The sequence below is a fragment of the Grampus griseus genome (genome assembly GCF_964374135.1).
Source record: "Grampus griseus genome assembly, chromosome: 3".
Lineage (NCBI taxonomy): Eukaryota > Metazoa > Chordata > Mammalia > Artiodactyla > Delphinidae > Grampus > Grampus griseus.
In genome coordinates, this window is record NC_139019.1 from 58,611,983 (window position 1) to 59,188,698 (window position 576,716).

The following is a 576,716-nucleotide window of genomic DNA, read 5'->3' on the forward strand; positions in this document are numbered from 1 at the left end:
AGTATAAACAAAATGTTGGGTAGAGTTAGGGATTGTATTAGTTTGCCAGGGCTGCCATAACGAAATACTACAAACTGGGTGGCTTAAACAACAGAAAATTATTTCTCAAAGTTCTGGCGGCTAGAAGTCCAAGATCAAAGCGTCAGCAGGGCTGATTTCATTCTGAGTCCTCTCTCCTTTGTTTGCAGATGGCTGCGTTTTTGCTGTGTTCCTTATGGTCTTTTGTCTGTTCACATGCACCCCCGGTATCCCTTTGTATGTCCAAAGTTTTTCATGTAAGGACACCAGTCAGACTGCATTAGGACCTACTTTAATTGCCTTATTTTAATTTAATAGTCTCTTTAAAGGTCCTATCTCTAAATACAGTCACATTCTGAGGTACTGAGGGTTAGGACCTCAACATATGAATTTGGAAAGGGCACAACTTCAGTCTATAAAAGGGACGAAGAAGGAGCTTAAGAGTGAGTAAACGGTTAGAGATGGCTGGAGATGAAGCTGGAAGGTTACATCAGGACCAGAGAGCTAGGGGCCTCAAACGTTGGGCCTAGATTTTACTCTCGCAGTAGCAGCAGGGAAGTAAAACAGACCCTTAGGAAGAATAATTTGCCGGAGCGTGCTGCAGGTTTTTATAAGGCAAAGAACTGGGGTGAGAGAAACGGGATAGGGCTGCACATAGTCTAGTCCTGATAAAGGACTGAGCTCAGGAGGGGAATTAGAAGTGACTGACTGAAAGAGAAATGGAGGACGAAAGGACAAGATGTATGCTTGGACATTCCCAGCAATCAGGCCAGGAGAGGCTTATGCTGTAAATTCAAGTCTTAAAACGAAGTGTTGTGGGGCTTCCCTGGTGGCGCAGTGGTTGAGAGTCCGCCTGCTGATGCAGGGGACACGGGTTTGTGCCCTGGTCCGGAAGGATCCCACGTGCCGCAGAGCGGCTGGGCCCGTGAGCCATGGCCGCTGAGCCTGCGCGTCCGGAGCCTGTGCTCCGCAACGGGAGAGGCCACAGCAGTGAGAGGCCCACCGCAAAAAAAAAAAAAAAAAAAAAAAAAAGGAAGTTTTGTGAGTCCTGGGACATTGGGGTTCCAGCTTTCTAATATTTAGGAGTACCTGTCTGAAAGGGAATAGGATTCCTCGTTGGGTATGGAGTATCCTGGAGATATTCAGGAACTTAGTTTTATAGAAAGGGTACAAATATCAGAGATGATTGCATTATTAGATATTCTTGGAAGTCCCTCGTATGGCTTAGGGTCCAGAAGCTTGTTTCATTTAGAACACAGAATAGGCAAAACATCTAGCTAATACCCCAAATCACCCAACCACCTCACAGGGAAGATCTGAGGTAAGGTAGCTCTCCGGACCCCAACCCTGCTTGAAGTAGACCCTTTTGTTTAGTTTGGGCAATACTCAACATGCCTCCACTAGGTGTTAAGTCAGTTGCCAGTTGGTATACTTAATGTTAAATGGGCTTGGAAAACTAAATTTAAGAATTTGATCACTAAAATGAAAACTCAGAATTGCAAGACTTCTTATATTATAAACTTAGAATGTATGACTTTTCTAAATTATAATCACTAAACAAAATATCTGCTTTTAAGTTATTTTTTAAAACATATTTTTAAATTACAAAAGAAATGTGTGCGTGGCTTTTTTTTTAAGTTGAAAGTAAACTGTAATATATCCTTCCAACTTCCCCAGTCCCTTAGGGACGGGCACTGCAATTTTATTTGTAGCATTCCAGACCTTTTACTTGACATCTCCCACACCACACACATACTTATACATACAAATACACATTTCATAGCTTATAAAGTAGATATACCACACATAATATAAAAATATGTATATTTATATGGCTATATAAATATAGCCATACAAATATATATATTATACATGCACTCAAAGGCATATAATTTTCTTTAAACTTTTTATTTTATATTGGAGTATAGCCGATTGACAATGTTGTGACAGTTTCAGGTACACAGCAAAGGGACTCAGCCGTACATATACATGTATCCATTCTCCCCCAAACTTCCCTACCACAGAGGCAGAAAGGCATATAACTTTTATTTAACACAACCAGGATTTGTACTAAATACTGTCTAACAATTTGCATTTTTCAGTTACTTATATATATATAAGTATATTGTATATTTATATATATTGTATATATTTCCCACGTTAGTACATATATTCCCAAATGGCCCATGTTTTAAATATCTCCTTAAGTAATGAAAGCCAAATAGACCACCTCAGGTATATTATTCAAAAATTAGAAAAACAGGGTAGTCTAAGAAAATGATAATGGAACAATAAAATTCTTGTCAGTTCTCAAACATTACAACATGTAGGGTTCACTTTATCCTGAACATTTTCAATAGACCCTCAAAGGAAGAAAAACAAAATGATCTGTCTTTACACTTTTATGAATAGGCAAACATTTTCAGGTGCTATCTTTTCAGATATTTAAAATTTTTATCTGAATACAAAGAATAAACACAGAGTACCAATTTCAAAGTTGCCAAAGGGTGCATGTAGTTAAAAGTCTTCCTTTCCCCTTAGTTCCCCAGTCCCATAATTCTTCTCTCCACAAGCAACTGTTGACAAGTTTCTTGTGTATTCTAAAGATATTTAAGATTCTGTACATTTAAAATAAGAAAATATCAAAAAGCAACACCATATCGCTCCTCCCCATCCCCCCCCCCCCGAAGTTCTAGCACTTGCTAGGGTAATTTTTATTGCAATTTTGACCTGTCTACTCAAATGAGAGAGAAGTGACAGAATTAGGCCACAGAGTTAAAAAGCATATTTGGGAGCCTGGGGTAATGACAGATAAGAATAAGATGGCTATCAAAGGATTAAGAAAGACCCGTATAAAGAAAGCTTATAAAAACTTATAAAGCTCTTGAATATAGCGCTTTTAAAAAAAACTTCATGACAGTGTAGCAAACGTTAAAGATGAAATATATCCTATTTAAAATAATCAGCCCCCGAATCAACACTTGATTCATTTATTCATTTTTTGTTCTCAGACTTAGCACAGCTACAATTCTATCTACACTAAATTTTGTGAAACTTAAGACAAACCTCTTTCATAATTTTACATTTTCATTTCAACATCAATTCTAAAATAAATGGGGGAAGGTAGTAGGACTTTAAGTTCTTTTTTTTAAGTAGATTTACTTTACCAGGGACTTTTCAGGACCAATAGTCACTCCTATTTGTATTCTTACTTCCCACAAGGAACAACTGTTATTTATGCAAAGGCAGAGGTGTTGATTTAAAGATTTGTTTGAAGTTTATTTTAGTAAAAAGAAAGCCAGAGAGTCAATATTGTTTATGTCAAAATGTCTTTATTTTAATTGCAAAAAACGATTAATCTTACTACAATAGTGGAAGAGTTATATTTTTTCTTAAAACAGTAAACACATCTTAAGTAGTAACTCATAAAGTGTGTATTAAACAGGCCCACCAGCCCACACACAACGAAATATGAACATTGGTTAATAATATGAACAAATACCTAATAAATTATTAAGAAAACAAGGCTTCAGAATGTTAGCTCCTCACATTCCACATAGAACTTCCAATGCTCATCCATTATATGGCATGGGAGAAATTCTTGATCGCTGATTAACAGTATTTCATTTATTTGAAGATAATGTGGGATGCTTTTCATTGACCCTTTGGAAGTTCCTGTTTAAAGAAGAGTCAACAAATTAAAAACTGTCTTTTAAAAAATAAGATTTAAAGATGATACAAACAGATGGAGAGATATACCATGTTCTTGGATTGGAAGAATCAACACTGTGAAAATGACTATACTACCCAAAGCAATCTACAGATTCAATGCAATCCCTATCAAACTACCAATGGCATTTTTCACAGAATTAGAACAAAAAATTTCACAATTTGTATGGAAACACAAAAGACCCCGAATAGCCAAAGCAATCTTGAGAAAGAAAAACGGAGCTGGAGGAATCAGGCTCCTGGACTTCAGACTATACTACACAGTTACAGTAATCAAGACAGTATGGTACTGGCACAAAAACAGAAATATAGAGCAATGGAACAGGATAGAAAACCCAGAGACAAACCCATGCACGTATGGTCACCTTATTTTTGATAAAGGAGGCAAGAATATACAGTGGAGAAAAGACAGCCTCTTCAGTAAGTGGTGCTGGGAAAACTGGAGAGCTACATGTAAAAGAATGAAATTAGAACACTCCCTAACACCATACACAAAAATAAACTCCAAATGGATTAAAGACCTAAATGTAAGGCCAGACACTATCAAACTTAGAGGAAAACATAGGCAGAACACTCTATGACATAAATCACAGCAAGATCCTTTTTGACCCACCTCCTAGAGAAATGGAAATAAAAACAGAAATAAACAAATGGGACCTAATGAAACTTAAAAGCTTTTGCACAGCAAAGGAAACCATAAAAAAGATGAAAAGGCAACCCTCAGAATGGGAGAAAATATTTGCAAACGAAGGAACTGACGAAAGATTAATCTCCAATATTTACAAGCAGCTCATGCAGCTCAATATCAACAAACAAACAACCCAATCCAAAAATGAGCAGAAGACCTAAATAGATATTTCTCCAAAGAAGATATACAGATTGCCAACAAACACATGAAAGGATGCTCAACATCACTAATCATTAGAGAAATGCAAATCAAAATTACAATGAGGTATCACCTCACACTGGTCAGAATGGCCATCATCAAAAAATTTACAAACAATAAATGCTGGAGAGTGTGGAGAAAAGGGAACCCTCTTACACTGTTGGTGGGAATGTAAATTGATACAGTCATTATGGAGAACAGTATGGAGGTTCCTTAAAAAAATAAAGATAGAACTACTATACAACCCAGCAATCCCACTACTGGGCATATACCCTGAGAAAACCATAATTCAAAAAGAGTCATGTACCACAATGTTCATTGCAGCTCCATTTACAATAGCCAGGACATGGAAGCAACCTAAGTGTCCACTGACAGATGAATGGATAAAGGAGATGTGGCACATATATACAATGGAATATTACTCAGCCATAAAAAGAAATGAAATTGAGTTATTTGTAGTGAGGTGGATGGACCTAGAGTCTGTCACACAGAGTGGAGTAAGTCAGAACGAGAAAAACAAATACTGTATGTTAACATATATATATGGAATCTAAAAAAAAAAGGTTATGAAGAACCTAGAGGCAGGACAGGAATAAAGACGCAGATGTAGAGAATGGACTTGAGGACACGGGGAGGGGGAAGGGTGAGCTGGGAAGAAGTGAGAGAGTGGCATGGACATATATACACTACCAAATGTAAAACAGATAGCTAGTGGGAAGCAGCCGCATAGCACAGGGAGATCAGCTCGGTGCTTTGTGACCACCTAGAGGGGTGGGATAGGGAGGGTGGGAGCGAGATGGAAGAGGGAGGAGATATGGGGACATATGTATATGTATGGCTGATTCACTTTGTTATAAAGTAGAAACAAACATCCCATCGTAGAGCAATTACACTCTAATAAAGATGTTAAAAAATAATAAATTTTTAAAAAGGTAAAAAATAAGATTTAAATTTACTTATTACAAACCCTAGACCCTAGTCAAGTCTATGAGCACATATAACAGGTTTTCTGACCAGGTCATTCTTCACTCACTCCATTTTCTATACCCAAGATAAAGCTGTAAATCAGCACTGACCTATCTTGGAAGAAAGAAGCCTGTTTGCAGTCTAAAACACCAAGGCAAAAAATGGATAACTGAAGCTTCTGAAGGTAGTTATACAAAGGCCCTCTGTGCCTCAATTTCCAATAAATTGAGAATAAAACAGTTGTAAAGATTAAATGAGATACTGCATGTGAAATGCCTGTCTACTGCCTAATACAGAGCAACCACTCAATAAATAGTAGCTGCTATTATTATAGCAGGTAGTTATTACTAAAAAGAGTGTTAGGCTGGAAGATGGATGATCAATTTTCTAGGTCACACAAACTTGGTTGTGATCTCAAGCAAGTTACATGGCTTATCTAGATTTCCATCTCCTCTGAGAGGTGAGAGAGTTGATGATCAGCAGGGTCCCTTTTAGCTCTGCCAGTTTAAGAGCCAATGATACTAAAACTGGCTTCTTTAAGCTCCCTGACAGTCTCAGAGATTCCTTTCTTGGAGACTGGCTATATGAGCTATACGTCTTTCAACTAGTTGAATCTTATTCCAAGGTTAGCACCAACATGCTATCTGTGTGACCTCAGCCAGACAGTTTCAGATAGACGTATGTATAGTCCAAGTGCTTTGTTCATAATTCTAAGCAGTACAAATGTTTACATAGTTACACATCTGCATGGATATCTGGCGCTCCTGATGAAGTACCCATTTATCCTTCTAATGGTGATCCCACCCTAATTTGCCTCTGGAGGACCATCCCTTTCCCCACACTTGGTCCATGTGCTTCTGGTGGAATTGTTCTGAACTGTGTGGCTGAACCACACTGACTCCATTTTGTCAGCTCCATCTTAGGTCTGCAGTCCTATCCCTTCCCTTTCTGCATGACTGTACTTTAGCCTACTCACAAGGAATGCGCCCAAGCCAGCTTTTACCTTTGTCTTCATCTGATATGAAAACTGGAAGAATGCCTTTGCTGACGCAGATAGTTAATAGTTCTCTATCAGCTTACCCTTGTCTTCAACTGATATGAAAACTGGAAGAATGCCTTTTGCTGATGCAGGTAGTTAACAGTCATGAGACCCCTCAGGGAAGGGCAGGGAGGAAAAACAGGGGTTCCTGTCAGTGTGGACCAACCACACTTCTCCCAAGTGGTCAGATTCTGTTTTTAGCTTTGGTCCCTTTAAATCCTCCTTACCCTTTTCAGAGGCAGAGTCGGCTATGAATGCTTCTGGGTCATCTCTGCCTGATCCTTCCTACCCATATGTAAGTTACCCACAATAAACTTCACAATTACCCTTTACGGAGTTGCCTGCTTAGTTTTTTGGTCTGAAAGTTCTTGCTCAGTTCAGGGGATATAATTCAATATCTCTTCCTTCCAACATTCATCTCCTGATTTGTTTAGATCTAGGCCAATCAGTGAACAGGCATTGATTCAGGGTAAGAACACGACCCATTCGGAGTGAAGTTACATGCAATGAGATCTTTGTTTCGCCTTCTGGGAAAGAGTCACATCCAAATTCTTTCCCTCTGGACTTGAATCTGGAAGCATGTAGCTCTGGGATGATGAGAGGAGAGGCTGCTACCATGGAGCTGAGAAATGGAAAGCAAGAAAAACTGGGTGCTCAGTCATGCTCTGTGAACACTGGCTTAAGCCTGAAGAAACTACTCCTGGTCTTTCATGTACATGAGTCAATAAAATTCCTTTTTATGGGGGGTGTAAGCCAGTCTGATTTGGGTTTTAAACTGTTACTTACAACCCAAAGAATTTAAACTGTTTTACACATGGTCCATATGTAAACAAAATAATCCCCTCATTAGCAGGTTTGTTTTATAGACTATCTGAAGCAAGGGACCTCACAAAAGTTGGGAGTGGAGAGCATTCATCCTTCAGGAACAGCCCATGGAAATAAGGCTTTAAATATTAATTTAAATTAATTTTGCTAATATTAGCTTAGTTTCATCAGAGCAAGGATGGGCCTGTATGCACAAAAACTCTATTCTCTTTCCAGTGAATGGGCCTTGCCTTAAAAGTCACAGACCCAAACATGGGCACTTGTAAGAGATGGCCAAGAGCACCTGAATAGCTTCATCTTGTTTGTAACCAGAAATTATCACCATAGGGCTCACATAGAGAAGGTCACCAACAAAAGTGCAGAATGATAAGCAGTAGCTCCACAGGAAGCAACCTACCCATCTTCCCAATTGACATGCTGGAAACAGAGTGGCCCAAACTTGGGATGCTGAGATGATATAACAAAAGTGTTTGAAAAACAGCATTTTCAGATGGACATTTGTTAACCTATTAACCCACAGAAGTGGAGTTTGGAGTTTTCAATAAAGTAATGCTAATGTTAAACCTTTTTTTCCTTTTGCCTTACCATTCCCATCATTCACCTTTGTCAAATGATAAAATAACACCTATGTGAAAGTTTTCTGTAAAATTGTAAAGTGTTATTCAATACTGCTTTGCACTCTAAACTAGCTTTGCTTGGAGCTGATCTGGCTCTCTCTCTCCCTTACGTGCTGTAATAAATTAAGATAAAGGGACCATTTTAGGCCCACCTTCTTCTTTTTTTTAAGCAGGGCTGACTTTATCACTAAAGTCAGTAGGGTGTGATGGCCTTGATTTATAACTTTCTCAACAGGTTAGCCATGATATATCCACGAAAGTTATTTGGTTGATATTCTGTCTAGTGGCTATTCACATGGCTTCTCTTTCAAAGGAACAGAGGTCATGGCAGCCAAAATCCCACCCCCAGATCCACTTAATTTCACTGTCAGCATAATACACTCCTGACTTTCCTGTAATCTGCAGGACTTTAGGAAAACTGCAAGTGGCTCTGTGGTAACAGAAGGAGCCACTTCCTGGGTAAGCCCATGGACATGAAATTCTGGGGACATACATATCACACCACAAAACTCAGTATTAAGAACATCCCCCAGTTTCTCACAGAATAGCCTCTTTTCCATAATTATCAGACTGGAAGAAACAAAGACCATTCCTTACAAAACACCTGTTCTCATCTCCTTTACCTCTCATCTTCTGCTGCCTTTTCTTTCTCCTCTACCACCTCTTCCGCAACAGGAATCTCTGAACTCCATCTGCCACTGCATTCCCACCCGTTTCATTCCAGCCCATGCTACCAGGATCCGGCACCTTTGGCTGACCACAACTTCTAGCTTCCAGATTTCTTTGTTGTTATCCACAATTCCCATTATATTGGGATGGGGTGGGCAACAAAACAAAAAACACATTCATACAGAAAACTGAGCTAAACAGGGTAATCCTCATATAAGAAAATGTAAGAATACAGCAAACTGATTTCAAATTTATGATCCCAGTTTGAATTGTGTTAGGTAACTATACAATTGCTACGTTATCTTATTACATAATAGTACAAGCTTCAAAATTATTTGAATCATTCCAGGCAAATAACATTCAGGAAAGTTAAAGACGAAGCACTTCACTAGCTTTTCTTCCTTTTTTGAAGTTGAGTAAACCTTTTCTCCATGTCTACATATGGAAAGCATACCTGAAAGCATCAATGCCAGTATGTAATAGTTTTAAAACTCTTTGCTTTTTCTTTTCATAAAAAATTAAACATACATGCAGTGTACTACAGCTACTTAAAATAAGTAAAAATATATTGTGGTTTGTATTATCAATCTTCTGAGAAATAAGTAATAACCTGTTACTACAGCAGCTGGGAACACAGTTCTAGAATTGAGATTCTCTTCTGTGGGCCCTAGGCTGGGCTCACTCTGCATGTCTCCTGCTTTCAGGGCTTTTAGAACTGCTTTCAGTGTTTTACTTTCGTATATACTCTAAATTTGGTCCGAAGGTATGGTTTTCCTGCAATCCTCTCCCTGCCACAACTCCCCTGCTGCCCAGGTAACCAACGATAACAACCCAGGGTATATCATATCCTTCTATAGCTTGTTTCTGTGCTCTGATAGTCATATCACACATTTGTCCATCACTTTTCAATACTTTAATCCTTGTACAACCATGTGAGACAAGAAAGGGAAAGAATCCAAGGAAACTGAGATTTAGATTTTTTTTGATTTAATAATTCATTTATAGTACTCAATATACTGTTACTTAACAGGAACTTAATAGGTTGCACAAAATACAGGCACTTAAATATAAAAGAACAGTGAACTAAAGTTTCCTCACCAATGCAGTCTATACTCTTACTACAATACTTGCTACTCCCACCAAGCTTTGGGCCAGTTAGCATAGCAACAAATAAAGGGACTGCAGGAAGCACACACTTAAAAGACCTGTTTCCAAATTGGAAGCTCCCAAACACTGGAGTTTTGCTTCCACTCTAGCCCTGACTGTCATGCTGGAGGTAGGTAGCTAAGAGGGAATGAAGCAGCAAGATTCAGATATTGGATGTAAAACGTTTAAATTTAATATACTTTATAGGAAATGATTTTACTTTGGGTCCATTAGTAAATTGTTACTGTTCCATGGAAAGATCTTAGAAAAACTAAGCTGTTGTGATCTGCAGCAATATGAACTGACAGGTTCGGCACTGTAATACCAGGAGCAAACACACACATAGTCTTAAGCAGTCTGACAATATCAACTATTCATTTTTTCCAGTCCTCACTGTGGGGAGGATTAAGTGGACTAGTGCTCGGAAGTTCAGTTCTGCTTAAGGGGCCAGACACCTGTGGCTCTGGAGCCTCAAAGATGCAAAGAGGAATAGGAGGATTTAAAAAAGAAGTTCTGGGCTTCCCTGGTGGTGCAGTGGTTAGGAGTCCGCCTGCCTATGCAGGGGACACAGGTTCGTGCCCCGGTCCGGGAAGATCCCACATGCCGCGGAGCGGCTGGGCCCATGAACCATGACCGCTGAGCCTGCGCATCCGGAGCCTGTGCTCCGCAATGGGAGAGGCCACAACAGTGAGAGGCCCGCGTACCGCAAAAAAAAAAAAAAAAAAAAGAAGTTCTGTCACTGAAAGAATTTTTGTGAATGAGGTAAAGAGAAATTAGAACCCTGAGAGATAGTAACTTAATCCATTATTTGGTCAAATTATTACCATCTTCTTTGCAATGATAACTAAGGACATCTACTTGTAGCTTTGTGACAAAGAATTTTTCCATCACAACTGTGAAAACCACCAATTCACCCCATTAGAAGGTAGGAGCCCTTCTCCCTTTAATTTTCACTTTTACTTGGGGTAGATTCCCCAGGCAAAGTCAGTGCCCTCTGAGATCTAGAAATAAAATTTCTAAACCGTAGCACATTTAGCAGCCCAGTACAACTAGGAAGATGGCCATTTAACCAGACATTTGTCTTTTCTTGTTGTCCCTAAGCCCCAACAGGAAATGCACAGCTAAGGAACTAAGGAACCATTCTGCTTATGGACAAGGTAGGGAGAAATAAATCTCCCTCAAGTAATATCACCAGACTTTAGATATTCTGCACAAGTCTGCTTAAAATGAATTGATAGATTCATTAGTAGGCAAAAGAATGGGCTCATGCAACTATTCATATTATCCAGTGGCCAAAACTGGCAATTCAAAATGACATACTAGTTAGGTTAAAAATAATTTAACTTTTACTGTTCTTTTTCCTCTGTTTTTTGGGGGGGGGGTTTTACAGTAAAAGAGAACCTTTAATGTATGTCATGAAAACGTCTTTTATACCAGATTTCAATGACCACTGAAAAATGTAATAAATAATGTGAGATAAAATAATTTTTAGACAAAGTAGAGAGGGTTTATGAATGAAGGAAATTCTAAAGGATATAACACGGGAAGGAAACTTGTCCTAGATGGAAAGTTTGAGAAGTGAAATAGAACGGAGAGCAAATAAAGTAGTAAATATGTAGATAAATCCAAATGAACACTGACACTTAAAAACAATACACAACACAAATACTACATATGATAATACACAATTATGTAAGGCTGATGAATTTTTTTAAACATCTTTATTGGAGCATAATTGCTTTAAAATGGTGTGTTAGTTTCTGCTGTATAACAAAGTGAATCAGTATACATATATCCCCGTATCTCCTCCCTCTTGCATTTTCCTCCCTCCCACCCTCCCTATCCCACCCCTCTAGGTGGAAACAAAGCACCAGGCTGATCTCCCTGTGCTATGCAGCTGCTTCCCACTAGCTATCTATTTTACATTTGGTAGTGTATATATGTCCATGCCACTCTCTCACTTCGTCCCAGCTTCCCCTTCCCCTTCCCTGTGTCCTCAAGTCCATTCCCTACGTCTGCGTCTTTATTCCTGTCCTGCCCCTAGGTTCTTCGGAACCATTTTTTCTTTTTTAGATTCCATACATATGTGTTAGCATACGGTATTTGTTTTTCTCTTTCTGACTTACTTCCCTCTGTATGACAGTCTCTAGGTCCATCCACCTCACTACAGATAACTCAATTTCGTTTCTTTTCCTTTGTTTTTGAAAAAAATTCCCTTAATATATCAAAAGCAAAAATAATCAGATTCATTATTTTAACTGATGGTTCACTTCTGACACATCCCTAACCCATCTTACTCCTCTGGTTCTCAGTTTCATCATCTGTAAAACAGGTCCGAGACTAGCTGATCTATTAGGTTCACTTCTAACTTGAAAATTATTGAACTCAGACTTCCAGAACTTGTGCTTACAAACTAAGCATTCTAAACTTCATTACGATTATGGAATGAAACATCACTTGCTCTAGTTACAAATGAAAATGAACATACTTATGTATACATTCTCATCCTGAATCAGAAATATAATTCCAATCAAAGGCAAAATGATTAAGAATAATTTTAATGAATTGTAAAAATACATCTGCTCTAGTTATGATGGGGGAAAAATTCTACTATGGCTATTTAAATACAAAGTTCAGGGACTTTCCTGGTGGCGCAGTGGTTAAGAATCCACCTGCCAATGCAGGGGACACGGGTTCAAGCCCTGGTCCGGGAAGATCCCACATGCCACAGAGCAACTAAGCCCATGTGCCACAACTATTGATCCTGTGCTCTAGAGCCCACGAGCCTCAACTACTGAGCCCACACACCGCAACTACTGAAGCCTGCGTGCCTAGAGCCCATGCTCCGCAACAAGAGAAGCCACTGCAATAGAAGCCCGCGCACCGCAATGAAGAGTAGCCCCCGCTCGCTGCAACTAGAGAAAGCCCATGCGCAGCAATGAAGACCCAATGCAGCCAAAGAAAAAAAAATAAAGTTCAGTGTCTTCTGATAAATGAAGGATCCTAAAGGATAAATATGGTGATAGAGTATTATATGATTGGATATCTAAAACTAAATTAATAATTTTGCAGATTTACATTGATAATATCAAAAGCCATCTGTGAAACTGTACTGGCATCAAGAACCAGACTTGATTATTATACTTAGAAGTTTAAAACTATTTAGGCCCTCATTGTTCAGGGGAAAATTGAAATTAATAGGTGGTTCTTTAAGCTGAATTGGATTTGAGATACTTGATTTTATATGTAAAGTGTTCAGGTTTTCTGTGTTTCTGTCGTACAGACGTGAACCTTGAAGTTCTACTAAAAAGAAGCTCCTAAATGTCCTAATGTATGTAAAATAATCTGGCAGGGGGTCTGGCACATGGCAAATGCTCAACAGGTAATTTGTTTTCTTCTCTTTCCTCCCCTACCAGTAGATATAAAGTACCAGGATGAAAAAAAATACGATTAAAATAATGAAAAAGGATCAGGAGTTTAAACAGGAGCTGAAATAAACACCCTGTGCTCTGTTATCAGGCACCCATCTTCCTTGGCTGTTTAAGAAGTTCTTAACCACATAAAACAGAAGCACCTGTGAATGTTTGTGTTCTATTACATATACTTTTACAGAGAAATGAAGCACAATAACAGCACTGAAATGAAGAAAACTCTTTCTTTAAAGTCATTTATTCACAACAGATTATAAGTAGGTCAAAGACCATTTTCATTAAAAACAAAAAAAGTCTATTTTTTTCCTGAAAAAGCATATTCTATTTCAAATGAACAAGTGATGTTAGATCTTCCTGAGAGAAAATTATAAATTATATAATCAGTGTGCATTAAATGATAGCCTGGGAAAAGAAAGGCCTCAGGAGATACTCTTTTTTTGTTTGTTTGCTTTGCTTAGATGAAAACATTCAGCTTCATGTGTTTTGAGTGTCTTGGTACTATGGTGACAGGGGACATAAACATATAAAACTGGCTTTCCAGGTAAATAATGAAATGTGATCTATATTAACAGAATGTTTTTCTAAAGAACTTTGTGAAAAATATGTCAATATTTTTATACATAATGTTCACATTATGTAATAGAAGTTTTGGGAATGTTCATTTTTTCCATTCCAATATATACTGAAATATTGATGAAGATTCCCTCAGTAACACAAAGGAGGAACTACAACCAAGTAGGCAGAGGGGAGAGAGGCTTGGGACAAAGCTGTGAAATTTTAAGGGAAAATGCATCATAGACTCACTCCATTTTAAAGCTTATAAAGGACTTTAGAGATAGATACTTCAGGGATTTCATCAACATTTCATGAACAGAACTTCATTTCTAAAGATTAGCATTGGTATGTTTAGAATCTTTCATTAGAAACAACATATATCCTCAAATGTGTTAATATACCACATTTTAACATCCTGGAATCTATCAATACATTGCCTCAAGTTGCCAAGTTAACTAGTTTTTGTGTAGAACTCAAATAAGTAAAAAGCTCTTCCATTATCTCTGACTTACTGAAGCAAATCATTTTATCACTTATCTTCATGACTCATGATTTTCTTGATACCATGAATCCAAAATGATATGTAGAAGTAAACTGGATGAGGGGAAAGGAGAAATAGTTCTCTTTGAAATTTCTGGTTGAGAAAAATGTGGAGGGCCATCATTCTTTTTTCTTTTTTTTTGAAGTATAGTTGATTTACAATGTTGTGTTAGTTTCTGGTATACAGCACAGTGATTCAGTTATACATATATATATTCTTTTTCATCTTCTTTTCTATTATGGTTTATTAAAGGATACTGAATATAGTTCCCCATGCTATACAGTAGGACCTTGTTGTTTATCTATTTTACATATAGCAGTTTGTATCTGCTAGTCCCAAACTCCTAATTCATCCCTCCCCCACCACCCCCTTTCCCCTTTGGTAACCATAAGTTTGTTCCCTGTCTGTTAGTCTGTTTCTGTTTCACAAATAAGTTCATCTGTGTCATATTTTACATTCTACATATAAGTGATATCAGGTGGCACATGTCTTTCTCTTTCTGACTTACTTCACTTAGTATGATAATCTCTAGGTCGATTCATGTTGCCGCAAATGGCATTATTTCATTCTTTTTTATGGCTGAGTAGTAATTGTGTATATATACTACATCTTCTTTATCCATTCATCTGTTGCCGATGGACATTTAGGTTGCTTCCATGTCTTGGCTATTGTAAATAGTGCTGCTGTGAACATAGGGGTGCATGTATCTTTTCAGATTATAGCTTTGTCCAGATGTATGCCCAGGAGTGGGATTGCTGGATCATATGGCAACTCTATTTTTAGGTTTTTAAGGAATCTCCATACTGTTCTCCATAGTGGCTGCACCAATTTACATTCTCACCAACAGTGTAGGAGGGTTCCCTTTTTCCCACACCTCTCCAGCATTTGTTATTTGTAAACTTTTTAATGATGGTCATTCTGACAGGTGTGAGGTGATACTTCATTGTGGTTTTGATTTGCATTTCTCTAGTAATTAGCGACGTTGAGCATCTTTTCATGTGCCTATTGGCCATCAGTATGTCTTCTTTGGTGAAATGTCTATTTAGGTCTCTGCCCAGTTTTTGATTGGGTTGTTTGTTGTTCTGTTGTTGAGTTGTATGAGCTGTTTGTATATTTTGGAAATTAAGCCTGAAGGGCCATCATTATACCTCACAGTTAGACAGAAAATTCAGATAAGGGAGATTAATTCAGATAAAGGAGATAGTATTAACTAACCAAAATCCCATTTACCATTTGTTGAATTCTTCACCACAAATTCTGTTATAGCCTGTGAGATCTAGGAATGTCCACCTATGAGGACCGTCAACTGTAAGTAAATTCAGTTTTAAAATAAGCAGTCCTTTGGATCATGTTCATGTTTCCATTCACTCATTCATTTATTCAATGAACATTTTACTTGGAAGCTACTATATGCCAGGCATTGGGAATATAATAGGAAGCAAGAGCCCACAAAAATCTCTCTGAACTCAAAGATCTTCTCAGTCTATCGGGGGTTAAGATTAGGTAACTAGCAATTATTTATAATATAGAGTGATATACATAAGATTTAACCATCTATTTACACAGTAGTATGCTAGAAACTATACAGTTAAAAACTTAAATAAAACTGAAAGTTTCTCTCTTTCTCTTTTTTTTCACCTTGTCCAAATTTCATTTTTTCCAACAGTTATTTGCTTGGTTCCTGTACTAGGTCATCTAAACAAGGCACGTCTGAAAGTGAAAGGGAGTGGTACTAATAATTTTGCTGGATTAGGGACTGCCCTGGTCAAATGGGGATACATGGTCATCCTAGTTATGGGAAATGTAAATATCTCTTCCTAGTCCACTATTTCCAAAAAACAGTATTCTGAAGAGTGTGATCATCAAAAAGCGTAAGAGAACAGATATGTTCATGATCTGAAGTAGGCTAATTAAATCCATGTGGACATGTTTTTCCTTTAGACTTTATGGTCTCTATGATGTCAGAGCCACAACTTCCATTACCACATTTTGATATGCAGAAGAGGGGAAAAGATTCTCTCCAGAATGCTTTGCTTGTAATAAGGTTAGAGACTTTACATTTTTCTAACTTACCAGGTCTTTGGATTTCTGTCAGGTACCACAAAACCAGGTACAAAAGAATCCTAAATCAAAGATGCTCAAACAAAACTTCAACAGCAGCCTACGGATGCCTGCAGGGACCTGTCTATAGATTCCTAGGTCCAGATCAAGGTAGCAAGATGCTGGTTGGCATACTGGCGCCTCCACAGTTCTCAAATTAGCACTAACATTTTCTGAAATATCTAAAGGAAAGAAAATTCAGGATTTCTGGACAGAAATTAGTAACAAGAAACTGTTTATACTGCAGGCAACAGAAGCAGCAATTCAGAACCCATTTTTTATTTCATGCTCATTTAGCAGAGGAACTGTGAGCCCTCTGAGGAAGAAGACGCATGGCTGGGGTTGGAAATAACGTGCCTGGAGCTAGAAAATCTGAGGAGCAGATATGCTTTCTGATATGAGGAAGAACCTATATTTCTGCTTTGACTCTTAAGGATAGAAACTAGGAGAAAGGGGTTTGCTTGACTTGCCTTCAAGTGTGTGTGTGCGCACGTGCACGAGGCAGAGAGACGAGAGGGACAAGAGAGACAGAGAGACAGAGGGCTTGAGTGTACAAGCACAAAAGTGGGTGTGCTTTGGAATCAAAGTGAAGGGCTGAATATTAAGAATTTTCAAATTATTACCTGCATAAGAAATCAGATACTACTAGTCATTCAAAGTCAACAGTCAGGCTGGCTGCATAAGAATCACTCCTAAAAACTCAGGTTCCTTGGCCTATCTCTAAGATTAGATTAGGTAAGGAACCAAAGACCATGAATTACTACAACTCCTTCCAGTTTCGTAAGCTCTTTAACTTCCCCACAATTGTTTTATTTTATGTGTTTCCCCAAAATGATGAAAAATACTTTTGAGGCTATCCTTAGAAAACAGGGGAAAATGCATCTTATTCTGAAGCCAGTTTTTGAGACAAAGGTTAGAGTGAATTCAGTATAAACTTAGGAAGGTACTTTGAATTACTGGGATTTGTTGTAAGGAAAGGAGTAACCCTGGGAAACCCCTGGTTAGAGGCTTGTGAGAGTAATCCTGTTTGGTTCTTGACTCTGGTTGTCACAGAATTATCATTTTTTGTTTTGTACCTCCTCTCCTCATATATTGTCCCCAACTGGTCTAAGACAGGGAAACTGGGGGAAAAAGAGGGTGCACTGCAGCAGAGAAGGGTGATATAACATTAGTTATGTCTGCTTTTCATAAATGTGTACCGCCCTTTCCAATAACTTCAAAATCGGCTGCTGACTGGTGAAGACCACATTCTCTTCAGTTTTCTGAAGGTTTATTAGTGTACCCTAACAAGCAAAGACTTAATTCTAGTATCTAGGATCTATTTTTAGAAAATATGGAAAACTAACCAAATCATGCCTGCAGGAAGGAAAAAAATACCATTTTTCCCTTTTACATGACACTTAAAAAAATCTACCTAAAGTAAGCACATCACAGATTCAGAGAAAGGAATTGTGAGAGAAGGTGTCATTCTTCTAGAATTTAAGTTAAACGGTGTTTAAACGGAGTGCTGTAAACAAACAAACAGAAAATAACAAGTTTTGGTGGAGATGTGGGGAAACTGGAACCCTTGTACATTGCTGGTAGGAATGTAAAATGATTCAGTTGCTGTGGAAAACAGTAATGGCTGTTCCTTCAAAAGTTAAACATATAATAACTATATAATATAGCAATTCCACTCCTTGGTATACACCCAAAAGAACTGAAAACAGGTATCCAAACAAATATATGTATACACCTGTTAATAGCAGCACTATGTCCAACAGCCAGAAAGTGGAAACCCAAATGTCCATCAAAGGATGAATAAATAAGTAAACTGTGGTTTATATATATATGTAATGGAAGCCATAAAAAGGAATGAAGTACTATTACAATGTAGATAATCCTTAAAAGCATTATGCTAAGTGAAAGGTGCCATACACAAAAGGTCATATATTGAAGGATTCCATTTATATAATATATTCAGACTAGGCAAATCCATGCAGACAGGAAGCAGACTGGTAGTTCTCAGGGACTGGAGAGAGTGGGGAATGGAAAGTAACTGCTGAATGGGAAGTAACTGCTGAATGGGTATGGGTTTCTTTTTGGGGTGATGAAACTGTTTTGGAACTACACAGAGCTGGTGGTTGTAAAACACTGTCAATGTACTAAATGCCACTGAATTGTTCACTTTAAAATGTTTATTTGAATATCATGTGAATTTAACCTGAATGGAAAAAAAAAAAGACAAGTGCAATGCCTTCTCAGCAGATGTGGGTGTGTTTTCCCCACAACTAAGAAACAGGTGTTCGTCTGCACATACCTGGAAGACAAGGTTGATGTTGCTGAGGTACCAAGTTTGGGTCTGGAGGCAAGGGTAATTCCTCAGAAATATACTTTAAAAGTTCCTTCCCCCGGTATGTTACCTGCATATAATTAAACACAGAACTTCAAAATCATATATTTTATCAGAAGCAAATACAGCTTTCTCCTGCAAATTGTAACTCCAGTAAAGTACTGATTGTTGTACATTATGTACTGGCAAACTAGCCCACAGCCAAATCTGGGCTGCCATCTTTTTTGTAAATAAAGTTTTACTAGAACACAGTGATACCCATTCATTTACTTAACATCTATGGCTGCTTTTATGCTACAGCAGGATGGAGTAGTTTTGACAGAGACCATATGCTCACAAAGCCTGAAATATGTATTATCTGGCCCTTTACAGAAAAAATTGCTGATCCCTGATATGTACCATTAATTCTCTCATATGTTCACTTATTCAACAAATATTAATCCAGCACCTGCTACTTTATAACTTTAAAAAATTAATGTTGCATTAATAAAATTAAGTCATAAAAGTAAAATGGTACTTTTCTAGAAATCAGATACACAGCTGGTTAGATTAACTGCATTTTAGGTCTATACATCAAAATTTTTTTGTTTTTCTTGGTTTGTTTTTGAACTTAGTTATTGTGTATCAGCCCAAAAGGTCAGAGCTTAGAAATATGTACATACAAATGGGCTGGACTGAGGTAGACTGGCAAACACCTGCCAGAAATGTTCTGAGTCCAAGGGTCTTTGCGTCCTCCGGACCTAGTTCTAGAGCAGTCTAATAGTATACTCCCAGAAGCTAGGTTCACTATGGTTAAACCAGCAAGTCTCAACTTGGACATCCCTTCCTCCAGGATGCCTTCCTATAACTGCTAAGCTCAAGTAATGACCCTCCTCTAGGATCCCATAAAGTCTGTGCTCATACTTCTGTCAAGGCACTTATCCCACTTAAAGGAAATTATGTATTAATGTGTCCGTTTCCATTGAACTATAGGCTCCTTGAAGAAGGATCTGTATAATATTAATTTTTATTCTCTAGCTCTTCATATAGTGCCTGACAATACTAAGAAAAAGCTCTTAAGTCCCAGCTCTTAAGCAAAATTCTTAAATTCTCTGAGCCTGAGTTTGTGCATCTGTTAAATGAGTATCTCCAGATTTTTAAGTTGGGAGGAGTAAAGGAGATAATATATATGATAATATATACTTTTGGCATGCTGTCTAGCACACCCTGAGTGCTCAGTAAATGCTTGTTACTGAACAGAGTGAGGAAGGCCTAAGGAATACAGAATGGTTAGGCAGACTTTTAGCTCAATCCTATGACTAAACAAAGCTTGGTAATGTTAATGGAACAGACCTGGCCTACTCAGTATGCTAAACCCTCCTCACTTGCCAGGGAAAAAGAGCGGTGAGGCCACTGAATGCCACCTGTCATTTCTCCAAACAACTGACAGTTAACAACAATGGATTTTGAACATTTATCCAAAAACAGCAGAATATACATTCTTTTCAAGTGCACATGGAACATTTTCCAGGACAGATCACATACTAGGCAACAAAACAAATCTCAATAAATTTAAGAAGACTAAAATCATATCAAGCATCTTTTCCAACCACAACACTATGTGACTAGAAATCAACTACAAGAAAAAAAACTGCAAAATATCCTCACAAACACGTGGAGGCTAAACAATATGCTACTAAACAACCAACAATTCACTGAAGAAAGCAAAGAAGAAAAAAAAATACCTAGAGACAAATGAAAACAAAATCATGATGATCCAAAATCTATGGGATGCAGCAAAAGCAGTTGTAACAGGGAAGTTTATAGTGACACAAGCTTACCTCAGGAAACAAGAAAAAATCTCAAATAAATGACCTAATCTTACATCTAAAGAAACTAGAGAAAGAAGAACAAACAAAACCTAAAGTTTGTAGACGGAAAGAAATCATAAGGATTAGAGCAGAAATAAATGACACAGAGACTAAAAAATAGAAAAAGTCAATGAAACTAAAATCTGGTTCTTTGAAAAGATAAAACTGATAAACCTTTAGTCAGACGTATCAAGAAAAAAAGGGAGAGGGCCCAAGTCAATAAAATCAGAAATGAAAAGGAAAAGTTACAACCAACACCACAGAAATACCAAGGATCTTAAGAGACTACAAACAACTACATGCCAATAAAATGGACAATCTAGAATGGGCAAATTCTTAGAAATGTACAATCTCCCCACACTAAACTAGGAAGAAGTAGAAAATCTGAATAGACCAATTACCAGTAATGAAATTGAATCAGTAATTTAAAAACTCCCAACAAACAAAAGTAAAGGACCAGATGGCTTCACAGGTGAATTCTACCAAACATTTAGAGAACAGTTAACACCTATCCTTCTCAAACTATTCCAAAAAACTGCAGAGGAAGGAACACTTTCGAACTCATTCTAGAAGGCCAGCATCACACTGATACCAAAACCAGACAAGATATCACAAAAAAACCTCACAAAATTACAGCTAATATCACTGATAAACACAGACACAAAAATCCTCACAAAATATTAGCAAACAGAATCCAACAATACATTAAGAGGACCATACACCATGATCAAGTGGGATTTATCCTAGGGATGCAAGGATTTTTTGATGTCTGCAAATCAATCAATGTGATATACTATATTAACAAACTGAAGAATAAAAATCATATGATCATCTCAATAGATGCAGAAAAAGCTTTGACCAAATTCAACATCCATTTATAATAAAAACACTCCAGAAAGTGGGCACAGAGGGAATATACCTCAACATAATAAAGATCACATATGACAAACCCATAGTTAACATCATACTCATGGTGCAAAGCTGAAAGCATTTCCTCTAAGATCAGAAACAAGACAAAGATGCCCATTCTTGCTACTTTTATTCACATAGTATTGCAAGTCCTAGCCACAACAATCAGGCAAGAAAAAGAAATAAAAGGCATCTCAATTGGAAACACATAAGTAAAACTGTCACTGTTTGCAGATGACATGATACTATACATAGAAAATACTAAAAACACCACCAGAAAACTACCAGAGCTCATCAGTGAATTCAGAAAAGCTGCAGGATACAAAATTAATATATAGAAAATTGTTGCCTTTCTATACATTAACAATGAACTATGTATGCATATGGCTGATTCACTTTGTTGTACAACAGAAACTAACACGGCATTGTGAAGCAATTATACTCCAATAAATATGTATTTAATAAAAAAACAAATGAACCATCAGAAAGAGATTAAGGAAACAATCCTGTTTACCATTCCATCAAAAAGAATAAAATACCTAGGAATAAACCTACTTAAGGAGGTAAAAGTCCTGTACTTGGGAAACTGTAAGACATTGATGAAAGAAACTGAAAATGAAACAAACAAATGGAAAGAAAAACATGTTGTTGGACTGGAAGAATTAATATTGTTAAAATGACCATACTACCCAAGGCAATCTACAGATTCAATGCAACCCCTATCAAAATACCAATGGCATTTTGCACAGAACTAGAACAAATAATTTAAAAATTTGTATAAAAACACAAAAGACCTGAATAGCCAAAACAATCTTGAGAAAGAAGATCAGAGCTGGAGGAATTATACTCACTGACTTCAGATTATACTACAAAGCTACAGTAATCAAAACAGTACGGGCACAAAAACACACACACACAGATCAACAGAACAGAATAGAGAGCCCAGAAGTAAACCTATGCACTTATGGTCAATTAATCTATGACAAAGGAGGCAAGAATATACAATGGAGAAAAGACAGTCTCTTCAATAAGTGGTGCTGGGAAAACTGGACAGCTACATGTAAAAAAATGAAATTAGAACATTTCTCATACCATATACCAATCCAAATGGATTGAAGACCTAAATGTAAGACTGGAAATCATAAAATTCCCAGAAGAAAACATAGGCAGAACATGCTTTGATATAAATCAGAGCAATATTGTTTTGGATCTGTCTCCTAAGGCAAAGGAAACAAAATAAAAAATAAACAAATGGGACCTACTTAAACTTAAAAGCTTTTGTACAGCAAAAGAAACCACTGACAAAATGAAAACACAACCTACTGAAGGGGAGGAAATACTTGCAAATGATATAACTATTTGCAAGTATTAAGGGGGTAATATCCAAAATGTATAAACAGCTCATACAACTCAATATCAAAAAACAAACAGCCTGGTCAAAAAATGGGCAGAAGACCTGAATAGAAATTTTTCCAAAGAAGACATACAGATGGCCAACAGTCACATGAAAAGATGTTTGACACTGCTAATCATCAGAAAAATGAAAATCAAAACCACAATGAGGTATCACTTCACACCTGTCAGAATGGCTATCATCAAAAAGAATACAAATAACATATGTTGGCAAGGCTGTGGAGAAAGGGGAACCCTTTCGTATGCTGTTGGTGGGAATGTATATTGGTGCAGGCACAGTGGAAAGCAGTATGGAGATTTCTCAAAAAACTAAAAATAGAACTGTCATATGATTCAGCAATTCCAGTCCTGGGTATATATCTGAAAAAAAAAAACCCCAAAAACACTAATTTGAAAAGGTACATGCACCCAATGTTCATAGAAGCATTATTTACAGTTGCCAAGATATGAAAGCAACCTAAGTGCCCATCAACAGATGAGTGGATAAAGAAGATGTGGTATATATGTACAATGGAATATCACTCAGCCATAAAAAAGAATGTAAACTTGCCATCTGCAACAACATGGATGGACCTGGAGGGTATTATGCTACGTGAAATAAGTCAGACAGAGAAAGACAAATACTCTGTTATCACTTATATGTGGAATCTAAAAAATAAAATGAATGAATATAACAAAACAGAAACAGACACAGATAGAGAAAATAAAGTAGTGGTTACCAGAGTGGAGAGGGAAGAAGGGCAAGATAGGGGTAGGAGATTAAGAGGTACAAACTACTATGTATAAAATAAATAAGCTATGAGGATATATTGTACAGCACAGGGAATATAGCCAATATTTTATAATAAATTTAAGTATAATCTATAAAGATTTTGAATGACTATGTTGTACAGCTGGAATCAACTATACCTCAGAAATAATAAAGTTTACCTGCAAGTATATAAAAAGAAGAAAGAATGGATTTTGTTCACATTATCACCCTGACAATATCCAACACACCTTATACACTCATCAATGTGTAGGCTCAGTACGTTTTCACCTATGTCTCAGATTTAAAGTATATTTTTATCAGTTAGTGCTGGGTAAAATTTTACCTTAGTAGCCTTAGAGGTCATGAGTCCCCATAGGTCCCAGACATCACTAGGGATAATTCACACATTCAAAGAACACAGCTTTAAGAAAATCCACTGAGTTAAAAATCTATTTTCCACAAGGTAGGAGTGATTTAATGAACAAGGATAACAATGAATAGAACTCAAACTGAACAGGCACTAGGTCACTTCAGGAGACTGAAGTGGCAAGAGGAGTGAGTGATGTCCAGTGGAGTACGCATGAGGATTCCCTTGGCAAAGCTGTACAGCAGCTCAGCTGCTTGGGTACGAGGTATGAGTCATCTCTGTGTCTAGTGGCTGTGTCATTCTGTCTGATGTAGGACAAGACCTAGTTTTCTGGCATTTCTTGCCTGACAACCAACCAGTCCTGGCTCTATAGCCCCACCACTGTACTAGGAACTAGTCGGTAGAAATGTTCACATTTACCGAGGTAGCAAAAAGCTCCTATCAAGAAGTGATTGTGAATTCAGGAGTTACCCCAAGACAAGAGGGGTAGAGGTTACTGTGGTAAATTTTAAAAGAGGCTTTAAAAAATTGTAAACAAACTCACTGGGGCAGTGCTTCTCAGCTTGTGGTATTTACTAGAAGTACATGAGTGTCCTACAGTAATTTTTGAAACTATTTCCATTTTTAGGATAATTAAAAAAAAATCTAAGCTTGCTCAGATAATCTGTATGAGTATCTTATATCCAAGAACTGCCCTAATTTTAGTGCCCACATTTGTATTTGGCTTCACTATCACATAGATGTTAAACAATATGACTCCAATTGACATGGCTAATGAGAAAAGACCAGAGGCAATGTGATATGTAAATGAGGCATATAAGTACAGAGTGAGAGCCAAATGATATCACAGCCAGCTATTCAAAAGCAGAAAATGCAGTAGTTCCAACAGAGAAAAAGAGTGGGAGGACTGAGTCATCATCAGTGGGCCACAGGCATGTTAAGCTCAAAACAACCTAAGCTACAGCAATTAGTACCATATTCACACTGTGAGCATAGATTCAGTTTCAGCTAAATAATATCATCTATCATGAATTTAAGAAACTTTGCAATAAAAAGGGATTTCCATGGGTAAAATGTTAATTACTAACATGCAAATATGATTTATGAATCCATGGAAAGGATTAGGCAGGTTGAATTGAAAGCAGATGGCCTGGTGACTCCAGTGGTGGGAAATAAAAAATAATAATAATACAGGAAAAAAGGAACACAGAGAGACTATAATATAAAGCAGAGAAAATTTAAAATGTGCTCATGTAAGTGAAGGAACTGAAACACTGTTCTGGAAGCACCTGCAACAGAGGTCTAGGAGACCAGAATGCAGAGTTTAGGGACTAAGACTGAGATAGGAGCTAGAAAGGAGAGTGGGCAGAGCTGAGTTGGACAAAAAACGAGAGAGGAAACCACCTTCTATTACTGGTGCACTGAGACTTACTGTAATGGCTAGTGGAGGTTAAAGGTATTTGCAATTCTGTGAAACAGTAATGGTGACTGTCTGATGACTCACACTTTCCTGGGTGAATCATTGCAATACTGTTCCCTGAAGGGGTGCCATGGACATCTGGAGGTGGCTGATCACTGGACCTCAAGGGTGTCAGTCATCGATACTCTTCAAATTGGTTATTAAACTGGGCTTATAACTCAGAAGTCAGAACTGAGGGGGAGACCACTAAGTCTGGGAAGTCTGAATAAAAATTCAGAAATATTTTTTGGGGAGGCTAGCAATTCATGGATAAGACTATGTTCAAACACAAAAGTGCACCATAACTTCTGTGTGTCTTAGGCCCCTTTATCATAATTTTCGTCTTTAGGGGAATATTTTGCTTTATTTTATCAGAATACTAGTAACATATTAATTAAATTATCAATTCACCAGTGGTTCCAAATTTTCTATGTGGAGTCACAGGGACCTGCAATCACTGTGGAGGTGAGGTGGCAGGGACAAGAGGGGAAGATCGGGGGCATTCAATTTTCTGAGACTAGGTGAGGAACAAGGAAGGAGAGGCTCAGTTAGCTGTGCAATCCTGCTGTGGGGAATTCTGGCAAATAGGAATTGTGAGAGAAAGCATGTAGTACACTGCAGAAGGGATGCATGAGGACAAAACTAATTTGGAGAACTTTCAGATTTCTTAAAAAAAGGAAATAGTTTTATCATAAAAAAATATGTACCTTTCCATTTGAATATGAAGTTAAAGATAACTTAAGAATGACCCACCTTACTCCAAGCATAATTCCAGGTCACGTAACTATCAGCTCCTAGAAGATCCTTGAGCCAGATGACTGGGTTTTGATAAATCTGACCATTTTCTACCTTAATTTTGCCATTCAATAAAACACTGGCTTTATGGGTAGTCTCCTGAGGTGAAAAATAAAACAAAAATTAGGATTAAAAAGTATCTGAAATATATGAACTTCTGCTTCTGTCCATGATGAAGTAACAGGGACCAGATTTACCCTAACACATGACACAACCAAAAAAAAAGGCAAACTAAATATATGAAACAATGGTTTCCAAGATACCAAACATCAGGGAACAAAGTACAGTGATCCTGAGAAATGAGAAACTAATGAGGTGAGCCCTATAATTGTCCCAACTCACTGCCTTGAGAGTTTCCATGTCATGTTATAGAGAGAGGGCATCCAGGCAAAACCCGTGGATTCTCTGAGTTGAATAGACAGAGCATAGTCTAGGGAGGCATGATGGCTAGAGTCTGCAGGACAGAGTACTGAAGAAGAGAGAAATATATAGAGAGAGAACTCTGCAGATCTTCAGAGAACTCTGCAGAACTCTGCAGATCTTCCGCTGAGCTGTGATTGGCCATGTGTGTGAGGAAATTACCCAAGCCTGGGAAAAGAACTACTTGAAAGAAGTAGAGGTAATGGCATTCTCGGGCATTCTCAAAGGGCAGAAATAGCACCTGTTCCCAATAGTAAGACTAGAAAAACCTCAAAACTGATGGGGCATTGGGAGGTACACAGAAGAGTCTTGCCTCTGTAGTGGGATATAATTAGCCTTAGACTGAACACTGATCCAATCCTGCCTAACAAATTATAAAAGCAAGACCCAAAAGGATAAAACTGTTTCTGTGTAAATTAACTATATTCTAGAACAAATATCCAAAATATTTTTAAGAATAAAAACATATCTGGCATCCAACAAGCTAAATTTCACAATTCTGGGATCCAATAAAAAATTAACAGGCCTAGAAACAGGTAGGAAAATAAACCCATATGGAGGAGAGAAAGCAATCAATTGAAAATGACTGAGAACTCTCAAAGATGTTAGAATTAGCAGATAAGGACATTAAATAGTTATTATATTCCACATGTTCCAAATGTTACATGGAGACATGGAAGATATAAAAGAAGACTCAAATCAAACTTCTAGAGATGAAAATTACAACATATGAAATGAAAAATACACTGGATGATATTAACAGATTAGACACTGCAAACAAAAAGATTAGTGAATTCAAAGACACAGGAATAGGAATGGCATAAAAAACCCACAGAGAAAAGAGAATTTAAAAATAAGATCATCACAGTGAATTGTGGAATGATTTTAAGCAGCCTAATATATATGTAATGGGAATTCAAAAACGAGGGGAGGGAAGAAAAAATATTTGAAGAAATAATAGCTGAAATTTTTCCAAATTTGGAAAAAAAATTTCCAAATTCTTCTGTTTAACCTGTACTGGTGAGACAGAGTCTCTACCTTTGGCAAGGTGCTACTGAGACTTTTGGGGTCCTGCTCACACTTGCCCTGGCTTGTAAGGTGGTAGTTTCACATCAGGAGAGGCAAGTTGAAAAGGCAAGAGGCTAGTGTGCCCCCTTCCACTAAATGCTCAGATCCTAAAGCAGGGGTATAATTCAGAGAGAAGTTGCCATGTTCCTGCCCTAAGCTCCAGAGCCATGGCACAAATATTTTGCCTGGGAACAATAACAAACGTAAGAGAAGATGGGGATCAATACACAGACTTGCTACAATACATTGCCTACTCTAAAATATCTAAAATGCCCAGTTCCAACAAAAAATTATGAGACATGTGAAGAAACAGGAAGTATGACACATACAGCAAAATAAACTAACGAAAAAGCAACATAAACTGCCTGTGAGAATGACCAGGTGTTAGATTTAACAAAGACTTCAAAACAGCCGTTTAGAGCTTCCCTGGTGGCGCAGTGGTTGAGAGTCCGCCTGCCGATGCAGGGGACACGGGTTCATGCCCCGGTCCAGGAAGATGCCACATGCCTTGGAGCGGCTGGGCCCGTGAGCCACGGCCGCTGAGCCTGTGCATCCGGAGCCTGTGCTCCATAACGGGAGAGGCCACAACAGTGAGAGGCCCGCGTACCGCAAAAAAACAAACAACAAAAAAAAAAACAGCCGTTTATATACATGTTCAAAGAACTAAAGGAAACCATAATTAAGGACGGAAAGCAAGGTATGATAACAATATCACATCAAACAGAAAGTATCAATAAAGAAACAATTTATTAAGAAACAAAAAGAAGTTCAGTTGAAAAGTACAATAACTAAAATGAAAAATTTAATAGAGAGGCTCAACAGATTTTCAATGTCAGAAGAAAGAATTCGTGAATTTGAAGAGAGATCAATAGAGATTATGTAAGCTGAAGAAGAAAAAGAAAAAAGAGTGAAGAAAAATGAAAAAGCTTCAGAGAAATGTGGGACACCATTAAGCACACCAACATATGCATAATGGGAGTACCAAAAGGACAGGAAAAAGGAGCAGAAAAAATATTTGAAGAAATAATGGCTAAAAATTTCCCAAATTTATTAAAAAACATTAATCTACATATTCAGGAAGCTCAGTGACGTCCAACAAGGATAAACACAAAGAGAGACATAAATAGATACATAGTAAAAATACTGAAAGTCAAAGACCATAAGAAATTATTGAAAGAAGCAAGTGAAAAATGACTCATCACTTACAAGGTAAACCCCAAAAGATTAACAACTGACTTCTTATCAGAAACAATGAAAGCCAGAAGCAGTGGAATAACACACTCAAAGTACACAAAGAAAAACCTGTAACCAAGAATCCTATTTGCAGCAAATCTTTCAAAAATAAAGGTGATGTAAAGACCTCTCTTGAGAAAATTTGTTGCTAGCAGACCTGCCTTACAAAAAATACTAAAGGAAGTTCTTCAGGTTGAAATCAAGTGACCCCCAAATGGTAATATGAATCCACATGGAAAAACAAAGAGCATCAGTAAAAGTAATCACATATTATAAAAGACAGTATAAATGCACATTTCTTCTTTCTTTGCTTAACTGGTTTTTAAAACAATTGTACAAAACGATAGGGATATAATACATATATATTTGCAAAAGCACAAAGGCGGTGGGTGGAAGAAGTTTTACTGGGCCAAGAAAATGACTCCATATGGTAACTCAAATCCACAGGAACAAATGAAGAGAACCAGCAAGGATAAGTAAGAAGGTTAATATATCAAAAGTTATAAATATAAACTTGCTCTCCTTTCTTCTCAGCTCCTTTAAAAGTCACAAAATTTTATAAAGTAATAATTATAACAATGAATTATTGGCTTTATAACATTTACAGATATATCAATAATATATATAATAATAATATCACAAAAGGGAAAGAGGAAAGTTGAGCAACACTATAAACTAACTAGACTGAACAGGCATCTATAGAAAACTCCTAATGATAGGAGGATATATACATTCTTCTCAAGTACACATGGGACATTCTCTAGCATAGGCTACACACTATCTAAGCCACAAAATAAGTCGCAGAAAATTTAAAAGGACCAAAATAATACAAAGTATGTTCTCTAAGAGCAATGGAATGAAATTAGAAATTAATAACAAAAAAATGAGAAACTCACAATTATGTGGAACTCAAACAACATACTCCTAAATAAACAACGGGTTAAAGAAGTAATCAAAAGGTAAATGAGAAAATACTTTGAGATGAATGAAAATGAAGGCAAAACATACTGAAACTTATGGGATGCAGTAAAAGCAGTGGGTTAGAGGGAAATTTATAGGTGTAAATGCCTATATTGAAAAAGAAGAAAGATCTCACATCAATAACCTAAACTTACAAGAAAGACACTGGAAAGAAAACAGCAAACTAAACTAAAGCAAGCAGAAGGAAGGAAATAGTAACTATTAAAGTGGAAAAAGTAAAATATGCAATAGAAAAATAGAGAAAATCAAAAAAATCAAAATTGGTTCTTTGGAAAGATTAATAAAATTGACAAACCTTTAGCTAGATTAACCAAGAAAAGCAAGAGGGAAGACTCAAATTACTAAGAGCAAAAATGAAAATGTGGACATTACTACTGACCTTATAGAAATAAAAAGGACTATAAGAGACACTATGAATAGCTGTATGCCAATAAATTAAATGAAATGAGCAAATTCCTAGAAAGATACAAACTACCAAAACTGACTCAAGAAGAAATAGACAATCTGAAAAAAAAACTATAAAAAGTAGACACAATTAATAATCAAAAAACTATCAACAACAACAAAAAAGCCCAGGTACAGATGGTTTTACTGCTGATTACTAGAAAACATTTTTAAAAGACTTAATACCAATTCACAAACTCTTCCAAAAAACAGAAGAGAAGGAAACACTTTGGAATTCATTCTGTGAGACCAGTATTACTCGGAGCCCAAAACCAAAGACAACACAAGAAAACTACAGAACAATATGCTTAAATGACTCTATGGACACCCTGTAGGAAGAAAGAGGAAAAAATACAAAAACAGTAGAAAACTTTTTTTTTAGCAATCATTTAGATTTTATACTTTGCGTATGTACATACATCAAAACTTGTCGAATTATATACTTTAAATACATGTAGCGTATTGTATGTCAATTGTATTTCAATAAAGCTGTTAAAAATAGCTGAAATACAAAGAATTATATTAGAATTTTATCATTGCTGATCCAGAGGAGTAACCACAGCTGTCAAAATTTTAGCTAATGTAACCAATAACTGAAATTTGAGTTGCTTTGGCTAATGTGAAGTAGGTATTACTTAGCAATAAATTGGTTGACAGGCAAGCAAACAGGAACATCAAGGGATCTGAGATCAAGCTGCTAATTTAGTGTTTAAACTATAGTTTGGAGCATTAAAATTAAGTTTTTTTTGCTCCTAACTTATAAATAAAGCTTATTAACTAGGAAAAGTCTTATAATCCAGAAGTAGAAAGGGTTGAAAAAAGGGGTCATTTAGATTAAATTCCAATTAGCTTGGATTGGTTTTCTGTTGGACTGGTCCACAAGCAAAGCAGCATTCCAGGACCCTGCAAACTTTGCCACTCTTATATCCTCTTTCAAAAAATGAATAGGGGGAAAAGGGAAAGGAAGCCTCATTTGTAGGCATTTCTAGCAGAATCTTTTTTTTCCTCTTCTGTTATTATGCATATGTGATATTGTTTTAATTGAGTTATATTTACCCAAACTCCAAGTCACTTTCTGTTTCTAAATTGAGCTACTATGGAAGATGTGTTTATACTTAACCCTTATTAGGGGAAGCTTTAGCAGTACACACTGGTAGTTCCCAAAACTTTGGAACCAAACACAGCTCCAATTTATTATTTTTATTTTGTTCTTAAATCCTTCCTGCTGCAGTAAAACTAATTTTGGTCTGAGAGCCTAAAGGTGCTTGTAACTAAAATGTACAGGGCAATTTTAGAAGCATGATTTCACTTGCTAAGATATAATGGTCTCTCCATTCAAGAAGCCCAGCCAATCCCTATTCCCCTAATTAGAGCTAAACACTGACACTATGTGACAGCAACATTTACTCACTTACTTATAAAATTTACGTAATTTTAGAGAAAAAAAAAGGATACCTGTGTTTTGAATTCCAGAATATTATTTCCCGGATTAATTCTTCCTAGCAGTATCAGATCCTTTATCTGCATACATTTCTTTTTAGGAGTTGTGCTGTATTTTGAAGGATTTTTTACAGTATGTTGACGGCCAGACCCAGAGGAGGAGGAGCTCTGACTATCATTTGCATGTGGAACAGCAAGAGCTGATTTTCTAAGATAAGCTTTCACCTGATGCCCCGTATTACTGCCAAAGACATCAATCCCTTGATGTACCAGGGATTCTGATGTCCCCATATGTGGTTGCTGCGAAGCTGTTTTCCTGTTTCCTTTTTTTCGATCACAATTGGAAAGAGCATGATCACAAATAATAGTTGATGGATTGGCATCATTGTGGGCAAATACACTTGCGGTTTCTGAAATCTTTAATGTGCCAGTTACTGCTGAAGGACTAAAGGACTCATGCCCTTTGGCTGTAGTATCTGTAAGATCATTTTCTTTTTGTGAATATTCTGCTTGAGCAATAAAAGAAATAGGTTGCGATTGTAATTTAATCTTCTTAGTGCCATCTGAAAGTCTGGATTTTGATAATCTATCTAAGGTACAGTCACTGACACTTTGTTTAGAATTCAGTTCATTTCCAGAAAATTCTTCCCTTCTCACTGTCTTTGAATTTAGACAAGTGTTGGTATTTTGGTTGTCATGCCAGATTTCCAAAGACAACTGTGTTTCCTGCATGCTTCCACAAACAAGGCTGACAGGAGAAACTGAACATGACTGGGGCTGTACTGAATTTTCCAGACTAGTAAACTCTTGGCTGTCCTTTTCATTAGAGATTTCTGAGCTCAATGGCAGCTTCTTGAAACTAAGACCAGACAAAGATGTAACATTCTTATAGTTCTGAATTTTCTGGCTTATTTTTTTCTGTTTTTTTGCTACAAGTAAAAGGCTCTTCTGCCTTGTGGCCAAGTTAGCTAGTTGGTCTCTCAGGACTCCATGCTTAAATGACTCTATGGACACCCTGTAGGAAGAAACAGAAGGAGGAAAAAATATAAAAACAGTAGAAAACTTTTTTTTAGCAATCATTTAGATTTTATACTTTGTGTCAAATTAATCAGCTCAAAGTACACAAGAGACTATCTTTGCAATGTATATTCTTTGAGAGGAAACTGTTGCTTTACTTGAGGTAAATAAGTTTGCCTTTTTTAGGTGACAGCGTGGTTATCCACATTTATATTCACATCATTACATATCAGTTGTGAGTCAGCCCTAAAAGAGAAACAAAACTTGGGTTGTTTATCTAGATACCTAGTAGTCCTTTAGTTGGAAGGTATAAATTGATGGCCAAGGAGCAACACCATTCTTTAAGTTTGGAATTCGCTTACCTGTTTACAGTGAAATGGTGTATCAAGAAGTAAAATTTGGGAGTAAGTTCCACCCAAATTCCCTTAGTTATGGAGGACTGAGATTGTTTTGTGAATAATTATAAGTAAGCTAGACCTGAGAAATGTCAATTCATCAAGTACTTATTGTATTGGGTTGGCCAAAAAGCTCATTTGGGTTTTTCCACAAGATGTTACGGAAAAACCCGAATGAACTTTTTGGCCAAACCAATAATTGTACTTTGAATCTGTAGTGAGGTACTTTGAAGTGACTACCCAGATAAGCATTATCCTGTGTGCCCTCCTTAAACCAAGTCTCTCAGGGGCTTGAAGACTGAGTGGGAGGAAACTGGCTCATCCACACCTGTCTTTTGGTTATACTCAACTATTCCACACTGATCTTCAGGATATTGGACACTTTGTTTCCAGTAGCTCTCAAACTTTTTGGTTTCAGGACTTTTTTATACTCTTAAAAATTATTGAGGAATGCAAAGAGCTTTTGTTTATTTGAGTTATATCTATCAATATTTACTGTTTTAGAAAATAAGAGAAAATTTTAAAACACAAGACTACACAAGTGCACATTCCATTAGCTATTAGAGTGATGATATCATCACACGCCATGTGGCCTCTAGAAAATTCCATTGTACACTTATGAGAAAATGAGAGCAAAAGAGGGCAAATAACATCTTAATGTTATTATAAAAATGGTTTCGGGGGCTTCCCTGGTGGCGCAGTGGTTGAGAGTCCACCTGCCGATGCAGGGGACAGGGGTTCGTGCCCCAGTCCGGGAAGATCCCACATGCCGCGGAGCGGCTGGGCCCGTGAGCCATGGCCGCTGAGCCTGCGCTCCGCAACAGGAGAGGCCACAACAGTGAGAGGCCCGCGTACCGCAAAAAAAAAAAAAAAAAAAATGGTTTCAACTTCTTAGACCCCTTGAAATGGTCTCAGGGATCCTCAGGGACCATCTTTTTAGAGGAGCCGTTTTAAGAGAAAGCAATAGTATAGATACTTGTCTCTCCTAACACAGTTTAGAGTTGTCGGTACTGAACTCCAAACCAACTGGATGTCAAAGCAAGTAGTAGATGTAAGTGGAAGAAGCATCAAGAAGAAATCAGATTAGCAAATAACTGGTAGTATAAAATGCAAGAAGCTGGATAGATAGAGAAGAAAGAAGAAATTAATATCACATTTAAAACTACGTGAAACAAAGAGTTCAGACAGAAAATACAAATGCTCTTTAAATTACAAGAGTTTAAGGCAAATAGCAGCATTAGTATGAAGACACACATATATAAAGGCATATTATTCAGCCACAAAAAAGAAATAAATCCTGCCATTTGAGACATCGATGGATCTTGAGAGCGCTATGCTAAGTGAAAATAGTCAGAGAAAGACAAATACTGTATGATCTCACTGATATTTGGAAGCTAAAACAAAAACAAAAAAGGCATAGATACAGAGAACAGATTGGTGGTTGGTGGAGGTGGAGGTGGCACGTGGGTGAAATAGGTGAAGGTAATCAAAAGGTATAAATTTCCAGTTATGAAATAAATAAGGCATGGGAGTGTAATATATAGCATGGTGACTATAGTTGATAATACTGTATTACATATTTGAAAGTTGCTAAGAGAGTAGACCTTAAAAGTTCTCATCACAAGAGAAAAGAAAAAAAGAATAGAAAACTAAAAAAAATAATGCTCAAAACAAGAAAAAATCATATAACAAATTTCTCAAAAAAAAGGATAAGAGGTAAATAATCAATATAATCAGGATAAAACTCTTTAAGGACCCTGAGAGTTTAGAAGTACACAAAACCACAAAATATACATGATTAAACTGCTTAGAAGAACAACATTTGTGATAGCATAAAAGAAAAAATTTTAATGTAAAAAATGTGAGTTTACTAAGGAAAGAAATTTACTTACGGAATTCATGACCAGAAAGGCTTTCATAAAATTCATGGCTGTAGACAACTTTTTAAGATAGGAAAATGTCCTTTTCTGAACATTTCAAATAATAAAGTAGAAAAACATCTTTCTAGGAAGTATAATTCCTCATGGAGGTAATAGATTAGATGACCTCATAAAGTCCTTTTCTGGTCCCAAGCAACATTTGTAATCTTAAGAAATTCTAGGCCTACTGTAGATAAAAATAGATAAATTCTGAAAACTCTAAAGCATTCCTATTTTTTTTTTTCACTCACCTGTATTTTTTAGCTAAATCATCCCTTTCTGCCTTCTGTTTGGTAAGCACGTTGTCCATAACCTCCTTTATCTCTAACATCTTATCAGTGTATTGTTCTAGAAACATGGTAATAAAATAAAAAGTCAGTTAATTGAGAGATAAATGTTAAATTTGGTCACATAGGACTTAGCCTTACTGTTAATTAAAAAGCCATTATTTCCCTAGGAATTATGTCACTCTATGGAAGTACCCTGAAGTGTATAATTAAGAACATGGTATCAAGAAGAAGCAGGCCAGACTGAATTCTAATCCTGCTACCCCATTGACTAAGCTTTGTGAACCTGGACAAGTCACTGACCTCTCTGGTCAGCTTCCTTACCTGTGAAATGAGGGTAGTAAAGGAAAATAAATAGGAAGATAAATATTTTGTCTGTTAAAATTATGTACTTTTTAAAATACAAAAGGAATACATTGTCAATGTAAAGAAAATCTGCAAATAATATGAATGTTTATGGAGAAGAGAAGTCAAAGAGTATCCCACTCAACCACTCCTTCTCCTCAATATTTCACTCCATGAAAGAGATTGCTGTTAATACTTTGGTAGGGGTGTGTTTGTGTGTGTAAACTTTAAAATATATTTATATAATATATTGTTCTATACTATATTTGTACTATATATAACTTATACGTACTTAAAAATAAGAGTCACTATCAGTTCTTTTTTTAAATTAATTTATCTTTTATTTTATTTACTTCTGGCTGCTTTGGGTCTTCATTGCTGCACATGGGCTTTCTCTAGTTGTGGTGAGTGGGGGCTACTCTTCCTTGCAGTATGCAGGCTTCTCATTGTGGTGGCTTCTCTTGTTGCAGAGCATGGGCTCTAGGCATGCAGGCTTCAGTAGTTGTGGCACGCAGGCTCAGTAGTTGTGGCTCGTGGGCTCTAGAGCACAGGCTCAGCAGTTGTGGCGCATGGGCTTAGTTGCTCTGTGGCATGTGGGATCTTCATGGACCACGGCTCGAACCTGTGTCCCCTGCATCGGCAGGAGGATTCTTAACCACTGCACCACCAGGGAAGTCCCACACTGTCAGTTTTTGTTCTTTACACTTAACACTTAGATAGGGCTATATGATATCTACAGTCACTTATTGATCTATATAAAATTACTTTTATAATAATTAAATTTTTCCTACTTTCTTCCATTGCTTCCCAAGGCATCATGACCTCCCGCATCACAGATTCACAGGATTTACATGTAAAGTCAGTTATGTCCAAACCCAGATTCCCAAATAGGAAATTTCGCTTAGATGAATACATTTTATTTCTTTTAAGCCTACCTGCTATTCATTTCATTTTTGGCTTTGTTTCTTAAGCTTTTTCCTAATTCTTTTAGACCAATGCATATTTTTCTAGATAATTTAACTAGACAAAATCAGTGGTGAAAAATGACATGAAGTTCACAGTTGGAATTTACTCCAGAACCTCTCTCTGCAAATCAGACAAATAAGTATAGAGTCTGTTCCCAGACTAGTTTCTATCTCCCTATTATTATGGCAAAAGATTAGTTTCACGATGTGATGCATATGCTAACAAAGGGGAGAAACTTGTATGATAATTAAGAATTTAGATATAAATTTTTTAGCAGATTTGACACTTTAATAAAAAACATTTACATTATCTATGTCTCCTGTTACATTTGGGTTTTCTAACTGAATTTTAAACCACTGGTAAAAATAACATTATCATAGTAACCAAAAGATTCTATATATTTCTATAAGAATGGATATAAAGATGTTTTACATGTAACTTGATACTATATACTTATTTATCAAAGAGACAAAATTAATCAATGGTATCTTAGAGAAAACCTAGAAATTGCCCTAATATGTGTAAGATTTTAATATGTGATAATAAGGCACTGTAAACAATGAAGATGAGAGGAATTATTCAACAAATAAGACTAGGCAAATGGGGTAGTAATATGGGGGAAAGCCCTATTCTATCCTTATACCGTATGTGGCAGAGAAATTTCAGTTGAATTATAGAGTTAAGATGCTTAGAAAAAAAACATATAAAATGTTTAAAATGAACATTTTTTTCTGTCTCAATTCAGTTGAGGCACTAAAAATATTTGACATCAATGTATATAAGACATCAACAAGAAAAATTTACAAAGAAATGTACAAAAAAAATTCGTTACTCTTGGATCCCTCAACCAGATCAAAGATACAAAAGATGTCAGAATATGGAGGTGGTGACTTTGTAAAGCTGTTTCTTTAGAGAGCTGTAGCTTCACTGGGTGGGATTCTCTATGCTGAGCAGCAAAAGTGAAAGGCGAGGGCGTTTCTCCCCTTTACTTCAAGCCTAAAGGGGGAGTTTCTCAAAGGACTACTAAGAGTGTAACAACTTTCTATTGAGGTGACAATGGACTCATATCTGACTTCCTCTTTGACCTTGAACATCTAGAGGTTGAGACCCTGAAAAGCAGGGAGCTTCTACAGCAGGGCAAGGAGAAAGTTGCTGCTGTGCTAGGAATTGATTGTCCTTCCTTCTAACAGTGGGTCCAAGGAGCCAGGATCTTGAAGACAGTGTGGAGACTGCCCTGTGGTCCTGCTTATGAGGGTTTGTACCTGAGGGTGACAATCTGTGTAAGGTGGACCCAGGAAAAAAAAGAAGCTGAGAGGAGACTGAGAGGGCCCCGGGAAAGAAAAATGTGCACTGTCACATTATGGGAGCTATGTAGAAGTTTCAGAACAGCCTCAGAAATTTTGTTTTGAAGAAACTTAGTTTTAAACAACTGCAAAAGAGTGATGGCGCCAAACACAGTCAGGACTTGATCACCAGCCAAGAACTCTAGAGTCCTACTGCCTTACCTCTCCTCCCCTAAAGGGGCAATGAGACCAAAAATAGGGATCATGATTAGAATAGTCATGGTGATAACAGAATCATGGTTATAACAGAATAAAATTAAGTTACAAAGCCTGGGGGTGGGGAGGGGAGGAAAGTTTCTAATCTTAGAAGCATTAAAAGAAACAGCAAAGAGGCTGATACATTCTACTATACAGAATTTGAGAATTTCTGTATTTAAGCACACACTAACATGTTATGAATAAAAAGACAGTTAAGGGGTGAAAAAAGTATTTGCAGCAGTTATGGCAGAAAAGGGGTCAATAACTTGATTATATAAAATGGCTCCAATTTATTAACAAACAGGAACAGTCAGTTCATGAAACAGAAAATAAAACTAGTGAAAAAGTACCACTAATAAAATCAATAAGGCAGATGAAAATACAATGCATATTTTTTATTAAATTAGTAAAAATTTTTTTTCTGTAAAATTATTTAAAATGAAAATACTGAGGCTATTAGCAGCGTGAAGGCAAACAAACATGAATGTGTGTTGGCAGAAGTACAAATTATTATGTAATACTTTAGGAAATCAATTTATCAATATGAACCAACAGATTTTATAATGTTTATATATTTTTGACCCAATAATTTCAATTATGTTAATTTTTCCTAAGAAGATAATCCTAAATCCAGAAAAAACTATGTGTTGTAGTGTAATAGCAAAAAATTATAAAAATCTAAATGCTCAACAAAAAGGGGAAAATTAAGTAAACCATGGAACATTTATTGAACATTTACTATGTAACCAATAAGAATGATGACTATGACAAAAAAGAATGTAAAAACAGCACATCTAGCACACCTACCAAAAAAGATATCCTACATCCAAAGACAAAGAAACCACAATGAGACAGTAGGAAGGGCACAATCGTGATAAAATCAAATCCCATACCTGCCAGGTGGGCAACCCACAAACTGTAAAATAATTATACCACAGAAGTTCTCCCAAAGGAGTGAAAGTTCTGAGCCCCGTATCAGGCTCCCCAGCCTGGGGGTTTGGCAATGGGAGGAGGAGGCCCCAGAGAATCTGGCTTTGAAGGCCAGCAGGGTTTGAACGCAGGAATTCCACAGCACTGCGGGAAACAGAAACTCCACTCTTGGAGGGTGCACACAAGGTCTCATGTGCACCAGGACCCAGGGAAAAAAGCAATGACTTCATTTTAGCCTGGGCCAGACCTACCTGCTAGTATTGGAGGGTCTCCTGCAGAGGTGGGGGGTGGCTGTGCCTCACTGCAGGGACAAAGACACTGGTGGCAGTAGTTCTGGGTAGTACTCATTGGCTTGAGCCCTCCTGGAGGGCACCATTTTCTCACCAAGACCTGGCCCCACCCAACAGCCTATGGGCTCCAGTGCTGGGACATCTTGGGCCAAACAACCAACAGGACAGGAAGACAGCTCCACCCATCAGCAGACAGGCTACTTAAAGTTTCCTGAGCACACAGCTGCTGGCTAAACACACCCCTTGACATGGCCCGCCCACCAGAGGGACAACACCCAGCTCCACCCACCAGTGGACAGGAAGCAGTCCCTCCCACCAGGAAGCCTGCACAAGCCTCTTATACAGCCTCATCCACTGGGCGTTGGGGTGGGGGCAGAACAGAAGAAGCAAAAAGAACTATAACCCTTCAGCCAGCAGAATGGAAACAGCAATCTCAGAAAGTTAAGACAAAATGAGACAGCAAAGGAATATGTCCCAGATGAAGGAACAAGATAAAACACCAGAAGAACAACTAAGTGAAGTGGAAATGGGCAATCCATCTGAAAAAGAATTCAGAGTAATGATAGTAAAGACGATCCAAGACTTTGAAAAAATAATGTAGGCAAGGATCGAGAAGATACAAGAAATGTTTAACAAAGACCTAGAAGAATTAAAGAACAAACAAAAAGAGGTGAAAAGTACAATAACTGAAATAAAAAATACACTAGAAGGAATCAATAGCAGAATAACTGAGGCAGAAGAACGGATAAGTGAGCTGGAAGCCAGATGGTGGAAATCACTGCTGCAAAACAGAATAAAGAAAAAAGAATGAAAAGAAATGAAGACAGCCTAAGAGACCTCTGGAACAACACTAAATGCACCAACGTTCGTTCACATTACAGGGGTCTCAGAAGGAGAAGAGAGAGAGGAAGGACCTGAGAAAATATTTAAAGAGATAATAGCTGAAAACTTCCCTAACATGGGAAAGGAAATAGTCACCCAAGTCCAGGAAGCACAGATAATCCCAGGCAGGATAAACCCGAAGAGAAACATGGTGAGACACATAGTAATCAAATTGACAAAAATTAAAAACAAAGACAAAATATTAAAAGCTACAAGGGAAAAACAACAAATAACGTACAAGGGAATTCCCATAAGGTTATCAGCTGCTTTCTCAGCAGAAAACCTGCAGGCCAGAAGGGAGTGGCACAAAATACTTAAAGTGATAAAAGGAGAGAACCTACAACCAAGAATACTCTATCCAGCAAGGCTCTCATTCAGATTTGATGGAGAAATCAAAAGCTTTACAGACAAGCAAAAGCTAAGAGAATTCAGCACCATCATACCAGCTTTGCAACAAATGCTTAAGGAACTTCTCTAGGTGGAAAAGATAAGGACACAACTAGAAATGAGAAAATGATGAATGGAAAAGCTCACCAGTAAAGGCAAACATATAGTAAAGGTAGGAAATCATCCACACACAAATATGATATCAAAACCAGCAATCGTGAGGAGAGTACAAATTCAGGATACTGGAAATGCATTTGAAATTAAAAAAAACAGCATCTAAAACAATCTTGTATATGTATATAGACTGCTATATTAGAACCTCATGGTAACCACAAACCAAAAATCTACAATAGGTACACAAACACAAAAGAAAAAGAAATCCAAACACAACACTAAAGTTAATCATCAAATCACAAGAGAAGAGAACAAAAGAGTAAGGGAGAAAAAAGACCTAGAAAACCAAATCTGAAACAATGAATAAAATGGCAATAGGAACATACATGTTGATAATTATCTTAAATTAAAATGGATTAAATGGCCCAACCAAAAGACATAAACTGGCTGAATGGATACAAAAACAAGACCCAAATATATGCTGTCTACAAGAGACCCACTTCAGGTCTAGGGACATACAGACTGAAAGTGAGAGGATGGAAAAAGGTATTCCATGCAAATGGAAATCAAAAGAAAGCTGGAGTAGCAATACTCATATCAGACAAAATAGACTTTAAAATAAAGACTGTCACAAGAGACAAAAAAGGACACTACATAATGATCAAGGGATCAATCCAAGAAGAAGATATAACAATTGTAAATATATATGTACCCAACATAGGAGCACCTCAATATACAAGGCAAATACTAACAGCCATAAAAGGAGCAACTGACAATTACACAATAATAGTGGGGGACTTTAACACTCCACTTTCATCAATGAACAGATCATCCAGACAGAAAATCAGTAAGAAAACACAGGCCTTAGATGACACATTAGACCAGATGGACTTAGTTGATATTTATGGAGCATTCCATCCAAAAGCAGCAGAATACACATTCTTCTCAAGTGCACATGGAACATTCTCCAGGACTGATCACATGCTGGGCCACAAAGTGAGCCTTGGTAAACTTAAGAAAATGGAAATCCTATCAAGCATCTTTTCTGACCACAACACTATGAGATTAGAAATCAACTACAAGAAAAAAACTGTAAAAAACACAAAACATGTGGAAGCTAAACAATATACTACTAAACAACCAATGGATCACTAAAGAAATCAAAGAGGAAATAAAAAAATACCTAGAGACAAATGAAAACAAAAGCACGATGATCCAAAACCTATGGGACACAGCAAAAGCAGTTCTAAGAGGGAAGGTTATAGCAATACAATCTTACCTCAGGAAACAAGAAAAATCTCAAATAAACAACCTAGGCTTACACCTAAAGCAATTAGGGAAAGAAGAAAAAACAAAACTCAAAGTTAGTAGAAGGAAAGAAATCATAAAGATCTGAGCAGAAATAAATGAAATAGAGATGAAGAAAACAATAGAAAAGATCAATGAAACTAAAAAGTTCTTTAAAAAGATAAACAAAACTGATAAACCTTTAGCTGGACTGATCAAGAAAAAAAGGGAAAGGGCTCAAATCAATAAAATTAGAAATATAAAAGGAGAAGTTACGATGGACACCCCAGAGATACAAAGGATCACAAAAGACTACTACAATAAACTATATGTCAATAAAATGGACAACCTAGAAGAAATGGACAAATTCTTAGAAAGGTACAATCTCCCAAGACTGAACCAGGAAGAAACAGAAAATACGAACAGACCAATCACAAGTACTGAAATTGAAACTGTGATTTAAAAGCTCCCAACAAACAAAAGTCCAGGACCAGATGGCTTCACAGGCAAATTCTATCAAACATTTAGAGACGAGTTAACACCCACCCTCTGAAACTATTCTAAAAAATTGCAGAGGAATGAACACTCCCAAACTCATTCTGTGAGGACACTATCACCCTGATACCAAAACCAGACAAAGACAGCACAAAAAGAAAGAAAATTACTGGCCAATATCACTGATGAACATAAGATGTAAAAATCCTCAACAAAATACTAGCCAATTGAATCCAACAATACATTAAAAGGATCATACACCATGATCAAGTGAGATTTGTCCCAGGGATGCAAGGATTTTTAAAATAACCACAAATCAATCAGTGTGATACAACACCACATCAACAAATTGAAGAATAAAAACCATATGATCATCTCAGCAGATGCAGAAAAAGCTGGACAAAATTCAACACCCATTTATGATAAAAACTCTCCAGAAAGTGGGCAGAGAGGGAACATTCGTCAACATAATAAAGACCATATATGACAAACCTACAGCTAGCATCATACTCAATGGGGAAAAGCTGAAAGCATTTCCTCTAAGATTGGGAACAAGACAAGGATGTCCACTCTCATCACTTTTATTCAACATAGTATTGGAAGTCCTAGCCACAGCAATCAAAGAAGAAAAAGAAATAAAAGGAATCCAAACTGGAAAAGAAGAAGTAAAACTGTCACTGTCTGCAGATGACATGATACTACACAACATTTCTATACACTAACAATGAAAGATCAGAAAGAGAAATTAAAGAAACAATCCCATTTACCATCACATCAAAAAGAATAAAATACCCAGGAATAAACCTACCTAAGGAGGCAAAAGTCCTGTACTCTGAAAACTGTAAGACGCTGATAAAAGAAATCAAAGATGACACAAACAGATGGAAAGATATACCATGTTCTTGGATTGGAAGAATCAGTATTGTCAAAATGACTATACAACCCAAGGCAATCTACAGATTCAATGAAATCCCTATCAAATTACCAATGGCATTTTTCACAGAACTAGAACAATGGAGACATAAAAGACCCCGAATAGCCAAAGTGACCTTGAGAAAGAAAAATGGAGCTGGAGGAATCAGGCTCCCTGACTTCAGACTATACTACAAAGCTATGCTCATCAAAACAGTATGGTACTGGTACAAAAACAGAAATATAGATCAATGGAAAAAGACAGAAAGCCCAGAAATAAACCCACACTCCTACGGTCAATTAATCTAAGACAAAGAAGGCAAGACTACACAGTGGAGAAAAGACAGTCTCTTCAATAAATGGTTCTGGGAAAACTGGACAGCTACATGTAAAAAAATGAAATTAGAACATTCTTTAACACCATAAAGATAAAATAACTCAAAATGGATTAAAGACCTAAATGTAAGACTCGATACTATAAAACTCTTAGAAGAAAACACAGGCAGAACACTCTTTGATATAAATCGCAGCATTATCTTTTTAGATCCATCTCCTAGAGTAATGGAAATAAAAACTTTGACATGTATGTTCCTATTGCCATTTTATTCATTGTTTCAGATTTGGTTTTCTAGGTCTTTTTTCCTCCCTTACTCTTTTGTTCTCTTCTCTTGTGACTTGATGATTAAACAAATGGGGCCTAATTAAATTCAAAAGCTTCTGCACAGCAAAGGAAACCATAAACAAAACAAAAACTCACAGAATGGGAGAAAATATTTGCAAATGATGTGACCGAAAAGGGATTAATCTTCAAAATTTACAAACAGCTCATGAGGCTCTATATCAAAAAATAACCCAATCAAAAAATGGGCAGAATAACTAAATAAAAAGAACATTTCTCCAAAGTATATATACAGATGGCCAAGAGGCACATGAAAAGAGATGGTCAATATTGCTAATTATTAGAGAAATGCAAATCACATCTACAATGAGACATCACCTCACACCAGTCAGAATGGCCATCACCAGAAAGTGTACAAACAATAAATGCTGGAGAGGGTGTGGAGAAAAGAGAATCCTCCTACACTGTTGGTGGGAATGTAAATTGGTGCAGCCACTAAGGAGAACAGTACTGAGGTTCCTTAAAAAACTAAAAATAGAGCTACCATATGATACAGCAATCCCACTCATGGGCATATATCCGGAGAAAACCATGGTTCAAAGGGATACACGCAACCTAATATTCACTGCAGTGCTGTGTACAATAGCCAAGACATGGCAGCAACCTAAATGTCCGACAGATGAATGATAAAGAAGACGTGGTACATATATACAATGGAATATTACTCAGCCATTAAAAAGAATGAAATAATGCCGCCATTTGCAGCAACGTGGATGGAGCTGGAGATTATCATACTAAGTTAGATAGAGAAAGACAAATATCATATGATATCGCTTATATGTGGAATCTAAAAAAAATGATACAAATGAACTTATTTACAATACAGAAAAAGACTCACAGACTTAGAGAACAAACTTATGGTTACCAGTGGGAGAGGGTGGGGGAGAGGGATACACTGGGAGTTTGGGATTGACATATACACACTGCTATATTTAAAACAGATAACCAACAAGGACCTACTGTATAGCACAGGGAACTCTGCTCAATATTCTGTAATAGCCTAAATAGGAAAGGAACTTGAAAAAGAATAGATATGTGTATATGTATAACTGAATCACTATGCTATATATCTGAAACTAACACAACATTGTTAATCAACTATACTCCAATATGAAATAAAAATTAAAAAAATAATAAAGTAGCATATGGGAGAAAAAATTAAATATAGACCATCCATTGTTTAATTAATAATATCTAATACATTATTTCTCACACATCTAATATATTATTTCTGGTAATGCCTTAAATGTTTGAAATTTTGTGAGTTTCAACTGTAAAATTCAGATGTTTTAGTAAATTAATGCCAAAAAAGACGAAGAAAAAAGGTTATAAATCAAGGATCTTCCCAAGCTGTCTGATTTTATCTCAAAGGGTACTTTTATCTTATGAGCACAATATGGGAAATTTCATGCAGGATAAAAGAAGCAAACAAACAAGTCTTCAAATAAATCCTACTCAGGACAAATAATAATTTGGCTTATGGCTTAGTAATTATTATCAAATTGCAACACGACAAACATGGAATGTATAGTCAAGTCACAAATGATTCAGAACTGGCTCCCTCTGACATGAAGTTTTTCTAGTGCATTTGAAGATGTGTAATTATATTTTTAAAAATTCTTCCTAATGAAACACCAGTAGCATAACCATTTTATAAAGAGAAACTTGCCCTAAATACTTCCATGAGAAGATACTTAGTCTACTCAATAACTTAGAATTAATTTGAGAATTTATTATCACTTTTAAAAAATGATTTCATTTTATATTATTTTACTTTGGTTTCAAGGGATATCATACTCCTGCAAACAGTGAAGTCCAAAATTAAGGTACTGACAGTACTGTACTCCCTCTGAAGGCTCTAGGGGAGGAAACTTCCTTGCCTCTTCTAGTCTCTGGTGGCTCCAGGCATTCCTTGGCTTGTGGTTGCATCACTCCAGTCTCTGCCTCCATCTTCACATAGCCTTCTCCTTCTCTCTGTGTCTCTTTCTTGTGTGTCTCTTATATGCACACCTATCACTGGATTTAGAGCCCACTTGGAAAATCCAAGATAAATCTCATTTCAAGATCTCTAATTATATCTGTAAAGACTCTCCCCCCTGCAAAAAAAGTCACATTCACAGATTCTGGGGCTTAGAATGTGGACATATTTTGGAGGGAGGGCACCTTCAACCCCACTGCACTCCTATTTTGAATTCTACTAAAAGTTAATTTGGCCTGTTCTTGAACTTTATAAAAATGGAATCATACTTGTACCCCACCCCCCAAAAAAGAAGATGAGATAGCAATACCTTGGATGAATGAAATAATCAGACTTGAGTATGAGTATATATTTACCTGCATCTTCAGGGGTTCTTATTTCAAACGCTAACAAATTTTCTTGTTTTTCTTCTAAATCTTGTAGAACGGCACTGATGGTCTGATGCTATCAGATAAAATATTAAAAACTTCATTACAAGAAGTAGATGTTTTTCTCTGATATGCAACTGACAAATGCACAGTAAAAGTGCTAAAGAAAGTGACACTAAAAATGCTCATTTCCCTTTATGTTCCAAATGTACTCAGGCTTTGTTTAAACTTAATTGTATATATATTACATATTTGGGGAAAAATTAAACATAAATGTATCTTGATTTATGTAGCAGATCTGCTCCAGGAAAACAGAATGTAAGAGTAGCAAGCATACAAAGAATCACAATTTCTCAATGACTTCTGTTATAGGCATAGGAGAAAAAGAACACTCAGCACATAATATTTAAAGACAATATATATGCAACAAGTTCACTTTAAGGCTTTATGACTATCATTGTACACTACTGAAATTTCACACACAGTCTTACAAATACTAAACACTCTCAAAAACTCACAAAGGGGATTTAAAACCACCTCTTTATATACTTGTCAGTTGCCGAGGACCAGCCCCAGCTGGACAGGTTTCACCCAAAGGGGAGACGGAGTCGGCGTGGACAGAGCACAAGACACCTCAGAGGATGCAAGGATCTGACAAATTTATTTTTCACGATTCCAAAGTATTTATACTATAAAATAATCTCATTTTCAATCTTAACAACCTCATTCCCATGCCAAAAAATCTCTTACACAAGCCCTAAAACAAAAGCTATTTACATCAACAGATTACATCAGCAGGTTAAACCGGTTAAATAGTCTTCTTATCGCTTATAGTCTCTTTCATCCTCCGTGGCCAGGCACACCCCGGTCACAGTCCAGGTCAGGAATGCAGTCTGCGGTTTCTTCATTGTTCTTGTACCTGTATGTTCTATTCAATCAGCCAGTTATTCAAAGCACAAACTCAAACACATTATTCTTTTAGCAACTATAAATATTTACAGGCTGTTTTCTTCTTCCTTTATAATCAAAACTTACCTACTCTATCTAATTTGCTATTTACCCACTGTAGCATAAAACCTCCCCGCCACCATACCCAAGTGTTTCCTAACATATCTCTAACTCCCCAGGAGGGCCAAAACCCATTCAATTTGTCTTCTAAAGTAAGCTTTTGCCACACAAATGCTCCTATTGTATTTCCCTGAACCCAACGCCCTGGCCTGGGAGTGGGAATTTCAGGTGTAGCCATTAAGGGAGCCGGAGTAATCACAATCTTTTTTGGTTTTACCCTAAGTTGGGGTCTTTCCCTAAACCCTCCATCGGAGCTGGAAATATTTCCCAACACTAATAGCAATCCCATAAAAATCACCTTAAGCAAAAGCAGGGGGGGGAGACAAGGGGAACCACACAGAGGAGAGCTTTGCTTCTCCATATTTGTACCTGACAGTACCAGCTTTGCTTGGCACTATGGGTCTCGTCCGTGCTGAGACTCAAAGGTACTTCCTATACGGCTCCCGGCAGTCAGTATTAATATTCCTGACTCAAATGCCTTCTACATATTCTGCCCAGAACTTTCTCTTTCTTATCAGAGATGGAATTGTGGAGTGGACTCTGGAACTGGACTGCTTGGGTTTGAATTCCGGCTTCATCTCTTCCTAGCTGGGTGACTACAGAAAGTTAATTATCCTCTCCTTGTCTGAACTGAGTAACACATATAAACTGTTTAGGACAGTGTCAGCACAAAGTAAAAGTTCTATAAATACTGCTTATTATTATTATATTAAACCAATCTCACACACAAAACCCCTGACTAATCTAATCCATACTGATTTCTTCTTTCTCAGAATTACTTAAGAATTTTAGTGCTACAGAAATTAGCATTAACATGTGTAATGTCTTATATATTATATTTCCTCCATCAAAACAATGAGATCTTGTAGGCTGGAGCATGGCTTTCATATGTGTACAGGTTTCCACACTGCTGGATATACAGTTGTTGCTCAATAAATGACAACTGATGGACTGACTCGTACTATGTATCCTTTAATACATTCTCAAAACACATTCATTTTTAAAAGATGTATGTCCTCAAAGCCTTGTGAAGTACGTTGCTCGAAAGTTTTACTTTGGTGCCCACAAGGGATATGGAAAATGCACATAATAAAACCATCCAGTTATGTGGAAAAGTAAACTAAAGGTCTAAATTTGTGACCAGACTAAGCCTCTACCTACAGGTTGGGATAAAGAAAACATCTTTTGGTGCTGACTTCTCCTTCTGTTTTGTCTCATATTGTAGATGCACTCAGTCTTGTCCACCATGGGCCATAACTTTTCACTCCATACCAGCTCCACATTTTACCATGGAGGGCCCAGTAAAACTTTCCCTCCAAGATCCCCCTTCTTAGTCTTTCATTACTATTTGTTTATCTTATCAAAAACAAAAAACAAGAAAAACCACTCCTAACCTAGGATCTGTCTTTGGAATAAGCAACTTATAGACACTTTACACTCTACTTACTGTAAAGCTTCACTAAGATTTTATTCCAGATTTACAACTTTTACTATGGCAGGATCATCTTTGCCTCTGACATCTCTTTTATAATTTTGAATATTAAAAATAAAACATAGTGGTTAAGAGCACAGGCTCTGGAGTCAGATTGCCTGGAGTTTAATTCTGCCATTGCTACTTAATAGAAATGTAATTCTGGATTGTTACTTACCCTCTCTTACTTTAGCTTATCTGAGGAAGGTAATGATATTAATAGAAACTACCTAGAAGAATTATTATAAGGACTAAATGAGTTAATATAAAGCACTTAGAGGAGAGCTTACCATATAATAAATACTCGGTGAATGCAAACTATTATCATTATTATTTTTTATTACTTCTGTACTCATTCTATATGGAGGTAGAGAAGGAGGCTGCCTACACATGCTGTGATCTGAAGGTGTTAGAAGGTAGCACCAAACTAAAATCATCTCATTTCCTTTGCACCTGGCCATAGAGTCGCCCCCCCCCATCCTCAGTTTGGTTTGGAAATTTCAACATTCAAAAACAATTTTACATTTACAAAAGACAAACCCTTGATGATTTTAATGTCTGCATATTTAAGTTTCTTTTTCTTTTTTTTAAAGTTGGTTTTCATTAAACTCCTGTATCTCCACTATACTCCTCTGTGGCTCAGCATCTAAAATGATATACATTATTCTGAAGCAAATACCCATATAGTTAATAACAATAGGGTGATTTTTCCATAATGTTTTAATCTTTACATGAAAATATACCTTAAAGATACTAATGGTCAATATGGTGAACTGAGCTGATACAGAAGGACTCCAGTCTACTCCAAACAGTTGGAAAAACACATTAGACAAAATACAATAAACTTTAACCACCTGTCCCCAGCTAAGATTGGAAAAAGAAAGAGAAATAAAATGAAGTTAGTAGCAGCCCATGAGGGATCTGGAACAAACATAGATATTAGGGATTAGGGTCCTACAAAGGAACAGAAGATAAGGCCTCAGGGCCACAGGAAGAAGGAGTTAGAATGGAGTCCCCTCATAAAGCTAGTGAACTTAAGTGGGTGTCCTTTAGCTTAAATAAGGATTAGAAAAAATTCTACTTGACACCCACCCAAGGCTTTGGGTAGAAAATCAGTGATCAAAGGCTATTGCCCAGAATATAGTGCAGAGAATTAAAGAGATGGAAAATATGAAAAAGACATATGGAGACTGGTCTAACAGCCATCTAAATATGAGTTCCAAAAAAGGAGATACTGAGAATGGGACAGAGGTAATATTCAAAGATATAAGGGCTGAGAGTTTCCAATATACAAATGAGAAATGTGTCTTCAGATTAAAGGAGCATGCCTAGTCCTTAGAATAATTAATTAAAAACACATCCACATTTAGACATAACCTAGTGAAACTGCAGAATATAAAAGAAAAATCTTAAAAACTGTAAGCTTAAAAGACATTACCTACAAGGGAATGACAATTAGATTGACAATTAACTTTTCATTCATTACAAGAGATACCAGGAACAATGTAAAATATTTTTTAAATGCTGAGGTAAATACAATTTAGTTTGAATACCATTCAAAATATTTAAGGTATAAAACAGTTGATTAATCATAGTTTAGGTTCAATGAATAATATTTTCTCCTCTACACTAACAAAAAATATGTAAGGGAAATCTAATCAACATACATAGTCTTATTCAAAATATTTCATTGAGGATGCTACTTTGCTTAAGGAGTTAGTGTCTAGTAAGCTGTATGTTTTAATTAAACTAAGAATATCCATTTTATATATTTATATATGTATGACTACTATGGGTTTTTTTTTTCAAAAAATATACGTTTACATGAGGGATTTCACATATAGCAAACACTGTCACTATAAACCATGTGGGATCCACGTTGGTTAAACCAGGTTTCTTTTCTCTTCTCTGTCTGGGTTCCAGGGTCTTTTCTACCTAGTATGTATCTTAGATACTTTTTGGAAGTGGGTGGGTGAAGACACGCTATGACAGTGGCACTGTCTGTCAGATAAGAAGTAGCCAAAAAACGCAATCTAGGTGTAAAGGATAGCAGCTAAACTATAATTCTGTGTTCAATGCAGATAATGGAGAGTTAACTATATACCATATTTTCTTGGTTCATTCTGTTCAATTATGCTGTATTATTTTCTTATGACAAAAAACATTTTCAACCTGTATGTCCTTAAAATGGAAAGAGTGCTGCCAACAGCCAATGGCTGGCTGGCCCAAAGAATGGCATTTTCTAGGCTGAAGAACAAAAGGATTTCAACTTCACTCACCATGGCGAGGTTTTCTTTTGTTTTTTCTTGGTGTGAAATAGAACGTGTATCAACAGTTTTGCAGTCATCACAAAAACACTGTTTATGTCTTTTTGCCTGGATAGCAGGAATTTTTACTTTAAAACATAAAATTAGAAAATATAAGAATGTGTAAAAATTTAGCATCATTTTATCAATTGTAATGGTGACAGGAATGGGAAGGATAAAGTAAGTCTATAATTACTATGATATCTTAATGTTGGTCAGCACCTCATTATTTATTATCAATTGACTAACTACAGCTAACATTTGCTGAATACTTATCACATGCTGGACATTGAATTCTTTTCCTGAATCATCTTATTTAATCTTCATATGAGCCCATGAGGTAGGTAATTAATTACATCTATTTTACAGAAGAGGAACGTGAAGCTTAGAGGGATTCAAGAAGTTGCCTAAAGTTACATAGCTAGTACTGAAACCAGATCTGACTTCAAGTCCATGCTCTTAAATACTACGACTATAATTCACTGTCTCCGTAAAATTCTCTCTGAACCTTCTCCCATTTTGGATTCTCTTTCTCCATATATGGGTACCCTATACCCCTCATTCTGCTGGGGAACCTGATGAAGGAAAGGTATATACAAGAAACAACAGAAAAGTGGGAATAGATATAGCACTTTTTAACAAGAGTGCCCAATAACTCCAAATATGGCTTTGAAGAGGGAAAGAGACATACCTGGGGCTTTAAGAAAGTCCCTGACCCTATGGACTTAGCATATGGTAGCAGGCAAAGAAAAGAAGATTTGTGTATCAGTCTCTTGACTTTGACCTACATGTGATCTAGCTCACTAGTAAAATAGGACACAATGATTATCCTTGCCTCTCACCAATCATATCAGTAATAATGATTCCTCCCTTGAAAACAAACAGTTGGTAAGGACTGTGGTAGGCTGGGGGAAAAGTGAGTCACGGGTTTTCTCTTCCCAATATTCTCCCTCATAGAGAGGACAGATAAGTTCCCGGCTTTCTTCTTCTATGAGTCAAGGCTCAAGCGTGAAGGAAAAGGAAGAACAATTCTCTCTCCTCAACATTCCCAAAATTGTGTTTAACTGCCTGTTTTCTGGTTATCTCCTCACAAGACTGGAAGCTCTTCTTGGGCAAGTGCCTGGTTTGTATAGCAGGTGCTCAACAATTGTACGTTTTCTCAATTAGTGTTCACTAAATGCTTCTTTTTTTTTTTTTTTTTAACACATCCATCACCTGACATTGTTACCGTGTGTGTGTTGGTGAGAACATTTAAGATTTACTCTCTTGGCAAATTTTAAGTATACAATTTATTATTATAAACTATAATCATCATCTTATATATTAGCTCCCCAGAACTAATTCATCTTATAAGTGAAAGTTTGTATTCTTTGACCAACATTTTCCCATCTCCCCCCCATCACCCCCTCCCCCAAGCCCTTGGCAACCACCATTCAACTACCTACCTGGTTCTTTAAGCTTGACTTTTTTAGGTTCCACATATAAGTGACGTCTTAAAGAGTTTGCCTTTCTGTGTCTTTCTATGCTTATTTCACTTAGCATAACATCCTCCAGGTTCACCCATGTTGCCACAAATGGCAGGATTAAATGCTTATTTCTTATAGATAACTCATTATATTATTTAAGTGCAAACTACTGCTAAAAATGGTTCACAAAATTTTACCTATATATTCCCTTGAAATATTCTTTCCATTGTAATATATTACACATACACTCACATACATATATAAGCATAATATATTTGCTTAACAAATTCATATTCTAGCATTAGAAAGTTTGTCTTGAAAAGTTGGCATCATTACAAATTTTGAAGTAATGGAATATTAGTTTCAAAGACTTTAGTATGTCATTCTTTTCCAGCCCCACTACAAGTAAACCAATCTGCATAGTTTCAGTGACATCTCTATCTCAGATCCAATGTTACGAGAGATTAATGTTTGTTTAATGAATATGTTTTGTTTCAACATATAATCCCAATACAACAGGATCATATAATCTATAAATTAAACCAAGTTTGGAAATGCTATTTCTAAAAATAAATGATGCTTTTCAAGAGTTTAATAAACATACAAAACATTTATCCCTAGTTATGAAATAATTTACACAAATCTTAAGATTTTCTTTTTCTAAGCAGAGGTACACACCCTTATAAAATAGCAAGCACCACTGACATACATACCAGTGACTACAGCATTACTCTCATCTCTATTGTCAGTCTCAATAGCACCATAAGATTTTAGCAGCTCTTTCATGTTTTTATCATCTGCTTCATCCAAAGCAGTCTTCTGCTTTTGATCCTTTTGATTAGGGTTTGCTCCATGTTGTAGTAGAATCTCAGCTGCCTAAAAGGTATTTTTCCAAAGTTATCTCTACAGATACCTAAGATCAATAATTCCTGCTTTCATTACAAGACACCACTATCAAGTATTAAAAGTTATCAAAAAAAGTTTTCAAACTCTGACCAAGAAAATCTTGATTAAATTTGATATGACAACTGTAAACTGCTCCACTGATTTGGCCTGATCTGTTCTCACAGAAGAACCAAACACCATGACATGAAAGTACCAGATATGCTGCCTTCACGGCTGAAGAGGCAGACTTTGGGAGACTGATGTGCAAAAGGATTTACTCTATCTCTTTAACACAGCCCTTTGTCCTCCCCTAAACTGCTGGAAGATAGGGTGGAGAAGGGAGGAGGGATCATTTCAGGATTATATTAAATTATACACTGTATTATAAATTGCCATCAGACATAGTTGAATAAAGTTTCATTTGAACTATATTTCAGGTATGTTACTTGTTTAGGAGGTTTTATAAGCTAGCCTGGGAACCTAATGTCCATTCTAATATTTTCTATGCAAATGTTTCCTAAATAGATGACATATTCACAGAATGTTAATAAGATTAAAAAGAAACAGAAATAATCTACTCCAACCCCACCTTTTAAAGAAGAGAAAACTGAGGTCAAAGATAAATGTTGTGACATTTTGGGGGCAAAAGTTTCTAATATAAATAATGCTTCCCTGAATAACTCAAATAACTCAAATTTGTGTTTAAAAAATTTGAATAACTCAAAGTTGTGTATTAGAAGTAAGTTTATAAGTCATCAAAGTTAAAGACTGTCACTAATTAGTTGACAGTATAAGCCAACTAGTAAAAAACAATCAGTGATTCCATCTGCACAAGGCAAATGACTCAAACCACTGAAAAATCTTTTGTTTAGGAAAAATGGTCAGTATTTTGTTAAAGTAAAGATATGCATATGTGCTAGTAGCTTTTCTCTTTCAACTTGTGTCCAGGTATGGAAAAGCAGAAAAACTTAGGAGCAAATGGGCCAGTAGAAGTAATAAGGATAGCTCCTTATTTGTTCTATCAGCCTATTTGTTTTAAAGTCAAGCATACAAAATTCACTCCTGCTACTTACTATCTATGTCCTTGGGCAAGTTATTTACCATCAGAACCTCATTTCTCTCACCTATGAGGCTTAAATGTGAACCCGTGTAAAGTATTTGGCACATGGCGGGGCTTAAGGAAAACACTCCCCTATTTAGCCCTGTGTAATCTCCAGCCTGCTGGCTCTTTGCTTAACCTCATGTAGTTTCCTTACCCACATCTGTAGATCAGCCAAGGAATTGAGGGGGTTCCCCTTTAAATCTCTGGAGAATTCTTTCTGTGCAGATATATTGTCTGGTATTTTGCCCCATAAATTTCAGCTGTTGGAGTTTAAAACTCCAAACAACCTTCTCAACTCATTGAGATCATAAGGCTATTTGCTTTCTTCCTCCCTAGGCTTCTGCCTGAAAACTCCTCCTAGTCCATGAGGTGGGGCAATCATACGGTTAGTCTCATGTTTCCATCCTGTCAGGGATCACTGCCCTCTGCTGCATGTTGTCTAATGTCTCAAAACTGTTATTTCATATATTTTGCTCACTTTCCTAGTTTTTAAGGTGGGAGGAAATATCTTACCCCTGCTATCCCATCTTGTACAAAAGTGGGTACCCATTCCCCCCACATTTTATCTTTTAAAAAAATCCCTTATTCTTCTTTTCCTTATCTTTTTATTCTCCACATTTTACAATGTAGAATACATGACCATCTTGGAAGATAACTTAAAAAAGAAATTAAGATTTTTTTTTAATTGAAAGTTGAAAAAGAAAATAAGATGTTGAATAACTTTGCATGTAGTCATGCCAGAGAGAAAATTAGGAATTAAATATACAGGGTGTTATAGAATTGATATTTAGTAGGTCTACAGTACCATATATTTACCTTTCTTGCTCCCCCTTATTAATCTTTCTAGATCATCTATCAATATCCTACCTCAAAATAAAGAAATAGGGACAAAAGGGGAGAAAGTGAGTCAGAAATAAAATGAGTCAATGATAGAAGAACTGTCACATGGAGGGAAAGTTAATGAAGATATGAAGAAAGATGCTGGCAATATATCAGTATCAAAGGAATTAAAATATCATTAAAAATACTACCTCCTTCTTTTTAAATAGAATATTTCTCCTTAAAGTAAAGGCAACAGAGATGTGGAAGGTTATTCCAAAAGCAAACTTGTCTTTATCACCACTTAGGTAAAAGAACGTCAGTAATTCTCTAGATCAAGCAATAGCAAACTATGGCCCATGGGCCAAATCCAGTCTGCTGCCTGACTTTGTAAATTAAGTTGTATTGGCACACAGTCAAACCCACTCATTTACATGTTGTCTAGGGTTGCTTTTGCACTAGAACAGCAGTTGAGTAGTTTCAACAGAGACTGTGTGGCCCGGAAAACCTAAACTGTTGATTAGTCCTCTGTAGGAAGTATTTACCAATCCTTGCTCTAGACCAGAGCTGTTCAACAGAGTTTTCTGTTATGATGGAAATGTCCTAATCTATACTGTCTAATATGGGAGCCACTGCCACATGTAGCTATTGAGTACTTCAAATGTGGCTAATGCAACTGAAGAATTGAAACTTTCAAAAAAAATTTTATTTATTTATTTTGGCTGCTCTGGGTCTTAGTTGCGGCACTAGGATTCTTTGTTGCCGCAGGCTGGACCTTCACTGCAGCGTGTGGGATCTTTTAGTTGTGGCATGAGGACTCTTAGTCGCGGCATGCAAACTCTTAGTTGTGGCATGCATGCGGGATCTAGTTCCCTGACAAGGAATCAAACCCAGGCCCCCTGCATTGGGAGGGCAGAATCTTAACCCACTGGACCGCCAGAGAAGTCCCTGAATTTTCTTTTTAAGATTTTCTTTTGATGTGGACCATTTTAAAAGTCTTTATTGAGTTTGTTACAATATTGCTTCTGTTTTATGTTTTGGATTTTTGGCCACAAGGCATGTGGGATCTTAGCTCCCCGACCAGGGATCAAACCCTGCAACCCCTACATTGGAAGGTGAAGTCTTAACCACTGGACCACCAGGGAAGTCCAAGAATTGAATTTTTTAATTTAATTAATTTTAAGTAATTTAAATTTAAATAGCCACATGTGGTTAGTGGCTACAGTATAGGACAGTACAGCTCTAGATCAAATTCCTTATTTCAGGGGTAAAGATATCTTTATCTTTCTCAAGCAGCAGAACTAGGCCTAGAACTCAAGTTCTCTAAAATCCAGTTCGGTGTTTTGTCAAGCTCCCTTTCTGCTATTTCCTGTGATGAATTTTCAGTTCTTGGCATTTACTTTACAGAAGACCCTCTACATCTGAGTTATCATTTTCTCTAACCCTCGAAGTTACCAAATTTCTATGAGAGAAGCTACAGTCTTCAAAATAGGAAAATTCTCACTTATGAAGGCTACTTACAAAATTTGATCTAATCAAACATCCCTCTCTGTTCAATAACATGGCATTTTTTCCATCCATCAAGTCAACATATTTCTCTTGAGTTTTGGTCAATTTACTACTGGTCCCTGATATTGTAAATAGCCAACAATAAAATGGAAATACACTACAAATTGATTACAAAGCCAAAATGTAAAGATGTAGGATTTCCTGAAGTCATATATTAAAATAATATTGTAGGGCTTCCCTGGTGGCGCAGTGGTTGAGAGTCCACCTGCCGATGCAGGGGACGCAGGTTCGCGCCCCAGTCTGGGAAGATCCCACATGCCGCGGAGCAGCTAGGCCCGTGAGCCATGGCCGCTGAGCCTGCGCATCCGGAGCCTGTGCTCCGCAACAGGAGAGGCCACAACAGTGAGAGGCCCACGTACAGCAAAAAATAATAATAATAATAATAGTAATAATAATATTGTAGAAATGCTTGAAGCATCTGTGAAGCAACTGATAAATGAGAAACTTAGAGGTAAAACTGTTAACCTAAAAAAAAGAAAAATTTTGAATACGAATGGATTAATACAGGACCTAGGGAAAACTTGTGGCACCTCTCAAAATTTTTGAAAAAGAGAGCTTCCCTGAGGTCATGATGCAAAAAACCAACTGTGAGATAAAGGATGTCCTATGTGCTGTCATACTATTTTGCCAGAAAAGCTAGGCCCAGAAAGCATATATTATTCTGTTTTTGCTGTTCCAGAAATCAGTATGTATTTCAATTAGAAACTAAATATAATACTATTTAGAAAGGAGTTAACTTAGCAGGCATAAAACTGCTATCTAGAAAGGCTGCTTGCTAGGTTGGTCTGTAGCTGGCATCTGTGAACTTGGCTGGTAAACAGTGCCCTACATTGATATAAAACTGTCCCTAATTGATGAGTGGCTCTCTGTGCTTAAACTGTCTACACAAGCAATGTCGTTTATTTACGCTTCTGGGAGTCTGGAATCTTGCTATGTGCTAGGCAGAGGGTGCCTACATGACCAGCCCTCAATATAAATCTTGAGCACTGAGTTTCTAATGAGCTTCCCTGGACAGAAACATTGCACTTACGTTGCTACATTTTCACTGCTGAGGGAAAAGCAAACTGTATGTGACCTCTCATAAGGAAGAGTGCATAGTACAGCCTGCACATGGATACCTCCAGACTCCACCTTTTTCTCTGATGATCCCCCTGTGTACCCTTACTATACTGCTGTAATAAATCTTAGCTATGAATACAATCATATGCTGAGCTCTGTAACACCTTCTAACAAATTTCCAAGTATAGGGGTGGTGGTATTGGGAAACCCCTTATTTTGTTTATATTCCATTTTTCAGGATAATGTCTAAAATCCTGATTTTCCTACTATGAAATTTTGGCCCTTATTTAAGTGGTTTCACTTTAAGTAACCTTTTCCCTGTACATATAACCAGTAAGTTCATCACTTCAATGACTCTTCCTGTTTGCTTTCTTCCATTGCATGACCACATAACTTTGAGACTTTGTCAATTCTTTGTTAATTTAAATATCTTAAAGGTCAAAGAGCTTCTTTGATCAAAAGAAGCCTCCCTGGACATTAGCCCACCCATTTGGTATTATTCTTCATCATTAGTTTATCTCTCTTATCTCTGCAAATCATAAATTCAATACTATTCTTTCACATGACTATATTTAGACTGAAAACAGTGGAGATATATTTTCATAAAATTAAATAAAATTACCAGGCTATTAAAAATACTAGAGACAGAAAAGTAGTTTTAGTGAGAGATCCAAGGAATTTTTTGTATGAACCTTGGCTTTATATTATTGTTGTTGCTGGTAGTTTCCTTAACTATTTTTCAAAGCCAATAATTATTCCTGAAGTCTATATTGCCTACTGACAAATCTTCTAAGGTTTGTCGAACAAAAAAGATGAGTTTAAAAATCTGGAGAATTTTAAAGTCTAGATTTGAAATTGAGTGTTACTGAAATAATTACCCTGGTGATTTTCTCTTGTGATATTTTTACCATAGCTATCTGATTAAAAAAAAAAAAAAGGAGAAAAAAATACAAGAACCCCCAAGGAAACAAGCAACTTGAGCTTTTACCCATTTCTTTGAAACTTCAAACCCACTGAGAAATTTCGAGTTTAAAAAACATCTGGCTGTCACATATATCATCACTATATAGACTCTTTTATACACAACAGCAAAGCATTTAATGCAATTAAAATTGGAATGTATTATATTAATAGGCTGTGTTTACTTCTAGCCCTTTCATTTTATTGTCACTTACATGAATTACATGATGAAGAGACAATGGAAAAATGATTCATTAGGAAATACATTGGTTTTCTAATCTATATGTAATATCATATTCATTTGTACTTTTAAGCAGTTTTTAAAAATCATTTGTTTTAAGGAATCACTTCAGTTCGCAATTTAAAATATCTTCACTGTCTTCACTCACTTTTTAAAGAAAAAGAAATAGGAACCTAATCTGATGTGCACTATACCTTTAAATGGTTGTTTGCAACAGCACCATGTAAGGGCAGAATTCCATCTACATTTTCACAATTAACATTAGCACTAGCTTTTAACAACTCTACAATTATATCATTACATCCCGTACTAGCTGCCTCATGAAGTGGTGTCCAACCTAAAAAGGGAAAAAAGAAAAAACAAAACAAGCTGCTTACAAATCAGTATTCAAGTAGTATATTCATTATTAAGTTTATTTGCACTAATGGAATTATTAACTTTATTGATTCAAATGTACGTACTAAGTACTGGACAAGAAATAATATTGAAAACAGGCTACCTAAAGATCCCTGAGCCCAGAGCTGCCCCTGGACACGGGCCTGTCCACCAGAGGGCCCAGGATCCAGACCCACCCACCAGTGCACAAACTCTAGACCCAGGATGCACAGGGCCCTGTAGCCAGAGACCCTGGCACCCAGTTCCACCCACCAGTGGGCAGGCACCAGCCGAGAAATCCTTAGGCCCCAGGTCTGTGCACCAGCAAGGCTGCTTTAGCCTTGGGAACAGCCTCACCCACAGTGGGTGGAAACCAGCCCCAGGACAACTACAGCCCCACAGCCTGCTGTGGCAGGAGTCAGCCTACCCACAGGCAGGCCAGCACCAACCCTAGGACCAGCTGGGTCCAAGCTCTGCCTAGCAGTAGGCCAACACAAACTTTAGGACACACTGAACCCCACAGCCACCTGTATCAGGAACTGGCCCCACTCACCAGCAGTCCAACATGAGCTCTGGGACCCCTGGGTCTTGAAGCCAGATCCCAGGACCTGGCTCTGCTCGCCAGTGGGCTGGCACTGGTCCCAAGAACTAGCTTCACCCACTGGTAAATCTCCTATACCCAGACTCTGCCCATCAGTGAGCCAGCACTAGCCCTGGGGTCCCCTGGGGTTTAGCAGCCAGCCACCTTGTGACCTAGCCCCACCAACCAGGGGCCAGCAGCCTCCACACAAAGCAGGGCCTGGCAACCAACTGTACTGGGGGCCAGCCAAGCCTACGAGACCACACACAGTAGTCAGCCTGCCACAACAGAAGGACCCATGCAGCCCACCTAGGGGGTACCCCTAGAACATACAGCTCTAGTGATCAGAGGGGAGTGAACTCCTGGAAGCTTAAGACATTTCCTATAAAAGGCTACTTCTCCAAGGGTGGGATATGTAACAAGTCTACCAGATACATAGAAATAACTAGTTAAGCAAAATGAGGCAACACAGGAACATGTTCAAAACAAAGGAACAAGATAAAACCTCAGAAGAACTAAGTGGAGATAGGAAATCTACCTGAGAAAGAGTTCAAGGTAATGACTGTAAGGATTACAAAAGAACTTTGGAGAAGACTGGATGAACAGAGAAGTTAGAAGTTTTTAACAAAGAGTTAGAAAACATAAAGAACAACCAAACAGATGAAGAATACAATAACTGAAATGAAAAATACACTAAAAGGAATTAACAGTACACTAAATGATATATATAGGAACGAATCAGCAAGCTGGAAGACAGAGTAGTGGAAATCAAGAAGTGAGGACAGTTTAAGAGCTCTCTGGGACAATATGAAGTGTACAAACATTTTCTTTATAGGAGTCCCAGAAGACGAAGAGAGAGAGAAAGGGATGGAAAGCATACTTTAAAACATAATAATCTGAAAACTCCCCTAATCTGGGAAAGGAAAGAGACATCCAGGTCCAGGAAGCACAGACAGTCCCAAACAGGATCAACATAAAGAGGACCACATTAAGATACACTGTGATTTAAATGGAAAAATTGAAAGATAAAGAGAGAATATTAAGAGCAGGAAGGGAAAAGCAACAAATAACATACAAGGGAACTCCTATAAGGCTTTCAGCTGGCTTTGCAACAGAACTATGCAGGTCAGAAGGTACTGGCAGCATATATTTAAAGTGATGAAAGGGAAAAATGTACAAGAAAAAATACTCTACCCAGCCAGGCTCTTATTCAAATTTGATGTTGATATCAAAAGTTGTACAGACAAGCAAGAGCTAAGAGTTCAGCACCAGCAAACCAGCTTTATGTGAAATGTTAAAGGGACTCCTCTAAGCAAAAAGGAAAAGGCCATAACTGGAAACATGAATATCACAAAAGAAAAAGTTCATCAGTAAAGGCAAATATACAGTAAAGGTAGTAAGTCAACTGGGTACAAAACTATTAGGAAGGTTAAAAGACAAAAGTAGTAAAATCATCTATATCCACAATAAGCAGTTAAGCAATACACAAAACAAATACATGAAAAATACGATGTTGAAAACAGTAATTGTGAGGTGAGGAGAGTAAAAATGCAGGGTTGTTAAAATGCACCTGAAATTAAGAGATCAGCAAGTTAAAATAATCATATATATATATACACACACATATATAAATAAAACTCATGGTAACCACAAATCAAAAATCTATAATAGAGCCACATGCAAAAAAGAGAATGGAAACCAAACATAACATTAAAGATAATCATAAAATCACAAGAGAACAAAAGATGAAAGGAATAAAGAAGAATTACAAAAACAACTCCCAAACCATGAATACAATGGCAATAAGTACATACATATCAACAATTACTTTAAATGTAAATGGACTAAATGCTCCAATCAAAAGACACAGAGTGGCTGAATGGATACAAGAACAAGACCCATATATATGCTACCTACAAGAGACTCACTTGAGATCTAAAGACACACACAGACTGAAAGTGAGGGGATGGAAAAAGGTATTCCATGAAAATGGAAACAAAAAGCAAACTGGGGTAACAATATCTGCATCAGACAAAATAGACTTTAAAACAAAAACTGTTACAAGAGACAAAGAAGGACATTACATAATGATTAAGGAATCAATCCAAGAAGAAGGTATAACGATTTTAAATATATTTGCACCCAATATAGGGCCACCTAAATACATAAAGCAAATATTAACAGACATAAAGGGAGAAATTGACAGTAACACAATAGGGGACTTTAACATCCCACTTTCATCAATGGACAGATCATCCAGACAGAAAATCAATACAGAAAAACTGGTCATAAATGACACATTATACCAGATGAACTTAATTGATATATATAAAACATTCCATCCAAAAGCATCAGAATACACATTCTTTTCAAGTGCATAAGGAACAGTCTCCAGGATAGGTCACATGCTAGGCCACAAAACAAGAACTGGTAAATATAAGAAAACTGAAATCATGTTGAGCATCTTTTCTGACCACAACACTATGAGACCAGAAATCAACTACAAGAACAAAACTGCAAAAAACACAAACACATGGAAGCTAAACAACATACTACTAAACAACCAACGGATCACTGAAGAAATCAAAGGAAAAAACAACAAATACCTAGAGACAAATGAAAATGAGAACACAATGATCCAAAATCTATGGGATGCAGGAACAGCAGTTCTAAGAGAGAAGTTTATAGCGATACAAGATTTCCTTAGGAGTGAAGTAAGTCAGAAACAGGAAAACAAATACCACACGCTAACACATATATATGGAATCTAAAAAAAAAAAAAAAATTGTTCTGAAGAACCTAGGGGCAGGACAGGAATAAAGACGCAGATGTAGAGAATGGACTTGAGGACATGGGGAGGGGGAAGGGTAAGCTGGGATGAAGTGAGAGAGTGGCATGGACATATATACACTACCAAGTGTAAAATAGATAGCTAATGGGAAGCAGCCGCATAGCACAGGGAGATCAGCTCCATGCTTTGTGTCCACCTAGAGGGTTGAGATAGGGAGGGTGGGAGGGAGATGCAAGAAGAAGGAGATATGGGGATATATGTTTATGTATAGCTGATGCACTTTGTTATACAGCAGAAACTAACACACCATTGTAAAGCAATTAAACTCCAATAAAGATGTTAAAAAAAAAAAGATTACTTCAGGAAACAAGAAAAATCTCAAATAAACAATCTAAACTTACACCCAAAGGAACTAGAGAAAAAGAACAAAAAACCTGAAAGTTAGTAGAAGGAAAGAAAGCTTAAAGATCACAGCAGAAATAAATTAAATAGAGGCTAAAAAAAATAGAAAAGATCAATGAAACTAAGAGCTGGTTCTTTGAAAAGATAAACAAAATTGACAACACTTTGGCCAGACTCACCAACAAAAAAAGAGAGAGGGCCCAAATCAATAAAATCAGAAATGAAAAAGAAGTTACAATGGACACCACAGAAATACAAAGGATCATAAAAGATTACTACAAACAACTATATGCCAATAAAAAGGACAACCTACAAGAAATGGACAAATTCCTAGAAATGTACAGTCTCCTAAGACTGAATCAGGAAGAAATAGAAAATAGGAACAGATAAATTACCAGTAATGAAATTGAATCAGTAATGAAAAACCCCAAACGAACCAAAGTCCAGATGGCTTCACAGGTGAATTCTACCAAATATTTAGGGAAGAATTAAGACCTATCCTGCTCAAACTATTCCAAAAATTGCAGAGGAAGAAACACTTCCAAACTCATTCTACAAGACCAGCATCTCCTTGACACCAGAGAAAGATAACACACAAAAGAAGAAAATTATAGGCCATTATCACTGATGAACATAGATGCAAAAATCTTCAACAAAATATTAGCAAACAGAATCCAACAATACATTAAAAACATCATACACCATGATTAAGTGGGATTTATCCCAGGGATGCAAGAATGGCTCAATAGCCACAAATCATTCAATGTGATACATCACATTAACAAATTGAAGAATAAAAATCATATGATCATCTCCACAGATGCAGAAAAAGCTTTGGATAAAATTCAACATCCATTTTGAAAAAAACTCTCCACAAAGCAGGTATAGAGGGAACATACTTCCACATTATAAAGACCATATACGATAAGCCCACAGCTAAAATCATGTTCAATGTGAAGAGCTGGAAGCATTTCCTCTAATATCAGGAATAAGACAAGGATGCCCACTCTTGCCACTTTTATTCAACACATTATTAGAAGGCCTAGCCACACCAATGAGACAAGAAAAAGAAATAAAAGGAATCCAAATTGGAAAGGAAGAAGTAAAACTGTCACTCTTTGCAGATGACATGGTACTATACATAGAAAAATCCTAAAGACACCACCAAAAAACTACTAGAGCACATCAATAAATTCAGTTAAGTTGCAGGATATAAGATTAACATACAGAAATCTGTTGTATTTCTATACACTAACAACAAATTATCAGAAAGCAAAATTAAGGAACCTTCTCATTTTCAACTGCATCAAAAAGACAAATACCTGGGGATAAACCTGCCTAAGGAGGTAAAAGAGCTGTACTCAGAAAATTGTAAGACAGTGATGAAAAAAAAAAAAAAACTGAAGATGACACACCCAGATGGAGAGACAAGATATACCGTGTTCATGGATTAGAAGAATTAATATTGTTAAAATGACCGTACTACCCAAGGCAATCTACAGATTCAATGCAGTTCCTATCATAATACCAATGGCATTTTTCACAGAACTAGAACAAATAATTTTAAAACTTGTACTGTAGCACAAAAGACCTCGAATAGCCAAAACAATCTCAAGAAAGAAGACCAGAGCTGGAGGAATCACACTCCCTGACTTCAGACTATACTACAAAGCTACAGTAATCAAAACAGTCTTATACTGGCACAAACACAGACACACAGATCAATGGAACAGGACAGACAGCCCAGAAATAAATCCACACATTTATGTCAATTAATCTATGACAAAGGAGGCAAGAATAAACAATGGAGAAAAGACAGTTTCTTCAATAAGTGATGCTGGGAAAACTGAAGAGCTACATGTAAAAGAATGAAATTAGAACATTTCTCACATCTATACAAACATAAACTCAAAATGGACTAAAGAACTAAATGTAAGACTGGAAACCATAAAACTCCTAGAAGAAAACATAGACAGCATACTCTGACATAAATCATAGCAACATTGTTTTGTATCTGTCTCCTATGGCAAAGGAATCAAAATAAAAAATAAACAAATGGGACCCAGTTAAACTTAAACGCTTTTGCACAGCAAAGGAAACCACTGACAAAACGAAAAGAAAATCTACTGAATGGGAGGAAATATTTGCAAATGACATGACCAATAAGGGGTTAATATACAAAATATATAAACAGCTCATAGAATTCAAAACCAATAAAAGAAACATGCCAGTCAAAAAATGGGCAGAAGACCTGAATAGACATTTTTCCAAAGACATACAGATGGCCAACAGGCACATGAAAAGATGCTCAACATTGCTAATCATCAAAAAAATGCAAATCAAAGCCACAATGAGATATTATCCTACTCCTGTCAGAATGATTATCATTAAAAAAACACCAATAACAAATATTGGTGAGGATATGTAAAAAAGGGAGCCCTTGTACACTGTTGGGCATGTAAATTGGTGCAGCAACTGTAGAAAACAGTATGGAGGTTTTTCAAAAAACTAAAAACAGAACTATCATATGATCCAACAATTCCACTGCTGGGTATATATCTGAAGAAAACAGACACTAATTCAAAAAGATACATGCACCCCAGTGTTCACAGCAACATTATTTACAATAGCCAAGACATATAAGCAACCTAAGTGTCCATCAACAGATGAAAGGATAAAGATGTGGTGTGTGTGTGTGTGTGTGTGTGTGTGTGTGTGTGTGTGTGTGTGTGTTTGTGTATATATATGCACAATGAATTCTACTTGGGCATAAAAAGAATGAAATTTTGCCTTGTGCAAAAACATGGATGGACCTGAAGGGTATTATGCGTAGTGAAATAAGTCAGATAGAGAAAGATACTCTATGTTATCACTTACCTGTGGAATCTAAAAAATAAAAGAAACAAGCAAATTCAGCAAAACAGAAACAGATTCATGGATATAAACAATAAAGTAGTGGTTATCAGTAGGGAGAGGGAAGGGGGGAGGGGCAAGATAGGCGTAGGGGATTAAAAGGTACAAACTACTATGTATAAAATAAATAAGCTACAAGGATATATTGTACAGCACAGGGAATACAGCCAATATTTTACAATAACTAAGTGGAATATAATCTATCAACTTTGGGTTTTTTTGTTTGTTTTTTAGTTTTATTTGTAATTAAAAATTTTTTTGAGGTACAGTTGTACAATATTACAACTTTGAATCACTATGTTGTACACCTGAAACTAATATAATAAATCAAGTATACCTCAATAAAAAAGTATGCTTCATTTTTTTAAACAACTTAACCACATCAAAAATATTTGTTGATACAAGTGCCAAAAGACTCACAGAGCATAAGATATAATGGGACCAAAGTAAATACTAATCATGTCAAATGGTTTCAAGTTAGATATTAAAATAGAGTAAGATCATCTGACCTTCCTATTTATATCTTGTATTGTCACATTTCTCTTTGAAGTGACATTTGATCAATCAATCTGAGTTTTTTCCCTCTGGAATTCCTTATACAAGTTTCTTTTGTGCTTGAGAAAAATGTTAGAAGATAAATTTAAAAATGGAGGTTTAAGATAAAAACAAGACATGGGAGAAAAAAGGAACAGTATTAATAGACAAGGAAAGAAAAGAAGGGACAGGGAAATGGGAAAATTTGGTATTCTCTACAAAATTAGATAATGATATTAAGGCCTCCAAGGAAAAGTTCTAAATAAAGCTTCTTTCCCTTCCCATTCTGTATACTCCCTCTGAATGCTCCCAAACGTATGTTAAAAACTGTTTCAAAGGAGAAGGTTATTTTAGCAATTGGTGTGAACCAAGATAAATGTTACTATTCAACTAAATAATAATATATTATAAAAAGATTTTCAAAGTGAGCAGCTATATATCAGCCAGGATCAAAATGGGGGAGGGTAGCTGAAATGTGTATATCAGTGAGTTCAAATTATAAAGACAACTACAATTAAAAATCGAAACCTGCGTTATCTTTTAGATTCACATCTGCTCCAGATTCTATCAGAGCTTTCACCAGAGACAAGTTTCCTCTTCTGGCAGCCAAATGAAGCCGGCTTTCTCCTCTGGCATTCCTCTTACTGATCCCAGCTGTTTTCATTTCTGTAAATTTGCCAAGCAAAACTGAGTATTCTTTTCTGCCAAGTGCTGATTATTATGAAGGATCTTAGAAAATACACAGCAACTTCCTCAGAACATCCTAAGTAGGATGCACTACACAGAAACATACCTCAATTAATATCATTGCTGTTACTATTTAAAAATATAACTTGTAAAGAATTGATAGAGCATCTGATCACATTACTTCAAATCCATTCTAGCAGTTGTTCACTCTATCATATGCTTGATTAAAACAAATAATAACTTGCTTCATTTCTACACTCACTTCACTCTCAGTAGTCCTCTATCAATGAATAAAAATTTTCTTACACCAAATTGTGATTTTATAAAAATCCTCTTTCTATAACTATTCTTATATCTCAGTGGGTGTGTTTCTGATCACAAAAGATGCCAAGAACCAAACCATGGCCTACTGGGTATTTCGTTTTCTTTCATAGAAAATGTAGTACAATATCATTATCTGAAGATTTTAAAATCTTTTCCTTGCATCCCAAGTTAGACTTGAGTTGGAACTAAAAACAGTGAATAGTTTTTTTCCCAAACTATGCTAAAATGATGTACTAAAAGATTTTTTGTAACATCATATAAAGAAAATAAAAGACAATATCTCTTCTTCAAGTGGCCTACAGTATAGTGGAATGACAGACATGTAAAAAATTACATTAAAATATGATTCAGTGCTGCTAGAGAAATGTATTAGTTTCCTGTGGTAGCTGTAACAAATGACCACAAACTGGGTGGTTGTGTTGTGCTTAACACAACACAAATATATTATCTCACAGTTCTGGAGACCAGAAGTCCAAAACCAAGGTGTCAGCAGGGCTGCACTCTCTCTGGAAACTCTAAGGAAGAATCCTTCCTTGCTTCCTCCAACTTCTGATGGATACCAGCATTCCTTAGCTTCCTTGGCTTTTGGCCACATTGTTCCTTTGCCTGGGTTTTCACATTATCTTCTCCTTTCCTGTGTGTCTCAAAGGTCTCTCCATTTTTCTTTTATAAGGATACTTGTAAGATTTGGGTCCCATTTGGAAAATCCAGGACATCCTCCTCATCTCAAGATCCTTAACTACATCTGCAAAGATTCTTTTTCTAAACAAGGTAATGTTCACTCTTTAAATGAGATAGTATCACAGATTCCAGGGAACAGGACATGGACATATGTTTTGGGGGGCCACTATTCAACCCGCTACAGGAGGTATGTATAAGAAGAGCTTTAGTTTACATGACAGGCGGACAATGCAGGAAGGTTCAAAGAGTATGCCTATATTCCTACCTCTTACTATATCAACTTTTTCTTACTAAATCAACTTTTCGGTGCTTAACATTTAACCTGAAGTAGTCCAGTCTATTGTTCACACAGAACTAGCTCCAAGAACTATCAAAGAATAGTCAGCTATCCATGCTGCCAAACACATACAGTTCATGCATCTGACACAAAGAAACTAGTGGCTATGCTTCTTTAATTTCCCATGTGTTAAAAGGGCTCAGTGGAAGTATCTAAGGGATCTGACACAATTCAGATGTGCTGCCCCCGCTCAACGTTCTTGCTGTCTCTACTGTTTATCTTATCTCCTCTAACGTAACAAATTAGAAGTCATAGGCAAAAATATGACAATATATTGGAAGACTAAGAGATTCTCAAGTTGTGGATTACAGTAAAACCATCTGACAAATATAGCTGAAATAACCTTATAAATTAGTGAATGACTAAAAAAAACGGTAAATATGAAAATGTGTAATTCTTTGAAGCAGAGTGGATTGCTAGGCTTGATCATGCAAACCTTTTCCTATATAAAAATAGGAATACAAACCTTGGCTGCAGGTAGCTTTCAAGAAATTTTGCCTTCTTCTGAAATTCTGAACTTTTTTGTATTCCTGGATGTTAGTAGGCATGTGAATTTCTGAATCTGTTTTTTCTTTCTTCTCCTCACAATTTCTTATAGTGTTTTCATCTCCATTGACATTATTAGTTAATTCCTCACCTGAAAAACAAACATTTTGCAATATCAGTGTTGTAGTTCTCCTTACCGGTTACATGACTAAAAAAGAGTCTAGTCATGTTAATTGTTCCAAGTTTCTGTTCCTAGCTGGACTGCTTATTTTAAAGGAGTGGAAGCCTTTAAAAATGTTTTCATACAACAAACATAAATTAGTTTTCTGGATGCAATTTCAACTGTGAATCACTGAAATCAATGGAGCTAACAATTTCCTGCTATGAAAATGTTGTTCGCTTTCTTGATACTAAGAAGGTGCTATATTAAAAAAACTCATAGAAACATAAGAACTCATAGAAATACTGTTTATTATCTCCTGTCAATATCAATTTAGCACATTCTTTCAAAGTAAATACCATTACTTAACTAATTAAAAGTATCTCCAAATTATGGTCCACATGTCCTCATTCTTATCAGTTTGGGCATAAGTTGAGTGAAATTCAGTTAGAAATTTCTGTGAAGTAAGTAAATCTATAGGAAACGTGTACAAATTGAGCAATACTACTAATACCTGGTTTGTGAGAAATTTCCTTCTCTTCTCTTTGACTAAGCTGTGAGAGGGTCAATTCTTTACTGATATTGTCAATGGACTGAAAGCCTATACTATGTATAGTTTTGATCTCTTGTCTCCTTTTTTCAACTTTAGTTGTTTCCATTACTTGAGAATGAACAACTCTGGATAAAGGCCTATTTGAAGAACTTGGTTTTTGGCCTTTGTCAGTGTAATTCCTTTTAGTGTCTCCTTCCTTATTCACCTTTTCCACAATATGTGTATCCGTTTCATTCATTAAAGGAGTTGGTATTCTGGGGCTACAATCCTGAGGCCTCTCGAATAGTTCTACATGACTAGTCAACTTTGAAACTTCATGTGTTGAGAGTGTTCTTGTACAAGCAAGGGAAGTATGTTCAGGACTGCCATGTGAGTGATCAAAAGAAGTTCCACATGTACATTGTTCATAATCTGAAACATGTTCAGAAACTATTATATTATCTGAATTAGAAAAATTAACAGCTTCCTGTTGTGGAAATATGGTTAGGCTGCCTGCTTTTATTAACTCATTTTCCTGTGAAAAATGGTCTTGAGAAGGTAAAAATTGTTGAAAATCCATTTCTTCTCTATTTGTTTTATTCTCTTTATAATTATCATGGTTTTTGCAACCTGAAGAACTTATCACCTTTTTAAATGTTACAGTCTCCTCAGGAGCACAGGAATCACCATCATCATCATTATTAAAATTTTCCTTTATAAAGGATGGGGAAGAGTTTTCCCACTTATTAGGGCTCTCATCTTTTTGACCTGAGTTACTGTTTTCATGAGATTTATAAGGGCTAATGTGCTGCTGTTCTTGGTGAGTATGAGGCTGCTGATCTGTAGCAACAAGTGGTAACTCGGTTTTTTTATGTAAAGAAAGTCCTGAGAAAGAAACGGCTTCAGCTTGGTCAGTGGATTCTAATTCCAAAAATTTTATTTCTTGTCTATCTGATAAATCCAGGCTTTGGGTATGTGTCTCTTTGGGAAATGAACAAGTCTCAACATCGTTACTTAAACCATTTTTCAGGCCTGACAGAGATGGGCTAAAAGGTTTACATGACTTTTCTGGAAGGTCATCAAGGGTTTGGAGAGTATGTTGTTGACAAGTAACCAATCTGTTTATTTTTCTGGAAGAAGAGACAGCTATTGTCTTTCTTGGATCGCTTTCTTGGATTGCATCATCGACTTGAGTTCTTTTATGTCGTGTATTTCTTCTTCCTTTATCTTCAGACACATTTGTGCTGGGATCCTCAACACCATGGAGATTGTCCTTTCTGAGTTCTGTCGAGTATATTTGGTTAAGAGTTGATCGTTTATACTTGGATTTACCAAATTTCGTGTTTTGGGAATCTTTTTGGTAATGTTCATATACATCTTCTTTATTTATAAATAAACCCTCTTTGCTTCCTTTATTGACTTTTACATGTTCTGGCTTCTGTCTCTTGGAATTTTCGTCACAAACAAACCCACTGTGATTTTTAGAACTGAATTTTGGTTTCTGTAGAAACAAAATACATAGTTAGATTTAATTTTCAACTATAGTTCTACACTTAATTCATTCTGGATTGGAGATAAAGCAAACTAATATTCCATTCAACGTTATAATTTGATCTCACCACAGGACCTGCTGGGATATATACAACCTGGTTTGTATTTCAGAAAAGTAGACTAACAGAAGAAAGGCAAAAGTAATAGACTCAGTATGTGTACTAATCTTTATTTTCTCCTGTACATTTTAATTTCTTTTTGCCAGTATTTTGGCACTATCTATCTTACTAAACATAATGAAAAATTTTAATCTACCTAATTTTTATAGGCTTTTAAAACAATCAGGTAATTCCTTTACAAGGAATCTTTACAAGAATACTGTAGAAACACTCTCCTCTCCCATTTGTTATATAGATAGACCTAGAATTAAGAGAGTTTCTTCCTCTGGTATCTGTGAGAGACCACAGGTAGGGCAGTGGAAGAAGGGATTTAAAAACAAAAAGACAGATATACAACCAAGTTGGCCTGCATGGAAAGATTACTGTGGGCTGCCAAGATTAAAACAGGGACAGTGCTTCCTCTCACACATCACAACACAAGCACCAGATGAAAAGTAACTGCCCACCACATGAAGTTTGAAGGGATGGATCGACACCTTTGACTCTTAAACTGTGCTCAGGCCAGAGGAAATTTGACATTGTTGATAACCCTCATGGCTCCGTAAAGAGGAGAAAGGAAATGGAAATGGCTACCAATACATTAGTGTGCCCACATATGCTTTATTTACTCAACTGCTTCCCAAACTAACAGGCCAGAACCTTCTGATTCTTATGTAATTATTCCAAAGTGTCTTAAAAGCAAAGGTGAAGTCACTGTTCCTGGTGAATGCTTCAGTAGTCTTTCTTTCCCCTCTGATGATCTATAAAATAACCAGCAGGTGTGCTCTATAAAAATGTTTATTGTTGAACAGAGATATACCTTGTGGTGGTGTTCATCCTCTAAGTCTGAAGGGTCAGTGCTATTTGTCTGCGCTGTAAGCAAAAAGAGAAAAATCAAAGAAAAGAGCCTCCAGTAGTCAGACTCTAGACTTCTAAAACCAAAACTCCTTTGCCATGAGAAAACCAAGTGGAAAAAGTGAAATTATGCAAACACTTTCTATTAAAATTGACACATATAATATTCCATAATTTATAATTTCCATATTTATTGAGAAAGCTGAAAACATTTCTCTAGGAAAAGCAAAACAGACCCAACAAAATTATGTTAAAGATGGGCACTGAACTCAGTATTTTTATATTCCCCACAGTTATACTCAGATATGCAACTGTGTGCAAGGTTTTGTAAGGCAAAAAATTCTTCCATAATTAATTGTATTATCATCATTTTCTAATATGTCTGCTTAATAAAGTTGCAGGATACATAAGTAATATACAGAAATCTGTTGCTTTTCTATATACTAATAGTGAACTATCAGAAAGAGAAAGCAAGAAAAAAATCCCATTTACATTTACAATCTCATCAAAAAGAATAAAATACCTAGGAATAAACTTAACCAAAGAGGTGAAAGACCTATACTCTGAAAACTATAAAACACTGATGAAAGAAACTGAAGATGATACAAAGCCATGGGAAGATATACTGTGTTCTTGGACTGGAAGAGTACTGTTAAAATTTCCATACTACCCAAAGCAATCCCTATCAAAATAGCCACAACATTTTTCACAGAACTAGAACAAATAATCCCAAAATTTATATGGAACCACAAAAGACCCTGAACTGCCAAAGCAATTTAGAGAAAGCTGAACAGAGCTGGAGGTATCGTGCTCTCTATTTCAGACTATACAATACTACAGTAGTCAAAATAGCACAGTAATGGCACAAAAACAGACACATAGATCAATGGAACAGAATAGAGAGTCCAGAAGTAAACCAACACACCTATCTTCAATTAGTCTATGACAAAGGAGGCAAAAACATACAATGGAGAAAAGAAAGTCTCTTCAACAAAGGGTGCCTTCAATAAGTGGTAAAACTGGACAGCCAAATGTAAAAGAATGAAATTAGAACATTTTCTCACACCACATACAAAAATAAACTCAAATGGATTAAAGACATAAATGTAAGACCAGAAACCATAAAACTCCTAAAAGAGAACACAGGCAGAACACTCTGACATAAATCATACTAATATTGTTTGAGATTTGTTTCCTAAGGCAAGGGAAACAAAAAATAAACAAATGGGACCTCATAAAACTGAAAAGCTTTTACACAGAAGAGGAAACCATTGACAAAACAAAAAGATGACGTACTGAATGGGAGAAAATATTTGTATAAGATACGACCAATAAGGGGTTAATATCCAAAATTTATAAACAGCTCATACAACCCAATATATAAAAAAAAATCCAATCAAAAAAATGGACAGAAGACCTGAAAGATATTTTTCCAAACAAGATAACACAGAAAGGGCTTCGCTGGTGGCACAGTGGTTGAGAGTCCGCCTGCCGATGCAGGAGACGCGGGTTCGTGCCCCGGTCCAGGAAGATTACACATGCCGCGAAGCGGCTGTGCCCGTTAGCCATGGCCGCTGAGCCTGTGCGTCCGGAGCCTGTGCTCCACAACGGGAGAGGCCACAACGATGGGAGGCCCGCATACCGCAAAAAAAAAAAAAAAAAAAGTCTACAGATAACAAAGATTGTTAAGGATTTGTAGAAAAAGGAGCCCTTGTATACAGTTGGTGGGAATGCAAACTGTTAAAGCCACTATGGAAAACAGTATGGAGGTTTCTCAAAAAACTAAAAGTAGAACTACCATATGATCCAGCAATTCCACTGCTGGGTATATATCCAAAGAAAATGAAAACACTAATTCAAAAAGATACACACACCCTAATGTTCATAGCAGCACTACTATTTACAATAGCCAAGACATGGAAGCAACCTAACTGTCCATAGCAAGTGAATGGATAAAGAAGATACAGTATTATATATATACAATGGAATATTACTCAACCATAAAAAAGAATGAAATGCTGCCATTTGCAACAGCATGGATACCTAGAGGGTATTATTCTTGGTGAGATAAGTCAGAGAAAGACAAATACGCTGTTATCACATATATAGAATCTAAAAAAATAAAACAAACCAATGTATATAACAAACCAATGTATAAACAGAAACAGACTCACTGATATAGAGAACAAAGTAACGGTTGCCAGTGGGGAGAGGGAAAGGGGAGGGGCAAAATAGCGTTTTGGAATTAAGAGATACAAACTACTAGGTATAAAATAAATAAGCAACAAGGATATATTGTACAGCACAGGGAATATAACCACCATTTTGTAATAACTTTAAATGGAGTATGATCTATAAAAATACTGAATCACTACATTATATACCTGAAACTAGTACAATATTATAAATCAATTATACGTCAATAAAAAAAATAAACAGTTCTTATATAATCTTCTTGAAACTGCAGGTCAAGTTCTTTTGTAGTTCAACTTAGTGCAATGATGAATGACAAGGCAAAAGTACAGCCATAAGAAAATATTCTTAAGGAATGAAAGTAAACAATCCTGGCCATATTCATGGAAAATGATAAAGCCAAATATAAGTTACATCACCCATGTTATTCAGACAACGGATTATGGGGAAAAGACCCAGAACTTTACAAAAGTTTTCTTAACTGTTTCCAATACATATCCTGGGGGAAAGTACATTTAATACTATCTTTCTTTGTTCTTTTAGAGTTCTTCCATTTGGTGCATTTGCAAACAAGTCAGTGTGCTCAACTAAAGGAATGGAGCAAGGACACCAAAGGATGGATTTTCTCAAAATTTATGAGGAAAACCAATTTAATTTCTATAATTCCAAGTTTGATTTCTACAACTCTCTACTGACATGATGAACAGATATAACAGGGAAGTTCAGTTTTACCTGATATAAGATGCTTTTGATGTTTAGGAACATATCTCTCAAGGAGACGCTTCATACATGAGTCTTTGGCTTCATCCAAAGCACACTTTCCACTGTCATTTCTAAATAAAGGATCTGCTCCATTCAAAAGAAGTAACTGTGCCACCTAGAGGAAGATTTTGTGAGGGAGCCCAGACAAAAGGTGTATTATTATAAATGTGTGCCAGCATACAACTCTAAGCAACATTAAATATTTCTTTCAACAATGTTTCCTGTAACATTACTGCCCCAAACCAAAAATTAATGTAACTGCTACTGAATAATAATTTATTAATATAAATATGCCTTCTCTTACAAAAAAAAAAAAAGGAGAGAGGAAGTAAGGAAGAGGGAGGAAAGGAGGAATGGAGGGAGGGGCAGAAATGTTTGTGGTTCAGTTGCTGATGAAATGGAGCTAGCAGATATACCAGGAATTAGGATTACATTCTGTAGTAGTAAATGTAATTTTAACAGGTTCCAGGAAATAGCTATGTCTTCTGTATAGACCTGTGTTGCTGCAGCTCCCCCTCGGTATCAGAGAGAAACAGGTAAATCTTTAATCTGTTACTGCTCCTCGAGTAACCTCCTCTATGAAGCTCTCCCTGACCTCCTCACCCACTGATCCCCTAGAGAAAAATGACCTCTTCCTACTTTTATGTACATATTTTATGTCCAATATGCTGTATATTATACTTACTTCTTATATATTTCTCTCTCCTGTACTCCAAGTTTTTTGAGGGTAGGACTCTGTTTTCTTTTAAAATTAATTTATTATTTTTGAATAGGAAATTAATAAATACGGTTCAAAATACAGAAGGCTCAGAGAAGTAGACAACGAAAAATAAGTTTCCCTCCTCAACCCTTGTCCTCTAGTCATCTAATTATTTTTTCTAAGTCAGCTCTGGTTACAGTTTCTTCTGAACTTTTCCAGAGTTAGTCTAGTCCAACAGGTATATATGTACGAATCATAACTGTGTACATACATTTTTTCTTACACAAGTGGTCATATACTATATACATTCCTGCCCACCCCACCCTGCAACAGACTTTGAAGATTGTTCCAAATCAGTATGGATTGAACTTCATCATTCTTTTTAGCAGCTGAGTAATAGTTTACTTTTGAATGTACTATATGAATGTACTATAATTTACTTAACCAGTACCCTACAGATGCACGTTTAAGTTGCTTCCAAGTTTTTGCAACAGATATATGTCTTAATCATCTTTATATTCCCAGTGTCTATTTCAGTATCTGGCATAGAGTATATATTTAATAAATGTTGTTTAATAAAAGAATGAATGTTGACCAAGGAGGATGTGGGTAACAGGCTTTAAATAACATACTAAATGAAGCCTAGATTTCTCTGTTAATGTCTGGAATGAGAGAAAGGATCTGAATTTCTGAAAATTTTATGCATCTGAAGATTAAAGATATATACATTTTTCCTTTTATAAGAAAGCATTCTAGGAGAGAAAAATGCCCCACCACACACAGGGAGAATATGAGCCAAATCTTTTAAAAATTATTAAGACTCTCAGCAACTTGATTCTGCTTTTCAAATGGCTTTACTGTGGGAGTTTAATGCTAGATAGGGCGATTGAAAGTAACAGTAGATACAATTAAATTTATAATTCATATTCCTGGAGCTTCACATTTTGTTTAGTAATACGAATAGAGAGTGTACCACTTTTTTTCAGGAAAAGTAGTTTCATAAGTGGGTTGCCAAAGGAGCTGTGTTGCTTATCTCTGGGGGTTTTATGTCAAATAATAAGCCATGCAGTATGAAAGTAACTCAGGATCAACAAGCATGAGAAAGAAGATGGGAGGAAGGGAAAAGGCAAGGGCTAGAGCTTCACTTTTCTGGAAATCTGGGTTGGTGATCCCAAGCGAGTGAATACATTACTTTGGCAGTCTCTGTTTTAGACTCTGGATACTCTGCGTCACCAACTATGCACATTTACCAATTCTCTCTATAGCTTGGTATCAGGAATTCTGAAGCCTAACTAATATATCCTCTTTAAAAAACTCTCTTCTTACCAAATGGCCGTAAATCAGTTATTTCCACTACGTTTTTTACCCCTATTTTAAATCTGCATTTAGGTTCTGTATTAGTTATCTGTTGCTACCTAACAAGTTACCCCAAAACTTAGTAGCTTAAAACAATAATAAATATTTATAATCTCATAGTTTCTGTGGGTCAGGAATTTGGGAGTGGTCACAAGTGGATGGTTCTGCCTCAGGGTCTCTCATGAGGTTACAGTCAAAATGTTGGCTGGAGATACAATCACCTAAAAGCTTGCCTGGGGACTTCCCTGGTGGTGCAGTAGTTAAGAATCCACCTGCCAAGGCAGGGGACACGGTTCAAGCCCTGGTCCGGGAATATCCCACATGCCGCGGAGCAACTAAGCCCGTGAGGCACAACTACTGAGCCTGCACTCTAGAGCCCGCGAACCACAACTACTGAGCCCACGTGCCACAACTGCTGAGCCCACATGCCTAGAGCCCATGCTCCGCAACAAGAGAAGCCACTGCAATGAGAAGCCCGTGCACCGCAACGAAGAGTAGCCCCTGCTCGCCGCAAGTAGAGAAAGCCCACATGCAACAATGAAGACCCAACGCGGCCAAATATAAATAAATAAAATAAATTTATTTTTAAAAATTTAAAAATTAAAAAATAAACAAAAGTTTGCCTGGGATTGGAGGATCTGTTTCTAAGATGGCTCACTCACATGGCTGTGGGCAGGAGGCCTTTGTCCACTGCCACGTGAACCTCTCCATGGAGCTGCTTGAGTGGCTGCACGAAATGACATCTGGCTTCTCCCAGTGTTGCTGAACAAGTGAGTGAGAGAACAAGGAAGAAGCCGCAACAGTTTTCAACCTAGTCTTAGAAGTCATGTACTGTGTCACTCCTGCCACACTGTGTTTGTTAGAAGCAACTCACTGAAACTCCAGCCTACCCTCCTGAGGAGAGGAATCAGGATCCACCTTTCGAAGGGAGGACTGTTAAAGAATTTGTGGACATACTTTAAGATTACCACATGTTCTTAACTGGAACAAGCAGAGCAATTTCAGTAAGTGGCTGGCCTCACAATCCCCACTTATTTAGTTCATCAAACAGTAGGCCCCATAAGGAAATACACTGCTACTTAAAGCTTGCCCGTGGCTTTTCACCTTTAATCATATTATTGACTCTAGTGCTTTCCTCCCTCTAGAATCAGCTGACTTCTGTGTGGCTGAACCACACTGACTCCATTTTGTCAGCTCTATCTTAGGTCTGAAGTCCTACCCCTCCCCTTTCTGCATGGTTAAGCTTTAGCCTACTCACAAGGAATGTGCCCAAGCCAGATAAATTCCCTGTGAACTTTTACCCTTGCTGACAGAAAACTGGAAGAGTGTCTTCTGTTGACACAGATGCTTAATGGTCATGAGACCCCCCAGGGGGAGGAAAAATCTCCAGTTCCAGTTAGTGTGGACATGCTTCTCATTTGGTAGTCAGATCCTGTTGTTAGCTTTGGCCACTTTAAATCTCCCTGTGCTCCTTTCAGTGGTGAGAAGCACAGCTGTGAATGCCTCTGGATTGTGTCTGCCCAATCCTGCCAGTATGTAAGCTACCCACAATAAACTTCACAATTGCACTTTATGGAATTGCCTGCTTTGTTTTCCAGTCTCAAAGTTCCTTTTCAGTTTGGAGGATATTATTCCATATCTCTGCCTTCCAACAACTTCCTTGCATAAGAAGCCAACAGAACAGAGAATAAAATTCTTTCAAGTACTGGAAAAGACAGTATTTTTACCGCACATCCCTAATGGAATATAAACAAAACAAAAAGAACTGTAAAAAAAGCACTTCATTAGTAGTTCCATTGTTAATAATAATATTGTTAATATTCATAATAATAATACACTAATAGTAATACTGTTAAGTATGCTGTACGATAAAGAAATTAATGTATTAAGAAACAAATGTTTAGCATAAGAGAAAAAGAGATACAAGTATAAAATCAAAGTTATTATGAATATTAAGTCTGAAATGGAAATATCAGTAAGAACTCATGATTTGTTTTTCTTTCTAAAAGTATACATTTCACTGAAAATGCCTAAAAACAATGACATCCAATAGCAATGAGCACACATAGCACCCAGATTGTGGTCTCTGATAGTTTTTACATTAAAACACCATTTAGAGAAAATATGGGAAGAAACATAAAGTCAGTCAAATCCAGAATTTAGGAAATTCTATAAGACAAATGACCCAGGTTCTAGAAGACACACACAAAAGAAAATATAGGAAGAACTGTTATAGATTAAAACATACTTAAGAGGGACTTCTCTGGTGGTCCAGTGGTAGAGAATCCACCTCCCAATGCAGGGGACGCAGGTTCAATCCCTAGTCAGGGAACTAAGATCCCGCATGCCGCAGGTCAACTAAGCCTGCATGCCACAACTACTAAGCTCCTGCGCCTCAACTAGAGCCCACGTGCTGCAAACTACAGAGCCCACACACTCTGGAGCCTGGGCACTACAATTAGAGAAGAGAAAACTCGCATGCCACAACTAGAGAGAAGCCCGAGCACTATAACAAAGAGCCCGCGCGCCACAACGAAAAATCCCGCATGCCTCAATGAAGATCCAGTGTGCCACAACTAAGACCCGACGCAGCCAAAAATAAAATAAATAAATAAATAAATAATAAACCTTTAAAAAAACCACACACACTTAAGAGACATAACAAACACATGTAAAGTACAGACATTGATAGATCAGGATTCAAACAAAAACTTGTAATAAAAAACATTTTTAGATAATTTGGGGAAATTTAAATATGGACTAGATATTATTAAGTGGTATTTAAAATTTTAATTTTTATAAGGTAAGATGATAAAAAATGTGGGTGTGGAAAAAAATGTCCTTATCTGTTAGAGATGCAGGTACAAGTATTTATGGATAAAATGGTATGATGTCTGGGATTTTAAAAAAATACTCCCAACAACAACAAAACACCATCCATGCTCCAGCCTGTTGATGTGGTATGACTTTTTAAAGTGTAATAGAATATACAATCAAACTTTATAAGAAAGCTCACTCCAGACACAAATGGAATGCATAATCACCATGTGTGGGGGATATCTTTTCAATATCTGTGAATCCCAGCAACACTGTCAATGAACCTCCAATTCAACATCTCAAATATTTATATACCACAAGATACTTCAGGAGTTAGAGGCCTGTGTCTTTGGTCCCTTTTACTTCACTAAGGGTACAAGAGAAGGCTACATATCTGCAAAGGCCAGAAAGAAGACTGCCAGTTATAGCCTGTGAGGCAGAAGTTAATTGGAGCCAAGTTATCAGGAGGGGCAAAGGAAGAACTGAGAAAGAAAAGAAAAAAAGGTATAAATCACCCACGGCTCATATTACCCAAAGAGAGAAAAGATTCTTGACCAGGACAGGTGAGCCCTGGCAAGTCGGAGAGCGGATGGGCCATGGAGAGAGAGAAGAAATGCTTTGGCATGAGGTTTCTCTGCTAGAGGCCAGTTTTAAAGAGCAGATAAAAGACAGAGAGAGGGCTCACACCATCACTTGTTCTAGCATTCTTCTGGCCATTAAATTAGGTCCAAGGCAGAATTTTCTCCCCCAAGCCCTCTACAAAATGTGCAGGAATGACCACTTACCATCAGGTGATACATTATCCAAAAAAAGCAAAACCACCTAAACCCTCCAAACTAGGAAGGGATATGTCCTATTTGTCTACGCCCATGGTTCCTGGCAGCCTTCCCCAGCTTTACCTGTGGTAGGCATTTCTTCTGAGGAACACTGAACAGATTTTCCTGAGCCTTGTTGATTAGCCCCCTTTCCTACCCTAGAGGTTTTAAACCCAGAGGCAACTTCCAATACTTGAAATAAATAATAAGCTATTTTTACAAGTGCCTCAGACCAAGGCAGTTCCTGGACCAGAAAAATGTCTAGGAAGCTCAGAACATATATGATAAAGCAAGTGTGCTGGAATTCATAATCTTAATTAATATTACCATTATTGAAGCTACTATTAACCAACTTGTATAGGATTATAGTATTTTGATACTATAACCACTGGTACCTCTGTGCTGGTGTGTACTGGCTGATCATTAAAACCTGGGAGGTTCTCGTGTCTTAGTCTGACTCTGAAAGTAACACTAGACTACAAAAAGCTGTAAGCCTGCTATCAGGGCTGGACATCACTGTGTAACACTCTAAGAAGGAAATGTTCTCCTAAAGCCTATAAAGAACCATACAAAAAGAGTCTAAAGAAATTTAAAAAATACTGTGTATAACCAAAATACGCATTCTGAAGTTATTAAAAGTAACATGTAAAATGGGATCTACCACATTAGGCACAACTGATCCATCACACAGTAAAATTTTATTATGAATTCTGAGTATTGATTAGCAGAATGAACTGAAACTGGATCCCTATCTGTTTTTCTATTGCTTGGTCCCAGAGGTTTTTAATACTTGCAGAATGTAGTGTTTGCTCTGCAAACAAAAGAATCACAGTACCTTATAATGTCCATTCATCACAGCATCATGTAGGGGAGTGATCTGGTACATTCCTCTGATATTTACATCTGCTCCACCCTTTAATAGTTCACTTGCTGTCTGATAAAATCCTCCTACACTAGCTTCATGAAGTGCTGTCCAACCTGTTACACAAAAAAGAAATGGTGTTTGTTTATACTTGGCATCTTAATAATGTTTGTGCTTGCCCTTAAAATAAGAACTCTAATTCTAAGTTGTTGCTTTAAAAATATTTTGGTTATATGAGACAAGATAATCTCACCATGAAAGCAACCTGTATTATTTGTGGATTCAATAAATCTGATGGACAAATAAAATTCCTACCCCTAATTCTGTTGGTGTTAATATGGAAAAATATGAAAGTAAGTAAAATATTTGAAACTATTTTTGCCCCCCTCAAATAAAAAGGCTGTAAGGGGGGGTAATTATTATTAGCTCATAGAGAATGCTGGTTGTAGGCTACTTTTCTGCAGAGAAGAGGGGGAAAAGCCTTATTTGTAACTCAAGGTATTTCCATTAAAATAACCCACCCAGCCAGCAAGACTACGCAGAAGTCAGTTCAAAAGTATACAGTCGACTCATGAACAACGTGGGTTTGAACTATGCAGGTTTACCTTATACACAGATTTTTTTCCAACAGTAAATACTACAGTACTACACAATCTGAGGTTAGCTGAAGGAGTAACCATGGATACGGAGGGCTAACTGTAACTTATTCTCAGATTTTTGACCACACAGAGGGTTAGCACCCTTAACTCCCACGTTGTTCATGGGTCAACTGTATATTTCTTTTCTCCCTATTTGCAAAAAGTTAGTTACAGTAAATTCAACAAACATACCACAAACTGCTCCAAGAAAACCAGTCATCCAAATAAATATCTTCTTCCTTTGCTAGCCAGATTTAATGGTATAAGTCAAAGATATCTAAACTCCAAAAAATCATACAATTGATATAAGAAAACATAAAAAGTTGCAAGTTAAAGTGTGCTTCATTCTTTCCTTCCATAAACCAGAGTTTCTCAACCTTGGCAATAACATTTTCAGAACCTTCTCCATAATCCAGTTTCTCAACCTTGGCACTAACATTTTGGGCTAAATGTTCTGGGCACTGTAGGATGTTTAGCAGTATCCCTGGTCTTAATCCATCAGATGCCAGTAGTACCCTGCTGCCCATTCCAGTTGTAAAAACTAAAAATGTTTCCAGAAACTACCAAATGTCCCCTTTGAGGGGACACTCCAGTTAAGAACGTCTACAGAAGGAGTTTCTCCAATAGTATTAATTAAAGAGCCTTGAGGAAGAAATGAAGAGCACCAAAACTGGTAAATATATAGTTAATAGAATTATTTCCTATAAATTTCCTTAAAATACACAAGGCTACTTAAAGCAAAAATTATAACTTTATGTTTTGGAGTTTATCCTGTATATACATGTAATATATGCGACAGACATAACATAAAGGATAAGGGAGGGGCTCCCCTGGTGGCACAGTGGTTAAGAATCCGCCTGCCAATGCAGGGGACATGGGTTCAAGCCCTGAGCCAGGAAGATCCCACATGCCACAGAGCAACTAAGCCCATGTGCCACAACTACTGAGCCTGCGCTCTAGAGCCCGCGAGCCACAATTACTGAGCCTGAGTGCGACAACTACTGAAGCCCGTGTGCCTGTACGCTCCACAACAAGAGAAGCCACTGCAATGAGAAGCCTGCACACAGCAACGAAGAGTAGCCCCCACTCACTGCAACTAGAGAAAGACCACGCACAGCAACGAAGACCCAACGTAGCCAAAAATAAATAAATAAATTTATTAAAAAAAAAAAGGAAAAGGGAGATGTATTTGATGTTCTTACATTTTATATGAAGTATTACAATATTAACTCTAAGAAGACTATAAAATATTAAAAATGTATATTGTAATCCCTACAGTAATCACTACAAAATAATGCAAAGACAAAAACAAATAGATGAAGACACAAGAAACACAAGTAAAATGGCAGTAAATCCAAATATTCATATTAAATGAAAATCGACTAATTACCCCAATTAGACAGGCAGAGGTTGTCAGAATGAAATTAGAACATTTTCTTACACCATATACAAAAATAAACTCAAAAAGGATTGAAGATGTAGATGTAAGATGGGAAAACTCCCAGAAGAAAACATAGGCAGAACACACTTTGACATAAATCATAGCAATATTTTTTTGGATCTGTCTCTTAAGATGAAGGAAACAAAAGCAAAAATAAATGAATGGGACCTAGTTAAACTGAAAAGCTTTTGCACAGCAAAGGAAACCATCAACAAAACAAAAAGACAATGTACTGGATGGGAGAAAACATTTGCCAATGATATGACCAATAAGAGGTTAATATCCAAAATACATAAACAGCTCATACAACTCAATATCAAAAAACAAACAGGCCAATCAAAAAATGGGCAGAAGACCTGAACAGACATTTTTCCAAAGAAGACATATAGCTGGCTAACAGGCACATGAAAAGATGCCCAAAATGAAAAATTATCAGAGAAATGAAAATCAAAACCACAATGAGATATCACCTCACAACTGTCAAAATGGCTATCATCAAAAAGTCTGCAAATAACAAAGGCTGGTGAGGAAGCAGAGAAAAGAGAACCCTTGTACACTGTTGGTGGAAATGTAAATTGGTACAGCCACTATGGAAAACTGTATGGAAGTTCCTCAAAAACCAAAAAACAGAACTACCTTATGATCCAGCAATTCTACTGCTAGGTATGTATATGAAGAAAATGAAAACACTAATTTGAAGATACATGCACCCCAACGTTCACAGCAGCATTATTTACAAGTAGTCAAGATTTGGAAGCAACTTAAGTGCCCAACAATGATGAACAGAAAAAGAAGATGTGGTACACACACACACACACACACACACACACACACACACACACAGGAATATTATTCAGCCATAAAAAAGAATGGAATCTGTCATTTGCAACAATGTGGATGGACCTAGAGAGTACTATGCTTAGCGAAATACGACAGAGAAAGACAAATACTATATGTTATGACATGTGTGAAATCTAAAAATTAAAAAGAAATGTATATAACAAAACAGAAACAGACTTACACATATAGAGTAAAAACTAATGGCTACCAGTGGATAGAGGGAAGTGGGGAGGGGCAAGAAAGGGGTAGGGAATTAAGAGACACAATCTACTGAGACACAATCTACTATGTACAAAATACATAAGCAATATGGAAATATTGTACAGGACTGGGAAATATAGCCATTATTTTGTATTAACTTTAAATGGAGTATAACATATAAAAATATTGCATCACTATGTTGTATACCTGAAACTAACATAATACTGTAAATCAACTAAACTTCAATTTTTAAAAATAATAAAGAAATAATTGTTTGAGAAAGCCATGTTGGAGTTGAAAGAATAATTTAAAAAATAAAAAATATGTATACTGGCCTCTGCCCCCTGGTTCCTAACACAGAGCTCCTAAAACCCTTGTAAACAGGGGTGGCAGGATGATCTTTCGTCCTTATAGTCTTTGACCCTAGTTCCTGATACAGAATTTCCAAGACCTTTGTCATTTCCTGAATGATAGGAGAATCTGTCTCAGAGCTCCTAAAATCCCTTGGAATTTCCTGGGAGATATAAGTGTATTTTGTTCCAATGAGGCAAGTTTTGGTGGGCTCATAGATGAGGCTGGTCACCAGAAAGACCAAGTCATAATTAGAAGCTGGAACTTTCAGGTCTGCCTCTGTTCTTCAGAAAGGAGAGAGGGGCTAGAAATGGATTTAATAATCCATCATGCCTATGTGATGAAGTCTCCATAAAAATCCCCAAAGTATGGGGTTTGGAGAGCTTATCCAGGTTGGTGAACACATCTGAATGCTGAGAGGACAGCACACCCCAATTCCATGGAGACAGAATTTCCTGTGTTTCGGACCCTTCCAGACCTCACCTTATGTACCCTTTTCAGCTGGCTTTTCATCTGTATCCTTAATCATATGCTTTATTATATAATAAACTGGTAAATATAAGTTAAGTGTTTCCCTGAGTCCATGAGCTGTTCTAGGAAATGATCAAATCCAAGAAATGGGTCATGGTAACCCCCAGTTTGTAGCCAAGGTGAATGAAACCTGTGGGTAACCTGGTGATCTCCTACTTGTGATTGGCATCTGAAGTGGGGGTCAGCCTCATGGGACTGATGTCTTAATCTGTGGAGTCTACACTAACAACGTCTAGTGTCAGAATTGAATTGAATTGCAGGATACCCAGCCGGTGTGGAAGAATTGTTCAATGTGTGGAAAACCCACATATCTGGGTGTGAATAGAGGAGAAACACATGAGTGTTTCCCTGTACAATAAGTATGTAACAAAAACAAATATGGAGAATCTAGAAATTAGGTATACGGATGTTCACTGTTCAATTCTTTCAACTTTTCTGTATGTTTGAAATTTTTCATAATTTCATAAAAATTTTCAAATAAACGTGAACTTTCGGAAGATAACTATTTAAGATCTATTTTTTAAAAAATAATATAAAAACGCTCTTCCCCCAAAGTACTGTCTCCAATAAAAAGCGTGAACTAATTGCTATTTAGGTTCTGGGACCTGTAAACCAGTGGAAATTTGCTTACTGATAATGTACACTGGTTAACTTGATTATTTGCCACAGTCTAGGTTTGGTGGGATGAAAAATGAAGTATCAGAAATCCAAAAGTTATTAACTTTGGAATGCAGATGATGATTTTCCTTCTAGGAAACTTCCTTTCCTTATTTAGGTTTTGCTTAAACTACAATAAAAATTAGTTTCCTAAAGGGGACAGAAATGGCTGCTACAGGAATGAGAAAATAACCATAACAAAAGATGTTTGTTTTCCCTGAGCTCAGAATGACTAAAAGATAAGGTAAATGTAAAGCAACTGTCTGGCTTCCAAGAAAAAGCCAGTCTCATACACTAAATTTACTTCAGAAAATTCCCAAAGAAAACAAAGTACATGTGAGCAATTCATAGTAAATGATGGGGTTTTGGGGAGGGAGGCTGAAAATGAATGCTACTTTAAGTGTGACCTAAGTAAGCAAGGAGGACCCAGTGATGAACAGTATCAGTTCCAGGGTTGAAAGAAATTCCCAGCAGCAGCAAAGCCAGAGGGACCTTTATTCTGCAGAGAGCTACTCTAGACCACATAAAGGGCTACATATTCCAGAAAGAAATCAAATGTAACAAAGAATTTCCCTTCTCCTAAGGCTTACTCCTTCTGTGTTGTAAAACCACTCCTTGTAAATAAAGATGGAGTACATTTTATAACAGATCTTTTATTATCTCCCAAAACTGCAGGTTGGGAGATCCTTAAACAACATAGATTTTTCTTTTTAAAAATGTAAGTATCTTGGAGGAAATTTCTTCAAAGGTTTATAAGAATGTAAATTTCCTATGAAGACAATATAATTTAACGCATTTGTTTAAAAAGATTCAAGATCATAATAATATTAGTTATATGATCTAATGCAGCAATTGTTAACACCCACAGAGATATAAAGTGCACTCTCTTCATTACAGTCCTCAACAATTTTGCCTCTCATTTTTTATGTCTCTTGCCTTGCTGTTGGCTTAAACTTCTTGCTATTATCAATATCCTGACCTAAGCCAACCTTTCTTTTCAGTTCTAATGTGTCATAGGCTTAGGAATCAGATAGGATTCTGTGTAAAATAATGCTCAAGTCATTGATCTGACAGAGTTTTAGCAAAGAAGCTTTATTAGATCTATTTTAGGTATTCAGAATTTATTTTCAGGCTACTTCATGGTTGTCACCCTTGGTTTTGATAGGTAAAGAATTATTGAAATTGGTTTTTTAAATCAAAGATATCACAAAATGTAAATGAGGACTTAAAAATGCAAATGTTATCTATAAAAAGACCATTGGTCTGTTACTATAACGTTTTGTTAATTCCTCAAAAGGCACTTAAGCCTTTATTGGATTATCTCACAAAATAAATTTATTTAAACCTTCCTAGCAGATACTGTTTATCTTTTTGTTTTCATAGTATCTGGCACAGAGGAGGCATACGGTAAAAGCTCACTACATTGAATTATATGGAGGCCATACACCTCTTGTCAGTAGTTCTTGAACATTAATGAGAATAAATATCATCTAGGGAACTTGATTTCCAGATTTTAACCTACAGATTTTGATTGTGATTTTGAGTGATTTTGTGTGTGTGTGTGCTTTGGGAGGGTGAAGTAAAGGTTGCATTTTGAACAAATATTTTAAGTGACTCTTACGAAAATGGCTTATGGACAACCCTTTGCAAACACTGCCCTCTGCAATTCTGTGGGATGTGGTAGCCAGAAGTAGTAAAGGTCAGATTAAGATGCAAATTGAGAAGGAAAAATAGAAAACAAGAGAGTTCAAAAAGTCTGGAAAATATGGAAGGATAAAGAATTCATGAAGGTCACAGAAGTACCTAGGGAAGTGAGGAGAAGGTCACTGCCTGGCCAAAGACAAGCAGGGAATAGCAACTGGGGATGTTAGTGATGGCACAGAAAAAAAGGTTAATGAAAAGAAACATGTTAAGATTGATGCTTGGGAAATCCATAAAGTCCAGTTATTGGCATGTAGAACTACTCCTAAACTAAAGGAGCACATAGAGACTAAGAGAAAGAACCATGTATTTCTCAAAATCAAAGGAGCAAGTGCTCTGGCTAGCAAGTAAGGATCCAAGGTTGAGAGCTATAAGACCATAATGGATGAACTGGGTGTGAGACTTAGAATAATAGTCTTTAAAACCTTGATTATAGTATAAATCCAGGTGCTGCTAAAGTAAGTACTGGGCGTGCACTTGTAATCACCTGCTTGTCCATGGATCGTGCTGCTGATCTCTGTGTACCATAAGACTTTGTGCATTGTTTCATATACCGAGAAAGTCTAGAAACAATAGTAAAAGTATGGACACAGTGCTGCTCAGTGTTTTAAGTACTTACGTGCCTTTAAGGAATCATTCCTCTCCAGGAGAACGTATCAGGTTCTCCCCACAGGAAGACTGTACAGAGACCTAGCCTTGCAGAAAGACTGTTCTTTCTGAGCTTCCTGCCCCACCCTCTCTACCTCATAGTCTGTTCTCTCCATTTCCCTGGCAATTGTCCTTGCTGTACACCTACCATTTTATCATCAATTTTCCCTGAAGCTCAATGTACCATCAGCTTCTTTCAGCTTTGAGCCTCACTTCTCTTCCATTAAAAGCTGAGTCTCATAGTAAAAATGCCCACACAAAGCCAGCAAGCCAGCCCCAGGAACCCCATCCTTCTGTGTAATGCTACTGCACATGGCCCACCTGGTGCAGTGGGCCTTTGAAGGCATAACCTTTGAAGGCAGGCATAATCTTTGAAGGTGAAATGTAATGTTCTTCTCCTGCCTCTCCCCCCCATCTTACCATTTCCCTGGGAGATGATGGTGAAGCACTGCCTAAGTAGAAAAATTACCTGGAAGCTTTCTGTTTGAGACTTGCCTTAGGCCTACTTTGCCATACTTACATAGTAGTGACTCAGCTGAAACTACAAACCACTCTTAAGATAACTGTAAGTGGTAACCACAGCCTACCAGCATAACTTGGCTGATTAACATCTCCACCTTTCTTCATATAATGATGAACAAGATTAGCGTCATTGTTCAGAGCAGCTTTATACAGTAAGTTCTCTCCAAAGATGTTTCTACGGTTAATGTTACAACGAGATACTTTATTCAACTTCATTTTTTCTGAAATGAGGGCATGAACAAAAGAAAACAAAAAAATTAATAATCCTTATTTGAAAATCAAGAGGAATATAAGTAACAGAATGAATCCAGTCAACATTCTGGAATAGAGCATATTACATTATGGAGGAGTATTTCTTCCATTAACCCAACTATAATGGTATCTACATGCAAAAAGATGAAAAAGACAAATGTCATTAGTTTGAAATATTTGAGTAAATTATAAATCATGTAAGCAGTTTATATTGATTGAAACTCTAGGAAAGGTGCATGTATGAGAAGACTAATGGATTATTTTCTTAAAAGTTCTGGTGAAAGGTATTATTTAAATCCAGAATTAGATGTTATTAAACCTAACAAAATATTAAATACCAAAATGTCTTATAAAACCATGAGGAGAAAATCTCAGAAGTATATAAGGAAGATACAAAAATTAACCCCAGCAAGACCAGAAAAGAGAATGCTAAATTTTCTTTCTTTACTAAAAATAATTGTCATGAACTTAAATAAAGCTTGGTCTTGAGCAGTATAATAGTTTTGATTTCCTAACCTGGGAAATATACAATTAAAATAGTTTTCCAGGTTATATATACCAAGTATCATTTCTCCCCTGTGCCTCCTAAACTCCTCATCTAGATAATCCAAATCCTGTCAGTTTTTACAGATAATACTCATTTGGTTTTCCTGAATTTCTGAACAGCTTTTCTTTCCTTTGGCGCACCGCCCAGCTTGTGGGATTGAACCCGGGCCCTCGGCAGTGAGAGCGCAGAGTCCTAACCACTGGACCGCCAGGGAATTCCCTCAGAGGAACTTTGGTGATAGCTTTTCCAGGTTCATCTAAATAACCTGCCCCATCCTGAAACCTCCGAAAGGTAACTGAGTACTGCAACAGGTTTCTTAATGGACCACAATTTAACTGCTTTGTTTTTATTTGATTCTCTCCATTCAGTTCCACTGTAAAACAAACCAACTGCTGAACACCTGAGCCTGCCTTCCCCCACCCCAGACTACAAAGCATTCTGCTCCCACCAGATAAACTATATGCAAAAATCAATAGTCTTTACTCCCAGATCTGTCTTTTCCAGTTGTACCCGCTATTATAAATAAGCAATTTATTAAAAATAACAAATTAAGAATACAAAAATTTTCAATGAAAACTAAGTTGTGAAAGACATTCACTTCTAGTCATGACTAAATAACTGCTGTGACTTGCCCTCCCATTGTAAACAACTAGAATATTAAACAAAATATATGGGGGAAAAAGACCCTTTATTCAGACATTGGAAAACAGGTAGTTCAGACCTATTTGACTTCCCTGAGTGAAGACAAACAGTGAAGTGAGCCCTAAGGTCACTCACTCCAGCTTCTTGTCTGGAGGCTTTTCAGAGTATAGCACAAGCATAGCAAGGTGATTCTGCTGAGCTAAGGAGACAGAGGTCAGAGTCTGGGGAGGCTGGGGTGAACAGAATTTACAGGGCAGGGCACCAGAGATGAGAGCATAGAGAAAAGGCACCAGAAATCTATACAAAGGGCTCCTTGAGTCATTATCTGAATACTGAACTGCTCATGCGTGGGGTGAATCTTCATGAGGTTGGGCAAGAACAATTACCCAGGAACTATAAATTAACAACCATCAGAGATCACACAGGCTGGGAGACATTCACATTCCTGCCAGGCTGAGGAGAGACCTTGCTGAACTACTGGAACATTCAGAGAGACCTTTAATGGGTCATGTCTTAATAGCAGAGCTAAACTAGACCTAGAGTAAGGCCTACACTAGACCTGCCTAACAAGGTTTTTAAAAAAGTGTTGAAAGGATCAAACTGATCTTCAGGTAACTTGTTGGCCAAAACAAAAATCAACACTCTTAAAATACACAGAATGACACTGAATAACATTCTGCTGCATATGGATATACAATTGTTTTCCACTACAAAGGCCTTGTGCCTTTGTCAAAACTCAGGGTTTATTTCTGAACTCCCGTCTCCTTCCATGGACCTATTTCCCTATCTTGATGCGAATATCATGCTGTTTTGATTAAGCCATATAATAATTCTTGAAATCAGGTAATGTTAGCCCTTTAACTTTGTTCTTTATCAGAGCTGTCTTACTATTCTAGATTCTTTGCATTCCATATGAATTTTAGAACCAGCTTTGGCATTTCTACAAGAAAATCCTACAGGAATTTTGATTGAGATTGTGTAGAATCCATAAATATACCTGAGTAGAAATAACATCTTAATAATATTGTCTTCTGACTCAATCTCTCTCCATTTCTCTCCATCAAATTTCCTGTGTTTTCTCTGTTTAATATTTTGTAGGTTTCAGTGTACCTGTCTTTTACATCTTTTGCTAAATTTTATCTTTATTTCACATTCTTTATAACTGTGGCATAAATTTCACTTCCTAATTGTTTGGTTTTCATATTTCACTTTCTAATTGTTTGTTGCTAGAATACAGAAATATAATTAATATCTGTATATTGATCTTGTATCTTGCAACTTTGCTAAACTCACTTACAGTTGCTTTTATTGTAGATTCCATCAGATTTTCTATACAGACGATTATGTCACTTGTGACTAAAGACTGTTTTACTTCTTCTTTTCCAACATGGATGCCTTTTATTTGTTTTTCTTCCTGACTGTACTGACTAGGACCTCCGGTACAATGATCAACGGAAGTGGTGGGAACAGACATCCCTGTCTTATTTCTGATCTTAGGGGGAAAGCATTCACTCTTTCACCATTAAGTATGACAGCTGTGTATTTTTTTTGTAGATGCCCTTTGTCAGATTAACCAAGTTCCCCTCTATTCTGAGTCTGCTGAGAGTTTTCATCAGTAATGGATGTTAGGTGTTGTCAAAATCTTTCTTTGCATCATCTACTAAAATGATCATATGGTTTTTCTTTTTTAACTTATTAATATAACAAATTACAGTGATTGATTTTCAAATGTAATGTAATGGAAATTTTTTGTTCTAGTTCTGTAAAAAATGCCATTGGTAATTTGATAGGGATTGTACTGAATCTCTAGATTGCTTTGGGTAGTATAGTTATTTTCACAATATTGATTCTTCCAATCCAAGAACATGGTATATCTCTCCATCTGTTGGTATCATCTTTAATTTCTTTCATCAGTGTCTTACAGTTTTCTGCATAGAGGTCTTTTGTCACCCAAGGTAGGTTTATTCCTAGGTATTTTATTTTTTTGTTGCAATGGTAAATGGGAGTGTTTCCTTAATTTCTCTTTCAGATTTTTCATCATTAGTGTATAGGAATGCAAGAGATTTCTGTGTATTAATTTTGTGTCCTGCAACTTTACCAAATTCATTGATTAGCTCTAGTAGTTTTCTGGTGGCATTTTTAGGATTCTCTATGTATCCTGTCATCTGCAAACAGTGACAGTTTTACTTCTTCTTTTCCAGTTTGTATTCCTTTTATTTCTTTTTCTTCTCTGATTGCCGTGGCTAGGACTTCCAAAACTATGTTGAATAATAGTGGCGAGAGTGGACATCCTTGTCTTCTTCCTAATCTCAGAGGAAATGCTTTCAGTTTTTCACCATTGAGAATGATGTTTGCTGTGGGTTTGTCATATATGGCCTTTATTATGTTGAGGTAGGTTCCCTCTGTGCTCACTTTCTGGAGAGTTTTTGTCCTAAATAGGTGTTGAATTTTGTCAAAAGCTTTTTCTGCATCTATTGAGATGATCATATGGTTTTTATTCTTCAATTTGTTAATATGGTGTATCACATTGATTGATTTGCATATATTGAAGAATCCTTGCATCCCTGGGATAAATCCCACTTGATCATGGTGTATGATCCTTTTAATGTGTTGTTGTTAATCCTTTTAATGTGTAGTATTTTGTTGAGGATTTTTGCATCTATATTCATCAGTGATACTGCTCTGTAATTTTCTTTTTTAGTAGTATCTTTGTCTGGTTTTGGTATCAGGGTGATGGTGGCCTCATAGAATGAGTTTGGGAGTGTTCCTTCCTCTGCAATTTTTGGAAAGAGTTTGAGAAGGATGGGTGTTAGCTCTTCCCTAAATGTTTGATAGAATTCACCTGTGAAGCCATCTGGTCCTGGACTTCTGTGTGTTGGAAGATTTTTATTACAGTTTCAACTTCATTACTTGTGATTAGTCTGTTCATATTTTCTATATCTTCCTGGTTCAGTCTTGGAAGGTTATACCTTTCTAAGAATTTGTCCATTTCTTCCAGGTTGCCCATTTTATTGGCATAGAGTTGCTTGTAGTAGTCTCTTAGGATGCTTTGTATTTCTGCAGTGTCTGTTGTAACTTCTTTTTCATTTCTAATTTTACTGATTTGAGTCCTCTCCCTCTTTTTCTTGATGAGTCTGGCTAATGGTTTATCAATTTTGTTTATCTTCTCAAAGAACCAGCTTTTAGTTTTATTGATCTTTGCTATTGTTTTCTTTGTTTCTATTTCATTTATTTCTGCTCTGATCTTTATGATTTCTTTCCTTCTGCTAACTTTGAGTTTTGCTTGCTCTTCTTTCTCTAGGTCCTTTAGGTGTAAGGATAGATTGTTTATTTGAGATTTTTCTTGTTTCTTGAGGTACGCTTGTGTAGCTATAAACTTCCCTCTTAGAACTGCTTTTGCTGCATCCCATAGGTTTTGGATCATCGTGTTTTCATTGTCATTTGTCTCTAGGTATTTTTTAATCTCCTCAGCCATCTCTTGGTTATTTAGTAACGTATTGTTTATCCTCCATGTGTTTGTGGTTTTTACATTTTTTTCCCTGTAATTCATTTCTAATCTCATAGCGTTGTGGTCAGAAAAGATGTTTGATATGATTTCAATTTTCTTAAATTTACTGAGGCTTACTTTGTGACCCAAGATGTGATCTATCCTGGAGAATGTTCTGTGTGCACTTGAGAAGAAAGTGTGATCTGCTGTTTTTGGATGGAATGTCCTATAAATATCACTTAAATTTATCTGGTCTTTTGTGTCAGTTAAAGCTTCTGTTTCCTTATTTATTTTCATTTTGGATGATCTGTCCATTGGTTTAAGTGAGGTGTTAAAGTCCCCCACCATTACTGTGTTACTGTCGATTTCCTCTTTCACAGCTGTTAGCATCTGCCTTATGTATTGAGGTGCTCCTATGTTGGGTGCATATGTATTTATAATTGTTATATCTTCTTCTTGGATTGATCCCTTGATCATTATGTAGTGGCCTTCCTTGTCTCTTGTAACATTCTTTATTTTAAAGTCTATTTTATCTGATATGAGTATTGCTACTCCAGCTTTCTTTTGATTTCCATTTGCATGGAATATCTTTTTCCAACCGCTCACTTTCAGTCTGTATGTGTCCCTAGGTCTGAAGTGGGTCTCTTGTAGACAGCATATAGATGGGTCTTGTTTTTGTATCCATTCAGCAGGCCTGTGTCTTTTGCTTGGAGCATTTAATCCATTCACGTTCAAGTTAATTATCGATATGTATGTTCCTATTACCATTTTCTTAATTGTTTTGGGTTTGTTTTTGTAGGTCCTTTTCTTCTCTTGTGTTTCCCACTTAGAGAAGTTCCTTTAGCATTTGTTGAAGAGCTGGTTTGGTGGTGCTGAATTCTCTTCGCTTTTGCTTGTCGGTAAAGCTTTTGATTTCTCCATCGAACCTGAATGAGATCCTTGCCAGGTAGAGTAATCTTGGTTGTAGGTTCTTCCCTTTCATCACTTTAAATATATCATGCTACTCCCTCCTGGCTTGTAGAGTTTCTGCTGAGAAATCAGCTGTTAACCTTATGGGAGTTCTCTTGTATGTGGTCATTTTTCCCTTGCTGCTTTCAATAATTTTTCTTTGCCTTTAATTTTTGCCAATTTGATTACTCTGTGTCTCGGTGTGTTTCTCCTTGGGGTTTATCCTGTATGGGACTTGCTGCGTTTCCTGGACTTGGGTGGCTATTTCCTTTCCCATGTTAGGGAAGTTTTGAATATAATCTCTTCAAATATTTTCTTGGGGCCTTTCTCTCTCTCTTCTCCTTCTGGGACCCCTATAATGCAAATGTTGTTGCATTTAATGTTGTCCCAGAAGTCTCTTAGGCTGTCTTCATTTTTTTTCATTCCTTTTTCTTTATTCTGTTCTGCAGCAGTGAATTCCACAATTCTGTCTTCCAGGTCACTTATCTGTTCTTCTGTCTCAGTTATTCTGCTATTGATTCCTTCCAGTGTAGTTTTCATTTCAGTTATTGTATTGTTCATCTCTGTTTGTTTGTTCTTTAATTCTTCTAGGTCTTTGTTAAACATTTCTTGCATCTTCTCCATCTTTGCCTCCATTCTTTTTCCGAGGTCCTGGATCATTTTCACTATCATTATTCTGAATTCTTTTTCTGGAAGGTTGCCTATCTCCACTTCATTGAGTTGTTTTTCTGGGGTTTTATCTTGTTCCTTCATCTGGTACATAGCCCTCTGCCTTTTCATCTTGTCTATCTTTCTGTGAATGTGGTTTTCGTTCCACAGCCTGCAGGATTGTAGTTCTTCTTGCTTCTGCTGCCTGCCCTCTGGTGGATGAGGCTATCTAAGAGGCTTGTGCAAGCTTCCTGATGGGAGGGACTGGTGGTGGGTAGAGCCGGGTGTTGCTCTGGTGGGCAGAGCTCAGTAAAACTTTAATCTGCTTGTCTGCTGATGGGTGGGGCTGAGTTCCCTCCCTGTTGGTTGTTTGGCCTGAGGCAACCCAACACTGGAGCCTACCTGGGCTCTTTGGTGGGGCTAATGACAGACTCTGGGAGGGCTCACACCAAGGAGTACTACCCAGAACTTCTGCTGACACTGTCCTTGTCCTCACAGTGAGACACAGCCACCCCCCGCCTCTGCAGGAGACCTCCCAACACCAGCAGGCAGGTCTGGTTCAGTCTCCCCTGCGGTCACTGCTCCTTCCCCTGGGTCTCGATGCGCACACTACTTTGTGTATGTCCTCCAAGAGTGGAGTCTCTGTTTTCCCCAGTCCTGTCGAAGTCCTGCAATCAAATCCCACTAGCCTTCAAAGTCTGATTCTCTAGGAATTCCTCCTCCCGTTGCCGGACCCCTGGGTTGGGAAGCCTGACGTGGGGCTCAGAACCTTCACTCCAGTGGGTGGACTTCTGTGGTATAAGTGTTCTCCAGTCTGTGAGTCACCCACCCAGCAGTCATGGGATTTGATTTTACTCTGATTGCGCCCCTCCTACTGTCTCATTGTGGCTTCTCCTTTGTCTTTGGATGTGGGGTATCTTTTTTGGTGAGTTCCAGTGTCTTCCTGTCAATGACTGTCCAGCAGCTAGTTGTGATTCTGGTGTTCTCACGAGAGGGAGTGAGAGCACGTCCTTCTACTCCGCCATCTTGGTTCCTCTCCCCTCACCTTCATTTTTGAAAGATATTTTGCTAGGTATAGAATTCTAGGTTCTAGTTATAGAATTCTATAGAATTTATTTTAGTACTTTAAAGCTGCTGCTCCACTGTCTTCTTGCTTGCACTGTTTCCAACAAGAAATTTAATATCATCCTTATGACATGAAAAAAAAAAAACATGGCCTTTTTTTCCTTATCAACACATACATATTCTTCTGACTTCCTAAATGACTGAATATTATTTCATTGGTTACATTATAATTTGTTAACTATTCACTTAATTTAGATCGTTTCTAGTCATTTTATTATAATAAACAATGCTGTAATGAACATCTTTATAAAATATATTTACATATTTAAGCAAATACAGCCATAGAATAAATCCCTTTAAACAGAATTGCAGATTCAAAAGAATTGTGATTTAAAATTCTGATGAATGTAAATAAACTGCCCTAAAAAAAGACTGAAAAAACTTTTACCAAAAACATATGAGATTGTTTACTTTTTCCACATTCTTGCCACTGGGAATTCTCAAATGTTTATTGGTATTCTCTTAGGTGAAAATTGTACTTGTTAATTTGCATTTCTTTAAGTATGAGTGAGATGTTAATCTTTTCAGGTATTTACATTTTTTTTTTCTGTGAACTCCTATTTTTCTTTATCCTTACTGTTTTGTAAGAGCTCTCTGCATACTAGTATAATTAACCCCTTGTCATGTGTTATTAATATTTCTTCTGTGTTTGATGATTGTTTTTTTTTTAGGATATCTTTCCATACAATTTTTAAAAAATGTATATAGTCAGTTTTATCATTCTTTTCCCTCCTGGCTTCTGGTCTTGAATTGTTCTTTACAAAGGGTTTTTCCAAGATTATAAAAAGATTCACTTGTCTTTTCTCCTAGAACTTTTCTTTTCCTTTAACTCTGGCCAGACTGGAATTAAATTTGGTATAAGGAATGTTATAGGGATCCAACTGTTTGTGTTTTTCACTATTTATTATTTACTCCTTCTTTCTGCCATCAATTTGAGATGCCATATTTATCACAGACCTACCCCCATATTCCCATTGTATCTGGCTTCTACATCTAAACCCTTTATTCTGTTTCACTGATTTATCTGTCTATTCCTGTGCCAATACCAACTTATTTTAACTTCTATTGTTTTCTAATTGCTTTCACATTATGTAGAGCAGGTTCCTGCCTCTCCACTCTCCCTTTGTTTTATTTTTCAGAATTTTGTTAGTCTTTTATATTTATTTTTCCAGCTGAAATTTTGTATCATTCTCATAGCTAACCTCCAGCCTTATAAAGCAAAACAAAACAGAACAATTAACAAATACACAAAAATCTGTTTTTGATTGAGCTCTCATGCATTTACAGAATAATTTAGGGAGAAGTAAGTTTCTTTCAATGCTGAATCTTTATGGTCAAGAATAAGGCTCTTCTTTCCATTTATTCAAGCCTTTTTTATGTCCCTCAGCATAATTTTTACACTTTCTTCTTACAGGTATGGCAATTTCTTATTAGGTATATAAGCAGGTATTTTCTCTCTTTTGTAACTATTATAAATGGGATCTTCTCTTATATTTTGTAACTGGGTAATACTTATGTATATGAAAGGTATTTATTTTTGTCTTCTTTTGGTTTATTGAATTTTTTAAACTTTTTAGCTGGAAATAATTTCCGTTTTGTAAAAATAAAACAAAGGATTCCCCCATTGTTAACATTTTGCCGCCACTTAAATCATTCTATCTGCCTCTTTATATATACATACACATGCACACAGACACATATACACATAATGAATAACTTGCATACACCATGCCTCTTTATTTAGTAATACTTAAGAGCATATTCTCTAAAAGCAAGGATACTATCTTACATAACCAAATTATTAAATTAAGAAAATTTAACATTGATACAATATTATTCTTTAATCTACAGTCCATATTTCAATTCTGCCAACTGTCCCGCCATCTATTATTTTGTAACCAGTACTCCTGGGTTCTTATTATTTCTGATAGTTTTTTAGTTCATTCTTTGGGGTTTTATATATAGGAACAAAGAAATAACATCTAAATATATAATAATTTCCTCTATTTATTCTTCTGGTTATAATTTCCCAAAGTCTATGCTAGGTTAGTCACACCACAAATAGGTCAGATATCTAAATTTGAAACGGGTTCTGAAACTATTCTCTTAAAAGTAAAAGTACAGGAAATATAGCAGTCTATGAGGCAGAAGTTCAGGATCCTAGTTATACTACTAATGAGCTGTGCAGTGCTGGGGAAAATCCTTAACCTCTCTGAACTTCCTCATCAGTAGAATGAGAAAGTTGAGACATATAATCTCTAAATCCTTTTTTAGTACCAGGATTCTATATTTTTGTAAGTTACTTATTAAAGAAATAAAGAAATAAAATAGGCCTCACCATTTTTCCTTGCAAGTTTTCTGTTTTTCCTGATCTGTTCTCCACTCTCGAGTCTGGATGAATGCACAGTCTTCCCTTTACCTTCAATCCTTAAAGCAGGATTCTGCATTCTTGAAAAATAAATGTGCTTTTAAAATTACTATCATGTTCTCCACAACCGTTCAAAAAGAATCATACCGAATTTTTGACTAATTTTTTTTAAAACTCAAAGATATTTTACTGAGCTGTTGTCAAGCAGGATAGCAGTTTTAAACATGGAGATGGCTCCTGAGTAAACTGCAGATAATTCTGTGACAGACATGCCAGTCATTATGGTTTGTCTTTGTGCCACCTATGGGTTTCTCTCCTTTAGGGATAGTCACCTATAAGTGAGTATTCTGAGGCTCCTGTCCCTCACTCCCCATGCTGGCATGCCACTATCCACTCTATTCACAACTTCTAGGAAAAAAGAGGCAGGCAAAAAAAAGGACTTGCCCTGTGGTATGGCACTGATCAAAAACTGTAAAATACTGGCATAAAAGCATATATGGGTAGGTTTATTTTGGTTCTCTCTATTCTGAGAGCCCCAAAATAAACCTACCCATATATCGTCAATTAATCTATGACAAAGGAGCCAAGAATATACAATGGGGAAAGGACAGTCTCTTCAGTAAATGGTGTTGGGAAAACTGGACAGCCAAATGCAAGAGAATAAAGCTGGATCACAATCTTTTTTTTTTTTTTTTTTTTTTGCGGTACGTGGGCTTCTCACTGTTGTGGCCTGTCCTGTTGCGGAGCACAGGCTCCGGAGGCACAGGCTCAGCGGCCATGGCTCACTGGCCCAGCCGCTCCGTGCGGCATGTGGGATCTTCCCGGACCGGGGCACGAACCGGTGTCCCCTGCATTGGCAGGCGGACTCTCAACCACTGCACCACCAGGGAAGCCCCTGGATCACAATCTTACACCATATACAAAAATCAACTCAAAATGGATTGAAGACTTGAAAGTAAGACTTGAAACCACAGAACTCCTAGGAAAAAACATAAGTAAGCACCTTGACATCAGTCTTGGCAATGATTTTTTGGATTTGACACCAAAAGCAAAAATAAAGAAATGAGACTACATCAACCTAAAAAGTTTCAGTACAGCAAATGAAACTATCAACAAAATGAAAAGACAACCTACCAAATGAGAGAAAATATTTGCACATCATATACTTGAAAAGGGATTAATATCCAAAACATATAAAGAACTCATACAACTCAATAGCAAAGAGAAAAGCAATCCGATTAAAAAACGTGAGAGGAACTAAAAAGACATTTCCAAAGAAGGCACTCAAATGGCCAGCAGGTACATGAAAAGGTGCTTAGCATCACTGATCATCAAGGAAATGTAAATCAAAACCACAATGAGATATCATCCCACACCAGTCAGAATGGCCATCATCAAAAAGTCTACAAATAATAAATGCTGGAGAGGGTGTGGAGAAAAGGGAACCCTCTTGCACTGCTGGTGGGAATGTAAATTGGTGCAACCACGACGGAAAACAGTATGGAGATTCCTCAAAAATTAAAAAGAGAACTACCATATGATCCAGCAATTCCACTCCTGGGTATTTATCCAAAGGAAACAAAATCACTATCTCAAAATAATATCTGCAGTCCCATTTGTACCGTGGCTTTACTTACAATAGTCAAGACATGGAAGCAACCTAAATATCCATCTATGGATGAATAAATAAAGAAAATGTGATACACACACACACACACACACACACACACACACACACACAATGGAATGGTATTCAGCCACAGAAAAGAAAAAATCCTGCCATTTGCTAGAACATGAATGGGCCTTGAGAGCATTATGCTAAGTGAAATAAGTCAGAGAAAGACAAATACTGTATGATCTCACTTACATGTGGAATCTAAAACAAAAAAACAAAAAATCAAAAAAACAAAAACCCTAAACTAATAGATACAGAGAACAGACTAGTTCTGGAGGTAGGAGACGGTGTGGGTGGGTGAAATGGGTGAAGGTGGTCAAAAGGTACAAACTTCCAGTTATAAGATAAGTAAGTCCAGGGGATGTAATGTACAGCATGGTGACTATAGTTAATAATACTGTATTGTACATTTGAGAAGTTGCTAAGAGAGTAGACCTTAAAAGTTCTCATCACAAGAAAAAAAATTTGTAACTATGTGTGGTGAGAGATGTTAAAGAAAGAAAATTAGCATTAAGCTAAAATACAACAATTTCCCATTATTTTGTCTTAAAAAAAGAAAGTAAAAGAGTTTTCTGGGGTTTTTTTAAGTTGCAAAATTAATAAAATAACAAAACTGAAAAATAAAGTTCTTTACTTAGAGGTACACTGACTCTAATGTCCCAAACACAGAATTATGTATTAGGTTGGTAGCATACCTGAAATTCTCAGTTGAAGAGTTATTATTTGTTTGATCCTCACAGTCAAGTATTTTGGGTAAAATCTTTTCTGGCATCTTATATATGTCAGCTGTGGGCTTTGCATCTCTGCCTACTTTCAGTCTGGATGATCTCCTTAACACACATGGAGTGTCCTGGTCAGAGCTATTTTCCACTGGCTTTGAATTTCCCTTATTATTTAGTGGATCACAAGAGGTGACATTTTGATGAACCAAAGTTTGCAATCCAAATGGATTTGGGTCTTCTAGACTCTGTAATAAGATGTAAATACATACACAAATAATTACAACAATGCAAAAAAATAAAATAAAATTAGAAGAAATTAAGTTTTATCTTGTCCTTTGATTACACAAAAATACCTTATAAGATGGAAATACAAAAACCCATAGACATATGTGAACATAATGTAAATTTTATCATAGTTAATGTAACAAATGACAATGCAGATTTTTTTTTTTTTTTTCTTCAGTATGCGGGCCCCCCCACCGCTGCGGCCCCTCCCGTCGCGGAGTGCAGGCTCTGGATGCGAAGGCCCAGCGGCCATGGCCCACGGGGCCAGCCGCTCCGCGGCATGCGGGATCCTCCCAGACGGGGGCACGAACCCGCGTCCCCTGCATCGGCAGGCGGACTCCCAACCACTTCGCCACCAGGGAAGCCCCGACAATGCAGATTTAAAAGCCTAAGACAAGAAAAGCATAAGTAAATATTATTTTTATCAATATTCATCCTTAAAACTCAAGGATAAACCTAAGGTCACTCTGGGTGCTTTAATTTCATAGGAAATGGGTAGCACGAAATGATGAGAGACACATAAAAAGAGTAGTACTGTCACGCCAGGCCAGATCAGTGTTCTATTCAGCCTAGTATTTTGTTATTTGATAGCAACAGTAAGTGATATTTGTGGGATGAGATACTATATAACTTCCATTATATTGATTTTAAAAGGTTAGCAGTATATCATGAACGGCTCTAACTTCCCCTTAAAGTTAAATCCATTATAGATTTAACTTTTGTGGGGATACATATTTTTATACATATCACGTAAACCTTTCTTGAGCTTATTTATATATCCAGCTTGCAAAGCTTCTCAAGATAACAAGTTTCATATTTTATTTAAAATATTTATTTATTTGGCTGCACCGGGTCTTAGTTGCAGCACACGGGGTCTTTGTTGCCACATGTGGGATCTTCGTTGCGGCATATGGGATCTTTAGTTGTGGCATGCAGGATCTAGTTCCCTGACCAGGGATCGAACCCGGGCCGCTTCCATTGTGAGCGCAGAGTCTTAACAACTGGACCACCAGGGAAGTCCCACAAGTTTCATATTTTTATTATAGCTAAGTAAAAGAGTATTTACTTTGATTTGTTCTAAATCAATCTCTTTTCTACTTCTAAGTAGACTTTTTTTGAAGACCTCCTAAGTTCATGCTTACTCTATCAATACCAGTCATAATTTCCTACACTGTACTCATATTACCTCTTTTTAGATTAGAATCCTGGAATGTTTAACTTAATCTTCATGCCCTATCCCCATGATTAGTTTCTCTTTTTCTGGATTTTTTAAACATATCATTATATCTGTTTTGAAATTTTTTGACCAGAATTGCATGCAGTATTATTCCAGGTGTGTATGTTATAACCTGAGCTTAGTATAATGTTATTTAAATCTTCCAAGAAATGTTCACAGGAGCATTTTGGTAATAGCCAGAAGGAGGATAGAAAAGAAAAGAAAAAAAAATCCAAATGACCATCATTAGTGAATTGGTTAAATAAATTATATTATTATACACACACACACACACACACACACACACACACCCATAGAGTGGAATACCATTCAACAAGTAGAAAGATTTAAGTAGTGCTACTTTTGTTGACACAGAAAGATAACCACGATGTATTATTAAATTTTAAAAACAAATTGCAAAGCATTATGTATAATATAATCCCATTTATATAAAATAAACTTACATAGAATTATGCATAGAAAAAAATGGAGACATGCAGCAAACTGTTAACAATGATTATCTCTGGAAAGTGGAATGTGGGAGACTTCCTCTTACTGTAATGTTTGATTTTTTTTTTTTATAATGAGGATGTGTTACTATTATAATCAGGAAAAAATAAAGATTATTTTTAAAAAGAAAAAAATTGTCAACATGAAAAAGGGACTTGGCAAGTGACAGGCCACTCCAGGGTCTCCAAGCATAATAGTCCAGGAATTCTACACCCAAGAACTGTGTCACCTGACAGTATCCTCAGACACAGTATGCCAAGTTGTACTGAAGCCAGGCATAATTTTCTCCCTCTCCTGGCAGTCCAATTGCATATATTTTACTTCCAACTAGAAACTGATGTGGGTATCTTATCTCTACTCTGCACCTAGGCAGACATAGTGATTTTCTGAGCTAATCGGGAAAATTCTGGTAACAATTTTTTTCCTTCTTCTATATAAGCAATGTAATGATGATATATCTTCTCAGGTTTTCAGAGGAGAAACTTATCTATTTTAACTTTTAACCCCTTGAAAACTCTACCCCGGGAACCTCAATAAAGGTAACTATATGCTTCAAAGTCAAAAAGTATCTTCTGAGTGCTGGTATTTGGGTAGAAGGTTTGAATTTAAAATAAAGTATATGGGCAATGAAGACTTGTTAAAGGTCACTATAAAAGGCAAAATCATAGACTCATACTTGCACTTACTTGCTGCACTGAAAGATGCTTGTCCTGTAGCTCACCTAACTTGGAATCTTGTTCAACTGGTTGAGTAGAACAAAGAGTCTCAAAATTCACCTCTGCTATTTGTGTACAATCTTCATCAGTCTGAGACATACTGGGCTCCACTCCTAAACATTCATTTCCAGCACTGAGACTGGTATCTCCCTCTTTTCTGTGACAGATGGGTTCCACCTTGGCTTCTGACAACGTGTTTAAGGCTGCTAACGACTCAGCTGGCAATGCATCATCCTTTGAGTTTTCTAGTAAATCTTTGTGACATGTCAAAGGTATTGATATGGAACTCGAAGAATTGCTCAATGGGTTCATCAACTCTTTACATTGAAAATCACTCATTATTCTAATCGGTCTTTCCTCCTGGGTGATTTCTGGTGATGTCAGTAACTTTTCTAAGATAGACACAAAAGTTTCAAGAGAGCTTTCTTCATCTTTGGTTTCTTCAGAAGTCATGGTCAATGTGACGTCCTTGCTAGGCTCCTTCTCTGGCTCTATTAACAAGTTCTCCTTTACAGCAAATGTACCGAGTTCTTTAATAGTAGTACTTGAGAGAAGGCTTATTTCAGGAGAGTCTCTGTCTCTACTTAGTTCCTGTATATTCCAAATAGAATTTACATCATTATTACATATACAAAAAAGTGTTTAAAATGAAAATGTTATAGTTTTCTAGTTCATCATGTTGCTAAGTTACCACCAAAAGCTTTATCAACTTTCCTCCCTTCCATAAATAAAAATACTCTTTATTGGGGCTTCCCTGGTGGCGCAGTGGTTGAGGGTCCGCCTGCCGATGCAGGGGACGTGGGTTCGTGCCCCGGTCCGGGAGGATCCCGCGTGCCGCGGAGCGGCTGGGCCTGTGGGCCGTGGCCGCTGGGCCTGCGTGTCCGGAGCCTGTGCTCCGCAACGCGAGAGGCCACAGCAGTGAGAGGCCCGCGTACCACAAAAAAAAAAAAAATACTCTTTATTACTTTCCTATACCAAATTACTAATGACTGTGAACACATGGTTAAACATTTAATAGTAGACCAAGGGTAAAATTGGCCGGGCCATAATTACAGATGGCAAATTATCTATTCAGCTAAGTTTAAATTATCTGGGCTAAGGGAAGACCAGAGATAACATGGATAGTTAAATCAACAGATAATCTAAAAACTTCACTGCAGTTAATAGTTGAAAAATTCTCCCTTGCTAAAAATCCCTATTGAATTTTATTAATTAACCAGGAACAAAATTGGTGTAGTTTCACCTTCCTTTTATTCCCCACCTCTGTAAGCATATGTAAATGTGATGTAAAAAGGCCAAAGGACAGGTGGTCAGGGAGGAGAAAAGGAGAAATGAAAACAGTTCTATGTAAATATTACAAGCTCTGGCTATAAATCAATGGTTCTGACTTATGGTTGTTTTAAACAAAAAACACAAAACTGCAAAACACAAAATGACTATTATCTTCAAAGACATCACCTTAATAGGTTATACCTGTTCTCACAATATTTCCAATGATCAAAATATTATTAGACTTCCTCTTTTGAAAGCGCTTTCAAAATTGTTTATAAGCCATTCAAGAAAATCAGTCTCAATAACTTAAAAGCATTAAACTTTCTTTCAACATTGAAAACTGTTAATTTGCTTGACCTTAAATATCAGAATGGGTTTCAGTGACTTCTGCCTGTTTCTAAAAATCAAATCCACCTTCACTGACACATCACTCTTCCAGAATGCACTGTAACTTGTAAGCCCTCTAATACTATGATTTGATTTGAGTAAGGGAAGTGAAAACCATTTTATTCTCCCTCTCTTCCTTTTCTACCTGCCACCATTTATATTCGCTGTACATAGCATCCAGAGCTTAATAAGATATATTTATTAGCAATGCAAACTATAATTTGCTCAGAAAGATAAAAGAAATTTAGAAGGAATTGAAGAACTGGATCCTATCCATTCTTGAAGTCATGTTCAAGATCTCCCTCTTATCTGAAGTCCTTATATCTACTAAATTCAAGGCCTTAGATCTAATAAAGTGTATATATGTGTGTATATATATATATATATATATTGAACTCTGCCCTAAAGGAAATTAATTCCTAAATTAAGATTGAAGGCATTAATACATAAGACATTAAATAAACTATAAATCGTGCTTCGCTGCTGGCGCAGTGGTTGAGAGTCCGCCTGCTGATGCAGCAGACGCAGGTTCGTGCCCCGGTCTGGGAAGATCCCACATGCCGCTGAGCCTGTGTGTCTGGAGCCTGTGCTCCGCAACAGGAGAGGCCACAACAGTGAGAGGCCCGCGTACCGCAAAAAAAATAAATAAATAAAAAAATAAATAAATAAACAAACTATAAATAATGTCAAAAACACTGCATGAACTCAAATGAATGGCATAAACCATAGCCCTAGTGTAACAAGAATAAGTTTTCTGGGGGGAAAGAAATGGAGGCAGTGAAGGGTTTTCAAGATTGCCTGAAAAATGCTCGGTTAAACAAAGTTAAACAGATTTATTTACTACAAGACTTTTCAAAACGTGCACTGTAAATCTTGAGGAGACTTTAGGATACAGTGTTCTCTAAACTTCTTTGTTCAAAAAAATCCTTTATTCTCAAAGATCTATTAATGTCACAGGAGGCAAGTGATAGGGAAATACTGATACAGTGAATAAGCAATGTTAAAGAGGGAGCAATTACTTTGGTCAAGATCACCACAGTCATCTGAGACAGATCCAAAGAGGAGAAGGAACTTAAGCCAGAAATTAATGATTTGTGAAGGTGTAAAAGTAGGAAAAACACGTATTTCTTAAGCACCAACTAGGTACCAAACACCGTGAGCCATCACTGCTCTCAGTCCTCTCTATAATCCTATGAAATGAGTATCACTTTCTGTATATTACACATGTAAATGACACACTTGCCCTTGGAACACAACCTATGTGGTTCCAAATTTTATGCTCTTTCCCTTGCTTTCTGACTCCTGACTTAAACAAAGGCATGGAGGTGGGAATGTGTAAGGTATACCTGAGATGAAGTAAGCTACAGGTGTATGACAGGGTTGGCCTGGGGAGGTCCTTGATTGTTGGAGTCTGTTATGGGCAGAGCCAATCTTATAGTCCTCTGATTTCCCATAGCACCAAGCAGAAAGCAAAGCCAAAACAAGCCCTCAGGTACATGGTTACTGATTAGTAACTGGAAGATGGGAAAGCAGTATCCAGCAGGAAATATTAAAGGAACAAGGGTAATAGACAAAGCAACAGAAGGCATTTTTGCTATTACATCTCAGCAACTACTTTGATATTAAATTATATGCTTCTCCTCTAGATAAAGAATAAAAGACTTATAATGCTAGATAAGAAACACAGATCAAGAAAATTCTATTTCATTAGAGATAAGGAAGAATAAATACTGAAATGGGTCTCCACTACAGATATAAGAAAAGTGTCCTCGCGCTTTCTGTCTGACTGTGGCAGCCCAGACTGAATGCGGGAATGCAGGGAAAAATTTTTTGCAACTCGCAAAAAAACCTGTGAACAGTGAAAGCCTGCTTTATTCAAAAGACAGATATACAAGAGTTTACGAGAAAAGTACTGGAAAATTATTCCCCTTAAAAAAAAACAAAAACACTGAAATGGGTTGTTACACAATTCTATCTATTGAAATGGTTTAGTCATATTCCTGCCTAGGGGAAAACTTAAATGAACTTGATACTTTAAGCAACATAATGTTTTTAAAAAAATCTAAACCCAAGATTTGAATAGCTAATTTCTATTATACAGACCAACCTTTTCTGGGTGTGTTAACACTTTAGGATCTTCAGCCTCAGGTCCTAGAAGATAACATTATATGTTTTCATTCCAGTTTTATTAAAGCATTAAAACATATTGTCTCACTCAGCATTTCTTAATCATATAACTTGAAATGACTCCCTCATTCATGTGATATATCAAATATTTAATAAATATTATACCAATTTATTGATATAAAAGTATGTTGGCAATAAAATTATGAAATTCTTCCATTCCTTAAAAAAATATTTCACATGAAGCCAGGTAATATTATAATTGTTTGGAATTAGTTTAGTTAAAAACCAACCTCTCTACTTTGTCTGAGTTATCCTAAGTATTCGCAACTACATGGAAAAATCATATCTACTTTCTCTGTGTCATTATCATCTCCATTATAGGTAACAGAATTTAAATGAATTCATGCTGTTGAGTTAGGCATAAAAAGGAACATTCATGTAGCGGCCAAAAGGAATCAGGAGATGTCCTAAAGGTACATGTATCAACAAGTCTCTATTTCTTAAAGTTATTAAAAATTTTTAAACATTCTACGATAGTTGCTTTTTTTTCCTGTATTGAGACTACCTTTTGAACACTACTAACATTTTTTGAGTATCATTATGAACTCATGATTTTTTTTTTCACAAACTTATTTCCATGAACCAAAATCATGTTAGTTTTTTTCCCCAGCTAATTTGTCACAGGTTGGCCAGTGGGAGCACAATTGACCTAGCTCTTTACCCTTTTAGCACTGCCCCCTGACATCCTTGAAAGCATTTTTGTTTTCCAACAATGGTAAGATTTTCAGATCCATCCTAATATCTTCAAGCTCCAAGACAGATCAGCTATCCTTTTAGGATCCCTGGTTTGCTTGGCATTTGTACACCCATAGCACCCATACACCTGGCACTTACCAGGCTCAATAAATATTTGTTAAAATAATGAATAAATAATATTACAGACCAAAATCCAGGCACTAGGAGTGCATGCAAGAGTTGGTGATGGCGTTAAGTGGTACTGGTATTGTTGTAGTAGCAACAGATCAGAAGACAGAGATTTTAAAACTTAGCTTTTCAACTTCAAGTATCACGTCCTTGTGCCTTTTCTTATAATACAAAGTTTCGATGACCACTAAGAATATTTACTACACTGTCATACAACATACATAGGTGGCACTTCAGAGTGAAAGACAGCTACCCTCTAATACAGCTGAAATCAAGTAAATGGCCTGCCTAACTGCCAGTCAAGAAAGACATGACATACATATTAAGAATGCTATGAATAGAGAAAACAAACATTGTTTTCAAATTTGAGCCCCCAAATTACAAGTCAAAAAAGTAGATGTGGAGGAGTAGGTACTGACTGCACCTGAGCTCTTTGCATATGGGCAACTTTAAGCAGCACGATTCCACGGTCAACAGCAACACTGATTTCATATGTAAAAATGTATGGAAGCAATGTATAGTAGACCAGCCTAGTTGTAAATAAATCCATATCTAATTAAGCCTTCTATTTTTAGGCAAAGACAAATTCACTTTATATGACTCTACTCATCAAAGTGTACCTTGAATACTCTGGTGGTTCAGTGAAAGTTCAGCCTGGGGAAATGACACAGTGAACACTGGACAACTTTTTCTAATCCTAAAAAAAAAAAAAAATAAATCAATTAATTAATAAATACATATAAAGTTTCAAATGGAAAAAACCCCACTATTTCTCATTCAGATACAATTTAAACTTCTTTTTAATTTAAAGGAATTTCAAATAGGATCAACTTTTTTTACTCCAATTACTAGCAATTTGTTAACATTTAAATTTCAAATGGCTGCAAAAATGGAGAGAGCCAAAAAAATTAAGGAATGAACTTTAGGAGTGTAGACAAGCTAAACTACATTTAGGTCTGAAAGTAACTTTGGAGATGACTGTCTACCAAATAGAAAGGTGGAGTGAGAGAGAAAAATTGGTCCTAATTTATGAAGCTTGACTACTTAAATCCTCAAATACACTGAAAGTTTGTCATTATAGCTTGAGATGTAAGTGAAAGTCACTCATGAGAAAATTCTCAGACATTATTTACCTTTCTTGTATTTCACAGCAAGGGAAAAAAAGGTAGGAACTACTGAAGGGAAGAGATTGTGAGCAAAATAAAGGTCAAGCCTAATCTACAATTTTGATCATCTACCCTGGGATAATTAAAAGTTGACTGTAAGCTGGGACGAAGTAAGAAAGTAGCGTTGGCATATATACACTACCAAATGTAAAATAGATAGCTAGTGGGAAGCAGGTGCATGGCACAGGGAGATCAGCTCGGTGCTTTGCAACCACCTAGAGGGGTGGGATAAGGAGGGTGGGAGGGAGACGCAATAGCGAGGGGATATGGGGATATATGTATATGTATAGCTGATTGACTTTGTTATACAGCAGAAAATAACACAACACTGTAAAGCAATTATACTCCAATAAAGATGTTTAAAAAAAGTTGATTGAAGAAAAGCAATCAGTTAACTATTTTTTTCTCAATCTAATTTACTATACAAATGCAATCAAGATATCTTCCTTTAAAAAAAAAAAAGCCTCTTGTTCCAGTTGTTTTAAGAACAGTTTTTATGAACCAGGCATAGCTACTTGAATCCTAAGCAAGAATAATAAATTGAACATTCTTTCCTGCCTAAAAAAATAGAAGTGATCAGTATAAGCTATCTTGAAAATGAATCTGCTCATATAGAATAATTTCTATGAGGCAAATAGAAAAGAATGCCATTTTTTCCCCTAAAACATGATTCTTTGAGTACAAGCTGATTTAAAATAAAACAAAATCGTAGTTTGAATCAACAGCAGAATTTTTTCCTTAATTATAAAAGAGAATTTAACACAGAAGTTTTGAAAATAGAGCAAACTTTCATCTAAGGTATTAAAAAATAATTATTTATATTAGGCAAGACTGCAAACAACATACATGTCCAATATTAGCGAAATGATTAAATGAATTACAGTATAGTAAGTTATACAATGAAATATTATAAGGCCATTAAAATTCATGTTTTTACAAAATATTAATGATGTGAAATAATAATTATGATAAACACTACTTAAAATTTGAAAACAGGGGTAATTCCCTGGTGGTCCAGTGGTTAGGAGGCTGGGCTTCCACTGCAGGGGGCTTGGTTTCGATCCCTGGTCAGGGAACCAAGATCCCACAAGCTGCGTGGTGTGGCAGAAAAAAAAAAGAAAGAAAGAAAAAAAACAGGAAACAAAAGTATCTGCAGAATAATCCCAATTTTGTAGAAAATATGAACAAAACAAAAATATATAGAAAGCCTAAAATAAAATGTACCAAAATGTTAACAATGGTTCTCTCCAGGCTGTGAGACCATGGATGCTGCATTAGTCTTTCTTAGTCTTTTCTCTTTTTCCATTTCTGTAGATGAACTTATATTGCTGATATATTCAGTAAAAGGATTATTTTAAAATAGTGATTCTCAAACTTTTGGTCTTTGGACTCCTTTACACTCTTAAAACTTAGTGAGGAACTCAAAGAGCTTTTGTTCATGTGGCTTCTATTTATTTATATTTACATATTAGAAATTAAAATGGAGAAAAATGTTAAATAATCATTAATTTTTAAGTAACAGTAATAATCCAATATATTATTATATTGTTATGAAACATTTTTGCATTTTCCAAAATGAAAAAAAATTTAGTGAGAAAGTGGCACTGTTTCACATTTAAAAAAATCTCTTTAATGTATGGCTTAATGCAAGACAGCTGCCACCTGAACTGCTACAACACATTCAATCTTTTGCGATATATATATATATATATATTTTTTTTTTTTTTTTGCGGTATGCTGGCTTCTCACTGTTGTGGCCTCTTCCGTTGCGGACACAGGCTCTGGACGTGCAGGCTCAGCGGCCATGGCTCATGGGCCCAGCTGCTCCACAGCACATGGGATCCTCCCGGACCGGGGCACGAACCCGTGTCCCCTGCATCGGCAGGCGGACTCTCAACCACTGTGCCACCAGGGAAGCCCTGTGATATATTTTTTTATTTGAAGTATATTACAAAAATCTGGCCTTATACAGATATGCAGTTGGAAAAGGAAGGAGTACTTTAGCAGCCTTTTAGGATAATAGTGCATATTCTTTTTAGATAACATACCAAAACTCTAAAAGCAATAATTTCCTTAAAGGTTACTGGAAATGTGAAAATTGAAACAAAATCAATGAACTTTTATATTGGTCTACGCTGCACTTTGAACGGATCTTTTACTTGTCTGTGGGTGATGCTGTGACATTATGCATTGGTCTTTCAGAAAATACTGATTTGCTGAGTTATGCAGCTCTTCCCTATATTGATCTATTTCATCATAAAAATCTCAAAAAGGTCACCTTTGTAAATATTTCCACTGATCTTACCAGAAAGTTCAAGAAAATGTCTGCCATATACTCCACTGTGAATAAACAGTTTGTTATTCTTCCAAGTTAAAAAAAAAGGTGAAACTATTTTTTTTTTACTAATCTTATAACTCAAACAAGTGCACAAGTGCTCTTCTTAAGACAACTATCACACTTTACACAGAAGCGTAAAAAGATATATATTCAAGGGTAGAAATTTAATAAAACTAATAACTTTTCTGCTTCATCAAATGCACTAAGTAAAACTGGCCTTTTTTTTTTTTTAAACCGCTAGTACATGGCTGTGAAAAATACGGTGACTACCAGTCCTATTTGGTGTCACTGCCCTGATGCCTACTAAGGCTCCAGCTTTTTATCCACCATTTGCTTTAGCACTGTAAGTGCAAATGTCAATACCATAAAATAGGCAAATAATGTGTTAGCATTATTATCAAAATAGTTTTGACCTCACAGATCCTCTGGGAAGAGCCTCAGGGACTCCCAGGGGGTCCACAGGCTTTACTTTGAGAACCATTGTTTATAAAAAAATTGAAAGGATAAGGTCTCTTTAAGTATAATAGTTCTATGAAAGTCTAATTTCAATAAGCTCTACAAATTCTTCCCTCATGCTATGCTATAAATTTGTTTTTTAAGTAATATTAGAGAATCAACTGATTCAGTCTTTCTCATGCAATGAAACTTATCTACAATGTTTGTAAAATAACATATATTTATGTTGCTAAAGGGACAATTATTCAAAAATATACAATAACTCTAAAACTCTTAAGAAAAAGAACACTTATTTTATATGTATAAAATGACAAAAAATATCTATAATATAATAATGCCCAAAAACATTATACTTACTGTAACGGAGCTTCATTTTGTTCCATTTCATCTTGAGGTTGCTAGAAAGAAAGAACAGTAGTTTTTTCCAACTGAGGAATACTAAGCTAATACAACAAGCTAAAAATTTAACATTTAAGATATGTTATTCTTTCTTAGAATCTTTTTTTATTGTGGTAAAATATGTAAAACATAAAATTCACCGTTTTGACCATTTAAAGTTCTGTGGCATTATGAACATTCCCATTGATGTACAATCAACACCAACATCCATTTCCAGAACTTTTTCATTTTCCCTAACTGAAAGTCCATACCTATTTAAACACTAACTCCCCATTTACTCCTCTCCCAACCCCTGGCATCCATGATTCTTTCTATCTCTGTTTTGACTACTCTAAGTGCCTCATATAAAAGGAACCATACAATATTTGTCCTTTCGTGACTGGCTTATTTCACTTAGTAATGATGTCTTCAAGGTTCATCCTTGTTGTAGCATGTATCAGCATTTCTTTCCTTTCTCAGGCTAAATAATATTCCATTGTATGTATGTACCACATTTCATTTATCTACGCATCTATTAATGGACACCTGGGTTGCTTCCACCTTTTGGCTATTGTGAGTAATGCGTCTATGAGTGTGGGTATACAAATATATTTTCGAGTCCCTGCTTTCACTTATTTTGGGTATATAACCAGAAGTGGAATTTCTGGATCATATGGTAATTATATGTTTAATTTTTTGAGGAATCACCATACCATTTTCCATAGCAGCTGTACCATTTCATTCTACATTTCCCACCAGCAATGAGCAAGAATTCCAATTTTTCCATATTCTCATCAATACTTGTTATTTTGTTTTGGTAATAGCCATCCTGATGAGTGTGAGATGGTATTTCATCATGGTTCTGATGTGCATTTCCATAATGGTTAAAGATGCTGAGTATCTTTTCATATGCTTATTAGCCATTTGTATGTCTCTTTTTTTTTTTGGCCACGCTGCAGTGGCTTGTGGGATTTTAGTTCCCCAACCAAGGATCGAACCTGGGTCCCAGCAGTGAAAGCGCCAAGTCCTAACCACTGGACCACCAGGGAATTCCCTACATCTTCTTTACTAAATGTCAATTTATGTCCTTCGCCCATTTTTTAATTAGTTGTTTGTTGTTGTTGAGTTATAAGAGTCTCCATATACTCTGTGTATCAATCCTTTATCAGATATATGATTTACAAATAATATTTTCTCCCTTTCTTTGAGTTATCTTTTCACTCTGTTGATAGTGTCCTTTGATGCACATAGGTTTTTAATTTTCACGAAATCTAGCTTATCTATTTTTTATTTTGTTGCTTATGATTTCATAGCCAAGAAATCATTGCCAAATTGAATGTCATGATACTCTCCCCCTACGTTTTCTTCTAAGAGTTTTATAGTTTTGGCTCTTATGTTTAGTATTTTGTTTTAATTTCTTTCTGTAAAAGGATTTGTGGAACTTAGGTAAAGAGAAAGGGAGTGTTCCTTCTTTTTATTCCTAGCATTTCCCTTTTCTTAGTTCATTAATCCATAATAGTCCTGATGAGCCACTCCTGTCAGGTTCTGAGTTCTAATATTTCTCCTGAGGGCCAAAAATCATACAACCTTTGTGTTACAGTGTTAAATGCTTAATGGATTCTGCCTAATTCTCAAGTCATGCCAGAAAATCTGAAGTTGTTGTGTCCCTTTCAAAAAAGATTAAAATGTTCTGATAAAATGTTTCCATTTTAAGATTTCACAGCACACTGGCTTTCATCGCTTTAAAAGGAATTCTTACCTTAAATATCTTATTAGTATCAAAGAAGATCTTTACAAAAAGATCTCTCTTTGGGGTACCCTCTATGTTTGTTTCTATGATCAATAATAAAGCTTTCTGAAAATATGTAAAGCCATTTAGCCTGAACTTCCAAGCAGTTTTGATCACTGAAACAGCCATAATAACAAGAAAACACAAAGTAATTTGAGAACTTAAATCGTCTCCAATTAATAATGTTCATTGTTATTTATTGATAGTGCATCCTTATAGTGCTCAAGGTTATCACATTGGTTCCACGTATACATACTTCCTAAGCAGACTTTGCAAAAAGCTCAGAGGTCCAGAGTGAAGAAGGAATTTCAAGAAGTAAACCTAGGGACTTCCCTGGTGGCGCAGTGGTTAAGAGTCTGCCTGCCAATGCAGGGGACTAGGGTTCGAGCCCTGATCCGGGAAGACCCCACATGCCGCAGAGCAACTAAACCCATGCGCCCCAACTACTGAAGCCCGCGTGCCTAGAGCCCGTGCTCTGCAACAAGAGAGGCCACTGCAGTGAGAAGCCCGCGCACCACAACAAAGAGTAGCCCCCGCTCGCCACAACTAGAGAAAACCTGCGCACAGCAACGAAGAGCCAACACAGCCACAAATAAGACAAATAAATAAGTAAATTTATAAAAAAGAAAGTAAACCTAGATATTCCCAAGGATTAATTAAACAGGGTACACTTATGTACTTACTTGGTATTTCTGAGTCTTCACAAAGCATTTCATTCAAGTATCTGTAACACTCATTTCATTCATCTTACTAAAGGACCAGTGAATTTTCCAACTGAGGGCTAATTTTTCATTTGACCCTACCCACATAAGGAAAATACAAAAGATAAGAGAGCAAGTAAGAAGAAAGTTTGCTCCTGACAGCTGACTTTTTTTTCCTCTTCCATAGGCAGAAATACCCCTCAGGAGGTAATGCCTTGGAATATAATGGGGGTTGGAGCTGTTCATTTGTTGATTAACAAAATGTAAGGATACACTTCAATCAATTCTTTCTTAAGGGGTACAAATTGCTATCTATGCTTTTGATACATGAGACATTTTTCTCCTGCCCCTACGAGGGCAATAAAGTGCAGACATTTAAAAAAAAAAATCTGTTGGGGGTGTGGTGTGAGAGGTGAAAGAAGGTTTAAATTAATTGTATCAATTTAGAGGATCTGGGAAAGGAGCAAATCTGTTTATATATCCTTAACCAAAAAACAATACTCTACTATCTGAGATCATTTTCTCCAACTGAATCATGGATTACTGGGAGAGAAATGGAAGCCTGGCCAACCTGATCAGCCTGACCAACCTTGGCTCTCCATGAGGCATGAGATGTCTCACACAAACTATCCTCACATTCCGCAGAACAGAATACACATTCCTGATATTCAGCGTTTTAGTGATCTTGATGAATTATTGATAATGTTTGCTTAAAATACCTTTCTCTCAGACTGAGGTAGCCAAATTTGGTTATCTATACAAATATTTTTTATAATTTCCAAATATCCACATGATTGTCTTTTAGAGAGTTTGATCTGGACATATGGTACCATCTCTACATTGCTTCAGTGTTAGTAATGCTAAAATGATCATTTTAAACTCCACTGAGTAGTATCTAAATACAACTTAAACACAAAGTTATTCAACCACTGAATGAGAAATATCTTTACTCTGGCTGAGTCAGGTGCCAAAGACCTGTTTTCATCCATTCCTTCCCAAAATATTCCTAAGCAATTGCAACTCTGGGCAGAGACAGCAATTCTAGGACCCTAAGAATTAAAGCAGGTCAGGATGGGTTAGTCAGGAAAAGGATATCAAAGACATTAATGATCAGCATAATAGAGTCAAGGGGTTCCCTAAGTTTTGAAAACTCACCTTGAATTTGAGTGGTCCAGCTATTCATGAATCAGAGAGGTAGCTAGCAAGAGAGAATATTACCTGCCTACTGGGGCTTAAAAAGACCCTGCAGGATTCAAATTACTACATATAGAATGGATAAACAACAAGGTCCTACTATATAGCACAGGGAACTATATTCAATATCCTGTGATAAACCATAATGGAAAAGAATATGAAAAAGAATATGTGTGTGCATATGTGTATATATATATACATATATATATAACTGAATCACTTTGCTGTACAGCAGAAATTAACAACATTGTAAATCAACTGTACTTCAATAAAATAAATTAAAAAAGAAAAAAGACCCTGCAGTATATATATACATAATCTCTCCATGAGCTCTGGTCTTGCCAACCATGATCCTTCTTCCATTACACAGTTGTCGAACAAGCCTGTGCTTGTTTGTTTCCCTTTCAAGGTTCTCTTAAATGTTCATTTTAACTGATTTCACCACCACATATGGATAAGGGTGGAAGATGGAAGCTGCTTAACGGAGAGGAAAAGTGAATTCAACCTGGATTCATACCTCTGAGACAGCATTTCAGTGAGTAGAAGATGGAAGAAGCAGCCTGATGGTAATAATCACAAGATTGAATTAATCATTGTTCCCCATCAAACAAGTATTTTCCAGTATTCAAAAACGATTATAGTAAGATCAATGATGCCTACTATATTAGTCAGGGTTCTCCAGAGAAACAGAACTAACAGGATATGTTTATACATAGAAAGAGATTTATTGTAAGGAGCTGGATCATGTAACTAGGGAAACTGGCAAGTCCAGATCTACACTGTGGGCCAGGCTCAAGACCAAAGAAAGCTGATGGTATAGATGAAGTCCAAAGGCCGTCTGCTGGATAATTCTCTCTTGCTTAGGGAAGCTGGTCTTTTTGTTCTATATAGGCCTTCAACTGGTTGGATGAGGCCCACCCACGTTATGAAGGGCAATCTGATTTACCCAAATCCAGTGATTTAAACGTTAACGTCATTCAAAAACATCCTCAAAGAAATTCCCAGAATAATGTTTGACCAACTATCTGGGCACCTGATGGCCCAGACAAGTTGACATATAAAATTAACTATCATACCTCCTAATTTTGATAGTAATGTCTCCAATTATCTCTCCATACATACTACTAAACTCTCCAAACAAAATTTTTAAAATTTCTATGTAAAGTTTAAAAACTGCTTGCCATAGCACCTATAAAGAACAAGAAAAGGTACGGCAAGACCCAATAAAAATGACGAGTATGAAATATTTTAAAAGACTGCTCCCTATGTTTTTAAAAATTAGCATAGTGGGGCTTCCCTGGTGGCGCAGTGGTTGGGAGTCTGCGTGCCGATGCAGGGGACACGGGTTCGTGCCCCGGTCTGGGAAGATCCCACATGCCGCAGAGCGGCTGGGCCCGTGAGCCATAGCCACTGAGCCTGTGTGTCCGGAGCCTGTGCTCCGCAACGGGAGAGGCCACAGCAGTGAGAGGCCCACAAACTGCAAAAAAAAATTAGCATAGTGCATGTCAAACCAAAGATCCTCTATTTCTTCATAGTTTGCCCTTACTTGAAATGTTCCATCATTTTTAAAAAAATTTTTATTGCAGTACAGTTGCTTTACAATGTTGTGTTAGTTTTTGCTGTGCAGTAAACTGAATCAGTTATACATATACATATATCCACTCTTTTTTAGATTTCCGTCCCATTTAGGTCACCACAGATCATTGAGTAGCGCTCCCTGTGCTAAACAGTAGGTTCTCATTAGTTGTTTATTTTATACATAGTAGTGTATATGTGTCAATCTCAATCTCATCATTTCTAAAATAGTTTGTTTTGAAGTTGAATATCAATATTATATCTGAGTTTTAAGAAAAATTTATTTAGAAATCTGTTTAGTAACTGAATTATTTAGAATTTACTTAAAATTAGGTTGAAGTTGTGAAACAATATATATTTTTTTCTTTAAATAACTCTGGGAAAGCACCTTTTCTGGTCTCTCTATTTATTTGACAAAATCAATTTTACTCATATAGTTAAATTTCTAAAGGTTTATTTTCAAAGAATAAAATTAAAAACTGTGAAAGCAGCATCTGTTAATTTAAAAACTGATATCAATTAAAATTTGCTACAGATGTTTAACACTTTGGTAACATGGTCTAACTCTTACTGTACACAAAAACGGTGTGGGGAGGTGGGCAGTGGAAAGTTAAAGGAGGTATCTATTTTACTACCAATGAATTCCCACGAAGGCAAAGAGAGGGACCAATACCAAGTGCTTCATTTATCCTTCTTATTTTAATTTTACAACAAGCCCATAACCAGCAGATGGCTGAGTTACAATCTCATGAAAAATCTTTGAAAGATACATTCATTAACTCTTCAAGTCCTCTATGACAATTGTTCCAACAGCTGATCATCAGCAATTACTTGGGAGGCTTTTGAAAAATGGACAGTCCTAGGTTCTACTCAAATACAGGTCTGAGAGTCTATATTTTTAAAAAGCTACTAATAAATGGAATATTTATAAATGGAATGGAATATTTATAAATGGAATATTTCCTGCCGTATCGATAAACAAAGGACGTCACAGTCATCAATGATTGCAACCATCCAACGTGAGCCAGTGAGCCCTGAGGAAACTCAGGGCTGAAAAGAATACCTGCCATCTAGCAGCCATCAGACTGCAGCCACTCCCTGCGGTGAGCCCTGAGGAAACTCAGGATGTGAAAATACAGGATACCGGCCCCAGAGAGCTGAGGTTCACATCAAAGGAATGATTTCAACGAGCCCAGACTCTGGCATCTTCCCATACACAGAAAAGATCTAAATTCCTTAACTTGAGATATCTGGTTTTCTTTCATTAACAATAATCTTTTAACGTCCCCCGACTACTTGCTCTTTGTTGCAAAACTCCTAATTTATCCTGGCTCCTCCCCTCGCCTCCTCAAAGCAGTTTCTCAGAGTTATCTGAAACACTGTCTCCCGGGCTGCAGTGCTCATTTTGCCCCAAATAAAACTTACCTCGTAACTCTCACCTTGTGCAATTTTTTAAGTCAACACTATCCAAATAAGTTTGGTAATCAAGCTCTCAAAATCACCGTTCTGAGGTACAATCTAGAGCCTGATACAATTTTCACATGGTAAATGTTTCTCAGATAAATTGAAAACAGTTAATTTTTATTTCCTATTTCACAGTTACTGAAGCTAAAGGGAAAAAAATTATTTTTCTTAAATGAGAAGTTACAAAAATGATATTTCAACAAATTAGTAGAAACTAAATATGGACATCTCAGCTTTAAAAAAATATTTGGTGTTGAATTTTACTCTTTTGACTAGATACAATTCAATTGATACACCTTCCTAGGTACAATATTAAATAAACCTGCATGGTCACTCTTTGGAACTGCTGTCAGTTTCTGCTATTAAAATACATGTATTCTCCGTTCTATTCCTTAAGACTCTGTAGTTATCTCTGGTTAGCTAACTTATTTATGCCAAGGTGCTAAATGAATCATCCCTTACCTTTCCCCATGGTGACTGCATTAAAAAGAAACAAGTGAAAATTTGTGTATCTAAGTGTGTGCCCACACACATGCACTCACACACCCACACCCACACCCACACCCACACACACGACAATAGAAGGGTCTTTCAGTGGCCCATATCTCAAGTTATACTACACAGACTAGTATCTTCTTCACAAATTTAAGGTGACCTCTGACACACAATGGAAATGAAACTGTAATTATTATATCCTATTTTAGCCTATTTTAACCTTCTCAATTCCACATCTCTACCAGAAAGAGAAATAAATAAAGGAAAGAGGGCCTAAAACATTTGGCTTTTACTGAAGTTGCAGTGAAGAAACAGAATGACTGGCGAAGAAAAGGGAAAAAACTGAGTAAGAAAAGAAAGAAGTAAAATAATAGACAAATAGAATTAATCATTAGTAATTTGCCCCTATTTCAAACAGCATTACCAATTTTTAATAAGTATGTATTTAATCAATATACTACATACCTGTAAGACTGCATCCTCACTAATAGGCATCATCTGATTTTTATTCAGTTGCTCTTGTGGATCCTCTCTGAGTTTGAATCCAAGTTGAATCTCTGGAGTGCCTAGAATGAAATATAATCATAAATCATTTGCAATAGTTTTATTGCTCTGCTTTAACAACGACCCAAGGATTTTATAGACACTGCAAAATGTCATTAAAAATCATCTTGTACGGGACTTCCCTGGTGGTGCAGTGGTTAAAAATCCGCCTGCAAATGCAGGGGACACAGGTTTGAGCCCTGGTCTGGGAGGATCCCACATGCCGCAGAGCAACTAAGCCCGTGCACCACAACTACTGAGCCTGTGCTCCAGAGCTCGCATGCCACAACTACTGAAGCCCGCACGCCTAGAGACCGTGCTCTGCAACAAGAGAAGCCATGACAAAGAGAAGCTTGCGCACCACAAGAGTAGCCCTTGCTAGCCGCAACTAGAGAAAGTCTGCGCACAGAAACAGAGACCCAAGGCAGCCAAAAATAAATAATAAATAAATTTAAAAAATCATTTTGTAAATCATAATTTCCTAACTGCCACTTTTATGTGTCAAGGTTTTTAAATTTAAGAAGAAACGTATACACAATGCTGAATGAAATAATACTTGATATTTCTTTGTCCCAGGATGAATGAATGCAAAGGATATATAAAGAAAATTGTACAGACTTAAACCCTGCTAGAAAGAACACTTTCTTTTTTCATTTTAAGTCATTTTTTAAAACTCATAATGCTAATATATTATTCAAGAAGAGTCAGAATTTTCAAGATGGCAAATTTAGCCCATATTTAACTTTTCTTCCCTTCCGAGTTCCCAAAAAGAATCCAAAGAAATTAGTTTAAAAAAAAAATCTGAAGCAGCAATGGGAAAAAGGAAATATAAAATAAAAAATATATATAAAATAAAAAATATAGAAGATGGGAATGGATTAGAGGGAAACCAAACCCTGGTTAGCAGCTTGTCACTCATCATAGGAAAAGGAGGGGCTCCCTCAGAAGTAACCAGTGTATGGAATTCTTCCATCAGAATCCCAGAAAACCACCTAGCTCAGAGTAAATCCCACAGACAAAATATGAAGGAGGGTAAGCTGGAAGCTCACAGTGGCTGAAGTCTCATACTATTTGTACCAAAGAGCTTGCTGTTTGTACCAAAGAAGCTTAGGATGTATGCTGCAAGCCAACTACTCTGTGTAGGAGAATATGTTCCCTCCAAGATATGGAAATGTATTAAAATCTAAGGCTGATAAAATAATGTAGTGATGGCACAGAAGTAGAAATAATAAAATATATCAGTGAAACAAAACAAAAAGTGGGAAACAGACCTATAATATATTTGGGAATTTAATATATAACAATAATGGTATTTTAAACAGTGGCAACAAGATGACATTCAATAAATAATACTGGGGCAATTAGTTAATCATTTGAAAAACATGAAGTTAGAGACCTACCCTACCTACCCTCCATATGCTAAATTATTCTAAAAATATTAAAGACATAAAAGTAAAAACAATAAATATAATAAATGGAAAAAAGATAAAGAAAATATTTTTATGGTCTTGAGATAGGTAAAATATTTCTAAGTTTGAAAAAAGAAACCTTGAAAGAAGAGACTGACAGATTTTATTATATAAAAATTTTTAATCTCTGTACTACAAAACATATCATGAATAACATTAAATAATAACTAGGAAACTGGATAAAACTATTTACAACGTACATACAACAAAGTTTTGCTATCTTTAATATATAAAATGCTCTTATAAATTAACAATAAAATGAGAATACGAGACATTAAGGCAATTCACACACACAAAAAACTATAAATGGTCAATATTAAAACATGCCTAGCCTTGGTATTCTTCAAAAATGCAAATTAAAATAATCAGATATGTTTTATTTACCAGTTTGGCAAAGATTGCATATGTCCTGTGTTGGATCTAGAGGGAAAAAGTCATCTATTTTAGGGGGCAATATATGTCAAGGTCTGACATATGCTCATCCTTTAAAGCAAATCTAACTTTAGCTAGTTACTCTAAGGAAATAATCAGAAAAGTAGGCAAAGATATAATACTGAGAAACATCAAACATAATCAAATCATTAAATGGTACACTCATACAATGGAATAAAAGCAGCAATTTAACAGGCTGAGGTAGATCAATATAACAAAGAAATAATACATGTAGTACAATACTAATTATGAAAAAAGATATATATATTGGTATGCAAAAGTCTGGAAAGAAACACAAATACTAAACACTGCCAATTGTTGGGAGTGGAATTACAAGGAAGAGAAGGGGATGGGATCTTTCACTTTCTGCATTATATAATTTTACATTTAAAAAATATTTTATACTTTTAAAAATTGGCAAAAATAATTAAGGTCTATCCATTTGGGGAAGCGAAGGGAAGGGAAGGGAAAAAACTTGGTTGGAATATTGAAACAGATCTCTAACTTCTTCCTAGTGTCATTTTATATATCATAAGAACACATTCTGGAGACCAATATTACACACTATCCCTTCCAATTACATGTAGGAAAAACTACTCCAAGAAGAAGCTGTAATTTGCCGCTGGGGTATCAGGTGAGAGGAAGTACAGTGAAGACTTTGTGAACTACAGTGGGCTTGAACTACGCAGGTCCACTTAAACAAGGATTTTTTTTTTCATAGACATATATTTGGCCCTCCATATCCATGGATATGGCGTCCACAGATTCCACCAACCGCAGACCATATCGTGTACTATGCTTACAATCTGCAGCTGGTGGAATCTGTGGATGTGCAATCCACAGATAGGGAGGGCCAACTATGGGACTTGAGAATCTGAGGATCTGGGTGTATACAGGGGTTCCTGGAATCAATCCTCCATCGATACCAAGGGACAAGTGTATACACACAAGAAGATTTTCATGATGTTTAGGAGATTTTCCTTCCATTCTACACCTATTTCCAGACATCCTCCAATAAAAAATGGCTCACAGGAAGAAATCATAAAAGGAAATAACCTACAATTTGAACAGCTACTGCAGAATTGATCTTTTTGAACTGTAACAATTAGTGATAGATTTTTCCAGAAGTGCTTAAATTGATCTAGAAGTGGACTTAGGAGGTTTGGAGAATTTGTAAGTGAAAGGCTCTTTTTAAAAATATATATACCAAGGATATTTGTACCTTAATTTTAGTCAGAAAGAATCAGACTGATTATTATAAAGTATTATTTACTTTTGCAAATAGGAAAGTTCAGGGTTAAGCAGGAAATTCTGGGGTGGAGAATTGCTATTCGAGTGCCACTTCCACAACTCAGTAGCCCTCTCTAAGAGTCTTAAACATCTTCCAGAAGTTACAATCCCCATTGCTATCCTTATAAAATAACAGATTTTAAGGTCTATTACAGATGCCTGTAAGAAACTAACTCCGTGTAAAGAGTTAAAGAATAAGACTAAATATAAAAGGAGAAGTTAATGGAATAATAATACTTGGAAAATTAAAGGAACTACTTAGAGAAAAGAATTATTTCTCACCTTTGCATGTTCTACTTATATCAGGATGGAGACTGAACTCAGATCTAAGAGATGTGTCTTCCTTAAAAATCAACCTTTCAAACATAAGAAAAGAAGGTACAGATGTTATGATGTTTCCTAAACAAAGACTAACAAATCAACTGTCATCTTTTAGAAAATTTTTTCCAGCTTTATCGAGATATAATTGACATACAACATTGTGCAAGTTTAAGGTGTATAATATGATGATATATTGCATAAACTGCAAAATGATTTAGTGGATAAACTTTTAACATGGTTCAATGTAAACTACTCATAAAAATTATAATTAATTTGTTAAAATTCTTAGTTATACCACTATTAATATTCTATATCAAAATTTTTTTTCCAGAAATGTAGCCTTTAATTTAAAACTTATCCAAGATGAAAAATAAAGACATATGCATGTGGTCATGTTCATTTTAATAAATATTCTGCTATTTTTATATATTTTGGAGTAAGGGACAAATATCAATATAGTTTTTGAACAGAAGTGAAATGAGATTATTTGAAGGACCAGTGCTGTTGGGTTTTTTCCTTCACCTTTCTCTATACCACAGAGAATTTCAGATTAAAATCCCAGGGTTAAATCTGAGTGTATATTTTCAGAACATACAATTACAGAACTTTAACTTTTGGATTCACTTCTTACTATGCTCTTGGCAGCACCAAGGTAAAGAGAGAAGACAGTCCTTATTCTCAAGAAGCTTCAAATCTGGTGAGGGATACAAATAGCAATGATATAGCACAGTGAGTATGCTACTAGGCAGACCTAAGTATTTATTTCTTCTGCTTAAAAAACCTTTACAGAATGAAAAAACAGGCAAAGGACTTGAATAGACATTTCTCCAAAGAGAATATACAAATAGTCAGTAAGTACATGAAAAGATGCTCAACAACACTAAACATTAGGGAAATGTAAATCAAAACCACAATGAGGTACCACTTCACACCAACCAAAAAACAGAAAATAACAAGTGTGGCAAGGATATAGAGAAACTGAAATTCTTGTACTTTCTACTGGAAATGTAAAATGGTACAGCCACTGTGAAAAAGTTTCGTGGTTCCTCAAAAATTAGACATAGAACTACCATTTCATCCATTAATTCCATTTCTGGGTATGTACACAAAATAACTGAAAGCAGGGACCTAACTTGTACACCCATGTTCATAGAAACATTATTCACAATAGCTAAAAGGTGGAATTGACAAGTATCCATCGACAGATGAGTGGATAAACAAAATGTGTACAGACATACAGTGGAATATTTTTCAGCCTTAAAAAGGAAGGAACTACTGATACATGCTACAACATGGATAGACCTTAGAGACATCATACTAAGTGAAATAAGCCAGACACAAAAGAACAAAAATGGTATAATTCCATTTACATGAGGTATCTAGAGGAGTCAGATTCATAGAAAGTAGAATGGTAGTTGCCAGAGGCTGAAGGCATGAAAGAATGAGGAGCTCTTATTTAAAGGGTACACAGAGTGTCAGCCTGGGAAGATGAAAAAATTCTGGAGATAACTAGTAGTGATGGTTGTACAACAATGTGAATATACTTAATGCTATTGAATTATACACTTAAAAATGGTTAAAATGCTAAATTCTATGTTATATATATCTTACCACAATAAAAAAAAATGTTTTAAAATTTTGCCAGAATCCAAGAATGTAACAATGTACTAAGGCATAAATATATGATTTGGAACTAGGGGTGTTTTGGTTTATTTACTTATTCATTTTGCTTTTTACTTTTTTTATGGAAAATTACAAACATAAACAAGTAATAGAGACAATAGTATACTCATCGTCTAGGTGCAACAATTATCAGTACACAGCCAATCTTGCGTCCTCTATGATCCCTCTGCCATCCTCTCTACCCTCTGCGAGTCTCCCACTGGATTATTTTTAAAGCAAATCCTAGACATCTTATTCCACTTCATCTGGAAATATTTCAGTATTCAACTTTAAAAGATAAGGGCTCTTCAAACGTAACCGTAATAATCACACCTTTAAAAACACAGCCAAAATTTCATACCTAAAAGGAAGTCAATAACTCCTTAATATTATTAAATTTACAGTCTCTAGTAAGCAGCCTCTATAATGGCTCCCGGTATTTATGCCCTTGTATATGGTACTTATCCTTCAGTACGGACTGGATCCAGTGACTCTTCTAATAAACAAAATACAGCAAATAGGTTGAGATGTTCCTTCTGAGATTAGGTTACAAAAAGATAGTGGCTTCCATCTTACTCTCTTAATTCTCTTGCTTCTTCCCTCTCATGGAAGCCAGCTTGCCATGTTGTGAAAGCCATTTGCAGAAGCCTATGTAGCAAGAAACTAAGGGAGGCCCCCAGTCAACAGTCAGAGAGGAATTAGGGACTCAGTTCAATAGCCAGAGACGGAACTGAATCTTACAGCCACCATTTGGGAAGAAGATCTTTCTCATGAAGCCTTGAGATAAATGCAGCTTTCTGAGTCCTTGAAGCTGATGATCCAGTTAAGCCACTCCTAGATTTCTGAACCACAGAAACTACACAGTATGTGTATTGTTTTAAGATGCTAGTAAGTTTTGGAGTAAGCTGTTACACAGCAATGTAAACTAATAAACAGATTGTAGTCAGATTTCCCTGTCTCTTTTTACAGTTGTTTTGCTCATATCAGGCTCCAAACAAGATGCACACATTGCATTTGGTTGTATGTCTCTTAAGTCTCTTTTAAAATCTATAAGTTATCCCCTTCCCTGCCCCTTACAATTTATTTGTTGAAGAAATTGAGTTGTTTTTCCTATAGAGTTTCCCACATTTTGGATTTGAAGACTGCATGTCATTTAACATGTTCCTCTGTCCTGTATATTTCCTGTAAACTGGTTATTATATATAGAGGTTTGATCTGATTCGAGTTCAGTCTGGGGAGGCACTGTGTGTACTTCCTACAGGAGATAACAAAGAATGTGCTGAGAAAGGCAGTCTTGTGCATACAGTCTTTCAACCCCTGCTAGGCCTTGGGTCTGGAACACCTTCTTACTAAAAGATAGACTCCTCCCAGCCTGTACTAGACTTACCACCTTATATGGGAATCCCTTTCCCTGTTTAGACTCAGTGTGTACTCCTTCGTTCTGTTTAAACATGTGTGTCATATGGTACCTGGCCAACCCCACTGCTCTGTCTATCCTCTGTTGGGAGAGAATGAAGTCCTTCGTTCTGTGGCACAAGAGGGGTGTGGGCAGACCAATGGCCCTGCATCAGCTGCAGAGAGTGACTGCTGGCCACGGGGGACTGATGCCCACTACTGAAGCTAATCTTGCTCTGTCTCTTCTCTTCTCTCCATTTAACAGTTTTAAGAATAGTACTTGGCACCATTCTGTTTTAATCAGTGGAAGAGCCCCTATTTGCCATATATCCTGACCAAAAATGTTGCTTTCTTTAGCTAATTTAATGTGATTATTAATTCTTTGTCTCCTTGTATTTTGCTATTTTTCCCTTCTGCAACTGTATCCTTTAAAACAGGTATTTTCCATCTAGACAATTCACATGAAAATAGTGCTAGCCTATCTTAAGGGAAAGAATTAACACTCATCTTGCAGGGTAATTATGTTCAATTAGCCTTTTACTATATGCATTTATAATGTTCAGAGGACATGATTTGACCTGAACATATACCTAAATCCAGGTAATAATGAACTATCTTATAAGGTGGTTCTGTTTAAATGTATTGAACAGGATTAGTTTGCAGTATATCCCTTAATGTTATTGAGCAGTTCACATTTACGGGACGCTGGGACAGAAATTAATGATTGGTAAAAGGTTCCCAGGGCACATATAAGAAAAATGAATCCTGCCTCTTAGTAAACAAATCACAAGCAAACAAAACCTCACTAATCAGCAAGTTAAATTCTTACAGATTAGTAGCAACACTTACCAAGCCAAAAAAGGGACTGGATGCATTTTACAGTTTCAAGAGGGCTAGGACCAAGTCCAGGTCCTCAGAGTACTTTTCTGGCACAGTTAACACCTGGCATCCTCATTCTTTGAAAGCCTTGCTTTATCTAATCCCAGTGGTCATCAAACCTCTTCTCAGATCTTAGCAAAAGCACCTTAATAGCTGCAACATTTAAGGATTATTTATGTATAACATTTTGCCTGTTGGGGGTCTCTGCTCTACTAGGACCTGTGCTCCTCATTCCAGTCAAAGTAGAGAGCTTGTGCATGAAAAACAGAATAAACTGCATGTAAGTAAGCAAAGAAGATGGGTGGGAGGGAAGCAATGGTATTCAGCTCCAGCAATGCTTAGACTTTGTATTTCCATACCAATAAAAAGAAAACTAATTTTTAACCTTGAGCTATGAGATCTGAAAGAATGATGTTTCTATGGCACTGCAGAGAAGCATTTAAAAATGAATTAGGGGGAAAAAAAAGATTGGTCAGTCAAGATAGAGTAAGCCATCTATAGCCTAGTTCTCCACTCATTACAACTAAAAACTCTGGTAGATGGGACTTCCCTGGTGACGCAGGGGTTAAGACTCCATGCTCCCAATGCAGGGGGCCCAGGTTTGATCCCTAGTCAGGGAACTAGATCCCACATGCATGCCACAACTAAGAGTTCGCATGCCACAACTAAGGAGCCAGTGAGCTTCAACTAAGGAGCCCACCTGCCACTAAGGAGCTCACCTGCCACAACTAAGGAGCCCATGTGCCACAAACAAGGAGCCCGTGAGCCGCAACTAGAGGAGCCTGCCTGCTGCAACTAAGACCCAGTGCTACCAAATAAATAAATAAATATTAAAAAAAAAAGAAGACAGTGCCATCTATAAAAAAAATAAAAATAAAAACTCTGGTAGAATTTTTTTTTAACAGCTACCTGAGCAATCTGAAAAGTAAATAATAGCAGGTAAACTGGGGACTGAAATTGAAATCTAAATAACAACTCTGGAGTAGGTGAGTCTCATGGTTTGCTTGGTTTTTTTGTTTTGTTTTTTGCTCTTTTTTTCTTTTTCTTGTCTCCAGCTTTGATCCTAGGCCTAAACCTAGAAGTGTACAGTGGACACAGACAGCAAAAACTCCAGAAGAAACCTCTCCTACCTTTATCCAGAGAACTAGGGAAAGGGATCCCTGAATGCCGGAAGGTGTGGGGGGAATGTGCCTGAGTTTTCTTGTTTTCTCTCTTTAGCTTCAGAGCTATACTGCTACCAATCATGGTAGCTTGGGCACTTAAAACTTAAGAGAAAACCTGTCTCTCTCCTACTAGAGGAACCATACTCCCAAGAGTATGAAAAGAACCTCTTTTATTTTCTTCTCTTTTTCTTTCACTTTGCCCTGAAGGTGGCCCCAACTGCAGGGAACTACTCTACAGCAAGAAGGCTAACACTGAAAGAAATCCATCTTTCTGGTCAAACAAATCAACATGTGGGCATGGGGAGGGAAGGGTGCATGAGAATCCTGGAGAAAAGAGAGCAGGAAGGGGAATCACCTACTTCTGTATATGATCCAACATAAGTGTGAGGCTCAACCCTGAGCTGTCCACATGCAGAGCAGATTCAGAAAAGTGTAACAAAGGCTTAGAGAACTGAACTATGATATTAACTACTGTCCAAATTCCAGATTAATCCCTGAGTGGTACATGAGTCAGACAGACTCAAACAGTAAAGTAAAGGCTTTACTCAAATAGTAAAGGCTTTGAAAATTGGACTGATGTAACCACCACCCACAGAAGGCAAAACAGAACATGCAGTCAGAACCTAATCAGATTGACTGCCTGTTAAAACAAACAAAAATCAACTCCCTCTAGAGGATTTTAACAGGAACAAGTGTCCAAAACATAACATTCAAAATATACAGGATATAATCCAGAATTACTCAATGTGCAAAGAAAAGGAAAATCTGACTAATTCTTGAGAGAAAAAATAACAGATGCCAATGCCCCAACCTCCCAAGCCCAGATGCTGGAATTACAAGACAAAGACCTTAAAGCAGCTATTATAATAATTCTCTATTACATAAAGGTGAACATTTATCAATGGATGAAAACAATGAAGTTCTCAGCAGAGAAATAAAAACTGTAAAAGAGAATCTGATGGAAATTTTAGGAGATTTAATTATAATATCTAAAATTAAAAATTCACTGGATGGTCTCAACAACAGAATGGAGATGAGACAGGAAAAACTAAGTGAATCTTAAGATAAAGCAATAGAAATTATACAGTCTGAAGAACTAAGAGAGAAAAAAATAAAAAAAAATTAATAGAGCCTCAAGGATCTGGAGACTATCAAAAGGTCTACCATTCATGTCATTTAAAACCCCAGAAAGAGGGCTTCCCTGGTGGTGCAGTGGTTGAGAGTCCACCTGCCGATGCAGGGGATGCTGGTTCGTGCCCCGGTCTGGGAAGATCCCACATGCTGCAGAGCAGCTGGGCCCGTGAGCCATGGTCGCTGAGCCTGTGCGTCCGGAGCCTGTGCTCCACAATGGGAGAGGCTACAACAGTGAGAGGCCCGAGTACCACAAAAAAACAAACAACAACAACAATAAAAACCCCAGAAACAGGATAAAAAGATCGGTACATAAAAATATATATGAAGATATCATGACAGAAAACTTCCGAAGTTTGGTGAAAGATATGTTTACAGATTCGAGAAGCAGTGAACCCCAAACAGGAAAAACACAAATAATATCATTACCAGAAACATCATAATCAAACTGCTGAAAATGAAAGACAGTGAGGGAAATGAAAGCAGACAGATTAAAAAAGATGATATATCACACAAATGGAAATAGTGATTTAAATGGGGAGGGAGGGGCTTGACCACAAGGGACAGGGCAGCCCGAAGGAGTTTTTTTTGTTTTTTTGGCATAACAGAACTGTTCCGGATCTTGAGTGTAGTGGTTGTTATAAGACTCCAGGTACCAGTCAAAATGGTCCCTGTACACCAATAAGAGCAAGTATTACTGTTTCTGTATATAAAAGAGCCAAAAATCTGGATATCATCCTTTACTGCTGCCCTGCCCTCATCCTCCATATCTCATCAATCACCATCTGCAGCTAAATTTACTTTCTAAAGGCTTCTCAGATTTGTCCTTTTCCCTCTATTCCCACTGTTTCTGCCTAGTTGAGCTCTCATCATCCCAGTCTGTTACTACTTTGATCCCAAAGCTAACCCCTATAGCCTTGCTTTGCAAAAGGTGATCCTCGATCTAATAGTACCAACTTTAACCTGGACGCTTGCTAGAAATGCAGAATCTCAAACCCCAGCCTAGAACTCCTGAGTTGGAATCCACCTTGTAACAGGATTCTGAAGTGATTTATAAGAAATTCATAACTTTCATTAAAATTTGCAAAGCCCAGGCTTCCCTGGTGGCGCAGTGGTTGAGAGTCCGCCTCCTGATGCAGGGGACACGGGTTCGAGTCCCGGTCCGGGAAGATCCCACATGCCGCGGAGCGGCTGGGCCCGTGAGCCATGGCCTCTGAGCCTGCGCGTCCGGAGCCTGTGCTCCGCAACGGGAGAGGCCACAGCAGTGAGAGGCCCGCGTACCGCAAAAAAAAAAAAAAAAAAAATTTGCAAAGCCCTAGTCTAGGGCATGCCTGAGTGAATGAAAATCTGATTATGCTGCTCCTCCACTTAACATCTTACAAGTTCCCTACCAGGACACACACAGGCTATAAGAGGCCTCACGTGACCTTACTGTACCTTTCTCTCCAGACTCATCTTTCACTACACCCATCTCCCCATTTAACACTTCAGTAACACCCAACTGATTGCACATTCCAACACACATAACACAATGCTATGTCCCACCACTACACCTTTACCCATGCATGCAACTGCATGAAAACCTCCTTGGCCTGAAAACCTCCTCTCCTTCATCTGACAAATTCCGACCCAGCTTCAAGACTCTACCCAGAAGTCAACCCTGGCAAACTCTGATGACCACCTAGGTTGAGGTAAGCATCCCTCTGGGCTCCTAAACCAGCCTGGGCATCCTTCCTACCCTGACTTCCCACATTACATTGAAATCATCTGTTTACGTCTTTCCTGGCCTGTAGGTTTCTCAGAGTCAGTGGCCTCATCTCTTTTATCTTCTCCCTGTGTCCAGCACTGGGAACTAGATATGTTTTGATGAACGGAACTACCATCTTCCCTTGATTCTTATAAAACTATTCGTTTCCAGTTTGGTAGTAACCATTTCCCCCGTCACACATTCTCTTCCTGAGAGAAAGTATACTAACCGTCTCCTGGACCTGAGCTACGAGTCGCTGCAAGCAAAACGCACTTGAGGAGTTTAGACCCAAGACTGTTTTGCCTACGCAAAAAAAGCCCCAGGCTAAGAAAGAAGGCTTTTTAAAAATGTCAGAAAGCCACCTGCTATAGAGCTCATTCGGTCCTAAGTTGGGGAAGGGCTGGGGGGCAGTTGCGGTCTTTATATACGAAATTCGGAGCTCAGGCCTAGCTGCCCCATGAGGCCCTACTCCCGCCCGCACGCAGACGTTCGGCTGGTAACAATTTCTCCTCAACCCTCAGAGGGCCACCCGCCGCCAGAACCCAGGCCCAACGGCGGTCACCTTCTCCAGGGCAACTCCTCTTCTTCCTGGTCGCTCTCCGTCACCGATGCCTCGATCACCGTTTCATCACTGTCCCAGGCTGGGGCCTGGGCACCTTCCTCCATCTCCGCCTCACACTCCAAGTCTTTTTTATCCTCTTTCTCTAACTCCTCCATTCCCCCAAAAAATAAAAAATAAAAATAAAAAAATTTTTAATTTGCTCTGAGGGCCAGGAGAAATTGTAAATTCAGAACAAAACTGGTGGCGGGAGCCCGGTGGGCCACGCGAGCACACACCGCGGGGTCGGAGGGCGTCGTGGGGAAAGCGGGCCAGCGCGGAGGCCTGACCCCACGCCGCCGGCAGGGGAAGCCGCGCGCCGCTCGTCTGACCCTCGCGCCGTACGTCGACCCGTCACCCCCGCTCCCGTGGCCGGAAGTGGCCCGAAGTGGCCGGGCGCGCGCCCGCGGGCCCCGGGTTTCCCGGCGGTCTGGGGCGTGGCCGGCTACCATACCCGCCTTCCGCACTTTTGCTTTGTGGCTGGGCGGTGGCGCGGGGGGGGGGGGTTTAGAGCTGCGGCCGCGGGGATCGGAAAGGAAGCGTTGCACCGGACAGACTGGAGGCCGAGCCCGCCTAACGCTATACCGGCAGCGAGGGAGAGCTGGGTCACGTGCCGTGCAGCTCATTTCGGGCTTGTGAGACGCAGACCCGGAAAGAACTGTCAGCTCTGCTAGACTTTTCTGAAGCCAGAATGTGGTCTTAGCCCCGAAGAGTGTTTTTGAGTCCTTCAAGTGCTGCCTTTCTCCTTAATCCCTTTGACATCCCTTCCCCAAGAGTCCCCCTGAGGTAAGCAAAACAAAAATGTTAATCAGAAGTTTTTAGATGATCCAACTGGTTTGTTTTATATTTCTGTTTTTTCCTCAACTCTTTGGTTATGCTAGAATACAGATTGTGTTGGAAAGGCAGGTTAAATGCCTTGTATTTTCCCTTTATTACTTTTTATAATAATATTGGTGCCTAGCAGCCTCCCACAGTAACCAATTATTATTTTTAAATGAAATGACTACATTCTTATATATTTGATTTCAGTCTCTTTGCAAGTTTTTAATTCAGACTCATTCGAAACAAAGCCAAGTGAGCTCCACCTCCCAAGTGAGAGGAAGATTCCAATAAGACACACCCTTTCTGCATAGCAAGTTTTTAGTACTCACTTCGGAATCTACAGGGTCCAAGCACATATTGGGTCTTTAATGGTTTGTCAAATAAATGAAAGAAACTAGGGTTTTCTGACTCCTCAATTTACTGTCCTTTTCAGTACATGGAGTGGCTTTGCCATACTTATTATTATTTTACTACTTTTCAAAATTTTTATTTTGTATTGGAGTAGAGTTGATTAACAATGTTACTTTCAGGTGTACAGCAAAGTGATTCAGTTATACATATGCATGTATCTGTTCTTTTTCAAATTCTTTTCCCATTTATGTTATTACAGAGTATTGAGCAGAGTTCCCTGTGCACTTTACTATTTAGACCATAGTTAAGCCACTGCTGTTTAAAACACTTGGTTCGTGGTTGTCTTTTAAACTTACTTGATTCTGGGTGTGGAGAAAAGGAAACCCTCCTACAACTGTTGATGGGAATGTAAATTGGTGCAGCCACTATGGGAAACAGTGTGAAGGTTCCTTAAAAAACTAAAACTAGAGCTACCATATGATCCAGCAGTCCCACTCCTGGGCATATATCTGGAAAAGACAAAAACTCTAATTTAAAAAGAGTCATGTACCCCAATGTTCATAGCAGCACTATTTATAATAGCCAAGACATGGAAGCAACTGAAGTGTCCATCCACAGATAAATGGATAAAGATGTGGTGTATATATATACGATGGAATGTTACTCAGTCATAAAGACTGAAGTATTGCCGTTTGCAGCATCATGGATAGACCTAAAAAATATCCCACTAAGTGAAGTAAGTCAGACAGAGAAAGACAAAAATTATATATCACTTATATGTGGAAAAATAATACAAATGAATTTATTTACAAAACAGAAACAGACTCATAGACATAGAAAACAAACTTACGGTTACCAAAGGGGAAGGGGGGGTAAATTAGGATTATAGGATTAACAGATACACACTATGATATATAAAATAGATAAACAACAAGGATTTACTGTATAGCACGAGGAACTATATTCAATATCCTGTAATAACCTACAATGGAAAAGAACCTGAAAAACATATATATATATGTATAACTGAATCACTCTGCTGTACACCTGAAACTAACACAATATTATAAATCAACTATACTTCAATAAAAATAAAATAACCTACAGTTAATATACAAAAAATAAACTTATTTGAATATTCCTCACCTCAACTCTATAAACGAGACAGAACAGTAATAAATATGCAAAGAACTAGACCTCTTTGTGTTTTTTACACCTCTCCACCTATATATCCTCCATGTTTAAAACAGTCCTAAATTCCCAGGTGAAAGGCTGGTGGGGAATTTTGTAACAGGTAGATCAGGCTGACAACATTACATCCACTGATAATCTTAACATATCACTAATAGTGAGATAACCAAATATGCTCCTCCAGGCATGATACAATAGGAATAAATGGTGCTACCTATGAAGTATTCTAAGCCCCCACAAAAGTTAAAAACCTGAATCTAATCAAGACTCTAGATGTAACTATCAGTTATTTATATGAGGGGGGAAGGTGGAAAAGCAGAGAACTGTGTTAACACCAGGAAGATAAAATTAACCAAATCTAGAATGTGGGAAATTCAATAGGACAAATGACCTGGTTTCTTTCAACAATTTAATATCATGGGGTAAAAAAAGAGAGAATGGGAACTCTTTTAGATTTAAAGAGTCCTAAGAATAGGGGAGAAATTCAAGTAGTTAAAAAGGAAAATTGATTGCTTGTTAATATAAATACTAACACATAGTGAATTAGTCAGAAAACCTTGAGAAGAGCATTATATTCTTTTTAAACCAACAAATATCTGTAAAAAATTAAAGAATATGAGGCAGAATACAGTTAAGTTAGATTATATCAAAATTTGAATCTTTGAGGAATAATATTGTATAGTAAATTTATAAAATGAAACCAAGTAATCCTTCAGAACTATAATTAAATTTTCATTGCTTGATTTCCATTTAGGCTTTAAGTCTTTCGAGAAAAAGTTCTATTTGGGAATTCTTTACTTGTTTTAAAGGTGAATTAAAAGTAGAAGGCCAGCTTTGCCACCTCAGATTTTCATTAGGAAGGAAAATTCCAAAATCATACCAATAGCATATATGCTATACCACAAATGCTCGTGAGGCTCAGTGCCCTGAAGGAGGGCTGGGAATTAGGGCCCTTCCCTTACTGGCCTCGCCTTCTAATGGATGAGGCAGACAACAAACAAGTACATAAATAAATGAGATAATTCAGAGAGTGATGTGTGCCTGAGAGAAATAAAGAGGCTGCTGATTAGAGAACATGGTCAGAGATCACCTCTCTGAAGAGGTGACATTTGAAGAATGAACATAAGTGCACAGGCCCTGAGACATCCCAGGAGGCTTGTGTGCCGGAAGCTGGGGAGTCAGAGGAGAGTGGTGTGAGATGAGGACTCAGGCACTAAGCAGGAAGTGGAGTATGTACAAGGTGTACTATAATGAGACTTGTTTGGAAGTGTGGATTTTGAAAAAGAAGTCTCAGGATTTTTGTGGTTACACAATATATTTGGCTTTTATAATTTAAATTTTTTCCTGCCTATATAGCTTCATAGCATTTCCATTCTATCCAGGTTACTTTAGATCCCAGAACTGTAAGAGATGAGACTTTCATGGAAGATTTGCTTGATCATAAGTATAACACAACATGAATATCTAAGAGAGTAAACCCACTTTTCACCTTATTACTTTATTTCCCCCCAAAATAAAGGTATATAAAGTACTTCACTGAGTATTTTATGATGAGTATTTTAAAATGCATTTTCCAAAAATAACATTCATTTTCTCAAAGATTTGGATTAAAAAAAAAAAGATTGCCATCCATCAACCCAAATTATTCGCATGGTCTTTAGCACAAATAAGAACTATTTTGTGAATTTAGAAATGAATGAGAATATGCATGTAATCCGAAAAATCAGTATATGTGAGACCCTTTCTCAAAAACTGCAAAATGTGGGAAAACACAGAGACAGGTTTACACAGGATTAGGTGTTGGTTCAATACCTAAATTTGTTTTGCAGTCATCGTTATAGTTGATTCACTTGTGTAGGAATATGCTGACCCAACTCCTACAGGCTATGTCCTTCCTTAGTGCAGAATTTAATATAGAAGCTCAATTTTACTTTAAAATGGCATATATAAAATAGATATGAAAATAATTCAAAAAGTTAAAAGTACTATGAAATTTAAGGTAATAGCCTAATAAGCAGTTAATATTTCATTTTAAAAAACCCTCTGAAGAATAATTAATAGCATGTGTTATTCTGGTGATTGACAAAAAGATATATTACAATGAAGCCCATAAAATCAGCAAAGGTTGATTGCAAAAACTCGGCATTTCAAAAATGAGAATCAGAGGACTAGGCATGCCTAGTGGTAACTTATAACAACCCTCCCTGACCCATTGCCCCAGGATGCCTACAAGACGTTGCTATTCTGTGTGATCTCTAAAATCATAATTATTCATTGTTTAGCTCTATTAGATCATGAGTAATATATTTCTTTAGAAGTGAAAATGCAAAATGACCTAGTTAGGGGGCAACAGTTATAAACTGATCATCTGTCTCAGAAGGAGAAATACATTACAACATTTTATAATTTATGATGACATGAAAAAAGCAACAGATGTTAAACATGATTATCAGGGTTTTGTAAGGATTCTTAAATTATTTTCCCCCTAAAAACACAGTATAATGTTGGTATAAAAAATTGGCAATCAAAGTGACAGATAAAGTCATGATAGGCTGTCAAAGAATTAGAAACGCAAATGCAACAGCCTGGTGAAAATGACACTGATTTTGTCAACTAGTTTTGACAAGTTCAGAAGATTCCAACAGTAATTTTGAAAAGTTAGAGACACCCTAAATGTCCATCAATAGGTGATTATCAGTGGAATACTATGTTGTCATTAAGAAGAATGAAAAGCAGATATATACATAGACATGTATAGCTTCTCATAGTATACTATTTACAGAATAAAACAAAGAGCTGAACAGTGACAGCTCTGGAATTTCATATAGGAAAGGTGTCAAGGTGATAATCTTTTTGAAATGAGAGCTATGAAACTTCAACAAAGGTTGTGTTTGAATAGCAAACACAGTTGTCAGCTGCTTACACAGCAAATTCACACCTTTATCTTAGAGTGTATGTTTATTTGGGGTTGTTTAGGGGGATTGAGGAAATAAGAGGTTATCAAGCGTACCAAGCCACCCCCTGACTCTGCTACTGAAGAACGGTATAATCTGTTTTTTATTGCTTCTCTTCATTAAGGAATAATTTGCATATAATGACATATGTAGACCTTAATGTTCAGTTCAATGTGTGGTGGATTTTTTTTTTAAAAAGTTTCTGTATTTCTTACACTAGCATACACAACCTACAGGAGGAAAATCGGAGTTGTAAGTGGAAAAACGGTAATCTTAAAAGCTCAAATCTTAAAAGTATAATTTACATAAATGATTAATACATAAAAAATAATAAATTTTAGTTGATTTTTGGACTCACGAAATTGCCAAATTTACATATGGTAATGGGATATTCTTTGTGTGTAACTGAAACAGTCATGTAAACTAGTTTAGACTAATATATTAGCAGGTCTGCCAAAGTAGAAAGACACAAAAATGCCAGCCATGAAAGGTTAATCAGAATTTTGATGTGGTAAAATGATGCAGTTCAATGGTTTTGAATACACACACACACACACACACACACACACACACACACACACACACACACACACACACACACACACACACACACACAACCACTGCTTAAAACAGGATTAAGAATATTTCCATTGCTTCTTCCCTTTCCTCAATTCCTATCCCCAAGCAAACACTTTCTGATTTCTATCATGTAGTTTCTCTAGCACCACAGAGTAGCCTTTCATGTAAATGGAATCATATTGTATGTATCTTTTTAAACTGGATTCTTTTAGTAGGTTTAATGTTTTTAAGATTCACCGATGTGCTTTATATCAATGCATTCCTCTTTATTGCTGAGTACTATTACACTGTATGAACATACCAAATTTGTTTAGTCCACTCACCTGTTGACAAACATTTATTTCCACTTTGGAGGCTATTACAGAGAGGCTGCTAGTAATATTCTCACTGAAGTCTTTTTGTGGATGTATGTTTTCATTTCTCTTAGGTAAATACCTAAGAGTACAATTGCTGGGGTATATGGTGGGTATATGTTTAACTTTATAAGAAACTGCCTTTCTATACTCCTACCAGCCATGTATGAAAGCTCCCTTTGCTCCGTATCTTCACCAACATTTGATAGTCAATCTCCTATTTATTACCCATTCTGGTGGGTGTGAAATAGTATCTCACTGTGGTTTTAATTTGCATTTCCCTAATGGCTAAGGACACTAAGCACCTTCTATGTGCTTTTTGACTATTTGTACCTTTTGTAGTTTCTATGCAAATTTTTTGCCCACTTGTCAATTGGGCTGTTTGTATTTTTATTGTTGGTTTGTAGGAGTCCTTTACACAGTCTGGACATGAGGCCTTTGTCAGATTTATGCATCATGAATACTTTTTACTTGTCTCTGGCTTGCCTATTCAATTTTTTTTCTTTTTTTGAATTTTATTTTTTTTAATACAGCAGGTTCTGATTAATTATCTATTTTATGCATATTAGTGTATACATGTCAATCCCAATCTCCCAGTTCATCCCACCACCACCACCCCCCGCCCCCCACCCCCCGCTTTCCCCCCTTGGGTCCATACGTTTGTTCTCTATATCTGTGTCTCTATTTCTGCCTTGCAAACCGGTTCATCTGTACCATTTTTCTAGAATTCCACATATATGATTTAATATATAATATTTGTTTTTCTCTTTCTGACTTGCTTCACTCTGTATGACAGTCTCTAGGTGATCCACATCTCTACAAATGACCCAATTTCATTCCATTTTATGGATGAGTAATATTCCATTGTATATATGTACCACATCTTCCTTATCATTCATCTGTTGATTGGCATTAAGGTTGCTTCCCTGACCTGGCTATTGTAAATAGTGCTGCAGTGAACATTGGGGTGCATGTGTCTTTTTGAATTATGGTTTTCTCTGGGTATATGCCCAGTAGTGGGATTGCTGGGTCATATAGTAATTCTATTTTTAGTTTTTTAAGGAACCTCCATACTGTTCTCCACAGTGGCTGTATCAATTTACATTCCCACCGACAGTGCGAGAGGGTTCGCTTTTCTCCACACCCTCTCCAGCATTTGTTGTTTATAGATTTTCTGATGATGGCCATTCTGACCGGTGTGAGGTGCTACCTCATTGTAGTTTTGATTTGCATTTCTCTAATAATTAGTGAGCACGTGAGCAGCTTTTCATGTGCCTCTTGGCCATCTGTATGTTTCTTTGGAGAAATGTCTATTTAGGTCTTCTGCCCAATTTTTGATTGGGTTGTTTGTGTTTTAATATTGAGCTGTATGAGCTGTTTATATATTTTGGAGATTAATCCTTTCTCCGTTGATTTGTTGCCAAATATTTTCTCCCATTCTGAGGGTTGTCTTATCATCTTGTTTATAGTCTCCTTTGCTGTGCGAAAGCTTTTAAGTTTCATTAGGTCCCATTTGTTTATTTTTGTTTTTATTTACATTACTCTAGGAGGTGGGTCAAAAAAGATCTTGCTGGATTTATGTCAAAGAGTGTTCTTCCTGTATTTTCCTCTAAGAGTTATATAGTGTCTGGTCTTACATTTTGGTCTTTAATCCATTTTGAGTTTATTTTTGTGTATGGTGTTAGGGAGTGTTCTAATTTCATTCTTTTACATGTAGCTGTCCAGCTTTCCCAGCACCACTTATTGAAGAGACTGTCTTTTCTCCATTGTATATCCTTGTCTCCTTTGTCATAGATTAGTTGACCATAGGTGCATGGGTTTATCTCTGGGCTTTCTATCCTGTTCCATTGCTCTACATTTCTGTTTTTGTGCCAGTACCATATTGTCTTGATTACGGTAGCTTTGTAGTATAGTCTGAAGTCAGGGAGTCTGATTCCTCCAGCTCCGTTTTTTTCCCTCAAGATTGCTTTGGCTATTCAGGGTCTTTTGTGTCTCCATACAAATTTAAAAATTTTTTATTCTAGCTCTGTAAAAAATGCCATTGGTAATTTGATGGGGATTGTATTGAATCTGTAGATTGGGTAGTATAGTCATTTTCACAATACTGATTCTTCCAATCCAAGAACATGGTATATCTCTCCATCTGTTTGTGTCATCTTTGATTTCTTTGATCAGTGACTTATAGCTTTCTGAGTACAGGTCTTTTACCTCCTTAGGTAGGTTTATTCCTAGGTATTTTATTCTTTTTGTTGCAATGGTGAAGGGGTTGTTTCCGTAATTTCTCTTTCTGATCTTTTGTTGTTAGTGTATAGGAATGCAAGAGATTTTTGTGCATTAATGTATCCTGCTACTTTACCAAATTCATTGATTAGCTCTAGTAGTTTTCTGGTGGCATCTTTAGGATTATCTATGTATAGGTATCATGTCATCTGCAAACAGTGACAGTTGTACTTCTTTTCCAATTTGTATTCCTTATTTTTCTTTTTCTTCTATGATTGCCGTGAATAAGACTTCCAAAACTATGTTGAATAAGAGTGGCGAGAGTGGACATCCTTGTCTTGATTCTGATCTTAGAGGAAATGCTTTCAGTTCTTCACCATTGAGAGTGACGTTTGCTGTGGGTTTGTCGTATATGGCCTTTATTATGATGAGGTAGGTTCCCTCTGTGCCCACTTTCTGGAGAGTTTTTGTCCTAAATGGGTTTTGAATTTTGTCAAAACCTTTTTCTGTATATACTGAGATGCTCATATGGTTTTTATTCTTCAATTTGTTAATATGGTGTATCACACTGATTGATTTGTGTATATTGAAGAATCCTTGCATCCCTGGATAAATCCCACTTGATCACGGTGTATGATCCTTTTAATATGTTGTTGGATTCTGTTTGCTTGTATTTTGTTGAGGATTTTTGCATCTATATTCACCAGTGATATTGTTCTGTAATTTTCTTTTTTTGTAGTATCTTTGTCTGGTTTTGGTATCAGGGTGATGGTGGCCTCGTAGAATGAGTTTGGGAATGCTCCTCCCTCTGCTATATTTTGGAAGAGTGTGAGAAGGATAGGTGTTAGTGCTTCTCTAAATGTTGCATAGAATTCATCTGTGAAGCCGTCTGTTCTGGGCTTTTGTTTGTTGGAAGATCTGTAATCACAGTTTCAACTTCATTACTTGTGATTTGTCTCTTCATATTTTCTATTTCTTCCTGTTTCTGTCTTGGAAGGTTATCCCTTTATAAGAATTTGTCCATTTCTTACAGGTTGTCCATTTTATTGGCATAGAGTTACTTGTAGTAGTCTCTTATGATGCTTTGTATTTCTGTGGTGTCTGTTGTAACTTCTCCTTTTTCATTTCTGATTTTATTGATTTGAGTCCTCTCCCTCTTTTTCTTGATGAGTCTGGCTAAAGGTTTATCAATTTTGTTTATTTTCTCAAAGAATCAGCTTTTAGTTTTATTGATCTTTGCTATTGTTTTCTTTGATTCTATTTCATTTATTTCTGATCTGATCTTTATGATTTCTTTTCTTCTACTAACTTTGGGTTTTGTTTGTTCTTCTTTCTCTAAGGCTCCTTTAGGTGTAAGGTTAGATTGTGTATTTGAGATTTTTCTTCTTTCTTGAGGTAGGATTGTGTAGCTATAAACTTCCCTCTTAGAACTGCTTTTGCTGCATCCCATAGGTTTTGGATCGTCGTGTTTTCATTGTCATCTGTCTCTAAGTATTTTTTAATTTCCTCTTTGATTTCTTCAGTGATCTCTTGGTTATTTAGTAACGTATTGTTTACCCTCCATGTGTTTGTGCTTTTTATGTTTTTTTCCCTGTAATTGATTTCTACTCTCATAGTGTTGTGGTCAGAAATGATGCTTGATATGATTTCAGTTTTCTTAAATTTACCAAGGCTTGATTTGTAACCCAGGATGTGACCTTTCCTGGAGAATGTTCCATGTGCACTTGAGAAGAGAGTGTAATCTGCTGTTTTGGGATGGAATTTCCTATAAATATCAATTAAATCTATCTAGTCTATTGTGTCATTTAAAGCTTTTGTTTCCTTATTAATTTTCTGTCTGGATGATCTGTCCGTTGGTGTAAGTGAGGTGTTAAAGTCCCCCACTATTATTGTGTTACTGTCGATTTCCTCTTTTATAGCTGTTAGCATTTGCCTTATGTATGAGATGCTCCTATCTTGGGTGCATATATATTTATAATTGTTATGTCTTCTTCTTGGATTGATCCCTTGTCATTATGTAGTGGCCTTCCTTGTCTCATGTAACATTCTATATTTTAAAGTCTATTTTATCTGATATGAGAATTGCTACTCCAGCTTTCTTTTGATTTCCATTTGCATGGAATATCTTTTTCCAACCCCTCACTTTCAGTCTGTATGTGTCCCTAGGTCTGAAGTGGGTCTCTTGTAGACAGCATGTATATGGGTCTTGTTTTTGTATCCATTCAGTGAGCCTGTGTCTTTTAGTTGGAGCATTTAATCCATTGACATTTAAGGTAATTATCAATAAGTATGTTCCTATTACCATTTTCTTAATTGCTTTGGGTTTTTTTTTTTGTAAGTCCTTTTCTTCTCTTGTGTTTCCCACTTAGAGAAGTTCCTTTAGCATTTGTTGTAGAGCTGGTTTGGTGGCACTGAATTCTCTTAGCTTTTGCTTGTCTGTAAAGCTTTTGATTTCTCCGTTGAATCTGAATGCGATCCTTGCTGGGTAGAGTAATCTTGGTTGTAGGTTCTTCCCTTTCATCACTTTAAATATATCATGCCACTCCCTCCTGGCTTGTAGAGTTTCTGGAAAGCTGTTAACCTTATGGGAGTTCCCTTGTATATTATTTGTTGTTTTTCCCTTGTTGCTTTTAATAATTTTTCTTTGTCTTTAATTTTTGCCAATTTGATTACTATGTATCTTGCGTGTTTCTTCTAGGGTTTATTCTGTATGGGACTCTCTGTGCTTCCTGGATTTGGGTGGCTGTTTCCTTTCCCATGTTAGGGAAGTTTTCTACTATAATCTCTTCAGTTACTTTCTCTAGTCCTTCTCTTCTTCTGGGACCCCTATAAATGTGAATGTTGGTGCATTTAATGTCATTCCAGAGGTCTCTTAGGCTATCTTCATTTCTTTTCATTCTTTATTCTGTTCTGCAGCAGTGAATTGTACCATTCTGTCTTCCAGGTCACTTATCCATTCTTCTGCCTCAGTTATTCTGCTGTTGATTCCTTCTAGTGTATTTTTCATTTCAGTTACTGTATTGTTCATCTCTGTTTGTTTGTCCTTTAATTCTTCTAGGTGTTTGTTCTTTAATTCTTCTAGGTGTTTATGAAACATTTCTTGCATCTTCTCGATCTTTGCCTCCATTGTTTTTCCAAGGTACTGGATCATCTTCACTATCATTATTCTGAATTCTTTTTCTGGAAGGTTGCCTATCTCCACTTCATTGAGTTGTTTTTCTGGGGTTTTATCTTGTTCCTTCATCTGGTACATAGCCCTCTGCCTTTTCATCTTGTCTATCTTTCTGTGAATGTGGTTTTCGTTCCACAGCCTGCAGGATTGTAGTTCTTCTTGCTTCTGCTGCCTGCCCTCTGGTGGATGAGGCTATCTAAGAGGCTTGTGCAAGCTTCCTGATGGGAGGGACTGGTGGTGGGTAGAGTTGACTGTTGCTCTGGTGGGCAGAGCTCAGTAAAACTTTAATCTGCTTGTCTGCTGATGGGTGGGGCTGAGTTCCCTCCCTGTTGGTTGTTTGGCCTGAGGCAACCCAACACTGGAGCCTACCTGGGCTCTTTGGTGGGGCTAATGACAGACTCTGGGAGGGCTCACACCAAGGAGTACTACCCAGAACTTCTGCTGACACTGTCCTTGTCCTCACAGACACAGCCACCCCCCGCCTCTGCAGGAGACCCCCCAACACCAGCAGGCAGGTCTGGTTCAGTCTCCCCTGCGGTCACTGCTCCTTCCCCTGGGTCCCGATGCGCACACTACTTTGTGTATGTCCTCCAAGAGTGGAGTCTCTGTTTTCCCCAGTCCTGTCGAAGTCCTACAATCAAATCCCTCTAGCCTTCAAAGTCTGATTCTCTGGGAATTCCTCCTCCCTTTGCCAGACCCCCAGGTTGGGAAGCCTGACGTGGGGCTGAGAACCTTCACTCTAGTGGGTGGACTTGTATGCTATAATTGTTCTCCAGTTTGTGAGGCACCCACCCAGTGGTTTTTTTGATTTTATTGTGATTGCGCCCATCCTACCGTCTCATTGCAGCTTCTCCTTTGTCTTTAGATGTGGGGTATCTTTTTTGGTGAGTTCCATTGTCTTCCTGTCAATGATTGTTTATCAATTAGTTGTGATTCCAGTGCTCTTGCAAGAGGGAGTGAGCGCACGTCCTTCTACTCCGCCATCTTGAACCAACCCTTCATTTTCTTATTAATGACTTTTCATCAGAAATAGGTTTTGAGTGATGTCCAGTTTATCAATTTCTTCTTGTACGGTAAGTGCTTGCATTAGTTTCCTAGGGCTGCTGTAACAAATTACCACATACTGGATGGCTTAAATAACAGAAATTCATTATCTCACAATTCTGGAGGCCAGGAGTCTAAAATCAAGGTGTTGGCCAGGCCAGGCTCTCTCTAAAGCTTCTAGGTGAGAATCCATTCCATTCCTTCCTCTTAGCTTTTCTGTTGCTGATAGTTCTTGGCATTCCTTGCCTTGACTCCAATCTCTACCCCCTTCATCAAGTGGTCTTCTCCCTGTACATCTCTTTCTCTGTGTCTCCTCCTCTTCTTGTAAGAACACTAGTCATATTAGAGCAGGGCCTACCCTACTCCACTATGACCTCACCTTAACTTAAACAATTACAACTATAACAACCCTATTTCCTAATATGGTCGCATTCTGAGGTTCCTAGAAGAACATGAATTTGGGGGAGGGGGGACACTAAACAACCCAATACAGTGCTTTTTGTGTCTTACGCTAAAAACCTTTGCTTAAGCAAAACTTATTCTACACGTTGCTTTTTCTTTTCTGCTTCCCTTCCTCTCCTTAACTAACCTCAAAGGCTGATCTCTCCAGGACTGGACTATGGGGAAGACAGAGAGTTGGGGGAGGGAGGCAGGGAAGTTCTTGCTAGAGTGGTGTCAAAGGTGAACTTGATCCAGCTTCTACTAGTTTTGTAAGAGCTGATTGTTAAATTTTCAGGAATTTGGAAGTCAGTTATTAAACGTAGTCACTATTAAAAATTAAAGTATATCAGCATAATTGAACAAATTATGTTAAAAATAAAGGCAGTAAATACCCCAAACTCATCACTTCTCAATTATTTTGTTATATTTTACTATGGGGCCAGATTTTGTAGTTTACTGAGTGGAGGAAGAGGACCAGGAAAGAAGAACTAATAATGTGTAGAGTAAGTTTTGGAGTATTTACACCACAGAAATCTGCAAATTTTACAAGTAACCCCCCCTCCCCCGCCGCCGCCTGCCCTGCTGCCACACATCATAGGGCTGGTTGTTATTTTTAATAGCTTCCACAGGATGTGTGTATGTGTGTGTATGTGTGTATATTGTGTGTATATATACACACATCATATATCATATATATACAATATGTTATCAAACAAAAAAGTATGTATGTATGTATACATATACAACATATATAATTAAGCAAAAAGTATATATATACATATATAATTTATACAATATTTTATAGTTTAGAAAGTATAGGAGAGGGCTTCCCTGGTGGCACAGTGGTTGAGAGTCTGCCTGCCGATGCAGGGGACACGGGTTCGTGCCCCAGTCTGGGAAGATCCAACATGCCGCGGAGCGGCTGGGCTGGGCCTGTGAGCCATGGCCGCTGAGCCTGCGCATCTGGAGCCTGTGCTCCGCAACGGGAGAGGCCACAACAGTGAGAGGCCCGCGTACTGGAAAAAAAAAAAAAAGTATAGGAGAAAAGCTGGAAGGAAAGAAATGTGCTAAAATGCAAAAGACAGTCACCCTGAGTGACTATCCTTGAGTTCTGGGTAATTATTTTCTCCTCTGTAATTTCCTATTATTTTCCTAATTGTTTAAATGGCAATGTAATACTTTTAGAATTAGAAAACAGTAATTTTTATAATATTAAATACTTTTTAGGATGTCCAGAATGTTTGTACTGTTTTTGAAACCTGATTTGAAACCTCAGTCAAGTTTCAGATGCCCTAGGAGAGATAATCTCTAAAGATTTAACATTGTATTCAGCTGACAGATGTCAAAATGCTAATGCACAAGTTTCAATTACGCCAACATTGTCTTTTAAATATTCAGTCCTTAGTCAGTTTTACTTTCTTCCTATCTTTTGAAGATATGCTTCCTGTTTCTGTGTTTAAGCTTATATCCTTCCTGTTTCTGATGGCTGCAAGTTTCTAGTTCAGTAATTCAGAAGCTTTGGATGAAACTGAAAACTTTTTTCCACAGCCCTGTAGCAGCATCTAGTGGGTATTTAAAGACAGGACAAGACAGAGCAGCAGTTTTGATGGCAAATGTGACTTAGCAAAAAAAAACAAAAACAAAAAAGCCTTAAATCCTCAAGACAAATAGAATCTCTCCTGTGATTAAATAACTTTACATACATTGGTGTGTATGTAAACACTTAAGATAAACCATAGCTGACATTTCCTCATCTAGCCTGCTGTGAACTTAAACAGCATTTGTTACTACATTATATAATGGGCATTACCATGAAGAACCATATGAGAGGTCCCTAAGCAAGAGTATCAGAGCAGTGTAAAAACCTCCAAAAGCAAAAAGGAGGAACTTGTGTAGAATGGCATCTGAAAGGAACAGAAGTGTCCAGGAGTATAAGCAGAGAGTAAGAGAGAAGAGACAACAGGAGGGAAGGGGTAGAAAGGAAGCCAAGGAAGAAGAGAAAACTAAAGCAAAATCATGGGAAGTGGTAAGTTTACAGAATTCAGATTTTTCCTAAGATAACTGCAGTCCAGTCATTGTTCTCTTAACCAAAAGGTAGGTGTTTCTTAACCCCTCAAGCCTGTTCGAGGTACCCAGTCCCCCAAAGATCTTTGCCATGTTTCCCTTTGACTTGATGCATTACCTTTCCCATCTCACTTTCAGTAGAAGTTCAGGACCTAGGTAGGTGATGGGTGGTAGCTGATGAGTGAGGGAAAAAAGTGACCGTAGAAACTTTCCCTAATCTCTCTCTGCCTTAACTTCTCTAGTTGCAAATTAGAGAATAATATGGTCCCTGTAATTTTCATAGACATTTTTCCATAATCATCAATTATTTATGAAAATGCTATTACTTATAGAAAAAATCCATAAAGCTTAGATACTAGTGGTAGCATTCCTATGCACACTTAAGAAACAAATACCTGCTTATGGCTGTCAACATGTGGGGCTGGGCTGAGCTCCACACGAGTTAGGAAACCTCGTTCTGCAATCTGGGACCATTTTTCTAATCTGGCTTGTTGGAGAGGGAAATAAATAGAGACATTATTGAGGAATTATTGAGGCAGTATGATGGGGGAGGCAAAAAATATGAGATTGGGGAAAGGGAAGACTTGTCCTATCAGATATCAAAATGTATTTTAAAACTATGAATTATAATATTATATATACTGGAGCAGATATATACAAATAGCTCAGTGAAAGAGAATAACTACATAACTAGATCCATGCATGTATGAAATGCTTGGCAATGAAGATCAATAGGGAAAGGGGGACTTTTTTTTTTTTTTTTTTTTTTGCCGTACGTGGGCCTCTCACTGTTGTGGCCTCTCCCATTGCGGAGCACAGGCCCTGGACGCGCAGGCTCAGTGGCCATGGCTCACGGGACTAGCCGCTCCACGGCGTGTGGGATCTTCCTGGACTGGGGCACGAACCCGCGTCCCCTGCATCGGCAGGCGGACTCTCAAACGCTGTGCCACCAGGGAAGCCCAGGGGGACATATTTAAGAAATGGTATTGGAACAATTCTTCATGTACAAAATATTAAATTTAGATCCATACCTCAAACTATACACAAAAATGCATTCCATATGGATCAATGAAGAAGCCAAATTTTTAAACATTTAGAAGAAAATATATCTTTATAATCTCAAGGTAAGGAAGGATTTCATAAACAAAACACAAAAAGCAAAATTCATTTTAAAAAGGTTGATAAAGTATATAGTATAGAAATCAAGAATTATATTCTTGGAAAAGACAAGGAGAGCCCCAAAACAGAAATGCACAAACCAGGAAAAAATTATTTGTAGAACATAACCAGGAAATTATTAACATCCAGAGTATATAAAAAGCTCTTCTAAATCAATAAGAAAAAAATCAAACAATCCATAGAAAAATGTGCAAAGGTCACAAACAGGCATTTCATATAAGAGGAGACTTGGTTGGTGGGTAAACATGAAAAGATGCTCAACTTCTTTTGTAAGCAGGAAAATGCAAATTGAAATTAAAAGTAATACCATTTCATATCTACCTAGGCACACTTCCTTGGAAGATCTTACACATGTGCATTACAAGTATAGAACTTGCCTGGTGGCATAGTGGTTACGAATCCACCTGCCAATGCAGGGGACACAGGTTTGAGCCCTGGTCCAGGAAGATCCCACATGCCGCGGAGCAACTAAGCCCGTGCGCCACAACTCCTGAGCCTGCGCTCTAGAGCCCGCGAGCCACAGCTATTGAGCCTGTGTGCCACAACTACTGAAGCCCGCGTGCCTAAAGCCCACGTGCCACAACAAGAGAAGCCACTACAATGAGAAGCCCTCACGCGCACTGCAATGAAGGTATCTCCCGCTCGCCGCAACTAAAGAAAGCCCGCGCAGCAATGAAAACCTAATGCAGCCAAAAAATAAATAAATTAATTAATTAATTTTAAAAAGGCAAGTATAGAATATTCATCAAAGCCTTATTTATGATTATCAAAATCTGAAAAAAAATATTAACAGAATGGATTAATGAATTGTGATATATAGTCATATAATGTAAATACAGCAGCAAAAATGAATGAATACAGTTATAAGTATCAACACGAATGACTCAAAAACATAAAATTTGGCCATAAAAGGAAGGTATGGCAGAATATACCAATTTATATAATTTTCTAAGGAAGAGAAAAACTATCCAAAATATACTGCTTAAAGATACACAGATTGTGTAACGTTATAAAGAAAGTCAAGGTGAAAGTGGCAGTGACAGTAGCACAGGTTTTTAATCTTTTCAAATTCCCACATAAAAACTAAGTGGCAAAACCAAAAACTCGTGGACATTTACAACATGACTATTTGCCAAGGTCTCTCCATGGACCTGAAAATACAAATGGGTGGAGATAAACATCCAGGGTCCCAAGAGCTGTGTGTACCTGGGGCTATGCAGGAGGAAGCAGAGAGGAACAGGGGCGTGTCTGACAGACCTGAGAACAGGGAAGCCCCGAACAGCCGACAGATGGTCCCTGGAAAGCATGGTGTGCCCACTTCAGAACAGCTGTTGAGATTGACAAGGGTGTTGTCCAGTGCAGTAGGGTGAGTACAGGGGTCCTTGTTAAAGTCTGAAAAGGGTGCAAGCAGCCTGGGCTGCGTGGACTTGTAAAGACAACCAGGCAAAGCTGCCTTTCAAGACAACTGCTGAAAATAGGATAGAAGAGAGTAGAGACACGGTGTGCACCTCATAATACAAGAATAGACTTTTTAGAAAGTGTATTTCCATTTTTTACATGCATGTAGTTTGAAAACCATATTGCAATAGCTATCCCAAGTTTTAACTCCAGTCTTTCCTACTCTGCCTTTTGAATTACGTTCCTAAAGCTCTTATGTGGTCTTTTTGCTTATCTACCTATAGACATTTAGGCCCGTGTTTCTCTAAGTGAGATCCATCAATCCCGTGCACTAAAATCACCTGGGATACTTTTTTTAAAACGCAAATTACCCAGGCCCCTTCCTAGACCTGTGAAATCAACATCCGGAAGTGAGGCTCAGGAATCTGCATATTAAACAACTCTCCCCCACCATATTCTTGGGTGCACTAAAGTTGGAAAAGGTCTCAGTCCTGTGAACTTAGGCATGACCCAAATAGGCCTGCATCTCCACCCACCTGAGAAGCAGGCACCATAAGTTGCAGGAAAAGGATGTTTCTGTGGGATGTGACTGGGCAGATAGGAAGAATGGTAAGGGGGCTATTTTCTGGCCTCCTAAACCTAACGTGGGGTACGTAGATTTAAAATGGATCATGGTCATATATGAAATCTAAAAAAACGGTATTGATGAACCTAGTGGCAGGGCAGGAATAAAGACGCAGATGTAGAGAAAGGACTTGAGGTCAGAGCGGGGGAAAGGGGAAACTGGGATGAAGGCAGAGAGTGGCATGGACATATATACACTAAATGTTAAATAGATAGCTAGTGGGAAGCAGCCACATAGCACAGGGAGATCAGCTTGGTGCTTTGTGACCACCTAGAGGGGTGGGATAGAGAGTATAGGAGGGAGATGCAAGAGGGAGGGGATATGGGGATATATGTATACATATAGCTGATTCACTTTGTTGTACAGCAGAAACTAACACAACATTGTAACGCAATTATACTCCAATAAAGCTACAAAAAATTTTTTTAATAAAATAAAATGGATCGTGGTCAAGCCAAACACATCAGGAGCTTTTTTGTTTTGAGCAATAAATCCAGACGGCAATGGCAATTCAGTTTTTTTCTTAAATTTATTTATTTATTAGTTTTGGCTGGGTTGGGTCTTCGTTTCTGTGCGAGGGCTTTTTCCAGTTGCAGCGAGTGGGGGCCACTCTTCATTACGGTGCGCGGGCCTCTCACTGTTGTGGCCTCTCGTTGTGGAGCACAGGCTCCAGACGCGCAGGCTCAGTAGTTGTGGCTCACGGGCCCAGTTGCTCCGCGGCATGTGGGATCCTCCCAGACCAGGGCTGGAACCCGTGTCCCCTGCATTGGCAGGCAGACTCTCAACCACTGCGCCACCAGGGAAGCCCCGGCAGTTCAGTTTCTATTTGTTCTGGCTTAGATCTATTGTACTTGTAGACACCATAACATATATGTTCAATTTGGCCTCTTTAGGTAGGACTTCTGTGACAACCAAGAGCCCCAAATCTGGAATAAATAGAGGTTAAAGGAACCAATGCAGAAATGCCAAGTAGCTTTTTGATATGTTGGCTAAGAAAAGATGTAGAGAACAGTGAACAATCCCACCCTGGGACAAAAAGAGATAAAAACTTCCCTTCCCCCTCTTCCCATGTGTACACAACACATGACCGAATGTGTTGAGTCTTTGAGCAGAGGGTGAAGGTGGGGAATGGTATTTTCCTTGAGTCCTTTCATTGGGTTCCTGGTGCCTTGTATCAGTGCAGCTTTCATGACCCACCTCACTTATAGCACACATCTTAGTTTTTCAGCAAAGCACTTAAAAATGTACAGTTAGCTCTCACCTGTTGACTAATAAGGCCTCATCACCCAGAGGAAGGGCTCAACAATGTGTATTTTCAGTAAGCGTCCCATAGAGTTTTTTAGGAAACTAGCCTAAACATGGAAAAGCTGCTGAGGAGAATAAGCAATAAATTTTTAAAAATTTCAACATTTACTCAGGTCAAAGTGAAGCCAGGTGTCCAAGCTGCCCTTGCACCATTCATTTGTACAGTTTGTGTGAAGTTTGCAGGTCAAATATGTTTCATGATAAAGGAATTTCTATGATAGAGTAATTTTTATTTGTGCTTTTATCTTGTGCCAGCTGATGATGAAAGCCACTTTTTCCAAGTCACACCAGCTGGGAGCAGGGCTAAAATAATTTCAAATAGGAGTCCTCCACTCAGCTGGCCCTGGCAAATTGGGTGAATGACCTCCTCCATTAACTCAAATCCCTTTCAGATAGTACAGGAGGTCATCCTGGGTGCCTCACTGGTCTGTTTATTTGCCTGTGCCGTTGGTGGAAGGATCCTAGGCCATTCTTTGCCATCGCCTGCCACTGGGTGGTTCCACTCCAGGTTTCTGATGCCTTCTGAGGCTCCTGGTGTTGACTACACAGATCCCCCAACCACAACTGGCATATCTTCTGTCCTCAACACTTCACCCTACTTAAATTGCATACATTCCAGAATGGCACTGAGGTTAAAGTGGCACAGATTTTTTTTTTTCCAGCTTTGCTCATCCTTAAGTCCTTGGAAAAGGTAAGGTCAGTGCATATCCTGGTGACTTCAGAATTGCCCTTTCCGAAGAGGCCTAATCCTTTCAGACCAAGCTTTGGTGCCCTTGCTCCTTAGGTTGAGGATGAGTTTTTTCCTAAGAATTTCTGCAGTTCTCAAGGCCCTCTGCTCCACTGCACTAAGACTTGTTTAAAGTTGCAGGGTAAATATGGTTTATGCTCCCAGACTGGGGCTACCACTGCATGGAATATTCTGAACAGGTTAAAGCAAAGAGTGGAAATATAATTTGTCTGAAAGCTGTCAAATGGCTGGATTGTAGACAGTCCAGAAGAAATCTTTTGGGAATATTCTAAGACAGTTACAGCCATCACCATTTGTTGAGTGATGACATACCAGGTATTATGCATACATTCAAGTTTACAACAACCCTATGAGATAAATCATTGGATACTACAGGTGAGGAAAGGGCCTCAGAGAAGTCAAACAACTTGTCCCAATCATAGAGATAGTAAGTGGGGGAGGAGAGGTCAGGACGAGGGGATTAGGTTTGCTCCCAGGTCCAGGTCCAAGTCTGTGCCCTTACAAGCTCAGCACCACCAGATCAAGACCTTTTGAAGTGAAAGGGCTCTGAGAGACTAGATCAGTTGAGATCAAGATTGTGCTCTATTGTGTTGTTTGAGGAAAGGCAGGTGTATAAACACAAATAAGACAGGTGGATTATTCAAAAAGAAATTGAAGACACAGGGCATTGGGGGAGGGGGAGTTGAGGTGAAAATTCCAACCCTCTAATCATGCCTTGGTCTTTGTGGTGACCAGCCCTCATCCTGACACTATCTAGGGACCCCAGCCACTAGTCGTCTAATTAGCATACAAAAGACACTCTCATCACTCTGCAGATTCTAAAGGTTTTAGTAGCTGTGTGCCAGGAACCAGGGACAAAGACCAAATATTTATTTTGATTATATCATAGTATCCCAAACAAAACAAAAACTAACAAACTTGCCTGCTAAATTTCTGAAACTGGAAATCAAGACATTTCTACTTAAGAACAGGCATAATTACCCTACTTAAAGGGCAGTTGTCTTCTTTGGGTTTCTGGATCTGACAACATAGCACCAATGATCACATACCAACATACTAAGTTGTTTAGATTTTTACATTATTTATACTTACATATACTAAAATATGCTGTCCCTTTGCCCCCAGCATCTCCAGGGATAATCCCTCAGTGGTCAGGCTTTTTCTCCATGACTTGCCCCCTGCCTGTGACCTCAATAAGAGTGGGCAGCCAATTCAACCTGGTCCAATCAACCTCTTCCATCTGAATTTGAATTGTGAGGCATAGAGACTAGGAGTTGGGAGATGCATGCCATCAATAGCAGAGCTTTAAGCAGATCTCTCAACTCATGCTGTTGAGATTCCTACCTGCTGCTTGTTTAAATTTTACTTAGATTGCATAAGATCTGGTGCTGCATTTTCATACCCGCATCATACCAGACATTGTTTTCAGCAAGCAGAAATGAGATATTTCAATGTGGTCGATCCATTGGTTGGTTAAGTAGCCATTCCCAGTCCCCTCTCCCTTGCTGTTTCCCCCAAAAGAGATTACAAAACTTAAATATTTTATTTCCCTGCTTCTCTTGCATTTAAGGGTGGCCATGTGATAGTTCTGGCCAAAGAAACATAAGTAGAAGTTTTCTGAAGAACTTCGGAGAATTTTTTTTCTGATAAAAGAGACAGATGCAGTATGCCCTTTCACCTTATTTCTCCTTTGAACTATAGGGGTAGCAAAACTTTTCCTCAGCCCTCTTAGAGTCTCTGGCTGAGCCTGAGAATTAAGTTGACATAAGACAGGTTAACAAGAGAAAAGTGTACAAATTTCATTTTTTACGTCTACGTGAGAGACTTCACAGAAAAATGAAGACCCAAAAAGCAGTTACACCTAAGTGCTTATATACCAGGTTGAACAAAGAGTACTAATTGTGGAAAAGTAACTAAAATATATGGGGAGGCTAAAGGAAGATAAGCGTTGATTTAACAAATCTGTTTGTACAGGTTTCCCTTAGCCTCGACTCCCGATCTCTGGTGATAAGAATATTCTTTCCTTCCTGGTGTAGAGAGGGCATCTTCCACATGAAAGAAAAAGTGCTTTCAGGAAGAAAAAAGGAGGTCACAGTGCCTTTCCTGAATCTTCTATTTTTCAAGTGCCTCTAGTTCAAAATTATCCTTGTGCCAAAGTGGTGTATTTGGGGATGGCACATTCTACTACTATTCAGAACCCAGATGTAACACCTGGAGCTTCAGCAGCCATCTTGAAACCATGTGTCAAAGGCCAACAGAATTGTAGAGGTGCTATTCCTGACACTATTGTGCTACTGGACCAATGCTAGTAACCACCTACCTCTTGATGTGAGAGAAGGAAAAATGTTTAAACCTCTGTGAGTTAGGTTCTCCATTATCTGCAGCTGAAAAGAATAATTCAAAAGCAACTCATTCGTAAAGACTAATTACCCTATATATATCTGAAGAAAACAGAAACACTAATCTGAAAAGATACATGCACCCCAAAGTTCATAGCAGCATTATTTACAATAGCTAAGAGATGGAAGCAACCTAAGTGTCCATCAACAGATGAATGGATAAAGAAAATGTGATACACACACACACACACACACACACACACAAAATGGAGTACTACTCAGCCATAAAAAGAACTTTGCCACTTGCAACAACATGGATGGACTTGGAGGTATCATGCTTAGTGAAATAGGTCAGAGAAAGACATGCTATATGTTATCACTTACATGTGGAGTCTAAAAAATAAAACTAATGAATATAACAAAAAAGAAACAGACTCACAGATACAGAAAATAAACTAGTTGTTACCAGTGGGGAGAGGAAAGGGGGAGGGACAAATAGGGGTAGGAGATTAAGAGATACAACCTACTATGTAAAAAATAAATAAGCTAGGGCTTCCCTGGTGGCGCAGTGGTTGAGAGTCCGCCTGCTGATGCAGGGGACGTGGGTTCGTGCCCCGGTCCGGGAGGATCCCACATGCTGCAGAGCGGCTGGGCCCGTGAGCCATGGCTGCTGAGCCTGCGTGTCTGGAGCCTGTGCTCTGCGACGGGAGAGGCCACAACAGTGAGAGGCCCGCGTACCGCAAAAAAAAAAAAAAAAAGCTACAAGGATATATTGTACATCACAGGGAATATCCCCAATACTTTATAATAACTATAAATGAAGTATAATCTTTAAAGATTGTGAATTACCGTGTTGAAACTAATAGAACATTGTAAATCAACTACATCTCAATTTTTAAAAAAATGAATTACACTAGTGCAGGGAAAGTACTTCCTGGGTATTGAGACAGCGAGCCAAAATGTAAATTTCATTAGTTCTATGCAGTCTTCAATTGTTTTCTAATCACTCTACATATACTCCTTAATCAGGGGAACCATATCATCCACCTTATTTAAAATATCCACAATCCCTGAGCAGGGCTGGACCATCAGAAAAGTGTTTTTTAAATACAATATTCTTTTCATGAAGCACTAGGGCTCCAGATAAGGTACACCCCAGAATCTGTAAGCGGTTTCAGAAAATAGTACCCTTTGGAACCAAGGATACTATTTGTTTTGTTGGAACCAAACAAAAAAACTAAGATGATTCAATACAGGCAGAAGTGACTCACCCTAAGAGGGAGTTATAGATGTGGCTGCAGAGAATACGGTGTTCTCTGTATAAGAAAACCGGAATACAGCCATTTGGCAAAAGACAAAACTGGATCTACACCTCACACCACGTACAAAAATAGACTCCAAAGGAATCAGAGATCTTAATGTAAAGAACAAAACCCAACAAGTACTAAAAGAAAACACAGATGGATTCCTTTATAATCTGGGTGTAGGGAAAGGCTTTTGAATTATAATTCAAAATCCAGATATAATAAAAGACTACATTTAAAAAAACAAAACCCAAAACTTTTGCATGGCAAAAATCACTATAAGCAAGGTCAGACAAACTGGAAGAAAACATTTGCAAAATATATCACAAATAATGGGCTAATTCTCATAACAAGAAGTACATCTCAAATCTAACAGCAAGTAGAAGGGTAACACTGACACAGATTAGAGCAACTTGGTAGGCAAACAGGGATATATTACCATTCACTAGCTAGTTCTCATGCATATTAGGACTTCATAGTTAAATCTTACAGGCAGGAAGTTTCAAATGCTTACCTATCTCTGATGGACTCTTTCAGTAGTCAGGTGGTGTCAAATCTAGTGTGCAGAAGAATTTCTGTCAAATCTGTAAGAACAAAATATGCACCCTATATTTTAAGAAATACAAGTAGAATTCAAGGATACTTTTGACTCGGACATTTTCCCTCCTCACATGGTTTTAAAAAAATTAAAAAGCTTTGGGATTCTGCTGGAGTTCTGATTTTTACACTGATTTTAGAAAATAACTCCCACAAATAATATGCTTCCTCTGTCCAACAAAGATAAGAGTTTACATATCGGAATCATAGTAACTCCACCTGTATGTAGAAGCTTCATGAATTCCTGCTTAACCAGCCATCAGCCCTCTTGTCCTTTCTTTGAAATACTCAGGGCAAGAAATGTTTGTTGACTTCACTTGACTGGGCAAGTTCCTGCTTAACAGTATTTATAACCAGAGTCATAGTTGCACTATTGTTAGAGCCATCAACAAATATATATTGATCACTTTCCTTGTGTAAACTAGAGTACTTGCAAGCTTAAAAATGTTGACATCCACCAGTTACGGGGACCAGGTCTACTCAGAGGCCAAGGACAACCAAAGTGAGGAAATAAGAGGCCTTCAGAATGTGGTTTGTGAATGGAATACTATTGCCCAGGCATTAGGAAGGAATTATAACAATTTCGGGGGGAACAGGGCCAGCTTCTGAAATGGCTTAGGGCTTGTAGTCAAAAGAGGCCCAGTAGGAATATAAAAGGAATGAAAAGGCTGGCATGGCAACCCATGATGCAGTCCTCACAGCTACGAGGTACCTCTTGCCACATCTCCTGCTCATGTGTCATCAGCAGCAGCTATTCCTGGCAGGCTGAAGACTTCCACCTTCAAGTGTCAACCATCAAGTCTTCCAACTTTTTTGTCTCAAGGCTTTTTCCAAAGCCTCAGTATCTCTGCTCTGCATACATGTAGCTGGAAGTGTGCCCCAGAAGGCATTCTCAACCAAAGAGTGAGGGACAAGTGATCCCACCTCACCACCACTCCCCCACCCTCGCTCTGCCATCCTTCAGAGGGGCATTCTACAGAGGGTCCCCAGCAGAACTGAGCCCCAGTTGCCCACAGTGGTGGCTAGCTGGATACTGGCCTTTTCCTTCTTCCCTGTTATTCTTTGCATTCTTATTCTGACCTCCTGGGGTCATCCCCCAAATGAGTTACTGCACTAGGGCTTTTGACCCAGTCTTTGCCTTTGGGGGAACGCAAACCAAGACAGTCCTACTCTCGGTGAAGGAGGAATAGGATCAACTGAAAAAGCAGGTTGAAGTTTTAGACTCAGTCAGGCCTGCTTGAAAAGAATAGGGTACCAGAGAGAAGTGGGTCTATCATACGGGTGCAGGGGAGAGTGGACAGAAATGCTTCTGTTACATTTAAGGCCTACCCAAATCAGAATGCCTTCCTTCTCTGTACCTGACTATACTTTTATCTTTTTCTTTTTACTAGAATGAGAAGGGCACCTAAAAACAGAGACCAAACAGTTTCACTCTCACTTTATTCCCTATTAAATGCAGTGTCACACAATGGCCAGATATTACAATCTGAGCTTTAAGCTCTTTACCAAAATTGAGATTATTTGGTGTCCAACTAGTCCTAGATTCCAAAATAAAGATAGCTCCTCTTGTGAGGAATAAAGTAGAGGAGACCTAAGACTTTGTCCACAGCCTGTAATCAAGCTCCTGGAGAGTTTCTAGAGCAACTATTTCAATAAAGGACTGGGCAAGGGTCTGTTCTGGCTACTCGCATTACCTTCTTTAGGGCAAAAATTATTAGCCCAACTATAATTATCTTAACTTTCCTTGGTGTACATGGGTCAAATTTCTTCCTAAACGTGTATTTCAAAAGAACAAGCAAGCGGGATTTCTGAACAGAGAGACATTGAGCAGTCTTTGCAGATGTTTTATGTTCTCCCTTGGGGAAGATAAACAGCCCATCTTTCTAGAGGAAGCACAGAGACCTTGGCAATACCGTTCTTTCTTTCTTTTTTTTTTTTAACATCTTTATTGGAGTATAATTGCGTTACAATGGTGTGTTAGTTTCTGCTTTATAACAAAGTGAATCAGCTACACATATATCCCCATATCTCCTCCCTCTTGCATCTCCCTCTCATCCTCCCTATTCCACCCCTCTAGGTGGTCACAAAGCAGGCAATACCTTTCTTGAGAACAGAGGTTAGTTTGCTAATTCTACTCATTCTCCAGGAGAAGGGAAAAATTAGCTTTAGGGATGTTTGGACCCAGCTAGGGAGATTTTATCAAGAACATCTCATAACATACTGTCATTCAAGAAGCACAAATTCTTCAAAGCCTGGAAAGTGCAAAGTCAAACGGAAAAAGTAAGATTTTAGGGATGAGACAAGGTCAGGAGACTTATCAGTGCTCATCGGGGCCCCCAAGACATGGGCTTTGAAAGCATCAATAACTAGTTTCAGTTCAGTCCAGCTGAAACAAATGTGGAAAGAACTGGAAACCTTCTCAGGGAGGCAGGAGTCACAGGCCTAAGCAATTTCAGAGAAGGAGGTAGCCATTGTGGTAAAAAAGCATGGAGATCATGGTAGGTATTAAACGATGCAGAGGAAGAAGCAGGGAAATCAAGACCACACGCTGGTTGAAAGTTGCTGGTAACTATTCATTCAGTGTTACAGGTGTTAAAGCAATGAATAAGACCAGTGAGGCCCTTTATTCTTTTTTTCTTTTTTTTTCTTTTGGCTGTACCACTTGGCTTGCAGGATCTTAGTTCCCTGACCGGGGACTGAACCTGAGCCCTTGGCAGTAAAAGTGCAGTCCTAACCACTGGACCACCAGGGGATTCCCAAGGCCCTTTATTCTGAGAAGAGAGAAAGAGAGCCCTCTTTGCTAGTTTCACAGATTACCTTTTTATGTTCAACCATTTGTAATATTATACATTTTCGGTGGATTTAGCTGAAACTCAAGTCTAGATGTTAATGAGAATTCCATTGACATTTCAAGCTAATGTTTATAAAATAACAGATCTTTGATCTTAGGTTTATATCTTTTGCTATGCCCCTAAAATCTTGATAGTAAAATTGTTTCCTGTTTTTGAGTTAAGTGATCAGCAACTGGTTTGGGTACTTACTGTATGCTCACCCAGTGTGGGGACAATATGGAAGATTGAGAGGTGGGAGCCTTTCTTCAGTTTTGAGCTGGGCACATTGTTGCCGAAAAAGTTACATTCCCCATCTCCCTTGTTGCCTTGTATTTCTGGCCACTGAGATATAAACAATGAAAAGGAGCTGACTCAGTTGGGAGGGGCCCTTTTTCCGCCCTTTTGTTTTTATTCTGCTCCTTCCAAAAGGACTGAAATGCAGATATGAAAATGGAGCTCCAGTTGCCATCTTGGACCATAAGGTGACCCTGAGGATGGAAAACACAGGCTGAGGATGGTGAAGCAGAGAGACAGAAGGGTCCCTGAAAGCATCTTGCACTTCCATGTTAATCCTAGATGAACTATTTCCAGTTTTCTTTACCCAAGAACAAAAAGAAATGCTTATCTTGTTGAAGCCATTTCTAGTTTAGGCTTTCTGTTACTTGTAGCCAAATTCATTGCAATTTGTAGCAGATACAGTTAGGGTGCTATACACGTTTTGGGCCATATTTACATACGAGCGACAGTGCTTTCATATTAAAAGATGGCCTACTATTTGCAGGCCTGGGCAATTGTTCTTTGTCTTTTCTTTCAATGGAGTTGCTCAGGGAAGCTGAAGAGAGCCCCCTTGCGCCACTATCCTTCTTTATTTTCTTTTACACTTGCCTTGTTTTTTCTCCCACCATTATAATTTCCTCCCTCAACTGGGAGCAAATATAAAGCTGAAGGAAGAGGTTGGGATTGGAAGAATGAAGGTGAACAGGAGGAAGATACTGGGGACTTGACAACTGAGCTGGATACAGATTTTATAGTAAATGGCTCACTCCACTCTTATCAACTGAGACCAGGACCAGGTTTGTTATTGAAGGAGAAAAAGTGGTGCTCACACTTGGGTCAAAATGTGTTCTTTTTCTTTCCCCTTTTATTGGTCTTTCATTGACTTTTTTGGGAACCAGTCACCCTAGCCAAGAATCCCTAAGAATCTTGGGAATAGATGTTTACTCCTCATTATTGATATGCTGTTTCTATTGATATGCTGTCTGAACATTCTTTTTTCCTGAGGAGTGTAAATTCCTTTAAAAGAAAAAATATATATATTCCAATATATCTCATACCCACTCCCCAACTGATTCTACAAAGCTGGGGAAGGGCCTAAAGAGAGGAATGGGGAAACTGTAAAGAAAATCACTATTAAACAGTGAAAGCAGGTTTGGTGGACAGAAGAAATCTTTAACTGTGGGCACCCTCTCCTGCAGAGACCTTTGCTCCTAACTTCAAGAGAGGCTCCAGCTATTGATTTCTGTTTAGAAAGTTTTAGAAACAAAGAAGCAGAATTCTAAGTTTTGCTACTGAAGTAAAATAGCAAAAAAAATTTTAAAAGAGGAATAGCCAAGACTTTGGCCCACGTGAGATGCCACCAGTAGAAACTTGAGATCAGCCAACCTGCTCATGACTTCCTCACCTTTTAAATATCTCATATCCTACAGTACTTCAAGATTTCTGCCTAATTAAATGTTCTGCTCCTGTATCTGTCACCTCCATTCTCATGCTCACAATCTTGACTCTAGTGCCTACAATAGCCTTCCTTGAAACCACTTCCTCCCCTTGTTCAAAACACCCTGCACCCCAACTCCATGCCCTACCTCTTTTCTCAGTGGACCCTTGGCATACCTCACTCAGAACCCTTACCACGTTATCTGGAAGGATCCGTTTGTGTATGTTTTCTTATTTAAATCTGCACCTTGAGGGACTTCCCTGGCGGTCCAGGGAAGGCTGGCTAAGCCTCCCCGCTCCCAATGCAGGGGGCCCGGGTTCGATCCCTAGTCAGGGAGCTAGATCCCACACGCCACAACTAAAAGATCCTGCATGCCGCAACTAAGACCTGCGCAGCCAAATAAATAAATAAATTAAAAAAAAAAAAAAAAAAGACTGCGCTTCCACTGCAGGGGGCGTGGGTTCAATCCCTGGTTGGGGAACTAAGATTCCACATGCCGTGCGGCACAGGTAAAATATATATATACATATAAGAATCTGTACCTTGAGTGCCTAGCCCTTTGCCTAGCACAGAGTAGCTCCTCCGTGAATATTTCTTGACCTTGAGCAGGAGCGATAATCAATCACAACATCTGCCAAAAGCTAAGTGACCAGTTATCAGTTGTAATGTACTAGTTAAAAAAGACATCCCTGAAATAAAAAAAAAAACATTTGTGCAAGATAAAGAGAGAAAATTACCCAAAGCTGGAAGATATAAATTTGAACACAGCTGGGAACTGTGAATGGGAAATAAATAAGTAAAACTCTTTGTTGATGTTATGAAAGGTCTTTCACAATGGATCATCAGAGGCTTCAACAATCATGATATGTGCAAGATAGCACAGTGGAGTGGTTTAGAGCATGTGCTCAGGAAATGGACTTCAAAGTTCATATTCCAGCTGTGTAAACCTAGGCAGATTACTTAACTTCTCTGTTTCTGTAGCTCCATCATTTGTAAAATGCAGATTCTACTAATGCTTTCCGAATGTTATGAGAATTAAAGGAGTTAATAAAAATAAAGCACTTAGAAAAGTGGCTAGTGCATAGAAAGAGCTATATAAAATTTTACTACTATTGTTATTACTGTTCCTGTTATAATTCCTCATCCTAAAGCATGGCCTATGACAACAAGAAGAAGGAAAATTGATGGAGGGCTAACATACTTCTATAAGTAAATACTAAGAGCTATGTGGATAAAGATGGCAAGGTGGGCCATTCACTACTTTAAATTTAGATCTCTTAAAATTGTACTTTTATAAACTCTTTGCTGTGAGGGTAAACCCACAAAAAAAGAAAGCACAGATTCCTTTGTCCCCACCCCCCCACTTTCCCCTTCTATGTGTGTCCTTGTCAAATTTTGTGATTTATCATTAAGTACAAATTATTATTTAAGTGCATAAAGATCCTTTTGACATAAATTGGGAATCATATAGAAGTTGTTTTAAGAACATAAAACTAGACAATTAGAGTTTCTTTATTACTTGCTTTTGAACTCATAATCTCACTGGAGTTCTTAATTAAGCCGAGTTTGGGAATACAGTTTCCAGATCTTGGTCTAAAGACTTTTTGTTGAAACACCTTCATAATCCTTATTTGAATTTATATTAGTAAGCATTTATATAATCTGTAACTTATAATTCTGAGATAGCTGGTCCTTTTGACTTCTGGGGACATTAAAAGTACAACAAAGTTTCTAGCTCTGAGTACTTACAGATCTTTTTTTCTTTCTTCTTCTTTCTTTTGATAAGACTCATAATAGGATACTTTAGTTTTTGGTTAGTTCCCCTTAGTCTTCTTCACTGTGAAAACTCTTTCCTTCCATTATGATCAATTCAACAAATATTTAACAGTCATCTAATTTTATGAAGGGGTATAAGGTTTATAAAGGAAGTTTCCATGTCTCTCATGTGGCTGCTATAACTCCAGTGCCAACCAAGGTGCGTTGCACATAATGGGTGCTTGAAAAGTATTTCGTAAAGAGATATGAATAAAGATCCTATACTGAAGCAGTGGAGGATAGTAGAACCAGTATAAGTTTTAGATATGTGTTCAAATCTCAGTTTTCCAAATTATTATCTATGTGATCTAAAGCAAGTTGTTTAACAAACTCATTTTTTCTTGTAAATGGAAATATCTGTTTCATAAGAATTATGAGAATTTATCAAGATAATAGTTTATTAAAACTCCTCCTGAGTGTATAGTGGGTATCAGGGACTGCGTTTCAAAATATAGGTCTTTAAACGTTGAGGGGATTGCAATTCCTGTTCTTAAGAAAGTTCCACATAATAATAACACAGGTCACAGAATATGGACATGTTATGGGTGTTCAGAGTAGGGAGAGATGACTGTATTTGAGGGCATCAGGAAACGAGGTGACATATGAAATAGTCCTTGAAGGAGAGTTAGGATTTCAACAGTTGAAATGTGCAGGCATGTCCAGATTAAACAGAGAACATAAACAGGGAGCAAAAAGGTACTGAGTGTGACTGAAAAAAGGTCAGTTACTCTTTTGGCTGAAATGGAGGGTTGACACAGGAAATAGTGAGAGATAAACAAGAAATGTGAGGTAGGGCCATATTGGGGTTGCCAATTTCTTTAATTCAACAGACAATGAGCAAACTCTTGGTAATTTGGGGGTAGGCCAACGGAATAATAGGATTGGAAGGTGGAAGCACCTAAGCGTGGAGAGACCAGTTAGGAGAGGCTATTGCATTATTTCAGGCAAGAGATAATAAAGGTCTGCAGCAGGGAGGGGTCAGAGGGAAAGCAGACACGACAAAAAAGCAGGCACATTTCAGAGCGAATCGACAGTCTGTGCCTAGTGCCTTGTGCTGTAGGGAGAGAGGGAGAGAAGGGGGGAAGAGAAGGAGGGAGATGGGGGAAGAGGAGGAGGGAGAGAGAAACCCCATGACTGGAGCCATTTACACTATTTACAGGAATGGGTAAATCACAGGAAAGTGTCGGTTTGGGTTTCGGAAATGGGTCAGCTTGAGGTTTGGATTGCTCCTTGCTGCCACCTTCCCTTTTGTACATCCTGGTTTTCAGGGCCACCTCCACCTCTTTCCACCAAGTAATTGTGCATTCTATCCTTGACCTGACCCTGCGTTTATCTTCACGCCCCAATTCTGCTCCCTACTACTCCTGGCCATTGTACTCTCACAGCCACAATGACCCCAGCCCAGGTCCTGGGCTGTAGGACACTCCACCCGGCAGATCCCCTATCGTCTTCGCCTAGGCAGCTTCCATGCGTGCGCCCCCACGGCTCTGTGACCAATAGGCAGGCCCTAGTGCTGGGATTCGACTGGCTATTGGTTGGCTAAGCCATGGTGAGAGATGGTGCGGTGCCCGTTCTCAGCACGGGTGAGAGCTGTGGGCGGTTGTTAAGGCGACCGTTCGTGACGTAGCGCCGTCAGGCCGAGCAACCCCCAGATGATTGGCTAGACGATCGGACGATCCTTCCTTATTGGTCACAGGCTCGTCCGGCTCCGAGCGTGCGTAGAAGCAAAGGTTTCTTCCGCTCCGCGTCTTCGTTGACTGGAGGCGCGCGGAGCGCCAGATCCCGGGGACTGTGGCCTCTGGTGAGATAGGGAGGTGAGGAGGGCGGCGGTGGGCGGGAGCGGGTTAGGGTCGTGCAGGTGGCGGTTCTCGAGTTCCGTCCGGCCCTGGAAAGGGGCAGCCGGCACCTCCTGCCGACCCGGGGGGAGCTGCGCTGGCGGCTTTGCCCGGGGTGGCGCCCGGGTCCCGCGGGGACTGCGAGGAGACGTCCTTGACGTGCGGCCGGCCGAGTGGCGGCCCGCATCTATGCCGGGGAGCCCGCGGGCCAAGCTGGGAGCCCGCGGGCCAAGCTGGGCCAGAGGGGCGGGGTGGCGGGCCGGCCTCTTCTGGGCTCCCGTTTCCATCGGTGGACCGGCGGGGCGGCGCCGCGTTCGCTGGCCCTGTCCGAAGTCGGCGGTGCTGGCCAAGCAGTCACGATCGTCGGGGCGGAAAGGGTGCCAGGCAGGGTGATCTCGGAGTCCCCTTAATTCGAGGAATGCTGGTGGGCTGTGGGGCAGCCAGGCCCGCAGGTTGGGGAGGGAACGCGAGAAGGTCTGTCAGGTGTGGGCGTTCACGCCCAGGCTTGCAGTTATCACTGGGCTCACGCCCTGGCGCTGCTGTTCGTCAGCACCTTAAATGCTGCTGACTAACTCAGAGCCGTGAAAGAACCGTGGATCTGCATAGATGCGTCTGGTTATTTCCAGGAGAAACGGGATTGAGAGGATGCAGAGCCCAAGGTAGAGACTTGCCCGAAGACTTCAACGATTCTTCCTCTCCGTCTCCTTCCTCTCCTTCTTTCTTCTTCTCCTTTTTTTTTGTCAGGGGGCGTAGTCTCCTTGGTGCTGATTGCTGATGTCCTTTAGTCCAAACCTTGTAGGTTTTTCGGAATATTTGGTTTTGGTATTTTGATAAGGAAGAACGTACCTTGGAGACTCACAAATAGAACAGTCAGTTTTTGCAGTAGGAGGAGGTTGATGTACTTCATCTTAAATGGTCGTTTGAAATTTTTCAGGTCTTTGAGGACAAGCCTTCTTAGACTTGGTCCTGAAAAGTCATGGGAAACATCTGTTTCCAGGCCGTACTAAGTAATCGTGTAAAATTTTAGCGTCACGCAATGTAGAGAATGTATTTTTTATGTTTGCTTGTGAATTATTTTTTTTCTCCGTGCAATGAAAGACATTTTTTGATTTAGAGGTAATCTAGAAAGGCCCAGAGTGTGACAGACTGGATTGTGAGGGCCTGCTTGGTGGTAGTGTCTTTCCAACTTGTGATAAACTTGGCAGTAAAGACAATGGGAGTTAGTAATATGAAGGCTTAAAAAATGTGCAAAGATTACATCATTAACATGTGAAAACGGTTGTGTGTGTGGCATAAGCATTTCAAGATGAAGTGTGTGCGCACGCATGTGCATGTGCTCTTTTTATTCTTGTATGATCCAGTTTCTAGCCCATGGATAGATTAACACATCTATATCACTATCTATTTAGGTTGACCATATGAAATTGCTGATATTTGACATTTGACCGTTTTTCCCATACAAAAAAATAGCAGTTTCATATGGTTCACTTAATACTTGCCTTTGTTAAGGAACTTTGGAGCTCTAGCTTCATAAGTGAATAAAAAGATATGTGACTTACACAGAGGCACACCATGTCATAGAATTGGGTGTAGAATCCAGGTTTCCTGATTCCAGTGTGAGAATTTTTTTTTTTCCATAGGATACTGGGTTGAGCAGCAGAATTCTCGATCCTGTTGGAATAAAAATGACTCCGTACAAGACATGGTTTATTTATTTGTTGTTTGTTTATTTATTTTTGGCTGCGTTGGGTCTTTGTTGCTACGCATGGGCTTTCTCTACTTGCGGTTGAGCGAGGGCTGCTCTTCGTTGTGGTACGTGGGCTTCTCATTGCGGTGGTTTCTCTTGTTGCAGAGCATAGGCTCTAGGTGCACGGGCTTCAGTAGTTGTGGCTCACGGGCTGAATTCAGTAGTTCTGGCGCACGGGCTTAGTTGCTCCGTGGCATGTGGGATCCTCCTGGACCAGGGCTCGAACCTGTGTCCCCTGCATTGGCAGGCGGATTCTTAACCACTGCGCCACCAGGGAAGTTCCCTACATGGTTCTTGCCTTCAAAGAGACAAAACGTACACAGCAATTAATATGAGAACAATGTAAGATAGTGTATAATCAAATACTGGAATGTGTAGCACAGGAAGAGTGCTGAGTGGGAGGAAAGAATCAGAGTAGGATGCCAAAGCATCTTTTTCTGCAACTGGCCATAGTAGGTGGTTTTTGTAGCATATTGAATTAGAGTTTGGGGATTCAATTTAATTTAAATTATCCATTCTTTTGAATAATCTGTGAAATGTTTGCAGCATACTTCAGTCTGAATAAGCAAGGCATACATTGCCTAACTTGATTTTTTAAACTAAAATTTATTTTTATTGCAGCATGGCCTAAATACTGTACTTTGAATTGGCATGAGCTGTCTATTGCCTGCTAGTGCCACTTGCAACTGCTGATGAAGTTGGAAGATTGGATTCCATGGCATTTAAATGATTTGCAAAAACACAGGGAAATCGAGAGGGTGCTAGTGGGAAATGTGCAATTATAGTTACTTTTGACACACCTTTGTACATTTGGTTACTCATTTTGTATTTCCAAATAGGTGAGGTTCTCTGTGTTTGGAGATGGTTGATGAGATCATGTCACGGTATCACGTGTAAATCTTTTCCGGAATGTTGCAAAGATGACTTTACACCTAGGAAAGAAATGTTCCAGTATTGACAATGCTACCATGAAGCTTTTGAGGGAAAACATAATGTCCCTAATATATAATTATAGATTAATAATGCTAAACCTATTTGTGATCAAATTGGGGTGCCTTCTTGATAGCAGCTCAGATTTTAATTCAACTGAATTAACTTTTTAATAGTGAAGAATACATTTTCTTGTTAAGGGAATATTCTAAATTGAGAGGGCTTGCGGGGAGAGAGTGTTAGAAACTTTGACCTAGTTTCAAAATGTGTTTTTAGTTAATTCATCTTCTGCAACACTGATGCTAGTTGATCCTTTAGACTAGTTTATAGTTTTGTTTTTTTGTTTTTAAATATAAGGAAGTTATGTGATAGAAGGCTGTCATGAAAATCTAGGCTCTTATGAGGCTTTTAGTTGAAATGAAGTAGAGTTCAAATCTAAGATATGATTAATATTCTCCAATACTTTAAGTCCAAGTCCCTGCTAATTTAATAGAAAGTATGTTTGTTATTGTTCATTTTCCAGGATAGTATAGGAAATGTATAGCCTCTCTTCCCAACCCCATCCTCCCTTAATATGTTCTCTGAATGCAGAGAACTGGGGGGCTTGAAGTGGGGGAGTTATATCCATATCTTTAAAAAAGTCATCTTTAGGTCTGTTTCGAGATGTGTCAATAAAATGCATGCTGCTGTAGCTTAAGAATTTATTTTTAATTAGCAGGTATTTGTTGAGCAACTGCTATGTATGAATGCAATGTGCTGGAGGATGAAATGAGCAATAGGCCTCAGGGAGGAAGGTTGAAAAAGCCTGAATAAACACAGGCAGATGCATGCCACATTTATACATTCCAGTGACCCGCCCGCCTTTTAAAATTGAGACCCACAATAAGAAATACATGTTATGTCGGAAGCCAGTACAAACACTCATATGTATAATTTCATGAAACGTAATGTTTCAAAAAATAATATCTACCCATACCACATGCCTTACCCACAGCTTTTTTCTCTTTTTCCTTTTATTTTAAAATATTTGTTCTGACTCATAAACTTGATTTCATGATCTCATCGATCCAGTGAAGGGTTGTGACCTGTGGTTTGGAAACCAGGTATCTATTTGGTGGCCTGGTGTGGCTGAAATGTAGAGAATAGAGAACATTGAGTGATGCAGTGAGAGGTGACGCTTAGTAATTGCTTTGGTTTGTAAAAGCCATCTCTTATTTTCTTTTCCCTAACACTTTAAATAGATTAATGCTTTATTTTCCTTAATTTGGTTCCTTTTTATTTTCTTTCTTCAATAAATGAATCACTTTCTTAATTATTACCATAAATGTGAGATTCATTTGAATTCTTGATAGTCTGTCAATCAGTGGCCTTAAAATTAAATCTTAATTGATTTTTATGGGTAGTTAATATGCTTTATCATAAGCATTAATTTTAGTGTAAGAAGGCTTGCAAGTTCCTATATTAGAGATTAATAACTATACTAGATTTTTTTTTAAACCAGAATATCAAAATTATTATTACTGTTATTTAGCCGGCAAACATGGAAAAGTTTTGCCATGGTAGTCATTAGGTCAAAATAACCCATATTCTGTTGGGAATTTTTCAATGCTGTAGATGTCTACTTTGGCCAGCCATCCTCTTATTCAAGTACTGTTCCAGCATTTTTATTAAATGCTGTTAAAGTTTGGGAAAAGACCTCTGGTGACAGCAACATTGGGAAGTTTATTAAACATTTTGCTAGTGACATATTATGCCATGTGTTTTATGGAATGGAAAAGTCTAATGGACTCCTGCCCTTGAAGAGCTTTATAAACTAAGATAATGGTTTACAGGAGGACACTGAACAAGTAGATTGTTTGGTATTTATCTTTTGCATAACTAGAATGTATAGAATGAAGAGGGTGCTTATATGCATTTTGTGTCAGGGTAATCAAAATAAATGTGAATGGTTGTTTCTCACTTTTGTTTTGTGCTTTATTGCTCTCCTCCTTGCCTCAGATAATAATCGGGCTGAGGTGTTATTTGGTTTGATCTTAAATGCTCTAATTCATACAACTGGTAAGAAAAAGCTGCTTTTAAGTTGTTTGTTAGTGAATAATAGAGGATTTAAGTGTTGTGAGTAAAGAAGTAATAACAGTCCTCTTATTTTAATTTTGTAATTATTTTCCAGAATTATAAGGAATACTGTCAAATAGTTTTATTCTTAATATACAAGACGCTGCATACAAATCAGGGTTTACAATGCACTTTTCCTTAAAATGTTTTCCTAAGAATACAGTGAGCTGTATACTAAGTGTTCATACTTGATATTCCTTCCAGGATCCAAGGATTCTTCAGCTACGATGTTGTCAAGACTCTTCCGAATGCATGGCCTCTTTGTGGCTTCCCATCCCTGGGAAGTCATAGTGGGGACAGTGACACTGACCATCTGTATGATGTCCATGAACATGTTTACTGGTAACGATAAGATCTGTGGTTGGAATTATGAATGTCCAAAGTTTGAAGAGGTTTGTGAGATTAATCTGATTATTGACTAAATACATTTTGAATTTCTAAAGAGTGTCTCCTTTTAGAGACCACATAATCAAAAAAACTTATGAGTAGAATTTTTATTTCAGTATTCATAACTTCCATTTACTTATATAGTATGGAAATGCACTGGAAATACTTCTCTTTTGCTTTTGGTATACAAATGAGTGTAATTGACTTTACTTGAGAAATATAGCTTTCATAAGTGACTAACAGTGAAAAATGATTGGCTTAAACATTAGATTGTTTAAAAATTAGGAGTAAATTTTTGATTTGCATTGTAATATTTTATTTGACTTGTGCCTAAATTTATACTATCATGATGGTATGTAAACTAATGATGCATGCAAAATAAAAATTCTTATTTTTGATTTGGATTTTTCTTTTCTATCTCTCCCAATAGGATGTCTTGAGCAGTGACATCATAATTCTGACAATAACACGATGCATAGCAATCCTGTATATTTACTTCCAGTTCCAGAATTTACGCCAACTTGGATCAAAATATATTTTGGGTATAATTTTATATATTAACCTTTTTGTGTGCTATCAAATTTTTGATTTACTGTGGAAATTTACCTGTTTGTTTAAATCATGTGTGTGGAAATGTGTGTGCTGCATGTATTCAATACTTTTATTTCTTTTTATTCAAGTTAGACGTTCTGCTATTTGAGACTTTAATAATCTGGAGAAAATAGTATTATTTCTCTCAGAATATCGTATGGGACTGTTTGTTATTGTGTGTGTAAAAAAGGCTGAAGTTTTTTCAGTTTGCTGAATTTTGTCATTTTAGGTATTGCTGGACTCTTCACAATTTTCTCAAGTTTTGTATTCAGTACAGTTGTCATTCATTTCTTAGATAAAGAATTGACAGGCTTGAAGTAAGTATTTAAGCATAAATATACTTTCTTTTAAAATATATTGTTAAGAACTGTTCTTCTCTATGATATAAAGCATTATAGTATGTAAATTATCAAAAGTTTATAGAAAATATGGGAAAATTTTTCATGTAATCATTTAGCTAATTTTAATACCTGTTAATGTTTTAGTATATATCCTGTCCCACTTTTTTATACTTAAAGAAAACTTCTGAGATCATACTGTATATACTGCTTTATAACTTTTATGCTTTATAATAGTTTATCAACATCTTTGCATGTCCTTAATGCTAGACTAAATTATTTGTAATAGCTGTCTAGTATTCCCCTATCCTCTAGGTTGGATTGTTAGGTTATTTAATTTCCCCCATTAATAACAACACTGTGATAAATGTCTTTGTAGCTAAATTTTTGTTTGTATTCATAGTCATTTTCTTAGGATACATTCCTAGTAGTGAAACAGTGGCTGTGTAGGTTTTTAGGGCTTTTAAGTGCTGTTATCGCCAATTTGGTCTCTAGAAAGGTTGTTCAGTTTATTCTTCTATAGATAGTAATTAATGAAAAAAGAATTGCATACAGTATACAGGTTTCCCCTGCTATCTGAAAGTACACCTTTCCTATGAAACCTTTTGTAAGTGACGAAGCAGTTGCCTTGGGACACATCTTTGAAGGGATGCACACAATAAATCAAGGTAAAGCACCGTGTTTACAGACACAGTTCAAAGCTATGGCAGCTCGGTGCTGAGATGCTAAGTGTAGTTCCCAGGCAGTGCCGTTCTCTCTGTCTGCTCCAGGTACCCACTGCCTCTGTAACGGTTCCCTGCAAAACAAACACTGAATGCTATTTTCTCTTTTCACCTTTTTTTGTCAAAGTGAAAACCTTGTTTGGATTTCTTTTGGTTAGCAAAAGTGGTTACTATGTAGGTCTTTCATAAAAGAGAAGTGGCGTAAAGCAAACTTTCGAAAAGTGGGGGACACCTGTATTCCTCTTTTTCCCCCATGGTGATTCACAAGGACACATTTTTTTTTTAACTAAGGATGATATTTTGCTATAGAATTATCAGAAGGTGTTTCTGTATAAATATATTTACATTTTTAACATTAAAAATATTCTTAAATATTTTGAGTGACTAATATATTTAGCTTTGAGGATGTCAAAGGGATATAGGTTATACCTTTTGTTCTGCAAAGAGGTAACACATGCGAGAGCTCATACAAGGCATGGGACGAGGGGTGGGGAGGGAGTTTTGTTTTAGGAAGGGACTTTTCGGTAATATTTTTTCTTTTGTTAAATAATACCTGATCATCTTGTTTTCTTTTTTTCTTCCCCCAGTGAAGCTTTGCCCTTCTTCCTACTGCTGATTGACCTTTCCAGAGCAAGTGCACTAGCAAAGTTTGCCCTCAGTTCCAACTCACAGGTATTATTTATAAGACATGAATGTTAGTAGTATCCTTTTTTTCAGATTGTTTACATTAATAGGAAAGATTAATAGAGTTTCTTCACAGTTCAAGATTCAGGAATTGCCTGCAATTTTGTCAAGTCCTAAGACTGGTCTTCCTAGGAGCCCTAGGAACTGTCCCATTTATCTGACAACTCAGTTGTAATTCCACAGCTTCTAGAATTTGGAATCTTCCCTATTTTCCTTTTTGAAGTTTTCAGAACGTAAGGTATTATGTCTTTTGGATAAATTGGAGTATCTACCTAGTGAAACATACCAGAGAACAGACAGGATCTAATGGAAGAATCTCAGGGTAGATTGATTTCTAAACCCCGTGAATTAACACTAGCATTATTTCCCATCTAAAGTTTTATCTTGGTGTTCATTAGTCACTTTAAAGAACGTAACATTTTTAATAACGCTGAGTAACAGTATAAAATATTGTGTACTTCTGCCCTGATTATGTATTTGATGAATATTTATGATCATTTGAGCATTTTGACAAGGATATTTAGGTTTCATAATACTAATATGATCTCAGAAAATTTGCAACTAAGAACTTCTGTCAGTGGTAGCCAAAGGATAAAATGTAGGATTTATGTGGGATTTAAATGGCAGGATTAATGCACCACTTCAAAGGACTCTTCCTAAGAAATATCTCGTTCAGTGGACGGGGAAAGCAGGGCAGTGTACATATTCTTCTTTCTTTAGTCCTCTGTATTATCCTTTGTATCTGGAATGCCTGTTAGTCTTAGCATATTGTGTATTTTATTCTTAATATAGTAAATTAGGTTTAGTAGAAGCCCTTGGATGCGCTAACATTTTTAAAAGTTACTTTGTACCTTACCCTCATGATATGTTTGGTCTGTGTTTTAGGATGAAGTAAGGGAAAACATTGCTCGTGGGATGGCAATTTTAGGTCCCACATTCACCCTTGATGCTCTTGTAGAATGTCTTGTGATTGGAGTTGGTACCATGTCAGGTTTGTAAACAGTTTTTAATATATTTTAAAATGAGTTTGTAGAAGAGAAAAAGGAATATATTAAATTGTATCAATTACTCTTAAATTCTGACTTTTAAAAGTCTGACATTACTCTTAAAATTTTTTAATTGTATGAATATGTGGGTATATCTGATCTGACCTTATGTCTGTCTGCTTTAGCAAAAACTTAGTAGGTTACCGATTTCTTTTTTTTTTTACATTAATTAATTAATTATTTTAAATATTTGGCGGCATTAGGTCTTTGTTGCTGTGGGCGGGCTTTCTCTAGTTGCATTGAGCGGGGGCTACTCTTTGTTGCAGTGCGCGGGCTTCTAATTGCAGTGGTTTCTCTTGTTGCGGAGCAGGGCTCTAGGCACGCGGGCTTCAGTAGTTGTGGCATGTGGACTCAGTAGTTGTGGCTCATGGGCTCTAGAGCACAGGCTCCGTAGTTGTGGCGCACGGTCTTAGTTGCTCTGCAGCGTGTGGGATCTTCCCGGACCAGGGCTTGAACCCATGTCCCCTGCGTTGGCAGGTGGATTCTCAACCACTGCACCACCAGGGAAGTCCCCTGATTTATTTTCACTCTTACTATCTCATCATCTTTTCCTGTGCTCTACTTTTTTGATGACTTTAAGGTGTTTTTATTTGCTTTTTGTTTGGTTTTTAACCAAGATTGTATTCTAGGCTCATTTAGAAAGCATCTTCCAGCCTCCGCTGTTGTCTGGACTAAATTAATGACTTGGTTCCTTGTATTTTAATTGTCATGTAGGAGACAGTGCAAAAGTCAGGAGGTGGACAGATCTAAGTTGGGTCCACCTAACTGAGTGGTTAGGAAGATTTAATCAGACAGTATGCAGTACATCTTAGCACTTAGCCAGCACTGACCTCAACACATGTTTCTTCATCCTTAATTGGATAGTAGAGAATTAGATATTAAATATCAAACACAGGACTCCATTATATAGGACAAAAATTATGGCCTCATATGGAAATTTGTCAGAATGAATATATCATGCTGTTGTCAAGGTTTCCTAATCAACTAAGACTAGATTTTCTGGCTTTCTCATGAGGGTCACACTTAGTTAACTACTATTCTAGTGTATTTCCTGGTGCCTTAGTGCCCACAATAAGGGGTTTCATTCTTTCAGAAGTGTATTATCTAACTTTTAAGAGAGTAGTTAGTTGCTATTATTAGTTGAGGTCTGTTCACTAGATAGTATGTTAAATATATATAATGTTTCTGCTAACTTTCTGAGGGTAAATTTATTATTTATTCAGTTATTTTACCTGTCATTCAAAGTTTATTTAGCAAAGATTTTTTAAAATTATTTTTTTAAATGTACATTTCTTAAAATTTATTTTTTGGGTATAGTTTTGAGTATTGACAAAGATGTAGTCATGTAACTGCCACCACAGTCAAGAAAAAATGTTTTTGATCAGGTGAAAATAAACCTATGTGATTTTATACAAGCCAAACAGTATGTAAGAAGATGAGAGGATTAGCTAGGAACTGGTAGTGGGCTTTGAAACTGATGTGGAAAGCAGTGGAGACTGATGTGGAAAGTAGGGTGATGAGTTTGGTCATAAGTCAGAGCAGTGGACAAAGAAAGTGATTAGATTTGATATTGGAAAACCCAGCTAGGAGGCATTTACAGCCATACAGAAATGGTAAAATTAGGGATTTGGCTTAGGGTAGAATAAAAGGACAGATTTAACACATACTAACTAGGAAAGTAAACCTTTGGAAAGCCAGTAAAAAAATTTTAAAAAGTCTTTACTTCTTGGAACTTGTAGATTGGTGCTTCCTCCTTGTAGTAAAAAAGTGGCACAAAGAGGCTGCGCCACTGGGACAGAGTAAGGAAGAATGCCTGAAGAACCTATGACGACAGTAGTTACTGTTGTACAAAGGGAAAGAGTAGGTAGCCAGGTGGTAAAAAGCAATGGTCAATATGGGTTTGATAGTCTCAAGTTTGAAAAGATTACATTTGGCTACTTTTTAAATATAGGTTGTTCATAATGCTTTTGTCATTGTAATTTTGTATTCTCTTGAATTTCTGCATTTGAGGGTAATAGCTATAGAATTTTTAGAAAATACAATGTATGCTTTTTTTCTATTATTTAGTCAAATGATCTATTACGATTCAGAAAATAAAATACAACATTGAGGGGTTTTTTGTATTACTCTAGTTAGCAGTCTTTATGGGAGAAGGGAATCAATTTTTATATGTATTTCAAAACATTTTTATATTTAATGTGAATAACATCAGAAATACGTTTTATATTTTATATTCAAGTTTATTTGTAAAGAGAGGGAGTAGGATTTGGTAATCTAATCTTTCCCCAGCTCTGTTCCCTTCTATTTGAGAAGATTACCAAGTGATACTGCAAGCATTTTGTAATGGAACATTTGTTAACTTTGGATCTTGGGTTGCCTTTTTGCATTATATCATTTTTCAAACAGATCAATGAAATGAACCAAAATTGTAAGAACATCAGTAGACACCACAGAGGTTATATTGAAAACAGAGCTGAGTAGTACACATAAAATACTTATTATGATACTATATCAGGAATGGTATAACTGGCAGTGTGTTTTTTACAAAAAGTCCTTGGTCCACAGGTGAATTGCTTTTGTGGTGATGAGTGGGATTGGATCAGTAGTATAATGGGGTGGGAGGAGTTTGCTCCATTAGAGTTGACTGTCCTTGATATCCTGTCTCAAAACAGAGGACACCATTTGATCAAAGGGGATGATCAGACGGATATTAAACGCTACCGTGCCTGGCATTGTGACGTTGGGGACATGGGAGAAGCCAAGGTCGCTGCCCTCGAGGAAGTTATCCTCTGTGTACTCAGGCTTCACAGCACCTCTGAGTTTCTAATTCTTTTTCCAGTAGATGACAAAGAGCTTAATATACTAATACTTCCACGTATTTGTCTACCTATAGGAAGAGTCCTTGTGATGTATGCAGCATCAGAAATACACATACTGCTTTACTAGCTGATGCATTTAATTTTTCTCTAACCAGGGGTGCGTCAACTTGAAATTATGTGCTGCTTTGGCTGCATGTCAGTTCTCGCCAACTACTTCGTGTTCATGACTTTCTTCCCAGCGTGTGTGTCCTTGGTTTTAGAGGTAAGAGCAGTTCTTACTTATATTAGTAGAAGAGTAATATTTTTCATATTAGTTCACCTAAAGAATATTAGCACCTTCTAACGTAGTGCTCACTTACTTTGTAGCTTTCTCGGGAAAGCCGCGAGGGTCGTCCAATTTGGCAGCTCAGCCATTTTGCCCGAGTTTTAGAAGAAGAAGAAAATAAACCAAATCCTGTTACTCAGAGGGTTAAGATGATTATGGTAATTATACAGTTTTATTCTTCTTTCATTATTTTTAGTTCCAGTATCATATTCTGCTTTTCAATTTTTTTTCCTTCTTGTTGTCTTTGTGCAATTTTTGGCTCTTTCACTGATGTTCCTCTTCCCTTTTTTTTTCCTTTTTCTATCTTTTTTTCTCATTTCTTTGAGGCCCCTGGTTTTCTCTCTGCCCTAAATAGATTTTTCAAGTTCTTCCACTTTATCTGTCTTTGAAAATCTGTTCTTTTTTTGGGAATGTTTTCAGCCGTTCAATGGGGCCATTGCTTTAGTCAGTCACATAGCAAGCCTGGGTCTTTCTTTTCATGGTAAGGGAGGCCATGGGAGGATGGTAGTGTTTAATTATCCAGTTGCACAGGATGAGTTTAGGTTCCATTGATATGCAGAGGATACATGATTTTTACATTTTTATTTCAGTCTCTAGGCTTAGTTCTTGTTCACGCTCACAGTCGCTGGATAGCCGATCCTTCTCCAGCAGACAATTCTAAGGTTTCTTTAGGATTGGATGAAAATGTGTCGAAGAGAATTGAACCAAGTGTTTCCCTATGGCAGTTTTATCTCTCTAAGTAAGTTCCCTGAGCCCTACTTTGTTGTCTATGAATCATAGCACTCTATGCTACTGAGAATTTAGGTGTGCCTTTTGTATTTGAGTAATAACATTTTAATTTGCTTTCTTTTATTCAGAATGATCAGCATGGATATTGAACAAGTTATTACCCTAAGTTTAGCTCTCCTTCTGGCTGTCAAGTATATCTTCTTTGAACAAGCAGAGACAGAATCTACACTCTCGTTAAAAAACCCTATCACATCTCCTGTAGTGACCCAAAAGAAAGTCGCAGACGATTGTTGTAGACGTGACCCTACACTGGTCAGAAATGACCAGAAATTCCATGCAGCGGAGGAGGAGGCCAGGATAAACAGAGAAAGAAAAGGTGATTTCTTATTCTCTTCATTTTCCATTCTTCCACTGTTGATTTGTCAAGAAGTCGAGTCATTTTTAAAAGTTCAGTGTTGTGAGATTTCTTTTGATCTCTTGAACAGTTGAGGTTATAAAACCCTTAGTGGCAGAAACTGACACCTCAAACAGAGCTACATTTGTGGTTGGTAACTCCTCCTTACTCGATACTTCACTGGAACTAGAGACACAGGAACCTGAAATTGAACTTCCCATGGAGCCGCGGCCTAATGAAGAATGTCTGCAGATACTTGGGAATGCAGAGGTGAGAAAATAAAACAAACTCAAGCTGGTATCTTTCTTAAGAAAAGGAGCTTTTTTATTAAAGGAAGGAAGGAAGTTATAGCTACTGAGTACCTAAGTTCTGGGCACACTGTTGCATGGTTTACAGGTACTGGTCTTATTTATTTATTCCCTACAACCTTGTAAGATAGGTGGAATTTTCTCCATTTTTCAGATGAGAAAATGTAAGCTCCAGGAGGGTTAATTAAGTATGTCCCAAAGTAAAACATCTAGGAAATGGTAAAGCTAGGATCAAGAGTCCAACATTTACTGACTCAAGTGTCACAGTGCTCTTTCTACTTTATTACTGTTTATTAAAGAGATGAGCAACTGCTGTATTCTCATATGTGTTAAGGCCTAGGAAAGTTTTCACACAGAAATGAACTTCAGAGAAAGAAGAAAGGTTTTGGGGGCTTTTTGTTTGGTTTGGTTTTTTAAAGTAAGCTTGATGCTCCTGAGGAGGCTTATTTTCTTTCTGATGTTTGAACAGGATGTCCTGCCTACAGTCTGCTCATGAGTTAGCGTGACTATTGTGTTCTATCCGTATCTGCTTACTCTGGTTCATTCCTAATTTATGTGCATATGAGTGAGAACAGATTGTGTTTTTCTTCATCAGTTTCCTTTCCCTCATTCTTATTAACATGTGTACCAGTATCTCAACTGTCATGCTGTATTACAAAACTTATAGGGTGGGTGTCAGCATCTTAATTGGAATTTTTTTTTTCTATGAACATCACTTGAACAATTTAGTGTTTTTGGTTTAACATTTGTTTAGTTTTCACATTTTTATAAAGAATTTGTCTTTATTTTGATGGTCTTATTTCTACTTAAATCATCTCCTTCTTTAGAACTTCAAATTCCTTTGGGTTCTTAAAGTACTTGTGTTTTAGTTCTATGGAGAGCACTGTTTGTATTAAATGGTCTATTTATTATGAAGAGTATGAAGTATGGTTCTTCAAGTCTTTTTTCATTTCCCTCTATCCAACCCCCTTCTATTTTTTCCCCATTTCTTTAGAAAGGTGCAAAATTCCTTAGTGATGCTGAGATCATCCAATTAGTCAATGCTAAGCATATCCCAGCTTACAAATTGGAAACTCTGATGGAAACCTATGAACGAGGTGTATCTATTCGTCGACAGTTACTTTCCAGAAAACTTCCAGAGCCTTCTTCTCTCCAGTATCTGCCCTACAGGGACTATAACTACTCCTTGGTATGTTATTTTCTTGATTTGAGCAGCTTTGCTTTGTAGCTTTAGTTTTTCAGTCTTTTTCTTGACTTGTCTTTTATACATACATAGTTTTATAAAACATCTTCCTTTTTACCTCATTTTACTGTAATTTTGTATTCTGCTTATGATATAGGTCATCAAAATTAAAAAATATTTTTCCTGTTTTTATTTATAGTCATTACTCAAGACTTTTAAAGAGTAAATAAAAAACTTGGTTGAAAAATACACTAAAGCATTAAGTTTGAAGAAAGTTATTAATGACAAGGGCTGGGTATTTGCTATATAGATTTTCACTTGGTGCCTGACTTTACCTTTTAGGTGATGGGAGCTTGCTGTGAGAATGTTATCGGTTATATGCCCATCCCTGTTGGAGTGGCAGGACCTCTGTGCCTGGATAAAAAAGAATTTCAGGTTCCAATGGCAACAACAGAAGGTTGTCTTGTGGCCAGTACTAATAGAGGCTGCAGAGCAATAGGTGTAAGTTGGCATTTATATATTTGCCTGTTTTAAGATACACTCTAGGCAGTGAGAAAAAATTTGGGGACAATCAAGGACACCTTTTGGGACAAGCAGAACTGTTTTCAGGATTAACATGCTTTTGTAACATACTCTTCATAGCTTGGTGGAGGTGCCAGCAGCCGAATCCTTGCAGACGGGATCACTCGTGGCCCAGTGGTGCGTTTTCCCCGTGCTTGTGACTCTGCAGAAGTGAAGGCCTGGCTCGAGACACCTGAAGGGTTCACAGTGATAAAGGAGGCATTCGACAGCACCAGCAGGTGTGTGGGGGGCTTATATGTGCATTTATGTTTATTTCAGAACCAGTGCCATCTTCTAGGATGGCTAAACATAACTGTTAACGTATTGACTGCCTAAGGTGATGTAATAAAATATCAACTTTCAATCCATTCTTTCAAAATAAGTAATATTAATGCTTGGTTGGGATGGGGGGAGCAGAATGTTGATACAAATGAATATCTCCATAAAGGTTAATTAGAAAGAAATAGCGTGAGCTTGCAAGTTTGTGTGTTGGTTTTATAAGGCTCACTTTGATTAGGCTATTACTTTGCCCTACAAGAGTTTTGACCAAAACTTGCCCTAGGGCAGAATTGCCTGAGAAAAAGATTTTCCAAGCAGGATAGAGGTAAATATTAGTATAGCAGATATACTTTGAATACAAAAAATTAAATTTATAAAGAAGTATAATCAATACAAATGATAACCCCACTATAGTTCAAGCTTATATGCTTGCTTTCATTTGAACTTTTAAAGTTTATTTATGATGACATGACTTTCTGCAGCCCTTCCTTCTTACAGCATGTAAGAATGAGACAGAGTTGAAGTAGTATTCTAATATAATGTTTAATTAAAGAAGGTACATTTAATATGTAGTCTCCATGAGTTTTCTCTTATGTGTAAAATGAACCAACTAAGGTAGACTTTAAGATAACTTCCATTTCCTTAAAAAAGTAAAAAATAAAGTCTTTGCTTCTTTTATTTACAGATTTGCACGTCTACAGAAACTTCAGATGAGTGTTGCTGGACGCAACCTTTACATCCGTTTCCAGTCGAAGTCAGGTGATGCCATGGGGATGAACATGATTTCAAAGGTGAGCATGGATGGACTATATGAGAACTTGCAGGAGTGACTGTCCCTGGAGGGGGGGAACAGACTTGCTCTTTACTTTATTCCCTCTATTCCCTCCTGTACTTTTGAATTTTGTACCATGTACACATACTACTTACTCAAAGAGTTAACTGATTGAAAGATTTTTATTGAAAGGTAAATACTGATTCATGTAACTCATGTTATATAAAGCAGGCATTTGTTGATTGGTGGTGTTTGTATTTGATATATTTAGACTTAACATTGTACATGTTCTGGGTCTACTCAGAAGGGCTGGGAGGAATCTGGGGATTTGTTCTTCAAAACTTTCTTAAACCTGAAAGCTGACCTCTTCTAGAGGCTTCAAGACATATTTAAGCAGCCAAGTTCATGTGTGTATAGTTCCTTTAATTATCTCCTTAGAAGGTTGTGTATAGCTTAAATTTTATTCTACTGATATTTGTTGTTTATCAGATAGAAATGTAAAATGTTAAAGTCAATTAGCTAGGCTAATTGTGCTTTACCTGTTATAAGGACTATTCAGAAAGAGAGTATAGTGACTAAATACATACGCTTTAAAATTTTCCAATAAATAGTATAGCAGTTCCTGAAAAAAATAAAAATAGAATTACAAGCAGGATCTCAAAAAGACGTTCGTATAGCCATGTTCATAGCAGCATTCACAATAGCCAAAAGCTAGAAGCAGCCCAAGTGTCCATCAGCAGATGAATGGATAAATAAAGTGTAGTATGTACATACAGTGGAATGTTATTCAACCCTAACAAGAAAGGAAATTCTGACACATGCTAAATATGGATGATCCTTGAGGTTCACTTACGAAGTGAAATAGTCTGGTCACAGAAAGACAAATACTGTATGATTCCCACTTAAGAGTTCCCTAGATTAGTTAAATTCATAGGGACTGAAAGAAGGGTGGTTACCAGGGGCTAAGTGGAATGAGGAGTTTAATGGGTATAGAGTTTCAGTTTTGCAAGACAAAGAGTTCTGGAGATTCCTTACACACAATGTGAATGTACTTAACACTACTGAACTATACACTTGAAAATAGTTAAGATGGTGAATTCTATGTTTTGTGTATTTTACCACAATTAAAAAAAAAAACACTTAAATTGCCAATAAGTGTGTTTTGTGTTTTTGAAGTGTGAGTTAATTGAATTAATTTAACTTAATTGGAAGTCATTGGAAGGCTTGTTTACATTTTATGTAAATCCTAATGACTTTCCGTTAACAACAAGATTTACTTTAATGTCTGACTTCTCTTTACAGGCTCGGTAACTTGGGCCTTTGGGTAACAATTTAATAACTAGAAGAGGGAATTTATTACATGTTGATGGTGGATTGAGTACTCACTCCCCAGTGACATGAATACAGTATTATATTCTCAATGAGTTTTTTTTAATATTCTCATTATATTCTCATCATCCTATTCATCAATGACTATAAAGAACTCCATTTTCATATCTAAAAACGTATTAGGAAAAGATTATTATAGTTCTTATATTTAGAAGTGTTAGTATTATTAGATACAAATAAAGCCTCTGATTTATAAATAACTGTTCTAATACAGTTTTTGCTGTTGCTGTTTGTTTGTTTGTTTCTGGCTAATAGGGTACAGAGAAAGCACTTTCAAAGCTTCATGAGTATTTCCCTGAAATGCAGATTCTGGCAGTTAGTGGTAACTACTGTACTGACAAGAAACCTGCTGCTATAAATTGGATAGAGGGAAGAGGAAAGTCTGTTGTTTGTGAAGCTGTAATTCCAGCCAAGGTTGTCAGAGAAGTGAGTGATTGGATGACTTTTATTTTGTTAATCTTTCATTGGATTACAAAATTGGGAAAAGTAATATTAAGGGTTAAGTAAACTTGAATATACGGGTGTGTTTTATCTTATCTCACCCATCTGCCTGTGGGTGGCATTCACGGAACAGACCTTACTGATAATCTTCTTATTGAGGATGGGGCTTACATGGGGCCACGTCTACACTCCCTTGTTTTCTGGAGGTACAGAAAGTAGATCTGGGTAACCCACTCCTGAATCTTCTGGGGGAAGATGTAAGATGTGCACCACTCTGTTTTCTAGGTATTAAAGACTACTACAGAGGCTATGATTGAGGTCAACATTAATAAAAATCTGGTGGGCTCTGCCATGGCTGGGAGCATCGGTGGCTTCAATGCCCACGCAGCAAACATTGTAACTGCCATCTACATTGCCTGTGGACAGGTGAGGGCGCCAGCCTCCACCTTTCTTGTCTTGCGTTGTTCTAAGTGAGATAAGTTTTATATTTTTTCCTTTCTGTTTCTTTAAGGATGCAGCACAGAATGTTGGTAGTTCAAACTGTATTACTTTAATAGAAGCAAGTGGTCCCACAAATGAAGACTTGTATATCAGCTGCACCATGCCATCTATAGAAATAGGGACTGTGGGTGGTGGGACTAACCTGCTCCCTCAGCAAGCATGTCTGCAGGTAAGACACATGGGGCACAGGCTCCAGTGACCTCAAGCCCAGTTCCGACTCGTTGGGATTCTTTGTGTTTCTACCTGATACCACATATCGCTCCCCTCTCTATTTTAGCCGGTCTTTTCATTCGTTTCCCACCGGCCTAATCCAGTGTGTCCAAGTAAAGCATGTTCAGGCACAGGCTTAGTAAATTGAGAAAGTAGATTAAGAGAGCAAATGATTGTTCATCTGCTCTGAGTAAGTGCACTTCCAGCCAGGCTGTGGATGTTAGGTTCACTGTGGTGTATTCCATTGTTAGTACTGGCTGTCAGATCTTGGAAATGTAGTACTTCCACTGGAGCCTGGTTCTATTCTAATGCCATTGTAGTTGCCCTCATTTTAATTGATTGAATAGGAAGTTGTTGCCATGCCTTGAAGGGTGAGTCCTGCTGTATCTGTCCCTGGCTGCAGATGCTAGGTGTTCAGGGAGCGTGTAAAGACAATCCTGGGGAAAACGCCCGGCAGCTTGCCCGAATTGTGTGCGGTACAGTGATGGCTGGAGAATTGTCTCTGCTGGCAGCATTGGCAGCAGGACATCTTGTCAGAAGTCACATGATCCACAACAGGTAAGACTTAAAGATTTGTTTAATATGTTTTCCCTATACTTAAAATATGCAGTAGAAAAACCTACTTCTCAGATACAAGTCCTAACTTAAAATTTTGCGTTCCTGATATTTTGTATATCTCTCCTTTGTCTTTTTCTGCTGTAGGTCAAAGATAAATTTACAAGACTTCCAAGGAACTTGCACTAAGAAGGCAGCTTGAATAGCCCGACAGTTCAGAACTGAAACACAGGCGTTGGGTTCTAAAGGACTAACATAAAATCTGTGAATTAAAAAAGCTCGATGCAGTGTCTTGTTGAGGATGAATAGACATGATCAGTGAGACGACTGCTTGGTTTTTGGCTCTTTCAGAAAGTCTGAGGTTCTTCTTTCCATGCAGAGTTCTCAGATCTGAGAAGTTTACATGCTTTACATGCTGTGCTCTTTGGAAAGATCTCAACGTGGATATTATGCCTTTATAGTATCACAGATGGTAAGCTACAGCACACTTCTGAAAGAGAATACAGCTGGAAAAACAAGTTTTCTTTTGATAAAATTCTTGGAGTTCATGGTGATCAGTGTGAGATTAAACCCTCCTCCTGTCCACACCCGCCCTAGCCCCAATCCTGGGTTGAAAATGGATTTTTAAATTATACTATAGCTGACAAAACTCCTGATTTCATAGTTAATTTATTAAGTCTGGGTTGTAGACCTTTAAAAAAAATAAGAGCTAAGTTTATTTTTTGTAAACGAATACTTCATTTGGTGCTGGTCTATTTTGATTTTTGGAGGTGATAGGCAACATGATTCTTCAGAAGGGGACCTGCTTTCTTCAGAGGAAGAATTACTCTTATTCCCAAATTACAGAATAATGTGCTAAGCAGTGCTAAACAGTTCTCTTTCAAGAAAAAAAATCACTGCATTTATCTCTGCAGGCTATTTGTTCAGAGAGGACTCTTGTCTAAATATAAATGTTTGTCTAGATTGGCTATAACATATCTTTCAGCATATAAGCCTTTAAGAAACAGAGTTTTGTGCTTTTTATGAAAGATGCAAGAGCTCTTAATATTGCTTAGACAAAGGTGACTCTGTTTATCAATGACATACAAGTCTGTGACCTCTCTTAGAACTCAGGGGGTAGAAAACACAAGTTTGGAAGAAAATTACCATTTCTTGAAGCCAAGTTTAATTTCTTAAAAGACACTTAAATTTATTTAGCTGAAAAATCTAGGTAGTTTTTTGTAAAGAACTGTACCAAATTTGTATATGTTGTAATAAAGCTTCTTGTGCTAGGAGTTTATTGAAAGCGTTCAAGAAATAAACAAAAATCACCCGATATACTGGTAAAACATTCTAAGCTTGGGCCAGAGAAGGCAGTGTTTTTTAATGTTGTCCAGGAAAGCCTGGCTTGCTTGTTGAGCCTAATGAAGGGGAAGGTCAGCTTTCAGAGCCAGTGAAGGTGCTGTGTGAATGGCCGTGGAGGGAGTGTCCCTTGTCCTGTGGCCAGGAGGTTGGTGACTGAAACATCCACACAGGGCTCTTTGATGGACCCATAAAATCTTCCTCAGGGGGTCAGCAGAGTTGTTGAATCTTAATTTTTTTTTTTTAATGTACAACTTTTGTATAAATAATAAAGAACTCCTTATTTTGTATTACATCTAATGCTTCAAGTGTTGGTCTTGGAAAGCTGATGGCTCATGTAGAAGATGGACTCTGAGAAACATTCCAGTAATGCCGTGGCAGTACAGAGAGCCTCTGAGTGATTGTGTCTGCATTGTTGGGGAAGATTGACAATTTCTGTTTTATGTAAAGTTTAAATTGCTTCTGTTGTGACTTTTCATCCAGTGACTTTTTATCTGAATTTTTCATGGAAGTGGCAGTGAGAAATATTTTGAGTCTTCATTTTGGTGACTGTAACCAATATCTTGCTAAACTAATGTTTTGTACAGTTACTAAATTGTATACATTTTGTTATACTTTTTCCCCCAGTTCCAGTAAATTATGAAAAGGAGGTTAATACTGATAAGTGTAATCAGTAACCTTTTTTGTTTGGATTAACCATAGGCCTGCCTGAGACCTGGAAGCTTTAAAGTCTGGCCAGAGTGGTACCCTGTAATTCACACTAGGTGCCCCAAAACCCATTTATCGTTCCCATTGTCTTCTCCCACTCTACAACAGAACAGCAGGCCAGGGTTATACATATATTAAAACTATCTTCCTTATACTTTGAGTAGTTCAGATTTATCATCATGGACTACTTTTGGATATTGGGGGTATGACAGTTGAGAGGAAGAGGCCATAAAGGTTGGGCAGCCAAAACCAAATGGCCATTGCAGGTATGTACATAAGCTGTATCAACTGACAGTACAGCTTATATAGCTGAGGCTGGCCTCTTTAAAATCCCAAATTCTGGTGATTTTTGACTATACTTCTGCCATAGTTAGAGACGTGAACAGGTGTGTATGAGCCACTAAGAACTAAGCCCAGATACTTGAGAATCATTTTGAATTTTTCTCCCAAAATGGCATGTGATCACTTGTCTGGTCGGCCCTCTCGAGAGTGGGGCAAGCTGGACAGGAGATGGGAAAGTTTCGTCCCCTTACTGCTCAGGTGATTTGATGAGCAGTGAGATGCATGTGGCAGCACAGGATTTTTCCTCATCTTTGGAGAGTATGGAGAATTAAATCCAAAGAGAACATCTCACATTGAAGGGTCTGAGCTCAAACAAGAGGACACAGAACAGCAAAACATCAATACAAATCCACTGTGTACAGAAGGTTCAAGTAAGAGCAGTAAATTCACTATAGGAATTTTTTTTCAAGACCAATGTTTCTCAAGCTGTCTTTCTGTTCTGGACATGACTTGAATTTATTAAGAATGAACTTTGCCCAGTTAGCAAAAAGATAACTTCTACACTGCAAGCCAAAAGAAGATGGCAAATGATTTATTTATATCTTAACAGATTCCCTTTTCCATTATGAGATGCATGGAACCCCTCCTTCCATCACACACACATATACTTTTTGTTCTTTTCTTCCTGAGCAAGTTTGGGAGCTCCCGAGGGAGGTGTGGGTACTCTTGTATCAGGATGTGAGACACTTCCACACAGTTGTTCTCTAAGGCCAGTGGGAGAGACCCTCGTGCCACCAGCTGGAGTTAGGAGGTGGGACACGAGAGAGTGTTGTAATCCAGGGATTCTCCAGCTCCAGTGCAGCACACTCACCTGGGCTCCTGATTCCCTTGGTCTTGGGTGGGGCTGGGACTTCCACATTTCTTTCTAGTATTGCTGTTGCTGCTCTAACGGTGCTGGGTTTCAGTGTGAAGTGCCTGGTGTTACTGTGAATAAATGGTATTAGAAAGTTTTTATTCAGAAGCACACAGCAGACACCCACGGAGAGGCCAAGTGCTGCTTAATAGCTGCTTAATAAGACAGAATTAATCCTAGAGAGATATAACCAACTAGAAGGTATGTTATTTGGGTCTGTGTCTCCCCTCCTGCCCCCCACCTGTGAACCTGCCCCCCCCCTTGGCAAAACACCAAATTATCTGCATTTTCAAAGAATGGAATGACTGCCCCAGAAAAGGACATTTTTAGCCACTTTTTCCCCTCACTTTCCTACCCCTTGGTCTCTGGTCTCTCTCCCAAATGAGACAGTGGGGGACCAAAGGGGAAAAAAGTCTACCTTTAAAGAGGTTCGTGTATATACCATTCCCTGCTCAGTACCCTCACCTCACCCACCCTATAGCCGCAAAGTTTGACTGCTTTGTACTGATACCTTAACTTCCCAGGATTGCGGCCCTGGAGCAGGGTCACTCAGAGGCAAGAAGCTGATTCCACAGACCATTCGACTGGTCAGTTCTGAAGCCAGAGGGCAGAGAGCATAAAGGCAGTAGGGCCCTGTGCCATTTACTAACATAAAGCACACAGGCACCTTGTGTGTCTTGGCAAGAAAGTATCAGGAAGTAATCCAAAAGAAAAGGACTGCAGTCACTAGCCTGTGTTGATTATGGAACTCCTTTGCTTTCCTGTCACTTGAAATTTGAAATGGTAAACGGCGTTTAGTGGGTGAAGTGGAGGGAGGGGACAGTGAAGGGAGCTCTGTCTCAGTCTCCACAGCAAAATCAGCTGGGATTGTATGTTAAAAGCAGTGGACACAGTCAAGCAAATCCAGAGTATTATTAGCCCTAAATGATGTGTGATGGAAGAACCTCATTCTGCAGCTCTCTCCTAGCCCTTAGTTCACAAGGGAGATAAACACTGGTGCCCCTACCTCCCTGCCCATTTCACCGTGTGGACTAGGGCTATAGCCTCAGGGCTCTAAATGGTCAAAACCCACCAAGTTTTGGTGCATTTTCTACCTCAGTCTCTTGATCTAGGGTATGGCCTGTGAACAACTTACCACATTTTTAAACCTTTATTGCTTTTAATAGGAAAGTAGACTCAGGTGTGTGTGAGCAGCCCACTCACCTCTGGCCATGGTTCCTTCAGATCCGGATGATCTCACCCACACTGCACAACCCTTGGTAAGCAGCCAAAGCTTGAAGCTGGCTTGCTGGTATAGCCTGGATAATTTAACAACTTTAAATGGAAAGCTCTTGAGGAAAGGCCCATTTTTAACTTGCTTTTAGGACAGTGCCTACCCAGGCCAGTAGAATCCAAACCTTGAACAACCTTGAGCACTCCATCAGAAAAAACAAAACTAAAATGATAAAGATAAATAAAAGTTGAAATTTTTTGTTTCCATATTTCAGTGGTACATCTTGCCCACATTGTCCTCCAGGCCAAGGTCTCTTGAAGACAGGTACCATGTCTTTTCTTGTAACCTAGTACAGTACCTTAAAATTAACGGTCCTCCGTGTTGTTGAATGACTGACACAATAAATTTGTAATTAGGACTTACTCCAAAGAGAAAATAATAGTTACAATAGGAAGACAAGGGCAGTGTTGAGGGAGCTGGGAATCCAGAGACCTCCATTTCAGTCAAGGCTCTGCCACTAGCTGTGACACCTGGGTTATTGGCTTCGTGTTTCTTTCCCTCAGTTTCCTTATTCGTATAATGACATAGTTGGATTGGCTGGCTTCTAAGCCCTTAACTGGCTCTACAAATTCCATGAAATGCTTTATTTACTCTCTCCTGTATATACATGAGCCAATTGCACTGATAAGCTAGAGTCTGGCTTATTAGTAGAGCTGAGAGATGAACACAACAGCAGTGTCATAGTAGTGGCATAATCCAAGTATGACGGGAAAAGCACATACAACTGGAGAGGAAGAGTTGAGGGTTGAGGGGGCGGGTATAGTTAAGGTCAGAAACTGGAACCCTGAAGTAGGTTCTGGATGTTGACTGAAGGGAGGAGAGAGAGAAGTTCCTTCGAAGGTGAGCATGGATCACTGAGTGACTGGAGTTAAGTCCACCTGGATGGGATGATTTATTTGTAGAGGGGACCAAGGAGAGGCAGGCTGGTAAGGCAGATGCAGTAAGGCCAAACTCTTAAAATGATACATTGAACATCAGACTGAAGTCAAGGAGTGTGGACTCAGTCCTTGGAGATAAGGGCACTATTGAAACATTTAGCAAGAGGCATTAGGTATTAAAGGATAACTCGATCAGGAGAAAAGAGGTCACTTAGGAGACTCATGTCTACCCTGATTCTGCAGCTCTGAATGCTTCCACATTCGTTTACAAGCTTGGCAATGACTGCTGGGCAGCTCGTTTGAGGCACTATCACTTTCATTTCCCAAGTTTTAAAAGCTGTCACTATTACTACACTGTAATTGTCACTTATTCTGACATTAGCATGAGAATTATACACAAGTAAGAACATTAATGGTTGACTTATTCTACATCCAAACAACCAGGCACCAACTCCCACTGATTTTTCTTAGGTATGTAATGCTCAAGAAAGCCCTTCAGTGATGCCCATTGCTGGTAGAATGAACATCAAGCTCTTTGCACAGCATTCAAGGTCTTCCATGAACTGCTCTGCCTCTTTCTGGTTTTCTCCCTCATTAGACATACCCTAGGCTAAACCCCACATGACTTACGGTTTGGCTCAAAGCCCCAAAATGTTTGCGTCCTTCTTGTCACTATTCCTGTGTCTTATTCAGATTCCCGCCTTCAGCACTCAAAAGACAGTATATAGCACATATTTGTGGTTGACCAAATCATTCCTTACATTTGCACAGTAGAGTGCAAAGTGTTTTGAATACATTATCACACTCTTCCCCAAACAATCCTGTGATGTAGATGATTTCATATTATTTTATGGAAGAGAAAAATAGACTTAGAGACATGAAAACGTCTTGGCAAAATCAAACGTGTTCAAGTGAGAGAGCCAGAAAAACTCTGGTCTTCTGGCTTCTAAATTTCATTCCTTTCAGTTTGTTGAATGCATGGTATCCAGAAACATGGGGAGAAATACACTTAGAAGTAACAGAAAAATCTACTGGATGTTACAAATGAAAAGTCAAAGTCACAAACCACAAAATAAATTGTAGATTTAAATAATCAGCAGAGTAGACCAGCTTACTAATTTGGTGCTATTGACGTGCATGGAAGTTGGTGAACTTGTTAAAACACAGCAACAATCCATTCCCTATCTACCTTTTGAGGACACAACTGAGAACCAAGAATCAAAAAGACTTTCACACACCTCAAATGTGGTTAAGTCTACCATTAATGCACTGTATTGAAATGCTCTTGATCTCAATGTCTATTTCCTCTTAGTTTAGGTGCATTTCTAAAAAGCTTGGTTATGACAAAAACAGTGAATGCCAGATGTGCTGTTTGTTGCTGTATCCTTAATCCTGGAACACTTCATGGCATGTAGTAGGTGCTCAACAAATATTTCTCTGCAACTTGTTTTGGGTGCTGTAGAGTTAGTGCTACATATCTATATTGCTAAAATTGCTGGATGTTGGCATCTTGACTTATTGCCACACAAGGATTCCCTGCTGCTGGGCCCAGCTACCACTTGGGTCTCCCAATTGCAAGGAGTAGTAATAGAAAAGAATCACAGTAAACTGACTAGGGGTGGGTCCAAAGCATGTTTCAGTCACTACCTCAGTGGTCATTTTGCAGCAGGCTGCCCACAAAAGTGGTAGCTATGTTGAGTCTCATCCTTGGGTTGAAAAATCCAAGATAAAATACCCTCCTTGGGCTTGTTTGTGGTGATGTTTCATCCTTCCAAACTGGAAGACAGGAAGGCAGTTAAGGCACCAAATGAAGGCCAGATTTAACCTTTAAGACAAAATTTATAGATCTGGTGGGGTTCTGTGACATGTAGGTACTGTGGTTTTGTGAAGCCGGTACTGAAGTGTGTGATGTTAAGACCTCTACCCCCAAAGTTCTAGTCTTCAAGCACGTCAGCTCTTCCTATTCTGCTAAACACTATATTCTAGACATTAAATACATAAGGCACTAGAAAGTAGCAGAGTCAAACAGAGAAAAGACTTGAGAGTCACTCAGTAGGCCTGGAATCCTGGCCCATTTCCTTATCTTTATAATACGGGTGGTACCACCAACTACTACCACCACCAACCACTGCTGCTGCCACCCAGCATGTTGTAAGGGAGGAAGTTAGATAAAACGCAGGCAAGTTATGTGCTATACATAATGGAGACATCCTCATTTAGCACCTCAACAATCCTAACGCCTGGGTGATGAGAAAATCCTGGTTGGGCATCTTTTAGTAACTTCAAAGATCTTTAAGATTTGTTCTAGCACTAACCTCACAGAATTCTCTGCAGCAGAACAAAGAGGCCAAATAAAGTAGTTTAACTTTATGATACTTAAGTCTATTCAAAGTGTACATAGAGGGTTCACAAAAAATTTCTTAATCGGAAGACAATGCAAATGCCAACAATATGACTCCTCTGGTAGTCTAGTTCAAACAATGACGAGAAAATCTGGAAGACACTATAAACACAATTCAATTAAAAAAGCTAGTTAGAACTGCACCTTTCCAATTTTGGAGACTGGTTCAAGATGGAGGAGGAGAAGGACATGCACTCACTCCCAACTTAGAATCACAACTAACTGCTGAAAAATCATTAACAGGAAGACACTGCAACTCACCAAAAAAGATACCCCACATCCAAAGACAAAGGAGAAGCTGCAATGAGACGGTAGGAGGGGTGCAATCACAATAAAATCAAATCCCATAACTGCTGGGTGGGTGACTCACAAACCAGAAAACAATTATAGCACAGAAGTCTACCCACTGGAGGGAAGGTTCTGAGCCCCACATCAAGGCTTCCCAACCTGGGGGTCCGACAACAGGAGGAGAAATTCCCAGAGAATCAGACTTTGAAGGCTAGCGGGATTTGATTGCAGGACTTCAACAGGACTGGGGAAACAGAGACTCCACTCTTGGAGGGCACACACAAAGTAGTGTGCGCATCGGGACCCAGGGGAAGGAGCGGTGACCCCATAGCAGACTGAACCAGACCTACCTGCTGGTGTTGGAGGGTCTCCTGCAGAGGCGGGGGGTGGCTGTGGCTCACCGTGGGGACAAGAACACTGGCAGCAGAAGTTCCGGGAAGTACTCCTTGGTGTAAGCCCTCCCAGAGTCTGTCATTAGCCCCACCAAAGAGCCCAGGTAGGCTCCAGTCCTGGGTCACCTCAGGCCAAACAACCAACAGGGAGGGAACAAAGCCCCACCCATCAGCAAACAAGCAGACTAAAGTTTTACTGAACTCTGCCCACCAGAGCAACACCCAGCTCTACCCACCACCAGTCCTTCCCATCAGGAAGCTTACACAAGCCTCTTAGATAGCCTCATCCAGCAGAGGACAGACAGAAGCAGCAAGAACTACAATCCTGCAGCCTGTGGAACAAAAACCACATTCATAGAAAGACAGACAAAATGAAAAGACAGAGGACTATGTACCAGGTGAAGGAACAAGGTAAAACCTCAGAAAAACAAGTAAATGAAGTGGAGATAGGCAAACTTCAGAGAAAGAATTCAGAATAATGATAGTGAAGATGATCCAGGACCTCAGAAAAAGAATGGAGGAAAAGATTGAGAAGATGCAAAAAATGTTTAACAAAGACCTAGAAGAATTAGAGAACAAACACCTAGAAGAATTAAAGAACAAACAAACAGAGATGAACAATACAATAACTAAAATGAAAAATATGCTAGAAGGAATCAATAGCAGAATAACTGAGGCAGAAGAACGGATAAGTGGCCTGGAAGACAGAATGGTGGAATTCACTGCCGTGGAACAGAATAAAAAAAAAAGAATGAAAAGAAATGAAGACAGCCTAAGAGACCTCTGGGACAACATCAGACGCACCAACATTCACATTATAGGGGTCCCAGAAGGAGAAAGGAGAGAAAGGACCCAAGAAAATATTTGAAGAGATTATTGTCGACAACTTCTCTAACATGGGAAAGGAAATAGCCACCCAAGTCCAGGAAGCATAGAGAATCCCAAGGAAAAACACACCGAGACACACAGCAATGAAACTGAGAAAAATTAAAGACAAAGAAAAATTATTAAAAGCCAACAAGGGAAAAACAACAAATAACATACAAGGGAACTCCCATAAGGTTAACAGCTGATTTCTCAGCAGAAACTCTACAAGCCAGGAGGGAGTGGCATGATATATTTAAAGTGATGAAAGGGAAGAACCTACAACCAAGATAACTCAAGGATCTCATTCAGATTCAATGGAGAAATTGAAAGCTTTACAGACAAACAAAAGCTAAGAGAATTCAGCACCACCGAACCAGCTCTACAACAAATGCTAAAGGAACTTCTCTAAGTGGGAAACACAAGAGAAGAAAAGGACCCACAAAAACAAACCCAAAACAATTAAGAAAATGGTCATAGGAACATACATATCGATAATTACCTTAAACGTGAATGGATTAAATGCTCCAACCAAAAGACACAGGCTCGCTGAATGGATACAAAAAGAAGACCTGTATATATGCTGTCTACAAGAGACCCACTTCAGACCTAGGGACACATACAGACTGAAAGTGAGGGGATGAAAAAAGATATTCCATGCAAATGGAAATCAAAAGAAAGCTGGAGTAGCAATACTCATAGCAGATAAAATAGGCTTTAAAATAATGTTACAAGAGACAAGGACACTATATTATGATCAAGAGATTAATCCAAGAAGAAGATATAAGAATTATAAATGTTTATGCACCCAACACAGGAGCACCTCAATACGTAAGGCAAATGCTAGCACCTATAAAAGAGGAAATCGACAGTGACACAATAATAGTGGGGGATTTTAACACCTCACTTACACCGATGGACAGATCATCCAGATAGAAAATAAGGAAACACAAGCTTTAAATGACACAACAGACCAGATAGATTTAATTGATATTTATAGGAAATTCCATCCAAGAACAGCAGATCACACTTTCTTCTCAAGTGCACACAGAATGTTCTCCAGGATAGATCACCCCTTGGGTCACAAATCAAGCCTTGGTAAATTTAAGAAAATTGAAATCATATCAAGCATCTTTCCCAACCACAACGCTATAAGATTAGAAATCAATTACAGGGAAGAAAACGTAAAAAGCATAAACACATGGAGGCTAAACAATACGTTACTAAATAACCAAGAGATCACTGAAGAAATCAAAGAGGAAATCAAAAAATACCTAGAGACAAATGACAACGAAAACACGACGATCCAAAACCTATGGGATGCAGCAAAAGCAGTTCTAAGAGGGAAGTTTATAGCAGTACAATCCCACCTCAAGAAAGAAGAAAAATCTCAAATAAACAACCTAAGCTTACACCTAAAGCAACTAGAGAAAGAAGAACAAACAAAACCCGAAGTTAGCAGAGGGAAAGAAATCATAAAGATCAGAGCAGAAATAAATGAAATAGAAACAAAGAAAACAATAGCAAAGATCAATAAAACTAAAAGCTGGTTCTTTGAGAAGATAAAATTGATAAACCATTAGCCAGACTCATCAAGAAAAAGAGGGAAATAACTCAAATCAATAAAATTAGAAATGAAAGAGGAGAAGTTACAATGAACACCGCAGAAATACAAAGCATTATAAGAGACTACTACAAGCAATTCTATGCCAATAAAGTGGACAACCTGGAAGAAATGGACAAATTCTTAGAAAGGTATAACCTTCCAAGACTGAACCAGGAAGAAACAGAAACTGTGAGCAAACCACTCACAAGTAATGAAATTGAAACTGTGAAGAAAAATCTTGCAACAAGCAAAAGTCCAGGACCAGATGGCTTCCCAGGTGAATTCTATCAAACAAAGAGAAGAGCTAACATCCATCCTTCTCAAACTCTTCCAATAAAGTACAGAGGGAGGAACACTCCCAAACTCATTCTACGAGGCCACCATCACCCTGATACCAAAACCAGACAAAGATACTACAAAAAAGGAAAATTACAGACCAATATCACTGATGAATATAGATGCAAAAATCCTCAACAAAATACTGGCAAACAGAATCCAACAACACATTAAAAGGATCATACACCATGATCAAATGGGATTTATCCAGGGATGCAAGGATTCTTCAATATATGCAAATCAATCAGTGTGATACACCATATTAACAAACTGAATAAAAACCACATGATTAGCTCAGTAGATGTAGGAAAAGGTTTTGACAAACTTCAACACCCATTTAGGACAAAACCTCTCCAGAAAGTGGGCACAGAGGGAACCTACCTCATCATAATAAAGGCCATATATGACAAACCCACAGCAAACATCACTCTCAATGGTGAAAAACTGAAAGCATTTATTTCCTCTAACATCAGGAATAAGACAAGGATGTACAGTCTCGCCACTCTTACTCAACAGAGGTTTGGAAGTCCTAGCCATGGCAATCAGAGGAGAAAAAGAAATAAAAGGAATACAAATTGGAAAAGAAGCAGTAAAAGTGTCACTGTTTGCAGATGACATGATACTATACATAGGTAATCCTAAAGATGCCACCAGAAAACTACTAGAGCTAATCAATGAATTTGGTAAAGTAGCAGGATACAAAATTAATGCACAGAAATCTTTTGAATTCCTATACACTAACAATGAAAGATCAGAAAGAGAAATTAAGGAAACAATCCCATTCTCTATTGCAACAAAAAGAATAAAATACCTAGGAATAAACCTAAGGAGGTAAAAGACCTGTACTCAGAAACCTATAAAGACAGTGATGAAAGAAATCTAAGATGACACAAACAGATGGAGAGAAATACCATGTTCTTGGATTGGAAGAATCAATATTGTGAAAATGACTATACTACCCAAAGCAATCTACAGATTCAATACAATCCCCATCAAATTACCAATGGCATTTTTTACGGAACTAGAACAAAAAATCTTAAAATTTGTATGGAGACACAAAAGATCCCGAACAGCCAAAGCAATCTTGAGGGAAAAAAATGGAGCTGGATGAATCAGGTTCCCTGACTTCAGACCATACTACAAAGCTACAGTAATCAAGATAGTATGGTACTGGCACAAAAACAGAAATGTAGAGCAATGGAACAGGATAGAAAGCCCAGAGATAAACCCAAGCATCTATAGTCAACTAATCTATGACAAAGGAAGCAAGGATATACAATGGAGAAAAGACAGTCTCTTCAATAAGTGGTGCTGGGAAAACTGGACAGCTACATGTAAAAGAATGAAATTAGAACACTCCCTAACACCATACACAAAAATAAACTCAAAATGGATTAAAGACCTAAATGTAAGCCCAGACACCATAAAACTCTTAGAGGAAAATATAGGAAGAACACTCTGACATAAATCACAGCAAGATCTTTTTTGACCCACCTCCTAGAGAAATGTAAATAAAAACAAAAATAAACAAATGGGAGCTAATGAAACTTCAAAGCTTTTGCACAGCAAAGGAAACCATAAACAAGATGAAATGACAACCCTCAGAATGGGAGAAAATATTTGCAAATGAAGCAACCGACAAAGGATTAATTTCCAAAATATACAAGCCGCTCATGTAGCTGAATATCAAAAAAAGAAACAACCCAACCCCAAAATGGGCAAAAGGCCTAGACATTTCTCCAAAAATGATATACAGATTTGCAACAAACATATGAAAGGATGCTCAACATCACTAATCATTACAGAAATGCAAATCAAAACTACGAGGCATCACCTCACACTTGTTAAAATGGGTATCATCAGAAAATCTACAAACAACAAATGCTGGAGAGGGTGTGGAGAAAAGGGAACCCTCTTGCACTGTTGGTGGGAATGTAAACTGATACAGCCACTCTGGAGAACGGTATGGGGGTTCCTTAGAAAACTAAAAATAGAACTACCATATGACCCAGCAATCCCACTACTGGGCATATACCCTGAGAAAACCAGAATTCAAAAGGACACATGCACCCCAATGTTCACTGCAGCACTATTTACAGTCGCCAGGTCATGGAAGCAACCTAAATGCCCATATATATATACATATATATATATATACACACACACACACACAATGGAATATTACTCAGCCATAAAATAGGATGAAATTGGGTCATTTGTAGAGATGTGGATGGACCTAGAGACTGTCATGCAGAGTGAAGCAAGTCAGAAAAACAAATATCATATATTAATGCATATATGTGGAATCTAGAAAAATGGTACAGATGAACTGGTTTGCAAGGCAGAAATAGACACACAGATGTAGAGAACAAACGTATGGACACCAAGGGGGGAAAGTGGGGGGGTGGGGGGTGGTGGTGACGGTGGGCTGAATTGGGAGATGGGTATTGACATGTATACACTAATATGTATAGAATAGATAACTAATAAGGACCTGCTGTTTAAAAAATAAAGAAAAAAAAAGAACTACACTGTATTTACAGGTTATATTCCAAAGCCAAGCCTAAGGCAAAAGCTGCAGTAAGTTAAAAATTGTTCTTGAAAAACTTAAAAGTGTGCCATGAGGGTGACAATACTATTTCTCTGTCAATAAACCCAACACAACAGCCAGATTTTCTCTCCAGCATCCCCTGAGATTAAGTAGTTGGCTTGTATGTGAGGTCATATTGTTTGTATGGTATTTCTCTTTGAACACCAGGAGAGAAATATGCTCAGTGCCTTTCAATATGGAGGAAACCAACGACCAAGTGAACTGCAAATCCACACTTCCCATCTCATCGTGGTTCTGGGGTGTAAATTCCCTGAGTGTAACAAGTGGAGCTGGCCATATTATTTAAATAAATGAGGGATGATTTCTTTATGGTTAAACACATATAGCTAACTTTCATGTGTGTATGACTGGCTGGGTTTTAGAAACACCCAGCTGCATATGGCTTCACTCTCTAGCAACTGAAAACAAACTTTTGGACCAGGGTCCATAGTAAAAAAAAAAAAAAAAAAAATCATTTAAAACTGTAACCTACTACACACACACACACACACACACACACACACACACACGCGCGCGTCTGTGTGTGTGTATATACAATACATGCATATACATACATACACACATATATGTAAAAAGGTTCACAAAATATTTACCTTTATTACATCCTATGTATTTGATCTATTCCATTCTGTTCTACTTTCTTAAAATTTTTTTAGGTTGCAACTCAGTAGTTTTCTTGATGCCCAACCGGGTTACAACATACAGTTTGAAGAACATTGAACTGGAGTATTTCAAGCTCTTAACTACTCAGAGAATTATGTAGGGCAGTACCTGGGGGTTAAGAAAAACAATCAAGCAAGCACATTTGTCCATAATATTTTAATACTTTTCCACTTTTAAATACTGGTTTTAATTTTGTGATTGTAACATGGAAGATCCAACTTTATTATTTTTTAAAAACATCACCAGGATCATAAAGCTATTTAGAATACACTCTACACACTCCCAAGGTACTTTAAAATGATTATGTTTTGAGTTTGTAGATGAACAATGACAATAATCCAAATACACTGTCTGTACAACTTGGATCAAATAGTGGTGAAAGTGTTTAACTGGACAAACAACTGATAAGCTTAAAGATAATCAGCACAATTTCACAAGAGAACCAGCTCAGCCCAACTAAAATTTTCTCAATAGCAATTGACACTGATGTTGTATAGGAGTACAAATTAGTTGATGAAACTGAACAAATGGGAACCCCATTCCTCCTTTTCCTTCTTTTGTATTCCTACATCCCTCCCAGTCATCCTCTTCCTTGGTCTGGCTACCCCTGTGGCGAACCCAAATCAAGAGCTGCTATGACACCCTCCACCTCAAAATCAGGAGCCCTGAATTACAAGTGAAATACTGTGCTCTCTTGAACTGTACAGTGGGCACTCAGGGACAAAACCCCTCATCACCAATATTTTTCATGTTTCTATCACAGTACAAAAGAGTAACTGAGTAGAAAGAGAGTAAAATGATAATTTTTTTTTTTTGCTTGGGGAAGAGAAGTAGGAAATAACTGTGGATGAGAAAACATCATGTATATTCAATATGTAGGAATTAGCCTTATGGAAATAATTCTAGAGGGTCTGAATGCTGTCTAAAGGGCTAGTACGTCTCCAAATTTTGATCTCTTTTACTCCTTTCATATTCCCCAACTCATTTCTAAATCTGGTTGGGCAGGATTAACCCTAGTGAAGTACCAGTGCAATTACCTGAAGGTAAAATGTATCCTTTACTTTTCTTCTCTTTTTTAATACAAATATTTTTCCTGTAATCATTTACAGAATTGCAAAAGTATATCATTAACATTTAGTGCAAATGCAACTAATGTAGGTTTAGACACTGCTCTGTAAACTTTCCATACCTTTGTAAAATAAAGCTATCCAATTTAGTCATGATAGTACCAGAAACGGCAAACAGAGAAACATTTATAGTGGGCATATAGAATTGTTTTTGAAGATTCTCATCAGTGGCTATGGTGAATAAACCTTCCCTCCCCAACCCTCCCATACTCCCAACCCCAATCCCGCAACTGATTGTAAAATAAAATACACATTTGAGGTATAAACTTTTCTTTTTTAAACATCACAATATAAAATGTTAACTGGTGATGTAGTAAACTGATAAGATAATTTGTCTTATTTGCCTTAACTAGCATTACCACCATATAGGCACTTTTTCCTTGTAGTCAAATTATGAATAGTATTTTTCTGTAATAAGGCATATTCCATGCACATCATTTAGAGAAAGGTAAATTAAAAAATAGTAAAGATTTATGGAGCATGAAATCTGCGTGCATGTAATGTAAGCATATGTTTTATATGTATTTTCCTCTCTGTACAGACTAATAAATACCACTTTATCTGATGCAAGTAATTCACTTCCAGGATTGTGTATATTAAGTGATCAGACTAATCCCATCATTAAATTATCACCTTGCATTTATCATTAAGACTCCATTACCATGTAGGAAATATATACAGGACATGTTCCACGTGACATGATTTCCTGCTTTACAAAATGGGTCTGGTTTCTGTGTTTCTATAGAGATGAACAAGTCAGCAAAGCATCTACAAAATGCCTCTGATTTACGTAAGCACATTTGTGTATAAACACAGTGACGATTCTGAAGTGGGCAGTCATTTCTACTTCAATGAGTACCATTCCCTGCCTCTGCTCCATGTTTCAGGGTTTTTCAAAGGGGCCTAAAACTAAAAAAGGTATTTTACGTTTAACTTCTTACAGCAACTAAAGAAAGAATTTCAGTTTGAATCACATGGTCTTCTTTACTGCCCTGTTGAAGTTTCTGATCAAGAGGCAAACAGGAGCGGTGCCCACATTTTCTACGCATATCTTGCAACGTTATCTTTTAAACTGACCCAAATTAGAAGAACAAACACGTGTTACTGAATACTAGAAATATAGAATCAAATGCCAAACTCAAACAGTGAGATTTGCTGGAACATGTAATACCGTATATCCTCTCACCAATTTCAGGAAAACATGAGCTCATTTTATTCTGACCGTTTTACCAGAAAGTAGTTTATGCCTATAAGGTTGTACAGATGTTTCTGTTTGGAGGCAGGCAGAACCAATTTAGAAATTACCAAATTGTGTTTGTAACAAACTGAAAAAAATCTGTAGCACACAGTACACAACTAAAAATACAATAGAAATATAAAGATATCTGGAGAAAAAAATAAAGCTTTTCACTCTTTCTCCATCAGAACCAAAGTTCTTCATGGGAGTAAGACTATAGAAAAGGCGAAATCACAGGTTATTGACAGCCCTCAGTTATTAAGAGACACTTTACATGACAACATGAATTATTATAGAAATCAGCAGCAATGAATTCTATGATTATACAAAGCAAAAATGTCAAAAAATTCTGGACACAGATTTGACTGTAGGCCTATAAAAAGAACCCCATCCAGAAATTTGGTGCACAGAAAGCACATGCCCCATGTGCGTCCAACTTTTGTGCTTTTCTCTTGTGCACAAAGCCTGGTACAACTGAGGATCTTAGGCCAAACCACAGTAAATTAAAAATTCTGAAAAAGTTTCCAAAAATTAAAGCATCGATTCCTAGTTGTGATTCAAAGTTGATTTTTTTTTCTCTTCTAGGAGCAAGCAAATAAAAATATAGCCATATACATGTAATTTTACATGTATTTATAGTTATATGCTGAGCGAGGAGATCTAGCAGAAGACAGCTAGTGTTAAGATGTTCAGCTTTGCTATTGCAGTATTTCTTCATTTTTGTACACAAGGCCAAGGTGTTGGGCCATAGACAAGGCTATAGATCCTATGTTCCAGCTTAGAGCATTCAATTTTGTTTTTTAATTTTTTTCCTCCAACATGGAATGTCACACAGCCTTGTTTCAGTCACTGTAGGAAAGAAAATGACAAGTAAAACATTCAGCACTGTATTATTTACTAACAGCTGCAGGACTAACAGAACAGACTCCTCCTACCTTCTGAACTCATGTAATGCACAGAATCTTTATCAAAGTTTATATTTTAAGGATTTTTCACCTTTAAGAATATAAAATTATTAACTTTATATATTTGAAATTTATCATCAGAAAGGAACAGAAGGTATAAGAAATGTTCTGAAAGTTAGAAAAAATTAAAAAGGGCAATGTGCTACAAGAAGCAAAGAGGGAATCAAGTAGAGGTTTCTGGATCCGTACCCCATAAACTGGAATTTCCTTCTTCTTAGTGTTCAATAAAAACTATGCTATACAATATCATTTATCAAGAATTAAAAAAATTTATTTAGGCTATGGGAAAGAGGTCTGCCTTATCTTAAGAAATACTGTGTCAAATGAGTTTAAGAGTTTTGACTAAGTTTTAAATATATTTGGGCCTCATTAACTCTTTATGGAATTTCTCTAAAGATGATACACACTATTGAAAGTTACTATTTCTCCATCACCAAAATTAAGAATGTTAGCTTTCCTAAGGTTTCAATGCTAGGATCCACTTCATACATACATCTTCCAAAATTATTATGAAACAATTATTACTTTAGGTAAATGAAGATTTATTTTAGGTAAATGAAAATTTGGTTCTCTGCCAGAAAGAAGCTCAATCTGGACTCAAAGGCCAGAGCTAAGTTTTGGCCAGTGAGTCTTTCCAGTTCTATCTTTACACACACACACACACATGTCCACAAACAATGGTACCATCTCCTTCCCCTAATATGAATTCTTTTCCAAGGATTTCGAGCCCTTCCCTCTAGGTCCACAAAAGAAGAATGTGTACACTCGTGGGCGCACACACAGTCAGTCAATAAAACAATGCCCCAAATCCAACAGTTTAGAGGCAAATGCTGTGGACATGTTAGCATGTATTTTGCAAATATTTTCAAAATTATTCTTCTCAAACATAGTTGAGAGCATGTTTTATTATATAACTGCATTCTGATTTCTTTTGCTTAATACCCAGTTATATTTTCTACCCTTCTCTGCAAGGCTGAAGGTAAAGGTGAAGAGGGAAAACAGATACAGCTGCAAGCTTGGTCTTGGTTCGAGCAAACAGCAACTCTAGAAATCTTAAGTCTGTGGGGAGAGACACACAGCTAAGTAAGGTGACAAGCCTGCTGCCATCATGTGGCATCACGTTTTCAGTGTATTTGATTAAATACAATGCAGTGACAGAATCAATAAGAAGTTATGTGTCCAGATCGAGCCACAACAATTCTGAAGTACAAGATATCCTAAAAACAGTGCATTTTGGCAGTGCATTTATGCTTTAAGAGAATCCCTCAAAGGTCAGGCTTTGTCCCAAACACTAACCATTCAGAGAAGTAAGACTAGAACCTGTTTAACATTTTCATGTAACCTGTTTTCCTGGGAAAAGCTACATATCTGGGACATCAATGCACTAACCCTTGTGTTAGTGTCTGAAAATAAATTTAGGCTTTGAGTTCTTGTTTTTTGTTTTTTTAAGAAATAGCACACTATAAACATTATCAGAAACTAGACTTAATTAAAAGTATAGTCACTACAGTTGACCCTTGAACAACATGGCTTTGAACTGCGCACATCCAACTACATGCAAATTCTTTTCAGTACTACACGATCTGGGGTTGGTTGAATCCTCGATGCAGAGGCACCTAGGACATGGAGGGCGGACTGTAAGTCATACTCGATTTTCATCTGTGCAGGGGGCCAGCGCTCCTGACCCCCACGACGCTCATGCGTCAACTGTATATGGTTATTAACTATATTATTTTTATCTAAAGAAATTGACTCAAGAATATAAATTTCTCAGCAAATGATTTAACAGTCAATGTAGGTGAGCATGAGAGGACGGTCATAAGTACTTACTGCTTGTGAATTATACTTTGGTAATATCTACTACAAATTTAAATGTTAACACTCAGAGTTTCACAGAAATTGAATTATACAAATGGTTCTCAAATGGATGAAAAGATGCTCAAATTCATTTGTAACGAGGACTATGACAGTTATTTTTTGGCCATGCCACGTGGCTTGTGGAATCTCAGTTCCCCGACCAGGGATTCTGGAATCCTAACCACTAGGCCAGGAGGGAACTCCCAAGAGGACCACAATTTAAACTACACTGGGAGAGTATTTTTCACCTATCAAGTTGGAAAAAAATCAGAAAGTTTTATTTCATACATTGTGTGAGAGGGTCAGAGAAACAGGCACTCCAACATGTTATTGCTGGTGAGATGGTAAATTAATACGACCTCTACAGAGGCCAATATCTAAATTACAGATGCACAAGCCCCCCAGAAGTACCAGCAGTGTCACATCTAGTAATTTACCCACATACAAAATGACATGGATATGACTGCAATACTGTGTGCTCTAGCAAAAATTAGAAACAACTTTAACATCTACAAATCGAGAATTGGTTAGATAAATTGTGTACATCCACACAAATGGGATTCTACATAGCCATAAACAAAGAATAAAGCAGCTCTGCACCAATATGGAAAGATCTTCAAGATAAAGCATATGCAGAAGCAAGATGCAGAACCCTGAGTAGAGTATGCAATTTCTTTCAATAACAATAAGTGTATGTGTGTGAGGAATACACTTGTATTTGCTTATTCAGGTGAAAATGAAACATCTCTGGAAAGACACAAGAACATACTCACAGCAGCTATACACTTGTGTGTGTGTGTGTGGGGGCAAGTGTGGTGCTGCAGAACTGGGTGAGCAGGGGACGGGGGATGAATTTTACTGTGTATCTTTTCATACTTTTGACTTCTGAACCATGTTAACATGTCACTCATTTAAGAAAAATTAAAGAGTTCAGCTCCTTGCACAAAGACAGTCAGTGCAGCATTATTTGACAGTAGAAATATGGAACCAACCAGACATTAACATGGGACAGTGGTTAATAAATTCTGCAACATTTATACAACAGATGTTAAAAGAATGAGATGGTTTTGTATGTCTCATATCTTTATATGGACTAACAGTCAAGATATATTAAGTAGAAAAAGCAAGCTGCAAGATAATGCTTTGAAAAAAAATTTTTAGATATATGTCAATACATATGTACAAGTCTGGAAGAATATACAACAAACGTAACACTAATTTATGGGAAGGGAGAAACATAGAGGATTTGTACTTCTGAAATTTTATAGTTCTATAATATTAAAATTTCCTTCAATTAAGCAGACATCTAACATAAACAGAAAAAATAATGAAAAATTAAGTTTTAAAGGCTATAAAAACTACAACTCTTCACATCTGGAAACATCATGTAAAAGAAACTACTTTCAAAAACTAACTTGTAATGTCTGCAGAGCCATATTAGTCTATAAAGTTTAAAAACAAGAATAACATATATTTTCCAGTACCTGTTAATACTAGAACAAAATAGGTTTTCCTGCAGTTTTTTCTTGTACGTAAGAAGTAAAACGTTTTAGAAACTTTGGATACTCTCGCTTTGCCACTGCCCTTAACACTGAGGCTGGTGCCCATCCTCCAGGGTTTACTGTGAGACAAAGGAAAATGAAAACTGTTAAGATAATTCTCCAAAAACACGTAAAGCACTCATTTTGTTCCTTTGTTTTTAAAAAATTCCTCACATTGAAAAAGCATCTCTTACAAGTCTTGACCACTCAGTACTTAGTACTGTACTAACCACCAGATGAGAACAGATAACAAATAAGAAAGCATTTATTACTGTTCTAAAATGTTCTTGGTTTCCTAAATTATAAGTAAATATTAGTATAGCAACACTTTAGGTTACTTAAGGCAGATTTATTCAATGAACTCTACTATAATCAAATAGTAACTTGCTCAAGCATAGTTGTCTCTTTAAACATACTAGCTGTGATGGCCCTGTATAAAGAAGGTTTGAAGGTTTGATTAGAGGGACTCCAGTAACTACTGCAGGTAGGAAATAGGTGTAGCAAGGAACCGTAACAAGTGATAAACAGGGCTGTCCAGCAGTAGGCCGATGTGAAATAAGTCACTAGCAACTAAGAAAGAAGCAGGGAGCAAAGATTCAGAAAACTAAAAAGCCTGACAACAAGAAAAAGAACTGTTCACCTGAAACATAATATTTTATATCAACTATTATTTCAATTAAAAACAAAAACACACACAAAAAAACCAAAATTATAAAGTAAAAAAGAAGAAAACTATTTTCAGTAATCCAACCACCAAGCAACAATTCAATATTAACATTTTGTTGTATTTCTTTCCAACTTTTCACATATATATTCTTTTCTTCTTTTAAAAATTATTGAAATGGTATTTTATATGCTTTTTCTCACCCCACTTAACATTATTTTGTAAACATTTTTCTAAATCACTAAATGGTCTTTGAAAATTTGGGAAAAAAAAGAAGTATTAATTTTCTTTCTCACTGTTGCTTATTTTCCTAATTACACCTATTCTATTAGGCAAATATCTAGTAAAACAGTTCTTAAAACCAATAATATGTAATAGTGATCTAAAGATGAAGTTTAAAAATTTACCTATCCAGCCCCAGCTTCAGAAATTCTGATACAGCAGTTATTCAGACATGTATATTTTGAAAGATTCCTGATAATTTTGATATACATCTCTCCAAATTAAAAATTACTAAATCTAAAGGATAAAAACTAAAAAGACATTTATAAATGGTATTTTTCCAAACTGTCAGTTATCATGTAGATCACAATAAAAACATCCACATTCCCAAGTAGCAAAAACAAAACCAAAATACATACCATTAGCTACATATGTAATCTTGCATAGAATGTTGTCCCTGCTAATCTCCTGGTTTCCCTCTGGCGGGCTTACCAAGGTTTGACAAATCATAGCAATATTTATTTTGGCACGGACACATCGATTGTTTAGCTGCCAAAACAAAAAGTAAAAACAAAACACCAGTGTAGAAGATACCCAGTATTTTGTAACCTCTTCTGGTCTAATTCTACATTAGATTAACCAAAACCGTAACTCATCTACATCTCCCACAAAATCTCATAAGCACTAATTAAGAATACATGCCAAGCTGATACGACACCAGGAATGGTTTTCCCCGCTCTTAAGTAGTAAAAGGAGCTAAACCGAGGTAGAAACCACAGAGATTTTGCCAGTAGTTGATCATGGCTTGAGAGACAAGTGTGAGAAGTAGCCTACCTATACTACCCATTCAGCTGTCTCATCTAACCTCAAGAGGAAAGGAAAACAACCCTGCTGGGATGCTCATGGCCATGACTGTTGCCCTCAGATAACAGTGGCTATACTCTTCCAAGAAGCCAACTTTAATAAACAAAAATTTAAGAAGCATTTTCAAATCAATTATCTCTGTATGTGTGGTATGCGTTTATCATTTTTGCCCTGTGTTGTATATTTAGCTTTGTATTGTACAATTATACACATTTATACAATGTACTTACAGGAGCACTGTTGTGATCCACAGAAAAATTACAAACTATCCAAGTTTCCGGGTCATTTTCAGTCAAGGCTGGTATCTTTCGAATGGCAGAAAGATATAATACATCCCGCTGAGAAGCAGGCCACACTCTCTGTGGAAGAAGTACAAATCTTTTGAAAATTTGAACTTTTTTTTTTTTTGGCTGCACCACGTGGCATGCAGGATCTTAGTTCCCTGACCAGGAATTGAACCCGCACCCCCTGCAGCAGAAGCTCGGAGTCTTAAACCACTGGACCGCCAGGGAAGTCCCCAAAATTTGAACACCTTTTTATTCATATATAATATGGAACTAACAAAGAAACAAGTGTAAAACTAATAAATGCCTTTAAGGTAACATCTGTCAAATTTTAAATGGAAAGCACCCACCAAAGGATTGATTATGAACACTGAGTTAAAGGCTTTGAAGAACATACCAAAGGAATAATGTTCTGCTATTTCTTTTTTTTTTTCTTTTTTAAATGTTTATTTATTTATTTGGCTGCTCCGGGTCTTAGTTGTGGCACGCAGGCATGTGGGATTAGTTCCCCAACCAGGGATCCAACCCCAGCCTCCCTGCATTGGGAGTGAGGAGTCTTAACAACTGGACCACCAAGGAAGACCCTATTTTTCCTTCTTTTTAAATTTGGTAATATATATGGAACATAAAATGATAAAATTTTTTTTTTTTTTTTTTTTGCGGTATGCGGGCCTCTCACTGTTGTGGCCTCTCCCGTTGCGGAGCACAGGCTCCGGACGCGCAGGCTCAGAGGCCATGGCTCACGGGCCCAGCCGCTCCGCGGCAAGTGGGATCTTCCTGGACCGGGGCGCGAACCCGTGTCCCCTACATTGGCAGGCGGACTCTCAACCACTGCACCACCAAGGAAGCCCGATATAAATAATTTTTAAGTGTACAATTCAGTGGCCTTAACTATATTCACAATGTTATGTAAATAACACCACTATCTAGTTCTAAATGTGTCATCACTCCCAACAGAAACTCTGTACCCATTAAGCAATCACTCTGCATTAGCCCCTCCCACAGCCATTAGTCCACTTTTTTTTTTTATAGTTTTCATTTTTGGCTATGTTGGGTCTTCGTTGCTGTGCATGGGCTTTCTCTAGTTGCGGTGACCGGGGGCTACTCTTTGTAGCAGTGATCAGGCTTCTCATTGTTGTGGCTTCTCTTGTTGCAGAGCACGGGCTCTAGGCACACAGGCTTCAGTAGTTGTGGCATGCAGGCTCTAGAGCGCAGGCTCAGTAGTTGTGGCCCATGAGCTTAGTTGCTCCGCAGCATGTGGGATCTTCCCAGACCAGGGCTCAAACCCGTGTCCCCTATATTGGCAGGCGGATTCTTAACCATTGTGCCACCAGGAAAGCCCCATTAGTCCACTTTTTTTTTTTTTTTAAAAAGAAGATGTCTGGGGTAGGAGTTTAGTAATTTATTTATTTTTGTTGTGTTGGGTCTTTGTTTCTGTGCGAGGGCTTTCTCTAGTTGTGGCAAGCGGGGGCCACTCTTCATCATGGTGTGCGGGCCTCTCACTATCGCGGCCTCTCTTGTTGCGGAGCACAGGCTCCAGACGCGCAGGCTCAGTAGTTGTGGCTCACGGGCCTAGTTGCTCCGCGGCATGTGGGATCCTCCCAGACCAGGGCTCGAACCCGTGTCCCTTGCATTAGCAGGCAGATTCTCAACCACTGTGCCACCAGGGAAGCCCCACTTTTAAGTATAGTATTAAACCTCTGTTTCAACTGTTCAGAGCAAAGATTTTAAAAGCAAGTATATTAGGGAAAGAGCATGCTCCTTTGATATCATAATCATACTTAAAGAATTGCAAACCAGTAATTTAATCTTCCAACTTCATACTGTTGGAATGACATGGAAACTAGGTCTCTGAAAACTGGGACTATGTACTTTTAAATGAGAGAAAATATGCACAGGGTCTTTCCCGATTGCTGAATTTAATAAATCGCCAACAACTCAGTGTCAATACAACACAAAGCATTTGCAAAGTGAAATGGTTCATCTTTTAAAGATACAAAGTTTCATTAAGTTGATGAAAGTAGTGCTGGGCAAATGTATGTGAAGCCAGTAATAAATGAAAATGTGGCCATATTAGAACTAATGGATACAAATCCACAAGGATGATGATAAGACAGAAATTTAAAGAGTGAGAATGACAAATATCAAGAGATGAGAAGCCCTTTTTAAGACCATATTATAAAAGAAGCCAAATTTAAAGAGAAAGGTGTTGAATAGTTATTGGATTTTGTTGAAAAAATTATGCCAGGACAAGTCATTTATTCAAATAATTACAACTGTAACTTAAATTTTGTTACATATAAAGTACATTATTTTAATAATTTTTAGTTTTATTTTTCCAGAAATAATCCTAATATAATCTATATATTCCTCCCCTCCATCTACTATTTACCAAGTGAAGTACTTTCAGCAGACCATTTTCCAGGATCAATTATCTTCACAGAATAAGAGTCTTCTGATTCTAAATGACTGGTCATTTATTTTCATTGCAAATTACAGGACAACTAATATTTTAAAGTCTACTAAATTTTAGACTTCACTTTTGACCCCCCTAAATCAGTAGGTTGAAACAGAATCTTCATTGTTATACATTTCTTGAGTAGCTGTCATGTAAAAGGAAGCCTAGGTCACAGTCATTAAATATAAGATGGCTCAGATGACAAGACTGAGCTCAAGATATACACAGCAAACCTAAAATATTTTCAAATATTCAGCTCAGTTAAAAATTATTTTAAAAAAGAAAAATGAAGTACTTACTGAATTATCATGTTTCTTATATAACATACAATATTGTTTTTGGTAGATCTCTACAAATTTTTAATTTATTTTATTATTGTTTATTCAATATAATATTTGGCAATTTTCAGATAGGAAACAGAGCAGAATAAGATAAATATTCTATAATTTAAATATCTACATTAACAGAGGAAGAAATGAAGTGAAAGGCAACATTTAAATGACAATGTTTCTTTGTGCTCTGGTGTATGACCATCCTCTCAATAGCTGATGCTCAGCAATTTTCCCTTGATGTCAGATAATCTACTTAGATCACCTTTACTTCTGAGTCTTAACATAGACTAATAACATACTTTGCATTTCCTTATTATTCTCACAGGAAACTGATTCACTTTCATATTTGGTAATTCATCTATCTCCTCTAGAGACTAGATGCTAGAAAAACATTTAAGTGGATTTTCGTACTTTCTTGTTCAGACTTAAAAGTTTGCGGAACTAACTGTACATCTTTGTCAAACACACTGTTTCTGGATATTTCTCAGGTTCTTATTTTCACCCATTTCTGCTTTAAATGAACTGAAATTACCTTTCAAATACATGAAATTCATGAATTATTAATAAAGTCTTTAAATCTTTTGTGGCACTTAATTTCCTCGCAAATTTTACTTTAGAGAATTTATATGTCTCTGTTTGAACTACGCTGGAATCCTTTTGGGATGAAAAGATATTTACCTTGTGCGTTTGATAAATGATGATTGCATTATCAGCTAATGTTTCCACCACATGAAAGTTTTCTATAGTTGCTGCAATGAAGAAAAAATGTTAGTAGTCAAAAAAGATATATTACCTTTTCCCAGAATGTGATTATTGAGAAAGTCAATTACGAATGGACATTATAGTAAAATGAACAGGATCCTGCCCTACATAGGCTAAGTCCAAATGGAAAGCGGTTTAGTATTAGGGCTACAGGTGGTGGCTGTGAGACCTAATCACCAGGAAATCTCATTAGCTTCCATTGCAAGAAAGCAATTCTAATCACCATTTCATTACTAGGGCACAAATTATTCCCTAACACTATGACCCCTCCCCTCCCTATAATCCTTAATTTATTGAAGCTGAATAAGCTGTTCTATTTAATTTAGGTGACTATGTTTGTGAGAGTGTCAAACTGCCATTGATAAACATGTTGTTCAGAAGTACCCATATTTATGAAATTTGATGCCTGAGGGGATCAAATAACTCTAAACAAACCACAGCAGGATTCATCTACAATTTATGATGGAAACAAAACAGTCTAGGAAAAGAGAAGATGATACAACAGAAACCTTTTATTTCAGTCCTGGCTTTTCCAATAATTAGTTCTGTGATCTATGACAAGTCACTTGAGCTATCTGAATTTTACTTTATCACCTACCTATCACACAGGATTCTTGAGGTAATAGATCAAATGCTATACCTTACTGAGAAGCATTCTGTACAGTGAAAAGCTCTATTTAAATGTAAGGTATTATCAGTTCCCTATACGATTCTCCAGATATTTTCTATATTGACTTTGTAAACCATAGATCAGATGTAGAAAGCCAGGTTAGATTTGGTATTAAATTCAAACTAATAATTTTATCAAAATATACTAATAATGGCAGCTTACTTTCCCAATCATTGCGAACATCAACATTCCAGAAGTAATTGCAGACCTCATGTCCTGTAACACCTTTAACTGCGTGGGTAGCTTTCAAAGGATCCAAAACAATCCCGTTTTCTTCTACTTCTCTTCTGTATACCTAGAGGATATATTTTAAAACATGTTAATACATATTGATAACTACCTTAAATGTAAATGGATTAAATGCTTCAACCAAAAGACACAGACTGGCTGAATGGATACGAAACACAAGACCTGTATGTATGCTGTCTACAAGAGACCTACTTCAGACCTAGGGACACATACAGACTGAAAGAGAGGGGATGGGAAAAGATATTCCATGTAAATGGAAATCAAAAGAAAGCTGGAGTAGCAATTCTCATATCAGACAAAATAGACTTTAAAATAAAGACTATTACAAGAGACAAAGAAGGACACTACATAATGATCAAGGGATCAATCCAAGAAGAAGATATAACAGTTGTAAATATTTATGCACCCAACACAGGAGCACCTCAACACATAAGGCAAATGCTAACAGCCATAAAAGGGGAAATCGACAGTAACACAATCATAGTAGGGGACTTTAACAGCCCACTTTCACCAGTGGAAAGATCATCCAAAATGAAAATAAATAAGGACACACAAGCTTTAAATGATACATTAAACAAGATGGACTTAATTGATATTTATAGGACATTCCAACCAAAAACAACAGAATACACTTTCTTCTCAAGTGCTCATGGAACATTCTCTAGGACAGATCATATCTTGGGTCACAAATCAAGCCCCGGTAAATTTAAGAAAATTGAAATCGTATCAAGTATCTTTTCCGATCACAACGCTATGAGACTAGATACCAATTACAGGAAAAAATCTGTAAAAAATACAAACACATGGAGGCTACACAATACACTACTTAATAACCAAGAGATCACTGAAGAAGTCAAAGAGGAAATCAAAAATACCTAGAAACAAATGACAATGAAAACATTACAACCCCAAACCTATGGGATGCAGCAAAAGCAGTTCTAAGAGGGAAGTGTATAGCAATACAATCCTACCTGAAGAAACAAGAAACATCTCAAATAAACAACCTAACCTTAAACCTAAAGCAATTAGAGAAAGAAGAACCAAAAAAAAACCCCCAAAGTTAGCAGAAGGAAAGAAATCATAAAGATCAGATCAGAAATAAAAGAAAAAGAAATGAAGGAAACAATAGCAAAGATCAATAAAACTAAAAGCTGGCTCTTTGAGAAGATAAACAAAATTGATAAAAAAAATTGATAATCCATTAGCCAGACTCATTAAGAAAAAAAGGGAGAAGACTCAAAACAATAGAATTAGAAATGAAAAAGGAGAAGTAACAACTGACACTGCAGAAATACAAAGGATCGTGAGAGATTACTACAAGCAACTATATGCCAATAAAATGGACAATCTGGAAAAAATGGACAAATTCTTTGAAAAGTACAACCTTCAGAGACTGAACCAGGAAGAAATAGAAAATATAAACAGACCAATCACAAGCACTGAAATTGAAACTGTGATTAAAAATCTTCCAACAAACAAAAGTCCAGGACCAGAAGGCTCACAGGCGAATTCTATCAAACATTTGGAGGAGAGCTAACACCTATCCTTCTCAAACTCTTCCAAAATACAGCACAGGGAGGGACACTCCCAAACTCATTCTACGAGGCCACCATCACCCTGATACCAAAACCAGACAAAGATGTCACAAAGAAAGAGAATTACAGGCCAATATGACTTATGAATACAGATGCAAAAATCCTCAACAAAATACAAGCAAACAGAATCCAACAGCACATTAAAAGGATCATACACCATGATGATCAAGTGGGGTTTATCCCAGGAATGCAAGGATTCTGCAATAAACACAAATCAATCAATGTGATACACCATATTAACAAATTGAAGGAGAAAAACCATATGATCATCTCAATAGATGCAGAAAAGGCTTTTGACAAAATTCAACACCCATTTATAATAAAAACCCTGCAGAAAGTAGGCATAGAGGGAACTTACCTCAACATAATAAAGGCCATATATGACAAACCCACAGCCAACATCGTCCTCAATGGTGAAAAACTGAAACCATTTCCACTAAGATCAGGAACAAGACAAGGTTGCCCACTCTCACCACTATTATTCAACATAGTTTTGGAAGTTTTAGCCACAGCAATCAGAGAAGAAAAAGAAATAAAAGGAATCCAAATCGGAAAAGAAGAAGTAAAGCTGTCACTGTTTGCAGATGACATGATACTAGCCATAGAGGAATCCTGAAGATGCCACCAGAATACTACTGGAGCTAATCAATGAATTTGGTAGAGTAGCAGGATACAAAATTAATGCACAGAAATCTCTTGCATTCCTATCCACTAATGATGAAAAATCTGAAAGAGAAATTATGGAAACACTCCCATTTACCACTGCAACAAAAAGAAAAAAATACCTAGGAATAAACCTACTGAAGGAGACAAAAGACCTGTATGCAGAAAACTATATGTCACTGATGGGAGAAATTAAAGATGATACAAATAGATGGAGAGATAAACCATGTTCTTGGATTGGAAGAAACAACATTGTGAAAATGACTATACTACCCAAAGACTACAGATTCAATGCAATCCCTATCAAGCTACCAATGGCATTTTTCACAAAACTAGAACAAAAAATTTCACAATTTGCATGGAAACACAAAAGACCCCAAAGAGCCAAAGCAATCTTGAGAAAGAAAAATGCAGCTGGAGGAATCAGGCTCCTGGACTTCAGACTATACTACCTAGCTACAGTAATCAAGACAGTATGGTACTGGCACAAAAACAGAAATATAGATCAATGGAACAGGACAGAAAGCCCAGAGGTAAACCCATGCACATATGGTCACCTTATTTTTGATAAAGGAGGCAAGAATACACAATTGAGAAAAGACAGCCTCTTCAATAAGTGGTGCTGGGAAAACTGGACAGCTACATGTAGAAAAGTGAAATTAGAACACTCCCTAACACCATACACAAAAATAAACTCAAAAACGATTAAAGACCTAAATGTAAGGCCAGACACTATAAAACTCTTAGAGGAAAACATAGGCAGAACACTCTCTGACATAAATCATAGCAAGATCCTTTCTGACCCACCTTCTAGAGACATGGAATAAAAACAAAAATAAACAAATGTGATCTTATGAAACTTAAAAGCTTTTGCACAGCAAAGGAAACCATAAAGAAGACGAAAAGACAACCCTCACAATGGGAGAAAATATTTGCAAATGAAGCAACTGACAAAGGATTAATCTCCAAAATTTACAAGCAGCTCATGCAACTCAATATCAAAAAAACAAACAACACAATCCAAAAATGGGCAGAACTAAATAGACATTTCTCCAAAGAAGATATACAGATTGCCAACAAACACATGAAAGAATGCTCAACATCACTAATCATTAGAGAAATTCAAATCAATACCACAATGAGGTATCACCTCACACCAGTCAGAATGGCCATCATCAAAAAAATCTACAAAGAATAAATTCTGGAGAGGGTGTGGAGGGAAGGAAACCCACTTACACTGCTGGTGGGAATGTAAATTGATACAGCCACTATGGAGAACAGTATGGAGGTTCCTTAAAAAACTAAAGACAGAACTACCATATGACCCAGCAATCCCACTACTGGGTATATACCCCGAGAAAACCATAATTCAGAGTCATGTACCACAATGTTCATTGCAGCTCTATTTACAATAGCCAGGACATGGAAGCAACCTAATTGTTCACTGACAGATGAATGGATAAAGAAGATGTGGCACATATACATATAATGGAATATTACTCAGCCATAAAAAGAAACGAAATTGAGTTATTTGTAGTGAGGTGGATGGACCTAGAGTCTGTCATACAGAGTGAAGTAAGTCAGAAAGAGAAAGACAAATACCATATGTTAACACATACATATGGAATCTAAAAAAAAAAAAAAAAGGTTCTGAAGAACCTAGGGGCAGAACAGGAATAAAGACGCAGACATAGAGAATGGACTTGAGGACACGGGGAGGGGGAAGGGTAAGCTGCGACGAAGTGAGAGAGTGTCATGGACTTATAAATACTACCAAATGTAAAATAGATAGCTAGTGGGAAGCAGCCACATAGCACAGGGAGATCAGCTTGGTCCTTTGTGACCGCCTAGAGGGGTGGAATAGGGAGGGTGGGAGGGAGATGCAAGAGGGAGGACATATGGGCATATATGTGTATGTATAGCTGCTTCACTTTGTTATAAAGCAGAAACTAACACACCATTGTAAAGCAATTATACTTCAATAAAGATGTTAAAAAAACAATCAAAAAAACCCAAACATGTTAAAAAAAAAATCCAATCCCAAAACTACAAACTTGAAGTCATGTTTTATCATTTAGCAGCTTTTTAGAATTTTATGTATGAAAATACACTTATGGAACATAAATATTCTGCCAAAAAGTTTAAAATTTCAAATTATTACCACATAAAAATATTTAAAACTACAAATCCAAGGTAAACACCAACTATGAAACATATGCATATATGATGAATGACTAAATTACTGTGAGTCGTTGAAGGAGTAAGTATATCAATTTAAATTAGGCATTATTTACTGAACATTCTCAAAGACCATTCAACATGGCTAAGAAGGCCAAATAAAGCTAGTTGGAACATAATCTCCTTAGGGACAATGACTTAAGGCAGCTCTGATCAATGTTGTATCCCCACCATCTAAAACAGTATCTGAAACACAGTAGGCACTCAATTATTTGTTGAACCAATGATGGAAAGCTAAAATCGCTTAAAAATCAATGATATCTTGCTTTTAAATACTGAGGCTGCAAACCTAAAAGGTCTATCTTGCTTTAAATACTGAGACTGTACACATAAACTGCTGAACAAAATTAATTACTTCAAAATTATAGAGGGTTTGCTACTTTAGACAGCTCTGTAGTAAGTTCTTTCGAAAAATGAATAAACATGCTATCACAGGGAAAACCAGCTCTCAATTTATGGAGTGCCTATGGTGCCAAACACTGTGAGGCATTTCACATTATTTTTCTTTTACAATCTCTCTCTCCAAAGTACCTTTCCTTACATACTTATTCATGCTATTGGGACTGATATTTTCCCAGTCATGGAAACTGGGAACTCTAGACTTTTGATTCCTTCCCTCACATTTCATGTAGTTATTAAGCTCATTACTAATCTTCTATAAGACATCCATAGTAGATGGATGTAGAAAAGTAGACTTTTCTACTATTGGATACTTTTTTTTAAAATTTTTATTTTATTTATTTTATTTTTGGCTGCGTTGGGTCTTTGTTGCTGTGTGCGGGCTTTCTCTAGCTGCAGCGAACGGGGCTACTCTTTTTTGCAGTGCGTGGGCTTCTCATTGTTGTGGCTTCTCTTGTTGTGGAGTGTGGGCTCAGCAGTTGTGGTGCATGGGCTTAGTTGCTCTGGGGCATGTGGGATCTTCCTGGACCAGAGCTCGAACATGTGTCTCCTGCATTGGCAGGCGGATTCTTAAACACTGTGCCACCAGGGAAGCCCTGGATACTTTTTTTAGGTAAGCTTTCATGACCTCATACCTGACTCTCTGAAGTGGTTTTCTTGGTCTCTAGTTTCATCCCTATCAGCCTAGTCCTCCAAAAATGTTACTTTGTGTACAATGGCTAGCCTACTGCTACAGAAAACAGAAAATTCTGTTTAGTAGGTTATTTTATACTCCCCATAATCCAGTCCCAATTTCTCTCTCTCTAAAGTTGTAGGAGAACTTTTTCTCTACCACTCATTCCATGTGGAAGACCATCATCTAGAGTATCCTGGTTTCTCTTCACCCTTTCACTTCCTCCTCCTTGGGGGGAAATGGGGACATCTGAATGGTGAGCACAGAAGGAAGACTAGGAAGGCCTGGCTCAACCCCTCCACCTGTGGACAGGATGTACGCTGGTCTGCTTTTGGGGCTTGCTCTTGTGGGGGAAGGCCTGGGACTATCCAGCTATGTCAGAAATATTATGTTTAGGGGACTTCCCTGGTGGTCCAGTGGTTAAGAATCCACCTTCCAATGCAGGGGACATGGGTTCGATCCCTGGTGGGGAACTAAGATCCCACATGCCGTGCACTGTAACTACTGAGCCCCCAAGCTTCAACCAGAGAGCCCACGTGCCGCAACTATAGAGCCCATGTGCTCTGGAGCCCGTGTGCCACAACTAGAGAGAAGCCTGCGCACCGCAATGAAAGATCCCACATGCTGCAACAAAGATCCCATATGCTGCAACTAAGACCCGACACAGACAAAAATAAATAAATAAAATAAGTTTTTAGAAGTACTATGTTTAATTCTGGGGTAACATGTTAGCAAGACCTCATGGCAGCTGGTCTTCATGCTCTCCAATCAGCTTATTAGAATTATAACTAACATTTTGGTATCTCATTTGCCTATCTCCTCTATCTTATTTCTTAATTTCTTCCATATTCAGGAGGAGAGGAAATCCCAACATCTAATATTGTATCTCATTTGCTAGAATAATTCTGGTCAAAAGTCTATACAAAACTCCTGAATACAAAATTTGCTTTGAAGTTTTAGCTCATGTTATATTTCTTTTCTAAAATGCCCTCACCTCACCTTTGTCATAACCTTGTTTCCATTTCTAGACATAGTTCAAATGCTCCTCAGTGTAAAACAATCTGTCTCAAATCAGAGATCTCTTTCTTTTCCAATTTTTCTCCACTATTCACCTGTACTTTTCACTCACTGTTATCCAACGGAGCTAATTTTTTTTTTTTTTTTTTTTTTTTTTTGCGGTATGCGGCCTCTCACTGTTGTGGCCTCTCCCGTTGCGGAGCACAGGCTCAGACACGCAGGCTCAGCGGCCATGGCTCACAGGCCCAGCTGCTCCACGGCATGTGGGATCTTCCCGGACCAGGGCACGAACCCGTGTCCCCTACATCGGCAGGCGGACTCATCTTCCCAGACCGGGGCACAAACCCGTGTCCCCTGCATTGGCAGGCGGACTCTCAACCACTACGCCACCAGGGAAGCCCTAAGTAATCTTTTAAATGTCAATGCCCTCTTTCTCCAACCAAAGTTTCAGCTTGCAGGGAGTCTTATTAAACATCTCTTTATTGTTAGCATAGCACCTTGGGCATGAAGTAATCCAAAGTTCAATGCTGCTGCTGCTGCTTTTCAACCCAGCTCTCAATCTCTTGCTCCTTGCGCTTACTGTCTTCTGTGTTTAGGGATGTGAGCAAGATTAGCTAACCAATGTCCAAATATCAAAAAAAGATGCAGTGAGAGAAAGACCAAGAAGTGAGGTACAGACCAAAGAGGGAAAAAAGTGACACCTGGGCACAACATTTAGTATATTAAAAGAGAGAAATATCCGAAGAGAGAGACATCAGCTAATTATGACCTGTTCATACTGAAACCCCCAAACTATTTTCTCCATGGCCTAGGTAAAACAGAATGATCTGTGCACAGATTTATATTATGATCATAAAGAAATTATGTAAAAGCTAAACCAGGGAAGCAAAAGGACATTTTATTTCTCAATATTTAGTGCTTCTTTGATCACATGTAATAATTTATTTAAAAGAAAATTTTAAATGCTATCTTACTTATATCAGTAGTAATAATTAGTATGATTGCAACAGGGCTGCAATTAGCAACCTACAACAATACACTGGGAATTACCTTCATTTCTCCTTCTTCTACAACCAACTGCCAATTGGCATCTCCACCTACATCCTGTAATGAGTAAGTCATGTGGTTCTGCACCATCTCTTCAACCTTAAAAAGAAAAATAGAGCCATAAGAATCCTCCTCCAATTAATAGCTATGTCATAATCTCTAAAACAGAATGGTATTCAGTTTACTTCAGTTCAGAAATGATGTTCTTAGAAAGCTAAGCAACCAAATGCACAAAGGTTAGTAGGTTTTATATAGTGTTGAAGAGTTTTAGTCCACATTCCAGATATCATATCCAGGTTAATGACAGGAAGGAGAAATGCGGGGAAGGAAGGTGCTTCACTCTAATAACATATTGGCCTAATGTGCATCAAGTGACCAAAAAAATAATTATTCCTTCATCATAAAATGCATCCTTACAGAGATAATGTCTTAAAGCATAAAATCATGGAACATTAAGGGTAAAAGGGGCACAAAGAGATGACCTAGTCCAATGTTCCTATATTTAAGACTATATAGAGATATTAGGAAGCTCGTTATTTGTCAAGACTTCTCTACAAAAAGGTAAGAAGATTTTTGTTATTTCACTGATAAGCTCCTCTTTTATCATGAATATAAGCCAACTTAAAAAATAACCAACCCCTCTACATATTTGATTCCAATTTCATTGGTCTAAACTCTTTTAGGGACAATGCTAATAATCATACACACAAAGATTTGCAAATTATCACCTTTTATTAATAGTTCATTCTTTCTAAATTTCTAACTAAATTTCTTACTAAATTTCTTTTACTAAATTTAAATTGCAACCTCTGCTTTTAACTATCAAATTACCCCTACCCATCTTTTATAAGCAAATAAGGTCAAACAGTTCACACTCCCAGAATCCTCAATCAGATTTATTGGTAAGATTTCATTTAAGTGTTCTTTGGAAACCTTCCTATTATGAAACATATTTTTAAACAGAACTGAAGTGACAGAAAGATCATCTCTGAAGGAACTGCCACCTTTACCATCTGCGCATAGACACTTAGTTTCTAAGTTCTATTTTCTGAACTTTTACTCATAATTTTGTTTACCTAGTAATATTATTAAGAGAAGGCAGAAAAGAGTTAAAAAATATGCATATTATATACTTCAATTTTAAGATTTATTCCTAAGTTTAATTACTTATTTTACATAAAGTCTATTGCATTTGTCAGGGAAACGTAAGAACCAGGTTTACATGTGTTTTGAAATAAATACATGAATACTTTGGGGGCAGAGATCTTAAAATTATTCACCCTGGGGATATAATTTTTCTACATAAAAGGATGTTATCAATATGCTATTGTGATGTGTAAACCAAGTTTTCTGGATTTCAGAATGCAATTTTGGTTACTGAAAGTAGTTATGGCTTTAAGTATCTCTTTAATTGGCAATGATCACCAGAAAAGTTTTTGATAAAAATGATTATGAGGAAATTCTACAATCTAGTTTTGTACTAAATAAACATTACATAATATATTATTTCTTTACTCATAACCTTTAATGTGAATGGTGCTGGGTTATAGACTTGAAAGAAATTTTAAAACATGACTACTAGTACCTCTATAATTTTATAAAGCCTTAATTAGAAAACATAACTTCAGAGGCTGACTGGAAAAAACCTTTGTGCCTCTAGAATTTTGAAATCTGCTTTGAGAGGGTAAGGATGACTAATGTAGGACTCCAAGTTACAAATAATACATACAAAACATATTTTATTACCAAAAGACGAAGAACAAAGAAAGTCCCAGTTAGTATGCATAAATAAAGCCTCAACAGTAGCACTGGCTTGATTCATTTGTCTGTGTCACATCATGATTGGGAAAAGTTTTTTTATGATGTTTAGATCCCAAGATCTTAAAAAATCTTCAGATCTGAATACGTATGTACTTTTAGGTACGACACTGGGAGTTAAGAACACCCATATTTATTATGAGATTAGAGGCAGAAAGAAATGTTTCCCCCAAATAGGCCCTATTTTAAATGGATTACTTGTGAAAGAAGAATGTTAAGGATTTTATTCTGCTAAAAAACAAAGAGAGTTCTGTGTAAAAAAACTTTAGTGCCATTTAGCTCTTTTGTTGAAAAATATTGCAGGTAATTGTGTTTCTGTTTAGGAGATTATTCCTAAATTAGTTATTTCAAATGTTTGAAAAACGAGGTGTTTTTGATTTATGCTTCATTGCAAATAGAAACCAGATTCCACAAATACAAATTGATAGAAGGTAACTTAAGTTTGAAACAATGTACAGTAAATGCATTCAACATTGTCTTTCTAGATAGATGAAAGAATAGTTACCACTGCATCTATGGAAAAGTTTTCAGTCTTTTGTCCTCATTTATTTCCTTAAGAGGGCTTGAAAAAGTCCAACAGAGAAACAAACAAGATGTATTCAGTACTGTGCTCCTAGGAAATTAATGAAACTATCGAAGTACCCAATTACTGTACTAACCATGTCTGCAAAGCCTTCATCAAGGAATCTTTATCCATTATGGTATATTCCCCGAGGTAATAACATTAAGGTTAAAAAGAAAGATGATACTGGTAAAATTTCACTATTACGAATTTTATGTTAAAATATGCAGTAGCCAATGTTTCTATAGGGGCAATGACGTGGGCACATGTGACCACACTCACATTTCAGATATAAATCTAAAGATGCTCCATTTACTGTTTTCAGTTACGACTCTACATCAAAAATAAGTGGGAAACTAGGGACCATTAATTGGATGACAAGAATAAACATATGCCAAATTTTCTACCTTATCAGGTTCAAAATTTGATTACTAGAAAATGTTACTAGAAACATCTATCACTTAAAAAAACAAGGCTTAAAAAAAAAAGGCTGAATTTTACACTAAGCATAATTTCAGGAATCATGCCCTTGATTTTTTTGCACCTTACATACAGCATCTTCATACCAAATGAACTATGAAAAAACTGAAGACAAAACAGATTTGAAATAGAGGTGATGGCACTCCAATTCTTACCTTTTCTTTCACTTCACATTTGAATCACTCAGTATGCCATTTTAGGAGGCTAGATCTAATTGGATCTTTCTAATATTATTAATATAGAAACTTTAATAGAAAATTGTCCTTTGATGGTACAACAAAATTGTATTGAGCAAAAGTCTCAGAAGGGCTCAAACAGAGCTTGGATCTCTTTTTCTTACCCATATGAAAGGAATACAACTATGCTTATTGTTACAGAGTCATAAAGGGATCTGTTGGATACAATAATTTATTAACAACAAATTAACAGTGTACTGTTAACCCAAAAGAAAAATGGTCAAGGACATGAATAGCCAATTCACTGAAAAATGCAATTAGCCGAGAAGAAAAATAACACTTTTATTCTATCAGATTGGCAAATATTAACTGAATAATAATATTCAGTGTCCGTATAGCAAAAGAAAACTGACCTGGGAGTGTAGCTGGTTCAACTTTTCTAATGAACAGTTTGGCAATAAGAATAAAAAACTTGGGTGTGTGCATGGCCTTTGTCCTAAAAATTCTACTTCTATAAATATATTCTAAGGGAAAAATTGGATAAGTGTACAAAGATGTACATACAAGGATGCTGTATATACAAGGATGCCCATGTAGCACTATTTATTAAATAACAGAGACTAACTGAAAATAAACTAAATGTTCAATATTAGGTGAGTAGGTAAATCTAGTATTCATATCCATACAACAGACAAGGAGATCTAGACCTATATTTACTGATGGGAACATGGGCCTAATTATATTTGTGCTTTAAAAAAACAAAACAGCTAGTTACAAAACAGTATATATAGAATTACCCACTTTGGTAGAAAAAAACAAGTACTAAGGTGTGTGTAATCAATATGTGACTGATTTTATTTAATTTACATATATGTGGAAAAAGGATATGCATAGGAATATTAATAGTGATCTAGTAATTTTATTTACTCTACTTTCTAGTTCAGCTAAATTAGCATTCTATTACTTATACTGATACAATAAAAAAGGGAGGGGTAAAATAAATAATTACCACAACAATGATGTTACTATGCACAAAAGTGGGAAAAAGCTTTACCCAGAATTGTTTTTGTAATGGTGATGCTCATCATATATTAACCCAAGATGTACTACCCACCCTTTGATTTTCTTTTTTTCTTTCCCCCAACTAAGGATGCTTTTAATTTCCCTCTGATTTTTGAGGTGACATCTTTAGGTGGTAACTGTTATAGAAATAAATGTGGTCAAGAAGATCCATTTATAAATCTAAGTCCTTCCTAATTTCTATACACTTTCATCGAGAGCTACTTCATTTCCAACATCTGTCCATCAGACAGATACAGATTCACGTGTTGCTACTAATTTCCTAGTAGAGTCACATATTTTATTTGAAGTTATTTTCAGGGAATCTCTCAGTTCTACATTTAAGTATCTTACTCAAGCAGGACTATGACCATTATTTCAACAAGAACAAAACAGTCATGAGCCAAGACTTATAAGTAGATAGCAAAGCCAAATTAATCAATAGTTAACTGCCAGAGCCCAAGTCTGCTAATGACAACAAATACTTTAGCAAGGAAAATAAATACTTGAAGACCTCAATGCTGTTTTCCTTCATTTCCTCTTCTGGAATATAAAACAGTAGAATAATCAAAAGTTTAAAAAAAGAATCGGATCAATAACAAACATCATACATTAGAAAAAAAATACTAGAAAGATTTTTCTCAACTTATACACAAAAGTTACACAAAAAATTAGGTAAAGAAGCTACAATTTGACAGTCTTATAAAAATGTGGACACCTGCTTCTCAGTGATAGTTCACCTGTATTCAAAGGCTTTCAGCTGTTTTATATATCTCTATAGCTAAGGACCAGGTCTGGGTTCTGAAGCCCTAATTCTTAGGCACCTATCAGCGGCTCAAATTCTTTTCTTGCTCTCATTACATTTTAAAAAATTTATAGCCTATATATTTCTATATTTTAAGGGAAAATGGTGACCAGTACTGATGTCTTTTAGTTAGTCTGTTAATTTATTATTTTAATGCAAGGTGGAGCTTAATTAAGAATAAACCAAAGTCTCCCAGTATAATCTAGTTTGGTCAATGATTTAGTGAGTATGTCACTATTTTAAAAGCATACATAAATGAATGAGCAATAGGTAAGAAATATTGTAATAAATCTGGCTAAGGGTAATTTCTGATGAGGAACTGATGCATCTCTTTCCCAAAAATGTTCAAGGAAAAAAAAAGCTACAAAAGTCAGAAAAAAATTTAAGTCTTAAACTTAATTTTCTTATTTATTACATAGTTGAAAACTAATGTAAATTTTATTTGTATGCCTGTTTTAAACTGACTTAAAAATTTTTTATTGGAACACTCTGATAGAGAAAAAATAATGTAGATAAGTTTGATTAGCTCAAAGAAATAATATTATAATGATAAAAGCTCACTTACTGAGCACTTACTACATGCTAGGTTCTAGCTCTATCACATTCCTAGCTAGATGACAGAAGCAAAGCACAGAGGAGTTAGAAAAGTTGTCAAACATCATGCAGGAAACCGGATTTAAACTTGGTCATTTTGACTACAGAGCTCAGGTTCTTAACATACTATGACATATTGCAATCCAATAAAATGCAAACACCATAAAAATACAAAGTTGAATGGCAAATATGTGAAGATTAAAAAAAATTTTTTAACCTAATGCTGATGCTAAAAAAATATTCCTCCATTGATACTTTGATTTTATTATGAGGGCAGAGACTGCAAGCATCCAGCTTCCTGTCCTAAATTCCTAACCCGTGCTGATACTAAATAATTTAAAATCAATTTCCATAGATTTATCATATGGACTGGAATACTCATTTCCAGGGATAATTTGCCAAAGCAAAACGCAACCTGTTCAATGAAGCTTAGTATAATGGTAATGAGACAAATTTTATTTAAAAAATTATTTCCCTGTTGAAAATATTATGAAATATTTTAAATTAGGTTAGAAGTAAGGCTTGAAACCTGCTTTAATGCTATAACATATCCTATAGACCATGTCCACAAAAGTTGCTGAATCCTGTCTGAAGAAACAGATATCACAGGATAGTTAAAAACCAGGTACCTTCTATTCGTTTCAATTCAATTTGAAATCTTTCAGGAGTATCTCCTATATGGCGAAATTCCAAGTTATTCACAATAGAGGATACAAAGGGCACATGCAAGCCTGACAGAGGAACTATTTAGCAGATAAGGAAGGCTTTCTTTAATGCTTGATGTTACTATTTAAAATTCAAAACCAAAACAAGTGGCCTAACCAAAAGATTTCTAGGAACTGGGAAAGCAGGCTGAAATATAGCACAGAAAGTCTCAAGTCCACTCTATACATTCATACAGTACCTGGGAGCTGAATCTGTGAACATCGTCAGAGGCACTGACTAGATCAATGGAAGACATGGAGGAAGAGCGACTATAGGGCTACCAGAGACAGACAAAGAAAAAACCAAGTAATCAGAACAAAGGCACAACAGAGCATTCAGTACCAACTTCCAAACACAAGATAAAGAAAGAGAGAACAAAGCACTATATGAAACAAGCTCAGCAGCAAGTGCTGACTTCATGCACCTATTATGTGTTATGCTCCAGAACCGAATGCAGTGCTTCCAATAATACAAAATAATACCACTTAACCCCAAAGGAAAAAGAGATCTAATATCACTGGCTATGCTTCTGGTTAACTATTTTGGACAAGCTACTCCCTATTCCCCCACCCTTCTTTCCCCCTTAAATAAAAAAGAAAGAACATTATGTTCAGAAGATTTCTAGCAGTTCTGGAGGATGTATATGGAAGAAAACATGTAATACCAAAAAATCTCATTACTTAAATTCAAGAAAAGGAAAAAGACTTTATATAACAGGATAGTTTCGTCAACAGTGAAGAAAAATATAGCATATACTTTTAGTGAACTGTGACATTAGCTTACCTTTTGGACAAATCTATGAGTCCCCACAGAAGAAAAGGCATCTCCAGATGGCATTGAAGTAGGCCAATGTAACCTGACCTTTTCACTCTGTGACTAAGAAAACATATAATGTTAAATGGGAAGGTTTCGAAGTGTATTTTGCAGCTTAAGAATGGATAATATAACATTTAATTACTGAATACTTTAGTTCTTATAAATATTTGAATTATGAAGTTACTCTAAAGATACAAAGATACAAGCCTTGCCAAATCTTGACACTTCATGTATCCCAATTTTCTTCTTTTGGATTCCGTAGACACTACCAAGGATTAGTTCTTTTATTTTTGCTCCCAGTCAGGATTTCCAATACCAGCATAGCACCATTTACCATGAATCAACCTTAACACTGCTACCAAAATAATTTTCTTATCCTAACTCTGGCCAAATTATTCCAATCATTCCACATCATCAGGGCCTTGGAGGGCTGTATTATTTGAACCAATAATCATTGTTTGCTTCAGTTATGTTCAAAAGAACATATCATGTATATCTTTGTCTCCTTTCCATGAAGGTATTCTGCCTTCATCCCATCACCTCACTCTTGTTAAGCTGCCACTTAACCTCTTGCCTCCTTCTCAGCTTGCCTAGTTTCTTCTCACTTGTTCAATAAATATTTACTAAATATACTGTACCAGAAACTATGCTGTATTGTGTGTGTGATTATCTTTGTCATATCAACGTGCCTGGCTCTCAGGCAAAGAAAATCATGGTCTGTTTAATGACTTGTTTTTATCTACTAGAGTGTCAGGAATAGACTGATATTAAATGAGTTGATCGCCCTGTGAATATTTCTTTTTTCTAAAGCATACAGAAGTTTTTATTGATTCTCTTCAACTCCAGCTCAACCACCATATTGATACTCAGTGGAGGAGCATTTTAGAGCCAGAAGGGATGATCTGAATCATCTTGTCCAACTCCTTGTTTCAGATTAGAAAACCAAGGCCCAGAGGATTTAAGTGATATGTTTAGAGCTACACAGTTACTGGCAAAACTAAGACTAACTTGTCTTGACCTCACAGTTTGCTATTCTTCACGAAATAACACATCTTAGATTAAAACAAAAGTGAAAACACAGTGAAGGGGGAAAAAAAAAAAACACCCAAAACACCCTAAAAAACCAAATACAATGATGCTATTTCAGATACTTTTGGCATCCAAAATTAGACCTTATTTAGGAACTGAAAGTTCTATTGAGTGCTGTGTAGCATCTTTTGGGTATAAAAAATGAGCAGTAAGCTTTTATAAATTAATGTGACAAACTTTTCATCACTGATAAAATACAGGGGAAAAATAAGCATGAAAAGCAAACAGCCACTATTGCAGATGACTTACCCTCGGATAGATAGATCAGTAAATGGGCATAATAGCCATGACTGCCCTAGCAATCAGAGGGAATAAACAAGCCAATTCTTCTATGCAAGTTAATTTGTAGTATAAAACTGATACACATATGATTTATTTGCAAGATGCTTAAAGTCTTGAGAAGAATAGCTAAAATTCATCTTTAAGTACCATCTAGTGGTAATATATGGTAACTGCATTGTTGCAGAATTAAAGGTAAAGGCTCAAATTAATCTTGACACTAGAGTTAAAGGATTTTAGAAATGCCTTCCTTCAATTTCCACAGAAGGAGCTGGGTATAACTGCTGTGAATTTAATGATGAAAAAACACTGAGCAAAGTTAAAAGTGAGGAAGTAATTAAGGTGAAGGTAGTGAAAGCAATAAATGAGTTAATAATAAAAACTGAATGGTACTAACATAGAAGAAAAATAAATTCTTGGTCATCTTCCTTTTGAATTCATATGGCGCTTGGTGGTGAAGAGAAATTCAAAGAGACTGTTTTACTCAGAGCAAATATATACTTTGTATTAACAGAATGATAATAGGTTGGATACTTCAAGGGGAACAGGCAGAATATTTCCATTTAATTTCATGTTAATTATGCATGCCTGCTTTAAACAATCATTAGTCTTCTTTCTATTGCTTGGAAATTGGTCAATAAAGTGACTTATAAAGATTCTTCTACATTTGTGACTCACTGTAGACGAGAGTTCATTTTTAGGTTATTAGGATCATGATTTCAAATTCTATTTATATGAATAACATACATCAAGGATTTTTAATAATTTTTAATAATATACATACCTGTTCTTCTATTTTATCTTGCCTGTCAAGAGCAGCTTCCACAGCATCAAAGAACTCTTCCTCATTAATCAAACTGTTTGGGCCTTCCTATTCAGACATACAGGGGAAAAAAAAGCTGTTGATTCAAGAAAATAGAAAACATTGATAACCCTGGCATGGCATTAACTCTAGGAGAAAGTTGAAAAGTGAGCTGACAAACATTTCTGAACCAGTTAGTACACTAGGTAATATTATCACAAAGATGAACAACATATTGCTCTGTGCAAAATCAGTGCACAGAGTGTTACAATTAATTCACTCACTCAGTACTCAAATACTTACTGTATATTGACCGACACTGTGTTAGGGCAACAATCTAGAGCAGGGGGTTGGTGAACTATGGCCTGTGGGTCAATTCTAGTCTACTGCCTACTTTCAGAATGGGCTTTAAGCTCAGAATTTCATTTCTAAATGGCTGGGAAACAATAACAACATTTCATGGGGAATTCCCTGGTGGTCCAGTGGTTAGGACTCTGTGCTTTCACTGCTGAGGGCCCAGGTTCAACCCCTGGTCAGGGAACTAAGATCCCACAAGCTGAGTGGCATGGCCCAAAAAAAAAAGGAAAAAGTAAAAAAAAAAAAAAAAAAAAAAATTCATGACATGTGGGAATTATATGAATTTTAAATAAAGCTTTATTGGAATATAATCATGTTCATTCATGTATGGTTTATATCTGTTTTCATGGTACAGTGGCAGAGCTGAGTACCTGTGACTTGAGGACTTATCGACGGAAACCATATAAAATTGCAGGAAGGTTTTAAGTACAAAGTTGCAGATCTATAGCCAATGAGAAGTACAGATAGGGCTTCTGAGGGGAACCTTCCTATAAGCAAAGACAATAATATCATAGAGAAAAAAAAGTTGAACTGATGCTTGAAAGCCTGCTTAGAATGGTAGAGCAGTGGTTCTCAATCACTTGGGGAACTGCCTGGGGAACCTGTTAAAATGAAAATTCCCAGGCCCCCATTCGCAGAAATTACTTTGCAGTAGGTCTTGGGTGGAGCCAGGAATATGCGTGTTTAATAAGTCCTCCAAGTAGTTCTAATGCAAGTAGAACCTCAGCTGTATCAGAAGATAAAAATATAAAGAACAATAGCAAAATGGAAACAAGCAAGCTATGTGTGTATCTTGCTGTGTTAAAACAAATTTAAGTGGACTATAAGTGGAACAATAGCTTTGTTGGGGCCCAGAGTAGGCTACCCCAAAATGTGCCTCAGTGGCACATTGATTATTTTGAATTAAGGTTACTCAAGAAATGGCCAGTGCCACAGGAGACACTCCTGTCTCCCTGAAAGCAGGAAACAAATCTCATGTGAAATGTGTATTCCCTGCATCTGGAGGTAGGACACCATTATTGTCAAAGATAGGGAATCTGGTCTGAGAAGCAGGAAACCTATATAAACAAATCTTGTTACATTTTAAATTTACTACTCCAAGTCCAAACTCTGTTTAGATTTTTCACTAATTGGGCACCCCAAACCTAAGTTTCTTTGCCCTCACAACTTCGTTGTTTCTTTGTTGAGAGTATAAAACCTGCCTGCTTTGGCCACTGTTTTGGTCCCATTTCTGTGGGACCCACACACACATGAAATAAAATTTGTTTTTCTCCTATTAATCTATCTTGTGTCCATTTTATTATTAGTCCAGCCACAAGAACTGAAGAGGGGCAGAGGGGGAAATATCCCTCTCTACAGCAGCTTCATATTACTATTAAACTTGAGGCAGGAGATAGATGGGCCCCTGGGGCAAACAGCTGGAGTTCGTTCTCTGTGGATACTCTATGATGAAAATAGGAGGAGGAGGCTGGGCCCTGCCCAGATAGAAGATAAGAGAACACATATTTCTCATTCTTGAAGTCAGGAGACCTCCCTGACTACACATGCACAGAAAGGCTCCTTGGAGGTCAAAAAGGGAGGGGGCGCCACCCCACAGTAAGTGATGCTAACTACCCATAGGCCTCTTCAGTAGAATCCATCTCGGCTAAGAGATGTGCGTGCACACATGGGAGGATCCTGAGATATACCAAATACGAACTCTGAACCAGGCAAATCAAAATGATTGGCCAAAGGAAACCGGGAAGAAACGCCCCATATAAGTGATTCAAACTACCACGAGGGCGTGACTCTCTGAGTCTGCCCCTGTGTCTATCCACACGTACTGTACTCTTTTCTTCCTCCTAATAAACACTTTACTTGTTTCACTACTTTCCGTCTTTGTGGGAATTCTTTTCTGCAAAGCTGAAGGGCCAGGGCCTTGTCACTGACCACTGGTCTAGTGGCTAGGATTTGGTGCTCTCACCACCGTAACCCGACCTCAATCTCTGGCTGGGAACCGAAACCCTGCTTCAAGCCTCTGCAAGCTGAGGCCACCTGAGATCAAACTGAAGGCTGAAAAGGCAGGCTTGGGTTTAAGTTCCCCCAATTTTTAAATATACAAAATAAGACACGTGGACAATTGTGGGTCTGTCTGGAATAAATCCCAAGTCGTCACTACTCCATTAAAAAGTAGAAGCAACATCATCCCTGCGCTGCCACAACCTGGGGCCACACAAGAAGAGAGGGAAGAACCATGCTGTAATGCTCCTGTCATTTCGCACAGGCATATCAGAAATCTTGATTCAATGTAGTAGTTCTTGTAGAGTTATGGGGATCCCTCAAAAGTCACTTCAAACCACACCCCCCCACACAACTTTTAATTTAACTACAACACTCATATAGAACAGTACACATCTTGATGAATTACCATTAAGTGAATATAACTGCAGGGGAGCAAAACGTACCACCCCAAAATGTCTCTTTGGCATGTGGATTATTTTGAGCTAAAAACAATTAAGGCCCAAAAGACTCAGGAAGAAACTTTGACCTTCCCCTCTCACTGCCTAAAAAAATTTTAGATAGAGGGTCTGTTCCTGGAATAGAGCTATCACTAGAGGTATCTGCGAAGAACATTGGCTAGGTGTTACGGGGGAAACTCAGCAGGGTCTAGAGACCAGAGCCTACTGTGTGTCCCACTGTTTCTGCATGGCCCAGCAAACATTTGTTTACCAAACATTTGCATTCCCATCTTCCTGTGAATTGTCTTACACCTCTTTTAAGTTCCAAACCACTATGCCCACATTTTCTTTTGTCTTTAGCTGAAGATGGTATTTAAAGTGAGGGTTTCAGTCATTTTATTGAGTTACTCAGTTTTCCTGGATCTCTCCCACATATACATATTATTAAACTTTGATTTTCTGTTAATCTGCCTCATGTCAATTTAATTCTTAGATGAGCCAGAAGAACATAGAAGGGTAGAGGAAAATTTATTCCTCCCTGACATAACCATCTAATGACCAGCTGGATCATGAAAGAGTCCTGAAGGACTCCCTTTATAAAGTCAAAACATTTCAGACACTTAACTGACAGCAGTATCACTTTGGTCTCTGCTGATATGAGAAAAATATAAAATACCCCAAATCTATTCTGAACTCAAACATATTTTCTAATGATTTAAAAATTCTATTGATCATAACCACATCTACTCTTTAAAAAATTGTAATACTCATTCATTCTATTCAATTACATCAGTCTCAGAAGTTTACCAGTTGGGAACTACAGCGTTAAAAATCCGAGGCAGAACTAAAGTAATTGGAATAAATTTTCCTTTATTAAAAAACTTGAACACTTTTATCTCATCACGCTTACCAAAGAAAAGAGCTACTTATTGCTGAATCTATGGGACACTTCATAGTCTTTATCTACTTGCCCTAATTATTAGCAGCATTTCTTATGTTAATGACTCTCTTTGGAGCCATCTTTCCCCTGCGAGTCTTAATTTCCCAGTTCCTCTCTAAGTAAGCACTGTTCTTTGGGTTCCAGGGCAGGCGCCTCCTCTGTCTACCCCTTAAACGTGAGTGCTCCTCAGGGTTCCACACTTGCTCTCCCCACAGCATTCTTACTCATTTCTGTGACTTCAGTCTTCTTCTGATGATTCCCAAATTCATAGCCTGTCCATCTCTCTCCTAAGTGTTAGATCTTTACATCTAATAATATATAAGATGGAGTGTTCAAGTGAATGTTTCAACTCAGATGCACCGTGTCTAAAACCTGTTCTTCCCTCATCTCCATACCAATCTATCTAAGGCAGAAACCTGGGCCTGTTCTTGAATCCCTCTTTTTTCCCTCATTCAGTCACCACACCCTTCAGTTCTACCTTCCAAATATCTGATTTGTCCATGTAGGCTATCTTCAATTCTCACCTGTAATACTGAAAAAGTCTCCAAGCCCTCAGTCACAACAGTCAACTTCAGTCCACTCTCCTCACTGCAGGAAGTAAGAATGACTTAAACCCATTGCCTGAGGATACTGGTTCTAGCCAGTCTTGCCACTCCCTACTTTTGATTGGCTCTACCCTCCACAGATAAGTGGTTTGCGTTACCCTGCGGCAAAATGCTCTTTTTCTTCTGGTCTCCAAATATCTTCTTTCTTCTCAGCCCCTATAAGCAAACACTTTACAGGCTATTCACCTGGTTAACAAATACTCAGCTGACTCATTCTTAAGGTTTTAGCTCAGACGTCGTTGCATCTGGAAGCCATCCCTGACTCAATATCTGTGTTCACAGTGTTAAAGTGTTCCATAACATACATTATTCTAATTGCCTGTTAACTACTCTGTGTTCCCATTATGTACGCAGCTAAGGCCCTCAGGCAGGACCCTTGTTTACCTTGTTCCTTGCAATATCACCCATGCCTAGCAGTGTCTTACATTAGTAAAATCTTAAGGCACGGATTTAAGATTATAATTTCTGAGGCCACAGATGACAGAAACATTTAAACTTTGTTCGATAACTAGAACATCATGAATGTTTGGTAAGGATCAAAACAAAGTCATATTTTGAATTACTGTCAAATCCATGCAAATGTAGTATGAACACAAGTAAATACAGATGGTTCAAAACTCCAAAAGGGGAAAAAAGTGTAAAACCAGGCCCTAGTTTATTTAAGAATTACATAACTTGATACTACAGGGATTTGAAATAAAATTCATACTTTATGGCAAGACAAGGAAAATTTAAACGTAAAAAAATTTTCTCTGCCCTTTGGCCTCCTCTTTCCCCCCTACTCTGTACTGTATATCTGCATTATGCATCCTGACCAAATCTTCCCCAAGAATACCAGCCCAGTCCTAAGGTGCAACATTTTCCTAGCATCAACAAGACAACTCCTTAAAAGATAACCTTCTTTCTTGATCTTGTAAGGGGTCACATGACTTACAACCTTGTTCCTGTAAAACTGGATTGTGTCAACTGTCAATATTACATCATTTGATGTACCGCCCTCTGTCTCAAAAAACTTATATTACTGTGCTTTGACTTCTAATGGGCAGAACAGTCCTCAGTTTGGCTCAAATAAAATTTCCATTTCTTTCTCAGATTGACTGATTCATTTTTGTTGACATGCATGGTTTAGCTGGCAGGATATCAGAGATACCCACTAGTGAACACCTGGAGTCAACCCAGAACTAGTGCTCAGTACCAAGCATGGGTCCATTGAGCCCCACCAGCTTCTCAGTACTCCTCAGGTGTTCTGGTGAGCTCTCCTAATATCTGGATCTCATTGTTTGAGTAATGATCCTGAAATTTTATTTGAGCTGTTTCACTTAAGGCTTGGAGTCTTAAGGGGCACTGGTGCAGTTCTTGGGCAGGACTTCGGGGATCTGGACAAGGGGCCCAGGGAAACATAGGTGGCTGGGTTTTTGTTAACTTTGGCTTACATTGAAAAAAGTGAGTTGATATATGTTCTGAACAAAGCTTTTGCTAGTGAAATGAGAGACTGAATTATTCAGCTCTGAAGAATAAGGGAGATCCACTACAACCATTAGGTAAATACTGCTCATCCGACGGGGCACAACAGAGGCTGATAACCTAGTGCCCTCAGCACCCATGGCGGTTTTAGACTGTCACAGGGAGAAACTGAGCCATGTACAAGAGTCAAACCAACCCAAGGTTAACTCCTTGGGGCTAGACTCAGAAACAGCACACATTTGATCTACCACACCGTTGATCTACCACACCGTCCTCAGAAAGCTGTGCAGATCATATCTCATATCCCATATCTGAATTAGGCTACGAAATAATAGGAAATTGTGCCTCAAAGGCCAAACAGCTCCCAGATGGACAGTCACCTATGAGAATACCAGCTGGGTTTATGTATGCTTGCAAGTTCTTAATCGGAACTAAAGGATGTTGGGCCCTGAAATGGTGAGATAGGTTCTTCTGGCACTCCCAAACTGATTTTTTTCAACAGCAGTAAGAGTTTTTCTCTTTTCTAAAATTATATTAGCAGGGAAAAATATTTGTCAGGCTAGCTTCTTAGATCCTTTGAATGGGAAAGTCTACTAAATTGTTAAAATTTTAGAGAGCTCTCATCTTAAATATTGTACCTATTTTAATTGGTATACAGAAGCCCCAAAAGGCTTCAAAATTTCAAAATAGCCTCATTGAAAGATTTGTTGTAGAAAGCTAATAAAAGATTAATGATATAAAAGGTACCTAAAACTTTAATTACTGTTCCCATCTACTAATAATCTCCTATCTGAATTGCCTTTCTACTCAGAAGATCCTATTAAATGGTTACCTTTAGGAATGGGACTACATGAGGCTTGCAGGCAAGCCTCTTCAGATCAAAGGCTGAACTGAGGGCCACAGTTAAATAATTTCTTAAACCCAGGGAGAATCCTTAAAAGTGTTTATAAACAGATTACCAGGACTTCCCTGGTGGCGCAGTGGTTAAGACTCCACACTCCCAATGCAGGGAGCCCAGGTTCAATCCCCGGTCAGGGAACTAGATCCCACATGCATGCTGCAACTAAGAGTTTGCATGCCACAACTAAAGGAGCCAGTGAGCCACAACTAAGGAGCCCTCGAGCTGCAACTAAGGAGCCCTTGAGCTGCAGCTAAGGAGCCCACCTGCCACAACTAAGAAGCCCGCCTGCCGCAACTAAGACCCGGTGCAACTAACTAACTAACTAAATAATTAAAATTAAAATAATAAATACATTAATTACCAAGTTGGGAGGTGGGAAGCCAATGGTTTGACTAAACTGACCATAGCTGGTAATTGGAACCTGATAGTAATTTTTTTTGGAGGGGGGTGGTGCTGCTTCTTCCCTAAGCTAAATGAGGGAAAGTAAGACATTCCAACAAAGGTGAAGGGCTATGTCAGTCCTTTGAAATCACTGAGGTAGCCACCCAATTCTTTGAGGAAAAAACAAAAACAAAAAACTGTCCTTATTTTCCAAATCTAGTCTTTATAGGACCAGAGGTATGGCTCCAGAAATAATCCAAAGCCCACCAATCTTTTTACCACTCCCAAAATGTCCCCTTATTTATCTTAAGAGGCTTGTAAACAGAGAAAAAGAAATTTTTTCTGGCCTTGAGGGAGGGTAAATAACTTGGTACTTGACTTGTTAATGACAAATAGAAATCTTAAGTGTCTTCTCATAAATACTAGTAAAAAGGTTTTAGCAATCTAGATAGGTGATCTTGATTTGTTCCATCTGCCAGAAACCCAATTTGAATTCAATCTCTTTTATAACTGAGGGTTTTATATTGTTACACCTGATTCCTGGCTGAAATTTTGGAATGGGCACTATGAGGTCTCTGTGTCTGTTTGTGTGTTTCTTCGTATTTACATAGGTGTGTTGTAGATGTGTGGTACTGCAAAAATTAATTTGTAAAAGAGCTCTGTTTAATTGGCTTAAAGGAAATTAAACAGTTATATAAATATTCAGAAATACAAAAGAACCTGGCTAGAATGAATTTCAGGCTTATGTGATCTAGGAAATATTCAGTACTGAATTAATATCTGGTATTAAAGTTAGCTTAAGCTTGTTGGTTTAATTAATACAGACATGTCTTTAGAGTCATCAACATTAAGTATAATATTTTTATTGTACCTAGGTATACTAGAAATTAAATTAAACCTTATTATTCTTGTTAGAAAGTTGTTCAGCAAGAAAAAATAACAATACGATGAAACTTTTAACTCTTTAGGAATAACTGTGTTTTGGGGATGTCTATCTAAAATACTCTTTCCAGATTTTGGTAACTTGAAACTTTAGAGTTGTGCTAAATTAACTTAAATAATGGGAATCCATCGAATACCCAGGTCATTTCCAGCTAAGATACTGGTACATTAATTACTGAGCACAGGTTTCCTTTTTCAAAGAAACTAAGGTTAGTTAGGACTATTAATATGTTTGTTGTCACATTGAGACATTTTCTGTAAGAAAGAGAACGTTTTCTAGAACCATAAATATTATTTATAAGCTTGCCAATCTGAAGAATACTAACGGAAAAGACAGTTCATAATTGCTTAGTTTTTGCTAGAAACTATGTTTTAAGGTTAAGAATTATAATATGTGTAACTAAAGCTACTAAAATAATAAGGGAAACATTTTAGTATCCAAGGAAAATGGGAAGTATGTTTTCACTAAAAGAGGGTATAAGGAATGGAAATGCATTTTGTTAAAGGAAAAAAAGGGTAGTTTTGTCTTAGAGCTGGTTGTTTCTGAATGGAAAAGAAAATAAGGGACAAAATAATATGGATACAGAAAGTTGTAAAAGGGTCGAGGAAAAGGAACACTGAGAAAAGAGTTTTGTACGTGGTCAGGATTGGCTAAGATTGAGTTTAGTTAAGAAAATGATTTTTAAAGGCAAAGTGTATAAAACCAGAATTCAGTTTTCTCTCTAAGAGCACAAAGTTTTCTTAAAATATTGAGCTGCTTTTGGTAAGAGATTGTGTGACTTTCTTTGCCTTTAAGTGATTTATTACCTTTGAGATCTTTTATTGTCACTTTGCTTAAACGAATGAGTATTGTTTCACAGTGACCTATGATCCTATTTAACTAAGTATTTTGAAACTTTTTGATATTTTTGACAAATGTCCCAAAGATCAAATTCTAAATGAAGTTCACTGGACCTCTAGTTAACTCTGAGGTTTTCCAAAGGGTCCCTGGTATGCCTCAAAATATTTGTTTTCTCTCCCTCCCAGAGAGAGGAATATTAAACTAATTAGTCTTATTTGGTATGTTAAATTACATGGGAAGCATTGTCAAATTTGAGTGGTGATAAAACTTCTCAGGTTATATCATATGGGTAAATGTTATTAATATAGAAATTCTAGAAATTATATAGAACTCCTAAAAATCTGGTATGTCCTGGTAAAATGTTATCAGTCATAATTCTAGTAATTATCTTAAATTGTTGTATGTCACAACAGTAACCAAGTTTATTTGTCAATTGGCATTGTAATCAGGTCTTTCTTTAGCCTTGACTTTTTGAATCTTTTATCATTTATGGACAGTTATTATTTTACTCTGAAGTTTTTGCAAAAATGCTTCAACTTGAAGAAGATTCACAGAAAGGACTTTTGGACAAGTATAGGTTTCTGATAACTTTCAGATCATACCACTGAACTGGGTAAGAAATTAAAGACTTCTGATGGAAAACCTGATGGCTTCATAAAACCATTAACTGAAGATTAAGATCAAAGATTAGTCACATAAGACTGAGTGAAATTATGAGTATGGTTATATAATTTTTGTTTTTTGTCTGAAATATTACTTGTTTTTAATCTGTTTTCCAGATATAAAGAAACCTTTAAATCACAACTCTGTATGTAGAATTGAAACATTAATCTTTTCTCTCTACCTGATCCCTTCAGAACCTGTAAACTCTTAGGTTCCTAGCAACTTTCTCAGGTAATAAGGAAGGTCACCTCCTAACAGGTACAGGAATCTCAAGGTATTCAGGAGACTATGAGAAGAGAGAAATTCACCCAAACCTAGCACCCAAATCTACAGCTGTCACAGGCGGAATCTATGACATGCCTTCAGTGTGACTTTCCTGGCCCTGAGAATTTTTTTTTTAAAAGTTCAATCTGAGATTCCTTGTGAAAAGTTCCAGCACAGCCAATTTAAAGAGCCTAGGTTGTCAATTAACCAGACATTTTGCAAACCAATTTGTCTTAATGTGGCTACATTTGGTAGAAATTAGGGTAATTTTAGAGAGAAATAGATTATGTTTCAGTGGATATTAAATTCTAGTTTTATTAAATGAGGTCTTTATTTACTACTGCCTAAGACTCATTTCCCAGATAGTTTCCTTGTTGTTGTATTATTATAAAGTTTAGTTATTAAAAGGATACTCCAAGTTTGTTTCTGAAGCTTATCACAGTAATCTAACTTTGGATGAAGATCAGATGTGCCATGACCTGCAACCAGGAGATTATTCATACTGGAACAGGTATCAGATAAAGGACTCTTTATAGCCATATTGGAAGAGTCCTCCTCTCCTGAATAAACTGCATATCAGGCCTCCTCTCCTGAATAAACTGCATATCAGGCCTCCTCTCCTGAATAAACTGCAACTCCTGTTTCTGACACTTGACTTTGACTAAGAACAGCACTACCAGACCAGCAAGAGAAGACATCTGAAGAAGACAGCTGATCCAAGATGCTGTACTAGGTCTGTATACTGATTACTTTGACAACTGCTCACACTTTTTTTTCTCCTCACACTTTTGCTTGAGCTCAATCATTTGCAAGTTTCAAAAAAAAATCAATCTAATTACTGGGTTTGTGGCCAATTACCTATGTCCAGTACTCCCAGGTTGCCTTGGTAGATTTCTCCTCTCCAAGGCTCTAACTGGACAGCTCTTAGAAATTTTATTTTAAAAGAAAGAAACTCTAGCACTGTGCAAGCTAGTATCACTGCCAATATCACTAAGTGAGATGCTAATACCTGGCCAATTAATTTTTTTTTGCAAGTTCATATTTTATTTCTAATACGTTTGGAGCTTTGATTTTTGTAAAAAAGTTTTCACTTAATTCATTGAAAGCCCTTTCGTGCTGAGCCCAAGGTGGGGCCTGGGCCAGGCCAGACCCTTTGTAGCCTTCTTGCTCCCAGCCCAGACACCCAATGCGGGTGCAGGGTGGCTTCCCTCTGTCCACTCTGCCCTCCCACCCCCCTGCTGCATCTCTCTGTACAGAACAATTTTAAAAATGGAAGCTAAGATACAATATACATTGGACAGGCATGCAAACACATGCACACAGGCATCTGCTCCAAATGGGCAGGATGTCAGCTACACTCAGAGAGCACCAAGGAATGCATACGGAGCCCCTCCTGGGGAGGAGGACAGGGCCTGAGCCCCACCTTGGTCCTCATAGACCGCAGCTCCTCCCCACCTATTGCCCTGCTACCTGCCAGAGGGAGGGGTGGACAGCACAGAGGGCTGTGCACAAGGGAAGACAGCTGAGGGCAGCTGGGGGGTGGTGGAGAGGGCAGTGCCAGCCTGGAACAGCCAGGGAGGCTGTTCTAGGAGCCAGGGGGTGGGGGGAGGACTGGGGTAGACCCCCAGCCTCAGGTACCTGAGGAGTAGAAGGCCTGGGCTTTGCCCATCGAGGAGCTTCAAGTCTTACCTGGCCAATTAATGATGCCTGTTCTGAACCTGGTCATAAACAATACTTTTCATTAGATGGTGAATACTGGGTAGCCCCTAAGAGGACCCAATGGTTTTATGGAACAAGTTTACGACCTTGGCTTTCCTCAGGTTGGTTAGGAAGATATGTTATTCGTTTCCCTTGGGCTCAAGATCACTGATGGGTAGCTCCTGTCAATCTTTGATGTCAATCTGTAATGGGAGCACACTGGTTTCTATCATGTTTCCAATGGTATGACCATTTGGCCACGATATTTGTTAACTCATCTTATAACATACGAAGAGTCAAGGGCTTCCCTGGTGGCTCAGTGGTTGAGAGGCCACCTGCCCATGCAGGGGACACGGGTTCGTGCCCCAGACTGGGAAGATCCCACATGCCGCAGAGCGGCTGGGACCATGAGCCATGGCTGCTGAGCCTGCGCGTCCGGAGCCTGTGCTCCGCAACGGGAGAGGCCACAACAGTGAGAGGCCCACGTACCACAAAAAAAAAAAAGAGTCAAATTTCCGCTCTGAAAAATCCTCTTCCCAGTTTAGGGGAAATACTAGGAAAAGGGTTTGGTTCAGGAGGATCTTGGCTTAAATCTTTGTTAATGATGCTGTTGGTTCTACTGGCAACTTAAACTAGTTTGTGGAACTTACAAGGTGATAGCTTCTTGCCTTTCATGCTGTGTATCACCTATTCGTAGTAAAATAATGATGTCTAAACAACTTAAAACTTTGGATCATGTCTCCAGTGCTCTATAAAATAATAGGCATACATAATGCACATGTGAGGGGAATTGTCTTGTCTTACTGGACAGCCTAGAATTGGCTCTCAGTCCTTGTTAAACATTCTGCTAGTATAATTCCCCACCCCACCCTGCATCCCCCCAAAAAAGAGAAAAGGGCTATTAGGACCCAACATTGAGGGACACGATGGACCAACGGCAAGCGAGCAACCACCCTGGCATCAAGGGACCAAATATTTGATCACCTAATGCTTTCCATAGAAAGGTTAATGATCAGAAAGAGGAAATTGTGAAATAAAATTCATATTTTATGGCAAGAAAAGAAAAATTTAAACATAAAAATTTTCTCTGCCTTTTGGCCCCCTCTTTCCCCTCTATAGTGTACTGTATATCTGCATTATGCATCATGACCAAATTTTCCCCATCGGCAAAAATACCTGCCCAATCCTAAACTGCAACATTCTTCTAGCATTAAGACAACTCCTGGGGCTTCCTTGGTGGCACAGTGGTTGAGAGTCCACCTGCCGATGCAGGGGACACGGGTTCGTGCCCCGGTCCAGGAAGATCCCACATGCCGCGGAGCGGCCAGGCCCATGAGCCGTGGCCGTTGAGCCTGTGCTCCGCAACGGGAGAGGCCACAACAGTGAGAGGCCCGCATACCACAAAAAAAAAAAAAGGCAACTTCTTAAAAGATAACCTTTCTTCTTTATCTTGTAAAGAGTCAGGTTACCTACCACTTTGTACCTGCAGAAGTGAACTGTGTAAACTGTCACTATTACGTCATTTGATATGATGTACATCCTGTCTAAAAACCACTTCTAACGGATGGAACAGTTCTCAGAGCTTTCTGAGATGCCGTTCCTAGCTTGTAATTCTCAATAAGACTAGAATATATTTTCCATTTCTTTGTTAATTTTTCATGAACAGGAAGATGGTGAAAAAAGAAGTGAAGTGCCCTTATTTTCTTCATTAAAAGAGAAAGAGGGAGATGCATTTCAAATGGCTGGAAAAAAGATGGTTTATTCAATAAATGCCACTGCAATAAAATATAGATTCCTCCATTACACCATAATTTTTTTTTTTTTTTTGCAGTGGCACTCACTGCTGTGGCCTCTCCTGTTGCGGAGCACAGGCTCCGGACGCACAGGCTCAGCGGCTATGGCTCACGGGCCCAGCCACTCCACGGCATGTGGGATCCTCCCAGACCACGGCATGAACCCGTGTCCCCTGCATCGGCAGGCAGACTCTCAACCACTGAGCCACCAGGGAAGCCTTACACCATAATTTTTAAAAATTCAGATGTATTAATATATTTAGGAGAGACCATTAAAAAAAAAAGAAAATACAGAAGATTATTTGAAGTAGAGTGTGAAAGGATTTCGATCTAAAATGGAACCAGATGGGACTTCCCTGTCAGTCCAGTGGTTAAGACACATTGCTACCAATGCAAGGGGCACGGGTTCAATCCCTGGCTGGGGAATTAAGATCCCACATGCTTCACAGTGTGGCCAGAAGATTGAAATGGAGAATTTTATGCATGCAGCCTCTGAAGAACAGAATTTAAGAACTGAGAGAAGGATTTCCCATAAATGCCAGATAATCAGAAGACTGAGCCTTATCTTCTGACCAATGACCATCTACCAAGTATCTCTCCCCATCCTCAAGCCAAAGAACTTACTGCTTGGACTCTGGCTAGACTTTCCTTGTCTGTACTCCTTGCCCATAAATACAACCTGCCCCAAACCCTCAACAAAACCTCCTGTAACTTGGTACTGCATGCATTCCCTGAATTGTAATATCCTCTGCTGTTCTGAAATAAACTCAATTTCTGGTAATTTGAGCATGTCTCAGTGTACCTCTTTAGGTTGACAAGAAAATGCTTTTTAAAATATGAAAAAAAATGTAGAGATAAGTGTACCAAAAGACTGTGAGTTAATTACGAGAAAGTATAAAACTTTTATATGACAAAATGAACAATTAAAAAGATTTTTTTTAAACTATAAAAAGAAGAAAATAATTGAGAAATAAAGTCAATCCTGCCCATCTTCTAAGTCAATAGGGGGAAAACACCCAAATTCTAATAATAAAAACGTGAAGGGACGTGTACGAGTCATTAAAGAAGAAATACAAATGACCAATAAACATTTTTAAAAGAAAGCCTAAATCACATCGATCAAGCAGTTTTTTAAAAAACTAATAAACACATAAACCTAGCACAAGGACCCTCCTTTCTCCACCCTGCTCTCTCCCCTGAAATATAATCTGTGTTGACCAAAGTGGAGATAAACAAATATAAAATTATACAGTACTTACATATTGCTCGTAGGAGATAAATGGGTACCACATATTGTTAAATTAAAAAGATAGGCTTATTTGTATTTTCTATAATCTTCCTATAATGTACATCTATTTTATTTATAATATGAAAAAATAGGGTAATTTTTAAAAGCTGATAGTCCTCCCTAAAATAAACCTAAAATAGCAAAAGACTTTGCTCAGCTTCAGAATAAAAGTTAAAATTGTAACAGCTAATATTTCAGTAATCTAGACTTCTAAAATCCCAGACGATAGCTAATTACGTAAGTTTTGTACATTCCAGAAGGAATGAGATAACAGCTTAGCAATTTAAAAATATTACCGCTCATCAGAGGGTGTTTGTCCCACCCACCCGGGCCTGGGGAGTCTGCTGAGATCCCAGGCTGGTCCCCTGCCTTCCAAGGACACCCCCTTCCCCTGTCCGCACTGGTCCTGGGGTCATAGGGAGGAGGCTGAGGATAGAACAGGAGAGGCAGGTGGAAGGGGCCCTCCAGGACAGGAGGAGCTGGAGAGGAAGAGGGTGTTTTCCCTGCCGACTTGAGCCCAGGAAGTCTGCTGGGCTCCCAGGTGAGGTCCCCTGCCCTCTGAGACCAGGGATGGGGGGCACGCCTGGGTCCCTTCTGTTCCTTAAGCCTAAGCCACATACCCCCCCCAGCCCCCAGGGCCTTTTTCAACTCTGTGGGTCCTGAGCATAGGCCCGGCCCACCACCCAAACCTCACCCTTGCTTAGGCCCCGCCCTCCACAGCCAAGGCCTTTTCCCCATTTTTTTTTTTCTCTTTTTTTGTTTTCTCTTTTCCCTCCCCCTCTTTTTTATTACTGTGGTACTATGGTACCTTCTGGTTGTTGATTCATCTATATTTTAATTTTTTTTTGGTGGTACACGGGCCTCTCACTGTTGTGGCCTCTCCCGTTGCGGAGCGCAGGCTCAGTGGCCATGGCTCATGGGCCCAGCCACTCCGCGGCATGTGGGATCTTCCCGGACCGGGGCATGAACCCGTGTCCCCTGCATCTGCAGGCGGACTCTCAACCACTGCGCCACCAGGGAAGCCCTATATTTTTATTTTCATATCCTTTCTAATGTATCTGTTAGTTTCCTAATTTTATTTTTTACTTTGTTATTGTTCTCTCTCTCTTATTTTTTTGCCATCCAACGTGCCTTGCGGGATCTTGGTTCACAAGCTGGGGGTCGGGTCAAAGGTCCTAGGGCGGGAGCTCCGAGTTGGAACCACTGGACTAACAGAGAACTTCAGACCACAGGGAATATTCATCAGAGTGAGGTCTCACGGAGGTACTCATCTCAGCCAAAGACCCAGCTCCACCCAACAGCTTACAAACTCCAGGGTTGGAAGCCTCAGGCCAAACAACCAGTAAGACAGGAACACAATCCCACTCACACACACACAAAAAGAGACGGCAAAAAAAAAATGTCACATGTGAAGGAGCAAGGTAAAAAACTACAAGACCAAATAAATGAAGAGGAAATAGGCAATCTATCTGGAAAAGAATTCAGGGTAATGATAGTAAAGATGATATAGAATCTCAGAAATAGAATGGAGGTACAGATTGAGAAAACACAAAAAATGTTTAACAAAGAACTAGAAAAACTAAAGAACAAACAAACAGAGATGAACAACACAATAACTGAAATGAAAAATACACTAGAAGGCATCAGTAACAGAATAATGGAGGCAGAGAAACGAATAAGTGAGCTGGAAGACAAAATGGTGGAAATAACTGCCAAGGAGCAGAATAAAGAAAACAAGAATGAAAAGAACTGAAGACAATCTCAGAGACCTCTGGGATAACACTAAACGTACCAACATTCAAATTATAGGGGTCGCAGAAGAAGAGAAAAAGAAAGAGGCTGAGAAAACATTTGAAGAGATTATAGTCGAAAATGTCCCTAATACGGGAAAGGAAATAGTCACCCAAGTCCAAGAAGCACAGAGAGTCCCATACAGGATAAACCCTAGGAAAAACAAACCAGGACACATATTAATCAAACTAACAAAAATTAAATTCAAAGAAAAAATATTAAAAGCAGCAAGGGGAAAACAAAAATAGCACAGCTGATTTTTCAGCAGAAACTCCAAAGGCCAGAGGGGAGTGGCAGGACACACATACAGTGATGAAAGAGAAAAACCTACAACCAAAATTACTCTACCCAGCAAGGATCTCATTCAGATTTGAGGGAGAAATCAAGACCTTTTCAGACAAGCAAAAGCTAAAAGAATTCAGCACCACCAAACCAGCTTTACAACAAATGCTAAAGAAACTTCTCTAGGCAGGAAACATAAGAGAAGAAAAAGACGCACAAAAACAAACCCAAAACAATTGAGAAAATGCTAACAGGAACATATATATCAGTAACAACCCTGAATGTAAACAGATTAAATGCCTCAACCAAGAGACACAAACTTGCTGAATGGATACAAAAACCATATATATGCTGTCTACAAGAGACCCATTTCAGACCTAGGGACACATACAGACTGAAAGTGAGGGGATGGAAAATGATATTCCATGAAAATGGAAATAAAAAGAAAGATGGAGTAGCAATACTCATATCCAATAAAATAGACTTTAAAATAAAGACTATTACAAGAGACAAAGAAGGACACTACACAATGATCAAGGGATCAATCCAAGAAGAAGATATAATAATTATAAATGTTTATGCACCCAACATAGGAGCACCTCAATACATAAGGCAAACGCTAACAACCATGAAAGGAGAAATCAACAGTAACACAATCATAGTGGGGGACTTTAACACATCACTTACACCAATGGACAGATCATCCAAACAGAAAATAAATAAGGAAGCACAAGCTTTAAATGACACAATAGACTAGATAGATTTAATTGATATTTATAGAATATTCCACCCAAAAGTGGCAGAATACACTTTCTTCTTAAGTGCACACAGAACATTTTCCAGGACAGAACACATCTTGGGTCACAAATCAAGCCTCAGAAAATGTAAGAAAACTGAAATCATATCAAGCATCTTTTCTGACCACAACGCTATGAGACTGGAAATCAATTACAGGGGAAAAAAACTGCAAAAAACACAAATACATGGAGGCTAAACAGTGTGCTACTGCATAACCAAGAGATAACTGAAGAAATCAAAGAAGAAATTAAAAAATACCTAGAAACAAATGACAACGAAAACACGACAATCCAAAAACTATGGGATGCAGCAGAATCAGTTCTAAGAGGAAAGTTTACAGCAATTCAATCTCGCCTCAAGAAACAAGAACAATCTCAAATAAACAATCTAACCCTACACTTAAGACAACCAGAGAAAGAAGAACAAAGAAAACTCAAAGTCAGTAGAAGGAAAGAAATCATAAAAATCAGAGCAGAAATAAATGAAATAGAAATGAAGAAAACAATAGCAAAGATCAATAAAACTAAAAGCTGGTTCTTTGAGAAGATAAACAAAATTGACATATCCTTAGCCAGACTCATCAAGAAAAAAAGGGAGAGGATACAAATCAATAAAATTAGAAATTAAAAAGAAGAAATCATAACTGACACCACAGAAATACAGAGGATTATAAGAGACTACTATAAACAAGTATATGTCAATAAAATGGACAACCATGAAGAAATGGACAAATTCGTAGAAAAGTACAATTTTCCAAGACTAAACCAGGAGGAATCAGAAAATATAAACAGACCTATCACAAGTAATGAAATTTAAACCATAATTAAAAATCTTCCAACAAACAAAAGCCCAGGACCAGATGGCTTCACAGGTGAATTCTATCAAACATTTAGAGAATAGCTAAGACTGAACCTTCTCAAACTCTTCCCCAAAATTGCAGAGGGAGAAACACTCCCAAATCCATTCTACGAAGCCACCATCACAATGATACCAAAAACAGAAAAAGATATCACAAAAAAAGAAAATTATAGACCAATATCATGGATGAACACAGATGCAGAAATCCTCAACAAAATACTAGCAAACAGAATCCAACAACACATTAAAAGGATCATATACCATGATCAAGTGGGATTTATCCCAGGGATGCAAGGATTCTTCAATATATGCAAATCAATCAATGTGATACACCATATTAACAAATTAAGGAATAAAAACCATATGATCATCTCAGTAGATGCAGAAAAAGCTTCTGACAAAATTCAACACCCATTTATGATAAAAACTCTCCAGAAAATGGGCACAGAGGGAACCTACCTCAACATAATAAAGGCCATATATGACAAACCCACAGCAAGCATCATACTCAGTGGTGAAAAACTGAAAGCATTTCCTCTAAGATCAGGAATAAGACAAGGATGTCCATTCTTGCCACTCTTGTTCAACATAGTTTTGGAAGTCCTACCACGGCAATCAGAGAAGAAAAAGAAAGAAAAGGAATACAAATTGGAAAAGAAGAAGTAAACCTGCCACTGTTTGCGGATGACATGATACTACACATAGATAATCCTAAAGATGCCACCAGAAAACTACTAGAACTAATCAATGAATTTGGTAAGGTTGCAGGATACAAAATTAATGCACAGAAATTCCTGGCACTCCTATATACCAACAATGAAAAATCAGAAAGAGAAATTGAGGAAAGAATCCCATTTACCATCCCCCCAAAAAGAATAAAATACCTAGGAATAAACCTGCCTAAGGAGGTGAAAGACTTGTACTCAGAAAACTATAAAACACTGATGAAAGAAATCAAAGATGACATAAACAGAGAGAAATATATCATGTTCTTGGATTGGAAGAATCAATACTGTGAAAATGACTATATGACCCAAAGCAATCTACAGATTCAATGAAATCCCTATCAAACTACCAATGGCATTCTTCACAAAATTAGAACAAAAAATTTTACAATTCGTATGGAAACACTAAAGACCCCAAATAGCCAAAGCAATCTTGAGAAAGAAAAACGGAGCTGGAGGAATCAGGCTCCCTTACATCAAACTATACCACAAAGCTACAGTAATCAAGACAGTATGGTACTGGCACAGAAACAGAAATATAGATCAATGGTACAGGATAGAATGCCCAGAGATAAACCCATGCACATATGGTCACCTAATTTATGACCAGGGAGGTAAGAACATACAATGGAGAAAGGATAGCCTCTTCAATACGTGGTGCTGGGAAAACTGGACAGCTACATGTAAAAGAATGAAATTAAAACACTACCTAACACCATACATAAAAATAAACTCCAAATGGATGAAAGACCTAAATGTAAAACCAGACACTATAAAACTCTTAGAGGAAAACACAGGAAAAACACGCTTTAACGTAAACCACAGCAAGATCTTTCTTGACCCACCTCCTAGAGTAAATAAAATAAAAATAAACAAATGTGACTTAATTAAACTTCAAAGTTTTGCCCAGCAAAGGAAACCATAAACAAGACAAAAAGACAACCCTCAGAATGGGAGAAAATATTTGCAAATGAAACAACAAAGGATTAATCTCCAAAACATACAAACAGTTCACGGAGCTCAATATGAAAATAAACAAACAACCCAATTAACAACTGGGCGGAAGATCTAAATAGACATTTCACCAAGGAAGACATACAGATGGCCAAGGGGCATATGAAAAGATGCTCAACATCACTAATTATTAGAGAAATGCAAATCAAAACTACAATGAGGTATCACCTCACACCAGTCAGAATGGCTAATATCAAAAAATCTAGAAACAAAGAATGCTGGAAAGTGTGTGGTGAAAAGGGAACCCTCCTGCACTGTTGGTGGGAATGTAAATTGATACAACTATTGAAAACAGTATGGAGGTTCCTTGAAAAACTAAAAACAGAACTACCATATGACCCCGCAATCCCACTACTGGGCATATACCCTGAGAAAACCATAATTCCAAAAGAGACATGTGCCACAATATTCACTGCAGCACTATTTACAATAGCCAGGACATGGAAGCAACCTAAATGTCCACCGACAGATGAATGGATAAAGAAGATGTGGCACATATATACAATAGAGTATTACTTAGCTATAAAAAGGAATGAAATTGAGTTATTTGTAGTTAGGTGGATGGACCTAGAGTCTGTCATACAGAGTGAAGGAAGTCAGAAAGAGAAAAACAAATACCGTATTCTAATGCACATATATGGAATGTAAAAAAAAAAAAAAAAGGGTACTGATGAACCTAGTTTCAGGGCAGGAATAAAGATGTATACATAGAGAATGGACTTGAGGACATGGGGTGGGAGGGGGAAGATGGGGAGAAGTGAGAGTAGCATCGACATATATACACTACCGAATGTAAAATAGTTAGCTAGCGGGAAGCAGCAGCATAGCACAGGGAGATCAGCTTGGTGCTTTGCGACGACCTAGAGGGGTGCAATAGGGAGCATGGGAGGGAGGGGATATGGGGACATATGTATGCGTATGGTTGATTCACTTTGTTGTACAACAGAAACTAACACAGTATTGTGAAGCAATTATACTCCAATAAAGATCTATTAAAAATAAATACATTTTAAAAATAAATAAAATAAAATTACCGCTCAAGTCTCATACTATGGATTTTCACAGTTGGAAATCAATTCCAACGTAAAAAATATTGTCAATAGCAGGTCTTATTTTTTCCTTTCTAGAATAAAAATGGCAGGAAATTTTTCTTCTGCTTTCTTAAATACAGTCTAACTTTTTTACCATTCTTCTTCTATGTCAACGATACTCCTTGCCACTCCTGTATGTGTTTGTATATGGAGAGGCAGATTTTACTAACTGCTTAACAAATAACCAACAGGGAAAAGAAGCTGGTTTCCGACATTTTCCAAACATAAAGGCATGGCAATTTGAACAGTTCATGCTTTGCTATGGAGAAGACCTCACAGTATACAGCACAGCCTAAAATCTTTCACCTGTAAAGTTCTCAGGTTCTTCCTCTGTAGGTTGCTTTTGTTTGTTTTTTTAAAAAAAAAAAAAAAAAGAGTTAGGGACTTTCCTGGTGGTCCAGTGGTTAAGACTCCGCATTCCCAATGCAGGGGTAACAGGTTCGATGCCTGGTCAGGGAACTAAGATCCCGCATGCCTCATGGAGTGGCCAAAAAATAAAATAAAATAAACCATCTATAGATTTCAAATAATAAAATTAAAGAAAAAAAGAATTCGAATGTAATATCAGTAAGTATCACCCTAACAGGGGAGACAAAAATTTGTCCTATAAAGTAGAAGGCCTTAGTAATAAGTCTTTTAAAGCCCTTTAAAGCTTTGTAGGTGAAAAAGAAAAAATTCTGTTTCAGGGTAAGCCTAGCATAGATACATTATGAAATATTCAAAACATTTAGAAGTAAAGTATTATGTAAAAATTAATCACTTTTGTGATATATATATATATACACATATACATATATATAAATACATATATATATATCTGCTACATGTTTCTCTAAGACCAAAAACATAACTTCATACCTCATAATCTGGTCCTCCAAAGTGAGATTTTTTCTTAAGTTCTGTCATGGCATTTTTGTATGCTTCCTCTATTCTTCTTCTCTTCTCACTTTCCTATTTAAAAAAAGAAAAGCAAGTGAAAAATTTATCAAGTCAAGTGGGATTTTCTCTACATTTCATCAAAATTTTATAACTTGGCCCCAAAATAACTCCACTTCTGTGAAAAATGAGTATTCTTCTGCCCAAGAAAACACTTTTTTCTGGGCCATATATCACATACAAGCTACCATTTAAAATACCACTAAGATCGCCTTATAGGTAGGTTATATATTTAAATGGATTAAGTAATTACCAAAGTGTCTACACTTCAAAAAACCAAAAAAAAAAAGGATAAATTAGCACCAGAGAAATGCCTACAATATATATTCACGTGTTTGTTTCCCCCAGTAGGAGCTAAATTAATTTTGTTACAGACAAAAAGTCAAGTAATGGATGCCAGGAAGAAAATAACTCAATTATTGGTAGAATCAATAAATGCAAAAAGATATTCTAAAGAAAGATACCTTTCTTATACTTTCCAACTGCTGGTTAAAATTATTTTAGAGCTGAAAAAGAGCTTAGATTTCTACTTTAACCTTCTCCTTTTATAGACAGGTTCTATGGCTCTAAGAGTTTGCGCAAAGATCCAAGGACAAAATGTAAAAAGGCTGGCCTTGACACCAACCTCAAACTTTTTTTTTACAACAATGGACTACAATGAGTCAAATGTGATATTAAAGCCCTACAAGCTTATAAAGAACCTAATGCCTTTATTCCCTCACCTCAAATATTTAAAGGGCTAAATTAAAGTCCACACCGAACTCACCCAGAGCTTAACTACTTCTAAAAACCCTACCTGAATTAAGCTAGTGCAAATCAATGAATTAGTTCAGTAGGCCCAAAGACTAACTGATTTTTGTGTACTGAAGAGAAAACAGGACTACAGACCCATCAGAATGGCTAAAATTTAAAAACACAAAAAATCACCCACAAAAAAAAATGACAATACCAAGTGCTGTCAAGGGTGAAGAGCAACTGGAATTCTCATCTACTGCTGGTGGGAATATAAACTGATATAACCACTTTGGAAAATTGTTTGCCTCTACCCACTAAAGCTAAGCATATACCTCGTGAATAGATAATTTTACTGCTTGGTATGTGCCCAAGAGAAAAGAGTGCATATATCCACCAAAAGATACGTACAAGAATGCTCACAGCAGCTTTATTCACAACAGCCAAAATATAAAAAGTTAAATGTCCATCAGCAGGAAAAAGGAAAAAACAAATTGAAGTCATACAATGAAAATTCATTACACAATGAACAGCATACAGCAATAATACTATACAACAATAAAAAATAATAAACTACCACTAAAAGTTACAAGATGAATGAACTTCACAGTCAGTGTTGAGGGGGCGGAGGAGCGAGCCAGACACACGAGTATATTTTGTATGATTCCATTTACATGCTGTTCAAGAACAGGCAAAACTAATCTATGACTGTATAAGTTAAAACTGTGGTCACTTCTTGAGGTACTGGTACAGCATGGACTAGGACGGGGCATGAAGAAACCTTCCGAGGTGCTATAAAAGTTCTACATCTTGATTTGAGTGGTGGTTACAGGGAAGTATACATGTGTATAACACTCATCAAGCAGTACACTTAAGATTGGTATACTTCACTGTATATATGTTAAACCTTAATTTAAAAAAATGAACAAAACAAAAACACACAACACAGCAATAATATTAAAATGATTTCAAGGAAAGCGAAAAAACGTGAAATTACACACTTGTAAATCCACTAATATAAGCAAACATCTTCAATGAATAATTTTTTTCTTATTAACATTCTTAACAACTAAAATTTGTTTAATCTTAGAATTTTTGGTCTTCCTGGACACGACTGGCTAAAAATTAAGTACACTTCTTCTAGAAAAGAAAGAATTATTTTTATAGGTAACTAAGAATATTCAATCATTTAGCTGTAAGAACAATGGAAATGACGTTAGAAATGTACATAAGAGCTATTAAACATAAAATCAGAGAACTATTAGAGATTTGTATGTTATACACATCTATTGTATGTGTATATCTATTATATACATAAACATATATTAGAAATCTACATAAAAGGTACACAGCTATTCAATAGCTATTATTATATCACCTATCACCTACTTAATCACTCTCATTAGATTTTTAGCTCCTTGAAAAATGGTTTCCTGTACACTACTGTTTTCTCATTTCTAGCTTAGAGTCTAGCACACAACAAGCATATAAATACTTCTTGAATAAAACAACAATTTCAAGTAAACCATATTGTTAACACTGTATTTTCCTCCTCAATTATATGAATTACCTAAAAGACATGTTTGTTGATAAACAACTCTCTCTATTCAAGAACTTCCTAATCTTTACAGCGCGTGTATATATACATGTATGTATGCACATACACATATGTATATATACACACATGTATATACACACACATTGAATATATATGTATATACTGTGTATGCACACACGGACTTACATTTCCTGTAAAATGTAACTAGGAGCCTATATCAACCTTGAGAAGAAAATTATGGTGGAAAAGGTAAATAAGATTTGACATCAGATAGACCTGGAAAAGGATTACAAATTACAGCCATTTGCAGATTTCAATTAATACTACTATCTTTTGTGACTGTTATTTGGTTAAATGTGGTCTAACAAAACTGTTTTTTCACAGATCCTTTGGTATAGTCTACTTGTTGCTACCCAATAAAGAAAGAGAATGGATAAGATTACCAACATTGAAGACAACTGCAAGTACACATCCCTTTCAAATAAGAAATCTGATTGACAAAAAGATGGGGAAGCCATGTCTTATTTTTAATGAATTTTTTAAGGCAGTGTGGTTAGAGCATATGACTAGAGATGATGATCCTTTAGTGAAGGATAAGTAGACTGAAGAGAGGGGAGCTTAAGAGAAAGTTGCCAAAAAGTTTTGAATAAGCTAATCTGGATAAGTTGAATGATTCTCCTGAACAATTAGTCTAATGGATTTAAGGGATTGTCCTGTTTTCTGTGTTATTTTTTTGTGTGAACAGAGAATCTTCTAAAAATTGAATTTGATCCAAAATTGAAATCTATGACAATGTTAACAGTTCTACTCCAAAATAATAATGAAGTATCTGCGTGTACCTTAAATGGACATTTTCATTGCTTGTTTTAAAAGAATACATATTGCTAGTCAACCTGGCTTACTCTCACATGCACGTAAGAATTCTGACCAATTCTCTTTTCTTTAAACATGGGGACCTTCTTAAACATACAGTGCTGTTTAAATCCTGTAGCCATTCTGCTATTACATCAATGATGACATTGCTTTCCTTAGTGTTCTGTTCACATTGATAAGACCTCCAAATTCCACAAGCAATATGACTCATTAATGAATGATAAGATTCTGATTGATGTCTGCCCTGATATCCAGAGCTGAAATATAGAAGAGTAAAATTCTTCTTATTCTGCTACTTAAGACCTCTAGACAAGTCTCTGGGCCTCAGCTGCTGCTTCTATAAAATGATGGCATTGGACTAAATTCTCTAAGGTATGCTTTGGTTCTAAGATTTTATTGATGTTAAACTATAAACAAACGTTTTCCTACTAAATGAATTCACTGAGCCAAATTCTACTTCACACTCGCAACTGAAGATTCATATTATTATTATCAGTGCTGCAGTTTAAACAAAGGTGGGAAAGGTGAACATAAGGCAAATGTTCAAGGAATAACAAAATGTGTGTTAAAGGATATCACAATGACCTTGGAAAACATACATGGCCATGAATGCAATAAGTTAATATTTAACTTTATAAATTGGTGTTTTTAGTAGTTCATATAACTTAAGTACAGTTTCATGTATTATACAATAAAGCTAGGAAATGTCAAATGGTTCATTACTTCTATTCCAAAGCATTACTGTTACCATTACAAAAACTTTTATGTTAAAATCCAATGAAGAATGCATATTGTACAGTAACCAAATACATAACTGGTGAATCTCATTAGAAAAATGAGTTTAAGATGCTCACAAAGTTTCAGAGGAATAGTACCACCTGCTACTTCTCTCAATCCAATAGATTTTTCCCTAAGAAGTTAGTTTGGTTTAAATGTTCGATCAGTATATAAACAAACAAAATCTGACTATTTTTTACAAAGAAGAAAAACAAATCTTACCTTATCCAGTCTCTTTTGCCAGCTGTCCTCACGTTTTACCATTAGTTCAATACAATGAGAAAGTGTAGCAAGGATTCCAGCAGTAGTTGCTTTAAAAGTTATCGCCTCCCCTTTAAAGTCTATACCATTAATTCCTTTTGGTGTTACATGTGGAAATACTGAAAAAAAAATTATTCACTAAAAATCTTTTTAACAAAGAAATCATTCCTCAGCACAACTTAAAATTAGAAAATTTTTAGAAAACTATCACAACAGAGCAGACTTTCAAACTGTAATTTCCTTCCTGTTGGCCAACATTTTAAAATTTGCATCCATCTCTATGAGCAAAGAGGCCTGTGACAGCATATGTACTCTCAAGTCCTTTTTTCTGCATTCTGTTTCCTGAAATCTATTTGCTATGCTGCACCCAGTGAAGAAACTGGTAGGTGGAATAATACTTTAATAATAACACTCAAGACAGCCTAGAGTGAGACCTAATTATGGCAAGAACTACCTTACATTTTGAGAAATCCTGAATTTAACAAATATCTGAAAAGAAACTGCGAAAATGAATAAAGTAATATGTTAAAATTTAAATAAATGTCCAAATATAATTTGGGGACCAATGCACACATTAAACAGTTCTTCTGTTTACATATTATAATTTTAATTCAAAGTTAGTCTTTGAATTAAATGAAAAATCTTAAAACTCATAAGATACAAATAAGAGAGCATAATATCTTATACTATAGTTAATAAGAAACCTTTTCAATAGAACTCTTTAAATGAAATAATGATACTTTAAACTTTAAAAACTCATATGTAGATACGACAGCAAAGGCACAATCCATAAGAGCTGACAAACTAAACTTCATCAAAATTTAAAGTTTCTGCTCTTGAAGGCATTGTTAAAAGAAGGAGAGTTACAGTTATGTAGGATAAGTCAGTCTAGAGAGCTAACCTACAGTTAATAAAATAATGGTAACTGTGAAGAGATACATTAATTAGCTTGACTGCAGTAATCATTTCATCATGTACACCAAATCATCATATTGGACACCTTAAATACATGTAATATCTATTTTAAAATTTTTTAAAAAAAGAATGAAGAGACAAGCCACAGACTGGGAGAAAACCTTTGCACAGAATATGTATGATAAAGGACATATCCTTTATCTATCTATACATTAATATAGGCATATTCTGTATTATAATATGCAAAATATAGTAATCTCAAACTCAACAATAAGGAAACATATAACCCAATTAAAAACTGAACCAAAGAATTGAACACACATTTCACTAAAGAAGAGATCAGGATGGCAAATAAGCAGATGAAAAGATGCTCAATACTATTAGTTACTAGGGAAAAGCAAATTAAAACTACAGTGAGTACCACTACGCATCTATTAGAAGACTAAAATTTTAAAAGACTGACCACGTCAAGTGTTAGTGGGGGTTTGGATGAACTTGAACTCTCATAAATATGACTGGTGAAATGCAGCTTGGAAGATTTTTAAAAGGTTAAATACATACCTACCATATGATTCAACCATTCCACCTCTGGGTATTTAGCCCAAAGAAATAAAGTATACGTACATAAAAGAAACTTGTATGTGAATGTTCACAGCAACATTATTTATAATAGCCCCAAACTGTAAACAACCCAAATGTCCACCAATAGACGAATGGGTTGAAGAAACTGTGGTTGTTATCTATACAAGGGAACACTACTCAGCAATGAAAAGAAATTAAATACTGATACGTACAACAACGAGAAATCTCAAACTGAGAAAGCGATCAGGCAAAAACACTGAGTTCATTTACATTACATTCTAGAAAATGCAAACTAATCTATAGTGACAGAAAAATCAGTGGTTGTTTGAGAATGGAGGGAGGAAGGGAAGACAAAAGGGATGGAAGAAACTTTTGAGGGCGATGGACATAATAATGGTCTTGATTGTGGTGACAGCTTCTTGATAATATCAAAACTTACCAAACTGTACACTTTAAATATGTAGTTTACGGCGTGTTAATTATATCTCAGTAAAGTTGTTTTAAAACCTATTTTCTTTTTCTGGTATTTTCTGAAGATCCTTCCTATCACTATTTTCTACCATTCTTACCAAGACTGATGTTTTATTACAAACTACGATTTTTTTAAATAATCAACTTAGAAACTTAAAGTCATCTGTGTCCTATATATGAGGATGTGTGCCATTGTAATAATGGGTCCTCCATGCTGTTTGCTAATTTATATACAGTCAGTACAAGATGAAAGACCAACATAAAATGTCTTTGAAAAAACTTTTAGAAATGTACCTCCTCAGCTGCACTTAACTACTTTCAGAAGCTGTCACCCTCAAATCCTTTTCAGAATGATACAAGGGTTATGTAACAGATTTTTAAACTTTCAAACAGTTGAAAGTAAGTGTCTCAAACAGAGTAAGGTCTCTGAAATAAATTTCTCTCATGTTACATCTGTTAGGAAATGAAGGTCATGAAGACAAAACCTCATTTTAATTTGTCATCCACTGGGCTCCTCTAAGTACTGGTTACTTTGATTTTTGCTCTAAGTATCTTATAACTTATTTTGTAGAACTACATTAATCTTGATGGAAAAACTTAAGCAAAACCCCAAAGTACTCAATAATTTTAGATGAGTATACTCATCTAAATGTCTCAGCTGATCACAAGGGAAAGAAGATCTTAAAGAGACAAGGTGGCATGCCTTAGTTTCTTCTGGGAAAATGATACACTGTAGCAAAAGGAAGTTGAAAGTATGTGAATGTAACCATGCTTATGAAGGGCAGAGATGAAAGATATTATAAAATAATCTATAAATCTAGATTTTTAAGTACTTAAGCTCTTAAAATTATCATTCAAATCTATAGTTCTTTTAGTTGAACTGACATTATACAGTTCAAAACTCTTTTAAAGGTGGTAACATTCAGAAAATCAAGAAACCCCGAAGCTAACATCAACATGTCAAAAATAAAAACAAATACTGACAGAAGCCAAGAGATTTGTAATCCTTTCATTTCATTAAGACTCCCAAACACTAATTTAAATAGTAGGCAACCTAAGGGGGAATCCTGAGCTTCTGTGGTGAGGATTTTTTCATTTCCCCACCTGAAATATTCCAAATGACTGTGTCCTTCTGGACATACAGGATGGCAACTTTGTTTAAATCTCCCACCTGTCTACTATGATAAAGAAGAAACATGGCTTAAGACTATGACCATGCTATTAATTGTACTAAGGTCAACAATCAACTGGTTTGGGACTACTGGTCTATTATAGATATGATTATTCTAACAAAGTAAGATACAGTTGGCTAAAAAACTAAATTTAAAATATTCTCACATGAAAAATCTGTGAGCTGAAAGACAATGAAAAGTGATCTGTGGCTGGTCCAACTTCTTCATTTAGACAATTAATGTATGCGCATCTGTACACAGACTATGTGGGAGAAAAGGACAAGATGATAATCATGTTTCATAGAGTAATGCATGTTCCATTAACATTAAATTGCCTCTCAATGAGTTTCATCAAGAGTATACCTTGATTTGACAGATTAGTTAATATTTACTGTCATTATTTTATATAGTAGATGACAATATGCTCTTGTATATTATTTACAAAACTGGAATACAAGTTACAAAATTGGTTAGAAAATATGGTTAAAAATATAGTTAAATGGGAACAACTGGAAAATATAATAGATATAAAAAATCCATGCAAGTAGCCATCTTTGACATGTAATTAATACAATTAATCATTAGAAATAAGGGTTTAGGGGTAGGAAATTTCTGACTTTAGATTGATTTAATCTAAAGTAGAGGCCAGGGAGTTCCCTGGCAGTCCAGTGGTTAGGACTCTGTGCTTTCATTGCTGAGGGCCCAGGTTCAATGCCTTGTCATGGAACTAAGATTCTACAAGCTGCATGGTGTGCCCCCCTCCCCCCAAGAAAAAGTAGAGGCCAAAAAATTGAACAGTACTAAGTCAGTGAATTTATTTACACTTTTTAAAAAATTTAAGTGTACATTTTATTTATTTATTTATTTATTTATTTATTTATTTATTTATTTAGCTGCACCACACAGCTTATGGGATCTTAGTTCCCTGACCAGGGATTGAACCCAGGCCCTCGGCAGTGAAAGCAAGAGTCCTAACCACTGGACTGCCAGGGAATTCCCTAGTCTTTTTATAAATACCAGCTTTACTGAGATATAATTTTCACAGCATAAAATTCACTCATTAACACATACAATTAAATGATTCTCAGTATATTCACAGAGTGTACAAGCATCATCACAATCAAACTTTAGGACATTTTTATGAACCATCCCCTCAAATCCCACATACATTAGTAGTCACTTCCCATTTCCCCCAACCCTACTGCCCAGTTCTAGGAAACCACTAATACAGTTTCTGCTCTACGATTTGCCTCTGAATATTTCATATAAAGTAACAATGAGTGGTCTTCTGTGACTGGCTTCTTTCACTTAGCATAATATTTTCAAGGTTCATCCATGTTACAGCACATGTCAAGTATGTTATTCCTTCATATGGCTAAAAAATGTTCCATTTTGTTTATCTATTCGTTAGTGGATGGATGTTTGGGTTATTTCCACTTTTTGACTGTTATGAATAATACTGCAATGAACATCCATGTACAACTTTTTATATGGATGTATGTTTTCATTTCTCCTGAATATATACCTAGGAGTAGAACTGCTAGGTCCAATGGTGACACCATGTATAATACGTTGAGGAACTGCCACACTGTTTTCCAAAGCAGCTACACCTTGTTATGGTATTTCTTTCCGATTACAGCCAGCCTAATAGGTGTGAAGTGGTGTCTCACTGTGGTTTTGATTTGCATTTTCCTGATGGCTAATGAGTTGAGGAACTTTTCAGGTGCTCACTGGCCATTTGTATATCTTCTTTGGAAAAATGTCTATTGAGATGCTTCGCCCATTTTTGAACTGAGATATTTGTCTATTATAGATTTGTAAGAGTTCTTTATGTATTTTAAATACAAATCCCTTACCAGATAAATGATTGGCAAATGTTTTCTCCCATTTTGTAGGTTATCTTTTCACTTTTTGATAGTTTCCTTGAGCACAAAAGTTTAAAATTTTGCTAAAAATCAAGAAAGCTTTGCCTTGCTCAAGGTGATTAACTCCTATATTTCTTCTAAGGTTTTATGGTGCTAGCTCTTTTAATTAGGTTTTTGATCCATTTTGAGTTAATTTTTGTGTTTGTGTGAAGTAGCGGTTCAACTTCATTCCTTAAATATGGATATCCAGCTGCCTAACACCATTTGTTGAAAAGACTTTTTTCCTGAGTTGTCTTGGCACTCCTGTGAAAAGTCACATTTATTTTACTATAAATGTGAGGGTTTATTTCTAGACTCTCAATTCTATTCCACTGTTCTATATATCTTTCCTTATGCCAGAACTATACTTTACTGTTGCTTTTGTAGTAAGTTATGAAATTGAAAGTGTGAGTCCTCCTACTTTGTTCTTTTTCAAGACTGTTGAAGCTACTCTGGGTCATTTGTATTTCCATATGAACTTTAGGATTAGCTTGTCCACTTGTGCGAAAATCCTACCTAGGATTTTGGTAAAGACTGGATTGAATCTACAGGTCAATTTGGGGAATACTGAATTTTTAACAATATTAAGTCATCTGATCCATGAACAGGGCAAATCTTTCCATCTATTTAGGTCTTCTTTAATTTTTTCAATAATGTTTTGTGGTCTTCATAATATAAGGTTTGTGCTTCTTTTGTTAAATTTATTCCTAGGTATTTAATCCTTTTTGATGCTGTTATAAACAAAACTATTTCCTTAACTTTATCTTCATATTCTTCATTTCTAGTGTATAAAAAATACTGGGTTGGCCAAAAAGTGCCTTCAGTTTTTAAGTAAAAATAAAAGACAAATTTTTCACTTTTACCATGAACTTTACTGAACATATGCACCCTTTTGTTCCACTACCTTCTGCCATTTTTCAAGCAACTCCGTAAGTCCATCTTCCCAAAACTTTTTATCTTTTCGAGCAAAGAATTGTTCCAGGTGCCTTTTATAGCTTCCAGGGAACAGAAATTTTTTCCATTAAGTGAATTTTGTAAAGACCAAAATAAATGGAAATCCGAAGGTGCAATGTCTGGTGAATATGGCGGATGAATCAGAACTTCTCACCCAAGCCGTAACAGTTGTTGCCTGGTCATCAAAGAAATGTGCAGTCTTGGGTTATCCCGATGGAAGAGTATGCGTTTTCTGTTGACTAATTCCGGATGCTTTTCATCGAATGCTGCTTTCAGTTGGTCTAATTGGGAGCAGTACTTGTTGGAATTAATCGTTTGGTTGTCCAAAAGGAGATCATAATAGAGGACTCCCTTCCAATCCCACCATATATACATCACATTCTTTGGATGAAGACCAGCCTTTGGTGTGGTTGGTGGTGGTTCATTTCACTTGCCCCACAATCTCTTCCGTTCCATATTATTGTACAGTATCCACTTTTCATCACCATCACAATTTGTTTTAAAAACGGACTGTTTTCATTACATTTAAGTAGAGAATCACATGTGGAAATACGTTCAAGAAGTCTTTTTTTCCTTAACTTATGTGGAACCCAAACATCAAAGTGATTCACATAACCAAGCTGGTGCAAATGATTTTCAACACTTGATTTGAATATTTTCAGTATGTCGGCTATTACCCATGTGGTATAACGTTGACTGTTCTAAATTAATGTCTCAGTTTGATTGCTATCAACTTCAACTGGTCTACCCTACCATGGAGCATTGTCCAGCGAGAAATCTCCAGCACAAAACTTCACAAACCACTTCTGATGTGTTCGATCAGTCACAGCACCTTCTCCATACACTGCACAAATCATTTTTTGGGTTTCAGTTGCATTTTTACCTTTCTTGACATGCAGCATAAAATGCTGAAAATGTTGTTTTTCTTCCATCTTTAATATTAAAATGACTACACAAAATTTCACCAATTTTGATAAATCTTTTTTAAAATGCACGCTGATATGCCAGCTGTCACATACAATCTAACAAAATTGTTTTGAATGACGTTAAAGCTGACTAAGTGCTACTAGAGCCTCTTACAGAAAAAACTGAATGAACCTTTTGGCCAATACAATACAACTGACTTTTTGTATACTGATCTTATATACTGCAGTCTCAATTTATTAGTCCTAATAGGTTTCTAGTGGATTCCTTATGATTTTTCTCTATGTAAGATAACGGCATCTTCAAACAGAGAAAGTTTTAATTCTCCCTTTTGAATCTGGATGCTTTTTATTTATTTTTCCTGCCCAGCTGTCCAGGTAGAATCTCTAATACATTATTGAACGCAAGTGGCAAGGTTGAACAATAGTTAGGAACAAGGTTGTCTTGTTCCTGATCTTAGGGGGAAAGCATTCAGTCTTCCACCATTAAAAGTGATGTTAACTGTGGGTTGCACTAAGAGATACTGGTTATCAAGGCAAAACTGGCCTCAGAGAATGATTAGTTAGGAAGTGCTCCCCCTATTCTACTTTTTGGAAGAATTTGTGAAGAACTGGTATTAATTTTTCTTTAAATGTTTAGTAAAATTTACCAGTGAAGTCACTGGAGCCTGGGCTTTTCTTTGTGGGAAGTTTTTTTACTAATTGTGTCTCTTTACTTATTATTGGTCTATTTGGATTTTGTAGGTCTTCTCGACATAGTTTCAACAGTTGGTGTCTTTGTAGGACTTTTGTCCAATTCATCTAAGTTATCTAATTTGTTGGCATACAGCTGTTCATAGCATCCCCCTATAATCTTTTTTATTCCTGTAAGGGCAGCAGTAATGTCCTCCCTTTCATTCCTGATTTTAATAAGTTGAGTCTTCTCCCCTTTTTTCTTGATCAGTTTAGTTAACAGTTTGTCAACTTTGCTTTTCAAAGAATCAACTTAAAGTTTCATTGATTCTCTATATTGTTTTTCAATTCTCTTTCTTCTTTATAATAAATGTGTTTCACCTACAAATTTCCCTCTAAGTACTGTGGCAGCCCATAAGTTGTGGCATCTTGTGTTTCTGCTTTCATTCACCTCACAGTATTTTCTAATGCCCTTGGTGATTTTTGTCTTTGATCCACTGGTTATTTATGAGTGTGTTAATTTCTACATATTTCTGAATTTCCCAAATTTCTGTTATTAATTTCCAATTTCATTCCACTGTGGCTGGAGGACATACTTTACTTGATTTCAGTCCTTTTAAACTAATTAAAGCCTGTTTTGTGGCCAAGCATAAGGTCTATAATAAAGAATATTCCATGAACAATTGAGAAGAATATATATTTTTCTATTGTTAGGTGGAGCGTTCTGTGAATGTCTACTAGGTCTGTTTATTTAGACTATTCGAATATTTTACTGTCTTGTTGATCTTTATCCTACTTGTTCTATTCATTATTGAAAGTTGGTTATTGAAGTCTCAAACTATTACTATTGACTTGTCTCTTTGGTCAGTTTTTGCTTCATGTATTTTGGGGCTCTGTTGTTACATGCAAATACGTATTTTATTGTCATAAAATCTCTCCTTTTGTCTCTAGAAATATAATTTTTAAAAGATGGCATAGAATTTAACAGAAGAAAACTTATATAGAGGTAGATGAGAAGTTTGTTCACAAAAGATTGAGGAAACATTCCTTTCACTGTGATCTAGAACTCTTAAAAGTCTTTAACTAAGGAAGGTGTTTTCTAATTCAAAAATTTCTCCTCTGCTCTAATCTTCAAATTACTTTAATTGCCTTTCTTCTCATCTTAGAATATCTGGAAGTTTTACTCCTGTTTTAGTCTTCGCTGCATAACCCCCATTCCTATTCCTGGCATATTTACTAGTAGGTTGGTAAACTAGTTCTAAATTTTAAAAAACTTCAGTATAGTTACATCACAATATTTGATCTAGACCTAATCTTTAATAATGGCCCTAATGGTAAGAACATTACAATGACCACTCCCAAGAACAGAGTATTATTTTTCCCTCTTCCAACAGTTGATCAATCTAGGACTAAGACCCTGTTTCTGAGAGATGACTAAAATACCTTAATCCCAGACTACAATCAAGTAGTTCCAGATTTAAAGACTATGCTCTGTTCACTTTACCGGATTATACTCAATGCTTCTGACTAACTTATTTCTAGAGCTTAGCCATAAAAAGATACTTTCCACCTATGATGATTTTCAAGAGTTAATTTCCATCAACATTAAGAAAGGAATTCTGTTCTTTAATTGAAATATAGTTGATTTACAATGTTGTGTTAATTACTGCTGTACAGCAAAGTGATTCAGTTATACATATATATACATTCTTTTTCATATTCTTTTCCATTATGGTTTAATCACAGGATACTGAATATGGTTCCCTGTGCTATACAGTAGGACCTTGTTGTTTATCCATTCTATATATACCAGTTTGCATCTGCTAATCTCAAACTCCTAATCCATCCCTCTCCCACCCCACCTCGCCCTTGGCAACCACCAGTCTATTCTCTGTCGGTGATTCTGAAGAAAGAAAGTTGCTTATTTGCAACTTAAAAAAAGTTTTAGGAATCCATGCCAGCTTTTTCTTAGGATATGTTAAAAGAAAGCACTGACCATGAATCACAAGTTTCTGTCACAACCTCCCTGCCCACCCCTGCCCCATACATAGATTCCACACATAAGTGATACCATGCAGTATTTGTCTTTGGTTTATTTCTCTTAGCATAATGCCCTCCAGGTTCATCCATGTTGTGGTAAAACAAAGGTTCCCAATCAACAATTAAGAATTCCATCTAATGAGTGAGCCGTTATAAACAGAGCAACAATTAACTGATATATGAAATAAACTGATATATGTAATAAACCACCTTGCTCCTGAGTCTATAAACAATTGTGCTGTGAAATCAGTGATTTCAGTAATTTTCCTTTAATAACACTGATTATATACTTTGCAACACCAGTTTATCAAGTGGAGAGAGAAAAGAACATTAACAGAGAGAAATACACTCTAAAGAAACATTCAAGTTCCATTACAATGTTTCCTCCCTAAGAAGTGCTTTTTCAGTACTAGAAACTGATTCTACCAAATACTGCTGAAAAAGAGGCCAATGTCTAAAATTTAGAGTAAGTCTTTGTCAGATGAGCTGTCAGATTATTTAACGTCAGAATGTATATTTTACCTACATGTCTTTTCTTAGAAGAAAAATTTCGCTTTCCAGCTTAAAAAAATTTTAACTATTCCATTAATTATTCTTGTTATATAGTTAGTTATTATGTAACTTTAGAAAGTGTATTTTACCAAACTGAGGAGGAAAATTTTACTACTTACCCTTTTCTTTATTGCCATTGGTATTATGCAAGAAGTCTCCATCAGAACGTGTTGTAGGAAAGTCATCTTCATCATCTTCTACCACTAAGTAAAATATATTTAAAGATATCAGGATGAAAGCATATAGAAATTAACCAGTTTATTCTTATGTTCAACGGAGTAAATATACTCTGGATTCTGTGAGTACATGGTTTTATTCATCTTTGTATTTTCAGTGCTTATCAATGTATGCCCAATAAATATGCTGTGGAATGTCTTTAAATACATTCTTATAAAAACTGTACCCATTCTCATTTGTGTAAGGGATGATACTGAGATACGATTTATTCTGTCCTTTAAGTCTTCCTATCTCTTCCTCCTGACCTTGGGGAGATTTCATAGTTCTACCAGAGGCCTACAAAGACCGAAGAGGACAGTAATGGTACATGCAGAAGATACTTTATCTTGCCTCTAGGATATGCAGGGAAAATATGACTTATAGATGTGATATCAATTTTAATTCATCCCAATGTGTCTGTGCCTGGACATCCATTTTAACCTACCTAATTCCAGAAAATACAGAATCTCCTGTGTTCTTCCACATACCTCTTTCTTCTACGTACTATCCCTTTTTCTACTGCCTAACATACTTAATCCTCTGCACTATGTATTCCACTTCTTAGTGCAAATTTCTAAACCTCAGCCCCCAACCTTATTCTCTGTTTCTGAATGGCTTCTTTAGTTTATTATCATTTGAGGAACTCCCTTTCTACCGAATAAATCTTCACTTTAAACTAATGTCTTACTCCTTGCCTATCTCTCTTTACATCAGGAGTAATTTGGCTCTATGAGGAACATTTCATCTATTTTTAACTCTCTCTCCAATGGATGCAAAGCCCACTACTATTCCTTACTCCCTCCCGTGACTAAATGGTAGTAATTACTATGGAAAATACCTTTATTCTGTACTACAATTTTCTAATTACTGGGCTATTTCATTTTTTTCATCACCTGAAAATTTTGCACTCATCTATAACAACTTTTTCAAATCATAAGCTGCTATTATCTACTAACACCTACTATTTTATAACCAGCTAACTGCTAACAGTATCCAACTGACATTTTTCTTTTCCACATCCATCATTCCTACAGACTTCAGTATCCATATTGAAGCCTCTGCAAACGCCTTAGTTCCAAGATTAATCAAATTCCCAGATTCTGTGGATCTCTGTCTTTTCATCAATTAATTTGCAAATATGGTCAATTCTAAGAAATTAACTACTACAGTGCTGCTCTGATTTTAAATCATTACTGATTTTAAATCATCAGACAACATCCTGACCTTGACTCATTACTAATCTGATTAACTGCTCTTAAATACTGAAATGTCTGCATTTCACTTGTCTCCTCAGTATCTACCTTGGGTTCCTAAAGATTCACTTTCATATCTCTAACCATCCAATAGCCTAGTACTACCAAACAGGGATTTTCAGCCTTCTTTTTCTAGTAAATACTCAAAATATAAGACTGATGAAAACAAGAGCTGCTCTGGCTAAAAGAGTGGCCCTCCCCCTTTCCTTCCCAACCAAGCACTCCTTGTCCATCATTGAGGCACCTTTAAGGGATGCCTGACATGATTTAAAAACACTGTCCTAATACAAATCTCCCATCCCAATCAGACTGGTCTCCCTTACCAGCCCTCAAATCTATTATGCTAAATTCCATCTCTGGATCTTGTACATTTCTGCTTTCATTATCCCAGCAATAATCCAAATCAACCACATTAATAATAGCAACTATTACTGATTTTTTGCTATTAAGCACAGGGCTAATATACATATTCTGATTTAGATCTCACAATCATATGTGCTGGATACAACACCCATGTTACAGAGGAAAGAGATGTGCAGAAATGTTCAGTAATCTACTTCAAGTCATCAAACTAATAATGAATAGAAGAGCAAGATTAGAACCTTTATGTTTAATGTGGTATATATGTCTTGTTTTAAAATATATGTTTAGGTCAGAGATAATGTCTTCTACTTCTGTAATCCTAGAGTATCTGGACCTAAATGGTTAATTAAATCTTACTGAAGTGTGGGGTGTGTGTGTGTGTATGTGTGTGGTTAAGTCTCCTTACTAGCAATTACGATAAAACTTTTTAAATGAAAACATTGAACACCTAAAATGAGAGCTTGCTATTATCATTTCAATGACACACTTAATGAAGAACAGTGATTCTTCTTAAAAATTTTTTAAGTCACAGATAATTTAGTCTTGATAATTTAGTGAAAGTACATCTATAGAGATCCTTAGGTCAGCAATTCCAGTCTATAGTCGAAGTAGGAAACTATGGTCCATGTTCTTATTTCACCTTTACCCAGCACGTACTCTTAAAAACATTTCTTAAAATAGCCATTTATAGGGAAATCAGTTGTTATATGCTGAATTGTGCCACAACCAAATTCATATGTTGAAGTCCTAACCTTCCTGTACTCCAAAATGTGACTGGACTTGGAGATAGGTCTTTACAGAGGTAATCAAATTAAAATGAGGTCATGAGGATGGGCCCTACTTCAATATGACCAGTGTCCTTATAAGAGGAGGAAATTTGGACACAGACACTTACAGAAGGCAGATGATGTGAAGACACAGGGAGAAGATGATCATCTACAAACCAAGGAGAGAGGCTTAGAACAGATCCTTCCCTCATGGCCCTCAGAAGAAACCAAATTTGCCAAAACCTTGATCTCACATTTTTAGCCTCCAAAACTGTGAGGAAATACACTTCCGTTGTTTAAGCCACACAGTCTGTAGAGTACTTTGGTGATGGCATCCCTAACAACTAATACATTAGTCTATGACTGCTGCTATATAATAAAACATGAATAATGTTTAAAAATATTTTTCAAATCTTCTACACAACATGGTTATTATTACATCCCAACTTCCACTCCTTCCACTATCACTTTTGTCTTTAAAATACTATATATTATTGACGTGAATCATTTAAAAATAAACAAGGAATCCAAACCTGTATACATCCTGTTTTAGTTTAAAGGGCTATCTGCAAGCAAATGAAAGCTGATGTGTAATGTCTAATTTGACAAAAAAAAAGTATACATACTTTTTTAAATTAATGAGAAATAGAAGTTCAACTGTCTTTATTTTTAGAGAAATAAATATTAAATGTTAAAGAACCAAAAACTTAAAAGTGCATCAAATATAAAGAACTTCAAGGATACTTCAGGTAAAATTAAGTGCTTTAAGAGGAATATGGGCTTCCGCTTCAGGCAAAGATGGAATAACAGGGAGAGAATTTATACTCTAGCATGAAACTAAAAAATCAGACAAAATATATGAAACAATGGTATTCAAGATACTGGATATTAGGCAACAAAGGACAATGATCCCTAAGGGCTGGGGAACAAATGATGTGAGTGCTGTGAATGCTCCAGCTTACTGCCATGGGAGAGTTTCCAAGCTGTAGAGTAATGAGGAACCCAGGAAGAGCCTGGTAGACTCTCTGAGGTGAAGAAATGGAGTTGAGAATCCAGAGAGACAAAGGACAGTAGAGTTCACAAGGCAGAGTACTTGGGAGGAGACAACTGTACAGAGAGAGAACTCTGGAGATGGGCAGAAGGTCCCCCTGAGTATTTCGCAGAGTACTGACAGCACATACAAGTTGAGGAACTATAGAGGTCACAGAAAGAACCATCTGAGAGGATTCCACCAGGGAAGAGTACCCAAAGCCTATGTGGGGCAGGGAAAAGCACCTGTTCCTATAACACAGACCTGGAATAATTCACAGGGAATTGGCTAGAGAATGCGAAACTGCCTTGGCACAGTCTTAGGGAGAAATGGAAATACATTATTCTAAGGTTCTTAAACAATACAGGAGGTGGGTATATTACTTGAAGGGAGACTGTAATAACTTAAATGTGCATACTATAAACCCTAAAGTAGCCATATAATAACAAAGAGTATAACTAAAAAGCCAACAAAGGAGATAGAAAACGGAATTATAAAAAATACTCAATCCAAAAGAAGGCAGAAGAAGGGAACAAAGAACAGAGAAGACAAAAAGAATATGTAAGAAGGGGTGAGCTCACGTCCTTCTACTCCACCATCTTGCCAGCAAGTCAACAAAAAGAATATGAATTCAGATCAAAGACATTTAATAAGACCAAGAAACGAAACCATGTTAGGCAACTTAGTTATACTGGGTATGAACTCAGAATGATTTAGTAATACTGTTATGAGTAGTTCATTTTTGCCCATTGTAACAAACTAAGAGAAAAACTAAAGAACAGATATTGACAACACCAGTAATATTTAGCAGTAACAAATGAAAAGTAACTTCAAAATTCACATTATAACTAAAGATCATCTCTCTTAAAAAAAAACTCACTAAAATTACTTTTACTTGTGTATGTAATTCCATTATTGACTTCTTCTATGAGAAAAAGGCCAGAGGAAGGGAGGGTGACAAAGGGAAGGAGAGAAAAAGAGGTAAAGAGGGAGAGGAAGAGGAAGAGCAAGGGATGAAAAGATCGACTGATTCCAGATCTGGAGGATTTAACATAAACATATGCTTGTCTCTAAGACTTGTCATAGGGTACATTTATTAGACATAATCATGTGAAATGCCCCATATTATCAAGATGATATTATATTTTTTAATGGAATAAAGAGTTCAAAAACCATTTTAAAATCTTCAATGATATCTGGTATGGGTGATCAGATTAATTAGGATGTTATTCAAGTAGACAAGTTATGTGGACACTGAAATCTGTTACATTAGAGGTGTACAGCAAAAGTGACTATAATTACCTTCATCACTTAAAGACATTACCCTTAAGATCAAGAGGCTTTAAATAGTGGTAATAGCCTAATTAACCTTTATCCCTTTGAAGTTCATCCTTGGAGACAGCATCAGCACAGGCATCAAAGTACTTCTGTAGAGTATCGACTTGTCTGCATAGGATATCTCTAAAGGTTTCCATTTCAGCCAATTTCTCACGTAAACTGTGGCCCTTCTGCAAAACACAAAACAGGGAGATGTAATCCAAGTTAACAAAACTAGAATTTGTTTATTCTTAGTCCCATGGTATTTCACCACCTTTTAAGGTCTGTATCTTACTATTGAGGGCATGGAGTAGGGAGAGTTGTCAAGTTCAATGTATTATTTCCAGGGACAGACTTGAAACTCAGTAATTAATGGCTTGATAGTGATAAGCCTGAAGGAAATGAGAGCAAGCCTGACAACTTGCCACTACAACATTTAATATTTTCAAATTAAACACTGTGATGATAAATTGTGAAAGACTTTAAAATGGGCAAAAATATTACTGGGTGTCCTTTGAAAGGAATAGTAAGTATCATCCATGATACTTACTGGGTGCCTGATCATATAGAAGTCTTTGATTTCATTGCATTTGAGCTATTTTACAACTTTTTAAGTCATAGAAAACTGAGAGTAATGTAAATGATTCTTGTCCATAGAAAAGCAAATGAACTTTGTCCAGTGGAGGTACACTGGTTACTAATGTGTGACTATTGATTAGTTTTGCATATATTAGCAAAATCATTTCAGCATTCCTCACATTCTTCTTTGAACTACATTTTTTCTTTAACATCTTATTTCATTAATGAATGAAACAAAATCTCTGACGTGTGTTCATTTTATTTTTATGAGTCATGATTTTACCTCTTAAAAAACTATTCTGTAACAACTTCAAATAATTTACATTGTAGGAAAATTCTTTCAAAAAACTTATTCTATCAAATAAGTTCTGTTCACAACATTCAGTACTAAAGCATTCATAACCACAAACCTTGAATGAAGACGTGGATGTTGCAGAATAGCCACTTGCTCCAGACACCAGTGACACCATTGAGCCATGTCGACGCAAGCTGGATTCAGATCCATATCCAGACTCAGTCTAAAAAGGAAAGTAAACTACATGAAAAAAATTAAATAAAAAATACTTAATCATCACAAGAAAAAAACTTTTTAACTACGTGAGGTTATGGATGTTAACTAAACTTACTATGGTAATCCTTTCACAATATATACATATATCCAATAATTATGCTGTAAACCTTAAACTAATACAATGTTATATATCAATTATATCTCAATAAAACTGGAAAAATACTTAAGAGAAAACAAAAGTTTCCCTATAAATTAATAAGGTTATTGCAAAAAATTTTTTTGTTAAGGTTACCGTAACAATAATTAGTAGTTTGAGTTCACTCAAGAAATATAGGCAATCCGCTGGCATAAGCAATGCTTTCAATTCCTAACTGCCACTTCATTTAGAAATTTACTGAATACCAACTACATGCTGGGCTAGTTGGCTAAAAGAGTTTAATAATAGGAAAACTACCTACAGAAGGTAAATTCATAGAGACAGAAAGTGGAACAGTGGTTATCAGGGGGCTAGAAAGAGGGGAGAATGAGGAGTTAGAATTTACTAGGTACAGAGCTGGAGTTGGAGAAGATGAAAAAGTTCTGGAGATGGATGGTGATGGTGGTGATGGTTGAACAACAATGTGAATATACTTAATGTCACAGAATGAAATGACAGATCGTCATGCATATTTTACCACAATAAAAAATTTTGGTAGAACAAGGACCAAAAAAAAAAAAAAGGAAAACTTCTTTATAGATGAATTATTTACCCTGACACAGCTCAAATACCACTGTCTCAATGAAGCCTTTCCTATTATTCCAGATAGTCTGTCTCTGTATTCTCAACCATTCTTAACATATCATGATTATGGCATTTGCCACTCAATTTTAATAGTTTACATTTTGTAACTACTAGTGGACTTGTACCTTCTGTAAGAAGACTGTATTTCTTCCATTTTTGTAGCCACCTTGACAGTTCATGGCACAAAGAAAATCCCCAGTTTTGCCAGTCTATTCTGTAATCACATCATAGAAGATAACTGAACTCTTTTTGGGGTTTAGTTAGACTCAGAACTGTGATCTAATTTTGATGGAGTTGGCAATCTTTAAAGTATCAATTTTGCATCCCATCCTCCTTAGGAAAATGCAGTACTAAAAACATGGACAAAAGAATTAAACATTTGAAAAAAACAACTTCCAAGTACCTAAAACCTGCTCAAGTACTTTGGGATCTCTGATTTCTTCCTACTGTTATTCTTTTACAAGTACTGTGCATAATTTTAATCCTAGACACTAAACTTAAGAGGTAAAATAATATCTAATCATTTTTGGCATCACACCTAGTGCAGCTTCTTAAAAATTCAAGCTTCCAGTACATACCGGTCGCTAAAGATTCAAAGATTGTCATACTTTAATAATGCCTGTTCATAAAATACTCTACCTATAAACGGTACTGCAATATATTCCTAACTCTTAATTTACTAACAAATTACATATAAACTCATGACTAGATGGAATCAAAGGTACAATAAATTGAACCTCAATAAATTAGCTAAAGAAAAATAGGTAAGCTTGTTTCAGTATCACAGAATCCCACAAAAAGAAAATTCTAATTACAGAAATCATGCAATTCATAAAAAAAATAAGACTTCTTATCAAATAATGTCCTGGAACAAAGGTACTGAGCTAGGTTCCTTAACTAAAATGGCTCTAGTTTCTCTTTCTCATTTGACAATAATGCTAACTTTCTAAGTATAGTGTTTCTACATTTTAATTGTTGTACTGGTTTGGTAAAGTTTTTCGTTAGATTTAAATATAGAAGATTGGAATTAAAAATAAGAAAAATCTGGGCTTCCCTGGTGGCACAGTGGTTGAGAGTCCGCCTGCCGATGCAGGGGACACGGGTTCGTGCCCCGGTCCGGGAAGATGCCACGGAGCGGCTAGGCCCGTGGGCCATGGCCGCTGAGCCTGCGCGTCCAGAGCCTGTGCTCCGCAGCAGGAGAGGCCACAACAGTGAGAGGCCCGCGTACCACAAAAATAAATAAATAAAAATAAGAAAAATCTACCTGTGATGGACCAAAAATATAAGGTACGTACTTCAGCAATCACTTATCTCAGACACCTATATGTCATTCATTTCTTAACATAAATTAATCTGAACCGTCCATTTAAGTACAAAACTACCCCATAATTTACAATCAAAATTTTATTTAAAAACAAATTTTGGATATTTATTTGAAAAATATTTAAAACCAAACAATTTCAAATCCAAATCCAAATGAATCTACCCTCTCCATTTACTTGCTTTATATCAATGAGTCCTAAACGGAGTAAGTCAAAACTTTAAAATCTTGAAACAAAATATAAACACTACAAAGCTTTACTAAATGTTTTTTGACTATGAAACATACTTCTTACATCCTTGCCTGTTTTTTCAGGTTCCACGATTTCAAAACAGTAATATCTCCTTACAACAAAGACATGATAGAACAAAACACTCTACTATAGCAATACTGTTGCTATACATTTTAAGTAATGGATAGTAAATGAATGTTGAGGCTAAGAGTTTAGAGTAATTGTATTTCTACCTTTAATAAAGTTTCACTTAAATAAACTGCATTATAAATTATATACATCATTCCAAGGAAAAAGAAAATAAAGTATATTCATGAAGACCAATTCCATTTTATTCAATTTAAATAATGGGGATTCATTTGTCACTCTATGTCAGTACCTGCACTGGGATAACTTTTAAAATAAATAATTTAAGTGTTTAACAAATACACACATGCACATACAAATGAATTCTCACTGTTTAAAAACCGGTCATTCTGGAAATGTCTATAATTGTGCCAATGATGCTATCATTGCATAAAAGATTCCTGATGGTACTACCACAATATTTAGAGTAATTTTATGATACAGCCACAAAATGGAGCTATCTAAAATCATTTCAGGGAGTTGCAGAATAAAACTTTTAAAGCTGTTTCACTACTTCAAAGAAATAGTTATAAACTGTATAATTAAGCTTGACTGCCTTTCGTAGTCACATGACATGGCTCTGATTTAGTACTGGATTTCTCTCAAAAATCCAATCTATCATTAAGATATCAGTATTTTAGAAACACTTCGTCACAGGGGCTAAAATGATTCTAAAAGATAAGTTATAAAACTATTCTGAAAAGCAGCAATGTTGTTGACATCTATTTGGCTTTCCAAGATGTCTACTTTAAGGCAACAATACTCATTCTGAATTTAACAAGGTCTGCTTTTCGAAGGTGGGGGTGAGGGAAATTTCCAAGGATGGAAATGGGAAGAAATTACTTTATGGTCACAACTGATATACACTGTTAAATGTTCCTCAAAGTCTTGACATGCCTTTAAAATCTCATTGGTATGATTTTAGGGATAATACTTTAAAGGCATGCTGGCTTTTTCTTAACCCTATTCTTCCATAAGAAAAAAGTAGAGCTTACTTACAAGCTCTAATCACCAATACAGTATTTTTGAAAATACCAGTTTCCATCTAAAATTAATAATGTGGAATTCAAATACAGTTACTATAGGAATATTTCCTTTCAACATATACGCTTTAAGGTCCCTCACACAAATTGCTTTGCAAAAAAAACCCTTCTTTCCCAAATTTGTGTGTTTGTAAGCAGTATTCCTCAACATGTTTTGCATGAACATACAATGACATTTTGGTCAATGAAACACTTATTGAACATGTCCCATATAGAACAAGGCTGGGTTCTTTTAAATATTACAGTAATGAGGCCACACCTCTGTTATAACATTCCTCCTTATTTTGGGGGTGGGGAGTGTAATCTTTTGGCCACTAGAGGGGGTCAGTAGCACTTTCCAAGCAGTATACTTGGAAAGCTGACACAAAGGTTACTATTGGTCAAAGTACAATAGTAACCTTCAGACTAAATCCCTTGCATGTATGTACCTGTACTTTCTGTATCTTGATTTTCTGAGAACACCTAAAATCTTGATAAATTAAGTCATATAGTTCAAAGTTATGAATTTAATAAAGGACCAGAAATGCCTAAGAACTGATTTGAAAACTCCCTTAAAGTCACAGCTAAATTTTATAGTTTGGCTTATTCATGCAGGAGATAAACATATATTTTCATTTTGCACAGTTTGTTCATCAGCCTATCTATACTCCAAAAAACAGTGGTATAAAATAAAGGAAATAGGTTGGCTTATTATTTTTTTTTCATAGCACCTGCCTTTTGAAAAACTTATTCATTTTCCTAATAACACTCTCCAGCAAGAAGCACAGCAAAATAACTGAGAAAGAAATTAACTTCCTCATGGTGTCAAAAATTACCTATTTTGTGGCATAGTCTCCCTATTGTTTCTTCCCATTTTAATTATGGGAAGAGAGAAAATAGAAGATTAAATGTTAACATTAGAACAATGGAGCATTTTCCAGAAACTGAAATTCTGAAACCCATAATAAAACCAAATGCATTTTAACATTAGAACAATGGAGCATTTTCCAGAAACTGAAACTCTGAAACCCATAATAAAACCAAATGCGCTTGCTATGTTGCCAGCACCCACACATCTACTTTCAATATTAATATTTTAAAGCAAACCACATGAGAAGACACTATAGCCAGGAGAACAATTTAATCAATAAAATTATGGTTTACAGTATCATAATAAGTTACAATGGCAACAATTTTATTTATGATTGTAGGTAAACATATATTATTTGCTATAATAAAATTTGGCATGACAATTTCACGTTTATAAATATTAAAATCTCATCTATTTAGCCTTTCAAATACGTATGGATCCCCCGATAGCCTCTGAAATATAAAGAACACAATGATAACAGAGAGAAGACCTGCTCGACTGTCACTGTCACCACTATACAACTAGACAAGTCAGTCATTACTTTTCTGGACTTAATTTTTTTTTAATTAATTAATTTAGTTTGGCTACGCTGGGTCTTTGTTGCGGCACCCGGGCTTCTCTAGTTGCGGTGTGCAGGCTTAGTTGAGGTATGTGGGATCTTAGTTCCCCGACCAGGGATCGATCCCGGGCCCCCTGCATTGGGAGCACAGAGTCTTAACCACTGGACCACCAGGGAAGTCCCCTGGACTTAATTTTCTTATCTTTAAAATGATATGGCTAGTCTAGAATTATAATTCTCTATACTAAACCTAAATACCAAAACTTAGGCTAAAAATGTATACATCCAGTGGAGGCCAAATATAAGAAAGTCGTTTGTTGAACCAGCTGGGAAGATTAAAACGTAACACAATTGGACTTCCCTGGTGGCACAGTGGTTAAGAATCTGTCTGCCAATGCAAGGGACACAGTTTCGAACCCTAGTCCAGGAAGATCCCACATGCCACGGAGCAACTAAGCCCACGCGCCACAACTACTGTGCCTGCACTCTAGAGCCTGCGAGCCACAACTACTGAGCCCGCATGCCATAATTACAAAAGCTCGTGTGCCTAGAGCCTGTGCTCTGCAACAAGAGAAGCCACCGCAACGAGAAGCCCATGCATTGCAACGAAGAGTAGCCCCTGCTCGCTGCAACTAGAGAAGAGCCTGCACAGCAATGAAGACCCAATGCAGCCAATAAATAAATAAATAAATAAATTTTTATTTAAAAAAACACTATTTATTCAGAAGAGCAACACTAATAATGTATCAGATGAGGAAAGGTTCAACCTACAATGTTTTCCAGAAATTGCAGTACCTCATGAATCAAAGAAATTTTAAAATATATTTAAGAAAATGGTATTATAAAAGATTTTATCCATTTCTAACTGCTTAGAACCCAGCAGCAATACAGTTAACTTCACTGAGTAGAACATTTGCTTACCCTCAAGATACTTTTCTCAAATCATACTGGAATGTTTCCTAGTCATTCTTGTATCATAATTTAAAAACCAGTAACAAATAAAATACTTCCTTTGAAGGTCATTTATGGACCTTAGTTGCGGACCTTACTTGGTTATTCATTTTGCATTTTCTTCTAATAAGCATGAGATAAGCTTTCCTTTACAGAAATATCTAAATAAGCAATGTTGTAGTGATATGAGGCTGGAAGGGTTAACCAAGGCCTTATTGCACACCCTAGTTAAGTGTTAAAAGAATGCTAGGGGGGTAAAAGAAAATAAGACACTGCCTATGGAAATCCAAAGTACTAAAAAAATGCCCAAATACAAGATGATACTGTAGAAGTAGAGAGTTAACAATAGCTGCCTCTACTCTCCTTGATTTCAGAGCTTCCTCTTTCTTACAGTTTTAATTTAGGGTTTTGAACTCCATGACACATTGTTTTACCTATAGGAGAAATTAAAGTAGACTTAACAGGAAGCTATGAGTACAGCCTCTGCACCAAAAGCTTTTTAAGAACCCAATCCGTGATACAAAAGATACAAAGTTAGTTACATAAACTAACTTTGACACTCTGAAACTCAGTCTTATCTTTTAAACCTTCCCCCTTAAGTCCAATTGTCATTTCTTAATGACATTAAAATGGAGGTAATGGGCTTCCCTGGTGGTGCAGTGGTTGAGAGTCCGCCTGCCGATGCAGGGGACGCAGGTTCGTGCCCCGGTCCGGGAGGATCCCACATGCCGCGGAGCGGCTGGGCCCGTGACCCATGGCCGCTGAGCCTGCGCGTCCGGAGCCTGTGTTCCGCAACAGGAGAGGCCACAGCAGTGAGCACTGAGTTACTTTGCGTACCACAAAAAAACCAACCAACCAACCAAACAAACAAAAACAAAATGGAGGTAAGAAATAACTAGATAAATCAAATGAGGCTGTATAAAGGAAGACTGCTAAGCAATTTTTCCACCCTAGCTTTAGAAGGTGAATACTAAAGGATAAGGGAGATCTTTCTTGTTTTGCTCTGAGAAGAGGGCTGATGAAAGAGTTGAGCAATTTTACATGGATATTTTATATATAAATTTCAGAGAGACACCCTGGATAAATTATAACACCAAATACCAATAGTAAAAGCTAATACTTAGGATACTTACTTTGTGCCAGGCATGATGCTAGTGCTTTAAGTGCATTATCTCACTTAATCCTTTCAATAGTCTAAGTAAAATGGGCACTAATATTATACCCATTTATAGGTGATTTTACATAATGAGTCATGCAAATGATAAGTAAGGGAGCCAGGATTTAATTCCAGATTCAAGGGCCCATGATGTTAATCATTACTATGTTGCTTCAACATCCAGAGACTTTGCTTCTACTTCTCTCAAATCTGTCCCTTTCTCTATTTTCCCAATGCCATTTTCTAGTTATGGTCACCTAGTGTCTCATTTGGATAAATCCTCCAGATTTCTAACTACTTTTAGTCTTGTTCCTCTTGAAATCCTTTCTAGTGTAGCCAGAGTGGCCCTTTAAAAACAGACATCTGATTCTTCACTTTCTGTTTTAAATCCTATTTGGCTCCATATTTTCCTTGGATCAAGTCCATACACTGCTTATAGGTCCCTGTTAGAGGTAGAAGTACAATTAAACTAAACTACTATCAGCCTCCATATTCACTTATTATCCATTATTTAAAATGTGTTGTATCAGTACTGTTGTAATGAAGTCTTTTGTTCTAGCATCTGTTTGTTGTAAGGAAATATGTCTTGAAATAGTAGAACTTGAAGAAATAGACAAAGTTATAAGAAATGTGCTTTATAGTGAAGAAACCTTTAATAATATTTTGTAATATTTATATTACATCATAAGTGCTTAATAAGTGTTAGCTACCATTCCTTCTTCACCTTCCCACAAAGGCAGGATATTCCTTTATATCTCTACTCCAGAAACACTTATACAGAGGAAAATAAATGTAAAAAGAAGCTAGCAGGAGATGTAACAAAATACCAACACTGCTCATTAACTTTCTTAATTTATGATTTGTCCTAGAGAAAAGGGCCAATGTAAATGTATTTTCTTTTAGAAGGAAGTTTCATAGGCACAAAATAAAAAGGTCATAATCCCATTCTTTTTATCTAATTGCAAAGAGACGACAGTGGCAAAACAATTAATATTACTTTTTGAGGCTCCCTTAAATGTCCCAATAAGAGAAAAAACAGATTTAATATGTATAAGTAGTACTCGCAGGATTGCTGAAACGTTAAGATGGTATTTGGCTAGGGGACTTGAACCATTAATTCTTTCCTGCAAGGATCCTAAAAGAAATAGATGCACATAAAACAATGGTCAGTAAATGAACATTCTTAATTATTCTGGGGCTTTGGTCCTAAACTTAAATTTTCTATAATTCCTTTCTTAGGGGGTAAGGGAGGAACGGAGATCTATATCAAACATGAAAAGATACCCATAACTTACTGTTGAGTGAAGGAAAAGCTACAAAGCAGTATGGTATCGTTTATGTAAAACTCTAAGGCATACATGTAAAGAAATATTTGGAAGGAATCTTTACCAAGGATGAACAGTGGTCATTTCTATGTGGCCTAAATTTTCACTTTCTTTTTAATAGTTTTCAGTATTGTCTATATTGTTTGAATTTTATTACAGTAATCATATATCACCTCTACAAAAATAAAAACAAAAAAATAAAGTCACAGAATACATGTTTAATCTATCTCACTTAGAAAGGGCTAAAAAATTAATAATGCCGGTAAAGATGCAGTGAAAGGAAGATCTGCACATTCTGCAGATGGAATGTAGATCAGCACAATCTTTCTAGAAAATAATCTGGCAACATATATCAAAAATGCTTGTATCCTTAAGCCTAGCAATTCTACTTCTGATAATCTATTATGAGGACACAGTTAAACTACAGGAAAATATGTAGGAAAGCATTAAATACTAAATGCAAAAAAAAAAAAATTGGAACAATCTAAAGGTCTTATAATAAGCAAATGAGTACCAAAATGATAATACAATGAAATATTAATAAAGCTGTGTTATATGGACAAAATGATGTTAGATTTTTTAAAAAACAGGATATAAACTTGTTATTTCCATAATATTTTAGGGGTAAAATGTACAGAGAATAAGAAGGAAATACACCAAAATGAAGAAAAATTGTCTTGGTTATAAGACTGATGGTGGTTTTGTATTTTTTTTCCTTATAATTAACAAAAATTACTTTTAAAACCCAGTGCAAAAACCAATGAAATCTAATCAATAAAACTACTTGCAGGAATGGTTTTAAAAGACTTGCTAAGAATTTTTAGATCTAACTGTATGGGGAAGATTCTTCTTTTAAGGAGGCAGACTGATGATTTATTTTTTAGTATTCAACTACGCATCCATGAGAAAAAGCTGAAATTAACTAGAAAGGGGGGAGTGTATTACAAAAAATTGAGGTTGCTGTTCTTGGAATGTTACCACTCACTGATCAATGTTCTCATAATCCATTCAATTTCATTTTTATGCAAAATGGGAATAACACTTGCAGTGAAAGACTTCCAGGAGAATTAAATGATAACAGTGCCTAATTACTCATCTATCCCTGTATAGTTCAAAGGGGTGCTACTGAAGAGAACTAGGCTAGGGTATGAACAGTGATACAAGCATTCTTGCCAATGATCCTGTCTTGTCTGTCAAGAATGTGAACTTGCTATATGACTAAAAAATGACAGAATTTTTTTCAGTATAACATTTTAACCTGTAGAACATTCATTTACTTTGCTACCTATTCTTACGATTCTTAACCCAATGCTGTCTTTCATACCTCAATACCAAACCAGCCCAGAATATTTACCAGGCAATAAAGACAACAGAAGCAAAATCATTTTTAAGCTATTAGCTAAAAAGATGTGTTTGGTGAAAAAGAGCAGTTTTGTGTTCCTTGATATTTTTAAGAAACATTTTCTCCCAGCTAATGTCCAATATACTCAGCAAGTAAAATTAGAAAATAGTTTCCACTGCTGTCAATATGCGTAAGCCATGCCACCCACCATTACTTTTCCACATCAGATATAGAAAAAGCAGAATCCCATCTGTCCTGGTGACTGTCAGAAATCTTCCCTCCTGATTAAATAAAAATTCAAATACAATACTGAAACACCGTTTAAAAAAAAAAAAAGGACTTCTATAGCACACAGCCTCATTTTCTTTAATATTTTCTATAGTAACAATATGGAACAGTTATTCAACTCTAGATTAACTGTCTTTTTTTTAAAATTTCTTATCTAAAGAAACATTCTGCAAGCAAATTACAGACTAATAAAAGAGAAATCAGCTGAACATCTAGTAATATTTACCTAAATTGTTAGTAGCAAATATGTGGTAAGCATTACAAAAACTTGCAAGTTTGGTAAAATCTATACAAAATTATAGAATACCTTTTCAGAACATTTTATTTGTATAACTGCCAATCCCACTCTATCCTTTAAATACAAGTAAATATACAATTCATTATAATTGGACCTAGGGTGGCCAATAGTAACCTGGAGTAAAAAGGCAATCGGGTTTTCTCAAGACATTTACTTTAGGAAATGCCAAGAGATCAGGGCAGATAGCGGCAGGAATTGAAGCCGAAAAGAAGCCGAAAGTAGGAAAAGGTCATGACAAAGCAAGGAAAAACAAACTAAGTAGGACGGGAGAGCAAAACACAGATAAACAGGAGCCATGAAAGAGAGAAGAAATAACAGAATGAAACTAAGCTACATTAACTGTAGGTGGGGGCAGGTGATTGAGTAACTGAGTTTTGTTAACAATAAAAGCACTCAGAAACAAGTGTACAGTTCCAGCTTTCTTTGCAGGTAAGGCATTATAAATTTTCTTGGTTCCTGGCAATATTCCCATTTTTCAAGGTAACATGGGTTGGCCTGTACCCCCTGTACCCTAAAAAGCTTAACTAAAAATGGATGAACCTATGACATCAATACTTGTGAGATGTTTTCAAACTTTCAATACTCACTTGATCTAGACAGACAACTATGCTCAGCTTTAGTAGATTCTACGAAATTGTTTCACCAGTTTACACCTGTTGTACCACAGCCTCACCAACACTTGGTGTTACATCTTTTTATTTTTTAAGCCACTCAGATGGGCATATGCTGGTATCACTGCTTTAAATTTGCACTTCCCTGATGACTAATGGCACTGACTACCTTTTCATATGTTCATTACCCATTTGGATATCCTCTTTATGAAATGCCAGATCAAGACTTTTGGCCTTTTTTTTTTTTAATTGTGCTGTGTAAACTTTTCTTATTGACTTGTAAGACTCTCCCTACCTTTCTGACATCAAATGTTGTCAAATTATTTCTCCTCAACTAACCACACAGTTAATATGATTAGCTACCTAAATATCTTTATTCACTGTTCCATGTAAAATCCTGATTCTTCCTTTACTATCTTGGTAAAAGATAAACACCTTCCTCAGATAAAAGAACCTGGCTGAAAACTACAAATTAGTGACATTTATTCCCTCTTTTTAAGATGATATACTTCATTAAGTATTTAGGTGACGTATGGAAGTACAAATGCAAATGTTGGCTCAGGTGAATTCAGCTTTTGCATGCAACAAAATCGTAGGCAACAGAAACTAAAAAAGTTATTTTAAAAGCCCTTGACAGTAGAATTATTTTTATTCCCAGAACACTAAGAATATGAGTTAATACCATGTTTTCTTTCTTGATTTCACCAACCTTTAAAATCATGGTAGTATGACACTATCTACATTTAGGTGTTAAAAAAAATTTACTAACCATGTATGGATTACTGCAAGCAATTTAGCAATTAACTCCCACTGTTAGAAACTAACCAAATTTCTTATCTTGAGAGAAACATCCGGAGACATAATGAAGGTTTTTTGCTGGTTAATAAAGTTCAGTTGTGATACCACCTACTTGGGTTTTTCTACAACTTATTTGAGAAAATGGCAAAGCCCTGACTACTCCGGCAGCTAGTTACTGGATTTTCACTTCCCTCAAAAATTAAAATTCTTGAATGTAAAGGAGAAGTAAAATTTGATTCCATCTTCTTCCCTTCATCACTGTGGTAATGATGAAAATAATGTAAAAGAAAAATTGGTTCTAGTCCACTGACCCCATGAAATTACTTATATAAAGTGTACACTAAAAAATAGTAGTTTTAAGCCTTTGCCAATTAATCAGATTCAAAATTGCAAAGCTAAGTTTACATGATAATCATTTATAAAGCAGACAAGTATAGAAAGAACCCCTAGAATCTGTTAAGAAATTTTTCCAGTATTATAGTTGGTTAAAAATGGCAAACGGGGGACCTCACTGGTGGTCCAGTGGTTAAGACTCCAAGCTTCCACTGCAGAGGGTGCAGGTTTGATTCCTGGTTGGGAACTAAGATCCTGCATGCCACACATCGTGCGGTCAAAAAAAAAAAAGGCAAACAGAGATAGGATGACTTTATATGACTTTGATATTTAAAAAGCGCTAAGAAGAAACAGGTATATTCTGCCACCTACCTATTTAAAAATACTTTTCTAATAAGTTTATGTCAAATTTAAGACAAAAACAATTAAGGTGTCAAATAAGCAGAAACTGCTCCTAAAAGTAAACACACCAAGATCAAGCTGACCCTGACACACCACAGGAAAAAGAAAACTCATTATGGCAAATAGCAATACAATTTTAAAAAGATCTTTAAAGTGAGTCTTGGGCATTGTTTAGGTTGCTCAACTGTGACAATCTTTTTCCACATAATTTCCTGGACAGAAATCCCTTAACTTCTCAGAGAATAAACCTTTCTTCTGAAAGTAATAAAATGGAGCTTCACATATGAATTAGTGGGCCTTCACAAAGGAACAAATGCATACACATTAAATTGCAAAACAACTGCCTGTAGATTCTCACCAAAGAAAATCAACATCTGTAAAAATTACCTGGATTCTTCCTCCCTAAATTGTGTATTTTCCTATGACTCCTTTTATATCAGATAATTTCCAAAATATGGGGAATATGGGTGGTCCATGACCACCAAAATTTCAGGATCTACTAAGGTTGCTCCCCTATGGAAATGAGGGAATGTCATGATTACCACAAACTCTGTCAGAGCCAAAAAACTTAACTTTTCAACAAGATTCTTATATCTGCTAGTGCAAGGAGAGCCTTCCTGCTAGTTTTTTTTTTTTTGAAGGATGGGGTGGTGAAATAGAGGAGTCTATTTCTTTCACAGTAAGAAGAAACTGTGTTTACTCAAAATCACACACTGCAACTGTAGAAGATTCCAGGAGTAATCCTATAATTCTTTTAAATAGTAGCATCAACAGATGGTTTATCATATTTCATTTATTAACTAATTACGCAGAAAACGCTCACAGAAGCCCTTAGATAATACATAGATACATCTTCACTAGAAATATATTAACTTATCCAAATAAAAAATAACCATCTTAACTTCACATTCATACAGCTCTTTGTTTTCAAATAATTTTCACAAACAAAATCTCGTTCAACTTCAAAGACAACATGGCAGATGGCTAAGAGATTAAAAAAAAAGAGCACACCCTGTCTTTAAAGATTTATTTAGTGTTGTCTCAAATCCTAAGGAGAAATGCAGAATATGAATGGATTCCACATAATAAAGCCAGCACACTATTGTAAATAAAATTACTGGTCTGGTATACATATGCCCTTTTCCGTATTTTAAATTAAAATAGAATCTTTGAATTTAACAATGACCTCAGAAATACCTTTCTTCCACAGGGGCTACTTGTCTAATGTCACAGTGAACTATACAATTTCTACTATATTGAGAAAATTTAAATCATAGAATCATCTTTTTAAAACTTTGCTTGTACTGAGCAAGTTATGCTGGAATGAATACCAAGGACAAAACAACAGAGCTAGACAAAGAACATAGAACCCTAGTGTATTTCTGTCAGTGATCATTCTAACACCAACCATGAAGATAAAAGGGTGAAAAAAAAAAAAACCTCCAAAAATTACACATTTCCCTCATAAAACCTGTTTTACAATACTGTAAATTATTTCAACTGGAAAATTTATGTGTCCAATGCTTTGCTAATTCCTACATAGAAGTTGTAACCCTGAGCCTTTATGGTCCAAAACGAACACTAGAGATATGAAGAAAATATAAAAAATATATGAACCTTGTGATTGAAGAAGCCCATGAGTTAAGTCAACAAAATATATTTCCCATGAATACATACTTATAGGATTGGCAGAAGTGCTTGCTGGATAAAAGCTCTGGTTCTCAGGTCATACAGACCTGGGTCTGACTGCTGGCTCCTTCACTAATTAGCAGTTTAACCTTGGACAAATTACTTAACCTCTCTATGTCTCAATTTCCTAATCTGTAAAAACAGAACAATAATGTTAACCTCATAAGACTGTGAGAGTAAAATGAGATAAAGTGTATAGTGTTTATCACTATATCTGGCACACTGTAATCCTCAAAAATGTTTGTTATCATCATCATCACCTCTACCATATTATTATTGTTGAAGAGGTTCTATAAAATATTTATAACTCCTGGTATGTATGTATGTATGTGAAACTGACTGATATATAAAGGTTATTATAATGAGCATAACAGCTTCCTGGAAAGAAAGAATAGAAACCTCCAATTTCTCCAGCTAAAACCTATCAGGGAAGCCCTAACAAAGGCCTAATAGCAAAGGCAATGAGGGACTATCTGATGACATCAGAAGAGAAAAAGACAGGTGCGCTGTTCCAAGTGTCCTGTCTGGCCATCATAAGGACAGGTGGTGCCATGGAAGTAACTCTGAATTGAAGTGAGTGAGGTGGAATGATGGGAATATTACACAATATTATACAATATTCTTGATTTATCACAATTTGGTTATTTTGCTTGCTTGTTTGTTTTTTGTGTTTTTTGTGGGGAGATGTGGGGGGGGGGTATATACTGCATTATGTCATCTCTTCTCCTTTAAGTAACGTACCAAGGTCACACAACTATTATGTAATAGTGCCAGGATTTAACCCCTATGTGTCAGGCACCAGTATCCAGTGCTTAAACACTACAATAAAACGCTGTTATGGCAATCCATGGGCAGAAAGATGTGTTCATATTTATCTTGTATGTATATGGTAGCAGAACTCAGATGACACACTCTAACCTGCAGGAGGTGAGACTATGGGAATTATTTTCAAACATTCTGCCAATGGTAACTGATAGAAAGCACAATCAACATAAAATTGAATCCTAAGTATCCACTAGCCAAAAAGTAGTATAATCTCTGGCAAGTTACTTAAATTTAATCTAAGCCTGTTTCCTTGTCTGTAAAACAATATTTGCCTCATCTCTCAGGATAGTAGACAGAAAATAAAGCACATGAAGTACATAATACAATAATTAGTACTTGGTGACCCTCAATAAACAGCAGCTCCTATCACCATCATCATCATCATGCCTTAACAATTTGATTTTAATTTTGAATATCAATATAAGAATGCTTGCTTAAATAGTAAAATTACTAAACTTAGGTTCCACATTAATAGTCTTAAGTGATTTTGAAGAATGAATCAGGATGCACCTCCTCACTACCTCCCTGTTCCTGGTCTATGGGGGAAAAAAAAAAAGAAAACTTTGCTGGTTATGTTTGGTGATAGCACTTGAATTTTCTCCCTCCTATGTTAGTTTAAGAACTCTATTTTTAGAATTCAAATTCAATTTAAATTTTCACTGATATGTTGTTTAATTGGTACATATCACATGTTTTACATTAAAATTAAATAAGTACTAATAAGAATAACAATTAACAATGATTTCTCCTTGTCTATGAATAAACCATATTTAGAAATCAGAAAGCTTATACAATGTATCTAGAACGCTGTTGTTGAACCTATTGTCTAAGAACTTAAATTCACCAAAAATCTGTTATCGAGCATTAAGTCACAATACTCTGAGGGAGACCCAAAGATTATATTCTATCCATTATTCAAGGGTGCAAAGAAATCAATGATATGGAAGAAATATATGCTTTATGCATCATTCTACATCCAAGGAGAAAAAAATAAAATGAGAACCTGCAAAGATTCCTGAATCAGCTTTACTAAGAAGAATGAGCAAAATAAAATACGCTTAATTAAAACAGAGAAAGCTAGCATTAAGCCTTTAAAGGTCATCTCAGACATAAACATATAAATTAGTTCTACTTAATGCCTTTAATCACTAGGAAGAGGGCTGGCCCTGATTAACTACACAAAATAGGCCACTCTCCTTATATGCACATTTAGCAACTCTCATTGAATGTAGAACTCTTTATCCATAAAAAACATGGTATAATTTTAGTGAATTTAGTTGTGACTCCCAAAACCCTTTCTTTTTCCACTGTGTCATAAATGGGAAAATGTATCAGCCACTGTGGTAAGTAACCTCACATATATTATTTCATGTGTTCTTAAACACATTTAGAAGAAGTGAACTGTCAGGCAAGGTCACATATGTCGTACATGGCAGAGGCTGCAGTGTCTTGTATCCAGGTAAGCCCAGCTCCAAAGCACTGAGATTCTGGAATTCTAGCTCATCTCTTTTAGTTATTTATTTTTATTTTAAATTTTTATTTAACTATAGTTGATTTACAATATTGTATTAATTCAGCTATACAGCTTCAGATTCTTTTCCATTATAGGTTATTATGAGATACTGAATATAGTTCCCAGTGCTATACAGTAAATCTCTGTTGTTTATTTTATATATAGTGGTGTATATCTGTTAATCCCATACTCCTAATTTATCCCTCCCCCTCTCCTTTCCCCACTGGTCATCATAAGTTGTTTTCTATGTCTGTGAGTCTGTGTTTTGTAAGTAAGTTCATTTGTATCTTCTTTTTAGATTTCACATATAAGTGATATCATATAATATTTGTCTTCCTCTATCTGACTTCCTTCACTTAGTATGATTATCTCTAGGTCCATCCATATTGCTGCAAATGGCAATATTTCATTCTTTTTATGGCTGAATAACATTCCATTGTATATATATACCACATCTTCTTTATCCACTCATCTGTTGATGGACATTTATGCTGCTTCCATGTCTTAGCTATCGGCTCATCACTTTTAAATAAAAGAAAACTGTTTCTCATTTTTAGACTGTTTTCTGAGGTAATAATATCAAGATAACTAAGATTCACAAAATGTTTTAAAGCAATATAACTCTAAAGCTAAAACAAGGAGAAAAAGAAAGCATTACACAGTCAGATTTCTTTAGGCTGGGAAAAATTCATAATCAAGAAATAAAAGCCAATGCATGATCAATATCAAGAAGAATGTGCCTGTAGTATCCCAGGTCAGACTGGTTTTTCTTGTTGTGTTTCTGTGTGTAGATGTTTTGTGCCTGTTAAATAACCAAAACAGGTGTTTCAACTAAACTCTGTGAAACCCAAATGAACAAGTACAGACAAGTATATGAACAAGTCCAAAGTTTTCTTAAGCTACAATCAGGAGTGGCATGGTGAATTTATAACTTTCCCTATTCCTTGTTTTACCATGATATACTGAATTAGCTAATAATGCATACTTATTAATATCATGTATTTCTTTAGTCTACTTACCAATTATTCATAGCAGAAGTCAAAAACTAGCTTTAAATTACAAGAATATGGCTTATACATTTATGTAAGGAAGACTTTCTCAAGGTTTATTAGAAAATTTCATATTTACAAAAATTTAACAATTTACAAATGTTTATAATAAGAATATACCCAAATGGTTACAAATGACAACAAAAATTAACACTGAAGCTTTCAAATATTAGGATTTTAAAATTTGATGTTATTTTAAGAATCCTTTTATCCAGATCATATAAAAGGCATTCACTATGAAGCAAATCCTAAATATAAAAACCAAATTTGTTATATATAAAAGGGCATATTTTGTTTTAATAACATTTAAAAATATTTATCACAGAAAATTCCCTTAGTGTAACTCAACTGTTAGAAATAAAATTATTTCAAAAATTTACATCTGTACTACTTTAATCTTTACCACCAAAATCATGTTCAACTTTTCAGGAACATATATACATCTCACAGTTATTTTAAAGGAGTTACCACCAGTCTCTTGCCTAGGTCTCTACGGACAGGTAAACATTGGAGACCCACCTTGTGCTGTTCAATGGCATCTATCCACTGCTGTCTGTGATCTGGATCCTGAGCACGAAGATACCAAACACTATCATTTACACTAATATCAAAGCGACATTCATCAAAATCGTGAGGCTGTGGACAAAAAGGAGAAAAAAAGCAAAGTTAATTATATTCTTAGAAGTGCTACACCCTACAGCAAAAACATGAACATACCCATTCTAGCTGGTGGGAGATTCTCGTTATTCTTTTACTTTTCTACTCAAATAATTTTTTTGAAGATATTTCAAATAAAGAGCACAACAAGGGCATAGTTACCAAAAACTAAGTTTCATTCACTATTCCCACAAATGAGTTGACACATAAACTACAAACATATTAAAAAAAAAAGAGATATTTTTCATCAAATACTTTGAGTTAGTTTAACTAGTGAGAATACTACTGAAAGCACAATTTTAAAAAGGGCCAAAGTAAGTTTTATGAAAGACGTTTACTAATTTTTTTCCTGCCTCCATTATTCAAAAGTAAATTCTCATCATCAATAGTTTTATTTCATTATATTTGATAAACAAGATATTTTTATAACATTAACAGTTCCTCCCAAGTATTTCAAATTAACTTCTAGGTTTTTACACATCTTGGATCGCAACAGCCAGGAGAGCTTCCAGTGGAAAGCAAAAATAAAATGAACTTTACATCAGACCTATGTTAGATAGCTAGAGGAAACTGCTTCCATCAAAATGTAAACATTAGTAAAAATGTCAACTATTTGGTTCAGCGTTTCACATTCTTCATAAGAATATATAAAATAAATATTTTATATACTTGTTTTTCCACCAATGAATAACTTCAAATATGACAGGATCTATTTCACAAATACCACCTCTTCTTCTACTGGATAAAGCACAATCAATTTCCTCTCCTCTGAACAATCTTAGCCTTAGAGGACAGAGAATCCTCTCTGGTCAATGTAACAATAAACTTATTTGCTGAACACAATCTACATATTGTGTTTACTCTTTCCCCCTTTGACAGCATCAATCTTTTATCTCCTTATCAGTTTAACAAAAACAATATGAGATAATTCCACAATGTCTTTAGCCTATGAAACAATTTCTCTTTTAAGATTAAGACAACAATTCATGATTCTGACTGGCTAAAGGATACAAGTTAAACTTTCTGAATCACTATGTGATGGGCATCATAGTTAGGACTACATTGAGAGATAGAGTGTGCTACAGAGAAAAAAGGAAAAAACAAGACAATACATACCCCGCTTCAATAATTATGAACACAGAAATACATAAAATACAACATTTAACACTCATAAATATAATGACTATAAATTTAACTGAAAGCCAAATATTCGTAAATCTTAAGAATGGAATCCAGTTATTGAGAAAAGCTTCTTGGAGGAAGGGAAGCATATATACTATCTGAAGAACTAAGTAAACAATTTATCTGATCAGTCTACTGTTCTAAAAAGCACAGAGGTTTTAACACTTTTACTTCATAATGATTATTATATTTCTAGTGACTATTCCTGAAAATGTTTTATATTTTATATTATGTTCAATATTCTCATTAAAGCTTTAGAAAATAAAAAGAAGTAATACATATAAGTCGTCCCTTGTTTTTTGCAGGGGACTGTTTCAAGGGCTCCCCTCGGATACCAAAATTTCAGATGCCTAAGTCCCTTATATAAAATGGCTCAGTACAGTCAGCCCTCCTTATCTGAAGATGCTGAGCCAGTGGATATGGAGGGCCGCCTATAGTTAGAAATTTACTAGTTTCTCCAGCAAATACTTTTTCCAGCTTTTATACCTTCAAAATTTCCTCACAATCTTCCAGAGAGTCCAATGCCACATTTTAAATATTCCTAAAAACAGGAAACTGCTATTAAGCCTTCTCTGGGTGTGAGTGACTTAATAAAACCTGAAATCAACATAAGTAAACTTTGCCATTACTAAATCTGTTAAGTATATCAATTATGATTTCTTCTCTCTCTGTTTCAAAGTTTCGATATATGGAGAACTTTAAGCTTTTAATAGATAAAGTTATACATAGGAATGGAATAAAATGACAGTCTACAAATCTAGAATTAAAGAATTTGAAAATTTCATTTGAATGTCATACATTTATGAGATGCAATATCTCAATATCTGCTCAAAGAGATAGAGTTGGCAGAAAGTGTACATAAAGTAGCCATTTCTACCATCAACAATCTGAGGGATAGGTGGCAGAGAAAAGAGATGTACCAATTTTCAGGTGATAGGGAGTTTGTGAATAACACAGAAGGCTTGAATCCCTAAAAAGTGAATAAGTGTAGGAAGCTAAGTCTACAAGGCAAAAGAAATGACAGATTTGTTGAGGTGTGTTTAGGGGGATAAATCAAAGTCTAGACAATAAAGCTTATATCATGTCTCAACACACACACACAATCCCCTTAAACACATAATACAATAGTCTCCCTTTACCTAAGAGGAATACATTCCAAGACCCCCAGTGGATACCTGAAACCACAGATAGTACCAAACCCTATAGATACAGCTTACCCATAAACAATACTGTGATTAGGGACGTGGACCCTCTGCACAGTAGAAAGCCCAAGTGTCTTACAGTCAGTCCTCTGCATCTGGGGCTCACCAACCTTGGATTCAACTACTCTTGGATTGGGTAGTACTGTAAGTAGTATTTACTAATGAAAAAATTCCGAGTATAAGTGGACCTGTGCAGTTCAAACCTTCGTTGTTCAAGGGTCAACTGTACTATGTATTTTCCTATACAGGTATTAATGAGCAGGAAGTATATACAGCATGGATATACTGGACAAAGGAATGCGCCACGCCCTGGTAGGGAGAGAGCAGCACACAAGAGATTTCATTATGCTACTTAAAATAACATACAATTTAAAACTTATGAATTGTTTATTTCTGGAATCTTCCATTTAATACTTTCAGACCTTGAAGGTAACTAAAACTGCAGAAATCAAAACTGCTGATAAAGGGTGGGGTGGGGGAACTACTATAGACAGGCTGCTTCATTCAAACACAACTGATCTTGTCTTTATTTAGAATTTCATTGTTTTGTTCATTACGCATTACTCCAAAAATATGCATTAAAATAATATTTATCTTGATTACTGAGTTTTTTGATGCTCTCTTACATTTTACAACTGAGGTTAGCCCCTCATTGGTCTCATCCTAGTCTTAGCCCTGACAGATGATTATTAGAAGGAAACAAATAAGGTATAAAGGCCAAAAGTACATGAAAACTACAAGACGTGGTAGACTGTAAGAGATGACATGAGCTATCTTCAGGAAAAAAACCAAACAAACCATAAACTTTAAGGAAGAGATAAAGCAGCAGGCAATGAAAAATAAGCTAATAGAGCTAAGAAAAAAGAAATGAGTTGAAACCACATCAGAAGCAGCAATAAAAAGCAAACAAAGCTAAAAGGGGCATGGTGAACAGACCTGAGAAAAATACAAAGTGAAAGAAATATAATAATGAGTGAAGAAGGAGGTCAAGCAAATGATTTAACTGGTGTTTTGAAAGGGGAAAATTTAACAAGTGTAACAAAAAATTCAAGGATACTATCTTTTCTTTAAATAAAATATTCAAGTTACAGATCAGACATACTATGCCCAGGAAAAATCAATCTGAAGACTTATTCTGTGAAATTAGTTTATTTAAGAATAAAGAAAATGCTATAGGAACAATGTTTCTCAAGCTTTTTGCATTATCACCCCCCACCCCGAGAAAAATAAATTCTCTTTAGTGAGAGAAAATAAACAGTAAGAATTAAGATTTTGTCCAGTAGGTTCTTCCTGGAGGGCCACTTAGATATTGTAATATCTAAGATTATTTCACTTTCCCAAGAACCAAGTATCAGCCCCCACTGAGAATGAGAATGCATGCTTATGGAAGAAAGCCGACTACATAAAGGAAAATGTAGGTGGGCCTCATTCTTTATCATGTCAACATTCACTGTTAAGGATGAAAAATAAACCAAAAGGTGAAATGGCATTTATATCCATTCTTTGCCTGTCTTGTTAGTTCTTAGGGCCACTATAACAAAAATACCATAGACTGGGTAGCTTTAACAGAAATTTCTCACAGTTCTGGAAGTTGGAAGTCCAAGATCAGGGTGTCAGCGTGGGAGGGCACTCAGTGAGGGCCCTCTTCCTGGTTTACAGATGGCTGCCTTCTACGTGTGTCCTCATATGGAGGAGAGAGAGCTCTCTGGTCTCTTCATTCCCTCATAAAGGCACCAGTTTCACCATGGGGGCTTTACTCTCATTACCTCATCTAAACCCAATTATGTCCCAAAGGCCTCACCTCCAAATTACCATCACAGTGAGAATTAAGGCTTTAATATATGTCACAACATCCACTATCAAAAGAATCTTATAGGAACAAAAGAGGCATAAATCCACAAAGAAGAAGAAGAAAAAAAGTTACCAACAAAATTTAAAGTTGGAATGTGATAAATGAATTAGCAGGCCTGAAAATGCTGAAAAGTAAACATCTACAAGGGAAAAGAAGACAAAACAAGCCAATTTGTATTGGAGGCATCAAGTAGTCCTAAAGATAAAGGCATGGGGAGAGCTGAAAACAGAACTGATCAAAAGTCATTAAAAGGTGCAACTAGAACCCTGGAACCCCATTTGCCCATCCCTCTGTGCAGTAACATTAGAGGCCCCACCTCTCAGAGAGACGATATTAGGTATAAGAAGAAGGGACATTCCTCCACAGCAGGAGGAAAGGAAAAAAAGCAGTTAAGGAAAAGTATTCATGTTAAAGGATTCCTCCCCTTACTTGACTCCCAGAAGGCTTGCACCCATGCTTGCTCATTCTACCTCCTTCTGCGTATAAGGAAGATTCCTATATTTCCTTCTATAGGAAAACTAAGTAATCCAAGAGAAAATAGTAATAATAATAAAAAAATAGTAATAATATAGTAATAATATTTAAGGGTTTCCTACTCAGGCCCTTAATCAGTATGAAAATTCTAAACCGTGAAGATGAAGAAATAATTACCTTTCAGAACTGGAAGATATGCTTCACCAAAATGAAGGAGTAACCAAGAGAAGTAAGAGGCAATTGAGATCCAGGAAAAGAAGCAGCAAAGGGACTTCCCAGGAGGACATTAAGGAAAATGCCAGCAGCAGAATTATGCAGAAGACAGAAAAGTCTAGATTAGAACAGTATAACAGGATGCTTTAGAAAGGATTTCTCTAGTGGGAGAAAAGTAGAATGAAAAGATTATCTAAAAAGTTAAACTCAGTGGAGAGAGTGTAGGAAGATTTAGCTAGAAATTCAAAGAAAGTCAACCAAATTTTTAATAAACTTTGTTGGTATATAATTAATGTACAATAAACTTTTCCATTTAAAGTGTACAATTCAGGACTTCCCTGGTAGTCGGGTGGTTAAGACTCCACGATCCCAATGCAGGGGGCGCGGGTCTGATCCCTGGTTGGGGAACTAAGATGCTACATGCCGCGCGGCATGGCCAGAAAATAAATAAATTAATTAATTAAAAAATAGTACAATTCAATGTTTTTTTCACTTGTATATAACCATGAAATCACTGCCACAGTCAAGATGGAAATGTTTTCATTTCCATAACACCCCAAGGATTGCTCATGCTTGTCTGCAGAACATTTCTTCCTGTCACCAGCTTCCAGAAACCAAAGATCTGCTTTCTTTCACTGTGTATTAGTTTTCACTTTTTCTAAATTCATATAAATTGAATCAGATAGTATATACTGTTTTTACTCAGTATAACAATTTTGAGATTCATTCATATTGCTGTTGTCTTATATAGCTCATTCTTTTTATTGCTGAGTAAATTATGCTGGATGTAACATATTCTACTTATTCATTCACACCTGTTATTGGACAACTATTTACAGGTTTTGGAATTGTGAATAAATTTTTTGTGAAAATTCATGTCTTTGGGCATAAATTTTCTCCTCTTTTGACCTAGGAATGGGCTGGCTGACTCATAAAATAGGTATACAGTTAACTTTAAGGAAATGCCAAAAGTAGCTGCACCATTTTACATTCTCACCAGCAGTCTATCAAAGTCTAGTTACTCCACATCCTTGCTTGGCTTAATTATGGACTCTCTATTCTGTTCCATTCATCTAAATGACTATTCTTACTCCAATAACACTGTTTTGATTATTGTTGCTTAATAGTAAGTCTTGAAATCATGTGGTATTAAGTCCTCAAACTATGCTCTTTAAAAATTGCTTTGGCTAGCCTAGGCAGTTTGCATTGCATAATATATATTTCCAGAAAAATTTTAGTACCAATTGCATTAATATCTTAGATTTTCTATAGATTAATATGGTAAGATGTGATATCTTAATGCTGAGCCTTCTAATCTATGGACATAATATCTCTCCAATTATTTAGGTCTTCTTTATCTTGACAAGCTCACATAGTTTGCAGTTTACAGTGTACAAAGTACAGTATACAATGTTAGACTGATTCCTAAAGTATTTTTTTATGCTACTGTATATGAAATTGCTTTAAAAATTCAGTTTGCTTACAGCATATGATAACACATTTCATAATTGTATATTAACCTTATATTCTACAAACTTGCAAAATTCACATAGTAGTTCTAAAAGCTGTTTACCTAATAAATCTGAAGGAATCTACAGCAGGAGTCCCCAACCCCTGGGCCACGGAATGGTACCGGTCCTTGGCCTGTTAGAAACTGGGCTGCACAGCAGGAGACGAGGGCCGGGCAAGTGAGCAAAGCTTCATCTGTATTTACAGCCGCTCCACATCACTTGCATTACCACCTGAGCTCCGCCTCCTGTCAGATCAGTGGTGGCCTTAGATTCTCATAGGATAGCAAACCCTACCGTGAACTGCACATGCGAGGGATCTAGGCTGCGCGCTCCTTATGAGGATCTAATGCCTGATGATCTGAGGGGGAGCTGAGGCAGTGATGCTGGCACAGGGAAGTGGCTGCAAATACAGATTATCATTAGCAGAGAGAGGTCTGACTGCACAGAGACCATAATAAATCAATTGCTTGCAGACTCTTATCAAAACCCCATCAGTGAGTGGCAAGTGAAAACAAGCTCAGGGCTCACACTGATTCTGCATTATGGTGAGTTGTATAATTATTTCATTATATATTACAATGAATAATAGCAGAAATAAAGTGTATAATAAATGTAATGAGCTTGAATCATCTCGAAACCTCCCCTCCCATCCTCCCCTCCCTCCCATCCATGGAAAAATTGTCCCCCACGAAACCTGTCCCTGGTGCAAAAAAGGTTGGGGACCATTGATCTATAGAACAATGATGTCATCTGCAAATAGTTTTACTTCAGCCTTTCTGACCTTTATGCCCTTTTATATCTTTTTCCTTCCCTTACTGAAATGACCAGGATGTCCAGTACAATGTTAAACAGAAGTGGTAAGGGCAGACATCCTTGCCCTATCTCTAATCTTACGGGAAAGGCATAATATATCACCATTAAGCATGTCAGCTGTGGGTTTTTGTGGATGCCCTTCATTAGGTCGATGTTATTTCTATTTCTAGTTCCCTAAGAATTTTTATTTTCAATCTAAAGGAGTATTGAATTTTGTCAAACAGTTCTCTTTTCTTGTCTGTCTCCCTCTACCGAAATTTGTTATGAATTTTTGTCTTTAGTTTGTTAATACAGTGAGTTAAAATGACTGATTTAATAAAATATTAACCTTGCATGTCTGAAATAAACCCCACTTGGTCCTTTTTATATACTATTGGATTTGATTTGCTAATATTTTGTAAAGGAATACAGTATTTATGTCTACCAGAGATACAGAGCTGTAATTCTATATTCTTGCGATGTCTTTGACAAGCCTAGGTGTCATGGTTATGCTGCCCACATAATGTATGTTGTAAAGAGTTTGTAAAGATTGGGATTATTTCTTTGAATATATGAAAAGAATATACTGGTGAAATTATATGGATGCGTTTTCTTGGTGGGGGGGAATCAACAAATTCAGATTTTTTAGACATTGGTTTATTCACATTTTTTGTATCTTAAAAGCATTAAGAAGGAAAAATATAATCCTATATTTACCCATATATTTATTTTTTCTGATGCCCTTCATTAGTTCCTAAAGATCTGAGTTTGCCTTTGGTGTATTTCCCTTCAGTATGAAAAACTTCCTTCAGCATTTCTTGTAATGCAGGTCCACCCACAACAGGGTCTCTTAATTTTCCTTTATCTGAAAACATCTTTATTTCATTTCATTTTTAAAGGGTATTTTCATTGAATACAGAATTGTGAATGGAAAGTTTTTTCTTTCAACATGTTGTATCTTCTAGCCTCTATGGTTTCTAATGAGAAGTGTATGGTAATTTGAATCACTCTCCCCCAATATATGTGTTATTTCTCTCTGGCTACTTGCAAAATTTTTTAACTTTGGTTTTTACAGTTTGACTATGATTACTAAGATTATCCTGTTTCATGTTTGTTAAGCTTCTTGAATCTGTAAATTTATATTTTTCACCAAATTTGGTAAGCTTTTTACTATAACTTCTTCAAAAAAATTTTTACCCTCTTTTCTCCCTCTTCAGACTCATAAAACCCATTTAATTAGAAATTGCCCTAGAGATCCCTAAGGTTCTGTTCATTTAAAAACAAAAACCTCAAAACCTCTACTAATAAGAATGACTTCTTTTGCTCTAAATTCAAACTCCTGATTTTCTGTCATCTTTATGTACTATAAATCCTATACAGTGAATGTTTTTCATTTCAGATATCATTCTTTTCAGTTCTAAAAGTCCCATTAGTTCTTTTATACATTTTCTTTGTCTCTGCTGAAACTGCCTACCTTTTCATTCATTATAAGCATATTTTCTTTTACCTCAAATAATTATATAAAAGCTACTTTAAAATCTTTGTCAGATAATTCCAACATCTAATTCATCTTGAACTTCGCATTCATTCATGTCTTTTCCCTTGAGAACATGCTGCAATCTCCTGGCTCTTTGTATGCTGAGTAATTTTGAGTTGATCTTGGACATTGCGAATGTTAGGTTGTGAAGTCTGGATTCTGTTATATTACTCTGAAAAATAATGTTTTTGCTTTAGCAGGCAACTTTTTGCTTAGACTCAAATGGCCAATTCTGTTGTATGTTTAATGGGCAGCATCTAGGACCTCATTTCAGAAAGCTTTCAGTCCTGCCTGCATACACATTGCTGAGGGGACAGGTACAAATTTGGGCAGAGTGTTATACTCAGAATCTGGGGTTCCCCTTCTTTGGCTCTATTTTTCCAGATTATTTTATTAACTGGGCCCCTTTTGGTCCTTACAGCTAAAAAAATGGCAGTTTTCTTTAAAGGAGTTTTAGCTCCCCCAAGTCTCTGCCACGGTAGCAGTGACTCAGGTAACACTTCAGACTGCTTTCCAACTGCCTCATGCATGCATGGTGCAGGAGTCAGCCAGAGACTTGGGCAGAGGTTATACACACAATTCTGAGTTCCCCTTCTTGGCTTCTCTTTTGTGGGGTTCCCTCATTCTCCAGCAGCCCTGGTTGTACCAGGTACCTTTCCCAGGTTCTGCTGGTGAAAGACGCTGCCTGGTTTTCCTGTTGAAGTTTTAGCCACCCAGTGCCACCACTATAATGAAGATGACACTTATTCTACTCATTGCCAAATAATCTGTCCAACACTGAGATTAAAGTCAAAGACTTTAAATTATCCAAGCAGAGCATCTAACTCTTTTTTACAAATAAATACTAAATGACTAAATGTTAAATCTTCTTTAACAAGGAAATAGTCAAATCCTATCAGATTCAAACAAAATAAATCAATCAGTACTCTAAATTATAAGCAACAGAAAATGATTCTTACTCAAGAAGCAAAGGAATTTATTTAGAAGGTATCAGGCAACTTACATTATTAAGAAATATGAATAAATGAGATCAGAAATGGAAAGGAACCAGGGAGATTAGGCAAGAGAATCCCAGCTGAGACTGCACTGTGGGTGCCAGCTATATAGACAGGGCTGCTTCCTCTTCAGGACCTTGTGAGCCACTACTGGCACTGCTGCCACCACAGACTGGATGCTGCAGCTGCCAGCATCATCAGAAGAAAAACTTGTCTCTGCTTCTCCATATGATTCTGCTCCACAATCAAGGTAGAGCTAAGGGAGACAAGGAGGGGTAGGTAAGGGAAGGTAGTGTAACAGCAGTCTGATTGGTTCAGCCTAACTCATATGTCCATATAACTAAGGGGAGTTCAGTGGGTGGAGGGATACTGGGGTGGGAGGGAAAATTGAGTATCAGTCTTTTGCAGATTCATGTGGGACACCTACTCCGACTCATGGTAGGGCATTCTTCAAAAGCAGAGAGGAGAATTTGAAAGAGCATGCCACTTATTAGCCTATTTTTTTTTTGGTTTTTGTTTTGCGGTACGCGGGCCTCTCACTGTTGTGGGCCTCTCCCGCTGCGGAGCACAGGCTCCGGATGCGCAGGCTCAGCGGCCATGGCTCACGCGCCCAGCCGCTCCGCGGCATGTGGGATCTTCCCGGACCGGGGCAAGAACCCGTGTCCCCTGAATCAGCAGGCAGACCCTCAACCACTGCGCCACCAGGGAAGCCCTAGCCTATTTTTTTTTAAATCCACCCTTCTATACTGTTTTGTGCTACTGGACTGGGATGCTGCAAACTACATTTCTTTCCTGCTAGCCTCCTTTGTTAGGTTCTCCCAATATGGGCAATATGCTAGATGGAGTCTGGCAGCCAGGAAGAAGGTAGAAAAAACATGTGCTTTTCTTTGTCTACTGCTTCCCCTCAGCATCTGCCCACCAAAGGTCCTTAGCTCTGGCAGTGGCAGTCAGTTCCAGTCTCCATATTCTTTTAGAACTCCCTGAACCAGCCTCATCTAAGTGTACAGCGGTGGGGGAGGACAGGCTAAGTAGCAAGCTTATTTGTGCCACAGAAGCACAGAAAGAATAAAAGAATGAGAATCAGTAATTTGGAGCTCCAGGTTCCTCTGAAGCTACAAACAGAAAGACTGATTATAAGAAAGAAACAATTAGTCTGCCTATATACCATCTCTAAAAATAGCCCAATTATCCCTGTAGCAGAAGATTAGAGGTTTTCTATTTGGGTATGTTGAACTAAAGGAACCCTTAAACTAATGGCGATCAAGGAAAGCTGAAAAAAAGGGTGCAATATTTAAAACAGGAAGGAAGATTAAGGCAAAGTCTATACTGAATAACAAGACCCCCACTCCCACCCCAATCTGATACCATTGCCTACCCAAAGCAATCAAGGCTTCCAGACATGGCTGATTCCAGGACTGGAACAGGTAAGGTACACAATGAACTTGGAAAATCTTGAGCCTAAAGGTAAGGAAGTGCTTTTGGAGATGGGGAGGTGGTCATGGGGGGAATGTCGAAAGGACCAAAGAACCAACTCTAAGGGACTTCAATTAGCCAAATCAAGGGCAATTTGATCATCAAAATACATTAAGTACAGCAGTGGATTGAATAATTCAGTAGCTCACTGAATAATTCAGGAATATATGAGTCCATTCTATTAACAAATAGGACAAAAAGAGAGGGTTTTTAAAAAACAAAAACGAAACAGTAGAATGCTGACTGATAAATGTGGAAGGGGTTTATAGAGCTGGAAGATCTCCATTTTGCAATCATTATAGAAACGACTGGGTGGGGCAGGCATCATAAATGGTCACTAAGTCAAAAACGGAAAATTCTGATGAAGAACAGGATTTTTACATGGTCTTAAAATGTCTTCCCAGGGAGCTTACATTCTAATTTCAAGGAGAAAAACAGTCACTATAAACAGAAAAACTGGACAATCCCTTCACTGGATGATTGAAATTAACATCACATATGAGAGGCAAACAGAAACATGTGCCTCTGATGTGACACCCTGAGAAGGACATCACATCATTTTAGTACTATTTTGCCAGGGATGCACAACCTGAATCTAACCATGAAAAACTATAAGATAAACCCCAAATGAATAACATTCTATGAAATAATTGGCCTGTATTTTTCAAAAATATGAGTGTCATGCCAGACTAAGAAAGGCTAAGCAACTGCTCCAGATTAAAATAAACCAAGAGACATGACAACTAAATGCAATATATACTCTGGACTGGATTCTGTACTGAAAGGAAAAAATATGCTATAAAGGAAACTGTTGGAACAAGCGATAAATGTATACTGTAAATTAGAAAAAGGTATTATATAAAACTTCCTGAATTTGATAGCCAAATTACATACTTAGTAAGAGCATATCTTTTCTTTTGGAAATTACACACTAAAGTATTAAGGGGAAAAGAAGTATGATGTATGCAACGTATTCTCAAATGACCCAGAAAAAGTGTGTGTGCATGTGTATGTGTGTAGAGGGAAAGAATGATGAAAGAAATGTTGTAATGTTAAAATACTGGTGAATCTAGGTATTTATGGGAGTTAGCTACATTACTCTTACAACCTTTCCGTATGAAATTATTTCAAAATAAAGGTTACATAAAAAGGTACCAGTAGTCAACTCTACCCTTTCTCTACTCACAACAGTCCCCTCTGACAGCCAGCTGCTTTTTTTTTCCCTAACATCTTTATTGGAGTTTAATTGTTTTACAATGGTGTGTTAGTTTCTGCTTAACCACAAAGTGAATCAGCTATACATATACATATCTCTTCCCTCTTGTGTTTCCCTCCCACCCTCCCTATCCCACCCCTCTAGGTGGTCTCATAGCACTGAGCTGATCTCCCTGTCCTATGTGGACAGCCAGCTGCTTAATCTCTCCTTACATCTCATTGTTAAGGGGAACCAATGTCATCAAATATTTGAAAAAACTTCTAACATTAAAATCAGACTAAACACGGCAGGGGGGAAAAAAAAAGGAATTCTGAAGAAATCAATGATGTGAGGACCAAAAGATAAATTTACACACACACACACATCATACATGCACATCCATGCACATACAAACATATACAACTTGTAACTCCAAACAGGCCCTCTTCCCTGATATCTTGACTTTTAGTTAATTGCCTCCTCCATCTTCTCTTCAGTGCCTAAGAGGCAGCTCAACATATCCAAAACTGATCAGCTGATTCGCCTCCCTATACTTCTCCTCTTGCAGGCTTCCTTCCACATTTCTGTAAATGGTAACTACTAGTTGCTTAGACCTGAAGTCATCTGACTCCTCATTTTCCTCACACCTCATAAGGAATTCATCAGCAAATCTGCAAATCTTGTCTGCTCTACCTTCAAAATAAATCTGGAATCCAACCATTTCTCATAATCTTCACCAACACTACTCTGGTCCAAGCCACCATTGCCTCTCAACTGGATTACTTGCAATAGCCTCCTACAGCTGCCTGATTTTATTTTCCTGCTTCCATTGCTGCCTCCTACAATTTATTCTTAACACAGCAGCCAAAAGTGATCCTGTTACAAGGATCAAATCACTCCTCTGCTCAAGCCTCCAATAACTTCCCATGTCACTCAGCATGAAAGCCAAAGTACTTATAATAACCTACAAGGCTCTACATGGTCAGGTCCCACAACCTCTCTGCCTTCTTTTCCTACTACTTTCCCCCTGTCTACTCCACTCCAGCCATACAGGCCTCCTTAGAATTCCTTCAAGTGGCCCAGGAGGGGCCTTTACAACTGCTGCTCCTTTCCCAGTTACCTATCCCCTGATTCCTTTTCCTCCTTGAATCTTCTATTCAAATACCCCATTTCACCCATTATAAAAACTACCCCCTTTTAAAATCTCTGAAATAAGGACAAATCTTACTTGATACAACTAGAATTGGCAACGTGGCATATAAAATAATGGTGCATCATAAATTTAGTGGCATCAAACTCACTAAAATACAGTAATACTTTGCCAGAGAAACCTTCCCAGATTACCCTACAATAAAAGATGCTAAAATAACAAAACCTTCTTAACAAATATATGTTAGTTTAAAAGAGCAGACCCTGATAACAGATTCCCAGGCAAAGTCACTCTGATTAACTTCATGGCCCCCAACTGCATATTATCTTCCCCAAGATTTCTTCTGTTTTTATTTGTAAACCTAATTTGTAAACCTTCAGGAAAATATATAGGAAAGCGAATTATAAGTATTCACTATTCATTTCAACTTTTTTCATTTAACATATTGACTTGATATACCCTCTGGGTAGTTTGTCTCTTATTTTTACCACAATTTTGAGAATTTCTGAATAAACAAAACCCTCTCAATTTTTACCCTCAAATAAAGGCTACACCATGAACCAGGCAGCCCCCAATTTCTTCGTTTTTAATACGCTTTAACATGTGTGCTGTCCAATACAGTAGTCATTAGCCATGTGTGACGAATTTGAACTGAGATGTGTTGTAAGTGAGAATACACACTGGATTTGAAGACTTGGCATAAAACAAAACATCTCAGTAATAATTTTTATGACTATTAATTAGGATGATAATATTTTGGATATATAAAGTTAAATAAAATATAATAAATTAATCATTCTTAATGTGGCTACTAGAAAGTTTTTAATTACACATGTGGCTTGCATTTGTGACTCACATTATATTTAAATTAATATCTAGTGATAGGTAGTGATAGTGATATTTTGAGATATCTGTAATACAGGTAATGCCATGTGACACTATCTGTAATTTCTGTTGGTAAAAAAGTCACAGATACTGGCAATATTACTGTGATTTTTGTCTACATTAATAATTAAAGAAAATGCTAAATTTCACTTAAAAGTTAGTGAAAATAAAGTTGTAATCCTTTCCCACCATGTTTGCAAATCCCTTGTGGACTTGTAATGGAATTTTATTGGTAATTGTCTACAACTAAAAAAAGAACCTGTCCCAAGAATCATAAAAAGCAAACTTCTGCATCCATGCACATTTCCTATTATGATAAAACTATACTATTTCATAGTAAGTAAATTAATATAAACAAACATTTTTTGATATGTTGCACTCTACCTAAAATATATCTTGGCCAAAAATAACTTTATTTAGCTCCAGTCATCTTCTTCAATAATTCTGAATAACATCTAACAGTTTATGAAAATCAAATCCATAACAGAAATACAAAGATTTGCTCTTATTCAACTGACAGGCTTTTTATAAAGGCATTATGCTAGACACTAGAAATCATAATCCCGTAAAGGAACTTCTGCTCAAAATAATGTGATGGCAGAGTCCCAAATACACTATACGTTTGTAATGATAACACTACTGGTATGTTACAAAACTTTACCACTATTTATTTGACTGTGACTGCTTCACGATCAAAGTACATTTTAATGACCTTAACTTAGATCTGAAAACTGATTCTTTCCAAGTCTTCTGAATAGTAATAACAACTTAATAACTTGAAAATATTCATGTCTCTTCCAAAACAAATTTACTTTTTCATAGAACTTGCAAATACAACGGGAATCTGTTTTTTTGGTTTTTTGGGTTCTTTTGCGGTACGCGGGCCTCTCACTGTTGTGGCCTCTCTCGTTGCGGAGCACAGGCTCCGGATGCGCAGGCTCAGCGGCCATGGCTCACGGGACCAGCCGCTCTGCGGCCTGTGGGATCTTCCCGGACCGGGGCACGAACCCGTGTCCCCTGCATTGGCAGGCAGACTCTCAACCACTGCGCCACCAGGGAAGCCTAGGAATCTGTTTTTAAAAAGCCTTCTAGATGATTCTAGATGAACACTTAATGTTTGGGAACCACTGGGCTAATGGAAATCCTTCCACCTTGAAACAGGAGTGGGCAATTACTATTTCTCCTATAAGAATCAAAGGCACAAAACAAGATAAAAGCACATATATGAAAAGGTTAAATATACAATATAAGGTAATATTTATTTGGTTATGTATAAGGAGAGTATTATGACTACCAAAGGAGTTGACGTGCAAAATACCTAGCACAATGCTTACCACATAACTGCCACTCAGTCTATGTTACTTTTCTAAAAATCTTATAGTTAAGACAAAAAGACAAGGAGCGGTTCTTTGAAAAGTTGTGGTTTAGACTGAGCCCAGAGGAAAGACAGGTGTTTGATAATGGAGGAGGAAAAAGACATTTTATTCTAGGTAAACACAGAATTCAATGGGCAATGTTAGCAGAGAATGTCAAGGTGCCAGTCAGACAAACAGCCAGGTTGGTGTAGAGGATGTTCATCTCTTCTCCTTATAACTAACTATTCCATTTCTGAGACAATCGCTAACCTTAACAGTTTCCCAAAGTCTGAACCTTTTACACACATTCAGATTGCTAGCAATAATAGCACAACTAATAGCAATTTCTCTGCCCTTATATATAAACACTTGATTGATCTAAATGTCACATCAACTATCAAAGTCCAGTGAAGAAGCACTTAAGAAAATTAGATGGAATAAACCACCAGTCATGTCCATTCTCTTCTTGAGTACAGCTAGTCTTCTTGCTTTAGGAGAGTGGTTCTAAACTTTAGCACGCATCAGAATCATCTGGAGGGTCTGTTACGACAGAATGCTGGACCTCATAACCAGAGCTTATTCATTAGGTCTGAGGTGGGGCCTGAGAATTTGTATTTCTAACAAGTCCACAGCTGATACTGATGCTACTGGCCTGGATATCACACTTTGAGGACAACATCCTCTGCCTGTGTTCCTCTTATTTAATACTTCCTTGTTTTGAAATGGCACATTTTCCAGAAGAATGTAAAATGTGTGTTTCTTACTTATTATGAAAATTTTCAAACATATGCAAAAATAAAGAACGACCCCCACATACCACTATTCAGTTTCAACAGTTATTAACTCGTAGTCATTCTTGTTTCCACTATACCCTCACAAATTCACACTTCACTAAATGCATTATTCTGAAGCAAATTCAAAACATATTGCTCCATCTTTAGAGATCCAATTATGTATCTTTAAAATAAAACATTTTTTAAAAACCACAAGAAGTAAATTTTTTAAGACCTTCATATTTTAAAATGCTTTTATCTGCCCTTATACTTCCTTAGTGGTTTGGCTGGATACAGAATTCAGGGTTGAAAATATTTCCTCAGAAGAAGGAAGGCATGGCCTATTGCATTTTAGCTTCCAGGGTTGTTCTTGAGAAGTCCACAGTTACTTTGAATCCTTATCCTTTGCTGTGATCTGTTTTTTCCCCTCTGAAGCATTCAGGATCTTCTTTCTTCTCAGTGGTCTGACTCACCTCAAAATGTTTCTTTTATGATTTTTTTTTCTATCTGTTATGTTGGCCCCTCCTTGGCCCTATCAGTATGAAAACTCATGTTCTCTATTTCCATAAATTTTTCTTGCATTCTTGCATTGATGATTCTTTTCTTCTCTGTTCTCTCTTCCTGAAGCTCCCATTGTTCAAATCTCAAAACTCTTGGATGATTCCTTTAATTTTGTCTTTTCTCCTATTCACTATCTTTTTTTCTTTTTTCTACTTTTTTGGGAAATGTCTATAATTCTAACTTCTGACCCTTCCAATTTTTTCCATCACTGCAACCATATTTATAATTTCTAAGAGTTCTTTTTTATACTTTCTTTTTTAAAAAATTTATTCTATTGAAGTATAGTTGATTTACAATCTGTTAATTCCTGCTGTACAGCAGTGATTCAGTTATACATGTATGTGTGTGTGTGTGTGTGTGTGTGTGTATACATATTCTTTTTCATATTCTTTTCCATTATGGTTTATTACAGGATACTGAATATAGTTACCTATGCTATATGGTAGGACCTGGTTGTTAATCCATTCTATGTAATAGTTTGCATCTGCTAATCCCAAACTCTCAAGTCATGCCTCCACCACCCCCCTCCTCGGAGGCAACCACAAGTCTGTTCTCTATAACTGTGAGAACACCTTAACTCTTTTTTTTTAATTATTAATTTTTATTGGAGTATAGTTGCTTTACAGTGTTGTGTTAGTTTCTTTCTGTACAGCAAAGTAAATCAGTCATACGTATACATATATCCACTCTTTTTTAGATTTCCTTCCCATTTAGGTCACCACACAGCATTGAGTAGAGTTCCCTGTGCTATATATACTAGGTTCTCATTAGTTATCTATTTTATACATAGTAGTGTATATATGTCAATCCCAATCTCCCAATTCATCCCATCCCCCCTTTTCCCCTTGGTAAGATAAGTTTGTTCTCTACATCTGTGACTCTATTTCTACTTTGCAAATAAACTCATCTCTACCATTTTTCTAGATTCCACATACAGGTGATAGCATACGATATTTGTTTTTCTCTTTCTGACTTACTTCACTCTGTATGACAGTCTCTAGGTCCATCCACGTCTCAGTAAATGTCACTATTTTGTTCCTTTTTATGGCTGAGTAATATTCCACTGTACATATGTACCACATCTTCCTTATCCATTCCTGTAGTGAAGGACATTTAGGCTGCTTCCATGTCCTGGCTATTGTAAATAGTGCTGCAATGAATATCAGGGTGCAACCATAATTCAAAAGGATGCATATACTCTTCTTCCTTTTTTATAGTATACTTTTTAAATTTTTTTTTTGGTTGCATTGGGTCTTTGCTGCTGCACATGGGCTTTCTCTAGTTGCGTTGAGCGGGAGCTACTCTTCGTTGCGGTGCGTGGGCTTCTCACTGCAGTGGTTTCTCTTGTTGCGGAGCTCGAGCTTTAGGTGCGTGGGCTTCAGTAGTTGTGGAACATGGGCTCAGCAGTTGTGGCTCGCGGGCTCTAAAGCGCAGGCTCAGTAGTTGTGGCACACGGCTTAGTTGCTCTGCGGCATGTGGGATCTTCCTGGACAAGGGATCGAACCCATGTCCCCTGCATTGGCAGGCAGATTCTTAACTACTGCACCTCCAGGGAAGTCCCAATAGTATACTTTTTGATTTAATGATTCCAAATACTCTTAGCTCTTTGGGAATACTAACAAATTTTCTTATTTTTGTGAAATATTTGAGTAATTTGTTGCCTAGTATTGCATTTACTCTCTTGATCTCTTTCATACTGAAAACTTTCCTCACATGCCTGGTAGTTGTTGACTGTTCATTTTTAAAAGTGGGGGATCTAAAAACTGATGGGAAGCTGTAAGGCCATGGATAGTTTAGTCAAAGATGGGCTTCACTGTGGGATAATGTAATTGGTCTACTTTGCTGGGGAAGCTCTAATGCTATCATTAGGTCTTTCCTCTTGAGCTGGTTGGATTCTCTAGAAAAGACTCCAGCAACCTCCTGCCCTGAAAGTGAAAGTTTGTTAGCTAGTGTTTTGGGAACCAAGTGGGGAAGAGGAGTGGGATGGGATGGAGGAGGTTTCAGTATTCAGTCAGCATACTTAATCACCCTCTATTCCTTGCTTTCAATTTTTTTCTAGTGCCTATTTCCCCACTTTCCAGCCCAGAGATCACTATTTTATCCACCCTAAAAGAATAATACACCATCTTTTGTCAGGTTAGGGATGGGTCAATCACCCAACTGCCCACAGTTGGGGGAGAAAAATCTGGGGATGTGATTGTTTCTTAACCTGATATTTGACTCATCTTCCTTATTTACAACTTCCACTCCCAATTCTTATTTCAAGAGGTATCTGGTACTGCTGAAGTATTATATAGTTGTGATGGAAATCTAGTTCACAGCATTCCCAACTCATAGCTTAGGAGTTGGATTTCTCAGATCTACAAACTCACTTAGTACTGGTCTATGTTTTCCAGCTTCTAAAATTCTGTCTTCTATTGTCTCCTCACTTTTCTCCCTTTTGGGATTAAAAAAATTTTTTTTTTTTTGCGGTACGCGGGCCTCTCACTGTTGTGGCCTCTCACGTTGCGGAGCACAGGCTCCGGACGCGCAGGCTCAGCGGCCATGGCTCACGGGCCCAGCCGCTCCGCGGCATGTGGGATCTTCCCGGACCGGGGCACGAACCCGTGTCCCCTGCATCGGCAGGCGGACTCTCAACCACTGCGCCACCAGGGAAGCCCGGATTAAAAAACTTTTTACCACTTACTATTCTTTTTATGGGCAAGGAGATAGAGTAGATGAATCTTTACCTGGATGAACTTCCTAATTTTTTAAAAGCCAAATGAAACCACTTGAAGTCCTTCATAACAGGAGAAAACCTCACTTTATGAAACTGGGTTTATACATAAGTTTTCAAAAATTATTACCCAACCCGATCTCCCACCCTCAAGACATTATCACTTTAGAGACCACCTTGATTTCTGGATGAGCTTCAACTGGTCATGACTTCTTGGTCTCTGGATTCCTTATAATCAATTTATAAATGATCTTTTTCTTTTTTAAGTGATAAATTCTCAATAGTGAGAACATATATTTTTAAAAGAAGTAATTGCTGCATAACATATATCTCTACTTGGGGACTAAGAGCGTATCTCATTCTTTTTATCAGCTATGGTTTCCTTCCTTAGATGAAGAAAGGACAGAGATCAAGCCTACACAGCACTCACTCCAAGGAAGAAACTCAACAGTAATACCAGCTTCCCTGGTGAAATCACTCCCTGATGAGTTGTCAGCTTGTAACTTTAAATCTAAAGCTTTGTCACTTTAATTAAATGGCAGTGTGCCACTGTAGACCCAAACTAAAAAATTAAAATTAAAAAAATTGTGAGAAATGTTGCCTCCATACAAATAACCTAAGAAAAGAACTAATAATAGTGCTGGTATCTTTGGAAACTACTCTGGGAAATAAATAAGCTTCAAAGGTTCCCAAAAATTCAGCAAAATATATATTCAAATGTAATTTATTTTCTAATAACAGTGACAAAAATCAGTCTGTTAGGTTGGCAGAAAATATTTGCCAAATACATGTCTGAAATTATGGTATCTGGAATATATAAAGAACTTTCATAACTCAATATTAAGAAGATGAAAAGAAACAAAAGATTTGAACAGACATACCATCAAAGACATATAAATAAAAAGCAGATGAACAGATGTACAACATCATTAGTCATTAGGAAAATGCAAATTGAAACCACAATGAGATATCACTACACACCTACTAGAATAGTTAAGATAAAAAACAAAACAAACAAAAAACCCAAAAAACTGGTACTGACAAAAATGTTGAGCAACTGGAATTCTCATACACTGTTGGTAGAAATATAAAATGGTACTGCCACTTCGGAAAACAGTTTAGCAGTTTCTTTCTTTTTTTTTTTTTTTTTAAAAAAAAAGGAAATAGAGACACAGATGTAGAGAACAAATGTATGGACACCAAGGTGGGAAAGCGGGGGGCAGGGGGTACGATAAATTGGGAGATTGGGATTGACATGTATACACTAATATGTATAAAAAAGATAACTAAGAAGAACCTGCTGCACAGGGACTTCCCTCGTGGTGCAGTGGTTAAGAATCCATTTGTCAATGCAGGGGAGGCAGGTTCGAGCCCTGGTCCAGGAAGATCCCACATGCCACGGAGCAACTAAGCCCGTGTGCCACAACTACTGAGCCTGCGCTCTGGAGTCCACAAGCTACAACTACTGAGCCCACGTGCCACAACTACTGAAGCCCACACACTGCAATGACAAGTAGCCCCCGCTCACTGCAACTGGAGAAAACCCACACGCAGGAACCAAGACCCAACGCAGCCAAAAATTAAATAAATAAATAGTTGTTATTAAAAAAAAAAAAGAACCTGCTGCATAGCACAGGGAACTCTACTTCACTGTACAGTAGAAACTAACACAACATTGTAAAACAATTATACCCCAATTAAGAAAAAAGATTTCTTTTTTTTTTGATGTAGACAATTTTTAAAGTCTTTATTGAATTTGTTACAATATTGCTTCTGTTTTATGTTTTGGTTTTTGGCCTCAAGGCATGTGGCACCTAGTTTCCCGACCAGGGATCAAACCCACACCCCCTGCATTGGAAGGCGAAGTCTTAACCACTGGACCACCAGGGAAGTCCCTGGCAGTTTCTTATAAAGTTAAACATGCACCTACCATAGGACCCAGCAATCCCATTCCTAGGTATCTGCCCAAGAGAAATAGAACATTTACACAAAGACCTGTACTTGAATGTTTAGCAGACTTACTTATGGTAGCCCGAAACTGGAAACATAAATCTATCAGGTGGTGAATGAATAAACAAACTTTGGTACATATATATGGTGGAACAGTACTCGGTAATAAAAAGGAGTAAGTTAGGGATACATGTAACACAGATGACTCTCAAAAGCATTACACTAAATGAAAAGCCAGACACAAAGAGCTGCATACTGTATGATTCCATTTATATAACATTCTGGAAAAGATAAAACTATCAAAACAGTGGTTGCCAGAGATTGGGGATGGGGAGGTAACCGATTACAAAGGGGCAAGCGAGAACTTTCTGGGGTGATGAAAACTGTCAATAATCTGATGGTGGTAGTGATCACATGACTATATACATTTGTGAAAACTATAACTGTACACTTAAAAAGGGTGAATTTTACTGAGTGTAAATTATGCCTAAATAAATCTGGTTTTTTAAAAGGTACAATATGCCTTAAAAAAAAACCCACACACAATAAATAGTAGAACAAAGGAAAAAAACAATCTGTCAGGAACATGCAGAAAGCATATAAACAGTTAACCATTTATATATTATATATTTTATACACACATACATATAATTTCTTTTAAGTTGTGAAACAGAATCACTTGGTTCCACTGAAGGAAATTGCTTACAGGAAATGCATGAGAACCTGTTCAAATATGACATGTCACCTATTCCGGCTTTAGTAAGTCACTTGCATCTTTTTCTCCCTTTAATAAAAAGCTTTGCCACCTTCTCCTTTCTTCTTTAAAACTGTAGGCTCTATTTCTAATACAAACATATCACAAAATAAACTTAAAGAAATCTGAGTGCCTCTTATGTTGCCAAGAACAAAAGTACAAGTGCTTTTGTTATTTTGTTTAATGCACATAATCATTCCACCCTTAGATCTTATGCACCCATCTTTAACCACTTTAGTTATCTGTTCAAAGGTACCTTTAGCCATAAGAAGCAGAGCCAAGATCTAAATCCAGGTTTAACTTCAGAGCCCATGAACGATATTTTAAGCACTTTGGAAATTAAGATAAAATGTTAAATAAAAAATACTAAATATGTATAGCACAGGAATTATAGCCATTATCTTATAATAACTTTTAATGGAGTATAAACTGTAAAACTACTGAATCACTATGCTGTACACCTGCAAGTAACATAATATTGTAAATCAACTGTACTTTAATTAAAAAAATACTAAGTAAAAACTGGTATATGTGAAGCTTAAAAGACCTTCAGAGAAACTAAGAAAACAAGCTTCTTGCTAACTATTTCAAGCAGGCAAATGTAGAAAATTTTGTGTATTCCTTGCTTTAAGGAAACTTGAATGCTAAAATACAAACTATATTTATTAGAGATTTAACAGAAGACAGTAATAATAAATCACAAATTTCTTTTCACTTTTTTTATTTAGAAAAAAAATTGATAAAATTTACATGTAAGTAAGAAGCATATATCTCAAACAGAGCTTCTTAAGATTAAAAGGAAAAAAAAACCCTTTTTATCTTAATAGGATGCTTTGTTCAAAACAAATTTTAAAGAGTTGCTTTATAAATATTTAACAGTCATGTTCCTGCAAGTCTTACACAACATAAAATGCACTGTATATGCATTTTTCCTATGCTCATTGACATACAATAAAATAACACCAGGCGGGCTTCCCAGGTGGCGCAGTGGTTGGGAGTCCGCCTGCCAATGCAGGGGACGCGGGTTCGTGCCCCGTTCTGGGAGGATCCCACATGCCGTGGAGCGGCTGGGCCTGCGCGTCTGGAGCCTGTGCTCCGCAATGGGAGAGGCCACAGCAGTGAGAGGCCCGCGTACCACAAAAAATAAAATAAAATAAAATAACACCAGGTGGGAATTGGGAGACTTGAGTTCTAGTCTTAACGCTGATACTTTTATGGGTTATGGGTTACATTGCATACCCCCAAATCTGTATGTTGAAGCCCTAATCTGAAGTATGTCAGAATGTGAATTTATTTGAAAATAGGGTAACTGGAGATGTAATTAGTTAGGATGAGGTCACACTGGAGTGGAATAGGCCCCTAATCTAACTTGGTGTTCTTATAAAAAGGGGAAATCTGTACACAGCTATGTGCACAGGGAGGATGCCATGTAAACATGAATGAAGAGATTGGGATGACGCATATATAAGCCAAGGAATGCCAAAGATTGTCAGCACACCATCAAAAGCAACAGAAGGAACCAACCCTGACAACATCTTTATCCGGACTTCCAGCCTTCAGAACTGTGAGACAATAAATTTCTGTTATTTAATTCAGTAAAGTTGGGGGATACAAAATTAACAGAGAAATCTGTTGCATTTCTACACACTAACAACGAACTATCAGAAAGAGAAATTAAGGAAATAATCCCATTTACCATCATGTCAAAAAGAATAAAATACCTAGGAATAAACTTACCTAAGGAGGCAAAAGACCTGTACTCTGAAAAACTATAAGATACTGATGAAGAAACTGAAGATGACACAAACAGATGGAAAGATATACCATGTTCTTGGATTGGAAGAATCAATATTGTTAAAATGACCATACTACCCAAGGCAATCTACAGATTCGATGCAACCTCTATCAAATTACCAATGGCATTTTTCACAGAACTAGAACAAAAAACTTAAAATTTGTATGGAAACACGAAAGACCCTGAATAGCCAAAACAATCTTGAAAAAGAAGAACGGAGCTGGAGGAACGACACTCCCTAACTTCAGACTATACTACAAAGCCACAGTCATCAAAATAGCATGGTACTGGCACAAAAACAGACATATAGATCAATGGAACAGGACAGAAAGTCCAGAAATAAACCCGTGCACTTATGGTCAATTAACCTACGACAAAGGAGGCACGGATATACAATGGAGAAAAGACAGTCTCTTCAATAAGTGGTGCAGGGAAAACTGGACAGCTACATGTAAAAACAATGAAATTAGAACATTTTCTACACCATATACAAAAATAAACTTAAAATGGATTAAAGACCTAAATGTAAGACCAGATACTATAAAACTCCTAGAGGAAAACATAGGCAGAACACTCTTTGACATAAATCACAGCAATATCTTTTTGGATCTGTCTCCTAGAGTAATGGAAACAAAAGCTAAAATAAACAAATGGGCCCTAATTAAACTTAAAAGCATTTACACAGCAAAGGAAATCATAAACAAAACAAAAAGACAACCTACGGAACAGGAGAAAATATTTGCAAATGATGTGACCAACAAGGGCTTGATTTCCAAAATATGCAAACAACTTATACAGCTCAATATCCAAAAAACAAACAAACCAATTAAAAATGAGCAGAAGAACTAAATAGACATTTTTCCAAAGAAGACATACACATGGCCAAGAGGCATATGAAATGATGGTCAACATCGTTAATTATTAGAGAAATGCAAATCAAAACTACAATGAGATATCACCTCATACCAGTCAAAATGGCCATCAAGTCCACAAATAACAAATGCTGGAGAGGGTATGGAGAAAAGGGAACCCTCCTACACTGTTGGTGGGAATGTAAATTGCTGTAGGCACCATGGAAAACAGGATGGATGCAGGTTCCTTAAAAGATTAAAAATAGAGTTGCCACATGATCCAGCAATCCCACTCCTGGGCATATATCCAGAGAAAATGATAATTTGAAAAGATACATGCACCTCAATGTTCACTGCAGCGCTATCTACAACAGCCAAGACATGCAAGCAACCTAAATATCCACTGACAGATGAATGGATAATGAAGATGTGGGGTGTGTGTGTGTGTGTGTGTGTGTGTATAAAATATGAATATTACTCAGCCATAATAAAAAAGAATGAAATACTGCCATTTGCAGCAACATGGATGGACCTAGAGATTATTAAGTGAAGTAAATCAGACAGAGAAAGACAAATATATGATACCACTTATATGTGGAATCGTAAAAAATGATACAAATGAGTTTATTTACGGAACAGAAATAAAAGAAAGTAAACTTATGGTTACCAAACGGGAAAGGGGGTGGGGGAGGGATAAATTAGGAGTTTGGGATTAGCAGATACAAACTACTGTATATAAAATAAACAACAAGCACCTGCTGTATAAACCAGGGAACTAGATTCAGTATCTTATAATAACCTACAATGGAAAAGAATCCGTATATAGATATATTATATGTATATACATATATATATTATATATATACACACATATATCTGAATCACTTTGCCATACACCTGAAACACTGTAAGTCAACTATACTTCAATTAAAAAAAAGACAGCCAGTTTGCGGTTCTTTGTTATGGCAACCCTAACTAACATATTTTGTAATTACATAATTTTGGATAAGTTATTTCAACATTCTTGGCTCTACATTTCAACTGGTATCTTTCTTTATATTTTTCCTCTTCCAAAACCTCTCACCAATATTTTAAATATTTCCCACTATATCTAATTATTTGAGTTACATTATTCGAGTTACATTCCAGTTACCTAAAGATGGAAGATAATTATTTCCAAATGAACTGCTGAACAGATAATATTAGTTTCTAAAGGCATAAATCTTAGTAGTATAAGGTTCTAATTTCTTTAGAAATTCACTGGCAAATGCTCCTCAAATGAAGAGAATTATCAACTAGTATCTATCTAATGCTTTTACTGGTCGATATACCTTCCTCTTTCCTTTGGTTCTTACTAACACAGTTCAATAGAGCAAAATTGCACATTTGATAAAAGCAAACTTCTTGGACTCCTTACTAATCTGGAGTTCCCCATATGATGATTAGTTATGGCCCTACTCATCTTTGGTGAGATCCAATTTGCTGAACATCAATTTAAATCACAATTTTTTACTTTAAAATCCCACATTTGAAAACTTTAAAAATTAAAAAATTTTTTTTCTTCCAGTTTTACTGACAAATAGTTTACTCAAAAACTGTTTAGGGCTTCCCTGGTGGCGCTGTGGTTGAGAGTCCGCCTGCCGATGCAGAGGACACGGGTTCATGTCCCAGTCCGGGAAGATCCCACGTGCCGCGGAGCGGCTAGGCCCATGAGCCATGGCCGCTGAGCCTGCACGTCTGGAGCCTGTGCTCCGCAATGGGAGAGGCCACTACAGTGAGAGGCCCGCGTACTGCAAATAAAAACAAAACTGTTTAGATGTGACTACTCTTTATTTGGCACTTAAAAAATTTTTTGTTTAATGATCCTTTTCAATTTTGAACATTTCCTTCCCTTTCTTTTTTTTTTAATTTTAATTTAAATTTTATTTATTTATTTTTGGCTGCGTTGGGTCTCCGTTGCTGCACGTGGGCTTTCTCTAGTTGCAACGAGCAGGGGGCTACTCTTCGTTTCAGCGCGGGCTTCTCTTGTTGCGGAGCAAGGGCTCTAGGCACGCGGGCTTCAGTAGTTGTGGCTCGTGGGCTCTAGAGCACAGGCTCAGTAGTTGTGGTGCACAGGGCTTAGTTGCTCCGTGGCATGTGGGATCTTTCCAGACCAGGGATCAAACCCATGTCCCCTGCATTGGCAGGCAGACTCATCCATTGAGCCACCAGGGGAACCCCCTTCCCTTTCTTTTACATCTCTGTTGGCTTCTTTAATTGTGCCAGGATCTTTAAATTTCCTCCCTTCTAACCCCTACCTACTTAAGAGCTACTTGGCTTAAAATTTTTTTCAATGTAGCAGTAAACATTTTCATTACCTTTCAGTTTTCCATCTGAGAATATTGAAACACTAAATTGATGAATAAATTTTACTATATCCAACCTATAATAAGAATAATATGAATCCCATTCATTTGGTAATTAAAGAAGTTTTATAAGATAGTAGGTATACAAAGTCAGATATCTAAGGTAAGACTTGGGACTATAGATAGAGCTTAGGCAAACCAATTCTAAAGACATTACTATTTCCATTTTACCAAAAATCTCTACCTACCTAATTCCTGAAATGTCTTCTAATCTCAGTAGCTACAAACAAACCACTTCTTTTATTTTCACAAAAGGATCATTAGCAGTTTAAAGAACTGATTAATGAAGTATTAGCAATATAATTTTATGTATGGTACAAAAAGGAATAGACAAACCAACTGAAGAGAAGAGAGTCCAGAAACAACCTCAAATACACATGGTAATGTAATATACAATAAAGGTAACATTTCAAACCAGTGAGGAGAAGGTGAATTTTTCAATTAATGGTATTAAACTACATGGTTAGCCATTTGGGGAAAAATTAAAAAGCTTAATTCCCACATCACTTTTTTTTTTTTTTTTTTTGCGGTATGCGGGCCTCTCACTGTTGTGGCCTCTTGTGTTGCGGAGCACAGGCTCCAGACGCGCAGGCTCAGCGGCCATGGCTCACGGGCCTAGCCGCTCCGCGGCACATGGGATCTTCCTGGACCGGGGCACGAACCGGTGTCCCTGCATCAACAGGCGGACTCTCAACCACTGCGCCACCAGGGAAGCCCCCACATCATTTCTTATACTAAAATAACTCCCACAGGAATCAAATTCAAATGTAAAATTGTAGATGAAAATGTAACTACATTTATATAGAGTTACAGTCTTTGAGTTATGTTTTAGTTAAACATAACTAAATACAGAAGCCATAAAGGAAAAGGACAATAAGAGCACATAACAATTTTTAATTTCTGTTAAGGCTTAAAAAGAATATAAAATAAGGAAAGAAAAAATAGACAATGACAACCTGGGGGGAAACATTTGCAATAAATATGACAAATTGCCAAATATCATGATATAAAGAGCTACAAATCAATAACTAAGAAAGAGATGAACAAGCTATGAGAAGAGGAAAAAATGAATTATAAACATATGAAGTTACCCTCTTGAATAAAAAAGTGCAACTTAAAATAATGAGACACCATTTTTATCTAGCACTTTGCCAAATATTTTAACATTTGCCAAAACCTGACTTCCTCAATACTTGAGAGTATGGAGGGACTTCCCGGGTGGGAAGATTCCACACTCCCAATGCAGTGGGCCTGGGTTTGATCCCTGGTCAGGGAACTAGATCCCATATGCATGCTGCAACTAAGAGTTCGCATGCAGCAACTAAGAAGCCCTGGAGCCACAACTAAGGAGCCCGCCTGCCGCAACTAAGACCCAGTGCAACTAAATTAAATATATATATATTTGAGGGTATGGGGAAATAGGGACACTCATGTACTAGCTGTAGGAATGAAAAGTGGTACTTCTAAAAGGGCATTTGACAGTAACTATAAAAAAAAATTTTAAATACTACATATGCTTGTTTCAAGAGTGTTTGTAGTAAAACAAATTTAAACATGATCTAAATTTCCAAGAACAGGGAAGGGGCAAATAAATAAGACATAGTACATCCACAATATTCAACAAAATGTAGTAAATGTCCAAGACATATTAAAAGAAAACAAGGTGCAGAACGATAGATTTAGTATGATGCTATCTGTGTAAATGAAAATGAAGGATATAAACAAATAAATGCTTATATAGGCATACATAGTATCTGGAAGGACAGACCAAAAATTTGACTTTTGTTATGTCTTGAGTGCAGGACTAAGAGTAAAGAGAAGCATTTACTTTTTAAACCTCTTCATGCCATGGATTATATTTTTTTACCACGCGTACTTTATTTAAAAACAGAACTTAAGGGGCTTCCCTGGTGGCGCAGTGGTTGAGAGTCCACCTGCCAATGCAGGGGACACGGGTTCGTGCCCCGGTCTGGGAAGATCCCACATGCCGCGGAGCAGCTGGGCCCAGAAGCCATGGCCGCTGAGCCTGCGCGTCCGGGGCCTGTGCTCTGCAACGGGAGAGGCCACTACAGTAAGAGGCCCGCGTAGCACACACAAAAAAAAACAAAAAACAAAACACAACTTAAAAAATAAATAACAGTTTAAATACTCCATAAACATTGCTTTTGATTGATCAACTAACATATATTGAACATCTACTACATGGCAAGTTTTGTAGCAGGGACTGGGTCTTAAGCAAATAACTATTAAACGATAATAACTGAGAAATTCAACTTTCTACAAACATTTATTAAACATACAAATAGGTGACTTCCCAAAAAGTGACAGAGTACTATTTTTCCTCTCATTAACTTATTCCCAATCCCTTCACGTTAAGAATTATTTCCAGGTAACAAATTCTCCCAGGAAATATTTTGTTCCTTAAAAGTATTTCACTCAACTTATTATCACATTACTAAAGAACATGATTTGAATAAGGAATGACTTGTTAAACTAAAATAATAGTGAATTTAACAATGAATTAGGTTCTATCAGAAAAGGTGGGCTCAAACATTAGGTTCACCAACAAATAATAAATATGTTAATGAATGGTCACAGTAAAGTCACAACTCTTCAAGTCCAGATTTCCTCATATATGAATACTATCAATTTCATAAGGATGTCACATGCACAAATTCAACCATATTTATTCTTTGCCTTCAGAGATGAATTGATACATATAATAGCACATATTTAAGAAGAGCAAAAGATACCTATTTAACAGAGGTTAGTATTACATTTTAAAAATTTAACTCAAATACATACTCTATTTGTAAACTTCATTCTGAGAAGTTCACTGAATTCAGTTATATTTTGTAATTTCCTTGAAATATGTAACAGTGAATTTATGAACCGACAGAATAGGAACAGAGTTGAAGAAGTTCAGGAATATAAATACTTGTGTTTCTCCATACCACCTGGTTAACTATAGCGAAGACTAACTACCATTCAGATTCTGCTGCTTCATTCATTTTTTTTTTTTTTACCTTCTCTACTACCACTTAGCCCAGTGAGTACTTCCACTAGGTCCCTTCAATGTTTTCAAATTGTCTTGCTTTCCTACTCATTTCTTTGATTATGAACCACAATGAGAAGTTCTATAAGCAAATATAGATAACAAAAATACCAAAATAACAACAACAAAAAATCTACGAAGAACTAACACATTGTTTTTTCCTGAGCAGATGCAATGTAAATATTTATTAAAAGTTTTTCTTTTCCCCAAATAAGCCATGCACTATTACCACAGTCCATAATTCAAGACAGGATAACTAAATTTAAACTAGCATGGTACTCTAGGAATACTACTAGTTAGGAAACAATAAAGATATAAACTATTTTCAAAGAGTCAAACAAGCACTGTAACTAACAAGCATCCAACAATATGCAAAAGAAGGAAGAAGGGGAAGAACCAAGGGAAGACATTTCAAAATTGTAAAGTACATTACTCTCCATGATTCTTTCCTCTAGCATGAATAGTGATCTATCTCAAGAGAAATAAAACCCCAAAATATTAACTATCAATAGATACAATTTCAAAAGTACATTATAACGTACCACATACCAGTCCAAATAAATAGTGAGCCTTTATGTTCAAACTACTTCTTTAAAATTGTCCATAAGAATGGAGAGTAGTAGTTTCATTCTGAACATTTCCAAACAACCCCTCTATAAGTTTTTCCAACTCAATATCCAACTAAGCTTTTATTTTCAAACTCTGAATATATAAGAGGGGCAGAATGTATGAAAAGTGATGGAAAAATACTACATGGTTTTACTTAAATGTGTAACATAAACATATGTAAGTCATATTTAGATATCAACACATATCCAAAGTACATCATTTATCTTTATAAACAATATAAACTCTAACGTAACATGAATTCTCTTTGAATGTATCAGTAAAATCTATGATTGTTTTAACACATCCATTTTTAGATTTTAACTACAATAGCTTCCTTAACTGACCTCCATTTAACTGACCTGCCTTAGACAATGCCTTTTTTTTTTGCCCTTTATTAAATATGCCTCAACATGCTGACCACTCTCAACTAGTATGCTATTTTTAGTATATTCAGGTACTTCTGGCCCACTAGTTGAGTTACATGTTTAACAAGTCAGTTGGTTGTTCCTAAACCTGTTTATGCCAGTTTACTTGCTGTAGTTCTTACATAACTTAAACATCATGTAAATCTATGGAATACAAGAGCAAAGAGAGCTGTTTCTATGTAAACTACATTGAATGCAAGCTAAGTAGAATGACTCAACAAAGGTCAGTCATTCTTCTAAAAGGTATTAAATTAAATAAAGGGGAAACATCTGTAAAATATTAGGGAAAAACATTAAAAGTCAAAAAGAGGAACCTATATTTAGGGTTTTTCAAAAGTATCTTTAAGTTTTTATTCCACTTTAGAGAATGAAAACTGGAAATTGCAAAGCAGGCATTATGGATATAATACTTTACATAAGAACAACTTCTCTCAACTCCATATTCAAAGACATACTGTTAGCTCTACATCAAAAAGTTGGCAAGTGAATTTAGATTTATATATTTTAAGGTAAAAATTTTAAATGTTAAGATATGTATCTTTTTATTTTCCTGCTTTAACTTTTTCAATAACTCACTAAATAACTGTCCCCATCTATCAGACATGAAGCCATCTAACATCTTTTTTTCTGAAGCCCTTGTTTAATGGCTTGCTGTAACCAACTAGATAAATACTACATGTCTATATAAAATAACAGTATGTAGTAATACACTCTAAAATAATTTTATGGAAAAAAATATTAGACTGCACGCTCCACAAGTGCAAGGATCTTAATCTGTTTTGTTCATAGACATATCTCAAGCCCCTAGAATAGGTTCGTGGTGTATAACTTATGCTCAATAAGTATTTGTTGAATGAAGGAGAATAGGAGCTTACCGTGATGACAGCCTTGCTAAGACAGATGGATCCTCTACAGCCATACTCTGTCTCATCTTCAGATTTGTAGTAACTCAGAGTATTATTTTTCAAAACTACCCAACGGTCCTGCCACCCATGAATGTAGTTTGTCCACTGGAGGAGAAGAAGACAAAAAATTACATTTTTAGAAATCCAAACTTTCTGAAACAGCAGTCAATCTAAGTTTAAAACCAAAATGTGAGAAGTCCTAACTTAATTATAAACAGTAAAAAAAAAAAAAAAAAAGTGAAAAGTTAAAATTTTCCAGATTGTATATAATTTTCAGTAATTTCTACAAAATTATAAATAAAATATAATAAAATATAACATTTTCTTCTAATATTTGAGGAATAAAACTGAAGCACATTTCAGTTAAAAATTCTGCTTTACTCTTTGTGTGCTTTCATCCTCCCCTCCTCACCACCTTCAAAACTCTTAAATTGTTTTGGTCCCTGTCATAATTGACATATTCAATAGAAAAGTTTGGCTATACAGTCTGTCGTTCTCCTACACCAAGTACTGCATGAAGCCTTCTAAATCAACAGAAGTAGAAGTCAATCATGGCCCAAACTCTATTTTTGTTGTAAGTTATTCCTACATGAAAATGTATGATGTTTACGACTACATTAAAGTAAAAATAGATTATTACTCTTTAGAAAGTCTACATCAACTTTATTTTTACTTCCACAGAACTCAATATTATAGAATAGTTAATTCATTTTCTAAGTTTCTCTGAAGATCTATTTTTCAAACTCAAGAGTAAAATACAAACATAAAACTGGTTTTCAAAAACATACTTGGATTATCTGTTTCCAGTACCTACAAATGGTTTCTGTGTTGCTAAAGTTTCGCTACTGCACAGTGAAGATCACGATCAATAAACTTGCAAAGGCAGAAATGTAACCTCTATGGGAATTGTTGATATTGCATATTTTTATGCTCCGGGGTTTTAAGCACAGACAATTCCAAAAACTATCTGCTAACTCAAAAACTATCTGCCAAAAACTAACTCTAAATGGATTGTTAAAAATATACTGCATTGGCTCAGAGGAATCTTTTCTTTACTATTTCCTAATTCCACAGGTTTGAGATGGTTCAGCTCTTATATCTTCTAAACTCCATCATTACAGCCCCTCCCTGAGAGCTGATCCATGCTGCCAAGTTAACTCATTCTTTCCTGAGAGCTCTCTAATCACTATTTCCTCATTTTAACTCCCTGCGATTTACTACCACTTAAGACAGCGACTTGAAATAATGATGGTTACATACAAAACTAAATTTACCTCCACCCATAGGATGCACATCCCCCTCTGTTCCTATTTCCTTGGCTATACTGCTACTGCCACAGCCATTCAGACTCAAACCTGGCTCAGCGTTCCTGTACTGTATGGACAGAGCAGTGGATACAACATCAGAGAGACTCAACTACTTTTACTAGCTGTGTGAAAAGTTCTGACAAATTATTTAACTTTTCTGAACTTCAGTTTCTTTCCTCAGTCATTTGAATGGGTGAATAAAATCATGAATACACCTACTATATTCCTAGGAGATACTCAATACCTGACTGTTCCTTCTTAATCTTTATAGCCCATTATCAACTCCTATTCATCTTTCCTTCCTATTAAACCCTTAAATCTGACTCCTTTATCTTCAAGTAATCCAATCAAATTATCAGGTTCCTGGATTCCTGAGAAGGCTTAATAACCTTACCTCTGATATCTTCTGCTTTTTATTTCATAACTTACATAATCTTATTTATTAGGCATATTTTGCTTACTTATCTTACATATTAACCTCATTGAGCCTCCAGCTCCAAAACTTACATGAACAACTCCCAACTGCCTATAATACAAATCGTTTAGACTGGCATACCTTAATCCTACCTCGCTTCCAATTACTGCCTGTCAGAAAGCTACTAACTGTGATTGTGGCCAAGTTACTTACCTGTTTGTTTGTTTGTTTGTTTCTCAAACTCTACCTCTTAAAGTTGTTTAACATTAAGCAAGAATAGACTTAGAACACTGCCAAGCACAGTTGGAGGCAGAGCTATGCATAGCTAATGAAGCTTAGAAACCTTCAGGGAAGCTCACAAGAACAGACACCTTCCAAGGTGACAGAAGGGGCCCTAGAAATCATGTGTCCATATTTTCATATTTTTTTCTTACAGAGGACCCAATAATTACATAAGCTTCAGGATTTACGCAGAAAATGTTAACTCCTATTCACAGCTAGAAGGCAGATTTTTGCCTTTTCTCTACCCTCGTAACATTCCCTGGCTCTTCCCCATTTAACAGAGACAAGGCAATATGCAGACACTGCAGGAGAAGCAAACATTCCTGCCTCCAATAGTCCAGCAAGCATAAATTCAAGAGGAAAAAAAATACATTTAGAATAAGAGTCAGAAGCAAGTTACTAATAAAATGCTATAGGAATTTAAGGGAAGGAGCTCTGGGATGGTTGGTGAAATAAGAAAAGTCTTTATGAAAAGAATAGTTGAGATGGACTCTACACATGGACAGAATTTCAGCCAACAGTTAGGTATGTGGAAAAGACGTTAAGGTAAAAGATAAGATAAAAAGGATGGAGAGAATTCAGAAGGAATTGGATGAGACTGACCAAGGCTTAGTTGCTCTCAAGTCCTACTAAGGCATGAATCTTTCCCCATCCACAATCTATCTTGACATTTGTTATAACCACCTAGAATTATTGTCTATTCAGTATTTTTGGAACTTATGTGCCTAAGAAGGAAGTCTGTAGAAAATATATCTATATAAAAAAAAAAACCTTTGGGCTGGTGTACAAGTTTACTCCACCACCACCATTCCAAACTCACTCCATTTGGTGGGGGGAGGAGTGGGGGGACAAAACAAATTAGTATTTGGACTTAACTACATTACTAAGCAGAAGGAAAAGAACAGAGGCTGAGTTCTAATTTTGTTTAAAATTACCAGGTGAATACAAAGGCTGAAAATATATATGTACTTTAAATTTAAAAGCATTCATTCAATAAAAAATATTATTGATTAAAAAGCTTCCAAGAAAACATATGTAACCATAAATTGTTAAATTTCAGGGAAATTTCCTTCATAGCTGTTAACAAGAACTCCCAAACTACGTTGATTCTATGTATGCAGCAACAATGAAGTTATTTACGAACCAAAGAAGTGGTCAAATACTACATTTCTATACACTTAGATATCAAGAAGATAGTCTTCCATTTTTTTGTCATAAAGTATACACTTACTACACTGCTCTGCGCAAGTGATACTCAGATACTCATATATAGTACATACTCAGAGCACTGGTGACTCCACCAATCACTACGATCCTCCTGCCCCCCCCAAAGTGATGATCAATAGTTCAAAAGTACGGCTTGTTTTGTAAAATACCTAACACTCCACAATACTAATTTGGAAGTCTGCTTCTCATTTAATGAGAAAAAAGGGGTGAAATTACCTGAATCACTGAGAAGCAAAGAGCCCATTTCATAACAGTTCCAAAGAGAAATGTATACCTATTGCACATGTTCAATATAGATTCTTAAATTACACAATACATTTAATCCAAAGAAACCCTAGGGAGCTTCACTTTACTGAAAACTTTTCACTGAAATTCCAATAATGATCACAGTATCAACACACACCATAATTTTTCTGTATGCAAATTAAAGTTAACACTCGCAAGCCTTAGTTCTGACATACTTATGCCTTTCTTAGGTCCTTTCTCAGCCTTCTAAAGACAATATATAAAAGCTAGTATGAAACAATTCCACAAACAACATCCCAATGCTTAGCCAAAGTATGTATACTGGAAGCAGGGTGATTTCTTAATAGCCAGTGGCTGCACATGATCTAGGGTCTTATGACCAGCCTGATGAGAGACTGGACCTTGCTCCCCCTCTCCAAGTTAACTGCTAGCTCCAGCCATTTCTAAAAGTTTAACAGGAAGAGAGAAGGAAGTAAAAAAGACAATGTGGATCTTCTCATAGCAAAAACGTTAAAAAAAAAAAAGAAAAATAAAAAAAACCCCAACAAACCCCAAACTATGTACTACCAAAAAAAAGATCACCCACCTTCTCTCTTAAAAAGGGCTTCATCCATTTCAATTAATTAGCTTTCAAACTCTACAAATGACTATCTGCTTTGCAAAAATTTTGGAAAAGTGGTTTTAAAAAATTTAGTAAAAGTAAGATGTCTTTTCCTTACTCTGGCCCACTGACTGTAAGAATATTTTACTATTAAATAATGCTCTTCTTCCTGGACTAAAGGTCTGTCTCCATTCTGACAAGTTTCAAGTTACTGTGAATATTTCTTGTACCTATCACCTGACTATTCAATAGCTCTTCTCTGAACTGGGGTAAAGAGTAAGGGGAAAAGTACAAAACTCCTCCTCTCATTGAGATCTTTCACTACATCTAGCCTGGCATAGTTTATCACCTCAGATTTCAGCACCAAGCCGAGTTGCTACGGCTTCTGTCTCAAAAGCAGGGTCTGCAGAAACCCCTCAACCCTATTCTACTTGGCATCTCCCGGACTAATCTCGTTTGAGAGGTCTGAGGTGCACGGTTCCCATGCCCAGTCCTTCGGGTACCGCTGTTGCCCAACCCAAATTGCTATACCCGGACAGCTGTCGCTCGGGGTCCCAAGTCACGGTGCGCATCCCGCTCCCAAACAGGATCCGGGGTTGGGACAGGTCTTTCCCGGTCCCAGGCCGCCGAGCCCCAGAGCAGGCGAGGAAGACAGTCCCCTTCTGCCCCCACCCCCACCCAACCCTGGCCCGGGCACTCGTGCCGCAGTACTCGGGCCCACACCCCGGCACATTCCGCAGCCCCCACCCCGGCAGAGTCTGTGCCTCGCGCCCAGCCCCACCCCATGCCCTCAGCGGCTCGCCTCGCCGCAGGTGAGTCTGGGCAAGGGGTCTTCGGCCCCGCGGGTTGCTCACCTTGCTGAGGACCCCGCAGCGCTCCACAGGCGGCCCGGACTCCGTCTCCGGATCCTCCTCCGAGCCCGACGAGTTCCAGCTCTGGTTATCCGACATGGAGGCGCGACAGCCGAGCAGGAGACCGGCCCCCGCTCCCTGAGCTGCGCCGGCGGAGGCGCCCAGTCCCCGGGGTGAAGCGTCGGAGGATGGCGAAGGAAGGAGTGCCCGCTCGGGAGCAGGAGGGAGCTGGAGGAGGGACGAAGTGAGCCCGCCGCGCCGCCGCCGCGCCTGACACCGAGCGGACCGGGGAAGGAGGACGAGTGGCGAAGGAAGCCTGCCCTTCCAGCCGTCAGCCGCCGCCGCCGTCGTCGCCGTCGCCGTGACCCCTGCGCTCTGCCCGGCGCTGCCACCCGAACTCAGCCCCCTCGATGCCAACCTCGGGGTAAACGAAAAGGGGAGGAAGAGGGGAAAAGAAAATCTAGCTGCAGAGACCCAAGTCCACTCACACCTCCGCTACCGCCGCCATCTTCCTGCCTGGCCCACTATTTACCCTCCCCTCCCCTCTCCCCTCCCCTTCGTCCTCCCATTCTCCCCCAGCTCCCCGCCCCGTCCTCCTCCCAACGTCTGACGCGACACGCCGAGGCTCGGAGTACCCTCCCGCAACCTACCTCCTGCCCTCCCGGGTGACGCCGGGTAGAAAAGTAGGAGGAGCGGAGAAAGGAGAAGGAGGGATGGAGACGCCACTGTGCTGCATTCTGGGAAGGACGCTGCTCCGTACGCCGCGCAGCCTCCTGGGAGTTGTAGTCGCGGTCCTGAGGCAACTGGAGGGAGAGTCGCGTTGGTAAGTTTTGCCGCCTTGGGGACGAGCAAGGGGTGGGTGGGCTTCGTTTGACAGTTGCGTGACCCGTCCCCTCGGCCGCGCTTCTATCTCAGCCTAATGTGTTTATGACGAACTTATGCCGGGCTTGTGGGCCCGGACGTGAGATAACTCTGCTGAGGATGCCCGGGCTTGCCCTCCATGGCGGCTTCCCGAAAGCCCGGGAGCATCTTGCCGCTTGCCCGGACAGAAGTGTACCGGGCGCTTCCGCTTCAACCGGGGGCCAGGGGTTTGCGACCTCTCTAATAACAAGGGCGTTTCTTTCCGTCAAACCACCTCTGCGAATTTCGAAGTCTTCCATCTCGCTCTTTAGAAGTTAGACTTCACACGACGTTTCCCTGTTTAGAAGGAAGCATTTAGTCCCTTCTCACCAGAGCAAGAGCTTTTCGTTGTTAGATTTACAGAGTTTTTATGTGGAAAGTAATTTTAAAGATGTCAGAGAATAAATGAATTTGAAGAGTTGTTAAAGTAAAATAAGAATGTGAGATGAGAGCCTGGAGTTTTCTCTTAGTTGTAAATGAGTGTTTTCCTGACACCCAAGTTAACAACAATCTCTACTGACCTGCCTTCCACTGAAACATAGGAGGAGTTGGAATAGAAACTGTCATGTATAACAAAAAACAAAGTGCACTGATCTTATTAAGTAATAAGGGATTAGGCAATAGGAGGCTGGCTTTGCTTTAAGACTAGAATTGAATTAGTGGAAAGACGAATAGAAGATCTAACAAATATTGTTTAGTCTCTTTGCATACATTACAAGGATAACTTTTATGGGGAGAGCTATAACTTTGTAGCTTCAGTTCTTTCATCCTGTTTGCTACTTCTCCATCTCGTCAATTTCCTAATAATTGCCAACACTAAAATTACTTATTAAACCTTAGAAAGAATACCTGCTTACTGCAGGTGACAGGAGAATAGAAGTGAAATTTTGAGTCTAGGGGTAAAGGCACAGTGGCCGGAAATAGCTCTGGTAGCCAAAGAGGTCAACTTAACTGGGATCTTCAGGAAAAAAAAGGAATGATGGAAAGTGTCTCTGAGAAGTACCTATGAATCTTTCATTTTCCTAGATTTACACTTGAAAATGCTGGATCTGTTGTAAATCAGTTACAAATCATTTTTCCATTATGAAATCAAGTGACAATGCATAGTTGAAAGCCATTCAGATGAATAAAACCTTGAGATAAAGCTTTTGAAAATACTTTGTCAACATGTTAATTAAAACATAATCCAAATTTTGTCATTCAAAAAAAAACCCACTTAGCATATTTTTCCTCTTTATTGAATTAGTAAATTATACCTTTAGAATATCAAATATTGTAGCAATTAAATTTTGCTTTGCCTTCCGATTACCTAATATAGTTGATGTCCTTTTTCTGATTCTTTTGAGCTCTAGGTTTTAAAATGTCATTAATCTCAAGGAAATGATTGTGAATTGTTGAGAACTCCACTTCATAATGCAATTTAGAATCATGGAAGCATAGTATATATTTATTTTTGTTTTATTTTAAAAATTGTTTTGGCTGCGTTGGGTCTTCGTTTCTGTGAGCAGGCTTTCTCTAGTTGCAGTGAGCGGGGGCTACTCTTCGTTATGGTGCGCGGGCTTATTGTGGTGGCTTCTCTTGTTGCGGAACATGGGCTCTAGGCATGCAGGCTTCAGTAGTTGCAGCACGCAAGCTCAGTAATTGCGGCACACGGGCCCTCGAGCGCGCGGGCTTCAGTAGTTGTGGGGCACAGTGTTAGTTGCTCCGCGGCATGTGGGATCTTCCCGGACCAGGGATCGAACCCGTGTCCACTGCACTGGCAGGCGGATTCTTAACCGCTGAGCCACCAGGGAAGTCCCTATATTTATTTTTAAATGGAACTTTCTATTGTATTTTATGCATTTCTTTTTTTAAAAAAATATTTTTTTATTTATTTAATTTTTTGGCTGCATCGGGTCTTAGTTGCGCAACACAGGCTCTTCATTGTGGCGCACGGGCTCAATAGTTGCGGCACAAGGGGTTAGTTGCCCTGTGGCATGTGGGATCTTAGTTCCCTGACCAGGGATCGAACCCACGTCCCCTGCATTGGAAGGTGGATTCTTAACCACTGGACCACCAGGGAAATCCCTTATGCATTTATAAGTTGTGTGGCTGTAACCACCAACACTAATATGACTACAGTACCCACTTAATCAGTAGGAAGTTGTTTCATTGTATTTAAAATTAATATGAGCGAAATTGTCTTTTAAAAAATGTTTTTGTGGGACTTCCCTGGCAGTCCAGCGGTTAAGACTCCACGCTTCCACTGAAGGGGGCATGGTTTTGATCCCTGGGGTGGGGGGGAACTAAGATCCTGCATGCCCCATGGCATGGCCTAAATAAATAAATAAAAGCTATTGCCACATTGTTTCTCTATACTTACAAGACTATTTAAAAATGTTTTTAAGTACAGAAGGATTTTTGTATATTGTTCAGAATACCACATTAGAGGTTGGGATTCACTTCATTTTTGCTAATGGGAAGAAATTGCAATACAGTAGTAAAATACATGAGCTTTCTCTTTATGGTGAGAGTGACAGCTTCTCAGTTTTCTCGCTAACTTAGAACCTTCCCCAACCTTCCTGTAAATATTCCATATTTTCTCTTTTAGTAGTTTTTTTTTAACTCTTAAAACTTGAATCCACCTGGGATTTATTTTTGCGTATGGAATAAGGTAGGAATTGTTTTTTAAGGACAGCCACTTGGCCCAACATTTTATTTAATAGCCTATTCTTATGCTTATATTTATATGATACACAAAATCTACATATATCTAGGTCTGTTTCTGGACTCCATTCTTTTTCATTGATCTACTTGTCTATACCTGTGCTAATACCATACTGTTTTAATTATTTAACTTTATACTATTTTCGTATATAATACCAAAACTCTCCTGATGTTCTTTTTCATATGGATATTTTTGTATATCTTCTCTTCCAGATGAATTTTAGAACACCTTGTCAAATTATATGAAACACTCTGTTGGAATTTGGATTAAGAATGCACTTATTTTATGAAGAAAATGACATCTTTACAGTATTAACTCTTAGCCTCCGTCAGGCACTTTACATATCTGATCTAACTTATTCCCTATAAACCACATAAGGTGAGCATTGTTGGGCTCATTCTAAGGATAATGAATCTGAAGCTCAGTGCTGCTAAGTAACTTATCCAGTGCCAAATAGGTACTAAGTGTTGGACTTAGGATTTGAACACAGATCTGATTTTAAAGATCATATTCTTTTCTTTGCTTCAGAATACCTCTAAAAGTGGGAAGAATTGTGTAAATAAATAACATATCCTGTAGATGAGTATATCAGAGCAACTATGCTCTTAATTCGGCTAATGATTTTGCGCATTTCATTTACCCACTGCTTACGTCTATGCTGTCTTATTTAACCCCAATGAAGAATTTATTATTGCTATCCTATTTCTATTATTTCTATTTCTAATATTTCACATGAAGAAACTGAACCCAGAGAAGTTAAGTAACTTTCCAAAGGTCATACAGCAGTAAAGAGCATAGTTGCGGTTTGAGCCCAACTATCCTGATTGCAGCGTTCATTCTCATCCCACTAGAGTTCTTCAGTTCCTCTTCTTTCTCCCCATCTTCCACTTCACCTCATTCTCCCACCTTTTCTCTCCACAAAACACCAATCCCAAAGCCTTCATCCCTACCTCACTCTCTCACTGCAATGACACAGAAGCCAAAAACCCAGAGGTGCTGGAAGTGAGAATCTTGCAATTTTACTGATCAACAGGTAGAGGCATGGAAGGGAATACCAGTCGCGCCTCCCCCCCGACTCCCACCCCGGCTGCGATGCACGGATTGTTGGATCCTAGTTCCCTGACCAGAGATGGAATCTGGGTCCTTAGCTGTGAAAGCATGGAGTCCTAACCACTGGACCACCGGGGAATTCCTGGGAATATTTCTTCTTGATGCTAGAACTGTAGTAGGAGAGGATGTCCCAAGTTGAAATTGAAGACATTGTCTAATGTTTTTAAATGATGCTATAAAAAGCCTTCGTTAGTATCTTAGCCTGCCATAACAAAATACCACAGTCTGGGTGGCTGTGGTCCCTCTTCCTCTTCTAATAAGAACACCAGCCCTATTGGATTAGGGCCCTACCATTATGGCCTCACTTAACCTTAAATATCTCCTTATAGGCCCTGTCTCCATATACAGTCCCATTGGGAGTTAGGTCCTCAAAATATGAATTTGAGGGGAACACAATTTAGTCCATAACAGAGCTTATAGGTTCTGTATTCTCACAGTATTTATTATGGTAAAGATGCATTTGGAGTTAAATAGGCCTTTTTAGCCAACCTGGGAATTTAACTGTTCTTTGTAATCTTTATAATACTGTTCCCAGCTGGAACATAACTAGTTAAAAACTGGGGATTTACATAAGAAACTTGATTTTGAAAACTTAGAGATACTAATCTATGAAATAGAGGTAATGATCTATGAGTAGCAACAGTCTAAAAACAAAACTACAAGTGAACAAAATACAGCATATGAATAAAACAACTGATTTTTTTGCCCTATTTTAATCTCTTGAATAATAATCTGGGTGGTGAAATTATGGACCACTTGAATTTTTCTCTTTGTACCATTTTGTATGAAAAAATATATCATGTGAGTATGTTTGTGCATGTGTATATGTATCACTTGTGAGAAGAAATGGTAATTATAAATGATATAAATTAAAGATTAATCTCTTTACACACAGTGTTCTAAATTAATTTTCAACTTAGAGTTGTTAATGTCCCTGTTTTTCCATACATTTTCCTCTTTACCATCAAGAGAATTGATGATTACAGGATTTCTTTAAAAGGCCCCATCATTGTCTTCAGAGTTATTTTCCCCAAGCTGCTGACCCCTATCCTTCACATTTTGATACATACGTAATGACAGTTATGTCACAACTGCTGTCTCACTGACAAGGATTATATGAAGCATCCCGATTTTTTAAATGAAAAAAATGTGTGTTCTTGAAGCAGTGAAATATGGTACAGTCGGCCTTCCCTATCTATGGGTTCCGCATACTCGGATTCAACCAACCTTAGGTCAAAAATATCCAGAAAAAAAAAAAAATTCTAGAAAGCTCCAAAAAGCAAAAGTCGAATTTCCTGCCCACCAGCAACTATTTACACAGCATTTACATTGTATTAGGTGTTATAAGTATCCTAGAGATGATTTAAAGTATACAGGAGGCTATGCATAAGTTATAGGCAAATACTGCACTATTTTACATAGAGGTCCTGAGTATTCATGGATTTTGGTATCCGCAGGGGGTCCTGTAACCAATCCCTTGTGGATACTGAGGGAGGACTGTACTTGGTTTTTTAAGCATTCCCCCTTCTTTTTTCCCCCCTAAGAGCACTATTTGTAATTTTTAGAATATAAACATATAGAGACAGTCCCCTACTTAAAATGATTCAATTTAGTATTTTTCGACTTTATGATAGTGCAAAAGCAACACACATTCAATAGAAACCATACTTTGAATTTTGAAATTTGATCTTTTCTCAGGCTAGCAACATGTGACATGATACTCTCTTGTGATGCTGGGCAGTGGAAGCAAGCCACATGATCATGAGGGCTTAACAACCATTCTGTACCCATATACTTTTCGCTTTCAGTACAGTACTCAGTAAATTACATGTTCTGCTTTTCGCTTTCAGTACAGTACTCAGTAAATTGCATGAGCTATTTAACATTTTATTATAAAATAGGGTTTGTATTGGATAATTTTGCCCAACTATAGGCTATTGTAAGTGTTCTGAGTACATTTAAGGTGGGCTAGGCTAAGCTATGATGTTCAGTAGATGTATTAAATACTTTTCCTACCTAAAGGTATTTTCAGCTTATGATGGGTTTATTGGGACATAACCCCATCATAAGTCAAGGAAGGTCTGTGTGTGTGATGGGGGGGACACTCTACCATTGTACAAATTGCATTTTTAATTTAACAGTATATTGTGAACATCTATTTCGTAGCCTTTTTTGTTGTTGTTGTTGTTGTTGCGGTACGCGGGCCTCTCACTGTTGTGGCCTCTCCCGTCGCAGAGCACAGGCTCCAGACGCGCAGGCTCAGCGGCCATGGCTCACGGGCCCAGCCGCTCCGCGGCATGTGGGATCTTCCCGGACCGGGGCACCAACCCGTGTCCCCTGCATCGGCAGGCGGACTCTCAACCACTGTGCCACCAGGGAAGCCCCGTAGCGTTTGTTTTAATGACTGCATAGAATTCCTTTTTTGATGGGCAATCAACATTTTTCATGTTTTGCTATTACAAAAACGCTATAAAGAAACACTAGTTTAACTTTATTTTTGTGCACTTGTCTAGCTCTTTTTGGGGGGTAAATTCCCAATAGTGGGCTGCTCAAACAGAGAATATTTTACAGTGGGAGACTATCAAATTGTCCTCGAAAAAGTTTGCATTAGTTTACGCTGCCCAGTAGTGTGTCTGAGTCCTTCCTCCCCGCCCTCCCACCACCCCGCCCTGCCCCAATACTTGAAGACAAAGGATGGTGGTAGGATAGCATTTGAGCAAGCTATTGGAAGGAGATAATGGTAGGAGGTTACAATTTCAGAATGAACCACATTGGAATACTTTTATCGGTGTTTATTTTGGTTGACCAGTTGGATATTATACTATTATTGATCTTGTCAAGGCTCTTTGACTAAAGGAATCAGAAATATGTTTGGGGTAGCTCAAATAAGAGATGTTATTGTAGAGATCTCTGAATCCTCAGCTGGGCCTCGTACACGTATTTCAATACTTGGAAAATGAGGATTTGGTGTTTTTCTATTCATCTCTGGGACTTCATGATATCTTTCATCTCTATGTTCTTGTGTTCTCAATCTCAGTTTATTTGTCTCTTCAAATTTCATCTTGAATGTTGTCCAACTTGTTTTAACTACCTGTCAGTTTCAGAGCTCTCTCAATGTCTCTCAGTTCAGATTCTTAAAAGAAATAGGTAGTTGGCCAGCCAGTGCTCTACTCAGCTCTTCCCAAAAGTGTGGAATGTAAGTCTACTTCTTCTGTGGTTTGTTGGGAGTGGGAGGCCAACTGGAAACAATAGGCATATCTAGTATATATAATTTGCATTATATTCTAACTGTAGTGGTAAGAAAAGGGGCATTCTGAGGAGAAAGAATTATGTAACATATGTGAAAATCTCATTGTCAAGCACCACACAGATATTAATTCTTTTCAAAGGCATAAGCACAGACTAGCACATGATAAATGGTTAATATGTGCAGTATTAGACTGCATATATTATTTTGTTCCACTAAAACATGAGTTTAAAATTTTTATCCACTTTTTTTCTAATTTTAGTCCCCAGAGTAGTGCTCAGCACATAGAAGGCAGTCAATATAATTAATGTATTTTACCTTATCTTTCAGTTAATAATTTAATTCAACAAGCATCTAATATGCAGGATATTATGCTGACTACTGTGGGTAGTTTTTGTTGTTATAAATTTATTTATTTTATTTATTTTTGGCTGCGTTGGGTCTTTGTTGCTGCACGTGGGCTTTCTCTAGTTGCGTCGAGCAGGGGCTACTCTTCGTTGCGGTGCACAGGCTTCTCATTGCGGTGGCTTCTCTTGTTGCGGAGCATGCGCTCTAGGTGCGTGGGCTTCAGTGGTTGTGGCTCGCGGGATCTAGAGCGCAGGCTCAGTAGTTGCTCCGCGGCATGTGGGATCTTCCCGGACCAGGGCTCTAACGCGTGTCCCCTGCATTGGCAGGTGGATTCTTAACCACTGCGCCACCAGGGAAGCCCTGTGGGTAGTTTTAAAATAGTGACAGATAAAAAAAAGAGCGAGGGTTGTGGGGGTCTGCATTCAAGGAGATTAGAACAGAAAACAAGATAAGAAAGGTATACATGTAACTATAGTATTTTGTAAGTTAAAAGCAGGTAACTTTTACTCCTACCACCTGACAGTGATAAATCCTGTTCTCTAATCGTGTTATCTAATCCTACTTCTACTGGATCTCTGTAGGCCACCTGCTCCAGGTCTTTTTAGTGAAGACAATGGTTATTTGGAATTTTAAAGAAAAAAGGATTGTCCTCGTTTGCTGATCTCTTTCCACCAAGTTATCATGTAAACTGTTTAATGAGTCTTGTCACATTAGAAATATTATAAATTGGTAGATCATTTTATGGCTTATAACTCTGTGTGTGACATTCAGCATGTCCCCTAAATGAAGTTCAGAAGTTTAAAAGATTTAAGAGCTCCTCTGCAAGCCTTTTTCCAGTTTAGCCTGTACTACTTGCCCTTTTGAATGCTTTTTTTTTCCTTTTCCTGTTTTGGCTATTAATCAATCATATTAGCCTGTTAGGCTTAGTGTTCCTGTCAGGCCTATTAAAGAATCGTGTAGTTTCTGCCACTATGGTGATTCTCCCTGAGTTCAGAGTGAGCAAGCAGACAGTCCCTGGGTGAATCCTAGGGCTTCATCCTTAATCACCGTATGGCTTTGGTTGTGTATTAAATAAATGCTAAGTTAAGAAATGGCATTAGTATAACCAGTCTTTTTATTACTATGTATATCCCAATTGTTGTGGTGTTATATGCATTTGTAAAATGATATTTACATAAGTATATCAAAGTGGATATTCATTTATGTAAAATGTGAATGCGTCTATGTCCATTTCTGATAATGTAAGCACCAGTTTCAGAAATATTAGGGGCTACAAGAAACTTGCATGTATTCATCTTTTATGACATTATACAGAATTCTTTTGTGATATCTTTGTGAGTGTATTCAAATAAGGAGGTCGTATACAAACCTGTAAAGTGAATGTAGGAATATTGAGGGCATTGCTCCCCTATGTATCTTAAACTTTTGAGTTGGTGCAAAAAAATGATTGCATTTTACCTGTCAATAGTCAACATCTGGCCTGCCTATCTCCCAAATTAGTGATTTTCTCTTAGACTTAGATGTTTACAGGTATATTCATATCCAGTGTAAGTAACCCAAGTGTACCAGTCTATGAATTAACTTAATTAAAGGATCTGTCAAGTTTTTAAAATAGTTGAACAAATTTTCCGGTTGCTGAGAAAAATACCAAAAGCCGATCATAAAATCTAGTTGAGTAAAAGGAGCCTTGTAGTTAATCTGACCAGTTTATGTGCATTCTTTATGTATGAATGGTCCCCACAGCCAGACAGCTGCAGAATTTCTCTCCTTCCTATATATGCTGGTACTATTTTTTTTTCCTCATTCTTCCCCTTCCCCTGCATTACTGTTGTTTATATGTGTTGTGCATTACTATTGTCTGTTACTATTTTTCTTCCTTTTCTGTTCTTCCTCTACTGTAGCAGTCATTGGCAGTAGTGATGGGAAAAGCAGAGGAGGGAGTAGGTGAGAAATAGTGAGAAGCTAGAAGTAAAAGCTGTAATAGAACCTTCATAACATGCTTTCCATCCTGTTGTAATTGACTTATAGGAATAGTGAAAATTATGTTATGCCCATTCTTAATTCTTACTTCGATCCTTTTTCCCACCTCACTAGCTCAAGAGCCCCGAAAATTCTCACCATTTTCCCCAGCCCTGTGACTGCTCCTCATATCTTGGTTTCAAATATAGGCTTGATGTCCTTTTACTATATCCCAGTCTCATATTTTTTTCCTCAATTATGATTCTAAATGATTAGTAGCACTAAGTTAGGTTATCCCTGTTGTGATGATGGATATTTAACTAGGCATTGCCAATATTTACCTTGCTTACTTTCTTTTTCTAACTACCCACACTCCATTTGGATTGGAAGACTTTGTTTTATTGACATCAATTATTATTATTATATTATGTTCATACTGCTAGGACTTGCCTGTTACTCTGATCCTTAAGGTGAGTTTGCATATATATCTTAGACTCCCTTGTGTGTTGATTTTTACCATTTAACTCTCCAAGGACAACTTTATTTGAGGGGGGAGGGGGAGGTTCTCATTGATACCTTAATACACTGCATACAGCTACTTAGGAATAAGTCACATCTCATGGACAGTTCTACATTCAGCATTAAGACTGATTTCAGAAACAGAATTTCGAAGAGCATGTAGGCTATCCTTTTGTCCTGTTTCCTGTTGTTCAGAGGAAAGCCAAGTCAGGCATGTTCTAAGCAGAATTATTCTTTCTTACTGTTGAATAAAATTGAAATTGTATTTCATTATCTTTTATTTATATCTATTTGGTTTTGTGGGTTAAAAACTTGTTAGGGGTAGTTGTCATTTAATAGGTTTCACTATAACAGTAAAAAATACTTTAGTCTAAAAAGTACATAGTGTACATATGTAATAGATGAACAGGGATATTAGTGTGCACTCTCTGCATGTATACATCTTCTTTCTGTTTTTCTCCCCAAGCTTTTGAGTCTCTAACTTTTAATGTCTTTTCATTACATTGAGAAATTACATTGAAAAATTATTTTGTTAATATGTTAAAGCCATACTATATAGAGCATTGTGGTATTCTTAAGTACTGGTAGAATCCTCATGATAGTTATTTTGTAAATGTGTTTGCTTTCTGTTTTTCTCCCCACCCCTTTCATTGTTTCACTTTTACTGTAATTTCAGGTCCTCTTCTCAGTCAAGTAAGGTGAAAAATATTATTATGGAATATGCATGCTGTTATGGTGATATAGTTTATTAATATACAGTTATCTTCATCTTCATTTAAAGTATTTATTAAAGAACTTGCTATATGATGATCCTGATTAAGGTGCTGTAAAAATGAGATATATACGACATCTTTCATAGATTCATTATTTTCTAGCATACAGAAATGTATGTCTAAGAATGTAGACAATAATGCTAGACTTTCAAAATATAGACAAAAATAAGTAATAAAACTATTGATATGTTTTTAACAGTTACATTATTATTAAAGAGCAAGTAAAGCTTTAAAATTACCTGTCACATAGTGAGTGTTCAGTATATATGGATTAATGGAATAAGTTTAGTTGGTTGATGATTGAAGGGAAGTTGTAGGAATTGCAATTAACAAGGCCCAGGAGAAAAATCACTAAGCACCGTTAAAATTCATGAGAAACTAAAGAACCAAATTCTATAGTTTAATAAATTATTCTAGCTCAGTGTTTTGCAAGGGTTTTTTAATTTATGCTCCTTTCACAAACCTTCCTTTAATGTTAGTTGATGCTTCAAAACAAATTTAGTATCACTAAAACCAAATCATTATTACCCCCCCACTTATAGCATATAACCCTGAAAGAGATCATCTCATCAAGAATAATTATTTTTGCTAATTTAATATAAATTCCAGATCCTTTGTTATCAGGTGCTCTTCTATGTCATGTCTATTTAAATGTATTTTCATAACTATGTTAGTAATAATTTACAAATAGGTTGTTAATTTTTAAAACCAAAGTTCTTTTAACAGAGTATAATCTGAACAAAAGTCAGATACTTATGGAGTTTTTTATTTATTAGGGTGGGGGGGAGGCATGTGGATATATTTTAAATCATTTTGGGTTAACTACTACAAAATCACAACTTCTTACTAATTTTTTTTCCTATGATTGGCAGATTTTCTGGATGTTTAATTTAATTTTTTGTTTCTGGTTTTCAGGCATGTATAAGACCAGGAAGAAAACATAATAATAATGATTTTTAGAGCCTGACTTCTTATGGAAACCATCTTTTAAAATTCATCAATAGTAAACAATTGTCAGCTGAAAACTGTTAGTTCAGTCTTGGAGTTGGTAACAATTTCAGTATATATCAGTGTTCACACAGGTATTTCTAAGGAATCAGGAGAACCAAAGAAATGAAGGTTATTATTAACTTTTGCTTTTCTTTAGGCTACCTATTCTTTTACTTTAGTGATAGAATATATATGAAGAAATTATAAGAGAGCTGTACAGCATTTGTAGAACAAAGATTTAAGGAAAAGTTTGAGATTTCATGTGAAAGGGTTACGTTGCTAAAAATATTTTAAACTCCTGCCGTAGACTGTTAGAGCTATGAGAAGTTTAAGAAATCAGTAGTGAATCAAGATTAGGGCTCAGAAAAAATTGGAGCCATTTGGCAGAGGAGGTAATTGAAATGATCATTTTCCCAGGACAGGAAAATAAAATATCCTGTACAACTCTTTCTGACCTTATTAAATATTTTCCTGCTAATAATATAGGAGATAGTATAGTGATAATATAATAGTTGAAATTTCCTACTAGTGGTGTAACCTTCCCTTATTATCCTGGCTTCTTATGCAATTCTATATTAAAATGGTAACATTTGAGATTGTAGAATTTTAAAAGTTATTACAGTACCCAAAATGGTACCACAAGAGAATCTTTTCCTCCTTTTCTAAGACCATATGTATTCAACTATCCCTTAAGGTTTGTGTGCTTTACTATATACCTCAACTAAAACAATTAATCTGTTTGGTACCACGTCTACAAAAGTAAATATTTTTGCTGACTTGATCTAATACCCAACGAAAGAACCTCTTGGCCTACCTCCTTTGTGTGAGTATAAACAAAGTTTTCCTTGTTAAAGAACCTGGAAGACTTTTTACAAAATATGCAACTCATCATCAGAATAGGAATGTATAAACTGAGCTTTGGGAATTTACCTTTGAACTGATTTTTTTTTTTTTTTTTTTTTTGGCCACACCACGCAGCATGTGGGCTCTTAGTTCTCCAACCAGGGATCAAACCTGTGCCCCCTGCATTGGAAGTGTGGAGCCTTAACCACTGGACTGCCAAGGAAGTCCCTGAACTGATGTTTAGTTAATGTGTTTTGTATCAGGATATATTTCATTCTGTACTAAGAAGCAGATAATTTCAATTTATTATTCTCTAAGTGCGAATGTTATACATCTGTAGGATTATGTAGAGTGTAGGGTTTTTGACTGCCTTCTGTCTCATTCATCTTTGAAATAAATTAAATTAATAGGCAACTCAGGAAGGAAAAAGACAATTGAAGAGAATATATGCATGGTTCTCTCTTAAAGAATAGACCTTAAATCCTTGGTGAAAGGTTGAGGGTTTTTTTGGCCAAGCCATGTGGCTTATGGGATCTTAGTTCCTGAACCAGGGATTGAACCCAGGGGACAGCAGTGAAAGCGCCAAGTCCTAACCACTGGACCGCCAGGGAACTCCCAACTTAAGTTTTCTTTTAGCATACATCCCCTTGGTTTAAGATCTGTGGGGTTACATAATTTCTGTTATTTCTCTCAGTGATACATATAAATTTTTAAATATTGCAGATAATCCTATCTCAAATAATTTTGAAATTTTTGTACATCTTATTTTGCAAAGATATAAAAAACTAAAGCTAAAAATACAGAGGTGCCTCTGTGCTTTAATTCCCATCATATAGAAATTGTAGAGACTTCCCTGGTGGCAAGTGGCTAAGAATCCACCTGCCAACGCAGGGGATACAGGTTCAAGCCCTGGTCCAGGAAGATCCCATGTGCCGCGGAGCAACTAAGCCCGTGTGCCACAACTACTGAGCCTGGGCTCTAGAGCCTGCGAGCCACAACTACTGAGCCCGTGTGCCACGGCTACTGAAGTCTGTGCATCTATAGCCCATGCTCCACAGCAAGAGAAGCTACCGCAATGAGAAGCCCGTGTGACGCAACGAAGAGTAGCCGCCGCTCACTGCAACTAGAGAAAGCCTGTGCACAGCAATGAAGACCCAACACAGCTAAAAATAAATTAAATAAATAAATTTATTTTTTAAATGTTAATTTCTTTAAAAAATTGTAGGCATGCAGTTTGAGTATATATGTACATATATGTGTGTGTAAAATAATTGGAGAGGAACATGTTAACAAATTAATCTGTTAAAGTCTTGGGGTTGTGATTTTTTAATTTTTTTGAAAATTTAAAAAACTTTTTTATAAGAAATGAGAAAGAAAACTTTAGGTCAGGCATTAATTTGGAAATTACTACATTAAAATTAGAGTAATATTCTTAATTTGATACATTCACTGTATGTAAGTGTAGATTGTAAAAAGAACATTTAATCACAGTCTGAAGTTTTGTACTGGGTGCTTAATCTGTTCAGACATTAAATATTTGAACATTTGAGGGATTTAAAAATAATATTTGTTCTTAAGACATATAAAGGTTTTCTGGGGGGGCTGGTTATTGAGTTTGGTTATTTACAGTATGTTAGAAATAGGAAGCAAGCTCTGTCTAGGACCCTACTATAGTTTAGTTTTCCCTCCTCCTCTTTCCCCTCTTCCTTCCCCTCCTGCTTGATCCTCTCCTTCTCTCTCTCTGTTACCCTTAGTATATTTTACCTGTTTCCTGGTAGATTAATTCCAGGTGACTTTGGTCAATATGCTAAGCACTTTTGATACTGTTTACATAGTTTTGTGTGGTTTTCATACGGAGGAGGAACCCTACCACAGAAAACTTCTTTCTTAGAATTCCTTCTGAAAAATTCTAATTTTCCTTTCTTACTATCACCAAAACAGAGGTTGCCCTTACATTTTTAAACTGGTAACCAGAATAGTCTGTGGTAGAATCAGACTGGAAGAATTTGAATATTTTCAGAGAAAATGTGCTTTTAAACCAATATGCTAAACCACAGGAACCCAGAGTTCTTTCCTTTGAGCTGTGCATTACTGTTTGTGCAGCTTCTGAATTGAAGTTAACAGACTGTATTCTGTAATATTGAACTATAAAAATGTTTGACTATTCTCTTTCTCAAAAAATTTTTTTGTTTGTAAGTCACAGTTATATCCATTCATAGACCTTGGGACTATATATGTGACTATATGTGAGTGCACAGTAATCGTAGGATAAATACTTCTTTGGAAGCAAAACAAAATTCATCTATATGATCTGTGAACATTAGCTTTTTCTCAAGGATGCTCACAGTGTACCCTGTTCCCTTTTAGAGTCTCTTTATCTTAAAGAGCGAAGTAAGAAAAGTAGGACTAGTGATTTTCACAGCTCTGGAAATTTGACTTAGCTTTAATAATAATAATAAATAATAAGTATTGATTGTGAGTTTATCATGTACCAGACATCATACTAGGCACTTCCATTATATGCTGTCTGTACAAAGCCATTTGAAGTAGTACTAAATCTCACTTCCCAGAAAAATATGGAATTTATCATACTTTGTTATATTACGTGATCATCTCTGCTAGAAGCTCCCCCTTTCAATTTGTGGACTTCTAGATAAAGAAACTCAGAGCTAATGGGAAGAATACAGATAACCAGTGCTAATGAGAAATTTTAGAAATTTGAAAGTAACAGAAATACTAACCAATAACAACAAAAGCAGACTCACCATAGTAACACAAATGATAGTACCAAAAGGAACTCATAGAGATCCAAGTATACTAAAAGTTAGTATGTTGTTTATTACCTTTGTCCATTGATTTTTCTTAGATTTAGATATAATTGAAAAATATTAATCAAACAAATTAAATTTAACAAAGTAACTTAATTTCCCAAAGTAGAAATACCAGCTAGAATTTTTTAATATTAATGGAGCCTAGCAAGCATTCTAATATGTAAATTCAAAATATTCTTATATTATAATAGAAGTCCTGAAAGCTTTAATAAACCAATTTAACCATGAAATTTCATAGGAAAATAAGGCTCATAAATTCAAAAGTGGTTAAGCTCATATACTTGTCCTTACATATGTAATATTGAAATAAGAGAAAACAAAGTATTTTTAAATTAACTTCAGAAAAGCAGTTTTTCTCCCAATCTTTTAATGTGATTATGTGAACTTGCTATGTGAATAAAAGAATGAGAAAATGATATAAACTGAGTTTGATGATTTAACAAATGTTCATTGACCACCTACTCTGTGCCAAGCACTGTTTGAGGCATTTGGTATACATCAGTGGGGGAAAAAGTTCCCTGCCCTCATGGAACTTACATTTTCACAGGAGAGGTAGACAATAAACATAATAAGTAAGTAAACTATGAAAAGCAGTGGGGCATTGGAAAGAGGGTGTTGTAGGAGGGATAATCAGGCTACAATTTTAAATAGGGACGTCAGGATATGCCCTTATTAAGAAGGTGACATTTAAGCCAAGACTTGAAGGAGATAAGGGGGTTTAGACAAGAGGATATCTGGCCAAAGAACCCTCGAGGAGGAAGGAACAGCCAGTGCAAAAGGCCTCCAGGTCAGAGTGTGCCTCGCTGATTTGAGGAACAGCAAAGTTGGAAAGCAGTGAGCAAGGGGGAGAGTATTAGGTATGAGGGTAGACAGGTAACAGGTAATAGGGATACAGATTCTGTAAAGATTTGGGGTTTTATACTGGAGTGAGATGAGGTGCCATTGTACAGTTTTTATTAGAGGAGTGATATGACCTAACTCATGATTTAGAAGAATCAGTTGGGCTACTGTGTTGATAATTGACTATAGGAGGGCAAGGGTAGGAACAGAGACTATTTAAGATTATTGCTATTGCAATAATCCAGGCAAGAAATAATGGTGGTTCAGACTAGTGTGAAAGCAGTGAAAATAGTGAGAGGAGGTTACATTCAGGGTGCATTTTGAAAGTAGAGCCCACAGGATTTCCTGACAGTTTGGATGTGGGGTGTGATAAAGAGGAGAGTCAAGAATCACTACAAGGTGTTTTGCATGAGCAATTGGAGGGGATTAGAGTTGCCCTCAACTGAGATGAGGAAGGCTGAAATTAGAGCTGGTTTGGGGGATGGAGGCAGATGAGAAGGTCAATTTCAGACTTGCTAAATTTGAGATGTCAGGCAGGCATTTGGACTAGAGCTGTAAACTTGCAAGTCATTAGCATGTAGATGATAGTAAGTCTGTGCCCATGAAACTGGATATATGTTACCTGGTGATGGGGCATCAACAAGGCAGCAAGGTGGGAATTTCCTGGCGGTTCAGTGGTTAGGGCTCCGGGCTCTCACTGCCAAGGGCCCAGGTTTGATCCCTGGTCGGGGAACTAATATCCCCACAAGCCACTCAGTGCGGCCAAAAAAAAAAAAAGGCAGCAAGGTAATGAAAACTAACTTTACCTATCTCACAACTTTGCCTGGCGCCAGTATTGCTGGTAGCCCAGTTCTTCTCGCCAATTAAGGACCAAAACCAATTCTCAGAGTTTTGGGGCTAAGTAATATACTATATGTGAAGTAGTAGGCATTCAATAATTGTTTCTTTTCCTTTCGTACATTTTAACATTTAAAGGACAAGGCAGCTTAAATGTAGGATGTCTGTATTTAGCCTCTTCCCTCTTCAGTAGTGTTGGTTTGGGGAAATTATGAATGAATTACATTCACCTGTTTTACTAGAAAATGATAAATTATTGGATTACTAAAGCATAAGGCAAAATACAGGATAATATTAGGCTGAATGTGAAAGCTGAAGAGAAAAAAATTCAAATGATAAGAACAGAAAATCAACCTATATTCCCTTAGGTACCTAGAAACAACATCACTAGTGGTTCCAATACTTTAGGACACGCTGGAATTATCTGGGCATCTCTTAAAAATACTGGTATCTGGCTCCTACTCCCAGAATTTCTGATTTATTTGGTATGGGATACAACCTGGCCATCTGGAGTTTTAAGGTCCCTCCAGACATCCCTCTAATGTGTCACAAAGTTTGAGAACTACTGTGTTATACACTTTTTTTGTTCTAATGGAACTGTCACTAATAATCACAGTATTCAAATTTCCTTCCATAATTTATTTTATTCTCTGCTGGTGTCAAAAATGGAAGCAGCTATCAAGAAAAGGTCCTCTTGAGGTCATTATGCTAAGTGAAATAAGTCAGAGAAATTCAGATACCGTATGACCTCACTTATATGTGGAATCTAAAAACAAAAACAAAAAACAACTCACAGAGAACAGATTGGTGGTTGCCAGTGGCAGGGATGGGGTGTGGATGGGAGGGGTGAGGGGTAGGGGGATGGGGGAAATAGGTAAAGGGAATCAAAAGGTATAAACTTTCAATTATAAAATAAGTCATGGAGATGTACAGCTTGGTGACTATAGTTAATACTGTATTGTATACTTGAAAGTTGCTAAGAGTGTAGATCTTGAAGTTCTCATCACACGAAAAAAAACCCAACTATATATGGTGATGGATGTTAAATAGAAAGAAAAGAAAAGAAGGGAAGGGAAGAGGAGGGGAGCGGTGGGGAGGGAAGGTCCTCAAGGCAGAGTAGAATAAGTGAACCCTCTGTAAATCATGCAAATGAGAAATCACTGCCATAATTTGTTGTAGATTCATGGCAGATATTCACCTGGCCATTTATTTGTAGTATAAGTGAAGCCCAAATTGGAGGTAGCTGTGATGTCATGGTAGCTGCTTTAGACTTGGAGTAAGAAGACTTGGATTGAAATCCTAGTTCTTTTGCATATTATCAGATAATTATCATAATTGCTTATTATCAATTATTATCATAATTACCCATTGTGGTGGGCAATTCATTTAACCTTCCTGAAATTCAAATTTCTTTCTCCCTAACATGAGAATGAGCAAGTCTACTTTGCATGGTTATAATAATTGTTTTTAAAAGTGAATGTATGTGAAGGTAAATTATAAAGAATTATATAAAGACACTAAAGAATTATTATTTGAAATTAACCTTAGAAGTGACATAACATTGTAAAATGTAATGATTTCCTGGAAGTAGATAGATATTTCTTCCTATATTTTTTCACTGATTTAAGAATAGAACTCTGCAAACAGTAAGTAATAAATGTTTTTGATCTTAATGTTAGGCATGGAAACTGTTATTTTGTATTTATTTCTTATGCAGTGTATTAATATGGGAAAAACATGAACTGTCGGACACAGATGTTGTCACTTATTATCAAATTTGTGTCGCTAGGCATGTTCTAAAACTTAGGTTTCTTTTCTCTTTATATTGGGAATAATAATATCTAGCTTTGGGCTTCCCTGGTGGCGCAGTGGCTGAGAGTCCGCCTGCTGATGCAGGGGACCCGGGTTTGTGCCCCGGTCCGGCAAGATCTCACATGCTGAGGAGCAGCTGGGCCCGTGAGCCATGGCCGCTGGGCCTGCGCTTCCGGAGCCTGTGCTCCGCAACGGGAGAAGCCACAACAGTGAGAGGCCCGCGTACTGCAAAAAATAAAAAATAAAAATAATAATAATAATATCTACCTTTCAGGGCTGCTGTGTAAAATTCAAGTGTAAAGCACCAAGCATAGTGGCTAGCATAGGTTGGCAGGAAATGTTGATTCCTTTCTTCCCTCCAAGAGTATGGTAATCTTGGGATAATAATTTTAAAATCTGAGTAATAATTATTTCTCCGTAGCCAAAAAATCTTAACTGTCATTTTTATTTTGCTGATTTCTATATCATTTTAACTTTTAAATGTCCACCCCTCTCCCAAAAAAGCCATTTTAACTTTAACTTTTTTTTTTTACTTTAAGTTTACACCATGGATAGCACAGAGGAGAAGAATGACAGCACAAAGGAGAAGAATGACAATTACAAAGATGATCTTCTGCTAAGGGTGGGACTTAATGATAATAAAGCCGGAATGGAAGGATTAGATAAAGAGAAAATTAACAAAATTATAATGGAAGCCACAAAGGTATGTTTCTTTTTTCTTTCAATATCTTTAATTTAGTAACTTTTTAACTTTCTGTTTAAAAGAAAATTAGTATTTTAAATATCCTTTTAATTATAATTTTAAATATTTTAATATATAAAATTATTAAGCTACAATGCATATAGAATAATTTCCCTTCTCTTCTGTTGCTTTTGCCATCCAGTTTTCTACTTCACATGCACGTGCATGTTAAAGCATGCATGTTAAAGTATGCATGTTAAAGCAAAATAACATATATCTTCTTTTTTCACCCATTTTTTTTTTCACCCCAATAGGAGAATAGTACAATTGTGGGTTTTTTGTTTTTATTTCAGTTAATATATCTTTGAAGTCTTTCTGTATAAGAAACTAGAGATCTTCATTCTTTTTTATGCCTGCGTATGTGGATGTACTATACTTTATTGAACTAGTCAGAATCTTTATGGATGGAATATAATGTCATTTCTAGTCTTCCATTTTTACAAACAATACTATAGTGAATAAGCTTGTATTTCATAACTTTACATATGTGCAAATATAACTATAGGAGAGATTCCCAGAAGTGGAATTATTCCACCAAATACATATAGCATGAAAGGATATATGCATGTGCAGTTTTTAATTAATTGTGCAATTGCCCTCCATAGTAGTTGTATCAATTTACATTTCCACTGCCAATATGTGAGAGTATGTTTTACCATGCTGCAACCATACCAACGTAGTGTGTTACTGTACTTCTGGATTTGCCAGTCTATGGTAACATAGGGTCACATTAATTTATATTTCTCTTATGAAAAGTGAGATTGTACATCTTTTTCATATGTTTAAAAGCCACTTATATGTGTATTTTTTACACACTGTCTCTTCTAACCCTTTGCACAATTTTCCATTGGATTATTGTTTACCTTTTGACTTTGCTCATGGTAGTTTAGTCCTGTGCAGTAGTTTTTCGTTTGCTTCTTTTTACGTACTTGAATTAGTTAACTACATATGACTTTCTCCAAGATCATAAAAGTGTTCTTTAATGGGTTTTTTCTACCATTTGGGGGGTTTCATTTATGTATTATGAAATAGCCATGCAGAAAGGTGTAAAATTTAAGAGAATATCCTTATTCTTAGCAAATGCATGCTGATAACTGCACCAACTTACTCTCAAATGGTTTAGCCAAAAAAAGAGGGTGGAGAGAGAAAGAGAGAGTGAGTGTGTGTGTATGTGTGTGTGTGCGCACACAAGCACACATAAGATTTGGGAGAGAAACCGAATGTAGCAGGATATCAACAATTGGTCAGTCTAGGTGAGGACATATAGGTGTTCCTTGTACTATTCTTTCAACTCTTAAATATTTGGAAATTCTAAAATAAAGAGTTGAGGGAAAAATAATTTTTTAAGCATATAAAATGTAGATACAATTTTAAAAGTATCAATAAAAGATAATTAAGAGATGAAATAAGGAATCCATATAACATATGGATAATTAAGAGATGAAATAAGGAATCCATATAACATATGGATTCATAAGAGATGAAATAACATAAGAGATGAAATAACATAAGAGATGAAATAAGGAATCCATATAACATATGGATTGGATCCTGGTTGGAACAAATACATTTGGAACATTTAGAGGAATTTGAATATAGGGAGGATACTAGATAATATTAAGGAATTATTGTTAATTTTATTAGTTATGAAATGTTATTATGATTACATATTACTATGGAAAATGGCCTTATTTTTAAAGATGCATGCTAAAATACTCTATAGAATAGCTAAATGTCATTATATCTATAACTTACTTTAAAACAGTTCACTTAAAAAAATCATTGAAGGAAATTAAGCAAAATGTTAACAGTTGTTAAATCTCAGTGATAGTTTTATATATTTATTATAGCAACCTCTATATTTTTCTGTTTCAGACTTCTTTGAAATTTTCATCATAACAATTTTTTAAAAGACAAAGAGTAAAACCTATGATCCTAGTTTTCAAGTTAAGAAATAGAATATTTAAGTTATCTTAGATGACCCTATCAGATATTCCCTCTTTCTTCCTCATGTCTCAGTACCATTTACTAAATAGTCCATCCTTTCCTACTGATCTGCAGTGCTTTCTACTGTTCTAATAGATTATTTGTCTGTTCTTGCACTGTACAACATGATCTTAAATACAATACTTTAAAGTCTTGATATCTGTTGGAACAAGTTCTCTTTTTTTGGCCTTTGTTCTTTTACAAGAGTATCTTAGGCATTCTTGAATCTTTGCTCTTCCATATAAATTTTGTATGATATTAATATGTAGCAATCATAGAATAGATACTTATGTATTTTATATATTAATATATTTGTATGCTTTATATAATATATATTCCTCTAGTAGGGAGGAGGGGTGAGTTTATCTGAAATATCTTTCTTAAATTGAAATTTTCTAATTCTTGCCACTCCATAGCAATTTACTTTTTAAAAACTTCAATCAGAAAATTTTAAACATACCCAAAATTAGAATAGTATAGTGAATCCCAGGTAATCATCACCCAGCATCAATAATTATCAACATTTTTACAAATATTGTTTCATCTTTCTCACTTACTTCTCCCTACTGAATTTTGGAGGTGGAAATTAGAGTATTTTAAAACAAATCCCAATAAATTGGATAAATTTCTAGACATTCACAATTTTCCAAAACTGACTTAAGAAGATACAGAAAATCTAAATAGACCTATAAAAAGGAAAGAAATTAAATTAGTAATTAAAAATCTTCCCCCTCCGAAAGGAAAAAAAGAGATCAGGTCAAGATGTCTTCACTGGTGATTTTTTTTTTTTTTTATACAGCAGGTTCTTATTAGTCATCCATTTTGTACACATCAGTGTATACCTGTCAATCCCAATCACCCAGTTCATCACACCACCACCACCACCCTGCCGCTTTCCCCGCTTGTTGTCTATACGTTTGTTCTCTACATCTGTGTCTCAATTTCTGCCCTGCATACCAGTTCATCTGTACCATTTTTCTAGGTTCCACATACATGCATTAATATACAATATATGTTTTTCCCTTTCTGACTTACCTCACTCTGTATGACAGTCTCTAGATCATCCACGTCTCAACAAATGACCCAATTTTGTTCCTTTTTATGGCTGAGTAATATTCCATTGTATATATGTACCACATCTTCTTTATCCATTCATCTGTCAGTGGGCATTTAGGTGGCTTCCATGACCTGGCTATTGTAAATAGTGCTGCAATGAACATTGGGGTGCATGTGTCTTTTTGAATTATGGTTTTTTCCTGGGTATTCACTGGTGAATTTTATTTGACATTTAAAAGAGAAATAATACCAATACTCCACAAGTTCTTCCAAAAAATAAAGAAGGATGGAACACTTCCCAGCTCTTTCTATGAGGCCTGTATCCCCTTAATACTAAAGTCAGACAAGCAGAAGATAATAGATCTTTATAAATGTAGAAGTCCTCAACAAAATATTAGCAAACTGGATCCAACAAAATATTAAGATTATGTAGCATGACCAAATGGGATTTATCCTAAGAATGCAAGGTTGGTTTAGCCTCCAAAAATCAATTAATGTACTATACCATGTTAATAGAATTAAGGACAAAAAACACATGGTCATGTCAATAGATGCAGAAAAATCATACCTGACAAAATCCTATACCCATTCATGCTAAAAACTCTTAATAAATTTGAAATAGAAGGGAACTTCTGCAACCTAAAAAGGACATCTATAAAAACATATACACCCCAATAAAAATTAAAAAACAAAAAAAATCCAAAAAAAATAACCCTATAGTTGTCATTATACTTTATGGTGAAAGACTATAAACACTTTTGCCCGAAAATCAGGAACAAGGCAAGGATGTCCAATCTCACCTGTTCTTTTCAACCTAGTTCTGAACATTTTAGCCAGTGCTGTCAGGCAACTAAAAGAAATAAAAAGCATCAAGATTGGAAACAAAGAACTAAAACTATCTGTTCACAGATGACATGATCTAATACATAGAAAGTCTTAAGGAATTTCAGGAGTGCAACAATTGTACCCTGAAAATTACAAAAACTTGGTGAGGGAAGATAATGACCTAAAAAATGGAGACATATGCCTATTCAAGGATGAGAAGATTCCATACGGTTAAGAAGGTAGTTCTCCCCAAATTGATCTGTAGATTCAGTGTACTTCCCTCATCAAAATTCCAGTGGCTTTTTTTTTTCTGCAGAAATTGACAAACAGATTTTAAAATTTATATGGAAATGAGAAACATCTAAAATAGTCAAAACAATTGTAAAAAGGAACAAGCATGGGGGTCTGACTTTCCTATTTCAAAACTTACTATAAAGCTACAGTTATCAAGACAACGTGTTACTGCCATGAGGCTAGACATATAGAACAATGGAGCAGAACTGAGAGTCTAGAAATAAATGTTTATAGTTTATTGATATTTGTACCAAGGCAAAAGGATAGTCTGTTCAGCACATGATACTGGGACAACTGGATATCCACATGCAAAAAAGATGAACTTATTAGACCCTTAACTCACACCATACACTGAAAATTAACTCAAAATTGACTTAAATGTAAGAACTAAAGCAATAAACCTTTTAGAAGATAGGAGAAAATCTTTGAGATCTTTGGTTAGGCAAACATTTCTTGGATACAACACTGAAAGCACAGTCAGTAAAAGAAAAAGTTGACAAATAGGGCCTCATCAAATTTCAAAATGTTTGTACTTCAGAAGATACCATTAAAAAATACAAAGATAAGCAACATACTAGGGTAAAATATTTGCAAAATAAGAAGACAACCCAATCAAAAAATGTGCAAAAGATATAAATAGACATTTCACTAAGGAAGATATAAGAATGGCTCATAAGCACATGAGAAGATATTCAACATTAGTCATTAGAAAAAGGCAAATTAAAACCACAATGAGATGCCATTCATAGTATTATAGCCTAGAATGGCTGTAATAAATAAGACAGGACTTCCCTGGTGGCACAGTGGTTAAGAGTCTGCCTAAATATAGGGGACACAGGTTCCATCCCTGGTCTGGGAAGATCCCACATGCCATGGAGCAACTAAGCCCGTGCGCCACAACTACTGAGACCACGTGCCACAACTACTGAAGCCCACACTCCGCAACAAGAGAAGCCACCGCGATGAGAAGCCTGCACACCGCAACAAAGAGTAGCTCCTGCTCGCCGCGACTAGAGAAAGCCCGCACACGAAGACCCAACGCAGCCATAAATAAGTTAATTAATTAATTAATTAATTAATTTAAAAAATAAGATAGACAGTAAGAGATGTTGCAAGGATATAGAGAAATTGGTACCTTCATACGTTGCTGGTAGGTTTGTAAAATGGTTCTGCCACTTGGAAAACAGTCTGGTAGTTCCTCAGAAGGTTTAGCATGGAGTTACCATATAACGCAGAGATTCCACTCCTAGGTACATATCCAAGGAAGATGAAAACATGTGTCCACACAAAATGTGTACACAATTGTTCATTGCAGCGCTTTTCGTAATAGCCAAAAAGTGAAAATAATTAAATGTCCATCAACCTTATAAATAGATAGTATGTTCAGTGATGGAATGACGGATGATTTTCTAGAAGTTATTTTCTACATTTTATTTAATGGCTAACATTAAATTTGTTAAAGTACTGTTTACCTAAAACAACTAGACTGCCAGTTATTTCTCCACTAAAAAAATATGTTTATTCAAGATAGCGGAAAATTGCAGTTCAAGGTCTGCAACCATGGCAAGCCAAATGCAAGTCCCCAGCAAAACTGGAGAGGAAAACTCTTTCCAATAAGGGAAAAGGAAGTTGGCAAGGGTATAGTAAACAGAGTCCATGACTTTTTATTGGCTGAGTTCTTGCCAGAAAAGAAGAGGAGTCTTCTTTGTCTTGCTTTCTACTATCATCAAAGGGCATGAGAGCTCCCCCTTCTGACCTCTGACTCTATTTAATTGAGGTTTCTGTTAGTTAATTTTTTACAATAATTTTTTAGTGAAAGTGAAGGAGATAACTGATGACTCAGCTGACTAAGGCCTTGGATATGCCCGGAGGATCCCACCTAGGACACATTGTTATTTTGTTATTTTCTGAGTGCAGATCTGTACACATCTCTAGAGTCTGTACTGTGCTACATCCTGCCTCACAAGATTCCTATGATTTAGATAACTATAAATTCATTTTACAGATAAGGAAACCTAAAACATAATAAGATTAATTTTAGGGTAACCCAGCTAGTAAGTAATGGAGGTAAGTTTTGAATTCAGTCATTCTGTTTCTAGAGTCTGTGCTCTTAGCCATCAGGTTCGCAGTGATGCTTCCTTCAAACATTCTTCTTATATTTTGTTTTCCTATGTAGGGGTCCAGATTTTATGGAAATGAGCTCAAGAAAGAAAAGCAAGTCAACCAACGAATTGAAAATATGATGCAACAAAAAGCTCAAATTACCAGCCAGCAGCTAAGGAAAGCACAATTACAGGTATTAATTCAATTGCTAAATAAAGTGGAAGCTGGTAGAATAATAATTGATAGTTAAAATGCATCATGGTCAAGTCATAACTGAAAACAAGGTGAAATGTAAATGTTCATTACATTGTAAAGCATAAAATTTAACAAATGTGCATACAACTTTGTTAAATACTGCTCTACCCTTTTACATAAAGACCCACACCTAGACATTGTCACCTGCATTATACAGAAGAGTAAATGGAGCCTTAGTTAGGTTGTGACTTGCCCAGCTTCGTATGACAGGTAGTTGGCAAAGCTAGGATTTAATCCAAAGCTTTTGTTCTTTTTATTATGTATGTACATTGCAGCTAGAAAAGCGCACAAGATAAATGTGGCATGTTTTCTGCAAAACTAATTTTGCAAAAAAGATTTAGGGGAACATGTTAACCAATTAAATTTGAAAGTACTTTAAAACATAATTGTGTTACAGTAAAACGAAGTCATGTAAATGGTAGAGTGCCAAATGTATGTGAACTTTTAAGATAAAACACAAGACTTCTAAAAATGTGGGGCCTTTGGCTTCTTCAGCATCTTTGGGGAGTAAATACTCAGTTTCTGTGGTATTAAAAGTTATTTCAGTAGAAGAGTTTGAGAAGAACCAAGCTGCAAAGCATCATGTGGTAGACTGAGAACTCAAAGCAGTAACATTAAAGTTTACTTTTAAAGACAGTTTTACCCTCTGGGACTTCCCTGGTGGCGCAGTGGTTAAGAATCCGCCTGCTAATGCAGGGGACACGGGTTCGAGCCCTGGTCCAGGAAGATCCCACATGCCGCAGAGCAACAAACCCCGTGCGCCACAACTACTGAGCCTGAGCTCTAGAGCCCGCGAGCCATAACTACTGAGCCCATGTGTCACAACTACTGAAGGCCGTGCAACTAGAGCCTGTACTCTGCAACAACAGAAGCCACTGCAATGGGAAGCCCGCACACCGCAGCGAAGAGTAGCCCCCACTCGCTGCAACTAGAGAAAGCCCGCACACAGCAACGAAGACCCAACACAGCCAAAAATAAATTAATTTAAAAAAAAAAAGTTTTACCCTCTATCAAAATCTGATTCAGTTTTACAAAGCACTTTAACCTATAACGTAACAATAAAATTATAATATTAATCTACTATGCTGCAAAATTCTTTTCATGATAGAGTTCAAAGATTATAAATTTTGTTTTCTTTATCAAACTACAGTGTGTCATTTTCTTTTTTGATATATGCTTTCCTAGAGCACAAACTAGTTTTGGGGTTTTTTTTTAATTTAATTTATTCATTTTTGGCTGCGTTGGGTCTTCGTTGCTGTGCGCTGGCCACCTCTAGTTGCGGCGAGCGGGGGCCACTCCTTGCTGCAGTGCGCAGGCTTCTCATTGCAGTGGCCTCTCTTGTTGCGGAGCACAGGCTCCAGGGGCACGGGCTTCAGTAGTTGTGGCTCAAGGGCTCTAGAGCACAGGCTCAGTAGTTGTGGCGCATGGGCTTAGTTGCTCCGTGGCATGTGGTATCTTTCTGGACCAGGGCTCAAACCCATGTCCGCTTCATTGGCAGGCGGATTCTTAACCACTGTGCCACCAGGGAAGCCCCAAGCTAGTTTTTTATCTTCTGTGTTAAGTGGTCTGCTATCATGACTAAAGATGATTTATCAGTCAAATCATCAGTTTTAATGCTTCATAGCAGTCCACTGTATGGAGGTGCATAATTTATTTACCTCATCCCACCTTGGTTCCAGTTTTTTGCTTTATATACAACATTGGGATGATCATTTGTATTCATGTATCTTTGTACTCTCCCGTTCTGTTATTTTCACCAAAGATGGTACCATTTTACATTTTCAACATAAAAGTGCTGGTTTCCTCACATACTTGTTTAAAACTAGATTTTATCAATTTTATCAGTCTTTTAGTTTTTGCTGATACGGTGTCTAAATATTATTTCATGGTTGCTTTAATTTGCCTTCCTTTGACTATGACAGAGAAGGAATGTCTTTTCACAAATGAATTAGCCATCAATATTTCCTTCTTGTGGGAATATCCTCCTTTATTCTGTTTGTTAGGATATAGGCTAAGTAGCTAGCACAAGAGACTCAAAAATATAATGGTTCAAATAAGTTTATTTCTTTCCCACATAACAGGTATGTAGTCCCAGCTGGTCTGGTGGTTCTGATCACCATAGTAATTTAGAGACCCAGGTTCTACATTGTCTTGTTCCATCATCCCCTAGTGTTATCCTTACCTGGATTGACAGAAATGGATTACCTTCAATCCATATTCCAGTCTCTGGGAAGGAAGAAAGAACCAGGAAAATATCATCGAAGGAAAGTAATTTACTATTAAACAAGTGAAAAAGAATTTGCGCACATTGCTTTAGGTCACGTTGAAGTTTCACGGCCACACCTAAGTGCAAGAGAAGCTGTAAAATATATTCTCTAGCTGGGTGGCCATGTGTCAGCTAAAAATCTATTACTATGGAAGGAAGAGAGAGTAGATTTCAGGGTTCAACTAGCAGTCTAAAGCAATACTCTTTGCCCACATTTCTAGAGGAGTTTGTTTTCTCCTCGTTTATAGATCTTATACGTGAAAAATTTTTTTTCTCTGCCGCTTGTAAAGATTTTTCTAATATGTTGTTTGTCTTTTAATTTTGCAGGGATTTTTCCCTATACATTTTTAAATGTTTATGTAATCAAATCCAGCAGTGTTAAAAATTTTTTTCTTGGCTTTAGTATTGTGCATAGAAAGTTATTCCTCACAACCAAGCCTGTATGTTCTTTTAGTGTTTTTATAGTTTTTTTATATTCAAATCTTTAGTCCATTTGGAATTTGTTTTGATGTAAGGTATGAAGTATATTTTTCTTAAATAGTATTATATTTTCCTTAAATGGTATTATTTTTCCTAAATGGTGATCCGCTTGTCCCAACATCATTTATTTAATCATAAGTCCTTTCTCCACTGAATTGAAATGAGGAACTTCCATATACTAAATTTTCATTGTGCTTGGATTTGTTTCTGGACTCTCTGTCTCTCTTCCTCTCTCTCTTTTTTTTTTTTTTTTTTTTTTTTGTGGTATGCGGGACTCTCACTGTTGTGGCCTCTCCCGTTGCGGAGCACAGGCTCCGGATGCGCAGGCCCAGCGGCCATGGCTCGCGGGCCTAGCCGCTCTGCAGCATGTGGGATCTTCCCGGATCGGGGCACAAACCCGTGTCCGCTGCATCGGCAGGCAGACTCTCAACCACTGTGCCGCCAGGGAAGCCCTCTTTTTTTTAATAAATTTATTTATTTATTTTTGGCTGTGTCTGGTCTTCGTTGCTGCACGCAGGCTTTCTCTAGCTATGGCGAGTGGGGGCTACTCTTTGTTGTGGTGCGTGGGCTTCAGTAGCTGTGGCACATGGCCTCAGTAGTTGTGGCTCATGGGCTCTAGAGGGCAGGCTCAGTAGTTGTGGCACATGGGCTTAGTTGCTCCATGGCACATGACATCTTCCTGGACCAGCGCTCAAACCCGTGTCCCCTGCATTGGCAGGCAGATTCTTAACCACTGCGCCACCAGGGAAGTCCCTGGACTCTCTTTTAATCAATTGAATCTTTCCCCATATCAGTACCATGCAGTTTTATTTATTGAATCATAATAATATAGTTTAATATTCCCCCTCACTACTCTTCAGAAAAAAATTTTTTTCTTATGCATTGTTTCTTTCACATAAGTTTAAGCATTATTTCATCAAGTTAAAAAAATTCTATTCTGCCCGCAGTAACACTGTTTTTAAGTTGATATTAATCCTTAGGCAGTTTACTTTCCCTTTTTGGTAACTTTTATTGATTTATAGTCTACAAATATCTTTAATAAAGTTTTAAAAATGTAATACATAGGAGTGGTACAATATAACAACTTCTTGCTGTTTATACTACTTTTAAAGCTCATTTCCTTAAATATGCTAATAATCTGAGGAAACAGAAAACACCGTACATTGTGTAGCGGTACTTCAGGTTTTGCTATGGTTTTAGTTGATATTCCATGGGAGGCTCTGAGGCATCTTTTGCAAGGGAAATGGCAGGAAATGTGTTTTATGTTGATTGTAAAATTGTTTCAGTTTTTGAGCTTCCTTTAAAAGAAGTTGTATAAGTGGGAGGGTATTGAGGAAATCCTAAGGAGCCTAGAAGGTCTGAAAGAACAGAGAGGTTTTCATGGGAAATGTGTTTCTATTTTAGAGTCATGAAATTTCCAAGTAGTAGATTTTATTGTGTGTGATAAGATAAGAAAGCTCTGTAGGCATAAACTCCCTTGATGTTTCTTGAGAACCTCCCTAAGTATTCCCCACCCTATCCCATCCTCATTAAACTTCTTAAAAGCACAATCATTTTTGTAGCTGTCAAAACATCTTATTGTAACATGGGCTCTTGAATTGAATAGACAAACATCCATGTTATATTAAATGGCAATTACACAGCAAATCAGTGCATTTTGACCACTTTAACACTGGATTTGGAGAACCCAGATTTACTTAACAATTTTTAGGGTAATATTAAGTCAAGAAAATGAAAAACAATATTTCTGAAGTAGTCTCCTAAATGTAATCCAAAAGGGGGATTTTTAAAACATAAATAAGACATAATATGATATAAAATAATACTACTAGAGCTTGATTTGCGCTTATTTCAGTGTTAAACACTTTAAGAATTCATTTTAGGGAAGTATCATAAAATAATGGAAAGAGCACAGGCTTTAGAGTAACCTGTTTTCCAGGTCTAATTCTAACATTTACCAGCTCTATGATTTAGGGCAAATTTAATTATCTTACTGAGCTTTAGTTTCATCTATAAAATGGGAATAATAATTATTCTCTCAATTAATTTGACCATTAGGTGAGTTAACATAAGAAGCATTTTTCATATTACATATAATATACTCAGTAAATGTCATTTCTACTTTAAAAATTATAGTTAATATCACTAAGCCCTTACCATATCCCTAGATAAGTGAGTCGTATGGGTATCTCTTAATTCTTTCAACCTTTTGAAATTGGTTTAGTCCCTCTTTACAAATAAAGAAAGGATGAGAGGGATTAACTTACCCACTATCATGTAACTAGTAAGTGGCAGGCTTGAGACCCAAACAAAAACCCACTGTGATACACTCTGGCTCTGAACTATAGCAAGAGGGACTAGGTACATATTAGAGACTCAGATCAGAACTTGGAAGTCATTTGGAAGGAAAAATGGAAGAAAGGAAAACATGAATGAAAATTTCAGTAGAAGAAACTGGAAAAAAGCAGTGATGGTGTGCATTTGGTAGATGTAGAAGAAAAGAGTTCAGATAAGGGTGACTAATGAGAGATAGTAAAGCAAAGTGGAACGTGAGTCATTCAGTGGCGAGGTTTCCTTTTGGCACCTGTACACTTGTTTTAAGCACAGAAAGGACAATAGATTGCTGAGGAAACTGTCATAGCATTAATGTATGAGTCTAAGGAGAATTTTTTCCCATTTGGTTTGTTTTCTATTTATTATCTTTTTCCTTTTCAGCGTTTCTGGGTTAAGGTATTTCAGATGCTGCTCCCTTATTCTCAGTTGACTCAAATCTAAGGCACATTTTCTGGATTGATATAGAGTCGTTTTTAATCTAACCTTGTTTTTATTAGTCTCCATGAATTGTTTACATCTTTTTTTTTTTTTTTTTTTTTTTTTGCGGTATGCGGGCCTCTCACTGTTGTGGCGTCTCCCGTTGCGGAGCACAGGCTCCGGACGTGCAGACTCAGCGGCCATGGCTCACGGGCCCAGCCGCTCCGCGGCACGTGGGATCCTCCCGGACCGGGGCACAAACCCGCATCCCCTGCATCGGCAGGCGGACTCTCAACCACTGCGCCACGAGGGAAGCCCTGTTTACATCTTTTTTTATGTCAGGATGCTATTCTCTAGTTTGAAATTGAAGTACTGGAAGAAATAGTTATTCTAAATCTGGATGATAAATTGGAGTAATGTTAAAACGTTCCATTTATTAGGTGTAGTATCTCACTGCATGAGATAGCCTTCTCCAAACTTTTTCTACAAATACTACTTTCTCTTTTTTAATCAGAAATATATATATTATATATATGGAATAAATATATATATAAAAGAATAAAATTTATACTGATATGTATAAATGGGTGTACAAGTCTCTCCTCCCTTTCTCTTTTTTTTTTTTTTTTTTTTTTTTTGTGGTACGCGGGCCTCTCACTGTTGTGGCCTCTCCCGTTGCGGAGCACAGGCTCCGGACGCGCAGGCTCAGCGGCCATGGCTCACGGGCCCAGCCACTCCGCGGCATGTGGGATCTTCCCGGACCGGGGCACGAACCCGTGTCCCCTGCATCGGCAGGCGGACTCTCAACCACTGTGCCACCAGGGAAGCCCCCTTTCTCTTTTATGAGGAAAGAATTTGTTTGTTTGCTTGTTTACATAGTTACCATTATTTATTTTCATTGTGAGAACCTTTAAAATTTACATTCTAGTAACTTTCACATATCAGTACAGTATTGTTAGCTATAGTTATCATACTGTACCTTAGACCCCAAATCTTACTCATCTTTTTTTTTTAACTGAAGTAGGTCAATTGACCTATGACACTATGTTAGTTTCAGGTGCACAATATAGTGTTTAAATATTTCTATATGTTACAAAATGATCACCAGGATAAGTCTATAGTTACCATCTGTCATCTTACAAAGTTATTACAGTATTATTCCCCATGCTTTACACTTCATCCTTGTGACTCATTTATTTTGTAACTGGAAGTTTGTACCCTTTATCTCCCTTTGAGGAAAACTTTTTAAAGCAGATAAGGTCTTTCTCCTGATGGAACTCACAATTTAGAGTCTAATATTACAGTAAGTGCTATAGTAAGAGCAGGAAAACAAGTAAGGGAACATTGAATTCTGTGGCATAGAGGACAGAGATCCAATTAAGTTACAGAGACACGTCTGAGCTGATCCTTGAAGGGTTGGTGACAGAACTAGGAAGGGCATTCTGCACAGAGGAACAGCCTGAAGAAGGCACAGAGTACCCCAGGTTATTCAGTGAGTTGCAGCCTAAACAGGAATGGATCCTCTAGAAAGTCTCACTATGGCTACTGGAGACAAATATGAATCAGGGTGATTGTTTCTAAAAGAGGAGTTACGGGGTTTCCCTGGTGGTGCAGTGGTTAAGAATCCACCTGCCAATGCAGGAGACACGGGTTCGAGCCCTGGTCCGGGAAGATCCCACATGCCACAGAGCAACTAAGCCCGTGTGCCACAACTACTGAAGCCCATGTGCCACAACTACTGAAACCTGTGCACCTAGAGCCCATACTCCACAAGAGAAGCCACCACAATGAGAAGCCCACACACCGCGATGAAGAGTAGCCACTGCTCACCACAACGAGAGAAAGTCCGCATGCAGCAACAAAGACCCAATGCAGCCATAAATAAATAAATAAATAAATATTTTTTTTAAAAAAAAAGAGGAGTTGCGGTTTTAACTTGTAGCTAGTAGGCCAGGCGTCACTATAATGTTAAGAAGGAAGACCTTGAAAAAAAAAAATTCTGCAGAATGAAAACAAGGTTGAAGTCCAACGAGGGGAAAAAGCTAAAGTATGCCCCTGAAACTCTCCACCTTTTAGGAAACCTACTCTAGGGATCTCCACATGATGGAAATTGCTTTCATTCCAGAGCTCACACCACTTGCTTATTTCTTTCTGGCTGCTTTTCCCTTAATTTTTTACTGCTTTGTTATGCAGTTCTCCAGTGATCCTTTTAGTAATAGATTGCATTTATTGAACTTGTACCATGTGCCAAGACACTCTTCCATGCTCTCTATGTATTCTGTTTCATTCAATAGCTTTCTTTTCTCTTCTCTTCATGATTTTACTTAATGCTCTTACTGACTTCCTTATATGTTACTAAATCAAAATGGTCACACAGCCACCCCCAGCTGCAGGGGAAGCTAGAAAACTGTGTATTTAGCTTTTTCAGCCTGTATAGTAGAGCCCACAAAAAAGGAACACTTGGGAATGGGTATGTCTGCTACATAAACCCTTTTCTTACTGCCCTACCTTGGTTATTTCTTTCATTTCTCTTTCTTCTTTCTTATCAATCCAACTCTTTTTCTGTAAAGAAAATCCCTGTAAAAAAAATTTCTGTAAAATTTTTGTAAAATTTTCTGTAAAAATTTTACAAAAAAAAAATTTCTGTAAAATTTTCTGTAAAAAAAAATTCCTTAAAGATTCTTCACTGTTATATTTGATATATTTATATATGTTGAAATTTCATGAAAGGATAAATTGCAGATTAAATTTTCAATTTTGATTTGAATAGACTAACAGTTATCAAATTTTAGCCTTATAAAAGCAGTTCTACAGAGGAAATGTTTACAGTATGCCTTAGGACGATCGATTGTACAGTAGTATTCAGCATAAACATCATATGCCAAAGAAGTATAATCTTTTATTGTACATTTCCTTTGTTAATATTTTAAGATGTTAATATTATGGGTCAGGTGGGAGTTGTTGTTTATTTTACCTAAACTGAAGCTTTTAGTTACAGTAAGTTGTTTTCCAAATTTATAAAGCAGTAGAATCATTTGATATATAAACAGTTGGAATGCTTTATTCATTCAGTAAATATTTATTAAGTACCTGTTATGTACTTGTAGGTATTGAAAAATGAAAGAGTTAGTAGGGAATGATATTTGAGAACAGACTGCCTATGTTCATGAAAATAAAAGCCTTAATAAACAATAATCGAATATACATAGATAGGTGTGGGGATGGGTGGGTGAGTGGGTAGCCAGATGGATGGATGGACAGACAGAGACAAATTGACACCTACTAAAAGTAAGATTAGTGTTGGGAATTCCCTGGTGGTCCAGTGGTTAGCACTTGGTTCTTTCACTGCCATGGGGCAGGTTCGATCCCTGGTTGGGGAACTAAGATCCCACAAGTCACTTGGCCAAAAAAAAAAAAAAAAAGATTAGTGTTATGATTAGTGGTATTTCAATACTGTGTTGTCTAAAGTATGTTAACTTTTTAAAAATTAAGGTTGACAGATTTGCAATGGAATTGGAACACAGCCGGGATCTGAACAATACCATAGTACATATTGACATGGATGCTTTCTATGCAGCTGTAGAAATGAGGGACAATCCAGAACTGAAGGATAAACCCATTGCTGTAGGATCAGTGAGTATGTTGGTAAGTAGATAAAGATCAAAGACAAATAGGAAGTTCATGACATATTCATATTCAAGTAATCCTTACTGGTTCACGAAGGGGAAAGACTATTGAGTTCCACCAGTTCTATCAGAGTATTTATATGTGTTCAATTACTGAATCCTTTCAACATCAGTTGAGGTACAAATTTTTATTTCCATTTGACAGATAAGAAAACAAACTCAGAGAGGGGTTTAATAATGTCCCCAAATTTATAAACCTGGTAAATGGTAGAGTGGCATTGTATCTTTCTGCTGCAAATTATATTTTTCTTAAGTAACTGTTCTAGTTAAAGAGAACTGAAAAAGAAAGAAGAGGAAATGTTATTCTAAAGCAGAGTTTTGCAAACAATGGCCTACAGGCCAAATCCAGCCTGCTGCCTTACTTTGTAAATAAAATTTTATTGAACACAACATTATAAATCAACTATACTCCAATAAAAATTTAAAAAATTTTATTGGAATACTGTCACACCCATTCATTTATTATTGTTTCATTAAAAGAGCAGAGTTTAGTAATTGCAACAGAGGCCATATGATCTGCAAAGCCTAAAGTATTTGAACCTTTACAGAAAAAGTTTGCCAGCACCAGTTTTGGAGTAACATGTTTCATTAATGTAAGTACTGTAATTAAGTGGTTTTTTCCATGACTTGAAACCTTTGCACTTCTGTGACTATGTTGCTTTTCCTATTGCCACCCTCACCGTAGAAGGTAAAGGTGACCAGGATAGCTGTGTGTAGCTAAAGATGTGTTGGGAATTAGAAACAGCAATTCTAACTCTAACTGGAGTATATGGGTTTTGGTATTAAAAAAATACAAAAGAAATAAGGAAGGTTCTTTCCTGTTCTACTCCTTTCAATGCCTTAGATAACTATTAACCTGATTCCCGAGTTATTTTATTATAAAACTGTAATCTGTTCATTATCTCTGCTCCCACAAGTATGCAGGCAACTAACAATCCTGGTTCCAAAGCAGTGTTTGTAGGAAAGGATACTCTCCTCTCCTACAAATCATCAACTAATATTTGAAAAAAATATATTTAATTTTATTAAGAATATATATCACCATATATTTATGTGAAATTATATATATGAACCCCTTCAGTACTTACTGGACACCCATTTATGCTCATGATTCTGTAATTTGTTTGGCCTGAGGCGACCCAGGACTGGAGCCTACAGGCTCTTTGGTGGGGCTAATGGCGGACTCTGGGAGGGCTCACGCCAAGGAGTACTTCCCAGAACTTCTTCTGCCAGTGCCCTTGTCCCCACAGTGAGCCACAGCCACCCCCTGCCTCTGCAGGAGACCCTCCAACACTAGCAGGTAGGTCTGGTTCAGTCTCCTATGGGGTCACTGCTCTTTCCCCCTGCGTCCTGATGCACACACTACTTCGTGTGTACCCTCCAAGAGTAGAGTCTCTGTTTCCCCTGGTCCCGTAGAAGTCCTGCAGTCAAATCCCGATATCCTTCGAATTCCTCCTTCCGTTGCTGGCCGCCCCCGCAGTTGGGAAGCCTGATGTGGGGCTCAGAAGCTTCGCTCCAGTGGGTGGACTTCTGTGGTATAATTGTTCTCCAGTTTGTGAGTCATCCACCCAGCGGTTATGGGATTTGATTTTATTGTAATTGCGCCCCTCCTACTGTCTCATTGCAGCTTCTCCTTTGTCTTTGGATGTGGGGTACCTTTTTTGGTGAGTTCCAGTGTCTTCCTGTTGATGGTTGTTCAGCAGTTAGTTGTGATTCCGGTGCTCTTGCAATAAGGAGTGAGCGCATGTCCTTCTACTCCACCATCTTGAACCAAGCTCTCCAGAAGCTGCAGACTTTTTAATGCCTAGGTTTCAGGACTTGCATAATGTCACTCCCTCACATTCTTTTGGTCAAAACAAGTCACAACCAAGTCTCTTGGTATGAGGAACCAGAACCCACCTTTTGACAGGAGGAACTGTAAAAGGTTGTGGCTGTGATTCATAATCCCCCACAAACCTAAAAGTTAAAGGAAGTGACATCTAAAGTTGTGTTTGTACTCTACTGTAGATCTAGCTTTTATATCAGTTCCATTCGATTTATTTATATTTAAAGCATTGGTTTGTCCTTCAAGTGCTGTCTGCACTTTCTAGTCCAGAATATTGACCAAGGATTAGCATAGTTTTGAATACTATCAAGATTTCTTAAACACCATTTGAAAACCATTAATGGCAAATTTATATTATCATTCTGAAATAATGCTTTCATTTGGTAGATTTTGTTTGCTTTCTTTGAATTTTCAGTTGAGATTCCAAAGATTCCATTTGTGATTAGTTTTTTTTAAATGGTACTATGGCCTGCCACATTAATCTGGATTGTTGTCAGGTATCTTCATCAACAGGATTTAATAAGTAATGTTCTTTTTACTCTCAATGACAAAATTTTGGCTCCCTGTCCACCAATGCCGAAGAAAAAATACGGAGACAGGGTTTGGAGGAAGTAGAAAAGAGTAGCTTTATTCCTTTTGCCAGGCAAAGGGGGTAACAGCAGGGTAGCACCTCAAGAGCTGTGCCCCTTCCCTGGGTAATAGGGGAAGTTTGTATAGCCTGGGGCTTGTGGTCTAGGGTAGGTGATACGGCTCAAAGTAATGAAGGTCTTGCATTTCTTTTCTTCTGCAAATTCATGGCCAAAGCTGGCATCAGGAGGCTCAGCGACTGGGTCTGGTGACAGTGATTATCGGCCCGTGACCTTCTTTCTGAAATGAAGAGTGCTACAAGGGAGTGTAGAGGGAGAAGAAGTGCCAGGTGCAAAGGGTCATTTGTATGGAGTCAGAGAGTAATCAGCTTTGTGAAGGACAAGTCTAGCTACAAGTGTTTGTTAGTAGTAACAGCTAAAGAATAACCAAGATTGCTTAACTCTTTCAGTCCTGTTTCCCCAGCCTATTCATTGATTCCTTATTTTCCTTGTTTATCAGAAAACAAAAGTCTCATTTCTATTTTTGCTGCAACACTCTAATTGTTTAGTACCATCTCGTAGTCAAAATGTTTTCACCAAAAAAGATATTCAAGCATTAAGAAATAAAGCTTAATTTTTAAAGTTCTTTTATGCTTTAATCACTTCATGTTTGAGACTTGATTTAACTGACCATATATTAGAACTTTGTTTTGGTTTTTTTCTAGATCAAAAATTTACAAAATTCCAAATCCATACTATTATACTATACCATTACTTTGCATACTATTACTTTTTGTAACTTCTATACTATTTGTACTATATTGCTTTATAACTATTACTTGACTACTACTATGTTATTACTTTAATGTAACATCACCCACTATCATCTAAACTTTTATATATACTATATTACAGGTATGCATTAAATCCAATGAAGTTTAGTTACTGGAAATGTAAGAGAACCTTTTTATTAGCACAGTCTTGCTTATTACCTCACGTCACGTTATAAATATGGTACAGCAGTGGGAGAGGGTCATGGTGTTATACCATAACAGGATAAAATCAAAGCTTGATTTGAGACAGTGGCCTATAAAAGAAATGTCCTTGAATTGAAAATGCACATCAGTAATGTTTCTTTTGAAAGCATGGATCAATATGTCCATTTAGGTTTGAATATTTTTCCCCATGTGGTCCATTTTCTTTCAGACTACTTCGAATTACCACGCAAGGAGATTTGGTGTTCGTGCAGCCATGCCAGGATTCATTGCAAAAAGACTCTGCCCACAACTTATTATAGTGCCCCCAAACTTTGACAAATACCGAGCTGTGAGTAGAGAGGTAAGTCTGATATCTCACCCCTACTTATAGCCTTCTGCTGATTTCCTATCATCTACAGAGTCAAGTCCAAATGCTGTAGCACATCAGAATTTAGCCTTAGCTTATCCCTTTAAGTCTCCCTTCTATCACTTCCTCAGCTTATATGTCAAATACTGAGCTGCATGTGTGTCCAGAATACACTCTTCTATTTCCCAGTTCTTTGCTTTTCCATGTGTTTTTCTGTCTGCATAGAAAACTCTTATCTCCCCAGAAAACTCTGAATTGCCTTAATTATAACCTAAATTAACTTTAGCTATTTTTCTGTTAATGTGCAATGTACATTTTCTTCTAGAATCACCTTATATTTATAATCTACAGAATTAATTCCAAGTCATTAATTCCAAGCTCTTTTCTGAATAAATTTTTTATCAATGTTTTTAAACAGTAACAAAATTAACTTATTTTGATTAGCTGCTCTCCTTGCCCCATAATCTAGGGAAGGTGCTTATGAGCATTTAATATCCAGAGGGTGTAATCAAAGAAAAAGGGGAATAATCTATTGCTTTGAAAAGGTTCTCTGAAAAATAAAGATTTGATGATTCACTAAAATTGCCTAAACTGTCATATATGAAAAACTGCCCTTTTCTCTAATTGTGGTAACAACTGGACTATCATGGCACTGCTAAAACTTCAGTCATAAATTGAAATTTTAGTATACGACCTCAAACATTTTTAGACTACTGTGGCAAAATGCAGTGTGTTAAAGCCTGCTGTCTGAATTGAAACACTTAAAAACTCTGGCCTCCCACTTACTACCATTTAGTCTCGTAAATTGTCTTTAGATTCACTCTTCTTATTTGTATTCCACCTCATTTCCCCTAGCAGTGAAACCTCCCCCAAATCAAAATGATACTCCACTCCCAGTTTTTTTTAAGTTTTAAAAAATTCTTTGAAAAACAGCCTGTGGAAGCAAGTGCTTTTGTGCCTACATGTGCAGAGGTGGTGGGGAAGGGGAAGCAGGTTCACACAGGTTACTGCTTATCTGTTTTACTGTATTCTTAAGTAGAGATAAAATGCCAACCATAAATATTATAAGCTTTTAATAAGTTTGAAAATCCTCCAAAGACTTTGTAAGAATTTTTTTAACTTCTACTTTAACTCAGTAAAACTTCTGACAGTACGACAATGAGAACTAAATTGCTTTTAGTTCTCTTTAGTTATTTACATAAGATGGAGAAATCTTTCTTCAAATTCAATCAGGATCTAACTAGTTTATTTGCAGATGACAAATGGATTCTTATCTGTAAATGAACTACAGTGCAAATTCACTGATTATAAATGCATTAATATTTATGGCTTGGTTTAAACGTGTAAGAAAAAGCCATTTTCGTTTTATCCAAAAAGAATGGAATAGCTTTAACTGCTCTCCAAGCCTAAGTGCTTGATTTTTACTGGAGTCTGTCTATATTTGTTCTTAAAGCAGTATCCTGTGTAAAGGAAGTTAGTGAGTGTTCATTGTCTCCAGAGAGTACTTCTCATTCAGAATAATCTTAGTTGGCTGCCAACTACAGACGTTCCAGAGTTTCATTTTCACTAGAAAGATTCCATTTGAGCACATTGTAGAATTGGTTTCTTCTACAAGAACAAAGCTAATTAAGGTACTCTCTGAGTAAAGCTTGGCCAAGTTTTATGCCACCATTTTCTAAAATTACCTTTGACTCAGCTGTTCATAATTATATTAAGCTAAAATGCTTTCTTTTTATAAAGCATCAAAAAAAATTTTCTCATGATAAGGCAGACAGCTTTTAAACACTAGGTGAAACATAACAAAATTCAGCAAGTATGTTTTTCTAATATACATATTATTTTGGCAACCAGTTCCTCTAACTTCAGCTAATACTTAAGTGGTTAAAAAAAACTTTCATATAATAAAACTATCTTATATAAAAGGCATTTCTGGAATCATGCAGAGATTCTGATCTCTTTACATATTTCTTTTATCCCAAGATGCAACTCCAGACTTTTCCCCATCATTTAATATAGACACAGACTTACACTACAGATTTTGTCATCTTTTCCATTCTAAATCCTGATTTTTGTTTTCTGAATGGATACATGCATTAGTGTGTGTACTGAGTGGAGTTTTATGGACATATTATAATTAATTGGAGTAGAACCACTTTCTAAAGCAACATAATACCTTCATGTATGAGTATTCCTTTTTAAAATGAACAAAAACGGGCCTTTCTCACCTTCTGAAATGACCCACGCTCTGTCTGTGGAGTGTGTTTCTCCCAAGGCCGCTCTCACCTTCTGAAATGGCCCACGCTCTGGCTGTGGAGTGTGTCTCTCTCTAAACAAGTTGACTTGGGGACTTCCCTAGTGGCGCAGTGGTTAAGAATCTGCCTGCCAGTGCAGGGGACATGGGTTCAATCCCTGGTCTGGGAAGATCCCATGTGCTGCGGAGCAACTAAGCCCATGAGCCACAACTACTGAGCCTGTGCTCTAGACCCAACGAGCCACAACTATTGAGCCCATGCGCCACAGCTACTGAAGCCTGCAAGCCTAGAGCCCGTGCTCTGCAAGAAGAGAAGCCACCGCAATGAGAAGCCTGCACACCACAACGAAGAGTAGCCCCCGCTCACCACGACTGGAGAAAGCCCGCGCCCAGCAACGAAGACCCAACGCAGTCCAAAAATAAATAAATAAGTAAATAAAATTTAAAAATAACTAACTAAATAAATAAATCCACTTCTTACCTAAGAAAAAGAAGAACAAAAACAATAGTAAAAGGTAAAGGAGAGCAGGATCCTATTGTTCCCACTTCCGCTTTTGACTTGCCACCTAAAATTATGTTGCTTCACCATTTTTTCTGGGCCTATCAGAATGATGTTGTTGTTTATTTGAATCACTTATTATATATAGATATAGGTGGCTAAATAGAGATTGAATCAAATGAAGCTATTTCATGGTCTTCTGCCTTTGTGATCTACTTTAATACAAAAGAGAATTTGGACAAACTTGCCCTAGCAGTAAATTATTTATTCTCTAAATCCATGAGCTATTGATTATAGAATCCTTACTATAGTTGCAAAGTAAGAATATTAATGTTTCTTATCAGCTGTATGTGGCACGTTTTACTTTGGCAGCAAAATTAAACCATTTTGTTCCTTTCGAAGGTTAAGGAAATACTTGCTGATTATGATCCCAATTTTATGGCCATGAGTCTTGATGAAGCCTACGTGAATATAACAAAGCATTTAGAGGAAAGACAAAATTGGCCTGAGGACAAAAGGAAGTATTTCATCAAAACAGGGAACTCTCTAGAAAATGGTAAGCAATTTATTAGAATGCTCAGACTAAAAACAAAAAATCCTTTGAATTAACCAGTTAACTCATTAGGATGCATAGGTGCAGGACTAAATATAGCTTTATTATGAAAAAGTATTAAAAATTAAAAATCAGGGAATTCCCTGGTGATCCAGTGGTTAGGACTCCACGCTTTCCACTGCAGGGGGCACGGATTTGATCCCTGGTGGGGAACTAAGATCCCACAAGCTGCACGGCACAACCAAGTGGGTTTTCTGAGATAAATGTGTGGAATGCCACTTTTAAATCAAATGAGATTGTTAAATCTCCAGACTTTAAGAGTGTGCAGAGTCCCTAAACAAAGTAATTTCATAGCAGTTTTTTCCATAAGATATAACTAACCAGGGGTTGGATTGCCTTGAATCTGAGGAGGTTCTTTGTTTATAGTGGCCTTTTTATGTAGCTGTTAATAGAAAATAGATTCTTTTTTTAATTAGCCTTGAACATATCAAAATATTGGGTGGGTTTTTTTTCTTTATTTCCCAAATTTTCTATAATCTGTTTATACAGTGATTGCTGTTCTTAACCTTGCCGAAATTAATGACTCCCCAACTCCCTTCTTGGCCTTAGATCTTATTTTGATTCTTTTTATATATAATGAAACAAGTTTATGACCCCAAGGTTTTATTCAAATGAGCCCCTTATTACCTACCCAAAACAATGCCAAAAATCATGCAGATAATACATGTACTGCTTTCAGTCCTCTGTCAGAGGTGTGATTACTTCAAATGCCAGCACTGCCCTGGACCCCTGAGCAAAGTTCACCTGGATGAAAAGGTAGAAATAGAGGGTTTGCTCAAAACCCATAGCCATGTTTCATGTGTACAACTCATTAACTGCTTCAGAGGGGACAGGCTGTGGTGGGGAAGCTCTTTGTAACTTTCCCTGAAGCAAAAATGGTAGATCCTCAATGCCATAAAATTCTAACTTTACCATTGTTTGGGGCTCACATCTTTGGAGCAAATTTAGTATGGACATTGAATCATAATTTTATTACCTTACTTAGAGCTCTAATGGAGTAGGTCTCTCTCTTTAAGAGAAACATTAAACAAACATAATTTCTGGACACAGGGGCTTGGAGCAAAAGGTTTTTTGCTCTTAGTATAACTTTATTGTTTGAGGAAGTGACACACAAAGTCTAATGTCACTTTGCTTAAAATCTTACTTTGTTAGTTCCTTACTTTTCACAGGAGAAAGGAGGGGAGCCATTAAATAGTTACGTCAAAGCATCCCCTGAGGGTGTCCTATAATAACTACTTTCACAATATGTTATAAAAAAATTATATTGGGACTAAGGTAAATGTTTTCATTCTCTACTAATGTTCTTTTCATTTACTATATGTCCACACTTATTATGAGGATGTGAATTTTTAATATCGTTGCTTTTAACATATTTATTTATGTACTTTCCTCTTCATGTATTTCATATTCTTAAGCAATTTAAATAGTTTAACTTTTTTTTTTTCATATATAAGTCCCTGTCGACTGGACTTTCAGGCATGTCTGATTTCACATTATGCCCAGAGAAGCTGTCAACAGTGAGTTGGAGTCGTGGCAGGTGGTTGATATACCTTCCTCTAAAGTCCAAGGGATTTTTCTGCTGTTTGCCCCTTTTCTAAAAGGCACAGTCTGTAAAGAAATAAAATAATAATTATTATTATTTTATGTTTATTCTCTCATAAATCTAGATGGTGCCAGGCAATGTAAAAAACTAAAATACTGTACCGTATACTTTTTAGCACTTGCCATCCAGATGGGATCTTAATCCTACTGTTTCAAATTATAAGAAACCTTACTTTTATATGCTGATCACCTCAGTTATGAGGCTTATAAAGATATTTCTTTCAGAAAGCAAATAAGAAACCACTTCAGCGGTTGGTTGCATAGCCAGGCCTCGCAGAGAAGTAGACAGATTGAAACGATAACTACACCATTCAGCAGCGGCTCTAAACAATGAACCTGAAAACAGCATGCTTTGCTTTCTGCTGTAGTGTCCTGCTATCAGTGACTCACCTGAGGGCAGTGTGATAGAAGCATGAGGTACAAAACATGGCATAAGGAACTGCAGAAGGAGGTTGTGAACGTGCCTTACGTGGCCTGCAGGTTTTCCGTAGCTCTTTACCTTGACTTTCACACATCTAGTTGGGAAAAAGAGGGTCCAGGTAAATACCATTTCAGCTGTGCCTTAGTCTTAATCCCCCTGAATTGCTCTGCATTTTAAAACCAGATAATGGAAAATGAAAGGAACTAAAGTACATAAATAACGGCTAGTGTAAGTTTGAAAATAAGGCTTGTTTTGTATATGGCCTGGGAATTCAGATTTGGAAAATACCTGTCTGTAACTTAATTCATATTACATACTTAAAAATTTGAAACTAATTAGGTGTCTGTCATTTTATTTATATTATCTTTATAAAATCTCTTGAAAAGGCCATCTTCATTTTTTAAGTATATGTGTCTTGAAACTAGAAATTTAATTTTTGCATCTGTATTTACCTTAATTTGGAAAACATTTATATGTAATAAAATTATGAAGTGGATGAGAAAGCTCTGTTGTTAATCTTAGTTTTTATCAATTTTACACTTCAACTGATTTCTCCTCCATTAAGCCCGGAAAGTAAAGTCTTCAATGGATTTGTTCATAAGGACATTTTTAGTATCTGTATAGATTTAAGTGTATTTCACAGTTCATTTATGAAAAATGCAACTAAAATGAGATAATAACCAGATTAGGTTTTTTACTTTACTTTTTAATATTAATATTAGTTTACTGCCTTTTGATAATAACGAAGGCTTCTCGCTCTTAAACTTGGACCACTGTTAATCTGATTAGACCTTAAGAATTTATATATTTAAAGAAATATAACTTCCAGAAGTAATTTCTATTGATTTCAGATGTGCTCTTAGTAAAAGTGATACTTTATAAACAAACAAGTCAAAATTAAAATCAGCATTTGAAAGAAGAAAATTCAGATTATTTAACATTTGAAAAGTTCTTCCATGAATGAAAAAATTTTTTAGGCTTTTTTCCCCCTCCAAAAGCAAAATTTATCTTTCAGGCATAATTGCTGTATGTTGCTTAACACCTTTTTCCTTATTCCTAAATTCTAATTTAAGAAGGTTCTTCTTTTCCTCTAGAGATGAGTAAAGGAAAAAAACCTTTCATCTTTTTGAGAAAAAAGTACTGTGAATCTAATTCCAATTCTGGGTTTCAATTAATTTCAGTACAAAAATTAGTGAGATTTACATAAGATATTTCGTTTTAAAATGTATACAATGGAAATGGATAATATTTCTTTTAAGAAAAACTTAGAATCAGTGTTTTCTTTGGTAAACAGTTAAAAATATAAATGCTAACATTTCTGACCTTGGTTCTTAGAAAGCGAACTAAACTAGATTTGTTTTGTCTTTAGAAAGACTGTAGGGAAACCTAATTTATGAAGTATGTACTTTTTAAAATGAAGATGAATTACTGTTGCTGTTTATAATTTAGATAAACCAGGAAAGGAAGTTAATAAACTGCGTGAGCAGGAACGATCCATCTCTCCTCTACTTTTTGAAGATAGTCCTCCTGATTTGCAGTCCCCAGGAAATCCTTTCCAAGTGAACTTTGAAGAACTGAATAATCTTCAAATACTCCAAAACTCAATTGTTTTTGGAACATCAGCTGAGGAAGTGGTAAAGGAAATTCGTTTCAGAATCGAGCAAAAAACTACACTGACAGCCAGTGCAGGTACTTAAAAGGATATTGATGGTTCCAATAGTTATAATTTTCAGACTAGCTAACATAGTGTAATATTAGTAGTTTCTCACTATAAAGTGTAGAATAACATTTTACTTAGCTGTTTTTTTATTAACTTCTGACAATATACCTATTCAGAATACTGTGAACCTATAGGTAAATTGGAATTAAGCACAAAAACCCATGTGTCCAAAGCAAAAACTTATCATAAAGCTCATGTAGCGATCTTTTTTGAAACACAAAATATATTTTAATTGGTTTGGGACATAATACTTTGTTTTCCCTTTGAAGACTTACAGTGCAAGAGAGACCACAGATGTCCACACAAAATATGGATTAGACAGGAAAAAACACCAACTAGCAACATAGCAATCTAGGATCATCTGGTGAAGGGAAAAAGAGCTTTACATATGCCAATAACTCATGAGGGTATCACTGTGTCTTAGCATAGAAACTGATATTCATGAGGACCCTAGATTATCTTAAGAAAGCCATATTATGATTGGGTTAGTCTTTTCTTCCTATGCCAAAGCCTGAAAATAAGTAATAAATTTTAGAAAAATGTGTATAAAAATTGAACTATTTGATGATCATAGTTGAATATACCTATTTCAAGTTATCTTAATCATTAAGACACCTAGAAATTATAAAACACCTCTCTGAAAAGGGGTAATTTGCTTTGTGAGTAGCATAAAAAGGATACACGCATTTCATTATCATTGTTTTAAACATACTGGAAACAGAATCTTTGTTTTTTTTTTTTTCTTTATGTGGATAATCTATACAGGAGACCTTTTCAAAGAGTAAACATCCATCCTAAATTATATTCTCCATCTTTTCTGTAAGACAGCCCTGTATTCCTACTAAATATAGTAAGTAAACTAATAATATCACTTAAACTCAGAAATTACTCTTAGACTTTAAAATACCATGGAGATTTAAATATTCCTCATTTCTGCTGCCACAATAACTAATACAATTCCTTTTCCTAAAACCATAGCAAGCCCTGGGGAGATAGATAGTAATCAAATGTTATTTTTAAAGTAGCATTCCACAGTTCAGATTTTTGCATTTAATATTTTTTCTGTGTTGTTATCACATATTTTAAAATCATGCATATCATGTTCTTTGAGTCATCAGAGTGTTTTTCTTTTAAGGCATTGCACCAAATACAATGTTAGCGAAAGTATGCAGTGATAAGAATAAACCAAATGGACAATACCAAATTCTCCCTAATAGACAAGCTGTGATGGACTTCATCAAGGACTTACCCATTAGAAAGGTGAAATTTTATGCAAAATTTGTCATCTATATATATATACTCGGTATTCTGAAGAAATACTATTTAGGATGATAGTAATCATTCTTTCAGAAACTTTTTAAAATGATAGCTAACAAGCAAGAATGATAATGGATGATTTAATTAGGACTTGAAGAAATCTTTCTATGAAATCCTAAAAGTGAGGTTTAGGAAGCTTGTCTGTTGAAAAGTTTGTTGAAAAGATTTAGAATTTTAATTGTTTTTGACCAGAAAAAAAAAACCCAAATACTTTACCATCTTTAAAATGGTAAAATGATTCCTCAGGGATTATAGAAAGGGTATATTTTATTATTTTTTACAGCTTCTAGATTATTCTGTATATATATGCTTTTTAAAAAATAATGATTGTACTATACACTATTTGACGTTCTAGGGCCTGCTTTCCTGACTCAGCATAATGTGTATTAGTGAATCTAAATAAACATTTTCAACGCTCAGAAGAAAGTCTATATCAAAATATATAATGTATAATGACTACTGAATAACTTAGTATATATAAAATATAGCTATAAAGCAGTGTTTTCCAATGTATTTTTAAGGTATGAATGGGTGTTCTGTTAAAAAACGTTCTGGGGTCAAAGAACTTTGGAATGTACCACCCTTGGTGGGTCACAAGAGATATTAATTTATTGAAGATTCATAATTCTTACAGTAAAAAAGTTCATTTAAAGTTTGTTTATCCTAGAAACAGACTGATTGTTACAGAGAACAAACTGGTGGTTTCCAGAGGGGAAGGGGTGGGGAGTTGGGCAAAATAGGTAAAGAAGATTAAGAGGTACAAACTTGGAGTCATAAAAAAAAAGTCATGGGATGTAATGTACAGTATAGAGACTATAGTCAGTAATATTATAATAACTTTGTATGGTGACAGATGATTACTAGACTTACTGTGGTAATTGATTCATAACGTATATAAATGTTGAATCACGGTGTTGTACACCTGAAACTAATATAATGTACGTCAACTATACTTCAGTTTTAAAAAATTAAAAGGGAATAAAAAGTTGTTTATCCTACCATTCCCCAAGTTTATATGACCGCAGAACTCTTTTTTAAATGCTTTTTAAAAATTCCATGGAATTTAAAATTTTTAATTTTCATGGAACACTAGTTTAGGAAATATAGCCAAAAAGTAACTAAAGCCGTTCTCTTGTGTGACTTTTGAAACTAGGCACATTATTTATACCTTTTATTAGTTATAAAATATATGATGAGATTATAATATCACTTCTTATCTTAATTTCAAAATGTATTAATGATAAGTTGATTCTTTTCTAGGTTTCTGGAATAGGAAAAGTTACAGAGAAAATGTTGAAGGCCCTTGGAATTATTACTTGTACAGAACTATACCAACAGAGGGCATTACTTTCTCTCCTTTTCTCTGAAACATCTTGGCATTATTTCCTTCATATTTCCCTGGGTCTAGGTTCAACACAGCTGGCAAGGTATCTGTATTTATAATTATTCTGCTTTTTTTTAGCATTTGCTGAAATAACAGTTTTCACCATTGAGATAGAGACTACAAGGATAACATGTTTTAAATTTCTTTTAGGCTAACTCAATTCAGAATATAATTTTTGAATTAGAGTCAAAAGATTGGTTGTGAGAGAAAAGGAAAAGAGGAATAAAAAATCACTCCTAGGTTGTTGGCTACAACATTTGGATAGAGGGATAAGAGGAATGATGGGTGCTTTCTTTTCTGTACCTGCCTTGTTCTTTGTTCAGAACGTAAGAATATTGGTGATCAGATTGTGGGGGTGAGAAAGATGGCTCATACTGCAGAACTCACCCTTTAAAGCAAGTAGACTTAACGATTCCTTGAAAGCCTTCATGAACTACCTGTATTTCTTCTCTTTTCCAGATTTGTAAATGATTCATTCATTCAGTACTGAGTACTTTGCGTTAGGCACTGTTCTAGGCACTGGGGATAATAGCAGTAAACAAGACAAAGTCCTGCCTTCATGGAGTTTGCAGAGTAGTGTGGGAAATAGAAAGTAACCAAATAAACAAATGGAGAAAGTAAGGCAGAGTGGGGGCACATAGATGTTGACTTGGGGGGTAAGAGATGGGGTTGGCAGCGGTTCTCCAGAGACAGAGACCTGAAGGGGCCAGCCATGCAAAGATCTAAGAGAAGAGGAAACGGCTAGAGGAGAGGGCCTGTGTTTCCTCCCTGCCACTCTTTCATCCAGGTCTTAAAAAGAAGGATCCCAGAGCTAGAAGGGTACACTGTTTAGGGTGGGTGAAAAGAAGGCACTAAAAACAAGAATGAAAATTAACACTGGGCACTATTTTTACGATTTCGTTATCATCTTGTTAGCCTGCCCTCAAAATAACTCTTTTATATTCATATAGTTAAACTAAAGGAAAACAAGAAGATTACTGAGGAGGCATGTAAAATAAGTTTGATTAACCAATTAGACCTGCTATATCTTACAGAGATTGCAAGGCATGTGCTATTATTTTTCTCATCTCTCCATGCTCCTCATTCTTTCAAGTCCAGGTAGCTGACTTTGATCTTGAGTGGATATAATGAAAGATAAGAGAAAGACATCACAGTACTATAAATAATCCAGTACATGAAGGTGATGAGAAATAAAACTTTCTTCTTTAATCCAAAAATTATCCTCTTTTTATTTCCATAGTGCTTGAAAACAATACAGTTTTTAATATAATATAGCACATATTAACCTGTGGTAGAGATGCAGGTAATGCTTTTAAGTGAAATTCATAGGTAATTTTTAACCATATAAAATAGCAAACTTACCTTCCCTTCTATCAACATTCTCTGTTTCCTTAATTTGCTTTATTTTTTAATCTGTAGTACTTCTCCCCTTCTAACCTGTTCCATATTTACTGCTATGTTTATTTGTCTCCCTCCACTAAGATATAAGTTTCTTTATAACTATTTTTTTTGACATTTATTTAATTTACTTATTTGGTTGCACTGAGTCTTAGTTGTGGCAGGCGGGCTCCTTTGTTGTGGCTTGCAGGCTCCTTAGTTGTGACATGCGAACTGTTAGTTGTGGCACGCATGTGGGATCTAGTTCCCTGACCAGCGATCGAACCCAGGCCCCCTGCATTGGGAGCGCGGAGTCTTAACCACTGTGCCACCAGGGAAGTCCCTAAAATATAAGTTTCTTAAAGGCAGGCACTTGGTCTGTTTTGTTCATTACTGTTATCTCCAAGGCCTAGAACAGTGCTTGATTCATAATTGGTTTGTGAAATAGTAGGAAAATGAATAATCTACATGTCATTTCAGCTTTTTGGTTTTAACTGCTCCTACCAGAGCAGCTAGAATCCAACCAAACTAGGTGGTTCAGATTCCCAACCATCATCCTATTGCTGTATGGCAAATTTTAACTGAGCTTCTATAGAGTGGTATAAGTGAATAATAAATAGGCTATTATTAATGTACTAGGCCAAAAACTAGATAATGGATATTAAATTATTTAAAATTTAATTATATCTTATAACTGCAAGCCATTATGCTACTACCTTCTGTTGGTTTTTGTAAGTTGTGATTTTTTATATTCAGACTTTTAATAGAAACAATTTATAATATCATCCTGTTTTCAAATTTGTTGTCTTTGATAGATATAGACTTGATCCATCACACATGTAATTATATTAGCATATCTTTCTACATTCTTTGGTGATAGTTTTATTTTTAGATTAAAAAACTCACTGTGTTGCATGATGTATAACTTTTAATCTAAAACATTGAGATCTCTAAAGGGTAACTGATGTAAAATCATCTTGGTTGACTAAAAGAAATTCAGTCTTCTTTGAGAAAGCAAATAAAAGCTTTTTTTTTTTAATTTCAAGGGATGGAGAGAGGAAAAGCATGAGTGTTGAGAGGTAATGTTTTGTTACTAATTATTCATAATTTGTATTATTTTAAACTAATTTTTAATTTTTAGTAAATTCTCACTGAAATTTAAAAATCTATTTGCAAACCAAGTAACAATTTTCATCAGTTGATACTACTACAGTAAATATTCCAGTGCAATGCTTTATTGTCTTTGCTTGCTGTGCTCTCAATGGGAAAAAATTTAACTGCAGTTATTTTTTTAAATGTTGGTTTTGTTCCTATTCAGTGAAAACCAAGCATTTTAGGATTCTAAATCTTAATTTATAGGCTTATTTATAAGAAAAATTATACTGAGTAGTTATTTGGGAAATTTAAGAAATGATGATGGAAATTCTTCCTGAAGTTCTTCAAATATTGGTGAATAACCATAGACATCAAATAGTAAGATACTGATGAACAAGAGCTTAGAGGTGATCTAGTTCAGTGGTTTACAATCTTGTTTGAAGTCAAATGAAATCTTGATGGAACCTTATTGTTTTGGGAAATATGTCATTGTTTGAAAAGTCCCTCACTTATCTCCTCAAAGAACCAAAGTTCCACTAAGACATTTAAGAACCGCGGACCTAGTATAAGGTTGTGTTCATTTTGCACATATGTTATTCATGATCGGAAAAGCTGAATGACTTTTTTTTAAATTTTATTTATGTTTTATACAGCAGGTTCTTATTAGTTATCTATTTGATACATATTAGTGTATACATGTCAATCCCAATCTCCCAGTTCATCCCACCACCTCCACCACCACCCCTTTTCCCCCTTGGTGTCCATATTTGTTCTCTATTTCTGCCTTGCAAACCAGTTCATCTGTACCATTTTTCTAGATTCCACATATTTGTGTTTATATACAATATTTGTTTTTCTCTTTCTGACTTACTTCACTCTGTGTGACAGTCTCTAGGTCCATCCACATCTCTACAAATGACCCAATTTCATTCCTTTTTATGGCTGAGTAATATTCCATTGTATATATGTACCACATCTTCTTTATCCATTCATTTGTGGATGGGCATTTAGGTTGCTTCCATGACCTGGCTATTGTAAATAGTGCTGCAATGAACATTGGGTTGCATTTGTCTTTTTGAATTATGGTTTTCTCTGGGTATATGCCCAGTAGTGGGATTGCTGGGTCATATGGTAATTCTATTTTTAGTTTTTTAAGGAACCTCCATACGGTTCTCCATAGTGGCTGTATCCATTTACATTCCCACCAACAGTGCAAGGGGGTTCCCTAGAAAAGATGAATGACTTTTACAAGACAACACACTTTATCAGTAAATGACTGATAAAAATTGTTGTTTTAGGCTGTGATTTACATAAAAGCAATCAAAGGAAAAGAGGGGAAAAAAGCATCCAAAAGTGAGATAGTATCGTCCTATTTAATGATTTTTTCTTCTATTTTGTCTTTTGTTATTGAGAACATTGCTTGCTGTACAAGAATATTAATATTAACTAATATTAATATTTCTTAAGAAAGGGCCATCAAACCAATAGAAAAAAGTGACCAAAGATCTAATTAGTTAACAGAAAAGATGGTACAAATGGCTTTATAAACATGTGAAAATAATCTCAGTCTCCGTATAATTTAAGAAATTCAGATTGAAAATTCTCTGAGATAGCATTTTTCACTAATTAAGTTGGCAAAGATGCACACTCTATTGGCAAGACTATGGGAGTGAAAAAGCTATTAAACTCTAAAGGAGGGTGTACTAGTTTCTTATTGGTGGTATAACTAATTACCACAAATTTATTCTCTTACAATTCTGAAGGTCAGCAGTCCTAAAATTAAGGTGTCATCAGGGTTGCATTCCTTCTAGAGGCCCCAGAGAAGAATCCATTTCCTTTCTAAAAGCTTCTAGAGGCTTCTTGCATTCTTTGGCTCACGGCCCCATTCTCTATCTTCAACTCTCACATTTTGTCTTTCTTTGACTCTTACCCTCCTGCCTTCTTCTTACAAGGACCCTTGAGATTACAGTGGACCTACCTGGATAATTCAGGATAATCACCTCATCTTAATTTAACCACATCTGTAAAGTTCATTTCACCATGTAAAGTACTAGATTCTGAGAGATAAGGATTTGAACATCTTCGAGGACCATTATTTTGCCTACCACAGGGGGCAAGCAATTTGGCAGTATCTATCAAGATCACAGATACACATGTACTTTGATCCCACAGTTCTTTTTCTAGGCATACATTCCACTGGTGTAATCACATGTCATTTTACATGTATACATGGTTATGCACTGCATTTTTTTTTGTGATAGCAAAAGATTGGAAATAAGTTTCTACAAATAGAGGATTGGTTAAATGATCTTACATCTTTAAATTAGAATTTATGCTGCCATATATAAATGAAATTATTTATAGGGAACTCTCACCAAGATGAATGAGAAAAGCAAAGTGGTAAATAATGTATCTAATATTCTACTGTTTATATAGGGGAAATGTTTGCTTGTTTGCTTTTATATACATACAGTATTCTAGAGGAATAAATAATGAATAGGAAGCTGGCAATATTGGTTGCCACTAGGGAAGAGAACTGGGTAGCTGGGAATAGTTAGAAGCGGGACTTTTCACTGAATGACTATTCAGGGTTTGCTCGGGCTTTTTTACTGGTTACCCCACTCTCTCTTTAGTGTCTTTATGTTAATATGACCTTTCAATACCCTTGTGCAGATGAAGTCACAAGTTCTACATTTAATCTTACCAGCCCTCCATTTCCGGTTGCCTATTAGATGACTTTATGTAGGTGCCACGAACCAACCCCTTAAATCTACTTGAAGATAATTCGCTTACAGAAAATACACATGCAGTAATTGGAATGTTGTTCTCATTTGTACTTTCTTAAGATAATCCTCTGTAGCAGAGTTTGTATACATATGTATCCTAATGTTTTGTAAGTTTTGAGGGCATTATCCTTATATGTTGGTGACTTTAATCATCTTTTAAAACATATTGTAGAGAGCAAAAGCACCTTTGCTAATCAGTTTAGCTATAAACAATCTCCCATTATTTAAGAAGATCTTGGATGTTTTTACTTAATCATATCTTAGTTCATCTGAAAACTTTGTACTGTAGAAAATATAACTTAATGCTAGGCCATTTACATGTACTATATCATTTCTAAAGTATACTGAATTGTAGTTTACTTTGTGCACCAAAATCATTCTTGCCTTTCTAGGACATTCAGTGAGATAAGTAAAGCAGAAGAACAGTACAGCTTGTGCCAAGAACTTTGCAGTGAACTTGCTCAAGACCTGCAGAAAGAAGGACTTAAGGTACTTCATTTTTATGCAGTGTTCTTAGTTTTCTAAATTTTTAATAATAAAAAGCTACCTTAAATTTTTAATAATAAAAAGCTACCTTAAACCAAGAGTTAGATTTTGCATTTAAATACAAATTGGGATGTGTCAGAAAAGAGAATTCTTGTCTTCAATAGAGACAAATTGAATTCTGACCCTTATCTGAGGCCTATGATGAGGTCATTTTATGAGAAGCAACTTATGAGGTTGGAGTGGTTCCAGTATAATTCCAGAGAAGTTTATATTACCTTGGGAGTACATTTGAATAAGTTCAAAATCAGAGTTATATTGGCAGTAAAGAATAAGGGATAGGGAAGGATTTCCCTAGAACTGTGCTTGTTATAAATGCCTTTCCAATTATCCTTTAATGTCATTGTCAGGTAGACAGTGACCTTCTGGAATAGGCATTTTGTTTCAAGGCCTTAATCCAGGTTGCTTAACACGTTGAGAACAAAACCTGGAAGGCTTTGAACTTTGTATTGTATAATCTTCACTCACAACAATCCATGTTTAGTATTTTTCCAACATTCTCAAAACAGAGGTAGGGTTATTACAAAGTATAATACAAAAGCAATAAAAAGTTATTACAAAGAAAGGGATATCTGATGAATATTTTCTTATAATCCTTCTCTTTTATACCTTAAATATATAGAGAGTTCTTTTTTTAAAATTTTTTAAATAAACTTTTAATTTTAGAATCATTTCAGATTTATAGAATAGGTACAAGGATATTATCAAGATGTCCAGTATACCCAGTTTCCCTCATTATTAACATCTTATATTATCATAGTACATTAGCAAAACTGACACTAACACATTTCTGTTAACTAAATCCAGACAGTATTTTTGTTTTACCTGTTTTTTTCCATTCATGTCCTTCTTCTCTTTGTTCCAGGGTTCAGTCCAGGGAACCACATTGCATTTAGTTTTCATATCTTCCCAGGTTTCCTCTAGTCTGTGATAGTTTCTCCGTATTTCCTTGTTTTTCATGACCTTGACAGTCTTGAGGGATACTAGCCAGGTATACTGCAGAATGTCTTCCAATCTGGGTTTGTCTGATGATTTTCTTATGATTAGACCAGGGTTATAGGTTTTTAGAAAGAATACCACAGAAATGAAGTATCCTTCTCATCACATCCCATCAAGGTATATGATAGCCACATGATATCACAGGTGAGAATAACCATCCTCACTTGGTTAAAATAGTGTTTGCTAGGCTTCTCCACTGTGAAATTACTACTTTTCCCTTTCCATACTCTATTCTTTGGAAGTGAGTCAATAAGCCTAACCTACTCTCACAACCTCCAGGAGGTAGCAAAATATACAAAACAAAATTTACTGTTTTAACTTTATAAATATACATTTTAGTGGCATTAAGTACATTCAGATTGTACAACCATCAACACTTTTGATCTCCAGAACTTTTTCATTATCCGAAAGTGAAACTGTATCCATTAAGCAATAACTGTAAAGGAGTTCTAACACGTAAATTTAACATAATATCTGGCATATAGTAGGCACACAATAAGTGTGAGCTGTCCAGAAGATCGTTTCAATGAGGTCCCTTCAGAAAGATTTTTTTTCCCCTATCTTTTTAGGTACTGAATTAACCTCAAAAAAGGATTCAGTAAAAAGAAAAGTAATCAGTTAACTTTGCCCTTTATATAAAAGTCTTTTATAAAAAGTCAGTTGGGGAGGGAAGTAATAATTACTGACTAAAATGGGATTTTTAGATTACTTATGGATTTCAGTTATTCTTTATGACAATTTTCATTATCATGGTTTTTTTTTGTAATTGTAATAGTTAATATTTATTGCCGTTTAATATACATCAGGCACTGTTTTAGGGTCTTTATTTAATGAATGTTGATCTTTAACATTGAATGATCTCAACCCCAAAGAATTAAAATTGTAAGTTTAGTGTTTCGTCGTTATAAGACCTGTCAACTAGTGTGTCATTGGAGTTCTTCCTTCCTAGAAATTTCTCTTATATAGAAACTATTATATGATGCAGTTGACAAACATAGGGAAGGGAGTGTGGATACAAAAACTCTATGATCAGCCCCTAGACCATTATAGATTGAGTCATTATTTTATAACATAAGCCAAAATTGTGTTTTTGCTGTCTTTCATTACTGTTTTGTTTAGGCACAGTGGGTAGGGCAACAACTCCTCCTCCTCCTACAAAAGCTCCACATTACCATGTTTTTTTGTAAATAATTGATTATACTTCCGTACTCTGTGTACACAAGAGACCTTTCTGAATTTTTCTATCCTGTAAAATAACTATTTTATGGAAGTTAAAGAGCCATATATAATAATGTATTCTGTTTGTTACAGGGTAGAACTGTTACCATTAAGCTGAAGAATGTGAATTTTGAAGTAAAAACTCGTGCATCTACAGTTTCATCTGTTGTTTCTACTGCAGAAGAAATATTTGCTATTGCTAAAGAATTGCTAAGAACAGAAATTGATGCTGATTTTCCACATCCCTTGAGATTAAGACTTATGGGTATGACTTTTCTTTACTTGTTTTTCCTTAAATCTGCTAGACTTTTCCATAGAATCAACTTGGGAAATATTCTCACCTCTATTTTATTTCTTAAACCTGTTTAGGAAGTTGTACTTACGCTACTGCCATTTTTCTTGATTCTTAGGACCTGATGCACGTGAAGCCACGACCATTAGTTTAATTCCAGTAAGAACCAGTTAAAGTCGTTCTTTTCCTTACTACTTACTGAAATCCTTGGGGTTAGGTATCTTTCAAAATTTTAAACTTTTCAGATTTTAGAAAGCAAATTCACTGCATGTTGAGTATATTATATAATACTCCTTTGGGATCTGAAGCAGCACTTCATGATCAAACACATTATTATTTCTGTAGGAAAACAAAAGAATATTCACACTGAGTTGTAAAGACTCTAAATGGTCTGACACCAATCTTGTCATCAATTACCATTTGTTGCTTACAATTTTCAGAGCTTTTTGGATTTCAGAATTACAGATAAGGGATTGTGGCACTATAAAACCACATTTCTAGCCATCATGTGGTAAAAAAAGATAAACCATGTTTCCAAAGTGAACGAGTGAGAGAATGTTTATGGATAAGCACTCCAAATGCCAATTTTACTGCTAAGGATGGGTCATTAGTCATACTTTCACATATGAAAAATAGCACACACTGAAGTCAATTTGAATAAAGTATGTTAACTAAAAGAGCTAAAGAGTGGATGTTAATAGCAGCTTTATTTATAATTGCCAAAACTTGGAAGCAACCAAGATGTCCTCCAGTAGTAGGTGAATGGAAATTGTGGTACATCTAGACAACAGAATATTATTCAGCACATAAAAGAAATGAGCTATTGGAGTAGAGGGTGGGGGAGAAGAAAAGAAATGAGCTGTCAAGCCATGAAAAGACATGGAGGAAACATATATTATTAACTGAAAGAAGCCAATCTGAAAAAGCTACATCCTGTATGATTCCAACATATGACATTCTGGAAAAGGCAAAACTATGGAGATACTAAAAAGATCAGTGGTTGTCAGGGGTGGGGGGAGGGAGGAATAGGCAGAGCACAGAGGATTTTTAGGGCAGTGAAACTATTCTGTATGATGCTATAATGGTGGATACATGTCATTGTACATTTGTCAAAACCCATAGAATGTACATCAAGAGTGAACCCTAATGTAAACTATGAACTTTGAGTAATAATGTCATGTCAGTATAGATTCATTGATTGTAACAAATGTACCACTCTGGTGTAGGATGTTGATAGTGGAGGAGGAGTGCATGTGTGGGGCAGGTAGTATATGGGAACTCTCTGTACTTGCTACTCAACTTTGCTGAGAACCTAAAATTGCTCTAAAAAATAGCGCCTATTGCAAAAAAGGGAGCTAAAGAATCTATGCAATTGACTCCAATTAGTTACTCGATATTTAGTGGTATCATGTGTCAGGTATTAACTGAAAGACCTATATAATCATGCTAACTCCAGTAGATACTTACTATTTACTATACCCAGCTTTATGAAGAAAGTTAATTTCTACTCATAATACCACCTTTGAAAAAGCATCCTTTAATTCAGAAAAGACAGTGTTGCTTATTATTTCTGGCTAAACAGCCTTTTTCATATGTGTTATAATAGTATTATGCAAAATGTCTCTATTGAATTTGAAATGGATTAATTACGGTTGGTTTAATTTAGGGGTGCGACTATCTGGTTTTCCCAATGAAGAGGAGAAGAAATGCCAACAAAGGAGCATTATTGGCTTCTTACAGCCTGGAAACCAAGCCCTGTCAGCCACCAGGTGTACACCAGAGAAAACTGACAAAGATCAGTTTCTAAAACCTCTAGAAATGTCCCATAAGAAGAGTTTCTTTGATAAAAAACGATCTGAAAGGAATTGGAGCTACCAGGACACATTTAAATGTGAAACTGTAGATAAACAAAGTTTACAGACATCACGATTCTTCCAAGTTTTAAAGAAGAGGATGAGCGAGAATTTAGAAACATTGGAGAATTCAGATAACTGCCATATATTTACTTGTCCTGTTTGCTTCAGGGAGCAAGGAAGCATCAGTCTGGAAGCCTTTAATAAACATGTAGATGCGTGTCTTGATGGACCTTCCATCAGTGGAAACTCTAAAATGTCCTCACGTTCACATGCTTCCTCTACAGAAGTGAACGAGAAAGAAAATGTCCATGATTTTGTTTCTGTCTGTGAGAAGCAGGATTGTGAAACTCATCAGAAGAATGCAGAGATCACATCAGTAGATTCTGTAGAGTTGGCAGAGACTACTGGTAATCAATCTAATACAGAAGGTGTAGATGTGCTAAGTAATAAGCACAGTGAAGAGGAATGTTCTAGTCTTCCAAGCAAATCGTTTAATATGGAACACTATCCTCAGAATTGTTGCGCTGTTTCACTGGAAAATGAAGATGTTGCGTCATTAGGAAGGAACGAGCCCCTACAACCTTATTTATATGAAGTGATCAGTGACCAAGTCCTCGTTTGTCCTGTTTGTAACCTAGAACAAAAGACTTCAGATCTTACCCTATTCAATGTGCATGTAGATGTTTGCTTAAATAAAGGCATTATCCAGGAACTGAGAAGAGATAAGGTTAATCCAGTTAACCAACCCAAAGAAAGCACCACAAGTACTGGTGAGTTTACAGTTTACAGTTTACATAGTTCATGTACGCTGCCATTTAGGAAAATGTTACCTTAACGGTGGGTTAGAATTAGCTGAAGACATTAGATTTAAAATTTTGGGAAACCTCTGGTTTGGGCTTGATTTAGCACAGAATGAACTCAATGGTTTAGGGAGCTGAGTGATCTAATCAAAACAGAAATTCCTTCAGAGAACACTTGCCAAGGCACAGTGGTAACTTAACTATAATTATATAGCCAAAAAGCCTCTTTAATTTGTTTTTTGGTAGTTCCGACTCTAACCCAACTTCAAAATCAGCTGTAATACTAATGAAACAAGTAAATTACAAAGAAATTATGCTATACATTAGTTTCTGGTATATATAAATTCGAACAATGTAGTACCAAGGAGGTTTTTATTATCTTTAATCAGTCAACCTTAACTCTTCAAATTTTTCGAAAGCTTTTTAATTATTTCATGTTATTCATTGTGGAATTTCTTCCCTCTAAAGATAACTCAGGCAAAGTACAGAAGATTGGAACAAAAGCAAACAGGTATGGCTAATTTGAGTTTTAATAAAGCTGGCTATAAAATTGTTATATTTTGAGGTCTGATTTTTAAGAAATGTTAAAATTTGCTTTTAGAAATCATTAAGTAAAAGTTTTAAAATCAATTATTTGCATAAACAATTTTTTAAATCTCTTCATGCATTTTATTATTTTATGTTTTTTTGTTTTGTAGTTCTTCATGCATTTTAATTGCATGTTCTTTTTTATTCCAGGCCAGGACTGACGACAAAGTACTCGGCATCAAAGAAAACAAAACCAAACAGTCCCAGACACACCCTTGATATATTTTTTAAATGAACTTTGAACATTTTATCATTAATTTTTGATTGAAACTTGTTATTTTATAATCAATGAATGTATTCTTCCTCATTCCAGGCTTACAGATTCATTGAGTGAAAGGCAAGTGCAATAAGCCCTCCCCAAATGACATTTCCTTTATATGAATTTGGAATATATACTAATTTACTTCTGTATATTTTTTTGATAACAATGAGAATTCCACTTCCATTATACTTCAATTGGAAATCAGTTCTGTTAGAGACAATTTTAAAATGAGAAGTTAGGAATGGGATCAGGAAGTGATTTCCTTCTTTATTATGTTTTATAGTGAATATAAAAACTTACATTTATAAGGGCTCTCAGAAGTTCAGATAAACCTACTTTAGCATAAGAATTTTTCAGCACTTAACCACTTTGTTGGCACTGGACTGCTATGTTTGATCTTAGTATCTTCTACAACTTTGTATAATTATATTTTAGCTCCTAGTATCTTCAGATACCTCATGAACATTCATAATTAATACTTATCTTAAGTTCTATGAAGAGTATTAGCTTAGCAGAACTAGCATGAGTGGTTTTGTTACCTTCAGGAAAATAATGTCACAGTATTATTTGCTGTGTTAAAAGAATTTTTGTTTAAAATATGATTATTCATTTGATTTTTTTAATTTAAAATTTCTTTAATGAATAAGCACTTGGTTCACTTTAAAAAAATATTTAGTCTAAGATTCAAGGTAATTATTTTCTTATCTAAGACTTTTAAATAGCAATATTTCATTTCTTGGCAGTTATATTTGTACTTTACACAAATCTGTAAAAAAAGGATAAATTGTACACTCACTTCATTTTTATTATGACCTTCTGGAGAAGAATGTGCAATTCAAAAGATTAATGTGTGTTAAAACACCTCATTTATCTTAGTTATATTTCTATCATGTTTTCATTAATATTCGCGAAAGAAGACAGCTTAACAGTAGTTAGCTTAAGTAGTTGTTCCAAATATTTTTGTGCTATCAATAGAGGAGTTTTTATCAAAAAAACAATTATTTAATTGAAACATGAAGATGGAACCCATTTTCTATTACTGCTTTAAGGAACTGAATCTTTTGTTCTCATATTTTTGTTTCTTTTCATATTTTATAGCTCGTTACCTAAATGTATAAAGACAATGTTTTAGGAGTAGCGTAAATTAGAATCTCGCACAACCTTTGGCCAAAGTGGTAATTTGACTTTAAATTACTAGATGGATTAAAATTAGGCTTAATGTTTATTAACATACCAATTTCATGCCTAATATTATTATACGCTATGCTTAATACCTAGTTGTAGAGCTACACTTCTTGATTGTGTGATTTACTTACATTAATTCTCTACAAAATTAAGTTCAATGAAGCACTGATTTAATGTATTGAAAAGTAGATGGAACCATATTTGTTCTTTTCTATTCTATTTTGTTTCAAGTTCATTTTTATTGTGTTTTCAACATTAGAGTGAATACTAAATTATTTTCACTTAGATGATTCATTTAATTGAATGTTATCATTTAGTAATATTTAATAAAAATTTAAAATGAAATTTTAAATGTTTAATCTTTAGCCAGTAGAAATGGTTTCCTTACTTTTCCACTCTATTCCCACCTCTGTTGCTTTCACTCTTATTTTCTTTGCCCAGAATTTTCTCCACATCCTTTTCTGTTTTGTCTAATAATCCAACTCATTTTCTTTTTATTATAATTTTGTTTGGGGGCATTAAAAGAAAATACAACAAAACCACAAAGAATAAGCACCTATAATCTTACCTATTTAGAGAGTCAGAATATAGGGAACCACCTGGGAGAACATATTTGCAACACATATAATTGGCAAAATACTAGTATCCAGTATATATATAATCCAGAATATATAAATGATTCCTATGAATCATTAAGGAAAAGACAGACAGCCAGTAGAAATTTGGACAAGTCTTTAGATGGCACTTTACATAGAAAAAAATCCAAATGGCCAAGAAACATGAAAACATCCTCAGCCATTTTAGTAATAAGGAAATGAAAAAAAAAAAAAAAACCACAAAGAGTTATTGTAATACCTTTCCCAGATTCACAAAATGAAAGGATCCAATGATATTAAGTTTTGGTGATGATATGGAGCAATATGAACTCTTATTTGAAAACAATCTCTTTGGAAAACGGTTTGTCCTCCTTCAGTAACTCTGAAGATGTGCACACTCAACACCCCAGCAACTGCACTCCTAAATATACGCCTTTGCTGGTTATCTTCCATTTGCCCTCCTGATTTTACTCTGTGCCCTCCACCCTGCTTTAAGTTCAGTGAGGCATCATGGCAGTGGGCAGCCACTGCAGAAGGTTTCAGGGAGGAAAGAAGATGAAGTTGTTTATTTATTCCCTCATATACCTTTATGAAGACTCATGTCAAGCTAGCTAAGTCCCCTGACGAAAGGTCACAACTTCTTCATATGTCATTTTCTGCTCTCTCTCCAGGTTCTGATAATCCTTTCCTTGCCCTCACCCCCTCATCCTAGGGGTGGCAACAGAGCCTTGCCCTTAGTAGCCCTGAGGTGCTGCCCTATCTTTTGTGGTTTCCCCACACCCTGCCCACACCTTTGTAAATGGTCCCTTTCTTAAAAGTCATCTCAAAATACAATTTTTTTCCTGCCAGAGCCATAACTGATACAATGTCTTGGGAAAACTAGTGGACATGTTTTTTAGAAAGCATGTGCAAGAATGCACATAGCAGCACTGTAATAGCCAAAAAGTGGAAATCAAATATTCAGCACTGGTAGAATGGTTAGATTCTACCATTGTGTATTCATGTAGATTCAAAAAGTAGAGTTCTACACAGTGGTGAAAATGAAGGAAATAGCTAATCAGAAGGTGGATGAATATCACAAACATAATGTGGAGCAAAAGAAGCAAATCATAGAAGGATGCCATCGGCATGATTCCATTTATATAGTTCAAAACAGTGTATATTGCTTTAAGGATGTATTCATATGAGATCAAATTATTAAGAGAAGCAAGTATATTATTGTCCCCAAAGTTAGAATAATGACTTCCTCTGTGGGGAGGAAAGGGAATGTGATTGAGAAATGGCACAGGGAGCTGTTGGGATGCTGACAGTCTTCTGTTGTCTTGGGTGGTGACTGCATGGATGTTTATTTTAAAAATATTATTTAAACTATATGTATGTATTTTATAGATTCTTGTTCATATGTGACCTATATCACGATAAAAAGTAACACACAAAAAAAATGGCAGGAACCGCTTTCCTTAGTAAGGTGATGTTCTCCTTCATCTCTGCAGGCTACTAGCTTCAACAGAGAAAAAGTACATTTCTCTCTGCTAGGACTTTGCTGATGAACACAGCAAGAAAGAGTCATCCCATGACAACATTTTGAGTTTTTCTCCTAATGTTTCCCCTAATGCTACAGCCTCAATCAGCATTTGGTCTGCTCTCCAAAGTCAAATTGCCAAAGTTGACAATTTGACCAAATATTTTATCATCTCCAAACAAGTCACCAGCTTCCCAACCTGTGATATATATCGCCACTCCTCAAAGCCCCTCCCTCAAACACTAAGCCAATTCTGTATATTAGATTTTGTTATTTTCAGCACTCTTTCTGTATCACTGCTTTCTGTATCACTTCAGAATTTTACTTCAGCTGTGAATTACAGAGACCCAATCAGTGTCTTAAAAAACAAAAAATCAGTTCTAGTGTTCCCACAAAACACAAATTTCATTGGTTAACTTTGGCTCGATAGTTCAAAGATGGGTTCACAGTCTGATTTTCTTGGCCTCACATGGCCAACTTCTGGCCGCAAGATGGATGGACTTTTCTATATCCAGCCTTACACATGAGTTCCAGGTAGGAAGATGAGGAAGTAAAAAGGACAAAAGGGCCAATCTGTCCCATTTTAAAGAGCTTTCTTGGAAGACCCACATAACAATTTCCACTTCCATCTCATTGACCAAACAGTGTCATGTGGCTTCCCCATATTAAAGGGAACCTGGAAATGTAGTTTTTAGCTGGCTACGTTGCTACACCCAAACAAAATCAGGTTCTGTTAGTAAATTGTGCCTCACCTATTAAAAAATAACTATATAACTTTATTGTCAGATGATGTGTTTGTCTACATTTTTTAAAATCTACATTTAGGACTTCCCTGGTGGTTCAGTGGTTAAGAGTCGTGCTCCCACTGCAGGGAGCACAGGTTCAATCCCTGGTCAGGGAAGATCCCACATGCTATGCAGCGCAGCCAAAAAAAAAAAAAAATCTACATTTAATTAAAAAGTTCAATAAGGTTATGGCTACAAAATCAATGTACAAAATCAGTAGCATTCCTGTACAACAGTAATAACCAATTAGAAAATATAAAAATCTCTTTCATGACAATAATCTATAAGGGACCTAAAGGGGCAGCAGGTTGTGGGGGGGCGGGGCGGGTATCTATCAAAATAGGTGCAAGGGGCTTCCCTGGTGGTGCAGTGGTTGAGAGTCCGCCTGCCGATGCAGGGGACGTGGGTTCGTGCCCCGGTCCGGGAAGATTCCACATGCCGCAAAGCGGCTGGGCCCGTGAGCTATGTCCGCTGAGCCTGTGCTCCGCAACGGGAGAGGCCACAACAGTGAGAGGCCCGCATACCGCAAAAAAAAAATAAAAACAAAAAAAATAAGTGCAAGTACTTAGGAACTACAAAATATTATTGAAAGACAAGCACTCTGAGTAAATTAAAAGAATAATCCTATTTATGAATAGGAAGAATATCTTAAAGATAACTCTTCTCCCCTAATTATTCTATAAGTTCAATAAAATTCAAAACAAAACTTCTCATGGTTTTTCTTGGAAGTTGTTAAGTAGATCGTAAATTTTATATGGAAGAGCAAAGGCCCAAGAAAAAGAAGGTAGAAGGACAGGCCCTATTACATAGCAAGATTTATTATAAAGCTGTGGTAACTAATACCGTACACTAATAGAGTAGTATTGGCTTGGGTATGGACATTTTAGACAGCTCAGTACAAAAAGTATTTACTATTTAATAAATAGTGCCTAGGGCTTCCCTGGTGGCGCAGTGGTTGAGAGTCCGCCTGCCGATGCAGGGGACACGGGTTCGTGCGGTCCGGGAAGATCCCACATGCCGCGGAGCGGCTGGGCCCGTGAGCCATGGCCGCTGAGCCTGCGCGTCCAGAGCCTGTTGCTCCGCAACGGGAGAGGCCACAACAGTGAGAGGCCCTTGTACCGCAAATAAATAAATAAATAAATAAATAGTGCCTAAACTCTGACCTTCCAACTGATTTCTCAGCTTCTCCTGCTCTAAACCATTTTGTGCATTTTTTGCACATTAGCCATAATGTTTTCATAACATCACTCGTATTAGAAACAAAACAAAAAAAAGATTTCAAAGCTCTCAACTCTGTCCAGGATCAGTGGGAGCTGAGAAGGGGACTGATTTTCAGTGTATGATGATTTCTATGGTGCAAATACCATGACAGATTTCAAGCTATTGACACGATGTCAACCAGTTCACAAAGTTCCTGAAAATTTAACAGTTGGCTCTTGGGTGCCAGCACAAGCGAGTTCCCAAAAATCAGTGTTCATGGTGCCCACCAAATACTGGCTTGGCATTCGAGCCCAGTCAAGTCACACTACATAGCTTGCAGTTTCCTGAATTAACCAAGCTATTTCTCCCTTCTGGTGTCGTGCTCAGTTGCTCCCTCTGCCCAGAATGTGCTTCCTGAATGCCCCTTTGCCCTCTCCATACACAGTAACCATACACAGCTATTCATCTTTCAACTCATCCCAAGGACCACCTTCAAGAAAGGCTCTCTGTCCCGTAGGAAAACTGATTAGTCACTCCTTTGTGCTCCTGTTTCTCTATGAAGACACTGAAACATTCTTTGTTGTGGCTTTGCTGCGGTCTCTCCCTTCTAGGTTGTAGGCTGCTAGAGATGCTGGACTGTCTTTCAATGATCTCTGAATTATAAGTGTGAAGTGTAAAGCCTGGCACTCAGTAGGTGTTAACTATCATTTGTTGACCCATAAATGAATAAATAATGTTTGCCCAAAGACTGGTGTGTATTACTGTCATACTAATTTTCTCTGTAAAGACAGGGTGGCCGACGTAGATGGCTGCAGTCAAGCTGGGCCCTAAGGATGGGCATTCTGGGAAGAGAGAATTGTACTGATTGTTCCCTTTATTGGGTAATTGCTTGCTTTATAAATGTTTTATTACTGTGTTCTTTTGGGGTAGCTTGGAAATATTTGGAAAAAGGCTCAAAATATGACTATTAACCTAGGGCTAAAAAAAATGATTTTTGAGGAAATATTCCATTTTGAAAATCACACCTGGTGCCTGCTGTCTGCTTTTTTTTTTTTTCCATAAGTAATCTCCCCTTTGTTTTTTGGCCATGCCTTGTGGGACGTGACATCTTAGTTCCCCAACCAGCGATTGAACCTGTGCCCCCTGCAGTGGAAGGGTGGAGTCTTAACCACTGGACCACCAGGGAAGTCCCAGTAATGTCCCGTTTTGAAAAGCAGTAATACATTTGAGCATACCTGGTGCTGGTAGGGCTCTAGTGAACATCACAGAGAGGTGGTGTTTATACCCCTGAAGCAAAAGCTGTTTTTTTGTTGAATCATTAAGGGATAATCACTTTTGCTTTGTAATACATAATTGGATTAACAGTTGTTTAAGAAAAACTCAAATGATATTATGGTGAGTATTGAAAACATGATTCCATTTATTAAATCGTATATTGGACTGCTCCCCTTACAAGTGTGAGGTAATTTATTTTCTAATTATTGCTGTCTACAAAAGGCTTAGGGAGACAGAAGATAATTCAGAGGCAAATAGTTTTCACACTTCCTTGTAATCGCGGTCTCTTAAGTTTGTTATGATTTCAAACCCATATATACCTACATATACATATGCAGAGATGTGCATACACCATATATATATGTGTGTATATACATACTACACACACATACACACAACCTCACCTGAACCCATATCTGTTACTGAATTCTGTCTACCCTTGTAGAGCCTGTTGAAAACACCCACTTCTTTGTATTCCTATTGTCAAATCCCCAACGGTTGCCTAATCTCTGGCCTTCCAACTTATTTCTCAGCTTTCATCAGTTTCCTTCCCTTCTCTAAACCATTTTGTGCATTTTTATAGACAATGCTTTCCTAACATCACTCATATCCATCTGTGTGTACCACAAAGGTGGGTCAGTTCTGGGGTCAGATCTAGTTCTATTTTATTAGGACTCAATTTTTTTTTCACTCCTAGAATATGCTCAACTTCTAATTTAACTTCTGAACCCATCCACAGGCATGAGATGTGCCATGGTTTTATTTGTTTGTAATCCATCAAACAGTGCTTATGTACTAGGGATTCAATGGAGATATCCTGGTTGTCCTTCAATATTCTACTTTTCTTCCATATTATTAGAATTTTAGCTAGGCACACGATTGCCCAGAATAATTTACTATATTTCATCAATTCTTTATTTTATAAACCACTAAGAAAGAAATAAAACCCAAGATGGGGAGTCCAGTAGGTTACCACTGCATTAAAATGGGGTACCAAGGTTTTCCATCTTCAGAGAGGCTATTGAGTCTTACTTTATTCTAGAGAAAGTTCTGGAAGCCCATTTAAAAATGATTCAATACTTAAGTTCCGATAGTGTTGGTTATCAAGCAAACCTCGACACTTCTCCCAACTGTACGAAGAACGGCCTAAGTGTGCGCCGGTAGTTTTCTCAGAACGTTTTGCCTCGCGTGAACCCAGCCAAATCACGCCACACCTGAAGGCAGCTCCGCCCGGCCAGGGCTGGAGACCCGGGGCGAGCCGCCATTAGAAGCGCCCGCAGCCGAGAGCGGCCCTGGGGGTGAGCGGCCCTGGGGGTGAGCGGCCCCGGGGACCTGAGGGCCTTGAGGTCGGACATGGAGCCGGGTCGGCGCGCCCCGGGGCGCAGGGAAGCGGCAAGGGGGCTGCTGCTCGGCGAGGCTGAGGCCGCCAAGGGGTTGCGGGAGGACCTGAGGGGCGCGGCGGCCCGGCCCTGGAGAGGCCTGGCGCGGATCCCGAAGCAAGAGCGTCCGCGGCGCGAGGAGGCGGCGGCCGAGCACGAGTTCCGTGAGTCTGGGAACAAGGCCTGGAGACGCCGGCGCTGGCGGCGCCGCGCGGGCGCGGGGAGCTGGTTGAGCAGTGTGGGTGCAGCGCTCAGGCCGCGGCGGGAAGGGACCTGAGCGCATCCTCATCCCTGTGCCCTCTGACGGCTAGTTTTCAGCTTTGGGATCCACCCCCACCGAAGTTTTGGCTCACATTTCTCAGTACGTTTTTTTCCGGTTAACCCTGCGCTGTGGGTGGAAGGAAAGTGTTACCCTTTCAAATTAAGGAAAAGAATTTTTCAAGAAATGATTAAGCCCTTTTACAAATAAGGAAAGAGGGTTTTTTGTTTGTTTGTTTGTTTTGTTTTTTTGCGGTACGCGGGCCTCTCACTGTTGTGGCCTCGCCCGTTGCGGAGCACAGGCTCCGGACGCGGAGGCTTAGCGGCCATGGCTCACGGGCCCAGCCGCTCCGCGGCATGTGGGATCTTCCCAGACCGGGGCACGAACCCGTGTACCCTGCATTGGCAGGCAGGTTCTTAACCAGTGTGCCATGCAGAAAGCCCGATGTTGAATTTTTTTAAATGCTTCTTCTAAATCAATTTAAATAATCATGTAGTTTTTGTTTTTTAGACCACTAATATAGTAGATTACATTGATTTTCAAATATGGAACCAGTTTTGCATTGTCAGGATAAACCCCACATGGTTATGGTGTATTATACTTTTTATATATGACTGGATTTGACTTGATAATGTTTGAGGAGTTTTGAATCTATGTTGTTGAGGGATATTTGTTTATAGTTTTCTGTTCTTGTAATGCCTTTGGTTTTAGAATCAAGGAAATGCTGATCTCGTAAGATGTGTTGGGAAGTGTTTTCTCCTCTTTTGTTTTCTGGAAGAGATGGTATAGACTTGATGTTATCTTTTAAATATTTGGTAGAATTCACCAGTGAAACTATCTGGGTATGGGGATTTCTTTTTTGGAATTTTTAAAACTACAAAGCCCATTTCTTTAATAGTTATGGGATTATTCCAGTTATGTGTGTAATCTTGAGCGAATATTGGTAGTTTGTGGTTTTTGAGGAGTTGTTTCATTTCATCTAAGTTGTTGAATTTATGTGCATGGAGTTGTTCATAGTATTCTCTTTTTCATCTTTTAATGCCTGTGGAGACTGTAGTGCTCTGCTCTCTTTCATTCCTTACATTGGTAACATGTGTCTTCCCTCTTTTTTCTTAGTCTTGCTAGAGGTTTATTGATTTTATTGACGTCTTCAAAGAACCAGCTTTTGTTTTTATTGATTTTTCTCTATTGTTTTTCTGTTTTCAGTTTCATTGATTACTGCTTTTACCTTTGTTGTTTTTCTTCTGTCTGCTTGATTTAGGTTTATTTTGCTCTTCATTTTTTACTTTCTCAAGGTAGGAGCTTAGATTATTGACTTGAAGCCTTTCTTCTTTTCTGATAATTTAATCCTATAAGCTTTAGCTGCATCCCACACGTTTTGATATATTTTATTTTTATTTTCATTCAGTTCAAAATATTTTCTAATTTCTCTTGAGATTTCCTCTTTGATCCATGGTCCAGATTTTTTTTTTTTTTTTTTCAAAAATTGGAAGTTCTCATAGTACTGAGCCTATATTCCCTCCTGGCAGTATTCTTCTGGAAGTGATTGTGGTTACCCAACCCTTCCATCCAACCATTGAACAAATATTTATTGAACATCTACTAGCACTAGGCACTGGGATTACTTCAGCTTCCCCATGGATGTGTATTCAGGTGAAGGAAGCAGACAGTGAACAAGTATATATGTATTAAATGTCAAATAATATCAAATGATATGAAGAAAGAAAGGAGTAGGGCATAGGGGTAGAGAATGACAGGGAAAAGAGGATTGGGTGGTCAGGCGTGGTTTTTCAGAGGTGGTACCATTTGAGGTACCACCTGAAGGACATGAAAGAGGAAGTCTGGACTTGTTTTTCTAGCTCAGCATGGCCCCCTCCTGTTCTGACCCTCTTTCCTCAAACTTGCTCTGCTACTGAAGGCATGGAGTGTTGTACCCCTAAAAGTTTAAGTGAATGATACAGCTCTGTGTAACCTGTTTTTTTTTTTTTAAAGTATGTCTCTTACACTAACCTAGATCTTTATCGCTACCAGTACCCTGCTACATCTTTTTTTAAAAAATTTATTTAATTAATTTTGGCTGTGTTGGGTCTTCGTTTCTGTGCAAGGGCTTTCTCTAGTTGCGGCGAGCGGGGAGCCACTCTTCATCGCGGCGCATGGGCCTCTCACTGTCGCGGCCTCTCTTGTTGTGGAGCACAGGCTCCAGACGTGCAGGCTCAGTAGTTGGGGCTCACGGGCCCAGTTGCTCCACAGCATATGGGATCCTCCCAGACCAGGGCTCGAACCCATGTCCCTTGCACCGCAGGCAGAGTCTCAACCACTGCGCCACCAGGGAAGCCCTAACCTGTTGTTTTTGACTGAACATTTAACCTTTACTTGATTTTATCCATTACATTTTTAACGCATATATATTAAAGTACTCTTCTAAATATTATTTAGTAAATTGATATGTTTATGATTTTGTCTGGGCCATTTTCTCGACTCTGTCACTTATTACCCAGAAGGTAGACGGTGGTGTGTTGGTAAGGGTCTAACTACCAACTCTCTGGGAGAAAAAGTTCTGATTTGTAGTGTTTTCCAATTTCCTTTGTGTAATGCTTCCACTGTGACTGATTTCAAGCTACAATGTGATGTCACTGAACACAGAGTTGAGAAGAGTTACACACAGTTGGTTCTTCTGGCTCCTTCACACCACTGAAGGAAGGTTTTATAATCTGTTTTACAGGTTGGGATATTAAAATTCAGAATTGTTACAGGGTTACACAATTAGTAAGCCGTGGGCCAGTCAGTGAACATTTTAAGCCCCTAGATATTCTGATGTAATTGGCTTGGACCAGGAGTTTTTTATGGTGTTTTTTTTTGTTTGTTTGTTTGTTTTTGCTGTACGCGGGCCTCTCACTGTTGTGGCCTCTCCCGTTGCGGAGCACAGGCTCCGGACACGCAGGCTCAGCGGCCATGGCTCACAGGCCCAGCTGCTCCGCGGCACGTGGGATCTTCCTGGACCAGGGCACAAACCCGTGTTCCCTGCATCGGCAGGCGGACTCTCAACCACTGCGTCACCAGGGAAGCCCTATGGTGCTTTTTAATTGTCTTAGAAACTTCCTTAAAATTAAATTTTTAAAAATATTTATTTATTTATTTATTTATGGCTGCGTTGGGTCTTAGTTGTGGCGTACAGGCTTCTCTCTAGTTGTGGCACGTGGGTATCTCTCTAGTTATGGCACGCAAGCTCCAGAGTGCATGGGCTCGGTAGTTGCGGCACAGCGTGTGGGATCTTAGGTCCCCAACCAGGGATTGAACCCGCATCCCCTGCATTGGAAGGCGGTTTCTTAACCACTGGACCACCAGGGAAGTCCCTTAATTTTCCTTATCGATATGGTAGAAAAGGGGCAAGATACTCAACTTCAGGGACAGACTAGAATCCATGTGTCATATTTCCAGGCACAGTAAGGTCTTGACTTGCTATTTCAGGGATATACCAAAGAGGGATAAGGACCTGGAAATAGAACCCCCCTCCCATTGGATTAATACACTGGGGCAAGGAGCTGAGGCCAGGCTGTGTACGAACCAGGAGAAGGAGCTGAGAGGAGTCCGGCCTAACCAGCGGAATGTGTTAGCTAAAGCATGTGGCCAGTGGGCAGTTTGGCCCTCTACTTCAGCAGTACACTCCCATACTGACACCCTGGACACATGCAGTGACTGGAAGCTTGGGCTTTGAATTCAGGCTGCTTAGGACAATTCTATCATTTATTATCTTTAAGGCATGAGCAAGTGGTTTAACTTTTCTAAGCCTCAGTTTCCTCATCTGTAAGATGGGGGTAATAATGTCTGTTCCATCAGGTTGTTAGTTTTATAAAAACCCTAGGGTGCTCCAACATTTGGAGATCGAGCAGAGGAGGAAGAACCAGTGAAAGAGACTGGAAAGCAACAAGTGGTCTAACAGAAGCCTGGAGGAAAACGTGTTAGAAGGAGAATGTGGTCCTCTGTGTCAGATCTGCCAGGAGTTCAGTGCACATGACAGAGAAGTGATGACTGGATTTTAGCAAGATGGAGTGACCCTGATAAGAGCAGTTTTGGTGGAGCAATAGGCATGATGTCTGATTAGCATAGGTTGAGATGAGATGGTGAGATGAGTACATGGAGACATCATTATAGAACATCATTATAGAACACTTCTAAGAAGTTTGAGGGTAATGGGAAATTGAGAAGTGGAATGGCAGTTGGAAAGGAATGTGAAGTTAAGGGATTTTTTTTTTTTTTTTTTACACGAGAGGTATTATAGCACCTCTGTATATGTTGAAGGGAACAGTCCACTGGAGAGACATTAAATGATGCAGAGGAGAAGGAGGATAATTTCCAGGAGATAGATGAAATAATTGAAAAGATGAGAAGGGATGGGATCTAGATCCCAAGTGGAGAGGTTGGCCTTGGGAAGGCACAGGGATGCTTCATTGATTGTAACAGTAATAAAAACAGAGAGTGTGGGTATAAATGAAGGTAGGTAGATTGGTTGACTTTTAGCTGTCCAGGTATAGAAATGGAGCAGATAGCAGTTGGGTTTAATCTCAGAATTTGGATTCTGCCAACTAGTCGGATGAAGGAAGCGAGTGGTGAGGGAGGTAAATGTGTTTGCACGGAAGTGGTTCAAAGATGAACCATAGGATCTAAACTGGGTGAGGAGGGAAGTAAGGGCCTAAGGGATGGATAATATAAAAAGACGGTGAGAAGAGTGGAATGGAGGACTTGATGAGGTCGCAAAATTTCTGGACTGGGAAAACTAGAGCAGGTGAGCTGAATGGATGAGTCCATGGTCAGAGAATGGGACTCTTGAAGATGTCAGAGGTAGTGTAGTTATTGTTGCAGGAAGGAGAGTAGGGCGTGGGAGGATGTTCACATCCCAGGTCACGTCCGAGTCCCTGGGACGGCTGCCAAGTGTGGGTTCTTGGCTTTGCGCAGGAAAGAATTCAAGAGCGAGCCATAGTAAAGTGAAAGAAGGTTTATTCAGGGAGATGCACACTCCATAGACAGAGTGTGGGGCATCTTGGAGGCAAGAGGCACCAGGGTATGGGCTTGTCCGTTTTTATAGGGATGGGTAATTTCATAGGCTAATGAGTGGGAGGAGTATTCCAGCTATTTTGGGGAAGGGGTGGGGATTTCCAGGAATTGGGCCACCGCCCACTTTTTGACCTTTATGGTCGGCCTTGGAACTGTCAAGGCACCTGTGGGTGTCTCATTTAGCGGTGCTGATGTGTTAGGATGAGCTGAGCATATACTGAGGCTCAAGGTCTAGTGGAAGTCAACTCATCTGCCATCTTGGACCTATTTGGTTCTAATCAGTTTATGTCTTGTCCTCAGGCTATGTCATTCTTTTAGAGATTGTGCCCTGCCCCCTTCCTGTCTCATTATGATGTAGTGATGATAGTCATGTCAAGAGTATGACTCTGAAATTAGGTGGCTGAGGTCAGGTGGAGGAAAAGATTATTGGAGGTGAGGGGGCTAGGGAACTGAGAGACCAAAGTGTTGGATTAATCATCTGTCTGGATGTTGAAGTTACTTAGAGTGGTAGCAAGAGTAGCAGTATTGGGCTGGCCAAAAAGTTCGTTTGGATTTTTCCATACGATGGCATGGAAAAACCCAAATGAACTTTTTGGCCAACCCAATGGGAAGAGCCAAGCAATAGAATGAATGTGTATGTCTCCCAGGAAGATACTCCCTCGTCTTTGACTGGACTTGGAAGCATGCTGAAAAGTCCTTGGCAGATGCTAGGGAAACTACTCAACAACACATCTATAGGGACTTCCGTGGTGGCACAGTGGTTAAGAATCCGCCTGCCAATGCAGGGTACACAGGTTCGAGCCCTGGTCCGGGAAGATCCCACATGCTGTGGAGCAACTAAGCCCGTGCACCACAGCTACTGAGCCTACACTCTAGAGCCAGCAAGCCACAACTACTGAGCCAGCAAGCCACAACTACTGAAGCCTGCATGCCTAGAACCCGTGCTCTGCAACAAGAGAAGACAACGCAATGAGAAGCCCACACACTGCAACGAAGAGTAGCCCCCTCTCGCCATAACTAGAGAAAAGCCTGCACGCAGCAACAAAGACCCAATGCTGCCAAAAAAAAAAAAAAAAATCTGTAAAACCTCTCTTAGGTCCTTTCTTTTTGGAGATGGTCAATTGCTGATTTCACATCATCCCAACTCTGAGTTTATTCCCCAATGTTGTGATTGTCCTCTGAGAGCTTTCCAGCTCCTTTACATTACAAAAGAACAATAACAAACCAACAACAAACAAACAAACAAACAACTCAGTAAATCCTGGAATCTCCTCTAGGCTATTTAATAAAACCTGCCATCTGAATATGTATTTGTGTGTGACATATAATGTTCATAGTGTATAGTAATGTTAATGTTTATAGTTAAAAGTGTGAATCCACTTTTATCTCCTTTCATATAAATGAGAATAAAACAGGTTCATCCCTTTTAGCCTTCGTTCATGTATATTTATATGATGTGCTGTATTTTAAGGTTCTGTTTCTGCAGGTCTGGCATCTGCAAAGGGTTCTGCAGACAACAGTTTTATCTCTATAAGCTTGCATGGAGTATTTGGGCTCCTCCCTGAGTAATCTTGTACAAACGTCTTATAAACAACACCCCCTGAGAAGTCAATGGCCACCCTCTGACCTCCTAGAGCTAGATACTGCATTGCTGACTTCAGGGTGGTCCTTTGGAATAATGTTTTGCTTGGGACCAGGAAGATTTTTAAGGCTGTGAAAACACTTGCAGCATGAGGAGAACGTGGAATCTTGATAATACAGCTTTATGAAATACTGAAGCAAAGTTCCCACGTCCAGAATAGCAGAATGCGAAAGGCTCAAGGCTGCTGTTTCAAGTTTTTAGTTCCAAGGTTTGCCACACGAGGTTTGCTTTCTCTTCAGCCCTCTTAAATTCCCTGTCATGCTTGCTTGCTTGCTTGCTTTTAGTGCTGCCAAATGAGAGAAGCTTCCAGAATGCTGCTAAAAGCAATAATTTGGAGCTTATGGAGAAGCTGTTTGAAAAGAAGGTTAACATGAATGCTGTGAACAATGTGAGTAGAAATCACAGATGTGACAAGTGACAGTGGTGTGGGTTTACACAGTCCAACTGAAATAAAAATAAAAGTGATTCTGCTAAATGAGATGAGGGAGAGCTCCGTTGCTGGCAATTCCATAATGTTTAAGCTAAAGGTGGAATCAAGCAGTGGAAGAGGCTCTGGGTGTTTTAACTGATCTATTCCAAGGGGAAGCGTCCAGGGTCTTTATGTGCAGCTGTACTAAGTCTGTGGGTGGACAGTGAAGCCAACTGTCAAGGTTATGGGCCTGGACTTGGTCCTGGATCATAGCCTGTGGATCACTTTGGCCTCAAACATTCTGGAAAGGCAGAACATCTTTTGCTACACGGTTCATCATTGTTTTCTCGCCAGTGATGTCCTTTATGGTTGGGGCCTTCCAAATTTAAAATCCAATGGAGAGTATGGGTTTGCATTTTATTGCTTCTGAAATATAGTTCATCTGCATGTTGGGCAGTGAGGCCTCTTCTGAAACCTGGCTCTCACTTGTTCTTCAAGTGCCTGGGTTTAGGGGAGAGGTCCCACTGACAGACATGGATTTCCTACTGCTTGCTGCTGTGGGGATTTCCTGACAGCCCCACCAGGCAGGGTTTATCAAAGTGAACAGACTGGGGGCTGTGTCAATTGTTTAGGACAATTTGTGGGGATGGCAGAGGTGGATGTAATGCAAATGAAGCATAAACTTTAAGACACCTGCTTGCACAGACTCCTTCCAAGGCACTGGGAGGAATCTAGCAGTGTGTTCCATTGTTATATGATTTTGTAAAATCTGAAAAAGTAAGAAATTTTAACTGTAATCCGTTAAGCTTTCTGACTCTGGCTTTAAAGAGGGCTCCCAAAGAGTGTAAACTTGACGTTCCACAAAACCTGGATCTATCCCAGGCAATGAGGTCATAGAAACTGAGGTCATGCATCATGTGCAGTGGAAGGGTGTTTAACAGTTGTACGTGTGTGTGTGAGGGGATCTGTGTTTATGTGTATGTGGGAGTTTATGTGTCTGTGTATATTGTGTATGTGTACATGTGTATGTCTTTTGTGTTACCTGTGTATACCATATTCATTGTCCACAGACATCCTAGAGAGAGTAGAAAAATAGCAAATTTTTACAGCATAACAATTTTAGGAACAAAAAAAAAGGAAGGGAATCAAGAAAGGAAGGGAGCAAAAATTAAAGAAATAAGCAAGGATCTTTTAAGGTAATATCTAGATTAATTGTTGAATAAGTAAAGCAATAATCATTTTTCCAAGCAGCAGGAAATAGATTCTCCAGTGTACTTTTATAACCATTTGAAAATTTTTTCCATATAACTTTCTGATATTTTAAACCATATTTTTATATTAAAGTACTTAGAGAGATAGTACACTTAAACTTACAGTCAGTGTAGCAAGTTATTGTAAACTCCTGATGAATTATATTATGCTTTCTAATGACATCTATTTTAGTCCTGTTTACAGCAAATTGTTGACATGGTTACTTGTAGAGTTCCTTAAAATCTGTGATGACAGAAATGAAAAAACATGGAAGTGGTTTTATTGAATTATCTTGGATGGTATTTTGATTTGCATCCTTATTCACGAATAAAGTTAAAGGGGAGTTTATAAGCCCAAATTTGACATACTAGGACATAGCTCTAGACTGCAGAAAATAGCAAGGGTAACTCAAATTTAGTTTATCACCGATTTAGCTACCAAGGAAATCAGATTAAACAGTTCTCAATTTTTGCAATAAATTATTTATGAGAAACAAAGGATAGTAAATTCTTTGGAAGCAAGATCAGTATCTAGAATGTGGGAAATATGACGTGTTTTAGTTACAAGCAAAACATCCATTGACTGAAGCATGTCAGACTGTCTCTAGACATCCTGGGAGCACCAAGTTGGCTTTTCTTTGAAGCAAAAGATATTTATAGCTTTCTTTCTCTCTGTGTGTCTTTTCTTCCTCCCTCCTTCCTCCTTCCCTCCCCTCCCCTCCCCTCCCCTCCTACCTCCCTCTCCCTCTCTCTCTTCCTTCCTTCCTTCCTTCCTTCCGTCTCTTTCTTGATTTGTTTGCTTCAGTAAAATTTACAGTCCAAAAATTACAGAGGAAAGAACCATATATGGATTGAACTTCTAGGAAGATTTTTTGTTAGGTATTATCAACATGTCCTACCATTATTTATGATTGCATACCAGAGAAATACAGCTTTTACTCTCTAGTTGAAATCCATACAATCAGTCATAGGTTACGCAGTGGATTTCAGCTTGAGGCATATCCTCCAGTTGATTGCTAAATTCTCTATTATCTAACAGTAGAGAAATGCAAGATTATGCTGGATACAGTTCTCACTACTTTCAAAGGCTAGGCAAATAGTAGATAAATAATCAAAACACAAGCACCTGATAGAAAATTATGGCCGTTCAAGAACCAGGAATCTTGGGCTTCCCTGGTGGCGCAGTGGTTGAGAGTCCGCCTGACAATACAGGGGACACGGGTTCGTGCCCCGGTCCGGGAAGATCCCACATGCCGCAGAGCGGCTGGGCCCGTGAGCCGTGGCCGCTGAGCCTGCGTGTCCGGAGCCTGTGCTCCGCAACGGGAGAGGCCACAACAGTGAGAGGCCCGGGTACTGCAAAAAAAAAAAAAGAACCAGGAATCTTAAGAAGGCTAAATAACAATCAGATGACTGAAAACACTAATTGTGTTTCCTCAGATGAACCGCACAGCCCTGCCTTTTGCAGTGGGGACAGGTCATTTGTCTGCGGTGGATTTCTTGCTGAATCACAAGGCCAGGGGGGTGTTGCTGGTGAGGTAACCTCGTCTTCGTTGGGGAGAATGGATCGGAGCATAACCAACGTAAGGGGAAAATCTGGCCGCTTGCGTTATCTTTTCTGCACCTACACACAAAATATTTCCATTGGCAGTGTTCATTTTGGAAAGATCTATTTAGAGAATACGCATATTATGTGCTTTTTGTATTTGATAGTCACCAATTGTTTACCCACTACCTATAGGATTTACGCTTTTACTTATTTTCCCATATTGACCTTATGGCCAGTAGCATGCATTTGTAAGAATAAAATGGTTGCCTAGAGTGTAACTGGGGGCATAGAAGACAGAAGCTAACTGGACTCAGGGACATTAAATCTGGAATTTTCCCTGTGAACTCTGATAAATAAATAAGGCGTATTAAACACATACTGTGTACCAGGCACCAGTCTCAGGACTTTGATATTTAGTGCCCCCAGCCTTGTGAGAAAAGTATTGCTATAATGTCCAATTTACAGATGAGGGGCCTGAGACAAGAGAGGTTAAGTATCTTGCCCCCAAAATTACATCTAAGAAGGAGGGGAGGCAGGATTTGAACCTGGCTTATCTGATTCCAGAGACCATGGCCTTAGCCACATATCACCTTGATGATTTATCTGCCTAGACATCAAAATCCACCCTAAAGATTTTCCACGTACTTTTCCCAACTTCGTTTAATACTTTACCATGGAACAAGGAAACCAGTTAGGCTGGAGAGACCCAACATCATGTTTATCATCTCCAGTTGCAAAAGTAGGTGATAACCTTGGCTTTTAGTTAATCCAGTGGATGATAGTTCTTGATTCTTAGTTAATCCAATGGGCCATGTTTTTTAAAGTTAAACTATTCAAAAAATTCTTAAAGAGCTATTCTATTTTTTCCCTGGACTGACTCTTTGGAGGGTAAGACTCAGCATTGCTTTACCTTCATGTCTCACAGGGTTAGGTTTAGTATGTGCTTGGTAAATCATTGGAAGATGAATAAATGAAATCAGTTCAAACCAATTGGTCATCTTATTGGTTATCTTATTGGTTTTGTCGGCACTCATAGACATGGCCTAGACTTCATAATGATGAGAGTTTCTCTTTGTTTCACCAGAGGGACACATCCCTCTCTGTCTAATTATTGCTCTAGTATTGGTAGGCAAGTGGATTGATAAACAACAGAATCAGAATGAAGAAAAACCCCTTTTAAAAAATTGGCACTGCAGGGCTTCCCTGGTGGCTCAGTGGTTAAGAATCTGCCTGCCAATGCAAAGGACACAGGTTCGAGCCCTGGGCCGGGAAGATCCCACATGCCACGGAGCAACTAAGCCATGCGCCACAACTACTGAGCCTGAGCTCTAGAGCTAGAGCCCGCAAGCCACAACTACTGAGCCCACGTGCCACAAGTACTGAAGCCTGTGCACCTAGAGCCTGTGCTCCGCAACAAGAGAAGCCACGATAATGAGAAGGCTGCGCACCGCAATGAAGAGTAGCCCCCGCTCACCGCAACTAGAGAAAGCCTGTGCACAGCAACGAAGACCCAACACAGCCAAAAATAAATATAAATAAATAAATAAATTTTTTAAAAAAACTTTAAAAAAATTGGCACTGCAAGCACTCCAACTTAATGAGTGTAATAGGTTGTATTACAGTTATAATACTTAAGGAACATGTTGTTTAGGTCTGAAAATTATCATTTGATTATTTTTTAAATGTTATTTAGCCTGCAAAAGATGTTTTGGTAATAGACATGATTGCCAAGAGTCTAGTTTAATTTTAACATTGAAACCCAGATACAATAACTTTTTATTTTACTTTAATTTTTAAATTAACATACTATTCATTAACTTTCTTCTTGGCATACAGCTTTATGAATTTTAACACATGTATAAATTCATGTAACCACTATCACAATCAAAATACAGAACAGTTGCATCATCCAGAAAAATCCCGTATGCTGCCTCTTTGTAGTCAAAACCTCTTTGTAGTCAAACCCTCCCCTACCCTGGCAACCACTGATCTTTTCTCCACCTCTATAATTTTGCCTTTTTGAGAGTGCCATATAAATGATACCATATAGTATGTAACCTTTTGACACTGGCTTTTTTCACTCAGCAAAATTTCTCTGAGGTTCATGTGTTGCATGTATCAATAATTCCTCCCTTTTTATTGCTGAATAGTATTCCAGTGTATAGATATACCACAGTTTATTATATCCATTCACCAGTTGAAGGACATTAGAGTTGCTTCCAGTTTTTGACTATAACAAGTAAAGCTGCTGTAAACATTCGTGTACAGGTATTTGTGTAAGCATAAGTTTTCATTTCTCTAATGTAAATACCTAGAGAAGTGAGATTACTGGGGCGTATAGTGAGCTATATACAAGAAGCCACTAGACTTTCTTAGAGGGGCTGCACCATTTTTATTCCCACCAGCAATGTACTAGGTTTCCATTTGTTCCACATCCTCATCAGCACTTGGTATTGTTATTTTTCTCCCTTAATTTTAGCCATTCTAATAGGTTTGTATTGTGGTTTCATTTGCATTTCTTTAATAGCTAATTGTTATTAAATCATATTTTCTTGTGTTATTTACCATTTGTATATCTTTTTTGGTGATATGTCTGTTCAAATCTTTTGAACATTAAAAAAATTGATTATGTTGGTTTTTTTACATTAATTTTATTTGATCTTTGCAACAACCCTGTGTGCTTGGTACTATTTTTTAAAAAATATTTATCTAGTTATTTATTTATTTTTGGCTGTGGCGGGTCTCAGTTGCAGTGCGTGGGCTCTTTGTTGCAGCGTGCGGGCTTCTCTCTAGTTGTGGCATGTGGGATCCAGAGTGTGAGGTCTCTCTAGTTGTGGCGCACGGGTTCCATAGCATGTGGGCTCTGTAGTTGCAGCACGCAGACTCCCTCGTTGTGGCACGCAGGCTCAGTAGTTGCAGCGCGCAGGCTTATGCAGCGCGCTGGCATGTGGGATCTTAGTTCCCCCACCAAGGATCGAACCCGTGTCCCCTGCATTGGAAGGCAGATTCTTAACCACTAGACCACCAGGGAAGTCCCTGTTTTAATTGTTGAGTTTTGAGAGTTCATTATATATTCTGGATCCAAGTCCTTTGTTAGATATGTGATTTGCAAATATTTTTTCACCCTCTGCAGCTTATCTTTTTAGTGTTTTTCATAGAGCAGAAGTTTTTAATTTTGATGAAATTCAATTCACTTGTATTTAAAAATTGAATCTAGCTATTGGTATTATATCTAAGAATGATTTGCCTAACTTAAGGTTATGAAGATTTCTCATATTTTTCTTCTAAAACTTTTATAGCCTTGTGTTTTACATTTAGATTTATCATCCATTTTGAGTTAATTTAAGTATAAAGTTATAAGGAATCTGGTATATGGATGACCAATTTCTTCAACACCATTTGACACCAATGTCACCAGTTTTTAACACTTTTGCAGTGCTGTTTGGACCTGTGCGCTATCCATGAGCCAGTCTGAGACCTGGGCAGTGGTCTACCCGATAGTTCAGTTCCCCAAGCTTTTGTCACACTGTTTAGGGTCAGGAACATGTACAGGTCCGGGGGGAGGCCAGTAGTACATACACAACTTTATGGGGTTGCTTTCTTGAACTCCCACCTCTCCAAGATCATCTCCCCTACATTCTCCACCTACAGGGCCCTTCTCCACCTTTTCCTGGTCTTCTGACTAGAAAGCCAAGGGTGTAGTATCCCAGCTCTGCTGTGTACTTCCCACAATTACGTCTGCCTCTGGGACTAAGAGAGGGAAAAAAACCCCTTTTCCCCCCTCCCCCACCCACATCCTCCTCTTCTGACCACAGTTCCTCAGGTCAGAGAGAAGGATTCCCTCTGTCACTGCTTGCCCAGTCACTGCTCCTACCCCTTCTACTGTGGGGTTGCAACTTTGGGAGTGAGGCTTGCCTGGGGCGGAACCAGAAGAGAAAACAAAACAAAATTAGGATTTCCCCCACCTTCTCTGCCCTGTAGGGGCCCCCTTCCACTTCTTAGACCAGAATGGGAAGCTCCTCTTGGAGCTGTTTCTGTCCGGGCCAGTGATTTGTACTGCTTTGAGTCCCAGCTGGAAGGTATGGAAGAGAAAACAAAAAGATCAGGAAACCCTGATTGTTTGTATTTTGAGTTCTGGTTTTCTTCCTCAATCTACCTGCTGTCATTTACTCCTCAGAGTCCTCAAATAGCTGTTCCAAACGTCTGTCCAGAGATTTTAGAAGGATTTGTTGGGAGAGACAGAGTGGAGTGTACTTATACCATCTGAAACAGGACCATAACCCTAAACCTTTGACATACTATGAAAGTGGAGAGAATTGTACAGTAAACACTGGTGTATCCATTGCCCAGGTTCAATAGCATCTTTTCTTTTAAACAGCATGTCTGAGGATTGCCATGTGTCTAATGTATTAAACACACTACTCATTTATGTCAGAGTGTAAGTCAGTTGTACCCAAAATGTTGGAGAGAGGTTTTACCACTTTGTTCTCTCTGAGGTTTTTCCGAACATATATTTGTATTACCCTGTATTTGAAGCTTGACTCTGGCTAGCATCAGCCTCTTGTAACTTTGCCTTGGGGCACTGAAATGCTGTCAGGTGGGAAATAGCATCATTCCTGATGTACCTCTGTACTCTGCCTTGAAAGATTCATTAAGTTAAGTATTTCTGTAACTAAATCAATTATTCACAGTGGCATTAGAGCATAACTAATAAAATGCTTTTTATAATTCAAGCAATGCCATGTTTGGCCAGACCTGGCAGCTTCTTTATCTGAGTGATGAGCCCTCAGTTTGACTTAGCAGTTCTGTCTTTTGAGTTCTAACACCTATTTGCAAAGAGCCAACAGTGGCACCCCTTCACCATCAATATTTATTCAGTGTCTGTTGTGGGTGAGTATCAATGCCAACTACTGGGGATTCAACTAGATATAAGTCCTTGCTACTCAGAGTAGGTCCTGGGACCAGAAGCACTGGTATCACCAGGGAGCTTGTTAGAAATGCAGAATCTTGGGCCCCACCCCAGACCTCATGAATCAGAATCTGCAATTTAACAAGATCCCCAGGTGATTGTTTCAGGAAGCACTGGCATAGATACAGTCCCTGCTTTGAGGAACCTACACTCTGTTGGGGAGCAAGGACTGAGACTAACAGGTAAGTTGCGTGCTGAGGATCAAATGCATAGCCCAGAGGCTGAGGACTCCAGGTTCAAAGCGGGCAGCATCCACAAATCTGGGGAAGAGGCAGACGAGGTAAATGGAGGCTCTTACTCCAGATGTGAAGAAAGGATCCCATGTGGAGTGCAGGTGGTGCCCAGAGGATAATGCAAGCATCTACTCTCAGAGCTGCTTACTCTGAGTGCAAGTGTTCCCCGGGGAAGTTATTGACCTTCTTGCCTGTCATCAGACTGGTAATGAGAACAGGTTGTCGGTGTCTGTGGGCATTTTACACTTTATAGAGCATCAGGTACTGACTACGAGTATAATCTGTGACTCATGCTCATAAACTTCTCAGGCATGTCAGTTTCTTATCAGAAGGCTTACTTTACATCTGTGAGGAGTGATTCTTTGCCTCTGAGGAACGATGGCTCCATTTGGAATTTATGGTTTCAGAGACTCAAGTTGTTTGCCTCTTGAATTCCTTGCTTTTGGATTTTATGATGGGTGTTTGAAATCCTTAAGTGTTGGCTGCTTTAAAATTAGGAATGACCTCTTAGGGAAAAATAGAGCTATCAAAATATGATTGATCATCTATCCCAAATATTTCTGGCCTCTTTTCTGACCATATGTGAAACTAGATTTATGGTTACTGGGTGTGAAACATTGATTTATAGGGAAGGCTAAATTAAGGGGTAAAATTTCTTGAAAAACCTCAACTAGTTATTGTACATCATTGTTCCTTGGGAAAAAGTGCAGAAATTGGTAAGCGTTTTCTTCACTCTAGACTTTAATAGACTGCCTCACTGTGTAGTGTGACAGCCGAAAGGTAAATATTATAGGGTATGTACATTTAGAGAAGGGTTTCTCCACAGTGGCACTGTTGACCTGTTCGTCAGGTGATTTTTTGTTGTGGTGGAGGTTGGGGGGGTTATAGGATGTTTGCAGCATCTCTGGTCTCTACCCACTTAATGCCAATATCTCCCCTAGGTCACAACAACCAAAAGTGTCTCCAGAAATCTCCAAATGACCCCTGGGGGCAAAATTGCCCCCAGTGAAGAACCACAGGTTTAGAGTTACATCTCCATAATCTGGGACTTGCTTTTTCACTTCTCCATACCCAGACTTTACTGACAATAAGAGAAAACATTAATGCACTTTCTGGGGACAGCCAAAGTTACTGCCAAAAGGCTTATACACTTTAGAATGGAAGTCCCCCACAGACCCTCATTCCTTGTTTATTTATTTATAGGCTATACATTTAGCAAATTGGTCTCCAGGATTACAAATACAGTTGATTATGAGATGCACATAAGATGTGCTGAGAAGGCTTACTTTTTGGAAGGCATCTATACAGAGGTTATGGATGATTTTTTTTTTTTGGAGGTCCAGTACCATATTTATGGTGATTAAATACCTAACCGTTTAACATGTACAATTGTACTATTGTTTTTATTAGGGTCTGTCTTAGCTTGGGCTGCTGTAACAAATATACCATAGGCTGGGTGACTTCCACAACAAATGTTTCTTTCTCACAGATCTGGAAACTGGAGAGTCCAAGATTAAGACGACATCACTGCCAGCATCTTGTGAAAGCTGCTTCTGGTTTTATCCACTCTCAGTGGAGAGCGGCAAGAGGAAGCAAGCTCTCTGTGTCTGTTTATAAGAGCACTAATCCCATTCATGAGGGTTCCACCCTCCTGACCTAATTATCTCCCAAAGGCATGACTTTCAAATACCATCACATTGGGGATTAGGCGTCAACATATGAATTATCAAGGGACACAGACATTCAGTCCATAGCAGGGTCCTATCTTTTTAAAAAGGTGTCAATGACAGAGTTTTTGAGTGTTGAGCCCCTGCCCCATTTCCCCTATAAACCCTGTGGGTTTTGCTGTTGTTGTTGTTTGTTTTCATTTTAAAAGAGATTTATTTAAAATTTTTTTCAGCTTTATTGAGGTATGGTTCAAATAAAACTGTGATACATTTAAAGTGTACCTGGTGATGATTCAGTGTGTGTATACATTGTGAAAGGATTCCTCCCATCTAGTTAATTAACACACTCATCACCTCATTTCTTTTTTTGATGAGAACATTTAATTCTACTCTCTTAGCAAATTTCAGTTATATAAAAGTGTTATTAACTATAATCACCGTGTGATACATTAGATCCTCAGACCTTATTCGTAGTTAATGGATGATTTTTTGACAAGGATAAAAGGAAACAGAAAAGCAGACACATGAACTTACAATTAAGGATCCTGAGGCTAAGAGTTAACTAAGTTGACCAAGATTATAGCATTTGAAAGTGGTAGAGCCAGAGTTTGAGGTCAGTTTCGTTTGAGTCTACAGATCATGCTCGTAATGTCTGCTCTATATACTTCTTTAACTTGGGACCTAGGGCGCAGGTCTTAATTTTCCTCAGGATACAGCCCTCCAATCCCTCCTCCCTGAGACAAGTGTTAACTGCTGGCTGTTTCCTTTCACACTTCTCTTCCTGTTCATTTGGTGTACAAGTCTAAGTACCCCCAGCATCACTGCAGGTCACTAGGTCTTGAGCGAAATCTCTCCTTCAGCCTCTTTTATGCATGTGTGATTTTACTGAGAGAGTATATTTTAAATAATTTATGCATAAATAGAATTCTTTTTGTAACTTCAGTCTTTGGTTTCTTCTTTTTTGTGTAGTTTCCTCTTCTCCAGTAACTACATTTAACGATGTAGGATCTGTGTGTTTATTTCTGTACTTTTCCTCATGCTCATATGATCATATCCACATTGGGGTTTTTTTGTTTTTTTTTTAATTAATGAATTTATTTATTTATTTATTTATTTATTTATTTATGGCTGTGTTGGCTCTTTGTTGCTGCGAGTGGGCTTTCTCCAGTTGCAATGAGCAGGGGCCACCCCTTGTTGCAGTGCACGGGCTTCTCATTGCAGTGGCTTCTCCTGTTGCGGAACACGGGCTCCAGGCGTGCAGGCTTCAGTAGTTGTGGCTCGCGGGCTCCAGATCGCAGGCTCAGTAGTTGTGGCACACGGGCCTAGGTGCTCCACAGCATGTGGGATCTTCCCAGACCAGGGCCTGAACCTGTGTCCCCTGCATTGGCAGGTGGATTCCCAACCACTGCGCCACCAGAGAAGTCCCCATATCCACATTGTTATCTATCTATCCACTTACCCACTTATAATAGATATAGATACATACATATATGAGTTTTTGGTCATAGCTAGTTTTATAAAAAATGGGATCGTATTATATTTTCTCTGCATCTTATTTTCCACATTTAACAACTACCTAATGGAAGTCTCTCCATGTCAATTGTTATAGCCCTAATTAATTATTTTTAATGCCTACATCATGTGGTATGACTGTTCCCTGATTTGTTCAATGTTCCAATATTGATGGACATTTACCTCGCACTGTTTTAAGGGTTACAATTAATAACCTTATCTATATAACATTAGGTCCTAAAACTTATTTTCATGGGATAGAGTCCCAGGAGTGGGATTGCCAGTTGTATTTAAAATTTTAATAGATATTGCTAGATTGCTTAAACTATAATGGTTTCATTTCTACTAATACCTTAAGAGAGCACATTTTGGGGTCCATTTTTCAATGGGTTTAATTGCCTTATTCTGTTGATTTGTAAGAGTACTTCATGTATTACAGAAAATAACCATTTATCTTTATTAAGGTACATTTTAAAAAAATCTATCATTTGTTTATTGTCTTTGTTTATCATCTTGTTCCTTTTATAACTTTTGAATTAAAACACTATACATTATAGTCTAGATTTTCTTCTAATATATTTATTGTGTGCTTTTTTTGTATGTATGATATGATACAGGATTTAATTTTATCTTTTCCCAGATGAAGAACTACTTGTGCCTATACCACTTATTAAATATATTCATTGTCCCCATAGAATTGAAACATCACCTTTGTTGTATATTAAACTGTCATTTCTTAATTTTCAACAGTTAGGTATTAACCTAGCTTTTGTTGGCTGAGACAGTGTGGTGGCTCACCCAAGTGACAGATTCCTTTCTTCTCTTTTCTGGAGGAAGCATGGCTTGACAGTAATTCACCTTGCATCCTGGTCTGGAAGCCTTGAGATCATGCTCATGCTGGTTAGAGCTGGAGCAGACCAGAGAGCCAAGAATCAGGTAGGTATGTGGATCACACCTGGACAGAAGCCCTCTCCTCACAGTGCAGGAGGAGAAGATTGCAGTGTAATTGTCTCCCCTACCCTGGCTCTCTTTAGGATGGAATGAATGCCCTCCACTTTGGGGCTCAGAGCAACATAGGCATTGTGGAGTACCTCATTCAAGATCTGCACCTGACGGACTTGGACCAGCCTGATGAGGTGTGTTTGCTGTTGGGTGGACAGGTCTCAAATACACCCCCACTAAATCCTGCTTTCTTCCTGCCCTTGCAGAAACTGCCAAAGCAGCCAGCACAGACAGACCTGACCCTGTAGCTGGATCCTGTCTCTGTCTGGCAGAGCACAGAGCAGATGGAAATTGTTGGTGCCGGTGGTGGCCCTAGCACCTGCATGTGGGGAGGGCAGGAGGTATTGAGGAAGCTGCCTCTACTCCCTCATCCTGGCCAGGGGTGGACAGTATCCACCCTGTTTGGGTGCCTGCATTTTACTCGATTATGCCTGGCCTTTTGGGAATGTATTTGACCCAAGGCTGTGCTGTAATGAGCCGTGGAATATAGTGCAATTTTACCATATCCATCTATATTTTTTTCCTTTCATAAGAAGTGATATAGTAACAGCTACCACTTATGGAGTGTTCGTTAGTGTGCTTGGCCCAGAGGAATGCTGTGTCCACACATTATTTCAGCGAGAGGTCTAGGGCCTGGCACGTAGGGATGCTTAACAAATCATTGCTGGATGAACGAATTATACTGTTAATCCCCACAGTAATCGTATAAAGAAAAAATATTTTACTTATTTTCAAAGGAAGTCTTATTTTTACTGATATTTGAGGAAGTCGAGGCCCAGAGAGGCTAGGTACCTGGTCTGAGGGCTCCGAACTGAGAAGTGACAGAGCCAGGGTTTGAATTCCGGTTTGGTTGACTCTAGTCACCATGCTGCACCGTCTCCCTTCTCAGAGGACAGTGGGCATTGCCCATGTGCTAGGGACTGTCTTTTCCCTGGAATATCTCCTTCTAGGCTTTTTTCATAGGATAATATCTTCTGTGGGATTGGCATTTGGAGTTTGAATGGAACCTCCTTTTCACTGTGCCTCTAGAACTTTACTCTCCATTAAACTCTCTCTAGAAGTTAATCAGTAATATTCGCTTTGTTTCACCTCTTTTAAAAAACCTTCACATTTTTTTCTGACCTCAATCTTAAAAATAATAACAACAAAAGCCATTCCTTCAAGTGAAGTCTATAAATTTAGTTTACTTCTTCTGAATATGACTGAGCAACTATACCTTTACAGATTGGAGGCAGACAGACTTGGGCTGAGGCCTGGGCATATATTAACTATGTGGCTTTAGCAAGTTCTCCAGCTGCTGAAATCCTCAGTATCTCCCTCTGTGCAATGGGAATAATAAAACCTACTTCATGGTAGCACCAAGGCATGATGGGGTTGGGGGTGGATGTCTTGACCTCCATGTCATTTTTTGTCAGCAATACCTCCATTCTTTGATAGAAATGATTTTGATGCTTCCTCAATCTTATATACAAATACCTATGCCAGTGAGCAAAATGGCAAGCCATTCTACCACCCCTTTCCAATCAGACGCCGCCCCTAAGCCATTCCTATGTAGTAATATATCGGAGTAGCCACTGTTGGAATGCTTAAATGAGTTAATGACTATAGAGCACTTAGCGGAGAACCTGGTACTTGGTAAGTGCTCACTAAATGTTAGTTATTATAACAATTATTATGGGGTAAAATGCTATCTCATTTCCTCAAACTGATAACCATAATCAAACAGCATTTAATGTCAGGATGAGGAAGTCAGACATTCCAGCTTGATCCAGGCTAACTAGGAGTGTGGCCTATGAGTGAATTCCATTCAATTCAGTTCAGCAGATTATATGTTCAGGACCTGATTTTTTGTTTGTTTGTTTGTTTTAATAAAAGGTATTTTTAACTGAAGTACAGTTGATTTACAATGTTGTGTTTGCTTTCTGCTGTAAAGCAAAGTGATTCAGTTATATATATATATATATACATTCTTTTTATTTTAATTTAATTTTTTTATTGACGTATAGTTGATTTACAATGTGTTGATTTCTGCTGTACAACCAAGTGGTTCAGTTATATATATTACATTCATATAATATATGTATTCTTTTTTATATTCTTTTATCTCAGGATATTGAATATAGTTCCCTGTGCTATACAGTAGGACCTTTTTGTTTATCAGGACCTGTTTTTGCGGTACGCGGGCCTCTCACTGTTGTGGCCTCTCCGGTTGCGGAGCACAGGCTCCGGACGCGCAGGCTCAGCGGCCATGGCTCACGGACCCAGCTGCTCCGTGGCACGTGGGATCCTCCCGGACCAGGGCACGAACCCGTGTCCCCTGCATCGGCAGGCGGACTCCTAACCACTGCGCCACCAGGGAAGTCCCTTAGGACCTGTTTTGTGTGAGAACAGGACTGTCTTCCGTTTCATTGGGCTCTGGATGCTTTCACGGGAGACGGCTGTGTGTGGGGAGGATCAGGCAAGCTGAAGGGGCTCAAAGACCAAAGCAGTTTGTGGGGAACCTTCCCCACTTCTGGAGCTTCTGCTGGCCATTATCTCTTCGGCAGGCTCTGGACTTGTCCTGTTCCACTCCTCTTCCTCCAACTCTGACTATTTGTTGGGGAAAAGGCTGAAGAGTCCTGGTAGCGGACTGTGCAGAGCCAGGTAGATGTGAAGCTAAGAGGACCTAAAATTAAGATGGGTGGAGAGACATATGAGGAATGAGCAAATAATGAGTTCACTGGGTCATCTAGGGAGAGAAGAATCTCTGAGTCCAATTTTAATCCTAAAGAAACCTGGATTAATCCAGTAAAAACACAAAGTCTGTCCTTTTTCTGAGATCTGTGAGTGAGGTCAAGGATACTGGCAAAAGCCAGTAGGAACTGGGATCAGGAGCTCAGGGTCAATTAATTCAGTGTTGGGTTTTCCATCTGTATTTGCTTAAAGATACTGTGGAGCTCATGAAATGCACTGTATAGAAAAGACCGCTCCACCTTCACAGCGGGCCTTCTTCCCTAGTTTCTTATCCACAGAAAGTGATGGAGAGCCTTTATACCTACCCAGTGTTAGTAATCCTTCTCATTAGCCTACAGGGAACTCCAAAAGCTAACAAGGAAAGCCTTATAGGGAGGAGGTCTTTATTAACAAAATGGATTTAACTAGGCCTGGAAGAGATTGGGTGAGATGGGAGAGATGGAGGACACTGGAGTATACTGAAGTTTCTCCCAACTCCGTCGCTCTAGAAATCATGTGGCCTCTCCAGGGGAGAGAGATTAGAGCAGCCAGGAGAAGTCATAGGTGAAGCAGTCTAGATATTTAGAATCTACATGTAAACTCCCACCTAGTGATCAAAAATAAATACTCAGACTAAAATGTTTGGAGAGGAAGGGACACAGAAGGGAATGGCCTCAGAGGCCTCTCATGTATCTGTTGAATGTTTATAAAGTTCGGTGGTACGACGTTAGGTTGGTTTCAGCTGCATACATCGGGGAACTTCCACTGGTTTAAAGGAATCTATATATGAAGTCTCTAGAGGTCCAAATGCAAAGAAGCATCCTTTTTTTGGAGGACTGGGGATAATAGTCATGAAGGGATTTGAGAAGACAGTTTCCTATGTGGATCTGAGGCCCACATCTAACAGCCTTGGATTTCATCCAACCTATTGACTCCCATCTGGGGAGAACGGACCCAGCAGCTCCCCTTCACACCAGTTCCATGCCTTCATATGCAACACACCGCTCTTTCAGCACTTTTTACTCACGGCAATGTTCTCGTCCTCTCTCAAATCTCAAGTTATTCAAGGCCCTGCTGGTTTTCCCCTTCAACTAGGGTTCTGCTGTGGACTCCTGATCGCAGGATGAAGGGAAATGTCTTGGGTGTGTAGACACGCCCAGGAGGCACCAGGGGGCTTCATGCTGGATTCCACCGGCCTCCTCTCCTCAGAGGCTCTCCAGGGCACCCTCTCTGGGATCCCTGTGGGAAGGGATGGCCAGGTTGGACTTCAGGTGCACATTTAATGGCTGTTTGTGAAACATTTACTGAACTTGGTACCTTGTCGAATAACCCTGGCAGTAAACTTAAAAATGAAAAATAATTTCTAATGAATAATTGCAACTCCTCAGGCTTATTCACGTGCAAACAATTTAAATGCATTGAATTAAGACGTATTAGGTTAAATGCACATTAAGTTAATAAAGGAAAAAGGAACAGGAATTCTGGACCCTCCTTATTTTTGCTAATGAAGAAAGGGATTCAGGATCCCTTCCTGAGCTGGGAAGTTGTTGTGGTTTGTGTGGGGCTTGAAGCTTGAGGCCCTGACACCAAGCTCCATAGTCCTCCAGGCTGGAAAATCTCCCTGCCTTCCAAGTGAGGGCGGTCTCAGTTCTCCGAGGCTGCACTGGTAGAGGCCCACTTGAGTGTAATTTAAAAGGGTTGGGTGGTTAAAAAATGAAATAAGACATAAGAAACTATATTTTTTTTAAAAACCCACATTTTTTAAATTCTTGTTATTTTGCCTAATAACTTATACTAGAGATGGGAGAAAAGATTTGTATCTCATTTTACTGTCACCTCATCTTTCTTCATGCTACCTTTTGATATGTTTATAAGATAGAGACTACTTTAAATGTTCTTATTTTGTGTAATTTGGCTTTCACTTTTTTTCTTGATGATAACATTTTTTAAAGGGCATACAAAGTTTAAAGTAATAGCTGTTTTCTTGGTGAGGAAAAATGTTTTGTTTTTGATAACCTCCCATTTCTTACCAGACTAGGCTTTCTTTGTGGGTGTGTCCTTTGTCACTCTGTATAGGCATGCAGAAATGCAAGACTTTGTAGCAACCAAGGATAAAAGAGTAAGGCCATTTTAAAGTTGAACAGACTCCTGATACTTCCGGTAGTGTGTGTCCCCAGATGGCTAAATAGGTATTAGTTAGAGTTCTTTTTGTTATGAGTGACAAAAATCCAGTTTAATCTAGAATAAACATTAAAGGTAGTTTATTAACGCCTAACTAAAGAGTTTGAGGGTGTATCTGGCTGGCTTCAGGCATGGCTGGGTCCAGCTCTTTTTTTTCCTCCCAACTCTTGGCTGTCTCTGTTGGCATTATTGATAGGTTTACTCTCCACATGGTGGGAAAGATGGCTACTAGCAGCCTCAGGTTTTATATATGAAAGCTCACAGGTGACTCTGATTGGCCTGTGGCTTGGCACGTGACCATCCTGAACCAAACACTCTGACCAAGGGGTAGATGGTGGAAGAGGCAGGAGCTATAATGAACAGCTCCACAAAGGTGGGGCACAGGGGCTGTTCTCCAGTGGAAAAGATAGGGACAGGAAACAGGTCACCAGTGCTCTTTCCTGCCGTTCCAGGGCATTAGCAACCTTTAAAGGCTGTCTCCCCCCATTTCTTGTCACCTGCTCCCCAGCCACAAACACACACTCACACTGAGTTCTGTACTCCCACAGATCGCCCGCTCAGGTCCTGCATTTCATTATGATCACTCGTATGTGTGTTCATCTTCCCTAACAGACTCTGAGCTTCTTAACATCGGGGTGCCGTATTTTTTATCTTGGCCACTCTTGCTTAGCACAGTATCTGACATATACATAGGTGCTTAATAATTGTTCAGTAAACAAGTGACTGATTTATACGGATGTGTGACTAAATGTTTTCATCTAGTATATCATCAGTGTTTCCCATCCTCCTTTTTGTGATTTGTTTATATGGACCTTTATCTGTTGTCAGTATTAGCAGATATTTGTATAAGCCAGACACAGTAATTTTGTCTCTGTCATTTCCCAAGAGCTGTTCATGGCTCAAGACTAGATCTTGATCTTCAGTTAGGGGTCTAATCTCACAAGCAGCAAACGGAGGCCCCAAGCACTTTCTGTCTCTTCCCTTTGCCCTTCCTTAGTGATTCGATGAGAACCATCGATGATGAGTCAGGATTTCAAACTCTGAAGGGCTGGGGATGTAGGTCTAATTGACCACATATCTGGCTCAAGAATGTAAATGAGGTGAATTTTTGGTGCCAGTTTGTTTCTCCGGCCTCCCTACATGCATGAGTGCAGAGCCCTGGAGGGCTGATCTATACACACTTTATTTTTTGGCCATTGATTATTTTAGCACTTTTCCTTCCTTTCTCTTTAAGTTATCGAGAATCATGAGCTGCTATCTCAAGTTAACAGTGACCATTATCTTTTTTTTTTTTTTACATCTTTATTGGAGTATAATTGCTTTACAATGGTGTGTCAGTTTCTGCTTTATAACAAAGTGAATCAGTTATACATATACATATGTCCCCATAACTCTTCCCTCTTGCGTCTCCCTCCCTCCCACCCTCCCTATCCCACCCCTCTAGGTGGTCACAAAGCACCCGAGCTGATCTCCCTGTGCTATGCGGCTGCTTCCCACTAGCTAGCTACCTTACGTTTGGTAGTGTATATATGTCCACGCCTCTCTCACGCTTTGTCACAGCTTACCACCCCCCCGCCCCGTATCCTCAAGTCCATTCTCTAGTAGGTCTGTGTCTTTATTCCTGTCTTACCCCTAGGTTCTTCATGACATTTTTTTTCTTAAATTCCATATATATGTGTTAGCATACGGTATTTGTCTTTCTCTTTCTGACTCACTTCACTCTGTATGACAGACTCCATTATCTTTTTATTATCTTGCATTAGCAGGAGATCAGATAACAGTCTAGATTCAGGAACCTTCTGATAGAGTCTTGTATCTTGCTTTTCACATTTCAAACATCTTGCTAAGCTTTTAGTTAATAACATATCAAGCCAATCTGTGAATGTTTTCTTTAGTCGAAGAAAATACTTGTGCTATTTTGCCACCCCACCTTCTTTTCCTGCTTTTAAATATCTCAGGTTAGAAAATTGAGTTTTTTATGGGTATTTCATTGTTCTCGATGACATTTTGGCTGTTGAAAATGCAGTCTCCCTTTGCAATGTGAAAAGTTGGAGAAATTGCCATAATCAGAAGATTCTGCACTTGAACCTTCCTCCCCAACAAATCACACCTAAACATCCCTCTTAAGCTATATTCTCTGGATAATTCCTAATTTCTCCATCCCATTTCATATTGACCTATTCTCAAGAGTTTTCCCATTGATTCTTGGTGAACGTTAGAGGTAAATGTATGAGCAAGCAAGGAGAGCCTAAAGAGAAGCAGTTGACACACGTCATGTCTGAATGAGTCACGTAAATATTAAACCCTGGACAATTTCTGCTTCAAACATTTTTATCAGTAAGGCAAGGCTTACTGAGCAATACACAGGTGACTCAGATGGGGTCTGGCACAAAATCAGCTTCTCAATAAATAGTCGAGTGAAAGAACTATTCAATAAATGCAGAAAGTTGGTAAAATTGTTACATTTGAAAGGGAATCTCATTGTCTGATTGTGGGGTGGCATCTCCCCAGGTGCTTGGGAAGACCGTTTCCAAACAGTACTTCTCTACCCCCATAAAAATGATTCTGTGCTGATGCGGAGTTCCCACAGTTTGGGGCAACAACTCAGAAATGGATCTGGTTTGAAGTGAGAGGGATTGTTTTCACCCTCCCCTAGGAAGGCCCCAGAATGCTGTGACCAGAATCACCACGTTGGCCTCCTCGCCATCCCCTCCCCTCAAGCTGCTGCCCACTTTGTTGGTTGCCTTGCCGGCTCAGTAAGTGTATAATGAACACTGAAGTTTATGATTGACTTTCAGAAAGGAAGAAAACCATTTCTTTTGGCAGCAGAGCGGAGCCACATTGAAATGATAGAAAAACTTATCTTCCTTAATCTGCATACTTCAGAAAAGGACGAGGTGAAATGGACTTTTATTTCTTTGCTGAGTACCAGAGAAAGGGGAGTGACAGTTGAGGTGTAGATTTGGTGATGGCATTTTGGTGAGCAGTAGAGTTGTTCAGTTGTTACTACAGTCAGAGAGAATCATCGAATATCCAGGTGAAATCAACCCACTTTTTCAGTGGACCGTCCAGATTGCCAGTTTTGCTCCATAAATGTCTGTGAAATCAGTGGACTACATGGAATTTTCTACTGTCAACTTCAGTTGCTCTTTTCTTCCACTGAGGTCTGTGGGAGGCTCAGCCCCACCTGACCAGGGAGGGAAACACTGGGAGGGCATCCATGTCTGTGTGCATATCTTTGATACTTTCCTTAGGAGAAATTCCTAGATGTGGAATTGTGGGTCAAAGAGTTCTGCACATTTTAAAACTACCTCCCAGAAATCTTTCACCAGTTTGCCTTCTCTAGGTTATATAGAATTACTTTTATTGTCCCACTTTTGCTAGCAAATTAGCAGCAAAGGTAGAGCAAGGAACATGGATGGATTTTTTCCCTTCTCGTTCAAGCAGCTATTTATTTTCATTTAACACTTTGAAAGTATGAATTTCACTTAAAACTGTGGAAAACATGGCCACGACTCTATCCACAGCTTTAACAGGCTAAAGTAACTCATGGAGGTTCATTTGTTAAACCATTCACTTATTCACCAAAAAAAAAAAAAAAAAAAAATTTAATATGTGCTCTATGCTAGGTAGAGTATGTTTTCTTATTCTAGAAGCCTACAGGGCAAGAAGAGCATACAAAAAATAATATATCGGGCTAAATGCGGTAATAGCTGTATATACAGTGTGCTGTGGGAGCACAAAGGAAAATCTGTTTCAGAAATATCACAGGCTTCACAGAGGAGGTGGTATGTTATGTGGGTCTGAGCATTTGAATGGACAGTGGTACGAGGAGATTGGAGGAGGGCACAAGGGTAGAGTATTTCAGACAGAGGGAAGAGCCCGTTTGTAAAGGAACCAAGGCATGAAAGAGCATGGTGTGTCCTGGGAATGACAAGTTCAGGGTGGCAGAAATTGAGGATGGGTGGGCTGGGAAAGGTGGATGCCAAGTGGGCCAAGGCAGAGAGACCATGAAAGGCTGTGCTCACCAGGAGGAGGGGTGATTCTGACCTATTGGCAGCAGAGACCTTGGAAGGTTTTAAGCAGAAAACAAGGGATGGGATCCATCCTGGGTGTAGGTGGGTAACTGTCACCGTGGTTTGAAGGGGGTATTGGTGCCTGGAGAGGCAGGAGGTGGGGAGTCCCAGTCAGGTGACTGCAGAAGTGGCTGAAGCAAGAGCTACAGAAAGCCTCTCACCGAGGCTCTCACTGGCAGCAAGCAGGACGAGGTGGTAGGAGGAGACAGAGGCCACAGGATTTGTGACCAGGGGGTACGGAGAGGGCAGACTTTCTGGCCCCTAGCTGTCTGGCTTGGACTTCCAGGAGGGTGGGGTGCCCATCCCTGAGCTGTGGGGTACAGGGGAGGAGGGGGTGATGCATGGTGAGTAGTAAGATTTCGGAGGTTCACTCTGAGACACCGGAGTGGGGAGGGGGTATATTCAGGTGGAGGGCGGCAGGGAGTTGGAAACCGGGCCTGGGGTTCTTGTAAACTCCTTGTGAGTCATCTGCTCTGGGTGGTCACTTTTTAACCTCTGGCTCAATTGCCTTTGAGGCTGGCTGTTTGGAGACTCACGTGAGTGGAGTCTTCTTGGACTTCATAGTTTAATATTCTGACGAATTCTAACTTGGCAGCTCTCCTGAGAGCTGCTTTAAGTAATATAATCATTTACTTTAAGACACCATTGATTGTAAGGCACGTCATTATTTCATGTAACACTAAGAAAAAATAATGCTGCCAATTAAACTGTGACACAAAAAACTCTCTTGTCATTTAGAATATTTTATATTATTGAGTTTTTAGACTTTTATCTTAGATTTTTAAAAATCATATACATAACAAAGGACGAAATAAGCAAGGGAGCTTGGTTAAGTATTCCTATACTTCATACATTGAGTCCAAATCTTCTAAATCACTTTCTCACTCAGAGTCTTGATGTCCTTGCTTTTCCAGACAAAATATTGTCTTTTGTGCCTTCAAAGACGTTTGTGATGCAGTGTTTCTTCAAAAGGTGCCCTGCTATAGATTCTGAGATTTTCTTCTAAGCCACTGACACCCATTCTGATTTAATGCAAATCACAAGCCATGACAGCTATATCATGTCTGCTGCCCGGTTGACTGAGATTGTGAGGTGCATCCCGATCGCAGATATGTTAACATGAGAAACAGGATGTGACTTAGAGTTGGTGGTGTATGGTCATAAAAATAGCAACTGTGGGCAATAAAATGAAAACTGAAGGCTGTGAAAGTGGACGTGTGTGATGCCTGGGAAAAGTCAGTATTCCCCTTGGACCAGAGAAGCATAATCAGCCTGGTCACATGCATCCCTGGACTGGGATTAAAAGCAGGGCTCTGACTGCCTGGGTCTGATCCTGGCTCCATCACCCCAGCTAGATGATTTTGGGCACGTTACTTGGCCCCTCTCAGCCTTAGCTTCCTCATCTATCAAATAGCCTCATAAGGCCTTAGTGAGGTTTCAAATGAAAGGCTGTGTCACACACTTAGTTCAAGGAATGGTTCCTGGCACATGGTAAGTGTGCAACAAGTGGTATCCGGTGTCATCACCGGTGTTATCTGGGTGCAGTAAGTGGGATCTTGGTTATCATCGGTATCAGTGGTACATATTGTTATTATCCTCCTTTTTCTCTCTTCCAGTTCCTAGGAGAATGTAAGCCAGGCTTTCAGCTGAGGATCATGGACAAAAGTAGAGCCTTGATTTGTTTATTTTTATGTGTGTGACCATCTGACGTAGTGATGATCAGGTTGAACTAGTTTAACTTAAAGAAGATCCTAGGAATTTGGTCTTCTTGAATAAGAGTTATGAATGTGAGAAACTCAAAAAGAACCTGATTCACCTAGGATAAATCTTAGCCATGATTGGCCTTCACAAGTCAATATAGAGATCCAGTCCTATAGTCATAGGATTTAATTTAAAGTCTTAGTTGTGCTTGCCCTGTTTTGCTTTAATACTTTACCACTGGAATGTGTGCACTTGGATTTCATCTACCTTTTAGTTATTTTCGCGTTGGGGCACATTGAGGAAAAGTCATAAAGTCCAACGAACTGTAATTGTAGATTGTGATGGGTTTTATTTGCACAAAGTGAAGTATCTAGTGATAATATTAGCCTTTTGGATGAAGCCCATAACGTACATACAGTCTTGGGCTGCCTCTGTTTCCTCACATAGGCTGTTGCTGGACCAGTTGGACTAGGCTCATGGGACTAGGCTCTAGAGCAGTGGTCTCCAAACATACTGGGTAGCAAACTCATAACCAGTAAAGAAAGTTTGAGCATGCACCTAATCACATGTACATTTATAATTAAATTAATATATTATAAAACATATGCCAGAAATATAAATTTTAAAAATTGAAATAAAAATAAACATAAATAGCAATTTTCATATTTTTCTCTACACTGAAAGGATTATCTTGTAAATATCTGATGTATTTTCCTTCCAGTTTTCTTTGTGTTCCTATGCATGTATATTTTTAGTGCCTGCCCAAAATTCATTTAACTGTTCTTTAGCTCTTGGACATTTAGGTGTTCTTTTATCTTTTTTTTTTTTTTAATAAATTTATTTATTTATTTTTGGTGTGTTGGGTCTTCGTTTCTGTGCGAGGGCTTTCTCTAGTTGCAGCAAGTGGGGGCCACTCTTCATCACGGTGCGTGGGCCTCTCACTACCTCGGCCTCTCTTGTTGCGGAGCACAGGCTCCAGACGCGCAGGCTCAGTAGTTGTGGCTCACGGGCCCAGTTGCTCCGCGGCATGTGGGATCTTCCCAGACCAGGGCTCGAACCCATGTCCCCTGCATTGGCAGGCAGACTCTCAACCACTGTGCCACCAGGGAAGCCCCTGACATTTAGGTTTTGTTCAGTTTTTCTTTACTATTAAAGTAATGCTGTCATGAACCTCTTTGTATACAAATTTTAGTCTGTATTCCTCATTATTTCCTTTGGGTATATTCTTAGAGGTAGGATAGCTGGGTCAAAGATATAAATGTTTATTAGGCTCTTGATATATTAAAGACATGAATTCTTTCCTTCACAGTTTTTGCAAATATTTTTCCACTGGGGTTTGCCTTTTGGCATCTCTTTTCCTGGAAAAGGAGAAGGCAGATTATGAAAAGAAATTCCTCTCTAACAGATGGCTGTCCCAGGCTCTCAGGGGAAGCTGCTGGGATACAGTTTTTCCATCTTGGTGGGACAGGAACATTGGTTCCATGCTCTTTTGTCCCTGTTAACATGATTGTTTGTACCTAATTAGCTACAAGTAAAATTGTCTGAACTTATCCTAGCTGTTAGGCAGAATAATGTCCAAGGTGGAGAATGGTTAGGACATGGGGAAGGAATTCTGCATTTCTTCCCAATATTTTTAGGAAAGAATCTGCATGAGGAGGGGGAAGTATCCAAGTAGCTATTGTGTGAGACCAGTTCCTTCTTTTCTATGTTGTGGCCTAAACTAAACTCACTTTGTCCTACTAGTGTTTATCATAATGAGTTTCAGGAACCTTAATTACTAAGGTAGGATATTACATTTTTTTTTAAATGACATGCAATATTTTAAATCAGTTTTAATGGTTAAAACTGTACTTGGTACAAATGTGCTTCTATTTTTGTATTTCATACTGCATTTTAGTTCCTCATTTCCATGATTATCTTTCTTAACAAGCTGTTACCTTCTTGTAGACAGGGTCTGTATTCTAGTTGTCTTCCCAATCCCAGTGCCTACTACTGTCTGACAAACAACAGGTGTCTAATAACTGTTTGTTAGATTAATAAAGATCGAGAGTATGAATGATGGAGGGAAGGTGAGAAAGGAGGCAGCATAACAGAGTAGTTAAGAATGCAGCCTTTGGAGCCAAAGAGCTAGACTTGCATCCTAGCTTTGCCACTTTTCAACTGAGGCTTAGTTTCCTTATGTGTAAAGTGGGGATAATAACCCTGACCTCAGAGTCGTTGTGCAGTTAAACTGTGCCAAAGCATATAGTCTTGTCAGTATAAGTTGGCACATAGATGCTCAATAAATGCTGTCTATTAAGAGTAATGCACAAGAGATAGAGAAAGCATGCTGTTTCTCAAGTAATTTCATTCCATGCCAAGGGGCAATTCATTTTAACTTTTTTTCCGTTTGTTAGAATGGCGAAACACCATTCTTCTTAGCTGTTGAAGGAGGTCATGAAGAATGCAGCAAAGTGCTACTGGCATCAGGAAGTGATATCAACATTCCAAGTGAAGTATGTGCTCCATGTCTACTTACTCACACAGGGAGGGGGACTCAGAATGTTCTTTGGGTAATCTGGTCCTGCACTGACCCATTCACTGGGCTTTTGTAGAATTAATACAATTGTCCCTCGTGTCCGTGGGGGACTGGTTCTAAGACCTGCCTAGGGGTACCAAAATCTATGGATGCTCCAGTTCCTTATGTAAAATGGTGTAATACAGTCCTTATCCGTGGTTATCCATCCAACTGTGGGGGGCAGGGGGATTTGGAGGGCCGATTGTATTAATAATTTGCTTACTTTGGGGTAAGAATTAATGTCTTAACTCTGACGTTCCCCTATTAATATTTCCTCAAAAACAATACCATTCTTCCTATTTATTTGGGGAATAATTTATTTGGAGAATAATTGAAAATAGGGCAAAGGTAGCAATAGTTGTTGCTTCTCAGACACTTTTATTCTACTTTGTTTTCTTCCTAGAAACAAGTAGTACCTGGCTTATACACAGTAGATGCTGAAAAAGAAAATTGTGTAAAAAGCCAAGTGGTCATTCTGGAGCCTGAAGAAGACAGGATGATGCCTTCTTCTAGGTACAAAATACAAAATACTTCGGTGCTGAGATCCTTTGACACTGATCTTCATTTATTTTTAAATTTTTTTTATTTAAATTTTTTTTGGCCGCACTGAGCAGCTTGTGGGATCTTAGCTCCCTGACCAGGGATGGAACCGAGGCCCATGGCAGTGAAAGCACCGAGCCCTAACCACTGGACTGCCAGGGAAGTCCCTCACTATATAAAATTATATATACATAGACAAGATTGCAAGAGAGAGTGGAATATGTAGGGTGAGGTGATTCCCACTGACGTTGCAAGGTTTTTTATGCGATAAATGAGCCCAGAGTTAAGAATTCACGGGGCCCAGGAAACATTCAGAATATGGAGAGCGGTGCTGTTTTTCTGTCATGCCCAGGTGCCCCTCTGCCCCCAGTCTGCAGCCTCCCTGGAAAGGCCTCCCTTATTAGCAAGATCCTCCTGGGATCACTCCTTTTGGCTCGCCTCGCTGCTCTGTGCCTCCCTTCCTTCTGTACTTAATTATTTGGCGCTCTGAAGGTTTTGCTTTGTAATGGCTTTCACATGCTCGCATTCTCCCCACCCTGCCAGGACTGTAGGCTCCACGTTGTCCATATCCTTATGGCCTTGGCCTCATCCAGACAGCCTGGAAATTGTCCTAAGTCAGTTTTACATCTTTTACATTATCTTGGGTTTTCCCTGGAGTTCATTAGCACACTTCCTGGATCAATAGCCTCAGCCCCCCACCCCCCCACCCCGCTGCTGTCCACACCTGTCTCCGCCCAGTCCAGTAAAGGCCCCGGGGGAAACAAGCAGCAGGAAGCAGGAAGCCAGAAGCAAGGATACACACCAGGGTTGTGAGCGGCTCATTTTGCTTTCACATCTGTAGGTGATTACTGTGTTTGATCTTGGAAATGCTTCACCCGCTGACATTAGTTAGTCTTGTTCTCCAGGAGCTTGCTTTGCACCCACCCAGCTAAGGGGAGGGGGTAAAGGTGGAGTCATTTCTGAGGAGGGTAGTGGGGAGAGATTGTGGATTTAGCTGCCTATGGAGACCGCCTCCGTTGGGGCTGGGTGGAGAGGCTGCCTAGCTACCCTGGGTCAAGTGAAGACTTTCTGTAGACCCTAAGAATTCCATATTTCTGGAGGCCCTACCTCACATCTTATCAAATAACTTTAAATGCCCCCGCATTCCACATTAAATATCTCTTTTCTTTTGCTGTAAATTATTTTTTAAAGGCTTTTTTATTTGTGCATTTATAATCATTTGGATATGATAAACTACCTTAATTTATGATTGACTCTGATTTCTTAGAACTCTGTGCAGACCTGAGAATTCGAGGGAGGTGAAAAAATTTAACCTACAAATTGTTTACAGTGTAATGAATACCTTATGAAGATTACATTTAGCAATCAACGAAGTCTGAACATGTCAATTAAATATTCACTTCAGTTTTGTGCTTTGCTTTTGGTATCTTGGGACCAACTTTTTTTTTTTTTAATAAAGAATGGCATGACTTTTAAAAAATAATAATTTTATTTTATTTATTTATTTTTGGCCGCGTTGGGTCTTCGTTGCTGCGTGCGGGCTTTCTCTAGTTGCCGCGAGCCGGGGCTGCTCTTCATTGTGGTGCACGGGCTTCTCACTGCGGTGGCTTCTCTTGTTGCGGAGCACGGGCTCTAGGCGCGTGGGCTTCATTAGTTGTGGTGCACGGGCTCAGTAGTTGTGGCTCACGGAATCTTGAGCGCAGCAGGCTCAGTAGTAGTGGCTCATGGGCTTAGTTGCTCCCTGGCATGTGGGATCTTCCCAGACCAGGGCTCGAACCCGTGTCCCCTGCATTGGCAGGTGGGTTCTTACCCACTGCGCCAGCAGGGAATCCCAACCTTTTTTTTTTAAGATTTCAAATATTTCTTTAGCTCTTAAAAAGTCTGTTGGCCTGTTGTGCCTCATGGATAAAATGCCACAGACTCCTATAGCTCTTCCCACCATAGGGTTACTGGCTTTGGGCTCTTCACAAGCCTGTTTCTGCATCAGATCTTTCCATTGGGGGGACACTTCCTACCATTCTGGTCTCAGTCTAAACGTCACCCTATCCAAGAAGCTTTTCTTGATCACTCACTGGAAAGAAACCATCCATTCATGCTGTTTTACTTCTCATTGTAGCATTCTCATTGTCACTAGCTGATGTTAGTCTTCTACTAATGTCTAGAATCTACTAAATGGGTTCTAAATCTACTGATCTACCAATCAACTGATTGTCCACCCCTACTGAACGTAACGTCAGAGATCTTGTCGGTTTAGTCATAGCCCCCGCGGTCTAACATGGGGGCTGACACGTAATAAGTGCTCAGTAAATTTTTGTGGAATGAATAAGATGATACTTGTGATTATTGTACACATTTACTAGCTCATTTATTTTCCAAGTGTTGCTTTGGTTTGAGAGAAAGAGGTAGGGTGGTGTGGTAGGCAGAATAACGGCCCCCAAAGATGTCCACATTATGACCCTTGGAACCTGTGAGTATGTGAGGTTACATGACAAAGGGGAATTAAGCTTGCTTTGCAGATGGAAGTAAGGTTGCTCATCATCTGACCTTACAATGAGATTATCCAGGTGAGCCTAATGTAATCACCAGGGTCCTTTAAAAAGGAAGGAGGAGGCTGGCAGGGAGGTCAGAGGGATGCAACGTGAGAAGGACTCAGCACACCACTGCTGACTTTGAAGGTGGAGGAAGGGGGCTGCAAGCCAAGGAATGTGGGTGATTTCTACAAACTGAAAAAGGTAAAGAAATGGATTCTCCTGAAAGCCTCCAGAAAGGCCTTTATTTTCACCGAGTGAGACTCATTTCAGACTTCTGACCTCCAGAGCTGTAAGATAATACATTTGTATTGTTTAAGGCACTAAGTTTGTGGTAATTTGTTATTAGCAGCAATAGAAAACTAATAATATAGGTGGTTATGTCATTTTTACAGAGGAAGACATAGAGGCCCATCCTTGAGAGGACATTTATTCAAGGTCATATAGGCATTTAGTATCAGCTCAAGCTAGACTCCAGTTGGTCAGAGCGTGTATCATTCCTGTGAGTATTTATACCACTTATCTATTACTTCATAACAAACCAACCCAGAGCACAGTGACTTAGAACAATGCACTGTTATCTTTCCTGGCTCTGAGGGTTGACTGAGCTCAGCTGGGAGATTCTTACATTGGGTCGGGTATGTGGTTGAGGGCTTCAGTCGTTTGCAGACTTACCTGAGGAGGATGTCCACAGTGGCTCACTCACATGCCTGGCAGTTGAGGTTGGCTATCAGCTGGGCCTCTTGACAAGAGCACCAACGTGCAGCATCTGCATTGCCTTCTCATAGCATGGCAGCTGGCTTCCATGATGTAGGGAGCAGCAGCTGCCAGGCCAGTTAAGGGTCACACCTGGAACGAGCACACTGTCACCTCTGCCATATTCTGTTGGCCAAAGCAGTGACAGGGTCTATCCAGATTCAAGGGGGTGAAGAAATAAACCCCACTCCTCGGTGGGGAGTGGCAGGGTCACATTGCAGAAGAGCAGATTGGATGGGACATACTTATGCAGCCATTTTAGGAAAACATACTAACCTGCATACAGCCTCCTTACTCTGAGGACCTGAAAATACTTTGCAGCAATCCTGCAATTACAGGACATCCCCTCCCTGGGATACCAAAATCCGAGGATGCTCAAGTCCCTTAAATAAAATGCATAGTATTGGCATGTAAGCTATGCACAGCCTCCCATGTACTTTATTTTTAAAATTTTTTTACTTATTATTTTTGGCTTCATTGCTGGGCGTGGGCTATCTCTAGTTGCGGCGAGCGGGCGCTACTCTTTGTTGTGGTTCGCAGGCCTCTCATTGCGGTGGCTTCTCTTGTTGTGGAGCATGGGCTCTAGGTGTGCGGGCTTCAGTAGTTGTGGCTCACGGGCTCAGTAGTTGTGGCTTTCATGCTCTAGAGCTCAGGCTCAGTAGTTGTGGTGCACGAGCTTAGTTGCTCCGCGGCATGTGGGATCTTCCCGGACCAGGGCTCGAACCCGTGCCTCTGCACTGGCAGGCGGATTCTTAACCACTGAGCTACCAGGGAAGTCCCCTCCCATGTACTTTACATATCTCTAGGTTACTTATAATACCGAATACAATGTAAATTCTATGTAAATAATTGTAAATAGAATGTAAATGTTATGTAAATAGTTGCCAGCACATGAGCGAATTCAAGTTTTGCTTTTTGGAACTTTCTGGAATGTTTTTTTTTTGGAATATTTTTGATGCATAGTTGGTTGAATTTGCAGTTGCAGAACCCGTGAATTTGGGGGACCAACTGTAATCAGTCAATAACTATCCACTGACCTTGTCTTATTGCAAGGCCTTTTGGAGGAGGCCCTGACCTAAGTAGTTTGCCCTCTAGCATGGGCACTAAGTGAAGGAGAGATGCTAAAGAAGTTGAGTGAAAGGGCTGTGAGGGAACCTGCACATAGGCAGCAATCATGCTGAGTTCTGAGGTGGTACCTGTAAAGGGGAGAGTTGCTAGTAAATGGTCAGGGCGGGAGAGGGTGGATGCACTTCTGGGGCCAATACCAAGTTCGGCCCTTTTGGCTCAAGGAGGGGGTTTGCAGGTTGTACAGAGAGAAGGCTTGGCCCTAGTCCACTTCGTACTTCCTGGAGAAGGGAAGGATTTTAGCTCATATTTGCCTGAGGCACGTGTTGTCTAGGATTCTTGTCTCTTTTAAATGGGAGATACCTGGAAGCAACCAAAAGCCCCCCCCCCCGCCCCCAAATGATCAGAAACACGTTGAATTTTCTTTTTTAACTAGGCATACTATTTTATTGTATTAATTGATTACCATGGAATGAACACCAGAAACCATGCTAGATTCTAATGGGATTCCCTCCGTGCCTTCTCTCTCCACCTGTCTCCTGCAGCTCGATATCAGTGCTTTGCAGATAGCAACCCGGAACAGCCACGCATCCTTTGTCAGTTTTCTTTTCAGTGAGAACGTTGATCTGCACCAGAAGGTGGAAGTGAGTCAGTCTATTATGATAACATGGGCTTTGATCCCAGCTCTGTGAGGCTGGCTGTGCTGGGAGATGCTCCTTGCAGACGCATGGAGGGCTGGAGCAGGGAGACGAGTGATCACAAAGGAGGAATTCTTTCTGGGAGGGCCGACTGGCTTCTTCTGGAGACGGAGTCTTAATCTTAAGAAATACAATCCAAGGGATGAATTTTAGAAAGTCATTGAAGTTCCTGAACAAAATGAAATCTTTGTGTTTTAAATATTTACATTTGCTGCAGTTAATTTTTTTTATGTATCTAGAGATGCCAGTCTTGTATTAAATTTATCAGTCTGGGAAGATAATGAAACTGCTGTTAATAGGAAGGAGAATGATTATTTTTCCCCCTTCACTGACCGATCTTGTTTTTCTTTTAAAAGTCAGTCATTTGTATTGATTTAGGTTTTCTGAAGTTCGAATTGGCTTTGGTAGAATTAACAAAGGCCCTCTGCGCTGGAATTAGATGGGGAAACATTCCCCTGTTTTTCACTCTACTTTCATTTCTCCTGTGAGAATATTCTTTTCTCTAATATTGCTTAGCCATTACTATTTATTGTATTAACTGGAGAGGAGGGACATGATTTAACCCATGACTGGTAGTTTTTGGAGAATGGCATTAGGGGAACTGGTTCTGACCTTGCCTGGTCCATCTAAGGATGCTTCCTGTTTCTCAGGAGGAATTGGGCCCCAGCAAGGCCAATGGTCCCAGCAGGAAGGGCACTGCTTACGTCCCTGGGACGAGGGATACGTTCTCTTTTTTCATCCTTAGCGCCCCTAGAAAGAAGGTCCTCCCTGAGCAGAAGAGGTCTGCACAGAAAGCTTTCCCCTCCTGCTGCCCCTCTGCCCCATCTGTCTCCCACTTCCCTTGCTCACCCTTGGACAGTCTGACATACGCAGACGTAGCATTCCACCTGCCCCTGCTTTCCTTCTCCTCTGTGTGCTGGTGAATCCCTTGCTAACTCACTACATCTCTCTTCCATCCGTCTACCCCTGTTTCCTGGGAAGGAGCCTGGTGCTGCTGCTGGAGTCAGGAAGATCTGGGTTCAAATCCTGTCTCTGCTCCTTCCTAGCTCCGATGCCTCGAGGAAGTGATTTCACCTCTGTGCCTCATCTATAGAGTGGGGAAGAGAAGTCCTAACTGCTAGGGTGGTTGTGAATGAAAAGCTGTTAGCCCGGTGTTTCAGAGTATGAACTGTAGGGGAAGTGAGTGAGTAGTAGGCACCATTAGGAGAGTGTGTTGTATGTGCATAAATGATGCTGATTAATATCATCTGCTCCGCTTGAGCAGCACTGCACCCTGTCCTCACCACCCACCTTGCCGCATCTGTGTTCCCTCTTTCCACGCATTTTGCCTCTCAGCTCAACTACTGTTGTCCACACAGTCTCACTGCATCTTCTGCCCCTGCTCTCTCACACCTGTACCCCTGCCCCTCTCCTCCCCACTAAATGCCCCTCACCTCACTCTCTCACACCTTACCTGTGTTTCTCCTCGCCTTTTTTCCTCCTTGCATCTGCCTTTTCTACCCCCAGAGATGTGCTTTCTCTAGAGCCTCCTGGGCCAGTGGCAGCTGGGTGGGAGCAAAGGCAACAGGAGGTTGTGTGTGTGACCCTGGAGGTGGGCACTGAGCCTGACAGGGCTGGTAAGAAGCCCGTAGTAGAGGTGGCTGAGCGCATGGCTGGAAGACAGACGGCTTAGCCACAAAGGAGGAGGAAAGGGGAGCAGGCTGCAAGGGCCTGGTGAATACGCGATGGCTGGGCTCTACATAGGTGGGAGGGCTGAGCACTGACGGTGCCCCTGGGTGAGTGGGGCATTAGTCCCACAACATGCTCTAGGCAGAAGAACCCAAGATCAAAGCAACTCGGAGAATGCTGAAGGGGAATGCTGTTGCTTCCTTGTGGCTGTTCCCACTGCACTTTAGCTCTTTGAAGCCTCTGGGAAGTCCTGCAGTTAAGCTATTTAATATTTTCTTAGCTTCATATTTGAGCTCAAATGTCAATTCTTCAGGGAAGCCTTTTCTGACTTCCAGAAAGTTTGGCCCTTGGCCCACACCCACATGTGCTCTCTTACCGCTGTGCACTTTTCCTTCAAGGCACTTATCACAATGTGTAACTGTACATTTATTTTGTGACTTAAAAAAAAAAAATCAATATCTGCTTTCCCTACTAGATGAAAGATTCCTGAGGGTGGGCCATGTTCACCACTGAACCCCTAACATCCTGAAAAGAGCCTGGCCCATAATAGGTGCTCAGTGTCAAGTTCTAGAATGAATGAAGTGGGAAAGTGGGTTGCTGGTGAGCGGGATTTCTGTACAGCCTTGGCGTGGAAGTGACTGCTGAAGACTTACTAAGGGCCTGCAACCATGTTGGGCAGCACCAGTATTCAGGAGATTATCAGGAAATGTCTGATGAAATGAGTCGCTTTTTGATCTGATTGATGAAGCCAGAATCTTTTGAATTTGAAATGTCATTTCTTTCTGCAGCCTAAGGAGTCCCCTCTTCATTTAGCTGTTATCAACAACAATATCACAGTGGTAAACAGCTTATTAAGTGCACAGCATGATATTGACATCTTAAATCAGGTAAGCCAGGCAGATCAGAACCTAGAGAGTCTATTTTCTTCTTTCAACTCAGCATGTGTTTAGGGGTAGTTTTGATCAAGTTCAAGGTGCTCTAAAGATTCCTGGGAAGAATATGCACATTCATATTTTTATCCTTTTGCCTCTGTAAACCCCCACTCCCACTTGCACACACATATTTTGTCTTTTTCAAACGCACAACTGGGATTCAGCCAATGCGTTATTAAACTGTTCACCTTTAACAGGCCCAGTACTTCTGATAGATAAACAGTAGCCCAGAGGTAAATTGCCAGTGGCAATTTAAATCAAAAGCTACTCCCCCAGTGTGAAATGTTGTAATTGGCAGGGAGCTCTTCTCCACAAGAAAAGAAGCTTTGTTTCTATATTATAGACAGTAAATGTATCTTCTTTTTGCCCAAAGGCAAAAGAGACCTCCTGGAATTTTTTTAAAAATCACCATGAATTCAGACCACTGGAGCAGAATCAAATGCCGCATAAAAGGCATCCATCACTGGCAGGAAATGGAAATGCTGAGGTGGAAGAATTAAAAGGATGGGGGTGGGTGCTGTCTGAGCCAGGGCCTGCTCTGGGAAGGGCTACCCTCTTCCAGAGGTCAGGAGTGGGAAGGAAAACTCTTGGGAGAGGGCCCTTGCCAGAGTCCTGAGGACAGATGAGCGTCTGGACGCCTCCCTCCTTCCTGGCTGCCCCTTCCCAGGTGAGGGAGCAGCCACGTGCGGTGGGCATGCGTGTCCTAACCCACTGTGTCATCCTCGGTTTCCTCACCTGTGAAACCAGAGCACTGACTCAGATCTCTGCAGTCCGCTCCAACTCCAGCCTGTGAGGTCCCTGGTGCCCTGAGCTGAATTGGGACTTAACTCCCCTTCTGTCCCTTCCTTCCCCAGAGACCGTCCTCCTCCCTGGTCTTTTACTATCCCAAAAGTTTGGGGGAAGAAAATCTCTCTTATTATTATTATTTTTATTTTTATTTTAAAGGAATTTTGCCTTTTTTTAAAATTTTATTTTATTTATTTATTTATGGCTGTGTTGGCTCTTCGTTTCTGTGCGAGGGCTTTCTCCAGTTGCGGCAAGCGGGGGCCACTCCTCATCGCGGTGCGCGGGCCTCTCACCATCGCGGCCTCTCTTGTTGCAGAGCACAGGCTCCAGACGCGCAGGCTCAGTAACTGTGGCTCACGGGGCCAGCCGCTCCGCGGCATGTGGGATCCTCTCAGACCAGGGCTCGAAACCGTGTCCCCTGCATTGGCAGGCAGACTCCCAACCACTGCGCCACCAGGGAAGCCCCTCTCTTATTATTGAACATACATATGTATTCAACTATGTTAATGCCCCACATCTTTCCTCATGGGCAGAGTCTTTGCTCTACACATGGACAGAGCACCCAAGTGATTCTGGCTTCACCAGAATTGTCTAGATCCACTCCAGTGAAGGAGGCTTGCTAGGCTGCCACCCAATTATAGAAGTAGACTTTATCATTTATGGTTTTTGTTAGACCAGGAATACACACAACGTATAAAAGTAAGAAAACATAAATAAGCTAAAAACTTACAATTTGTTTATAATCCCCCCAAAGAAAGAGAACTCTGTTAACATTTTGGTGCATTTCCTGCCTTCTAGACTTCTAGCAGTTTTGCCACAGGGAGATTATATGGGTATTTGATGTATGACACTTGTGTCTCTGTTCCATGTTGGTGTAGACTTTTTTTTTTTTTGCGGTATGTGGGCCTCTCACTGTTGTGGCCTCTCCTGCTGCGGAGCACAGGCTCCGGACGCGCAGGCTCAGCGGCCATGGCTCACGGGCCCAGCAGCTCTGCGGCATGTGGGATCTTCCCGGACTGGGGCACGAACCCGTGTCCCCTGCATCAGCAGGCGGACGCTCAACCACTGCGCCACCAGGGAAGCCCGGTGTAGACTTTTGATAGGTCTGTCAGTGTAAGTTTGATGTCATGGATAACGAGCCCCCAGAGGGGCACATTGCCACCTAAAAGTGGGTCTTCAGTAAATGCTTGTTGATATTAATTATGTTAACATCCCAAGCAGGTTGGCCATATGCTCTAGTAGCAAGAGTCCTGGGCTAGATGCTACTGCCCAGCTGTGTGACCCTTGGGAAGTTGCTTCCTCTCTCTGGTTTAGGAGTTGGGCTAGATTATAACCAATGTTCCTTTCTGTGCTAAAATTTTAGAATTGTCTTCACATCAGCATTCCTTTCAGTGGGAGGTTAAGATGGGTGATTTTCTTGTGATTTCATATATTTCTCTGAAGCATTCTTATCCTCTTCATGGGAAAGTGGTTATTCAAGAAAGAAATTAGAAGTCTTGCACTCCTTTATACACTATAATGTAGGAAACTTACAAAATAGAGAAAAGCATTGAGAAGCCAATAAAAATAAGCTCTAATCCCTCCGTCTAGACATTATTATTCTTAACATCACCAATGCATTTCCTTCTTTCCCTCTATTTTTTTCTATAAATTGAGCTCAGCTAGATAGTGTTATTTTGCTAAGGTTTTTAATGTTGTATCATAAGCATTTTTCATTTTAAAAAATCTCTGAAATTATTTTTTATTGTGGCAAAATAAACATAACATAAAATTTACCATTGTAACCATATAAGTGTGCAATTCAGTGGCATTAAGTACACTGACAATGTACATAACTCTCACACCATCCATCTCCAGAACTTTATCTTCCCAGACTGAAACTCCATACTCGTTGAACAATAACTCCTCATTCCCTCCTCCCCCTTCTCCTGGAAACCACCATTTCACTTTGTCTCTATGAACTTGACTACTCTAGGTATCCCATATTGAAATCATTTTAAAAAATCATTTGTGATGGTTGCCTACTATTCCAATATGTGGATATACCGTAATTTATCTCATGAGTTTCCTTACTAAACATGTAACTTCCTTTCAATTTTTCATTGTTATAAATAACACTGCAATGAATGTCTCCTGTACCTGTTTAAAAATATGTGACCTTATCTATTTTCCCTTACGCCTGTGTAGGACACCTTTGCTTTCTCTTTCTCTTTTTACTATGCAAGTTTTTTCTCTCCTTAACATGCTTGGATTACATTTTTGAACTTTCTCATGTCAGAGGTCACAAGCTCCTTTGCATGTAGCTGCTGATCTTGGAAGTGTGGAACTGGTGGAAACCCTGCGGAAGGCGGGCAGTGACCTAAGGTTGTTGACAAAGTGAGTTCATGGGCTTCACTCTGTTTAGCTGAGCTGCTTGCTGAGTCCTCCCTGCCAGCTGTAAGCCTTGAGGGGTAGTATTACCACATCCTTTGTGAGATGGACACAAATTGGAGAGACCTTGTATCTTGATAGTAACATCCCAATTTTAATTGAGGTAAGTTGGTAAGAATTTTTACTCTCAACAGTAAAATATACATTAAAAAATTCAAATTATTTATTTTTTGAAAAGATGATAGATTTACATGGTTCAAGAATTTAAAACTTAGTAAAGGTTTTACAGTAAAAATTTCCCATCTACCGCGTCCCTATTTGTCTGGCTCTCATACTATCCTTGCCATACATACCCATTATTGTAAGTTTCTTCTGTTCTTGCCAGAATTTCTTTATGCATATAACAGCAAACATAAATATATTATACTCTTATTCCACTCCTCCATCTTTTATACACAACTGTGGATACCTATACATACTGTCCTACATTTAGCTTTTTTCCCTTATCAGTATAAAGCAAAGATCATTCTGTGTAAGTACATGGAAAGTTTCTTCTATTTTATACAGCTACATAATAGACTGTGGTGTGGATATATCATAATTTGTTTAGTTCTCAACTGATGGGCATATAAGTTGTCCTTAAGCTTTTGCTATTATAAATAGAACTGCAATAAATAAATTTATATGTGTCTAAACTTGTTTTTTAAATTTATTGAAAAATTTTTAATTGTTGTAAAATACACACACAATATAAAATGTACCATCTTGACCATTTTTTCTTTAATTTATTCATTTCCTACTTTTTAAAAATTTTTTTGGCTGTGCTGCGTGGCTTGCGGGATCTTAGTTCCCCAACCAGGGATTGAACCCGCACCCTTGGCAGTGAAAGCACAGAGTCCTAACCACTGGACTGCCAGGGAATTCCCGTAACCATTTTTAAATGTCCATTTCTGTAGTGTTAAGAATATTCACTTTGTTATACAACCAATCTCCAGAACTCATTCATCTTGCAAAACTGAAACTCTATGAACAGCAACATTCATTTCCTCCTCCCTCAGCCCCATTCCACTTCCTGTCTCTATGAATTTGACTACTCTGGGTATGTCATCTAGGTGGAATGGTACAGTATTTTCCCTTTTGGAACTGTGTCCTCAAGGCTCAACCAAGTTGCAGCATGTGTTAGAATTTTCTTCCTTTTTAAGGCTGAATACTATTCCCTTGTATGTATATGCCACATTTTGTTTATCTGATCATCCATGGGTAGACATTTGGGTTGCTTGCACCCTTAAGCCATTGTGTAGGTGTGTTTTTAAAGACAGACAGCTTTGTTTCTTTCACGTGACGCAGTTCCGCAGGCTCAGCCATGGCAGGGTTGGGGTTCCAGCTTCACTGAAAGGTGTAGAAGAAGACAGTGTGTGGCCCCCCCTGGCTAGGTACTCATTCACATCTTAGCTTAATCCTCCCGTCTCCTTTGTGAGGCAGACGAAATTATCCCAGTTTGTAAGAGAAGATTTGATGACATCGGCCATTGTAAGAAGCAGAGCTGAGGTTCAAAGCTAAGGCTACTGGCTGCTTGGCTGCCCAGCACTTCCAGAAGTTGCAGTTTTTCCTTCCTGGTCTTTGCCCTCACTAGTCATCAGCTCAGTGCATCCCTCATTCCCAGGGCAAGCCTGTGTCCTCCCTAGTCTATTTCAGAATCACACATTGCATGTTTGTGGGATCTGAATTAGTGATATGTTATTTTACTTGTCTCCATCAGTTTTCTTTTTCTGATCATGAAAGTAATACAATTTGGAAAACATAGAAAAGCATAGGGGAGGAAAACACCATCACCCATATTTCCATCACTTAGGTGGAATTCCACCAGTAGTGGCTCATTAACTTCTGTTAACATTTGGCGTTAGTATTAACATTTAGCATTTGTAGCTAAATGTTAATAGCTTCCTGTGCTTTCTTTTATTCTACTTTGTCCATAACACTTAACACCTCCAGGGCAGTTTGGTGAGTAGAGAATCTAAAGCATTGGGCAGGGAACTTATGTTGGGCCCCCACTGCAAGTGGACTGGATATTCCAGTGAACACGTCTGTGCTACAGCTTGATTCTGTTTTCAGAACAAAAGACACAGTTTCCTGGGCCTCACAGTCTGATTTCCCAGATTTCCTTTCTCCTCCTCCCTCTTTTCTCATCGCGTCTGGTGCCTCTCTGGCACCCAGGACATATGTAATTAATGAATAAAAACTATCTTTTCTGCCTGTTCCCACAATTTTTACCAAAGACAAGTGACTGTTTCTAGGACTGAATTAAGGTCTGCTCTGGATGGAAAAAAAGGAGCCAAGTTTTGGTATCAAGTTGACTTTCCCTGTCCTCTCAGCCTGTGGCGTCACAAAGCTCTCCGAGGGCCACCCGCCCTCAACAGCACAAGTATTTGGATTTCTACTCCAGCTATACTCCCTGCGAAGGTTTTCCTATGAGCTTGAAACCTCTGGCTCCCAGAATGCTGCCTTCCCAAAATAGGCTAATTATGGTGATTCAGATGGCTTTACAAGCCAGAATTTGGATAGCATACAATTAGAGGCTTGCTAAATGCCTGCAAAATGCAGTTCTTCCTAATTTCATTACTGTCTCTTTTGATTGGACGCTGATTACTTTCAGCTCTAATTTTCAGGCTCACCTGGGTCTCACTTCCGGGACAGCAGACAAATCATTTGACTTGGTGGCAGTTGCATTTCACAAATACTCAGCCTTGTGAGAGAATTATCAGGATAAGTTTCTGGATCTCTAAGCATAGAAACATGGGTTTCTGAGGTTGGAACTTCTTCCGAGGTTACTTCTGACCATTCATTTAAATTATCTTCAGGATCCCTGAGCAGATTTTTCATGGGTCATTTGGAAAACAAATGAGGGACCACAATCTTTTGCTTGGGAAAAAAGTGTAGACGTATAGCTTGTGTTCTGCACAAAATCTAGGGGACACTGCTTGCAAAGCTGTATGCTGTAGCTTTGAACTATATCCATCTTGACCAAGGTACGTCATTTGTAACTTGTATAAGGTACCATATGGGCGCTAGGCCATTCATGCTCCAAATTATGTCTAGAACAGCCTTTATTGCTCATTCCATTTGGTTAAGATTTCAGCCCCAACCCCTCATCTTTGGTTAGAGGTGGTATGATATAATAGGAAAAAATTATGGGTAGGAGGCCCGTGAGCTGAATTCTGTATTATGTAGTGTTACTATTATTGATTGTATTCTGCATGAGAGTCATCCCTTTTCTGTTTTATTACTCTGCCCTCCTCAACACATGGCTTTCGCTTCCTGATCTAAAGTGGCTGTTCAGGCTCCTACCGTCATGCCAGCATTCCACTGGGGGAGGAGGAAACTTTGAAATCTCTTTTAAAGAAACTTCCCAGAAGTTGCATGTGCTGCTTCCATTTACATACCATTGGCCAGAACTTAGTTCACATACCCAAGGGTAAGGGAGACTAGGAAAAGTTTGGGGTGGCCAAGTGCCCAGCTAAAATCAGGAGGTCTCTTTTAGAAGAAAAACGTTATTTGTGGTGGGTGGGGCATGGGACACTGACTAAAGCCTCTGCCACAGGCGGAGTCAGACTCTGGAGGAGAAAAACGTATGATTACGTTATTTGCTGAGGACTTCACAGTGCAGTGAGCCAGGGAGACCACTGCCGGTCTTGGAGAAATGCTTGGGTTCTCATTGATAGGGCAAGTGTAGAACGTTACCTGTTGATGTTGGGTCCCTAAGCCCAAATCCTTCCCCCTGCCCCATTGACACAGCACCTGACACTATCAATATCTAGCATCTCTTAGACGATTACCACACACAGCCCTAGACTGTGCCACACACAGTCCTAAGGGCCCTATATGAGTTATCGCACTTGCCCCTCACCACTACTCAGAGGGGTAGTTATTGAGACCTAGGGAAGCTGAGGACTGGCCCAAATTTGCCCTGCAAGGAAGCAGTAGGATCAGGATTTGAATCCAGGCCCCCTTGCTCCAAAGCGAGAGCTCCTAACCAGTAGGCCGCATTGCCTGACTCTTTGATTTTTGACTTTTTAGCAAGGGAAGACTGCCCTGGCCTTGGCCGCCAGGAGCAACTGCAGCCTCCTCGTGGGCACACTCATTGAAGCCGAGAGGTGCTACGCCTGGAGAGAGGAAGGAAAGCCGAATTCAGCTCGGTGAGGGCCTCTTCTGCAGCCCCCTCTTCTTACAGGGCAGGTTGGGGTCTGTGTAATTCTTTTTTCCGCTCTAGTGGGGAGGGCCCTGGTTAGTGTGTTATAGCTGTCCCTCCTGTCCTGTGCTGTCCAGTTTGCGGCGTGAACAGCTGCCTCTCTTCCTCTCCATCCTTTGTCAGCACCAGTGGTTGGAACTGAAGTGTGTAGAGCTCCATTGGGCCAAGCAGGCCAGTCCGCGTTGGCTCTAAGGAGCCTGGCATGCGTGCTCCGGGTGGTTGGCTGCTGGCTGTGCCTGCTGTCACGGAGTCTCTGGCTATGGTCCCTTCTGGAAGCTCCCAGACTCGCATTCTACTGAGTGGTAAGGAAGTTCATATTTAGGGTTTTGCAGTTTTCCACATACCGCTATGCCGGCTACTCAGCACTCAAGTATTCTCCGATGGTCACGAAAACCTTATTCATCTTCAGAAAACAAAAGCTTGTTTCCAAGACATTCCTTCCATCTTCTTTCATCAGTACTGCCTCTGATAGCTGCCACTCTCGCAGCTTCTCAGTAGAATGACCTCCCCTCCAAGATTCAAGTCTATGTCCTTGGGCAGGAATTTCATCACCAGACACCATCCTCTGCTGCCATCCTAGACTGAATGTCCACTCTGGCTGGAGCCAGAGTGTCCAACAGGCTGGAGCCAGAATTTAGGTCCTAGTCCCTCACATGTCTACCCTGAGGAGCCTTAAGCCCAGACTGATGTCTAATTTGCCAATCCTGAGAAATGTCCCTTAAATCCTTAAGGGGCATTGATTTGCCTCCTTGCTCGCAATGCAGTACTGTTTATTTTGGTTTTTATTGTTTGTTTTTTTGCGGTACGCGGGCCTCTCACCGTTGTGGCCTCTCCCGTTGCGGAGCACAGGCTCCGGACGCGCGGGCTCAGCGGCCATGGCTCACGGGCCCAGCCGCTCCGCGGCATGTGGGATCTTCCTGGACCGGGGCACGAACCCGTGTCCCCTGCATCGGCAGGCGGACTCTTAAACACTGCGCCACCAGGGAAGCCCCCGCAGTACTGTCTAATTGGCTCAGTAGTCCTGGTATATGGGGATCAGTTTAAAGGCCACACTATCCTCCCCCGACTTTTCTTATTTGCCTGTAGGACAAAACAAAACAAAATAACATTTGACAATTAGAATTCTGTTTAATCGCTCTGCTTCCTCCTCTGATTTCTAGTCTCCTTTTTCCTCTTCCTCTTTGTCCTAGCCTCATTCTCGTTTTCTTAGATCATCACTGTATTTTATTGAGGATGACTTTCCCAAGTTCCGTCTTTGTTTCCACATTTTCTTTAAAAATAGGAATATTCATTGGTTCTATTTTTAATTCCTCTTAGCATTTTTAGATTCTTTTTCCTAGATGAGAATAAATTATTTTTTCCACCAGATGAATAAGCCCTCTTTCCTAGCAAGTCTTAAGGTGTGAGAGTTGGATGAACTTTGAAAATTATAAATAATGCATACATATAGCTGAAGTAGACCCCCAGAAATGCTAAGGCTTGTTAACCCTGGTGACAACTGGGACCCTGAGGTCTGGAGTGGGAAGAAGACTTGTTTTTTTCATATAGAGCCTTAAAAAATTTTTTTAACCAAATATATTTATTGTTATTTATTATTTAAAATTCCCTTTGTTATTAAACAAGTTTATATCTTGGCCTAATATAAAATGGTTCCTAATGAAAAGATTAAAAAGATGATTGGAATTTCCTCTCTCATATCCATTTACCCATTTACCTAACCACCTAATCATCTATCATTAAATTCAATGGTTCAGGGCTTGCTTCCTTGGTAGCGCAGTGGTAAAGAATCCGCCTGCCAATGCAGGGGACACGGGTTCCAGCCCTGGTCCGGGAAGATCCCACATGCTGCGGAGCAACTAAGCCCGTGCACCACAACTACTGAGCCTGTGCTCTAGAGCCAGCGAGCCACAACTACTGAAGCCCACGTGCCTAGAGCCCGTGCTCCGCAACAAGAGAAGCCACCGACCGCAATGAGAAGCCCACGCACCGCAACAAAGAGTAGCCCCTGCTCGACGTAACTAGAGAAAGCCGGTGCACAGCACCGAAAGACCCAAATAAAATAAACGAGGAGAAAAGGAAACGAGGAGAAAAGGAAAACGAGGAGAAAAGGAAAAAGGGCAGTGCCCACAGCTCCCAGCCAAAATAAATAAATAAATAAATAAATAAATAATAAAATAAGTAAATTTATATTAAAAAAATAAATTCAATGGTTCAGAGGTAGATGGGGCCTTCCTAAAATCGTGGCTTATGCTATTTCAGTTTCCTCCAGTTCTGGCTTATGTTATTCCTGCAAATAGTTCAGTGCTTTGCAGACAAGTTATTAATGCTTCCACTGACTGTTGAAAAAGACCTGGGCTTTCCAAATCCCTGGCCCTTTCTGTGGAAGCCTGAAGGACTGCCCAGCCCAATCCTGGAACGCACAAAGCAGGCATGTTTCTCAAAGAAATAAAAATGCTGTAATGCGGAGTTGAAAGCAGAGGCATTTTGTAGTCTTCCCTTTAATTGGTGGTGCTTGGGGTTTTGATCTTCTTGGATTTAACATTTTCAGGAGATGGAACGAGGAGAAAAGGAAAAAGGGCAGTGCCCACAGCTCCTAAGTTTCTGTATCTCCCACCCTCAGCCTTACCTCTTTTAGGATTTCCTGGGAGCCAGGCACTGTGGGAGTAGAGCAAGACTGGGGTGAAGAAGACCCTGAAAGAGACTTCCCTGGTGGTGCAGTGGTTAAGAATCTGCCTGCCAGTGCAGGGGACACGGGTTCGAGTCCTGGTCCGGGAAGATCCCACATGTCGTGGAGCAGCTAAGCCCATGGGCCACAACTACTGAGCCTGTGCTCTAGAGCCCGTGAGCCACAACTACTGAGCCCGCGTGCCACAACTACTGAAGCCCGTGTGCCTGCAGCCTGTGCTCCGCAACAAAGAGTAGCCCCCGCTCGTCGCAACTAGAGTAAGCTCGTGCACAGCAACGAAGACCCAACGCAGCCAAAAAATAAATTAATTAATTTAAAAAAAAAGTGTTAAAAAAAAAAAGACCCTGAAAAAATTATGGGAAATTAACTCCTCCCATTCCTATTCCAACTTCTGTTCACAAAGTCCAGATATCAGAGAACAGTCTTGCTGTTCTCCTTGGCCAAGTTTCCCAGGAGTCTGTAGGCCTTCCAGAGGAGGTCACTGATGCTGTGTGGGTGCAGGCTGGTCCATGCTGGTGGCTGGGGCACCAGCCTCACCACGTTCTTCTCATAGGGTTCAAAAACCAGGTCCCCATATCCCTTTAGTCCACTTCCTGCCCCAGCATTGACTCCTGTATGGCTGTTCAGAGTATCTTTCACTGACTCACTTTTATTTAAATGAAAGATAAAGACAAAATTCACTATATGTAAAAGAGGAAAGGAGAATAGATAGGAAGTCCCAAACCTCTTGGTGGGCTCTGTGTCCTGCGTGTCCCTTATTCCCACTCTCCAGAGGAAGGCTTGTCTGGAGCCCTGCTGGCATGTGTGTGACAGGGGCAGCCACAGGAAACCATGACCCCTGCTTTCACTTTGAGATTTTCTCCAGTTGTTTTGGTTGGATTCTATAGCACTCTGGTGGATTCTTTTTTGTTTTTCGTGGGGTTTTTTGGTGGATTCTTAAAAAGGGACAAAAGGAGTCTTTGACAAATCAGAAAGCAAGAATCAGTCCAGGCACAGTGCTACTAGGATGAGCCTGGCTGCAGGGCTGTAATACAAAATGATAATGGAGCCTTGTGTCCTCCACTCCTCGGCCCCCAGGGTTAGGATGCTCATTTGCTTTCCTCCCAGTCACCAGAGAGCAGGATGAATGGAGGGATCAGCTGTGGGGTCTTATCAAGAATATATCCAGTCTGGGCCCCACTGAAACTTTGATGTGAGAAAATCAAACACCCCAAAGAAGAAAAAGGGATATGGTTGAAAGTAATGCCTTTAAAGATACATTTGTTTTTGTGACATTTCTGTAGTCAGCATACCCCCTCTGTTTTCTTTTGGGGTGGGAAGCAGGCTGGGATAGAGGCATGTGATACAGCATGGCAAAATCCCTCACATTTCCTGTGTCAGACAGACTCCAGCTTTTTTTTTTTAATTAATTAATCTATTTATTGGCTGCATTGGATCTTCATTGCTGTGCAGGGGCTTTCTCTAGTTGCGGTGAGCAGGGGCTACTCTTTGTTGCGGTGCATGGGCTTCTCATTGTGGTGGCTTCTCTTGTTGCGGAGCACAAGCTCTAGGCACGTGGGCTCAATAGTTGTGGCTCATGGGCTCTAGAGCGTAGGCTCAGTAGTTGTGGCCCACGGGCTTAGTTGTTCCGCGGCGTGTGGGATCTTCCCAGACCAGGGCTCGAACCCGGGTCCCCTGCATTGGCAGGTGGATTCTTAACCACTGCACCACCAGGGAACTCCAGACTCCAGCTTTCTATTTCAGACATTTGTCTCTATCTTGGATGGCAAAAAAATGATCCAGTCATGGTTAATATTGAAAACATAGTCTCAGTTACCACTCTATGGGTTACATCTGAAAAAATATATACGTATGTACTCTGAAATAAGGCAATCAGCAGAAAATGTCTGAATTCATCTGATACAATTACCTTCAATCTAGGAGCATGGTGAGAACATCAAGGACCCATCAACCGTTCAAGCAAGATCACAGTCAGGAGACCAGGCACATTCTCAGTCTCCTCTGGCATCTGGCTTACCGTCAGCTGAAGACCAACGAGTGGCAGAGGCTAGCCCATTTGTGGAACTTTACAGACGCCCGGATCAGAGCCATCGAGGAGCAGTGGTCAGGTCAGCATGTCCCAGGAGATGTGGGCAGGAGGCATTCGGTATTAGGAAGAGCCATCCTTACTGGTGCCCATCTTCCAAGTGGGTGTCCAGTGCTCTTGATAAGCAACAGACTGCAGGGGCCCAGGAGTGGGGACAGTTAGCTTAGGACCACAGAGGTGATTGGGAACCTTGCAGACTGCTAGTACTCATGGGAATCTGCAGTAGCTTGAAGTTTGCAAAGGATGATTACTTTTATTGAGCCATATTGAAAAGGTGGCATTTAGCCTAGAAGGAAATTAAGGTTCCCAACTGAATTGGGCACGAAGGAAGCAAGGATTTAACAGTTGGCTTGTCACTGGGAAGCCACCTGATTTCTGGAGTTCCTTGAGATCATCCTGGGGTGAATGGATTCATTCCCTAACAACAGGCTAACTATTTAGGGCTTCCACACCAGGAAGGAATCCCTTAAACCAGGCCTGGGGCAAGGGGTCTCTTGGTGAGACCAGGTGTCCCATGAGAGATGTGTGGGATAGAGACCCATGGCTCTCTTGGTAAGAGGATTCCAAGCCATGGAATCATTTCAGCCAGACTCCAGATGTCAGAATTAGTGAGGTCGGAGTCCTTAGCTTTGCTTTTTTATGATTTGACCCAAACCTAGGAAATACAGAAAGCTTGTTTGCATTATCAACTAATTAGCTTTAAAAACAAAGAAGCAAAGACTTTTCTTGGCAAAACTTTTTATTCAGAGCACTGTCCTTACATGGCTGTCATGAGATGTGAACGAGTCCCATGTGCAGGGGGTGATCGCATTATTGATTGCTGGGGATTGGGGATAGCAGAACCACAGCTCATGGGCACATGGGCACACAAGTAAATTATGACACTTTTATTGCTAATTCTAAGGATACATTTTCACATGAAAAAATGGAAGATAACGCATTGAAAATGTTGAATATTGACTACAGTTTCTAAAAAGATTTCTTTTGTATTGTTAAGATTTCTCCTTGTTGCTAATTAGGCACATAGTGTTCTGTGAAGTCTTTAGGAAAATGGAGTTGCCTTCTGGAAATTTCTCTTGACCTAAAAAATTGATTTGGAAATGTAGTGTGCTTTCAGAGTACTTGCCATCAGGATAAGGGGAGTTTTGATGTGTTTCATTCACACATTACCGAGTGCCTAGAGTGTGTTTAGCTGTGCCAGGGGAAGCATACATCAGCTCTGTAAGCCATGGTGCATGTTTAATGGAATTGATAATCTAGTTGGCATGATAATAGTAACATTCACAATCCAATTACATCGTAACCCTGGGTTATGCTACTGGCACAATGGAGTTGGTGGGCTTTTGAGCAAAGGAATGACACGTTGATGACGGTGTTTAAGAAAAATTAGTCTGGCAGCGGCAAGATTCAGGAAAGGAACTGGATTCACCTAGGAGCACTTTTTCTTTTTTAATTTATTTATTTATTCGGCTGCGCCGGGTCTTTGTTGCTGCATGCGGGATCTCTGTGGCCAAGTGCAGGCTATTTAGTTGTGGCGTGTGGGCTCTTTAGTTGCAGCTTGTGGGATCTAGTTCCCTGACCAGGGGTCGAACCTAGGCCCCCTGCACTGGGAGCGCAGAGTCTTAACCACTGGACCACGAGGGAAGTCCCTAGGAGTACATTCTTCATGCATATAGTTTGTTCTCCCTGAAACGCCTGCCCCTCTAACAGTCTGTGCAGCGGATTTCCTCCCCAGAGCTCAGGCCCTCCTCACCTCGGCATCTGGCAGAGCTAGGAACCTGGCACGGGTTTGTAACTGTGACCTCCAGCCGCGAGGGACCACGGTTCCCATCTCCGTATCCCAGCACTTCCCTGAACACCTCTCAGGGGTTAGGCGTCTAGTGAGATCTGTCCAGTGAAGAGCCCTGGCCTGGCCGGGGGTTGCAGACTTCTACCAGAGGAGTTTCCTGGAAGCTGGACTGGCAGGTGGGTGCGTGCTGGCTGCTTAGGGTGTGGTTCACGGGCGGCAGCAGCAGCAGCAGGACCTGGGAGCTTACTCACCTGCAGATCCTCACCCCAGACTGACTGAACCAGCATCTTCACTCTAACAAGACCCTCAGGTGAATTGCGCATCTTAAGTTTGAGAAGTGCTAGCCTCTAGCAGTGCCACCTGAACGTTGAAGAAAAGCTCCACGTCTCTTTAAGATTGTCCCTCCCCTCTCTCATCCTCAGCTTTCATCTGTGTTAAGCACAGCAGGTGCGTGGCAAGTGCTGAGAGACTCCAAACTCTGGTCCCCCTAGAAGTACCAGTGAGGCGACTGGAAGGGCTTTCATCCACTGGGCTTCTCATCTCACAGCTGCCAGAGGAGGAATGAACATGCAACCACAGTCATATGGGACTTGTGTTAGAACTGAGTTCACAGTAAGGAGGTGTCAGCATCTGCCCTTCGTGCTTGCCACGGGAGAGGAGAGCTTCCGTGAACACGGCCACGGGGCCCTGGTGACACAGGCCACGCCGGTCAAGCACCTGTATGAAGAGCTGGTGTGCGTGGGTGAGTTACAGTTTTCAACAGATGGGAACTCCCGCTGGTGAGTTGCAGTTTTCAGAACTAGCTCGTGAGTTACAGAACTAGCTGGTGAGTTACGGTTTTCAACAGATAGGAACTCCCGCTCTCTTAAAATGGTAGGGGACGGTCGGCACAAGTACCTCCCGGAGCCACAGCAGTCCCAGCTTGGTGTCAGAACATGCAGCTTCTCCTTTGGTGACTTAATCGGCACGGGTCCCGTTGTTAGCCTGGTGGTTCTCAGTGTCATTCCCCTGCTGGGCATTTGAAAAGTGCAGGAGTACTTTTGTGTGTGTGCATGTGTGGGAGGGGTGTGGGTGGGAGGAGGGCAGCAGGAGTGCTGAACCATCTTACAGGACAGTGCTCTACAACTAAGAATTGTCTTGCTCAACATGCCTGTTCCTCTTGGGAACTCTGCGAGTTAGTATGTTTGAAAAAATTACTTCTACACTGAGAGAAAAGAGCAGACAGGCAATTATTTTGCCAGCTGGGATTACTGCTAAAAATCACTCTGCCAAAGACCATACTGTCAGGGAAGATGCTTTGAAAACTTATCACCATTATTTTCGCTGGTGCAGTTTTACCTGAAACTGAGAACATAAATGCATATCACATCACGGATCCAATATTCAGTTTCAAGCAGTGGTTGGTACGAGGAATAGTGTGCATGGATTATGCCTACCTTCCATGACATTATCCTCCTAGCTCTGGGTTTGTTCCCTCAATTTTGAACTTATTCACTTCTATGAAATAGTGTCCACAAGAACTCCCAGGGAAGACTGAGAGGCAGTCCACTGCAGTGGGTGAGGGCATGTACTCCGGAGCGAGACTGTGTGAGCTTATAGCTGAACTCCAACAAATAAGGGGCTATGATTTCGAGCAAGTTCTGTACAGAAATCACTCTGCCGGCATTCTCAGTTTTTAACTAGAAAAGTGTCTGTGTCAGAGGGCTGTTGTGGGATTCATAGTGCCTGACATGTAGCCAAGTGCTTAATAAATATTAGCTATTAATCTTGTTATCATTTTTTCCAGAAAAGATTGGTCAATTTAAAAGTGAAACTGACTCAAGGCCCAAGAAATGTGCAGTTTCATAAATGCCTAAAGAAATTGTATTTAAATGATTTTCCATTCAGTATTCAGCCCTCTTAAATTCAGTTCTTCAAATGGCGTAAAGTTCTTCCAGCAGTAGTATTGATTTTCTTTTCAACCGTGAAGATGGCAGTGACAGGATTCTCTAACAGATGAAAAAATGGTATTACACTTTCCAACCACTGAAAAGTCAATTTTTTGGGTTTTGCTTAAGGCAAGTTGTATATGATTTTTCCCATTTCTGTCATTTGATGCAACATAATATGTGATAACATATCTAGTGATAGAATAACCTAGGATTTTGTATATCATGTTTTAAAAAATTATGATGGTGGGAACATTATGGTAAATGAAAAAACCCAGGGTTTTAAGAATAGACAGACATGGTTTTGAATCATGGTTTTGCCGTTTATTAGCTGTGAGCCTTTGGGCATGCTAACATTCAAGTTCTCAGATCTTTAGTTTCCTTCTCTATAGGATGGGGGAAAGAGGTCTATCTCTTCTATAATATTGAGGTGATGATGAAGGGAGAATGTCTATGAAATGCCTAACCTCATATCCATAGCATTTAAATCATTAACCGTTATTTGTTTCATAAGAGAAACTTGCTTTGGAAATTCAGTTACTGTTGGCTTTAAATAACACCTATGTGTAATATATCACTTAAGAAAAGACCAGAGGTGTATGCACCAATGTTTTTTAATCTCTTGGTGATGTAATTACAGGTGATTTTCATTATCTTTGTACTTTTGGTACTTTCCAATATTTCTTAAAATATTAACCACACATTATTTTTGTAATCTGAGAAAGTTCTGAAATATGAAATCAAGTATCAATTTCTATCAGCTTATGTGCACCTGTTCATTATAATTTAAGGCTCTCCATTATCAAATTCTGACTCTAAGTCTATAAGCCCAGAAATAAAATCACGAGCAATTTCAGTCCATTTATTATATCATGAATTTATAGTTCTCCATCTTCATCTCATGCTGATTGTAAATGGTAAGCTTAATTTTAAAACAGGTAATATGTTCACATGATTATAAAAAGTTTTTAGAAAGGTATTTAGTGAAAAGCATTGTCCCCACCTGTTCTTCAGTATGACCAGTTTCCACTGACCTTGCTTCAAAATCTGGGTAACCTCTTTATGCAATAATAAACAAATATGAATACATACTCTTACTGTTTAACTGTTTTAATTGTTGAATTTAAGTTGAATTAGGCTAACACTGATTACTTGGTGCTATAGACAATATACAATTTCTAGAGTTTAGATAAAGCTTTAAAAGATGCTTACAATATTCTTTTTTTAAAAAAAACCTATTGATCTGTGATTTAAATTTATTTTATTTATTTTTGGCTGCATTGGGTCTTCGTTGCTATGCATGGGCTCTCTCTAGTTGGGGCGAGTGGGGGCTGTTCTCTTCGTTGTGGTGTGCGGGCCTCTCATTGTGGTGGCTTCTAGAGCCCAGGCTCAGTAGTTGTGGCGCACAGGCTTAGTTGCTCCGTGGCATGTGGGATCTTCCCACACCAGGGCTTGAACCCGTGTCCCCTGCATTGGCAGGTGGACTCTTAACCCCTGCGCCACCAGGGAAGCTGCTTACTGAAAACCATTCCCTGTTGTCATGTAAGTTCCTTAAAAAGCAGAGCCCAAGACCACAGTTTATGAGCAACTGCTTTTTTCAGGAGTGTAGATCCAAGGAAGCAGGAGTGAAGGAAAAAGGAAGTGAGATGGGGAAGGGAGAGCCAAGACCAGCGTGATTTACCAAATTGGCCAACACTTGGTATCAGGAACAACTGATTATTTGACCTCAAGAATGGACTAATTCAGGACAATTCATATGGGGAGAAAGTAAGAATTGATCTGTTTACCCCAATGGGATGTTAATTCCAGGCTGCATATGAGTGGAGCCTGCCGGTATCTCAACTCTCTGAGTGGACAGGGAAGCTCTGGGGAGGAGCATGCCCGTGGTACAGGCAGCAGGAGATGAAGTGCTGTTGATTTGTGCTTATTGAAACCCAAGAAGAGCTATTTGCCACCAGTGGTAGCTGGCCACAATCCAAAAGAAGCACTGCATAAGAAGGATCTAATACTCTTTAGGACACAGCCAGATACTTTTATAGTTCAAAAAAGCCTTGGTGTGTCCTTTAGAAAATGGGATATTTGCCAGTCTCACATTTATTCTCTCATGTCCTATTACAACATGAGGCAATAAGAAAAACTATTTCCAATAGTAAAGTTAGAGCACAGGGCTAGGTCATGTTCAGACTGAAAGAGGCTGAAACCATCCACTTCTGTTAAAGATACGGAAACTGAGGCTGTTCACAAGTTCCTCAGAATCCACTCACTTTTATGTGAGCCATAAGTACTTTGGAAAATAGGTAGGGTAGGTAGATCTCATTATTTCACAGATGAGGACCCTGAGATTAATTTAAGTGTCTGGCCCTAGATAACACAGTCAGCCAGCAATAAAAGCATTAGAAGCCTGGTCTTGTTCTCCTAAATCTGTTTGCCCAGATGGTTTCTTCCTATTGGCCAGGCATTAAAAAGTGTCTGCCAGGCCTGGAAGGCCTGAATTGCTGAATTGTCCAGGGCTGTACCATCACAGGACAATGTTTGGATGTTCAGAGCAAAAAAAGGTTCAATGCTATAGAGTTTCAAAAAGGTAAGAAAGAACATTTGAAATAGGATCATCCTAACAGGAAATTTCTTTTTTTTTTTAAAGATTTTTTTTGATGTGAACCATTCTTAAGGTCTTTCTCTATTGAATTTGTTACAATATTGCTTCTGTTTTCTGTTTTGGTTTTTTGGCCACGAGGCATGTGGGATCTTAGCTTCCCAACCAGGGATTGAACCCACACCCCCTGCATTGGAAGAAGTTAAGTTGAATTAGGCTAACACTAATTACTTGGTGCTGTAGACAATATACAATTTCTAGAGTTTAGATAAAGCTTTAAAAGATGCTTACAATAATCTTTTTTTTAAAAAAAACCTATTGATCTGTGATTTAAATTTATTTTATTTATTTATTTTTGGCGGCATTGGGTCTTCATTGCTGCACACAGGCTCTCTCTAGTTGCGGCGAGCAAGGGCTGTTCTCTTCGTTGTAGTGTGCGGGCTTCTCATTGTGGTGGCTTCTAGAGCCACCACTGGACCGCCAGGGAAGTCCCAGTAGGAAATTTCTTTCTGATGTTTCTGTAACTCTGTTATTGTGCTAGTAAAATATTTCTTCCCTTTTAACATTAAAAACTATTCATAGGTATTGCTATTTCCCCCCCTATTTTTAATTGTTAGAGCCCCCCAAAAATGAGGACTAATATATTAAAGTCACAAAAAAACTTTGTGATATTACTCTGGGCTTTTATTTTTTTAATTTTCAAATAAAAATACCTTAGTTTCTATGAGTTTAAATAATTTTTTTAGTAAAGTTCTCTCTCAAAGTTTACTTGGTAACATTGCAAATGATTTAGCCTTTTGGAAATAACACTGCAAAAACAGGATTTATATACTTTGATGATATAATCGGTCACAGGTTGAACCTATTAAAAAAATTAAGGCTAGTTTCTTTTTTTTTTAGTTTCTTTTTTAATTTAAAAAAGTTTTACTTAATTGCTTAAATAAAAAATCACATTAAAATAATCCTACATATAGTTACAAAGGATGGTACCGCTTGAAAAAGTCTCTTGTAATTTTGAGGAAATTAATATGATGTATCCATGATGTTCTAAGAATATGAAATTTTAAAAACTAAAAATTTCTAATTCTTAGTAAAGCCAGAAGAATTCAACAACCTCACTAGGAACATATTCATTTTAGTCAACCACTTTTATGGACTGAATGCTTGTGAGAGACTGGGTGTGAGTTGATCTGGTTCCGAGAGATCTGGAAGCTGAGGTACTACTTTCAGGGTGAATGGTCCGGGGATATTTTGCTGCAGTAGCTTGCGGAATGGTTTGCTGAAAAGGCAAAAATATGCTTCAACAATTCCATAAAATTATACATACTAAATATCATTTCATTGTCTATAACTTAACCCAACAAACATTAGTACATGTAGATTCCTATTAGGGTCTTCCACTTAGAAAAGTCATCTTTAAAATACTTGAAGTAAAATTATATATATTATATCAAAACATTCACTGTGTATTTCAAAAGCTCTACGATACAGCTTTTGCTTAAAAAAAAATGAATGAAATCTCTTTAAACAAAGATCCTCATGTCAGATTCTGCTTTAATAAGATTTTCTCTTTAAAGAAAAGGAGAAATAACCTCTTTTCTTAGAGTGTTTTATATAAATGTTTCTTCGTACGTAAATAACTGAATAACCATTACAAATGGGAGAGATTCTTGCAACTAAGATGAAATTTTAGTTGCTAACCACCTAACCTGACCCTGACAAAAGAGCTATTTCTCCTTAGGGATGATGGGCAAGAGAACCTGTAGAAACAGATTCATGGTACCACTGGCATCATGATCTACAAAACATGGCACAGGATGAAGTAGCACTAGGAGCAAGCAATTATCCAGCAGATGGAGCTCAAGTGTCAGAAATCTGATGAATGGTTTATTAGTAATTGTCTCTAGTAGTTCTAGTTCTTAGGATCCTGGGATAAAATGAAAAATAAAAATAGCACAGAGGACTGCCACTGTGCCTGCTACACAATCCAAAGTAGGTAACAATGGAAGCAGTTTATGGCTATTGAATTCGTGCCCAATTACTGAAGAGTAACTGAACATACTAAATAAACGAAGGGCAGTTTGAGAGATAAATATCAGAAACAGGGGTTGTAAGTCTTTAGTTCCTTGGTTTTTATTCTGTAAAATATCATTCCAATCAATACAAAAAAACAGGTTGTCTGAATTAAAAATAAACACATGTGCTGTCTTTATATCTTCCTTACCTTATGAACGGACAGTCTCTCTCCCCCTATCCCTTTATAAACATCATATGTGCTGATAAAAATAGAAATGAGTTCATTTCTTCTCATCTTTGATACCTAATCTCACATTTTCAAAAATATGGGGAGAAGTCATCTAAGGACTTTCAGAGGCTGTCCAACCTATGAAGGCTAAGATGATCCTCTACCCTCGATGTGTTCAGTTTGGACTTGGTACCTCCATCTCAGTCTGCCACTTCACTGTGGTCACACTTTACCTGAAGCTAAATTTAAACAATCAATCCAGCTTCTTTTGACTTAATCATCTAGTAACAATCTAGTGTTCAGAAGGAAAAGGATTTAAAATCATTCCTTTTATCTTTTTGACATATTAAGCAGACAGGAATGTTGCTTAACACTCAGAATTTATATAGAGGACATTCTTCTTTAAAATCAATCGTTGTTTCTCTTTAGGGATGTGTTCTTGTAACTTTTAGAAATTAAACTTTTTGAGACAATTGTTGATTCATATGCGATTGTAAGAAATAACACAGAGATATCCCATGTATCCTTCTCTAGTAACTTTTTTGTTGTTGTTTTTGCAGTACGCGGGCTTCTCACTGTTGTGGCCTCTCCCGTTGCGGAGCACAGGCTCCGGACGCACAGGCTCAGCGGCCATGGCTCACGGGCCCAGCCGCTCCGCAGCATGTGGGATCTTCCCGGACAAGGGCACGAACCCGTGTCCCCTGCATCGGCAGGCGGACTCTCAACCACTGCGCCACCAGGGACGCCCTCTAGTAACTTTTATTAAGTTAAATTTGCTTATGGCTTTACAATTTACAAAGTGCCTTTATACAGCTCATTTAATTTTCATGTTATCTTATTTAATCCTGAATCCTGACAATAACTCTAGGAGCTAAGTACTCTTATTGCTCCCGTTTTACACGTGAAAAAATGGAGGCTCAAATATTTACTTGATTTGTATACGATCACAAAGGCAGTAAGTAGTGAAACTGAGGCACTAACTCAGGGGTTTTTTTTTTTGGCTTAAATTCCATGTACTTTATATCACGTGAATTTATTGCAACCTGATTTTTTTCCAAATTAGAAATACGTTGACAATTATATTTGAAAATAAGACTTCAAAAAATAAAAAAAAGGAGGAAAACTTAAAAACCATAAAAGTAGGTGTTTCTTAGAGTAAAAAATCTGCTACATGGACAGCACTTAATGAGTAAACAGTTTTTGTCATTTTTTTTAAATTAATGAGAAATCATTTATATACTTTACCCTTTTGGCCATCAATACACTGGATTAATTGTATTTGATAATTTTTATACTATTGAGAAGAAACAATGTTTCTGAAATTAATTTCCTAAAATAGGAAAGGTAGATTTAAAGCAGGTGTGATAATTATAAGTATATAAAGACTGTAATAGTAAAGGTAGAATAAGTACCAGTCATCATGGATTTTGATCTTCTCCTCAACATGTCATTTAAGTGTTTATTAGTCTATCAACTCTCAGGAAGAAGAATTTTTGACAAGAAGTTATCAAATGCAGACTCACCACTGTGACCGGATGATGTTTTTCCACAACGACGGAGCTCATGGGAGGAGAAACTCCCATTATAGCTAAACTGCTACTGATTCTATTTTTTGAAGCAAAATCACATTTCCCTGTGATCCGGGCTGTGATTGTTCTTCCAGCTTTCTGTTGTGCTGATGTCACAACCCTGGGCCCATACTAAAAAACAAAAAAATATTCAGTTGGTAGAAAATCCATGGCAAAATTTATGGTACTTTTGCTTCTATAACTTATAAAGAAAATACACAGGCACTTAAAATAATTGTCTATGCAACCAACTCTAACATGGGGAAAAATTTTTAAACAATAAGGCAAAAAGCAAAACATAAAACCAAGCACCCCAAACACCCCTTTAACCTTGGTATGCCAACTATTTTATAGGATTTTAGGAACTTCTAAAACTTTATTCTGAAATAATTATAGATTCATAGGAAGTTGCAAAGAGAGCATAGAGAGGTCCTGTGTATTCTTCACCCAGTTTCCTGCAATGATTATATCTTATGTAATTACAATGTCAAAACCAGGAAGCTGATGTTGGAATGATGCCTGGGTATAGATCTATGTCACTTTATCACATGTGTAGATTCCTGTAACTATCACTGCAATCAAGATACAGAACTATTCCATCACCACAAAGCTCTCCCTCGTGCTGTCCTTTCTTTAGAGTCATACCCATTTCCCTTCCCAAACAATCCCTAATTCTTGAACCGCTAATCTGTTTTATGAACTTCTGACCCTTATGGATAAATCATCATTACTCATATGCTTTTGTGTCCTCCCCTTTTTCTTATGGCATTGTTAATATACTTTTTTTCATGAATAGAGACCAGCTATCATTTTTTTTGAATTTTATTTTTATACAGCAGGTTCTTATTATCTATTTTATACATGAGACAAGCTACCATTTTTAATGAGAGGTTTTTATATCAACAAACTGCAGTTTAACTGTCCCAGTTCTTTTCCTATTATATATAGCAAACTTTTGTAATTAAAAAAAAAAAAAAAAAAGGATTTTTCTTTCTTTTTTTTTTTTTGGCTGTACCACGCGGCTTGTGGGATCTTACTTCCCTGACCAGGGATGGAACCCGGGCCCTCAGCAGTGAAAGCACAGAGCCCTAACCACTGGACCACCAAGGAATTCCTGGATTTTCCTTTTCCTTTGAAAGTTATTTGTAGAATGTATTGCAAAAAGCGAGATGATCATATCAAAAGGTAATGTCAGGTTTTACAGTTTTTGTTGCTTACCGCTGGACAATACACCAGAAAGATTACATTTACGTCAAGAGTAGTACATGTACTCATTTTTTTTTTTCATGATCAACTAATTACATTAGCGGGGCAAAAATCAAAAGGAATAAGAAAAAGGGAAATGGCATATTTAAAAAGCCCCAATATTTGTATCTTAATATCTGACATGGAAACAATGCAGATTATTGGTTGAGTACAGGGCTCTGAAGCCAGACTGTCAAAGTCTGAATTACAATTGCATTAGTAATTGTGTCCACTGGCAAGTTACTCTCCCTAAGCCTCAATTTCCTCATGTATGAAACAGGGAGAGCAGGCCCAACTGACTAATGCTAGCCTTTCACTTTCTGTTCAGATGAAGAGCAAAGTTAGAAGAGGAACTTTACTGAATAGCTTAAAAATCCAATTAAAACCCCTCGATTATTTCAAATGGAGTTAGAAAAACTGAAGTGCCATCTGTTGTTCAACTTTGTGAACTGCAATAGTACATTTGCTTGTATAACTGCCTAATATATATATTTTTTCAGTAAACGTGCTGCCGAAGCGAGCACATGTTTTTTGAAAATATTTTCCACCATGAAATTCTGATATTTAACATACTGATGTCTGCAGAAAGGAAATAATTTCACAGATGAAAATATTCTTTCACTAGAATGGTAATCCTCCCTTCTCCAGTTATTTGTCTCCTGATTCTCTGCAGTTTACTTTCTACACACACCTCCTTTTAGGTACTGGAAATTACTGAAGAAGACTAGAAAAAGTTTTGAATGTTCATAGGAATCCTTTGTGATTCAAATGAAGAGAAAGGTAGCCAGGCCTGGATCACAAATCTCTCTTTTCCTGTTCCCAACAATAATGCTTTCATGTAAGGTAAGTAATCCAAGTAATGTATTTGTTTTTGCTTTTGTCAATATGGTTCTTTTTAAAAACAAGAAGACATATTTGAGGTAAATCTGAGTATTTTAATTAAATAAGAAAGGAAGAAAACTAGCATGGCACTTACAGATTGATTTACTTGTGATTCTCCTTTCTCTCTAACCCTAAATGCTGTACTTATGTGAATGAAATTGAATGGGTGTCTGTTTTGAAGGAGCAAGATGTAGCTGGAGGGGTGGGGGAAGAAGGGCTGTCTATATAATATTGTGTTTTTCAGGTTTCAAAGACTTCAAAATTATCTCAGGTGACCAAATTGTTTCAAAAAATAAAAAGGGTGGTAAGTACACTCATTCATTTGGTTCTCGTTATGCATGTTCAGATTCAGATACAAACCCAGATGTACAAGTGGTGCAGTCATATTTTAAGAAGGGAATTTTGAAAAATCTAGCTCTATGTGTTATCTGGATATGCAGCATGAATGACAAACCAGAAATAAATACTCACTGTGTTTATTTAAATGAGATCATCAGTATAGGATCACACTTCGAAATGTGTAATCATGAAAAATAAACACAGCCTGAACGCATGTCAGGGTTGAATTTTAGTGTCTTATTTCTAAATCAAAACTCCCACACACATTCAAATTTCTCTTAAGTCATATTTAAGATATGCAAAATAGCAGATCTCAACATATTTTTCCCCAAAGTTAGTAGCTTCCAAAAGGCAGAAATTCAAGGGACTTCCCTGGTGGTGCAGTGGTTAAGAATCCGTCTGCCAATGCAGGGGACATGGGTTCGAGCCCTAGTCCGGGAAGATCCCACATGCCGTGGAGCAACTAAGCCTGTGCGCCACAACTACTGAGCCCACGTGCCACAACTACTGAAGCCCGCGCGCCTAGAGCCCATGCTCCGCAACAAGAGAAGCCCGCACACCGCAATGCAGAGTAGCCCCTGCTCACCACAACTAGAGAAAGCCCGCGCACAGCAACAAAGACCCAACGAGACAAAACTAAATTTAAAAAAAAAGAAAAGCAAAAGGCTGGAATACTTCAGATGACCAACTGTCTGGCTGACTCATGCGTCCCTTGGCTGCAGAGAGCTGCCTAGCTCTACAGTACCTTCTAATGGCCTGTGTAACTCTTTTTTTTTTTTTTTTTGGCTGCATTGGGTCTTAGTTGCGGCACACGGGATCTTCATTGAGGCACATAGGCTTCTCTCTAGTTGAGGCGTGTGGGCTCCGCAGTTGTGGCGTGCAGGCTTAATTGCCCCATGGCATGTGGTATCTTAGTTCCCTGGCCAGGGATCGAACCCATGTCCCCTGCGTTGGAAGGCGGATTCTTAACCACTGGACCTCCAGGGAAGCCCCTGTAAATCTTAATTAAGACCTAAAACCTACTCTGCCATCTTCCTTCCTCTCATGTAAGTGGTTAGGGTCAGGGAGGAGAGGGAGACAAGCAAATCTGAATCATCCCAGCACCTTTATAGAACTGTACATGCCTTTGTGCCAGATCCAAGCCAGAGTAGGGAAGAAGGGCATAAGGTTTTTGTTTTTTAAACATAATGTTTATTATATGGAAAATTTTTATTTTTTATTTTATTTTTTTTGTTAGTTTCTGCTTTATAACAAAGTGAATCAGTTATACATATACATATGTTCCCATATCTCTTCCCTCTTGCATCTCCCTCCCTCCCACCCTCCCCATCCCACCCCTCTAGGTGGTCACAAACCACCGAGCTGATCTCCCTGTGCTATGCGGCTGCTTCCCACTAGCTATCTACCTTATGTTTGGCAGTGTATATATGTCCATGCCACTCCCTCACTTTGTCACAGCTTACCCTTCCCCCTCCCCATATCCTCAAGTCCATTCTCTAGTAGGTCTGTGTCTTTATTCCCGTCTTGCCCCTAGGTTCTTCATGACATTTTTTTTTCCTTAGATTCCATATATATGTGTTAGCACATGGTATTTGTCTTTCTCTTTCTGACTTACTTCACTCTGTATGACAGACTCTAGGTCTATCCACCTCACTACAAATAGCTCAATTTCGTTTCTTTTTATGGATGAGTAATATTCCATTGTATATATGTGCCACATCTTCTTTATCCATTCATCCGATGATGGACACTTAGGTTGTTTCCATCTCCTGGCTATTGTAAATAGAGCTGCAATGAACATTTTGGTACATGACTCTTTTTGAATTATGGTTTTCTCAGGGTATATGCCCAGTAGTGGGATTGCTGGGTCATATGGTAGTTCTATTTGTAGTTTTTTTAAGGAACCTCCATACTGTTCTCCATAGTGGCTGTACCAATTCACATTCCCACCAGCAGTGCAAGAGTGTTCCCTTTTCTCCACACCCTCTCCAGCATTTATTGTTTCTAGATTTTTTGATGATGGCCATTCTGACCGGTGTGAGATGGTATCTCATTGTAGTTTTGATTTGCATTTCTCTAAGGGCATAGGGTTTTTTTTAAAAAAAAAGCCGTGCAGAGGTGAGTCTGATAAGCTTGACCTGTATCCCTGTGCCCTTCACTTGAGAGACACTGAAGAATACAGGTTTAATGACAGGAGGCCGAGAAGTCAGAACCACAGTATGCATATTAATAGCTTGATTAATTTAACTTCAGGTAAATTCTCCCACAAATACGCCATCCTCATTCAGTACTCTTCCCCCTCTATGGACTCCTCTATTAGCAGCTAGTGACTTTAGGAAAAACAATTCCTATCTTCATTCCAATTATAAATGAAAACTTAAAACCTAACCAAGATGGAGTCACTACAGAGTAGTGTTAATATGTCTGCATCCAGGAAAAGGGAAGCTGTAGTTAAATAAGAATATACAAAAAGGCCATTAGCCTCCTAAGCCCTTGAAAGTACCCACTAATTTCCTTTAAAATTAATAAGTTCTTCATTTTTGTTTAATTATCACTATTGTAATAGAAGTTTCAGGTATTATTTTCATTACAAATTCATGTTTTAGCTACTTTGTGTATTAAATATTTTCTGTGGATTGGCCTAAAGACCACATAGACTCTTTTCTCCATGGGAAAATACGTTCTGAGTTCAAAATATCCAATATACAAACAAGTTTGGAAACTTTTTCCCAACATAGGCACCTGAGTTAACTGTACTGACCATTTCTTCCTGTGTAGAGGAAGCTGTAGCTGTCGGTGCAGCGCCATGAGGAGCAGAAACAGGAAGGTGAACAGAGGAAGTGGAAGCAGCCCTGGCAGGAGTGATGGAAGCAGCAGAGGGAAAGGCAGCAGTGCAGGTGGCTCCCAGGGCTGCCGCTGGTGGGGATGGTGGCACTGCAATTGCTGAGGGCATTGGAGGAGCTGAAGGATCCAAATGAGAAGAATGTTCTTTTCCTTGAACACCAGGACCATACTCTTCCCTTTTATTATTTGTGAAGTCTGTCCCTATAAATCACAAATTAATTCCATTAACACTCTTCCAAGTTAAGATTACTTCTATCTTCCCAACAATGAAAATACATAATCTCCAAAATGTGGTCCAGCAGAAATGTAGAAATGTGTCATATACTGGATAGGTTAACACTGTTCGGTTAATGCAGTTGGTCAGTGTTAACTGGTTAATGTCAGCATTAACCACTAAAGACTTCAGACCAGTTCCTTCAACATGTGAAAGCTAATGAATGATTTGCTCTTATGTAAAAAAATAAATTATGTACTCAGCTGGGACCTTACAACCACTATAATAATATGGTCACATTGTGCCTAAAGATTTATGTTCTTTGCATTATTTAATACAACTATCCTGATAAATGGCCTGGTATTTAGATCTTTAGAATAGTTTTCTGATATCACCATACCCTCTTCATTTACCATCTATTGCTCTTAGCCTAACAAAACCAATGTATTTTTAATTCTTGATTTTTTCAGCAAACAATAATAAATCAATAAGTAACACTAAAATCTTTACTTTTGATACTGTAAAAGAAATGAGTTCTTGCAGGTAGATTATATGTCATGAATTAAGAGCATATTTGCACACTTAACTGATTTTAGTGACACATATATAGAAACCTTCTCTCAAAACTGAACCTTAATCTTAGATCAAAGGAATAAATAATGTCAGCTTCCAGAAGCCAGGATAAAGAGTCCTATTCTAGATTTCCACCCCCCAGCATTAGAATTTGGTTAAAATTTCCATTTAAGACTATATCTTCGGGGCTTCCCTGGTGGCGCAGTGGTTAAGAATCCACCTGCCAATGCAGGGGACACGGGTTCGATCCCTGGTCCGGGAAGATCCCATATGCCACGGAGCAACTAAGCCTGTGGGCCACAACTACAGAGCCTGTGCGCCACAATTACTGAAGCCCACACACCGAGAGCCTGTGCTCCGCGACAAGAGAAGTCACCGCAATAAGAAGCCCGCGCACCGCAACTACAGAAAGCCCGTGTGCATCAACGAAGACCCAACAGCCAAAAATAAATAAAATAAAAAAAAAAAAGACTATATCTTCCTGGTACCAAACATCAGGGTGAGGATTTCAATATTCAGTCACTGAGATGTTTCAGAATATATGAATAGAGGGCATTATGTAGCCCTATGCTGAAAAGGTTTTCCGTGTTGTCCTCATTCCAGAAATTCCAGAAATTTGGACTTCTGTATAAGTTCCATCCAGAAATTTGGACTTCTGTATAAGTTCTTGTCTTAGACTATCTTTACATAAAATAGAGCAATAGTTACTTCATTAACAAAGTTTAATGAGGATTACAATGCATAGGTCCTTTGAAATAATTTGATGAAAGAGATGAATTCAACATATACTACTTTTGCTTTGAAAACAAAACACACACACACACTGAGTTTTAACATGTTTTTCATAGAAAGTGACTGATTGTCTCTTTTTTTAGGTGGGTGGCAGACTTATGTGGAACCAGTATAGTAATTCTCACTTTAACTGGGTATGTTTTTCAGTTGGAAAGCATTTTTCTACTGTTCCTAAAACTACTTTAAAAATTGGCAGGTATCCCTTTAAAGGCCATTTGTATTGACATATTTTGTCTACCACATAGAAACTTTTATCTAAGCTATAAGATTGATTAGGATATTGTACAACATGAGATGCACTGCAGATTATGGCTAGCAGAGAATCAAAAGAGATAAAAAATATATATTTATTTTGCTCTAACAAGTAGAGCAGTACATTAGAAACACTGTATCATTAAAATCTGCATTATAAAAAACAATTGCTTTGGCTTCCCTGGTGGCGCAGTGGTTGAGAGTCCGCCTGCCGATGCCCCGGTCCGGGAAGATCCCACATGCCGCGGAGCGGCTGGGCCCGTGAGCCATGGCCGCTGAGCCTGCGCGTCCGGAGCCTGTGCTCCGCAACGGGAGAGGCCACAACAGTGAGAGGCCCGCGTACCGCAAACAAAAAAAAAATTGCTTTAAGGGGGCCGGAAGTAATTTTTTTTTTCTTGTGAGAATTTATTTTTAAAATTTATTTTTGGCTGCCTTGGGTCTTCGTTGCTGTGCACGGGCTTTCTCTAGTTGTGGTGAGCAGGGGCTACTCTTCGTTGCGGTTCGCGGGGTTCTCATTGCGGTGGCTTCTCTTGTTGCAGAGCATGGGCTCTAGGTGCGTGGGCTTCAGTAATTGTGGCATGCGGGCTCAGTAGTTGTGGTCTGCAGGCTCTAGAGCGCAGGCTCAGTAGTTGTTGTACACGGGCTTAGTTGCCCTGCAGCATGTGGGATCTTCCCGGACCAGGGCTCAAACCCGTGTCCCCTGCATTGGCAGGTGGATTCTTAACCACTGTGCCACCAGGGAAGTCCCTCTTGTGAGAATTTTTAAAAATTTATTTTAATAGCTGTTATTAAAATGCCACAAGACAAATATCACAGAGCAAATCCAGCATTACATTACACTGAACTTTTGCCTTTGGTAGCTCCATCAACACTAGTGTGTACTGCTAACATGTGTCTTACTAGTCCTGTTTATCTTTATTACCCATTGTTATGGTAAACAAAGCACAAGGGGACTTCCCTGGCAGTCCAGTGGTTAAGACTCCGTGCTTCCAATGCAGGGGGTGCAGGTTTGATCCCTGGTCGGGGAACTAAGATCCCACATGCCGCACGGCACAGCCAAAATTAAACAAAACGAAACAAAGCACAAGGCCACTGAAAACAGCTGGGATCCCATAACCTGGCATTAGCTGCAGATGACAGTAGACTTAAAAGCAATAGAAGCAAAATAAATCATGTTGTATAATTATCAGAATACATTTTCTCCAAGTCCTGTTATGGATATATGCCTGTAAGAGACATAGCTGTATTTGAATTTAAAATTTAAGACAGTAAATTTATTAAGGTGGTAAGACACTCTGTCCTAAGTAAATTCGTAACCTTCTTAAGTAGGTTACGAGAAATAGATTTCTTGCAATTGAATGTAGCAGGTTCTAATGATTATAATTTCTCACTGTACTTGTGAAACCCAGTATCTGTTACAAGTAGATAATTAAATTCTTCAATTTAATATATACAACTTGCTAACAATTACAAACGAAAGCAGACTATCCAATCATTGGGGACGGTAAGTTTGTTTTTAGCATTAATACTCAATTAAAATACGATTTACTAGAGAAATCAAGTACTCATTTGGGTATTAGCAAGATAAACCATTCAGCTTCAAGATTCTATGATTCTAAGTTTCTAACTTGCATGTGGGCCACATACCATGACTGTCTGAGAAAGAAAACGATTTGCCTCAACTCACTACCATCTATAGCGTGCACAATTGAAATAAAAACTGTTTATTGATGCTTTAAAATGAGGGCATAACAAGCACAGACAAGTTATTCACAGGACTGAAATCATATTAATGATGGTACAAAATGAAATTGTCTCAATAAATAAACTGAGTTTCAAACAGGATTTAATATGAGGAAATACTGCAAAAATGTTCAATGTGTACATGAAACTTTGGAGGCTGACTTAAGACTGCAGTAATTATATCATGAGTATCCTCTTACATGTTTAAGTATTTTTTGTCTTTTAAAGTGCTTTCAATTATATTTCACTGCATTCTCACAAGAATCCTCTATGAAGCAGGTAAGGAAGATTTATATTATCTTCTTTGTTCAGAGAAGAAAACTAAAACCCAGTGAGGAAAATAGGCCTTCTTGTAAATTGGTGGCAAAGCTGTTCTAAGCCATGTGGATGACAAAAGCCACTCAGATCCTAGCCAATACATGGACCTTTCTTGACATAGAATTATTTTACTCAACTTCTATAGATAGGCCGATATGTATACTTGTTGAAAATGAGTTCTAGTTGAGGACTCTCTTGCACTGGAAGACAAGCAATTTTTAAAAAATGGGAAACCATGAATAGACAAGAAATATTTAATAATGAAAACAGTCTAAGGAATTTGGCTACTTAGAAAAAAACAGAAATGAAATTTTATACTTAAAGGCATTACCATTATAGTTAAAAGAGCCTTAAAATAATGTTATACATTCAAAGCATTATTATAACATTGAGCCTAAATACTTGAGTTAACAGTTTACTTGATCAGATATAAGATACTGTAAGTAACCATGACTGAGAGAATTTTCATGGCAGATTTAAAACTGAATATAACACCATGATATTAAAAATAGCAGTGCCTGGATAAGACATAGGTACTGCAGAAAATCAGTACTGCAGACCACACCAATCACTGAAATCTCCTCAAACCCTTTTTGAAAGTAAGCAGAGAATCTTAAACAAAATACTAACCTGTATCACCTCTGCTTTGAAATATAGTCATGGCTTCAAGATTTAATGCACATACACCCCTCATGAAAGCTTTCTTCATGGAATCTTCAAAGTGCTCTTTTTCATGCTGCATCCTTTGGATCTCAGCTTTTGCATTTTCCAAAGCTCCAGATAACTAAAATCAGGAAAATTTTTAAAAAGAAGAGAAAAAATTGAGACACAAGGAAGAATATCTATTGTTTAAAAAAAAAAAGAGACTTATACTGTGAAGTTATTTTTGTGTGAAATACTAAAATCACTTTACCACATACCTCTTCTGCTGTGTCTCAATTTATTTTAAAAGATGCATCTAACCTCTATTGTCTCCATCAACAAACCATTTTCATTCCTAACCATAAAGTCAGGGTTTAAACAAAGGGAATTTTACACCAGTCCCAATCCTGATTGATGTGTTCTAATTATACAGAATGATGTTATTTCTCACCATAAAATTTTTATGTAGGATACTAAACAAAATATATTAAGAGCCCCAAACAGCCCTCACCCCTTCAGAAAAAAATAACTAAACGCCTGCAACAGTAACAGTTTTTTTTTTTTTTTTTTTAACTAGATGTTATCTATAGAATTTAAAGTGCAAAGTGCCATTAGGTACAACACTTTCCCACAGACCAAATCTAAAGGGACTGCATGGGACTTCCCTGGTGGCGCAGTGGTTAAGAATCCACCTGCCGATGCAAGGGGCATGGGTTCGAGCCCTGGTCCGGGAAGATCCCACATGCTGCAGAGCAACTAAGCCCATGCACCACAACTACTGAAGCCCTTGCGCCTAGAGCCTGTACTCTGCAACAAGAGAAGCCACTGCAATGAGAAGTCTGCGCACCGCAACGAAGAGCAGCCCCCGCTCTCTGCAACTAGAGAAAGCCCAGCGCAACAATGAAGACCCAATGCAGCCAAAAATAAAAATAAATTAAAATAAATTAAAAAAAATAAAAAAGGGACTGCGTTTTTGCATGTCATTTTCAATTGCAGAAAATTATTTGCATAATAAAACTAAGAATTTAGTGTTATAATGATGAAAAAATTTTTTTCCTCTTAATATTTGATTTCAAGAGGCCTACTGCATTCTTTAGTATGGTTTTATTTTCATTTTGGGTCTCAAACGTTTTCCCATGGAAACAATGTTAATATTATTGTTATAAGTCTAAATAACTTCAATTTATATACAAACACTTTATACCAACATTATAAAAACACAGTACACTTAAAATAACATCAGGATAAACACTTTTGTTTTTGGTCTTTATTTCTGGCTAAATAAAGGCCAAAAGAAGCCTAAGAAAGTATGCTTTCTTAGAGATGTAAGGATCTGTGGCTGATTTACATTTCCAAGAGAAATGTACATGCAAGAGATTTAACACAGGTTTGGAGGTCAAAGTTATAACTACTTAAAAGAACAAATAAGTCTGTAAGTCTGACTAGTACTGTTCGTTCCCAGTAGTCTCATTTGAACCCACACTGCACTGAATGAAATTGGAGAAATGGGTTACTCTGCCTAACTGTAAACTAAGAGTGAGTGATGCTACTCATCTTTTTTACTTTTATTAAAAAAGTGAAAAAAAAAGTTTACCACTGCAACTTTGGCTTCATAGTCATTGGAAATCTGGACACAGACTTCCTCAGCTCTTGCTTGGCAAGCTCGTTCCACCACTTCTTTCCACTGCTTCTGTACTATGGCCCGCCAGCCTCTCCAGACTTTCTTCAGTAAAGTTCTCTGGAAGTACTGGTCAGCTAGTTTACTTTCATAAACCTAAACGAAAGTAATATACAACCTCAAAAACACAGTGGACTGGTAAAATATACTGGCAGTAGTAACAAAAAACATCAGCCTGCGGGAAGCAGGGTACATGCATTATCATTTAATACTGTGTAATCGTGTTCTTCTCATGTGCAGATGGGAGGACAGGCTTAAAGAGGTTAAGCAACCTGCCTAGGTCACACAGGCAGAAAGGGAAAAGCCAACCTTGCCTCATTCCAGAGCCTAAGCTCTTATCCATTACATCATTGCTTTATGCAACTAATCAAGGTAGGGGGAAAACAAAAAACAAATGAAAGAAAATGAGTTAACTTGCCCCTTGCCATCTTGGTTATGAATTCGCATGACCTTTTAGCTGAAAACAGGGCTAGGAGCTGGAAGGCAGAAAGGGTGGTGACTGTGGCTCCAGATGGCCCTGCTTTCTCTACAGCTTGGTGGCCACCACCATAAGCAGATTAATTTAATTTACATACTTTACCATCATATTTAGTACCAAAATGATCCTAGTAGGAACATATGCTATTCTTCTTTTATCAATGAATTTATGAATTTAAATTCTTTTGAAGGAGCATATCCAATTTTTGATTTTCTTAAAAAATTTTTTTATTCAAAAACTGATGGCAACTTCAACTATTTCAACTAACAGTTGAACATATTCTCATTATGTCACCCAATAAATAACTTTCAAAATATGACTCAGTTTTAAATAGCTCTTTTAAATATGGTTAATGTAGATTTAATCTATTGGGATTAATTTTAAAAAAGAAGCACTAATAAGTATTCTTAAAGGAGAAATCCTATTCCATGACAGTAACAGCCTTTTCCTTAAATATTAATCTCTTGGAACTAAATGCACAAAGATTACTCCATGACTCACATGGGCATCATATATAAAAAAATTATATATATATATATAATCTCCATCCCCTACACTCTTTGAGTCTCTGTATTCTGCCTTCTTGTGGGATACATATATACTTTCATACTTTTCTACTTCTGATACAATAACTTACTATTCTCAGCTTATATTTATACTGATATACTGATTCAGCTCACTTTTTAACATTTTTATTGGAGTATAATTGCTTTACAATGGTGTGTTAGTTTCTGCTTTATAACAAAGTGAATCAGTTATACATATACATATATCCCCATATCTCCTCCCTCTTGCGTCTCCCTCCCTCCCACCCTCCCCTCTAGGTGGTCACAAAGCACCGAGCTGATCTCCCTGTGCTATGCGGCTGATTCAGCTCACTTAATTAAAAGATATTCAAGTTTAAATTATATATAAACAAAGGATAATTTTTAAAAAGCTTATGGACATGAATTTCTTTAATTCTTATTAAGGCAAGTTATGCAACAAACATGCAATTTTATAATTATAGTATTGCCTCTTTATGAAGATGATATATTCAGGTATTTTAGAAGTAGAACTAATATAGGAAGCATATGATATGCTAAAGGTGATAAATTCATGTGATTACATCTGAAGTCAAATTTGTTAAAGGGGATTCCACCACCAGGACATCTGTAATTTAGGTACAGTTCTTACTAACCTACTATGAAGTAGAAAATGATATATCAATAAGTCTATAAAATATAAGAAGTATTTTTTCCCAAGCCATACCAAAAATCAAGTTCCTTTAAAACAAGAGTAACATTAAATTGTTAATTCATTTTGACTTACTAAAAAAAATCTTTCTTTGACTTGAACAAGAGTTCTAATACATGATTCTAAATGCTTCTGAGTTCAGAAGTCTAATAAGTGTCAGTCAGCTTTTCTTTTTCACACTTACGTCCTGTCTGGATTTGACATGGCTGATTTGCCAGCGGAAGAATGTTCTCATCAACTCTATCCTTTCCTTTTGCTTGCCTATGGCATGAGACAAGCTAGAAATCACCTGTAAACAGCAATTAGTAAAAGGTTTTTTTTATATATCAAAAAATGCTACAGAGAATACTTATGGATCACTACTGTATTCATCTACTTAACCTCATTAAAAAACTTTCCCATATGAATACACTACTTATCAATGAATGAAGGGGAACAAAAGAGGAAAGAAATCTTCATTATGTGTATCCTGGTAATAATCAATAAAATGTTTATATACAGTATATGAAAATTAATATGATCACTGGAATTTAATTCAAGAAAAACAACCATACATTTGAGAGTTTTACTACGTATACAAAATGTTTTTATTCACTAGACTTGAAGGCAGAGACCAGGTTTAAAATATCTTTCTAGCCCCTAAATACCTTCAATACCTTGGATTAGAAGTTTCTCAATAATTGTTTAATGATTTTCTGGATTCAACAAACTCATAAAAGCAAATAATTGTTACACTTTGATGTACTTTTTCAGTGATATTATTCCTGTTCTTTAAAAAAAAAATCTATGAAGGCTTTTAAATCCTGAAATAATTTTTTTTTTTTTTTTTTTTTTTGCGGTACACGGGCCTCTCACTGCTGTGGCCTCTGCCGTTGTGGAGCACAGGCTCCGGACACGCAGGCCCAGCAGCCATGGCTCACGGGCCCAGCCGCTCCACGGCATGTGGGATCTTCCCAGACTGGGTCATGAACCCGCGTCCCCTGCATCAGCAGGCGGACTCTCAACCACTGTGCCACCAGAGAAGCCCAATATTCTTTCTTATAAAGAACTGAGTAACTGAAATATGTATCTAAAAATGGTCCCATTAAAAAGAGATTTGGTAAATTAGGCATATTTACTGAGAGAGAGTCTGGTTCTTTAAATAATTTTCAAAAGTGGAAAAGGGCAGGAATTCTAAGATACTAGTAATAGTCCATTAAACTGTGTAGTGGCACATGGCTGTTCACTTTATTTTCAAAAACTGGACATGCATATATACTCTTTTTGCGTGTGACACTTTTGAAATAAAAAAATTAAATTTAATAAAATATTTTAAAACCTTAGGAGAGAATTTTGAGGGTAATAGAGAAAATGACTGACATTAGTATCTATTGTTTCAAAAAAGCAAACTACGTAAAATGATCAATTTTACATTGCACCCTATAACACCCCCAAAAAAGTATATTTAAAAAAACCAATAATCTTATCTAGTTCATTAAAACAGTGAGTGCTGCATCTGCAGACAAGTAGCTGAGGTGTCTGCTGTGAGTCCCTCTTCTCTGAAGGTCACCATCCTCCTGGGGGAGCTACAGATTTGCTGCCCATCTGCTTTGTTCAAGGTGCTGTTGGGAAGCACAAAATTAGCCCAGATTTGAACCCTACTCTCAAGTTCTTAAGAGGCTGACAGAAAGTGAAATAAACAGTGCTCTTGTGCTTATCAACAAAATGAAGGACTTCATTAATGAATAAAGACATATAACAGATAGAATGTGGGATACTTATGCCCCTCCGAAAGGATGGTTGAAAATGTGGGTAATGCTGGTTCCCTGACATTCTGTTAAGGGCAGTTAGGAAGAAAAGATTGGGAAGAAAAGACTAGTGTTCCCACACTTAATATGCACTCTTAGAGCACACAAAACGTGATGGCAAAGATAAAATGACGTGATCCTGGCACATTTAATGTGAAGAATAAATCTTGTTTCTATGCATCTATTTTTCTACCAGTTTCTGAAATGATATTCCCTTTGTATCTTGTAATGATCTAAACAATCAGTTCCTGGCATTTATTACCCAGCAAGACATTTACTGAATCTCAGTTAAAAAGCAGTATGAAAAAGAAGACCTCATCTTTTCTCCCAATGGAGACTTCATAGGTTTTTTGCAGCTCCTTCAAGCTGTTGATCTGGCTGCTCAGTTGTTTTATATCTGCTGCATGCTTTTCTCTCTCTTTTTTCATTTCCATTCGGTGCCAGTCAATAAAGTTAAGTCTCCATTTACTTAGTTCAGATATGATGTTTGTCTGAAAAATAAATATACTGACAATTAAGTAGTCTGTTCCTTAATACCGCTGCATAAAATGACACTGAAATTAAGAAAAAATTTTTAAAAATCAGAACAATCAACATAAGAGCTATTAAAAAAAAATCCACTAATGAAAACATCTGCAAGTTCAACAGTCACAGCTCTTCTTAGTTCACATTCACCATACTAAGGACATGATTTTTTTCCCTATTTTAAGTTACTTTGTATGAAACCTTAGTGTCATTAAAATATTTTTTAGGTCTCATTCATTAATAAACAGTTCCTTTGTTTACTCAAGGACTTAAATATCCATATTAAGGTGGATCAGACAAAAAGGAAATGCAGGACTATGGCCTAGGCTGAGCCACAGGACTGGGATATTATTTAGATAGAGATGAACAGTGGAAACCATTGGAGTTGATGTTTTCTTCCTCCAAATCATTCATCACAACAGCCACCTTACAACAAATTGCTAAGACTGATCCCTTTTCACCCTACTGACTGGCATAAATAAAAAGACCAAATAATCATGTTATAAAAAAACTGGATAACAGTATTAAAAAACTGGGTAACAGTATGGTTAACTGAACATAGGACAATTTTTAAATGGTTGGTGGTACATTACTCCAATGGACTTAACGCCACGATTAGAAGTATGAAACCTGTTCCCTGGAGAAAAATGATAGAAATTATACTAAAAGATTACTTCTAGAATTTAAGGTTCCAAATAATGGAGAAAATATAGATGCCACAAAACTCTCATGACCATAATTTCTCCACATATGTGAATACTCAGCTTAGTTTTCTCAAACTGTTTCAGAAAAACTGTCATTTTCTCCATTATATTTTAAATAGCAGAAAAACTGCCATTTCTGGATTACTTTGTTTTATTTAGAGGCCATTAACATCACCAAAATAAAAATCAATTTTTATTGATTTATCAGTTACATACTGTCGTTGCTATAAGAGTGGCTATAAAATGAATACATGTTGCTAAAATTGGGTCTTATGCTTCATATAAAAGGAGACATTTCCATTAGTCATAGGTACGATGTGGGAAAGGCTCAATAGGTGTCTCTCTCAGTCACACAGGCTGAGCCTTTCAAAACATCTCGAGAAGTTCAGTAGCACATGGAGAGCTGTTCCAGCAACTATTTAAAACCTTGCTATTCAAAGTATGGCTTCTGAACCATCACCTGGGAGCTTGTTAGAAATGCACCATCTTAGGGACGTCCCTGGTGGCACAGTGGTTAAGAATCTGCCTGCCAGTGCAGGGGACATAGGTTCGAGCCCTGGTCCGGGAAGATCCCACATGCCACGGAGCAACTAGGTCCATGCTCCACAACTACTGAGCCTGTGCTCTAGAGACTGCAAGCCACAACTACTGAGCCCACGTGCCACAACTACTGAAGCCCGGGAGCCTAGAGCTTGTGCTCCACAACAAGAGAAGCCACCACAATGAGAAGCGCGCACACAGCAATGAAGAGTAGCCCCCGCTCACTGCAACTAGAGAAAGCCCATGTGCAGCAACGAAGACCCAATGCAGCCAAAAATAAATAAATAAAACTAAATAAAAAATTTTTTAAAAAAGTGGTACAGGTCTAACTATGTGCGTTTCAAAAAAAAAAAAGAAAGAAATGCACCATCTTGGACCATGGCCAAGACCGACTGAATAAGAAGCTGCAGTTTAACAGAATCCCCAGATGATTCATATGGATGTTAACAATTGAGAGGCATAGATTTAAGATACTGGACTGATCTAAGGCAACTAAAGTTTTTTTGTTTTTCTTTAACTTTTTAATTCAAAGAAAAGAAGAATAAACAGTGCAATCAAGAGCAAAACTGCTATACTACATATTAAACAATTGTAAGTGAACACTGTAATACCTTAAGACCTGAACTCCAATGATCAAGCACATTTTCCATCTTTTGAAGGTTTTCATCAGAAATAAGAAAATCGGTCCCAACTACTTCATGGGCATCTACAGGACTAGAATTAGACCTTGGTGAGGAAGAGTCAACTAAAAGATTCGAACTGAAGAAGTCCAAAACCAGGTGAGGTGACTTCCTTGGGGACGACACTGGTGATGACCCTAGAAGAAAAGAAAAGTTGGAGTGGTTAGCTAAATTGAAAATAACCCAAATTGGTAAGGAGTTATACTGGAAGCCTACAAGATGTCAGTTATCTATGGAGGCTGAGGAAAATGCAGAGAATGGACTTTCAGTGTACTGAATCTGGCTATTTTAAATTTCAGTATTGTCACTGATTTAGGACTGACCAGCACAAGAAGTCTCCTACACTTCCCTCCCCCAACCACAAATGACCTCTATCCCAAATAAGGATGTTTCATATACCTAGGTATAGCCTGAGCTGAAACTATTATCATTCACATCATCATATCAACATTTACTAAGTGCTTTTCATGTTCCTGTAATAAAAACGTCATAAGGATGAGCTCATAATACACACTACTCTAAGAAAAAGGTATTATTATCTCCATTTTACTGATGAGGAAACTGAGGTTTAGAAAGGGTTAAGTAACTGACCAAGGTCAGAGTGGCTGTATATAAGTCATTATTACTTTATGTAAAACAATGGGGTGGGTTTTAACACTACTAAAATTCAACACTATAAGAGACTAGTTTAGTTTATCAAACACTCAGTTGTAAGGCACCCTGTGAGCCTTCAACATATAGATGAGAAATATATGTAACTATATATATGTATGTACATATGTACATCACTCCCACCTCCTTCCCATGTACATGGGGGGTTGGTGTGAGAGCCAGAGCTAGAAAGAGAATTGGTATCTATCTTTAAAAAGCACAAAATAGAAAAGTTACTATTTTATCACACATGAATATTGGAATTACAGACTATTCATCATAACTTCTCATGTATCTCACACTTTTACTATAAGGGTCCTAATAACCAAGACTGAAGGGCTTTCCTCTTTTCCTTACTGAATGTATCAAACAAAGAATAATCTACTATAGAACTTGTTACTTAAAAGTAAATCTTTCCAGAATACTTTGCAAAAGGGAAAATCATTCCCTAATACATATATTTTGTGTAAAAAAAATGTATCAAAAAAATGGTTCAGGCTAGTCATACAATGAAACACTACCTACTTGTTCTGAAGATGGTTAAGGAACCCAAAGAAAAAGGCAGAATGACAAAGTACATGAATATTCTCTTTTACTACAATTAGATCTGCACTCAGGGAAAAAGCATGGCTCTGCTTTTTTGTTGTTGTTTTTAAATATATACTCACCTTTTAAAAAATAGCATTAACTTAAGAATGTGGGAGGCTCCAAGTCTTCCATTTATAAGTGAGAAAACTAAAGGATAGAGGCATTTCTTATATGGTGGCTTAAATGGTCCTTACATTAAATAACACTGAATCGGGCTTCCCTGGTGGCGCAGTGGTTGAGAGTCCGCCTGCCGATGCAAGGGACACGGGTTCATGCCCCGGTCTGGGAAGATCCCACATGCGGCGGAGCGGCTGGGCCCGTGAGCCATGGCCACTGAGCCTGCGCGTCCGGAGCCTGTGCTCCGCAACGGGAAAGGCCACAACAGTGAGAGGCCCGCGTACCGAAAAAATAAAATAAAATAAAATAACACTGAATCACATAGTAAGAAAAGTCTATTTTTATTATTCTACGTCAAAGAAGAAGTTTCAGTCTGGTGTTAGTATGCTTTTACAACCTCTTTAACACTTGCTAATCTCACCCTTCAACAAAGAAAAAACAGACTTCAGGCTGAACATATCATCACTACTAGTATTCGGTCAAAATTTAACAACTTTGTTTTAGTTGCATTTATTTTAACCATTGCTTTATAATTGTAACAAGTATATATTATTTTTATGCGATAATCAATAATGACAGATATAAATTTTCCTTTTAAAATGAATTTAAGCTAAAAATGAATATAGCTAAAGAAAAACACTAAATGATAGGACAGGTGGTATAAAGATGGGACAAAAGTCATTAGGTTTGTACATGGATGCCTGAAAGTTGGGAAATGATGTTCTGGTTTATGAAAAAAATTAAATTGGCCAAAATGATATCCCATTAAATCTTTTAAAATATCTGCCCTTTGGGACTTCCCCGGTGGTCCAGTGGGTAAGACTCCACACTCCCAACACAGGGGGCCCGGGTTCGATCCCTGGTTGGGGAACTAGATCCCTCATGCATGCCACAACTAAAAGATCCCACATGCTGCAACGAAGATCCCATGTGCTGCAACTAAGACCCGGCACAGCCAAAATAAGTAAATAAATATTAAAAAAAAAAATCTGCTCTCTAATCTAGCAGCTTTAAGAAAAAATGCCACACATTATAATGCATTAACCTGTCTTAATTGTAGTATCTGGCATCTTACAAAATAATTTAATTTTATTTTTTTTAAAGATTTTTTTGATGTGGACCATTTTTAAAGCCTTTATTGAATTTGTTACAATATCGCTTCTGTTTTGTTTTTTTGGCTGTGAGGTATGTGGGATCTTAGCTCCCCAACCCGGGATTGGACCTGCACCCCCTGCACTGGAAGGTGAAGTCTTAACCACTGGACTGCCAGGGAAGTCCCCAAAATTATTTTATTTTATTTTATTTATTTATTTTTATAAATTTATTTATTTATTTTTGGCTGTGTTGGGTCTTTATTGCTGCACACAGGCTTTCTCTAGTTGCAGCGAGTGGGGGCTACTCTTCGTTGCGGTGCGCGGGCTTCTCACTGCAGTGGCTTCTTTGTTGTGGAGCACGGGCTCTAGGCACGTGGGCTTCAGTAGTTGCAGCATGTGGGCTCAGTAGTTGTGGCTCACGGGCTCTAGAGCGTGGGCTCAGTAGTTGTGGCGCACGGGCTTAGTTTGCTCTGCGGCATGTGGGATCTTCCTGGACCAGGGCTCAAACCTGTGTCCCCTGAATTGGCAGGCAGATTCTCAACCACTGCATCACCAGGGAAGCCCCCAAAATTATTTTAAATAGTATTACTTAATAAATTAGTAATAATAGCATTTAAAAATCCTGCCAATAAGTAATATGCTGCAATTATTCCCCTTACTACATGGATAATATTCACCAAGCACAGAACGTTGTATATTAATAAAAATAAGCTAAGGAAAAGTCCTACCGTCTGTCTTTGAATGACTTGAAATATTTAAATCACATCTTTTTCCAACTTCCATCCTCGTTTCTCTTACTGCAGGGCTATTTCCTGCTGAAAAGAAAGAGATTTTTCTTTTAATTAAACCTAACCAGTCTTATGTAGAATGCCTAATCACACACACCTAATTTAAGAAGGTAGCTGTACACAAGTCAGATTTTAGAACAAGGAAAATACAGTATGCTGGGATACAGGAACATTAAGACAAAGAATAGGAAGAAAAAAAAGTATGACTTGAAAAGTCTTATTGTATCATTAATAAGCTCAATTCACCCAAAAAATATGGATGAAAAAGAATTCAGTTTACTAATGGCATTCAATTCACACTAAAAGAGTAAGTGGATGAATGACATTAGAACTTAGAAAAGCTGTCTTATCCTACAACACTGGATATTTCCGGGGCCTGCTGCTTTTCACTAGCTGCATTCAAACTAAAGTGACACTGGTTCCCCCCAAATAGGGACTTCTTTACTTGCACCTCAGAAACCTTTAGTTAATACATGGCGAAAAGGAAACTGGGAAAAAAAACCTCACAAGGATGGCTGTGTCAGAGGCTTACAGAGCCTTTGCCAACTTCAACACAAGCAACGGCAATACCAAGAGTAAAGAGAATGGGATAAATTTACATAGTCCATTCTAACCAAGTCTGTGTGTGAATTAGGATATCTAAACTCACTGCATGTTGTATGCTTAGATCTCAAGTCCTTTTTGAAAAGGGCAGAGCATAAACAAATGAATACTATCTTACATGCTAGAAAAGACCAGGGTTCTTGGGTCCAAAGTGATTGCTTTAAGACAGTATTCAGCACTTTGGGTTTGCTCAGTAGGAAGTGCATATAATCAAAACATGGTCGAGATCACTGATGGAGAATGAATAAATCCAAGGGTCATATCTCTTGAAGATCAACAGAATTTGGGCAGAAAGTGTTCAGTGTTAGTACGTTTCAGTGTTAGAAGAAATATGTAGAAGAAATATGTATGTTTTGAGGTTCTGGTCCTATTTGTTGATCCAGTGTCGTAGGCTGAGGAGCAATGAAAACTCCATGTCTACAGAGGGAGAGGAACAACAGACACTAGGGCTGTGACTTACCAGGAACCCAAGAGCCTGCTGGCTCTGACTAGGCTGTGTCATGTGCTTCAACAAGGGATCCTTGGAGTTATGCTTATTGTTGATAACTGCCCATTATCAGGGCTGTTTTAGGAGGGCTATCTGTGCCCCTTGAAAGAACACTTGTTTTGAGTGAGCTGTTTGGAATCTTGTATCAAATAAGGAACAGATTGGTAAAAGGAGCTTTATCTTCCTTTCTCTACCTTTCACTCACTCATCTATCAACACACATCCTGGTTTGTGTTAGTTCTCAATTCTATCAGTGACACAGTTCAAAAATGGGTTCACCTTTGCGGTAACAATCCAAACAGTCCTCCAGGCCCGTATAAATACTGCTGACAAAGTCCTAGCACATGGTTCGTGAACTTAAGGGGTTCTGAGGGCTACCTATAGACCATCTCTAATTTGGGGGCTTGGGCATTTCGTTTCCAGTGTCTCCTGGCATAAAACCATTGTAACAAGTACAGAGATGCAACATACTCCGTTGCTCTAATTTTATGACTTTTCATAAAATAGCTAAATGAAGTTCAAATAAAAATCCAACTGTTATAGAAGAGCCAAGAAAAACGTATTAAAATGTAAAATTTCCCCCAAATTATACACTGTTGATTGAGAAGAATCACTGGAGAAGTATTTTCACAATCAAAAGTCAACAACATTAAAAAACTCAGTAACATCTTAAATGAAGAGACATCTCGAAAAATATACATAACCTGGATTTTGAAGAATATCATCAATTATAGTAGGAATTCTAATATCTGGCACCACTTCTCCCTTAGAATGAGACGGCTGTGAAGCACTTGATTCAATATTTGGAGTCACTATAGCATAACGAAGCAGTTCTTCATACTCTTCCTATGAGAAGCCAACAATAAATAATGTATTATATCCCTGTCACAAGGCACACTCAGGCAAAAGAATGGTAAAGGCACAAAGATGTTTTCTACTTCAGTTCCCAAAACAGTATGCCCAAACGATAGTAAGGAATGTGTACTTTTGATTTATGTTTTTCATTCATCATTTACTCACTCTCTTGTAGTAAGTAAAACTTCTTAAAAACAAGCAAAAAATCCAACAAATATACCTACCCAAATTTCTTCTAGTGCTAAGGCCTTAGTACCCATATTCCTTCAGCATGTCAATTTAAAACGGTAACACAGATTACCTAGAGCAGTTTCCTGAAGCCGATCAACATCTACAACACAGAAGAGCCCTCTTTCAATTGGCAGCTGCTTGCAGGTGGGAAAAGACATGGCAATTTCTCTGCTTTTCTGAAATTTAGTTCTAAGATGCTGCTCCCAAAGACTCCACAACAGGAAGGTCTAGGGATGAAAAGTGGTTTTGGCTCTGATCAATCCCTGCTCCCACCCAATTCTACAACAACCCTGAGTCTCTTTTCATATGTAAGCATGGAAAGAGTATGAGAGATACTGGGAGAGAAAGAATACTGAAGATAAAAAGAGAACACAATGCCAACCCTCATTCTACCTGCTGGCACACCATGGCACATGCCAAAGGAGGATAAAAAAAAGCATGCCATGAAATGTAGACCTTACAGGAATATTCCTCAAGTTAAAAAAAAAAAGTGGAATTTCCTAATATAGATAGTTAGATATTTGTTTAGGCAAACCAAAAAACTCTATCAGTGAAGTAAAAAATATACTGGAACTTAGTCTCCATTCAAAAGGGGTTGGTCACTGAGGCAACAAATATTCCTATTCAGGAGTAATTTCTAAGGATATTATGCCATGGACCCAGAGAACGTCTTTGCAGTAAAAATGGGGGGAAGGTTTTCAAGAATATAAAATATCATTATTCTAAAGAATTAATATTAGTTTTTCTCCATAAAAAGTTTAGTTCAGATACAGAAAATTCTACTATCATCATTTCATTGGTCATAACTGTCTTATTATTTGATTCACCTTCAGGATGAAGAAAAATGATGCTAAAAATTACCTCCTTGAAGTGTCACAGTAAATATCTGCTGAATTGAGTTAACAGAGATTCTGTCTAAAGCAAAGAAAGAAAGAACCTTACCTTAGTAAGACCGTTATGATATGCTATAGGTGTTTGAAAATTAGCAACCCTTACTTTTTCCCTGTTTTCTATGAGCAAGAATATTTAACTGTCTAAACACACTCAAGTTTCTGGCCATGAATATATCATAGTGTCTTGTGTTTCCCAAAAGAATAGATGTAATTGCAGTCAGAATTCTGAAGTCAGAACTACCTTGTAGACTATGTAAGTAGTCAATATCAATACATTTCAAACTAGTTTCCAAGAAGGTACTTCAGGGAATCCACAATATTTTCTTCATATTTCATTTTTAAGCTATTTAACTCTTTAAAAAATTAATAAAAGAGCATACACTATCAAAGGTGACATATATACTAAATTTTAACAGGCCAGAAGCTGTATATTATTAAATTTGTTTGTTAGTTGGAATAAAGCTCCTTCTGCCATTGATGTCAAATTCTTGTGAATGTGTCATAGATTGGAAAGGTTGTAGCTCTGTACAAGTTTATGTTTTGTTGTTATTTTAATTTCACACCTGTACACATCTGCTCAAGTAAGCTGTACAGGTGAGCACACAACTATGACATAGGTGGTCCACACCAACTACCAGCCACTCAAACTCAAGCACATCTGATGGGGTCAGTCCCTCCTTATGACACGAGAGTGATGAGCTGTGTGGTAGCCAGTGACTTCACACCTTGTCACATGCTTATCATTAGCACTTATTCTAAGTTTGAGTCTTTGGGTGCTGCTTGTGTGATAAAGAAGTCTGAAGATCTTATAAGGTGTTTACATTTTAGTATTAAAGGTCCTGTGAGTTTTTTCCCCACCACCACTAAGCAATTCTTACACACCACTTGGGTGTCCTATAATTCAACTCAATTCTGACACTTTCCACCAGAGATAGCATCAGATTCCAAAGGTGAAGGGATCAGTCCCACAAAACTGCCCTCCCCCACCCCACAACTTCAGATGCCAGTCGCAAGTCCAGGTTATCACCTGTGCTTCTGACCAACCAGCTATGGACTGGAGGTTCCAAAGACCTACTCCTTGGGTTTGAGTAATTTGCTAGAGGGCTCACAGAACTCGGAGAAACATTTTGCTTACTAGATTACCAGTAAAAGGATATAACCCAGAAATAGCCAGATGGAAGAAATATACAGGGCAAGGCATGGGGAAGGGGCATGGAGCTTCCGTACCCTCTCCTGGCAGGCCAGTCACCCAGCACTTACACGTGTTCACCAACTGGAAGGTCCCCAAACCCAGTCCTTTTGGGTTTTGATGCAGGCTTCATTAAATAGGCATAATTGAATAAATCAATGACCACTGGCGATTGATTCAACTTCCAAGACCCTCTCCCTGAGGTCAGGGGGGTGAGACTGAACGTTTCAACCCTCTGATAACATGGTTGTCTCTCCTGGCAACCAGTCCCCATCCTTAGGCGAGGTCCAAAAGTCACATCATCAACATAACAAAAGATACCATCATTCTCACTAGTTAGGAAATTCCAATAGGTTTAGGAGCTCTGTGGCAGAAATGGGATGAAGACCAACTATTTATTATAACACAATATCACAGGTATAAATAAGTTAATCAGTTCTCTCCTGAAGGAAGTTTGGATATGGCAGAGATGAAGGGTGCAGGACAACACTGTTGCCTAAAGAGATAGCACTATATGGGAGAGGTAACATCCAAAGGGAAGGCAAGGATGAGACATCTAAGTCACAATTCCAGACCACTTTTACCCTAGTAAATATTCACACAGATACTTTTCCAATAGCTTCCCAATTCCTAAACCTGTTATTTCAATTAAAGGAACACATCTGTTTCATAAAATATTTCCCTAAAGCTTCTGTCATCTTATGCAGTGCCAGTAACAACTTACTCTACTTAGGCATAAACATACCATCCAGCTTTTCCCCTCTTAAGTAATATAACCATAAAACCCAAGATATACCGTGTCCGTATTCTCGCATTTAAAATCTACTCTAGAAATCTGAATCCATATTTTTGATGATAAAACACTTAGAATTAAAAGAAATTGAAAACATTTCATATAAAAGCCACGCCTTCTGTAGTCAATGTACCTGTCACTGTCCAGGTCCTGGGCACCAGCAGGTGCTGAATGGTATGGCAACAGGGGCCAGAACCAACAGTGGAACACTGGGGAATCTAGGGCCCCAGAACTCTGGATGGCTTGACATTGGATTAATTTGCATTAAAGTGAAAGCAGCATTCACATGAGAGAGCTACAAAGAGAAAATTTCAAGAAAAAATATTTCTTCAGATTTCCAGCTTCTCCTCTCACTGTGTTGTTTGAAGCCTTTGTACAGAGAATGCTGGAAGCGTTCATGATTATTTTCTGAAAGGTTAATTAAAACAATGTAAGGTATTTCCCAAGGTTTGTAAAATAATTCCCAAAGTTTGATATTATTATAATTTGATACACATTATAATTGTAAATGGCATGAATGAATGAAAAATGTATTCCTAGTTTTCCCTCATATTGTCTCTTGTTTGAAATAAATAAGTCATGACAAATTTAGACATGTCTTCCTACCTGAAGATCTGAAGAGACAGAACTGCCTCGGTCGGATTCATTGTGCAAAACTGGAGGCGAGCATTTCTCCTCATCTGATGACATTCTGTACAAATACTATAAAACAGGAGAAGCTAACTTCAGTTTGTTTTTTGCAATATTTAAACTAAAGTAAAATGTTTTCTATATACATATATGTGTGTGTAATAACATCCTACCCTGTAAACAATAACCATTCCATATGTTAAAATCATTCAACATACTGAACACCCACAGACGAAATCACTGGGCAAGAAAGACAAAGACTCACTTCCCAGTTTATAATGTAGTCAAGGAGATGAGACAAATACATGAAAGGTTAAAGAAAACATGGAGGCTCCCCAGAAAAAGCCATGGTAGGGGCTGCTGAGAATCAGAACGTGTGATCACTGTTCAACAGTGTGTGAGGACCTAGGTGCTGCATCCTTTCCCACAAGATACTAAACCAAGAGAGAAGGAACCACCTGTGTAAATTCTCTGCTTGGCGAACTGACCTTTTGGGAATACTATTTTAAGAAAAGCAAGCCTATATGGAACAACAGATTCTAATACCATGCAAAGAAAAATTGTTTAAGGTCTTAACCAAAAAAATAAATAATAATAACAGTACTGGTAGTAACAAGTACATAAGTTCCTTAAAAGGCATATTATGACTATTCAAATGATCCAAACACCAGTTATATGTAAGACATTGGTGAGAAAGGTAAGATGAAGAAGTCCTTGTCCTCAAGGACTCTGCAATCTGTAAGGAGGGCCAGACATGTATATATTAGAAATGACTGATGAAAAAAGTGCTGTTAGATCCTAAAACAACAGAGGCACAAAGTAGGGAGGTCAGAGTAGCCTTTTTCACAGGGTAGGATGATGAGGGTGTGAAGGAGTGGGAATAAACGATCAGGGTGTTGAGACCTGAAAGACAGATAAAAGATAAAAGGATATGCAAGGCAATAGCGCAGCATAAGCAAAGTCAATGAGGCATGGCCACACACTCCAGGAACTGCAAGTAGTTTGTGAGGCTAAAGCAAAGGGTACAAAGCAAGGTTTGGCTAAGGATGAAACAGGCAAGGTAAGGAGCAGCCAGATCATGGAAGATCATAATTATGCCATGTTAAAAAGTTTCGTCTTTCTTCTAAGAGAAGTTATTGAAGTCTTAAACAAGTGATAACATGATCAGGCCTGTCTTTTAGAAAGATCACTCTGGCAGCTTTCAGGATGGATTTGACAGGTGGGATACTGAAGAAAGAGCAACGGAGAACCACCTTCAGTAGTCCAAGAGATAAATGTTCCCTCTGGCAAATGGGGACCTGAATGGAGGAGGCAGCAATGGGAAGTGGACGGAGTTATGCCTGTGAGACAGTTGTGTTATGGCAGTGGAAATTCGAGATCACGATCAACAATTGGTTAAGGGGTTAATGGGAGGAAATGTTGATCTCTTCCAGATTTCTGGCTTGCAACTAGATGGATGGTAGTGCTACTCCCCAAGGCAAGGAATACAGGAAGACAAGCAGGTTGGGAGGAAGGGTAATGGACTCACTATCAGACTTGTTGGGTATGAGGTGCCTCCGAGGCAAGGAAGTGAGGCTGCCGGTATGCAGTATCTGGGCACACCACTTATGCAATGCACAACTCCAAGGACTGCCATTCACAATGGCTACAATGTGAATGGTACTTTCTGGAGTTAAGCAAGGTGGGAGTCCTGCACTGGATGTATGTTTCGAGATTCATTTTGAGGAATTGTCAGCATAATGGAAACTGCTGAATAAAGAGAGAGGATAAGATCACTTATGAAAAGGAGTGTGAGAGAGAGTGCTTATTCTGAGGTCCTTACACCCAAACTGTATGCAATATTTTTAGCACATGTGTATTTTTCTAGGAAGAGGATTCTCAGCTTCCAATATGTGTCCAGAGGGTACTATAACCTTAGTGAAGTTAAGGGCCACTAGTGTAGCAAGAGGAGGGTTAAAATCAGAACCGCTAATATTTAAAGGGGAAGTGAAGAAGAGCCAGCAAAGATGGAAAAGGAAGTCAGAAGAGTAGAACAACGAGAACAGCATCACAAAAGCTTCCAGGAGGGAGTGGTCAGAAACAGATGCCAAAGGAAGATGAGAATCTGACAGAGTCCCTTGAATTTGGCAATCAGGAAGTTGCTGGGGCATTTAGCCTGAACAATTTCAGTGGACAGTGGAACAAGCCTCAATCACAGTGGGCTCAAGAGATGAAGAAAATGAAATAGAAAGGGCAGATACAAGGGAGAAGTGCAATATTAGAATGGAAACATAGGTTGGGGTTAGACTGTGGAAAGGAAATTTCAACTTTATTCAATGAGCATTACTGTGTGGAGACATGATAAGTAAATGAAATCTCAGCATGACTGACTTTAGTTAAGCCAATTAGGGAGGATAAAATAAGCACATACATCTGCAGCAAGGAATGGCTGCTTCACGGACTTCAAATCCACCACTGTGGTAACTTTGTCCCTTCTATTTCAATTCCCTTCTTCCTTTAGGATGTGTTTGCAGACTGGTAATAAGGGGGGCAGGGGTTGGGGGTGCTGATTATTTAAAAGACAAATAAGCTGAGAAGTATGGTCAGACCTCAAAAAGGATTTCTGAATATACACACTGAAGACACAAAACAACTACTGTACTTTTGGAAAATATGCTATAAATCTTCCATCTGCCCTGTTTTGATGCCAACAAGGCATGACAGATTATCTAAAACTCTACCAAAAGTAGCATTTTCCTTACTGTTTCAGAGACAAAGGAGAAAAATGAAACTTGCTTTGATGGGAAGCAGATGTACATCAGATAACTAAAATTTCAGTATTCTCTAACCCAAGATATCAGAAACCACGAGATAAAAAGTTCCCAGCCCTTGTCTATTGCCAGAGAAATCAAATTACATCTTGGTAATTGCCTGGCTGATAGGGGAAGAGGGTCCGGGAATTCAAATTAACCTCCAAGAGGCAGAGTGAATTAACGTGCGAGCGGGCAGCAGGGTGACGTCCCTGCGCCCTTGAGCTGTCTTAGCTGCAGGCAAGGAGAGGGGGTGCGCCAGCCCCTCCCCACGTCAGGGACTACAGAGGGAGAAGCAGCTGCGAGCAAGCAAAGGGCTACAAGTTCTCTTCAATCACTTTCTCTTACCCCTGTGTTAATCGAATTCTTACTTTAAAACAAAGTATTAGCCATAAAAAGAAACGAAATTGAGACATTTGTAGTGAGGTGGATGGACCTAGGGTTTGTCATACAGAGTGAAGTAAGTCAGAAAGAGAAAAACAAATACCGTATGCTAACACATATATATATGGAATCTAAGAAGAAAAAAAAAGGTCATGAAGAACCTAGGGGTAAGACGGGAATAAAGACACAGACCTACTAGAGAATGGACTTGAGGATATGGGGAGGGGGAAGGGTAAGCTGTGACAAAGTGAGAGAGTGGCATGGACATATATATACGCTACCAAACGTAAAATAGCTAGCTAGTGGGAAGCAGCCGCATAGCACAGGGAGATCAGTCCAGTGCTTTGTGACCACCTAGAGGGGTGGGATAGGGAAGGTGGGGGGGAGGGAGTTGCAAGAGGGAAGAGATATGGGAACATATGTATATGTATAACTGATTCACTTTGTTATAAAGCAGAAACTAATACACCATTGTAAAGCAATTATACTCCAATAAAGATGTTTAAAAAAACCCCAAAAAACAAAGGGTTAGCCATGGTCATTTTACCCCCTAACGTTTTAAATGACCCGAACCTATAGCGACAATACCGCTATACTTCAGGCACCCCTCACTCCTGCCCTCTCTTCCGGGACGGCTCGGAGGGAAAAAAACCTCTCGACCCTTGCCGCCCCGCAGAACAGCTGAAGGGCCCGCGTTTGGGGAAGATGCCCCCAGCCCTGTCCTGTCCGATCCCCGGGGGCGCCAACCCAGGCCGAGACACTTTAAACCCCACTCCAGTGCCTCCGCCAGGGGCGCGGGGCTCGCCCGCGGCGCCGCTACCCACCACCTCGGCTCTCCGCAAACGCGGACTCCTTCCTCCGCGTCTTGTCTCCGCGTCGCCGCTGAGACAACAACGAGTCCAGCGACTTCCTCAGCAGCAACCTGACAGTTTCAAACTGCACGGAGTAAATAAGGACGGCCCCGAGCATTGGCCCCGAGCTTCAGCAACCTGCCGTCTGATTGGTCTGAGATCCGGGGGCGGGGCAGGAGGGAGAAGCCGGAATTAAGTTTCTTAGGGAGAGCCCCGCCCCTTGCATCGGCTTGTTCAGAGGGGGAGGAGTCTTAGGGAGACCCGCCCAGCGTAGGGGAGCCCGTGATCAGTTCCGTTCTGCGCCTGCGGGAGACCAGGCGGCTCTGAGAGCAGGTTTGGTTAGAGACTGCCGAGCAGGGCTGAAGTCCCCTAGGATGTTATACAGCTGTCTGTGCGATAATGCCCATAGCCTATGCGTGTGGTCCTCATGCATGTGAATCATCTGCTTCCACAGGTGCCCTGCAGCAGAATCACCTGCTGATTCCTTCAGTCTTAGGCAGGGCCAGGGAATCTGAATTTTTAACAAAGACCAACAGTGATTCTGACGCAGGGGTCTGCGGACCAGGCTTTAAGAAACTGCTGGACTAGGTTTTACTAGTGACTTCAAACGTGTCAGATTGCAAGGCAAGCCCTTCGGGCGAAGTGAGTATTGACTTAGAATCATCATAAGTATATCCTGGCTGTATCACGTACTCACTGTCACCTTGGATAATGGTATTAGGCTTGTAGGGGGGATTAAATGACTTACTATATCTAAAATACCTATCGCATAAACATCAAAAAACTAGTCTTTCAGCTTATGTTGGCATAACGGCTAGAGGTACGTTAGGATCCAGGTGGCAAAGGGAGTGCCCCAATCTAGAGAGCAAGTAATGAGATCCCGGTGAGTTTTCAGGCTCCCTGTGTTACCTGGAGGATGAGGTATCCGTTTCTTTTTCTGCAGATAGAAATGGCATAACCTGGGTCTCACCTACTTACCTGTTCACGGAGCCAGACTTCTATTTATACAAGCAATGAAGTAAGAAGAGCACCAGCAGTTTCTTCAGCATAAGCTATGTTTGTTCTCTGCCCCCCACCTTTCCCATGCTTATAATAAAGGACAAATTCCTATTGATAGATACAAATTCATACCTGGTCCCAAAATCTGTTTTTCAATTGAATTACCATGTGGTGACCCCTTACACTGTAATTGTTTCTGATTCGCTATCCCTGTGCCCTCCTGTACTTGGCTCCATGTTTCTCTTCTCTGTCCCTTTGGGGGGCAGATTTTCATAGAAAACTGTTGGCTAAGGCATCACCATTCTTCTGTGAAGCTACATCGAGAAAGAGAACAAACCTGTCTCCATGTTATGAATTTAGAACAGATTCTTTTTCGAAGGTTCCTAGAGGTGGAGCCAAAGAGAGAGAGGGAGACTAAAACCCTCCACAAACCCACGAAAATTAAATTGCCAGCTTGAACCCTGCGTAATTATTCTTTCAACAAATATTTATCTAACAGTCATCAGATGCAAAGCATTTTATTGGTGCTAGGAATAGAGTGGTGAATAAAATAGACACACTCTGCTCTCATGGAATTTAGTCTAATTGGAAAACAGACATCAAATTAACAATACAAATGAATAAATAGTTATGAATTATGTTTGAAGTGAGGAGAAATCAGGAAATGTCTGTGTCATAAAGTACATTTAAGCTGAGACCTGAAGGATGAGTATATAAAGAACTTTAATAAACACACATATAATGTTTTCTGTGTTCAGGGCACTGTACAAATTAACTCATTTAATTCTAAGATTCTCCCTGTGACTTGGACTCTGTCTCCATCTTCATTTTAAAGATGTGAAAATTGAAACCCAGAGAGGTTATGTGGCTTGTCTAGGCACACACAGCTAATAAGAGCAAAACTGGCATTCAAATTGAGGCAGTCTGGGCTCCAAAGTCCATGTCCTTATCACTCAAAATGTTCTGTTGGGAATAGCATCACTGTTATGGATTATATGGTATCCTCCAAAAAAGATATGTTTAAGTCCTAAACCCTAGTACCTGTGAATGTGACCTTATTTGGATATGGGGTCTTTGCAGATATAATCAAGTTAAAATGAAGTCATACTGGATTAAGGTGGGCCTTAATCCAATGACTTGTATCCTTATAGGAGAGAGAAATTTAGACACAGAAGAGATACAGGGGAGAAAGGGAGGCAGAGATTGGAGTGATGCATCTATAAACCATGGGATGCCAAGTATTGCCAGCAACCACCAGAAGCTAGAAAGGCAAGGAAAGATCTTCCCCTAGAGTGTTCAGAGAGAGCATAGCCCTGGTGACACTGTGGATTTCTGACCTCCAGAACTGTAAATGAATAAATTTCTCTTGTCTCTTATATACACTACCAAATGTAAAATAGATAGCTAGTGGGAAGCAGCAACATAGCACAGGGAGATCAGCTCAGTGCTTTGTGACCACATAGAGGGGTGGGATAGGGAGGGTGGGAGGGAGACGCAAGAGGAAGGAGATATGGGGATATATGTATACATATAGCTGATTCACTTTGTTATACAGCAGAAGCTAATACAACATTGTAAAGCAATTATACTCCAGTAAAGATGTTAAAAATTTTTCTGTTGTCTCAACCACCCATTTTGTGATAATATGTTATGGCATCCTTAGGAAATCAATACAGTGACCAAGGCCTTGAGGTAAGAAAACACTTATTATATCTGGATGATGAATAAAAGCAAGTAATCTTAGTGAAGTAGGGACAGGTACAGGATAAGGCTGCAGATGGAAGTGAGGGTTCTATGTTAAGGGTTTGAGATTTTACTTAAAGTCCATTGGGATATTTTTAGATGTTCAGGAGAGAGATGAAAACAATTTAGAATAGAGGGGTTGCAAGGGAGATGGAGAGAAGATGACAGATATAAGATATATTTTGGAAGTAGAATTGATGGGACTTGATGAATTGTATTTGAGATGAAGGAGAGAAGTGCTAAGAAGGATACTACGGTTTCAAGTTTGAGACTTGAGCGACTGGGTGGATGACATTTACTGAGAAAGAGAACACTGGATGAGGATCAGGTTTTAAAAGGAAAAGATCAAAAGTTCATTTTTAAATATGCTGTTTGTAATACCTGGACATAGCCAAGTGACTGTCCATTAGGCCATTAGACATATATGTCTAGAGCTCAGAAAAGAGGTCGGGACACAGATACGTAAATCAAGGAGGCTTTGCATGTAGAGATTGTGGAGGATTTCAAAAATGGCTCCAATTGTTCATCTCTTACTATATCAGTGTCCTTTGCCATGCCTTCTCATTAACGGCAGATGGGATGTTAAGAAACATGATGGAGGCAGAGGCTTTTAAGATGCTTGTTGATTGGCTTGGCTTGCTTTTGCCCTCTGTTATCACCATGAGAACGTGTCTCAACTAGCCTAGTGGAAGTTGACAGTGTAGTAGACCTGAGTTGCCTGATCATCCCTGCTGAGGCCATCCTAGATCAGTCTATAGCCACCTGACACCCAGACAGGTGGGTAAGTCCAATCAAGGATGGCAGGACCACCCAGCCAACCTGCATAGTCAGGAGCTAAATGAACATTGATTGCTTAAAGCCATTGTGCTTTGGGGTAGCTTGTTATGTAGATTTATTGTGGTAATAAATAACTGATAAGGTGCAATTTAAAGTTAAGGAACTAGATGAGACAACCTGGGGGGAGAGAGTAAAGTGAGTAGAGAAGAGGGTTTAGAAATGAACCCTGGATTCCTCTAATGTTCAGAGGTTGGGTAGCAATGGAGGAGCCAGCAAATGAGACAGAAGGAGGGGCTGGAGAAGTGGGAGGAAAACCAGGAGAGGCTTCAGAAAAATGCTACTGAAGTGACTACTGAGTTTGTCCATATAGATGCCTTTCCATGGGCCCTAAGTTCTGAACCTCTGCTCTGATATGTTTCCTTTTAATCCCCACTGTTTTAGGTTAAGCTGTTGCTAAATTTGGACTGTTTCTCTAGTTGCAGGTCTTTATTTCTTCTTTCTATAATTCACTCTTCACATTGCTTATAAATTATCTTCTTAAATTTGGATTACATCACTTCTTCCTCAAAAACCTTCCTTGGTATTACATGACATTCAAAGCTCCCCTAAATTCAGAAGATCTATCTCGGAGTTTTCAAATTTACCATGTACTAGGTGTACAACTTTGCGGAAGCTTTGTGTCCTTTATGAGCCTAAGCTCATCTCTTTAAAGTTGAGAAAATAATAGAATCTACCAAGTCTAAATCTAAAGCTAAACCTGAACCTGAACCTATATCTGTCTGTCTATCTATCTATCTATCTATCTATCTATCTATCTATCTATCTATCAAAAATCTATTCCCTTCTTCCATAGTAAAATCATCAACTCTGAGCACATGGCTGCCTAGGTAGACTACATTTCCCAGTCTACCTGGCAGTAAAGTGAGGTGATGGAATATGAGTGGAAGTGAAATGGGATTTAAAACCTTAGTTATGCTTGCTCTAAGCCTTCTCCTTCCCCACTCTGTTGGGCTGAATGATCAGGTGGAATAGAACTCTGCCAGTTCTATAATATAGGAAAACAAAGAAATTGTTTCTTTTTTTCCTTTAAGTCCCTGTATTTTTGGGACAATCTCTTATAGCCATCCCTCCAACTAATATCACAACTAGATCTATACAGATGGACATACGAATCTGTTGGGAAGCAATGTATGTGAAAGTACTTTGCAGTTTTTAAAAGTACAAAGGGTTCGGGTTTGTTAGATCTGGTGTTTTAACATTCTTCAAGATGAAGGCATGAACCTAAGATGGCTCTTAGCATCTCTGAGTTATTATTGTTGGAAAGAGCTGAAACCCATGGTATTTTTGCTAAGCCTGGGTTAGGGGACTGATTTGAAACCTCTTTATCTTCCAGGTCATCCCTGACTCATCTAAAAAGCCTGTCTCCTCACCCTATTATTTATTTAGCTAGGACGGTAAGGGAACATTCCTTGACCTGGAAGTCTTTAACATTGATGACTCCTGTTCTAGGATAGCAACCATAATCTAGTCTATCACTTTCATTTTGTGGAGGAATAAATTAGATCTAGAGAAAACTATATTTGCTTTCTTGGAATTGCCAACCTGGAAAGAGAGAGAAAGTGTCAAATAAAGAGAAGTCCAGGGAAAAGGAAAAGGGGTGGAGATGGGGAGAGATTTCAGGGTCAGAACCCTTGCTAGGACCATATTTGGGTGAGACTGCCATGGTGTGCCCTAAGGTCTTGATACATTATAACTAACCCCATGGATGTTTTTCCATAAGACTGCTGGACTCACAGATTTTCCTTCCCTTCTTTTTCATCCTCTACTCCTCAATTCAGAGGTACCTGCCTTTGTCACAGCCTCTCAGGCTGGACCTTCTTTCTCCAGGTTACAAGTGGCTGACATAGTAATTTAGCCTCCAAAGATGAGAGAGGCACAAGTCTCCAGAGAGGTCCATTCCTTATGAACTACGAGTACTGGCCTTCTGGAAACAATGCTCTTGTTTTTCTAAATCAGAAAAGTGACTTGATGGTGAAATCTGAGTTCCGGCAGGAAGGTGTGCAAAGAACATGGTAGATTATTTTGGGGAAAGTGGCTTACAATGCATGTCCCCACATAGAATTTCTGTAGCTGGACTGCATAGTCTATTTAGAATCCCAGCGCACACTGAGAGCCAAAAAGATAGATTCATTGAACACATTTAACTGAAGGACAGCAGAGGGAGAAAGACTGTCGATAAGCAAAGACAAAGGGAGGTGGTGGGCATTGTGGGCACAGTGGTCTGCAGATGAGGCAGCATGGCAACGCTGTGCAGGGGTGGGTATTTGTAGTGGAATAAGAGCTTATTCAGAATATTTTGATTCCCTGGAATCCACAGTTGCATTTTGCTACACAGCATTCCCTGGATTTTTATGGCAGAAAGGAGTTTGTTTCTTAACCCTCATCATCAGCCTTCTCTGTTCTTCCTAATTATAAAGACATGCCCTTGAACCCCTCTGTTAGCATCCTCTAGCCATATAAAAACTTCCTTACTCTTATCATTTCTTTCTCCTGTTAAAACAATCTAGGACTAGCTGCAAGAAGCACATTAATTAGTTTTTCACAGAACAATACTACTTGAGTCCCACTGATGTTTTGAGTGCTCTACAGATGTTATATTCTTGGGTCATTAGGGCTTCTGAGGGTAGGTTTGCAGACACGGGTAATTCAACTCAGTGATGAGAATCTATGCAATTCTTTTTTTTACTATAATAATTTTTTAAAATTGAAGTATAGATTTACAGTATTGTGTTAGTTTCAGGCATACAGCAAAATGATTCAGTTATACATTTATATTCTTTTTTTGGATTCTTTTCCATTATAAGTTATTACAAGATATTGAATATAGTTCCCTGTGCTATACAATAGGTGCTTGTTGTTTATCTATTTTATATATGGTAGTGTGTATCTGTTAATCCCATACTCTGAATTTATCCCCCCGCCACCTTTGGTAACCATGTTTGTTTCTATGTCTGTGACTCTGTTTCTGTTTTGTAAATAAGTCAATTTGTACTATTTTTTTAGATTCCGCATATAAGTGATATATAACATTTGTCTTTCTCTGTCTGACATCACTTAGTATGATAATCTCTAGATTCATCCATGTTGCTGCAAATGGCGTTATTTCAGTCTTTTTTATGGCTAAGGAATATTCCATTATATATGTACCACACATTCTTTTTTTAATGAAATAATTTTTAAATTTAATTCATCATTTTCAAGGTATCTTTATTTTTCACACATCCACTAAAGATCAATGTGGACTTTTTTTTTAATTTTATTTAATTTATTTTTTTATATAGCAGGTTCTTATTAGTCATCAGTTTTATACACGTCAGTGTATACATGTCGATCCCAATCTCCCAATTCATCACACCACCACCCCCAACCCCTGCCGTTTTCCCCCCTTGGTGTCCATACGTTTGTTCTCTACATCTGTGTCTCAATTTCGGCCCTGCAAACCAGTTAATCTGTACCATTTTTCTAGGTTCCACATATATGCGTTAATATACGATATTTGTTTTTCTCTTTCTGACTTACTTCACTCTGTAGGACAGTCTCTAGATCCATCCATGTCTCTACAAATGACCCAATTTCATTCTTTTTTATGGCTGAGTAATATTCCATTGTGTATATGTACCACATCTTCTTTATCCATTCATCTGTCAATGGGCAATTAGGTTGCTTCTATGACCTGGCTATTGTAAATAGTGCTGCAATGAATATTGGGGTGCATGTGTCTTTTTGAATTATGGTTTTCTCTGGATATATGCCCAGTAGTGGGATTGCTGTATCATATGGTAATTCCATTTTTAGTTTTTTAAGGAACCTCCATACTGTTCTCCACAGTGGCTGTATCAATTTATATTCCCACCAACAGTGCAAGAAGGTTCCCTTTTCTCCACACCCTCTCCAGCATTTGTTGTTTGTACATTTTCTGGTGATGCCCATTCTAACTGGTGTGAGGTGATACCTCATTGTAGTTTTGATTTGCATTTCTCTAATAATTAGCGATGTTGAACAGCTGTTCATGTGCTTCCTGGCCATCTGTATGTCTTCTTTGGAGAAATGTCTATTTAGGTCTTCTGCCCATTTTTGGATTGGGTTGTTTGTTTTTTTAATATTGAGCTGCATGAGCTGTTTATATATTTTGGAGATTAATCCTTTGTCGGTTGCTTCATTTGCAAATATTTTCTCCCATTCTAAGGGTTGTCTTTTTGTCTTGCTTATGGTTTCCTTTGCTGTGTAAAAACTTTGAAGTTTCATTAGGTCCCATTTGTTTATTTTTGTTTTTATTTCCATTACTCTAAGAGGTGAATCAAAAAGGATCTTGCTGTGATTTATGTCAAAGAGTGTTGTTCCTATGTTTTCCTCTAAGAGTTTTATAGTATCAGGTCTTACATTTAGGTCTCTACTTTATTTTGAGTTTATTTTTGTGTATGGTGTTAGGGAGTGTTCTAATTTCATTCTTTTACATGTAGCTGTCCAGCTTTCCCAGCACCACTTATTGAAGAGACTGACGTTTCTCCATTGTATATCCTTGCCTCCTTTGTCATAGATCAGTTGACCATATGTGCATGGGTTTATCTCTGGGATTTCTATCTTGTTCCATTGAGCTATGTTTCTGTTTTTGTGCCAGTACCATATTGTCTTGATTACTGTAGCTTTGTAGTATAGTCTGAAGCCAGGGAGTCTGATTCCTCCAGCCCTATTTTTTTTCCCTCAAGACTGATTTGGCTATTTGGGGTCTTTAGTGTCTCCATACAAATTTTAAGATTTTTTGTTCTAGTTCCGTAAAAAATGCCATTGCTAATTTGATAGGGATTGCATTGAATCTGTAGATTGCTTTGGGTAGTATAGTCATTTTCACAATATTGATTCTTCCAATCCAAGAACATGTTATATCTCTCCACCTGTTGGTATCATCTTTAATTTCTTTCATCAGTGTCTTATAGTTTTCTGCATACAGCTCTTTTGTCTCCCTAGGTAGGTTTATTCCCAGATATTTCATTCTTTTTGTTGCAGTGGTAAATGGGAGTGTTTCCTTAATTTCACTTTCAGATTTTTCATCGTTAGTGTATAGGAATGCAAGAGATTTCTGTGCATTAATTTTGTATCCTGAAACTTTACCAAATTCATTGATTAGCTCTAGTAGTGTTCTGGTGGCATCTTTAGGATTCTCTATGTATAGTATCATGTCATTTGCAAACAGTGACAGTTTTACTTCTTCTTTTCCAATTTTTATTCCTTTTATTTCTTTTTCTTCTCTGATTACTGTGACTAGGACTTCCAAAACTATGTTGAATAATAGTGGTGAGAGTGGGCAACCTTGTCTTCTTCCTGATCGTAGAGGAAATGCTTTCAGTTTTTCACCATTGAGAATGATGTTTGCTGTGGGTTTGTCATATATGGCATTTATTATGTTGAGGTAGGTTCCCTCTATGCCCACTTTCAGGAGAGTTTTTTTTAATCATAAATGGGTGTTGAATTTTGTCAAAAGCTTTTTCTGCATCTATTCAGATGATCATATGGTTTTTATTCTTCAGTTTGTTAATATGGTTTATCACATTGATTGATTTACATATATTGAAGAATCCTTGTAATCCCTGGGATAAATCCCACTGGGATAAATCCCACTTGATCATGGTGTATGATCCTTTTAATGTGTTGTTGGATTCTGTTTGCTAGTATTTTGTTGAGGATTTTTGCATCCATATTCACCAGTGATATTGGTCTGTAATTTTCGTTTTTGGAGTATCTTTGTCTGGTTTTGGTATCAGGGTGATGGTGACCTCATAGAATGAGTTTGGAAGTGTTCCTTCCTCCGCAATTTTTTGGGTAAGTTTGAGAAGGATGGGTGTTAGCTCTTCTCAAAATGTTTGATAGAATTCACCTGTGAAGCCATCTGGCCCTGGAGTTTTGTTTGTTAGAAGATTTTTAATCACAGTTTCAATTTCAGTGCTTGTGATTGGTCTGTTCATATTTTCTATTTCTTCCTGGTTCAGTCTTGGAAGGTTATACCATTCTAAGAATTTGTCCATTTCTTCCAAGTTGTCCATTTTATTGGCATAGAGTTTCTTGTAGTAGTCTCTTAGGATGCTTGTATTTCTGCGGTGTCTGTTGTAACTTCTCCTTTTTCATTTCTAATTTTATTGATTTGAGTCCTCTCCCTCTTATTCTTAATGAGTCTGGCTAATGGTTTATCAGTTTTGTTTATCTTCTCAAAGAAACAGCTTTAATTTTATTGATCTTTGCTATTGTTTTCTTTGATTCTATTTCATTTATTTCTGCTCTGATCTTTATGATTTCTTTCCTTCTACTAACTTTGGGTTTTGTTTGTTCTTCTTTCTCTATATTTTTTTTATGAAGAGAAGGAAGAGAAGCTAGATCCAGCATTTCAACGCAGGTTTGTACACTGTTGTCATAGACTTTGTTTAATCTCCTTGATAGTACCATTTGAATAGATTTTTGTTGTTCCAGTTTGTATGTGCGGGGTCATGCCAATCAGTCCACCTCCCATCTATGAACATGTTCTAAAGTTCAACTGTAAATTTATTGTTTGTAGGTTGAAATGCATTTTTCTACCAAAAATATGAAAATGTTTTAACTCCAAGGGCAGCTCCACTATGAATCCATAAATAGGGCTGAAATGTTGTTCACAAGCAAAAAAAAAAAAAAAAAAAGTACAAAACAACATTGTTGCAACGCTAGTAGATCTAATAAAGAGGAGAAATAACCCTGAATAAAAAAGATTTTATTGTGTGTTTATCTTGAATGCTGATGAGAAAGGAATCGGGTGATATGATGGGAGTGAGGATACGCTACTGATTCAGAGGAGGCTGCATGAAAATGTTATTGAATACCTAGGTAATTGATGGGGGGATGGCAGCAGAGGAGAAGACATGGCAAGATTAACGTGAAACAGATCTATGTTTTCTGCTCTACGATATTACCTGGGGCTGCCATGCTTCTAGCCCTTGTGATCATCTGTGCCTGCCAGTCTCACAAAAGATACTTCGTGAGTTGAAATACTAGTCTCACTATATACAGCCTGTGTATGTGTCTTAAGGTGTCTCCCATTTCAGAATCTGTGGGAGGATAAGTGAAAGGAGGCGGGTTCCCGGAACATAGGCTCCATCTTATTGTTTATTAGTTGGGGTCTATCTTAAGTCTGATATTAATCCCATTATATATACCCCTTCCCTTCCATCCCTTGGGTCTCCTAGGTCCCCTGGCCTGCATCAAATTCTCCTGAATCGGGCTTCCCTGCTGGCGCAGTGGTTGAGAGTCCGCCTGCCGATGCAGGGGACACGGGTTCGTGCACCGGTCCGGGAAGATCCCACGTGCCGTGGAGCGGCTGGGCCAGTGAGCCGTGGCCGCTGAGCCTGCGTGTCCAGAGCCTGTGCTCCGCAACGGGAGAGGCCACAACAGTGAGAGGGCTGCGTACCATAAAAAAAAAAAAAAAAAAAAAAAAATTCTCCTGAATCGTTTACTAAAACATAGCTTGCTGGGCTCCACCCTCCGTTTTTCGGATTAAGTAGGCTAGGGGTGGGCCCAAAGAGTTTGCATTTCAAACCGGTTTCTAGGTGATATTGATGCTGCTGGTCTTAGGGCCACACTTCACCCTGCGTCTGTCCCCTCCCACCCCTTGTTGTGAGGCCGCATACTCTCTGGCTATAAGCTTCAGCCTTCTTCACCCTGTCACAGTCAGACATTTCTATGGCTCTGCTCTGGGCACTCCAAGCTTCCTATCTGGTCCTCTGGAGGTTGAAGTCCATTCTCTTCCTAAGCCCAAAAGATACTTTTCCAGACTAAAGACTGTGGAGCCCTGTTCTGACAACTGTTCACCTTGGAGATCTCTGGGATTCTGGATCTTGGAAATTTCATTCTCACTTCACCCGTTTCCCCTGTTCTTTTCAGTTGTCTCCTGCATGTCCACCCCCCAGCAAATCCACCCTGCTGAAGCCAGCTTTTCACTGCCTCTCCTAAGTAACACCAGGTCTTAACTCATCCTATTCGTGGCAGATTGTGATCCTGAAAGCCAATTTGTGTCACACATTTCCCCTCCACTAGCTTTTAGCAGACCTCTGTTTCTTGCCCCAAAGCTACATGAATGGAAGGTGGGAAGTGGCTTCTGGGGATGTAGTTGCACAGCCTTGGCTCTCAGATAAGTTCAGGTACTTCCCATGTACTATCTCATCACTCCATTGTTGACCTTTCTCTCAGGAAAACGGTTTTTCAGAATTGCAGTTTCAAGCTCACAGCGGCCTTGGAGTAAAGCCAAGGTCTCTATACTATTTCTTTTATTTGGCTCCTACCAACCTCATGACAAAGCCTTACTCGTCACTGGTTTCTGTGAATCAGAGGAGCTGGCTCACATACAGTCACAAGGAGCATCCTCTCAGGTACCGTGAAGTGCTTGCCATTTTTTCTTTCTCACTCAGGATTTCTTCCTTTCTCAGTGTGTCCTCAGGTGACCTGCTGCTGAGACCTCAGATTCCCTCAGAGACACTGCTGTGCCCAAGGTGCCATCACCTCCCACACTCACTTGCTCTCTCTGTGGCCCTGCTCTCTCAGACCCCTTCCAAAAGCACTGCTGCTGGCTGTCCTGTTACAGCAGGGGTGAAACAGCCCAGGTCAGCCCATGTCTCTCCTGAATGCGTTGGCCCCTGTTGCTGGCAGAGTTGCTAGGGTCCTGCCTGTTGATGCGGAAACAGGTGGTGGCGCTGAAATGATGAAGACAATAGTTCTCTGTTAAAATGGGAAGGATTCTTTGGTGGCTTTTGTCTTATGCTTTTTACCTGGGTTCCAAGTTAGTGCTTCCTGATGTTGCCAGTGACTGGAATTTAGTGAAGGAGCCTTTGGACGAGATAGCTAGCTGCCTCCCAGAAGTCGGTTATGTAGAATTAGTGCTAAGAAGTAGCTGTGCAGGCATTTAAAAATCTTTCTGAGCTCCCGACCCCATCTTTGTATTCAGTGGAATTTTGGAACTAGTTCTCTGCAATGTGAACAGAGCTGATGTGTGTTGTTTCCAGGCCAAGGAGAGTTTAGAAGTAGGTGTGCCTCCTTTCTGTTCTTTCTTTCCCCTCTGGCTGGCTCTAAGACTTCAGGAAATGTTAGAATATAGGATGAAAGGAACCAGGATATTCGCCTTGGACTCTTCTATAAGCAAGAAATATATTTTCTGTACACTTAAAAATGATTAAAATGGTAAATTGCATGTTTTTTCTTTCTTTGTTTTTTTTTTTTTGCGGTACGCGGGCCTCTCACTGTTGTGGCCTCTCCCGTTGCGGAGCACAGGCTCCGGATGCGCAGGCTCAGCTGCCATGGCTCACGGGCCCATACGGGATCTTCCCGGACCGGGGCACGAACCCGTATCCCCTGCATTGGCAGGCAGACTCTCAACCACTGCGCCACCAGGGAAGCCCAAACTGCATGTTTTGTATAGTTTACCACAATTAAAAAATTACATTTCTACCATGATAACTTACTGGAAATTTGAGGTTTATTTGTATAGCAGCTAATTAATTCTCAGCTTCCTAAATTTGTTCTATTTTAGATCCATTTCCTAGAATCCTGGTACAAGTTGCACACAGAGTGCAGTAGGAACAACACTCCAAATTTCACTTCTCTTTTCATATTGGCCCTTCGTCCTTGGCAAGCCTTTCTGCGCCTGGAGCCCCTTAACATTCCTTTATAGACCTTCCTAGAAACAGACTCTTGTTATTATAGAATAGTGATTTGCCTTAAAGACCCTAGGACAAGGTACATGAATTTGAACTCCAGCTCTTCCCCTTACTAGCTGTGTGACTTGGGCAAGTTACTTAACCTCTGTGTGTCTCAGTTGTCTTAACTGAAAAATGGGGCAATAGCATTACTTACCTTCAGAGGTTCTTGTGAGGATTCCATGAGACAAAAGAGAGAGAGTACACATAAATGGCTAGAGTATACATCACTGCTACCTAAGTTTTAACTCTGCTACTATTGATAGTATACCTCACAGCCCCTCCAGTCCTACCCACACATGGATGACTCTTGGGTAGATAATTTAAGTTTGAGCTGAGCTTCTTACTACAGAATATCGGGTTGGCCAAAAAGTCCGCTCGGGCTTTTCCATAAGATGGTACAAAAACCCGAACGAACTTTTTGGCCACCCAATAATAAAATGCCATATTAATAACAGATGTAATTTCCCCTCAGAAAGGGCAGATCCTCCTTACATTTTGGAGTACTCAACCCCAAAAGTACTTGAGTAATTGTCATGTATCAAGCAATTTGCTGGACCATTTAACATATATTTTGCTATTAATTGTTATAAAATCCTGCATAATTAAGCCATGGGAGAAGAACTAAAAACTTAGTTTGATAATAAATGGGGAATTGTGATGCAATATTAACCATTATTACATATTACAATACTGCATTGTATATTTATCTCTAAAGTATAGAATTATTTTTTAGAATGTAATTGGCATTTTAGAATTTTAATTAATAAGAAGAAAAGCAAACTGATGAAACCAGATCAATTAAAGATTGTTTATTTCCTAGAAGAGAAATGACATTAAAAAATGAGATTTTATAATCTTTCTCAAGTATCATCTTTATCCATTAAGAAATGTAAATACATAATCCTAATAGTATATGAAGCATTCTCTATCATATACTTTTAAAAAATATATATGTGTGTATGTGTATGTATATATATTTCTGTTAATATAAAAAAATGGAAAGTTCATTTTGAAAGTTATGGGTTGATAGAATTTTATATTTAAAAAAATTTTGTTTTTGTTATTATTCAGTTTATATAAATCATTATTTTTTCAAGATTAGTGGGCATGTATTTGAAGACTATTCTAATAAAAATTCAAAAGTCATTGGTTTATTTTTATGACCCTGAACAGTTATAAAATTTATGTAAACACCTCAGAATTCTAGAAAAAATATACGCTAAGAACATGCTCTTCTATAAAGTCAAATTTTAAATTCAAGATTGTAAAATACCATGATAGTTCTGCCTAGACTATAATTCAAATAACTGAAATTCAGTTGAGGATGTTGAAAGAAATGTGTGCAGTATAAACGTATTAATTTTACCATGAGAGTAAATGAAGGGATGAAGTTGATATGCTGAATTTCTTTTTCTTTTTTCTTGTTTGGCTTCTAGTTATTTTATTATAGTTTATTATTTTAACATTATTAAAATAATACAAAAAAGTGAACTTAAAAATTCACTATAAATAGAAAATAATACACCCTGTATATTCAAATCCAGCTCCAACAACTACCAACTTTCCCATGGTATTTGTTTCATCTAGCCTCTCTTTTCTTTTTTTTTAACATCTTTATTGGAGTATAAATGCTTTACAATGGTGTGTTAGTTTCTGCTTTATAATAAAGTGAATCAGCTATACATATACATACATCCCCATATCTCCTGCCTCTTGCATCTCCCTCCCACCCTCCCTATCCCTGCCACCCTCCCTATCCCTCCCATCTAGGTCGTCACAAAGCACCGAGCTGACCTCCCTGTGCTATGCGGCTGCTTCCCGCTAGAAATGCTGAATTTCTAAGGCAAGTCATATTGACTACCCAAGCATCTTTAAAAACAAACTCGTTGGGCAGGCGGTGGCGCATGCGCAGTAGAAGGAGGTCCGCGAGCTGCGTGGGCTTGTGCCTAGGCGCCTGTGGTTCGTGGCCTTGTGCTGGTACCGGGGGCGCCGGGTTGGTGACTTTGGTACTCTTGGCGTTGGGTGGGTGGTATCTTGGGGGTGACATGAGCCAGTGGCATCATGCCCGCGGGCGCTGGGGTCAGCGTCGCGGCTTTTCCGGACGTTCGTCGGCCAAGAGGAAGGACGGAAAGCACATCCCAGAAAGGTAATACGCCTTGGCCCCTGGGCGTTGCCAGTGGAGCTCAGAGCCCCTGGGCCTGGGCTTTGTCTCTTGTGCTGTCGCCTGTCACAGTTGCCCCCGTGCGCTGGCCCGTCCGCGCTGTGCTAGGGGGTATTGGTCGTCTCGCAGTTCAGTTCACAGTAGCTGAAAGGGACAGTGTGTGATGTTCTGATTTCTCCCCATCGTTTTAAAAGGGAGGCTCTGGCCATTGCTCCTCGGGTAAAATGCAGAGGGACTGCTTTTTAAGATGGGACTGTCAGTGTTGGGGACACTCCTTAATTACCAAAATGGAATCCCCTTCAGTTCCTCAAGCTGTGTTGTTTTGGCACAGAAAATGTGAGTAATAGTTACTGGAACTAAGTTTGAGTGAAAAAAACCCACTGGTACCGCCGAATTTTCCATCGAAACAGTTGATCTGTGTTGTCTCTTGGAATTATAAAGGGTGTACTGTTGCTTCCTAACCGGTGTCATTTGAGAGACCTACCTCTGTATGTTCAAAGGATTAATTTTGAGGCTTTGCTCATATGTGCAGTAACCTTTAATTCCCTAAGACCTTCCTTTCCTCCATCTCATACCCCATTAAGCCCGCTTCAGTTTATCTCCTGAATTTCTTTTGAATCTGTCAACTCTTCCTCAACATCCTAATACTGAACTTGCCTGTCTGTTGCAATTAGGTCCTAACTAGTGTCCATATATCTTGTTTCCTTCTAATCCCTTCTTCACACAAGAAACCTTAAAAGCAAGTTGGAACATTGCTCATAAACATCGCTCAAAAACATTGTTTTGAGAATAGAAAACAAACTGTTGGCCTTTAACACTCTGCGTGGTCTAGAATCCTCTCTGCTTCTCTGGCCCCATCTTGTGCCACTTTTGCCCTCACTTTCTATGCTTCAGATACACTGAATTAACCTTAGTTCTAACTCATCTTACAGAAGTCAGTTGAGATATTATTTTTCACTGTGATTCCTAGCATTAAGGAATTTTATTATCAGGTTTTGTATGAGGACTAAAAGTAAACTGTGAAAAAAAAAACAAACCAAACTCTTTAAAAGTAAACAGCTGGAGGAGCTTCAAGATGGCGGAAGAGTAAGACGCGGAGATCACCTTCCTCCTCACAAATACATCAGAAATACATCTACATGTGGAGCAACTCCTACAGAACACCTACTGAACGCTGGCAGAAGACCTCAGACCTCCCAAAAGGCAAGAAACTCCCCACGTACCTGGGTAGGGCAAAAGAAAAAAGAATAAACAGAGACAAAAGAATAAGGACGGGACCTGCACCAGTGGGAGGGAGCTGTGAAGGAGGAAAGTCTCCACACACTAGGAAGCCCCTTCGCGGGCGGAGACTGCGGGTGGCGGAGGGGGGAAGCTTCGGAGTCGCGGAGGAGAGGGCAGCAACAAGGGTGCGGGGGGCAAGGTGGAGAGATTTCCGCACAGAGGATCGGTTCCGACCTGCACTCACCAGCCCGAGAGGCTTGTCTGCTCACCCGGCGGGGCGGGCGGGGCTGCGAGCTGAGGCTCGGGCTTTGGTCGGATGGCAGGGAGAGGACTGGGGTTGGCGGCGTGAACACAGCCTGCAGGGGGTTAGTGCGCCACGGCTAGCCGGGAGGGAGTCCGGGGAAAAGTCTGGACCTGCCGAAGAGGCAAGAGACTTTTTCTTCCCTCTTTGTATCCTGGTGCGCGAGGAGAGGGGTTTAAGAGCGCCGCTTAAAGAAGCTCCAGAGACGGGCGTGAGCCGCGGCTAACAGCGCGGACCCCATAGACGGGCATGAGACGCTAAGGCTGCTGCTGCCACCACCAAGAAGCCTGTGTGTGAGCACAGGTCACTATCTACACCTCCCTTCCGGGAGCCTGTTTAGCCCGCCACTGCCAGGGTCCCGTGATCCGGGGACAACTTCCCCGGGAGAACGCACGGCGCGCCTCAGGCTGGTGCAACGTCATGGTGGCTTCTGCTGCCGCAGGCTCGCCCCGCATCCGTACCCCTCCCTCCCCCCGGCCTGAGTGAGCCAGAGTCCGCGGAGTCAGCTGCTTCCTTAACCCCGTCCTGTCTGAGCAAAGAACAGACGCCCTCCGGCGACCTACACGCAGAGGCAGGGCCAAATCCAAAGCTGAACCCAGGGAGCTGTGAGAACAAAGAAGAGAAAGGGAAATCTCTCCCAGCAGCCTCAGGAGCAGCGGATTAAAGCTCCACAATCAACTTGATGTACCCTGCATCTGTGGAATACCTAAATAGACAAGGAATCATCCCAAATTGAGGAGGTGGACTTTGGGAGCAAGATAGATTATTTTTCCCCCTTTCCTCTTTTTGTGAGTGTGTATGTGTATGCTTCTGTGTGAGATTTTGTCTGTATAGCTTTGCTTTCACCATTTGTCCTAGGGGTCTGTCCATCCGTTTTTTTTTTTTTTTTTCTCTTGCGGTACTTGGGCCAATCACTGTTGTGACCTCTCCCGTTGCGGAGCACAGGCTCCGGACGCGCAGGCCCAGAGGCCATGGCTCAAGGGCCCAGCCGCTCCGCGGCATGTGGGATCTTCCCGAACCGGAGCACGAACCTGTGTCCTCTGCATCGGCAGGCGGACTCCCAACCACTGCGCCACCAGGGAACTCCTATTTTTTATTTTAATAACTTTATTTGGTCTTACTTTATTTTATTTTATTCTATCCTCTTTCCTTCCTTCCTTCCTTCCTTCCTTCCTTCCTTCCTTCCTTCCTTCCTTTCTTTCTTTCTTTCTTATTTTTTCTCCCTTTTATTCTGAGCTGTGTGGATGAAAGGCTCTTGGTACTCCAGCCAGGCATCAGGGCTGTGCCTCTGAGGTGTGAGAGCCAAATTCAGGACACTGGTCCACAAGAGACCTCCCAGCTCCACATAATACCAAACGGCGAAAATCTCCCAGAGATCTCCATCTCAACACCAAGACCCAGCTTCACTCAACAACCAGAAAGCTACAGTGCTGGACATCCTATGCCAAACAACTAGCAAGACAGGAACAAAGCCCCATCCATTAGCAGAGAGGCTGCCTAAAATCATAATATGGCCACAGACACCCCCAAACACACCACCAGATGTGGACCTGCCCACCAGAAAGACAAGATCCAGCCTCATTCACCAGAACACGGGCACTAGTCCCCTCCACCAGGAAGCCTACACAACCCACTGAACCAACCTTAGCCACTGGGGACAGACACCAAAAACAACGGGAACTATGAACCTGCAGCCTGTGAAAAGGAGACCCCAAACACAGTAAGATAAGCAAAATGAGAAGACAGAAAAACACACGGCAGATGAAGGAGCAAGGTAAAAACCCACCAGACCTAACAAATGAAGAGGAAATAGGCAGTCTACCTGAAAAAGAATTCAGAATAATGATAGTAAAGATGATCCAAAATCTTGGAAATAGAATAGAGAAAATGCAAGAAACATTTAACAAGGATCTAGAAGAACTAAAGAGATGGCAAGCAATGATGAACAACACAATAAATGAAATTTAAAATACTCTAGAAGGGATCAATAGCAGAATAACTGAGGCCAAAGAACGGATAAGTGACCTGGAAGATAAAATAGTGGAAATAACAACTGCAGAGCAGAATAAAGAAAAAAGAATGAAAAAAATTGAGGACAGTCTCAGAGACTTCTGGGACAACATTAAATGCACCAACATTCGAATTATAGGGGTCCCAGAGGAAGAAGAGAAAAAGAAAGGGACTGAGAAAATATTTGAAGAGATTATAGTTCAAAACTTCCTCAGTATGGGAAAGGAAATAGTTAATCAAGTCCAGGAAGCACAGAGAAAACACGATGTATCCCATACAGGATAAATCCAAGGAGAAACACACCAAGACACATATTAGTCAAACTATCAAAAGTTAAATACAAATAATAAATACCAAAGGCAGCAAGGGAAAAACAACAAATAACACATAAGGGAATCCCCATAAAGTTAACAGCTGATCTTTCAGCAGAAACTCTGCAAGCCAGAAGGGACTGGCAGGACATATTTAAAGTGATCAAAGAGAAAAACCTACAACCAAGATTACTCTACCCAGCAAGGATCTCATTCAGATTTGATGGAGAAATTAAGACCTTTAGAGAGAAGCAAAATCTAAGAGAATTCAGCACCACCAAACCAGCTTTACAACAACTGCTGAAGGAACTACTCTAGGCAAGAAACACAAGACAAGGAAAAGACCTACAATAATAAACCCCAAACAATTAAGAAAATGGTAATAGGAACATACATATCGATAATTATCTTAAATGTAAATTGATTAAATGCTCCAACCAAAAGACATAGGTTGGCTGAATGGATACAAAAACAAGACCCGTATATATGCGGTCTACAAGAGACCCACCTCAGACCTAGGGACACATACAGATGGAAAGTGAGGGGATGGAAAAAGATATTCCATGCAAATGGAAATCAAAAGAAAGCTGGAGTAGCAATTCTCATATCAGACAAAATAGACTTTAAAACAAAGACTATTTCAAGAGACAAAGAAGGACACTACATAATGATCAAGGGATCAATCCAAGAAGATATAACAATTGTAAATATTTCTGCACCCAAAATAGGAGCACCTCAATACATAAGGCAAATACTAACAGCCATAAAAGGGGAAATGGACAGTAACACAATCATAGTAGGGTACTTTAACACCCCACTTTCACCAGTGGACAGATCATCCAAAATGGAAATAAGTAAGGAAACACAAGCTTTAAATGATACATTAAACAAGCTGGACTTAATTGATATTTATAGGACATTCCATCTAAAAACAACAGAATACACATTCTTCTCAAATGCTCATGGAACACTCTCCAGCATAGATCATATCTTGGGTCACAAATCAAGCCTTGGTAAATTTAAGAAAATTGAAATCGTATCAAGTATCTTTTCCGAGCATAATGCTATGAGACTAGATAGCAATTATAGGAAAAAGTCTGTAATAAATACAAACACATGGAGGCTAAACAACACACTACTTAATAACCAAGAGATCACTGAAGAAATCAAAGAGGAAATCAAAAATACCTAGAAACAAATGACGATGAAAACACGATGACCCAAAACCTATGGGATGTAGCAAAAGCAGTTCTAAGAGGGAAGTTTATAGCAATACAACCCTACCTTAAGAAACAAGAAACATCTCAAACAACCTAACCTTGCACCTAAAGCAATTAGAGAAAGAAGAACAAACAAACCCCAGTTAGCAGAAGGAAAGAAATCATAAAGATGAGATCAGAAATAAATGAAAAAAATGAAGGAAACGATAGCAAATATCAATAAAACTAAAACCTGGTTCTTTGAGAAGATAAACAAAATTGATAAACCATTAGCCACACTTATCAAGAAAAACAAGAAGACTCAAATCAATAGAATTAGAAATGAAAAAGGAGAAGTAACAACTGACATTGCAGAAATACAAAGGATCCTGAGAGATTACTACAAGTAACTATATGCCAATAAAATGGACAACTCGGAAGAAATGGACAAATTCTTAGAAATGCACAACCTTCCGAGACTGAACCAGGAAGAAATAGAAAATATGAACAGACCAATCACAAGCACTGAAATTGAAACTGTGATTAAAAATCTTCCAACAAACAAAAGCCTAGGACCAGATGGCTTCACAGGCGAATTCTATCAAACATTTTGAGAAGAGCTAACACCCATCCTTCTCAAACTCTTCCGAAATATAGCAGAGGGAGGAACACTCCCAAACTCATTCTATGAAGCCACCATCACTCTGATACCAAAACCAGACAAGGATGTCACAAAGAAAGAAAACTACAGGCCAATATCACTGATGAACATAGATGCAAAAATCCTCAACAAAATACTAGCAAACAGAATCCAACAGCACATTAAAAGGATCATACTCTATGATCCAGTGGGGTTTATCTCAGGAATGCAAGCCTTCTTCAATATAGGCAAATCGATCAATGTGATACACCATATTAACAAATTGAAGGTGAAAAACCATATGATCATCTCAATAGATGCAGAGAAAGCTTTCAACAAAGTTCAACACCCATTTATGATAAAAACCCTGCAGAAAGTAGGCATAGAGGGAGCTTTCCTCAACATAATAAAGGCCATATATGACAAACCCACAGACAACATCATCCTCAATGGTGAAAAACGGAAACCATTTCCACTAAGATCAGGAAAAAGACAAGGTTGCCCACTCTCAGCACTCTTATTCAACGTAGTTTTGGAAGTTTTAGCCACAGCAGTCAGAGAAGAAAAATAAATAAAGGAATCCAAACTGGAAAAGAAGAAATAAAGCTGTCACTGTTTGCAGATGACATAATACTATACATAGAGAATCCTAAAGATGCTACCAGAAAACTACTAGAGCTAATCAATGAATATGGTAAAGTAGCAGGATACAAAATTAATGCACAGGGCTTCCCTGGTGGCGCAGTGGTTGAGAGTCCGCCTGCCGATGCAGGGGACGCGGGTTCGTGCCCCGGTCCAGGAAGATCCCACATGCCGCAGAGCAGCTGGGCCCATGAGCCATGGCCGCTGAGCCTGCACGTCCGGAGGCTGTGCTCCACAACGGGAGAGGCCACAACAGTGAGAGGCCCGCATACTGCAAAAACAAAAACAAAAAAAACAACAAAAAAAATTAATGCACAGAAACCTCTTGCATTCCTATACACTAATGTTGAAAAATCTGAAAGAGAAATTAAGGAAACACTCCCATTTACCATTGCAACAACAACAAAAAAATACCTAGGTATAAACCTACTGAAGGAAACAAAAGACCTGTATGCAGAAAACTATATGACACTGATGGGAGAAATTAAAGATGATACAAACAGATGGAGAGATATACCATGTTCTTGGATTGGAAGAATCAACATTGTGAAAATGACTCTACTACCCAAGGCAATCTATAGATTCAATGCAATCCCTATCAAACTACCACTGGCATTTTTCACAGAAGTAGAACAAAAAAATTTCACAATTTGTATGGAAACACAAAAGACCCCGAATAGCCAAAGCAATCTTGAGAAAGAAAAACAGAGCTGGAGGAATCAGGCTCCCTGACTTCAGACTATACTACAAAGCTACAGTAATCAAGACAGTATGGTACTGGCACAAAAACAGAAATATAGGTCAATGGAACAGGATAGAAAGCCCAGTGATAAACCCACGCACATATGGTCACCTTATCTTTGATAAAGGAGGCAAGAATATACAGTGGAGAAAAGACAGCCTCTTCAATAAGTGGTGCTGGGCAAACTGGACAGCTACATGTAAAAGAATGAAATTAGAACACTCCCTAACACCATACACAAAAATAAACTCAAAATGGATTAAAGACCTAAATGTAAGGCCAGAAACCATCAAACTGTTAGAGGAAAACGTAGGCAGAACACTCTTTGACATGAATCACAGCAAGATCCTTTTTGACCCACCTCCTAGAGAAATGGAAATAAAAACAAAAGTAAACAAATGGGACCTAATGAAACTTAAAAGCTTTTTCACAGCAATGGAAACCATAAACAAGATGAAAAGCCAACCCTCAGAATGGGAGGAAATATTTGCAAATGTAGCAACTGACAAAGGATTAATCTCCAAAATTTACAAGCAGCTCATGCACTCAATATCAAAAAAACAAAGAACCCAATCCAAAAATGGACAGAAGACCTAAATAGACATTTCTCCAAAGAAGATATACAGATTGCCAACAGACACATGATAGAATGCTCAACAGACACATGAAAGAATGCTCAACATCATTAATCATTAGAGAAATGCAAATCAAAACTACAAGAGGTATCATCTCGCACTGGTCAGAATGGCCATCATCAAAAAATCTAGAAACAATAAATGCTGGAGAGGGTGTGGAGAAAAGGGAACCCTCTTGCACTGTTGGTGAGAATGTAAATTGATACAGCCACTATGGAGAACAGTATGGATGTTCCTTAAGAAACTAAAAATAGAACTACCATATGACCCAGCAATCCCACTACTGGGCATATACCCTGAGAAAACCATAATTCAAAAAGAGTCATGTAGGGCTTCCCTGGTGGTGCAGTGGTTGAGAGTGTGCCTGCTGATTCAGGAGACACGGGTTTGTGCCCCGGTCCGGGAAGATCCCACATGCCGCGGAGTGGCTGGGCCCGTGAGCCATGGCCACTGAGCCTGTGCATCCGGAGCCTGTGCTCCGCAACGGGAGAGGCCACAACAGTGAGAGGCCTGCATACTGCAAAAAAAAAAAAAAAAGAGTCATGTACCAAAATGTTCATTGTAGCTCTATTTACAATAGCCAGGACATAGAAGCAACCTAAGTGTCCATCGACAGATGAATGGATAAAGAAGATGTGGCACATATATACAATGGAATATTACTCAGCCATAAAAAGAAACAAAATTGAGTTATTTGTAGTGAGGTGGATGGACCTAGACACTGTCATACAGAGTGAAGTAAGAAAGAGAAAAATAAATACCGTATGCTAATACATATATATGGAATCTAAAAAAAAAAAAAAAGGTCATTAAGAACCTAGGGGCAAGATGGGAATAAAGACACAGACGTACTAGAGAATGGACTTGAGGATATGGGGAGGGGGAAGGGTAAGCTGTGACAAAGTGAGGGAGTGGCATGGACGTATATACACTACCAAACGTAAAATAGATAGCTAGTGGGAAGCAACCGCATAGCACAGGGAGATCAGCTCGGTGGTTTGTGACCACCTAGAGGGGTGGGATAGGGAGGGTGGGACGGAGGGAGATGCAAGAGGGAAGAGGTATGGGGACATATGTATATGTATAACTGATTCACTTTGTTATAAAGCAGAAACTAACACACCATTGTAAAGCAATTATACTCCAATAAAGATGTTAAAAATAATAATAATATTCTATTGGCAAAAAAAAGTAAACAGCTGTTAATTCATTTATGGTCAGTGAATATATAACATGTATGAATATAATATGAATATGATAATATGAGTATATGATTTAAATTATTTTAAATTTAAAAAATTTATTTATTTATCTATTTATTTATTTGGCTGTGCTGGGTCTTAGTTGCAGCATGAGGACTCTTATTTGCGGCATGCAGGCTCTTAGTTGTGGCATGCACGTGGGATCTAGTTCCCTGTCCAAGGATCGAACCCAGGCCCCCTGCTTTGGGAGTGCGAAGTCTTAACCACTGGACCACTGGGGAAATCCCAAATTATTTTAAATTTTAAGTAATCCTGTCTTAATAAAATTATGGAACCTTTATATGGGAGGGGTTTTGTCTTTTGTGTGTGTGTGTGTCTTTCTTTTTGAGGTTAAAGAGATTTGAAGAAAGCTTAATGGAAGTATTGCTATCCAACACTATCATTTAGGAATTACTTTTCAGGGAAAGCAAAATCTTTCAGTATTTCTAATTAAATAACTTTCACCCTTCTAATAATAAAATTCTAATCACAAGTGACTATGAAAACTATAAATTTTCTCTTTTATATTTTGCTTATGATAAAATGGCAAGATAAAAATGTAATAACGATTTTTTTAAAGAGGTTTCAATTTATCATTTTGTTATTTTTGGTATGTGTTTTTCCTCTTCCTCCTCAGTTTCCTGTTGCAGCCTATAAAACCCCAAATTTCTTTCAACGCCTGTTCCAAATGCCACTCCTCTAAGAAGTCTGTTTTGCCAAATGCCACTCCTCTAAGAAGTCTGTTTTGTTTTTTTATTATTTCTTGTGACCTCTTCCCCATTTGTGCACTTTGTATGCTTAGCTCATATTGTTTTCTGTCGTATATTGCTAAATCCTCTGGGACAGTGTTTGTGCCTTCCTCTTTTTTGTGTCACCTGCAGAATTAAGCACAGATCTTACCTGCAATGGGCCCTAAATAAACATTTGCTGACTTAAAAATGCTGCATACGTAAGATTTTCCCCTCCTCTATAAAATGATTTGTGTTTGCTATTGATGCAAACCTCTCTTCTCATTTTATGTAGACCTACAAATTCGTCCAGAATGAAGTTCAGCCTGCGGCATGACTCAGCAATGCTGTCCCTGCCCTGGTAGCTTTTACAGAATGGAAGGAAGTTTGTCACTGCCACACCAGATGGCAGTGTGACCCAGGCCTGCATGGCCGTTAAGGCAAGTGTATGAGGAAAAACAATTCAGTGATTCTACAAAGAAAACATTTGAAAATAATTTAACACAAAAGGGATAAATGAACTCAATTTTCTATATTTTAATCAGAGATTCAAGATTTGTGTGATTTATATGACAGCTATTGACAGGGAAAAGTGAAAAAAGGAAGTATTATTTGCACTGCCAACAGGTATACAGAGAAATAAATATGTATCCTGGCAGACAAGAGCAAATATTTGCATCATGTAAGGGAATAGAAGTGATCATATTGAAAGTTATTGTTATTATATGGTTTTCTAGATATGAGAATAGCTGTAAAAGGCACAATTATGCTTTGGAACTCAAATGGTCAGACTATCCTACCTATCAAAAATTAAGAGATTAACCTGATTCTCCAGAAATAGTATTTTTTGAAGTTATAAAATAGTTGAGTTTTGGTGCAGGTGAATGATTTCTGCAAAATGTTTTCCACGCATGTATTATTGTCTTAAATTGGGATTACAGCTGAAGTCCCTCCGAATTTGGGATATGGCAAAATAAGGAATAATTGCATTATTCTGGTATCTACCACATTCCTCCATGAAGTAGCACACTCTGCAACACTTGGCACGTATTATCGCTTCTACATTTCGGTTGGTTTTCTGAGCATTTGTTGCAACTGTAAGATAGAAGCGCTCCCCAACAGAGAGAAATCTCTCCTTTAGGGGTTATTGTGGACATTTGTCCTTTAGGGCATTTCTGATTACCTAGCACCTTTTGAGCACTCGTCTAATGTTTCGAAAATGTCCTGTTTTATGAGCTCCACTTCCCCAGGTTGAAGCAGCAAACTAGTTTGCCAGGTTCCCTTGCAGCAAGGGCACAGGTGTATATGGCCTGGATTCCATCAATCAGATGTACTTGCACGTGACTTTGATTCAGCAGCGCGCAATGGGAGGAAGGAGGCTTGTAGAACTTGTCATCTGGCAAGCACAGCAACAATAGTGTTGGGGTTTTAGGGGGCATCACTGCCAGAGTTTCCAGCGTCTGCTCCTGAGCGTCACTAGCATGAACCGGGCAACGTCTGTGCAAGTCATGGTGGAGGTGCCAACCAGTGGCAGCAGGGCTGTTTGAGCTGTAGTGGCTCCTGCAGAGTAATTGGACATCGTTCCTGACTGCTCAGTGTCCAAGCCTGGTTCTCAAACCCTCTTGGAGGGTCTATGAGCTACCTACTAGCCTTTAATTAATTCTTTTTTTCACGTAAACCTTCCAAGGTGGATTCTGCTGTTTGTCACTTAAAACCCTGATAGAAACAAGGAAGGAGAAGATGTACTCTTCTTTTTCTAGACATAAATTTTGGGATAAGTTGTAAAAACTTTATTGCTTTATAAATCTAGGGAAAGTTTTATATGAAACCAAGAAAGGAAACAAGGAAAGAATACAGTATAATAACTGTAATCTGGAACTGATTAAAGATCCAATAAATGAGATAAAGCAACCAAAACTGAGTTAACAAGAAGTCATTTTAATATTTACATTTATAAGTAAAATGCTTTTTATAAATAAGAGGGAAATAGAGGACCTAATGTTGCCAATTCCAGAACCTTTGTAGATTCTGCAAAGCATATTGGGTTTCTTCTTGGCTTCTTCCACTGCTGGTTTAGGACTGAGCTTTCTTTAGATTCTCTTTAGATTCGTTCCCACTTATCCAGCTTTCAAAATTGTGCTGCAGTTGTCCCTTTTCTCTTTGTCCTTGTGGTTTTGTGTCCTTTAAAAAGTTCTTTCCTGATGTTTTAGTGTAGTTTTGAGGGGGAGTTGAATAAATGGAAATTTACCTGAAAAAAAAATAAGGGGGATATAATTTTAATGTTCAAAACTAGGAATTTTCATGTTCATACTAGGAAACACTTAAATTTGATATCAAAGCGTAATTAGCAAGATACCAGTCTTTTAGAAAAGCAGAATAGAAGACCTGCTGTTGTTTGACCAGTACCCCATTTCCCTTCTAGTTACAGAATCCCTCTTTATTATGGGGAACCCTCGGCATGGGACTATTCATGAGAAGATAAGAAATAATTGTTGAGAAGAGTGGGGCAGAGGATTAACCAGGGCCATGTTGGTAGCACTATGGGCCACCATACTGTCATGAATTTAAAATGAGTCCAGTCATCCTAGTTGTGTAGTTGTTTTCCAGCCACATTCAGCTGATTAGGTGTGGGTGTGGAGTAGGCCGAATAAGAAGAGTAATTTAGTCTGGGATACTGTTTAGCCCGTTGAAGTGAAGGGCAAGAATGGTGAGGGATGCGAGGGAGTGACTCTAAAGATAGACCATGGACTCTTGGTGGGATAAGGGAGAAAAGGAGGACACGAGGTAGGTGAGGAAGAATGAAAAGTTGGAGGGCCCACTGGGGTCAAAGCACTGGTAATATATGGAGTGAGTGGGAGAGGAAGAAAGTGGTGGGCAGAGAATGGAATCATTGACATTGAGATTAAAATTTTTTTTCGTAAAAAAGATATTGTTTATGTATCGATTTTCAATAATACTCTTTCTTTAAATCAAAAAGTTAATATATAATTTATAATAATAAAATTCACATATTTTCAGTATATGGGTTGATGACTTGACAAATATATACACCTATGTAATTGCAATCAAAATCAAGATATGGAAGAGTGCCATCTTTCCGAAGTTCACTTGTGCCACTTTGCAGTTGATTTTCAATTTCTCTGCAATGGGCTGAATGTTTGTCCTGTGGGCCCACCCCCCCACCCCGCCCCAATCCCTATCTTGAAATCCTAACCCCCAGTGTGATGGTATTAGGAGGCGGGGTCTTGGGGAGGTAATCAGGTTGTGAAGGTGGAGCCCTCGTGAATGGCATTAGTGCACTTATAAAAAGAGGCCAAAGAGCTAGCTAGCCTCCCTCCACCATGTAAGACACAGCAAGAAGATAGCCACCTATGAACCAAGAAGCAATCTCTCACCAGACATTGAATCTGCCAGTGCCTTGATCTTGGATTTTCTAGCCTTGAGAACTGTGAAAAATAAACGCTTGCTGTTTAAGCTGTCCCAGTCTATGGTATTTTTGTTGTAAAAGCCCCAACTGACTAAACACTACCCTCACCCTCACCTTAGTGAAACACTGGTCTCAGTTTTTTAAATCGCTATAGATGAATTTTAACTTATATGAGAATTTCATACAAGTAGAATCATATGGTATGCACTCTTTTATGCCTGGCCACTTTTACCCAGTGTAATGTTTGTGAAATGCACCCATGTTATTGTGTTTATCAGTAATTCATTCCTTTTTATTTCTGAGTGTTATTCCATTGTATAAATATACAACAACCGGTTTATTCACCTGTGGGTAGACATTTTTGTTGTTTCCAGTTTGGGCTGTCATTAATGTTTATATACAAGACTTTATTTTATTTTAAAGTGATTTATTTATTTATTTTATTTTTGGCAGCATTGGGTCTTCGTTTCTGCATGCGGGCTTTCTCTAGTTGCGGCGAGAGGGGGCTACTCTTCATTGTGGTGCGCAGGCTTCTCACTGTGGTGGCTTCTCCTGTTGCGGAGCATGGGCTCTAGGCGCATGGGCTTCAGTATTTGTGGCGCGCGGGCTCAGTAGTTGTGGTGCATGGGCTTAGTTGCTCCGCGGCATGTGGGATCTTCCCGGACCAGGGCTCAAACCCGTGTCCCCTGCATTGGCAGGTGGATTCTTAACCACTGCGCCACCAGGGAAGCCCCTATACAAGACTTTTTATAGGCATATGTTTTCATATTCTTGGGTAAATACTTCAGACTGTAGTTGCTGCTATATATTATCTGTTTTTACGTATTGTTGGATTTGATTTAACAATTTTTTTTTTTTTTTTTTTTTTGCGGTACGCGGGCCTCTCACTGTTGTGGCCTTTCCCGTTGCGGAGCACAGGCTCCGGACGCGCAGGCTCAGCGGCCATGGCTAATGGACCCAGCCGCTCCGCGGCATGCGGGATCTTGCCAGAGCGGGACACGAACCCGTGTCCCCTGCATCGGCAGGCAGACTCTCAACCACTGCGCCACTAGGGAAGCCCCAATTTGCCAATATTTTATTTAGAATTTTCAGGTCTATGTTTACAAGGCCAAGGGAAGTCACAATAACTATGAAAGAGGGAAGCACTTAGTTCTTTGCTGGGACGCTGAGGCAAAACTAACCCTTTGGCTCTTCACCTTGTGTTGAAGTCGTCACAGCAGCAGTCCCTTGATCCTAAACAATGGTAAATGGAACCAGAACACATACAAGCCAGACGGAATCATCTACCACCGCAGCAAGAAAGGCATGAGAAATGAATAATGGGGCATGGCAATGAGGAATAACACAGAAATTCAGAGGCCACAATACTCCATCCTCATATCTACGTACATTTTCCCTACACTCCTTCCAGTCTTTGTGTTTTTTGGTCCTCTATGTACCCATATTCTTACGCAACCAGTCCTTAAGTTGATGATATTCTGATAGCAGCACAGGCAGTCAGAGACTCTCCAAAGTGACACTGTACATTTGGGGGGATCAGTGGTATAATTTAAAATGTCCTTAAGAGGCAGACTGTTTTCAGTTGTAGCAGTGTAACCACTAAACCACTGTACCCAAAGGTGAGTCCAGAAAGGAGCAGTCACCCTGGATCCATGGAGTTACAGCTATTGACACCTGGATCAAATGTTCTCTTCCTTAAGTGTGAAATGTTTCTGGAGTGTTATTGCTTTAAAGACTGTCAAGTTCCCAAAAAGTAAAAATTATTTATTCCTTAGCAAATAATTCCATTTGCAAGTTAAGATTTATAATTAATTTACTGGAACTTCTCTTTCCTGCATACTTTTTAAATACTCGACTGAATCTCAGGCATGTACTGAGGCAATCAATAGATTTTTAAGAAAGCAATCAAGATTTCAAAATGTCTCATCACAAAATTAGGACTTACATAAAGATAATTGAAGTAAAAGACAAAGAACACCTTGTCCTCTCGACTCATTTCAGTTCTCCCCTGACAATGAATTTTCATTAGCTGCTTGGACGATTAAGATAAATTGATATTTTAAAGTCTGTGATTATTGTGACAGGAGTACAATATTTGTAGGCTTTTGTTTGTGTATTTATACTGATTATCTATGAGCAACTGTGAGTAAAATACCTTCTGTTTTAAAATTGCTCATTTAGTATAGTACTTGCCAAACATCACTTAAATGAATACTTATTATATGTGGAACACAAGTGCTTTAATGACTTGCCTTTAAAATATTTAATTGAGGGGAGGAAATGAAAAAATGGAGGGACTATGATCTTAGAGCACAATGTAAATAGCTTCTATGACTTTGGGGGGCAGGATCTGTTAGAGTAAGTTTTCTGAACCCCTTTTTTATTTTAAACAATTAAATATTGATAATATTCTTTTTTAATAAATTTATTTATTTTATTTATTTTTGGCTGCATTGGGTCTTCGTTCCTGTGCATGGGCTTTCTCTGGTTGCGGCAAGTGGGGGCTGCTCTTTGTTGCCCTGTGTGGGCTTCTCATTGCGGTGGCTTATCTTGTTGCGGAGCATGGGCTCTAGGTGCATGGGCTTCAGTAGTTGTGGCACGGGGGCTCAATAGTTGTGGCGCACGGGCATCGTTGCTCTGCGGCATGTGGGATCTTCCCGGACTAGGGCTCGAACCCGTGTCCCCTGCATTGGCAGGTGGATTCTTAACCACTGCGCCACCAGGGAAGCCTGATAATATTCTTTTTAAATATAATGCTTGAGGAGAGGGACAAGATAGTGGTAGGGTATTAAAAGGTACAAACTACTATGTATAAAACAAAAAAGCTGGAGGGATATATTGTACAGCACAGGGAATAGAGCCAGTATTTTATAATAACTTTAAATGGAGTCTAATCTATAAAAGTACTGAAGCACGATGTAGTACACTTGACACTAATATAATACTATAAATCTACTATACTTCAATCAAAAAATGTAATGCTTGATTTCCTGCCATCTTAGCAGAGCATACAGAATATAATCTACACTTCCTATAGGTGATAACCATGCACATCAATTCAACAAGGGGTGTTCCCCTTGAGGTTTATTAAAGTTTATAGACACCAAAGAGGTCAGACTGTATGGCAATTAGGGGCCATACAGTCAATTGCAAGTCTGCCTCTTCTCTCCTCCCGTTTTCCTCCCTCCCATATCCATTTGCTTCCAACCTATTCATTTCATCTCAGGAAGACTGAGGGTTCATAAGGGGCACCAGATAACCTTGGTAATTCCTTCACTAGCTTCACTTTACATTCTTATACATTTTAGTTTTGAAGAGGGGCCCAAGGGGGACTCTCAATGCTTTCATGCGGGAGTCAAGTGCTTGTATTCACAGGCCTTTTTCTCTCAGTTTTGTTCCTATAGGTCTCCCAGTTTATTAAAGGTAGCAAAAGTGGGTAGCTGGAGATAGGGCACATTACTGGACTAAGGTCTGTGTACTTCACAAACTTCCAGTTCTAAGATGAATAAATTCTGGGAACCTAATGTACATTATGGTGACATGGTGACTATAGTTAATAATACTATATTAGATACTTGAAATTTGATGAGTACGTAGATCTTAAGTGCTCTCACCACACACACACAAATGGTAACTCTGTGGGGTGATGGGTATGTTAACTAACTTGACTGTGGTAATCATTTCACAGTGTATACCAATATTAAATCATCATGTTGTGCACCTTAAAAATATACAACTCTCATTTCTCAATTATACCTCAGTAAAGATGGGGGGGATGTTCTGTGTACTTCAGAGTGTAGGAAAAGCATGGTTGGCCCACTCAAAACTTGGCTTTTTTAGTCTTTTCTGTTTGTCTCCTGTCTTAGAAGCAGATCCTGAGACAAAGATTCAAATAAGAGTACAGTTGGCCCTCTGTATCCATGGGTTCTGCATCCCCAGATTCAACCAACCTCGCATGGAAAATACTTGAAAAATATTCCAGAGTTCCCAAAAGCAAAACCTGAATCTGCCACAGGTTGACAACTAGTTACATAGCATTTACATTGTATTAGGTATTATAAGTAGTCTAAAGATGATTTAAAGTACACAGGAGGGTGTGTGTAGGTTATATGCAAATACTATGTCATTTTATATAAGGGACTTGAGCATCTGTGGATTTTGATATCTGTAGCGGTCCTGGAATCAATCCCCCATACTGAGGGAGGACTGTCGTTTATCTGGCAGGTGAAGGCAGGGCCATGGTGGCTTGAGAGAAGGAAGCGAAGGCAGTCAAAAGAGTGTGTGTTTATCGAGCCAGCTCCCACCACCCTCACCCTCTGCGGCCACCGAATACTGACTTTATAAAAACTTTATACTGTCTTTATAAAATGCTCAACTGTGGGAACAGTGAGTACAGATAAGCAGGAATTTTGTCTTATGTTGTAGTGGGAAGCTTTTTTTGGGAGCATCTTTCTATAACAGAAGTTTTCAATGGCTCTTGCATTACAACACCCCTGGGAGGAAATGATGGTTAATATTTATGCTAACTTGCAGAAGAGAAAATTACTCCTGGATATGTTACCGACCCTTTTTTTTTTCTTTTCCGGTACGCGGGCCTCTCACTGCTGCGCCCCACCCCCACCCCGCCGCGGAGCACAGGCCCCGGACGCGCAGGCCCAGCGGCCACAGTGCACGGGCCCAGCTGCTCCGCGGCACGCGGGATCCTCCCGGACCGGGGCACGAACTCGTGCCCCCTGCATCGGCAGGCAGACTCCCAACCACTGCACCCCCAGGGAAGCCCTACCGACACTTTTGAGATGAGCCCAAACAAGGGTCCTGCTGCCCAGCGTCGCTCACTCCAATAGAACAAGATCAAGTTCAGTTCAGAAGCAAAAGAAAGTTTTATTCTTGGATCAAAGAACCGAGAGGCAGGAGCTTGCGCTCTGGAGCACAGGCACTTCCCACGGGCCATGGGTGGGGCTTCTTTATATGGTTCCCGTAGGGTGGAGGGTGGAGGGTGGAGGGGGAAGGGGAGAGGCCTTGCCTCTGGGGCGCAGGCGCGTTGCTCACAGCACTTCAGACGGAGGTGCCCGGTGCCGCCATCTTGAATTGAGGTTCCTCAAGCAGCTGTTCGGCGTAGGGTCTACGGAGTCGGGGTGTCGATGTGGTAGTTCTGCACTGTGAGCTCTAGTCCGACGTGTTAGGTATAAGGCCTCTGCACATGGCTCCCTAGAGGTACGTGAAACCAGACTAAGCACAAAAGAGGTTAAACCTTCTCACCTAGATTCCATCTTATTTTTTCCGGGGAAAAATAAATGGTTTCTGCCTGTGACAGATATTCAGATATTTTTGTCTCCTAGCCTCCAATTCCAAATAAGTTTGTGAAAGTTGGCAAGTAGGTAAATATGTATATTCTTTTATAATTTTAATTCCTATGTGCAACTTTATTTCCAGGGCTAGGGAATTAGGGTCTGAGGTGATTCCGAAGCGTGAAAAGCACTTGTTGATGTGCAGTATTTACGCTATACAGTGAATCAAATGGTGCTTGCAATTCCTTTGTGAATTCGTCAGAAAACCAGGAGGTATCAGCTAATGTCTGGCCTTGGAAACCTTAAAAGTTCATTTGGGGATGGTGAGTCTTAGAGCAAATCCCTCGTCTCTCCTGATAACTAGCACCTCCCCCTCCCACCGAGCAATGATCTCAGCTGTAGATGCCTTACCTTAAAAGCGACACTTAATTGTACAATAAAAACAAATGATTTAGAGAGTGCCGGTGGGCCAGGACCTCGTGGTGTTTAAGAGCAGAGCTGGGTGTGCTCTGCTGTGTCACATACTCGTGGGAGTAGCCAGGGTTGTAAAGAATAAGGAGGGTAACACGATAATTGGGACAAATCTTCTGTTCTGAAAACCTTTTGTTTTCAGGAATCCTTACACTCTTAAATATTATTGAAGAACCCGGAGACCTTTCGTTTACATCGTTACATCCCTTTATATTTACCATTTGAGAAATTAAATAAGAAAAACCTAAGTATTGGGAGGCTTACAAGCTCATAGTAGAGGATATGTTTCCAATATTTTAATGTATTTTAAAGATTAGAGTTTGTAATTGGCAACAAATACTTTGTTCTTTTCTTTAAAGTGACTGGAATGTGAAGTAATAATGTCCACCAATACCCAAATCTGAATAACCATACTTTGTCGGTGTTTTTTCAAGACAATGTGGAATCCCTTGAAAAAGGTGTGTAGTTCAGTTTGCAACTTAAATACTCACACAAGCTGTTTTCCTCGAGCCAACTGTTGTACTTTGGTATATAACATAAGTGCTTTATGAATAGTTTCCATTTTATAACATAGAATATTAAAGGAAGCATACTCCAGGCTTCAGAACTAACAATTTTTTAGTGCTTTTCCAAGGACATTCTTAAGTGAAAGTGGCTTTTTTTTTTCTTTTCTCAACTGTGAGTGCACGGCAATGAATTACACAACTGCTAGAATAGTTTGGTGCCACTGCGTTGATTGGTGCTAAGGTGACAGAAGTTTTACCCACATTGCTTTTGCACCATCAGTGCAAATGTCAATACATTGAAAAAGGCAAATATCCTCTTAGGATTATTATGAAAATAGTTTGGACCTTGTAGATTCCCTTGAAAGGATTTGGGAATCTCCAAGAACTGGCAGACTATACTCTGAGGACCACTGATTTAAGAAATGCTATCTTTCGAAAAAAGACGTATTGAATACCTGTCACTGCCAGGCACTTCTGTGTGCATGGGACATGTCGGTGGACAAAACAAGGAGCTCTGCCTTCATGGAGGTTATATTCTAGCAGGGGTGGTGACCGACAATAAGACAATAAATATAATTAACAGGTATATTAGGAGACGCATCAGGAGGTGATAAGTGCTATGGAAAAATAAAAAGTAGAGCAAGGTAAAGGTGACTGGGAGTGCTGGTAAGTGACAAGGAGCAGGTTAAAATTTTAGGCGTCATGGAAAAGAGGATACGTGAGCAGAGTCTTACAGGAGGTGAGGGAGTTAGCCACGTGGCTACCTGGTGGCGGAGCGTTTCAGTCAAGGGAACAGGTGTATAATGACTAAGTGGGAGTATGCCTGGCGTGGTGCAAAAAGCACAAGGATGCTGTGAGGAGGGAGTGGAGGGATTGAATGTTAAAGGTCTAAGATATGTGGTCAGAAAAGGAAAGGAGGGCACAGATTTTATAGAAACGGAAGCTACTGGAGGGTTTTTAGCAGAAGAGTGACCTAATCTCTCTTATGCTTTCCCTGATTGTCCAGTGGCTAAGACTCTGCTCTCCCAATGCAGGGGGCCTGGGTTCGATACCTGGTCAGGGAACTGGATCCCACATGCCACAACTAAGAGTTCACATGCTACAACTAAAGATCCCGCATGCCGCAACCAAGACCCAGTGCAGCCAAAAAAATAAATAAGTATTAAAAAAAAATAAAAGGTTACTTTTGTTGCCCTGTTGAGGATAGACTGTACAGGACAAGGTAAGAAAACAGAGATTAATTAAGAGACATATGTAGTAATCCAGATGAGATAATAGTGGGTCGGGCCAGAGTTGTAGATGTGGAACTGGTGAGAATGGAGAAACAGCAGAACTTCCTAATGGTTTTGATGTGGGTGTAAGAGATATAGAAAAGTCAGAGGTAACTTCAAAATTTTTGGCCCGAGTAACTGAAAAGAGAGTGTATCTCTTATACAAAAATTAACTCAAAATTTATTGTAGGTCTAAGTATAAAATTATAAAACTTTTAGAGGAAAAGACAGAAGAAAGTCTTCTGGGTAGGCAAACAGTTCTTAAACATAACAAGAAGCATGACCCATAAAAGAAAAAAATCAATATATTGGACTTCGTCAAAATTAAAAATATTTGCTGTTTGAAAGATACCATTAAGAGAATGAAAATAATAGCATGGAAAAAATTACTTGTAAATCACATACCTCACAAAAGATTTCTATCCAGAATATATTTAAAAAAATCTTTAAACTCAACAGGAAGAAAACAATCCAATTTGAAAATGAGAAAGGGATTTGAACAATTACTTTGACAAAGGATGGCAAATAAGCATGTGAAAAGATGCTTAACATCTTTAGCCATTAGGGAAATGCAGATTAAAGCCACTAAGAGAGGATGGAAGGAAGAAAAATTCCAGTAGCAAGTAGAAAGAGAGTAGGTCTGGGTGAGCACAGGCCAGTGGCTCTTACACATAAGCAAATTTGCTGGCTATTCCTGGTGGAGGACTTCCTGTGTTTCAATTAGAAATAATGAAAAAGGAAGTAGGCGTAACCCAAAGAACTTACCCTTTCCAATATTTTGAAATACAAATACACACACACTCACACACATATATACAATTTTGCATTTTGTATTTGAGTGTGTGTGTATACACATACATACATACATACAAAAAGCTTCTACTACAAAGGGCAGAACATTGGGGCAATAAAAAATATAAATGTAAAGAACAGGTTGTTGACATGTACCTCTGCTTTTGATACAGCATAGCTGGGGAGAACAGAGATAAATGATTGATTTTTCCAGAATGTATTTAAACAACAGAATGTTTTGATTTCCTCTGGAAGAAAAACCTGCCCTCTGTTCTACCTGTTCTTTGAAGAATGCCTAAGGCAGGGCAACTAGTTCTTGGGTAACTGAACAGCAGTGCAGTCTTCTTTCTCCAGATCGCAGGTTGCCATTTATTTTTTAAGCTGCAGTTTTGTGCTGTTATTTTTTTCCTCTCCATCTGATTCATTCTGAGTCATGGGGAGCATTCTCTCATTGTGATGGGGTGCCCTGCAGAAGAGAGCTGCCTTGCTTGTTCTGCACCATTAAATGTTTGCTTGAGTCTTCCTATCAGAAATAGTATGGAGGGTCACAACACAGGGGAGAAAAATGGGAGTGTGAGGATTCTGCCTGGGAAGACTCGGATTAGTAGAAATGGGATTAATGAAGAGAGTTTTCTGTTGTTTTCCAAGGAAGAAAATAATGAACTAATGTGCTTGATGGGCAGCTAAATCTCTCTGTGTGTCATGATTTTCAAGCAACTAAATAGCCCTTAACAATGGCATTCTCTCCTGATGAAAGATTCCATTCAAGCATGCCAGGTTCCCAGGCAGGGGGGAATGGGTTGAGGAAGGGATCACCTTAGTGGCAGAACAGCATTACCAAATGTCAGATCTCCTAGGTCATTAGCCTTGCCCATATACATTTACTTGTAATCCGTCAGTGGGGAATTGAAGGATGTTGTCCCAGTCACACTGAAAAGACATGATTTTCCAGGATATGGGAGGCTTCTGTTCATTAAGCTGAAGCTGAGCATAGCTTGAAGAATTTAATTTGAACAAAATGGCCCTGAACTCAGTGGGAGTTACTTCCAAGGATATAGGACAAGGGCACTATACCTTAAGGATATTAAAAGCTGGAATAGAATGAAGGGTGGTACATTTCTCTCCTTTCCTCCTTTCTGTGCTTAAAACCATTATGTCAAATGTAAGTATGATACATTTAGAAGATGGAGACAGTGAATCAAAAATCACTCTGTGACCTCTCTTTTGCCTCAAAACATTAAAATCCAGTTGATTTGCTATAACAGTAATAATTCCATTCACAATAGACAAGAACAATAACACCAGTAAAATGATAGAAAAATGCAATTTGTTGCATTAGTGGCAAGCAATTGGAACAAAATGCATTAGTTTAGAAACCATTCTGTGTGTAATTATGTGTGTGTTGTGTATTAAGAAAAAATACGCAAAGTGGTAGGATGTGAGGGATAAAATATCTTTTCATTGGCATGATCCTTTTACTTGAGAATCCATTCTATAGTTGTAAGTTATAAAAAAGCATATTTGCCCCCGAAACTGTGTAGCTTGCAGTAAGACCCATTTTCAGCACTTCTGAATTCAGCTCACGTAGCCTTCTTGTAGGCTGTAAGGAGGTTCAAGCTGTTCTAAAACAGTCATCACGATCCATTACACTTTGTTCCCTGTAGCTTTTGTTCCCAGTTGCATGTGATACTGTTGATCGTGAAAGAAAATTTAAAATATATGCTGACTTTACATATGGAAGGATTATAGTTTCGCTTGTTCAAAGCATTCTTGAATATACCTTCTAGAATCTAGTATGAAAATCCAGGGCAAAGGTAACATTTCAAAAGAGGATATATCAAATTAATATTCCCTTTTTGTTAAAAGAATTATCTTAGGAGAAATGTACTTTTTGAGATTGTGAGTTTGTTTAAATGTGGGAAACAGAAGCCAGTAGTTTAAGCCTGAAAGGTTTACTGCAAATACCTGTATCACTGTAGCAAAAGCAGTTTGCCTCAGTACACATTGAAGAAAAATTTATCTTTAATTGGAGATTGTATTGATTTTTAATTAATAATAAAAGGCATCATATCTAATATTTTAGACTATGTTTGGAATATGTGTTCTCTTTTTGAATGTTGCAGATTATAGAGAAAGATCTTCTTTGAGAGGTAACATATTTGAAGAGAAGACACATATTTTTATACTAGTTTATCCCTTCAAACGCTACGGAAAACCGAATATTTTCTCCCAGGAACCTACTCCTGCTGCTTAGGATCATTATTGCTTGATGTCTTCCAGTCATTCAAGCTTCTTTGAGATATTTCATACTTTCTTTCTCTATATAATCAGTTGCCAGGTCCTACCAAGTCTTTTCTTCCTTTCTTTGTTTATTTTTTTAAATTGAAGTATAGTTGATTTACAATGTTGTGTTAATTTCAGGTGTACAGCAAAGTGATTCAGTTTTATACACACACACACACACACACTCTTTTTCAGATTCTTTTCCATTATAGTTTATTACAAGATATTGAATATAGTTCCAAAGTCTTCTCTTTTAAAACTACTCTCCTCCATAGAATCACAGATTTTTATGTCCTAGAAGGAAACTCCTATAGTCCAGTTTTTTCAAAACTTCTAGAGTAACAGAACCCTTTCTCTGAATGATACCTAGAAGCCCCCAAATTACTACGATTACTACTACTACTACTATTACTGCTGTTGCTGTTGCTGAGTCTGATTTGGTTGAAGCAAGGGTAGACAGGAGGGTCACAGACTTCTGTTTGGTCCATTTTTGTTGGCTTGTTTTCACCTTCAAAGATGCTTTATTTAATCCCAAGGGATCCTAGGAGTGGAGGAAACCAAGGTCCAGAGATAAGTGTCTTGTCCAAGATCATTAAGCCAGTTAGTGCAGAGCTGGGACTAGAAGTCAAGTTAAAGTTTAGTGCCCTTCAGGTCCATCACCTGTACCATCGCTATCACCACCTGAGACCTGGCTTATTGCAATCCATTCTTAGCTGTCTCTGATCTCCCCTCTCCTATGTCCTCATTTACAGAACATATGGTATTTTGTGTTCTTTGTGTCTCTCCTCTGTACAACAGGCTTCTATGGCTCTCCATTTCCTATAAAATCAAGCCCCAGTCTTTACGGGTTCATTTCAGGTTCTTCATAATCCAGACTTCTTCTTACATTGTTCTCCAATCCAAAGCCACTGTGCCAGCCTGTTTGCTTTTTTCACTGATCCTTGAATCACCTCCAAATCTTTCCTTATATTTTCCCCTCTACCTGGAATGCTGACTTTCCATTGACCCTGTCCTTCCAGACTCAGATCAAGATCCTTGAAGCCTATTCTAACTTTGCAGGTTCACAGTTACCCCTTTTGTCTTTTTGAGGACCATATGCATTCTGTACCATTTTTTGGCTTTTAAATTTCACATGGGTAAGAATATGTGTTGTCTCATCAGTGAAAACATAAGTTCTGCTAGGACATGGACCATGGCTTATTTTGTATGCAATACTGACATGGTGCTGTGTGAAAACCAACTGTGTTTTGTGAGTGAGTTAAATTGGACTGAGGTGATGAAAAATTCTCCCTGCTCTTGATCACCACACAGGGCTCCACTGCAGCACTTTCCATGTAGCAGATGATGGGTATTCCATCCATTTCATCTGTTTTCCTTTCCCACCATAAAAAATTAGATCTAAGATTGTCTATTTGATCTTTTCTGTAACTATGCCATCAGCCTAATCATTAAAAAATTCGAATTGAATGTAAACATATGTTGATAATAATACTAATGTAAATGTTTTATTGTAAATACCTATTTCTATAACTTTTCAATAAATGTCTTTATACTTGTGTAGTACAATAAATGTAACTGCTTTTCAAAAATTAATGAGTCACATCAAAAGCCATATTTGTTCCTAGAGGAGAGGCTGTCCACGCCTCTCTCATATCCAGATGGCAAACTCAGGCAGGACTCCACGTTTTATCTACCTATACATCTACAATTAAAATTCAGAAGGCAGGGTTATTTGAAATGAACAATGGAGTCAGAATTCTGATTGGTTATTGGTTTAACAATGAGGAATAACTTTGCTAATTAGGTTATAGGATGAGTATTTTTGATACACCTTTGTTAATACCTTTTTAAAAAATATGCAAGCTGAAGATTTAACCCAATTTGTTGAAAACATGTTAACAATATTGAATATAATTAACAATATCTTAGTTTTCTCAACTTGTTCTGGGTATATTAGGCTACAGACGATGCCACTAAATGAAAGATTAAGAAGTATAGTTAATAATTATTTGAACAGTCTTGGAAAAGATTTTTGATATATTTCCTAGAAATTGATGTCATTAATGATGGGTAGCAAATCTCTTCACAATTCAGGATGATTTTCATTTCTTTGCTTTCAACAAAACTGAGGAATGTATAATTGAGTTGTCAGCTGGTGGATCACAAGAATAATATTTGAAGATGTGTCACTGTGTGGTTTGGGAATATAAAGTGGAAGAAGCTCAAAGAGATGAATAACATTTCTATAGCAAATTTTGCTCCAATTCCATCTGTTTATATATGTTAACAAATATTCTCATAGCTCACAAAAAACACTTTAGAAATGATGCTGAACCCAGTCTCATTGTAGCTATAAGTAATATTCATCCACCAAAATATGAAATGAAATAAAAAATCCTCATCTACCCCATTAAGGAAGAATTTCCAAATTCTTTTTATGTTTAAAATTTATATTGCTTTTATTAAACTATATATTAATAATAATTTTAATAATGACTCAATCCAGAAGGAAAAACTTTATCTGGAAAGATGAAAAGGCATCAGTGAAAGATTTTCAAGAATAAAAATATTTCACGTGAAGATATTCTGTGGGGAAGCTGGAATGGAAACGCAAGTTCAAGGAGAAAAAAGAATGATATAAAATTTCTAAGTGTTGAAGATCAGCTCGTTCACATAAATATATATATTTCAATGGATGGTATTGGTTATTAATAGCTTTGGTATTTATATATTTTTTTGATATATTAATTATTCCATTATTTTAAAATGTCAATTTTACAACATACCAAAAATCAAATCCTTTGCAACCATGTAAATTTAAAATGAAATAATTTAAATGTGAATTAATACTGTGTGAGTGGGTACATAGTTTTTCATAATTATTTTAGAGGGATACATAAGTAAATCTTAGAAACTCCTCTGGCCAAGAGGCACTGAATGTCATAGCCTCTGCCTGTCTCTCCAGTCTCATCAGATGCTTCCCTTTTATTTGCTCTCTACTTCCATGGCACATTGGTCCTTTTTTAGTTCTCTGAATTCTTCTAGTTGCTTCCTGCCTAAGGACTTTTCCTCCTTCCTTACCTGCTCAGTGGCACCACTCTGCTCCCAAAGCTAACTTAACCACCCTAGCCAGATGATGTCCACTCATCCTTCTGAACAAAACTTCAGTGTTAGGTCTTAGGGGAGCCTTCTCTAAGCCATTTACCAAAGGTAGGTTTCTCTAGACTCCTCCCTAACCCTGTAACACCTTGATCTTTTCCTGCATATCTCTTAGCCCAATTAGGACTTAAAAAGTTGATTTTATATATATATATATATATATATATATATATATATATATATATATATATATATATTTTACTGTGAGTTCCATAAGGGCAGGTACCAACTCTATCTTGCTCACTGCTGTATCCCCAAGAGAATCCAGCACAGAGATGGTGTTAAAGATGGTGAAAAGAAATTATTCATGGCCTTTATTAAAGATGGTAAGGCAGACTTTATTCAGTTCCACTGTGATAAGTATAGGGACCACTTTGATAGAATTTTGCAGTGGAGAGAGAGATTGGGTTCAACTCCAAACACAGCATGGGCAAGTGGGAATTTAGGATGGAGGTCAGTGGGTGAAAAATTACTAAGGAAAATATCAGGAATAAGATAAAATTCTGGCTAAATCTATATAACAGGAGTCTTATTGAAAATAGGCCAGGGTGATCAGATATCACCTGGCAGTTGATAGAGGATAAGGAACCTGGTCAGATATCTTGCTAAAATGACTTAGCAAAGTTCTTGTTAAAACTGGATTTTATAAGGAGTACACAGATGGGCCTAGGAGAAGGGTTCAGGAGCCTGACTAAAGTTTGGTCAAGCAAAGAATCTTTGTCAATGAGTGCATAGAAGTGACTCAATATTTGTTGAATGGATCAGTGAACAACACAACTTATTCCTTTTCTTTTAATTAAAAAAATTTTATTGAAGTATAGCTGATTTACAATGTTGTGTTAGTTTCAGGTGTACAGCAAAGTGAATCTGTTACACAAATACATATATCCACTCTTTTTTAGATTCTTTTCCCATATAGGCCATTACAGAGTATTGAGTAGAGTTCCCTGTGCTATACAGTAGGTCCTTATTAGTTATCTATTTTATATATAGTAGTGTGTATGAGTACAGATTATTCTTAATATCTGTGTATGGTCACAGATACTTGTAGAGTATTATTATTCATTTAAGGAAGAAGGACTTTATTCATTGAAAGATCTCAAGAAAACTTTATAAATAGTTACATGGATCCAATATGATTATGTACAAAAAAAAGACTTTGAAGGAGTTAAAATAATTATTCAGATGTTGGTTATTTCATGTAAACTCTCTGCATCACTTTGAATTCTCTGAGAAGCAGTCACCAAGATTGGTTCAGATTGTGGGAGATTTTTTGAGGAAAATGTATGTGAAAGATAAAGGAGAGAGAGTGGGAGTAGGTGGGGAGAGCTTCACACTGTAATGTGGTTAAGACACTTTTGAAGGAGAGGAATTTGAGGAACAGTTTCAGACTGCAGTACAGTTCTAAGAATGTGTCAGCCAGATCAATGAAGAGTTCTTTAGCCTAAGTCACCTGTCAGAGGAGTTTCGCATCCTACAAGATGGACCTGCACTAGTACCCCTTCCATTGCAGAGCCAAGACTTGGGGAAGTCTAGGGGAAGGAAAGCATGGCCTTGGTGTAGACATGGTGGTGGATCTCAAGATCCATTCTGCTCCTGCCAGCAGGAGAGCTGAGTGGTGCATTCACACCCAGAAATCTAGAAGTGTATCGTCTGTCCAACCATTTTCTAATTTATCTATACACAGTGCTTGGGGCAGAGCTTATATTTTCTGATTTTTACTGTGCAATTAATGAGGTATATTTTCCTCCATGAATTTGACTGAGTTCATTCAATAATGCCACCAAGCTTCCTGGCCTAACTTCTCTTTGCCATCAGCTTATTGAATATTCCAGAAAATATGGATCTCACTTCGTCATGACCACCAGTCCATTTACCACTTGGAACTGACAGGTTGGTTCTTGGTTATTCCAGTGCTGGGTTAAAGAACAATAAAAAACAAAGGAATAAAGATAGGACTTTAGCAAACAGTCCTCGTTGTTGTTAAAGTTCTCTGGCATAACCACTTCCAAAATATTGCAACAAATAGGAATTCAAAGGGACAAATTCAGAAATATTTAATCATAAAAGCACCTCCAATGCCAATGGCTGATCACCATTACCTGTCAGTGAGTTCTACTTTAGAGAAGTGCAAAGACCCAGGGATGATATCTTAGCACTTGTAACGGCTATAGAAGACCAGTTCCTGTCTTCTCCTTGGGGTTTCATCTGTCCTCAGCAGTTATAACTGAACCATTATTTCAATTTGCCTCTACAGGAATTTCGTTAATGGCTCTGCTACTATCCCTGTAAAGTCACCCTTGGAGGAACAGTTTCTAGTATGGTTACCATGGTGATGCCACATGGATCAGTTTGCACTCTCTCTCTTAGATGACCCAGACTTCACAGACCTTGATTTTAGGCTAGCCCTGTACTCTCTTTAGGAGATTTGTAATTATGAGTCAATCACATAGAGCACTAATACTCATTATACAGAGGTTTAATATTAAAATAGTATTAAGGGGTAAAAAACTTTCAAATTTGCTCCCTCTCTTATTATCTGTCATTCCCTCCCCAGGGTAGCCTGGTTTTGTGTGTCTGTATAATTGCATGATGGTTTTGCTGGGTGTTCCTTTATTTTCTTCTTCTTTCCTGATTCTTTACACTAGACTACTTGGAGGCCTTTTTGAAGTAGAGTATAGATTAGGAAATGCAAAGAATATACATTTTGTTTCATGTGTAGTGACCACCTGTTTTCATTATCAAAGTAATATAAGAGTCTCTGGTCAAGATAGGATCAGAAACCTCTCTAGATCTCTCTTTGTCTCATGGATTGCCATGGTGATAGGAGGGAGGTAGAACTGGGAAAGGACTGAAACTTATTGTAATATTTGAAGCTTATAAAATCCATGTGAACGTTTATTTCTGACTTGGACATTGACTGATCCCTATTATAATAGTGAAGGATACCATCTGTTTAAAAAAGTCTGTTAGCATCCTCCCAGGACTTTAGAGATTGTGGCTGTTGGAGAATAGGTTCTTGAATCTATAATACTGTTTAGTTTTACCCATACAACATTTGGCATGAAGAAGGAAAACTATAATATCCTGTGGTTGTTTGAAGGTGTTTAACGGTATCAGGCAAGAATTGTAATGGAGAAGCTCAAATGGAGGGTCCCTTTTCAACTACCATTTCAGCAAGAATGCTGATACCTGCAGAAAGAACATGCCCTCCAGTGAGAGAGAGAGAGAGAGAGAAAGGGAAACAGAGACAGAGAGAGAGACAGCGAGCTCTAACCATCATAGCCATGACAGTACTGCAGAGCTGAGTAGAGGGAAGAAAGCCTTTCACGCTGATTGATGGTGTTGATTTAATCCTCAGCCACTATGCATGAACAAGTCCGTGGACCAAGACTGAGAGCTATCTGTGAACAGACACAAGGGGCTCTGAGGAAGGGAGATAGCACAGCACTGTAGAGAAAGAGGGAAGAGGGACAGGAATGACTGGGCTCACGGTAGGGCATCCAGACAACAGCATCCAGTTACCGTCTCCTCATCACTCTGGTTGAGACAGTTTTTCTGAACTGTGTTCTACAGGACACCAGTTCTGCGAGATGTTTAGATAAGACACAGCAAAAAGAGGATTCCATGGTCAAATAAATTAGGAAATACTACCTAGCATATCCTCCCTGGTGGAGATGTGTAATACATATGAATTAAAGCAAACAGTCTAACTTTATTCAAACCCAGTGTATCTCAAACCTTTTTGAATATAAAACCTTATTTTTATTTACTCATTTAGATATTTATTATTAATACCTAATGAAAAGTGTGTCCTGTTGAATACAATATGGAAAAGCCATGGTAATGGTTACTAGTGATGAAATGTAGAGCAGTGAGAATTGGATATCAGAACCCAATAAATGGCCTTTCGAGTTCTTGTATATGTACCCAATCCTAGTTGTGCATCCGGATCATCTGGTGGGGTTTGTAAAAAATGTCCATTTCAGATCTCATCCCTAGTCTAAGAAATCGGAATCCAGAGGATAGGGCCTTAGGATCTGTACTTTAAAAATGTTTCCCTAGTGATTCTTATAAGCCAGCCCAGTACTGTTCTATGGACCAGCATTTACAGACCATTAAATTACAGACTTTGGGCTCAGTTGTTCCAGGAAAGATTTTGTTGGCTCTGTGAAAATCAAGGTAAATAATTCACGTAGGTAGTGTCATATAGTATATACCTAAACTGAATATAGCCCACCTGTAGATTAGAGCCAAAATTCTGGTGTCCAAAGTAGGCAAAACCCAGTAATTTTTCTTCTTCCAGAATTCTGCTTTAGCAAAGTTGATTTTTCTGCATGTGTTACCTTTTATTTTTAACTAAAATGTTATTTAAGGAATTGAACGAAGGGTAGATGAAGACAGGATAGTATACAGAATAAGTTTATAAATCCTTAGTTCAGTATGGAAGGATTTCATCTAGGGAAGTACAGACTAAGCTGCCCTTTTAGTATTTTGGTAGAAACCACACTTATTGTACATTTCAGTGCAGAGAAAGCTGGCAACCTTTATTGGGGAATCTACTCCAACAATCTTCTCCTGAGCATCTTCCTCAGACACCTGCACCATTCTTTTAGCTTAGCTTGACTGTTTACCTGAAGGTGATAAAGCATGAGTGGTGATGGTTCTGATAAGGTAACTGTCTGTAGATTCCTTAAACTCAGCTAAGAAATTATGGTTCTATGGTCAGAAACAACTGTGTCTAATAATGGTGATGTTGTCCATAATTAGAGCAGTGATGGTTACAGTAAAGTAGGTAGGATTGGAACTTTAAGAAAACCTCTAAAAATCTAGATTGTTTCTGCAAAATAAACTCATTTCGTCATTGAGATTTCTTAGTCTAGCTCAATGGAGGAGAATGCACATTTGATAGGCTATTCAAAATAATTTCACATGTGATTTTTTCCTGGTGACCTTTTACATGTGAGAATTAATTCCAAGGCAACAAGCCTAGATCTCATCTAACCCAAAGACTGTTAGATGAGAATTTTGCCTCTGAAGCAGAAATTGTCAGGCAGGAAAGGAATGTGATACTTTAAGGCAGTGCTTCTGAAACTTTAACGTACATATGAATCACCTGGGATCTTGTTAAAATGCAGATTCTGGATGAGAAGGGCAGGGATGGGGCCTAAGATTTCTAGCTTTTCTTGCAAGCTCCTGAGTGATGCTGACGTGTAATGGACCACCCTGAGGTTCTAAGGTATTTGGAAAGCTTTCCTCTTGGGGCATATCTGGAAACATAAGGAGAATAGTGTATTTATTATGTTTTACCCAGAAGCATACTGAACATACTATTTGGAAGTGCAGCTGAATAGTTACACACTATTTAAAAATAAGTTTCCTTTATGTTTCTTGCCTTTGCAACACTTACGGCTGCCAGCTGAACAAAGCTGGTGCAGTGTGAGTGGCTGCCAGTGGACAGTGACAAAAACAAGACTTACTGAAACAAACAAGGGTTTCTTATAAATAATTTGGAAACGATTTTGGAATCCATTTCTTGGCAATGGAAATAGTGCATTTCAGATGCTATTAAGTGATTGATTTATATGTGGGAAGGCCTCAGTTGGTAGTTCTGGAAATACTTAATGATGCTATGCCACCATCCATGAAGTTGAGAGGATATCCTATAGAAAATGAAAATCCCAGAGGAAGGAAGCACATGCTGTCTCTGCACAGTCACAATCATCTTATACAAGGTTTGTGCTGGAGAACTGTGATGATACAACCAGTTACAACTGAAATGGGCCCTCAAGGATAGATTAGAGACAAATCAGGAATCCACAAAACAGATCCAGTATATGTTTGGACAAGCATCCAACCAGTCAACCTTTCTGTGTTTTTTCAGTCATAAGACTTCTTCTTTTTCTGTGATCCACTTGTCAAGTACATTTTACCTTCACATGGTACATGGGATAGTCCAAAACTCAATCACATTCTTCCCAGCTGTAAACTGACTGCAGAGATGACTAAAAATGCCATGGAATTGAACTTAAAATAGTAATTTTGCTTTTTTTATTCGGTGCCACATTAGGAGACAGAAAGATTTTGAGGGCTATCAGATTGGGAATACTTGGTATGAACTGGTGATAATATATTGATAATAATTTATCATGCGTAGAGACAGGGTGGATACAGGAATTATATTTGTATTGGGTTATTTTACTGAGTTTTGTTGTTATTGATTATACAAAAGAAATTAGTGCTATGTCGTACACATTCCACATTTTTTTCAGTTTGCCTTTTTCTTTTGATTTTGTTTAGTGTCTTTATCCACACATACATTTTGAAATTTGTGTTGCCTTCATACCACCAAGTTCACCCATTTTAAGTGTACAATTCAATAACGTTTAGTAAATTCACAATTCAATAACTTTTAGTAAATTCAGAGTTATACAATCATCACCATAATCTGATTTTAGAATATTTCCATCACCTCCAAAACAATCCTTGTGCCATTTGCAGTTATTATAATTTTTGATCTATCTGAAATTTATTTGGGTGAAAGAAGTGGGTTAGGAATCCAGCTTTATTTTTTTTCCAAATGGCTAGCCTGTTTCCCCAACATTTCTGCCTCACAGAGTTGAAATGCTGCCTTTTATCCTAAACTAAATTTTTATATATACTTATGTTTAGGTCTGTATTCTTTTTTTTTTTTTTTTTTATTGCAGTACGTGGCCCTCTCACTGTTGTGGCCTCCCCCGTTGCGGAGCACGGGCTCCGGACGCGCAGGCTCAGCGGCCATGGCTCACGGGCCCAGCCGTTCCCCGACATGTGGGATCTTCCCGGACTGGGGCACGAACCCGTGTCCCCTGCATCGGCAGGCGGACTCTCAACCACTGCGCCACCAGGGAAGCCCCGAGGTCTGTATTCTAATCTGTTCTATTAACTGATGTTTATTGATCTGGGATGATCATATTTTATGTTAGTGGCAAATTATGATGTTTTAATTGTGGAGGTGCTAGATTTCAATTAGTATCTTCTTTTTCAGATTTCCCCAAATATCTTGTGTAGTGGGATAACTGAGGACATGGAAAGGAGACGTGACCCATGAGCCCCCCCCTCCCCCAGCAAACTGGGGGCTGGCGAATAAGCCAGAACTGCAAACAGTCCTGATTGCTTTGAGTCCCCCCCGGCAAACCGGGGGCATGCGAATAAGCCAGAGTTGTGAACAGCTCTGAATGCTTCGAGCGCCCCCCCGGCAAACCGGGGGCCTGCAAAAGAAGCATTGAGTGCTTTGGGCACTGATCCATGAGATGTCCTCAGTATAATCAGAGTGGTGGGAACGCAAGGAGATGTCCTTGTGCTAGTTCAGTGTAATCAAAATAATGGTGGGAACTTTGTGCTGTTCTTGTGCTCAAGGACGAAGCACGGCAGGTGCTCACGAAAGCCAATTATTGCTTGTATAATTAATAAAAACATAGGTTGCTGCTTTGGCACTTCTGAAATGTTAAGAAAACAAGTCTTAAAGTGTAAACCTAGATAATGCTTTAATAAAAGTTACCACAGCAAGACAGACGGCGCTGTTTTGCCTGAGCGAGCGGCAGCCCTCTACTGCTGTGCTTTGGCACAGTTCATCTCGCGTGATGAGCTTCCTTTCGGCCCTGTCCTAAGAAACGACAACAATCTTGTATGTCTATGTTTAGGTCATCTGGTCAAATGCTTCCTCCATGCCTTCATAGCTGCAGGTCATGCAGCTTTTAAAGTTCCTTTTTGATGCCTCTGGTTGTAAGATGACTGCCTCTACTACAATATCACCTCTGAATCCCAGGTGGAAGTAAGAGAAAGGGCAAAAGATGTTAGCTGACTGGTCTCCCTTTACAGATCATTCTGGGAGCTCCACCCAGTGACCTGTGCTTTCATTTCATTGGCCAGAACTCTGTCGTATATATACTCTGGTTTCAAGAAGGCTAGGAAATGTCGTTTATCAGCTGGGCACATTATCACCCCATTAAAAACCAGTATACTGTTGGTAAGGAAGGAGATTAGATATCAGTAGACACTGAGCAGTGTGTGCCACTTTCCTGTTCTCAGACATTTTTGCAATGATAGGACCAGAAATATCTTGTTTTCCTCTTGTTCAGTATAATATCAGTGTACATTCACACTCTTCAATTCACATCACCATACATTTTAGTAGGGACCAATTTATATGCAAGTATGTGAGCTGAAGCATATGACTGCTCCCAATAAGAATTATAGTACCTATTGTCTTTTGGTGTGAGCGATCGTTGGGGAACACTAAACTTTTCTTTCTTTTTCACATTTTACCCAGTGATATTTGTGGCATGTGTCTGTTATTCTATTTAATGCACAGGAGTTGGAGATTGCCAACTTGATAGAAATGAGAATGGGGCAAAGGAAATGGGAAAAATAAGGGAAATTTATCAAGGATACACATCAGCATTTAAATGTTAAATAGCACTGGTTAGCAACTGGCTGCCCAATGCTTTGACCATAAGATAGGTTGAAAAAGAAAATGAATGTATAAATGATGTTAAAATAGAAATGAACTTCACTTTCCTAGAGAGAGTCTTCACAGAAACTTTTGGAGGAGAGGAGAAGCCAAAGCTGTTGGAGAGGATGCCGGGGTATTCTAGAAAAGGGGAAGCAGGGTGCCTTTTCAGGAAAGTTGAGCTAAAAATAGAGCCCTGGTATCCAACAGTGGCCTGGGCGCTTCAAACGCTGGGGTCCGTGCCATTGTTGTTTTTTTAGAAAAAACTTATTTTGAGTTAATTTTAGACTTACAGATGAGTTGCAAAATAGTACAGAGAGTTCGCATATACTTTTTAAAATAGTTTTTAAAAAAAATTTATTTATTTTTTATTTATTTATCTTTGACTGCGTTGGGTCTTCATTGCTGTGCGCGGGCTTTCTCTAGTTGCAGTGAGCGGGGGCTACTCTTCATTGCGGTGTGTGGGCTTCTCATTGTGGTGGCCTCTCGTTGTGGAGCACAGGCTCTAGGTGCACGGGCTTCAGTAGTTGTGGCACGTGGGCTCAGTAGTTGTGGCTCACGGCTCTAGAGCACATGCTCAGTAGTTGTGGTGCAGGGGCTTAGTTGCTCCGCAGCATGTGGGATCTTCCCGGACCAGGGATCGAACCCATGACCCCTGCGTTGGGAGGCGGATTCTTAAACACTGCACCACCAGGGAAGCCTGAGAGTTCGCATATACTTTTCACTTTGCCTCCCCTTATGTTAAAATCTTTTTTTTAAATTAATTTTTATTGGAGTATAGTTGCTTTACAATATTGTGTTAGCTTCTACTGCACAGCAAAATGAATCAGCCATACATGTACATATATCCCCTTCATTTAGGACACTACAGTGCATTAAGTAGAGTTCCCTGTGCTATACAGTATGTTCCCATCAGTTGTCTATTTTATACATAGTATCAATAGTGTATGTGTGTCAATCCCAGTCTCCCAGTTCCTCCCACCCCACAACTTTCCCCTTGGTATCCATACATTTGTTCTCTACCTCTGTGTCTCTATTTCTGCTTGGCAAATAAGGTCATCTATACCATTTTTCTAGATTCCACATATATGCATTAATATATGATATTTGTTTTTCTCTTTCTGGCTTACTCTCTGTATGACACTCTCTAGGTCCATTCACGTCTCTACAAATGACCCAATTTCGTTCCTTTTTATGGCTGAGTGATATTCCATTGTATATGTGTACCACATCTTCTTTATCCATTCATCTGGTGATGGACATTTAGGTTGCTTCCATGTCCTGGCTATTGTAAATAGTGCTGCTGTGAACATTGGGGTTCATGTGTCTTTTTGAATTATGGTTTTCTCTGGGTATATGCCCAATAGTGGGATTGCTGGTTCATATGGTAATTCTATTTTTAGTTTTTTAAGGAACCTCCATACTGTTTTCCACAGTGGCTGTATAACATCTTATATAATGAAATAATTATAACAACTTGCTGAGGGAATTCCCTGGTGGTCCAGTGATTAGGACTCTGCACTCTCACTGCCGAGGGCTCAGGTTCAATCCTTGGTCAGGGAACTAAGATCCCACAACCTGTGTGGTGTGGCCAAAAAAAAAAACTTGCTGAATTTCCAGATACACTAATCAGACCTATCAGTACTGAAGAGAAGTAGCAAGCCTTGGAAGTAGGGAAGATATAATTAAGTAAAGTATCTAGAAAAAGATTTTTTTTATTCCCAGATATTCCCAATCCATCAAATCTATTAAAAAAAAATAGAGTCAGGATTAACATTACTGATGGTTAGTTTTTAATGTGAGCAACTATCGTTTTGAAAATGAGGCATATTTTGTCCTGATTCTTGCATTGCTACTCACTCTGAAAATAACAGACACTCTGCTTCTGAATTTTAGCTTATAAAATAACTCTGGGTGTAGATTCAGTTCAGAAAATACTTTGGGCTTCCAGTTAAACAGTTTTATAAAATACAACAGCCCATCCCTCTTCCTGGGGGTATATCTAGGGTAGGACATATACCTATATACTACATTTTTACCAGTTGTTGGTGCAATAAAAATCAAGCATTTTAAAGAAGGATTAGACCAATATAGAGTTGTCTATCATTTTAGAAAACTGTACTTTAATGCTGTAGTTTGGTATTTATTCCAAATATTCCTGGTCCTTGTGACCGGAATATTCTTACAAGACACTCTTCTGCCCCCATCATTAGAACTATCACCAGCCCCCAGCCTCTCCCATCTCTCCCTCCTTCCCCTCCCATGCTCACAAAGACACACATTTTCTCTCTAACACTCTAGGGCAGTTAAGTTCTAGATCTTTTGGGTCTCAGATGAAATGTTACTCCCTCACCAAACCCTGTTGTATTCAATCACCAGCATCTAGCACAATGCCTGAGATATAGTGGACATATAATTAATTTATATTATTCCTATTTTTCGGATGAGTAATGCTGCAATTAACATCATTGTGCACGTGTTCCATCCATATTTCAGGTTATTTCTCAGGAAACTAATTGAGTTTAAAGGTATGAATATTTTCAAGACTAAATATATATACTGCGAAATTGCTTTCTAGTAATTGTTCCAACTTCTACTCATACCATTAGTGTGGTCTTCCTGTGAGGAAGCAATTAAATCTGGGGGCACTGTTTTCAGGCTTCCTAAATTCTACAACTTTATTTTGAATTGATTGAAAATGGATTTGCATTCTCTTTTTATTTTCCTCTGTTGTTTGCTTATTAAAAAAAAAATCTCATTTCAATGAGCACTTGACTGACACACAAGTATATTCTCTTACAGTTTTCTTATTCAGTATCACATGATATCTATTCTGAAAGGCAATTTTTTTTTTTTGCCAGAGCCACAAATTTTTAATCCCTCAAGTTGAGCTGTTATCTAGTTCACCAAACCAACAAAAGGGTGATAATATATTTTATATAAATAATTTGGGAGGATTCCTCCTGTCAAAACAAAAAGCACCTCTAAAAATAAACCAATATTAACAGTAGCAATTGAGAAAAAATACTCTAGCAAGTCCACAAATGCTATTTCACATTTATCTTATGCTTTATGTGTGAAAGCCATATCATATACTGCAAATAATAAACTATATTTTATTATCAGGTGCATAATTCACGATATTATGTAGCAATTGAGGGGAAGGAGTAAAAGAATAAATGTTCTTTTACAGAAAACGTGGCAAAAACCAATCACCAAGATTAAGAGTTTTCCCCAGCTGGCTAGTGTATGAACAACACAAATTGGAGTTTGGATATGCTGATGTTTTATATTGATTCAGAATATTTGACACCCTATGTCATGGATTGACAGACTTTTTCTGTAAAGGGCCAACAGTACATATTTTAGGTTTTGTGGGGTCATTGGGGATCTGTTGCAAGTACTCAACTCTGCCATTTTAGTGCGAAAGCAGCCATAGACAATGAGTGAACAATGAGTTTGGCAGTGAACCAGTAAAACTCTTTTTTTATTTTGGTAAGAAGGAAAATTTATTTGGCTAGAGCATTTAAATAACGTAACTTTTTTTAAACCAATGAACTTGGTAATGCACATCATTTCTGCAAGATTTTGATAAATTACACCCTTGCATTTAAAGACATTTCCAGATACCCTCGAAGTAATTTACCACAGTTTTGGACGGCATCATTTATAGCTGTAAAATGAATTAATTTGCTATAATTTTATTAAATAAAATCATACTTTTCTTTGAACTAGTATCTTCAGCTTAGTGAAGAGCAGCCTGACACATAAACAAGACCCTGGTTATTCAAGTGAATAGAATGTAGGTGCTGTCATCAAGCTGATCTGTATTCGTAAGATCATCATCCTTAGAAGAGAACAGGAGGGAAGAACAAAACTTGGGGAACGACTTGTCAACATCTAAATAATTTCTTCAGGACTCTTACGATTTTATCCTTTTTCATTTCCACAAAAGGCTGGACTTATACAGTAGTTAATTACATAATCTGAAGTTTTAGAGTTTTTTTCTTTTAGATTTTAGAATCGTATAGGAATATGATTAGTAAAACTCTTTGCCACAATAGGAGGGTAGGAGGGCTGGAATTTGCTGACTCTTGGCCGATATGATAGATAGGACAGCCATAGGAGATGTTGCTCCAGAACTTGAGAGTCCAAAGCATGACTGTAAGGAAATACAGAAATGTTTATAAAAGCATGAAGAAACCACACTTTAAAAGTGGCAAATAAAAAAATAAAACCCATGTAGAGAAAGTCTGAAATAATGTCCTGAAAGTTTTCAAAGCTGGTAGAAAGAGATGAGAAGAAACTGAGTTATTTCTAACATAGCAGCCTCTCTCACCTCAAGGCAAGAGGGAAAATAATTCAGAGGGTGCTGATGGTGAGTCAGGGGGACTAGGGATGTTTACTGAAGCTTGGATTGCAGGCTGGTCTTAATGGCAGAACCCCTAGGAGAAAGGACCTTTCTTCCTTAGGTATCTAAGGAAGGAATGAGCTATTGAGATGGACTTAGCTTGGTGTGTAGTGAGTGCTTTCTACTTGGTCTCATCCTCCCCTTCCCACGGTGGTGATCCTGGGGGCCAGCAAGGAAACTATGTTGCCCAAATGTTACCCAAATTATGATGGCCCAAGACCCACTGGCTTTATTTATCCTTCCCAAAGTGTACTCAGATATGTCAGAGAGGTCCTGCAGTGCTGCCTCTTATGTGGCAAGTACTTCCTCACCTTCTTGTCTTTCATTCTCCCTGTTACACCTGCACAGTGGTGCCTCTCTGGCTGATGGCCCTCATGCTTTGCACAGCATAGCTCTCCCTCCGCTGGTGCTGGTGAGCCCCACTGCTTTAAAAGAAAAGGTATATTTTTCTCCTTGTAGAGATGGCATTCAGCTTTGACTAAACTGAAGTGACTTAAGTGGATACAGATCTCTTTTTGTCACAAAATAAGTCCAGATTCCTTTTGTGTCACCATGCTTAGCCTATGGTTTTTATCCTCATGATTGCAAATTGGCTGTTTTGCACCTCCATATCATGTCCACAGTCCAGGTAGGAAGAAGGCAAAAGGGAAAGAGTTGGTACCAGCAAGCTTCTGCTTATGTAGTTTTGGCCCAAACTCTGTCAAATGGCTGTATATAGTTGCCACAACACCTGAGAAATTTATATGTATTTATTTTTAGTAGCCTCAGTAAAATGGTAGTTGGGTTAGCCAACCTGTACTGAATTCTCAACTTCTTGTTTACTTCATTCCACGAATAGGACAGTCCTTTCTCCTAAGTTCCCCAAAGTATAGTAGAGACTAGGCTTAAATTTATAAAGATAGTTCCCTTATTTTGAAATAGTTTAAGATTTACAAGAAGTTGCAAAAATAGTGGTACAGATCCTGCATACCCTTTATTCAGCTTTCTCAAATTATAATATCTTACATAAGCATAATATATTGTCATAATCAGGAAATTGATGTTGGTACAATACCATTAACTCAGGTACAGACCAAATTTGAATTTCACCAATTTCATATGCACTTTTTTCTTTTTTGGTGTATATTTCTATGATATTTAGTTGCATGTGTAGATTTGAGGAACCATTACCACAATAGGGATACGGGAATGTTCCATCACCACAAAGAAGCTCCCTCATTTTTCCCCTTCATAGCCCCCTTCATAGTCCCCTTCCTCAACTCCTTAACAGCTACTCCTCTGTTCTCCATCACTATAATTTGAGAATGTTATATAAATGAAATAATAGTATATGAGACCTTTAAGTTGACATTTTTCACTTAGCATAGTGTCCTTGAGATCCATCCAGATTTTGAATGTATCAGAAGTTCATTCCTTTGCTGAGCAATATTCCATTGTATGGATATACCACAGTTTGTTTATCCATTCATTCCATGTAGAACATTTGGCTTGTTTCCAGGTTTTGAATATTACAAATAAAGCTACTATAAACATTCATGTACAGATTTTTGTGTGAACAAAAGTTTTAAGTTTTCTAGGATAAATCCTAGGAATACGATTGTTGGGTTGTATGGTAAGTGTATGTTTAACATTATAAGAAACTGCCAAGCTATTTTCCAAAGCGACTATATCATTTTACATTCCCATTGTCCATATTAGTCTTTTTTTATAAATTTATTTATTTTTGGCTGCATTGGGTCTTTGTTGCTATGTGCGGGCTTTTCTCTGGTTGCATCGAGCAGAGGCTACTCTTTGTTGTGGTGCACGGGCTTCTCACTGCGGTGGCTTCTCTTGTTGCGGAGCATGGGCTCTAGGCACGCAGGCTTCAGTAGTTGTGGCACGCAGGCTCAGTAGTTGTGGCTCACGGGCTCTAGAGCGCAGGCTCAGTAGTTGTGGCGCACAGGCTTAGTTGCTTCGTGGCATGTGGGATATTCCCAGACCAGAGCTTGAACCTGTGTCCCCTGCATTGGCAGGCAGATTCTTAACCACTGTGCCAGCAGGGAAGTCCCCATATTAGTCTTAAGGTGGAAACAACTCAATCCAAAATATCCATCAACTAATGAATGGATAAACAAAATGTGGTATAGCCATACAATAGAATATTATTTGGCTATTAGGAGGAATGAGATATTAACATAAGTTAATCATGTTTTGAAGAATACTTCAAAAATATTATGCTAAATTAAATAAGCTAGACACTAAAGACCACATGTTATATGATTCCATATCCTAGTCTGGACTAGGAAAGTCTATAGAGAGAGCAAGTTAACCAGTGGTTGGTGCAGGAGGTTGGAGTGACTGCTAATGGGCATGAGGTCTGGTTTTCAGGTGAGCAAAATGTTCTGAAATTAGATTGTGGTGATAGCTGTATACAGTCTCAGCGGCCATGGCTCATGGACCCAGCCACTCTGCGACATGCGGGATCTTCCCGGACTGGGGCACGAACCCGTGTCCCCTGCATCGGCAGGCAGACTCTCAACCACTGCGCCACGAGGGAAGCCCTGTTGGAAGATTTTTAATCACAGTTTCAATTTCAGTGCTTGTGACTGGTGTTTATATTTTCTATTTCTTCCTGGTTTAGTCTCAGAAGGTTGTGCTTTTCTAAGAATTTGTCCATTCCTTCCAGGTTGTCCATTTTATTGGCATATAGTCTCTTGTGGTAATCTCTCATGAACCTTTGTATTTCTGCAGTGTCAGTTGTTACTTCTCCATTTTCATTTCTAATTCTGTTGATTTGAGTCTTCTCCCTTTTTTTTTGATGAGTCTGGCTAATGGTTTATCAAGTTTGTTTATCTTCTCAAAGAACCAGCTTTTAGTTTTATTGATCTTTGCTCTCGTTTCCTTCATTTGTTTCATTTATTTCTGATCTCATCTCTATGATTTCTTTCCTTCTGCTAATTTTGGTGTTTTTTTTCATTCTTCTTTCTCTAATTGCTTTAGGTGTAAGGTTAGGTTGTTTATTTGAGATTTTTCTTGTTTCTTGAGGTAGGATTGTATTGCTATAAACTTCCCTCTTAGAACTGCTTTTGCTACATCCCATAGGTTTTGGGTTGTCATGTTTTCATTGTCATTTGTCTCTAGGTATTTTTTATTTCCCTCTTTGATTTCTTCAGTGATCTCTTTGTTATTTAGTAGTGTATTGTTTAGCCTCCATGTGTTTGTATTTTTTACAGTGTTTTTTCCTGTAATTGATATCTAGTGTCATAGCGTTGTGGTCGGAAAAGATACTTGATACAATTTAAACTTTCTTAAATTTACCAAGGCTTGATTTGTGACCCAAGATATGGTCTATCCTGGAGAATGTTCCATGAGCACTTGAGAAGAAAGTGTATTCTGTTGTTTTTGGTTGGAATGTCCTATAAATAGCAATTAAGTCCATCTTGTTTAATGTGTCATTTAAAGTTTGTGTTTCCTTATTTATTTTCATTTTGGATGATATATCCATTGGTGAAAGTGGGGTGTTAAAAGTCCCGTACTATGATTGTGTTACTGTCGATTTCCCCTTTTATGGCTGTTAGCATTTGCCTTATGTATTGAGGTGCTCCTGTGTTGGGTGCATAAATATTTACAACTGTTATATCTTCTTCTTGGATTGATCCCTTGATCATTATGTAGTGTCCTTCTTTGGCTCTTGTAATAGTCTTTATTTTAAAGTCTATTTTGTCTGATATGAGAATTGCTACTCCAGCTTTCTTTTGATTTCCATTTGCATGGAATATCTTTTAACATTCCCTCACTTTCAGTCTGTATGTGTCCCTAGGTTGGAAGTGGGTCTCTTGTAGACAGCATATGTTGGGTCTTGTTTTGTATCCATTCAGCCAGTCTATGTCTTTTGGTTGGAGCACTTAATCCATTTCCATTTAAGGTAATTATCAATATGTATGTTCCTATCATCATTTTCTCAATTGCTTTGGGTTTCTTACTGTAGGTGTTTTCCTTCTCTTGTGTTTCCTGCCTAGGGAAGTTCCTTTAGCATTTCTTGTAAAGCTGGTTTGGTGGTGCTGAATTTTCTTAACTTTTGCTTCTCTCTAAAGGTTTTAATTTCTCCGTTGAATCTGAATGAGATCCTTGCTGGGTGGAGTATTCTTGGCTGTAGGTTTTTCCCTTTCATCACTTTAAATATGTTCTGCAACTCCCTTCTGGCTTTCAGAGTTTCTTCTGAAAAATCAGCTGTTAACCTTATGGGGATTCCCTTGTATGTTATTTGTTGCTTTTCCCTTGCTGCTTTTAATATTTTTTCTTTGTATTTAATTTTTGATCATTTGATTAATATGTGTCTCAGCGTGTTTCTGTTTGGATTTATCCTGTATGGTACTTTCTGTGCTTACTGGAGTTGATTGACTATTTCCTTTCCCATGTTAGGGAAGTTTTTGACTATAATCTCTTCCAATTTTTTCTCAGACCCTTTCTTTTTCTCTTCTTCTTCTGGGACCCCTATCATTCAAATGTTGGTGCATTTATTGTTGTCCCAGGGGTCTCTGAGACTGTCCTCAGTTCTTTTCATTCTTTTTTCTGTATTCTGCTCCCTGGCAGTTATTTCCACCATTCTATCTTCCAGCTCACTTATCCATTCTTCTGCCTCAGTTATTCTGCTGTCAATTCCTTCTAGAGTATTTTTAATTTCAGTTATTGTATTGTTCATCATTGTTTGTTTGTTTTATAATTCTTCTAGATCCTTGTTAAATGTTTATCGTATCTTCTCCATTCTGTTTCTGAGATTTTGGATCATCTTTACTATTATTCCTCTGAATTCTTTTTCAGGTAGGTTTACTACTTCTTCTTCATTTATTTGATCTTGTAGGTTTTCACCTTGCTCCTTCGTCTGTAACATATTTTTTTGCCCTTTCTTTTCTTTTTTTTTTTTGATGGGTGGTGCTGTATTCCTGTCTTACTGGTTGTTTGGCCTGAGATGTCCAGCACTGGAGTTTGTAGGCAGTTGGATAGAGCTGGTTCTCGGTGCTGAGATGAGGAGCTCTGGGAGGCCTCACTCCGATTGATAGTCCCTGGGGTCTGAGGTTCTCTGTTAGTCCAGCGGTTTGGACTTGGAGCTCCCACCACAGGAGCTCAGGCCTGACCTCCGGCCTGGGAACCAAGGTCCTGCAAGCTTCATGGCATGGTTAAAATAAAAAAAAGAAAGGAAGAAGAAAAGGAGCAATACAATATCAAAGAATATAAAACAAAATAAAATTAGAAGGATAAAAAATATGTTAGGAAAAATAAAACTATAATTGAAACAACTGCAACAAGGTAAAATTAAACCACAACAGAAAAAAGAAAAAAAAAAGGTAGGGGGAACAAACCAAAAGGAGAGAACAATAAGAAAGTATAAAGAGTAAAATAAAATTAGAAAAATATAAGATTATTAGGAAAAATAAAAATATAAAAGAATCAACAATGAATCAACAAGGTAAAACAGAACCCTAATCTAAAAGAGGAAAAAAGAAAAAAAAAAGAAACGCCTTGGCTATTTCGGCTGTGTTTAGGCAGGGGTGGGGTTTAGGGTGGGGCGGGACCTAGGTGGGTGGATGGGGTGACGTTTAAGCATGGGGCAGGGTCTAGGCTCAGGACCCATGTAGCCGGAAAAGGCCCTGGTGGCTGGGCCTAGGCAGGGTGACGTTCCAGCATGGGACAGGGCCTCTGCTTAGGACCTACGCAGAGGGGCGAGGCAGCACGTCTAAAGGAGGGCATCTGGAGTGTAGAGTTCTGGAGTTTGGAGATAGGGCCCTGGGTGGGGGTGTGTGGGTGGGGTTTAGGCCCAGCTCCTTGGAGGAGGTCTCCGAATATAGAGGTAGGGCCCTGGACGGGGCGTGTAGGGGTGGGGCTTGGGTTCTGTGCGGCAGAAGGGTGGCTGGGAGGGCAGAGGATCAGACCTGGGAGCCCAACAGTCTTCCCGTTCCCTAAGTGGACAGGGAAAGCACTGGTTCCGTTCCCTTCCGTTCCTTTGCGCCCCTTCCCCACCATCTCCCCCAGGGTCTCCCCTGTCTCTGCTGAACCCCTAAGCGTGGGTGGGTCCCGCTGGGTGTAGGAACTCCTCTCCTCCCCAGCCACCCCTCAAGGGTCCTGGTCCCAGAGGTCCGGCCTTTACTTTTGCTCCCCCTTCCCTCCCTCCCACTCCCTCAGGACCGAAGCAGCTGGAGGGGACCTAGGTGGGCAGAGGATCAGGCCCGGGATCTCAGCAGGTTCCTGGGGGTCCAACTGGACAGGGAAAACCTGGCCATGCTCCCTTCTTATCTTTTGCCCTCCCAGTGGTCCCTCAATTTTCCCCCTTTGGGCATGGGATCCCTTCCCCTCCCCAAGCCGGCCCTCAGGGACACCAGTCCCATCCCGGCTCCACTTCTCCTCCCCCTTCACTCCCACCATGCCCCATGTCCTACCCAGTTGCTGGGGGTTTCTCCCATCCCCTTAGGTGTCCGTGGTCCCCCACCGGTGCCTGGTAGGTGCCCTAGTTGTGAGGAGATGTGAATTCCGCATCCTCCTAGTACACCATCTTGACTCTGCCCTCTCACTGATAGGGTTTTGATATGAGTCTTTAAGCAATTGATTTATTATGGTCTCTGCTAATAAATTGATTTATTAGCAGAGAGGTCAAACCTCTCTGCTAATGATAATCTGTATTTGCAGCCGCTCCCCTGCACTAGCATCACTGCCTCAGCTCCATCTCAGATCATCAGGCATTAGATTCTCATAAGGAGCATGCAACCTAGATCCCTCGCATGTGCAGTTCACAGTAGCGTTCACGCTCATATGAGAATCTAATGCTGCCACTGATCTGACAGGAGGCGGAGCTCAGGCAGTAATGCAAGCGATGCGGAGCGGCTGTAAATACAGATGAAGCTGCGCTTGCTTGCCCACTGCTCACCTCCTGCTGTGTGTCATGGTTCCTAACAGGCCACATACTGATACTGATCCATGTCCCAGAGGTTGGGGACCCCGATGTAAAGGATCGATTCTGGAAATCTGAGTTAGTGACATTATATTTCTGTTTTACTCCAGATCTGTTTTAATGCCCATTATAGCTGTCTGCTATAATGGGTAGCCCATGTCTGAACCCAATTCTGGGAATATTCAAATCCTAACAATCTGATCAGAATTATACTCAACAAAATAGGATGGAATAAGACAGAAACATACTGAAATCTATCTGTGAAGACTCCAGAAAGTGAGGAGTCACTGAAGAAAAATTTGCTTAGTGTTTATCCAGCAGTGCTGAAGACCTGAAAGGTATCATAGTCTGAATGTTTGTGACTGGGCCCTCCATGTTCCTGGTACCTCTAGCTTTCTCCATAACAGGAACAGTGGGTTAATATGAAGTGAGGGAGAGTGTGTTGATCTCTTCAGTTCAAATGAATGGCTTCATTTTCAAGCTCATTAAGCACTCTTCCCCTCTGTCATGTGTCTTCTTTAGGTCAATAAAGGAAAAAACCCACACTGAAGTGTAACAGCACTATGGTTATTGATTCATTGTCTAGTAACTAAAGCTGATTTTACTTATTTGTGGGTGAGATTCAAATTGACTAACAGTGAAGAAAAACACCTGTTAGTTTTTTCACCATCCAAAGCATGCTCCACAATAACAAAATAATTGCATTAGGCTTATTCTTGCTCTTAGGGATTTTAACAGGCTAAATAATTGATCAATTTGTATTCCAATTCATGATTTAGAATAGCAACGGAGCTTCTGACTATGGAAAGGAAGATATTGATTTGTGACTTGGGAAAAAAATGGTCAAAATGTGGATGTGCCATCAACATGTATAACAAATGAATCATTGAGATCCTGACTGGGAATTGGCTTGTATTTAATTGCATGTGGAATAGAAGAAGTCTTTGAAGATGACTAGAAGGACAACAATGAGAAGGAAGAGGCCAAAGTGTCATCATTTAGTATTGATTCTGCTGAATGATTCTAGATGAAGCACTTCACCTTTTTGTTATCGTGGTGTTTTCATCCAAAAACTGCATATTTAAAGATTGTCTCTGATTTTCTGAGTAAGAATTTCTTGACAGGACTGAACTTGAAATGATCCAAGGACTTAGTCCAAGGACAATAGGCTCAGATGGCTTGTTAAAACTGTTAAAACTGTTAACAGTGGAGGTATAATAGGGGACCTTTATTTTCTGTAGTTCCCCAAATTCTGCTGTGAATAGGTATTGATATTATAATTAGGAAAAATTAATAAATGTAATTTAGCCAATAAAAATGGACTTAAACCTCATTGGTTGTATTCCCAACTGAACTTAACTAGATCCCCAAATGCCATAGTTACTCCAACAACCACGCAATGTGATGGAAAGCATGAAGGAGCAGAAGGTGAGATGGAGAATCATTAATCGTAATCAATTATAGTTAAAATATTCTACTTTTGCAAATTTTACAAATTTGCTGAAAGAGCAGGTGTAAGATTCCTTCCCTGGGAACATACCCTGAGAAGAAGTTTAGCATGCAGTGTGTTTATTAGCAAGTGCCCTTGGGGTCAATACCTATGAATGAAAATGGAATGAGGCAGGATTGGGCAGAAAGAGAAGTTGAGTTGCCTCTGCTGACTTCATGAAAACCTCTGGAGATAGAATGACCTTTCCAAGTTGTCCAGTTTTTCATTTTCATTATTTTTTAAAGAGGTAAAATAATCATATGGTAGAAAATTCAAAATATTCAGAAAGAGTATCCAGAGGAAATTCATTCTCCTACCTTTGAACTTCAGGCCCCAGGAAACTTCTCCAGAGTTAACCTGTTACCAGTTCTGTATATGTACTTCCAGAGATATTCTAACCATATAAAATCACATTCATATTTCTCTTTCTTTTTTCTCCCTTTTATACAAATGGCAGCCTACTATACACAAGAGCAAGTGGGTCCACTACATTACAGAAAGAGAAGAATATGGAGCCCAGAGGTGGATATGTGACATTCTTTGCTTTTTCTAGGCCCTAAAGACTCAGTCTCAGATGACTGTCCCCCTGCCCTGATGCCCTTCCTTTTTCCTTTCCTATCCTCTCCTTTTTCCTACATGCCCAGCTTTATTTTGCTAGTGTGGTGAAGGCTGGGGAAGTCATAATTCCTGGCTGTGGTAGGCTGAACAATGGCCCTAAAGATATGTAGAGCTTAATCCCTGGAACCTTATAGGGCAAAAAGGATTTTGCAGATGTGATTCAGTTAAGGATGTTTAGATGGCGGAGATTATCCTGGATTGTCCGGTGGCCCTAAATGTAATCACAAGTATTCTTATTAGAGGGAGGCAGGGAGAGATTTGAGTCCAGAAGAAGGCAACGTGAAGACTGAAGCAAGACACTACTCTGCTGGTTTTGAAGATGAAGGAAGGGGCCATGAGCCAAGGAATGCAAGGAATGCAGCTCTTGAGGCTAGAAAAGGCAAGGACACGGGTCCTTCCTTAGATCCTCTAGAGGGAGAGCAGCCCTGCGACATCTTGATATAAGGCCAGTGAAATTGATTCCAGACTTCTGACCTCCAGAACTGTAAGCTCTAAGAAAATGAGTGTGTGTTGCTTTGAGTGCCGATTTGTGGTGATTTGTTACAGCCACAGGAAGTGAATCCACTGGTCATATCCTGAACAGGCAGCAGTCAGCTGTTGGAGCCAGCAGCTTCCTCAAATCCTTCATCACAACAGGAGCACCCAGAACACAAGCAAACTTTCTTCTTAATAAGGATAATTTTCATGGCTTAACAGCTTCACTAAAAAGATTTCCAACTTCCTAAGAAGGAATGAGACGGAGGGGCCTGAAAACTCCACCCTGCCCCTAGGTGAGCTGGACACCCATCATTCCGTGCCTCTTCTATACGTCAGTGTTGGTCCTGGTCCAGTTTCTGTGAGCCAGGTAAAGGTAATGTGCCATTACCATCTAGTCTGCTCTCCTTGGCAATATGGCAACATGGAGAGGTTGTCAGTTCCGGAATTACACTCTTCTTTAGCAGACCCTCTCAGGACAGACTTGCTGTCAAATAAATTTTGTGCTTCTCTGTTCTTGTGAGACATAAATCTATCATAGTATCCTTCCCCACTAAACTGGGACTGGGTCTCTGAATGCCTCTCAGTACAGAGCTCTCAATGGCTACTGACAAATGAAGGACATTGCTCAAGAGGTTTTCAACCCCAGTCATAAGGGCATGCTGAGCCTGAGAACACTCATGACAACTCCAGACTGACCGTATTTCTCCCACCAGACAGAGGAGAAATGACCTGATTAGATTTATAAATGTTTCTTTCCTTTTAAAAAATATTCCTTCAAAACCTCTTATGTGAATCATGAGTAGCATCCCTGGAAAAACTTCTCAATTATGAGGAAACTCAAACTGTGAGAACTCATTAAGTGTGTTAATTGTTCTGACCTCATCAGAGGAAGAGGTGTCATAGAAATGAAAAGATTTCTAGCTATTTTTATTTTAAAGTTGCAAACAAGTTCTTTAACATTTATTCTCTCTGTTGGTTGGTTTTTGCATAGTGGCTACCAAATCTTATTGTGTCACTCTGTATTCAGCACCCTTCCTCTCAACTTTGGGTCACATCTGATTCCAATTTTGTTTCCACCTAAGGTACCCAGTGTTCTGCCTATGCCTCTGGATGGTCTCAAGCTCAGCAGTGCATCTCCTCATTCAGCTGTCTCACTATCCCCATTGGTGTTCAAGGTAATGGACATTCATTACTTCTCCTAGATCCCTAGGAGTCCAGTGAACAAGTCCGTTGGATCTTTGGTTGCCCTTAGCCATGGTCCTCCTCTTGGTGGAGTTGAACTTGGCAAAAGTAGGTTTGGTTCGTTAGTAGAGATGACCCAATTTATGAGCTAGGCCTTTAGCACATGGGCTAACTGAGAAGGGAAAGTTTTCATGTCTGAGTGAATTCAAGGGTAGCAGAGCTGGCTTAATTGAATCTCTTATCTGTCCTTACATTTTCTTGCAATTCTTTTGTTCATAAGTAGTTTAGACATAAGTGTCTTTTGCAATGAGCTATGAGATGGAAATTTGCAATGGGAGAGAGCATGCTTTGTACATTTGGAACTGGTTCACTGCAAGTGGCACACTCCTAGAGGTCAACAAATGTGTTCATTTTGTTGGCCAAATTTTCCCAGGGCCCACTATTTGCACCCTCATAGCCACTATTCTAGAAAGCTGTTTAGAGTAAATCTGAAAAGCATAGTCATAAGTTAATTAGACCTGTCTGCAGAAAGGAGAAGCTGACATCCCAGTTTTATTAAGAAAGATTTCTTGACAGGTTGACTGCTAGTGTTGAGTGTTTAATGTATGAGTATTAGGAAAAAATCATTTAGGAGCTTAGGGGATTTCAGCATGGAATGCAGACTGGGACAAGAGAACCTAAATGTATTACAAATGTTTTAAACAATCTCACCCAAGCGGGTAAAGGGAGATGTGCAGACCTAAGTCACTCTGGAAATGAGAGGAGATGGTAAGACTAAGGGCAAAAGGAACCGTATATGAGTGCTTACTCTAGTTGATGAAGTTGTGTCTCATGAGGGTGCAGGTTAACAATTCTAATACTACTGTACCTGTATACTGGAATTGAATAATTATCTTCCATGCAGAAGAATTCCAAATAATTTATGTAAGTACTTTGCTTAAAGAAGGGGAAGCATAACTGTTAGCTCTGCTCTGGAAACAGGCCCCTCATCTAAATTCTCAGTTAGGAGGGAGGTAACAAGAAAAACTTCCTGAGTCTACTGTTTGTTAAAAATAATCAGCCTAAATTAATGCTCATGCAAAGAGACACATTTTGGGATGGCAAATTGTGTTCCCCTACAGTAGCCAGGTTTTAGGCGAGCTTTGTGACCAGCATGACAACCCTTACAGTAATAACCCTCTGTCACGAAAATGATGCACTGAATCCACTCTAAAAATCCCAGCCTTTCTGGTCTTTCCTATATGTCTTGACTACAGCGTCTCTCAACCAAGACAATGCTATTGTTCATAAATTGGTCCTTTGTGAAAAATATGATGACTGTATTGTCAGCAACTGCCAGCCATAGTTCCCTGATCTGGAATTCAGGGCAGACAATCATCCCGTGGGCAGGAAGATTCTGACTCTGGAAATGTTGAGTTCAAGGTATAGAGATCTATTTGGTGATAGAAGAATAGGACTCTTAGGATGTCACATAAAATGGCAGAGAACACCAGCTCCTCACCGGCAAATGTGAACATACTGGAGGTGAGACAGCAGCCCATTCAGGCAATTTCTTAAGTGATAGCCCATTATAAAATTGTGAACGTTCAGTTCAAATGGGAGTTGTCCAGTAGCACCTTTTACCATTTTACCAAATCTGATATTTATAATGGCTCAACAAAAAGTCATGGCCAGTCAGACTGCCATAACATGGGCAGTGGGGCAAATAAAACTCATCCCTTACCTCCCATAGTGAGGAGGGAAATTAAGTAATAGAGACAATTTGGGCATGGCAGCATTTATCTTCAGGTAACGTAGCATGCTTTGTCATGTAACCCAGCGCAAGAAGGAGCGAATATTCTCATCATAATAAGGCTATGATATTTATTAGTGTAAAATAACATCAAATTTATGCTATGAATTTATCATGTGAGTTGGAGGGTGAAAATTAATCCTTATGGTGACAAAGTGTGTTTAACGTTTAGAACCTTTAAGAGAATGCGCTACATAGACCCCAGAGTACAGGAGCCCCTCCATTTCTCACTCTACCCTCCCGCAGCCCAGAGCCAGCAGAACCCACTCTTCCCCTCTGCTGAGCAGTGGGCACAGTAGACACCCTCTGGCACGAAACACTTGGGGTTACGGAATCTGCAAGACTTGGAGGGAAACGATGGAGACTGAGATGACTATTTTCATGGGACATCGTGGTAGAACCCAGGGGAGAAGCTGAGCAGTGACTGGAGCAGGGCTAGCAGAGGAAGAAAGGGTTAAAGGATGGGGGTTGTGGGAGAATTAGGAAAGAGAGAGGGGGAGAACTAGGAAAGAAGCAAACACTCAGGCACCCTCCCAACACCCGCCCTGTCCCTATCCCAGGCCCTTAGTGAGGTTTTTTCCCTGATGCGGGAGTGAGGAGTTACAGGTGGGGACCCTCAGTCCCCACTCTTCCACACCTCTGCTGTCAATAGGCAACCACAGCAACATCCCTTTGTGGGTCACTAGACAGCAGGTGTTGTCTCCTCCTTCGGGTGCCAAGCCAGTGAGGGAAGGAGGAGGTCCCTGACACCACCCTCCCCGAGGATAATTCAAGGCAGATTCAAGGAGCTGCTTCTGACAGAAATGCCGCCCACAATGTTCATGCAGCCATACAGATAGGGAAGTGAAGCAGCCATCCTGACCTATGGTTTTGGTTCAGCTCTTTTGACGCGGGAGACATTTTGTTGATACCATTCTGATGCAGCTGTCTGGAAGCATAGCGTCAAAGTCGCTGAGTCAAAATGTAAAAATTTTACCTTTTATTACATAGTAATGTACACAGCAGGCACCTCACACCCTGACCTTTAGCTGCGGCCAAATTCGAAAATGGGGAATGGGTTGAGGTGAGGAGACAGTGTATTTCCTGAGATAAATGGTGAGCCTTTGATTCCATCCTTGCGCCATTATTGTCTCCTCATTGACTCTTCCAGAGAAGCCGTAGTACTAAAGCTGTCGTGGAGAATGGCTGTGACAGCTTCCCTAAGAACGCTCCATGCAGTAGATTATGTGCATGATAAAAATAGGGAGCTACAGAGAGGCTGCATAACTGGTTATTTGGTGCAGAACTGAGTGGGCATCAGAGTTGCTAAGCTGTAGCGGGGAGGACAGTGAGAGTCAGGCACAGCTCAACCTCTGGGCCCAGCTTCAGGTATTACACCTCAGGCTTCCTCATAGTCAAGTGCAGTATAAAAAGCATGACATAACTTACAGGGAGAATGGGTCTCATGTTGTGCCATTATGATTCTTCAATCAGGTGCTTTTTTTTAAACCAGATGTAGTTATGCCTAGCTTGGAAGTAACATATATCAATCCTAGACAAGATAATTTGAGGACATCACAGTATGGTCCATGACAGAATTAATATAAGTAGTGACTCTTTCCAATTTTTGCTGGCCTTAGATTTTAGAGCATGTTGTTGCCATTGCTACCACCTAAATTTCACCACTGCCCCATTTCTTGTATCCCTAGCTTCACATCCACACTTTTAGTTTCTGTGTCTGATTCCTTTCCCCTGGGTCAAATGCTCTAGGTGATGTGCCTCCCACCAAGACCCATTAGGAAGGGGATAATGTTTGGCAGCCAAAAGGACTTGACTACAATCCATGCTATTGGCTGCCCCACATTAAAGCACACTTTACTTCCCATGTTTACTTCTGATAAGAAGAAGGAAAGAAAGGAAAAAACTCCCTCCTTACATAATGCAACTATTTCTTCAGACACCTGAAAGCATACTTGTGCCTTCCCAAAGGTAGGCCAAATCTCCTCAGTTACCACTACGTTTCCAAATCCAACTCCATCTAGCTCTGCTACAGCTCTACAGCAGTGTTCTGCAGTTTGTATCCTATAATGCCAAATTACCCACCATCAACATGTTGTATAAAATAGTGAATTCCATTGCCTTTCCTCCCTTGTAAATGGAGTTCCTGGACCAGAAGCAACATTTTATGGGACACCATAATGGTGAATAAGACCATGGATGGTTTCACTGGCAAAGCATAGCAGGCAGGGATGGCAAATCCAGATCTGAGATAAGTGTTGATTATAGTGATTTTAAATTGCTACTCCTTTCATGAAGGAGAGGATCCAGTATAATCCTTCTGTGATCAGATGAGCCATGAGCTCTTTGGGGATACTGGTATCATTTTTCATCTTTTTGCAATTCCACCCAAGGTTTAAATTCCCTTGAGAGGGAGGGTGTCTGATTTACCTAGACTGGATTCTATGCCCAACCACTGGTCAGGGGTGGAGCTTTAAGGGGAATTACGATTGACAGGAACGAAAAGTATGGTTAACAAATAAAAGGATGGGGATGCTGGGCAGACAAAAAGAACAAAACTACATTCTACCACTTTGAGGCTCAATTCCCTCCCCTCCACATCACACATGGATTTTCAGGCAGAATTTTAAATGCCTTATCTTAATAGTAAAAAATACCTTGCGTACGATCGAGAACACATTAGTTATTGTATTGAGCTTCAAGTTCAGGCTCTCTGGGTGAAGTTCATCCGTCTTCTAGTTCCATTGTGATTCTGCCTTGACATTCTAAAACCCCAAACTTGACTCTTTTTTTATTACTTAATTTGTGTAGGAGAGTCATCTATATTGATACATGTGGTTCTACTTCATTCCTTTTCACTACTATATGAATATGTTATGATTTACCCATTTTTCTGTTAAGGGACATTTGAATTTTTTATTTTTGGCAATTATAAATAATATAGTGGTAAACATTCTTGTGTGTGTATCTTGGTTGACATGTACAAGAGCTTTTCTAGGGAACATCCTAGGAGAGGAATAGCTGAGTCAGAGTATGGTGCATTTCTAACGTTTTCTATTGTTCAGTTGCTTTCCACTTTATATTCCCATCAACTGTATGAGAATTTTATTTCCTGACCTCCTCAATGACACTCGTTGTTATCGGATATTAACAATTTGCTTATCTGATGGGTGTGATGGTATCACATTATAGTTCTTATTTTCCTCTCGCTGATGTCAAACTTAGGTGGCAGGTATTATTATTAATGCCATTTTATAGACGGGGAATCTAAGACTTAGAAAATAAATTGTCCAAGGCCTCGCAGTTAGTAGGGGACAGGAAGTCAGGAATGATCCTGGAGAATCTAACTCCAAGCTATAACATTTTAGCTAACACTTTACTCTTGGGCCAGAATGTGTTATTATAATGCAGAAACAATGCAAGAAATTGCATTTTTCTCTTCATTCTGTACTCTTCCAGTAGTTGCCCTCTGTTCAAACTTCTTTCCATTCGTCTTTTTTATCCCTTGTTTCCTTTCTTCCATCTTTTCTCTTCCTTCTCTCCCTTAGCCCCTTTCTCCCTCCCTCTCTTTTTCCTTCTATCCGTATATTTTAAATATATTTTTTAAATTACTTAATTAATTTATTATTTCTTTTTGGCTGTGTTGGGTCTTCATCATTCTTCAACGCCTTCAACGCAGGCGTTCTCTAGTTGCGATGTGTGGGGGCTGCTTTTCGTTGTGGTGCGTGGGCTTCTCATTGCGGTGGCTTCTCTTTGTTGCGGAACATGGGCTCTAGGCACGTGGGCTTCAGTAGTTGTGGCACGCAGGCTCAGTAATTGTGGTTTGAGGGCTCTAGAGTGCAGGCTCAGTAGTTATGGCACACAGGCTTAGTTGCTCCATGACATGTGGGATCTTCCTGGATTAGGGCTTGAGCCCGTGTCCCCTGCATCGGCAGGCAGATTCTTAACCACCGTGCCATGAGGGCAGTCCTATCCCTATAATTTAAAGAGTGATCTTAGCTGGGTTATCCTGCACAGGTCTTCATAGATTTGAGAAAATGAAGTGAATAGGCATAATAATAAATCTTGGGAGATTAACTGATTTTTCTTTACATTGTATGTGAAGAAATGACAAACCCATACATATGAAGGTTGAAGTGGAAAGAAACAAGGCTGAATCATTTGCGTGTGTATAATGTGGAAATGACTGTTAGCAAAAACTCTCTCTGGAGCAGCTGCCTCTGATACATACCACTTGTCTCCCATAATTAGAATAATTTAAGCTTCCTTAGGAACTGAAATTATGCAGCAAATTTATAATTAACAATAAAATGTTGAATGGAGAGCTGCCCTACCATTCATTCCTACATTAATTTCTCTTTTTAATTTCTTTGGCAAGTTCTGTTCTTAGCTAAGAAAGAATTATCACCTAAGCAGGTAATGTGAGGAATATGATTGTAAAACAAAATACAAGCTCAGGATGTTCTAAACCTTGTAGTTGCAAGAACAATGAAGTAAATTGGACTCGGTCACCAAAGCACCAAGTTCAGCAAATTTGTAGGCCTCAGGGTTTGTTAGAAAGAAGATACAAGAAGTTGAATCAATATTTGTATACAGAACGTTATCGTTTATCATATTGCTTTTTTTCTTACATAAAGAGGAAGTCTCTCCTCTGTGCCCACATAGCCTCTCTGCATCCTGAGGACATTTTTGCCTAGGAAGCTTTTTGGTTTATGTCGTTGATACCATCATATTGCAGAAGATCCTTGACAGCAGGGCCCATGGCTTGTGCATTTGTGACTCTCACAGATATTAGCACCTTGTCTGTCACAAATGGGTGCACAATATATGATTACTGAATTAAGTTAAACTGAATTCAATAAAGTAACAACCATCCTGCTTTCTAATTCTGATCATGTCTATGAAGAACTGCCCCAGAGCACATGATGAACTGTTAAGATGACAGCACATCTCTTCATCTCCATAGCCCCAAACTCTGGAATACAACTCTGTAAATAGAAAAATTAAAGTATCCTAGGTGGGATATTGGGAGTGAGATTGTGGCATAGGTTAGCAGATAACCAATAAGAGCAATTCCACTTCTTGAGGTGCACCTGAAAAAGTGAAAATAATCTACCTTGGGTAGGTAGATTCAATCTCGTATGATTTTTTTTTCCCTTAAATTAAGACTTATAGGAAGTTTGGAGTGGGAGTGGAGAGTGAGTTGAAAAGAATATTTTAAAGTTAATTTGGAAGAAAAACAGGCAGGAGTTCACAAAATCTGAAAGAGTAGTAAGGAGTAAAAACTTCTCATGCAAGGTATTAAAACATATTACAAACTATAGTTATTAAAACACAATGGCACTGGGGCAGGAACAAATCAACTTGTATATCTGTTCACCTGTTGGTAGACATTTGGATTTTTCACAGTTTTTTGCTATTATGAAGTGTCTATGAACATTTTTGTAGAATTCTTTTAATTCACTGATAATCTCTGCCTTTTAATTAGAACATCCAAATTATTTATGTTTAGTGTGACTATTGATACGGCTGGATTTAAAACTACTATTTTGTCACCTATTTTTTTAATCTCTGTTCTTTGTTCCCTTTTCCCCTCTTTCTGGGGGTTAATTGAGTATTTTATAATATTTCATTTGTTTCCACTATTGACTTATTAGCTATCCTTTTAGCTAGTAAGTTTGTTTATTAGCCTGTTTGCTTTTAGAGGTTGTTTTCTAGTTTAGAATGTGCATCCTTTGCTTATAACCTTCTGTGGGGGGTGGCGGGGTTTGTTGCCCTTTCCCCAGTGACTTCCACAGAAAAATAGGGTTCAGGTGGGCTTTGTGCCTTTCCCACTCTACTGAGGGAAGCCCTCTCCTGTCTCTCACCCTGCCTGACCTTTCTCTTGAGCCCCTTTTGGGGTTCTCTGTAGAAGAACTGCAGGTGAATATGAACACTTGTGTCTGAAGCTCCCGGGTGTTCTATGATACCACACTAATCCACACTGGTCTTTAGCAAGTTGTTAAGAATTTTAGCTGAATTCTTCTTGCCCACTTCTATGGTGTCCAGTGTCTCTGTCTCCCATACTCTGCCACAAGTAAGCCAATACTTCCACCTCCTTGGAGGCTCCTGTCTTTCTTTGGCTTTCAATCTACTTCACTGGCCTTTGATCTCAGCTCTCTGACGGGTTAAAGAAAATTGGGAATTAGCAATTAATCCATCTTTTTTTGTACTTGGGATGGAAATGATACCTTTCCAGCTACATGTTAGGCAGAAACAAAATTCTCACAATAGAGGAATTTTAATGCAGGAATTAGTACGGGAAAAGCTGAGAAGCCAAACAGGGGTTGGTGAGCAAATCAAAATTTGCAACATCAGGAAGCTGAGGCTGGGAGATGAAGGGAAGTGGTGCTGTTTAGGCCGGTAGCTAGAGTAAATAAGCAGAATCTGGAACCATTGAGGGGGCTTGTCTGGTGGGAGCTGGAGCCCTGAGGGAAACACAGACACTGTTGGAAATGGTACTTATGACATAGAAGGAGAACAAAGTACTCTGTCTTTTCTTTTCCTCTTGCCATTCAGTTTTCTGACAGTACCACCCATTGACCAAACCAGCTGTTTTCATCTGACATGGCATGGAGAATGTAGCTTGCAGAGACCAAATACCTACCTTATTAGACAGAACAGAGTAGATGAAGGATGAAATATAGAAGGGTGAAATATACCCTCCTCCATGCTAAGCTTCCTCTATCTTATTAGCAAATGTAGTTATAACACGATTTTTGTCTAAATAAATAATGAGTGCTACACTATTATGAATATGTATGTACATGTCCACAACTGAGCCAAGTAATGTGTTATGATTACCTTCCCATTAAAATAAAAAAAATTGTAGTTAAATACACATAGCATAAAATTTACCATCTCAACTACTTCTAAGTGCACAGTTCAGTACTGTTAAGTATATTCAAATTGTTGTGTAACCAATCTCCAGAACTGTTTCATACCTGAAAACTCCCCATTTTCCCCTCCCCCCAGCCCCTGGCATCCACCATTTTACTTTCTGTTTCTGTGAGTTTGACTACTCTAGATACCTCATGTGAGGGGAATTACACAGTATTTGTTTTAGTATAATGTCTTCAAGGTTCATCCATGTTGTAACGTGTCAGAATTTCCTTCCTTTTTAAGACTGAATAATATTGTATGTATATAATATATTTGGTTTATCCACCCATTCATCACTATTTATTTGGGTTACTTCCACTTTTGGCTATAGGGAATAATGCCACTAAGAACATGGGTGTATAAATATTTCTTTGAGACCCTGCTTTCAATTCTTTTAAATATAAATATGTATCCAGAAGTGAAATTGTAGGTTCATATGGCATTTCTATTTTTAGTTTTTTGAGGAACCATTATACTGTTTTCCATAGTGGCTGCACTGTTTTACATTCTCATCAACAGTGCACAAGGGTTCTAATTTCTCCACATCCTTGCCAACACTTGTTACTTTCTGTTGTTTTTTTTTTTATATAGCAGCCATCCTAATGGATGTGAGTTGATATCTCATTGTGGTTTTGATTTTCATTTCCCTAATGATCAGTAATGTTGAGCATCTTTTTATAAGCTTGTTGGCTATTTTAACATCTTCTCTGGAGAAATTCAAGTCCTTTGCCCATTTTTTAATCAGGTTTTTTGTTGTTGAGTTGTAGAAGTTCTTTGTGTATTCTCCATATTAATAGCTTATCAGATATATGATTTGCAAATATTTCTCCCATTCTGTAGGTTGCCTTTTCACTTTGTTGATTGTGTCCTTTGACATACAGAAGTTTTTTATTTTGATGTAGTCCAATGATCTGTTTTTACTTTTATTGCTTATGCTTTTGGTATCATTCCCCCAAAATCCTTACCAAGTCCAAAGTCATGAAACCTTTCCCCTATATTTCCTTCTAAGAATTTTGTAGATTTAGGTCTTATACTGAGGTCTTTGATCCATTTTGAGTTTATTTTTGCCATGTGGTTTAAGGGTCTAAATCCATTCTTCTGCTTGTGGGTATCCAGTTTTTCCAGTATCATTTGTTGAAAAGACTGTCCTTTCTCCATTGAATGGTCTTGGTACACTTGTCAAAAATTATTTGCCCATATATGTGAGGGTTTATTTCTGAGATCTCTATTCTGTTCCACTGAGCTGTATGTCTATCTCTCTTTTTTTTAATTAAAAAAAATTTTTAAAATTTATTTTTGTCTGCGTTGGGTCTTCGTTGCTGCGCACGGGCTTTCTCTAATTGTGGCAAGTGGGGGCTACTCTTCGTTGCGATGTGTGTGCTTCTCATTGCAGTGGCTTCTCTTGTTGCAGAGCACAGGCTCTAGGCACGTGGGCTTCAGTAGTTGCAGCATGCGGGCCCTAGAGCACACGGGCTTCAGTAGTTGCAGAGCATAGGCTCAGTAATTGCGGCACATGGGCTCAGTAGTTGTGGCTCGTGAACTCCAGAGCGCAGGCTCAGAAGTTGTTGTGCACAGGCTTAGTTGCTCCACGGCATGTGGGATCTTCTTGGACCAGAGATTGAATCCATGTCCCCTGCATTGGCAGGTGGATTCTTAACCACTGTGCCACCAGGGAAGTCCTTATATGTCTATCTTTATGCCAGTACCATACTGTTATGATTACTGTGGCTTTGTAATAAGTTTTGAAATCTAGAAGTGTGAGACTTCCAACTTTATTCTTCTTTTTCAAAATTGTTTTGGCTATTCAGGATGCCTTGAGAATCCATATAAATTTTAGGACAGATTTTTTTTTTTAATTTCTGCAAAAACCACCTTTGGAATTTTGATTTAGATTGCATTAAATCTGTAGATTGCTTTGGGTAGTACTGACATTTTAACAACATTACTTTTTCAATAAGTCACCCCATCCCTGCACTCAGTTTTCTTTTTTTTTTTTGCGGTATGCAGGCCTCTCACCGCCGTGGCCCCTCCCGTTGCGGAGCACAGGCTCTGGAGGCGCAGGCCCAGCGGCCACGGCCCACAGGCCCAGCCGCTCCATGGCACGCGGGATCCTCCCGGACCGGGGCACGAACCCGTGCCCCCTGCATCGGCAGGCGGACCCTCAACCACTGCGCCACCAGGGAATCTCCCTGCACTCAGTTTTGACTGACCTTTCCCAAGCCAGAGAGATCTTCTGATCTCTGGTCTTTTGATCTTCTCCATGCCCTGTCTGAATGGGCTGGTGGAGTACTCTGGGCACTGGACTCCTACCTACTTATAAAGATTTTCAACCAATCCCCTTGCTCTCAGCCCAACCTAAACAGTTGTATTCAGTGATATCTGGTTTATCCAATTCTTGAAAATTCCCAAGCTTCAGTAATTTATCAAGTTTTTGACACATAATTAGGTTACTTCTTATTGGGTTTTCCATTGCAGATTCAAGCTTATTTTGTCTCTGGTCTATTAGGCTACTTTTCATTTATTGTTCTTCAGTTTCCAGATTTTGTTGACATCTCTCATATGCTGTAATTATTTCCTTATTTTTTTCCCTGTGGACTTATAGTTTTAAAACCTTTTCCGTTCATTTTAGTGGGATTTCAGAGGAAACAAGGGAAAAACAATTATATTCTACCCACCATGTTTACTCATAAATTTATGTATTACATTTTAAATTATGAAAAAGCCTTAAAATAAGAAGTGGTTATATTGATAGAGTTATAATTAGGCAAATTAGTTTGCTGACTAATTCAACTTAAAAATAAGATATTTTGTTATTAATAGTAAGGTGATGAGGAAAAATGGAAATAGTGAGTTGCTTAAGTTATTAGATATTTAATTTTTCTCTTCATTTGACTAATTTTTTATAGAAAATAAAGAGGAAAAACATGGCTTAGGAGGTTATAATACTAACCAAACAACTTGAAATACTAAGAAAATGCAGAATACAAATTTGTAGATACCGCTTGATCACAAATATGTAAGTCTAGAATTTCAGGATTAAAAGATGGTTCTTTATTTTCCCTCTGTACTCAATTAAAAATTGCTATTATAAATATTATTTACTTTTTCTTCGTTGTATTCAGAGTGCTTTGATGTTTACCATTAGTCGGTTTGAGTCCATAAAAGGGTAAGAAATAACGTCTGGATGGGAGCAGAGCCAAAGGAGACCAGACTAGAGAAAAAGGTTACATGTCATTGAAGATGCTGAACTCTGATAGGCAAGCAGCTTTTAAAGCAGTCCTTGATATTTTTTTCTGGATGCTATAACTGGTCATGACTTTGGATTGCCTTCCTCTTATCAGAAGATCAGCATATTTGTGATTGTAAACGTGTTAGACCATGTTGGGAATGGGTATCTTAGGAACTATATATGTGGAAAGAGGTATTTTCTCTCCCTTGGTTTTCTGTGTTCTCCAAATTTTATAGGAAACTATCTTATAGCTGCCAGTTGAAGAGAAGTTCAAGAGATTTCCAAAAGATGGGATCAACAGGATGCAGAGGACATAGGGTATACAGAAGAGGAAGGATCCTAGGTACCAGGCGGGAAAGGGGTGTAGTGCTCTGAATAGGCCAATGTAGCTCCTTCTAAGGGAGACATCCCTGCCCCTATTCCCTAACAAAAGAGCAGTGGTAGGTATACCTATGATCCCACCAACCTTGGGCATAGCTCATTAGAAGAAGAATTAATTAGCTTTGGCCCAGAACTAAACTGTGGTGGTTTAATAGACATTAGCAAATTCTTTAAAAGTCCTTTCTTTGAAAGGTGAGGTCTGTGTCCCCTCTCCTTGAGTCTAAGCTGACCTTAATGACCAGTTAACCAATAGAGTATGGTAGAAATGACACTATGTGACTTAGGAAGCTAGGTCAAAAGAGGCCATATATCTTTGACCTGGTTCACTGGAACAGTCACACTGGACTATTACACACCATGTAAGAATTTACATACCATGAAAGAATTTCATCACCCTGAGTCTGCCATTCTGCGATGAAGCCCAAACCACCCATATGGGGAGACCACACAGTGAGCCCCTGAAACCTCAGAACAAAGAGAGATGCCTGGCCAGCCACCAGCTGCTTCAGCACCGATGGTCTTCTAGTTCCAGCCTTTACCTTATTACAGCAGTGTGTCATGGGACACCCTGAGCCACAACTCCCCAGCTGAGTGCTTCTTAAATTCTTGACCCCCAGAAACAGGAAAGAAAAGAAAATAACTGTTGTTGTTTTAAGTCACTAAAATGTATTGTTGACTGATACTGCTATAGATAATTTACTTACAGTACCAAGATATTTTCCAATTATTTATTGGTACATAGCAAACTACTCCAAAATTTAGTGATACAAAGCGTGCACTTTATTATGCCCATAGATACGGTCAATCAAGAATTCAGGCAGGGCACAATAAGTATGGTTCGTCACTGCTCCATGATATCTGATGCATCAGCTGGAAAGACTCAAAGGCTGGGGCCTCGTATCATGTGGAAGCAGTTTACTCACACGTGTGTGGTGGTTGATGCTGTTTGTTGGCTGGAACCTCAGCTGCAGCACCTACCTGGCTCCTTTGTGTGGCCTGGGGCTTTCTCACAGCATGGTGGCTGGATTCCAAGAGGAACCTACTAGTTTCTTAAGGTCTGGTCCTGGAAACCTGCACAGGGTCACTTCTATTGTGTCACACAGCTTAGATTCAAGGGGAGAAGACGTACACTCTCATCTCTGGATGGGAGGAGTGTCCGAGAATTTTGGATACATTTAAATTTCATCACACAACCCATAGGCTAGGTAGTGGTCTATAACATGGTCTAGCTCAAAAAGATAAAGTGGGTTAATTATTTTCTCTTTTTCAAAAGTTTAAATTAAGTAATGCATTGTAATACTCTAGTTAGAAGTGGGAGGTAGAGATGGAAGAAAACCATGACATACAGACAAGGCCATGAGTAAACCAAGGTTATGAAGAAGCAGAAACTATGAGAAAGCAGAACATCTGTTGAGTAGAGATACAATGAAGAGAGAAAGAGAAATGAAGTGAAAGAAAATTCATGTAGCCCTGGGGAGGGGTCATAGTAAGAGAGGGGAGTCTCTGGAATGGCCCCCGTGGCTGGCAGTTCCTGTTCAGTTCCAGGTCATTTGTTGCTTTTGACATTGGACTTTTCTTTCTTACCCAGTTTTCTAGGTCACAGTTAATAGTAATGTCCTACATGGCAATAAGCTGTGCTGAAATGAATGAGGCTGGGAAACAAGTTTCTTCTTTCCTCAGAGTTTTTACTGATGTGATGGTGAGAGGCACCATTAGAGAGAAATAACTGTGAAGTGGTGCTGCTGAGTAGTGAGAAAGAGCCACTCTGCTCAGTATGTCCACCTGACCTTGACCATTATAGGCTGAGAAGAGGAGTGGGAAGCGAGCATGAGAAAATAACGCCTTATTTCTGAAGATGGATTGTTTTAGAATGCATTTTGAAATGGCAGTGAATAACCAGTAGAGATCTGGTTTTATCCAACCACAGGGATTATTTTTATAAATAAGGAATGGAAAAAAACTTCAAAACACATTTGTTCAACAGGTTTTCCCTGAAATTTGAGAACATTTGCATTATCTGGTATATATTGGTCACATGATTACTTAATTCAGTGGCATACACTTTTTAAAAAATTTATCTTATTCAAGTATAGTTGATTTACAATGTTCTGTTAGTGTCTGCTGTACAGCAAAGTGATTCAGTTATACATTATATATACATTCCTTTTCATAATGCTTTATCACAGGGTATTGAATATAGTTCCCTGTGCTATGCAGTAGGACCTTGTTGTTTATCCATTCTATAAATAATGGTTTGCACCTGCTAATCCCAAACTCGCAGGACATCCCTCCCCTCTCTCCATCCCCCTTGCCAGCCAGAAGTCTGTTCTCTGTCTCTGAGTCTGTTTGTAGATAAATTCATTTGTGTAATATTTTAGATTCCACATATAAGTAATATTATATATTTGTCTTTCTTTTTCTGACTTACTTCACTTAGTATGACAATCTCTACATCCATCCATGTTGCTGCAAATGGCATTATTTCATTTTTTTACGTCTGAGTAGTATTCCATTGTATATATGTACCACATCATTTTTATCCATTCATCTGTCGATGGATATTTAGGTTGTTTCAATATCTTGGTTACTGTGAATAGTGCCGCCATGAACATAGGGGTGCATGTATCTTTTTGCATTATAAGTCTTGTCTGGATATATGGGTGGCATACACTTTTCAAAGAAATATTTTGTTACCCAAGAAACTAGATGTCTTCCCAGTACTCTTAAATGGGGTGTTTGGAGTTCACCTACTGCTATATATTGAGCTTCTTATCTAAAGGGATAGTTAGGGACAATGATTATATTAAATAACTATAATAAGTATTAAATGTTAGTGTGTCATGGTGAAAATATGTAAAAAGCCCAGGACTTTTTCAAAGAATGACCTTTGTCAGCAGGTACAAACCTCCCCTGACCTGACTTCACATTGTGTCTTTCCTGTCACGGCAAGAGCAGCTCGAAACATGCAACTTTATTAGCAGAATTTTAAGTGAGTCTTTGGTCAAAGAGGTCTGTACGAAAAAGACATATATTAGTATTATTCACATGAATAGTTAGGCAGTCACTAAGATACCACTATTGAAACAGCATTGACTCCAAGAATATCATCTTATTAGAGAAAATAAAGAATTCTGAGTTGTGAATAATACTAATATATGTTGTACGATATGAAGTCAGGTTAGGGGAGGGTTGTACCTACTGACAAGGGTCATTCGAAAAACTCCTGGGCTTTTTACACATTTTCACCACGACACACTAACATTTAATACTTATTGTAGTTATTTAACCTAATCATTGTGCCAAAGATATAATTGATCTTTCTCCTGTAGGGGGAACATAGAGTAACAATGCTCTAATTTTGTATGTCTCTGTTCTATAATGACAGGCTGTCATTTTCTATCATTTACCAGAGGTGATAACAATGTGTGTAGGCTGAATGTAGTTGCTTAGTAACCACCTTTTAAAACTTTCTTAAGTGTAATTGCCTTTCTGCCAGGGAAATATTGATCCAGCTAATTTGCCCTGAACCACTCTCTAAGCAACTCAACATATTAAACACCCCAATGCTTTTAATTTCAAATTATTTGTCTTTTTAAATCTAAGGTAAGCCACCTTTGTTATGCCCATTATTTGTCTTTGAACAAAGTAAGACTTCCAAATGATTATTTGTACATTGCCATTTCCTCCACTGTTTTTCTGTATATCTTTTCATATTGCTTTTTTTTTTAACATTTGAGGATAGAAACTTGTGAAGAATCATGAAAATCTTCAGTTGCATTCTGAATAATTCTTAATGCTTTCAAACGCCACCAATCTCTAACTGTGTATCAAAACGTGCACCATATGAATGCTTTCTTTGCTTTTGTCCCTCATCCCACTTCTTGCAGTTAATTGAACACCTGTATTGCTATTGAAGAAAATGTAGAGTCTAAGCAGATACCTAGCACATAACTTCAGTTTTTATAGTTGTGTCCGCCCGTGCACACTGACTTGAAGGAGAAAATGGTCCAAAGCTAGAATTCTGTTAAATGTGTATTGTTAATATTGCAGGATAATATTTCAGATCATTAATTGCTGCACTATTTCAAGTCCACGTTGTATAGTTGCCCAGTTTTTCCCATGTGGCAGGAAAAACTCAATGTTAGAGTAATTCACAGCTGAGGACAAAGCCGACTTATTCTTTTTTTTTTTTTTTTTTGCGTTACGTGGGCCTCTCACTGTTGTGGCCTCTCCCCTTGCGGAGCACAGGCTCCGGACGCGCAGTCTCAGCAGCCATGTCTCACGGGCCCAGCCGCTCCATGGCATGTGGGATCTTCCCGAACCGGGGCACGAACCCGTGTCCCCTGCATCAGCAGGCGGACTCTCAACCACTGCACCACCAGGGAGGCCCCTGACTTATTCTTTGATTCTGAGTTTGAGGTGATTGTGAGATAGAAGAGACCAGAAATGGATTTGAGGAACTGAAAGAACATGTTTATATCTCTGCCTGCTAATCCCCAAACTTAATAAATGACATCCAAGCTAGAGACTAGGAGGGACTTAGAGAGAGGAGAAAGAAAATTAGAATCAGTATAGTGACTTCACACCCAAGTGTATGTCTCCACGCTCTCAAATTTTACATCTCAAGATCCCAGAGAGGAAAGTCCCAGGTGAAATTTGGAACAACTGCATGCCTCCAGAGAAATCCCTTGGTCTATGTTGTCTCAGAAAAATGGCAGAATGGTATAGATGGAAAAGAGTGGGACAGAGACACTCCCCCCTCCTCAAAAAACACACCACTTTTCTCATGGATCCTGAGATCTGGTTATTCTTGGAGCCCCAGCATGGGGACACAGAAGTTAGCTATGAGTGAGAGCTGATAACACATGCCAGGAGGTCACCTTACAGGGTTGAGAAGGTTTTCACCAAAAGAATGCTGTTTGTGCTCTCTGCCAGGGACGAGATAGATTGCAGAACTGAACCCAGAGGGCTGGCAGCACCAGAGAGCAAAGAGGGAGCTGATGGTCAAGAGCTCTGAGCTCTGCCTGAGGAAGCACTGAACACCTTAAACCAAGAGGACAGACAAGTTACACCCCCAGGGGACACCAGCAGAGACATGATCTCAGAGAGGTGACATATAGCCTACCAGTGCCGTAATGCTCCCACCTGGACTCAGATAGTATCCCAGAGAGAAGGATGGAGGAAGACAGAACATTTAGTTCACTAAGGTTTAACCTGGTAAGTGATTTGATTACAAGTTGGAATTGATCGAGTGAAAGGTCACTGCTGGACCAAGAAAGTCCAGGAACTACTTGTTTTAAGTTGCCTCTCCTTATACAGACTGGCGAAACAGATTTAATTGTTATACAAATAAAGTGAACATGTTTGCACCCTGTTAATTTGTACCTATTAAAATGAACATGTTTGCACCCTGTTAATTTGTACCTATGTGGCTCAGCCTGCTTTTGTGTTGAGATGGCAGGGGTTGAGGGGATGAGGGTGAAGGGGGCAGAGGAGTGTATTGAAGTTTCTATCCCGTATGGGGTAGTTTGGTGGTATGATGGAGAGTAGACAATCTGAAACAGGCAACCAGTTTTCTGTTTGGGAACAAATTATTTGATTCTACTGAATCTGATTTTTCTCATCTGATGAACATAGGAACATAGGAACATAGGAAATGTTCAACTTCATAAGGTTGTTGTGAGGTTATGAGAGGAAATATACTACACTTTTGGCACAGAGTGTCTGGAATATAATCACGGTATCGTATTCTTGACCTCCAGTGCGCCCCTTCGTCCCCACCCCACCCTCACTCCCTCCCACCCCTCACCATGAAAGAAGCCTCCACGTAGGCAGAGCTTCTTCTTTATTCACATTCGTATCCATAGTGTCTGGCACAAAGTAGGTGCCCCAAAAATAGCTGTTGAATGAATAAATTGGGAAGGAGCTCTGGAGAGATAGCTGGGAGTATTAAAGCGGGTTCTACCTATAGGGTAAGTCCCAAATGAAAGGAAAAAACTTAGACTTCAGTGAGGTAAATGGAAGAACAGATGGTTGTGAGTGAGTCTCAGGGGAGCAGGTTTTGATCACAGGGAGGGAAACAGAAAACAATCATAGTCATGGGCACACGTATGTTGACAATAGAAAGGGAATAGATAGCCATGGTCCACATTGGCGAAAAAATCCTGAGCTATAAAATCATACCTTTATAGACCACTGTTGTTTTTTCCACAAGTATGTGCATGTTAATGGGGAAGTGTGTGTGTGTGTGTGTTTCTGCTGTGTGTTTCTGAGTGTCTATAAAATACTTGGATTAGATTTTTCAATCTAACCTGCTTGTTTTGGATCTCTGTATCTACCTACTTATCTATCTATCCATCTATCATATGCAAAATGAGTTTTTCTGTATGAAAAATGTAAACAATAGAATTTAACTACATCACAAGATCAGTACTAATGCTTTAAGAATTTTTTTTTCTTTACTTCTAATGCTTTAAGTAGCTTTAAAAGCTTGTAAAGATGAAGAAAATTTTTAAAGATTTTCATTTGACATTCAAGACCACTGTAGGTTTTTAGACTATAATTAGCC

General features: G+C 38.1%; 6 protein-coding genes across 10 annotated transcripts; 3 read left to right on the forward strand and 3 right to left on the reverse strand.

Annotated features, from left to right (window-relative positions):
* Positions 1-3,456: 3,456 nt before the first annotated feature.
* On the reverse strand, positions 3,457-134,219 carry ANKRD31 (ankyrin repeat domain 31; the record flags this gene model as incomplete). Its single annotated transcript, XM_082651880.1, has 25 exons — positions 3,457-3,693; positions 18,822-18,924; positions 26,357-26,497; positions 32,000-32,999; positions 35,567-35,663; positions 46,765-46,852; positions 51,595-51,710; positions 53,801-53,963; positions 59,917-60,059; positions 67,846-67,983; positions 69,813-69,983; positions 70,507-72,025; positions 72,994-73,046; positions 75,954-76,098; positions 82,507-82,649; positions 90,129-90,284; positions 100,051-100,160; positions 102,451-102,722; positions 105,175-105,795; positions 108,971-109,014; positions 110,535-110,611; positions 114,232-114,272; positions 121,936-122,036; positions 125,487-125,560; positions 134,065-134,219. 25 exons carry the CDS (start codon positions 134,217-134,219, stop codon positions 3,548-3,550), a joined length of 5,817 nt encoding a protein of 1,938 aa, XP_082508006.1. The 3' UTR covers positions 3,457-3,547.
* Positions 134,220-166,898: 32,679 nt separating this feature from the next.
* Positions 166,899-187,637, forward strand: HMGCR (3-hydroxy-3-methylglutaryl-CoA reductase). The gene is made up of 20 exons (XM_082652310.1): positions 166,899-166,947; positions 171,978-172,165; positions 172,591-172,702; positions 172,981-173,068; positions 174,399-174,483; positions 175,381-175,486; positions 178,516-178,622; positions 178,727-178,843; positions 179,276-179,424; positions 179,543-179,790; positions 179,900-180,078; positions 181,111-181,305; positions 181,642-181,800; positions 181,942-182,099; positions 182,825-182,930; positions 184,556-184,726; positions 185,027-185,167; positions 185,253-185,411; positions 185,856-186,010; positions 186,155-187,637. The coding sequence occupies exons 2-20, from the start codon at positions 172,001-172,003 to the stop codon at positions 186,207-186,209; spliced, it is 2,655 nt and encodes an 884-aa protein (XP_082508436.1). The 5' UTR covers positions 166,899-166,947; positions 171,978-172,000; the 3' UTR covers positions 186,210-187,637.
* A 13,072-nt stretch (positions 187,638-200,709) lies between these two features.
* CERT1 (ceramide transporter 1) lies at positions 200,710-329,275 on the reverse strand. Of its 2 annotated transcripts, XM_082650090.1 has the most exons (18): positions 328,801-329,275; positions 323,839-323,973; positions 291,116-291,232; positions 273,004-273,111; positions 272,067-272,205; positions 267,188-267,271; positions 256,845-257,002; positions 252,605-252,697; positions 230,595-230,681; positions 228,410-228,502; positions 227,826-227,903; positions 221,431-221,526; positions 213,709-213,841; positions 212,793-212,863; positions 209,271-209,399; positions 208,596-208,725; positions 207,234-207,370; positions 200,710-203,776 (listed from the first exon to the last, which is right to left on the reverse strand). In XM_082650090.1, the coding sequence occupies exons 1-17, from the start codon at positions 328,894-328,896 to the stop codon at positions 207,243-207,245; spliced, it is 1,875 nt and encodes a 624-aa protein (XP_082506216.1). In that variant the 5' UTR covers positions 328,897-329,275; the 3' UTR covers positions 200,710-203,776; positions 207,234-207,242. The 2 variants fall into 2 exon arrangements, with proteins under 2 accessions (XP_082506216.1, XP_082506215.1); XM_082650089.1 differs by lacking the exon at positions 227,826-227,903 and having other exon boundaries at positions 328,801-329,025.
* A 321-nt stretch (positions 329,276-329,596) lies between these two features.
* On the forward strand, positions 329,597-391,764 carry POLK (DNA polymerase kappa). Of its 2 annotated transcripts, none has more exons than XM_082651521.1 (15): positions 329,597-329,620; positions 349,053-349,216; positions 355,593-355,712; positions 364,764-364,916; positions 368,555-368,686; positions 371,845-371,998; positions 375,528-375,767; positions 376,934-377,058; positions 378,376-378,542; positions 380,923-380,955; positions 384,150-384,246; positions 386,611-386,782; positions 388,476-389,435; positions 389,934-389,976; positions 390,204-391,764. In XM_082651521.1, exons 2-15 carry the CDS (start codon positions 349,061-349,063, stop codon positions 390,286-390,288), a joined length of 2,637 nt encoding a protein of 878 aa, XP_082507647.1. In that variant the 5' UTR covers positions 329,597-329,620; positions 349,053-349,060; the 3' UTR covers positions 390,289-391,764. The 2 variants fall into 2 exon arrangements, with proteins under 2 accessions (XP_082507647.1, XP_082507648.1); XM_082651522.1 differs by having other exon boundaries at positions 375,597-375,767.
* A 6,467-nt stretch (positions 391,765-398,231) lies between these two features.
* Positions 398,232-451,548, forward strand: ANKDD1B (ankyrin repeat and death domain containing 1B; the record flags this gene model as incomplete). Its single annotated transcript, XM_082650303.1, is given in 13 exon segments — positions 398,232-398,421; positions 405,495-405,598; positions 408,307-408,404; positions 417,630-417,732; positions 417,831-417,932; positions 425,490-425,645; positions 430,865-430,963; positions 436,460-436,558; positions 439,069-439,167; positions 442,277-442,355; positions 442,358-442,374; positions 446,443-446,561; positions 451,221-451,548. Coding segments are annotated over 13 exon segments (1,593 nt in total).
* Positions 451,549-455,550: 4,002 nt separating this feature from the next.
* Positions 455,551-492,010, reverse strand: POC5 (POC5 centriolar protein). Of its 3 annotated transcripts, none has more exons than XM_082652319.1 (12): positions 491,898-492,010; positions 487,877-487,972; positions 484,014-484,155; positions 482,160-482,243; positions 478,913-479,118; positions 476,847-477,023; positions 474,930-475,034; positions 472,948-473,127; positions 471,342-471,495; positions 466,737-467,020; positions 461,465-461,641; positions 455,551-458,975 (listed from the first exon to the last, which is right to left on the reverse strand). In XM_082652319.1, the coding sequence occupies exons 2-12, from the start codon at positions 487,958-487,960 to the stop codon at positions 458,832-458,834; spliced, it is 1,737 nt and encodes a 578-aa protein (XP_082508445.1). In that variant the 5' UTR covers positions 487,961-487,972; positions 491,898-492,010; the 3' UTR covers positions 455,551-458,831. The 3 variants fall into 3 exon arrangements, with proteins under 3 accessions (XP_082508445.1, XP_082508443.1, XP_082508444.1); XM_082652317.1 differs by having other exon boundaries at positions 482,160-482,246; XM_082652318.1 differs by having other exon boundaries at positions 482,160-482,246; positions 491,901-492,000.
* Positions 492,011-576,716: the final 84,706 nt, after the last annotated feature.

Bases quoted from the DNA above. Each gene is read 5' to 3' on its own strand.
- HMGCR (XM_082652310.1), top strand. From the start codon at position 172,001: ATGTTGTCAAGACTCTTCCGAATGCATGGCCTCTTTGTGGCTTCCCAT. The intron at 181,306-181,641 runs GTATGTTATTTT...TTTACCTTTTAG, and splicing joins GGGACTATAACTACTCCTTG to GTGATGGGAGCTTGCTGTGA. The intron at 182,100-182,824 runs GTGTGTGGGGGG...TTTTATTTACAG, and splicing joins GCATTCGACAGCACCAGCAG to ATTTGCACGTCTACAGAAAC.
- CERT1 (XM_082650090.1), bottom strand. From the start codon at position 328,896: ATGTCGGATAACCAGAGCTGGAACTCGTCGGGCTCGGAGGAGGATCCG. The intron at 228,503-230,594 runs GTATGTATATTA...ATGTTTTCTTAG, and splicing joins AAGATAAAATAGAAGAACAG to TCACAGAGTGAAAAGGTCAG. The intron at 213,842-221,430 runs GTAATTCCCAGT...TATATCCTCTAG, and splicing joins TAGAAGAAGGAGAAATGAAG to GTATACAGAAGAGAAGTAGA.
- POLK (XM_082651521.1), top strand. From the start codon at position 349,061: ATGGATAGCACAGAGGAGAAGAATGACAGCACAAAGGAGAAGAATGAC. The intron at 355,713-364,763 runs GTATTAATTCAA...TTAAAAATTAAG, and splicing joins TAAGGAAAGCACAATTACAG to GTTGACAGATTTGCAATGGA. The intron at 386,783-388,475 runs GTATGACTTTTC...GGTTTAATTTAG, and splicing joins CTTGAGATTAAGACTTATGG to GGGTGCGACTATCTGGTTTT.
- POC5 (XM_082652317.1), bottom strand. From the start codon at position 487,960: ATGTCATCAGATGAGGAGAAATGCTCGCCTCCAGTTTTGCACAATGAA. The intron at 484,156-487,876 runs GTAGGAAGACAT...GGCTTCTCATAG, and splicing joins CTGTCTCTTCAGATCTTCAG to GAAGAGTATGAAGAACTGCT. The intron at 461,642-466,736 runs GTCAGTACAGTT...TTTGTTTTTTAG, and splicing joins CCTCTACACAGGAAGAAATG to TATGGGCCCAGGGTTGTGAC.